Raw genomic sequence first — 576,716 nt, forward strand, 5'->3', positions numbered from 1 at the left:
GGTGGTGGAATTGTGCTGATCTGTCCCCAGCAGAAGCCCCCTTGTGATGTGGGCTGGGGTTTGTAAGATGCCTGGCCAAATTGGGTGGAATGCTTGGTTGTGGAACAGTAACGCAGCCAAGCATAAGGAGGAATTTAGGTTGATTGGCAGCAAACAGAACTTTCTCCACGCATCTGTGAGTGGAACATGTCCATCCTACCAGCTGGGTCTCTATTCTACCACCTCCTCAGTTTTTATTGTTTATGAATTAACTGACAAATCAGAAATCCATCCTGTTGTAGTCTTCAAAGCCTTGACATAATTTGACTTTAGTTGTCAAAAGAAACCAACAAATAACACAACCAGATGACGCGTGAGGATCTTCCTCTCCTGTAACCTGTTGTCATCAGATGTAGTGGTTATGAGGGTGGGTCCTTAGATCAGACTTCCAGAGTTTGAATCCTTGCTCTGTAACTTACCTATTTCTCCGAGTGTCTCAGATTCTGCATCTGTAAAACAGGAATAAAAATAAGTGATGCTGTGAGGATTAGGGTGCCTCATAGTAAAACCTCAGTAACTAACGATCATTATCTCTATTTCCCATCTTCCTCAGGTAGTTTGGTGTTTTGTGTGGCTAATGTCACAGGAGAGACATATGTTTTGTTAACAAAGTTAAAAAGTTATTATCTATTTATTTTTGGTAACAAAAAATTAATTGTGTTGTTTTGGGTCTCCTTCTTTTCTTTTTGCTTCTTGCACTGCCATGGTGACAGCTCTCTTGTACCAAATGGCCTCTTCCTGTGATTATTTCAAATCTATAACTAGTCAAACAGATACCAAAAAAAAAAAAATCGGCAGTAGTATTCAGTCTAACCACACCCAAGTGAGGGCAGATGTTTGACTGTTGCCATGGTGATGCAGAATATTTTGTAAAACACTTGGCCTGGGGGGCAGGTAATGAGTCATTCTTGGGGCTGGGTGGGGAGAGGGCAACTGCTTTCAATTAAAACCACGCCAGCCAGGCCAATAGTTGAATTGAGAGACTCTCCTGTTTCCTGCAGTAAATCAGAGACATCTCAGGTCTGGGAATTTGGTTGTACACGTGGTTCATTTGTCGTGTGAATATGTTCTATTTTCTTCCTCTGGGTAGACGGAACTATTGATACTCTTTTGCTCTTCTGCATATATCAAGGAACAGCAAACTTACTTTTGATCAAAATATGGTCTGTTTTCCCATGTAGTCCTGACACAACTAAACCTTGAATTGTGAGCTGCTTTTCTCATTTCCTGCCTCTCCACACATACTCATTGTCCATAAGTATGGCATGCTGAAATATGTTATTCAGCATTTTCTTCTCAGTAGGAGTAAAGCACATGGGAGGAGATTTTTCAGACAGAAATGTTTGAACAACTACAGTCTTTGTAATTTAAGGATGGAAAATCGGTACCAGATATGGCTCGTCTGGAATTTACTAGCTGGCTGAAGTCAGTAAATCAGCATCCAGAAGTCTGAGAAGCAGAGTGACATGCTATCCCCTGATAAGAATGTGCCATGGGTCTCAAGTGCCATGGGTTCATTTAAATTAATACTGCTCAATTGTCATTGACTATCCATAGCATATTGGGCAGGAGCAGAATTTACACATGCCCTCTTGGTCTTACTTAGCTGTCGTCATGCCCAAGGCACCATGCTAGGCCAGAAGCAGAGATATAAATGCTCTGAAACACAGCTGTTACCTTCTAAGAGTTTCTAATCTAGGTAAGAAAAGACAGGAAAAAAAAAGCATGAAAAATTATCTAGCAATAATATGAGGTGCAGGGTAATATAAAATGAATAGTATCAGCAATGGTGGCACCTGTATGGAAGAGAGAGGAATCACCCTGGACTGTGGTGAAGGCAGGTGGAATCTGAGATGAGACTTGATGGGTGGGTGAAGAACAGGGAGAGGGCAATAAAGAAAGGGAAAGAAGAGGAACATGCAGAGGTCAGGTCCCAGCACTGGAACTTGGTCTAGGAAAGGGTGGCTCACACAGTGAAGAATCTACCTGCAATGTGGGTGACCTGGGTTCAATCCCTTGGTTATGAAGATCTACTAGAGAAGGAAATGGCAACCCACTCCAGTATTCTTGCCCAGAAAATCCCATGGACAGAGGAACCTGGCGGGCTCCAGTGCATGGGATCACAAAGAATCAGACACGACCGAGCAACTAACACTAAAGGAGGATCAAAATCTGAGGACTAGACAAGGCATTCGTGTGGGCGCCGTTAGCCTGTGGTGGGGGGCGGTCAGCAGCACAGGGCCTAAAGACTGCAGCGTCCAACAAAACCAGGAGAGCCGTGGAGAATCCAAAGGAGGCTATTTTAAAATGTGTGAGTTATGGCCTTGCCAAGAAGAGTTGACAGAATTTGCTCAACTCAAATCAAGCAATAAAGTGCAAAAGTTTACAACATAATTCTATTAGATTCAAAAGATCTGATGAATTGGCATTGAATATTATAGTGACTTGAGAGCCAAATGGAAGGTCTCATTAATAGAAAAAAAATTAAAAGTAAAATATACTGAATCTACAAAGTCAGTTTTAAACTATTTAGGGGCATTTAATTAATTTGTGAAGGTACATCTTAAAAATGATTGTTGAATTTTGCTCGATTAATAACTAGAATATCAAGATTTATATTAGAAATACTGGGGTTTAAAATTTGACTTTGATAAACCAAATGTTAATCTTAAAAATCAAAGCATCTGCTAACAATCTTTTTCTGTGTACAACCGCCAGTTTGGTGGACACCGACAACCTGCTCTTGGCGTGGGCCGAGTTTCAGCAGCAGGCCTTCTGGGGAGGAGGGCGAGGGCTGGCTGCAGGCCCAGCACAGTGTGGAGAGGTCCTCTGTTGGCCATTGGTGGTTCAGGCAGCCAGGTGGCCAGCACCAGGAGAGGGCTGTCAACCCCTGGGACTGAGGTTTGAGGAGGGAGTTTAGTTTCGGGAGAGGAATAAGATACAGTGACAGCGTAGGATCCCAGGCAGGAAATGGAGTCAGCTGTCAAACATTCTACGTGGAGAAAGTCTTCTCTCACAAGGTAAATGAGCACGGGGAAAAAGAGAACTTCGTTTAGAGAAGAACATGTGGAAATCCAATTAAGCATTTTGCATTTGCTTTGTATTTAGCGAAACCCTATGTAACCAGGAATAACACTGGTACTGGTCTCTTTTATACGTTGGACATTAATTATCATTAAGCTGGACCTTTAAATAGAATTTCAGTGTGCACTGAGATGGGGCCAACATTCAGAGACCTGATATAAAACACGTTAGAACAGGAGAGCTTTTAAAAAATAATACTGATTTAGGCCCTGCTGCTGACCAATTGAATCAGAATCCGCTGGGTGGGGACCTGGCATCCCTGTTTTTTTTCTAAAAGCTCCCTCATGATTTTTATGCACATCCAGGGCTGATTCTTTGAACCACCAGTGTGTTGGAAACCATGATCCAAACTAGAAGCCAAAAGACTAGTTTCAGAGTCCCATGTCAGAAATAGCTCACCGGGTATTCCCTCAAGGAAATCATTTTAACTGGGGATCTGTTTACTTCACTAAATAGGATTGTCCCCTAACTAGTTCCAACATTCTGTGATTTACTGAGGAGAAACTGTTTTCTTTATTAGCTCAGATACTGATCAGTCCACAGCCTGGTGGCCCGCTCATTCTGAAGGAATTTCACACAGGAAAGAAGATGCTAGCACTCACTCCAGAGGCAGGCAGGGCTAGTCAGGCAAACAAATGAGAAGAGAAGCAAATAATAGCAACAACAAAAGCCGACTCACTTCCCTTGGCTTGCCTGAATCCTTGTTTCTAAAGTGAACTTGAACAGGCAGAGAATAATTAGATCTCAGGTGGTGGCTTATGTCTTGTATTCATTTTCTATTGTTGCTGTAACCAATTACCACAAACTTAGCAGTTTAAACAACACAGGTGCATTATCTTATGATTCTCTAGAAGTCTGACATGTTCTCACGGGGCTAAAATCCTGGTGTCCACAGGCTGCGTTCCTTTCTAGAGGCACTAAGGGGAACTTGTTTCCTTCCTCATTTGGATTGTTGACAGAATTTAGTTCCTTGCTGTTGTGGGACTGTGATCCCCGAGTTCTTGCTGACTGTCAGCTGAGGGCTGTTCCAGAGACCTCTCCGTTCAAAGCCGGGAATGGGAGGCTGAGTCTCCCTTCCCATTCCAATCTCCCCTTCCCTTTCTTCTCTCTAACACAGCCAAGAAAATTTCTCATTTCTAAGGCCTACTGTGATAGAAGAGCCCACCCAGATGATCCAGGATAATTTCCCTATTTTAAGATCCTTAACCATAATCACATCTTCAAGGTCTCTTTTTCTGTGTGAAGTGACATATTCATAGGTTGCAAGCACTGGGATGAGGACATGGGTTGGGGGAGCATGTGAGGAATCAGGCATTATTCTGCCCACACTTTGCCTCCAGGTGAAGATTTTTTACAAAGATAAGAAACAGGAGTGGGAGTTTGTGGTACAGGGTAGTTCTAAGGTTTACTTTCAGAATCACTGCATACTGATCCTGGAGGGGATGAAAATGTTTATCTGATCTAAATGATTTCCCAGAGTAGGTAGAAGGGAATCCCAGACTCTGAGAGTGAAAGGTCATTGTCTTTCTTTTGATGCTGAAACTGAAGCTCCAGTACTTTGGCCACCTGATGCAAAGAGCTGACTTATTGGAAAAGACCCTGAAGCTGGGAAAGACTGAAGGCAAAAGGAGAAGGGGTGGGTGGCAGAGGATGAGACGGTTAGATAGCAATGGACATGAATTTGAACAAACTCCAGGAGATAGTGAAGGACCGAGGAGCCTGGCATGCTGCAGTTCATAGGATCACAAAGAGTAGGATATGACTTAATGACTGAAGAGCAACAACAAATAAGAAAATAGCATGTCTCATTCTATTAGTGTATATTTTGCTCTTTGATAGCAAGCAATAGAGGCTGAAAACACCCTCCCTTCTGGGCAGAGCTTTTCATCTCTGTCCCATGGAATTCTCTGCTTTTCTAGAATCCTTTTTAGAGGAAGGACTGACCCTGTTGGTTATGCTTAATTTGCCTCCAGTTCATCTTCTTAAGCACTAACAACATAAAGAAATGGAATTTGGGGCATTGACAAAAGTGAATGAAAGAAGTTTCAAAAAAAGATGAAAATAATTTCTAATTTTCAGATCCTCCATGTACTTAAAAACTGAACTCCAGGTTACAAGACTTTGAACTCTTAATATACAGATGGCAAAGATGTATTTGTTCAGTAAGCATTTATTGGGTGCCCACTGTATGAGACACGACCAGTCCAAAGATCTCTGGGAAGAAGCAGCAGGGTGTTGTTCTAATCAAAACAGGCATGGAGCCAATTCCACGTTCTTATGAAAGGGCTGGCCTTGTTGACTTGGAGTGTGTGCAACTCACACAATTGTTTAATGGCAGAGAGGAATCTGAGTCTCCTTGGAGTTATGTCCCTTAATTATATAGTAATTAGTTAATTATTCAAAGATGGTTTCCACTTTATAGCAAGAAGAAAAAAGATACTGTATTTTGGCTTTTTCTTGGCTTTCTTGGAACTTTTTTTTTTTTTTTTGGCACACTCTGGTAGGGAAAGGAAACAGGTTTGTTTCGAAGAGGATGGAAATATTGCATTCCAGTGGCTTTCCAGTCTGGTGGTTGATACTGATAAGCGGAATTTGGAAAACGTTGCTGGAAAACAGTAATTTTTCCTGATCTTCCATTAAAATATTGTGCATGACTTTCTCTACATTAACAGTGTCTTTGATTTGAAATATTTCAGTTCTGCAGATTAAAGTGTGCCACAGAGGGAAGAGCACAGATGAAAGAGACCAGTTGGCCTAGATTCAAACCCTGCCCTGCCACTCCTGGGTTATATCCTATTTTGTAGGTCACTTAGCTTCTCTAAAGTTTTGATTTCCACATGGGGGAAATGAGATAATATCCACCTGTATCAGCCAGAGTTCTTAGTTTATAACAACAGAAACCAACTACATATTTAATGGCACAGTTAAGCCCACAGGGATTTATTAAAATGATATTGGATAACTCTTGAAATCTAGAGAAAGGAAAATCCATAGGCACAGGGGAGGCCAGGCAGGGGCCAGGACTTCAGGGGAGGTATGTTACAGAACTGGTCCAGTAGAGACAGCAGTGTCCAGACACTGACGCTGCTGACACTGGATGTTAGCTGGCACCTCTCAGGATTGCTGCCACCGATTCAGTGGATTCTCTGCAGTCTCTAACTAGTGTCACTAACTTCCAAATCAATGTTTGGGGCAAGGCATGTCTGCTTGGAGAACTTAGGTTACCTGCTGCTCTGTAGCAGTGAAGGAATCTGAGAAATCAAGTATGTAATGTTTCAGTGTCAGCAGTGCAAGATGGGCTCTGCCCATTCAGCCAAGCTCCCAAGAGTGGAGACTTTCCAAATACAGGAAGAGGATCCAGATGCCACAGGGCCAAAAAAACCCCCCAAAAAAAACCCACAAACAACAACCCCCCCAAACAACAACAACAACACAACCAAAAATCTCAAAAAACAAAAGCCCCCAAATATCCCCTACTGGAGTCCATCCCTTTGGTAGCCCAACAGTGACCTACTTCCTTTTCCCTACATTTATATTCCAAAAGAAAAAATTTCTCCTATTCAGCTGAATGCAGCTATAATTTGTATGATTTAAAATGCTCTCACTTCTTCCCCAACAGAAGTCTCATCTGCAAAAAGTATCATGCAGGAGTCTCATCTGCTCGTCTCCACATTCAGGATCTCTAGGTGATGTCCATTCCTTCTTCAGGTCTGGCAAGATCCCATCTCAATGTTGCTTAATGTAATAGGCTGAGTTGTAAAGTTAATCATCAACAGCATATCCTAAGTAAGAGAGAGATAGAGAAAATTAATTTAAATATGTGTATATATCATTGCAAGAAAGAAACTGAATAAATGCTATATTCTGCATGCTGCATCAGGTCACAAGGCCAAAGTAAATATTTGACTTCGACATTCCCCTGTTCCACATCCTTTTATCTTGGCAAACTGATGTTTGTTTGTTTTTTTTTAATTTTTGGCTACATGGTATATGGAATCTTAGTTCCCCGACCAGGGATCGAATACATGCCCCATGCAGTGCAAGTGCGGAGTTTCAACTGCTGGACTGCCAGGGAAGTCCCCTGATGTTCTTCAAACAGTGGTGGTGTGACCCAGATCTCCACTCCTGGGGATCCAAGCCCTCGGCAATCCTATCTGTATGTTTTCATTCTGGTCATTGGACATCATGGTAGTATTAGGAGTCATCCCCAAGGATCTCCTGGATCCAGCAGTCCCCTTTCCAGCCTCATTATGTAGCAGCATCTCTATTTCCTCCTAATATTCAGGGTCAACCATCTCTAAGAACTGAATAACAGGCACAAAGCCTGTTTCACCAGTGGCGTCAGAGTCTGCTGACCTTGTAGTTGGCTCTTCAGCACATGTTGTATTCTTTTCTGATCAAAGGCCCGGGACAGTGTGGTTTGATTGTAGGAGATGAATTGGCTTCTCCTTGCACGGTGCCTCACTCAAGTGACAGAGTCATCAGGAGAGGCTGTAACAAGTCTGACTGGGCAAAGAGGGAGCGGCAGCTTTGGTTGATGAGGAAGATTCAGTGAGTGAGGTTTTTGAGTGCTCTGAGACGACCAAATACTGTATTTCCCAATTCCAGTACAGTATACCTTGGAGATATTGTAGGTTCAGTTTCAGACCACCACAATAAAGCAGATATCACAATAAATTGAGTCACACAAATTTTTGGTTTCTTCGTACATATAAAAGTTATATTTATATTATATTGTAATGTATGCAATAGCATTATATCTAAAAAGACAATATATATCTTAATTAAAAATGCTTCATTGCTAAAAAATTTTAACTATTCTCTGACAATGCAGGTTGCCACAAACCTTCAACTTGTGAAAAAAAAAATATCTGTGAAGTGTAATAAAGCAAAGCGCAATAGAATGAGGTATGCCTGTACTTAGGGTTAAATTCTTTATGCACAGTACCCTGAATATCACACAAAAGGTCTTGCAGGGCCATGAATTAAACATATAATTTGGTGACCCACAGAATCAAAACTTTGTGTGTTTTTTGACTATCCCAGTGTTGTGGCTGTAAGAGATACGAGTTTTATATTTATTTTTTAAAACATTTTTAAATGGTGGTAAAATACACGAGAGCTTTATTTTTCAAGTTATATAGTTTTGGATCTCAGTGTACGCTGTGTGGGTAAAATGTAAGCATTTGTGTTTATTACTGTCTTTGTCCCATCCAGTGACATGAGAAGACTCCACTCTTTTATGCAGTCCTTGGAATGCAATTCCCCACGCTGTTTGTGTCGGTTGATGACTGTTTTGGCTGTCATATCATCCCTTCATTGGCTCTTTGTTCCATGTGACCCCAGGTAAGCATTTAATTAGCAGAGATTCTTCATTGTTCCTGTTTCTCTGGGTTACTATCTTCTGATTCAAGTCTGGATCAGTCTATCTGATAGAGTGATGTGCATGTGTGTGTGCCAAGTCACTTTAGTCGTGTCTGACTCACTGCGACCCTATGGACTGTAGGCTGCCAGGCTCCTCTGTCCATGGGATTCTCCAGACAAGAATACTGGAGTGGGTTGTCGTGCCCTCCTGCAGGGGATCTTCCTGACCCAGGGATCAAACCTGTGTCTCTTATATCTCCTGTATTGGTGACACAGGTCTCCTGCTAATTTCATAGCTGTAAGGGAGTCTTAGAAAGTGAATACCTGGCTTTCCCTCATTTTAGAGGAAGTTAAGCTGCCTCCAGCAAGACTCCTAAGATAGAGAATTCCTCAACATTTGTAAGTTCCGGTGCTGGGCAGCCTAAAACCTGTCTGGGATTTACTGGAATTCCTTGTGAGGTTGTTCCGTTCCGTTCCGTTCTGTCACTCAGTCGTGTCCGACTCTGCGATCCCAGGCAAGAATACTTAGGGAGATTAAAAAAGATAGTAAATATAAAACAAGGTAGACTATGTCCAGTGTCAACAGCTTTCTGTGGATGAAGATGGATTCAAATTTGTTTAATTTTTTAAATAATAAGAACCAGATGAAAATAGGTGAGGTGGTTTTATTAAAGAACTTCTTATGGAAAAGATGAATATAGTTGGCCATCTGGTGTTCACAGGTTCTAGTAGCTCAGGTGGTAAAGCATCTGCCTGCAATGCAGGAGGCCTGGGTTTCATCCCTGGGTTGGGAAGATCCTCTAGAGAAGGAAATGGCAACCCGCTCCAGTATTCTGGTCTGGAGAATTTCATGGACAGAGGACCCTGGTGGGCTACAGTACATGGGGTTGCAAAGAGTGGGATATGACTGAGCAACTAACACATGGGGAGATTGAAGAAAATATAATAAATATAAAACACCTAACATAATACCTGGTATATATTACATCCCGATCAGTGTTTCCTAGCATCTCCCTGGTGAATAAAATTAACCGGACTGAGCCATGTAGGGTGGACTGTGAATATATAGTTCAGTTCAGTTCAGTTCAGTTCAATTGCTCAGTCATGTCCGACTCTCTGCGACCCCATGAATCACAGCACGCCAGGCCTCCCTGTCCAACACCAACTCCTGGAGTTCACTCAAACTCACGTCCACAGAGTCGGTGATGCCATCCAGCCATCTCATTCTCTGTTGTCCCCTTCTCCTCCCTCCCCCAACCTTTCCCAGCATCAGAGTCTTTTCCAGTGAGTCAACTCGTCGCATGAGGTGGCCAAAGTATTGCAGTTTCAGCTTTAGCATCAGTCCTTCCAATGAACACCCAGGATTGATCTCCTTTAGAATGGACTGGTTGGATCTCCTTGCAGTCCAAGGGACTCTCAAGAGTCTTCTAGTTCCAAAGAACAGCAAGGAGAGATAAGAAAGCCTTCCTCAGCGATCAATGCAAAGAAATAGAGGAAAACAACAGAACAGGAAAAACAAGAGATCTCTTCAAGAAAATTAGAGATTCCAAGGGAACATTTCATACAAAGATGGGCTTGATAAAGGACAGAAATGGTATGGACCTAACAGAAGCAGAAGATATTAAGAAGAGGTGGCAAGAATACACGGAAGAACTGTACAAAAAAGATCTTCACGACCAAGATAGTCACGATAATGTGATCACTGACCTAGATCCAAACATCTTGGAATGTGAAGTCAAGTGGGCCTTAGAAAGCATCACTACAAACAAAGCTAGTGGAGGTGATGGAATTCCAGTTGAGCTATTTCAAATCTTGAAAGATGATGCTGTGAAAGTGCTGCACTCAATATGCCAGCAAATTTGGAAAACTCAGTAGTGGCCACAGGATTGGAAAAGGTCAGTCTTCATTCCAATCCCAAAGAAAGGCAATGCCAAAGAATGCTCAAACTACCGCACAATTGCACTCATCTCACACGCTAGTAAAGTCATGCTCAAAATTCTCCAAGCCAGGCTTCAGCCATATGTGAACCGTGAACTCCCAGATGTTCAAGCAGGTTTTAGAAAGGGCAGAGGCACCAGAGATCAAATTGGAAACATCCGCTGGATCATGGAGAAAGCAAGAGAGTTCCAGAAAAACATCTATTTCTGCTTCATTGACTATGCCAAAGCCTTTGACTGTGTGGATCACAACAAACTGTGGAACATTCTGAAAGAGATGGGAATCCCAGACCACCTGACCTGCCTCTTGAGAAACCTGTATGCAGGTCAGGAAGCAACAGTTAGAACTGGACATGGAACAACAGACTGGTTCCAAATAGGAAAAGGAGTGCATCAAGGCTGTATAATGTCACCCTGCTTATTTAACTTCTATGCAGAGTACATCATGAGGAACGCTGGGCTGGGAGAAGCACAAGCTGGAATCAAGATTGCTGGGAGAAATATCAATAACCTCAGATATGCAGGTGGCACCACCCTTATGGCAGAAAGTGAAGAGGAACTCAAAAGCCTCTTGATGAAAGTGAAAGAGGAGAGTGAAAAGTTTGGCTTGAAGCTCAACATTCAGAAAACGAAGATCATGGCATCTGGTCCCATCACTTCATGGGAAATAGATGGAAAAACAGTGGAAACAGTGTCAGACTTTATTTTTTTGGGCTCCAAAATCACTGCAGATGCTGATTGCAGCCATGAAATTAAAAGACGCTTACTCCTTGGAAGGAAAGTTATGACCAACCTTGATAGTATATTAAAAAGCAGAGACATTACTTAGCCAACCAAGGTCCATCTAGTCAAGGCTATGGTTTTTCCCGTGGTCATGTATGGATGTGAGAGTTGTACTGTGAAGAAAGCTGATCGCCGAAGAATATATAGTTAGACTCAAGCATTGAAACTGTGATGTGTGATTTATATCAAAGTTTGATAGGCAGGTTAGTAGAGGTTATAAATTGTCTTCTGATACTTAGAACACTTCTGTTTTGGTATAAATATTGACATTTTAATTGAGGAAAAGTGTGAATATAGTAGTTCCTCAGCATCCATAGGGGGATTGGTTCCAGGATGCTCAGTGATACCAAAATTTGAGGATGTTCAAGTCCCTGGTATAAAATGGCATAGTGCAGTTGGCCCTCCTTATCTGAAGATGTGGAACCTGTGAATACCAGATGGCCAACTATATTCATTTTTTCCATAAAAAGTTCTTTAATAAAATCACCTCACCTATTTTCATCTGGTTCTAATTATTAAAAAAATAAAAAAGTTAAACAAACTTTGAATCCCTCTTCATCCACAGAAAGCTGTTGAGACTGGACATAGATTTTCTGTTGTGCTGATGTGTCAGTGGACAGGAATCCCCTCCTGATTGCTGTTCCATCTGGGTTTCTGAGTTTGTTTTACATGTTTATTTTAAATTTATGAATATGTACAAAAGGCTTAGCGAAAATGAGAAAATATTGTTTTGACTTCCCAGCTGAATCTGAAATTTAGAATGAAATTGTTCATGCGGCTAGTCTACAAGCTTCATTAAAATTAGAGGCCCCAGAGGCATAGTTATGGGCTTGGAAATAATATCTTCATCTGTTGGCTTCTATAAACAGCAAAAGAATGTCATCCCTCAAGATTCACTCTGCATGACTTGTGATTCCTTCACATGTGTATACGTGCATTAACACAATCGTCAAACATTTATGGAGCTCCTGGTACATATTGGATATTTTGTAGGCTCTGAAAACGCATGAAAAGACTTGGGCGCTGAAGTTAAGAAGTTCACAGTCTAGTAGGTAGGATAGATGTTTAAAGCAAGTAGTTGTAGTGTAGTGATGGTTAATCTATGTGCCAAGAAAAGTGGTGGCTCAAAGGAAAAAGTGATTAACTATAGTTGGGGTGGGGTGGGGATTGTGGATTCACAGAGAAAGAATCTTGAGGAGTAACATAAGTGTGCTCTGGGACAAGGGGAGAGGGCGTTTCAGATAGATGCACAAGCATGAAGGCACGAAGTTGCCTGATGCTTTGGGGGAACTGCAGGTAGTTTGCAGCCTCGCATGAGAGAAGGAGTGGCAGGGGGCAAGATTGGAGGAGTAGGCTGAAGCCAGTCCTCGGTGGGCCTTTGATGTCATGCTGAGGAAGGTGCACTTCGTCCTAAAAGTACTTCAGAGCCACTGGTGTGATTTAAATGGGGCAGGTTTGAATTTAGAGCAACTACTCTGAAAGGAAACTGTATGACCGATGGAAAGTGGAGGTGGGGGTAGAACAGAGGGAAACTAGAGGCGTGGAGATCTACAAGAGTAGAGGACATTGTGAGAGTCCTTGTGAGAGAAGCTGGCGATGCCCGTCTTTGACTCTGTCTCCGTTTAATATGATGAATGTACTGTAGCTACAGTTCAGTTTCCTGTGGTAGGTGGCAGAGGCAGCTAGGTGACCACCAAAGTTCTGTGTTCCTCTTCCAGGGCCTAGGACAGTTGTTGGAAAGCAGGTGCCCAGCCAGGAGCTGCGTTAGCAAGTCTCTAAGCTTGTATCTTGGTGGGGACATGTGACTGGTACTTGCAGAGGAATGTAAGTGGAAGGGAATGTGCTTACTTCAGGGCAAAGGCAGTTAAATATCAGACGTGAGCTCCTTCATGCTCTGTCTCCCCTCTTCCCTCCTCCCCCTTGCTGACTGAAGTCACCGAGTCACCACTTGAAGGAGAGCTGCTAGGCCTGAGTGGACTTTATTTTGCTGTTTGACGCTGCTGTTAACCTATTCTGATACAGCCTGTTTGATCTTGTAAATTACAGAAATTCGTTATTAGATTTTGAGGGCCTGCTGCTAACTTATTAAGGCTCACTGTAAATCAGTTTATGAATTATAAATTATTCTGACAGTGATGCTATCCATCGATCTACATAATTTGTGTCATATTTATTGAAAGCTGTTTCCATGACTTCTGGAGTTGGAGGTTGGTCCATCCTGTGTTCCTTAGAGTGACTCAGATGACAATCAGAAGGAAGCTGAACTACAGCATCTTGTGCTGCTTCTCTGAACTGTGTTCTGACAGTTTGGCTAAGTTACCCTGTAACTTGCTTTGAGCACTGTTTCAAATTCTTTCCATTTCCACGGATATTTTTTGGCAACTATCATGTGCTGGGCCCAATCATAAAGTTTTGCTTTGGATCTAGAACTGTGATAGTTTGTTCTGGTGCAGCAAGGAACAAGTACTCCTGAAACTTAGTGAGTTCTGGTGGAGGCAGAAAAATTAAGGAAACTTACAAAATCATACAATAAATGCTGTATTTGGGAAGAATAGGATGACTTGAGAGCAGATAGAAGGAACACAAAACATGAACTTGGAAACTCAGGAAGGCTTCCTAGAGTAAGTGACATTGAAGCAGATATTTCAGGGTTGAGTAGTAGTTAGTCAGATGAAGAGGAGGCGACAGAGTGTTCTAGGAGAAGAATGAACGTGTAGTGAATAATTCCCACTTTGAATATTGTTTATTTGCAAGATTTTTCTTGTTGATTATTGTTACCTGATGTTTGAAAAAAAAAAAAAGAATGAACGTGGAAAGGCCTAGAAGACTGAGAGCATGAAGTGAGCCGAAAGGAGTTGTATGCATCTTGAGAACACTGTGCAGATTGAGAAGTGGTACAGGCTAACGTTGGAAGAGCAGGGGCCCGATGATGAAAGGAATTTCAGATAGTGTAAGGGCACTATCTTAGTTTGGGGTGCCCCAAAAGCAGGAACTGGGGCAAGAGTTTGGGTGGAAATAGTTCATTTGGAAAGTGGTTCCAAAAAGCATGGTGAAGCAATGGGGAAGTAAAACAAGGAAGGAAGAAAGCCTATAAAGGTTGTGTTAACCTGCAGGGTACTGCCCTGGGCACTTGAAGCTCATGGCCGCTGGAGACCCCTGAGAGGCCATGTAGGGCATGCCTCTCAGTTGTCACAGTGATGTGAGGAAGAAGGGCCATTTACCTAGCACTCTTGTCCTTCGTGGGCTGGAGGTTGCTCCTGAGGATCTGCCCTGGCTTTTCTGAGAATGTCCTCAGGCAGGCTGAGAGACATAAAATTATTGCCTGTTTGGGAGTGCCTTGTAGGTGATATCCAGGGTGAGCCAATGGGTTGTGAGCAGGGTACTCACAGCATCTCCTAACTGTCTAAACTTTGCCCTAAGAACAAATGAAACCTATTGCAGGGTTTTAGTAATGCACTTAAAACATTTATTTATCTGGCTGTGCCAGGTCTTATTTGCAGCATGTGGGATTGAATTCCCTGACAAGGGCTCAAACCTAGGCCCCTTGCATTGGGAACGCAGAGTCTTAGCCACTGGACCACCAGAGAAATGCCAGGAATGCATTTTAGAAAGCCCACTTTAGCTTAATGGAGAGGGTTGATTAGAGTGTTACAAAACTGAAGTAGATGAGTTAAGAGTTACTTTAATAAAAATTTTCTTCCTGCTTCAGTAAGCCCAAATGAATCTTATTGTTTGAACCAAGGACTTAGTAAAAGATCAGATTTTTAAATATGTGGTGTGGGTTAGGGTAGGGAAAATGATGATTATAGATTTTTTTTTTTAATTGGAATTGCCTGGTGGTCCAGTGGGTTAGGACTCTATGCTTTCACTGCTGAGGGCCTGGGTTCAATCCCTGGTCTAGGAACTAAGACCCCAAAGCCACATGATGTGGCCAAAAAAACTTAGACTTTATTTTTTAAAGCAGTTTGAATGTATGGATGTGAGAGTTGGACTGTGAAGAAAGCTGATCGCTGAAGAATCGATGCTTTTGAACTGTGGTGTTGGAGAAGACTCTTGAGAGTCCCTTATACTGCAAGGAGATCCAACCAGTCCATTCTAAAGGAGATCAATCCTGGATGTTCATTGGAGGGACTGATGCTAAAGCTGAAACTCCAATACTTTGGCCACCTCATGAGACGAGTTGACTCACTGGAAAAGACTCTGATGCTGGGAAAGGTTGGGGGCAGGAGGAGAAGGGGACGACGGAGAATGAGATGGCTGGATGGCATCACCGACTCTGTGGACATGAGTTTGAGTGTACTCCGGGAGTTGGTGATGGACAGGGAGGCCTGGCGTGCTGTGATTCATGGGGTCGCGGAGAGTCGGACACGACTGAGCGACTGAACTGAACTGAACTGACTGAAGTTCAGAGCAAAATTGAGGAGAAAGTACAGAGTTTTCGCGTATAACCCCCACCTCCATCCACACACAGACTCCTCCTCCCTTTATTAACACTCCTACGGTAACCCACTCCAGTATTCTTCCCTGGAGAATCCTATGGACAGAGAAGCCTGGTAGGCTACAGTCCACAGGGTCGCAAAGAGTTGGACACGACTGAGCGACGGAACACACACACACACACCAGAGTGGTAAATTTGTTACCTGATGAGCCTACATTGAGGCATCATTACCCCCAGAGGCCATAGTTTACATTAAAATTCATTGGTGTTGTACACTCTATAGGTTTGGGAAATTTTATAATGACATGTATTTACCATGATAGTGTCATGCAGTCTAGTTTCACTGCCCTTTGTGACCATCTGTTCATCCCTCCCTACCTTTTGGCCTCTAGCAACCACGGATCTTTTACTGCCTTTTCTAGATACAGTTGGAATCATACTGTATGTATCCTTTTCAGACTGGCTTCTTTCACTTACATACCTTTGTTTCCTCTGTGTCTTTTCATAGCTCATTAGCTTTAAAAAAATAGCTAAATAATATTTCATTGTTTAGCTAGACCACAGTTTATTTATCCATTCACCTACATCTTGGTTGCTTCCAGGTTTTGTGAGTTATGAATAAAGCTGCTAGAAACATCCATGTGCAGGCTTTTGTGTGGACATGAGTCTTTCAACATCTTTGGGTAAATACCAAAGAGCATGATTGCTGAATTGTATGTTAAAAGTGTGCTTAGTTTTTAAAGGAACCTCCAAACTGTCTTCCAGGGTAGCTGTGCCGTTTTGTATTCCTATGGCAATGGATGAGAGTTCCTGTTGCTCTATACCCTTGTCAGCATTTGATATTATCATAGTGTTCTGGATTTTGGCCATTCCAGTGCCTGTGTAGTGGTATCTCACTGTTTTATTTTTAGCTGTTTATTTTATATTGGAGTATAGCTGGTTGATAATGTTGAAAATGTGTTACTTTCAGGTGTATAGCAAAGTGATTCAGTTACACATATACATGTATTTATTCTTTTCCAAACTCTTTTCCCATTTAGGTTGTTACATAATATTGAGCAGCGTTCCCTGTACTGTACAGTAGGTCATTGTTGGTTATCCATTTTAGATATGGTAGTGTGTACATGTCAACCCCACACTCCTGAATTATCACTTCATTCCACTTTTCCACACTGGTAACCGAAAGTTTGTTCTCTATAAGTCTGTTTCTGTTTTGTAAGTTTATTTGTAAATTTTCTTCTTAGATTCCACTTATAAGGTATGTTACATGATATTTCTCTTTGTCTGACTTCACTCAGGAATGACAGTTCTAGGTTTGTCCATGTTTCTGCAAATCACATTATTTCAATTTTTTAAATGGCTGACTAATATCTCATTGTTGTTTTAATTTTCACTGCCCCAATGACACATAATGTGGAGCATCTTGTTATGTGTTTATTTGCCATCTATAGATATTCTTTAGTGAGATACCTACTGAAGTCTTTAGCCCATTTTTAATGGGCTATATGTGTTTTCTTACTGTTGAATTTAAGAGTTCTCTGAATATTTTGAATAACAGTCCTTTATTTGTCCTTTAAACATTTTTTTTGCTAGCCCTTTTATAAGGTAATAATTTTCTTTTGTAATGGAATATAGAAATGTACAGATATACAAGATTGTTCAATCTATCTGGGGGCAGGGGAGGGGCGAGGGTAAGGTAAGTGGATGCTTATATGCTGCAACCCTGAGGCAAATGAAAAGATTCTTCGTGGCAGTAGGAAAACTGTGGTACCATACAATGTGGGATAGGACTTTAAGAACAAATGTCCTCTCCTAAGTGAAGTGAGTCAGAAAGAGAAAGACAATTACCATATGATATTACTTATATATGGAATCTAAAATATGACACAAGTTAACATGTCTACAAAACAGAAATAGATGTCTTTCATTGAAATTTTATAGTTTTCCTCACATAGATCTTTTTTAAAAACTTAATTGATTTTTTATTTTTGACTATGCTGGGTCTTTGTTGCTGCGCACGCTTTCCTCTACTGTGGCAAGTGAGGGATGCTCTGCAATTGTCGGGTGTGGGCTTCTCACTGCAATAGCTTTTGTTATGGAGCATGGGTTCTGGAGCACGGGCCCTCAGTAGCTGTGGCACATGGGCTTAGCTGTTCTGTGGCATGTGGGATCTTCCCAGACCAGGATCAAACTCACGTCTCCTGCACTGGCAGACAGATTCTTTACTACTGAGCCACCAGGGAAGTCCCTCATATAGATCTTGTATATATTTTGTTAGATTTATATCTAAGTATTTCATTTTGGGAGGGTGCTATTGTAAGTGGTATTATATTTTTTATGTCAACTTCCACTTGTTCATTGCTTGTATTTGTTGTTCAGTTGCTCAGCTGTGTCCAACTCTTTGCAAACCCATGGGCCGCAGCACACCAGGCTTCCCTGTCCTTCACCATCTCCCAGAGCTTGCTCAAACTCACGTCCATCGAGCCAACGATGCCATCCAACCACCTCATCCTCTGTCGTCCCCTTCTCCTCCTGCTTTCAGTCTTTCCCAGCATCAGGTTCTTTTCTAATGAGTTGGCTCTTGGCATCAGGTGGCCAAAATTTTGGAGCTTCAGCTTCATTATCAGTTCTTCCAATGAAGATTCAGGACTGATTTCCTTTAGGATTTACTGGTTTGATCTCCTTGCAGTCCAAGGGACTCTCAAGAGTCTTCTCAAACATCACAGTTCAAAAGCATCAATTCTTCAGAGCTCAGCCTTATTTATGGTCTAACTCTCACATCCATACACGACTACTAGAAAAACCATAGCTTTGACTATACGGACTTTTGTCGGCAAAGTAATGTTTCTTCTTTTTAATAAGGTAGATTGGTCATACCTTTCTTCCAAGGAGCAAGTGTCTTTTAATTTCATGGCTGCAGTCACCATCTGCAGTGATTTCGGAGCCCCCCAAAATAAAGTCTGTCACTGTTTCCTTTGTTTCCCCATCGTGACAGAACTGGATGCCACGATCTTTGTTTTTTGAATGTTGAGTTTTAAGCAAGCTTTTTCACTCTCCTCTTTCACCTTCATCAATAGGCTCTTTAGTTCCTCTTTGCTTTCTGCCATAAGGGTGGTGTCATCTGCATATCTGAGGTTATTGATATTTCTCCTGGCAATCTTGATTCCAGCTTGTGTTTCATCCAATCCAGCATTTCACATGATATACTCTGCATATAAGTTAAATAAGCAGGGTGACCATATACAGCCTTGACGTAATCTTTTTCCAATTTTGAACCAGTCCATTGTTCTAGGTCCAGTTCTAACTGTTGCTTCTTGACCTGCATACAAGTTTCTCATGAGGTAGGTAAGGTGGTCTGTTATTCCTATCTCTTAAAAAATTTTCCACAGTTTGCTGTGGTCCACACAGTCAAAAGCTTTAGAGTAGTCAATGAAGCAGATATAGATGTTTTTCTGGAATTATCTTGGTTTTTCTATGATCCAGTGAATGTTGTCAATTTGATCTCTGATTCCTCTGCCTTTTCTAAATCCAGCTTGAACATCTGGAAGTTCTCAGTTAATGTACTGTTGGAGCCTGACTTGGAAAATTTTGAGCATTACCTTGCTAGCGTGTGAGATGAGTGCAATTGTGAGGTGGTTTGAACATTCTTTGGCATTGCCTTTCTTTGGGATTGGAATGAAAATTGACCTTTCCCAGTCCTGTGGCCACTGCTAAGTTTTATAATTTGCTGGCATATTGAGTGTAGCACTTTTATACCATCATCTTTTAGGATTTGAAATAGCTGAACTGGAATTCTGTCACCTCCACTAGCTTTGCTTGTAGTGATGCTTCTTAAGGCCCACTTGATTTCACATTCTAGGATGTCTGGCTCTAGGTGAGTGATCACACCATTGTGGTTATCTGGGTCAATAAGATGTTTTTTGTGTAGTTCTTCTATGTATTCTTGCCACCTCTTCTTGATATCTTCTGCTTTTGTTAGGTCCATACAATTGCTGGTATATGGGAAAACAGTTGACTTTTTTATATTAACCTTGTATCCTGAAACCTTGCTGTAATCATTTATTAATTCTAGGAGATTTTTTGTCAGTTCTTTTGGATTTTCTACATAGATGATTATGTCATCTACAAACAAAAACAATTTTATTTCTTCCTTTCCAATCTGAATATCTTTTATTTACTTTCCTCGGCTTATTGCATTAGCCAGAACTTCTGGTATGATGTTGAAAAGCAGTGGTAATAGGGGACATTTTTTACCTTATTCTTGATCTCTGCGAAAGCTCCATGTTTCTCAGCACTAAGCATATTAGCTATAGGGTTTTTGGTTGATGTTCTTTGTCAAGTTGAGAAAATTCCCCTCTATTCCTAGTTTATTGATAGTTTTTGTTATGAATAGGTGCTAGATTTTTATCAAATGCTTTTTCTGTATCTATTGATATGATTAGTTATTTTATTTTTCTTTAACCTGATCTGGTAGATTATATTACTTGTTTTTTGAGTGCTGAATCAACCTTGCCTATCTTGGATAGATCTCCCTTGGTCATTGCATACAATTCTTTTTATACATTGTTGAGTTTGATTTGCTAACATAGTTGGCCTTTGAGCAGTATGACAGTTAAGGGCACCAATCATCCCCACAAGCAAAAATCTGTGTTTAACTTTATGTAGTCAGCTTTCTGTATCTATAGTTCCATATCTATGGATTCAGTCGACTGGACCATGTAGCACCATAGCACATATTTATTAGGAAAAAAATCCATGCATAAGTAGACCTGTGCAGTTTAAACCTGTGTTGTTCAAGAGTCAACTATATTTTGTTGAAGATTTTTGAATCTGTGTTTATGAGATATATTGGTCTGTAGTTTGTTTTCTTGTAATGCTTTTGCCTGGTCTTCATATTAGGGTAATGCTGGCCTCCTGAAATGAGTTAGGAAGTATTCCCACTGCTTCTATATTCTGAATTGGTGTATTTCCTTACATATATGATAGAATTCACCACTGAGACCATCTGGGTCTAGTGCTATTAGACTGTCTGGTTCTGATTCTTGCTCTGTCTTTTCATACTGTATTTTTTGGTTTTTGGTTTATTTTGTCTTATAATTTCTTCTTGACACCCAGATATGATGTACTAGGTAAAAGGAAACAGGCCTTTAGTAATGTAGGCTTCCCTGGTGGCTCAGATGGTAAAGAATCTGCCTGCAATGCAAGAGACCTGGGTTGAATCCCTGGGTTGGGAAGATCTCCTGGAGAAGGGACTGGCTACCCACTCCAGTATTCTTGCCTGGAGAATCCCATGGACAGAGGAGCCTGGGGTCTACAGTCCATGTGGTCGCAAAAAGTTGGACATGACTAATTGACTATCACTTTTATTTTCAATGTAGTGGTAAGGTGGGGGCGGGGGGAGGGGAAGCATTCTATAGGCCCGATTCAGTTCAGTTCAGTTAAGTCACTCAGTCGTGTCCGACTCTTTGCGACCCCATGAATCACAGCACGCCAGGCCTCTCTATCCATCACCAACTCCCGGAGTTCACTCAGACTCATGTCCATCGAGTCGGTGATGCCATCCAGCCATCTCATTCTCTGTCGTCCCCGTCTTCTCCCACCCCCAATCCCTCCCAGCATCAGAGTCTTTTCCAGTGAGTCAACTCGTCGCATGAGGTGGCCAAAGTATTGGAGTTTCAGCTTTAGCATCAGTCCTTCCAGTGAACACCCAGGATTGATCTCCTTTAGAATGGACTGGTTGGATTTCCTTGCAGTCCAAGGGACTCTCAAGAGTCTTCTCCAGCACCACAGTTCAAAATCATCAATTCTTCGGCGATCAGCTTTCTTCACAGTCCAACCCTCACATCCATACATGACCACGGGAAAAACCATAGCCTTGACTAGACGGACCTTGGTTGGCAAAGTAATGTCTCTGCTTTTTAATATGCTATCTAGGTTGGTTGTAACTTTCCTTCCAAGGAGTAAGCGTCTTTTAATTTCCTGGCTGCAATCAGCATCCACAGTGATTTTGGAGCCCCAAAAAATAAAGTCTGACACTGTTTCCACTGTTTCCCCATTTATTTCCCGTGAGGTGATGGGACCAGATGCCATGATCTTCGTTTTCTGAGTGTTGAGCTTCAAGCCAACCTTTTCACTCTCCTCTTTCACTTTCATCAAGAGGCCTTTGAGTTCCTCTTCACTTTCTGCCATAAGTTCGGTGTCATCTGCATATCTGAGGTTATTGATATTTCTCCCGGCAATCTTGATTCCAGCTTGTGCTTCTTCCAGCCCAGCGTTCCTCATGATGTACTCTGCATAGAAGTTAAATAAGCAGGGTGACAATATACAACCTTGACGTACTCCTTTTCCTATTTGGAACCAGTCTGTTGTTCCATGTCCAGTTCTAACTGTTGCTTCCTGACCTGCATACAGGTTTCTCAAGAGGCAGGTCAGGTGGTCTGGTATTCCCATCTCTTTCAGAATTTTCCACAGTTGATTGTGATCCACACAGTCAAAGGCTTTGGCATAGTCAATGAAGCAGAAATAGATGTTTTTCTGGAACTCTCTTGCTTTCTCCATGATCCAGCGGATGTTGGCAATTTGATCTCTGGTTCCTCTGCCTTTTCTAAAACCTGCTTGAACATCTGGGAGTTCACGGTTCACATATTGCTGAAGCCTGGCTTGGAGAATTTTGAGCATGACTTTGCTAGCGTGTGAGATGAGTGCAATTGTGTGGTAGTTTGAGCATTCTTTGGCATTCCCTTTCTTTGGGATTGGAATGAAGACTGACCTTTTCCAGTCCTGTGGCCTTTAGAAGTTTTGGGGCCTCCCAACGACTGGGCCCCCTTGGAGTTTTTGTCTCTCAGACTTGCCCACATTGAGCCTCCAGTAGTTTGTCAGTTACAGTTCAGATTTTCTTACTCTGACACTGATTTTTATGGAGTTTTCTGTTGTAGTCAGTTGTGATTCTCTATATTCTCCTATTGACCTATCCAATTTGGGGGGCAGTGGTTTTCCCTGTGACTTGACTTCTCTCATGTATCTAAGAAGAGCTGTTGATTTTTCAGTTAGTTCAGCTTTTTACTTGTTAAGATGAAGTGGTGACCTCCAAGCTTCTTACATGCCAGAATGTGAACATGAAAGTGTTAACTGCTCAGTTGTGTCCAACCCTTTGCATCCCTATGGACTGTAGCCTGCCAGGCTTTTCTGTCCATGGGATTTTCCCTAGGCAAGAATATTGGAGTGGGTTGTTATTTCCTTTTCCGAGACATCTTCCCAACCCAGGGATCGAACCTGGGTCTCCCACATTGCGGGCAGATTCTTTACCGTCTGAGCTACCAGGGAAGACACAGGCCAGACTGGAGATTCATAACTGTAGATGTTATGCTGAGTTTGAGAGGCCTGTGGTACACCCAAGTGGGGTTGTTACTACACTGATAGGAACTGAATGGGAAAGGAGGTGTGGCAGATAAAATTACCCCAGGCAGAGTTGCTGTGGGAAAAGAAGAGGGCCTCGGCAATAGCCTTAAGAAAGAACAACAATTAAAGAAGAGGAGGTTCCAACAAGGGATTATATGAATAACCTGAGAGGTAGGAAGAAAATCAGAAGAATTTGACCTCGTACTTTGGCCACCTCATGTGATGAGTTGACTCACTGGAAAAGACTCTGATGCTGGCAGGGATTGGGGGCGGGAGGAGAAGGGGACGACAGAGAATGAGATGGCTGGATGGCATCACCGACTCGATGGACATGAGTTTGAGTGAACTCCGGGAGTTGGTGATGGACAGGGAGGCCTGGTGTGCTGTGATTCATGGGGTCGCAAGGAGTCGGACACGACTGAGCGACTGAACTGAACCCAAAGGGAGAATGTTTTAAAAAAAGGGATAGCCAATGATAGTGAATCCTGCTGAAAGGTAAATATATTAAAGGCTAAATCCTGGGTGTTCATTGGAGGGACTGATGCTAAAGCTGAAACTGCAATACTTTGGCCACCTCATGCAACGAGTTGACTCACAGGAAAAGACTCTGATGCTGGGAAAGGTTGGGGGCAGGAGGAGAAGGGGACGACGGAGAATGAGATGGCTGGGTGGCATCACCGACTCTATGGACATGAGTTTGAGTGAACTCCGGGAGTTGGTGATGGACAGGGAGGCCTGGTGTGCTGTGATTCGTGGGTTCCAGAGAGTAGGACACGACTGAGCGACTGAACTGAACTGAACTGAAAAATTATCCATTGGAGGGAGCTTTTTGGTAGGTTAATTCAGTGAAGCATTTTTGGTAGAGTGGTGTGGGTATAATATAGACCAGGAAGAGTTGAGAAGGAGGAGGTGAGGAATGAAATATGGATCTGAGGGAGCACTTTTTTCTTCTAATAGGAAGACTTAAGCACATAAACATTGGTGGAAATGAGTGGAATGAACTTGTAGAGGGAGTGATGGAAAGAAGGTATAGAAAATAGTGGATGACTGTTGGAGTGGAATCTCTTAGAGGTCAGGGAGGAGCCGAGAACCAAAACACAGGAGGAGGGATTAACCTTAGAGGGAAAGAGAGATATCTGGACTATTTTAAAAGGAGAAAGACTGGAAAGAATCAGTGTGGGTTATATATTATGTCATTTAGTCATTACAAAACTCTCTAGGGGTGGATATTGTTTTCCCCAACTTTTAAGTTACCCTGGAAAGTTGAATAACTTGCTCAAAGTCACAAAGGAGAACCTAGGTTGCTTTGAACTCAAACTATGATGCTCATTTGCCTGTGGTGTAAGCTTAAGTTCCCCACAGGAAGTGCCCTGAAAGTGATTAAAATTTAGTTATGCCTTTGATTAGGACTTGATAAGCTAGAATGGAAAGAACTTTTACTGACACAAATATGCGGTGTCATTTGGTAGAGATTGAGCAAGAGAGGCTGCCTTTAATTAATGTTTGACCAACTCGGTGCCAAAGGTCTGACTTTTCTTCTTGAGCAAGACTTTTCTAGAATGAACAGTCTTGCTTCTGCCTCTGCATATGGCTAAGAAATACCAACATGTATATTTTATATAATGATCTCCTTTATTCCTAACAATCCTGCCACTTGGATATAATTGGGTCTATATTACAAATGAGAATACTGAAGCTCAAAGAGGTCAAGGAGCTTGCCAAGGCCACAGAGGAGGTGGTGAAGTAAGAGCTGAACCCAAGTCTTTCTGAGTCCAAAGCTCTTGCTCTTTCAACAAAGAGTTATTTCCTATAGCTTGCGGGTAGGGAGGGACCTGCTGGTTGGAAGATGAATTATGTGGTTTTGTAATAACTCCTGGCATATAACTGGTCCACCAGGATTTTGTCTTTCTCCTTTCAGCTAGTTAAACTTACCTTGAGCAAAAGTTGCAAGGCTAATAACAGTCAATATTTATATAATGTGAAGTGTTGTTCTTAATAACTTAATCTTAGAGCAACCCAAGGAGGTAGGTTCTATTATTGTCTCCATTTTACACAGGAGAAAACTGAGGCACAGAGAGGTTGAGTGACTTGCTCATGGTTACAGAGCCTACAAGCAGCAAAGCCAGAATTTGAACCCAGAGAAAGTGTGAACTCTAAATAATGATATTGCCTTGCAGGCTGGGATTGTTGGTCTCTAATAAGGAGTGTGGACTTCCCAGGTGGTGCTAGTGGTAAGGAATCAGCCTGCCAATGCAGAAGATGCAAGAGACACAGGTTCAATCCCTGGGTCGGGAAGATCACCTGGAGTAGGAAGTGGCAACTACTCCAGTATTCTTGCCTGGAAAATTCTATGGACAGAAGAGCCTGGTAGGCTACAGTCCATGGGGCCACAAAGATTTGGACATGACTCAGCACACACAGAATGAAGAGAAAATTAGACTTGATTCCCTGATCTGTTTTTCTGACTTCTTCCCTGTCTTGATTTGACTAGAGATATAAACTTTGGAATCAGACTTAGGTATGAATCACAGCTCTACCACTTAAAAAGTTGTGTGATCATGGACGAATTACTTAACTTCTCTGCCACTCAGTTTCTTCATCTGTAATGTGGGGACAATAATAATACTCAACTCAAAGAGTTGCTGTGAGGATTAAGTGAGACAAAGCATTTTAAGAGCTGAGCAGAATGCCTGGCCAGTAGAAATTGGGCCAGTGGCCGAGAGGAGCAACCCCACGTCCAAGCAGGAGGGCCGAGAGGAGCTACTCCACGTTCAAGGCAGGAGGGGCGGCCATGAGGAAATACCGCTCGTCCAAGGTAAGGTGCAGCAGCTGCGCTTTGCTGGAGCAGCCATGAAGAGATACCCCACGACCAAGGTAAGAGAAACCCAAATAAGACAGTAGGTATTGCGAGAGGGCATCAGAGGGCAGACACACTGAAATCATAATCACAGAAAACTAGTCGATCTGATCACATGGACCACAGCCTTGTCTAACTCAGTGAAACTAAGCCATGCCGTGTGGGGCCACCCAAGATGGGCGGGTCATGGTGGAGAGGTCTGACAGAATGTGGTCCACTGGAGAAGGGAATGGCAAACCACTTCAGTATACTTGCCTTGAGAGCCCCATGAACAGTATCAAAAGGCAAAATGATAGGATACTGAATGAGGAATTCCCCAGGTTGGTAGGTGCCCAGTATGCTACTGGAGCTCAGTGGAGAAATAACTCCAGAAAGAATGAAGGGATGGAGCCAAAGCAAAAACAATACCCAGTTGTGGATGTGACTGGTGATAGAAGCAAGGTCCGATGCTGTAAAGAGCAATATTGCATAGGAACCTGGAATGTTAGGTCCATGAATCAAAGCAAATTGGAAGTGGTCAAACAGGAGATGGCAAGAGTGAACGTCAACATTCTAGGAATCAGTGAACTAAAATGGACTGGAATGGGTGAATTTAACTCAGATGACCATTATATCTACTACAGTGGGCAGGAATCCCTTAGAAGAAATGGAGTAGCCATCATGGTCAACAAAAGAGTCCAAAATGCAGTTCAGTTCAGTTCAGTTCAGTCGCTCAGTCGTGTCCGACTCTTAGCGACCCCATGAACCACAGCACGCCAGGCCTCCCTGTCCATCACCAACTCCCGGAGTTCACTCAAACTCATGTCCATCGAGTCGGTGATGCCATCCAGCCATCTCATTCTCTGTCGTCCCCGTCTCCTCCTACCCTCAATCGCTCCCAGCATCAGAGTCTTTTCCAGTGAGTCAACTCATCACATGAGGTGGCCAAAGTATTGGAGTTTCAGTTTTAGCATCAGTCCTTCCAATGAACACCCAGGATTGATGCAATCTCAAAAATGACAGAATGATCTCTGTTCATTTCCAAGGCAAACCATTCAATATTACAGTAATCCAAGCCTATGCCCCAACCAGTAACTCTGAAGAAGCCGAAGTTGAACAGTTCTACGAAGACCTACAAGATCTTTTAGAATTAACACCCCAAAAAGATGTCCTTTTCATTATAGGGGACTGGAATGCAAAAGTAGGAAGTCAAGAAACACCTGGAGTAACAGGCAAATTTGGCCTTGGAGCACGGAATGAAGCAGGGCAAAGGCTAATAGAATTTTGCCAAGAGAACGCACTGGTCATAGCAAACACCCTCTTTCAAAAACACAAGAGAAGACTCTACACATGGACATCACCAAATGGTCAACACCAAAATCAGATTGATTATATTCTTTGCAGCCAAAGATGGAGAAGCTCTATACAGTTAGCAAAAACAAGACCGGGAGCTGACTGTGGCTCAGATCATGAACTCCTTATTGCCAAATTCAGACTTAAATTGAAGAAAGTAGGGAAAACCACTAAACCATTCAGATATGACCTAAATCAAATCCCTTATGATTATACAGTGGAAGTGAGAAATAGATTCAAGGGACTAGATCTGATAAATAGAGTGCCCGATGAACTCTGGATGGAGGTTTGTGACATTGTACAGGAGACAGGGACCAAGACCATCCCCATGGAAAAGAAATGCAAAAAAGGAAATGGCTGTCTGAGGAAGCCTTACAAATAGCTGTGAAAAGAAGAGAAGTGAAAAGCAAAGGAGAAAAGGAAAGATAAGCATCTGAATGCAGAATTCCAAAGAATAGCAAGGAGAGATAAGAAAGCCTTCCTCAGCGATCAATGCAAAGAAATAGAGGAAAACAACAGAATAGGAAAGACAAGAGATCTCTTCAAGAAAACTAGAGATACCAAGGGAACATTTCATGCAAAGATGGGCTCGATAAAGGACAGAAATGGTATGGACCTAACAGAAGCAGAAGATATCAAGAAGAGGTGGCAAGAATACACAGAAGAACTCTACAAAAAAGATCTTCATGACCAAGATAATCACGATGGTGTGATCACTGACCTAGAGCCAGACATCTTGGAATGTGAAGTCAAGTGGGCCTTAGAAAGCATCATTACGAACAAAGCTTGGAATTCCAGTTGAGCTATTTCAAATCCTGAAAGATGATGCTGTGAAAGTGCTGCACTCAATATGCCAGCAAATTTGGAAAACTCAGCAGTGGCCACAGGACTGGAAAAGTCAGTCTTCATTCCAATCCCAAAGAAAGGCAATGCCAAAGAATGCTCAAACTACCGCACAACTGCACTCATCTCACACGCTAGCAAAGTCATGCTCAAAATTCTCCAAGCCAGGCTTCAGCAATATGTGAACCGTGAAATTCCAGATGTTCAAGCTGGTTTTAGAAAAGGTAGAGGAACCAAAGATCAAATTGCCAACATCCGCTGGATCATGGAGAAAGCAAGAGAGTTCCAGAAAAACATCTATTTCTGCTTCATTGACTATGCCAAAGCCTTTGACTGTGTGGATCACAGTAAACTGTGGAAAATTCTGAAAGAGAAGGGAATCCCAGACCACCTGACCTGCCTCTTGAGAAACCTGTATGCAGGTCAGGAAGCAACAGTTAGAACTGGACATGGAACAACAGACTGGTTCCAAATAGGAAAAGGAGTGCATCAAGGTTGTATATTGTCACCCTGCTTATTTAACTTCTATACAGAGTACATCATGAGGAACACTGGGCTGGAAGAAGCACAAGCTGGAATCAAGATTGCCGGGAGAAATATCAATAACCTCAGATATGCAGATGACACCACCCTTACGGCAGAAAGTGAAGAGTAACTCAAAAGCCTCTTGATGAAAGTGAAAGAGGAGAGTGAAAAGGTTGGCTTGAAGCTCAATATTCAGAAAACGATGATCATGGCATCTGGTCCCATCACTTCATGGGAAATAGATGGGGAAACAGTGGAAACAGTGTCAGACTTAATTTTTTTGGGCTCCAAAATCACTGTGGATGCTGATTGCAACCACGAAATTAAAAGATGCTTACTCCTTGGAAGGAAAGTTATGACCAACCTAGATAGTATATTAAAAAGCAGAGACATTACTTTGCCAACAAAGGTCCGTCTAGTCAAGGCTATGGTTTTTCCCGTGATCATGTATGGATGTGAGGGTTGGACTGTGAAGAAAGCTGATCGCCCAAGAATGGATGCTTTTGAACTGTGGTGTTGGAGAAGACTCTTGAGAGTCCCTTGGACTGCAAGGAGATCCAACCAGTCCATTCTAAAGGAGATCAGTCCTGGGTGTTCATTGGAAGGACTGATGCTAAAGCTGAAACTCCAATACTTTGGCCACCTCATGCGAAGAGTTGACTCACTGGTAAAGATTCTGATGCTGGGAGGTATTGGGGGCAGGAGGAGATAGGGACGACAGAGAATGAGCTGTCTCAGTGGCATCACCGACTCAATGGACATGAGTTTGAGTGAACTCTGGGAGTTGGTGATGGACAGGGAGGCCTGGAGTGCTGTGATTCATGGGGTCGCAAAGAGTCGGACATGACTGAGTGTCTGAACTGAACTGAACTGATTCTTATCAATAAGTTAGAAAGTTGACAGTAACAGGCAGGATTTGAGCTCGGTTCTACTTGACTCCAGAGCTCCTATTTTAAGTACTGTATGAAGTACCTCCCAAGCGTTCTCATCATAGTGTTTTCAAGCCCCTCCCCCGGGCTTCTGGGGTGTTGTCAATGGACTGCTCAATCTTCTGTCCACTTAAGCAGTTCCTTTGACCCTTCCTTTTGCTGTTCCCACTATGATGAGTAGTCAGTGATGAAAAGGCAGAACCAGACTGAGAGTTGGAGGCCAGTGAAGGAGGGATAAGAAGACAAAACATGGTTGATGAAGTATAAGTGGAAGGCATAGGAGTGGCCAAGGTCACACACCTGACCCCCCTGTTGCTGACAGATCCCAGCAGGAAATGTGCAAAGCCGATGGGCTAATGCCAGGTTCAAGTAAGGACGTGGTTTAGACAAATGCTTCTATATAATGATTCATTGTAACTGGGCTTCTTTTCAAAGTCTGCCACCCTAGCCCCCAGCCCCAGTGGGTTAAGCTTGCATAGATTTTGAAGCTGCATCTAGTACTTCTATTTTCTAACCATTTTAATCAGTCATTGAGTTCTGTTGCATTTTTATTTATTTATTTGGCTGTGTCAGGTCTTAGCTGTGGAGCACAGGTTCTTCATTGTAGAGAAGACCTTAGTATCCCTACCGGTATTAAACCCTTGTCCTCTGCACTGGAAGGCAGATTGTTAACCATGGGACCACCAGGGAAGTCCTGAGTCCTGTTACATTTTTAAAAGACTGTGTGTGTGTGTTGTGGCCCCTCAATCTGCCATCTGAGAATGCCTGGAGGGGGTGGTGCTCCCTAGGAAGCTGCAGTCATGTAGAAGGTTCTAGATTTTATAGGGTCATCTGAGAAAATATAGATTAGGGAGAATCTATGTTAAGGAAGGAAGTCAGAGTTGTTATTATGCAGAGTGTGAGTTTGCCCCAGTCCTAAAGCTGGAGCAGGCCGTAAGTAAGAGCATAAACAAAGATGGGAGATTGATGAGCTTAGAGGGTCAGGGCAAATGGTGGAGGTCTAATGACAGAAGGGGTGTAAACATCTGAAAGATTGCCATGTGGAGGTGTTTGTATTACTTGGGGTGAGCCTGGCTGCTTAACATAGATTTCTCAAGCAGGTCCTCCAAAGTGCTGGTCATAGCAGAGGAAAGTGAACACCTGTGTGTGTGTGTGTGTGTGTGTGTGTGTATCTGTGTGTGTTTTGAGAGGGTATCCAAAAAGGGTAGCCAAAGGAACACCCTGTAGAAGGAAATTTTCTTAGAAGTGCTGTGTTTTACAATGATGCTCTGTTTTAATATTTTAAAAAATTTAAATGACACCATTAAGTAAAGTAGGCATTCCAGAAGAGTGCTCCCTACTTAAGCTATGACATATAAAATTTTTTTGACCATACTGTGTGGCCTGCGGGATCTTAGTTCCCCAACCAAGTATCAAACTTGTGTCCCCTGCAGTGGAGTCATGGAATGCTAACCACTGGGCAACTAGGAAAGTCCCTAAGCTATAACTTGAAGAAAGTTTGTCATTTACCTTCACCCCAAATCCCTGGCCATAGTGTGAAGAAGCACAGGTTAAGGGGATCCTTGAAAGTGAAAAGTGAAAGTATTAGTCACTCAGTTATGTCCAACTCTTTGCGATGCCACAGACTGTAGCCCATTGGGCTCCTCTGTTCATGGAATTTTTAAGGCAAGAATATTGGGTTGGGTAGCCATTTCCTCCTCCATGGGATCTCCCCCACCCAGGGATCCAACTGGGGTCTCCTGCATTGTGGGCAGATTCTTTACCATCTGAGCCACCAGGGGATCCTTAACGGATCCTAATTACCTGCTGTTCACTGTATGTATACAATGTGAAGAGTGGCTTTTGAAGAATAAATTCTTCAATTCTAATGCCCATCCTTGCTTTGGATGTCCTTCTATCTATGTTCATCCACCTCATTCTTATATTCTTGCCTCAAGTGTACTAGTCTTACTCCTTAACTTCTCTTACTCTGATTATTATAATATGCACTTAACACCTTAAAAAATAATATTAAGCTTTGATTATTAGAACAATACAGGTTTACTAAAGATAGGAAAGTTTTTTGAAATATTTTTTCAAAGCAGAGAATTTTATTAATTCTTTGTATCTCTACATGGACTCAAGTTCTAATGACGCAAAAGGACACATAAAGATTCTCCTTCCCAGTTCCTGTTCACCCAGCCATCCTGTTCTTTCTGGAAAGCATCCAGTTTCATCAGTTTCCTATATATTCTTTTTCGATATGTTTTTTGTATATTTAAGTAGTTGTATGCATGTATTCTCCCCTGTTATTTCTCCACAAATGGTCGTTTAATCGACGTATAGACAGACAGACGCACACTGTTCTGTACTTTTTTTCTCTAATACTGTGTCTTGGAGACCATTCCACATCAGCACATTGAGATCTCCCCCAGTTTTTCATGACAGTCCAATGAGTAGTAGACTGTTAATCAGCAGGTCTCTGGTCTCTCCCACATCTGTCATTTGTGTCACATCAATTGTGCGGAAATACCACTCCCTTGCTCTCATACCTTGATCAATCCTACCAGCGACCCCCCAACCCCATTAATGGTGAGGAGGTCCGTGCCCTGCTCCATCTGACGGCACTCCCGTCCCAGGTCACAGCCCTGCCAGGCTTCTCACTGTTCCTTCTCGCCTTTTCCTTGTTTTCTGTGAGCTCTTCTCTGCTCTTTCCAGCCTTCCTTGCCTCAAACGGATCTTCCTCTCAGTCCTTTTGGCCCAAAATGCTTCCTCCATGAGACCCCTAGCCCTCAGAGCTAAACACCAAATCTGCCTGCAGTGCAGGAGACACAAGAGACAGGTTCGATCCCTGACTCCAGTATTCTTGCCTGGAAAACCCCATGGACAGAGGAGCCTGGTGGGCTACAGTCCAAAGGGTCGCAAACAGTCGAACGTGACTGAGGGACCAAGCACACAGCACACACACACACTGTCTTGCTGCTGTGATATGAACAGCGTTTGCCCCACCAATCTGTAAACTCTGTAGGCCAGTGACCACATTTTCTTTGTCATTTACTATTTCCTGCAGTGCTTTACGGAGAAGGCAATGGCAAGCGACTCCAGTACTCTTGCCTGGAAAATCCCATGGATGGAGGAGCCTGGTAGGCTGCAGTCCGTGGGGTCGCTAAGGGTCGGACACGACTGAGCAACTTCACTTTCACTTTTCACTTTCACACATTGAAGAAGGAAACGGCAACCCACTCCAGTGTTCTTGCCTGGAGAATCCCAGGGATGGGGGAGCCTGGTGGGCTGCCGTCTATGGGGTCACACAGAGTCGGACACGACTGAAGTGACTTAGCAGCAGCAGCAGCAGTGCTTTAAATCACATCGTTGAAAGGACATTTCAATATTTGTAAAATTTGTAAGAAGGTCAAGAAACTGGGCTCTGTGCGCTGACTCATTCAGGATGGGGTAGGGCAGAAGAGTGTCCTCCCTGCAGAGACCAAAGCTGAATCATCTCCCTCCTGCTTCTAGAAAAACAGGCTTGAGGCTAAGTGCTATTAATGCTCATCAGAGCCTTGATGGATGTGCCTAAAAGAGCTTGAAAGGAACAGGCTGAAGCTTTGCAGGAAGAACCCACAATGCAAGGGCTAGTCATTGATCAGCTGCTGTGCATAATGTGACAAATAGGATTTTTACATTGAGCAGTACAAGTTCTGTGTCCGGAGAGTTAAGTGATATTATTTTTCCACTTTTGGTCAATCTTATTGAAAGGATGATGTAAAAATGTTAAAACTTTAATACCAGGCTATTTTTACTTTTATATAACCTCTTCCAGACTTTGCCCTACGAATATATTGGATAGCTGCAGTCAGAGTGAACATGCCCTTTTTCAGATAAATGGGAATTTTGGTGGGAAACAAGGTGACTTCATGTTCTATGGAGGTGGCTTTCTCACCCAGACCTTATGACTCCATCATCTTGATCATCTCCCTCTCTTGGTTTTGGCTTCCCAGGTGGCTCAGTAGTAAACAAACAAACAAAACCCAATAATCCGCCTGCCGGTGCAGGAGACATAGAAAACGTGGGTTTGATCTCTGGGTTGGGAAGATCCCCTGCAGAAGGGAATGGTAGCCAACTCCAGTATTCTTGCCTGGAGAATCCCATGGACAGAGGAGCCTGGCGGGCTACAGTCCACGGGGTCGCAAAGAGGCAGACATGAATAAGCACACAACACTCACACTCTTGGTTTTGGCATGACATGTCAGAGCTCATTTTTTTCCCTTCCTCCTCTGTTCTCAGAGCTAGAGAAAGATAAATAAGAACCCCCACCCTGCTTTATCTTTTGTAAACTGGAATGTGACTGGAATGTGAGAGCTGGAGGAAAGTGGAACATTCTTAAGAACACATTTTCTGCTGATTACCTCCTTTTAAACAAGAGGCTCATCTCTCTGCCAAAGGAGTAGACATAACTCAGACCTTAGATTTGTGGAGTTTTTAACCCAGTGACCTCACCCACCACACTTCCCATATCATTTAATATTTCCCAGTTGTCATTCACTTATCACTCCCTAGCTTTCCGGTGCTACCTACGTGTACTTTCTCATGTGATACACTCCATTCTAGGCCTGCTGGACCATGCATGGCCTCCCAGGTTGTTTGGATGTTTCTTTGTGCTATCATGGCCATGTCTGGAGATGCAACAGAAGGAGTGATTAAAACCTTAGATGGTCTAGATTCAAATTCTGTCTCTACCACTTACCAGTTTGGTATCCTGGTCAAACCACCTGTAAAGTAACAGCACCTGCCTCATAAGTTGGGAGGTGTGTGTGTGTGTGTGTGTGAGAGAGAGAGGTGTGTGTGTGTGTGTGTGCTTGGTCATGTCTGGCTATTTGCAACCCCATGGACTGTAGCCCACCAGGTTCCTCTGTCCATGGGATTTCCCAGGCAAGAATACTGGAGTGGGTTGCCTTTTCCTTCTCCAGGGGATCTTCCCGACCCAGGGATCACAATGAGTTAATATTTATAAAGCACTAGAACAGAGCCTGGGTTGTAGTAAGAATGTTATTATCCAAATTTCTTCTAATCTTTGCAGACCAGATAAGATCCTATCTCTTATACAAAACCTTCTCTGACTAATCTTGCTGAGCCCATATACAAAACCTTCTCTGACTAATCTTGCCGAGCCCACAATGACCTCTTACTCCTTTGAATATTATAACATGTGTGATATTTAATTTACTGAAACAGCACCTTGATACAGTTGAAGAAGAGAAAGGAAGGAAGGAAGAAAGAAAGAAGGACAATATCTGAATTCAAATCTTGACATTGTAACTAACTGTGGGACTCTGAGGGAGTTACTTGAGTCTTGGTTTTTCCATCTGTAAAATGGTTATTTAATACCTTAACAGGGTTATTATGCGGAGAAGGCAATGGCAAGCCACTCCAGTACTATTGCCTAGAAAATCCCATGGATGGAGGAGCCTGGTAGGCTGCAGTCCGTGGGGTCGCTAAGGGTCGGACACGACTGAGCGACTTCACTTTCACTTTTCACTTTCCACTTTCACACATTGGAGAAGGAAACGGCAACCCACTCCAGTGTTCTTGCCTGGAGAATCCCAGGGACGGGGGAGCCTGGTGGGCTTCCGTCTATGGGGTCACACAGAGTCGGACACGACTGAAGTGACTTAGCAGCAGCAGCAGCAGGGTTATTATGAGGGCTAAGTAAGATAATGCTTGAGAAGTATCTCATACACACATCTTGACTCATGGTAGGCCCTCAATAAATACACATGCTCTTTTTAAAAATATTATTTAGAATTTTGTTTCCCAGATTATAAAAGTAGAATTGTTGTAGGAAATTTAGATAATGTAGCAAGGTATATAGGAAAGTTAAAATAACCTCATAAACTTCTTTCTGGAGATAACAGTTTCCTTAGCCAGTAACTCCTACCTTGGAAATTAAAACACAGGTGGGTATATTTCCTTTGGTCTTTTTTCTGTGAGTATGTGCTGACACACATATGTTAGAAAGGGAAGAATCCCATTATATACCAGTTTTACTGTCTACTTTACTTTACATAGGCAATTCTCCAACTTATTTAGTATTCTTCAGTCATGGTTTTCCTGAGTCACATCATATTCCATGTACATCTATACTTATTTAACCAAAGCTGCATTGCTGGATGTGGAGGTTATATTGGGGTTTTAACTAAAGAATGCAGCATTATATACCTTTGCATATGAATTTTTGTCACTATCTTTGATTACTTTGTTATGAGAAATGCTTAAGAATAGAAATATTGGATCCAAGAAAACACATCAGAGGATCCTGGTGCCTTCTGCCAACTTTTGCCTCTTCTAGAATTTGTATAAATTACATTCTTACCAAAAGTGACCAAGGGTGTCCATCACATCTCACCTTTGCCAATCTTTAACTTTTTGTCTATTTTATCTGTTTAACACGATTATAATCTCCCTGAGCAGGCCATGCTGCTTCTTTGTATCTACTGCAGAACATTGCCTGGTGTCCTTCATATAGTAGCCCTCATGAATATTTGCCAAATGACTGAATTTCTATTCACAACTATTCCTCTGTGGTTAAAGAGCCAAAGAAGGTACAATCACTTTCAGATTGGTGAGACTGAGAGAGAGGTTTATATACTTGCCCTTGGTCTCCCACTGAGATGAGTAGAAAAGCATTAAATCACAGGTAATTGGCTCATGATCAGGGGTTAAGAGAGACCACGAGGTGTTCTTCAGGGTCAGCTCTGCAGTGTGTTTGAAACTGGTTTTCTGTACTGCTATCCATTCTTCCTTCAAAACTGGGTGTGGAGAGGGGCGGGATCTGCTTTTACAGCTTTGCTGTGTGGCAGAATGAGGAGAATTTTCCGGATAGTTCCTTTTGATGGCTGTTGGCACAATTGCAGCTTTGCCTCTGGGAGCCATTAGGCTGTGGCCCTGAAAGCCTAGACAGCTGTTTCAGCAGGTCAGATTGTGAGAGCCCTGTGCTTTCGTTGGCATGGGGAGCCATGTAGGATTTCAAACCATGAATAGCCTTAAAATGTTCCCTGTCCTAGCTCCCTACTAAGTGCTTTGAATAGTGGGGCTAAAGTGAGGAAAACTGTTATTGTCCCTTTTCCTTTCCAGTCCTCCCCTCATAAACACACACCCCAAATATAGTGACCCAGATGATTTCCTGGCACTTTTCTGAATGCCAGAGTTTCTGAGGCCATCTTCTGGGAATAATGCGTTGCTTTAGAGATTTTTTTGAACCTACAAATCCACTGTGAAGATGAATGATACCTCCTCTCCCAGCCCCAGAGCCCTCTCTGCTGGCATAGTTGTCTTTTAGTGTGAAAGCTTGCTATAGATTTGGGGACATCTAAGCCCATAATATCTCTGCGCTAGTTTCACCTGCCCATTTGCAAACTGAACACCAGTTTTATAATGCCCAGTAAACAGTTGCCCCCAGAGGCAAGTGGTATAAACTAAAAGGGTAAATCCAGGCTGATACACATTCTCATGGAGAGAGTTTGCTTTACTGGGAAGGGCCAGTGTGCTTCTCTGTTCCCTGTAGCTCTCAGTGGTTTCCTTAGAGCAAGTATCTTTAAACTACAGGTTGGAAGACTTCTCTTAGAATTAAGAATTGTCACTGTGGCAGATGCAGTGGACTAGCATGCCAACTCCTAGTGTGTAGAGGTTGGAAAATATAAAGCTTTATTTCCTGGACTCCCGTGCAGTTTGGGTTTTGATGGGATTGAGGTTCTGCTAATTAGATCCATTTCTTTGAGACTTGGATGTGGGAACCAAGTCACGTGTGGAAAGAGCCATATGTGGTAGTTTGGAGCCATGGTTGTGTGGTTCTGGAGCAGCGAGCTTTAGCATCGGCATCCCAGCTCAGCAGGCAGCTTCCTGAGCTAAACAGCTCCCTTGGTGGCCCCAATCTACGGCACGGATTTGGGAATGACTCCTGGAGTCAGTTCCTTAGCTAAAAAACTCCCCTCTTCCATTTAATATCCTGTAGTAAATCCCTCTTTGTAAACCTGCTAACATAACTCTGAAGCTGCAAAGCTATCCATTGTCTTATCTTGTTCATTTATTAGCTGAGACAAAATAAAATGTTGGAATTTGACCTTTGACCTTGACTTTATTACAGATAATCCTTTCACCAAAGATAGCTTTGGACCATCCCGTTCCCTTTTACACGCTTTTCCTGGTAATAGTGGGTGGCCTTACGTTAGACTTTTCCCCAGAATTACGTTGACTGAACTGTTTAATTGGTACAATTTCATGTGCCAATTCATACCTCATCTTTCCATAACGAATATCATATTATTAATAAGTATAGCTTTTTAATAGTACCTATGGAATGCATATCTGCTGAAGCTTGCATCAGACACAGAAAGGACTAGGAGAAACACTTTGCTGTTTATCAAGACACAAGTACTGGCATTTCAACAAAACAGCACTACCCTATTATATAAATCATGGCTACGTTAATTCTTGACATCACAATACAATCATGGCATCTCATGACGACTCAAAAAATGTTAATGTGATATTGTTCCTGAGGTGTCACACTAGTCTCTGATTTTAATTAGTTGTCTTAGGAACTTATTTTTACCCTAGTTTGCGAAAACATTGCTATGAAAAATGGACTAAAGATATTTCAGGCATATAGGGTGCTGGTTGGAAAGGCACTGATTTAACTGGGCAGGACTATGCTTAGAAATGATAAAGTTGGAATATATTCCCAAGATGCGTTATTTTAATTATTGAAGGTTTTGTCCTTCAGCTAGGCACAGCTACAGGGCAGGTCAGTTTGAAAAGTGAGACCGCAAGCCTGAGTGGAGAATGCTTTTTCATCTCGCAGGTTCTGTGGAAAGAGCTCTGACTCATGCTAGATGTTCAAGGACATGTAGGAAAAAGCATTTCTGAAGAAGGAATAAGCATTCTGTCTGCAATTCAGAACTAAAAAAGGAATTTGTTTATTGAGAGCAAGAGGATGCAAGCAATATAAAAATCAAAAGCTTATCTGGCTTTAATTGACTTTTCTTTCTCTGCCTCTCAAAATGGAGTTGGATTTTATTTGTACATTTTCTATGGGTCCCATCTGCTCAGAAATCCTTATACAGGGGAAGCTGTGGGGCAGATTCCTTAAGTGACCCTTTATGAGAATTCTTATCAGGGCGGGAGTAATTGCTCAGTGCAGCCTACTTCTTCCCCTTCTGCTTCATGTGTACTACAAAATAGTCATTGCATGCGATGGTGAGCCCAGCGATTAGCGAAAAGAAGCTCTGGAAGCCCACTTTGCCATCTCGACACTGGTCCAGGTCCTTCATTATTTTGTCCACGGCCAGAGGGTCTTTTTGATTCTGAAAAAAAGGACAGAAGCAAGAACCGTCAGTCAGTGGTTGCAATGATGAGATTCTTTGATTTGTTCCGCTGACTCCTACATGTATAATCTCCTCATTATTTGAATTCTTGCTTTAGATCACAGTGATATTTGGAGGTCTTCTAAATGTACTTCTCTGCTTTGAGAGAGCACTTCAGTAAATTCATATTTATTGCAGGCTAGGAAAGAGGTTTCCATGGCATTCTTTTATGTAACTCAGGGACTAGAAACAGTCTTATTTCTAGAAAGAGGAGAAAAAGGAGATACAGTGATAGAGAAGGGAGATCCACGACTCAATTCTCAGTCCACTTAGAATCTGACCTGCTTTACTCACAGTCCAACTGTTACCACAAATTTTTTTTCCTTTTAATTTTTTTTTAATTGGAGGATAATTGCTTTACAATATTGTGTTGACCTCTGCCATACAAATTATTTTGAATGTATGGACCATGGAGTTAAGTGTTAGTTGCTTAGCTGTGTTCGACTCTTCCCAACGTCATGGACTGCAGCCCGCCAGGCTTCTCTGTCCATGGAATACTCCAGGCAAGAATACTGGGGTGGGTAGCCATTCTCTTCTCCAGGGGATCTTCCTGACCCAGGTATCGAACCCGGGTCTCCTGCATTGCAGGCAGACTCTTAATCATCTGAGCCATCAGGGAAGTCTGTTACCACAGTTTTAAAATTTACATTCTCTTAACAAATTTTCATTTCTTATAGTATGGTCAAGTCCTTAAAAAGAAACTCCTTATGAAAGACCTCATGAGATGACTTAGGGAGTAAATTTCAGATCTTTGTCCTCTGGAGCATCACCGACTCTGTGGACATGAGTTTCAGTGAACTCTGGGAATTGGTGATGGACAGGGAGGCCTGGCGTGCTATGATTCATGGGGTCGCGGGCGACTGAACTGAACTGAACTGAACGATACCCTTGGATGGGTTAGATTTAAAGAGGACAGGCAGTTGGTCCTCTTTTCTTGGCACAGCTGAGGCCAACCTAGTGTGACTTAATATCATATTAGCCAGGTGAGTAAGTCACACACCTTGGTGGACTTTCATGTAACAGCTAAGAACTGAGGCTGGACTAGAGTGTCTCTAAAATTGCTTCTGTTCTTAATGAGTTGGCCAATCTATGTCTTTGCTGGATGTTTTACATTGGATGTGTTTCAAAAGTAGTACATGTGATAGAATCATAAAACTCCTCGCAACTCTCAATGCCTTAGCACAAATGCATGGAACTGGAATGAACAGGTAAGATCCCCTTTGTTTTTTCTTTTCCCTTGCTTTCATGGGTGATTGGTTTAATCACTCCTTTTCATAGTGTTGATGCTTAGAAGTGGGAAAGTGTAGTTTCTCCTGTAGGGTCCATGCCATCAACCAGCAGTAAATATGGCCATTTACAGGTGTTAAAGGGTTCAGGGGGACTTTCCTGGTGGTCCAGTGGTTAAGGAGGTGCTTCCAATGCAGGAGGGCGGGTTTGATCCCTGTTCAGGGAAATAAGACCCCACATGCTGTGTGGTACAACCAAAAGAAAAAAAAGCAAAAACCACGTAAGAGCTCAGGTAAAGCATTTATGAATACTGTTGACTGCATACTTGAGTAAGAGAATTGACACACACTGTCTCAAGTGTGCTGGATGTTTAAACTGCACTCAGAAACCCTTTAAGCTAAGCAGCAGCATTTCCAACATGCCCTAAGCAGTCAACTATAACCTGTCTCTGCAGCTACCTCCCTCTTTTGGTGGGTTTCAGTTAATTCTGGCCTCAACCCCAGCTTCCTGGCTGTGGTCACAAGCAGTGCAATTTGGATGACATAAGGGATCAGGTTTAGAAACAAAACGCTCTGTCAATGTAGCCAGTGTGGGTGTGCCTGGAATTATGACCCCATGCTTAGAATAAATTGTATTGCCATGTTCAGAACTGTGTTGAACGCTTTATGTTTATCGAACCACAAAGCCTTTAGGAAGGATCTTTGTCTCATGAGATAGTCATCCTGGCTTCTAACTTATGTAACAACACAATTAACGAGCGTTTAGAAGTAGACTGAGAGCTTCTTTGTGTGATGGGCGGGTTTACAATGAGCACATTTTGTCTTTGAATTTTATGCTTGCCTAGAAGGATCACAGAAAGTGAAAGTGGTCTTGGAGATAATCATGTCCAGCCTCTTATTTTACAGAGGGCCTGAACTGAGGCACAGAAAGCTGAAGCAACCTTCCCAGTGTTAGTTAGGGTCCTGGTCTGGGTTTGTATCACAGAACTGTAAGAAAGCAGAGCATCAGCGTCCTCCAACTCATTCTAGGATAGCACTGTGGTAACTGCAGCTCTAAGATACAAGTTAAATGATTTCTATCTCTTTATCTGACTGATATTGATAACCTATAAATCATCATGTACTATAAAACCTTATGTTTACTGAGTCAGGAGTCAGGGGCTTAACTACTGCTGTTTACCATGCAGATGACAAGAGGCAGGACTCTGCCTTTTACCATCTCCTCCCCAGTGGTTCAGATGGTAAAGAATCTGCCTGCAATGCAGGAGTAATGGGTTCGATCCCTGGGTCAGTAAGATCCTGAAGATTCCCTCCAGGGGAAGTTTGTCCCCTGGAGACAGGCATGGCAACCACTCCAGTATTCTTGCCTGGAGAATTCCACGGACAGAGGAGCCTGGTAGGCTACAGTTCATGAGGTCACAAAGGGTTGGACACAGCTGAGTGACTAACACTTTCACCTTCCCTTCACCCTTTATGGGCTAATGCAATGTTCCACACCAAGTACAGTACTGATCCCTTTAAGTGACTGGTTGTGGCAGGTAGAGAAGGGTTTGCATTTCAATCTAGTAGCGTAGGCATAAACTCAAACTGTGCTCCTGTGTTCTCATAGCATTATCAATGTGAAAAGCAGTTTTTTCTGGAGTGATGTTTGGCTCTCATTCAGCAGACGCTTGACACCATTCGTTTAGAGTAGTGTTGGAAAAAAGTTTGAACGTCTTTATCTAAAGGGATTTAATTTAAGAAGGGACATAAGTGGATGTGACCAGGATGGGACACCTCCAGTGCCAGGTTTATGGACCTGAGGGCAACAAGGCAACCTGGATGATTACTCTGGTAAAAGACCTTCTTTCCCTCAACTCTGTCTCAATGGACCCAGTGACTCCAGATGGAATCTTTCTAACACCTCGTATTGTGGTGATTTGTGTGTAGTTTCATTTCATTTCCAAACTGTAAGTTCCTTAAGAGCAGGGGCTCTGTCTTCTTTACTGTCTGTTTCTTCCTATAGTATCTTACAAACAGGAGGCACTCAATAACATTTAATAACCAAATTAATGAAAACACCTTTCTAGTAGTGACTTCCACAGGGAAGGGCTAGAAAGAGGAAGGGAAAGGAAACAGGGCCCAGAAGCATTATAACTGATTCTTTCTGAGCCTTTCCACACTTACTTCCAAAAATCCAGGGAACTCCTTTTCCATGAGTACTCTCAGGTCTTCCTTTGTTAAGTAACCTTTATCACCAGCAAATTTGTGAAATGTGAACATCATGGTTTCCATGGCGTGTTCCATTTGAGATGGCATTTTGGTGAAGTCTGTTGAAACCTGTTAAAGGATGGAAAGAAACAATCTACATTAACTCTAAAAAATTTTATGCATTTATTTATTTGGTTGTATTGGGTCTTAGTTGCCACAGGCAGGCTCTAGAGCACAAAAGCTCAGTAGCTGTAGACCCACATGGCTTAGTTGCCCCAAGGCTACATTGCTGCTGCTGCTAAGTCACTTCAGTCGTGTCCGACTCTGTGCGACCCCAAAGACAGCAGCCCACCAGGCTCCCCCGTCCCTGGGATTCTCCAGGCGAGAACACTGGAGTGGGTTGCCATTTCCTTCTCCAAGGCTACATTAAGTGACATGAATTGCCAGTTTTTTGAGAATGACTGGAAGAGCTCAGCCATTCAATCCTTTTCCAACTCACCCCAGGTCTGGGGCCTTCCTCCTGCTGATGGAAACAGGCACTTCAGGTTGGTGCTCTGAATGAGGGGTTTTATCTAGTTGCCTGCTAAGTTTGCATAATGAAGAATAAAAACTCTGATCATCTGGAAAAGCAAGACCAGTGCCCTTTCGTTTAACTGACAAAGCACCTACTGAGAGGACAGATGTTTCACCATTTCTCTTGGTGGTGGAGGTGGCAGGCACTGGTAAATGGGACTCTTCCATGTGGACATGGCTGAATACCAAGACCCACAGTCAAGCCTGATTAATGAAAGAACTTCAACCCGCCAAGCTTCACTAGGTAACCTTGTTTGGTCTCATTCTAGGGTTTAGAAATTTGCTTAAAAGTGAATTTCATCTTCTGAGCACTTTTTTTTTTTTTTTCCACACAGCATGGCTTGTGGGATCTGTGTTCCCCGGCCAGGGACTGAACCTAGGCCACTTCAGTGAAAGTGAGGAACCCTAACCACTGGATCTCCAGGGAATTCGTTGTATTCTTTACTAAAGTTCTGAACTTGTTATTGATCATAACAAAGTCATTTGCATCTTTGGTAGCAACATCAGTTGCCCTACCCAAATACAACCTACCCAAAGCCTTGAGAAGGAACAAGTAACAGTATATACTAATCACTTTGGAGATCTGATATATTTTTGGCAACACTAGACAGAAGAGCTACTCTATAGTCTGGGGTGCAGTGGGAAAGGAAGAGTTTTTCATTGTGAATAGCTTAAAGGAAAGGAAAGGATTTGTCTGATCATTATATTCAGGTATAATAATCTGGGGGCATTTGTCTTATCAAGGCCCAATGCCTGGCACTTAAGAGGAGCCCAGTGAATTTTGCTTAATTGGAAGGCATGCTTTGGCAAGAACAGAGTAGCTTTGACTTACACCAAATAAAACCACTACTGGATAGGAAATAGATGAAACTGAATTGAGACTAATATACCACTCAAAAAAAAAAAAAGTCAGGAATTGGTTTAGAGTAGCAGTCCCCAAACTTTTTGCCACCAGGGACTGGTTTTGTGGAAGACAGTTTTTCCACAGATGGGGAAGGGGGATGGGGGATGGTTTCAGGATGATTCAAGAGCATTACATGTATTGTGCACTTTATTTCTAATCTAATGCCATCACTGATCTGACAGGAGGTACTGGTCCATAGTCCCAGAGGATAGGGACCTGTGGTTTAGCGCAGTGGTTGAAGGGGAGGCTGGCATCTTCTCCTGAAGAGTCTCAACAGGAACTGGAGACATGCATTCATTCTGGTTCCTGTTGCTGACATATGCGTACTCAACACAGATCCCTAAATGCTATCTTTTACTGAGGAGAAGGTGGAGCTTGTGAACATGAGGATTGAGCAATTACACTTTGAGTTGAAAGTCCTACCCCTTAATCCCCAGAAAAGTACAGGAATCAGCATGCCAAAAAATGTGCTACTCTAGAGAATGCTGTAAGCCAGAATCTGGCATGATTCACCCGGAAGACTTCTCACGGAGAGAGCAGCAAATTCAAGGTCCACTGTGGGATGAATTCCAGAGGACTCACATCCATTCCCCTGTCTCCTGACACGGCCAGTATCTGGCTTCACATGGCAGTGGCTTACAGGGAGTCAGCCTCGCCTGGATTGGCTCTGCAAGTCCAGCAACATAAGAGATAACTAAGAACTGAACTGAGTGTGTCACCTTTGGGAGAAGACTGTGGCGTCCCACTTCAGTTCTGAAATATCTCAGGAAAGGAGTCAGCCACCACAGAGGTTTAAAAATACCTATGCCCAAGCTCTACGGCCAGAGCTCTTCACAGTCAATGCCCAAAGATCTCAGAAACTGATCTGGTTGTGGGACACCTCGTTCACTTTCTTCACAGCGCAGAACAGAAGGAAAATGCATGCAAAGCCAGAGAAGTAAGAAAGGGAATGCAGCATGAAAAGGACCCCTGAGACAGGAAACAGGCTACTTCAGAAACTTGTAAGAAATACAGGTTGTAAGCTGAGGAAGTCCTGGCCACCCATGAATAGCTTCTTCAAGAGAGTGAGGCCCATCTTCCTGGAGTGAACACTCAGGTCTCAGGACACTTCAAACCCAGCCAGGGATGCTCTGTGCTTACTATGAGCTGTGGGAGCTTTTCTACCCCCACTGGATCCCCCTCTGCTGTTTACTGAGCACGTGGGCTGTGGCCACAGCAGCCAGCGCAGACTCCCAATTTGTTCTGTAGTGCTTGTACTCAGTAGATAAGTCACCAACTCTTTGCGATGCTATAGACTGTAGTCTGCCAAGCTCTGTGTCCAAGGGATTCTCCAGGCAAGAATACTGCAGTGGGTTGCCATTTCCTTCTCCAGGTGATCTTCCCCACCCAGGGACTGAACCTTCATCTCCTGCATTGGTAGGTGGATACTTTACCACTTGAGTCACCTGGGGAGCCTGCTTGTTAGGTAGACCTTCTGCAATAAGCATGCAGAACAGGGGCTACTCGGGAGACCTAAGGTTGTGGAAGCAGAAAAAGGTTTGAAAACCAGCAATGACCACCCTCTCATCAGTAACCAGGGCTCCTGAGGGCACAGACCAGGGCTAGGAGCAAGTCATTCGGTTTTGAAGGTGAAGCCAGCACACTGATTTTAGAGTAAGATGAAGGAAAAGGGGAAGATGTGATGAACACTATTCTCTTGGCTAGTGGATGGATCCTCCAGTTCTTCCAGAGTGGTAGTTGCCCCACTGAGCCAGTCTGCCAGGCCCTCCCTTCTTGGGCGTGGCTCACCCGGGCTGGGCAGATGGATTGGTTGCTAAAGCAGCAGTTCAGGAACTTGAATCTGGCATTTCCATCACTGCCTCCGCCGCGCCGCGTCCCGTTCTCCAGAGCTCCACCCCCAGGTAGGGGCGGTATACTCAGCTTCTGGCACAGAAACACTTCTACTGGATGGCCTTGGGCTGAGAGGCGTTGGCATCCTCTCTGTTCCCCAGACAACCTACTGCCATTTCATCATTTATTGTCTCTCCATCCTCGATTTAAGTTCTTATAGGGCAAGGGCTATTATTCTGTTCTGTCTGCTGCTGCTGCTGCTAAGTCGCTCCAGTCATGTTCAACTCTGTGCGACCCCATAGACGGCAGCCCACCAGGCTCCCCCGTCCCTGGGATTCTCCAGGCAAGAATACTGGAGTGGGTTGCCATTTCCTTCTCCAATGCATGAAAATGAAAAGTCAAAGTGAAGTCGCTCAGTCGTGTCCAACTCTTAGCGACCCCATGGACTGCAGCCTACCAGGCTCTTCCGTCCATGGGATTTTCCAGGCAAGAGTACTGGAGTGGGGTGCCATTGCCTTCTCCGCTGTTCTGTCTAGAAACCACTACATAGTGGTATAGTGTTGCTAATGAGCGAATGAGTGAATCAAACAATTCCCTTGGCAGGAGCTGAGGTGCAGGTGTGATTACCCAGGTGCGGCTGAAACCTTGGCCACTGGAGCAGAGCAGGAGGTGAGGGCTGGGAAGGGGCTGGGAAGGGGCAGCCAATGAATGAACAGTAGAGCGCATTCCATAGTGTAGGAGAAAATGGTGTGTCCTGCTAAACAGGCCTGGTCACCCAACACTTTTTCTCTAGTTTTGGTCTATCCCTCTTTAGTGCTTTCTCACTGTGAGCGCCACAAGCTCTAACTACCTCATTGCTGGTCACTCATGTTTCTACTGAAATCATTTGATTGTGATGTCTGTGCTTCTCCTATACAGGTCTGAAGAGTGGAGGCTCACATATGTTTCTTTGTGTAACTGTCTCTTCAGAAAAAAAATTCTGGGCTCTACAATCTACAAATTTAATTACAGTGGTGGGAATTCAATTTTTGCTGTACCTACACTGAGCACCTACTCCGCATGACTAGGCTCATGCGGGCCCCTCTCCACAGCCCCCACCCCCATGGTGCTTGACTTTGGGGAGTTCACCAGCTAAGGTCATACTATTTTAAAATATGTCCTGAATTCTAGTTAACTGTGCTTCTGTGTCTTTCTCCACTAAACTGTGGGCTCCAGGAGCAGGGTCTTAGAAGCCAGCACCCTGCCTTCAGAGTCGGCTCAATGAATCAGTAAGAAGGAAACTGGCAATAATGTAAATTTTGATCCTTCTGGGAGTAGCAGGGAAGTAGGACTCCTCCTCAGAAAAGTGTCTGCTCCTAAGCAATATCAAATGTTTGCTCTGGACCCATGCCCAGATCCAGGCCATAATTTCAAAAAGGAGATTTCTAAAGAGCAAGAAGTCTGATCTCTTCTGTGTCTTGTCCATACCCTAGTTTTCTTACAGCCCACCCAGAAAACAATTGGCAGAATGTTAGTAAAAACAAACATGTTATCTAAAATGTGTTTTAGCTGTCCTTCTTTTTGATGATTTTAAAAAGAAAAAAAAAAGGGGGGTGGGGGGATGGGGGGTGGGATCGGGAATTGAACCCCGAAGGCATTCTTGAATTTGAGCCCTAAAGAGAATTCAGAAAAAGTGAGTTGAGGCAACAGATCTAATCCAGGCTGTCTCTCCTACCTTTCACCAAACATAAAATTTTCCCATTAAGAAAATGAGCAGCAAAAGAAGAGTTCCAGATACAATCCAATAGGAAGAACTCTGAGGCCTTCTCTACCCTAACAGAGTACATCCAATTTTCTTTGAAGAGTTGTCAGGTATCAGCCAGAACTGGCAAACAACAGCCATTGTGACAACAGCCATTAAATCCGTTGTTGGATTAGGTGGTAGTTATTTAATAAAGGGCTAGGAAGTGCTGAAAATTGTTAAAAATAAATTCATTCTTTTTGCTTTTGGTGTGAGATTCATAAATTGTTGAGTCCCAGAAAAATGAGAAGCTTAAGACTCTAAAAAGATCAGCTTTCCTAGCAGTCTGAGTGCTAACCTACACTTTATATCTCTGAAAGGATTCCATTGTTTCCTTCAACTTTAAAAGACTGGACTGGATCAAGGCCATACCAAGTGGGTAGTGCTCTAAAAAAGTCACAGGGTTGGAGCTGTCCGTGGAAAGCAAAGAGGCACTCAGTCTCAGCTCCACCCAGCCCAAGGCCTGACCTCACTGGAGAGGAGCTGCTGCAGAGGTTGGCCAGGTGCCAGACATGGGAGGAAAGGGGGCCATCTGATGTTGTATGCAGGAAAAGCCGGGAAGAGCATCACCTAGAAATCAGGGTGCTTTATGCCCAGTAGACCATCAGGAAAATCTGAAGAACCAAAATAAGAATCTCCAAATGGTGGATCAAGGGCCACAGTGAAGAAAGTAGCTTCTGGCTGTCAAGGGAGGAATACATCACTTGGAAGAGATGATTAAATAGAAACCAGACAGGAATCTGTGGGGGCAGGGCTGATGAAGAAATTTCAGATGAATTATGAACTCATTCCTGCCCTAATGCCTGGCATCACCTTTTGCAATTTGATGAAACACGCTGGAGGCAAAGATTACTGACAGGGTGTTTCCGTGGGCCTGGCCTCACCTGAAGGGCAGGATATAAGTCCACTGCTGCAGGTTGAAACTCATGCTGTAGGGGAAAAAGAATCTGCAGTAACTGCAAACCTCTCAATGGGACGCGTTACCTCCCAAATAAAGCTGAGGCAGCCTGCCAGTGGGCATCCAGGCTGATAAGCCAGCAGCTGAAACACCATGACCCTACCAATCTAACTTGTCCTCAACCACAGTTCAGTCAGAAACCTCTCCTTCAGATGGCCGGCCTGTCCGGGTGTGACTCATTTCCTCTTGGAAAATGCCCTCTAAAATGGCACAGTTCCCCTTTTCCTTCAGGGAGTGTTCTGTCTGAACCATCTGCAGAGAGAGTCTGGAACCATCCAGGCCACACCCACATGGTCTCACAACTGAGTCACAGGCTTCCACTAGGAGAATCCGGAGCCCTTTGTGCTAACCACGCCCTGCAGAAACCTCAAGGGAGGGAAGCGGGTGGGCTTAACGTATTCCAGAGTCTGGCCCAGGGCTCCGTGGTGCCTGGCACGGGGCTAGCTGCTCTGCTGGCCCCTCCACCCCTGCCTAACAAGGCAGATTCCGGGTTTCAGTGAGGTGGAGACCGCCCGAGGCTGGAGAGCGCGGTATTCAGGTCTGGGGCTAAGCACCAGTCCTTTGCCAGGCTCAAATTGTGTCCAGGTACCAACAGCTCATTCTACTGGGCCAGGTTAATCTGGGGTGTTAGATCCTTCATTAAACTTGCTCTTCCTCAATCTCTGTATGGTTCCACTTGTTTAACTAAAATAGCAAGAAGGGAACCCTTTCAGTACAAAGCCCACTTCAGTGGTGGCTGAAGCTGGTGGCTTCCCCCGACCCCCTCAGCAAAACTGTGTTATAAAGAAAACAAATAAGACCTTCTTCCCTCCGTTGGTCAAGCCGGCCAGGCAGGACAGGGGTTCAGAAACAGGGATTCGGGTAACTGGGGAAACTAGTCGAAAAGCAGGAAGGGGTGTAAAGAAAGATACAGCAAAAGGTAGGAGCGCGGACCCCGGGACACCAACCCCGAAGTACTAGTAAAGGCCGAATGCTCCCTCCTCTGGGGGTCTGGGGGGTCGCGCCGGGGAGGGACAGGGGAGGTGCTCGCCCGGCTGGGGTGTGGCCCAGAGCTCGGGGAGAGGATACCCCCGCGTGCCCGGCAGACGCCCGACCACCACCATCGGCGCCCCCAGACACCTGGGCCGCCCGGCGAAGACCGCCCGGCGAGCGGGAGGCGCGGGCGCGGGCTGCGGGGCCGGGGACCGCCCGGGACGCGCGGGCGGGACTCACCTCGGCGGGAGGCGCGGCGGGGACGCTGGCTGGCGGGGGCGCTCGCTGGCGGGGACGCGCGGGCAGTGAGCGCCGCGCCGCGGGCAGGGCGCCTTAGTACGTGGGGGCGGGGGCGGGGAGGCGGGAGGAGCCCGGGCGGCCGTCGGGGCCTCGGCGCACCCCACCTCTTCCCCTCCCTCCTCTTCCTGCCCGCCTGCCTCTCCCCCCGCCGCTCACACCCCGGGCGCCGCGCACACGCCCTGCTCTCGCTATGCGGAGTAGCTCCGCTGCAGGCCTCCACCCGCCCCCGGAGAGAACGATATTGTAAACTCTTCCTACTCAAATGCTCTCGAATATTTTCGTGCCCTTCCTCTCGGGTTTGCTTTGAGCGAGTAACTGTGGAAATCAAAGAATCCAGTCGTCCTGCGGGTGGGGCGCGCTGGCAGATTGTAAGCTCCTGTAAACTACAGGTCTAGGAATTATTTTCTAGATGATATCGTAGGGAGGGGCACCTGGAGTCCTTAAAACCGCAAAGGCGTCAGACTTGGTTTCAGATTAGACTCTAAGAGGTAAACTGGGAGGGCTCCAAGGCCTCCGGGGGGTCTCCCCCCACCCACCGCCCGGCATACGGGCTGTTCTCCAGAAGCCGAGCTCACTACCCGCCGCAGTGAAGGGGTTGGTGGTGCTGTTTGGCTTTTTAGCTCCAGGGCATGACAAACCCTTGGTTGAACTGGAAATTGACCCCTCTTAGCGTGCGTGGCCGGAGAAGGCAATGGCAAGCCACTCCAGTACTAGTGCCTAGAAAATCCCATGGATGGAGGAGCCTGGTAGGCTGCAGTCCGTGGGGTCGCTAAGGGTCAGACACGACTGAGCGACTTCACTTTCACACATTGGAGAAGGAAATGGCAACCCACTCCAGTGTTCTTGCCTGGAGAATCCCAGGGATGGGGGAGCCTAGTGGGCTTCCGTCTGTGGGGTCACACAGAGTCGGACAAGACTGAAGTGACTTAGCAGCAGCAGCAGCGTGCGTGGCAGTTGGTCTAGCGTTCAGGTTCGGCTGTAGTTGACATTATTAAAACCTGTTTAAGAATCTGCTTTTTTTCCTTTTTTTTGTCCTGAAATTGGCCTGTTTGGTCCTCAAAGCGCTTCAGAAGGAATTTAGAGAAAACCTAAGGGTTTCCTAGCTGGTGCTATCCACTCCCCCCCACCTCCGACATTTATTTTAATTGTGGTTCAGGGTTAAATGCAAACTACTAGCAGCTGTTGGTGGAAAAGGGCCCAGTCCCAAGTCTTGGGTTTTCCTTTGTTCCCAGGGGAGGTCCTGGGAGGAGTGAGTGATCCCTGAGGAATGAGCAGTCTTGGGGAATCCTCCAAATGCCTCCATGTGACTAATCTGAGCTCTTGCCAGGAAAACTCGGATTTCAGTTCTCATTCCACTGAGTTCCTCAAGCCTGGTGCTGAACGTTCAAGGGGGCAGTTCTGCAGTCTTCCCGTAGGCTTCCTAAGCTCTTCCTATGCTGTTGGTTACAGTCAAGAATGGAGAAAATTCTTGATCCCTTTAGTTCCAGGAAAGATGCAACTGGATTTAGAGTGAGAACACCTGAGTTCCTATACTATGCCCTCCTTGATTCCTTCATTTGATTCGCAGTGTTTAGGAATACTTAGTGTATGTACTAGGGCCTGGGGATTCGGAGATCAAAGAATCAGTCAATCCCTCAACGTCAAGACTTGTTGGAAGATAGATTAGCAAACAAAATCCACTGAGCTCAGTGAATGGTAGAGGATGCTATCGGACACTGTGAGCATTGAGGAGGCACCTCCAAGTCCCCATGGAATGATCACAGAACAATTCCTGGAGCAGGAACATTTGACAGACGTTTTAAAGATAATATTTACCATGACTTTTAAATTTGATGTAAAAAAGGTACATTCTTCTTGTAGAAGGTTTGGAAAATATACCAATGTATAAGGAGAAAAATAAAATCACTTGTAAATGCATGGGCCAAAGACAAACATTTTTATGTATTTTCTTTTTTTTTCATATTTATGTGGTTGCACTGAGTCTTTGTTGGGCCCAGTAGTAGCCCCATGACAAGTGGGATCTCTCTGGACCAGGGTTCAAACCCACGTCCCCTTCGTTGGCAGGCAGATTCTCAACCACTGGACCACCTGGGAAGTCTTGGGTAGTAGTTATTTAGTGAAGGGCTGCTGCTGCTAAGTCGCTTCAGTCGCGTCCGACTCTTTGCAACCCCATAGACGGCAGCCCACCAGGCTCCCCTGTCCCTGGGATTCTCCAGGCAAGAACACTGGAGTGGGTTGCCATTTCCTTCTCCAATGCATGAAAGTGAAAAGTGAAAGTGAAGTCACTCAGTAGTGTCCAACTCTTACTGACCCCATGGACTGCAGCCTACCAGGCTCCTCTGCCCATGGGATTTTCCAGGCAAGAGTACTGGAGTAGGTTGCCATTGCCTTCTCCAAGTGAAGGGCTAGGAAGTGCTAAAATTTGTTAAAATAAGTAAATTCATTCTTTTTGCATTTGATATGGAATTTCTAAATTGTGACCACATTGATTATAAAATTATGTATTCTATTTTTGCTCCATAACTTATCTTTACTATTTATATGTCATCAAGAGCATTTACTCATTCCTTTTTTTTTCACTCAACAAGTTACTCATCAAGAGCATTTACTCATTCCTTTTTTTTTCACTCAACAAGCTCCATAACTTATCTTTACTATTTATATGTCATCAAGAGCATTTACTCATTCCTTTTTTTTTCACTCAACAAGTTACTGCAGTTGACTGTTTATATCTGAGAGTTCTTCATCCTCAGATTCAACCAACTATGGATCAGAAATATCCAGAGAAGTAATTTCATAAATATCCAAAAAGCAAACTTGAATTTGCAACAATTTGCATAGCATTTACATAGTCTTTACAATTATTTGCATTCTGTTAAGTATTAAAATGGACTTATAAAACAGAGAGATACAGACTTATAAAATGAACTTATGGTTGGGGGCAAGGAAGGGATAGTTAGGGAGTTTGGGATGGTCTTGTACACCCTGCTGTATTTAAAATGGATAACCAACAAGGACCTCCTGTATAGCACAGGGAACTCTGCACAATGTTATGTGGCAGCCAATGTTACGTGGTTAGGAGGGGAGTTTGGCGGGGGGAGAATGTATATGATGACTGAATCCCTTCCTGGTTTATCTGAAATTATCACAACATTGTTAATCACTTATACCCCAATACAAAATAAAAAATTAAAAAAAAAAAGAAAAGTACTCTAGAGATGATTTAAAGTACACCAAAGTTCGACAGAGAATGAGATGGCTGGATGGCATCACCAGCTCAATGGACATGAGTTTGAGTGAACTCTGGGAGTTGATGATGGACAGGGAGGTCTGGCGTGCTGTGATTCATGGGGTCGCAAAGAGTTGGACACGACTGAGCGACTGAACTGAACTGAACTGAAAGTTTGTGTGTAGGTTATATGTGATACAGTATCATATTATATAAGGGACTTGAGCATTCATGGAGTTTGGTATGTGGGGGAGTTTCTGGAACCAGTACCTACAAGGATACCACGAAACCACTGTATCTGATTACATTGTAGCTCCTTTACTCTCTTCTCTGGCCTGCCAGCTAGACTCTCAGGGCTCCCAGGTCTTAGTGGCTTCAGCTTCACATGACAGATGGACCTTGGGTTTCCAAAGCACTGTGCTAAGTGCTGAAAGTATAGTGGAAAAAATGGTTGCAGGATGGACTTCCCTGGTGGTCTAGTGGTTAAAAATCCACCTGCCAATGCAGGGGACATGGATTAGGTCCCTGGTCTAGGAAGACTCCACATACCACGGAGCAACTAAGCCTGTGTGCCACAACTACTGATCCTGCATGCCCTAGAGCCTGTGCTCTGCAACAAGCGAAGCCACCTCAATGGAAAGCCCACAGAGAGCAACAAGAGTAAGCCCGTGTGCAGCAACGAAGACCCAATGTGGCCAAAAGTAAATAAAGCATTTGAAAAATGGTTGAAGGTTAGACACTATCTCTGCCCTCTTGTGACTTTTTTTTTTAACTCTAGGTATGGGTAGATCCATAAAGTTCTAAGTACCTGCCATGCCTTTCATCTCTCTTTTGGAGAGGTGGTCCCAGGCAGTTCTTTCTCCAGAAGGTGGTTATCCTTTATAAACCACAGGTTAACAGAGCCAACTCTGTTTCCCTAGTGATAGCTGATCAGACCTGGGACTAGGGCTCGAGGCAGAGCTGCCCACCAAGGATGGTAAGGTGGTAGGGGGTGGCGGGGAAGATGTGGGGAGAGGAGCAGACTGAATGGCCACCAGAAGAATGGGAACAGATTGGAGACCATGTGGTTCCTAGAACAAAGAGGAGTTGGTATTCATGTTCCCCACCAGGCCCATTGTGCATTCCAGTGTAGGAAATACTGGGAGTAGGGGATGTTGTTCTACTAATGAGGCAGTATTGGGTATTTTTCCCAGTTCTCCATGTCACATAGCAACGAAACCCACTTCCCAGCTGTTCTCAACTCTTGCGTTTGTGGTTGCAGCAAAGAGGGCATGATGTCCACCAGAAATGTGTTCTTCCCGTCACAGTGTAGAGGTGTTGCTGAGAAGAGGCTGCTGAGCCAGAGATTATGTTCCTAGCACCTCTTGCACTTCATGTGACTCAGTGACTAGTCATCAGCAGGATGGGGCTGGAAGTGATGGGTGTCACCTGCAGGCCAATGGGGTTGAGATGACTTTCCACGTTCTTTTTCTCCGTCTCCTGAATTCTGAAATTCTAGGGGTAGAGAAGCCACAGCTGGAAGGAGCCTGAGTCCCTGAATCACTGAGTGGAGGAAAACCAGCAGCTAACCAGGAACATTTTCATCTAACTAGTTTTGTGGGTGAGAAAGAACTGCATAATTTGGGTATGTATTTGTTACAGCAGAACAGGGTGGCATTTTTTTGAACACTAGTATTTTGGCAGCATACTCAAAAACTCAAAAAAATTAAGGGGCATGTATAGTGTTCTTGCCTGGAGAATCCCAGGGATGGCAGAGCCTGGTGGGCTGCCGTCCATGGGGTCGCACAGAGTCGGACACGACTGAAGTGACTTAGCAGCAGCAGCATAGTAATCACACTATTATACTGGTCACATTTCAGCATCATGGTGGCACTGTTTAAGTAGACCCTTTTAGCGCCCTGATCACTCTCAGATACTTACGAGACAAAGTTCTGGCAAGTCTGGTAAATGCATAGTTTCTTTGTTTCTTCATATGCATCAAGTTGCGCCCGGCACCACACAGAAACTATGCGCAGCAAAGCTCAACATTCTGTCTGCTCAAAGATGGTATTAATGGTCTGAATGATAGTTGTAACAAAAGGAAACTTTATTCATCAATTATGGAGCCCTAGGAAGGAGTTCAGAGAAGTCAATGGCAAGCCACTCCAGTACTCTTGCCTAGAAAATCCCATGGACAGAGGAGCCTGGTGGGCTACAGTCCATGGAGTCGCTACTAGTCGGACAAGACTGAGCGACTTCACTTTCACTTTTCACTTTCACACATTGGAGAAGGAAATGGCAACCCACTCCAGTGTTCTTGCCTGGAGAATCCCAGGGTTGGAGGAGCCTGGTGGGCTGCCGTCTGTGGGATTGCACAGAGTCGGACACGACTGAAGCGACTTAGCAGCAGCAGGAGCAGGAAGGAGTCACAACAGTCCTCTACAGCAGTTCTTGCGAACTATCAGTTTACAGTTGCCTGGTCAAGACCCCCCAAACAAACAAAACAGCAGGAACTTTCCTGGTGGTCCAGTGGATAAGACTCTGCACTTCCAGTGCAGGGGTCACACGTTTGATTCCTGGTCAGGGAACTAAGATCCCACATGCTGAGCAGCTGGGGAAAAAAATAAATTAAAAATAAAACAACAGACCTCCCCCCACCTCCGCTGTGTGTGAAAGTGAAAGTCGCTCAGTCATGTCCAACTCTTTGTAGTCCAGGGAATTCTCCAGGCCAGAATACTGGAGTAGGTAGCCTTTCCCTTCTCCAGGGGGTCTTCCCACCCCAGGGATCGAACCCAGGTCTCCTTCACTGCAAGCGGATTTTTTATCAGCTGACCCACGAGGGAAGCCCAAGAATACAGGAGTGGGTATCCTATCCCTTCTCCAGCGGATCTTCCCGACCCAGGAATCAAACTGGGGTCTCCTGCATTGCAGGCAGATTCTTTACCAGCAGAGCTGTGAGGGAAGCCCGTGGCCTTACTAGTATACCCTAAATAGGGGAATATAACTTATTAAATATATTTATCCCATATTTTTTGATGTTTAGGTTGTTAGCAGTGTTTTACTGTCATAAGTAATAATTAAATATAAAAGCTTTGCCCACATGTTTATAATTAAATAAATAGCTTTGCCCACATGTTTATTTTCTTAGGAAAGATTCCTATCAGAGACTGTCCTTTTTCTTTGTTTATATGAATCTTAAAGGACAGGTAGGGTCTAGCCACATTCTGCGGGGGCAGATAGGAGGGAGAAGCATGTCCCAGGGCATGGAGTTGTGAGGTATCCTGTTTGTTCCAGGAACTGCCCCTGCACAGGGAGAGAGCCAAGTTCCTGAGGGCCTTGGAGGGGGGATGAGTCCCAAGAGGAGGTGCATTTTTGGGGGCACCTGGTTTGCTTTTCTTGTTACTGAACCAGACTTGCGTCTGTTTGCCCATGGGTAGTAAAGTCAATCTGCTGATCCCAGGTTGTAGCAGAGAAAAGTGCAGCATTTATTTATTGTGAGGTTTCAAACAAGGAATCCAGGGCCGCTAATTCTCAAGAAACCTGAACTCTACCATGCGTTTCAGGGAAGCATTTTTAAAAAAAATTTACTTTTAGTTGGAGTATAATTGCTTTATGATGTTGTGTTTGTTTTGCTGTACAACAACGTGAATTGGCTATATGTATACATAAATTCCCTCCCTCTTGAGCCTCCCTCCCACCATTCCCCATGGCACCACTCTAGGTCATCACTGAGCACCAAGTTGGGCTCCCTGTGCTATCTAGCAGGGAAGACAGGGTGAGGGAGGGCAGTATGTGATCAGTTTGTGCGCAGTTCTTTGTTTGTTTGATGGTGAGGTAATAGGGCCATGTCACAGGGATTAACATTATCAGTCCTCTGGGGTCTACAGTGCTCTTGTCATCAAGCAGCTAATGCCTTTCATTGCTGCATTGCGGTGGGAGGGTTTCAGCATCTGTAAAACAGCTCAGGAAACGTGCATCAGATACTGTTATCAAGGTACTTCACAGAGGAACTAAAGATTCTGTGAGTGTCATATGGCTGACTTACTGTTTAACTTCTTATCAGTTCTCCCGCCCCAACCACTGTTTTTGCCAGTACATGTTCATGTCCTTTCAATCCTCAGTTCTTGAGCTTTTGTGACTTTTGTGGCTGCTGTGACTCAGGGGAGGCCTGGGAGACGACAGCTATTCTGCAAACATAAGGTAGCAGAGGACATATGGGCGGGAAGGGCTCTGTCCCAGGAGAGCACTAAGGGTCCTGCTTGGCTATTGCTAAAGAATTTGGAGCTCGCTTCTAAAGGTAACAAGGAGCCACCAAAGAATGGCTTACCAGTTGCTTGGCTCTGGGGAAGTCATCTCACCTCTGGGGAAGTCATTCACTATTCAGAACCTGAGTCTCCTAATAGTTAAAATAGGGATAGACACTCATCTTCTGGGGTGATGACAAAGAATGAAGGCATCCGTTTGGCCCTGGCATGCAGCAGTTTTCAAGACAGCAGGTCAGTTTCTGTGAGATCCCTCCGGGCAGGGAAGAAGCTTTAAGGAGACCAAGCAGGGCTGTTGTGTGGCCCAAGGTCTCTCATGTAGGATCTGTGGGCAAACGTCTTTGAGACTTCCCTCTGGGACACTGGGAGGACTCCACCAAAGCTGTGCTGCCTGTACTAACATATCTCTTGGAGCAGCAGAAGCTGAAGTTCTGTATTATTATTATTTTGTTTTTGTAAATATATTTATATGACACGTACACACTGCTTTATTTATTATTTTTGGTTGAGCTGGGTCTTGGTTGCTGCATGTGGGCTTTTTCTCTAGTTGTGGGGACCAGGGGCTACTCTCTAGTTTCAGAGCACGGGCTTCTCATTGTGGTGGCTTCCCTTGTGGCAGAGCACAGGTTCTAGGCGCATGCACTTCAGTAGTTGCAACACAGGGGCTCATTATTTGTGGCTGTGGGACCTAGAGCATGCAGGCTTCAGTAGTTGTGGTGTGCAGGCTCCATAGTTGCAGCTCTTGGGCTCTAGAGTATGGGCTCAGGAGTTGTGGCCCATGGGCTCAGTTGTGCTGAGGCATGTGGGATCTTCCCGGACCAGGGACTGAACTTGTGTTGGCAAGCAGATTCTTATCCACTGCCCCACCAAAGGAGTCCCTTATTATTATTTTTTAAAATAATTTTATTTATTTTTGGCTATGCTGGGTCTTCATTGCTGCATGGGCTTTTCTCTAGTTGTGGAGAGCAGGGGCTACTCTTTGTTGCAGAGTGAGGGCTTCTCATTTTGGTGGTTTCTTTTGTTGGGGAGCACAGGCTTTAGGGCACATGGGCTTCAGTAGTTGCGGTTCCTGGGCTCTAGAGCGCAGGCTCAATAGTTGTGACATTCGTGCTTAGTTGCTCTGCTGCATGTAGGATCTTCCAGGACCAGGAATCGAATCCATGTCCCCTGCATTGGCAGTTGGATTCTTATCCACTGCCCCACCAGGGAAGGACATTATTATTAACACAAGAGAACTCTTAGCTTGGGGTTGGAAACCATCTGCTTTCTTCTATCGGTTAACTGCAAATTCTAATGATTCTAATCTAAAAAATATTTACAAAGCACCTATTAATATCTGGAATGTTCCTGACTGGAGACATGTCAGGAACAAGACAGAAAAATTTCTGCCCTCATGGGCCTTATAAAGGCAGTAAAATACAGGTAAGATGAAACTAATATAAAATTTTGGTAAGTTATGAGGTGAAGTTGAAAATGAATGAACTGACTAACTGAATGAGTGTCTTGTTGGGAAAAATGAGAGTCTTAGTGAGAGAAGAATTGAAGTAGAAAGTCAGGGAAGACTTCACTGAAGGGGGAACATTTGAACTCAGAAGAAAAGGAACTATGGTTGGAAATAGGGGAGGGGCTAGGACGAAGCTTTCTGGGTGGAGGAAAAGCATATCTAAAGGCTGGAACGTGCGGAGGAGTTTGGTCTGAGATGGGAATTGAAAACCACTAGTATGCTTGCAGAAGAAGGCAATGGCACCCCACTCCAGTACTCCTGCCTGGAAAATCCCATGAACAGAGGAGCTTGGTAGGCTGCAGTCCATGGGGTCGCTAAGAGTCAGACACGACTGAGCGACTTCACTTTCACTTTTCACTTTTATGCATTGGAGAAGGAAACGGCAACCCACTCCAGTGTTCTTGCCTGGAGAATCCCATGGACTGAGGGGCCTGGTGGGCTACGGTCCATGGGGTCGCAAAGAGTCGGACAGGACTGAGCGACTTCACTTTCACTTTCAGTGTGCCTGAAGCAAGAGGAGCAAGGGGGAGGGGAATTGGACATTGAGAGAGTCAGTTTTTTTACATAACATAGGGGTTAAGAGCGTAGGCTTGGGGAGTGAATCATATTTTCTCTGCCGCTCATTAGCTTTGTGATCTTGAACGTGTCAGCAACCTTTCTAAACCTCAGTTCTCTCTTCTGGAAAATAGGCTCAAAAGAAATCCCAGCCTCCTAGGAATATTGTGACTATAAATGAGTAAATGTTTAGCAGAGTGCCTGGCACATTGTAAGTACCCCACTCCTGTTAACTATAATTATTATTAAGTGGAGGATGGGTTAGAACCAGACAAACTTGTGTTGAAATCTGGCTGTGCTGCATGATTGCTTTGGGCCATGGGCAAGTAAGTCTCCCTGCTTTCTGTTTCCTCACGTATAAAATAGACTTCAAATTCCTTCCCTGAGGGGTGGGTTACTATGATACAAAATGATTTATGTGCAGCCATCCTGAAGGTAGGAGCCAACCTCTCAAGATCTTTTAATTATTTTAAATTATTTTCCTGAATATATCCAGTCTCTTTTTATTTTTTCATATATACATAAAGTTTATTATAACTTATTAGCACAAGCTCAGAAGAAAATGGCTATCTCAGTTCAGTTCAGTTCAGTAGCTCAGTCATGTCTGACTCTTTGAGACTCCATGGATTGCAGCACGCCAGGAGTCCCTGTCCATCACCAACTCCTGAAACTTGCTCAAATTCATATCCATCGAGTTGGTGATACCATCCAACCATCTCATCCTCTGCCCCATTCTCCTCCTGCCTTCAGTCTTTCCCAGCGTCAGGGTCTTTTTCAATGAGTCAGTTCTTTGCATCAGGTGGCCAAAGTATTGGAGCTTCAGCAGCATAAGTCCTTCCAATGAATATTCAGGACCAATTTCCTTTAGGATTGACTGGTTTGATCTCCTTGCAGTCCAATGACTACCTAACAACCTACAAAAGGAACTCCTCACACTAGAAAGTCCAGGGCCAGAGAATGATGAAATGACTCAGAAATGATGGTCTTTTGTGATGGAAGAATGAGAGAATCATAAGGCAGTGTAAGAAGTGAGGTTATGTAAGAGTTTCAAAGGAAGCCCTGGAGATTCCAGATCTACATGTCTCTGAACGCAGGACCCCTTGAAACTTTCTTCAAATCCAGGTCTGCTGAGCTCCTCAGCAGGATATTTTTCATGTATGGTATCAGACTAGAAACCCTGGAAAGCAGGGAAATTTCATAAGCAACATCAATTCTTCTGTAAGTACAAAACCTGAAATGCACCAGGATGAAATGCACACGCAGGAGCCAGTCGGCTGTAGCACTGTTGTCTCTGAGCTGATCAAGGTGACAGTTTTCAGAGGACTTGCCCTCCAGCAAAGATGTCTTTCCTCCTAAATCAGTCCTGAGTATTCATTGGAAGGACTGATGCTGAAGCTGAAACTCCAATACTTTGGCCACCTGATGCAAAGAACTGATTCATTGGAAAAGACCCTGATGCTGGGAAAGATTGAAGGCAGGAGGAGAAGGAGATGATTGGATGGCATCACCAACTCGATGGACATGAGTCTGAGCAAGCTCCGGGAGTTGGTGATGGACAGGGAGGCCTGGCGTGCTGCAGTCCATGGGGTCGCAAAGAGTTGGACATGACTGAGCGACTGAACTGAACTGAATGAATGCCCTCCAGCAGGAGTGGCCTGATGTTAGGGAAATTAAAAAGATAGCCTTGTTCAGGCTTCAGAGACAAAGCAGAGCAGTCCTCTGACCTTGCTTCTAAGCTACCTGGACACTGCCCTGACTGTGAGTGCCCTGACTGCCTGCTGGGAGTGCAAGCTTTGTGCCACCATAGATAAGAATAAAGATAGGGGATGAATCTTGAGACTGCTGAGCTCCTGGAGGGGGTCTGGCCAACCATGCCCTGGGCTTAACAACACTGAGACGTGAAAGTTGCTCAGTCCTGACTGGCTTTTTGTGACCGTCATGAACTGTAGTCCACCAGGCTCTTCTGTCCATGGAATTTCCCAGGCAAGAACGGAGTGGGCTACCATTTCCTTCTCCAGGGATCCAAACGGGTCTCCTGCCTCGGAGGCAGATTCTTTACTGTCTGAGCCTCAGGGAAGACCAGATAAGGTAAAGATAGGGGACTGAGACTGTTGAGCCCTTGGAGGGGGTCTGACCAACCATGCCCCGGACTTAACAATATTCCAAGTTTTACACGACAAAACAAACAGCATTAATATGAAACTAGAGCTGCAATTTGCTCACAGATTGATGATGATATCAGTCTGTGTCTTGGCATTATAAGCGGGAACCCTGAACTCCAATCTTTGAAGTCTTACCTACAGAGTAGACAAGCTGCCTGGGACCTTCTCCTAATTGGGACTCCAGATGTGCTGTGTCAGGGGGCTTCCCAGCACTGTTTAAGTCTGGATGTTGGTTAAAACCCAATTTGGTGATGTATCCTGTGCTGTTTCTATTTTTTATTTCTCTTTTCTTTTAGTATATTGAAAGTAAGCTAGATAATTCTCTAGTAAATACTGATATTATTTATTTGTATATAGTGAGTAGCTTATTTTTTTAATAGATCCTGAGACCTGAGTGAAACTTCCCTGAGACCAAAGTGAAAACTTTCTGCAAAACATCTGACTGTACACTCATCTTGGGTAAAGCTGAAGTCCAGGCTCTTTTTAAACACTCAAAATAGAGACCTTAATAAAACCTGAATAAAAATAAGTCACGCACTTGTGGGTCTGCCTATGTTATGTACTGGGGCAGCCAGTAGAAAACAACCTGGGAATTATAGCCTTTCTCTTCCATCTTCTAGACATAAGGGGCTTTGATTTTCCAGATCTCTTCAAAGGAAGAAAAAAAAAGGATGCTATACTTTGAGTTAAGTAACCAGGCCAGAACAGAACATCAGCTTGTCTGGATCCCAAGAATGCTTGGAGTTGGGGGAGAACTCTGCAAGGTGGACTGAAGTCTGCCAGTCTCATGTGCAGTTACCTTTTCTTTATTGAAACTTATGAGGAAGTGGTGTTCCAGACAGAAATTCTGGTGGCCCTATGGAAGGGGAAGTTATTTAAGCCCCAGATACTCTCTGCTCATAGATGGTACTGAAATGTGACTTGGGGGTCTCAGGCCCACAGAAGTGTGACTCTGTGGGGCCCTGGTGACACAAACCCCTTGTGAGAAGCTGGCTACTTGGTGTGAACTGACGCCTCAACAATATTAGCGAGCAAGTAGCTCTGGGGTATCCAGGCAATTCTGTTTCGGGGCTGGAAGCAGCTAGGGGAAGCTGCTGTGAGGCACTGGGGAGATCCAAGCTTGGTAGAGATTTGTACTTGGAGAGGGTGTGTCCTTGCTTCCTAGCCGATGCTGTGGGACCCTCTGGTGGCTGCACAGTGAGTAGCTCTGCAGAGGGTTTGCTTTCTCCTGAGTGGCCCTGGCAGGATAAGGAGCAGGAAGCCGTGTCTAGAAACCCAAGTATTGCAGATGGTGCTGGGAAACGTATGGAGCTGGCTTGAGGTGGAGGCTATGATTTGGATGGGGACTCTGCCCCAGTCTTTCTGCCTTTGATAGCATTTCTCAAGGCTTGAAAAGTGGGAACAATAAAGCTCTGTGTCCATGATGCAAACAAGCAAACGAACAACAACAAGAAAAACACCCCATAAAAATAGAAATATTAGGTTGAACTAGTGTTTAGTGCTATTTGGATAAAAGTCTGAATTATGACATAGAATTCAACCAGTTTTATTGGTTGGCTTTTAAGTGAATTCATTCTAACAGTTTTGAGCATAGATATTCTGAAAGCCTGGATATTGGATCATATACTTCCTGGTAATCAGTGGGGTTATCTTTGGGGTCTATGTTGGTCATATCATATAAAAAGAAAAATGTAATCCAGGTCATGCTTATTAAAAATTAGCTTAATAATTTTATAGTCTACAAAGCTCTGTCTCAGGGTTTATTTTAATTGTTCGTTAAAATCACCCCAAGAAGTATTTTAGATCAATTAGGATTATAGCAATTTATATTTTCTTTTTTATGTATATTTATTTTTGATTTTGGGCTTCCCTGGCAGCTCAGCTGGTAAAGAATCTGCTTGCAATGCAGGAGACCCTGGTTTGATTCCTGGTCGGGAAGATCCGCCTGAGAAGGGATAGGCTACCCACTATTGTATTCTTGGGCTTCCCTGATGGCTCAGTTGGTAAAGAATCTACCTACAATGTGGGAGAGCTGGGTTTGATCCCTGGGTTGGGAAGATCCCCCGGAGAAGGGAAAGGGTACCCACTCCAGTATTCTGGCCTGGAGAATTCCATGGAGTGGAATTCCATGGGGTTGCAAAGAGTTGGACAGTACGGACAACTTTCACTTTTTAAAAATTTAACTTATTTGGCTGCACTGGGTCTTGGTTGCAGCATGTGGGATCTAGTTTCCTGACCAGGGATTGAACCCGGGCCCCCTGCATTCGGAGTACGGAGTCTTAGCCACTGGACCACTAAGGAAGTCCTTATATTTATTTTTAATTGGAGGACAATTACTTTACAATGTTGTGTTGGTTTCTATCATACAACAGTGTGAATCAGTCACAAGTACATGTATGTCCCCTCCCTCCTGAACTTCCCCTGCCACCCCCATTCCATCCCACCCCTCTGCTGCTGCTGCTGCTGCTAAATCACCCCTCTAGGTTTTCACAAAACCCTGAGTTGAGCTCTCTGTATTATACTGCAGTTTCCCACTGGCTGTTTTACATACGGTAGTATATGTATGTCAATGCTACTCTCTCAATTCATCCCAACTTCCCCTTTTCCTGATGTACTCTATGATTATAGTAGTTTAAATTGGTTTTCAGTTCAGTTCAATTCAGTCGCTCAGTCATGTCCAACTCTTTGCGACCCCATGAACGGCAGCACACCAGGCCTCCCTGTCCATCACCAACTCCTGGAGTCCACCCAAACCCATGTTCATTGAGTCGGTGATGCCATCTAACCATCTCATCCTCTGTCGTCCCCTTCTTCTCCTGCCCTCAATCTTCCCCAGCATCAGAGTCTTTTCAAATGAGTTAGCTCTTCGCATCAGGTGGCCCAAGTATTGGAGTTTCAGCTTCAACATCAGTCCTACCAATGAACACCCAGGACTGATCTCCTTTAGGATGGACTGGTGAATCTCCTTGCAGTCCAAGGGACTCTCAAGAGTCTTCTCCAACACCATAGTTCAAAAGCATCAATTCTTCTGTGCTCAACTTTCTTTATAGTCCAACTCTCACATCCATACATGACCACTGGAAAAACCATAGCCTTGACTAGACGGACCTTTGTTGGCAAAGTAATGTCTCTGCTTTTTAATATTCTGTCTAGGTTGGTCATAACTTTCCTTCCAAGGAGTCCTCAGGGTGGCCACTACTGAGCTGCAGGGCCTGAGGAAGAGGAACAATCATGACCACCCGGAATTGTCCAGCCTGGGCACCTAGCGTATCGTGGTGCCTGCCCAGTGCAGAGAGGAAACATTGTCTTGGGAAGGAAGGTGATGAACAAACTACCAGTGGGATTTCTAAGTGGGAGTGCCCTGCTTTGTGAGCGTGAGTAGACATAGGCTGTCTCAGTTGTCTGCCTCCCTGGGCATGGCCCTTTGGCTCCCTGGGCATGTTTCATGGTCAGGCCAGGGTCTGGCAGGATGTGATGAGAGCATCACACTGGTATTTGGGAAGCTGGGTGCAGCTGCTCAGCTGGGTGCTTTAGGGAACGCATGGATGAAGGTGACACGTTCCCTGTGCCTGAGGAATTCACACCCCTTCAAGGAGATGGACAGCACAGAAGAGAACAAAGTGGGGGCAGAAGGTAGATGCACTGACTGGTTGCAGAACCAGATACCCTCAAGGTTCTGGCCATATATCATCTCCATTGTGAAGTCTCCCTGAATTCCGCTGACTACCTTCCACCCCCACAACTGGGGCCCTCCCTTAGCACCTCATGGCACTTATTACAGCATCTAGAAATGCTGCACTTGTCTCCCTCAGTTCCTATGGGATCCTTGGGGACAGAGGTTTGTCCTGGCATGTTCTGTATGCTGAATAGAATACTGTGAGTGTTGACCCTCAGTGGATGTTGGCAGGAAGTGTAAATCGTGGGTCAACATGGGTTGCTGAAGGAATTCCCTGGTGGCCTAGTGGTTAGGATTCTGGGCTTTCCCTACTGTGGCCCAGGTTGGATCCCTGCCCAGGTAACGGAGGTCCCACAAGGCACACAGTGCAAACAACAAAAACTTGAATTGCTGAGAGGAGTGGTCCTGGCTCAGAATGGAATGCCCTAAGGTTAAGAAGGGGTTTCCTGGTGTCTCAGTGGTAAAGAACCTGCCTGCCAATGCAGGAGCTTTCATTCAGCCTACATGACCTTCCCTGAGTTCCAATGGGCAGATTCAAGCAGTTGTTAGTTAGGAAAGGGAGGGTATGCAAAGAAATAAACAATCAATAGCAGCCTTGGGGCAAAGTCTTGCTTCCCCATCAATGAACACAGACACCAATATCTTCAAGCTATTTTGCAGATACTGAAACCTCTTCCAGGTGGGAAAAGTTAATAATTAAGGTTGGTAGGCTGGCCACAGGCATGTAGACCCCAGACCAGTTGACCTGAAGGCTGATGATGCTGAGTCCTATTTAGCATCAACCCACCACCAACCCACCAGAACAATGCCCACAAGCTGATCACACCCTCTTTGAACACTTACTATAGAACTTGTCACTATCTTCCCCAAGTTGGGACACATTGTTTTGAGGGCATGAGCCCACAGTGTTCCCCTTTGCCTGGCAAAGCAATAAAGCTATCTTCTTCGACTTCACCCAAAACCCTGTCTTTGAGATTTGATTGGACATCCATGTATAGAGAAGCTGAGTTTTTGGCATCACTCTTATGAAACAACTCTCCATCTACTTGATCCAATGTAGGGTGATGTACTTTTTTCTTGTTGCTGCTGCTGCTAAGTCGCTTCAGTCGTGTCCGACTCTGTGCGACCCCATAGACGGCAGCCCACCAGGCTCCGCTGTCCTTGGGATTCTCCAGGCAAGAACACTGGAGTGGGTTGCCATTTCCTTCTCCAATACATGAAAGTGAAAAGTAAAAGTGAAGTCGCTCAGTCATGTCCAACTGTTAGCAACCCACAAACTGCAGCCTACCAGGCTCCTCCGTCCATGGGATTTTCAGGCAAGAGTACTGGAGTGGGTTGCCATTGCCTTCTTTTTCTTGTTAGAATTTAATGAAAGTAGTTGAGGTAAAGTAGAGAGGATTAGAAAATTGGGGTTTGAATTCTGGTTCTCCCATTTGGTCTAGAACGTGGCCCCACACACCAGGGGGCAGGCACCAGCCCCAACATCCCCTGGACCCCAACCCTATTCACCAGAGCCACTGCAGACCTGCAGTCTTCCATGGCAGGACACAGCCAACTCATCAGCAGGCCAGAACAGGCCCTGGGAGCTCCCTGAGCCCTGGCCTTCTCTACCAGCTGGCCAACATGGCCAGCAGGACCCTCAACTAGTGGTCCTGGGATCTGGCTCCACTGGATATCAGCAGGCTGATGCCAGTTTCAGGACCCCCAGGGCCCTGTAATCAGAGACCCCTGGGCCTTAGCCCCACCCACCAGCAGGCCAACACTAGTGCTGAGATACCTTGAACTCTTCAGCCAGCTGCCCCATGATCCAGCCCTACTCACCAGTGAGCCAGCACTACCCCAGGGGCCACCCCCTGCCCCAGCCTGGGGTTCTGCAGCTGGCTGCCTTGTGACCCAGCCCATCAACCAGCAGTCAGCAGCCTCCACACAAGGCTGGCCCTGGCAACCCACTGGACCAGGGTCCAGCCGTGCCTGCCAGATTGTCCACGGTAGTCTGCCACCACAACAGAAGGAACCACGCAGCCCACATTGAAGGCACCCCTAGAGCATGTAGCGCTGGTGACCAGAAGGGAATATGCTGCTGGAACTCATAGGACATTTCCTACAAAAGGCCACATCGCCAAGGTTGAGAAATATAACCAATCTACCAGATACATAGAAATATAAACAACAAATTAGGCAAATGAGGCACCAGAGAAGCATGTTCCAAACAAAGGAATAAGACAAAACTCCAGGAAAGCTAAGTGAAGTGGAGATAAGTAATCTATTCAATAAAGAGTTCAAAGTAATAATCATAAAGTGATCAAAGAACCTGGGAGAAGAATGGATGAACACGGTGAGAAGTTAGAAGTTTTAAATAAAGAGTGAAAAAATATAAATAAGAACTAACAGAGATGAAGAATACAATAACCAAGTAAAAAAGAATACCCTAGAAAGAATCAATAGTTAGATTCAATAATACAGAAGAATGAATCACTGAGATAAAAGATAGTAGTGGAAATCACAGAAGCTGAATAGAGAAAAGAAAAAAAGAATAAAAAGAGATGACAGTGTGTGTGTTAGTTACTCAGTTGTGGCCAACTCTTTGCTACCCTATGGACTGTAGCCCACCAGACTCCTCTGTCCATGGAATTCTCCAGGCAAGAATACTGGAGTGGGTTTCTTGCCTTCTCCAGGGGATCTTCCCAACCCAGGGATTGAACCCAGGTTTGCAGGCAGATTCTTTATCATCTGAACCACCAGGGAATCCCCAAAAAAGATGAGGACAGTTTAAGGGAACTTTTAAGACCCTCAAGTGTGCTAATAGGGCTCCTTGAAGGAAAAGAGAGAGAGTAAGCGGCAAAGAATGTATTTGAAGCCTTAATAGCTGAAAACTTCCCTAACCTGAGAAAGGAAACAGACACCCAGGTCCAGGAAGCACAGAGAGTTCCAAACAGGATGACCCAAAGAGAACCACACCAAGACACAGTGTAATTAAGGTGGCAAAAATTAAAGATGAAGAGAGACTGTTAAAAGCAACAAGGGAAAAACAACAAGTTCCGTGCAACAGGAACTCCCATAAGGCCATCAGGTGACTTTTCAGCAGAAACTCTGCAGGCCAGAAAGGAGTGGCATGATATAATTAAGATGATGAAAGGAAAACACCTACAACTAAGAATACTTCACCCAGCCAGTCTCTCATCCAGATTTGATGGGAAGATCAGAAGTTTTATAGACAAGCAAAAACTAAAAGAGTTGAGCACCACCAAAACAGCTATACAAGAAATGTTAAAGGGAATTCTCTAAGCAAAAAAGAAAAGGTACAACTAGAAACATAAAAACTATGAAAGGAAAAAAAAAACTCATTGGTAAATGCAGATACATAGTAAAGGTAGTAAATCAATCATGTACAAAGCAAGTAGAAAGGTTAAAAGACAGAAGTAGTAAAATCATCTATATCTGCAATAAGTAGTTAAAGGATACACGAAACAAAAAGATATAAAATTAGATGTTGAAAACAATAATCATGGCAGGAGGGGAGTAAAAATGTAGGGTTATTAAAATGCATTTGAAATTAAGAGATCATATAGAGAGCGATCATATATAAGATGCATAAATAAATCTCATGGTAACCAGGTTCTCCCATTCATTAGCTTTGAGACTTAGGACAAGTCTCCTAATGATCTGAGTTTGTTTTTTCATCCTCAAAGTAAGGATAATAAGAACATTATTTGGGAAGCCCACAGCATTTTTAATTTTATTTATTTTTGGCCTTGCTGGGTCTTTGCTGCTTTGCACTAGTTGTGGCAGGCGGGAGCTACTCCCCAGGTTATGGCTTCTCATTGCAGTGGCTTTTCTTGTTGTGGAGCACAGGCTCCAGGCTTCAGTTGTTGTGGCTCATGGGCTCTAGAGTGCAGGCTCAGTAGTTGTGGGGTGTGGGCTTGGTTGCTTTGTGGAATGTACAATCTTCCTGAACCAGAGATCGAAATTATGCCCCCCCCGACACTGGCAGGTGGATTCTTATCCACTGTGCCACCAGGTAAGTCCACACGTAGCATTTTGCAAGTAATTTTTGAATATCCATTCAGAAACTTACTGAGTGCCAACTACATGCCTGGCACTATCTAAATGCTGAGAATATAGAAATAAAGATAGCCTCTGCTTGGGGAACCCCAGTCTAGCAGGGAAGGCGGGCAAAACAACATGTGAGGTGAAAAGTATTGTGGCCAGCATGTCTCTGGGTGTGGCGCAGAGCAGAGAGCAGAGATGGTGGAGTTGGGGGAGGCTTCCTGAAGGAGGCAGCCACTTGAGGCTAACTTGAAGGATGAGTCAGAGGAAGGTTGGGGGATGAGAGAGTAGGGAGAAGTGTCTAGATAACGACAGATGATTTGGAAGGTCTTGTGGGCATGTGGAAAGTGTATTCAGAGGTGGCCAGAGATTAGGACATGGAATCTGCAAAGGGCCAGATCACAAAGAACTGCTGGTACTGAGTGAAGAGATTTGAACTTTATTTTGAATACTGTGAGAATCACTGTGAACTTGGATATTTATATACATCGTTCTGATTATAAAAATAATCTGTATCTATTGATAGAAAATTGAAAAATATAGAAACATATAAATTAAAAAAAAGCAGGGACGTCCCTGGTGGTTCAGTGGTTAGGACTCCATGCTTCTACTGCAGGGGGCATGGGTTCAAGAGGTTCAACCCCTTTTCAGGGAACTAAGATCCTGCATGCTGTGTAGAGCAGCCAAGAAAGAAAGAAAGAATGAAGTATCCAGAGATCACTGTTGTTCATGTTTTAGTAAATATGCTTGAAAGTATGTGTGTATGTCTCCTATATCCTGGCTACTTAAAATGTAGTTCATGGACCAGAAGCAACGGCATCACCTGGGAGCTTGTTAGAAATGCAGAGTCTCTCTACCAGAAAATTACTAGAGCTAATCAATGAATATAGTAAAGTTGCAGGATATAAAATCAACACACAGAAATCCCTTGCATTCCTATACACTAATAATGAGAAAATAGAAAGAGAAATTAAGAAAACAATTTCATTCACCGTTGCAACGAAAAGAATAAAATACTTAGGAATATATCTACCTAAAGAAACAAAAGACCTGTATATAGAAAACTATAAAACACTGGTGAAAGAAATCAGAGAGGACACTAACAGATGGAGAAATATATCATGTTCATGGATTGGAAGAATAAATATTGTGAAAATGAATATATTATCCAAAATAATTTATAGGTTCAATGCAATCCGTATCAAGCTACTAACGGTATTTTTCACAGAGCTAGAACAAATAATTTCACAATTTGTATGGAAATACAAAAAACCTCGAATAGCCAAAGCAATCTTGAGAAAGAAGAATGGAACTAGGGGAATCAACCTGCCGGACTTCAGGCTCTACTACAAAGCCACAGTCATTAAGACAGTATGGTACTGGCATAAAGACAGAAATATAGATCAATGGAACAAAATAGAAAGCCCAGAGATAAATCCACGCACCTATGGACACCTTATCTTTGACAAAGGAGGAAAGAATATTCAATGGAGAAAAGACAATCTCTTTAACAAGTGGTGCTGGGAAAACTGGACAGCCAATTGTAAAAGAATGAAACTAGAACACTCTCTAACACCATATACAAAAGTAAACTCAAAATGGATTAAAGATCTAAATGTAAGACCAGAAACTATAAAACTCCTAGAGGAGAACATAGGCAAAACACTCTCCGACATAAATCACAGCAGGATCCTCCATGACCCACCTCCCAGAATATTGGAAATAAAAGCAAAAATAAACAAATAGGACCTAATTAAAATTAAAAGCTTCTGCGCAGCAAAGGAAATGATAAGCAAGGTGAAAAGACAGCCTTCAGAATGGGAGAAAATAATAGCAAATGAAGCAACTGACAAACAATTAATCTCAAAAATATATAAGCAACTCCTGTAGCTCAACTCCAGAAAAATAAACGGCCCAATCAAAAAATGGGCCAAAGAACTAAACAGACATTTCTCCAAAGAAGACATACAGATGGCTAACAAACACATGAAAAGATGCTCAACATCACTCATAATCAGAGAAATGCAAATCAAAACCACAATGAGGTACCATTTCACTCCAGTCAGAATGGCTGCTATCCAAAAGTCTATAAGCAATAAATGCTGGAGAGGGCGTGGAGAAAAGGAAACCCTCTTACACTGTTGGTGGGAATGCAAACTAGTACAACCACTGTGGAGAACAGTGTGGAGATTCCTTAAAAAACTGGAAATAGAACTGTCATATGATCCAGCAATCCCACTGCTGGGCATACACACCGAGGAAACCAGAATTGAAAGAGACACGTGTACCCCAATGTTCATTGCAGCACTGTTTATAATAGCCAGGACATGGAAGCAACCTAGATGTCCATCTGCAGATGAATAGATAAGAAAGCTGTGGTACATATACACAATGGAGTATTACTCAGTCATTAAAAAGAATACATTTGAATCAGTTCTAATGAGGTGGATGAAACTGGAGCCTATTATACAGAGTGAAGTAAGCCGGAAATAAAAACACCAATACAGTATACTAATGCATATATATGGAATTTAGAAAGATGGTAACGATAACCCTGTATACGAGACAGCAAAAGAGACGCAGATGTATAGAACAGTCTTTTGGACTCTGTGGGAGAGGGCAAGGGTGGGATGATTTGGGAGAATGACATTGAAACATGTATATTATCATATGTGAAATGAATCTTCAGTCCAGGTTCGATGCATGATACAGGATGCTCTGGGCTGGTGTACTGGGATGACCCAGAGGGATGGGATGGGGAGGGAGGGAGGAGGGGGTTCAAGATGGGGAACACATGTACACCCGGGGCAGATTCATGTCAATGTATGGCAAAACCAATACAATAATGTAAAAAAAAAAAAAAAAAAGAGGACTTTATCTTGAAAAAAAATAAAAGAAAGAAATGCAGAGTCTCAGGTTCCACCCCAGACTCAAGGAATCAGAATCTGCAGCTGAGTGAAACGAAACTGCACAACAGTGTGTTCTGAAGTGCCTCATTGGTAGTGAAGGAGTTTAGGAAGAGGATGAGCCACACTAGTCAGAGTGGGGAGACAGCAGACTTGAGGTCAGTTTTGTAGAATATGTGGAATTAGGCCAAACAGAGGGGAGGGAAACAAACAAATGGATTAGTGGTCAAGATAGGGTTTGGAAGTGTGTTAATCAGAGTTCTCCAGAGGAACATAACCAAAAGGATATATGGGTACAAATAGAAGGAAAGTAATTATAGCAAATTATGGCTAATGGAGGTGATGGAGGCTGAAAAGTCCCATGATATGTTGTCTGCAAGCTGGAGGTCCTGGGAAGCTGGTACTATAATTTAGTCCAAGACAAAAGGCTCAAGAATGCAGAGGATATATGTTGTAAGTCCCTACCTGAGTCTGAAAGTCAGAGAACCACGAGTGTCAAAGTCAGAGAGCAGAAGTGGATGTCTCAGTCAGAAAGGGTGAATTCACCATTCTTCTGTCTTTTGTTCTCCTCAGGCTCTCAGGGATGGGCTGCTGCCTGTTCACAGTGGGGAGGACCATTTGCTTTGCTCAGTCTACCAATACAAATGCTAATCTCTTCCAGAAACACCCTCACAGCACACCAGAAATAATGTTCTTTCAGCTATCTGGGCACCCCTTTAGCCCAGTCAAGGTGACACATACAGTTAACCATCATTAGGAGTCAGAGTTGGCCTTGCCTCTTATTTGCTGTGAGACCTGGGAAAGTTTCTCAGTCTCTCTGTGCCTTAGTATCTTACTCCATGAAATAGACATTAATAATTGTGATTATATTATAGGATTGTTAAGAGGAATAATTGTTAAGATATAATGTATATAAAGTCCTAGGTGGCATCATGGTAAAGAATCTGCCTGCCAATGCAGGAAATACAAAAAACTTGGGTTAGATCCCTGAGTTGAGAAGATTCCCCTGGAGGAGTAAATGGTAACCCACTCCGGTATTCTTGCCTGGAAAATCCCATGGACAGAGGATCATGATGGGCTACAGTCCATGGGGTTGCAAAGAGTCAGACATGACTGAGCGACTGATGCATGCAGAGCTCTTAGATACATCGTAAGTACTTAATAAAAGTTAATAGCTATTAGAATTATTACCATCAATGCCAACAATAAGCATATGACACTTAGGACATGGAAGACACTCAATAAATTTAAACTGAATCATGTCAAATTGCATTCCATGTGAAGGAAGAAATAGCAGAGGTGCAGAGGTAGTGGAAGGCCTGACGAACCAGGTTGAAGAGCTTATTCTTGTTAAGAATGCAGAAATATAGACAACATGGAGTGCTAGTTGAAGTGTAACCGATTCTGACTTTCACTGATGGGAGAAACTATAGGCATGTAAAAGGAGAAGGTCAAAGGCTGGGTTTGAGCCTTTAAAAAAAATTATTCATTTATTTGGCTATGCCGGGTCTTAGTTGCAGCACGCTGGATCTTAGCTGTGGCATTGTGGGATCTAGTTTTGTCAGGATCAGGATGGAACCTGAGCCCCCTACCTTGGGAATATGAAGTCTTAGCCCCTGAACCATCAAGATAGTCCCTGAATTTGAGCTAAGACACAAGAAAAGGAGTTGGCAAAGGAAACAAAAAGGATGAGAGGTTGCTAAAAGGAAGAAGGGATCCTTGAAAAAAGGTCTGGTGCAAGAAATGTTCTAGATGAGCTGCTGCTGCTGCTGCTGCTAAGTCACTTCAGTCGTGCTCGACTCTGCGACCCCACAGACGGCAGCCCACCAGGCTCCCCCGTCCCTGGGATTCTTCAGGCAAGAACACTGGAGTGGGTTGCCATTTCCTTCTCCAATGCATGAAAGTGAAAAGTGAAAGTGAAGTCGCTCAGTCGTGTCCGACTCTTTGCGACTCCATGGACTACAGCCTACCAGGCTCCTCCGCCCATGGGATTTTCCAGGCAAGAGTACTGGAGTGGGGTGCCAGTGCCTTCTCACTAGATGAGCTAGGAACATCTTATACCAGGAAGAAGGAAGTTATCAAAGACTACTGGGGCCATGTCATAGGGACTTAGGACCCAACTCAAAGGACTCCCACTAGCCAAACATGAGACAAGATGAGCACTGATAAGGAAAATAATGGAAACATACGTAATAAGCTTAAATCTAAGAGTTAATAAGTGATACTAAATAGCTACAACAAAACAATCCCACTGGTAACTTTTAGAAGATGCTAGGAAATGGCAACCCACTCCAGTGTTCTTGCCTGGAGAATCCCAGGGACGGCGGAGCCTGGTGGGCTGCCATCTATGGGGTCACACAGAGTCGGACACGACCGAAGCGACTTAGCAGCAGCAGCAGCAGCAGGTAATGATTCTGACACCAGCTACTACGTGTGGGTTCCCCCCCCCACCCCAATACCACCAAGCAATTCTCTGGCACGCTGGGTGTCCTGTGATTTAACTCCATTCTGACACTGTCTCCTGGAGACTGGGTCAGACCCCATAGGTTAAGGGCTCAGTCCTACAAGACTGCCTCCCTCCCCTCACTTCATAGCCAACTGAAAGTCCAGGCTATCACCCGTGCTTCTGACCGACTGGCTATAATTTGCAGGTTCTCGCGACCTCTTCCTTGGGTGCCATCACCTTGTTACACTGGCCCACAGAACTCAGAGAAACATTGTATTTATTAGATTACTGGTTTATTATAAAAGAATATGGCAACCCACTCCAGTAATCTTGCCTGGAAAATTCCATGGACAGAGGAGCCTGGCAGGCTACAGTCCATGGGGTCGCATAGAGTCGGACACAACTGAGCAGCTAACGCACACGCACATAACTTAGGAACAGCCAGGTGGAAGAGATAAACAGGGCAAGGTTTTCGGGAAAGAGCGCAGAGTTTCTGTGTCCTCTCAGAGCCCTCCCCTCTCTCCTTGTGTTCACCAGCCCAGAGGTTCTCCAAACCCTGTCCTTTGGGTTTTTATGAAGAGTTCATTACATAGGCATGATTGATTAAATCGTTGGCCATTGGTGTTTGAACTTAATATCTAGTTCCTCTCTCCTCCTCAGAGGTCACTACAGAGAGACCGAAAGTTGCAGCCATCCATTCAGGAGGTTTAAAGTGATGAAGTGAGGAGAGGGTCACTTAGGTTTATGAAGCAGCCTCTGCCACGTCCTTGATGTTAATGTGCACCTTCTGTAACTTTCACCTTTGGTTCTCTTCCTTTGTCAGAAGTGAATCTCTTTGTGGACTGGACTTGTAGCATTCCTGAAGTCATCTTTGTTTGGCATTCCTACCACAAGTTCTGGCGACTCCATACATCACGTTTAAAGATAACGTTGGCGCTAAGCCGCTGTGAGGATGAATTATGAATCTGTAAGAGCAGCGTTTCTCTCTGCGTGGGTTGCATTCTCAGCTGAGAGAGGTGGGGCCCAGACCCAGAGCTACCGCTGCTCCTCTCCGCCCTCGCTGCCTTTTCTCCCAGGGTGCTTTCTACACTGAGAGCCAGTTCCCAGCCAGTACAGACTTGCCTTCCTCTCCGAGTCTTCTTTCTTGACTGTGGCCATCCAGGAATGCTTTCACCAGTGACTGAGGGAGATTTAGGAGATTAGGGAGAGCTGAGAAACAAAGCATGAATTATTGCTCTTGCTGTGCAGGTGTGGTCCTCCCCGACTCTGCTCAAATTTCCAAAACCTCTCTCACCAGGTTTGCGGAGAATACAATAGGGTGGTTCTGAGATGGATGGGTGCAGTGAATCAGCAAGGTCTCCGTGAGGTGTAGCCCGTGGGGACAGATCCTCCCACTTGTCACCCCAGCAGGACCAGGAACTGCTGCAACGTTCAAGTTCGTGATCCTTTATATAGTTGCATGACTATATATTTCACTTATAGAATCTGTATTTCTTTTTTCTCCTTCTTCATGTACGCCTATTCTTGTTTATATATCTTACTTCCTGCCTTTATTTATTTGAATATTTTAAACATTCTCATGTTCAAGTCAGTTCCACATTGCTCTCTGTACTTGGGTACAAAGTTTCTTATCTGTTACATATATTGTCAATCCTCTGTGTGCAGTGTAATATCTGTGGGCTCATTTTAGTGGGATTCATCTTCTGTGGCAATCCCCCCAGTGGCTGGAGTTGTTTCCATGAGGTGGTCTGCATTTCCCTGGGGTTTTATGTTGAGTGTACTGCTCTGGAGCACTTTTTACCCTGGGAATTCTACAAAAGGGAGCAGTGTGTGTTTGAGTCCCACGCTTCCAGGAAGCATGAGGGTGGCATTTTGTCCTCTCTCAGGTGACTTTGTTCCCCCATGGATCATTCTGTTTTTTCTGAGGTGGTGAGCTGAGGTGTTCAGTCTTCGTCACTGTTAGGGCAACTCTTCAGTGGTTTATCTCCTTTAGCTAAGAGCTTGTTCCCTGTTCTGCAGTTCGGGTTCACATGACCTCAATTCTGGCACAGTTACAGCTATGCATTCCCATTTTGCTTTTGGGATCCATATATTCTTTCTGATTTTTGAAGTAAGTATTTAAACTATTTTTTTGGAGGGGGTTCCATTTTATCTAGCATTAATTTCAGTAGGAAGGGGCTACTCTATCCTCTATCTTGACAAAAGTCCTAACATCATGACCCAGATCTTCCTAAAAAAGAATGGATCTTTGCTTGATTTTTTTCTTTTTCTTTTTTTTTTAATTCTTCATTTGATTTGGCAATAATTTTTTGGATATGATATGAGGAACACAGGCAATAAAAGAAAAATAAATACATTCAAAATTAAAATTAGTTTCATCAAGATTAAAAACTTTTGTGTGTCAAAGGACACTATCAATAGAGTGAAAATGCAACCTATAGAATGGGAGAAAATATTTGCAAATCATGTATCTGATAAGGGATTAATATACAGAATATATAAAGAATTCCTACAACTCAGTATGAAAAATATCACACAACTCAATTAAAAAATGAACAAATTCACCAAATTGTATACGTAAATTATGTGCAGTTTTTTGTATATCTCAGTAAAGTTGGGAAGAATGGGCAAAGGACTCAAATAAATATTTTTCTAATGAAGATATTTAAATGACTAATAAGTACATGAAAAGATCCTCAATATCACTAATTATTAGGGAAATGCAAATAAAAACAATGAGATACCATTTCATACCCATTAGGTTAACTATTAAACAAAAATCAGAAAATAACAAGTGTTGGTAAGGATGTGAAGAAATTGGATGTTGCTTGTCCATTGCTGATGGAATGTAAAATGGTGCAGCTCCTGGAAAAAATGGTATGGTGGCTCTTAAAAAATAAAACATAGAATTTCCATTCCTTTTCTTTTCTTTGTGTGCATGCTCAGATATGTCTGGCTCTTTTGGACTATACGGACCCCATGAACAGTAACCCACCAGGCTACTCTTTGTGGGATTTTCCAGGCAAGAATAGAGGAGTGGATTGCCATGCCATTCTCCAGGGGATCTTCCTGACCCAGGGACAGAACCTGCGTTTCTTATGTCTCTTGCATTGGCAGGCAGATTCTTTACCACTGGTGCCACCTGAGAACCACATCTGGGTGTATAATCCAAAAGAGTTGAATGCAGGCACTCTAACATATATTTGTACACCTGTGTTTACAGTAGCATTATTTTCAATAACCAAAAGGTGAAAGCAATCCAAGTGTCCATTGTTGGGTGAGTGGATAAACAATGTAATAAATATACACATGGGCTTCCTTGGTGGCTCAGTGGTAAAGAATCTGCCTGCCAGTGCAGCAGATGTGGCTTTGAAACCTGGGTTGGGAAGATCCCTGGGAGAAGGAAATGGCAACCCACTCCCTTATACTTGCCTGGGAAATACCACGGACAGAGGAGATGGGTGGGCTACAGTCCATGGGATTGAAAAAGAGTTGGACATGACTTAACAACTAAACAATAAGCACACAATGGAATATTATTCAGCCTTAAAAAGGAAAGAAATTTTGGCATGTGCCACACAGGACATGGATGACCCTTGAGGATGTTATGCTAAGTGAAGTAAGCCAGTTACCAAAAAAAAAAAATGGTATGATTCCACTTATATGAGATATCTGCAGTGATAAAATTCACAGAGACAGAGAGTAGAATGTTGGTGGCCAGGGATGGGGGGAGAGGGGAGTGGGAGTTATTGTTCAGTGAGTATAGGATTTCAGTTGTGGAAGATGGAAATGTTCTGGAGATGAATAATAGTGATGGTTGCACAACAGTGTGAATGTACTTAATGCTTCTGAACTGTATACTTAAAAATGGTTAAAATGTCAAATTTCATGTTAGGTAAATTTAACCACAATAAAAAAATTCAATATAAAATAAAAATATATATTAAAAATATCTATCTGCGTTAGTGTTGGCACTTTATCCTCAACTTCTCTCACAGCAGTAACTGTGTGGCACAGAAAGACTGATCTCACCTTTCTACAATGTGATGGCTATCCTCTTTGCCCCTCCAGATTCACTTTCTATACTTTTCTGCCCTGCTCAACCTTCCAGTTGGGTTGTCCCATTGGAGGCACTGCTGAAGATCAGAAGGTGAGAAGAGATTTTGGTATGTATCCCCCTGGCTCCCACCTTCCTCCTATGGTCTGACAGTAGCTGTATTTCTATAATAAAGGCCACAGCATCTGTGGGGACCCTCCCCCTTGCCCATGGCTCTTGCTAGCTTCCAGGAACTGTTCCCTGCCTTGCCCAGTCAGACCTACGGTGCTAACAGCTTCCGAATTTGCTAGTCCCTGGTGCTTTGCCATTGCCTGTTTCTCTTGTCCCTGAACACACCTTGGTAATAGCCTCGTTAAACCTCCTTCAGTGGCCCTGGTGAACATGCGTGTTACCCCTGGGAGCTCTGACTGACACACGCAGTGTCCCAGGTCAGATTTCACAGCATTATCTACCTCTTCAGACCCACTATCTGCCACGGACCACATGAGGTATTAGTTATGTGTTGTGCTCAGTCAGTTTCTTGACTTTTTGCGACCCCCTAACGGTGGCCTGCTAGGCTCCTCTGTGCATTTAACTAGGTCCCTGTTGTTGAGTTCAAAGTCTGGGCAGACAGACAAGCAAAAGCACTGTTACAATTCAGAGTGGTAAGTGCTGTGACAGAGCTGAGAATAGAGTGCCATGGACGCACACAGTAAGAGCATCACAGCCAGCTGTGGGTGCGTAGGGGCTGTAGGGAAGGCTTCTTGGGGGAGATGACACTGCAGAGATGCTGCTCTGTAGAATGAGGAGAAAAAGGTGGCAGGGCTTTTAGGGCAGCAGGAAGAGGTTGGGAAGGGACAGAGGCACAGCACTAGTTATCAGTTCAGGAGTGTTTGGCAAGGCTAGAGAGCAGCAGAAAGGAGGCTGGAGAAGCGGGTAGGGACACACCATGAAGGCCCTTGGGCACCCCAAGATGACTGTGGATTTCATCTCGCATGTTGAGAGGAATTAATGCTTGGTTTTAACCAAGGGAGTGACACCATCAAGTTTGCCTTTAAAAACTGAGGGTAGAGAAAGGAGTGGAAGAGATCAAACAGGCAGGGAGAAGAAAAAGTTTATTGGGAAATGGTAGAGGCTCTTTTCTGAAGGGCAGAGACCAGTAGTTGTCTGGTTTACTGGAAAAAAAAAGTTAAAATGGGTATTCATAAAAATGTTATTTTAAATATTTAAACTTATATACATATACCAGTATTCTGCTATACTGCCTTTCTTGCATAAACCACACTCAATATTAATTTCAGTTCCTTTAAAAATTTTTTTAATTTTAGGCTATGCTGGGTCTTTGTCGCTGCACAGGCTTTTCTCTGCGTTCAGGGAGAGGGGCTGTTCTCCAGCGCGGCTCTCAGGTTCCTCACTGTGGCGGCTTCTCTTGCTGAGGAGCGCAGGCTCTGGGGCATGCGGGCTGTAGTAGTCGTGGCTCCCGGGTTTAGCTGTGGTACACAGGTTTAGTTGCTCTGTGGCATGTGGGATCTTCCTGGACCAGTAATCAAACCTATGTCTCCTGCATTGGCACGCATATTCTTTACCCCTGAGCCACCATGGAAGCCCTAGTTCCTTTTTTTAAATGGAGGAATTTAAAGATACTTGTGAGGCAGTCTGAAGAAATGAGGTTTTTAGATTTTTGCGGTTTTTCACATTTGTTTCCAGTCTCAGCTACTCTTACATCAGCTACAGTGATCTCCAGTGAATTTCCCTAATCAAGTTTTTGAAAAGAATTCAGTTTGGCTTTCAGAAAGACAGTTTTTTTGGGGGTACTCTCATAGTCCTTTGTTTATCCATTTATTGTTTCCCTCAACTAAAAGTAACCCCTGTGAAGGCAGGACCTTATCTGTCCTGCTGACTGTATCCTTGGAGCCTATGACAGTGCTTGTCGTAGGGCTGTACAGACACTTAATGAGTGAATAGTGACAAAAAGTGACATCCATCAGGCTGAGTAATTTAGAGATGATTCTGTTGGTATCGTTAGTCATGATTATGTATACACCAAAGACACATGATGCTAAAGCTGAAACTGCAATACTTTGGCCACCTCATGCGACGAGTTGACTCACTGGAAAAGACTCTGATGCTGGGAAAGGTTGGGGGCGGAAGGAGAAGGGGACGACCGAGAATGAGATGGCTGGATGGCATCACCGACTCTGTGGACATGAGTTTGAGTGAGCTCCGGGAGTTGGTGATGGACAGGGAGGCCTGGCGTGCTGTTATTCATGGGGTCGCGGAGAGTCGGACACGACTGAGCAACTGAACTGAACTGAACGCAACTTCTAGTAACTGTTCCCATCAATCTAATTTATATTCCTCCCAGTCTTCCCAGACTCTTGTACAAATTTACTGACTCCAGTGTGTGTTTTAAAAAACAATATTGTTTTATTACTAACAGGAGTGGCCTGCCTGGGTAGGTGGGTGTGCCGGGCTCAGGGTATGTGAGGGCTGTGAAGGGCAGATAACTGAGAGGCTGGAAAGGAAGGGAGTGGGTCTGGAGGCCAGGCCGAAAGGCTCCTCCAGTTTACTTCTGGGAAGAGGCAGACTTAACAAAGGATTCATGGCAAGCAATGGCCAGGCCACCAATAAGATTAAGAAATTCTTGGAAATCTAGCTGCCCATCAGAGTTGAGGTCCAATTTCTTCATCATGCGGTCAAGGACACCAGGGTCTTTCTGGTTCTGCAAAGATAATAACAATAATAATGACATTAGTACCTTTATATTGTTCTTTCTAAAATGCTTTTAAAAATGCTGTCACATTTTATTCTCACATGAGTATGAGGTATAGGGTAGGGGTCACTAATTTTCCCACTTGTCCGACATAGAAACAGACTCAAAGAGATGAAGTGACTGGCCTAAGCAGAAGACCTAGGAGTCAAATCAGCTTTTTTTTCCCCTTCTAAATTAACTATTTACTTAAATAAAATTCTTTATTATTTTTTGGCCGTGCCTCACAGTCTGTGGAATCTTAGTTCCCCAACCAGGGACTGAAGCCGGGCCCGCTGCAGTGAGAGCACGGAGTCCGAACCACTGGACTAACAGGGAATTCCCTCAAATTCAGATTTTCTGGCTCCTAGTCCAGGGTTCTTTCTGTTACATTTTGGGATTACTCAATTTGTAAAATCCGTGGAAAACTTTTTCTAAGTGTCACATGCAACTCCAGTATACAAACTACAGAAAAGTGGAGTGATCCCAGGTAGAAAGAGGACAGCAGCTGATGCAGGGCCTGCTTAATCAGCCACATCCTCCACTCATCCTAAACCCCAGCACCTGCACACACTGACAGCCACTGGTTACACACAGCTACTGAATTAACTGAGAAAATCAGTCTGTTAATTGCTACTGGCTGACGTATCAAGTAGTGCACGTACAGAATATTTAGAATATTATTTCCATCACTACAGAAAGTTCTTCTGAACAGGGCTGCCCTAGTGGCTTTGGAGTGGAGGAACAACATTTGAAAACTCTTCTATTACTCCATTTACCATTTTGTAAACCATCTCCTTAAATGAAAAAAAAAATCAGTTCCCTATGTCATGTATAGTTTGATAACTCTGATCTTTAGATCACGTTATTCAAAAAAAGGAGAGGAAAAGATCCTTTAATAGCCATTCAGAGCTCACTCAGCCCTGGGGGCTCAGCTGCTGTCCTTCATTCCGAGCCAGCCGTTCTGCCAGGGTCTTATAATTTGGGGTTGGGGCCTGGAACCCGTACCTTTGTGAAGGCACCCAGCTCTGTATTCATGAAGATTAGGAACTCGGCCTTGGAGAGTTTGCTGTTGTTACCATCCCTTCCAGCATGCTTTTGGAAGACAGCAATCAGAGACTCGATGCATCGTTCAGTCTCCGTAGGGCTGGATACTTTTGCCTTTGGGGGGAAAAAAAATTCAGGATTCAGATAAGGGGAGGACATCAAGAGCTGGGTGCTGGAGAACACTCCAGAGGATCTCGTCTCTTCATTTTGGGTCAAAGCAGTTTCCTAAAAGATGGGTCATTGTTTGGGGCTAATGGGTTAAGACAACCACAGAAAGTCACATTCTTTGGGCTTCTTCGCCGTATCGCCTCCTGTTTATTCCAGGTGAAAATGCTGGTATACTTGAAAGCAGTAGACTGCCTAGATGAGCATGAGGTGACAGGGTTTACTGATACTTTTAGAATGGGTAAATATATACATATTATATACCCACAAATATGCAACCCACCAAGCACTGTGTATAGATTAAAAGTTCCCTGTTTTCCAAAAGTATATATAGAGGTTACTGTGATTAGTGAAATGGCATTTCTTTTTAAAGGAATACTGAATTCTCAGGATTCATACATTTTCTATAAGAAAACTAAAAGTATAGTTACCCTGAGGCGTGAGAAGGGAATTGACATGGCAGAGATACTTCTAGAATCTCAGCCTCCAGTTTGCTTCCTGCACCCTTGTCCTTTGCTCTCTCTATTCCCAGATGCCACTAATTCCCACAGGAAAAGCTAGTGGAACTTCTCTGGTCACTTCAAACCAGAAGGTTGATACGGGGGCTCTGATCAAGGATGCCACTCACACAGCTCCTATGGCAATTACGGAGCTGAACCACAGGTGTGGTTGCACCAGAAGGAGCAGGAGATTCATATCCTATTCTGGGCTCTGCTTTCCTTACAAGGGAAGTCTTCAAGGAAATTCTGTCCTACTCTGCCCTTCATTCCAGCCAGCTCCTGGGGCCCCAGACGCAGGAACTCGTGGGCTCCCCCTGGTGGATAAGAGCAGGAACTGACGACTTTCTGGAAAACTTGATGACCACACCCTTCCTCCAAGCTTTATTTCGCTCTGGAGGTTAACAATGATGGTGAAAACAATGTAGCACTTATCCCGTTAATTTGCTCTTAGGATGGACTCCTTGGAGCCCAGAGCTGGAGGCTTTCAGGAAGCAGTAATTTACATGCTAAGAAAGACTGACTTGCACAGCAGCCCTTCTCCTTTCCTCCTTCAGTCTCTCCAGGTGTTTCAACTGCCTAGCCTGGTGCTCACTGCACCCTGGAACAGTTATAAAGCCCTTTCTGGAGGTGGGTTCTAGAGAACTCTATAGGAGATGGATTCTTCCCCAACAGTCACGATGTCAGAACTTTTTCTTTAGGAAAGAAAAGTGTTGGCAGCCTCAGCGTTTTGGTGAGAAACAAAATACCACAGCCTAGAAACAGATGTGTTTGCACAACAGCTTTTCTTATCAGGACTGCAATCTCACAGTCTTAGTAACACATCAGATTACAGGAACAAGGTTGGCTGGGAGGGCACACCAGATAGGGCAGAATGTTCCAGGCTGAGGAGCCAGGGCTTTGTGATCTTTCTCTAGACCTACGAAGTATCCTCTGACCCTTTTCTTTGTAGAATTCAGACTGCTTTCATTTTCCAGTTTCAATGGCTTTCTGCTTTTCTTTTTTTCTCTCCTTAACATCAATCTTGACTGAATTTTTTTTTCTCTTTGAAATCTGTTGCTATCAGCCACATGGAGAAAATTAAAACCCCTGCATGTCTTCCCAGAGGTAATTTTCCAGAACAACAACAACAAAACCCCCACAAATATCAAATTACCTAAGTGGAATTACAAAATTTGTAGTGCTGGAGGGGACTTTGGAGAGGGTTCCCTGGCAGAGAGGCCCAGAGACAGGAAAGTTTTGCCCAAGCTGGAGCAGTGGCTGAAGGAGAAGAGAAAGCTATCTCCTGCCTGGATGGAGGCCAGTGCTCCCCATCACTGCTCCCCATAGTTCTATTTGGTGGGAACAATGAGAGGAAGGAGAAAACAGCATGCTAAATGGATGCTGTGAAAGAGCTTATTAGTAAAAAATGTGTGCTAAACACTCATTTGAGAAAGTTAAAAAAAGTAACACTTGAGAAAACAAGTATTTCAGTTCTCATTCTTAACTCGTGCTCCCTTTCCTTCCAAGGAGGCCCGGTGGCATTCTTTCTTCCGGGGCAGTCATTCCAGGCCTTCCCCACTTGGTGGTGCTGGGTCTGCCTTTTCTAGGTTCCTTGAGACTTTGGTTCCCCACTTTACACGGAAAGAAGAGAGAAAGAGCAGTCGAGGATACAGACTGACACACTAAAGCAGGGGTTAGGAAACATGTTCTGTAGGTGCCAGACGGGGTATATATTAGGCCAATACAGTCCACTTGGCCTCCATCACTCTGCGTTTGTAGCAGGGCAGGAACCACACGGAGAACTCATGAATGGGCGTGGCCGGGTGCCAATAAAACTCTACTTACGGACGGTGAAGTTTGATTTTCATATAATTCTCAAAGTATTACTCTTCCTTTGCTTTTCTTTCAGCTATTTACGTGAAATCCACTCGGAGCCCGTGGGCGCAGAGAACCCCACTTGGCCCGCGGGCGGAAGTTTGCTGACTCCGTGAAAGAGAGGCCAAGGAAGACGCAGATTTTGGGGGGTGGATTAATGCAGGTAGAAGGAGTTCAGAGTGGCGCTGGCAGGAGCTCAGAGAAGAAAAACAGGAGACGGAGGAGCGCCTTAAAAGACAGGGGCTTAACGGGAGAGGGAAGGAGGAGGGGGCTTCCCGGCGCCGGGTCCCTCCCACATTCCTGGCCGGGCCCCGCGGGCTGGCACCGGCTTCAGTTTCAGTCTCCGCGTCTTGGCCGCTTGCCCGTCGTTTACTGAAACTCCGATTCCCCCTCTAGGGCTCAGACCTCTAGCTCTGTGACTGTATGTAACTGGAGCCACCACGCAGAATCCCCCCCTCACCCAGTCGTTAGGTCGGACCCCGGGCTCCGCGGGCCCCGGCGGCGAAGGGCTTCCCGCCCCGGCCGGACCCGCTCGCCCCGTTTCCCGCCGAGCTGGGGGCTCCGCGCCGGGCGTGGCTCGCAGTGCACTTCGTCTGTCCCAGCCCCAGACCTCTGCGTACAAACGAGAGCCTCCCGCTGCTACCCCGACGCTGCGATTCCAGGTATAATTTAGGGCTGCTTCCTTCCATCTGCTCTTCTCTGAGTCCCTCCGGTAGATTTATTTGTCCTGCTCTGCTTCCGGCCACGACCATTTCAAAAATCAAAGATCAAGCCTGGTGAAAAGTATGCCGTGGCTGTAATTTTCGTGTAAGAGGAAGACAAGTAAAAAGCGCGGCTTACCATGTCGGAGAGGAGCGAGGCGCGGGTGCGAGCGGGAGCTGCGCGGCGGGCACTGGGCTGCGGGCCGGGCCTCCGGCTCCCGGGCGGCCCCACCCGGCTCCGCCCCGCGCGGCGCCCGCCTGACTCGCGCGCCCCCTCCTCCGCCCCGCCCGCCCGGGCTCGTCGCTGTCGCCTTTCTTTGCCAAACGCACAGTTCCACCTTAAAACGCACACAAAACCCCATTGTCCTCACGGAGCCTTAAACAATCTCTCCCTGTCTTGTGAGCTGTGAAGATGTTGGTCTTTTCTGAATTTAAACTTTGGTGTAGCGATCTTTGGGAAATCTGTTCATGTCCACGGGTTTCCATGTACGAACTCACCAGCTATTTCTGTTCCTTCCTAAAGGCGGAGCGATCCCTTTAAAAGACTAGCAACTCGGAACGTTGGCCATAATTGCAGAGTACATGTTTCCTAGAAACCAGGGCTGGTCTATTCTTTCATACTGGATGTAATTAACGGACTAAAAGGTGATGGTTTGTGCAAACTGGAGCATCATTGTCTCAAACGTCTCTATAAACCGATTAAGAGTTAAAGCAAGACCCTACACACCCCAAAGTACTGCAACGGTGCAGTACGACCACAAACTACTGACCTGTGCAAGTCGGGGTCTTACCTCTGTGCAGTCGGCAAGGGAGTTGTATGAAGAATCAGAAGCTCTGGATTCTGATCCTGGATCTGTAATTGTTTAGTCGTTAAGTCGTGTCTGACCCTTTTGCGACGCCATGGACTGTAGCCCGCCAGGTTCCTCTGTCCATGGCATTTCCCAGGCAAGAATACTGGAGTGTGTTGCCATTACCTTCTCTAGGGCATCTTCTCCAGGGTCTCCTATCTGTTCAGGAGAAGCAGGATGGAACGTCTCCTGTGTAAATAGGCTGATTCTTTACCACCCAGTCACCAGGGAAACCGGTATCTGTAATTACTTCAAGGCAACAGTTTTGGCAAAACCCATCAATCCTCTGAGCCTCCATTTCCTTATCTGTAAAAGTAGGTGCGCTTTCCTTTCCTACTTCACAAGATTGTTATGACTATCAGATAAAATGATGGTTTTGAGAGGGCTTCAAAAACTGAAATAGATGCGAAGGAAAGTTAAAGGGTTGCAGGGCGTTGTGTAAACTGCTTCCTGACATCTCTGTTCTTGCAGCCTCAGCTGGTCACTTCTGAAGAGATCTTCATCTCTTCTCACCTACACCAGACCAGTTTTAGTTATTCTTGAATCCACTTGGAAGTCTAACCTGAACCTCAAACTCAATTCAAGAGATACTTGTTTTCCCCGAGTCTATTTCTCTCCTGTCCGTATCTCTGCTAATGATACTGTCATTCTTCTGTTCTCCTGACTGGAGAGTTTTGGAGCCAGGTTTTGACTCTAAATACCTTTCTTACCCCCCAAATCTTATCAAGTGCTAGGTACCATCAGTTTTACTTTTACACTGTCTCTTGGATCTGGTTATATCCCACCTCCGGGTTCTAGTTTAGGTTTTCATTCCCTCTTTCCTCTAGTTTTCTAATTGGTCTCTTGCCCTCCAGTTGTTCTACTGACTGTTAAAAACACATTTCCCTACAGCACGGCTCTGGTTAGTTGCTTGCTTAAAAATGAAACACAATGAAAGAACCAAACAAGATGGCTCTCCAATGCCCTTTATATCAAATCCAAATTTAGCTTCTATCTGCCTTTGAAAAACCTTAATCAGTGAATGAATTCTTCAATTTATTTATTAAAATTTTTTTGGAAGACTATTTTGTGTCAAGCTCAGTGCTAGGCACAAGAGATACAAATACAAATGTGATATTAGTGCCTGCCTTTGGGGTGGTCTATGGATAGACTTTGGGGTTTCCCCAGTGACTCAGCAGTAAAGAATCTGCCTGCAGTGCAGGAGTTGCAGGAGACACGGGTTTCATACCAGGGTCAGGAAGATCTCCTGGAGGAGGGCAAGGCAACCCACTCCAGTATTCTTTGCATGCCATCTTTCCTGCATGCCTGGAGAATCCCATGGACAGAGGAGCCTGGCAGGCTACAGTCCGTAGGGTGGCAAAGAGTTGGACACAACTGAAGCGACTTTACATGCTTGCACATGGATAAACTTTAGACCTACACTATTTTGAGGGATGTTCCATGGATGGATGCTGGGATTTACATACACCCCAAAGGTATGTGTAAAGTTTTCTGCCTAAGAGAACTTCTTCTTGGGGAGGATTCATAGTTTTCATCTGATTCTTAGAAAAATCTATGATCAAAAATATTAAAGAATCATTAGTCTAAATTATTCCATACCTGAATCATGGGACTTCCCATATCACACTCCTCTTTAAGGGAAAACACCTTAAACATATTTATCCTCCTCTGCTGAAAGTCCAACCCAGTTGGTAAATTTTTGCATGATTTGACCCTGTGCCCACTGTCATAGCTGACTGGATTGAGTTTAGCTCTAGGCTCAAGGACTGCCAGTCCACAGAATGGACAGTATTGGATATTTCATGACATGATATGAAATAGTGAGCTGGGACCATTCAGCTTTTTTGGAAAACTGAAATTAGAAACACATACAGGTGAGGCATTTAGAAGAGCTGAAGCTGAACATTTGAGTGGAGAGAATCATGAGGTCATGACAAATAAAAACTATGAAGAAGCAGACACCATAAATAAGTAGATGCTATGACATTTCCTGGAGAAGGAAATGGCGACCCACTCCAGTACTTTTGCCTGGAAAATTCCATGGACAGAGGAGCCTTGTAGGCTACAGTCCATGGGGTCGCAAAGAGTCGGACATGACTGAGCGACTTCACTTCTTCATGACATTTGGAAAGAATGTGCAGAATAGTGTTCTTGTTCTTCCTGAACCTGGTTGTCTAGCTTTCCTGATTTCAGGTAAGGCCTCTATTCTTTCAGTAACTCCCCTGTCCCATGAAGCAGCTTGAGTGAAACCAAAGAAAAGAGCTGAATCAAATAAATATGAATTGTCCAGAGCCATGTTGGTGGATCAACTCTGCACAGTGAGGGCTGCCTGTGGTAGCAACTCCCCAGCATCATGATGAAAGGGATTTTCTGTTAAAAGAGGCAGCTTTCAGGAAAGATGGAATGCAAAGTAGATTTGGCAACATTGGTGTTGCCAATGTGTCCCAGTGAAGGGCTAAATGCAAGCAAGGATCTGAGGATGAGTGAGGGCTGGTAAATTGATACCAAGAGACAAAAATGAGGTACAGATTAGTCAATTTATTCAGGAAATAAATGTGGGGACTTCCAAGGTGCAGGGTAATTCTTATATACAACCTGAGCTCTGTGCAGGGCTGGGCCGGTTCCTAAATAGACACATTAGTCAAACATAATTTCAGGGTGTGACCAAGGCACAGTGGTACTGCTGGGAAGGAAGTGAGTGGTTAACTCCGGAGGAGCAGAGAAAGTGTCATGGAGACAGTGATGCTTGAGTTGGGTAGTGAAGAATGAATAAGAATTCACCAGGTGTATAATAAATAAATAAGTAATTCATCAGGTAAATGGGCACAGTTGAAGTCAGTGCAGCATGATATGTATAGCATCTTATCTGTATTAGCTCTAGCAAGTCATTTAGCTGCTCTGTACCTCAGTTTCCTCATCTATGAAGTGGAGATAATAGAGGTGCTTACTTCTACTACTTACTAAAGATGAAGATGTAATTATGTAAAATGCTTAGAACGTACAGCAGTGTCTTCAGAGGGAGGCTTTCATAATGGTTTGTGCAAAAGTAATCAGGAGTGGGACTTCCCTGGTGGTCTAGTAGCTAAGACTCCATACTACCAATGCAGGGGGCCCAGGTTCAATCCCTGCTCAGGGAACTAGATTCCACGTGCCACAACTGAAAGATTTTACATGTTGCAACCAGAGATCCCCCACACTGCAATGAAGATAGAAGATCCTGCATGCCCCAACTAAGACCTGGCGCAGCCAAATAAATGAATAAATAATAAAAAAAAAAAGTAGCAGGGGTGAAGCATATGCGTATTCTCAGTACCTGCAGGTGGGTTGGTAGTCCTGGGATTTCTGTATACTTAGCTGTTCAGTTGTGTCCGACTCTTTACGACCCTATAGACTATAGCCCACCAGGCACCTCTGTCCATGGGATTCTCCAGGTAAGAATACTGGCTGTCATGCCCTCCAGGGGATCTTCCCAACCCAGGGATTGAGCCCAGGTCTCCTGCATTGCAGGCAGATTCTTTACCAGCTGAGCCACCAGGCAAGCCCAAGAATACTGGAGTGGGTAGCCTATCCCTTCTCCAGGGCATCTTCCCGACCCAGGAATTAAACTGGGGTCTCCTGCACTGCAGGCGAATTCTTTACCAGCTGAGCTACCAGGGAAGCTCTATGTATCTAGAATAATCAAATTCAAAGAGATAAAGTAGAATGACAGCTGACAAAGGCTAGAGAGAGGGAAGAAAGGAGTTGCCATTTAATGGATGTAGAGTTTCTGTTTTGCCAAGATGAAAAGAGTTCTGGAGGCTGGTTGCACAACAATATGAATATACAACAGACCACCTAACAATGAGGATTTCAACTGTGCAGATCCACCTATGACTTTTTCAGTAGCAAATACTGCAATACTACATGATCTGTGGTTGGCTGGATCCTTGAATGCAGAGCCATGGATATAGGAGAAATTGCAGATACAGGGGACCAGTAAGTTATATTCAGATTTTCAACTGATAGAGGGTTTAAACCTAACCTCCACATTGTTTGAGGGTCATCTGTGCTTACTGCTATAGAACCATGTACTAAAAAATAGTTAAGATGATAAATTTTGAGTTATATATATTCAACCACAATAAAAAATGCAATTGTGATCAAACTAGCAATACATACGCAGGAGCTAATGTCTGAGTTACATCGTTTGGATCGTGTGTATGGGGCAATGGTAAATGTGAGGCCAGAGCTGTGGGATTGAGCCTGGAGAGAGAAGGGTCAGATCACTAAAGGCTATGCTTGGAAATCTGGATTGTATCCTGAAGTTTATCTGTCAAGAACCACTGACGATTTTAAAGCAGGAGAGTGACTTGATGTACTTCATCTTTTGGGAAGTATAGAAAATGTACTGAGAGGAGAGAGACTAGAGGCAAGAAACTTATAAGGCTATAGATGCAGTAATCAAGGCGAGATGGCCATGGAGATGGGGCAGGGAATTGCCAGGTACTGAGAAGGCAAAGGCAATTGAACTTGGCCTCTGATTAGATGCAGGGGGTTTGGAAAGGGGGTGAAATCACCCTAGGAGAGAACAGGATTGGGAACAGTCACATTTACTTACAGCTCTTCAAATCTCTGTGTCACCTCAGGAACTTTGCACATCTGTCTGTCTGTCTGCAATAGTCTTTTTCTCAGCTTAGTTGGCTTGTTCACAACAAACTACCACAGACTGAGTGGCTTAAAGAGAAATTTATTTTCTCACAGTTCTGGAGGCTGGAAGTCCAAGATCAAGGTACTAGCTGATTCGGTTCCTGATCAACTCTTTTCCTGGCTTGCAGATGGCTGCTTTCTCACTGAGCCTTCACATGGTGGAGACAGAGAATTCTCTCTTCATTTTCTTATAAGGCCACAGTCCTACTGAATCAGAGCTCCCCTCTTATGACATTTAGGCATTTAATCATTTGACTGTTCAGTTCAGTCACTCAGTCGTGTCTAACTCTTTGCGACCCTATGAATCACAGCACACCAGGCCTCCCTGTCCATCACCAACTCCCGGAGTTCACTCAAACTCATGTCCATCAAGTCGGTGATGCCATCCAGCCATCTCATTTTCTGTCGTTCCCCGTCTCCTCCCACCCCCAATCCCTCCCAGCATCAGACTCTTTTCCAGAGAGTCAACTTGTCGCATGAGGTGGCCGAAGTATTGCAGTTTCAGCTTTAGCATCAGTCCTTCCAATGAACACCCAGGATTGATCTCCTTTAGAATGGACTGGTTGGATCTCCTTGCAGTCCAAGGGACTCTCAAGAGTCTTCTCCAGCACCACAGTTCAAAAGCATCAATTCTTCGGTGATCAGCTTTCTTCACAGTCCAACTCTCACATCCATACATGACCACGGGAAAAACCATAGCCTTGACTAGACGGACCTTGGTTGGCAAAGTAATGTCTCTGCTTTTTAATATGCTATCTAGGTTGGTCATAACTTTCCTTCCACGGAGTAAGCATCTTTTAATTTCCTGGCTGTAATCAACATCTGCAGTGATTTTGGAGCCCCCCAAAATAAAGTCTGACATTGTTTCCACTGTTTCCCCATCTATTTCCCATGAAGTGATGGGACCAGATACATTTGACTGTAATTACCTCCTAAAGACCCTGTCTCTAAATACAGTCAAATTAGGGGTTAGGGCTTTAACATATGGAATTTTTTGTGTGTATGGGGACAGACACAATTAAGTCCATAGCATTATCTGTCCTTCATACAACTTAGAAATCATCTTCCCTAAGCATTCCTCTTTCTCTAACAGAGTGCTAGATATCAATGGAAAAAAAGAAAGAAAGAAAGAGAGAAAGCTAACAAAAAAGCCCAAGACTGCTGTCCTTGAAAAGGCTTGCTTTCAAGGCTGGATTTTGGGGGGCATCTTGGAACTTGGATTTCAGGAGGGTTTCCATCTGTTCCCTCATTATGCCTAAACTATTGGTACAAACAATGTAGTTTATGCCAAGCACCTGCTTTTATTCTGGGAGTATGGAGTTTTTTGGTACACACAGGAGATGTGGGTTCAATACCTGGGTCAGGAAGGTTCTCTGGAGTAGGAACTGGCAACCCACTCCAGTATTCTTCCCTGAAAAATTCCATGGACAAAGGAGCTTGGTGGGCTACAGTCCATGGGGTCACAAAGCTGGACACGACCAAATGATTGAGCACACACACGCAGAGAGAGAATGCCTATGTGACCAGCCTCCTGTAAACATCTTGGGTGCTGAGTTTCTAATGAGATTCTCTCGTAGACACAACTTCACATGTGTCGTCACAATTCAAAGCTGGAGAACTCAGGATATCCTGTATCCATTATATGTTCTCCCTTAGCTCCTTGTGTCATAATTCTTTCCATACTCTACTGCCATTTTCTGTTTACTTATGTTCCTCGCTAGACAGCAAGCTACTTGAGGGCAGAGCCAGTATGCTACTTACTGCTGTGTTCCTGGCGTTCAGTACATGCGTCCGGCAGTTGCGTAAGGACGGCCTCCCCTTACAGTGTGCAGAGCTGTCCTGAGCACTGCCACTACAGTGGTGAACAAGGCAGGTGAAGTCTCCGTTCTGATGGTGCTCAACCTAGCTTTTGTGACTTTAACCAGTACTTACAGAATAAGGAGGAAGATGATCCACCATAGGACAGAAGAGACAAATGACTGGGGAGGCGACTCAGAGCCTTCTCTGCTGTCATCAAGTCCGTGGAAGAAAGACTTTCAAGATGGAGAGGGTGGTCAGCAAGGTGAAAGTCTTCAGAGAGACAGACAGAGTACGATGAAGGTTGAGATGTGTCCAGTGGATTTGGCACTTATATCCTTGGAGACCTTTGCCTGAGCAATTTTAGTGTAGGGGGAGGGGAAACGCAAGCGCTGTGGACTGAGGAATGAGTGGGAGGTGAAGAGTGGGGACAGGGGGTATGGATTGCTTACTTGAGAAGGTTGACTATGAAGGGAGGAGAAGTGGAGTGTGGTCTAAAGGGATCTCAAACCAAGGGAGGATTTGAAAGCATAAACACTTTGAGTGAGTTCACAGGCTGTGCAGAAGGAGTTGCCAGAGTGAGAAGGCAGACGTACAAGGTTGAGAGGATACAAATGATAGAGCAAGGTCTCAGAGGAGCTATGGCAGATGAATTACTCCACAGAGCGGAGAAGGGGGCAAATGAGGAGTGAGGCTATGGAAGGACCATAGCTTTAGGAGGGCTGCAGAGGGTTATCCTTCCGGATAACCTTGTTGGCACATGAAGTGGGAGGTAAGGACATCCTTGACAGTGGCCATAGGACATCCTTGAGTAGGTTCTCCAGTGGGAGACTTGAAGAGGTTCTCAATGGTCTCAGAAGGAAATGGTAACAGGAGCTGACTCAGAGGGTAGAGTGGTACAAAAGCTTAGGAAGTTATAATTTTGCAGTGACTCTAATCCCCATGGGTGTGATTATGTGGCTGTATGGATTTCTCCTGGTGTGTTTAGAACTCTAGTCCGAGAGAGGGGGTGAAATGGATTTAGGGTTAAAGTTTTACAGAATGGGTGTAACAAAAGGATAAGGCAGTGAAGGAGTTAAGGGTGTGGGTGAGAAAATAATCCACTTGATTGGGCATTGAGTACAGGAAGTAAAAGAAGGGAACAAGGACCTGGAAGGTTGGTGGGCACAAAAAATTTCTCCGTAAAAATCAAAGGACAAGTTAAATGGAAAAGAGGGATGGAGAGAGCTGGGGATGTAAGAAGTTATTGGGTGTGTGCTCAGTTGTGTCTGGCTCTTTGCGACCCAATGGACTGTAGCCAGCCAGGCTTCCCTGTCCACGGGATTCTCCAGGCAAGAATACTGGAGTGGGTTGCCATGCCCTCCTCTAGGGGATCTTACTGACCAAGGGATCCAAGCTGTGTCTCGGGAGTCTGCTGCATTGCAGTTGGATTTCTTTACCCACTGAGCCATCTGGGAAGCCCATAAAAGTTATTGGTGTAACATTAATTTCCAATGAGTCTAGTGATTTGTGGGTAGAGCTCTTATGATTGCAAAATCCAAGCATGACTTAGGGCCTTATCCTGACTGCAGTGTATTTGGAGTGAGCAGGAAGGAAGGAGGTCAAGAAGCTGGGAGGGTAGGGGGCTGGGTGGATGAGCCTTGTCAGTGCTGAGCTCATCCAGGACGGTGAGAGGAGCCACAGTGGAGAGCAAGGTGTGAAGCCGGTTATGATGTCTGACGTGAAACAGGTACAGGACACTGACAGACTGTAGAAAAGGGTCTCAGAGTGTCATCTGCCACTTTCCTTCATACGCTCCATGCTTGAGCAAATGGAACCACTGTTTACCACCCAAAGGTCCTCTTCTTTGGCTGTTGCTCAAGCTTTCTCTGCTTTTGAAACAACCTTGGTTTCAGTTCTCTCTGATGAAATTCTAGGCTCCTTCAATGAAGCTCCTCCTTCATGAAGATTTTCTGATTTCAACCACTCACTTTTATCCTCCCATAATATTTTGTAATTTATTTTTTTGTGGGGGGAGGAATTTAATATTCTGTTGTATATTAAAGGGTTTTATGTTAATAGATTTTTTTCCTGATAGCATGTTCAGTTCAGTTAAGTTCATGATAGCATGTGTGTTCCTTGAAATTATGGATGTATCTTTGTTCATCCTCGTGTCATTCATAACCATTTGCACGTAGTAACAACTGGTGAGTGATCAGGGGATTGAATGAATAGTATGATTTCAGAGTAGGGGCTGAGTTTGGTTTCATTCTGTGTAATTTAACATTCAGGACAATCATAAATAATTGTCCCAAGAATTATTAATTCTTTGTTTTGTTTTTCCTTCTGGGGAAGGATCTCTAGATACTTTTGTTAAGGGTCTTAAATTTATGTAAATTATTATTGAATACCAGGCCCTCTGCTAGGGTCTGAGTATACAAAGATAAAAAAAAAATCATGGCTCCTGCCTTTGAGTATCCTCATATTGAATTTGATTAATAAAACAGGAGTGGGATCCTTCTACAAATGGAGCCATCTGCATCAGAAGGTGTGCACTCGGTCTCTTGGATGAGGCTCTTCCAATTTAAGTCCTAGGCTAGAAGATTTACCTCTTGAAGGTAAGACCTGTCAGGGGAGATCCTTTGATTTCTCCCATAATCAACAACTCCTGCCCAGAGCACTGAGGCCACATTTACAATATTAAGGAATGACCCCACAATCTCTGAGGCCACTGTGGTGTATATGGAAATGTTGGATAAAGAATCTAAAGGCCTGAGTTTGAGTTTTAGCCCTCTCCCTAGATAAACTTTTTGTTTGTTTGTTTCTGAGCTTCAGTTTTCTCATATGTAAAATGCGGATAATAATTATGGAGATAATAAATATAGAGATAATAAATATAAAAGGGCTCTTCAAATGGTGCTGTGTTATACCAGTGTTAATTGCTACGTGGAGTAAATGAAAGTGTGCTTCTAGGCTCTGCTTTGCAGATCTTGGGTGTTACTATTGTTATCATTCAAGCCCTTCCCTCTTCTCACTTCCTGTTGCCTCTGATTTCTGGCCCCCCTAACTCCCTCACTTGTACCCATGTAATGGCATCATCAGAGCAGACATGGAGTTCTGTGCAAGCTGGTGGGAGTTCACTGCCTTCCTCCATTGTCTGCACACATCTACGCTTTCCTCACATTCTTCTAGACTGGTGGCTGGAAACCACAGAAGCCCTCCACATAGTTGCTTTCAGTCTCCAGCTGTTAGGGGAAGCACACTGATTGAAACCGCCCACCCTGGCCAGGCACCATTTGCATGAGTTGTTTTATGACAGGAAGTCCTGGTAAGGAACTTGGAACTAATAAGCCACCACCAACCGGAAGAGTTCAGGAAAGGTCAGAAGGAGACACCACCTGTCCGACCACCTCCCCGAATCCTTCACTCTGGCATCCATCTTGGCTGAACAAGGTGTGCACCACCAGGAAGGACTCTGAGTCAGAATGATTGGCTAAAGACAACCCAGAAACAAATCCCATCACCATAAAACCCGAGACTGCGAGCCATGCGGCAGAGCAATCCTCCTGGGTTCCCTTACCCTGCTGCTGTCTGCCCGGGTGCCCTTTCCCAATAAAGTCTCTTGCTTTGTCAGCACATGTGTCTCCTCGGACAATTCATTTTCGAGTGTTAGACAAGAGCCCAGTTTCGGGCCCTGGAAGGGGCCCCCCTTTCTGCAACGCAACTGCTATTAGCAGACTTGAGAGCTTTTCACTTTCACAATGTCCCACAGCAAGTTGTTGCGTGTATGTTACATTTCTACTCCTAGGAGGTCACACCATATCAGATCCATGTCTAATCCATTGTGATATGAATGTGTCATCAAAATAGTCTCAGTGAATCTGTATCGTTCAGTATTTTGTCCAAACTTTTCATCTTCGAATTCAAGATGAAATTCTAATTCCAGCTGTTTTTTCATTATTTCCTTTCATTCACTGCAAACTCTGGTCAAGTGGGAACTTTGACTATTGTCTGTAGGCAGGGTTGATCCTCTAACCATTTCTCACTGGTTCATTCACACTAGTTGTTAAAATATTGGTGTTCTTCTCTACCAGTTACTGAATGTCTCTTCTTGCCTGAATCCCTGAGTGCCATTCACCTGAAGCCCCAGCCACTTGTCCCTCTCCTGGGCCACATGATTCCCATAATCAAGTAACTTAAGAATTAATACATGGAGCAGTGAGGGTCTCTGGGACTTGCTCCATCCTGGTAGCCTGGCCACTGTCCTGATTGGTCGGTGTTTGGTCACAGTGTGAATATCTTCCAGTCTTTAGGAGCCCCACAATTTCCCACTTAATGATTTTTGTGTGTGTGTGTATTCCCTTCCTTTGGTCTGGAATGTTTTCCTCTGTCTTATGTCCAAATTCTACCTGTATGAAGACTTAACTCATAAAGAACCTTCTCCAGGAAGCCTTTTACTTATATCTTCCAACTAAAAAGAATCTGTCTCTTCATTGATCTACCACAGCCCTTTTTCTGCACTTTTCTGTGGCGTGTGTTACGGTCTATCTTGAATTATAGCTATCTAAGGAGGAGACAGGGATGACAGAGAATGAGATGGCTGGATGGCATCACCGCCTTGATGGACGTGAGTTTGAGTGAACTCTGGGAGTTGGTGATGGACAGGGAGGCCTGGCGTGCTGTGATTCATGGGGTTGCAAAGAGTCGGACATGACTGAGAGACTGAACAGATGGACGGACGGAAGTATGTGCCACTTTTTTTTTTTCCCTGTTACACTGTCGACTTTTGAGGACCAGGTCTACTATAATTCCATTGTGGGGGGGCACAACCCGCTCACCCTAAATGGCAGTGAGTCCTTCCCCTACTAATATTCTGGGTCTAGGGCATGGTGTGATGGGTTAGTAGTAGGTAGGAGAACTTTTATGTGACAAATGAAGAATTTAAAGGTTCTCATGGTCTGCATTCAATGGTCTGATATTTTTGTGTAGTGAGACTTCCTTCTCTTTCATCTTTCCCTGAATCCCATACCCCTACCCTCCAGCTTTTGGAAGGCCTAAGAATGGGCAGGTTAGTTCACCTCTGTTCCCAGGCTTTAGAGAGAAAATATATGAGTTAGGGTGCTTTAGGGGTGAAGATAACAGGAAGTTGACTTAAGACAGTTTAAAGAACCATGAAATTATTTTTTGTTTTTATAACAGGAGGTCCCTGGAGCAGAAGAGTCTCCAGGGCTGACTGATTCAACAGCTTAGTGATGTAAGAGGGGATGAGATTATTCTATTTTTTTAATCCCATGATCCGCCTTACTATTGTAATCCTAGGTGAAACATACAGGGTATGCATTTCCTTGTTCACACCTCAGGAATAAACTTGCTTCTGTTTTCCAGAAACTCTGGACAGGGCTCTCTTAAATCTCATTGCCCCAGATGTGTTAGGCCTTTCTATCCCTGTACAAATAGATGGCCAAAGGGATGGAATTACCTCACTTAGCTGAGATAAATTGTTTAGCAATGAAATGAGTGTTGTGTGGCTGTGTTGGGAGACTGTATTTTCCAAAAATGGCCATAACACTATCTGCCCTCCCACAAGCTCTTCTTACAATGTGACTCACACTCCTCCCATCAAGAGGTAGGATCTTTTCCTTTTTCGTCATAGTTCCCCTGGCATTCTGTGATGACCTGGGAATGGGGTGGGGAGGGGAGCTCAGGAGGGAGGAGATATAATTGTGGCTGATTTTTGTTGTTATATGGCAGAAACCAACACAACATTGTAAAACAATTTTCCTTCAATTAAAAAATAAAAAAAGAGGTAGAATCTATATTTTCTTTCCTTGAACCTGGGAGAGTGTGTGTTGACTACTTTGGAAGTGACTCTATATATTTCTGAGTTGTTGTTGTTGTTCAGTGGCTAAGTCGTGTCCGATTCTTTGCAACCCCATGAACTGCAGCACACTAGGCTTCACTGTCCTTTGCTGTCTCCCTAAGTTTGCTCAAACACATGGCCATTGAGTCAGTGATGCCATCCAACCATCTTGTCCTCTGCCACCCTTTCCTCCTTTTGCCTTCAATCTTTCCCAGCATCAGGGTCTTTCCCAATGATTCAGCTCTTTTCACCAGGCGGCCAAAGTATTGGAGCTTCAGCTTTAGTCCTTCCAAAGAATAGTCAGGGTTGATTTCCTTCAGGAATGCTTGCTTTGATCTCCTTGCTGTCCAGGGGACTCTCAAGAGTCTTCTCCAACAACATAGTTTGAAAGCATTGTTTCTTTGGTGCTTGACCTTCTTTGAATTCTGAGACTTGATGTTAAAAGGTGACGTGGAATTCACCTGTTTCTGCTCACTCAGGGAACCCAGCCACCATACTGCGAAGAAGCCCAGGCTGCCTCCTGGACAGATCCATGTGCAGAGGGCCCACCAGCCAGCACTAAGTAGCCAGCGTGTGAGTGAGTTATCTTGGAAATGGATCCTCTCACCTCAGTCAGACTGCCTCGCTAACACTGTGTAAAGCAGAGGAGGGTTGTTTTATAAGCCACTAAGTTTTGGAGTTGTTTGTTATCAGCAACAGACAACTGGAACTGGGGCGCACTGTAGAAATAATAGTATTTCCTTAGTGCTTTCTCTGCTGTCTTACTCTTTTTGTCGATGAACTGGTTAGATATCAAGGGCAAGGCTTAAGCCTTTAAAGTGAGGAAAGATTTAAAGCCTGAAAGGAATTTTATTGTTTAGCTCAACTTATTCACTCTCTGGGATTTCTATATGGGATTTGGGGGTTCATGCTTTATAACAGGGACTTTGCCCATCTCCCTCAAGAAATTGCAATGGAAGATGGTTGATTGTGATTGGGATGTTCAGGATCCAAGGAAAATAATCATGATGAATATCTACTCACTTTTAATTTAAAATGTGGCCCATTCTGGAAGGAGTAAGCCTTGCTGAGGAATCTTCTTACCTGTTTTTCTTGTTCTAGGAACCAGGGTCTTAAGTTGCTGTCAGAAGGGTGCACTCAACTCAAGTAAATATTCCCCACAGGAACTTATTTATTTGCTTTAACTGAAGATGAGAATGACTGAACTCACACTTTAGAAAACCCTATGTTCAGTTTTTTAAAATTAATTTTTATTGGAGTTTATTTGCTTTACAATGTTGTGCTAGTTTCTCCTGTACAGCAGAATGAATCAGCCATTCATATACATATCTGCCCTCCCTTTTGGACTTGCTTCCCATTCAGGTCACCACAGTGCATTAAGTAGAGTTCCCTGTGCTATACAGTATGTTCTCATTAATTCTCTAAATAAGTTATGCATGGTTATCAATAGTGTGTATGTGTCAATCCCAATCTACCACTTCCTCTCACCTGCCCTTCCCTCTTTGGTGTCTGTGTATTTGCTCTTTACATCCGTGTCTCTATATCTGCTTTGTAAATAAGATCATCTATACCACCTTTCCTGGAGAAGGAAATGGCAACCCACTCCAGTGTTCTTGCCTGGAGAATCCCAGGGATGGGGGAGCCTGGTGGGCTTCCGTCTATGGGGTCGCACAGAGTCGGACACGACTGAAGTGACTTAGCAGCAGCATACCATCTTTCCAGATTCCCCTTATATGTGTTAATATGTGATATTTGTTTTCCTCTTTCTAACTTACTTCACTCTGTATGACACTCTCTAGGTCCATCCATATCTGTACAACTGACCCAATTTCGTTGCCTTTTGTAGTTGAGTAATATTTCACTGTGTGTATATACCACATCTTCTTTACCCATTCCTCTGTCAATGGACATTGTTGCTTCCACGTCCTGGCTATTGTAAATAGTGCTGCTGTGAACATTGGAGTGCGTGTGTCTTTTTGAATTATGGTTTTCTCTGAGTATATGCCCAGTAGTGAGGTGGCTGGGTCATGTGGTAGTTGTGTATTTAGTTTTTTAAGGAACGTCCATACTGTTTTCCATAGTGGCTGTATTAATTTACACTCCCACCAACAGCACATGAGGGGTTCCCTTTTCTACACACCTTCTTAAGCATTTATTGCTTGTAGGCTTTTTTGATAATGGCCATTCTGCCCTGTGTGAGGCGATATTTCATTGTAATTTTGATTTGCCTTTCTTTAATAATTAATACTATTGATCATTTTTTCATATGTTTATTGGCTATCTGTATGTTTTTGGAGAAATGTCTATTTAGGTCTTCCACCCATTTTTTGATTGAGTTGTTTGTTTTTTTGCTATTGAGCTGGTTGAGCTGCTTTTATGTTTTGGAGGTTAATCCTTCGTCAGTTGCTTAATTTGCAAATATTTTCATTATGAGAGTTGTCTTTTCATCTTGTTTCTGATTTCCTTTGCTGTGCAAAGCTTTTAAGTTTAATTAGGTCTCATTTGTTTATTTTTGTTTTTATTTTCATTGCTCTAGGAGGTGGGTCAAAAAAGATCTTGTTGCAATTTATGTCAAAGAGTATTCTGTCTATATTTTCCTTTACATATACAGTTTTAAAAATGTTAACTCAATCATTAATATGGACAGGGAGGCCTGGCGTGCTGTGATTCATGGGGTCGCAGAGAGTCGGATATGACTGAGTGACTGAACTGAACTGAACTGAACTGAATAGAGTAATATGGTGTATGGATGTGAGAGGTGGACTGTGAAGAAAGCTGATCGCTGAAGAATTGATGCTTTTGAACTGTGGTGTTAGAGAAGACTCTTGAGAGTCCCTTGGACTGCAAGGAGATCCAACCAGTCCATTCTAAAGAAGATCAGTCCTGGGTATTCATTGGAAGGACTGATGCTAAAGCTGAAACTCCAATACTTTGGCCACCTCATGCGAAGAGTTGACTCACTGGAAAAGAGTCTGATGCTGGGAGGGATTGGGGGCAGGAGGAGAAGGGGACGACAGAGAATGAGATGGCTGGATGGCATCACCAACCCGATGGAGGTGAGTTTAAGTGAACTCCGGGAGTTGGTGATGGACAGGGAGGCCTGGCATGCTGTAATTCATGGGGTCGCAAAGAGTCAGACACGACTAAGTGACTGAACTGAACTGAATATGGTGTGATTTTGATGGTAACAAATTCTGTCTCTCTTAGGAATCTGACTAAACTTAAGTAGGTGTGGTTAAAGGAATACTTGCTGTCTTGATCTTCTACTTTGTAATCTTGAGTTTGATTATTTCCCTGAACTTTTATGTACCTTCTCTTTGCCTTACTGCCTCCATCATGTGATCCACATCGATCCCTCCCTGATATTCAAAGCTCTTACTGTGAAATCTTAGAATGTGTTGACAATTTCTTAAAGTTCAGACTTCAAGCATGATCTTCACCAACTAATCTGCAGTTGCAGACTTGAATATTGATGAAACATAGGAGGTGTAGCCTCTCTGTTGAGTGTATTTTGCAGTGTCTACTAAAGTGGCTTGTTCTTGGAATTGGCTTTCCTTTCTCTGCACCTCCTTTGCCCTGCAACCTGGCAACAGTTGAACTTAGGCAGGACATCTGAGCCTTGGGCAGAAAGAGAACAACTTCTAGATTCCAGAGGAGAGAATTTCTCCTCTTTCTCCTCCACTGATCAGATGTGGAGGTAACTTCGGTTGCTGCCTGAATTATAAGATGGGACATCCCTATGACTTTTGTCCCTCTGGGTTCTTGTTATTTCAAAGGTTTCTGTTATTTGAACCATATTCAGCAAGTATTTGTTGGGTGAATGAATGATTTTCTCTGGGTTGGAATCTTGGAGCTGATTCCATTAGAGCTGAAGTCCCTGAAGCTCAGAGGGGCTGCAGGGCTTGGTGGGGAGAGAGGCAGGCTTAGAACTAGGTCTTCTGGCTTTACTGCAAATACTTGCTCATTAGGACTCAGCAGAGCAGCCCTTTCTTTCTGAAGGTACTCCTACTGGTTTCTCCCATCCTCTCCCCATCCAGTAGAGCTGACCAGTGCCTCCACAGTACCCTGATGTCCTCGACGGTTGCAGGCAGTTATTTATCTACATGTACATCTCTTCCTGTTGAGATCATAAGCTCCTTGAAGAGGAGGCCATATCTTAATTGTTGCTGTTTGGTTTTTTTAAAATTAACATTTAGTTCAGTTTTGGCCTTGACTATGTAAATGAGCAGATGAGTGCATATAGTGTCTGCATATCTTATGTTTTTCTTGTGTGATAGTGAATCCAGCCCTCTATAAACTTGTCAGATCAAGTGCTTCAACACTTTATGATATTTTCCTTAGATACTGTGTATATGTCTATATATGTACATCTTAATCTTGTCTCTTAAAATTCATTGTTATTATTAGAAAAAGAAATACAGGCTTATTATTAAAAATTCCAATAATGCTTTAGAGTGAAAAGCGAAAACTGGTTGTTCCTTCTATACCCAGTACCCTCTGTAATTTGTTTCTTGAGATTTTTTCTGTTAATTATTTTGTTTGATTTACATATAAGGTGTCACACTATATATAATCATTCACTACTTACTTTGTTTTCACTTAATGATCTATTTTGGACATCTTTTCATATCAGTGCATATATTTCCATCTTATTCTTCTTAATGATCGCATCAATTCAGTTCAGTTCAGTTCAGTCACTCAGTCGTGTCCTACACTTTGCGACCCCATGAATCTCAGCAGGCCAGGCCTCCCTGTCCATTACCAACTCCTGGAGTTCAGTCAACCTCATGTCCATTGAGTCGGTGATGCCATCCAGCCATCTCATCCTCTGTCAGTATTCTATAATACGGGTATAATATCAAATGTCTAGTAGTGGACTTTTACTGAAAGATGGTTGTGTGCATGTGTTTAGTCGCTCAGTTGTGTCCAACTCTTTGCGGCCCCGTGGACTGTAGCCCCCCAAGCTCCTCTGCCCATGGAGATTCTCTAGGCAAGAATACTGGAATAGGTTGCCATGGCCTCCTCCAGGGTATCTTCCCAACCTAGGGATCGAACACAGGTCTCCCACATTGCAGGTGGATTCTTTACCATCTGAGCCACCAGGGAAGCCTGAAAGACAGTTAGCTGGTTTCATTTTTTCCTTAAGAAATGTCCAGAAATCCTGTACACATACAGGCATAACTGAGGAGAAATTCTTGGACATAGTATCAGTGATTTCCTGGATAGGAGCATTTACATTTTTGACAGATGTTGCAAAACTGTCCTTCTTGGGTTAGTAGTTTTTGATAGAGAAAGCAAGTCACTTCTTAGGTCTGGGGATCAGCAAGTTAGCTAAGACATAAAACATGAAATGGAATCAAAGGGGTTAACTGCAGTGGTGCATTCTTGTGTTTCTTCCTAGATGTAAGGTATTACTGGAGCCCGCTGGTAATGTTGCTTTGGTTCTGGTTGGCTTCCTTCAGCCACCCTTTCCTTATTTCCAGCCCAGCCTGGAGAACTCCCTTTGCTCCACAGTGAGCGAATTGGCTCTTGGCAAAATCCCCCTCTGTTGCTTAGTCAGCCCTTGATCAGAAGCCAAAGCAAAAATATCAGTCAGCCTCAGGAACAGGAATTACCAGTTTCTTAGTCAAGTCCCTGCTGCTAGAAAGATCTGTGATTTCCCAGCTATGATCCAGAGTGTGGCCTCTCCTTGTGGTTTGGTGGGTGCCCTTTAGCATATGTTCTTTTAGAGCAAGGCAGCATGCATTTTTCAGCGGCAAACTTAAAACAGGAAAGAAACTCTGTTAAACAGGCTCACATTGTGGGGATGAAAAGATTGTTTAATCAGTAAATATTTATTGAGCCTATACCCTGTGCTAGGTACCTGCAGCAAGGAACAGAGTAGGCGTGGGTTGGGGACGGGGCGGGAGGAAGAGAGGGGTGTTGGGCAAAGCAGGGCAGAGTGCCTGCGGAGCGCTTCCTGTTCTGGTCCCATAAATCAGGAGCTGAGAGGAACACTCTGTCTCCTGATTTTTATTGTCTACGGAGGAAGACCTGCTGCTGTGTCTCTCCCTTAGAAGCCAAGCTGATCAGTAAGAGATCTAGCCGTGAACCGGAAACTGTGGTGGTTTTGATGGTCCGAGTGGAAAAAATTATGTTTGCTCATGCAGGATTTGGGGCCTGGGGCAGGAGAGAGGCTCAGAGCCGCTACCCAGGAAGTGACTCAGGAGCATGTAATGTCTGAGTTGCAGTTTTATCTCTCTGGAGAACTTGTGGGTTGCGGCGGGGGCGGGGGGGGGGGCCCTGAGGTGGGCGGCTATGGGCTCAGTGGTCCCAGCCCTAGGGGTGTTTGGGCTCTGTCAGGCTCCACTGGATTTCCTGACTTGAGACACCTTGGTAGCCAGAACTCTGATAATTTAGAGATGTGAGCACCACCTGTTGTCACAAATACTTGGAGGCTATAAAAATGCCAGGAAGTCCCGCCCCGGACGTTGCCAGAAAGAAATGTTGTGGTACCTCACCCTCTCCAACTGCCTTCTTTGTTCACAATCTCAGATGGTGGCAGCCCTGTGACTTCAGGGCTGGAAGCCGGGGCTGCAGTTACCCTGCGTTGCAGAGCTAGTGATGGGAGGGTGGGGCTGCTGCTGCTGCTAAGTCGCTTCAGTTGTGTCCGACTCTTTTCATGGACACACCTAATTCATTACAGGTTTCAACTAGAAGAAGCTGTCAAATTATAGGAATCACATGAGGCCTTAAACCCTTAATATACCAGGAGAAATAATTATCACCATTTACCATCTGGGTCCAGAGTGGTCTGTCTGTCTATCTTTTGAATCATTTTATAATTTATAGAAGAATAAGGAAATAATAATAACTTTATTAGATATAGCAAACTCATTTATTCCCTATTTTCCTAGATTTGAAGATACACACACATATATTCATATGTGTGTGTATGTTTGATGTGTATATACATTCACACGCACATACGTAGGCACATATATATATATCATCTTTATTGTATAATTGCAAAGTATTTTCATTTTTATATTTATAAATACCAAATGATCAATCCAATGAATGTTTCTTATTTCTGTGTCAGCTATTTCTTTCCAGTTGCCTTGTTATATGCACCTGCCTTCAGCATCGATATGGCAAATATATCAAGTAAATTTTAGCATAAATATGAGGTGAAAGAATAATGTCACATGTCTTTTTTAGCAAAATGGTTGAGTAAGGTTCATGCATAATATTGTGTGACACAGTTCTTCCTGATGAGTTCTTCCTAGCTGGATGAAAATACTATATTTCTCTTTGCTCTTAGAAACATTCTTCACTTATTGATTCCTGCAAGCTTATTTGGAGGAAGGATAGCTACTTGTATTCCTTTTATGAAATAAGGGTCTTTACTGTCAGGGAATGCCATCTCCCACTACCCAGCATTCAGCTTTGGGAGAGGCAGACACGAGGAGGGCAGGCAGCGCTCAACTATCCAGCCAGAGCAGCAGAATAAATCCTGGTAACCAGTGAAGTAACAATATCTCAATGAGACCATATCTTGCTCTCCCAGGCATTGATCCCTGAGTTTGCGTTAATTCACTGGGAATATTGTCATCTGAAGATGCAAAGTCTGAGATTATGATCAATTATAATAAAAAATTGATGATGATCAGTTTATATGATCAATTTATATGAGTGCTTATATGATCACTTTTGCTGTGGTCATTAGAGAGTTTGCTGTGGGTTTCTTCACATTTATTGTTTAATTCATGTGATAGTTGTGAGATTTGTTCTTCTGCCAATTTTCTCCTCTTTGCCACTAGGTGAACAAAATGAAAAATTCTAACTTTTCAACTGTGCTCAAGAAAAGCTAAAAACAAATCAACAGCATACAGAGAAACTTTCAAAAATAACTTTTTGAGAGATGATGCAATGCTCTGGGTACTGCCTGTGAAAACTGAAGTTTGTTACAGACGCTGTCACAATGATTTGCTTCACCCTTGTGGTATCTTCTTAGTGTTCCTGTCATTCCTGTTTTCTCATATCTTGAGATGTTTCATGATAGAGAAAAAATATGATCACTAAGACCTCAAAATATAGCTTATGCATGTGTGCTCAGTCACGTCCAACCAGACTGTAGCCTGCTAGGCCCCTCTGTCCATGGGATTTTCCCAGCAAGAATACTGGAATGGGTTGCCATTTCCTCCTCCAGGGGATCTTCCTTACCCAGGAATCGAACCTGTGTCTCCAGAATTGGCAAGTGTATTCTTTACCACTGAACCACCTGGGAATCCAAAATATAGCTTAATTTCTAAAATGGTCCAATATACCCATATGGTAATTAGAAGACACAATGAGTTTTATTAAAAAAAAAGTCATTCAGTCTTCCCTTTGTTCTTTAGAAGAACTCTAGGGAAGAATAAGAAATCTTTGCAAATAGACCTGCTGAAAAAGGAAAGTCAAAATGTAAAGTGTATGTTTCTTTACAGCTTACAACAAAACCCAAAATTTGTCTGACATAATTTCCTTTTCTTCTCCCAGTATCTGGAGGTTTTGTTGGGGAAGAAATCAACCATGTATGTAAAGGAGAAATGGTCCTCTTTCCAGGGTGGCAAGTGTCATTAGTTCGGATGCCAATGCTGTGGTCTTGCAAGAGCTGAGATGGGCCTCACCTCCTTATCTGCTTTCATCTCATGGAGTCCCTGACACTCTCACCTCTCTGTCTGTCAAATACATTTCGGCCTCTTTTCGTGACCTCCCAGGCCAACTCCATGGACTGCCTGAGCAATTCAGTCAACGCCAGCCTCATTTCCATTCAGTCATGTCTTTGTTTTTGCTTTACTATGTATTTGTTTGGCCGCGCTGGGTCTTCGTTGCAGCAATGGGATCTTCAGCTGCGCCGTGCAGACTCTCAGTAGGGGCTTGTGTAGTGGCTCCCTGACCAAGGATTGAACCCAGGACCCCTGCATTGGGAACGCAGTCTTAGCCGCTGGACCACCAGGGACGTCTCAGCTTCAGTTGTGTCTTGAAGTGGTTGTCTGTCCAACAGCATCCTCACGACCTTCATCGTACCCTCGCGGAACCCCCTCAGCCTTGGCTGGGCACAGTGAGGAAGAGCACGGAGTCATGGATCCTATTCTTCCCACTTCAGCCTGTATTCTTATCAGTCATTTTGCTGCTGCTGTTGCTGCTAAGTCGCTTCAGTCGTGTTCGACTCTGTGCGACCCCATAGACGGCAGCCCACCAGGCTCTGCCGTCCCTGGGATTCTCCAGGCAAGAACACTGGAGTGGGTTGCCATTGCCTTCTCCGATCAATCACTTTACTTGTCTTTGATTAGTAAGTTTCCTCATCCTCAGGGACCTCTCCACGTTTGATGATGCTTCTCTCCTCTCATCCTCCCACCCCTGCAGAGGGGTTTTCCTCCTAATTCTGGGAGAAAAGCAAGGCTGTTAGGCACAGTTTCCTCCACTTCTGCCATCCGCAACCATCTTCCTCCACACCCATCCTCACCTTTTACCCCTGTTCGCTTCTAGGCTAGCAGCCCTCCTGCCCTTGACTGACCCTGCCTCTTTTGTAGACTCTCTGACTTTGGCCATAGTTTTCTCCTCTTTTCTGTTTCTTTGGTCCCTCTCCCTAGGGGCTCCTTTATCATAGTCTATACATACACTCTAGCTTTTCAATATATATTAAAAACCATTATCTCCTGTGTATCAGGCAGCAGGTAAAAATACACCAGCTACTATTTTTTTTTTAATTAAATACAGTTGATCTACAATGTTGTGGTAATTTCAGGTATACAGCAGAGTTTTTCCCATTATAGGTTATTATAAGATGTCGAATATAGTTCTTGGTGCTGTATAGTAGGTCCTTGTTGGAATATCTGTCAATCCCAAACTCCTAATGTATCAAACCCCCTTCTTCTTTGGTAACCACGTATTTGTCCGTGGGTTTGTTCTGTTTTGCAAAAAAGTTCATTTGTGTTATGTTTAAAGTTCTACGCACAAGTGATACCATATGATACTTGTCTTTCTCTGTCTGACTGACTTCACTTAGTATGATAATTTCTAGGTCCATCCACGTTGCCGCGTTCTTTCATGCTTTGGGTGCCTGAGTAGCATCCCATTGCATATTTGCGCTGCATCTTCTTTATCCGTTCATCTGTCAGCGAATTCTTAGGTTGTTTCTTTGTCTTGGCCATTGTAAATAGTGCTGCTGTGAACCCTGGGGTGCATGTATCTTTTTGAATTAGAGTTTTCATCTTTTCTGGATATATATCCAAGAATGGAATTGCTGGGTCATATGGTAACTCTATTTTTAGCTTTTTAAGGAACTCCCATACTGTTCCCCATAGTGGCTGCACCAATTTACATTCCCACAAACAGTGTAGGAGGGCTCCCCGTTCTTCATAACCTCTCCAGCATTTATTATTTGTTGACTTTTTGATGGTGGCCATTCTGACTGGTATGAGGTGATACACTGTAGTTTTGATCGGCATTTCTCTAATAATTAATGATGTTATGCATTTTTTATGTGTTATTGGCCATCTGTATGTCTTCTTTGGAAAAATGTTTATTTAGTTCTTCTGTCCATTTTTTGATTGGGTTGTTTGTTACATACCAGTTGTATTAACAGAAATAATTCAACAGAGAGACTCATTAAGTAGGAAACTTAAAGGGTAAAGAGAACTCTAGGGTATATGGGAGTAGCAGTTTCAGGAACCAGCAGTTACCCCCACAGCTAACTTCCAAGGGGAGAGGTTGAAAATATCAGAAGGTTGGAGACTTAAGCCTCTGAAAAGGGGTGCTTCTTGCTGGTTCTGTGAGGTTAGAAAAACTGCACACTGGATTCAGCTGCCTTTGGGGAACAACACCCAAGCTAGTTCATATTCCTTCTGCAGGGCTTCTCAGTTGAGAATATGGAGTTCCTTTGTGGGGAAACCACCCTGCCAGGTGAAGAAATGAAGCTGGCGTAACGCTATGGGGACCCGGAAACCATGGATAGAAGTAAGTTCCTCTCCTCTTCTGGTCTTCTTCTAAGATCTCCATTGGCAGGGGTAACTGGGATTCAGCTGCAAAGTAGAGTCCCAGGCCTGACTCCCCAAAGTGTGCAGAAGAGTAGTTTTGACATCAATAGACACTAACTTAATAACTGGTGTCCCTACTCTCCTCTCTTTCTTTCTTAATTATATGTCCATACGTGCATAGTTTTCATGCAATATCTGCTCTCTCTCAGCTCCATTCATTTCCTCAAATTTATGAAATTTGGCTTTGTTATCATCATGCTACTGTACTTTTTGAAAAAGGCCTTCCATTGACCAAATCCCGTGGGCCTGTTTCTTTGCTTGTCTCACGTGGCCTGCCCAGGGAGGCATGTGACATAGTGGATCTGTTCTGTTAAATGTTATTCACACTACTTCATAAATGGAATATATGTTCATTCAGAGTGTCAACTACAAATATATAAGCAACATCACTGTTTAATTGTGAATTCATCCAGCACACAGCAAACACCCTCAGCCAAAGCCATTTATTTATAGTATAGTGACCTGGTGTCCGGAGAAGGCAATGGCAAGCCATTCCAGTACTCTTGCCTGGAAAATCCCATGGATGGAGGAGCCTGGTGGGCTGCAGTCCATGGGGTCGCTAGGGGTCGGACACGACTGAGCGACTTCACTTTCACACATTGGAGAAGGAAATGGCAACCCACTCCAGTGTTCTTGCCTGGAGAATCCCAGGGATGGGGGAGCCTGGTGGGCTTCTGTCTATGGGGTCACACAGAGTCGGACACGACTGAAGTGACTTAGCAGCAGCAGCAGCAGCAATCTGGTATCAGAAATTGTATCTGTATTCAAGGTTGATTAAGTTAGGTCATATTTGAAATTTCTTTAAAAGTTAATTTCTATTTATTACTTATTTATTCAGCATGACCTTCCCATACCAGAGTCTTTTCTAGGGCACAAAGATTTATAGGGAACAAAACAAAGTTCCTGCTCTCACAGAGATCTCATTATGCATATGTACTTTGGTACCTGTTGCAAAAATATTGAAATTGCAGATAGGAAAAAAAGAAAGAAAGAAAGAGGGAGTGAAGGAGTAAGTGAGAGAGGAAACACATACAATTCGACCATCCAGGTTAATTTTTCAGTGTGTATTCTTCCCAACTTGTGTTCTATGCATAACATGTAAACATTGCTTGTTCACACAGATGTGGGATAACACTTGATTGTTTTAACGTGACTATACATTGTAAATACAGTCCATGGGGTTCTCTAGGCAAGAGTACTGGAACAGGTTGGCATTTCCTCCTCCAGTGGACCATGTTTGTCAGAACTCTTCTCTGTGACCCATCTGTTGTGAGTGGCCCTGCGTGGCATGGCTCACAGCTTGAGTTACACAGACTCCTTTGCCATGACAAGGCTGTGATCCATGAAGGAGATCCATGGACAGTATGAAAAGGCAAAAGGATATGACATTGGAAGATGAGTTCCCGAGGTCAGAAGGTGTCCAGTATGATACTGGGGAAGAGTGAAGGGCAATTACTAATAGCTCCAGAAAGAATGAAGTAGCTAGGCAGAAGTGGAAACCAGTTGTGGATGTGTCTGGTGCTAAAAGTAAAGTCTGATGCTGTGAAGAACAATAGTGCATAGGAATCTGGAATGTTAATTCTGTGAATCAAGGAAAATGCAGGAGATGGCAAGATTGAACATTGACATCTTAGGAATCAGTGAAAGGGAAGTAAAAAGGACAGGAAATGGGTGAATTTAATTCAGATGACCATTATATCTACTATGGTGGGCAAGAATCCCTTAGAAGAAATGGAGTAGCCCTCATAGTCAACAAAAGAGTTCAAAATGCAGTATTTGAGTGCAGCCTTAAAAATGACAGAGTGATCTTGGTTCGTTTCCAAGGCAAAACATTCAACATCACAGTAATTGAAGTCTGTGCCTCAACCACTGATGCTGAAGAACCTGAAGTTAACCTGTCTTACGAAGATCTACAACACCATCTAGTTCAGCTCAGTCGTGTCCAACTCTTTGTGACCCCATGGACTGCAGCACGCCAGGCCTCCCTGCCCATCACCAACTCCCGGAGCTTGCTCATATCCATTGAGTTGGTGATGCCATCCAACCATCTCATCCTCTGTCTTCCCCTTCTCCTCCTGCCTTCAATCTTTCCCAACATTAGGGTCTTTTCCAATGAGCCAGTTATTCGCATCAGGTGGCCAAAGTATTGGAGCTTCAGCTTCAACACCAGTCCTTCCAATGAACATTCAGGATTGATTTCCTTTAGGATTGACTGGTTTGATCTCTTTGCAGTCCAAGGGACTCTCAAAAGTCTTCTCTGAGACCACAGTGCAAAAGCATCAATTCTTCAGTGCTCAGCTTTCTTTATAGTCCAACTCTATCATTCATACATGACTACTGGAAAAGCCATAGCTTTGACTCGTCGGACCTTTGTTGGCAAAATAATGTCTCTTTTTTAATATGCTTTCTACATTGTTCATAACTTTTCTTCTAAGGGGCAAGTGTCTTTTAATTTCATGGCTATAGTCACCATCTGCACACCAAAAAAAATGTTGTCCTTTTCATCATGGGGGATTGGAATGCAAAAACAGACAAGTTTGGCCTTGGACTACAACATGAAGCAGGGCAAAGGATAACAGAGTTATGTCAAGAGAATACTCTGATCATAGCAAACACCCTTTTCCAGCAACACAAGAAACGGCTGTACACGTGGACATCACCAGATGGTCACTACTGAAATCAGATTATGTTCTTTTCAGCCAAAGATGGAGAAGCTCTATGTAGTCAGTAAAGACAAGACTTGGAGCTGACTGGCTCAGATCATGAGCTCCTTATTGCAAAATTCCAGTTTAAATTGAGGAAAGTAGGGAAATCCACTAGGTCATTCAGGTATGACCTAAATCAAATCCCTTATAATTATACAGTGGGGGTGATGAATAGATTCAAGGGATTAGATCTGGTAGACAGAGCGCCTGAAAAACTATGGATGGAGTTTTGTAACATTATATAAGAGGCAGTGATGAAACCATCCCCAAGAAAAAGAAATGCAAGAATGCAAAGTGGTTGTTTGAGGAAGCTTTACAAATTGCTGAGAAATAAGAGAAGTGAAAGGCAAGGGAGAAAAGGAAAGGTATACCCAACTGAATGCAGAGTTCCAGAGATAGCAAGCAGAGATAAGAAGGCAAAGAAATAGAACAATGCAAAGAAATAGAGGAAAGCAATAGAATGAGAAAGACTAGAGATCTCTTCAAGAAAATTGATCAGGGGACCATATCATGCAAGAATGGGTACCATAAAGGGTAGAAATGGTAAGGACCTAACAGAAGCAGAAGATATTAAGAAAAGGTGGCAAGAATACACAGAACAACTATACAGAAAAGGTCTTAATGACCTGGATAACCACGATTGTGTGATCACTCACCTAGAGCCAGACATCCTGGAGTATAAAGTCAAGTGGGCTTAAGAAGCATTACTACCATCAAAGCTAGTAGAGGTGATGGAATTCCAGTTGAGCTACTTAAAAATCCTAAAAGATGATGCTGTTAAAGTGCTGTGCTCAATATGGCAGCAAATTTGGAAGACAGCAGTGGCCACAAGTCTGGAAAAGGTTTTATCATTCCAATCCCAAAGAAGGGGAGTATCAAAAATGTTCAAACTACTGTATAACTGTGCTCATTTCATATGCTAACAAAGTTATGCTTAAAATCCTTCAGGCTCAGCTTCAGCAGTATGTGAACTGAGAATTTCTAGATGTACAACCTGGATTTTGAAGTGTTAAAGGAACCAGAGATCAAATTGCCAGCATTTGTTGGCTCGTAGAGAAAGCAAGAGAGCTCCAGAAAAACATCTACCTCTGCTTCCATGACTATGGTAAAGCCCTTGACTGTGTGGATCACAACAAACTGTGGAAAATTCTTAGAAATGGGAGGACCAGACCACCTTACCTGTCTCCTGAGAAATCTGTATGCAGGTCAAGAAGCTACAATTAGAACCAGACATGGAACACTGACTGGTTCCAAATTGGGAAAGGAGTATGACAAGGCTGTATATTGTCTCTCTGCTTATTTAACTTATATGTAGAGTATTATTGTTGTTCAGTCACTAAGTTGTGTCCAACTCCAAAGAGCCTACCAGGCTCCCCTGTCCATGGGATTCTCCAGCAAGAATATTGAAGTGGGTTGCCGTTTCCTTCTCCAGGGGATCTTCCTGACCCAGGAATTGAACACGTGTCTTCTACAGTAGCAGGCAGATTCTTTACCACTGAGCCACTAGGGAAGCCCTATATGCAGAATATATCACGTGAAATGGCCAAGCTGGATGAATCACAAGCTGGCATCAAGACTGCTGGGAAAAATATCAATAATCTCAGTTATGCAGATGATACCACTCTAATGGCAGAAAATGAAGAACAACAAAAGAGCCTCTTAATGAAAGTGAAAGAGGAGAGTGAAAAAGCTGGCTTCGTGCTCAACATACAGAAAACTAAGATCATGGCATCTATCCCATCACTTCATGCAGATAGAAGGGGAAAAAGTGGAAGCAGTGACATTTATTTTCTTGAGCTCCAAAATCACTGTGGATGGTGACTGTAACAATGTACTTCAAAGATGCTTGCTCCTTGAAAGGAAAGCTATGACAAACCTAGATAGAGTATTAAAAAGCAGAGACGTCACTTTGCTGACAGACGTATGTATAGTCAAAGCTCTGGTTTTTCCAATAGTCATTTACGGATATGAGAGTTGGATCATAAAGAAATCTGAGCATTGAACAATTGATGCTTTTGAATTGTGGTGCTGGAGATGACTCGTGAGAGTCCCTTGGACTGCAAGGAGATCAAGCCAGTGAATCCTAAAGGAAATCAACCCTGAATATTCATTGGAAGGTCTGATGCTGAAGCTGAAGCTCCAATACTTTGGCCACCTGATGCGAAGAGCCTACTTACTGAAAAAGACCTTGATGCTGGGAAAGAGGGAAGGCAGAAGGAAAGGGGCATGGCAGAGGATGAGATGATTAGATAGCATCACCAACTCAGTGGACATGAATCTGAGCAAACTCGGGGAGATAATGAAGGACAGGGGAGCCTGGCATGCTATAGTCCATGAGGTCACAGAGTCAGACTTGACAGCAACAATGACATTGTAAATACCTTTTCATACCACTGAAAACTCTGCCTCCTTATTTCTAATGGCTGCATGGCGTAACTGGAGTCTGTTTGATTGGCGTGTCCGGCTAGCCAAGAGCATTCAGGCCCTAACTGTGACAGTGTCTCCACCTAAGTATATAAATTTGTTTGGGAGGCTGTTTCTCAGACGTCAGTGTACATAAGACTTACCTTTGGAGCTTGCTGATGATTGAGATGCTTGGGCTGCACACTCAGGGATTCTAATTCAGGAGGTCATGAGTCTGCATCTTAAGACGTCTCACTTATCAGCTAGGGGCTTAGGATGTAGGTGGTCCCAGATCCCACGTGACAATCTTTGGTGTGACTTACCGGAATAACATGTGCAGTCATAACTCCCTTCTCCACTTCATGGGGGTCTTGGGAGTTAGATCTCCCTCAAGGTAAAGTGGTTTAAGCTACACTAGATACGAATCAGCTATACTAGCGAATGAATCAGAGGGTTCAATTTGGGTTGGTAGGAGTCATAGCTGAGAAATATACTACACCAAGACAACGGGACGGGGCGGGTTTGAAATTAGGACGTCAAGCTGAAGTGCGACAGACACGGGTTCCTGGATCAGAATGGAAGCAGTGAGGGGGTGCTGTGTGTGCGTGCTCAGTCGCTTCAGTTGTGTCCAACCCTTTACGACCCTATGAACTGTAGGCCGCCAGACTCTTCTGTCTGTGGGATTCTCCAGGCAGGAATACTGGAGTGGGTTGCCATGTCCTCCTCCGGGGATCTTCCTGACCCAGGAATTGAACCCGCATCTCTTACATTTCGTGCATTGGCAGGTGGGTTCTTTACCACTAGCGCCACCTGGGAAGCCCGGGGGGATTCTAGCCATGCCTACTAATTAATGTCAGGGGTGCTATTCTGTGTTGTCTTGGTGCTGTTGGTGGCTAGGTCAATGGGCAGGTCAGCTTGGCTTACAGATACAGAGTCGAGGACAGCGAAGGTTTGCAGAAGCCCTTGACTTGTAGTGCCCATAGGTCAGCTAGAAATGGTTTGACTCTCAGGACTGAATGAAATTAACTAGATCCATCCCCACACTAAACTTTGGCCAGCAGAAGTTCCAAGCCTTCTGGGTGACCTCTGTGTATCCCCAAGGCTTGTATCCTCATGGCTGCCTCCTACTTTTATTGGCTTTCTGCTTCCTTGACACAGATAATTCAGCCTCTTTTTACATTTACACCAAAGAACCATCCACACCAGCATCTATGATTTTGTTTAGATTTGGGGGTCCTGAAAAAGGACATATCACACCTCACACCTGTGGGGTCCTCCCTCTTTTCTGCTTCCCTCTTGGAAGAAACCCAGATTTCTCTTTTCATGACCATCAGTTTATCAGTCGTCTTTTATCACTTAGGTGGACCCTCTAGAACTTGCCTTCCATCCTGAACTCATGTCAAGACATTTTTCTCTGCAACTCCACTTCAAAGAGATATTTTGCTATTATAGTAACACTTCCTCCCTTTTAACTCACATTCCTGAGCCTGTACCCACCCAGAAGGTGGGATGGGGTGGGGTGTTCATTTCTAGCTCTAAACTTACCTGCTTAACAGGTTGCAGGGCTCAGCAAGTTGCAAGATGGGAGCTGGTAAGGCAGTTCTCAGTCTACAGCTGTGGTCCTTAACGGATGAGTAACTATCAGTTAGCACTGCACAACTCCACCGGTAGAAGTCATTTTTGTAGTTCTAGCGTGGTCTGTCCTTCCATGTAGTTTTCTTTATTTTTCAACAGATGGCTGGCAGGGGGACTCCTCTGGGTGACGATTTTTGAAACACTTGCCCTCCAGAGCTGGCTGTGATCATGAACAGAATCATAGATGCTGAAATGAACACAACGCCTGTAGTGGACACCACTCTTCCTATCAAGAGATATTGTAGATGTCTGCCACATTCTCCTTTTATTCATATGTTACAATATCGCTGAAATTCACGTGTTTTAGAATTGAAATGCACATTTAATATAATGCTCCCCCTAACCCCCAACAAAAATGCTGTTTTTAAACCAGTGCTGCCTCTTATAACCCACAGTATCTTAGAATAAAGGAATGTAGTAGGAATACTTATCCTTAAAGGATCTGGGTTTAAGAACCGTGAAGCACGGTCCGGCCTACAACCTCAGTTACAGGTGAATGGAAAGTGAGAATCTTTTGTCTGTTTGCAATTCCAATAAGGGACACACGATATCATCTCTCCCTGCCAGCCCAGGGCCGGGGCGGTGAAGCAAGAGGTCCTTTCTGCATTTCCTATTGATTGATGATACTTGCAACGATCCCTGGGTAGGGAAGATCCCCTGGAGAAGGAAACGGTAACCCACTCCAGTATTCTTACCTGGAGAATCCCATGGACGGAGAAGCCTGGTAGGCTACAGTCCACGGGGTCGCAAAGAGTCGGACACGACTGAGCGACGTGTTTTAGAATTGCAACATTGCAGTCACCACTAGGTGGTGCACAAGCCCCAGGCATGAAATTTTGAGGCCCACAAGCCTCCCAGATGGGATCCTTTCTAGATGGCTTTTAAGGAGTTGCTGACTAGCAATATATCATGGGTGAGCAGGTTGAGCTGGGTGAAGGCAAAGACTCCATGGAGCAGCTGGAGGAGGGTTTGGGCAGCAGGAACAGGGAGAGAAGTTAGAGTTCATTCATTAGAGTAATGATACTGAATGAGTACCTGTAATTGCCTAGGGGGGTATAGGTAAAGAATAAGACAGGGACAGTCCTCACCCCTGTAGAATTTGTCGTTCAGTCACTCGGTCGTGTCTGACTCTTTGTGACCCCATGGACTGCAGCACACCAAGCTTCCCTGTCTTTCACTGTCTCCCTCAGTTTGCTCAAACTCATGTCCCTTGAACTTGTGATGCCATCCAACCATCTCATCCTCTTTCACTCCCTTCTCCTCCTGCTCTCAATCTTTTCCAGCATCAGGGTCTTTTCCAATGAGGCGGCTCTTTGCATCAGGTGGCCAAAGTATTGGAGCTTCAGCGGCATTCCTTCCAATGAATATTCAGTGGTGACCTCCTTTCAGATTCACTGGTTTGATTTGCCTCTATCAGTTCAGTTCAGTTCAGTCGCTCAGTCGTGTCCGACTCTCCGCGACCCCATGAATCACAGCACACCAGGCCTCCCTGTCCAACACCAACTCCCGGAGTTCACTCAAACTCATGTCCACAGAGTCGGTGATGCCATCCAGCCATCTCATTCTCGGTCGTCCCCTTCTCCTCCCGCCCCCGACCTTTCCCAGCATCAGAGTCTTTCCCAGTGAGTCAACTCGTCGCATGAGGTGGCCAAAGTATTGCAGTGTCAGCTTTAGCATCAGTCCTTCCAATGAACACCCAGGATCGATCTCCCTTAGAATGGACTGGTTGGATCTCCTTGCGGTACAAGGGACTCTCAAGAGTCTTCTCCAGCACCACAGTTCAAAAGCATCAATTCTTCGGCGATCAGCTTTCTTCACAGTCCAACTCTCACATCCATACATGACCACGGGAAAAACCATAGCCTTGACTAGACGGACCTTGGTTGGCAAAGTAATGTCTCTGCTTTTTAATATATTATCAAGGTTGGTCATAACTTTCCTTCCAAGGAGTAAGCGTCTTTTAATTTCATGGCTGCAATCAGCATCTGCAGTGATTTTGGAGCCCAGAAAAATAAAGTCTGACACTGTTTCCACTGTTTTTCCATCTATTTCCCATGAAGTGATGGGACCAGATGCCATGATCATCGTTTTCTGAATGTTGAGCTTCAAGCCAACCTTTTCACTCTCCTCTTTCACTTTCATCAAGAGGCTTTTGAGTTCCTCTTCACTTTCTGCCATACGGGTAGTAGTGTCATCTGCATATCTGAGATTATTGATATTTCTCCCGGCAATCTTGATTCCAGCTTGTGCTTCTTCCAGCCCAGCATTCCTCATGATGTACTCTGCATATAAGTTAAATAAGCAAGGTGACAATATACAGCCTTGACGCACTCCTTTTCCTATTTGGAACCAATCTGTTGTTCCATGTACAGTTCTGACTGTTGCTTCCTGACCTGTATACAGGTTTCTCAAGAGGCAGGTCAGGTGGTCTGGGATTCCCATTTCTTTCAGAATTTTCCACAGTTTATTGTGATCCACACAGTCAAAGGCCTTGGCATAGTCAAAGAAGCAGAAATAGATATTTTTCTGGAACTCTCTTGCTTTCTCCATGATCCAACGGATGTTGGCAATTTGATCTCTGGTGCCTCTGCCTTTTCTAAAACCTGCTTGAACATCTGGGAGTTCACGGTTCACATATTGCTGAAGCCTGGCTTGGAGAATTTTGAGCATGACTTTACTAGCATGTGAGATGAGTGCAATTGTGCGGTAGTTTGAGCATTCTTTGGCATTGCCTTTCTTTGGGATTGGAATGAAGACTGACCTTTTCCAGTCCTGTGGCCACTGCTGAGTTTTCCAAATTTGCTGGCATATTGAGCGCAGCACTTTCACAGCATCATCTTTCAAGATTTGAAATAGCTCAACTGGAATTCCATCACCACCACTAGCTTTCTACACATTTGCCTCTATATTTCCTGATAAATATTAAATCACTTTTATATAGTTCTAAAAGTATAGATGGCATCACCGACTTGATGGACATGAGTTTGAGTGAACTCCGGGAATTGGTGATGGACAGGGAGGCCTGGCGTGCTGTGATTCATGGGGTCGCAAAGAATCGGACACGACTGAGCGACTGAACTGAACTGAACTGAAAAGTATATTATTACATTATTTTAGCACAGTTCCTTTTCCAGGTATAAACTTATAAGGAGATAATTGGCATCTTTTAACAATGAGGCCTCCCATCCAAGAACAAAGCAAGTCTTCATGTATTGGAGTTTATCTGCTTTAGGACAGTTTTATATCACAGACACATTTCGCATGATTTACCCCTAAGGGTATCATGTTATTGTTATTATAAAGTTGATGGGTTTTTTTTGGTGTGTTTACTCTGTAATGTGTTACTAAACTTTAGAGCTAATGGTTTTTCAGTCCATTCGCTTAAATATCCTAGGTTGAAACCTTAACATATGTATATTAAGGTATAAGTCAATATTAACATATATATAATATTCCATTGCATATGTGCCTTCCTGAAGTGAATTTTGCCTGATGGCGTGTCTTGTTCTTTCATGGCATCCAAGTGTAAAGGAAAACTGCTCTTGGCTAGAATTTTATTCAGGAATTTTTGTCTGTATTTATAAATTTGTAGTTTTCAGGGGGCTTTGGGATTTTGATTTTGGGGTTATGCTGCTGCTACTGCTAAGTCGCTTCAGTCCTGTCTGACTCTGTGTGACACCCCATAGACAGCAGCCCACCAGGCTGCGGTCCCTGGGATTCTCCGGGCAAGAACACTGGAGTGGGTTGCCATTTCCTTCTCCAATGCATGCAAGTGAAAAGTGAAAGTGAAGTCACTCAGTCGCATCCGACTCCCTTTGAAAAAAATTATAAAGCGCCCTTCATGTTTGTATTCTCTGATATGGTTTAAATCATGTGGGAATTATTATTCCATGATTGTTTGAAAATATTCACCTGAGAAAGAGTTTTGCCTGGAGCTTCTGAGAGCGTGATTATTTGACAGTCTCCTAAATTTTTTCTATGGTTATACCTCTTTGGGAATCAGTTTTCCCAGAGAAATCATCCATCCCCCCACCCCACCAGGCTTTCTTTCCCTTTTTTCCCTCCCTGTCTCCTTTCTTTTCTTTTTCTATCTTTTTAAGAATAAAGTTGTTACAACTCATCTCTCTTCTATATTTGTAGCCAATGCTTTTGATTTCACCAAACGTATATTATCTTTTTTCTTGCTTAATTACTTTAACGATATTCCAAATATCTTGGATTCTTTCACTTGTTAATTAATTGGCTATTCTGTCTTCTAGTCATGATTTCTACTTATTTCTTTGTATTTTCCTTCTTCCTGCTTTTTTTTTTTGTTTTGTGTCTTAATTTTTTTAGTTTATTGAATTAAATGGGTAGTTTATTCATTTTTTATTGTTAAGTAAATAAAGTGCTTAAGGCTGTAGCTATAGATTTTAATATTTGCTGTCTTTTTATTGTTATTTTAAAATGTTATCTTAATTGCAGTAACATGTTTTTTCTTAAACTGAGTTATTATGAGTGCTTAAAAGTCCCAAATATCTTTGATATAATCATCTATTATCAATCTCTAGCTCTATAGCATTATCATCAAAGATGTGTTTATTACAGTTTTAATTATCTTTGGTTAGCTTTTATAAATCTTTTGTAGGTGCTTAAAATATGTATATTTTCCAAAGTGTGTAGAGTTTATATATACCTATTAGATCAAAAATAGTAAAAAAAAAAAAAAGTATAGCTCACATCTATCGAGCACTTTCTATATGTCAGGCAATGTATGAAGCATTCAAGTACATTTAACACATAATATTATTTTTTTTGAAATTGGTTTTACAGAAACTAAGACTTAAAGAGGTTTCATTGTCCAACATCATAAAGCTAGTATGATGGAGTAAGAAATTAAGCCCAGATTGGCTTATCTGCAAAGTTCATGCTCTTCACTACTACTTCAAACACATTTTCTATCAACTTTTTATTTTCTAGTTTCCTGCTAAAGATGAAGAAAGATATGTCTGTATGCCTATTGTTTTTCTGTCTGTTCTGCCTTTTATTTCCAGCTTCTTTTTATTTTTATTTGGATGCCATGTTATTTGACACATTTGACACAAGACTTCCCTCACTAGAATGTTAGCTCCGTGACTAGAGGTTTTTTCTTATTTTCAGCTTATCTTGGGGCTTCCCTGGTGGCTCAGATGATAAAGAATCTTCCTGCAATGTGATGGACCTGGGTTTGATCCCTGGGTTGGGAAGATCCCCTAGAGAGGGGAATGACTAACCATTCCAGTCTTCTTGGCTAGGGAATTCCATGGACAGAGGAGCCTGGTGGGCTACAGTCCATGAGGTTGCACAGAGTGGACACGACTGAGCAATGAACACTTTCAACTTTTCAGCTTATCTTTGATACCAGGATAGTACCTGACACATAGTAGTTCCTCAATAAAATAGCTGTCGATTGATTGAATGATAATCACATTTTCGTGGTAGATTGTACCCTTCAACAATAAAAATGAGTTCATCTGTCGCTTTTAAAAATAATTTAACTAATTAATTAATTTGTTTTGGCTGTGCTGGGTCTTTGTTGCTGCATGGGGTTTTCTCTAGTTGCAGTGAGTGGGGACTGTTATGTAGCTGTGGTGTGCTGGTCTTCTCATTGTGGAGCACAGGCTCTGAGGTGCTCAGGCTTCGGTAGTTGTGGCACATGGGCTTAGTTGCTCCATGGCATGTTGTATCTTTCTAGCCTAAGGTTTGAACTCGTGGCTTCTGCATTGGTAGGTGGATTCTTTACCACTGAGCCACCCAGGAAGCCCCCGTATATTGCTTTTCATTAAATTGTATTGATCTGACTTTAATACTGTGACCTTTGCTTCATTTGTTCTCATTTACACAATCTGTTTTGTTCCTCCTTTAGCATTTAGACTGTTTCGAGTGTTTAGTTTGTTTTAGAGGTTTCTTTCATAGAAGCATAGAGCAGGACTTGTTTTTGCTTTTTGGGGGGCTCTAGTAGGTGAGTATGAATATTATAATGGACATTACTGAATGAATTGAAGAAAGAACACATGTTTTCTGGGAGAAAAATAAATCCTGTTCTACAGGCTGTGACTGACAAATTTCCAAAAACATGGAAGAAACCCAAGGAGAAATGAATGCTTGCTAATTATTTATTGTTAATTTTTATAAGGTTTATAATTTGAATAGGCAGTCCCTTCGGATTAGCTTTGAGAGTTATGATTCATTAAAGTTAAAATCATAGAGTTATTGGAGGATATTATAAAACATTTAATTCTTCTTTCTGCTCTAAACAATTCCTTAAAGATGTTAGAGTCCCAGAAACGAAAAGTTGAGCAATTCCACCCAATACACATTACAGCTATATGTCTGAGATACATGGAGAAAGAAAAAGCCAAGAATCCTAAATCAACTGGCTCAATCAACTGGAAAAGGAGAATTTCTTGGAACATCTGGAAGTGACTTTAAGACGAATCTTCCGAGGAGCTAGACTCACTTGAGACCTCAGAGCTCTTCTCAGACTTGTGGTTGCCAGATTTGTTCTGCTGGTCATCATCACTATCTTCCCGTCTTTCTTTCTTGTTTTGGTACAAATGTTCTTCTGGATCCCAGATTGGGGAGTTGACATAGCTTCCTCCACTCCTGTGATCCTTAAACATCCCCAAATCTGGATAAGTGAACCTATTTCCTGTATTGCCTATTCCTGATGGATCATGCAAACAGTAGCATAACCAGTTACCTTTCTGTTTGGAAAAAAAGTATACCTCACAGGTAATCGGCCCAATTTTTCTGGTGAATGCAGACTCCTGAGGATCTAGATCTTCAAGATCAGCTTTAACCTGCTTGGGAAAATGCTTTTGATCTTGTACATTCCCTAACATCTCTTTTGTCTCATAGTTGGATTCCCTAACAGATAGCCTTCTTCCAGAGCTGGTCTCATTGTTGTCTCTGAGATGACTCTCATCCCTGCTTGGAGGTGGCCTTTGCTCTCTAACCTCTTCTCTCCCACCATTCCTGGGCTCTGGTCTTGCATCCTGTCTTCCATCATTATTGGGCTCTGGGCTCAGATCTCTCTCTTGGTTTCTTCCATCATCCACTGATGTGGGGATATTGTCTCTTTGTTGCCTTCTTTCATACAATCTTGCAGCTGGTCTCTGCTCCCTGTCTTGACTTCTTCCATCAATCCCAGATTCCGGTCTTACATCTCTTACTTGGTGTCTCCTATCATCCCTTGGTGCTGAGATTTGGTCTCTCACTCCAAGTCTCCCATCTTCTGGTGCAGTTGGTCTCTGGTCCCTAATTTCCCTTCTCTCATCACCCCTGGGTTCTGGTCTTTGCTCCCTCAGGCGGTGTCTGTCATCATTCTGGGGTTCAGGACTCAGGTCTCTCACTTGGTTTCTCTCATCATCACTTGATACAGGGGTCTGGTCTCTATGTTGGATCCTTCCATCCTGTCTTGGAGCGGGTCTCTGCTCCCTGTCTTGGCTTCTCTCATCATTTCCAAGTTCTGGTCTCACATCTCTTGCTTGGAGTCTCCTCTCATCCCTTGGTGTTAGGGTTTGGTCTCTCACTCCAAGTCTCCCATCTTCTGGTGCAGGTGGTCTCTGGTCCCTAATTTGCCTTCTCTCATCACCCCTGGGTTCTGGTCTTTGCTCCCTCAGGCGGTGTCTGTCATCATTCTGGGGTTCAGGACTCAGGTCTCTCACTTGGTTCCTCTCATCATCCCTTGACGAGGGGATCTGGTCTCTATATTGGATCCTTCCATCCTGTCTTGGAGCAGGTCTCTGCTCCCTGTCTTGGCTTCTCTCATCATTTCCATGTTCTGGTCTCACATCTCTTGCTTGGAGTCTCCTCTCATCCCTTGGTGTTAGGGTTTGGTCTCTCACTCCAAGTCTCCCATCTTCTGGTGCAGGTGGTCTCTGGTCCCTAATTTGCCTTCTCTCATCACCCCTGGGTTCTGGTCTTTGCTCCCTCAGGCGGTGTCTGTCATCATTCTGGGGTTCAGGACTCAGGTCTCTCACTTGGTTCCTCTCATCATCCCTTGACGAGGGGATCTGGTCTCTATGTTGGATCCTTCCATCCTGTCTTGGAGCGGGTCTCTGCTCCCTGTCTTGGCTTCTCTCATCATTTCCAAGTTCTGGTCTCACATCTCTTACTTGGTGTCTCCTATCATCCCTTGGTGCTGAGACCTGGTCTCTCACTTCAAGTCTCTCATCTTCTGCTGAAGTCAATCTTCGCTCCCTAAGGTGATGTTCTTCATTATTCTTGCGTTCTGGACTCAGGCCTCTCACTTGGCTTCTTACATCATCCCTTGATACAGGGATCTGGTCTCTGTGTTGGAACCTTTCATACCATCTTGGAGCGGGTCTCTGCTCCCTGTCTTGGCTTCTCTCATCATTTCCAAGTTCTGGTCTCACGTCTCTGACTTGGAGTCTCCTCTCATCCCTTGGTGTTAGGGTTTGGTCTCTCACTCCAAGTCTCCCATCTTCTGGTGCAGGTGGTCTCTGGTCCCTAATTTGCCTTCTCTCATCACTCCTGGGTTCTGCTCTTTGCTCCCGAAGGATTTGTCTCTCTTCACTCTTGGGATCTGGACTCAGGTCTCTCACTTGGTTTCTCTCATCATCCCTTGATGAGGGGATCTGGTCTCTATATTGGATCCTTCCATCCTGTCTTGGTGCGGGTCTCTGCTCCCTGTCTTGGCTTCTCTCATCATTTCCAAGTTCTGGTCTCACATCTCTGACTTGGATTCTCCTCTCATCCCTTGGTGCTGAGACTTGGTCTCTCACTCCAAGTCTCCCATCTTCTGGTGCAGGTGGTCTCTGGTCTCTAATTTGCCTTCTCTCATCACCCCTGGGTTCTGGTCTTTGCTCCCAAAGGAGGTGTCTCTCTTCACTCTTGGGATCTGGACTCAGGTCTCTCACTTGGTTGCTCTCATCATCTGTTGTTGAAGGAATCTGTTCTCTATGTTGGATCCTTCCATCCTGTCTTGGAGCAGGTCTCTGCTCCCTGTCTTGGCTTCTCTCATCATTTCCATGTTCTGGTCTCACATCTCTTGCTTGGAGTCTCCTCTCATCCCTTGGTGTTAGGGTTTGGTCTCTCACTCCAAGTCTCCCATCTTCTGGTGCAGGTGGTCTCTGGTCCCTAATTTGCCTTCTCTCATCACCCCTGGGTTCTGGTCTTTGCTCCCTCAGGCGGTGTCTGTCATCATTCTGGGGTTCAGGACTCAGGTCTCTCACTTGGTTCCTCTCATCATCCCTTGACGAGGGGATCTGGTCTCTATGTTGGATCCTTCCATCCTGTCTTGGAGCGGGTCTCTGCTCCCTGTCTTGGCTTCTCTCATCATTTCCATGTTCTGGTCTCACATCTCTTGCTTGGAGTCTCCTCTCATCCCTTGGTGTTAGGGTTTGGTCTCTCACTCCAAGTCTCCCATCTTCTGGTGCAGGTGGTCTCTGGTCTCTAATTTGCCTTCTCTCATCACCCCTGGGTTCTTGTCTTTGCTCCCTCAGGCGGTGTCTGTCATCATTCTGGGGTTCAGGACTCAGGTCTCTCACTTGGTTCCTCTCATCATCCCTTGACGAGGGGATCTGGTCTCTATGTTGGATCCTTCCATCCTGTCTTGGAGCGGGTCTCTGCTCCCTGTCTTGGCTTCTCTCATCATTTCCAAGTTCTGGTCTCACGTCTCTGACTTGGAGTCTCCTCTCATCCCTTGGTGTTAGGGTTTGGTCTCTCACTCCAAGTCTCCCATCTTCTAGTGCAGTTGGTCTCTGGTCCCTAATTTGCCTTCTCTCATCACTCCTGGGTTCTGGTCTTTGCTCCCGAAGGAGGTGTCTCTCTTCACTCTTGGGACCTGGACTCAGGTCTCTCACTTGGTTGCTCTCATCATCTGTTGTTGAAGGAATCTGTTCTCTATGTTGGATCCTTCCATCCTGTCTTGGAGCGGGTCTCTGGTCCCTGTCTTGGCTTCTCTCATCATTTCCATGTTCTGGTCTCACATCTCTTGCTTGGAGTCTCCTCTCATCCCTTGGTGTTAGGGTTTGGTCTCTCACTCCAAGTCTCCCATCTTCTGGTGCAGGTGGTCTCTGGTCCCTAATTTGCCTTCTCTCATCACCCCTGGGTTCTTGTCTTTGCTCCCTCAGGCGGTGTCTGTCATCATTCTGGGGTTCAGGACTCAGGTCTCTCACTTGGTTTCTCTCATCATCCCTTGATGAGGGGATCTGGTCTCTATATTGGATCCTTCCATCCTGTCTTGGAGCAGGTCTCTGCTCCCTGTCTTGGCTTCTCTCATCATTTCCATGTTCTGGTCTCACATCTCTTGCTTGGAGTCTCCTCTCATCCCTTGGTGTTAGGGTTTGGTCTCTCACTCCAAGTCTCCCATCTTCTGGTGCAGGTGGTCTCTGGTCCCTAATTTGCCTTCTCTCATCACCCCTGGGTTCTGGTCTTTGCTCCCTCAGGTGGTGTCTGTCATCATTCTGGGGTTCAGGACTCAGGTCTCTCACTTGGTTTCTCTCATCATCCCTTGATGAGGGGATCTGGTCTCTATATTGGATCCTTCCATCCTGTCTTGGTGCGGGTCTCTGCTCCCTGTCTTGGCTTCTCTCATCATTTCCAAGTTCTGGTCTCACATCTCTGACTTGGATTCTCCTCTCATCCCTTGGTGCTGAGACTTTGTCTCTCACTCCAAGTCTCCCATCTTCTGGTGCATGTGGTCTCTGGTCCCTAATTTGCCTTCTCTCATCACCCCTGGGTTCTGGTCTTTGCTCCCTCAGGCGGTGTCTGTCATCATTCTGGGGTTCAGGACTCAGGTCTCTCACTTGGTTCCTCTCATCATCCCTTGACGAGGGGATCTGGTCTCTATGTTGGATCCTTCCATCCTGTCTTGGAGCGGGTCTCTGCTCCCTGTCTTGGCTTCTCTCATCATTTCCAAGTTCTGGTCTCACGTCTCTGACTTGGAGTCTCCTCTCATCCCTTGGTGTTAGGGTTTGGTCTCTCACTCCAAGTCTCCCATCTTCTAGTGCAGTTGGTCTCTGGTCCCTAATTTGCCTTCTCTCATCACTCCTGGGTTCTGGTCTTTGCTCCCGAAGGAGGTGTCTCTCTTCACTCTTGGGACCTGGACTCAGGTCTCTCACTTGGTTGCTCTCATCATCTGTTGTTGAAGGAATCTGTTCTCTACGTTGGATCCTTCCATCCTGTCTTGGAGCGGGTCTCTGGTCCCTGTCTTGGCTTCTCTCATCATTTCCATGTTCTGGTCTCACATCTCTTGCTTGGAGTCTCCTCTCATCCCTTGGTGTTAGGGTTTGGTCTCTCACTCCAAGTCTCCCATCTTCTGGTGCAGGTGGTCTCTGGTCCCTAATTTGCCTTCTCTCATCACCCCTGGGTTCTTGTCTTTGCTCCCTCAGGCGGTGTCTGTCATCATTCTGGGGTTCAGGACTCAGGTCTTTCACTTGGTTTCTCTCATCATCCCTTGATGAGAGGATCTGGTCTCTATATTGGATCCTTCCATCCTGTCTTGGTGCGGGTCTCTGCTCCCTGTCTTGGCTTCTCTCATCATTTCCAAGTTCTGGTCTCACATCTCTGACTTGGATTCTCCTCTCATCCCTTGGTGCTGAGACTTGGTCTCTCACTCCAAGTCTCCCATCTTCTGGTGCAGGTGGTCTCTGGTCTCTAATTTGCCTTCTCTCATCACCCCTGGGTTCTGGTCTTTGCCCCCGAAGGAGGTGTCTCTCTTCACTCTTGGGATCTGGACTCAGGTCTCTCACTTGGTTGCTCTCATCATCTGTTGTTGAAGGAATCTGTTCTCTATGTTGGATCCTTCCATCCTGTCTTGGAGCGGGTCTCTGGTCCCTGTCTTGGCTTCTCTCATCATTTCCATGTTCTGGTCTCACATCTCTTGCTTGGAGTCTCCTCTCATCCCTTGGTGTTAGGGTTTGGTCTCTCACTCCAAGTCTCCCATCTTCTGGTGCAGGTGGTCTCTGGTCCCTAATTTGCTTTCTCTCATCACCCCTGGGTTCTGGTCTTTGCTCCCTCAGGCGGTGTCTGTCATCATTCTGGGGTTCAGGACTCAGGTCTCTCACTTGGTTCCTCTCATCATCCCTTGACGAGGGGATCTGGTCTCTATGTTGGATCCTTCCATCCTGTCTTGGAGCGGGTCTCTGCTCCCTGTCTTGGCTTCTCTCATCATTTCCAAGTTCTGGTCTCACATCTCTTACTTGGTGTCTCCTATCATCCCTTGGTGCTGAGACCTGGTCTCTCACTTCAAGTCTCTCATCTTCTGCTGAAGTCAATCTTCGCTCCCTAAGGTGATGTTCTTCATTATTCTTGCGTTCTGGACTCAGGCCTCTCACTTGGCTTCTTACATCATCCCTTGATGAGGGGATCTGGTCTCTATATTGGATCCTTCCATCCTGTCTTGGAGCGGGTCTCTGCTCCCTGTCTTGGCTTCTCTCATCATTTCCAAGTTCTGGTCTTACATCTCTGAGTTGGAGTCTCCTCTCATCCCTTGGTGTTAGGGTTTGATCTCTCACTCCAAGTCTCCCATCTTCTGGTGCAGTTGGTCTCTGGTCCCTAATTTGTCTTCTCTCATCACCCCTGGGTTCTGGTCTTTGCTCCCGAAGGAGGTGTCTCTCATCATTCTGGGGTTCAGGACTCAGGTCTCTCACTTGGCTGCTCTCATCATCTGTTGTTGAAGGAGTCTGGTCTCTATGTTGGAACCTTTCATCCTGTCTAGGAGATGGTCTCTGCTCCCTGTCTTGGCTTCTCTCATCATTTCCAAGATCTGGTCTCACATCTCTTGCTTGGAGTCTCCTCTCATCCCTTTGTGTTAGGGTTTGGTCTCGCACTCCAAGTCTCCCATCTTCTGGTGCAGGTGGTCTCTGGTCCCTAATTTGCCTTCTCTCATCACCCCTGGGTTCCAATCTTTGCTCCCTTAATCCGCGTCTCTCCTCATTGTGGGGTTCTGGACTCAAGCCTCTCACTTGTCTTCTCTGGTCATCCCTTGATAAAGTGGTCTGGTCTTCACGTTGGAATCTTTCATACTGTCTTGGGGCTGATCTCTCCCTCCTAACTTGATGTCTCCCATCTTTCCCCAGTTCAGGGCTTAAGGTTCTCGCTTGATGTGTCTCACTATCCCTCTTTGCCGGGGGTTCATCTCTCACTCGGTGTCTTTGTACTTCTGTTGGATCTGATCCCTGGTCTTGAATGCTGTACTCCCCCTCATCATTGGGTTCTCGGCCCAGGTCTCTTACTTGGTATATCTCATCACCCCTTCGGACAAAGTCCTGGTCTCTAGATTGGAGTCCCTCATATTGTCTTGCAGCTTGTCTCTGCTCCCTAGTTTGAGTTCTCCCTTCATCTCTTGATGCTGGAGTCTTGTTACTCACTTCGAATCTTTCATCTTCTGTTGGGGCTGGTCTTTGCTCCCTGACTTGGTGTCGCCAGTCATTCCTGGATTTGGGGCTCAGATCTCTTAACTGATGCATCTCATCATCTCTTGGTGTTGCAGTTTGGTCACTATGATGGAATTGTTCAGATTTTCTTGAAGCTGATTTCTGCTCTCTAACTTCCCTTCTCCCATCATTTGTGTTCTCTGGACCTAGGTCTCTTACTTGTTGTTTATCATCACTTCTAGGTTCTAAGCTCTGGTTCCTAACACAGTGTCTCTCCGTATTCCTGGGCTCTGGATTCAGGTCTCTGACTTGGTGTTTCTCATCATTGTTTGTTGCTGGGATCTGAATTCTCACTTTGTATTTCCCATTTTCCTGTGCTATTGGACTTTGGTCACCAACTCTCAGGACCTCATCCTCTCTCAGAGGTGGTCTCTGTTCTCTAATTTGCTGTCTTCCACTATTTTGAATATCTGAGCTGAACCCTCTGTCTGAATGTCTCTCTTCGTCTGTTGGTGCTGAGATCTTAGCACGCGTCTGTTGTCTTTCATCTTCTTTCATCTCTGGTCTTAGTTCTCCAATTTGTTGTACTTTACTGCCTCTGGCTTGTGGACTCAGTTCTCCCTCTGGGTATCTTCTCTCGTCGTTTCTCGGTGCTGAGGTCTGGTCACTAACTTCTTGTGTCTCATTCCTTCTTGGTGAAGACCTGTGTTCTCCAGTCTGCGTCGCACTGTTGCTTAGTTCTGGGTCCTGATTCCTGACTTGATGACGCTCTCCAGCGTTTGGTGTTGCTTTCCGCTCCCTACTGTGTTGTCTTGCATTATCCTGGAAACCTGGGCTGTGTTGTCTCACTCGATCCCTTCCAGCATCCTTTGGTTTTGGAATCTGGTCTCTCACTTGATGACGCCTCTCGTTTGTTGATGTTGAGCTCTGGTTTTCCACTTGGACATTTTCATCAGCTCTTGGTTCCCGTGCCTGCACATCACTATGCTGCCTTGATTGACCTTGTGATTTTGGTCTGTGGTCTTGCACTTGATGTCTTTCACCCTTACTTGGAGCTGGAACCTGGTTTCTCACTGGTTGGCTTTCATCTGATGCTTTCCTTTGATGCTTTCCACCATGCCTTGGTGTTGGGATCTGGTCTCTCCCTTGGTGTCTTCCAATATCCTGTGATTCTAGGCTTTGGTCTGTCACTCCTTGACTCTTTTCATCACTGGACGTTGGTCTCTGGTCTCTCACTTTATGTCTCTGCACATCCTGGGACTCTTCGCCCTGATCTCTCTCTTGGAATTTTTCTTTTTGCAGTTGCTCGCCTTCTAGTTCTGTTACTTGTTTTTCTTGAATTACAGATCTTCTCTCCCTTTCTTTTAATTCGGGATAGAGAAGAGGTTTTATGTGTGCAAAGTAGGCTCTTGTCACTGCAAACATGAGCAAAATTAATTCACTGAAATCAATTGTTTGGTCACCATCTTGATCCAGCTGCTGGAGGATTATTTCTGTTGTCTCAGAATTATTTGATTCCTATGAGAAAAAACAACAACAAGAGAACAAGAAAAAGAAAAGAAGGTAAAACGAGAAAAGAGGTAGTATGTTCATCATTTGTTAATTTTTTTTTCTTATTCCTTCTTTGTTACCTAGAAAATTTCTTAAGGGACACATAAACATTCTGTTTTCTATTTTTTTGTTCTTTTTATTAGTTACCTCATTTCCTATTATTTTCCATGATAATATTGTATATAGTTTCATAATTTGGGATCATAGCGAATAATGTATTTATTCCTAACATGTATTACAAAAGTATAACATTTAAATATATATTTTTTATTATGTATTTATATATTTATTATATATTTATCACTATTGCCTCTCTCTTTCTCCAGCTCTTACTGAAGACTCTTTCATATTCAAAAGTAGGTGCAAGTCACCAGAGTAGAACTCTTTCATCATTTTCCTAAGACAACAGAGGAAGTTCACCTGTTTCAGTCAAAGACAAATCCATTTATGTGTGCTCTGGAGTTAATTCCCTTTATTTTCTAGAAGTCTGAATTGCTTCTCATAATCCCTCTTTCTCTTGACTTTTAAATATTTTAGTCTTCACTGGTTATCATACTGTAACAGTATGCTTTATTAGCTGCCATATTAAAAAATCTTCTTATATAGCACATTCCACATCTCTTTCTACCATCCATTATCTTTTCTTATCATTTATCTCCAAGCTTCATGAAAGTTAGCTGCAAATGTCTCCACTTCTTTGCCCTTCATTCACCCTTTAACCCATGTCATCCTTGCATCCACTTTTACCACCACACCAGGTAGCTTCCTTAATGCCAGACACAGTGGACACTTTTCAACCCACATTTTATTTGACCTCTCAGCTTCAATTAGCACAAATGATTAAATTTTCCTTTAGAAACATTCTCTTCTCTTGGATTCCATGACCATCCTACTCTCCTGGTTTTCCTCCTATATCTCTAACCTCCCTTTCCATTTCCTATTTTCATTTCTCCTTTTCTACTTCATCTCTAAGTATTAGAGCTGTTCAGAATTTAGTTGTGGACATTGTTCTTACCCTGTTTTTAACATTATCATGCATTCTTGTGGTTTCATACCATCACTCAGAAAATGATAATCAGATTTTTATCCTTGGACCAGATGCCTCTTTTGAGCTCCATACTTGTACATCCAACTGCTTTGGTGACATCTCTGTGATATATTGCAGGTAGAAGAAATTGCTCGGTTTGACCAGGATCAAATCTTGAGTTTTGCAAAGGTTGAATTTAAATGCTTATGCATATCCAAGGGAGATGCTCAATGTATCTGAAGCTCAGGAGAGAGATCTGAACTGATGAAGTGACTGAAATCTTCAACATACAGACAGTGGTTGAAACAAAGAGTGTTAGTGAAATTACTGAGGGGAATGCATGAAGTGAGAAGAGAATCCCAGAGAATATCAAGCCTTAAGTAATGGACAGAGCAAGAGGAACTTGAAATAATCCTTAGAGGAAATAGCTGGACGAGTAGGAGGAAAACCAAGAGAGGGTAATGCCATTGTATCCAATAAAACAGTCTCAAGTAACAGAGTAGATGGTCCTTACCTGCAGAGCATTTCCAGACTCTTCTTGGAGAAGATTCTTAAGTTCTGTCTTGTTCAGCCTCTGACAGTCTCCATCGCTCTTTTTATTAGAGAGGAAAGCATCGATGATGTTGATGATGCTTCTCAGAAGACGGAGAGTCATCTTGTTTAGCCAACTGGAGTGCGCCTGGAAGAGGACAAAGAATTCCCAACTTGTTTCACATTCCTGAATTGCTATAATCTCTTCTCCCTCCATATCTTGGAGGCAGATTACAATGTAAAGATCTGACTTATTTTTAATTTCAGATGTACAGCTGGATTTGGGAATTTGTGAAATTTGGCATTTTTAGTTTGTATTGGTTTCGTCAAAAAGTTCATTTGGATTTTTCCATAGGATATTAGAGAAAAACCCAAATGAACTTTTTTGCCAACGCAATATTTCACTTGCAATGATAATGCTTTTACTATGATCCCTAAACAGAAGAGGACAGAAACTGAACAGGACCCCTTGGCTCTGGAGCCATGAATGCACTTCTTAAAAGTCACCTGGAATGAAGATATACAACTTCTGCTTTCATCCCCTGTGGATAGTGCTAATGGGAAGGGCTGTCAACACTGTACTACCTGATCCAGAAAGTAAAAAGCAGGTCAAGAGAATCATCTGCATTAAATTATCTATTTCTTTGCACTTAATCCTATTATGATACATATCACATTGTATATTAATTGCTATTTCTTATCTCACTCCTGTAGAGATTGGGGTCTGTGAGGACCAGGACCATGTCATATCTACTTTATCTTAGTGCCTAGAATATATACCCCTTCATGCATCACAGCCTTGTCATAGTGAAAGGGCTTGTGTAACTCAGTGAAGCTATTAGTGAGGCCACCCAAGATGGACACATTATTTGTTCTGACAAAATGTGGTCCACTGGAGGAGGGAATGGCAAATCATTCCAGTATTCTTGCCACAAGAACCCCATGAACAGTATGAGAAAGCAAAAAGATATGGAAGTTGAGCCCCCCAGGTCAGAAGGTGTTTAATATGCTACTGGGGAAGAGTGGAAGACAATCACTAAAAGTTCCAGAAAGAATGAAGCAGCTGGGCCAAAGTGGAAATGATGCTCAGTTGTGGATGTGTCTGGTGGTGAAAGTAAAGTCTGATGCTGTAAAGAACAATAGTGCATAGGAAGCTGGAATTTTAAGTCCATGAATCAAGGTAAATTGGATGTGGTAAGGCATGAGATAACAAGAGTGAGCATCGACATCTTAGGAATCATTGAACTAAAATGGATGGGAATGGGAAAATTTAATTCAGATGACTGTTATGTCTACTACTATGGGCAAGAATCTCCTAGAAACTATGGAGTAGCCCTCAGAGTTAGCAAGAGTTTGAAATGCAGTACTTGAGTGCAATCTCACAAACGACAGAATGATCTCAATTTGTTTCCAAGGCAAACCATTCAACATCACAATAATCCAAATCTGTGCCCCAACCACTGATGCTAAAGAAGCTGAAGTTGAATGGCTCTATGAAGACCTACAAGACCTTCCAGACTTTCTAGAGCTAACACCAAAAAATGATGTCCTTTTCATTATAGGGGATTGGAATACAAAAAGTATTCAAGAGATACCTGGAATAACAGGCAAGCTTGGCCTTGGAGTGCAAAATGAAACAGGGCACAGGCTAACAGAGTTTTGTCAAGAGAACACACTGGTGATAGCAAACATCCTTTTCCAACAACACAAGTGATGGCTCTACACATGGACATCACCAGATGGTTAATACTGAAATCAGATTGATTATATTCTTTGTAGCTAAAGATGGAGAAGCTCTATAGAGTCAGCAAAAACAAGACTTGGAGCTGATTGTGGCTCAGATCATGAGCTCCTTATTGCAAAATTCAGACTTAAATTGAAGAAAGTAGGGAAAACCATTAGATCATTCAGGTATGACCTAAGTCAAATCCCTTATGATTTTACAGTGAAAGTGACAAATAGATTCAAGGGATTAGATCTGGTAGACAGATTGCCTGAAGTACTATGGATGGCGGTTTATAACATTGTACAGGAGGTGGTGACCAAAATCATCCTCGAGAAAAAAAATTGAGGAGGCTTCATAAATAGCTGAGGAAAGAAGAGAAGTGAAAAGCAAGGGAGAAAAGGAAAAATATGTCCACTCATCTAGAGCCAGACATCCTGAAATGTGAAGCCTAGTGGGCCTTAGAAAGCGTTACAACAAACAAAGCTAGTGGAAGTGGTGGAATTCCAGTTTCAAATCCTAAAAGATGATGCTGTTGAAGTGCTATACTCAATATGCCAGCAAATTTGGAAAATTCAGCTGTGACCACAGGACTGGAAAAGGTCAGTTTTCATTCCAATCCCAAAGAAGGACAATGCCAAATAATTTCAAACTGTGGTACAATTGGGCTCATTTCATATTCTAGCAAGGTAATTCTCAAAATCCTTCAAGCTAGGCTTCAGCAATGCATGAACCAAGAACTTCCAGGTGTACAGCCTGGGTTTCGAAGAGTCAGAAGAACCAGAGATCAAATTGCCAACATTTGTTGGCTCATGGAGAAAGCAAGGGAGTTTCAGAAACACATCCATTTCGGCTTCATTGACTACACTAAAGCCTTTGACTGTGTGGATCACAACAAACTGGAAAATTCTTAAAAAGATGGGAATACCAGACTAGCTTACCTGTCTTCTGAGAAACCTGTATGCTGGTCAAGAAGTAACAGAACCAGACTTGGAACAAATGACTGGTTCAAAATTGGGAAAGGGGTACAAGGCTGTATACTGTCACCCTGCTTATTTAACTTATGTGTGGAGTATATCATACAAAATGCCACGTTTGATGAATCACAACCTGGAATCAAGATTGCTGGGAGAAATATTAACAAACTCAAATATGCACATGATATCTGTCTAATGTCAGAAAGTGAAGAGGAACTAAAGAGCCTCTTGATGAAGGTTAAAGAAGAGAGGCTTAAAACTCAACATTCAAAAAACTAAGATCATGGCCTCCAGACCCATCACTTCATGGCAGATAAAAGAGGAAAAAGTGGAGGCAGTGACAGTTATTTTCTTGGGCTCCAAAATTTCTAGGCTTCTCTGATGGCTCAGATGGTAAAGAATCTGCCTGCAATGCAGGAGACCTAGGTTTGATATCTGGGTCAGGAAGATTCCCTGGAGAAGGGAATGGCAACCCACCCCAGTATTCTTGCCTGGAGAATTCCACAGACAGAGGAAATTGGTGGGCTACAGTCCATGGAGTGGTTAAGAGTAGGATATGACTGATCGACTAACACTTGCACTTTACAAAATCACTGCAGACAGTGACTGCAGCCATGAAATTAGAAGATGCTTGCTCCTTGGCAGAAAAGCTATGACAAACACCGAGTATTAAAAAGCAGAGACATCACTTTGCCAACGGAGGTCTATATAGTCAAAGCTATGGTTTTTCCAGTAGTCATGTACAGATGTGAGAGTTGGACCACAAATAAGGCTGAGTGCTAAATAGTTGATGCCTTTGAATTGTGGTGCTAGAGAAGAGTCTTGAAAGTCCCTTGGACAGCAAGGAGATTTAACCACTCAATCCTAAAGGAAATCAGTCTTGAATGTTCACTGGACAGACTTACGCTGAAGCTGAAGCTCCAATATTTTGGCCACCTGATGTGAAAAGCTGACTCACTGGGAAAGACCCTGATGCTGGGAAAGAATGAAGGCAAAAGGAGAAGGGGGCAGCAGAAGATGAGATGGTTAGATAGTATCACTGACTCAATGGATATGAATCTAGGCAAATTCCAGGAGATAGTGAAGGACAGGAGAGCTTGTTGTGCTGCAGTCCTTGGGGTTGTAAAGAGTCAGATATGACTTAGCAACTGAACAACAACTACAGAATATAGTAGAAGTTCAATAAGTGTTCTATGAATGAATATATAAACAGATGAATAATTCCTAGTTTAAGGCATTTGTTGGACTAGGTCTGTGGTTTCTACACCTTGCTGTACTTTAAATTCACCAATTGGAGGGACTTTCCTGGTGGTCCAGTGGCTATGACTCCAAACTCACAGTGCAGGGAACTGGGGTTGGATCCCTGGTCAGGGAACTAGATCCCATAACTAAGACCCGACACAGTCAAATTTAAAAGAAACAATCACCAGGGGGACCTTTAGAGACATAAAGACTCCAGGTCTTCCCTCCAAAAATAGTGACTCAGTAGGTACATAGTGGGACCCTGGAGTCTATGTTTAAACTGTTACTGGCTGATTCTGATGCAACTTCAGGAGTCAATGACTACCTGAGCTCTCAGGTCCTTTGGCAGCCAGAAGATTTTATGATAGCGATAGTGATGAATTAACCATTTCAACAAGCATTTGTTAACTATTTCTTTTGTGCCACTGCTGTGGTGTGTCCTAGAAATGTGAGATTAAGAAGAAGCAGTTTCTTTCCTCAAGGGACGCAGTTGCTAAAAGAGGAGATACAGGGTTGTCACATTCAAGCCCAATAGTGGGCACCAAGCAATGACTGGAGACCAAGATAGGTACTGTCCATCAGATGTCACCCTTCTTGAAGACAATTGAGGAATATTCTCAAAATATTACCTTTTTAGCAGAGTACACTAAGATTTTGTCCCTCTCATTCTAATAAGAACACGTCTTTGTTGGCAGTGTCATAGGATTCTCCAGAAAGGCAAAACTACAACAGCACAGTTTGTCTATGTGAGAGTACCAAGAAAAGGAAACTCTTAGAAAAACAGAAATAGATTTTTTCTTGAAGGACTTACCTGAATTGCCAAGAGAAATGGAGGACTCAGGCTGAGAGCTTGTGATACTGGGTTTAGGGATCCCAGTGCTTATATAGGGGTTTTTAATCGCACCTTTTAGCTAGATGTCTTTTGCAGACAACGCCCCAGGTGTATAATGGACTGATTCATGGCCAACCAAACCCCATTCTACTTGTTTCTTCTCCAGCGGGCCTTTTATCTCAGCATTTCCTTGAACACCACTCCTGTTTTGCATTCTCTCTCTGTACAGCCTGGCCCCTGAGGGACAGCTCCATCTCACACCCACTGTGTGACCATAGCCTCATCAGAATGTGCTGTCAATGTGCTGAACTGGTCTCCAGAAAAACCCTGTGAGTCAACAGTGGCTTCATCTCCTGATGAAATAAAATATATGCATTCTTAATCTGAACCATGTCAATCCTAAACAAGGTCTCTTACACAGTTTGCAACAGTACATTTGATTTGGCTTTGTTGAGACTGAAGTGTCCAATTACACTTGAGGCTTGCTGCCATGTGGTGATAAACACAAATACTTTCTGTCTTAACTCCCACCTGGCCTGTTCCCTGTGCTGCTGACTCTGCTCCTCATGACCCCTCTCTCTGTGTTCATCTGCCATCAAAGCATAAGGTGGACTAAAGAGAATGCATTTATTTTTGATGATCATAGCAGCATAATGTTGGACCCAGGAGAGAATCTATGAGCTACAGTGTTGGTGGTCTATTGTGCTTTCATAGCTTTTATGGAATTTTGCAAACCTGGGACCCTTTTCTTTAGGTTCTATTCACTTTAACTTGGAGAAGCAAATGGCAACCCACTCCAGTATTCTTGCCTGGAAAAGCCCATGAACAGAGGAGTCTGGCAGGCTACAGTCCATGGGGTCTCAAAGAGTCGGACACTACTGAGCATGCAATACTCACTCATTCACTTTAATGATCATAAGCCTGGAAGGAAGGATTTTTTCATTATTATTAAAATCTATTTTCAATTTCACCAGCTTACAAGTTGCTCCTTAGTTTCTAAAGAAATTATGTATAGGTGGATGTACTCTCATAGAATCTTTTATGACAATAAAAAGAATTTCTGCTTATCTTTATTGCAGAAATTTTGTAGACTTCTCTTAGAAACAACTAGTCCTCATTAGTCTTAACAGCTGCAAGGTGTGTGTGTGTGTGCGTGTGCTCAGTCACACCCAACTCTTTGTGATCCCATGGACTGTAGCCCACCAGGCTCCTCTGTCCAAGGGATTATCCTGGCAAGAATACTGGAGTGGGTTGCCATTTTCTCCTCCAGAGGATCTTCCCAACCTAGGGACTGAACCTGCATCTCCTGAGGCTCCTGCATTGGTAGACGAATTCTTTACTACTGAGCCACCTGGGAAGCCCAACAACCACAAGATAAACTGTATTAAAGAAACCTCCATCTTATGGATATGACAGGCTGATAAGAACTATAAAATCAGTTAAAGTAAGTACAGGTGAATTTGTTTTCTCGGGAACATAATAGTTCCTTTTCTGCTAGCTGCTGCTGCTGAGTCACTTCAGTCGTGTCCGACTCTGTGCGACCCCATAGATGGCAGCCCACCAGGCTATCCCGTCCCTGGGATTCTCCAGGCAAGAACACTGGAGTGGGTTGCCATTTCCTTCTCCAATACATGAAAGTGAAAAGTGAAAGTGAAGTCGCTTAGTCGGGTCCGACTCTTAGCGACCCCATGGACTGCAGCCTACCAGGCTCCTCCATCCATGGGATTTTCCAGGCAAGAGTACTGGAGTGGGGTGCCATTGCCTTCTCTGTTTATGCTAGCTACACTGATGTTAAGAATAGCTCCAGAGTAGACACTTTCATCTCCATTTCACAGAGGACATACTGAGAACACAAGAGGTTGTATGTTATGTTTCCCACAGTAACATAATGAATCACAGACCTGGACCCCAAATTGTTTTACCTCCAATTTGGTTTGCTTAAGTCACTTACATGACTTCCTGTGTTGTGTGTAATAAAGACATTTTTAGTTTTTTCACAAAGTCTGTAGCAAAAAATCTACAGAAAGGTCAATTCTACTCAACTTCTCCCTTGAATATGCCTGTTCAGTTTAGTTCAGTTGCTCAGTTATGTTCGACTCTTTGTGACCCCGTGGACTGCAGCATCCCAGGCTTCCCTGTCCACCACCACCTCCTGGAGCTTGCTCAAACTCATGTACATTGAGTCGGTGATGACATCCAACCATCTCATCCTCCTGCCTTCAATCTTTCCCAGCATCAGGCATCAGGGTCTTTTCCAATGAGCGGGTGGCCAAGGTACTGGAGCTTCAGCTTCAGCATCAGTCCTTCCAATGAATATTCAGCACTGATTTCCTTTAGGATTGACTGGTTTGATCTCCTTGCAGGTGAATATGCCTGTAGCCCTGGGCAATTTGGGGGCTTCCCTGGTGGCTTGGGGACTTCTCTGGTGGCTCAGGGACTTCCCAGGTGGCATTACTGGTAAAGAACCCACCTGCCAATGCAGCAGCCATAGAGATGCAGGTTTGATCTCTGGATTAAGAAGATCCCCTGAAGGAGGGCAGGGCAACCCTCTCCAATATTCTTGCTTGGGGAATCCTTGGGCAGAGGAGCCTGGCAGGCTATAGGGTCACATAGGAGTCTGATTTGACTGAGTAACTAAGCACACACTCACTGGGCAATTTATTTCTGGGAATACTGAAAGTACACTTTTTTATTAAAGCAAAATAAAGTAAAACAAAAAAGGTTTTTGTAAAGAGGCATTCCAGATATGACTCAATACTATTTCATTGTTTTTGAATGTGTGTAGAAAACTATGTTATGCCCACATTCAGAGGGCTCCCAGGTATGGGCTGAGGTGTTTCCTGGCTACTGAAGGCAGATGAGGGGGTGGCTGGAGCCCCCAGCCTCACACAGGCCACGTTCCCCACATGAGTGTGGGAGAAGCTGCTGGCCCTGTGTGTGTGAAGGGAAGGGATCTGCTGAGCGTGCTTCCTGTGGCCATGAGTTACCATTGTTGCGGTGATTAATAACAGTAATACAAATAATTCTTGCTTTTGAAGGAACTTCCTTGTGTAAATGTCTTCCCACCCTCTTGGCAAGTCAGCCTTTGGCAGCCGGGCGTGCTGCCTCTGGGTTGTGTGTGTGGTCTTGGGGCTGCTGGTGCTGATGCACGTGCTCTAACCACCTTTGCAATTAGATTTGGATGGAGTGTGGATTCTCTTATGCCTGGGGTTGTCTCTCTCTCTTTTTTTAATGGAAATTCTGCGAAGCAGATTTATTTATTTATTGGCTGTGTCCTGACCAGGGATCGAAACCCTGTTCCATGCACTGGAAGACAGGTTTTTATTCATTTATTTCAAAAATTTTTCATTTTTTTAATTGGTGGAAAATTGCTTTACAAGTTCACGCTGGTTTCTGTCCTACAACAATGAGAATCAGTTGTAATTATATATATACACCCTTCCCTCCTGAACTTCTTTCCCCTCCCTCTATCCTACCCCTTTAGGTCATCACAGAGTGCCAGGCTGGGCGCCCTATGTTATTCAGCAACTTCCCACTATTTTACCCATGGTAGTCTATATATGTCAATGCCACTTTCTCAGTTCATTCCACCCTCATCTTCCCCTGCTGTGTCACAAATCTTTTCTCTATTAGTTTCATTAGTACCATTTTTCTAGATTCTATATATATGTGTTAATATACTATATTTGTTTTTTCTCTTTCTGACTTGCTTCACTCTAAGAGGCTCCATGTTCATCCATCTCACTACAACTGACTCAAACTAGTTCCTTTTTATTGCTGAGTAATATTCTATTGTATATATGTATCACAACTTCTTTTTCCATTCATCTGTTGATGGACATCTAAGTTGCTTCCATGTCCTGGCTATTGTAAATATTGCTGCAATGAACAGCAGTGTGCAATTGTCTTTTAGACTGTGATTTCCTCAGGGTTGCTCCTTGGAAGGAAAGTTATGACCAACCTTGATAGTATATTAAAAAGCAGAGACATTACTTTGCCAACCAAGGTCCGTCTAGTCAAGGCAATGGTTTTTCCCGTGGTCATGTATGGATGTGAGAGTTGGACTGTGAAGAAGGCTGATCGCCGAAGAATCGATGCTTTTGAACTGTGGTGTTGGAGAAGACTCTTGAGAGTCCCTTATACTGCAAGGAGATCCAACCAGTCCATACTAAAGGAGATCAATCCTGGATGTTCATTGGAGGGACTGATGCTAAAGCTGAAACTGCAATACTTTGGCCACCTCATGCGACGAGTTGACTCACTGGAAAAGACTCTGATGCTGGGAAAGGTTGGGGGCAGGAGGAGAAGGGGACGACGGAGAATGAGATGGCTGGATGGCATCACCGACTCTGTGGACATGAGTTTGAGTGTACTCCGGGAGTTGGTGATGGACAGGGAGGCTGTGATTCATGGGGTCGCGGAGAGTCGGACACGACTGAGCGACTGAACTGAACTGAACTGAACTTCCTCAGGGTTTCCCTGGTGGCTCAGATGGTAAAGAATCTGCCTGGACCTGGGAAGGCCCAGTTTGAGTCTCTGGGTCAGGAAGATCCTTTAGAGAAGGAAATGACTACCCACTCCAATATTCTTGCTGGAGAATTCCATGGACAGAGAAGCCTGGCTGGCTACAGTCCATGGGGTCACAAAGAGTCGGAAATGACTGACTAACACTTTTTAGGATATATGCTCAGTAGTGGGATTGCTGGGTCATATGGTAGATTTATTCCTAGTTTTTAAAGGAATCTCCATGCTGTTTTCAATAAGGGCTGTATCAGTTTACATTCCCACCAACAGTGTAAGAAGGTTCCCTCTTTTCTCCACATCCTTTCCAGCATTTATTGTTCGTAGATTTTTTGATGTTGGCCATTCTGACCAGTGTGAGGTGACACCTCATTTTAGTTTTGATTTGCATTTCTCTAATAATGAGCGATGTTGAGCATCTTTTCATGTGTTTATTTACCATCTGTACGTTTTCTTTAGAGAAATGTCTGTTTAGGCCTTCTGTCCATTTTTTTTTGATTAGATTGTTTGTTTTTCTGATATTGCGATGTATGAACTGCTTATATATTTTGGAGAGTAACTGTTTGCCGGTTGCTTCACTTGCAATTATTTTCTCCCATTATGAGGGTTGTCTTTTCATTTTGTTTATAGTTTTCTGTGTTAAAGCTTTTAAGTTTTATTAGGTCCCTTTTGTTTGTTTTTGTTTTTATTACCATTAATTTAGGAAGTGGGTCAGAGAGAATCTTGCTGTGATTTATGTCAGAGTGTACTGTGGGTGGCAGATTCTTAATCACTGGGCCATCAAGGAGGTCCCTGCTTGGAGTCGTCTTGCTTTCCTCCTTTCTCCGTCTTTCGCATACTCTGATGGTCTCTTTTCTGTCTTCCTTTTGGCTTCCCCTCCTTTCAACCTTTCAATCTTTTTCTGTTTTTTTTATTTTTTGTTGTTGTTCCTTTACTTTCTTATATTCTGTCTCTTCCACCTCCCCATTCTCACCTTATTCATTCTAGAATATTTGAAATCTCCATTCATGTTCATCTTCTCTTTCATCCTCGTGATCAAAAATTTATTATTTTCTACCAGGGAAAATAAAAGCAAAGCACATTGTTAACTGACATGTCTGGTTCTTGCTATCAGAAGAGACAGTGACATTTACTGAGTGCCCACTCTGCCGGTCCTAGAGGGATAGACAGCCCATCACACAACAGGGGAGCTGGTCTTCAGCCCAGGACTTCTTCCTGCCAGGGTCCGTGCTCCTTCTATTCTACCCCACCCTGCTCCTATGGAGACAACATTTTTTGACCCAGAGTCCGTGGTCCGATGTTGTAAGCATAGCTCTTCCTGTGATAACCTTATGGTGACATGGTCATGCCCCACTGGCACTGAGGTCTCTGAATGCCTCCTGGGACCCTCGGTCCCGTTCTAACCTTGCCTGCTATGCTATGTTCGACAACTTAGGAAATCTCTCTGAAGCTCAACAGCAATATCAAGTGGTCATCACTTCCTGGGTGTGTCCCTTGGGTACCTTGCGGCTCAAGGGAATGCTGTATTGTGGGTGGTTTAAGCTCATCTGAGGAAAAGCTCAGTACAAATCCCAGTTATTATGTTAAATACGGGGTTTGGCATGATGAAATGTGAAGCTTTTGTTCCATCTGAATGAGTCTCCTTTAAATACACTTGGGCCAGTAATTACAGAATTTAGGACTTCCCCAAACATGTTCACAATTAGGAATGAGCTGGGAGAATGAGGGGGATTCCGAGATTCCTGATGTGTCCTTGCTCAGCTCAGTCAAACTTTTCTTGATCAGAAAATGGAAAAGCCAGAAAATCCTTATCCTTGTGTCTTTCTTGATAGAAGATCATAAACTCAGTGACCAAACAATAGGTACATTTAACTGACTTTCCTTATGTTGTTGTTCAGTCTCTAAATTGTGTCTGACTCTTTGCAACCTCGTGGACGATAGCATGCCAGACTCCTCTGTTCTCCACCATCCCCCAGAGTTTGCTCAAATTCATGTCCACTGAGTCGGTGATGCTATCTAACCATCTCATCCTCTGTTGCCCCCTTCTCCCTTTGCCTTCAGTCCTTCCCAGTGTTAGGATCTTTTCCAGTGAGTCAGCTCTTTGCATCAGGTGGCCAAAGTACTGGAACTTCAGCTTCAACATCAGTCCTTCCAGTGAATATTCAGGGTTGATTTCCTTTAGGATTGACTGGTTTGATCTCCTTGTAGTCCAAGGGACTCTCAAGAATCTTCTCCAGCACCACAGTTTGAAAGCATCACTTCTTCGTTGCTCAGCCTTCTTTATGATCCAACTCTTGTATATGACTACTGGAAAAACCATAGCTTTGATTATACAGACCTTTGGCAAAGTGATGTCTCTGCTTTTTAATACTCTTCTTATATTTGAGGACCTATTTCTGAAACTATAATTGTTAAGGATTTTAAAACAAATCAGTAAGGGGTATGATTTTCTTTCTCATGGTTTAAACATGTTGATGTTATTGCAGATCTCAAAGTAATTTTTTTTTATTCATAAACAACATAAATTTATTTCTGACAGTCCTAGAGACTGGGAAGTCTTAAGGTCAAGGCGTGGGCACATTTGGTGTTTGGTGAGGACCCGCTTCCTGGTTCCTGGATGGCCATCGCTTCCCGTGTCCTCACATGGTAGAAGGCTCAAAGGAATGTTTATTTAAACACAATGTATAAAGTCTTGATTCTTGAAAACATTAAAACATTACTTATTCATTCTAAGACTTATTTGAAAGTACCATTCCACCTGGTCCTGTTTCTCCCTTCTCAGGGGTAAAAACCTTGATCAGTATGGTGTTTTTCTTTCAGATATATATATATATACACACACACATATATATAATACACATATATGTTATACACACACACACACACACATATATATTTGCCTGTTCATCTTTATGGATAAAGGAAACCAAGAAGGATGTGAATACAGGTCTCCACATATTTCCCCCTATGGTTTAGCCTTGTCTCCTGAAGCAGACTCTATGCTTCTTGAACCATAAACTATATCTTCTGTTTGATCTGACTCCCCCTCCCCACAAGCCTATATGGTTGTATGTGTGTGTGTGTTGGTGAGGAATAGTTAACTAAAATCTTATTGTTTGAGAGAAATGATTATGCAGCGTTTTACTGCAGTAGAGTTAGTTACAAAGTTAGGAACAGATCCAGGTTCTCTGTTTCAAAACCACTGCTCCTCACCCAGTGGGAAACTGAACTGTTCTCTCCTGGATTTTGACAATACTTGCAGCTTTAAGCTTGATCCAAAGGAATGAACATTTATTCAGACTCTCTTCAAAGAACTGAAACATTGTGATGAAAAGAGCTGTTGTGTTGCCTCTTCACCTGCCTTATGCCACACTGTCCATGCCTCTCGGGTGTTCTCGTGTTCTGCTTTCCCGGAAGGAGTTATCCCTTCAGAGGTGGTAGTACCTAGTCAGCTGATCTCAGCTTGGGCTCTGAAACCTTCCCCAGTTTCTCCTTCAGTGGTTTGTAGAGAGCAGAGGAAAATCTCTGTGATGTTTCCTGGAAGTTTCAGGAACAGCCTTAACATTCTTGGGACCCTCATTACTCCTATGGGCAATATGTGCCACCAAACACATATGGAAGAATTCTGTCTTTTCATCAAACCATTCTATTTTCTTTCTACTTTTTTTTTTTCTTTTCCCAAGTGGTGCCTGGAGAGGAGCCCCTCTCAGGTCCCAGTGGAGATGACAGTCCTGGGGCTGCTACGCCTGCCTGCGTGCTTTCTGAAAAGCTCCTGAGAAATAAGGCTTGAGTCTGGTTCTCATCACAGGCCCCTGCCCACCGTTCAAACTTCTCTCATTTTTACTCACATCTGAAAACTTTTAAACTTTAATTAATTTTTTAATTGGAGTATAATCCAGTATTCTTGCCTGGAGAATCCCATAGGCAGAGGAGCCTGGCATGCTACAGTCCATGGGGTTGCAAGAGTTGGACATGACTTAGCGACTAAACCACCACCATAATTGCTTTACAATGTTGTATTAGTTTCTGCTGTACAACAAACTGAATTGGCTATGTGTATGTTAGTTGCTCAGTCGTATCTGACTCTTTGCAACCCTATGGACAGTAGTCTCTCAGGCTCCTCCATCCATGGAATTCTCCAGGCACGAATACTGGAGCGAGTTGCCATTTTCTTCTCCAGGGAATTTTCTGACCCAGGGATCGAACCTGGGTCTCCTGCATTGCAGGCAGATTCTTTACCATCTGAGCTACCAGGGAAGCCCAAGCAAGATATTTTCCAGGCAAGAACACTGGAGTGGGTTGCCATGCCCTCCTCCGGGGAAACTTCCCAACCCAGGGTTCGAACCCAGGTCTCCCGCATTGCAGGCTGATTCTTTACCATCTGAGCCACTAGGAAAGCTGTATGTATACATATATTCCTTCCCTCTTGAGCCTGCCTCCCACCCTCTCCATCCCACCCCTTTAGGTCATCACAGAGAACCAAGCTGAGCTCCCTGTCCTATACGGCAGCTTACCACAGCTTTATACTTGACACATCATGTCTGGAATCTGACTGACTTCACACATGAGGCTCTCAGAGCTACACATGCTCCCTGCACTCTTCCCTACCTCCCAGCCTTTGTTCATGGTGCTCCCTTTGACCTGAGAGCATGAGCTGACTTTCCTTCCACCAGAACTCCATTTTCTCCCTGGGACCATTCCCTGGCGATATAATTGATTGAGGCTGCACTGCCTTTGGCCTTGTCTTCCACTGTGACTAGTATTGCTCCCTCTTCCTGCCACGTTGCCATCTTTGTTTCTCCTTGAACACGCTGCTGCTGCTGCTAAGTCACTTCAGTCGTGTCCGACTCTGTATGACCCCACAGACGGCAGCCCATTGAACACGCTAGGCAAGCCCATCTCAGGGCCTTAGCAGGCACTGTTCCCTCCACTGGAATTCTCTTCCCCTAGTGACCATAGCCTGGTTCCCTTCCTCACCTCTTGCAACTCCCACACCCCCACCCCCTGCTTATGACAACACACTCATTAGCCCTGCCCACTCCCTCACTCTGCTTTCTACTCTCCCTAGCACTGATCCCATCTAACATACTATATAGTTGCTTATTTATTTTCTATTTCTCTGCGTAGAATATAGGCTCCGTGAGGGCATGGCTTGGTCTGTTTTGTTCATTGCTCTGTTCCCAACACCTAGAAAGTGCCTACTAGGTTGTAGACACATGCCGCAAATATTTATTGAATGAATAAATTAGTGATTCTTTTCCCCCTCTTATTAAAGACATTATTATGTAAAAACTAGTGCTATGTGAGATCTAAAAATCTGGGGTTAAATAGAAAAAATATGGCTAGGGGTTTCTGATTGCACGAGGCAAATCTAACTATGATAGTGCTTTTAAGTATCATAATCTTGCCCTTGCTAATGTCTATACCAGTTGTCTGTGCTGTGTGTACCCAGGCCTGTGCTGAGGCACTTGGCAAAAATTGAATGATTATGCCTTATTTGGACTTTCATCACTGCATATTTTCTAGCTGTTTCCTGAGCACATCTTATCTCCTGAATTATATTGTGAGCTTCTTGGGTGTAGAAGTAAAATTTTGTTGTTCTTAACAACTCAACACTTGAAATGGTGTTGAATTCCATCACTAATTATTCCTTTGTTCTTCCATACTCTTTTGTTCCACAAAAGGATTGAAAGTTGCTGAATGTAGAGCCATAGTGTGTAGTCAACAACTGCTTATTGACTGACTGATCAGGATTGCAACTCCTGGTGGGGTTAAATTGACCCTAAGAACAGAATGGATTTAGTTGTTGGAAGATGCATTTGGGTCCTTTATGTGAAATTCAGGCTCCTGCTTGAAGCAGTGTGACATCTCTGACTGATGTCTCAGTGTCCTTGGATCTTCCTTCCTCCATCCTAATCTAAGTTTTGATAAACGTATTCCTGTTACTGAGTGGTTGTAAAATTGGAACTATATATCACTGTATATAAACCAGAGTATGTCTTTTTTCTCTATTTGTAATCTTTGAGAGAAAATTATTCTTCCCTTTTAAGTGTATTTATTTATGTATAGCCTCTTCAGATAGATTTAAAGCTGTTTGCAATAAAACACACAAGGAATAAACTAGTAATTTTTTAAAGTAGAAAATTAGAACTAAGGAAAAAGAAGAATTCAAAGACACCAGCAGTGCAACTGCTGTTATTATACTTGAGGCTTTCTGGTGTCAGTTCCAAAATATGGTCCTCATGATTGTAAAGTAAACTGTCATCAACTGTCAAAAACTGTCATTCATTTTATGAGAAAATAAAGCATTTCTTAGATTTAAATTCTAAAAAAATACATCTCATGTGGGACTTTATAAAGGTGTTCACTTCATGATGAAATGGACAAAATTCTCAACTATATTTTGACAGCCAAAGCGGTGATTTTTTTTTTCACGTGTCTGTTTCTTGCAGTTTTGACCAAAATTGAAGATGTGAATGGGAATTGTTATTTGATGGGTATTAAAAAATTGGGTGTGTGACTTTAAAACATAACTCAGTGAGGGCAATTCTGAAGCATAGATGAATGTGGTCTCCTTATATGGCCTTCTTGGGATTTGGCTCAATTTGGCTAATTGAAGAGAGGGAATTAGTGCTTCTTACACAGTTGACCATAAAGAAGGCTGAGCACTGAAAAATTGATGCTTTTGAACTGTAGTACTGGAGAAGACTCTTGAGAGTCTCTTGGGCTGTAAGGAGATCCAACCAGTCCATCCTAAAGGAAATCAACCCTGAATATTCATTGGAAGGACTGATGTTGAAGCTGAAGCTCCAATACTTTGCCTCCCTGATGTGAAGAGAAGAATCATTGGAAAAGATTCTGATGCTGGGAAAGATTGAGGGCAGGAGGAGAAAGGGGCAACAGAGGATGAGATGGTTAGATGAAATCACTGACTCAATGGACATGAGTTTGAGCAAACTCTGGGAGATAGTGAAGGACAGGGAAGCCTGGCATGCTTCAGTCCATGGGGTCGCAAAGAGTTGGACACTACTTAGTGACTGAACAATAACACAGTCATCTGTCAGCATCATTCCTGGCAGGAGTGTCCTAGATGAGCCCAGCATGCTGGTTCTTGGCAATGCTAGGAATGGTGGAGCTTCATATTCTACAAACCAGAGGGCAGGTGCCAGTCAGGATGATGTTACAATAAAACAAGGTGCCAAAGCCATCTTCTTACCTGGATAAAGACCACACATCTCTACAGGGAGATGGTCTATAAGGGCACTTTTCTCTTAATTAGTAGAATCCTTGAGCTACTGCAGTCTGTCATCAGTGTCAGGATGACTGAAAGCAGTGTGTACTTTCATGTGGATCAGTGGGACAAGTAGAATGGGTATTAGATTTAATTACAAGGTGATTCTGGCTGGTTTTGGGAAACTGGCTCTTCTTCCCAATTGAAGGCTTTGTTCCGGACCACTATTCAAGGCTTGGGCACCTTCAGTGGATCCTCAATTCCTGGCAGCACCTAGGTGCAGTCATGACTCAGCACGGTGTGTCCTGGGGTGGTGCTGTATCTTTAGGTTACTCTGTGTTTTGATTTGTGTACCATTTAGATTTATGGGTTCAGACCTGAATGGTCTCCCAGGGAGTTAACAATGAAGTAAGTTATGTATTCTGTGCCTCATCAGTTCAGTCGCTCAGTCGTGTCTGACTCTTTGCGACCCCATGGACTGCAGCATGCCAGGCTTCCCTGTCCTTTACCAACTCCCAGAGCTTGCTCAAACTCATGTCCGTCGAGTCAGTGATGCCATCCAACCATCTCATCCTCTGTCGTCCCCTTCTCCTCCTGCCTTCAATCTTTCCCAGCATCAGGGTCTTTTCCAATGAGTCAGTTTTTCACATCAGGTGGCCAAAGTATTGGAGTTTCAGCTGCATTTTGGTGTATGGTGTTAGGAAGTGTTCTAGTTTCATTCTTTTATAAGTGGCTGACCAGTTTTCCCAGCACCACTTGTTAAAGAGACTGTCTTTTCTCCATTTTATATTCTTGCCTCCTTTGTCAAAGATAAGGTGTCCATAGGTGCATGGATTTATCTCTGGGCTTTCTATTTTGTTCCATTGATCTATGTTTCTGTCTTTATGCCAGTACCATACTGTCTTGATGACTGTGGCTTTGTAGTAGAGCCTGAAGTCTGGCAGGTTAATTCCTTCAGTTCCATTCTTCTTCTTCAAGATTGCTTTGGCTATTCGAGGTTTTTTGTATTTCCATACAAACTGTGAGATTATTTGTTCTAGCTCTGTGAAAAATATCGTTGGTAGCTTGATAGGGATTGCATTGAATGTATAAATTACTTTGGGTAGTATACTCATTTTCACAATATTTATTCTTCCAACCCATGAACACGGTATATTTCTCCATTTATTAGTGTCCTCTTTGATTACTTTCACTAGTGTTTTATAGTTTTCTATGTACAAGTCTTTTGTTTCCTTAGGTAGATATATTCCTAAGTATTTAATTCTTTTCGTTGCAACAATGAATGGAATAGTTTCCTTAATTTCTCTATTTTCTCATTATTAGTGTATAGGAATGCAAGGGATTTCTGTGTGTTGATTTTATATCCTGCAACTTTACTGTATTCATTGATTAGCTCTAGTAGTTTTCTGGTAGAGTCTTTAGGGTTTTCTGTGTAGAGGATCATGTCATCAGCGAATAGTGAAAAAATGGATTAGAGAGCTAAATGTAAGACCAGAAACTATAAAACTCCTAGAGGAGAACGTAGGCAAAACACTCTCTGACATAAATCACAGCAGGATCTTCCAAGACCCACCTCCCAGAAGATTGGAAATAAAAGCAAAAATAAACAAATGGGACCTAATTAAAATCAAAAGTTTCTGCACAGCAAAGGAAACTATAAGCAAGGTGAAAAGACAGCCTTCAGAATGGGAGAAAATAATAGCAATTGAAGCAACTGATAAAGGATTAATCTCCAAAATATACAAGCAGCTCCTGCAGCTCAATTCCAGAAAAATAAATGACCCAATCAAAAAATGGGCCAAAGAACTAAACAGACATTTCTCCAAAGAAGACATACAGATGGCTAAGAAACACATGGAAAAATGCTCAACATCCCTCATAATCAGAGAAATGCAAATCAAAAGCACAATGAGATACCATTTCACACCAGTCAGAATGGCTGCTATCCAAAAGTCTACATGCAATAAATGCTGGAGAGGGTGTGGAGAAAAGGGAACCCTCTTACACTGTTGGTGGGAATGCAAACTAGTACAGCCACTATGGAGAACAGTGTGGAGATTCCTCAAAAAACTGGAAATAGAACTGCCATATGATCCAGCAATCGCACTCCTGGGCATACACACCGAGGAAACCAGAATTGAAAGAGACACATGTACTCCAATGTTCATTGCAGCACTGTTTATAATAGCCAGGACATGGAAGCAACCTAGATGTCCATCTGCAGATGAATGGATAAGAAAGCTTTGGTACATATACACAATGGAGTATTTTTCAGCCATCAAAAAGAATGCATTTGAATCAGCTCTAATGAGGTGGATGAAATTGGAGCCTATTATAGAGAGTGAAGTAAGCCAGAAAGAAAAACACCAATACAGTATACTAACGCATATATATGGAATTTAGAAAGATGGTAACCTTAACCCTATATACCAGACTGCAAAAGAGACATAGGTATATAGAACAGTCTTTGGGACTCTGTGGGAGAGGGTGAAGGTGGGATGATTAGGGAGAACGGCATTGTAGCATGTATATTATCATATGTGAAATGAATCACCAGTCCAGGTTCGATGCATGATACAGGATGCTTGGGGCTGGTGCACGGGGATGACCTGGAAGGAGGATATGGGGAAGAGGGAGGTGGGAAGGGGGTTCAAGAAAGGGAACACATGTACACCCGGGGCGGATTCGTGTCAATGTATGGCAGAACCAACCAATATATTAATGTAAGGTAATTTGCCTCCAGTAAAATAAATTAAAAAAAAAAGGAGTTTCAGCTTCAGCATCAGTCTTTCCAATGAATATTCAGGACTGATTTTCTTTAACATTGACTGGTTTGATCTCCTTGCAGTCCATGGGACTCTCAAGAGTCTTGTCCAACATCACAGTTCCAAAGCATCAATTCTTTGGTGCTCAGTTTTCTTTATAGTCCAACTCTCACATCCATACATGACTACTGGAAAAACCGTAGCTTTGACTAAATGGACCTTTGTTGGCAAAGTAATGTCTCTGCTTTTTAATATGCTGTCTAGGTTGGTCATAGCTTTTCTTCCAAGGAGCAAGTGTCTTTTAATTTCTTTGCTGCAGTCACCATCTGCAGTGATTTTGGCCCCCCAAAATAAAGTCTGTCACTGTTTCCATTGTTTCCCTATCTATTTGCCATGAAGTGATGGGACTGGATGCCATGATCTGAGTTTTCTGAATGTTGAGTTTTAAGCCAACTTTTTCACTCTCCTCTTTTACTTTCATCTCTTTAGTTCTTTGCTTTCTGCCATAAGGGTGGTGTCATCTGTGTATCTGAGGTTATTGATATTTCTCCAAGCAATCTTGATTCCACCTTGTACTTCCTCCAGCCTGGCATTTCTCATGAGGTACTCTGCATGTAAGCTAAATAAGCAGGGTGACAATATACAGCCTCGACGTACTCCTTTCCCAATTTGGAACCAGTCTGTTGTTCCATGTCCAGTTCTGTTATTCTTGACCTGCATACACATTTCTCAGGAAGCAGGATTCTATGCCTAGGGAGCCAAAATCAGAGATTTGGAAGGAGCTCAGGGTGGGAGGTCAGGAAGCCAGTGGCAGCTGACATAGGGCCATTGGTCCACATGCACCTCTCCTGTGCCACAGAATGAAGAGCCTTGTATCTGTCCTTGCAGGAGACAGATATAGCAGTGGGCCAGCTATCATATGATGAACATACTTAAGCAGAACCAAGGAGTATGCGTTGAGTCTGAAACAGGGGAAGATGGTCCCACACAGGATAATAAGTCCAGCACAGGCTCATGGGCTCTTTATCTCTTGGTAATGGAGTGTTTCAAGGCCCAAGGTCTGTTCTTATGTAGCTGAGTGGAGGTTGAAATACTGCATGCTCAAGACTGCCTTTCCTAACAGGAGCTAAGTGACCTTGGAAAAGTCATCATTTTTTGCTGGGTCTCACTCAGCCATTCTACAGATTATGAGCTGACCTCTTTGTCTGAGGGTAAGGAATCCCTAGAAAGGAGTTCCTAACCCTTGTGCAGGATTAGTTGGTGAACTTCCTGAGATTTTACGCAACTTAAAAAAAATTTATTTGGCTGCACCAGGTCTTGGTTGCAGCATGTGGGATCTTTAGTTCCAGCATGCCAAGTCTTAGTTATGGCATGTGGGATCTAGTTCCATGAACAGGGATTGAACCCAGTCCTCCTGTGTTGGGAGCCCAGAGTCTTATCCTTGGGACCATCAGGGAAGTCCCCATGCAACATTTTTAACAGAGGCATAAACGGAAGCATGGAGAGGTTAAGTAACTTGCCGAAAAACACACTGTAAGTAAGTGGCAGACCTAGGGTTGATTGTTACCTGGACACAGTCTGACTCCTGAGTCCATGTTCTTAACCACATGCCTTTCAGCCTTTATCCTTCATTTCCTCACTTCTTGAGCTTCCCTGATAGCTCAGTTGGTAAAGAGTCTGCCTGCAAGACCCTGGTTCGATTCCTGGGTCAGAAAGATCCGCTGGAGAAGGGATAGGCTACCCACTCCAGTATTCTTGGGCTTCCCTTGTGGCTCAGCTGGCAGAGAATCAGCCTGCATTGTGGGAGACCTGGGTTCGAACCCTGGGTTTGTAATATCACCTGGATAAGGGAAAGGCTACCCACTCCCGTATTCTGGCCTGGAGAATTCCATGGACTGTATAGTCCATGGGGTTACAAAGGGTTGGACAAGACTGAGCTGCTTTCACTTTCACTTTCCTCACTTCTTAGATACTTCTTTCCTGGTATTTTGAGGAAGAAGTGTGGATTTTTATTGACCTTTCCCATAATAACTAGTAGGAGTAATACACCTTGATTGGTATAGACACATTTTCAAGTGCTTTGTGGGGAAGACTTGCTGTCCTAGAATTCAGTAATCACTCACAAAGATATGCCACTCTCTCAGAGACCCCTCAATTTAAATTAGTTCTCCCTATTGATTTTTTTCTTATAGCATTCACTGCAGTTTGTAATTATGCATTGTTTTGTGTTAATTTTTAAAATGACTCTCTTCCTCTATCAGACTCTACACTCTCTGAGGTCAAGAATTATGTCCGTTTTGCTCATAATTCTGTATACCCTGTATACATATTCAGTAGGTGATTAATTGTAGACTTGATAGATGAACAAAGTGCCTCCTATGAATTTGGACTATTGTGAATCCAGTGACAAGTAGTAAATAATACACATGTATTGAGTACTTACTAATGGCCGGTAGTTTGCTGGACACTTTCATGCATATTATTCCATTTATGCTTTTCAAACAAACCTCACTGAAGCATAACATCTAAATCATAAGTGTGTACTTGATGAATTATCACAAGTAGACACTCCCATGTAACCACCACCCAAATCAAGAAATAGAGCATAACCAGTGCCTTAGACTGGAGTAGGAAGTGGCAGCCACTCCAATATTCTTGACTAGAACGTTCCATGGACAGATGAGCCTTGTGGGTTACAGCCATGGGGCCACAAAGAGTTGGACACAACTGAGTGATTGAGCACACACAGTGCCCTGGAAGTCACTCTCTTGCCCATATTCAGCTGCTCCCTCCTCTCTAGTGGTACCATTATCCACTAGATAATTATCCACTGACTTCTAATACCTTAGATTAGTTTTCCTACTGTTTGAGTTTATGTAAATATAGTCATTTATTATGAATTTTTGTGTCTGACCTTATTTTACTTGACATCATGCTTATAAAATTCTTCTATGCTTGGGAATCCTCCTACACTATTGGTGGGAATATAAATTGGTGTAGCCACTGTAGAGAACCACATGGAGGTTCCTTTAAAAACTGAAAGTAGAGTGACATGTGATCCAGCAACCCCATTCCTGGGTATACATTCAGAAAAAGACTAAAACTAATTCAAAAAAATAAATGCATCCCAATGTTCATTGCAGCACTATTTAAAATAGCCAAAACATGGAAGCAACCTAGATGTCCATGGACAGATGAATGGATAAAGATGTGGTACTATATGTGTCTGTATATATATATATATATATAATATAATATTACATAGCCATAAAAAAGAATGAAATAATGTGATTTGAAGCAACATGAATAGACCTAGAGATCATACTGAGTGAAGTAAGTCCACAGAGAAAGATAAATAGCATATGATATCACTTATATGTGGAATCTAAAGTAATGTTACAAGGGAACTTATTTATAAAACAGAAATAGACTTACTAACATAGAAAGCAACCTTATGGCTACCAAAGGGGAAAGAGTGGATAGAGATAAATTAGGAGTATGGGATTAACAGATAAATACTACTAAATATAAAATAGATACACAACAAGCAACATGGACTTACTGTATAGCATAGGGGATTGTGTTCAATATCTTGTAGTAACCTATAATGGAAAATAATCTGAAAAATAATATATGTGTATATGTATAACTGACTCATTTTGCTGTACACCTGAAACATTGTTAATCAACTATACTTCAATAAAATATATATATTAAAAATGACCAAACTTAAGAAAAGAAATTCTATGCTGTTGCAATAATTTTTCTTTGTTGAGATATAATTGATGCATAGCATTATATTAGTTTCATGTATACAACATAATGACTTGATATTTGTATATTGTAAAATGACCTGCCTCTTGAGAAACCTGTATGCAGGTCAGGAAGCAACAGTTAGAACTGGACATGGAACAACAGCCTGGTTTCTGATAGGAAAAGGAGTATGTCAAGGCTGTATATTGTTATCCTGCTTATTTAACTTATATGCAGAGTACATCATGAGAAACGCTGGGCTGGAGTAAGCACAAGCTGGAATCAAGATTTCTGGGAGAAATAACAATAACCTCAGATATGCAGATGACACCACCCTTATGGCAGAAAGTGAAGAGAACTAAAGAGACTCTTGATGAAATTCAAAGAGTAGAGTGAAAAAGCTGGCTTAAAGCTCAACATTCAGAAAACTAAGGTCATGGCATCCGGTTCCATCACTTCATGGGAAACATATGGGGAAATAGTGGAAACAGTGACAGACTTTATTTTTTTGGGCTCCAAAATCACTGCAGATGGTGACTGCAGCCATGAAATTAAAAGACGCTTACTCCTTGGAAGAAAAGCTATGACAAACCTAGATAGCATATTAAAAAGCAGAGACATTACTTTGTCAACAAAGGTCCATCTAGTCAAGGCTATGCTTTTTCCAGTGGTCATGTATGAATGTGAGAGTTGGACTATAAAGAAAGCTGAGTGACAAAGAATTGATGGTTTTGAACTGTGGTGTTGGAGAAGACTCTTGAGAGCCACTTGAACTGCAAGGAAATCCAACCAGTCCATCCTAAAGGAGGTCAGTCCTGGGTGTTCATTGGAAGAACTGATGTTGAAGCTGAAACTCCAATACTTTGGCCACCTCATGCGAAGAGTTGACTCATTGGAAAAGACCCTGATGCTGGGAAAGACTGAGGGCAGGAGAAGAAGGGGATAACAGAGGATGAGATGGTTGGATGGCATCACTGACTCAATGGACATGGGTTTGGGTTTACTCTTGGAGTTGGTGATGGACAGAGAGGCCTGGCGTGCTGTGGTTCATGGGGTCGCAAAGAGTCGGACACGACTGAGTGACTGAACTGAACTGAACTGATCAAAATAAGTCTCATCACCACATATAATTACAAAATTTTTTCTTGTGATGAGAGCTTTTAAGATATACTATCTAAGCAACTTTCAAATGTACAATACTGTATTATTAACTATAGTCACTATGCTGCACATTACAGGCTGTAGTTCTTTTAGTGTTCTTGCTGTATAATAGTCCTATATGTGAATATAGTGCAAATTACTGTTCATTCTTAGTTGGTGGTTCTTTGGTTTATCTTCTCTTTGGGACTGTTACAAATGATGCTACTGTGAATACTTTTGAATTTGCCTTTTGGTGCATTTCTCTTCAGTTGTATACTTGGGATGGAATTACTTGGGCAGAGGGTTTGCATATGTCCAGCTTTAGTCAGTATTGCCCTACAGTTCTCCAAAATGATTATTATATTTATTTATGCTCCTGATACCAATGTGATAATTCTAGTTGCTCTTTCTGCATGCACTTCTCAGACATTGGCATGTGTGAGTGGTTTTCACTGTGGTTTAACCTTCCATTACCTGGTACTCTAATGAGATTCAGTACATTTTCACTGGCTTTTTTGATATCTTCTTTTCTGAAGTAACTGTTTACATTTTGCACCATTTTTTAGAAGAGAAATTAGGTTGTTTGCTACTTATTGACAAAATTCTGCTCTTTAAAAAAAAAGAATTCCTCACAACAGCTCTGTGAGTTGGCATAATGTCGTCTTACACAGGCAGATACTGAGGTCAAGAGATTGAATATCTTGTCCAAGGACATGTGGAGTACTAGAGTATAAGAATTCTTCTTTATCTCCAGTGGCTTATAATTTATTTAGTTAGGGAAGTAACACTCAGAGAACAACTAATAATACTAGCCAGTAAGTATTAAAATATTAATCTGGGTCTTGCAGGCTATGAGTGATACAGTAGTTAAAGGATCAATGGTAGAGGTGAGGTTTAGTCTAGGATTTTAAGGACAGGTATGGTTGAGGAATAGAGAGAAAATGAAAATGTGTTTCAGGAAAGGTAAACCACAACAGCAGAGGCATGGAGATAGAAATAACAATATGACCAACACCTTGTCTTTGATTTAAAAAATTGACTAACTTTTACATTAATTAATTGTAGCCTCGCTACAGCCTGCCAGGCTCCTCTATTCATGGAATTCTCCAGGAAAGACTACTGGAGTGGGTAGCCGTCCCTTCTCCAGGGGATCTTCCCAATCCAGAGATCAAACCCAGCTCTCCTGCATTGCAGGCAGACTCCTTACAATCCGAGCCACCAGGGGAACCCAATTATAATTAATTAATCTTATTGAAGTATAGTTGATTCACAATGTTTAAGGTGTACAGGAAAGTGATTCAGTTATACATATATTCTTTTTCATATTTTTCCATTATAGGTTATTATAAGATACTGAATATAGTTCCCTGTGCTATCCAGTAGTTCCTTGTTGTTTATCTATTATATATACATACAGTGTGTGTATCTTAATCCCAAATTCCAAATTTGTCCCTCCCCTCTTTCCTTTTTGGTAACCATAAATTTGTTTTCTACACCTGTGAGTCTATTCTGTTTTGTAAGTAAATTCATCTGTATCATTTTTTTAGATTCCATATATAAGTGATATCACATGATATTTGTCTTTCTCTGTCTGACTTCACTTAGACACCTTGCCTTTGAATAATTCTTTGCAGGACTTTATAATTTAGTTGTCTTATGCAGGACTGTATCTTTCATGAGGGCAGGGCCCATGCCTGTTCCATTCACCAGGGTTTAAGGATGACTCTATTGAGATACTGTAGTGGAAGTATACTGCCTGGAAGACAAGCCAGGTTATTGGGGAATGGTTGGCAATCTCAAGGATTATATCTTGTGAACACTTGCATAGATTGGGTTGGAGTGCAGTCAAATCTGAACATGTGAACTGAGACTTATCAGTGTGTAAGAGATAATAGTAACTTGGGTCAAGGATGTATTCTTAGAGAGAGAAAGTCTAGGAATAGAAATATCTTATTTCTATAAAGAATCTGCAGTCTGGATGAGAAAGACCCACAAGAGAGGAAGGAGGGACCAGTGAAGCGAGGATTTCAGGGGGGACAATCATCAGTGTCAACTGGCAAAACATGGAAGTTAGAGGTCTTTAGGCTTGTTGGGTGAAGAGCAATATCATCTTCAAAAGATGTAGGATGGTGGAAAAAAAAATTGCCCTGTTAGGAATAGAATGGAGGTCAGAAATAGTGAGAGATAAATGGATGGTTGCTAGACTAAAAAGAGGATGTTTAAAAGCTGTTATTATTTTTTTTAATTTTTTTCAATTAGGAGAATAAATAAAATATGCTAGTACATAAAACATTCAAAAATAGAGAAATTTAGAAAGAAGGGAAGAAAATAAATTATAACTGTCAGAAAGAGATGAACATTGTAGATATCTAGATATATTTCCTCTTCATCTTATATAACTATCTTTAAATATAGTTGATATTATACTGAAAGTACAGATGTTGTCATGATTTTCCACATGAGGAGTTTTCTGTATGAATTCAGATGCTTCATAAATGCACATTTTAGAGACTATGTAATAACCATCAATAGGATATTTAGTAATTTATATAACATACCCCCTTATTATTAGACATTTGATTTTCTCTTTTACTATTGTAAACAATGGTGTCGTGAACATCTTTGTGAGGAATTTTTTTCTATTAAAAATTTTTTTTGAACCTAAAAGAAAAAAAGAGGAAAAAGAAAAAGATTAAAAATAATAGGTTTAATAATTAAAGCTTATTAATGGGCTATCTTATTTTTCTGATTGCAAAAGTAGTATATTTTCATTATAAAAAACTTGGAAAATGAAGAAAACATCAAAACAGAAAATAAACATTCTTTGTAGTCCTACTTAGAGATAACTACTGTTAAAATATTGGTCTCATGCTCTGCCTATTCATTCATTTATTAATCTTTGAATGGAATCATTATCTACTACTTTATAATCATTGAAAGTTTAGTATCTTATGAATCCATCCTCATTTAATTAAATAATATGTTGCTGCTGCTGCTGCTGCTAAGTCACGTCAGTCGTGTCCGACTCTGTGTGACCCCATAGACGGAAGCCCACAGTCTCCCCCATCCCTGGGATATGTTACCTCATAATTATTAATGGTTTTTGGCATTCCACAGTATCTAGTAACCATAAGTTAATTTATCATCCTTCTAATGATGGATATTTAGGTTATTTCTGGTTTTTGCTATAGGTGGTACAGTGGTAAAGAATCCTCTTGCCAATGCAGGAGTCACAAGAGATGCAGGTTCGATCCCTAGATTGGGGAGGTACCTGGGAGTAGGAAATAGCAACTTGCCCCAGTATTCTTGCCTGAAAAATTCCATGGACAGAAAAGCCATTTGCTGGGGTCGCAGAGTTAGACATGACTGAGCGACTAAACACACACATACAAAATATGCTACGACATATCTTTGTAGATAAATTTTTATTGACCTGTCTGATTATTTCCTTACAATGTTATCTGAGACATATTTAAAATATTTTATGTATATTATTGAATTTCTTTCTGGGAAGGTTGTGCTTATTTATACATCTATCAGCTGTATTTCAGAGTTTCTGTTTCCCCACACTCTCAGTTTCACTGTGTGGTTATTAAAAACAAACAAATAAATAGACAAACAACCTATACTAATTTGATAAGCAAAAAATCTTTTAAATTTACATTTTTTTGCAGTCTAGAGAAGATTTCATATATTTATTGGTCATCAGTATAGCATCTTTGATTAATACATTATTCATGACCTTTGTCATTTTCGTGGTTCTAGATGTATATTGCCAAGTTGCTTGCCAAAAGAGCTGATTACTTTATGCTCTAGGATACATTTTTCATTTTTGTCAATTGTCTTGAGTCTGTTTTTCATTTAAGGGATATTTTCTCAGGTACGGATATTCATTCATGTTTGAAGGTAGAATGAAAAGATCTGAAAGTGTTGGAAGGGGAAGAAGTTTAGGGGAATTATAGATTCCAGAAGAAGTATGAGTTGAAATGCAAGAAAATTGAGCCTCGAAGGAATGGAATACAATGGAGATGGGGTTTTATTGCCACAGGAAATGTTATATGATAACTATTTTATTCCTTTCTTAGGTCATTACTAAGCTCTGTGAGCATAATCCTTTAATTAGTCATTTAAAAAAACAGAAATCACTAAGATTGTTTTTGTTTCTGATCAGTGCCTCCAAGGCTAGGTGGAGAAGGAAAGAAAAAATGAACCAACAAAAGATATTGCTCATCTGGTTGTTTAATTGTTAATTTTAATACAATGCCCTCAGAAAACCATATGGATAAGCATTTTGTAAAATTAGTGCATGGTTGGTTACAAGAACATCTTACAGAATCAAGTATATTTTGGATTTGTATTCTCTCTCTCTTCTTCAAAATTATTCTGATTGCTTATTTGAGCCAGAAACTATGAAAAGGATATGTTGAGGAATAGAATTTAATGAAATTGCTCAATAATTAAATGAATGAGTGAATCTATGGCATATTTAGTTGCACTTGGGCATGAGCAAAGAGTCAGCAATCTAGTTTAATTGGGTGTTAGGAAATCATAATTATTTTAAGTTATGGTGATAAAGGGTTATTTTGAGGGATAAAATTTTTAGATAAACTTGAATTTTATGTAGGAAATGTTATGATGCACAATAATACATCTATGAATTAAAGATATTTTATGATTATAAGACAGTTGCACAGCCTCATACTTTCCACTGTCATATTATAAAAAATCAGTGAATTAACTGAAGAACTTGATGTTTATTAAAGATTTGGAAAAGATTTTTCTATTTTTAGTAAACAGGTAAATTGTGATAAATGGTTCCATGAGACAGTCTGTTTTTGCACTTGGAAGCAGCTTCACGTGGTATAATGTCTGGTATGACATTTCTTTGCTGGTAGCTTCTGCTGATGAATATTTTATTATTTTCTCTTGTAGAAATTTAGAAGGACTTCCCTGGTGGCACAGTGGTAAAGAATCCACCTGCCAATGCAGGAGACTTGGGTTCAGTCCGTGGGTTGGGAAGATCTCCTAGAGAAGGAAATGGCAACCCACTGCAATATTCTTGCCTGGAAAATCCCATGGACAGAGGAGCCTTTCAGGACAGTCCATGGGTTTGCAAAAGAGTCGGACATGACTTAGAGACTAAAACAACAACAACAGCAGAAATTTAGGAAGGGGATTTAAGGGATTATTAATCTTCATCTGAATGTGTGAGTATGAGCATTGAGAGTGACTGGGAGGGAAGAAGTCTGGGGCATGTTTAGATGTATGAGGTTCCTTGGAACTTCTCCTGGGATGATGATAATGATTCATTGCTTTGGAGTGCTTGCTTCCTTTTGTGGTTCTAGTTCCTCTCTTTGAGGGCGACCCTGCTTATCTTCCAAGGCCTGGGGAGCTGATATTTGCTATGCACCAGTAGGATCCTCATCAGGCAGAAACTCCCTGATGTACTTTTGTAGTGCTTGTCTGTCAATAAAAAAGACAAGACAATCTGAGCTGTCATTGGTGAGGGATGCACTCGACTGGTTTCTGCGGATCTCTGGGCTTGATACACTGGCTGTCTGAGCTTGATTTTGATGCTTCCCTTGGGTTACATCTGTTTGCTGCAGCATCTTTTCCTGCGGGGCCTTGTACAGTGGACTAGAATGGTGTGCGCCTCTCTCCACCAAACAGAACTCTTGGTTCCTCTGCATCCTCTCTTCAAGGCCTGACTCAGAGACTGAGGGATCATGTTCTTTCGTAGATAGATTTTGTTCTCCTGCCAGCTGTTGGGTGCTTTCAATCTCCTCCTCCAATGTTGCAGGTTCTTCTGTTTCAGGGCGTGTCTTTTGGGAGACTGCATTGTTCTCATCCAGACTTTTTACTAAATCCTCCTGGGCCTCTAGGGCTCCATCTTCCTCTTCTTTGGTACTTGGGCTCTGGACCTTTAGCTGTTTTCTACTATCTTTCTTTGTAGGGAGTTGCCTTACGGAAAGCTGGTTAGTGAAGCCTGCATTTGGGGCACCTGGGATTTCTGGTTCCAGGAACTTTCTGTTTTCGTCTCTCACTGTGAACACCTGTGTGTCGGGGTGTCCACTGGGCTCCATAGCTGGGCCTAGGCCTTTGGTCCCTGAGCCCTGACTCTTGTGCTCCTGTGCATGTTCCTCCCTGAACTGCTCATTCTCCCCTCTGACTGCCAGCATTGCTGCCTCCTGAATTCTGTTTTCCTCACTCAGTGCTACATGTTTCAGAGTTTCTGGGTTATTACTGTCACTTTCTTGCACAGACCCTCTGAATGGGTTTGTTTGACTTTGGGAATCCCCTTGCACAAACAGATCACTTGTCTCTGAGTTGCTGGCACCATCCTCTGCAGTCAGGCTGTTGGGGGTTTCAGGAGACCTCTCATCCTGTGTGGCCATTGGCTCAGGACCTTCCCCCTGGTAGCCATCATCTTCCTTGACCAGCTTGTCATGAATCTTGGTGGTCATCTTATTTTTTTCTCCAGATTGGTTCTCAGGTGGTGTCAACTCCCGTGTTCTTTCTCTTGTTCCTGGTGTCCCTTCTGCTTCAGGGGCATTTTTACTCTTCAAAGGTGCTTCTGCTCTGCCTTCCTCAGCATGTCTTGCCTCTTCTCCTGGGCTGATGGCTCCTTCAATTTCAGAATCTTTCTGTTCTCTTCCTTCTGAGTTTAACTCATGTGTCTCAGAATCTTCTCCAGCATTCTTTTCTTTTGATGATTCCTGGGGTTCATGATACTTCTTAACTTCTGTTGGGTCTTCCAGAGCTGGTGGCTGAGTGTTTTCCTCAATTTGTTTCTGCCCTGCTGTTTGGTGGACCTCTGGACCTCTTACATCTTTCCTTTCAACTCTAACCATGGGTGTTTCTGAAACATTTCTGTTATCACCTTGGACTGAAAAGTCCCTTGTTTCATATTCTTTTTCTTGTTCGGGTGGTTCTGGAGTCTCAGCTGTTCTACTGTCATCCTCGGGAGTAGCTGATTTCTGTGTCTGAAATGGTTTTCGAGCAGCAGCTTGTTTTGACAGGTCAACGTGTTCTGAACGAGGCTCATCTTTTTCCTGTACCGATGGTTCTTGTGCTTTAGGATGTTCCTTAACACCCTTCTCTCCGGCAACTTCCTGATCCTCAGATGGCCTCGGTGTGGTTTCTTCCAGTGAAGAACTTAGGGTTCCCATGCTCCCTTCCTGTTCTCCCAACCATTCTCCTGTCTTAGTGCCACTTTGTTTCCTGGCTAGTGTCTCTCCCTTCTGGAGAATCTCCTTATTCTGTCCCTCCCGCTTTGTGAGACTGCTGATCTGTTCTGATCCTGCCATTGGCTCACTTGTCTCAGGTTGGGTTCTACTGTCACCTGTTGCTGATACATCTTGGGCTACTTTCTGGCTCTGTTCATCTCCTTTCAGATGTTGGTTCTTAGAGTCACTGTGTTCAGATGTTTCAACTGGTAGTTTGTGAGCTGTGGTATGTCCCTGTGGGTCCATCCTATTGTGTTCAACTGCTCTCTCTTCTTTAAGGCTGAGATGAGTTGATGATGCCGTTCCTGAAGGAACCATCACTTTGTCTTGAGTTTGTGAAGTTCCTTCTGTCCACTGGTCAGTTCCATTCATCACCTGAAGACCCATATCATGTGGCATCTCCTCTGGTTTAGATACTTGTCTTGGTTCTGAGTTTAGTAATGAGTGTATGTCAAGGTAACAGAAATTCAAAAAGTTGAAGATTGCAAGAACAAATTCATCCAAGCTGACGGCGCCATTACTGTCAGTATTCAGAAGATTCAAGTTTTTCTCCACAGCATGGATGGCACATGGCTGCATGAAAACACAGTGAAAAGTCAGCCTATTTATTTGTGGTCAAGTGCCCTGCGTGTCTGCATGTTTTCCAAGAGCCCTCTTTTTTGATTCTATTCCTCATGAACTTGGGAAATTTCCTCCAAATGTGTGTGTGTGTGCTCAGTCATGTCTGATTTTTTGTAATGCCATGGACTGTAGCCAGGCTCCTTTGAAATTTTCCAGGCAAGAATACTGGAGTGAGGCGCCATTTCCTACTCCAGGGGATCTTTCTTACCCAGGGATCAAACCCACATCCCTTGTGTCTGGCAGGTGGATTCTTTACCTGTAGCACCACCTGGGAAGACCCTCCCCAAACAGTAAGAATTTGTTGATTCTGGTTACCTTTTTTGATCAGAGAACTATCATTAAGAAGGAGCATTCATATCAATTGTGAATTGCATTTAGATGCATCTAAGCTCATGACTCCTCTCAGATGCCTACTTTACAGAAGCAATAGTCCCAGTGATGAAAATCTCATTTCCCCCTAGAATTAAAGACCAAGCAATTGAACAGAGTAGGGAAATGAGATTGGAAAAAAAATTGTTCAAAAGTCAATGAATACTGAGAGCTGGTAACCAAATGTAAAATGGGGAGGGATCACGTATGCCCATCTTGCTTGTATTTTGGAGAAATGGCAAGTGGAGAAGAATTTCCATAGCTCCATGAGCACTTCACCTGAAAAATGTCCTCAAATTCGCCCTGGATGAGCTGTTTCAGCTCTCTGCAGGTCAGGGTCGCTGCATCACCATCCTCCCTGGCATACTTGCGGAATGTCTCAATTACACAGAGGATGTCTCTCAGGAGCTGAGGCATCTTTACAAACTCAGGAGACTGTGAGAAAGAACAAACAAAACTCACTTCCTAGGAAGGAGATACCAGATTGCCCTTCCTTCTGTCCCTCCCCCAGTTCCACTGACATCGTCTGCTCTATTCTTTATCTTAAAATTTGTACCAAGTAATGTGGTGAGATAGGATTTTTGCACAGATAAATATTAGAAGAGATACTTCTCCCTACCCTGCAGAAAATAGAGACACCCACGTGTTAAGATAAAGAAAGCTTTATTGTAAAAGGAGAGTAGAAAAAGAACTCAAATATAAGTACTAAAACATACAAATAAAGCCAACAGAGTGGTACTAATCATTTCAGCATCATCAGAGACTGGCCACCTGTTTTCCTCCCACCTTGGCTCAATCTAGCTCCTCATTGTAGGAAAGTATAACTTTAAAGTTAGGAAAAACTTCCAGAGGAAAGAGAAGTTAACACAGAAAATCAGCCTCCATTTATGCAGGCCAAGCAACATGTTTTTACCAAGAAGATGTGGCTCCATGAACTCACTGGTGAAACACAGTCTCGATCCCTTAGTCATTACCCATCATTTAAATGACCCCAGATTTTCATTTTAATATAGGTCTGAGTACCATGTCTTATTAAATTGTATTCATACTTACTTATGTCATACAAATAGTTTATAGTTTTTTAAAATGAAAATGATCTATGACGTTCCTGAGGCAAGGAATGCGTTTGGGTGTCTGGAGCTCTCAGTTTATTATTAAAAATCGTCAACCTAGAGTTAAGAGTGTATTTCTTCTGAAAGTCTCATACATTCTCATACAAGAATAGCAGCCGAGATTCTAAATATGGTCAAGCAGATAGTCTCTGAGACTTACCTTGTTCTCGAGTGAGAGCAAGTGGGATGTGGGGCAGCGGCTGTGAGCTGACAGGAGGTTCTCAAACCTTTTATTGAGTCTCTAATTGCACAGTTAGGAAGGAGACACCCTCCGGGTCTAAAGCCCTGATTCATCACTACCAAACCCAGTCTCCCCTCCTTCTCTACTCTCGGCTTATTTTATTTTCTTCTTTAGGCACCTTCAGTTAAATAATGGTTTTAGACTCATCTGAAGGAAGGGAAAAGGGTATTATCTTGTTTCATTTATTGACTTTTGCAGGTTATAGTTTTGGGGAATCTTTGGGGTGGTTGTTGGGTATTTTTCTTAACCTAAAGACATAATTACATTTCTGTTTGACAAATCACAGGGCTGGCAGGGACCTCAGAAGTCATGATTCCTCTTTCTGCCCACATGATGGACTGTATCTGACCTAGCCTGGACATATGAGTGTCAACCATGTGTTTAAAAATAGAGGCTCCATTTCGCCATATGACAAAAGTGGAGATACCAGTTGAATCAGATGTTTCTATATTCTGCTCTCCTTGCCCAAAGGCAGGTTTAGAAAAAAAAATGAGTGTGCAGAATTTTGCTTACCTAAGATGTGCTATTTTAAAAATGTGCTTGATATCTACTCTTTAAAGGCACTTTTAGAATCCAAGGAACTTAGAAATGAGCATCCATATTACTGTGTTCTTTCTGTTAAAGGGAAAGGGAGACAGAAGCCATTAAACTGAGGACAGGTAGGAGAGAGCCTAAGATGCTAAGCTGGCAAATTTGGGATTACCTCCTAGATCTGCATCCCTCTTAGTGGAGACTACTTAACTGACAGGAGAATTGGGTTCAGCTTTTTTGATACTTAAGAAGAGAATAGAGGATGTTTTAAAACATTCGTTTCTGCTTGCAAAAGGATTTTAGAAATAGATTCATGTAAAGTGTAAAGGACAAAGACCAAGATAATGGAAAGGTGGGGATAGAGATAATTACAAGAGAAGACTGAGGCCAAGGCAAGCATTGATATTGAGCAAAACCTTGTTCTGATTTTCTTGATAAACAAGGCAAGTACAAGGGAGAGTGTTAAACATAAACATGGCAAACAAGATAAACAAGGCAAGAATGTTGGGGTGAAAAAAATCCACGCTGATAGTTTCTACCTATAAAAAGTATTTCTTCGCATTCTCCCCTAAAAGGGAGAAGAATTCTACTGAGAATTGGGATATCATGCAAAGGTCATCTTAATTCTGATCAGTCAACATCCCCTGAGTACCAACTGTTTCTCAGACACTATGCTAGCCACTGGGGTATTTTAAGTTGAGTAAGTTTTATCTCCCTGTCCTGGAGTTCAAGAGCCAGCCTCATGAGAAAGGACTCAAGGAAACTGAGTATGTTCAAGGCTGGATTGAAGACTTGGGGGAGGAAGTGTAACTGTTTTGAAATATTTGAAGAATTTCCATAGGGATGAGAAATGGGGAGGGACAGAAAGGAACTAATGTTCACTGAACACTTATGACCTGTCAGGTGCTTACATGGGCTGTCTTACGTAATCCTCATTGTCCTTTTGGGTAGTCATTATCTTCTTTTAACAGATAAGGAAGTTAAATTCTTAGTTGTTAAGTAACTTGCATATGGTCACGTACCAAGTAAATTGCAAAGCCTGAATCAGAGTTGAAGCCCTTCTAGAGTAAATTTCTCTGAGCCTGTGCTGTCTCCATTATCTTGAGTTCCTTATTCTGTGTAATGCCAGGGAATAGAACTAGAATCAGTGGTTGAAACTTTCTACAAAGCAGACTTTATTGACATGTACACACTGCTATTTTTAAAATGGATAGCCAACAAGGACCTACTGTATAGGACAGGGAAATCTGCTTAATATTCTGAAGTAACCTAATGGAAAAGAATTTGAGAAAGAATAAATACATGTATATGTATAACTGAATCAATTTGCTGTACACCTGAAACTAACACAACGTTGTTAATCAACTATGCTGTTCCTGCTGCTTAGTCGCTTCAGTTGTGTTGGACTCTGTGTGACCCTGTGGATGACAGCCCACCAGGCTCCTCTATCCATGGGATTCCCTAGGCAAGAGTACTGGAGTGGGTTGCCATGCCCTCCTCCAGGGGATCTTCCTGACCCAGGGATCAAACCCAGGTCTCCTGAATAGCAGGCAGATTCTTTAGCATTGCACCACCAGGAAAGCCCCTAATCAACTACACTCCAATATGAAATAACATTTAAAAAAAGCAGACTTAATTCTTAAGAACTTTTTAAGGGGTAGTTGTCTGACAATGGTGTAGGCTGCCTATAAAATAATGAGATCACTGCCACTAGACCTATTTAAATAGAGGTATTATCATAATCCACTGAACAAGTTTTAGGAGAAGTCCTGCCAAAGGAAGAGGTGAGGCTGAAGTGGCTTACAGTGAAGGACACAGAGCTCTTCCAACTCCAAATGTCTGTGGTTTTAGGTTACGGTTTCTATTTAGAAAATCAAGGTTGGATATGCCTTGTCTTGGTGTGGTCCTCTTTGGGTTGATTGTGTCTGGGACTCTCTGTGCTTCCTTGGAGCTGGATGTCTATTTTATTTTCCCAAGTTAGGAAAGTTTCAGCTATTTTGTCTTCAAATAATTTTTCTGCCCTTTTCTCTCTCTCTTTTCCTTCTGGGACCCCTACATGTGAATGTTAGTATGCTTGATGTTGTCCCCGAGGTGTCTTAAAACTGTCCTCATTTCTTTTTACTTTTTATTCTTTCCTTCTGTTCAGTGATTTTCAGTGCTCTGTCTTCCAGCTCACTTATCTGTTCTTCTGTATCATTTAATCTACTGTTGACTCCTTCTAGTGTATTTTTTATTTTAGTTATTGAATTAAAATTTTTTATTGACTTATAGTTGATAAGAACAAAATAATGCCATTTGCAGCAATGCGGATGCAAACAGAGATGATCAGTTATTGTATTCTTCATCCTTGTTCTTCTTTATATTTTTTAACTCTTTGTTAAAAACCTCTAACTTCTCATTGTGTTCATCTAGTCTTCTCCCAAGTTCTTTGAACATTTTCATGATCATTACTTGAACTCTTTGTCTCTACTTCACTTAGTTCTTCTAAGGTTTTAATCTTGTTCCTTCATTGCAAATATATTCTTCTTTTGCCTCATTTTGTCTAATTTGTTGCTTTTGTCTCTGTGTTTGGTAGGTTGGTTATGTTTCCTAATGTTGGAGAAGCAGCGTTTTGTAGGAAATGTCCTATGTGTCCAGAGGCACACTCCCCTCTGGTCATCAGAGCTATGTGCTCAAGGGTGTCCCTATGTGGGCTGCATGGATCCTTCTGGTGTGAGAGGCTGACTGCTATGGGTGGTCTGGTAGCTGTGGCAGGTCCTTGGTCTGATTGGCCCTGCCTTGTGTGAAGGCTGCCATAGGCTGGTTGTAAGTGTGTCATGAGGCAGCTGGCTATAGAACCCACTGGTTGGTAGAGCCAGGTTCTGAAGTGGGTAGTTGTGGGGCCAGGGTTCCTAGATCCAGTGTCAGCAGCTTGCTGGTGAGTGGAGCCGGTTCCTGAGACCATCCTGGCTGTTGGGTCAGGATGTTCCAGAGCTAGTGCTGGCCCACAGACAAATGAGGCTGGCCAAGAGGTCCCAGCACTGGTGTCAACAGGCTGATGAGTGGGGCTGGATCTCGGAGCTGATAAGCTAGAGGGAGGATTCCAAGATAGTGCTTCTCAGCACCAGTGTCTCTGTGTTAGAACAAGCTCCCCAAAATGGCTGCTGCCAGTGTCTGTGTCCCCAGGCTGTGCTCCAGTGGCCTCCTGCCTCTCTGAGAGGCTCTCTAAGACCAGCAGGAGGGTCTGATCCAAGGTCATTTCAAATTACTGCTTCTGCTGTGGGTCCTGGAGCATGTGAAATTTGGGATGTGGTTATTAGCAGTGAATTATCTATTTCTCACAGTTGTCTGGCTCTCCTAAAAGTAAGCCCTGCTAGTCTTAAAGCCCTATGCTCTGGGGGCTAATTTTCCTGGTTCAGGACCCTGAGGCTAAGAAGCCTGACATGGGGCTGAGACCATTTCCTCCTTGGAGAGAACCTCTGTAGTTCTGATTATTCTCCTGTTTGTCAGTTGCCTATCCTATTATTCTCATCAATTGTTCTGTAAATAGTTGCAATTTTGGTGTGCCAGTGGAAGGAGGTGAGCTCAGGGTCTTCCTATTCCACCATCTTGGCCACTCTCCTTCCCCAGAATGTGTTTTGAAGCAGTGATGGAGGTGAAGGCAAATCTGACTGTCCGAACCTGGGGAAGCTCTGCACTTGGAATTAGTAGGAATAAAGGAGGTGGGGGTAAGAAGTAGGGCTTTCAACAGGAAAGCAATTGAATGTTTATGTAAGGAACTTATGTCTCAGCAGTCATTCCCATACCCTTCCTCCAATTTAAAAAAGAGCATAGACATTTGGTCATATATTGCTTTATCTTCCTAGCAAAACCCTACATGACTGGTCTCTAAAGTAACTGAACAAACTTGCATAAATGTAAACTCCTTGAGGGCAGGACTCTATATCTACTTTTCCACTTTATCTCTAGAAGCTCTAAGAGTATCTGGACTATAGTAGATGCTTTGTCGATATCTGTTGACTCAATAGACTGAAAGCTAAAGTGTCTAGTACAAAAATTAATGCTCCAGGAAAACCTTGTCATTTGTATTGAGGGGTGGGAGTGAGTGCAACCTGATGGCCATTTACTTGCAAATTGATAGGTTTCTCCTCTATCCTGCCATAAATTTCCATTCAAGGAAGAGAGCTGGTATGTAAACAGACCTACTTATGCAAACCAGAAGATTTTATTGATATAAAGGGGTAAGTAAGAATATTTAGGCATATGAATAAATCCCATTACCTTTTTCAGGGGATCTTCCCAACCCAGGGATTGAACCCAGGTATCCCACATTGCAGGCAGATTCTTTACCAGCTGAGCTACAAGGGACACCATGAATAAATCAGTAGCACAAAAGAGAAAGAAGGAAATAAACAGACAAACTGACCCCAGAGGAAACAGATAACAATTCAGGAAGTGAAAAAGAAGTTAAAAATGCTAATTAATATCTCTTAAGAGATTGAATGAAACAAGATTAGGATGTTCTGAATACCAATTAGAAAACAAAAATAAGAGAATAAAAAGTGTTTTAGATTAATTATAACTCTTTAGATGAACAACAAGCAATAGAATTAAAAAAAGAATCCAAGTTGACAAAAACTTCTAGAATAGCATCATCTAACAGAACTTTTGATATTTGCACTGTCCGATCTGATAGCCACTAGTTATATGTAGCTCCAAATATGACTACTGTGACTGGGAAACTAAATTTTAGATTTTATTTCATAATTTTAAATTTAAACACATATGGTCACATTTGGCTCATGACTAGCATATTGGACAATACAGTTTTAGAATATAAAGCATGGAAATAAAAAAAGAAATGTAAACAGTGAAAGAAAAGAAATATACATAATCGACTCAGGAGATCCCACTATCAACTAAGAGGAACCTCAGAAAGATAAGACATAAAAAAAAAAGATTAATGTGTCAAGGAATGAATAGATTTTGTAGAGACTTCAGATCTTAAAAGAACCACAAAATATTCATCTACATATATCCTTGGAAATTTTAGAACACCAAGGAGGAGGAAAAGGAAGGTCCAGTATCTTGCCCAAGGCTACGAAGTTATTAAATGGTAAACCCAGTTTTTGCTTTCAGACAAACTTGCTACTATGCCTGTGTGCTTAACACAACAATGTAGACATTCCCAAGTGTTAGAGTCCGTACATGTAAAAAGCGTGATATATTTGGTTGTGGTAAGCAGACCCAGTTATTGTTAATGGTGGGCTTCCCTGGTGGCTCAGAGGGTAAAGAATCTGCCTGCAATGCAGGAGACCTGAGTTTGATCCTTGGGTCTGGAAGATCCCCTGGAGAAGGAAATGCCAACTCACTCCAGCATTCTTGCCTGGAGAATCCCATGGACAGAGAAGCCTGGTGAGCTATAGTACATGGGGTTGCAAAGAGTTGGACACAACTGAGCAACTAACACCACCAACACCAGAAATGTGAAAGTGTAAGTGATACTGTCAAAAGTTGCTAGAAAAAGAGACATACTTTTATTGGAAAGGTAACAGGAATTAGAAAAATGAAAATATTAAATAATGACAAAGGGAGAGGAGAAAAAAGGTAGTGCAAATCATTTAAATCATCACCTCTCATAGTGGAAATATCATTTAAAACTGATAAATTTTATGCAAGAGGTTACTGCCAGAAAAATCTTAAAAATATATTTAAGAGACTTTTTTCTCTGAGAAATGGGACTGGGGTTAAAAAGATGTGAGCCAGAATGATCCTTATAAACTGTCAATCTGGTTCATCATTCCCCTGCTTAAAAAGACAATAATATTTTGTTGTTCTCAAGATAAATATAATATGGCTTACCAAGCCCTTGTAGCATTTCTAGCCTTATCTCTTACCATTTATCCCTGATATTCTGAGTTCTAGTCAGATTTAATTTGACTTCCTTGAACCCATAGTACTCTTTCTTGCCTCCAGTCTTTGAATAAGAATTTCACTCTATCTGGAAAGCTATTTCTTTGTGCGATAGATTCCTAACTATTCTCAAGTTCCAGCTTAAACATAAGTTCCCTTGGGAAAGCTTTTCTTGATCCTGCTAAACAGAGTAAGAAAATATTGCTGTTCTCATAAACTGTGTTTTTCTGACCTTAGCACTTAGAGCAGAATGTCTGACACTTGTTTCCTTCTCCCACTTCTAACCATCCTCTCTCCTCACCCATGGTCAGAAATGAAATCTGGGGATTGGCTTGGTCATGACCAACTCATGGAAGCTAATGTGAGGACATTTTGTAAGGTGCTCGAGGGAAAAACAGAGGTACAGGCACTCAGCATAATAAGGTCAGGGTTATTATTTGATATGAAATAGATTCAAAGTAATGGTAATAGGAGGAATAAAGCTGATTCATATACCAGAGAAGGAGGCTTTCAAAATGAAAATAATCCTCATGCTGATGAGTTGTATTTGAATTCAAAAGCTTCTTAGAAAACCAGCCAGAGCCTGGAATGGGAATCCCACCACTGCTTCTCACTACATACCACTACCCCACCCCCAGCACCATGAGACCACAATTCGCCTTTCCCTTGACCTACTCATGCATTCTTACCCCACTAGGGTCACTGACAGATACTAAAACTAGAGCTTATTCCAATTACTAAACAAAATCAGAAAAAATTGAGGGGGAAGAATCATGAAATTCTATAATGCCCAACACTGAGGAATTTTCAATATATAAGAAAGGACTTAGGGTTTCAAGATTCAGAAGGGAGAGATGTTATGTTAGATGGGGATAAGAAGCTTTGGACAAAAAGAGCTATTCAGTTCAGTTCAGTTCAGTCACTCAGTTGTGTCCGACTCTTTGTGACCCCATGAATCGCAGCACGCCAGGCCTCCCTGTCCATCACCAACTCCTGGAGTTTACCCAAACTCATGTCCATTGAGTCGGTGATGCCATCCAGCCATCTCATTCTCTGTCGTTCCCTTCTCCTCCTGCCCCCAATCCCTCTCAGCGTCAGGGTCTTTTCCAATGAGTCAACTCTTCGCATGAGGTGGCCATATTGGAGTTTCAGCTTTAGCATCAGTCCTTCCAATGAATACCCAGGACTGATCTCCTTTAGGATGGACTGGCTAATGAGGAGTAAATATAAAAAGTCATAATCAATGAAGAGAGAGATCATGTATGTTGGGGAGATTAGGACAGATTTAGGGAAAAGGTGGGACTAAACCCAAGTAGAAATTATCTTAAATTATTTTAGACTGAGTAGAAATTATCTAGGTAGACAGAAAGGAGACAGGTACTCCAAATAGATAAAATTATGCTAATAAGTCTCTAAAGTAAGGACAGTTATCAGTTCAGTTCAGTCCCTTAGTCGTGTCCGACTCTTTGCGACCCCATGAACCACAGCACGCCAGGCTTCCCTGTCCATCACCAACTCCCGGAGTTCACTCAAACTCACGTCCACCGAATTGGTGATGCCATCCAGCCACCTCATTCTCTGTCGTCCCCACCTCCTCCTACCCCCAATCCCTCCTATCATCAGACTCTTTTCCAGTGAGTCAACTCGTCGCATGAGGTGGCCAAAGTATTGGAGTTTCAGCTTTAGTATCAGTCCTTCCAATGAACACCCAGGATTGATCTCCTTTAGAATGGACTGGTTGGATTTCCTTGCAGTCCAAGGGACTCTCAAGAGTCTTCTCCAGCACCACAGTTCAAAAGCATCAATTCTTCGGCGATCAGCTTTCTTCACAGTCCAACTCTCACATCCATACATGACCACGGGAAAAACCATAGCCTTGACTAGACGGACCTTGGTTGGCAAAGTAATGTCTCTGCTTTTTAATATGCTATCTAGGCTGGTCATAACTTTCCTTCCAAGGAGTAAGCATCTTTTAATTTCCTGGCTGCAATCAGCATCTGCAGTGATTTTGGAGCCCCCCAAAATTAAGTCTGACACTGTTTCCCCATCTATTTCCCATGAAGTGATGGGACCAGATGCCATGATCTTCGTTTTCTGAATGTTGAGCTTCAAGCCAAACTTTTCACTCTCCTCTTTCACTTTCATCAAGAGGCCTTTGAGTTCCTCTTCACTTTCTGCCATAAGGGTGGTGTCATCTGCATATCTGAGGTTATTGATATTTCTCCCGGCAATCTTGATTCCAGCTTGTGCTTCTTCCAGCCCAGCATTCCTCATGATGTACTCTGCATATAAGTTAAATAAGCAAGGTGACAATATACAACCTTGACGTACTCCTTTTCCTATTTGGAACCAGTCTGTTGTTCCATGTACAGTTCTGACTGTTGCTTCCTGACCTGCATACAGGTTTCTCAAGAGGCAGGTCAGGTGGTCTGGTATTCCCATCTCTTTCAGAATGTTCCACAGTTGATTGTGATCCACACAGTCAAAGGCTTTGGCATAGTCAATGAAGCAGAAATAGATGTTTTTCTGGAACTCTCTTGCTTTCTCCATGATCCAGCGGATGTTGGCAATTTGATCTCTGGTGCCTCTGCCTTTTCTAAAACCTGCTTGAACATCTGGGAGTTCACGGTTCACATATTGCTGAAGCCGGGCTTGGAGAATTTTGAGCATGACTTTACTAGCATGTGAGATGATATAGGATGTCCTAATTATGATAAATAGTCTAGTCTGGTTTAACACATGGTTAGCTCTCAGAGTGTTGTCGGGGTCAAAGTATAAAAGGTGGCTTATCTCTAAAATGTGGAGAGCCTTAAGGCCAAGCTGAAGACCTCAGACTTTATCTTTCAGAAAATGCCAATTTTTTTAAAAAAGGGGAGTGATGACAAATGGAAATCAGACTTTTAAAAATTTTGGTGATTTGATTGCTTACCTTTGATGTCCTGAGGGTTCAGAAAATGATAACCTACTCAGAAATCTACCTCTTGGTTTAGTTCCGGATTATTGCATGTGACTGTCAGCTCTTTTACTAACAAGTAAACAAGTGCTTATTACATATTACACAGATCACAATCTTCAGCAGATTACAGTCCCAGTACACTTGCTGAACAAACTCATAATTAATATGACTGAATGAAAATATTAGCAATGTGTAGTTAGTGCAAAAGATGGAGCACAGATGGGTTTATATTTAACTAATGGCCACTGACTTTTAGTTTGAGTGGAACTAAGTTCCAAGACTTTGTTTTCTCAGAAAAGAGTGGTATTAATTAAATGTATATGTAAATTTCATAAACAAGAGGGGCAATAATTTTGTGTAGTACTAGGGTCACAGAAAATGGGGGTAGGTTTAGAGTCTTCTCCCTCATTGAATAAACCTGGGATGATAAGAAGGTGCTCTGGAGGAATATGGGAAACAAATGAGAGATCATTTCTGACTGGCTAGAAAGAAAAGACCTTTGATGCTGAAATTAGGGTCTGATGATCACCTTCATCAGTTAATTCTTTCCCCTGATTTCTGTTAGCTAAAGGTAGATGTTGGGATGAGGGATTATTTGAGTTGCTTTGAGAGTTGCAGCTGAATAAGCCAAATGTTAGAATGAAAGTAATTTTTTTAGTCCTGAGAATAACCTTGGTGGTGGCTATTTCAGTCTCATAATTTGGAATATGAAACAGTGGAGGCCCAGACAACTTAAGTGGCTTGCAAGAGAACACATGGATAGTAAAGTGAAGAAACAGACCAGAATGACTACTTCACCACTGTATGTATATTGCTCAGGATGCCTGGCACACAGGAAATGCTCACTAAATGTTTGTCCAATGAATAACTGAATGAACCCCAGGCTTCTGATTCCTTGTAGCAATCGTTCAACTGTACCATATAAACTATGGGAGATTTAATTAAAAAAGAGTGTCTTTGAGCAACCAGGACCTGGTTTTACCTGTACAATGTCAAAGGATAAAGATTATCACAATATAGGTAGATTTCCCTAGAAACATAATCTCACTTTTCATGGTATGTTAGTTTTCTAGGGCTATTATCACAAAGTGCCAAAGACTAGGTGGCTTAACCAACAGAAATTTATTTTCTCAAAGTCATGGAGGCTAAAGTAAAAAGTTAAGGTGTTAGTCAAGTTGATTTCTTCTGAGAGTCATAAGGGACGGATCTGTTCTTTGCTTCTATCCTTGGCTTGTAGATGGCTATCTTCTTCCTATGTCTTTACATCACTTTCCCTTTGTCTATGTCCATTTTCCCCCTTTTTATAAGGACACTCAATATTCATATTGGATTAAGGTGCCACCTATTGACCTCATTTTAATTTGATTACCATTTAAATACTATATATCCGAATATGGTTACATTCTAAGGCACTGAAACTTAGGACTTCATCATTCGAACCTTTGGGGGGACATAATTCATAAAACATGAAGACCAACTTTTCCATCACACAGCATAATAAACCCTCAACCCCATTTTCCAGCATCAGCCAAGGTGATGTTAATAGAGTTCCCAGTTTATAGTTAATAAAAGAGTCAATTCCTAGGTAGTTTGATAAGAAGTCCGGGGTCCCCGAGGAGGAGAAAGGGATCTGGGGTTCTCAAAGTGGATAGGGGTCTGGAATTTTCAAGAAGGAGGAAAGGACAAACATCTTTTTTTTCTCTACATTCCTTAGTCTTAGTCACATAAAACGCTTTTTTCTTTAAGCCAGGAACTGATGACATAAAACGTTTTTTTCTTTAAGCCAGGAACTGATAATTATACAATGAACGACTCAGTTTAAACTGTCCTAGGGATTATGTTTCCACTGATTCCCCGTCTATTTCCCATGAAGTGATGGGACCAGATGCCATGATCTTCATTTTCTGAATGTTGAGATTCAAGCCAAACTTTTCACTCTCCTCTTTCACATTCCTCAAGAGGCTTTTTAGTTCCTCTTCACTCTCTGCCATAAGGGTGGTGTCATCTGCATATCTGAGGTTATTGATGTTTCTCCCGGCAATCTTGATTCCAGCTTGTGCTTCTTCCAGCCCAGCGTTCCTCATGATGTACTCTACATATAAGTTAAATAAGCAGGGTGACAATATACAACCTTGACGTACTCCTTTTCCTATTTGGAACCAGTCTGTTGTTCCATGTCCAGTTCTAACTGTTGCTTCCTGACCTGCATACAGGTTTCTCAAGAGGCAGGTCAGGTGGTCTGATATTCCCATCTCTTTCAGAATTTTCCACAGTTGATTGTGATCCACACAATCAAAGGCTTTGGCATAGTCAATGAAGCAGAAATAGATGTTTTTCTGGAACTCTCTTGCTTTCTCCATGATCCAGCGGATGTTGGCAATTTGATCTCTGGTTCCTCTGCCTTTTCTAAAACCTGCTTGAACATCTGGAAGTTCACGGTTCACATATTGCTGAAGCCTGGCTTGGAGAATTTTGAGCATTACTTTACTAGCGTGTGCTGCTGCTACTGCTGCTAAGTCACTTCAGTCGTGTCCGACTCTGTGTGACCCCATAGACGGCAGCCCACCAGGCTCCCCTGTCCCTGGGATTCTCCAGGTAAGAACACTGGAGTGGGTTGCCATTTCCTTCTCCTAGCCTGTGAGATGAGTGCAATTGTGCGGTAGTTTGAGCATTCTTTGGCATTGCCTTTCTTTGGGATTGGAATGAAGACTGACTTTTCCAGTCCTGTGGCCACCACTGAGTTTTCCAAATTAGCTGGCATATTGAGTGCAGCACTTTCACAGCATCATCTTTCAGGATTTGAAATAGCTCAACTGGAATTCCATCACCTCCACTAGCTTTGTTCGTAGTGATGCTTTCTAAGGCCCACTTGACTTCACATTCCAGGATGTCTGGCTCCAGGTGAATGATCACGCCATCGTGATTATCTTCGTCATGAAGATCTTTTTTGTACAGTTCTTCTGTGTATTCTTGCCACCTCTTCTTAATATCTTCTGCTTCTGTTAGGTCCATACCATTTCTGTCCTTTATCGAGCCCATCTTTGCATGAAATATTCCCTTGGAATCTCTAATTTTCTTGAAGAGATCTCTTGTTTTTCCTATTCTGTTATTTTCCTCTATTTCTTTTCATTGATCGCTGAGGAAGGCTTTCTTATCTCTCCTTGCTATTCTTTGGAACTCTGCATTCAGATGCTTATATCTTTCCTTTTCTCCTTTGCTTTTCACTTCTCTTCTTTTCACAGCTATTTGTAAGGCCTCCTCAGACAGCCATTTTGCTTTTTTGCATTTCTTTTCCATGGGGATGGTCTTGGTCCCTGTCTCCTGTACAATGTCACGAACCTCCATCCATAGTTCATCAGGCACTCTATCTATCAGATCTAGTCCCTTAAATCTATTTCTCACTTCTACTGTATAATCATAAGGGATTTGATTTAGGTCATATCTGAATGGTCATCACGTCATGGGAAATAGATGGGAAACAGTGGAAACAGTGTCAGACTTTATTTTTGGGGGCTCCAAAATCACTGCGGATGCTGATTGCAGCCATGAAATTAAAAGATGCTTACTCCTTGGAAGGAAAGTTATGACCAACCTAGATAGTATATTAAAAAGCAGAGACATTACTTTGCCAACAAAGGTCCGTGTAGTCAAGGGTATGGTTTTTCCAGTGGTCATGTATGGATGTGAGAGTTGGACTGTGGAGAAAGCTGATCGCCGAAGAATTGATGCTTTTGAACTGTGGTGTTGGAGAAGACTCTTGAGAGTCCCTTGGACTGCAAGGAGATCCAACCGGTTCATTCTAAAGGAGATCAATCCTGGGTGTTCATTGGAAGGACTGATGCTAAAGCTGAAACTCCAATACTTTGGCCACCTCATGCGAAGAGTTGGCTCACTGGGAAAGACTCTGATGCTTGGAAAGATTGGGGGCAGGAGGAGAAGGGGACGACAGAGAATGAGATGGCTGGATGGCATCACCGACTCGATGGACATGAGTTTGAGTGAACTCCGGGAGTTGGTGATGGACAGGGAGGCCTGGCGTGCTGTGATTCATGGGGTCGCAGGGAGTCGGACACGACTGAGCGACTGAACTGAACTGAACTGAACTGGAATGAGTGTCTACTGAGAGGACCCTGGGGAAAGCTAGTGAGGCTCTTTCCAGGGTTTCTGAGAAGATTCTTAGTAAGTAAAAGCATACACTTAAGAGGAAAGTACTTTTGCAGTTAGAAATCATTTGAAAGAGACGGAGCTCCAAGATCGTACCAGGGGATTCCCAAGATTTGTCTTTAGTGGGCATCTACTATTTGTATTAAAGTGGGAGAGAAGCTCCTGCTCCTTGAAAAAAGTGCCACCTTACTCTATCAGAATGATACTCAGGAGCCATAGGCTTAGCTTTCTTGTCTCCACCATTGACCAAAAGGTTGTGTCTATCTTAGGAAATCTCAACCATGACCCTCAAAATTAGAAATGATACTATCTTACATCAGGGCCTTCTTGGATTTATTCCTAGTTACCAAGGTGTGAATATTACATATAGATTCCAGCAGGTGGAATAGGGGTGTTTGGATCTTTACATGCTAGTCTGATGCTTTTGGCCTGATTATTATTAAGCACCTTCCGACTAAATCACCTCATGGATTGTGTTGCTTAAATCAAGAGGTCGTTTAATTTTTGTATTGCCAAGCTGAAGTTTCAGGCCATTTTCTTTTATTGACTCATCAGACGTCAGAGACCAAGAAGGAAATATTAACAAATACTGGAAGTACCATTATTTGCCATGAGCAGTGAGTCACTGCCAGAAAGTGTTACTAAAAGGTATGTGAGATATGGCTGCTTGCTGCTTAAAAGCCAATAAGCAGGCCAGGTTGACAGAAAGCAAAGTTTGCTTTTTTTCACATCCTGGCAACTGGGGGTGGGGGTGGTGGACATCTGTCCAAAGGCCGACTGCCCCCACTGGCAACCACTGGGGAAGAGCTTTTATAGACAGAAGTGAGGGGTGAGGGGAATATACGCAGAACAGTACAGTCATCTTTGACAGTCATCTTCAAATTGGCATTGATGGTCTGACCAGCATCATGCTGGTTGTTTTAGATATCAGTTCAGTTCAGTTCAGTTGCTCAGTCGTGTCCAACTCCCTGCGACCCCATGAATCACAGCACGCCAGGCCTCCCTGTCCATCACCAACTCCCGGAGTTCACTCAAACTCATGTCCATCGAGTCGGTGATGCCATCCAGCCATCTCATTCTCTGTCGTCCCCGTCTCCTCCCACTCCCGATATAGTTGTCTTCAATTCCAGGATCCATTTGTTTCCATTTCTTTGAGGTCAGTTGTCAGAATTGTGACAGCTTATGTCGTGGCTAAAGTCTGGTCATCATGTAGTTAACCTCTCCACCTGGTGGGGATTTTGGTATGTATAAGACAGCTCACAGGATATGGCTCAGAATATCTAAAACTCTTGAGAAGGAATTAAAGGTCCTTGACTATGCTTCAGTTCAGTCACTCAGTTGTGTCTGACTCTTTGTGACCCCATGACTGTAGCATGCCAGGCTTCCCTGTCCATCACCAACTCCCGGAGGTTACTCAAACTTATGTTCATCAAGTGAGTGATATCACCCAACCATCTCATCCTCTGTCATACCCTATTCCTCCTGCCTTCAGTCTTTCCCTGCATCAGGGTCTTTTCCAATGAGTCAGCTCTTCACGTCAAGTGGCCAAAGTATTGGAGCTTCAGCTTCAGCATCAGTCGTTCCAATGGATATTCAGGACTGATTTCCTTTAGGATGGACTGGTTGATCTCCCTGCAGTTCAAGCAACTCTTAAGAGTCTTCTTCAACACCAGAGTTCAAAAGCATTAGTTCTGTGCTCAACTTTCTTTATAGTCCAATTCTCACATCCGTACATGACTACTGGAAAAACCATAGCTTTGACTAGATGGACCTTTGTTGGCAAAGTAATGACTCTGCTTTTTAATATGCTGTCTAGGTTGATCATAGCTTTTCTTCCAAGGAACAAGCATCTTTTAATTTCATGGCTGCAGTCACCATCTGCAGTGATTTTGGATCCCAAGAAAATAAAGTCTGACACTTTTTCCATTGTTTCCTCATCTGTTTGCCATGAAGTGATGGGACCACATGCCATGAGCTTCCTTTTCTGAATGTTAAGTTTTAAGCCAACTTTTTCACTCTCCTCTTTCATTTTCATCAAGAGGCTCTTTAGTTCTTCTTCACTTTCTGCCATAAGGGTGGTGTCATCTGCATATCTGAGGTTATTGCTATTTCTCCCAGCAATCTTGATTCCAGCTTGTGCTTCCTCCAGCCCAGTGTTTCTCATGATGTACCCTGCATCAAGTTAAATAAGCAGGGTGACAATACACAGCCTTGACACTCCTTTCTGGATTTGGAACCAGTCTGTTGTTCCATGTTCAGTTCTAACTGTTGCTTCTTGACCTCCATACAGATTTCTTAGGGGGCAGGTCCGGTGGTCTGGTATTCCCATCTTTTAAAGAATTTTCCACAGTTTTTTGTGATCCACAGAGTCAAAGGCTTTGGCATAGTCAATAAAGCAGATGTTTTTCTGAAACTCTCTTGCTTTTTCTATGATCCAGTGGATGTTGGCAATTTGATCTCTGGTTCCTCTGCCTTTTCTAAATTCAGCTTGAACATCTGGAAGTTCTTGGTTCACGTACTATTGAAGCCTGGCTTGGAGGATTTTGAGCATTACTTTGCTGGCATGTGAGATGAGTGCAATTGTGTGGTAGTCTGAACATTCTTTGGCATTGCCTTTCTTTGGCTTGGAATGAAAACTGACCTAATGACTACCTTATTATTATTTGATCTCCTTTGACTGTTGTCCTTTGTTTCCATGTGTTCTCATTTCTCTGATTAACCTTCTTTGACTAAAGTTTTCCACAAACAAAAGGCAGGACATGGGGGGAAGGGCCATAGGGCCCTACTCCATTTCAAAAGGACAAAGACAGCTGCAGAGTCAAGAATAAAAACACTTGGAAAAAGAATCCTAACTTGGGGGTGGAAATAATATAGCATTCACTAAATAGAGAAAAAATGGTTGTGGAGAATAGTTTTTTTTTTTCTTCTCTTTTTCACAATTAAGACCTCAATAATGTAACGAAACAAAGCTAGTGGAGGTGATGGAATTCCAGTTGAGCTATTACAAGTCTTGAAAGATGATGCTGTGAAAGTGCTGCACTCAATATGCCAGCAGATTTGGAAAACTCAGCAGTGGCCACAGGACTGGAAGAGGTCAGTCTTCATTCCAATCCCAAAGAAAGGCAATGCCAAAGAATGCTCAAACTACCGGACAGTTGCCCTCATCTCACACGCTAGCAAAGTCATGCTCAAAATTCTCCAAGCCAGGCTTCAGCAATATGTAAACCGTGAACTCCCAGATGTTCAAGCAGGTTTTAGAAAAGGCAGAGGCACCAGAGATCAAATTGCCAACATCCGCTGGATCATGGAGAAAGCAAGAGAGTTTCAGAAAAACATCTATTTCTGCTTCATTGACTATGCCAAAGCCTTTGACTGTGTGGATCACAATAAACTGTGGAACATTCTGAAAGAGATGGGCATACCAGACCACCTGACCTGTCTCTTGAGAAACCTGTATGCAGGTCAGGAAGCAACAGTTAGAACTGGACATGGAACAACAGACTGATTCCAAATAGGAAAAGGTGTACGTCAAGGTTGTATATTGTCACCTTGCTTATTTAACTTATATGCAGAGTACATCATGAGGAACGCTGGGCTGGAAGAAGCACAAGCTGGAGTCAAGATTGCTGGGAGAAATATCAATAACCTCAGATATGCAGATGACACTACCCTTATGGCAGAAAGTGAAGAGGAACTCAAAAGCCTCTTGATGAAAGTGAAAGAGGAGAGTGAAAAGGTTGGTTTGAAGCTCAACATTCAGAAAACAAAGATCATGGCATCTGGTCCCATCACTTCATGGGAAATAGATGGAAAAACAGTGGAAACAGTGTCAGACTTTGTTTTTTTGGGCTCCAAAATCACTGCAGATGCTGATTGCAGCCATGAAATTAAAAGACGCTTGCTCCTTGGAAGGAAAGTTATGACCAACCTTGATAGTATATTAAAAAGCAGAGACATTACTTTGCCAACCAAGGTCCGTCTAGTCAAGGCAATGGTTTTTCCCGTGGTCATGTATGGTTGTGAGAGTTGGACTGTGAAGAAGGCTGATCGCCGAAGAATCGATGCTTTTGAACTGTGGTGTTGGAGAAGACTCTTGAGAGTCCCTTATACTGCAAGGAGATCCAACCAGTCCATTCTGAAGGAGATCAATCCTGGATGTTCATTGGAGGGACTGATGCTAAAGCTGAAACTGCAATACTTTGGCCACCTCATGCGATGAGTTGACTCACTGGAAAAGACTCTGATGCTGGGAAAGGTTGGGGGCGGGAGGAGAAGGGGACAACGGAGAATGAGATGGCTGGATGGCATCACCGACTCTGTGGACATGAGTTTGAGTGTACTCCGGGAGTTGGTGATGGACAGGGAGGCCTGGCGTGCTGTGATTCATGGGGTCGCGGAGAGTCGGACACGACTGAGCGACTGAACTGAACTGACTGAATGTAACGAAATACCCTTAAATGACTGGAAAGTTATGTCAGTTCCCAGACCATTAAATCTTGAGTTATGGTTTGATGCACAGTTAAAACAGACAAAAATAATTGCCAAAATATTTATTATTAATTTTTTATACAGTCCAATTATTTTAACATGTCTCCAAGGTAGTAACAGTAGGCCTCAAAGGATTGTGGGTTGACAGAACTTGTCAAAGGGCCTCTAGGGACTTGCCCCTTTGTCCACAAAACTTCCCTTTTCCCCACCCCCAAATGTTCTGTGATCTCTTGTTGGCTCTAGAGCAAGACAGATGTTAACAGGATCCTGAGCAGGTCCCTTCTCAGCTAAAATTAACAAACACAGTAATATTCTCAAGCTCATCCAAGACTGGGGGAAAGGAACTGAATGCTACAGACTACAGCAGACATGGTTTTAAAGTTTGAGCTCTGGAGTTGTTTGAGGAGCACCTTGCTTTTACTTCATGATATTTTAAGTGTTTATGGAGTTAAGTGTAAATGAAATCTAGTTCAAATTCCAAGTCTTATAGATATTCTTCCAATTATGGGCTGAATTCAGTGACTTTTTCTGGAGAAGCCATTCCTCCTGCACTATTCAGGGGTTCTTGGAAAAATTCAGTCCCCTTGCAGAATCTGTGCTAATTATGCCACAAAAAGTGGGAGGCTATTTGGAGATAAATATTAACATAATTTAGGCCCAGGAAGAAATATCAACTTGAACATAAAAAATATCTGAGCTCTCTACAAGATGGGTCAACAAATAAAAAAGCTGACCCGTTCTTTTGAATCTCAAATGGACATAATATTTTTCTGTTACTTATGAAAGCAATGAATGAATGTGTTCCCCAAACAAAATTCCTTAAACAAATTAAATGGCTTTTGTTTTTTAAAAATGCACACCACATCTGCACCAAAAAGCAAAGACAACCTAAAGAACTATTTAAGGAAGAATAAAAGGCAGAAGTACAAAGCACATGAAAAAGTATAGTTTAAGGTTTTGTAAAAAAGAGTTATTCTAACACTAGAGTTTTCCCACAACCAGAGTCATTTGGTACTCAGTGATTCTCATTTTCCTTTGCTCGAAGCTTCGGCAGGTGTCTGGATTTGGCAGCATCTCTTAAGGGCGGTACTGAGATCTCTGCTCTTGGATGTACTCGTAGAGCGGACTGGAGCGCACTGGGGCACTGGCAAACTGCCGCCTGCCAGCCTCCAGGACCTGCCGACGGCCCTTGTCTTCCTCCCACACTTGGCGGCGGCTCTGCTGCACGTCGCGCTCTTGGCGACGCCTCTGCTCCTCCTGCTGCTGGCGGCGGAGCTGTTCTTCTTCCCGGAATTTCCTCTCCCGCTCCTGGCGGCGTCTCTGCTCTTCTTGCCTCAATTCTTGTTCCTGACGACGCCTCTTCTCCTCCCTAGCAAACTGCTCCTCCGCCCGGTACTGCTGGTCTAGCTGCTGCCGGCGCCTCAGCTCTTCCTGCTCCTCGCGGTGCAGCTGCTCTTCTGGCTCGAGGAACTTCCTGTCCTGCTCCTGGACGCGGCGCTTTTCTTCGCGCTGGAGGCTCTGCTCTTCCTCGAGGAACTTCCTGTCTCTCTGCCTCTGACGTCTCTGTTCTTCCTCTTGCTCGGCGCGCCTCAGTTGTTCCTCCTGGGAGAAGACCCCCTGAAGTTCCTGGCGGCGCAGCTGCTGTTCTTCCCTTTCCCGGAGGAGCTGTACCTCTTCTCGGAACTTTCTGTCGCGCTCCTGGCGAAGCTGCGGCTCGCGCTCCTGGCGGCGCAGCTGTTGCTCCCTTTCTCGCAGGACGTGTTCTTCCTCATGGAGCTTCCTGTCGCGCTCCTGGCGGCGCAGCTGTTCTTCCCTTTCTTTCAGGAGCTGTTCCTCCTCACGGAACTTTCTGTCGCGTTCCTGGCGGCGCAGCTGTTCTTCCCTTTCCTGCAGGAGCTGTTCCTCCTCGCGGAACTTTCTGTCGCGTTCCTGGCGAAGTTGTGGCTCGCGCTCCTGGCGGCGCAGTTCTTCCCTTTCCTGCAGGAGCTGTTCATCCTCACGGAACTTTCTGTCGCGTTCCTGGCGGCGCAGCTGTTCTTCCCTCTCTCTCAGGAGCTGTACCTCCTCATGGAACTTTCTGTCGCGCTCCTGGCGAAGCTGCGGCTCGCGCTCCTGAAGGCGCAGCTGTTCTTCCCTTTCTCGCAGGAGCTGTTCCTCGCGGAATTTTCTATCTCGTTCCTGGCGTAGCTGTTGCTCGCGTTCCAGGCGGCGCAGCTGCTGTTCCTCTTCGCGGAACTTTCTGTCGCGTTCCTGGCGGCGCAGCTGTTCTTCCCTTTCCTGCAGGAACTGCTCTTCCTCACGGAATTTTCTGTCTCGTTCCTGCCGGCTCAGTTGTTCTTCTTCGCGGAATTTTCTCTCTCGCTCCTGGCGTAGCTGTTGCTCGCGTTCCAGGCGGCGCAGCTGCTGTTCCTCTTCGCGGAACTTTCTGTCGCGTTCCTGGCGGCGCAGCTGTTGTTCCCTTTCCTGCAGGAGCTGCTCATCCTCACGGAATTTTCTGTCTCGTTCCTGCCGGCTCAGTTGTTCTTCTTCGCGGAATTTTCTCTCTCGCTCCTGGCGTAGCTGTTGCTCGCGATCCAGGCGGCGCAGCTGCTGTTCCTCTTCGCGGAACTTTCTGTCTTCTTCCGGATAGCGTATTTTCTCCTCTCTTTCCCCTTTCAGCAGCTGCTCTTCCTCTCGGAATTTCCTATCTCGCCTCTCGGTTTCCTTTTGCTGCTCTCGCTCCAGCAGTTGTTCAGCTGGGAATTGCCGGTCACGCTTTTGCTGGCTCCTCCTCTCTTGCTCGCGTTCTATTTTCTCTTCTTGTTCATCCTGCAGGGGCCGCCGCTCCTGCTGCAATTGACTCTCCCGCACCCGGGAATCGTCCAGTTGCCGGCTCTTTTCTTTGTTCTCTCCGTGTTTGGAGTAAACCCTGTTATTACGAACTTCATTTTGGTGCTGATCCTCATCCCGGAATTGCCTCTTCCTGTCCAGGCGCTGCAGCTCCTCCTCCTCTAGCTGTCTCTCGAGCTCCTGGCGCCTCCTCTTCTCACATTCCTCTCTCTGCAGCTGCTGCTCCTCTCTGTGCAGTCGCTCTTCCTCCCGCAGCAGCTCCTCTTCCCGATATTGTCTTTCCCGCTCTTGGCGCCTCTTCTCTCTCTGCAGCTGCTCCTCTTCCCGCTGCAGCTCCACCTTCTCTAGATACTGTCTCTCGCGCCCCTGGAGACTCTTCTCGCGTTCCTCTCTCAGCAGCTGCTTCTCTCTCTGCAGTCGCTCTTCCTCCCGCTGCAGCTCCTCCTCGAGATACTGCCTCTCACGCTCCTGGCGCCTATTCTCGCGTTCCTCTCTCTGCAACTGCTCCTCTCTCTGCAACTGCTCCTCCTCTTGCAGCTCCACTTTTTCTAGATACTGTCTCTCGCGCTCCTGGCGCCTCTTCTCGCGTTCCTCTCTCTGCAACTGCTCCTCTCTCTGCAACTGCTCCTCCTCTTGCAGCTCCACTTTTTCTAGATACTGTCTCTCGCGCTCCTGGCGCCTCTTCTCGCGTTCCTCTCTCTGCAACTGCTCCTCTCTCTGCAGTCGCTCTTTCTGCCGCTGCAGCTCCTCCTTCTCGAGATACTGCCTCTCGCGCTCCTGGCGCCTCTTCTCGCGTTCCTCTCTCTGCAGCTGCTCCTCCTCCCGCAGCTCCACTTTCTCTAGATACTGCCTCTCGCGCTCCTGGCGCCTCTTCTCGCGTTCCTCTCTCTGCAGCTGCTCCTCTTCCTGCAGCTCCACTTTCTCTAGATACTGCCTCTCGCGCTCCTGGCGCCTCTTCTCGCGTTCCTCTCTCTGCAGCTGCTCCTCCTCCTGCAGCTCCACTTTCTCTAGATATTGCTTCTCGCGCTCCTGGCGCCTCTTCTCGCGTTCCTCTCTCTGCAGCTGCTCCTCCTCCCGCAGCTCCACTTTCTCTAGATATCGCTTCTCGCGCTCCTGGCGCCTCTTCTCGCGTTCCTCTCTCTTCAGCTGCTCCTCCTCCCGCTGTAGTCGCTCTTCCTCCCGCTGCAGCTGCACTTCCCGATATTGCCTTTCTCGCTCCTGGCGCCTCTTCTCCCGCTGCAGCTGCTCTTCTTCAAGCCGCAGCTGCCCTTCCTCCCTCACCTGCTCCCGTTGAGCTGGCTTGGCGTACAGTGTGTAGCGGCGTCTCTGGCTTTCCTCCTCTAGTTGCCACCTCCAGTTTTGGTCGTAGCGCTGCTCTTCCTTGTGTCGTTGCCTCTCCTGGTCTTCTTGAAGGCTCTGGACCTCCTCGCGGATCTGCTGCTCCTGCTGCCTCTCGAGCAGCTCCTGCTCCTGGCGGCGCCTCTGCTGCTCTTGCCTGCGGGGCCTGGTGTAGACTTTGCACTGACGGGCGTCGGCCTCACTTTCTAGCTGCCACTGACACCTCGAGGTGCGGGTCTCGCCCCGCTCACTGATCTTTTCCTGCGTCGCTTCCTCCTGCTGGCGCCTTAGCTGCTGCTCCCGTCTCTCCTGCTCCAAGAGCCGCTCCTCGCGCCCGCGCCTCTGCCTTTGCAGCTCCTGCTCTTCCTCCAGACGCTCCCTCTTGAGCTCCTGAGTCTGCAGCCTTTGGAGTTGCTCTTCTTCCTGGCGCTCGCGCAGCTCTCTTTGCCGCAGTTGCTGTTCCTGGAGGCGCTGCCGCTCCCGTTGCTCCTGCCTCTCGAGCCGTTGCTCTCGGTTCAGAAGCTCCTCCGGCTCCCGACCCTTGGGCCTTTGCTGCAGCTCTTCCTCCTCACTACGCTCTTCTTGTTCGCGCCTTTGCAGCCTCTGCTCAAGTCTTTCTTGCTTCTCTCTCAGCTCCTCTTCCTCAGCGAGCTCCTCCAGTTCCTGCCTCTTCAGCCTGCGTTCTTCTAGTTGTCTGTCCTGGGGCTCGAATCTCCTTTGGTCTTCCCTCCTGCGATCTTGTAACGGGTTTCCCTTTCCCTCACACTTGGCTTCCTTCTCATTTAGCCCCGAGGCCTGACCGAGAGCGTAATAACAAGCTGCAGCCACTTTGAAAACGATCGCGAGGAATTCATGGAAATCGATTAGCCCGTCACGGTCGCGATCCTGAAGTTCCAGGACCAGGTCTACCGTTTCTGGGTCGTGTGGTCTCTGAAAAAGAAATCAAAACTTGTACAATGTACTATTTACAGGTACTTCCACACACACACTGTATATTTTATAATATGCTGGTACTCAAAAGACATTAAGGACAATTAGAAAAACAGTGTGTATGGAGTCTTGTCCGCATGTAAAATGTGAACAACCTAATTTTAAAGCATACATTCGTTGGAAATTTTTGCATCTTATAATTTAATGCTGATCAAAAGAACACAAGTTATAGCTGGGTAAATAAGAATGAATTCATCCTCAAGAGAGAAAGCAGTGGAAATTTATGAAGATTTGCAGCAGCCATTTCTGTCTGAAATAGCCAGTATGCCAATTTGATTTTTATCCCATGTTTGAAAACAGAACAAAACATTTGCAGAAATGCCATTTTACTAGAGAAGAGCCTGATAAAATAATTAACTAATTAATTACCTTCAGACTCAGAAATGAATGGGGAATATGGTGTAGAGCTGTCATGGCAGTAAATGAATACAAAGTCACCATTCCTTGCTCTGTCTCTCCTGAGAAGAAATTTCATAGCTCTAAATCAGTAGAGAAATTTCCCTCTCTTGTTATTTCTTACCCGAAGGATATCTCCAAATTCCCTCTCAAGGAGATTCTTCAGGTCTTTCTTGCTTAGTGTTGTCCCATCACAATCATGTGAGGCATATTGATTGAAAATTTTAGTGATATTAAAGATGCTTCTCAGAAGTGGAGACATTTTTTTTCTTCCTTCAAGTTCAAGTAAACCTAGAACAATAAAATCAGTTTCAGAATCAAACTCTGTTTCTGATCTTGGGGAGGCTTTCTCCACAGTTTCAGGCAGATCCCTAAATAATTTGATTTTACCAAACCATTTTCACCTGGGACTTTCAAAGCATTTTATCTTTGAATATGGCTCAGTTGGTAAAGAATCTGCCTGCAACACAGGAGACCCTGGTTCGATCCCTGGGTGGGAAAGATCCCCTGGAGAAGGAAATGGCAACCCATTCCAGTACTCTTGCCTGGAGAATTACATGGACAAAGGAGCCTGCCTGGCTCCAGTCCGTGGGATCACAGGGCTTTGGACACGACTGTGTGACTGACTTTCACTTTCATGTAGGGCTTATAAAAGGGAAGAGAGATCCTGAAAAATTTCAAGCCAGGACGAATTTCAGGCTATCCTGTAGTTAGCTTTTGATTTTCTACCCAGTTTGTATTATCCATATCCTTTTTCTTTCTTCCTATTCCCTAGTATTTTTCAAATCAGTGAAGATTGTAGATATTTAGATTTGATATGGTGCTATGCATAAGAATTTTCCTCTAAAATTGAGCAAGGAGGCTAGGTGAAAACCAAAAGGTGAAGGATCTTAAAATGGATAAGTAAACCTAATTGTAGCAGCAGAACATTTGGTGGTAACTGGAAGAATAAAAAGGGAATGTGGATTATTTCCTAACTTTACATAGTCCTTTAGAGATCTAGAAGTATAATTCGTAAGTCACCAGCTCTTAAGTACTACTTCCTGTCATATTTAGATATATTAATACAGAAAACAAAGTTCATGTTATTAGCCTTAATTCTTACGTATTACAAGTATTCAATCATTGTAAGTTTCTGTTAGGTGCTTTCTGACTGGCTGCCAGATTTGGTGAGTCAAACTGAACCTGGAAAGCTGGCTTCTTTAGTTGCTTCTCAACTTCAATACCTCAGGTGCCATAACCACATGAACATAGTCCATATTGGGTAGAAGCAATATAAAAAAGAGAACTGAGGGCTGGCAAACTTTTGAGAGAGCAGTTTTTAGGAAGAATGAGCCACATCAGTCATATATGACCATCCAACCCCTGATGTGCAAACTTATAGAGTTAAGTGCTCCTTAGAAAGATGGCATGGAGTTAGTAGGAATTAGGTATATCTGTAAGATACTGATGCCATCTGTCACATAGACCCTCTTTAACCCCTCCAACATCTACAACAGCTGGAAAATGGAGAATCATACAGAACACGATCCCACCGAATGGGACTTACCCACTTCACCAGAGGAAGAGGTCAAGTGCTCGCTGACACTGCTGGCAGGTGTACTGAACAGCTGGGAGCTGGGCCTTTTATAGAGGTTTTAATTGTGCCCTGAAGAGCAACTTAGAAAGGAGACACCCACTCTGTGGGATGGCCTGATTCATTCCTAACCAAGCCCAGCTCCACCTCTGTCTCCACGAATGACTTGTTTATCTTGCTATTTGCTCACGTAGCTCTTTGGCACGAGGTTCACAGACCTTTCCTCCTGACAGAGTACTGGCTCCACCTAACATGAAAGGATAGAATATTTGGCAAGAATCTCTAATTTTCCTTAATTGTTAAATTAAATAAAGAAATTCATGTTCAGAATCTTAGTTAATTGCAATTTCATTACAGAGTAGTGACCTGTAAACCATTTACTTTATAAAAGATATAAATTCTAGGCTGAGGTTAAACAGAAATTTTGGCATAAGCTAATGAGACCCAGAGTATTTCTTTCTGGGATATGACAGTCCATGGGGAACTGCCTGAGGCCATTCTAGGTCAGCAAGAGTTTGTAAGGAATTAGTTTTAATTTCTTCTCTAAAAATGCTGGTGGGAAAACATTTGCATCTATATTCTTTGGTCTTATGATTTTCCTACAGATTGGAGATCATGTCCTTAGTAAATAATTTTGAAGGGTACTTAAAAATAAGTTTTCATCAAATTGTTCATAAGAGAACTTGAAATCTGTGAAATTTTATTATTAGTGATATTCTGTCTAAATGAAATTTGCTCATTTCTTTTCTCATTAGCATATTGATGCCCCTGGAGGAAAAGAGCTGGTGTAATGCATTATTGTAGATACAATCATCTTGTTCAGCCTCAGTTACTGATGATTATGACACCTAAACACTTGAGTCTGGTTCTCGTGGAAGCACATTAAGGTAATCAGTCATTCTGACCCATTATGTTTGTCAGGGCTTTCTCAACTCTGGCGCTTATTTGCAAATATCAGCATTGTTTTATTGTAAGGACCTGGGTTTTATCCCTGCTTGACTCTCACCCTTACATCTCAGCCAGTATGAAACTTTGGTTTGTAATAGGTTTATGGAGACTATTAAATGATTCAGTGGTTTTTGGCATTTCTCTCTCTTCCTTTGTCCAATAAAGGCAAGTATAGGTTTTTTTTGAATTTTGATGAGATTCTGTAGGATCCTCCAGTGGAATATGAAGATTTGGGACCTAAGTCCTGATGGCTGTATTTTAGTGTTCAAGTTGGTCTGAATGAGAGTGATCTTGAATTCCATTTGTCCCTTCCCCTGTTGCTATCCTGGAAGTGGGGTGAAATGGAAAGTGGAATTGATTGGCAGTGGGAAGACAGTTGTAAGCCTGGCTCAATTCTTCATCCTTAAGGACTTCAGCATCAATGTCTGTGATCTAAGGGTTCTCTTAAGAACCCTAAAGTAAAGTAAAGTCACTCAGTCGTGTCCGACTCTTTGCGACCCCATGGGCTGTCACCTATCAGGTTTCTCCGTCCATGGTGTTTTCCAGGCAAGAATACTGGAGTGGGTTGCCATTCTCTTATAACTGTCACCATTTCTTGGACTCAGCAAACTTGATGTAGCAGCTCCTTAGTGAAGAATGAAGATTTCTCTTTTTGCCTTCTATTTAGGGTTTTATAGAGTTCTCTTAATCTTTGAATTCTAAGATGGAATCATCATGAGCACTATATACACTGTAACCACAATCCATCACAGAACCTCTGTATCTCACAAACGGTAATAACCCTTTTTATGGGTGTCTTTCAAGGAATTCCCTCAACAAACCTTGCCTTATGTCTGATTCTGTTTTTATCTGCCTGTGTGATCTGTTACAGGACCTCAGCCCAGGTGGTGGGATGCATTTGTATGATTTCATTACACTTCTATAGTCAATACACTCAAAAAAGGACTGGACATTTATTAGGTTCTAAGAGAATAAAGGGAAAATATTAATCATCTAGTGAATCTTCCCTGTAGCTCAGACGGTAAAGAATCTGCTTGCAATGCAAGAGACCTGGGTTTGATCCCTGGGTCAGGAAGATCCTCTGGAGAAGGAAATGGCAATCCACTCTAGTATTCTTGCCTGGAGAATCCCATAGACAGAGGAGCCTGGCGGGCTATAGTCTGTGGGGTTGCAAAGAGTCGGACATGACTGAGCAACTAACACATACACATCAATCATCTAAAATAGTTGAACAAGCAGAAACAAATATAGAAGCAAACCCAAAAGGAAGATCCTTCTGAACATCCTTGAGAAAGTTGCTGCAATTGCATTCACAGTAACAGAAAAAAATCCGTCACCATCTGAATGAATCTAAATCTTAAATTAAGTGGTGGCTCTCTTCAGTTCAGTTCAGTCGCTCAGTCATGTCCAACTCTTTGTGACCCCATGGACTATAGCCCGCCAGGCTCCTCTGTCCATGGGATTCTCCGGGAAGGCATACTGGAGTGGATTGCCATTCCCTTCTCAGTTCAGTGGCTCTCTTACCCACTTTGTTTAAAGTCAGTACAATGTGAGAGAAAATATTTAAAAACCTGAACAAACCTGAGAGAACTAGCCTCTCTTCCTTGCTGTTCTTGGTCCATTATCAGAAACACTGTAAACAGGTTCAAATGCTAAATTGTAAAATCAAATTTGATATTCTCCTAATGAAGTGATCCTCATTGTTATATAATGTTCTTGTATTTAGCAGTGTCATTAGTTTACAATATTATTTTAAAAGGACCTCCTGACATAATGCTTAGGTAGGAAATGATTTTCTTTGCTTTCTTGTTCCTTAAAAGGTTGGTAAATGTCAGAGAATGTAGAAAATATTATCAATTCCTAACTTATTCATTCATTTTTTTTTTAAAGACCAACTTGGAATCCTTGAAATGTGGCAGTCACTCATTGTGGTTCATTAAAAAAATGTTTTTTTTTAATCACCTGAAGATCTCTATATTCTTTGTAGACAAAAAGTCTCTTTATATTTATTTTATAGACTGGAGACTGAGAGGTCAGAGAATGTCATTGACTGGCCCAAGAATGATCCAAGTGCCTGTGCTCAGTTCTGCAAAAATGTTCCTCTTTATCAAGGGTTAATGATGGTAAGTTCAGAGCACAGCTGCAGTGTTGTACTGTTTCTTGGCTTTGAGATTTGAACTCTTTAAGAGGAATTGAAAAGAGATTATAAACTTTATATCACTCAGATGCTTTATAATTATTAGATCAATCATGAAGCCTCATCTATGCTAAAATCTTTGGGTGTGGGGCTCTGTTGGAGTAACAGACAGAGAACTGAGATGGTCTTAGGTTTTTCCAGAGATAGAGACAACAGAACCCATTTTCTCGACCCAGAAAAAGTAGATAGATAATATATTTGACATTCTGTGGCATTTTAGTGGAACCAGGGTCTGTCTTGGCCTTATTGGAAAAACCACCAAAATGAAAATTTAGATAAAACAGTGAAAATTCTACTGTCATCCTTAGCCTAATGGGCTTCTCCAAAACCCAGTATGAGCCATGATGTGGATTCTGGGAAAATATCTAAGTAGGATGATTTTAGATGGCTTTAAAGAAAGTAAGTTTCATTGGTAAGTTCTCTAAACATTTCTTCAGTGAAGACTTTTTCTTTAAGCTTATATGTTAAACCTTTCAAATTTTCCTGTTGTTTCTTTTTATTCAATGACCTATCCGCTGGAACCCCACCTCTGCCAGTCCAGAACCTAACATATTTTCTTTGAGGCCCCACACAAGTTCCATCTACTCCAAAAACCTTGCTTGACCTTTATACATAATGATCTTACAATTGAAAATTCTTTCCAGAGCATGCTTAGTCAGCATCATATAACCTAGCACTAGTTAATGTGTAATTTCCATACTTTTCTCTAATTTAATGGGTGCTTGTTTTGTCTTCTTCATTAGGTTTTAAGTTCCTTGAAGGCAATGCTGTATCTATTATTTCTACTAAGTGTTTAGTAAAATCCTTGCTGATATGGAACAGTTTTATTGCATTACAGCAGTTTAAATGGCCAACAAGTCAGAATGAGATGAGTGGCTTGATTTGAGATGGAGTTCTGGCAGTTGGGGTGGTGGCTTGGGGATGAGGGCATACACATAATGGGAGTCAGCCCTTCTGGGGCCTCTCTCTAGTTTCGCCACTTTACAGGACAGATGACAGAGAAGCATTACTCCACCCCCTTCGGCCTTACCCCCTTGCCCATCACTTCACCCCCTGTTAAACAAGGAGCTGATATGAATCCCTTCCTCAGAGGGGGAGCTGTGATAATTACAGCTTGTAAAGCATTTTGTGATTCTTAGATATAACAGGGCTAATTATGATCATTAATAATTCTTAATTTTTATCTTCTTCAAGGTAAATTATCCGTACTTTAATTATACCCCCACCCTGGCGATAATTATACCTCTGAGAGTCAGCAGATGCTTTCATCTTACATCATGCCTTACATGGTGTCGGGGCATGAGTGCCCAGAGAGAGCACTTCCACCTTGGGCCCATTCCTGATGGCACCCAGAGGAGCAGAGGGTTCCTGGCTTTCTTTGTCATCATGCTGGCCCTAGATTGCAAGTGATTTGTTTTCTCTGTTCTGTAACTGTATCTTTGTCTTAACCAGCAGGACAGAGCTTTGGAACTTGTCAAAAGACACACTGAATGGGAAATACAAACTTAATTTTTGTAATATGGTGCATATACTCTGCATGAAGGAAGCAGATGTTTTTGATTGAACTGTGGAGACTTTCTGGTATCTGTTATAAAAACGTTCACAGCTACCATGTGAAAGAAGGGCCATAGTTCCTCAAAGGTAGAGGTACTATGTGACATTCTCTCTTCTGGGGCTTAGAGCTGTTTCTAATAGAGTGGTAAGTCACTCTTTGGGATGGGGTAGGAGGATATAAATCTAGAGAACTTAAAAAATTATTTTGAGAGAGAGGTTTTGTTTCTGACAGCAAAGCATAACATAAAGGAGATTAGGAGCTGAGGCTTCACACTCAACAGCGGTTTTGGGTTGTGGGACTAACAGTCATGGCCTCTCAGGTGCAGGAAAGAGCACTGTCGGCACAGGCAGGCATGTGCCAGTCTGGCTTGGAATGTTTTCTCTAGGCGCAGGTGTTCAGTAGTCACTTGTGTCATGATAAATTTATTGAGTCCTAATCTTGAGTGTTTCAGTGTCCTGAGTCACACCTTATGTCTGACAGAAGGATGGCAATGGAGTGGGGATGGAATGGGGTTCAGGTAATGATCAGAGTTTTTAGTGGCTTTCATCTGACCCTTCCCTTTCAAAGGGGCTCATGCTTCTCTGGATTCCACCTTCCCCTTCCTCTCCTGTATCCTTCTTTTGGTTGCTTTCCTTTCCTCATTTCTTGGTGTCTTTTCCTTTAAAAAATTCATTTTCTCCATCCCATCCTCAAAACCACTCTGGTAGAGAAATAGGATCGGGTTGAGGGGACTTTGGGAAGGGGGCACAAGGTAAGGTCCTTGTCCCTTTGCTTCAAGTGAGAATCTGAGTGAGTTCACAGCATTAGTGAAGGAACAGAAGTCAGACTGTGTGTGCATTTCTCTGTTCTTCTTGCAATAACCTCTTTAGGTCCACAAGCATTTACCGAGTGCTTCCTATATAATAGCATCCCTATTCTACGCCAGGCATGGTGCAAGGCACTTCCTACCAGAAGGTACTCCAACCCTGCCCTTGATGGAGTGGGACATATTGTGATAAGAAAGGTTTAATCCCAAAGATGAGGCAATATTTGCTACTGTATGCTAAAAAATGTTCTCCAAAGGACATAAAAAAAACCCAATAACAGTGGTTACCTGTAGGGAGAGAGGTGGGGAAGTGTCTTTTAACTGTGTATTTTCTTATACATGTCGATATTTGAGCCATGTGAATGTGTTACCTGTTTAAAATGTAAATACATTAAAAAGAAAAATAAAAGTTTAATTCCAAGAGAAAAGAGACAAAACAAAGAGAAGATAAGTAGCAGAATAATACCAGAGATTTAAAAATTTATCCTAAGATAAGAAAGAGCAGACATAGGAGTCAGTGTTTCTAGAAACAAGAATATATTTCCTTACTCATTTTATATTGTACCTGATAGAATGCATGCATGCTTATTGCTCAGTCATGTCTGACTGTTTGTGACCCCACGGACTGTAGCCCACCAGGCTTCTCTGTCCATGGGGTCCTCTAGGCAAGTATACTCGAGTGGGTAGCCATTCCCTTCTCCAGGGAATCTCCTGACCCAGGGATCGACCTGTACCTTCTGCATTGCAGGTGGATCATCTAAAGAATCTCTGGATTCTTTAAGTCACCAGGAAAGCCCACCTGACAGAATATTCAGAGATTTTTTTTTAAGTGCAGTGAAACTAAATGAAATTTTAAAGTCTTAAAACTCACTAAAGTGATTGTACATAAACTTTTTAGCTATTCTGTCAAATGTAATTGGAAATTTTCAAACATTTTTCTTTGAGGGTTTTCCTTATCTGCAGATGGAGAGTGGATGCTGCTTCTCTGCGTGACTGACTAAGCTCCATCTACCCTTGGGCTCAGCTGAGTTGCTGTCTAGCCTTCAGCTGAGTGTTCTTCAATAAAATCTCATCTGTAACCACATTGAGAGCATTTCCCAAATTACAAGGAAAGTGCTTCTGGCAGCACAACTTGGGTCTTGGAAGTGAACCACTTCCTCTATCAATTTGGTTGCTCAGTTGTGTCTGATTCTTTGCGACCTCATGGACTGCAGCATACCAAGCTTCCCTGTCCATCACCAACTCCCGGAGCTTGCTCAAACTCATGTGCATTAAGTTGGTGATAGCATCCAACCGTCTCATCCTCTGTTGTTCCCTTCTCCTCCTGTCCTCCATCCTTCCCAGCATCAGAGTCTTTTCCAATGAGTCAGCTCTTCACATCAGGTGGCCAAAGTATTGGAGCTTCAGCTTCAGCATCAGTCCTTCCAATGAATATTCAGGACTGATCTCCTTTAGGATGGACTGGTTGGATCTCCTTGCAGTCCAAGGGACTCTCGTCTTCTCCAACACCACAGTTTGAAAGCATCAATTCTTCGGTGCTCAACTTTCTTTATAGTCCAACTCTCACATCCATACATGATTACTGGAAAAACCATAGCTTTGATTAGATCGACCTTTGTTGGCAAAATAATGTCTCTGCTTTTTAATATGTTGTCTAGGTTGGTCATTGCTTTTCTTCCAAGGAACAAGTATCTTTTAATTTCATGGCTGCAGTCACCATCTGCAGTGGTCTTCCTCTGTAGGTGTTACAACTTCTTATAGGGCACAAGTTAATTTTTCTGACATTAATATAATTTTTTCTTTCATTGCCAGTATATTTCAAAATTAGATCTTGGGGTCCCTTTTGTACATTCCAGGGTGCATAAATTTATGAATATCTCTGACTACAAGTCCTAGAATAGTGATTATGATTTATATACCTCAACCTGTCCCGTGAATATCCACAGTGTCTTGTGTGCATGCGGGCTAAATAGCTTCAGTTGGGTCCAACTCTGCGAATATGGACCATAGCCTGTCAGGCTCCTCTGTCCATGGGATTCTCCAGGCGAGAATATTGGAGTGGGTTGCCATGTGCTCCTCCAGGGGATCTTTTGGAACCTATGTCACTTATGTTTCCTGCATTGGCAGGCAGGTTCTTTACCACTAGTGCCACCTAGAAAGCCCCCCAGTCTCTTACTATTCAGCTAATCAAAACTTTCACTAAAATTCCTGTTAAATGGAAGGTACTACTGCTGCTGCTGCTGCTAAGGCGCTTCAGTTGTGTCCGACTCTGTGCGACCCCATAGATGGCAGCCCACCAGGCTCCGCCGTCCCTGGGATTCTCCAGGCAAGAACACTGGAGTGGGTTGCCATTTACTTCAATGCAGCTTTATAGCACCAGTAAAGATACTTTCCTGGACATTCAGAGAATATGAAATAATTGTAATACATAAGCATTCTACAGGTTAAAGAAGGAAGGCACCACTGCTGGCTAAAGAATCAGTTTGAGAGGGGTTTTGGGAGGAGATGGGGCTTATTCAGCATAAGTTGAGTGGATATCAGGCAGGTCAAGTGGGAGGCATTACAGGCAATGTGAGGAAAGCTGGGGAGTAGGAATGGGCAAAGTATATTTTAAGAAAAGATGGCTGACCTGTTGACTATCATGGGGAATTTATTACTCTCCACTATGGTGGAGATAAAGGGCTGTGTCTCCTTGGTCCTTTCAAGGAGTGACCTTCCAGAGAGATGTTTGTTTTAACCATCCATCCATCAATTCATCGAGGAAGGAGTTGAGTATAGTAGGATGTAGGTTCCATGAAGCTACATATCTGTTTTGTATGCTGCTGTATTCCCAGTGCTTTATATGAAGCAAGTACTCAGGAAATATTTATTGATTGAAATAATGAATAAATTACATTTATGGGTTATACATAGACAATATAAAAATTCCATGATCAGAAACTAATCCTATAAGAGTCCAGAAGAAGTCACTTTTTGATGGCAGATTAGGAAGAAGAGGGTGGGTAGAAAAGGAGTATGTGAGAGAAGTCTCAATGGATCATTGATAGGAGAAAGGACACAATTTTATTATGTTTTAAACCTTGCTGTGTGTATGGAATAGGTGGCTGGATTGTCAGGACACAAGTGGTGGGAATAAGGATGAGGAAGGCAAGAGTAGTGACATTAAAGTGAAGATCCTAGTTCTTCCTATCTTGGGCTGGTCTGTGCTTTCTTTTGAAGATTAAAACCAAAGGTTGTGAAAAAGAAATTATTTTTGCCAAGGGACTGGTTTCATATCTATATCTTAGAAAGAATTTCAAGAGTACCACCTGAGTTACTTTGAGCTTCCTCTGCTATTATTATTCAAACGAAGACTTGAACAAGCAGAATTTGCTTCAGTAAGGAAAACTCCCCGGGGCACCAGCCTAGGCAGGCTAAGTGGACTGGTTTTGCCCATATGTAGACAATAATTCATGAAGGAAGTCTCATCTTTTTAATCCAAGCATCTGTCATCTTTTAGCCTAGTCTTCTGCATTCAGCATCATATAATCAAATCAGTCTAATCAAAATTTTGAACAATTTTTTTTATTGTAGTACAGTTGATTTACAATGTTGTGTCAATTTCAGGTGTACAGCAAAGTGAATCAGTTTTACATATACATATATCCACTCTCCTTTAGATTTTTTCTCCATTTTTTTGGGCTCCAAAATCACTGCAGATGCTGATTGCAGCCAGGAAATTAAAAGACGCTTGCTCCTTGGAAGGAAAGTTATGACCAACCTAGATAACATATTAAAAAGCAGAGACATTACTTTGCCAACCAAGGTCCGTCTAGTCAAGGCTATGGTTTTTCCCGTGGTCATGTATGGATGTGAGAATTGGACTGTGAAGAAAGCTGATCGCCGAAGAATTGATGCTTTTGAACTGTGGTGTTGGAGAAGACTCTTGAGAGTCCCTTGGACTGCAAGGAGATCCAACCAGTCCATTCTAAGGGAGGTCGATCCTGGGTGTTCATTGGAAGGACTGATGCTAAAGCTGAAACTACAATACTTTGGCCACCTCATGCGATGAATTGACTCACTGGAAAAGACTCTGATGCTGGGAAAGGTTGGGGGCGGGAGGAGAAGGGGACAACCGAGAATGAGATGGCTGGATGGCATCACCGACTCTGTGGACATGAGTTTGAGTGAACTCCGGGAGTTGGTGATGGACAGGGAGGCCTGGCGTACTGTGATTCATGGGGTCGTGGAGAGTCGGACACGACTGAGCGACTGAACTGAACTAAACTGACTGAATGCCATTATAAAGTGAGTGAGGGAAAGTCTCTCAGTCGTGTCCGACTTTTTGCGACCCCATGGACTGTGTAGTCCTTGGAATTCTCCAGGCCAGAATACTGGAGTGGGTAGCCTTTCCCTTCTCCAGGGGATCTTCCCAAGCCAGGTGCCCCGCATAGCAGGAAGATTCTTTACCAGCTGAGCCACAAGGGAAGCCCCATGCCATTATAGAACTACATGTAAAAGAATGAAATTAGAACACTCCCTAACACCAGACACAAAAATAAACTCAAAGTGGGATTAAAAACCTAAATGTAAGGCCTAAATGTAATACTATAACACTTCTAGAGGAAAACATAGGCAGATCACTCTTGGACATAAATTGTAGTAATAAGATCTCTTTTGATCTACCTCCAAGAGTCATGAAAATAAAAAGAAAAGTCTAAATCAAATTTATTAAGCATTGGTCCAGGTCCTGAGAACACAAACATGAAGTAGTGATACCTCTCTCCTACATCTCCAATTCAGTGGAAGGAATTTTAGTGGAGGCAGTGACAGAATGGTGAGAGTCTGTTTTCGTTTTTGTGATCATCACCGTCATCATCGTTGCCATCGCTGGAAACCATGTGTGATAGTAACTGCTGTCTGTTATTTAGTTCTTAACCAATTCTGTGTAGTAAGCATATTTTCATTTTATAGATGGGGAAACTGAGACTTTGAGATGTTAGGTGACTTACCTGAGGTCAAAGAAGTTGGCAAGTGGCAGAGCTGGAATTTGAATCCCGACCTATCTGGATTCTGTATGGATACCATACTCTGTACCATCAGTACTATCCCTTTAGTCCTTTGCTGCCAGTGTGGAGGTGGCACTACTTTGATATGGAAAGTGCCAGTTAAAAGATCTCTTTACCACCTCCATCATAGTTCAGCTGACGCTTTGTCCCCTGTGATGTGATTAGGACCAACACATGCTGTACAGTGGGGCAGTCCTCTGCAGTGGGGGTCAGTTTTCATGCAGGTGGTCTCCTCAGCCATAGTTATACAGAAGTTCATGATCTTTGATAGGAGGCTGGGAAAATCTTGTCTCCAGTGAAATGTGATGCTGATTAGAACAAGATGACTTGGCTTCAGCCATGTTTTTCACTTGACAACTTGGTATGAAGAAGCCAGACTTGGCCGAGACCAGTTTGTGCAGCTAAAGGAGGCACTGTGGGTGAGAATGTCCTGTTATCAGATACCAGAGCAGTGACTACTACTTGTCATGTGCGGACCTTGCAGACTTCTAGACATAGCTTGATTATAATTATTAAGATTTTATAGGACACTGAATGTATTGCAAAGGGTTTTACAGTCTTCTTTTTATGAGGTGTCCCCCATCCAGCCTATTCTGATGAAAGGGCTGCTGTCTCCACTTTCCAAATATAGAAACAGGGCCATGGCTAGGTTAAGTCCTCTGTCAGACATCACTTGGTGACTGAGCTGGGTTTTCAGTTTCCTGGTTTGGCCAGATGTTGTCTGCTCCTTTGGGCCAATCTGTTGATGTGGGAACCATGGGAATTTAGAGCTAATGAAATAATAATACCTTGGGGGTCTGGAAGGTACTGATAGTAGGATATATTCTTTGAAATTTGGTTTGTCTCCAGTGTGAATTTTGTTTTTCGTGGCCAGAATTTGATGAATCAAAAGTGGAAGAGCTCAGTCATAAAGGTTCTCCCTTTTTTAATGTGTTAACTTTTCTTCTGTTCTCCATGAGAAGAAGTTAGTCTTAAATGCATGATTCCAAGTTCCAGGCACTTAGTGAAGGGTCCAGGTGGTAGGTGGTTAAGATCATGCTGATTACAGCCCACATGGAAAGCTCAAGATAGCTGTCTTTTCCTTGGATATGGCATTATGATACCTTTTGATTAGTCAAAGTACTGGTTTCAAGTATTCAGGTACTTGAGGTGCTATCATTAACTAAACTTAGGAACCAGGGGTTAAGCAAATTGAAAGAAGTTATTTATTTATTATTCTTTTACAGCAGTGCTTCTCAAAGCCTCATGTGTATTGTGAGTTTCCAAAGGAGGACTCCAGTGTAACTGTATCTGAAACTCATGGGCCATCAACTCCAATTTTTCCCCTTGACCTATCCTCTTGGCAGTGACATTCCATAGAATATCCCTGTAGAAACTTGAGCTGAGAGATTCTCCAGCATATTCCATTCAGACAGGCAGCACAACATACCCTTCCTTCTTTGTGTGGCTCTTTGTGGGGGTTCATTTTGTCCTGTGGAGTTATGGGAGGAGAGGAAATGCTCCCTTCAGAATTCTCATGGGAAACAGGTGAACTATCTTCCTTAACACAAAAGCCTTCTAGACATGAACTTGTACCCAAGACCAGGAAATGAACCAGACATCTTCTGAACTGAACTTTTCTTTTTGGCCCTGGTCATTATGCCACCTGTAATGTAATAAGGGAGTTTTGATTATAGGTTGTGTGTTAGGATGATAGTTACTATAGAGGTCTTGGGAGCATAGATCAAGTAGATATTATGAGCAATATCTTAAAATCATTTATACCAGTAATTTTTTAGCATACCAAGAATGGGCTCGTTATCTCCACCAAATTTCTTTCCAAAACTGTGCACTTGTATCTTTTTCATACATAGTAGTGTCAGAGTGTAAGAATGTGTTATGTTTGTGCTCATTTGCTTCAGTTGTCTCTGATTCCTTGTGACTTCATGGATGGTAGCCTGTCAGACTCCTCTATCCATGGGATTTTCCCTGCAAAAATACTGGAGTGGGTTGCCATGCCCTTCTTCAGGGGATCTTCCCAACCCAGGGATTGAACCCTCATCTCCTGAATCTCCTACATTGTAGGTGGATTCTTTACTTGAGCCACTGGGGAAACCCCAGTGTCTTCTTCAGGAAAAGTTAATTTTTAGGTAGATTATGGCTGCTGACATGGTAAATTGGGAGCTGTGGAGAGTCCCTGTTGTGGGCCCAGCTCAGACATTGGTCTTCTCTATGACCTTAGGTGAGTCAAAGTCTCTGGGCCCTAGGTGTCTGTCTATGAAATTAGGATAATGACTCCCGCTTCCTCCCTCCTTCCTGGGGATGAGGGTGGTAGACCAAGTGAGATCATAAATGGTGAAGAGCTTTGAACTTACAGAAAAAAAAAAAAAAAACCAAGAGAAATTTTAAGGACCTCCATGTTCTTTTCCTTCTCTTGACATCTAAATATAGAATCCTGTGAGCAGAGCCAGGAAGAAAGAAGTGAGTTCAGGAAGAAAGCCCTGTGTGTGTATCTACCCAGTATGTAGAACTTCCTAGGGGCCTTCACCAGACTCCTGTTTTCACAAATGTTATGTGGAACATTGCCCTCCTTGAAAACACTGTGAAATGTTGTGAGATTTGTGCTTTTTGTACCTCATCTATCAATTGATAATCAGCTTTTGTTACTGTGGGATATTCAATCTGGTTATTTTATATATTTCTACAGTGTGTCAGGATTCAGGTAAAAACTTTTCATTAAACCTTGTCAGACACCTGCTTGCTGAAGTTCAGACACATTTGCTGGATATTCATCCTGTGATTGGCTTTTTTTAACTGTGTGCTTAGGAAGTCTAGGACAGGTGCCTTAAGCTGTTCTTTTACTGAGATCATTAGATCTGGCGTCTCAGTGGCCTTTTGCTGTGAGAAGTCCAAACCTTTTCAGCTTTTTGCTGTGCTTATATTATTACAGTGCCCATTTTTCCTGAGGACAGATGGAGGCAGAACTTGGAAGGACTGACCTGAGGCCACAGGGTGACTCATGAGCACAAGGGAGTTGGAGGGATGTGAGTGACAGATTCATCTCCCCTAACCTCACTTCCAGACCCTACACCATCCAGCCCATTTCTTCCCATGAAGTTGCCTGCTTGGAAATCGGGTTCCAAAGCTTTTTTGTTGTCTCCTCCCATCCGCTGTGAATCTTTGCTGTATTTCGTTTATCTAAGGCACCATTTGGCCCATTATCTCCTGTGGTTCTCACTCGGTAGCAAAGAATTTCCCACCTCTCTCTTTTCTACTTAAGTCCTAGTACAAGTCTTTGTAAGTACAGCTCTCCACTTAACCTCCTTTTCTCTGGGCTCTTGTCCCTGTGTCAGAGCCTGGGGATAATATCTTACAGGTATAAGTGAAGAATGGTTAGGAAGGGAAACTATAATTTATGGAATGCCTTCCGTTTGTCATACTTTCTACTAGATGCAAAAATAACACAATAAACCCTTGAGTGTGGTATTCATATTTTGCAAGTGAGGAAAACAAGGCATAAAGAGGCCAAGTGACCTGCCCAAGGTAACATGACAGTATACTTTCCCACTATGCTCTACCCCTTTGGGTTTTACTAAAAACTTTTTGATGGTCACACTTTCTGATATTCACATAATTTTAGTTTCTTATATTTTATAGTGATTTATGCCTTTAGAAAGTTTTCACAGATTTGATTTTGTTTTATGCTTGAAACAACCTTATGGCATAGGCACCACAGGTAATAATATTACAGTTTTTTAGATGAAGATGCTGATATTCATGAGGTTTAGTGATTTGCCCAATATCTCACCATCTGATGACCAATCTATACCATATAATCTATTCTCAAAATATTCTTCAAATACTATTTTCATTATGTACTTTTCTGATTGAACAGCTTATAGTGGCTGCCTATTGCTAAATATACAGTTGTCAGTCAGTTGTTCAGTTCTCCTTGCCAGCTGACCTTCTCCATCCATCCATCATTCATTCAGAAGTCTTAATTATATACTTGTGATGTGCAAAGAACTGGGGATACAAAGAGAAATAGTCCATGGCCTGGCCCTTGAGGAGATTACCTTGTGGTCAGGAAGTCATGCAGGTCAACCCATTATTTTAATCCAGGATAATAAAAGTTATGATAGAGTTGTCATGGGAACACATGGAAGGGGCACCTCACCCAGACAGTGGGCTCAAGGAGGGCAGCTTAGAGAAGGTGCAGCTTGTGCCCAATCCTGTGGGACAAGTTGGGTGTAGGGTGTGAGATAGGGAGGGATAGAGGCGAGGTTGGGAAGGTTAAGCAGAGGAGATCAGGAGAGACTCTGTAGTCTAAGGTAAGGAATTTAGACTTTATCCGGACTGTGGAGAACCATCATGGATTTTAGGCAGGAGATGACATGATGACATAGACAGATTTGTATTTTAGAGAGATCACGGTGGCAGAACCATTGAGAGTAGACTGGAAGAGGGCTGGATAGGAGATAGCAAAGTCATTTAAGTATCCACCACAGTAAACTAGATGAGAAATGAAGGCCTGACCAAAGGTATTTATAGTTGGGCTGAAGAAAACATTTTAATCAGAAAGATTTTAAGAAGTAGAAATCCATAAGTCTTGCTGACATATTGGATACAGTAGGTGAGGAAGAGGAAAGAATCAAGAGAAGGTCTGGGTTTTTGGCTTGAGCAGATGGACAGAGAGTGGGACTGTTTCCAGGGAGAGGGATGTGAAAGGAAGAGTTCCATTTTGAGCACATGGAGTTTGAGGTGCCTGTGAAACACCGGGACAAAGAATTCCAAGAGGTGATAGGACATAGAGGTTTGGAACTCAGGAGAGAGACTGGCTGGAGATACAGACTTGAAAGCCGCTGGCAGAAGTGAGATGACTGTCCCCTTAAGAAAAGATGAGACTGACTGGGGAAGTGTGTGGTACAGTGGTCCTCACGCTTGGTTGTGCATTAGAACTATCTGGAGGAACTTTATAAAAAAGTTTTTATTGAAGTATGATAGATTTACAATGCTGTATTAGTTTCAGCTATACAACAAAATGATTTAGTAATATGTGTATATATTCTGTTTTACATTCTTTTCCATTATAGGTTGTTATAAGATACTGAGTATAGTTCCTTGTGCTATAGTAGTATGTAGTATTTAATCCCATTAATCCCAAAATGTAGTACATTTTAATCCCAAACTCCCAGGTTATCCATCCCTCTAATTTCCCCTTGGTAATGATAAATTTGTTTTCTATGTCTATAAGTGTTTCTATTTTGGAAATAAGTTCATTTACGTCATTTAAAAAATTCCACATATAAGTGATATCATATGATACTTGTTTCTCTCTGTCTGATTTGCTCCACTTAGTATGATAATCTCCAGGTCCATCTATGTTGCTGCAAATGGCATTATTCCATTCTTTTCTAAGGTTGAGTAATATTCCATTATGTCTATATGCCACATCTTCTTCATCCATTCCTCTCTTAGGGACATGTAGATTGCTTTCATGTTTTGGCCATTGTAAATAGTGCTACTATGAGCATTAGGTTACATGTATATTTTTGACATGTATATTTCTTCGGATATATTCCCAGGTTTGGGATTGCTGGTCCATATGTTAACTCTGTTTTTTGTTTTTTAAAGAACCTCCATACTGTACTCCATTGTGGCTCGACCAATATACAGTCCCACCAATAGTTTAGGAGGGTTCCTTTTTCTTGGGGGAACTTTCAAGAATCCAGATAGCCTGGGATCACAACATAGACCTATAAAGTTAGAATTTCTGGGAATGGATTCTAGACACCAATGATTTCTTAGAACTCTCTTGATGATAAAGTGGCAGACTTTATTTTTTTGACCTCCAAAATCACTGCAGATGCTAATTGCAGCCAGGAAATTAAAAGACGCTTACTCCTTGGAAGGAAAGTTATGACCAACCTAGATAGCATATTAAAAAGCAGAGACATTACTTTGCCAACCAAGGTCCGTCTAGTCAAGGCTATGGTTTTTCCCGTGGTCATGTATGGATGTGAGAGTTGGACTGTGAAGAAAGCTGATCACTGAAGAATTGGTGCTTTTGAACTGTGGTGCTGGAGAAGACTCTTGAGAGTCCCTTGGACTGCAAGTAGATCCAACCAGTCCATTCTAGAGGAGATCAATCCTGGATGTTCATTGGAAGGACTGATGCTAAAGCTGAAACTCCAACACTTTGGCCACCTCATGCGATGAGTTGACTCACTGGAAAAGACTCTGATGCTAGGAGGGATTGGGGGTGGGAGGAGACGGGGACGACAGAGAATGAGATGGCTGGATGGAATCACCGACTCAATGGACATGAGTTTGAGTGAACTCCGGGAGTTGGTGATGGACAGGGAGGCCTGGCGTGCTGTGATTCATGGGGTCGCAAAGAGTCAGACACGACTGAGCGACTGAACTGAACTGAAGGTTGAGAAGCACTTGGCATAAGGAAGGAACAGTAAGTAAATGTGACAAAAAGGGAGGAGAAGCTCATGAGGGAGCCTAAGAACTTTCCTGAGAAGTAGGAGAAACTGGAAAGAAGAGGATTATGGATGCTCAGGGTGTGAGAGGTCAAGAAGAAAGGAGTGAGTAACCCTCTTTTACATAATCTTCAGTCACTTCCTAAAGTGACCCTTAGGTACGTGTGTACTAAGTTGCTTCAGCCGTGTCTGACTCTTTGCGACCCTATGGACTGTAGCCCGCCAGGTTCCTCTGTCCATGGGATTCTCCAGGCATGAATACTGGAGTGGGTTGCTATGCCCTTCTCCAGGAGATCTTCCCAACTCAGGGATCAAACTCACATCTCTTATGTCTCCTGCATTGAAAGGCAGATTCTTTACCACTAGCGCCACCTGGGAAGCCTTCCTACAGGTACCTAATCTGTTTCCTATCTCCTGTATTTAATGCTGCACAGATGCTTATCTGTGTCTCTATTCAACCTATACCTGATGTCCAGGATTCCTGCCCTTTTCCATTTCATGTCAGTCTGCGTCCATTCCATGTGTCAATATGAGACTTGGTTCAAAGCTCTTCCGCCAAAGATATGGTTAATTTTATAAGGTTCTGATTATTCCTATTTAGAGAGTCCCTTATGCATTTAGTTGTTTATCAAAGATGGCCAGCTGGGGAGCAGTGCAGAGTCCTGGACTTAGACTCTATGGATCTGGGTTCAAGTCCTGGCTCTGCTTCAAGTTAATTGTTTGGAACTTTCCAGGGATCTAATTAGAGCTCACTAGTTTCCTTACCTGTGAGGTATTCAAAGTTATAATTACTTTGAAGAATTGATAGAAGTTTTATGTGGCAGAATGTAAGAGAGCTATACATGTGTTATAGTATAGGGTAGTATAATTAAATTTTACACTTGTCAGTAGTTTGCTTTGCAATCACCCCAAAGTCTGTGTGTGTGTATTTGTTTGATTTTCTAACTGGATTATAAACTCCTTAAAGTTTTAATTTTAAAAACATCTGTTTTGTTTCTTTCCTGCCTCCCTAAAAGGGGCTTAGAGACATGAGATATCTTCTAGTCCAGATGATCTGTACGCTCCAAACATGTAAGAGATAAGTCTAGGTGTGTGCAGGAAATGGGAAAGGATTGCGGCAAGATCATCTGTTGGCTCTCTCCAGCTTACTCTGAGGAAAACCCCAAATCCTTCAGCCTACCAGACATGATTAGTGACTCTACAGAATGACCTCTCTGAGCTCATCTCCTGTGACGCTCCCCTTACTTATTTTGCTAATCACTTTTACTATTCTCTGAACATACCCGGCAACATGCTGCCTCAGAGCCTTTGCGGCTGCGGTTCCCTCTGCCTAGAATGCTCTTCTCCAGATATTCATTGGTTTCTTTCCCTTACCTTATTTAGGTCTAGCTCCAATGTTACTTTCTCAGGAGACCTACCCTGATCACCTTATTTAAAATTGTGACGCTCAACATTCTTTATCTTCCTGCATTGCTTCCCCACACCATGTTGTCACCTGTCATTATCTGATGTAATATGAATTTTACTAATTTATTTCCTATTGTCTCTCCATTAGGATGTAAACTCTACAAGAACCATGTTTTCTATGTTTTTTATTTTATTTTATTTATTTTCTTTCTTTTTTTTAATTTTTATTGGAGGCTAATTATTTTACAATATTATATTGGTTGGTTTTGCCATACATTGACATGAATCCACCCTGGGTGTACATGAGTTCCCCCTCCCGAACCCCCCTCCCACCTCCCTCTTCCCCTTATCCTCCCTCTGGGTCATCCCTGCATACCAGCCCTGAGCATCCTGTAACATACATCGACCCTGAACTGGCGATTCATTTCACATATGATAATATACATGTTTCAATGCCATTCTCCCAAACCATCCTACCCTCACCCTCTCCCACAGAGTCCCAAAGACTGTTTTATACATCTGTGTCTCTTTTGCTGTCTCATATACAGGGTTATCATTCGCATCTTTCTAAATTCCATATATATGCGTTACTATACTGTATTGATGTTTTTCTTTCTGGCTTACTTCACTCTCTATAATAGGCTCCAATTTCATCCACCTCATTAGAACTGATTCAAATGCATTCTTTTTGATGGCTGAAAAATACTCCATTGTGTATATGTACCAAAGCTTTCTTATCCATTCATCTGCAGATGGACATCTAGGTTGCTTCCATGTCCTGGCTATTATAAACAGTGTTGCAATGAACATTGGAGTACATGTGTCTCTTTCAATTCTGGTTTCCTCGGTGTGTATGCCCAGGAGTGCGATTGCTGGATCATATGGCACTTCTATTTCCAGTTTTTTGAGGAATCTCCACACTGTTCTCCATAGTGGCTGTACTAGTTTGCATTCCCACCAACAGTGTAAGAGGGTTCCCTTCTCTCCACACCCTCTCCAGCATTTATTGCATGTAGACTTTTGGATAGCAGCCATTCTGACTGGTGTGAAATGGTATCTCATTGTGGTTTTGATTTGTATTTCTCTGATTATGAGGGATGTTGAGCATTTTTTCATGTGTTTGTTTGCCATCTTTATGTCTTCTTTGGAGAAATGTCTGTTTAGTTCTTTGGCCCATTTTTTGATTGGGTCATTTATTTTTCTGGAACTGAGCTGCAGGAGCTGCTTGTATATTTTGGAGATTAATCCTTTATCAGTTGCTTCATTTGCTATTATTTTCTCCCATTCTGCAGGCTGTCTTTTCACCTTGCTTATAGTTTCCTCTACTGTGCAGAAGCTTTTGATTTTAATTAGGTCCCATTTGTTTACTTTTGCTTTATTTCCAATATTCTGGGAGGTGGGTCTTGGAGGATCCTGCTGTGATTTATGTCAGAGAGTGTTTTGCCTATGTTCTCCTCTAGGAGTTTTATAGTTTCTGGTCTTACATTTAGCTCTCTAATCCATTTTGAGTTTATTTTGGTGTATGGTGTTAGGAAGTGTTCTAGTTTCATTCTTTCACAAGTGGCTGACCAGTTTTCCCAGCACCACTTGTTAAAGAGACTGTCTTTTCTCCATTTTATATTCTTGCCTCCTTTGTCAAAGATAAGGTGTCCATAGGTGCGTGGATTTATCTCTGGGCTTTCTCTATGTTTTTTAAACTGCTGTATCCATGGTGCCTAGATGATTCTTGGAACATAGTAAGTACTCAATATTTGTTGATGAATGAATAAATTAGGAAATGAATGAATTTTGCTTATCAATGGCCAAGATATTCTGAACTGGTAGAGACTCATTTAAGTCAAGGAATCTGGCTTTTTTTTCCTTACTCTAGTTTCTTGTTGGCTTCTTTATAAGGTTTTATTTAATCAAATTATCATGAAAACCTTTATTAATTCCTGTGGGGAAATGGCTCTTTAGCCTTTTGGCTTTTGTTTGTTTTCTCTCAAAAGGAATAAATCCTAAAGAGGAGTTTTCTGAATCTTAATTCAAGCTCTCTCCTCTTATATCCCCTGAATATGGCCCCTGGCCTTCTGGAAATTCCTACCTGCTTTTGGAAGAAATTTTCTAAAAGTAGCCAGTCCTTCCTTTGGACTTCAAAGACAAGTGAAGATAAAAGAATTAGAAAATATGGTTTATGTATATGTCAGTTTAACTCTCTAATGAGATTGATAGTGTTGGAAGTACAGATGTTTTCTAAAAGAGTTGGATGAAATTTCAGAAGCTGAAATACAAGGAGCTATGAGTGAAGGGGTATTTGAATGTGTGTGGACACTACTCTTTCTCTCTACTGTTTTCAGAGCAAGCATACAACCATGGCTGCATGAATCATTGATCCCACTCAGGAGAGCAGCTGCGATGTGATTCTAAAGCCCTTCGGTTCTGTGCTCAGACACATGGAGGGATTAAGTGTGAGGTTTGATTTCTTTTATTTCTTGTCTGACTCACCACAAACTCATCCAGCTATACTATAGGTGAGAGTAAGGCACAGAAGTGACAATATCTCAGAGCTTTATTTTTTTTAAACCAGGTTCTGACAGAGGCTGTGAAACCGCTTGGCAAGAAGACCAAGGTAGAGATTTCTGGGTTATATGGGAGGTTGCACCCTTACATTATGGAACCATAGACTTGGATCATCTAGTTCAACTTGGAAATCATCTAACTCAAATCTCATTTAAGTTCGTCTGCAATGATCCTGACTAATGGTCATGCAGTCTTTTCTTAGACAAGGTTAGTGATGAGAAGGGTTCTACCTCCTAAAGCAGTGGACTCTGGGTACTATTAAAATTGAAAGAGAATTTCTTTTTAAATTGGGTAAAATTGCCTTTCTTTTAACTTGTGCCTATTGGCTCTAGTCTTACTCTCACCAGCAGTGTAGAATTGTCTCTTATTCTATGTGGCAGACTCAGATAGTTGCCAACACCTCTAACATCCTTTGGGCTTCCCAGATGGCCCTAGTGGTAAGGAATTTGCCTGCCAATGCAGGAGACCCAAAAGATGCAGGATTGATCCCTGGGTTGGGAAGATCCAGTGAAGGAGGAAATGGCAACACACTCCAGTATTCTTGCCTGGAGAATCCCATGGTCAGAGGAGTCTGGAAGACTACAGTCCATGGAGTTGCAAACAGCTGGACATGACTCTGTGTCTGAGCACAGCACACAGCTAACATCCTTTAAGAACTCCAGATTGCAATGCTTGTCAATGTCTGGTCTGAGCAGTGCAAGGCAGAGAGTTCTATTTCCTTCTATTAATTTAACCTAAGATGTTTACTCCTTGGAAGGAAAGTTATGACCAGCCTAGATAGCATATTAAAAAGCAGAGACATTACTTTGCCAACCAAGGTCCGTCTAGTCAAGGCTATGGTTTTTCCTGTGGTCATGTATGGATGTGAAAGTTGGACTGTGAAGAAAGCTGATCGCCGAAGAATTGATGCTTTTGAACTGTGGTGCTGGAGAAGACTCTTGAGAGTCCCTTGGACTGCAAGGAGATCCAACCAGTCCATTCTAAAGGAGATCAATCCTGGGTGTTCATTGGAAGAACTTATGCTAAAGCTGAAACTGCAATACTTTGGCCACCTCATGCGACGAGTTGACTCACTGGAAAAGAGTCTGATGCTGGGAGGGATTGGGGGTTGGAGGAGATGGAGACGACAGAGAATGAGATGGCTGGATGGCATCACTGACTCGATGGACATGAGTGTGAGCGAACTCCGGGAGTTGGTGATGGACAGGGAGGCCTGGCGTGGTGTGGTTCATGGGGTCGCAAAGAGTCGGACATGACTGAGCGACTGAACTGAACTGAACTGAAAATACTTTAAGGCGTTTTTTTTAAAATTTATTTTATTGGAGGCAAATTACCTTACATTAGTATATTGGTTGGTTTTGCCATACATTGACATGAATCCGCCCCGGGTGTACATGTGTTCTCTTTCTTGAACCCACCTCCCTCTTCCCCATATCCTCCCTCCATGTCATCCCCGTGCACTAGCCCCAAGCATCCTGTATCATGCGTCGATCCTGGACTGATAATATACATGCTACAATGCCATTCTCCCCAATCATCCCACCTTCACCCTCTCCCACAGAGTCCCAAAGACTGTTCTATATGTCTACGTCTCTTTTGCAGTCTCGTATACAGGGTTCAGGTTACCATCTTTCTAAATTCCATATATATGCGTTAGTATACTGTATTGGAGAAGGAAATGGCAACCCACTCCAGTGTTCTTGCCTGGAGAATCCCAGGGAAGGGGGAGCCTGGTGGGCTTCCGTCTGTGGGGTCACACAGAGTTGGACACGACTGAAGTGACTTAGCAGCAGCAGCATACTGTATTGATGTTTTTCTTTCTGGCTTACTTCACTCTCTATAATAGGCTCCAATTTCATCCACCTCATTAGAACTGATTCAAATGCATTCTTTTTGATGGCTGAAAAATACTCCATTGTGTATATGTGGCAATGGCAAGCCACTCCAGTACTATTGCCTAGAAAATCCCATGGATGGAGGAGCCTGGTAGGCTGCAGTCCGTGGGGTCGCTAAGGGTCGGACACGACTGAGCGACTTCACTTTCACTTTTCACTTTCCACTTTCACACATTGGAGAAGGAAATGGCAACCCACTCCAGTGTTCTTGCCTGGAGAATCCCAGGGACGGGGGAGCCTGGTGGGCTTCCGTCTATGGGGTCACACAGAGTCGGACACGACTGAAGTGACTTAGCAGCAGCAGCAGCAGCAGTGTATATGTACCAAAGCTTTCTTATCCATTCATCTGCAGATGGACATCTAGGTTGCTTCCATGTCCTGGCTATTATAAACAGTGCTGCAATGAACATTGGAGTACATGTGTCTCTTTCAATTCTGGTTTCCTCGGTGTGTATGCCCAGGAGTGCGATTGCTGGATCATATGGCAGTTCTATTTCCAGTTTTTTGAGGAATCTCCACACTGTTCTCCATAGTGGCTGTACTAGTTTGCATTCCCACCAACAGTGTAAGAGGGTTCCCTTCTCTCCACACCCTCTCCAGCATTTATTGCTTGTAGACTTTTGGATAGCAGCCATTCTGACTGGTGTGAAATGGTATCTCATTGTGGTTTTGATTTGTATTTCTCTGATTATGAGGGATGTTGAGCATTTTTTCATGTGTTTGTTTGCCGTCTTTATGTCTTCTTTGGAGAAATGTCTGTTTAGTTCTTTGGCCCATTTTTTGATTGGATCATTAGTTTTCTGGAACTGAGCTGCAGGAGCTGCTTGTATATTTTGGAGATTAATCCTTTATCAGTTGCTTCATTTGCTATTATTTTCTCCCATTCTGCAGGCTGTCTTTTCACCTTGCTTATAGTTTCTTTTGCTGTGCAGAAGCTTTTGATTTTAGTTAGGTCCCATTTGTTTATTTTTGCTTTTATTTCCAATATTCTGGGAGGTGGGTCTTGGAGGATCCTGCTGTGATTTATGTCAGAGAGTGTTTTGCCTACGTTCTCTTCTAGGAGTTTTATAGTATCTGGTCTTACATTTAGCTCTCTAATCCATTTTGAGTTTATTTTGGTGTATGGTGTTAGAAAGTGTTCTAACTTTTAAGGCATTTTAAAAATTAAAATTTAAAAAATTTTAATTGTGATAAAATACATAACATAAAATTGCCATCTTAATCATTTTTAAATGTTCAGTAGTGTTAAGTACGTTCACATGGTGTACAACCGATTTCTACTACTCTTTTCATCTTAGAAAACTGAAACTCTGTCCCTTTTAAAGTGTACTTCCCCTCTTCCTTCTCCCCCTGGATCCTGGCAGCCCTTATTCTACTTTCTTTTTCAATGAATTTGACTACTCCAGGTATTTTATATGACCAGAAGCACACAGTATTCATCTTTCTATGACTGGCTTATTTCTCTTAGCATAGTGTCTATAAGGTTTTCCTTCGTGGTTCAGAATGTAAAGCATCTGCCTGCAATGTGGGAGACCTGTGTTCTACCCCTGGGTTGGGAAGATCCCTGGAGAAGGAAATGGCAACCCACTCCAGTACTCTTGCCTGGAGAATCCCATGGTTGGAGAAGCCTTTAGACTACAGTCCATGGGGTCGCAAAGAGTTGGACACGACTTCACTTTCAGTGTCCTTAAGTTTCATCCATGTTGTAGCATGTGCCAGAATTTCCCTCCTTTCTAAGGCTGAATAATATTCTATCAATTATGCATTCATCCATCTATGAATACTGGGATTGTTTTTATTTTTTGGCAAATGTGAATAATGTTTCTATAACACTGCTGCTGCTGCTGCTAAGTCGCTTCAGTTGTGTCCGACTCTGTGCGATCCATAGACGGCAGCCGACCAGGCTCTGCCATCCCTGGGACTCTCCAGGCAAGAACACTGGAGTGGGTTGCTATTTCCTTCTCCAATGTATAAAAGTGAAAAATGAAAGTGAAGTCGCTCAGTCGTGTCCGACTAGTATCGACCCCATGGACTGCAGCCCACCAGGCTCCTCTGTCCATGCGATTTTCTAGGCAAGAGTACAAGAGTGGCTTGACACTAGTGTATAGTTATTTCTTCCAGACTTTGTTTTCAGTTCTTTTGGATATAAACCCAGAAGTGCAGTTGTCAGATAATTCTATTTTTATTTTTTTTGAGAAACTGCCATACTGTTTTCCATAATTGTTTCTCAGTTTTACCTACACATTGATATTGCACATGGTCCCAATTTTCCCACATCCTTGCCAATACTTGTTTTCTGTTTTTTTTTAAATTTTATTTTTTATAGTAGCCATCCTAATGGATATGAGGTGGTATCTCATTGTGCTTTTTAAAATTTTTTTAAATTTATTTTTTGACATATACACACTACTATATTTACATATTTATTTTTGGCTGCACTGGTTTTTCACTGCTGCATGCGGGCTTTTTCTAGTTTTGGAGAGAGGGGGCTACTCTCTAGTTTGCATGGGCTTGTCACTGCAGTGGCTTCTCTTGTTGCAGAGTACAGGCTCTAGGTGCACAGGCTTCAGGAGTTGCAGCACAGGGGCTCAGTTGCGGCTTGTAGGCTCTAGACCATGGGCTCAGTAGTTGTGGTGCATGAGCTTAGTTGCTCAGCAGCATGTGGACCAGGGATTGAACCCATGTTCCCTGCCTTGGCAGGCAGATTCCTATCCACTGCACCACCAGGGAAGTCCACATTGTGCTTTTTTTTTTTTAATTTATTTTTAATTGAATAATTGCTTTACAGTATTTTGTTGATTTCCTCCATACATCAACATGAATCAGTCATAGGTGCTTTTGATTTGCATTTCTCTAATGATTAATGGGCTTCCGTGGTGGCTCAGAGGTTAAAGCATCTGCCTGCAATGCGGGAGACCTGGGTTCGATCTCTGGGTTGGGAAGATCCCCTGGAGAACGAAATGGCAACCCACTCCAGTATTCTTGCCTGGAGAATCCCTGACCCCGTGGACTGTTGCCTGGTGGGCTACAGTCCATGGGGTCGCAGAGTCGGACACGACTGAGCGACTTTACTCACTCACTCAGTGATTAGTGAGGTTGAGCATCTTTTTATGTGCTTGTTGGCTGTTTGTATACCTTCTTTGGAGAAATGTCTCTTCAAGTCTTTCACACACTTTTAAAATTGAAATATAGTTGATTTACAGTGTTGTGTTAGTTTCTGGTATACAGCAAAGTGATTCAGCTATGTATATAGACATAGTCTTTTTTAGGTTCTTTTCCAAATCTTTTTCAGGTTCTTTTCCATTGTATGTTAAAGCAAGTATTAAATATAATTTCTTACACTGTACAGTAGGATCTTATTGTTTACCTGTTTTATATATAGTAGTGTGTATCTGTTAATCCCAAGTTCCTAATTTATCCCTCCCCTCACTGGTAACCATATCTTTTTATTTTTTTGGCTGCACCGGGTCTTCATTGCTGCATGAGAGCTTTCTCTAGTAGTGAGAAGAGGGAGCTGCTCTTTAGTCACTGTTCATCGGCTTCTCATTGCAGTGGTTTCTTTTGTGGAGCACAAGATCTCGGGTGAACGGGCTCAGTAGCTGCAGGCTCCTAGGCTACAGAGTGCAGGCTCAGTAGTTGTGCTGCATGGGCTTAATTGCCTCATGGCATATGGGATCTTCTGGGATCAGGGATCGAACCCATGTCATCTGCACTGGCAGGCGGATTCTTAACAAGTGATTCACCAGGGAGACCCTATTAGTTTGTTTTTTATCATATACTTTTAGATTGGATTGTTTGAGTTTTTTGTTGTTGATTTTTAGGAATTATTTTTATATATACTAGATATTAATCTCTTATCAGATATATGATTTGCAAATATCTTCTCCCATTCTGTGGGTTGGCTTTTCACTCTGTTGATTGTGTCCTTTGATGTACAGAAGTTTTGAATATTCAGGTAGTACAATTTATCTATTTTTACTCTACTTGCCTTTGCTTTTGGCGTCATGCTTTAGACTGTTTTATCTTAAAGCAATCACAGTTTTCTGCTCTCCTGTTATGATTACAATCAATGAAAAGCCCTGATCGGATCTGTTATGCCTAATGCTGTTAAGCCTGGGGACCTTCATTCTACCTTCTCAACATTTGCTTCTCTAAAGTCTACTCACCCTTCTGTTCAGTTCAATTCAGTTCAGTTTAGTCACTCAGTTGTGTCCAACTCTTTGGGACCCCATGGACTGCAGTATGTCAGGCTTCCCTGTCCATCACCAACTCCTGGAGCTTACTCAAACTCATGTTCATTGATGGGTGATGCGATCCAACCATCTCATTCTCTGTCATCCCCTTCTCCTCCTGCCTTCAATCATTCTCAGCATCAGGGCCTTTTCCAATGAGTCAGTTCTTCGCATCAAGTGGCCAAAATATTGGAGTTTCAGCTTCAGCATCTGTCCTTCCAATGAATATTCAGGAATGATTTCTTTTAGGATGAACTGGTTGAATATCCTTGCAGTCCAAGGGACTCTCAAGAGTCTTCTCCAGCACCACAGTTCAAAAGCATCAATTCTTTGGCATTCAGCTTTCTTTATAGTCCAACTCTCACATCCATACATGACTACTGGAAAAACCGTAGCTTTGACTAAATGGACTTTTGTTGGCAAAGTAATGTCTCTGCTTTTTAATATGCTATCTAGGTTTGTCATAGCTTTTCTTCCAAGGAGTAAGCGTCTTTTAATTTCATGGCTGCAGTCACCATCTGCAGTGATTTTGGAGCCCCCCAAAATAAAGTCTGTCACTGTTTACATTGTTTCCCTATCTACTTCCCATGAAGTGATGGGACCAGATGCCATGATCTTAGTTTTCTGAATGTTGAGCTTTAAGCCAGCTTTTTCAGTCTCCTCTTTCACTTTCATCAAGAGGCTCTTTAGTTCTCTTTTGCTTTCTGCCATAAGGGTGGTGTCATCTGCATATCTGAGGCTATTGATATTTCTTTTGGCAGTCTTGATCCAGCTTGTGCTTCATCCAGTCCAGCATTTCTCATGATGTACGCTGCATATAAGTTAAATAAGCAGAGTGACAATATACAGCCTTGACATACTCCTTTCCCGATTTGGAACCAATCTGTTGTTCCATGTCCAGTTTTAACTGTTGCTTCTTGACCTGCATACAGATTTCTCAGGAGGCATATCAAGTGGTCTGGTATTCCAATCTCTTTAAGAATTTTTCACAGTTTGTTGTGATCTACACAGTCAAAGGCTTTGGCATAGTCAATAAAGCAGAAGTAGATGTTTTTCTGGAACTTTATCGCTTTTTTGATGCTCCAGTGAATGTTGGCAATTTGATCTCTGGTTCCTCTGCCTTTTCTAAATCCAGCGTGAACATCTGGAAGTTCACGGTTCATGTATTGCTGAAGCCTGGCTTGGAGAATTTTGAGCATGACTTTACTAGCATGTGAGATGAGTGCAATTGTGTGGTAGTTTGAACATTCTTTGGCATTGCCTTTCTTTGGGATTGGAATAAAAACTGACCTTTACCAGTCCTGTGGCCACTGCTGAGTTTTCCAGATTTGCTGGCATATTGAGTGCAGCATCATCTTTCAGGATTTGAAATAGCTCAACTGGAATTCCTTCACCTCCGCTAGCTTTGTTCATAGTGATGCTTCCTAAGGCCCACTTGATGTCCCATTCCAGGATGTCTGGCTCTAGGTGAGTGATCACACCATTGTAATGATCTGGGTTGTGAAGATGTTTTTTGTATAGTTCTGCTTCTGTTAGGGCCATACTATTTCTGTCCTTTATTGTGCCCATCTTTGCATGAAAAGTACCCTTGGTATCTCTAAGTCTCTTGAAGGGATCTCTAGTCTTTCTCATTCAATTGTTTTCCTCTATTTCTTTGCACTGATCACTGAGGAAGGCTTTCTTATGTCTCCTTGCTATTCTTTGGAACTCTGCATTCAAATGGGTATATCTGTCTTTTTCTCCTTTGCCTTTTGCTTCCCTTCTTTTCATAGCTATTTGTAAGGCCTCCTCAGACAACCATTTTGCCTTTTTGGATTTCTTTTTCTTGGGGATGGTCTTGATTCCTGTCTCCTGTACAATGTCACAAACCTCTGTTCATAGTTCTTCAGGCACTCTGTCTATCAGATCTAATCCCTTGAATCACCCTTAAAGGCCAGGCCAAGTGATTTTCCAGCAAGAAACTCTCTGTCTAGCATTCCCCACTCGGATAGAGTTTTTTTTTCCTTCTTGGTCCTTGTGCTTGATTATAGGCCTATCAGAGTGTTCTATGGATTAAGCGTACTGATTTGTATACATTACGTCTCGCAGTAGACTGTGAGCTCCTTGGGGCAGGGATAATTTTGCATATTTGTGCCCTCTACAGTACTAGTATTGTACCTTGTATTTAGCAGTTCTAGCCCAGACTGGTTGACATGGCAGTTACATGCCAGATTCTGTTCCACAAATTACGGTACTCATTGAGTAGGCTCTTTTCACTGGAGGTGGAAAGCAATAAAATAATTTAAAACATGGATTTTAGAGGTCATGTCTGGATTTGAATTTTGTTCGTCACTCACAAGATACATGACTTTGGGGGAAGTTCCTTAATCTCTCCATGCCTTGGCTTTGTCATCTATAAAGTGGACAAGATGAAAAGCACTAAATTTACTAGGGTTTGTGAGAGGATTCCATGGAATAAGGCATGTGAGCACTCAGCATTGTCCCCGACACACACTCAGGGGAAGCTAGTGATGTGCTCAGGGAGAGTTAATAATGGCTATTTTTTTTTTCACCTGTATCTGCAAACGATTGTTTGTTCTCTTAGACCCATCGCAAGGTGTTGTGATTGTCTTCCTGCTGCAGAGATCGTGAATTCTTGAAGACAAACACCCTGCCTCTGTATCCCCCAGTGCCCAGCACAGTGTCCAGGAAACTTAAGTCATCAGTGTTCATTGGGTGAATGAATGAATCTGAGACTTTTGAACTGCAGCCACCACCTTATATGTATGTAAATATTACTGTTATTAGTAGGCATCACACTGTGGGGTCTTATAAATGCATACTATCAATGACTTATTTGGCTTCAGGGAAGTGTGTGGAAGACAGTGTGAAAGACAGACTTGTAAATCATGAACTTTAAGCAGAATGAATTAGAATGCCACAAGAGGATTGATAATAGTAGGAGCAGACAGGTGGAGTGGAAAAATTAATGACTAAGGTAGGTGTGGGGGATGGCTTTATGGAGATGACGTTCGAAGTGAAGTTTTAAGAATGAGTACAATCTTGGTTAAATAAGTCCACCTGCTTGTTGAAATCCTAATCAATCACTAAAGTCTAAGACAGATGCTTCCTCTACCCTGAAGATACTTGATTTGCCCCACCTGCATGTATCTTCCCTGTTTTGAGCATCCATGGTGCTTTCTTCCTTGTCATCTAGCACCTGCAATTACAGTACTTGATCTGCATGAAGTGGTCAAAAAATTTTGTACATTGAATTATAGCATCTTTACTTACATGCATAGCTCAGCCTTTGCTCTAACCCTGACTAGTCCAAGCTCTTTTAAGGCAAGGGTTGTATTTTTTCAGTTCTCTAGTGCCTAGAATGGAGAAGGAAATGGCAGCCCACTCCAGTATTCTTGCCTGGAGAATCCCAGGGACAGAGGTGCTTGGTGGACTGCCGTCTATGGGGTCGCACAGAGTCGGAGATGACTGAAGCGACTTAGCAGCAGCAGCAGTGCCTAGAATGTGCCAGGTACCATGTCAGGTACTCTGCAGATCCTTGCAGCCACCCTATGAAGAAGATATTATTATTAGAATTTTTAAATGAGTAAACTGAGGATCAAGTAATACAAAAGGTGAGTAGTTGGGTCAAGATTGGAGCTCACTTCTGTTGGACTCCCAAACAGCTGCTCTTAACTGAGTAGGCTATTATATGATGCACTGCACAGTTAGGGGTGATAGCTGCTGTAGTAGAAACTGGTGACCATCACATATGACAAGAGTCTTATTGTTCACTGGGCAGAGAGTGCCAAACTGTGACCTGATTAGCATTTGTCATTTTTTTCTAGCCATCTAAGAACACAGGGAAATCCCCTGGACAGGGGAGCCTCACTGTCTACAGTTCATGGGGTCTCGAAGAGTCAGACACTGCTTAGCAACTAAAGAGCAGCAAGGACACAGGGAATCCAGTGATCAGTAGGTGGCGCTAGAACTCCATATGATAATATAATTTCTCTAGTTTGCTTCCAAGGTATAAATGGTGCGAAGTTGTTTAGTTAAGTTGGAGTCTAGGTGGCATATTGGGGTGTTGTTGGCAACCAAGTTGCAAATGTAGACTGCAGCCAGATCACAGAGGGCTTCTTTGAGCATTCAGTCGACACATACACCATGGGCATGCACCATGATCAGCCAGTTTGTGTGTGTGTGTGTGTATTTGTGTGCTCATGTGCATGTGTGCCTACCTTTCTAAATGTTACAGAAAGAAATCAGGGAATGCAGGTAACAAGTTTAATTTCAAAGTACTATGTGATAAATAAAAAATACTATGTGAAAAATCAGATCAAATGGACACTGTCTCTGCCACCCCACTAGGGTTGCTTTATTATGCTTTACCATAAAGGGCTGCAAACCCTGAGTTCCTGGCCCCCTCCCTGCCATATACACAGTTTATTCAGAAGCATCTTTGTTGTTCCATCATCTTCAAGCCTTCTATGTTAGAAACTTGCTTCTGTCTCATTGCCTTATATGGTAAAGGAGAAGGGTAGAGTCTAAAATCATTTTGAAGCAACTCCTGTTTTTGATGTAGAGGGTACAGTGGCAAGCAGGACAAACAAAATCCTTGTTCTTGTGGGCCTTAAGTTCCAATTGAGGGGAAATGACTATAAACAAGTAATATGAAAACAATGTACCAGATATGAAAAGTGCTGGTAATAGCAACAAAAAGAAGAGGATATAATTAGTGATTGGAAGGCTTTTCTTTTAGATTAAAAGTTAGAGAAAGCTTCTCTGAGGAGGTATACTCTTTAGCTGATACTTAGATAAAATAAGAAGGCAGCCACATAAATCAGGGAGATGCACATTCCAGACCAAAAAAATTAGCTGCTCTGAACAGGAATCAGCCTGTCCAATCAGAATCAAAGAAAGAAGGCCAGAATGGTTGGTGACTGTACAAGAGTGTTGAAAGATGAGTTTCTTTGGAAGAGACCCAATGTACAAAGGCCCTGGGAAGAATTTTGAATTTTATCGTCAGTGTGGTGAGAAACTGTCAAGAATTTTACGCAGGGGAGTGACATGATATGGTTTACATTTCATGGAGGAGTAAGGACCTCCATCCGGAAGCTATTGCTGTATTCCAGGAGAGAGATGGTGGTGTTAGAACTAGACATGGCAGTGATGGTGAATTTGGGCCACACTATATTTTGAGATAGAAACAAAAGGACTTGCTGATGAGTTTGATTTGGGAGGAAGGAATGATTACAACAAAGTATATACCTTAGGTTTTTGCCTGAGCATTGTGGATGGTGCTGCTGACTTACTAAAACAGGGACATTAAAGGAGAAACAAGTTAAATCGAGAGTTCTGTTTGGGAGTGCTAAGACTGAGATGCTATTTAGATGTCCAAGTGGAAATGCCAAGTAGATTATTGGAGAATATGTGAGCCTGGAGTTTAGGAAAGACGTTAGAGATGAAGATTGGAGAGCCTCAGAAATACTGACCCATTTAAATCCAAAGGACAGGATAAAACAGCCCATAGTTAGAGGAGAAAACAGCTCAGGAGTCAGTCCCAAGGGGAAGAAAGTTGGGCTGCAGTGAAATAAAGAACAGTTTTCTGCAGGGGAATGATGTCCCTTTCTAATTTGGGTATATTTGGAGGAAGCGCTATGAGTTATCTTCACAGTTTTCATAATTCGCTCAGAGTTTGAGAATAAATGGTGCTTAAGAGGGATAGTCTTCATTTTCAGTTGAGAAAATTTGGAAGGTTGCTCTGTGGTTTAGATTCAGAGAGCTGCTTTTTTCTTTTTTGCTGGCAGCAGAGCCTACTTCTGGTTAGCCTGTAACACATTAAAATGTTTCTCCTTCCTCCTTTTACACCCTCTTAAGGGAAGACTCCCTTGGGCTCAGCTTAGATAGCCCTGCAGTCTGCCATGTTCTAAGGTCTGCATGGGCTTAGGTTGTACCTGTGATGGGGGAGTTATACAGATCAAGTTCATCTAGTTGAATTCAGTTGCTTAGTCGTGTCTGACTCTTGGAGATCCCATGGACTGCAGCATGCCAAGCTTCCCTGTCCACAACTGACTCTTGGAGCTTGCTCAAACTCATGTCCATCGAGTCGGTGATGCCATCCCACCATCTCATCCTCTGACATCCCATTCTCCTCCTGCCTACAATCTTTCTCAGCATCAGGGTCTTTTCCAATGAGTTAGTTCTTTGCATCAGGTGGCCAAAATATTGGAGTTTCAGCTTCAGCATCAGTCCTTCCAATGAATATTCAGGACTGATTTCCTTTAGGATGGACTGGTTGGATCTCCTTGCTGTCCAAGGAACTCTCAAGAGTTTTCTCCAACACCACAGTTCCAAAGCATCAGTACTTCAGTGCTCAGCTTTCTTTGTAGTCCAGCTGTCACATCCATACGTGACTACTGGAAAATCGATAGCTTCGACTAGATGGACCTTTGTTAGCAAAGTAATGTCTCTGCTTTTTAATATGCTGTCTAGGTTGATCATAGCTTTTCTTCCAAGGAGCAAGTATCCTTTAATTTCATAGCTGCAGTCACCATCTGCAGTGATTTGGAGCCCCCCAAAATAAAGTCTGTCACTGCTTCCATTATTTCCCCATCTATTTGCCATGAAATGATGGGACCAGATGCCATGATTTTAGTTTTCTGAGTGTTGAGTTTTAAGGCAACTTTTTCACTCTCCTCTTTCACTTTCATCAAGAGGCTCTTTAGTTCTTCTTTGCTTTCTGCCATAAGGGTGGTGTCATCTGCCTATCTGAGGTTATTGACATTTCTTTTGGCAATCTTGATTCCAGCTGTGCTTCATCCAGTCCATCATTTTGCATGAGGTATTCTGCATATAAGTTAAATAAGCAGGGTGACAATACACAGCCTTGGCATACTCCTTTCCCAATTTGGAACTAGTCTGTTGTTCCATGTCCAGTTCTAATTGTTGCTTCTTGATCTGCATACAGATTTCTCAAGAGGAAGATCAAGTGATCTGGCATTCCCATCTCTTAAGAATTTTCCACAGTTTGTTGTGATTCACACATTCAAAGTCTTTGGCATAGTCAATGAAGCATAAATAGATGTTTTTCTGGAACTCTCTTGCTTTTTTGATGATCCAGTGGATGTTGGCAATTTGATCTCTGGTTCTTCTCCCTTTTTGAAATCCAGCTGGAACATCTGGAAGTTCACGGTTCACATACTGTTGAAGCCTGGCTTGGAGAATTTTGAGCATTACTTTACTAGCATGTGAGTTGAGTGCAATTGTGTGGTAGTTTGAGCATTCTTTGGCATTGGAATAAAAACTGACCTTTTCCAGTTCTGTGACCACTGTTGAGTTTTCCAAATTTGTTGGCATATTGAGTGCAACACTTTCACAGCATCATCTTTCAGGATTTGAAATAGCTCAACTGGAATTCCATCACCTCTGCCAGCTTTGTTCATAGTGATGCTTCCTAAGGCCCACTTGCCTTCACATTCCAGGATGTCTGGCTCTAGCTGAGTGATCACACCATCGTGATGATCTGGGTTGTGAAGATGTTTTTTGTATAGTTCTTCTGTGTATTCTTGCCACTGCTTCTTAATATCTTCTGCTTCTGTTAGGTCCATACCATTTCTGTCCTTTATCGAGCCAATCTTTGAGTGAAATGTTCCCTTGGTATCTCTAATTTTCTTGAAGAGATCTCTAGTCTTTCTCATTCAGTTGTTTTCCTGTTTCTTTGCATTGATCACTGAGGAAGGCTTTCTTATGTCTCCTTGCTATTCTTTGGAACTCTGCATTCAAATGGGTATATCTTTCCTTTTCTCCTTTGCTTTTCAGTTCTCTTCTTTTCATAGCTATTTGTAAGACCTCCTCAGACAACTATTTTGCCTTTTTGGATTTCTTTTTCTTGGGGATAGTCTTGATCACTGCCTTCTGTACAATGTCATGAACCTCCGTCCATAGTTCTTCAGGTACTCTATCAGATCTAATCCCTTGAATTTATTTGTCACTTCCACTGTATAATCATAAGGTATTTGATTTAGGTCATAGCTGGATTGTCCAGTAGTTTTCCATACTTTCTTCAATTTAAGTCTGAATTTGGCAATAAGGAGTTCAGTTCATGATCTCAGCCACAGTCAGCCCCTGGTCTTGTTTTTGCTGACTGTATAGAGCTTCTCCATCTTTGACTGCAAAGAATGTAATCAATCTGATTTCGATATTGACCATCTGGTGATGTCCATGTGTAGAGTCTTCTCTTGTGTTGTTGGAAGCGGGTGTTTGCTATGACAAGTTCATTCTCTTGGCAAAACTCTTGTTAGCCTTTGCCCTGCTTCATTTTGTACTCCAAGGCCAAATTTGCCTGTTACTCCAGGTATCTCTTGACTTCCTTTTGCATTCCCCTATAATGAAAAGGACATCTCTTTGGGGTGTTGGTTCTAGAAGGTCTTGTAGGTCTTCATAGAACTGTTCAACTTCAGCATCTTCAGTATTACTGGTTGTGGCATAGACTTGGATTTACTGTGATATTGAATGGTTTACCTTGGAAACAAACAGAGATCATTCTGTTGTTTTTGAGATTGCACCCAAGTACTGCATTTTGGACTCTTTTGTTGACTATGAGGTCTGCACCTAACTCCGTCCTTATATTAGCTGTTTTTCTTCATCCCAAACATCTGTCCTGCCAGTTTTCCTCTCATTTTCTGCTGAGAACATTTTGTGGCTCCTACTATTAACAGAAAGAAAAAATCCCAGATGGAAAGGCTTCATGGTAGATTTTGAAGTCCTCCATGATCTAGCTCACTTTGCCCTTTCAGCTTTGACTCTCTTTAGTGTCTATGTGTATACCTTTTGCTTCATCAAACTTCCCTAGACTTTCCTTTGTTATATTTACTTGTGCTGTTTCCCAGCCTGGTTGCCTTAATCGCTCCCATTCTTTACTGCCTGGCTGACCCAGTGAGAGCGTCCATGACCCCGAATAGCTTCCAGACTTTGAGACTACTCTCCCTGGTTTATTCTCTACCCTCTGCTTTAGCTTTCTGGGGCGAGTCTAAATTGTGGAGAACATTTGTGAAGAAGACCCATCTTACCTATGAACAATTATGCCATTTAAACAGCAGCCAGCATATGGGCCTTCCCACTGAGCTTAAGGCCCAGGACAAGCTGTGACCTTTCTCATCCCCTCTCTCCTAGGATCATGGCCCTAGTTTAGATGCTTTCCTTATAAAGCCTTTTAAAAACCTTTTCAAGCAGAGCTACTCCCTTCTTGGTGTCATGACAGCAATTTTCTTGTACTTAGGACATTTTGTCTTATTTAATGGTTTTTTTGCTGTACACATATTTCTTGCTATTAGATAGGAATCTTCTTCAGGAAAGGAATTGTTGTTATAAGTTTTTATATCCTTCCTATCAGAGACATTACTTTGCCAACCAAGGTCCGTCTAGTCAAGGCTATGGTTTTTCCCGTGGTCATGTATGGATGTGAGTTGGACTGTGAAGAAAGCTGATTGCCGAAGAATTGATGCTTTTGAACTGTGGTGCTGGAGAAGACTCTTGAGAGTCCCTTGGACTGCAAGGAGATCCAACCAGTCCATTCTAAAGGAGATCAATCCTGGGTGTTCATTGGAAGGACTGATGCTAAAGCTGAAACTCCAATACTTTAGCCACCTCATGCGAAGAGTTGACTCACTGGAAAAGACTCTGATGCTGGGAGGGATTGGGGGCAGGAGGAGAAGGCGATGACAGAGAATGAGATGGCTGGATGGCATCACCGACTCGATGGACATGAGTTTGAGCGAACTCCGGGAGTTGGTGATGGACAGGGAGGCCTGGCATGCTGTGATTCATGGGGTCGCAAAGAGTCGGACACGACTGAGCTACTGAACTGACTGAACTGATGGTATACTAAGAAAAAGTATTAAATGCTTCTTGGAGGAGTCTTTCATGAGATTAGGCTGGGTGGGTCATCTGGGTTAGATTGTGGAGGTCCTGTGTGCCATGCTAAGGAGTATGAACTTCATTCTCAGGTCACTGAAGAGAAGGGAGGTTAAGGTGGTGGAAATGGAGAAGTGGGAAGAGATTTAAGAGGTGTGGTGGATGTAGAGTTGGCAAGACTTAATGATCACTTGTGGGCTTCCCTGGTGGCTCAGATGGTAAACAGTCTGCCTACAATGCAGGAGACCTGAGTCCAATCCCTGGGACAGGAAGATCCCCTAGAGAAGGAAGTGGCAACCCACTCCAATATTCTTGCCTGGAGAATCCCATGGACAGAAGAGCCTGGTGGGCTACACTTCATGGGGTCGCAAAGAGTCAGATACAACTGAATAACTAAGCACACATACACAGAATGATCACTTGAATATGGAACTGAATGAGTGCAAGGGGTCAAATTTGACTCCTCTGCAGGGGAAGGAGCTGAAGATGATGTTTAGATAAGTTCCTTTTGACTACTTGTTATTTGTTTCACATTGATTCTTATTTTTTTAAGTGCTCAGGAGCTCAAAGAACAAAGAGATCTTAAAAGTGGAGAAATGAGTTCTTATCCTTGGAAAATGCCTACAAGTGAAGATAGGATGGCCCCATAATGAAGAAGGAAAAGAGTCATTGAGGTTGATGCTCACCAATCATTTATTGGGTATTTTAATACAATTCCATAGACTTTCTCATGAAAGGTTTTTAGGCTCCAGGAGGTAGGGATCAACAGTGTCGGCTTGTTGGAATCTGCCAACAGATGACATGTTTCCTCTCTGTTTCATGTGATCAGAAACTAAAAGGCATGGAACTGGAATCAGTCCAATCAGCTCTCATGATCGGGGCTCAGTGGCCAGTCCTGATGAGGGGTAGAGCCATGGGTGTGGGGGTGTTGTGGACATCTGGCAGCCTCTCACTGTATTTCATTTTAGTGTGGGCTACGAGGCTTGCAGTTCTTGATGGTTTAGCCCCAAGAGCTCTCTGAGTCCCAGTGTCCTCTCCCCAGGTTATAATGTATATCTTCAGAATGCCTTTCCTGTTTCTGAACTTTTGGGTGAAATTCCTACCTTTCGATGATCCAGTCATGTCCCACCTACACAGAGAACAAACCAGGAAATGATTTAAATCCCCAAATTAATCAAAATTGGGATCTGATTATTTCACCCAATTTACCACTCAGATTTTACCCAAACCAGAGCACTCTGGAATTGCTGATCAAAGAACTGAAATGCCCTAGAAGTGAATACTAGTTTCTAAAAGCATCCTTGTGGTTAGATAGAGGAGAGGAGAGAATGAAGATACACACACATTTTCAATCTCTTAAGCAGAAGTAAGGATGAACTTGATGTGTAGATTTCTTCCTTGGCTTCGTGTTGCTTTAGCTCTTGGTACAATGCACAGCCTAGTGCCAAACCCCTTTCTGCTCTTGTACATAGTCATAGAGTGGATTGGGAGCAAGAGTTGCCTTGATAGGGTGACTTCCACCCTGTTCTCTTCTTTGGGGCCTCCCAGCATTCTGGGTTGGATGGAAGGCCAGGCCACTGCGTCTTCCTTGGGAACTTGGACTCTGGCCGTCTTCATTCATATAAAATTTTTCTCTGTTGGCACATCCTTGCTGGGTCCCATGGGATTGTTGATACTGGGACTCTTGATACCTCTCTTTATCCTTATGGGTTTGCCTATCCTGTTGTCGTTGACAGTTTTGATCCTCTTCATGGGTTTGCCTGTCTCGTCTCTGACGGGTCTGCTCATCTTCATGGGTTTGCCTGTCTCGTCTCTGACGGGTCTGCTCATCTTCATGGGGCTGCCTGTCTTGTCTCTGACGGGTCTGCTCATCTTCATGGGTTTCCCTGTCCCGTGTCTCACATGGGGTTTCCTGACCCTCGTGACTGTGTCTGCTGCAGCTTTGGTGGTCCTGCTCTTCGTCTGCCTGGTGGTTCTGCTTCTCACCATGACTCTGCCTGGTCTGGACCTGTCTGTGGCCCTGCTCACTACTGTGTGATTGCCACTCTCTCCCTTTGTGACAGGGTGGCCTTTCTTGCTGAATTTGTGCTACTAGTTTGTGTTGGCTATCCTCTTCGGACTCCCATGCCTGGTGACTGTTCTGAGGTCCTTCCCTAGTCTGGAATCTCTGTCCCTGATTTCGGTTTACTTCCTGTCCTTGAGTCTGTTGACTTGGTCTTCCTGGCCTTCCTGATTGCTCAACATGTGAGTCTCTGCTTGTTCCCTCGCTCCCTTGGAAGCACCTATTTTGCCTAGTTTCCCCAGTCTCTGACTGACCATATTGAGAGTTCACACCTTGTCTGTCTGTCTGACTATATCGAGTGCTCAGGCCTTGTCTGTCTGTCTCATCATAGTGGGAACTCTGGCCTTGTCTGTCTCTCTGACCATAGTGAGAGCTCAGGCCTTGTCTGTCTGTCTGACCATACTGAGAGCTCAGGCCTTGTCTGTCTGTCTGGCCATAGTGAGAGCTCAGGCCTTGTCTGTCTGTCTGGCCATACTGAGAGCTCAGGCCTTGTCTGTCTGTCTGGCCATAGTGAGAGCTCAGGCCTTGTCTGTCTGTCTGACCATACTGAGAGCTCAGGCCTTGTCTGTCTGTCTGGCCATAGTGAGAGCTCAGGCCTTGTCTATCCATCTGACCATACTGAGAGCTCAGGCCTTGTCTGTCTGTCTGATCATAGTGAGATCTTTGGCCTTGTCTGTCTGCCTGACCATCATGAGAGCTCAGGCCTTGTCTGTCTGTCTGACCATAGTGAGAGCTCAGGCCTTGTCTGTCTGTCTGACCATAGTGAGAGCTCAGGCCTTGTCTGTCTGCCTGACCATCATGAGAGCTCAGGCCTTGTCTATCTGTCTGACCATCATGAGAGCTCAGGCCTTGTCTATCCGTCTGACCATAGTGAGAGCTCAGGCCTTGTCTGTCTGTCTGGCCATAGTGAGAGCTCAGGCCTTGTCTGTCTGTCTGGCCATAGTGAGAGCTCAGGCCTTGTCTGTCTGTCTGGCCATAGTGAGAGCTCAGGCCTTGTCTGTCTGTCTGACCATATTGAGAGCTCTGGCTTTGTCTGTCTGTCTGATCATAATGGTAACTCTGGCCTTGTCTGTCTGGCCTTGTCTGGCTATAGTGAGAGCTCAGACCTTGTCTGTCTGTCTGGCTATACTGAGAGCTCAGACCTTGTCTGTCTGTCTGGCCATAGTGAGAATCCAATTCTTGCCTATGTCTCTGACCACAGCCTGATTCCTGACCCAGCCTTCCAGACTGTTCATTATAAGAGCCCGATTCCTGTCGGTTTGTGTGGCTATACTGAGGGTCCTCTCTAAGTCTTCCAGACTGGCCATAGCTTGACTGTTGTCCAAGCCTATCAGATTGGCCATAATGAGAATCTTGAAGTTGTTTCTCATACTGATTTAGGGCAAAGACATAGCCTTGTCTTTCAGGATTGCCACTGCCAGATTTATTACTCAGTCTTTGACCAGAACTAGAGTCCTGACCCTGTCTCTCAGTCTGACCATAGTGGGAGTCCCTATCTTGTCCGTCAGACTGACCATAGTGAGAGTCCCTGTCTTGTCCCTCAGACTGACCATAGTGGGAGTCCCTGACTGGTCTGTCATTCTGACCATAGCGAGAGTCCCTGTCTGGTCTCTCTGACTGACCGTAGTGAGAGTCCCCGTCTTGTCTCTCAGACTGACCATAGTGAGAGTCCTTGTCTTCTCTCTCAGATGGATCTTGGTGGGTATCCTGGCTTTGTTTCTCAGACTGACTGTGGCAGGAATCCTGTCTTTCTCCCTCATGCCTCTTCTTGTGTTGTCTGCCTGTATTTCTTGGAAACTTATGGCCTTGTGTTCCCTCCTGCTTCCTTTCTTGCTGAGAGGTTCTGTCTCCATGTGATTCATTATCCAGCCTATGATAGCAGGCTTGGGCCAACTGGAACACCATCAGGAGATATTCATGAAAATCAACATGCTCGTTTCTGTTTCTATCCAAGAGGCTCAAGATGTTTTCCACAGTCTCTGGGTCATTTGGTCTCTGTGCGAAGATAAAACAAGCAAAAATATCAGATGTTCTCCTGTGGATAGTGTCAACATCTGTGCCCTAGTCCATTTAGTCCTGCATAAACCTTTGATTGAGAAACCACTAATCTAAAGTGGCCTATGCTTGGTTCTAGTCTTTGATAAGCTGATTCTCAGAATCTCATCCCTTGCTGGACCAATGGGAGCATGACAGTAGGGATAGATACACTTATTTAAAATCAGCTTCATTAATAATTACTTTGAGTCATTTGAGGAAGCTATCCCATTCCATCCCATGCTATGTTGTAATTGTTTGTTCATCTGTTTTCTCTAACCACATTGTGAGATCCTGGAGGGAGGGAAAGCTGGTTTTATTCATGTTTGTATCCCTAATGCCCAGAATGGTGCTGGTATGTAGTAGATGTTCAGTGACTCTTTACTGAACAAATGAATGAATGCAATGTGTGGACAGCACTTAAATATAGAAATCAAGATACAAATCTTAGATTTTCTCCTGAGAAATGATTTCCAGCCTGAAGCTGTACTCCCTCATATTTGAACTAAAATACAAGGAGGTATATATCTCTGTGTGTGTGTGTGTGTGTTGGACTAGAACTACTGAGGAGCTGCCTGAAATTCTTTTAGTTACAGGGTAGATCATGAACAAATAAAACAAAAAGCATGACATTCTAAAGGCAGGTGTCAGTGTAATTCACACTTGTCTCCATGGGGCTCAGAGTCTGAGCATCTTACCTGGAGGATGTCTCCAAACTCAGCAAAGAGCAGCTGCTTCAACTCCTCCTTGCATAGTGAGGTGGAGTCCCCATTCTCTTTGGCATATTTCTGGAACACCTTGATCATGGTGAGTATGCTGTTCAGGAGTTCGGTCATTTTGGCAAAGATGAAGGAACCTAAAAGAAGAAACATTATATTGTCTGTATTTACAGTGAAGACCAGGAGACAGCATTTCCAGAGGAAAAGTGGCCCCTCTTGGTCAGGGAAAAAAAGTTTAAGAAATGACAGGGTTCATTGTTAGCTATACTCTTCACTCTCTTTGACCCACAGTTAGACTCCAAATATGTGTACAATGGAATAAAGATGAAAACTAGGTGTCTCCTGCTATAAAAAGAGATGATATCCTAGAATACAAAATATTATAGGGATTTTATATTCTCTGTCTTCTACTTCAGATGGGACTTGCTTGATTGAAACGTTCATATTAGAACAAAAAGGAAGGGAGATCAGGAAGGCCATAGAGGTAGGGCCAGAAGCCAGTATGATAAGGCACAACTTTCTACCAATGACCAGCACACTGAAGAGGGCACTCAATAGATCCTCTGAATAGGCCTCAGTCTTCTAATGAGCTTCACTTAGGTGGGTAAGAAGGCTAGAGGTCTCTTGCCATGTGCCAAGGAAGCTTTCTGAGAGACTAAATTCCAGCAAGTGCTTCTGGCCTGGATAATCAAGTTGAAATATTATAAATATATCGCAAGTAGAATAAGTGGATACAAAAACTGTTATAGATAAAAATAGCAAGCTAAATTTACTGCATAGATGAGAAGAAATATGTACAGTCAGATAGGTTTACATAGCCATGTTGGGAGGCTGGAAGCTTTTGGGATCTCCATCTCAATAATATTTATTCTATGATGTAAAAATTCTAGTTACTGAGTTTGCAGGCCTCTAGACTGAAGTCCTAACTGCAAAGCATGCTGGATTTCCAAAAGCATGCCATTGATGCCTCTAGGGATAAGTGACAAATGATGAATTGCAGGGCACAAGCAGAGTCCCTTATGGCAATTCATTGCAGTGAAACTTGAATATTATTGTGGTCCCATGGTCTGGAGCCTTGGCCCTAATAAGCCCTAAACTCTTGGGTCTTGCCTAACTTGCACAGAAGGGAAATGCTCCACTATGGGGGACTAATTTATCCACCAAGAGTTCTAGTCCTTCATTTTGGGATACCTAGGACACACAGAAACAACGGCATGTGTATTTTACAGACTCAGAAGTACACCCCTCCTCCCACCCCCATGAGCTATCATATTCTCAGATGGAGGCAAAAAAGGAAGCAGGAAGGTACCCAAGGCCAGAGGGAGTAGTCTTTGACCTCCCCAGCCCAGCACATCACAGCTCCTACCAAGAGGCTCTTGGATTCTGCTGTTGCTTCCCCATGCATGTCTTACCTGTTTGAGGAGGTATCAACAGAAGATTCAGAAGCCAGAGAGGATACTGGACACCTGCAAACCCATCCTATTTATAGGGGTTTTAATTGTCTTACTAGACCATCCCAGGAGACACCCATTCTGTGGTAGAACCTGAATCACTCTGGGCCCAGCCCAGCCTGACCTCTCCCTCTGCAAACCGTTTGATTTATTTACTTCCCCCATTTACTCATGAACCTGTTGTCATCACAGTAGGTGACACTGTTCAAGTCCTGGCCCCATTTAATTAGGGGAGTGTGTATGTATGCATGTATGTAGTTGCTGCTGCTGCTGCTAAGTTGTTTCAGTCGTGTCCGACTCTGTGCGACCCCATAGATGGCAGCCCACCAGGCTCCCCCGTCCCTGGGATTCTCCAGGCAAGAACACTGGAGTGGGTTGCCATTTCTTTCTCCAATCATGCCTGCAGCAGGGGTCCCAAAAGACAGAGGCATGGGCCAAGTACATCCTTAACGTGTGTCACTTATCAAGACTCATGGAGTACAACAGTCAAATCATACCAAAGAAGGTTACTAATCAGGTCACAGCACAAAAATCTGTCAAAGCAGAGACTGGAGACTCTAGGTAGAGAGCCAGGACATAATTATTGGAAGAGATTTGTTTCAGGTTGTTTTGCTAATGTGGGGGTGTGTGTGTGTGTTTGTGTCTGCGCGTGCGTGCATGCTCAGTCATGTCTGACTCTTTTCAACTCCATGGACTGTAGCCCGCTAGGCTCCTCTGTCCATGGCATTTTCCAGGCAAGAATGTAGGAGACGGTATTATCCTCCTTCCCCAGGGTATCATCTTGACCCAAGGATTGAACCCATGTCTCCTGCATTGACAGGCAAGATTCTTTACCACTGTGCCACATGGGAAGCCCAGTGGAAGAGGATATGTGTATTTTAATCTATTGATCTATTTTTAATATTTTTTACATTTCTGTTTTTAAAAAATTATTTATTTTAGACTGTGCTGGGTCTTCATTGCTGTGCGTAGGCTTTCTCTAGTTGCTGTGAGTGGGGGCTTCTCTTTGTTGCCCCAGCTTCTCATTGTGGTGCCTTCTCTTGTTGTGGCGCCATGGGCTCTGGGTGCTTGGGCTTCAGTAGTTGTGGTATGTGGGCTTAGTTGCTCTGCAACATGTGGGATCTTCCTGGACCAGGGATCAAGCCTGTGTCCCATGCACCGGCAGGTGGCTTCTTAACCACTGGACCACCAGGGTAGTCCCTTTAAAATTTTTTTCATTTAACAGCTCTGGAGGCTAGAGGGAGAATTAGATATATGACCAATTTTGGAATGGAGGGGTGCGATGATGGTGGAGCTGCCACCACCAGAGACTTTTAAGTTCATGCTAAAAAGTTAGAATTGAAGGACAGTGTGGAAGTTCATGATATCTGTGAATAGAGCCACTTGTCAGAGACCTGAATCTCTATTCTCCATCTCTGCACCTGTGACATGCCAGCAATGTCTCAAAACAGGAGATTCTTAGTAAATGTTTTTGGAGTAAATGAACTGTTGAATTATGGAGGCATTTGAAAATCTTGTGTAAAGTGCAAAAAAATTAATCTAGATTTACCTCTCCTTTCTAATTTGTCTTACATCTAGATCTGTGGTTGGACTTTTTCCTACATCAATCAGTTTTTAGTGATGACACTTGCTGTTACTGTGTGCTCGGGATTCTGAAAAGGAATCTCAAAAGAACAGAGATAGTTTGGTCCAGTTCTAGTAAAGTAGCTTCACAAACAGAAGGATTTTGAGCACAAGGAGCAGGACAGGAGAAGTGCTGAGTGTTAGAAACCCCAGGAGCATATGGAATCATAATGGGCTGAGCCTAGGCTTCCCTTAGAAGGTGGGGGTTTATGTTGTTCCTTGAAGATTCAGGTGGGCATGAGAAAAGGGAGAAATCCTGGTCAGAGAAGGGAAAGGCCAAAGGTACAAAGGTGAGAATTCATAGGGTGTGTTTGGATTAGAGTCAGTTGGTGAGCCTGGCTAGAGCAGAGGGTATACAGAAGAGTAGAATTACAGAATTTTGGATCTGAAAGGAAATATAGTCTTAGCCTCCTAATTTTACAGATGAGGAAACTGAGATCCAGCTGGACTGAGTGACTTTGCCAAGGGTCTCACAGGGCTTTGGCTAAAGCCAGGCCTGGAATCCTCATTCCTTTACCCAGCTCAATATGCTTTCTTACACATTCTCTGAGGCAGCTTTGGAGCCTGCTTTCAGGTTTATTTTGATGAGAAATGGGGACCAGGGAACATTTTAGTCAAGAAAGTGACATGGTCAAAACATTGTTTGAGGGAAGGTGGTCAGTTAACCTGACTGTGATCGGGTTGCCGGCTGTCTCCCTCTAGACTGTGCTGTCCAGGATGGATTGGAAAGAGGAACGTCCAAGAAGGGAGACCAGTTAGGATTTTATTGTATGACTCATGTGGGAAGTGATAAGGGCTTTGATCTGGATGCAGAGGTAGCGGATGATAGGAGAAGAGGTCAGAAGGAGAAGAGGACATTAAAGGATGAGATGGCTGGATGGCATCACTGATGCACTGGACACGAACTTGGGCAAACTCCAGGAGATGGTGAGGGACAGAGAGGCCTGGCATGCTACAGTCCATGGGGTTGCGGAGAGTCAGACATGACTGGGCGACTGAACAATGACAACAACAGCAAGTGACAAAAGGAAAGATGGGATTTGGGGACGTTAGATAAGGGCAGGGAAGGTGGAGAACTCAGGAGATAGGGAGCTCCGAATCTGCAAGCTTGTGTAACTGGGAGAACTGGGGGGTACTAAAGAAATGTGACTTCTGAAGTGGGCCGAGCAGAGGGGACGATTCCGTTCCTCCATTGACATTCCACAGGGTTTCTGCCTTGCGGAGTTCTGTCACCCTACCTCCAACCCGCACCCTCTGCTGCTGGAGTTCTTGCAGTGCTGGTCACGACTTTAATATTGAGAGCTGGGTCATGTAAATATCCTCCTTCTGCTTTTGTGTCTCAACTTATGAGTTATGTCGGTTCTAATATGTCTATTAGAACCGAGAACCCAGAGAAGTTTTGGTGACCCCAGAGACAAGTAGAGGGAGTAGAGGTGAAGTGGTGAAGTGAGTAGGGGTTAAAGACAACAGCTACTGTGACAGAAAGGGGCAAAGTCGAGGCTCCTCTCTGTTGGTGTCTTCCAGGGCTGCCTAGGAACTGTTTCTTCGGGTTAGATGAAGAGTTCTCTGTCTGATGTTGTAGTCGAGAGAAAGATTTTGTTCCTAACAGTAGGATCTGCTATGTCTGCACGCACTTCCTGTGTAAGTGAAGTTCCTGTAACACAAGCAGAGAACTGTTTATGTTGTTGAATCAGTGGGGATTTGTGAGAATGTGGAGGGCCATTTCGTAGGCACTGAGATAAAAGATACAGTCTTTGTCCTTAAGTGAACTTTCAATCTCCCTGAAGGATGGGAAACACAGGCTCCTTCTCTGCAGTAAAATTGCTCCTGCCATTGATAAGAGTATTGAGAGAGGTTAATTAGAGGGAAAAAAGAAGAATGAAGGGGCTAGAAATAGCACGTATTTAAAGAAATCATGGAACAGACTGGGTCATTTGGGGCAAATCGCTTAATCTCTTGGTCTTGAGTTTCTTTGTCTACTAGAGGAGACTGTTGGACTGATCTCTAAACTTTTTTTGTGGCATTAGCATTCTAAGATGCTGTGATTGCAGTCTTAGGATTAGTAGGGGCTTCAGAGGTTATATTTTAACTTTACTCTGTTCATGAATTTGATAAAGGGCTAAGAACTTTGTGTTCCTCAGTCTTCCTCTGTGGGAAACCAGAACTTTGTGTTCCTCAGTCTTCCTCTGTGGGAAACCAGAGGACAATTATGGTGTTCTGTTGCTTAGTGTTTGTAAATTGCATGAGGACCAATGCTGTTTTTATTCATTGTTTTTTTAATGTGTTTTGCTTCTTTTATTTAAATTCATGTTGGAATGTTGACATGTTGTCTCAAAGGCAAGATGCTTTTAAACTGCAATTTATTGTGCTAGGCTCTATGTTAAGCATTTCATATATGATGTCTTGTTTAATTCCACAATTCCATGAGGCAGGTATTATTATCAGTTTTAAACCAAGATAGCTGAGGTTCAGAGAGGGATAAGTAATTTGCTTAAGGTCATGCAGCTTCTTCTTGATTCTGAAGCCCTTGTTGGCAATTTCTGTGTAACAGTATTTCCATTGGAACAGGACTTTGCTCTCCAGTGAGAGACATCAGTTCAGTTCAGTTCAGTTGCTCAGTCATGTCCGACTCTTTGTGACCCCATGAATTGCAGCAGGCCAGGCCTCCCCGTCCATCACCAACTCCCGGAGTTCACGCAAACTCACCTCCATCGAGTTGGTGATGCCATCCAGCCATCTCATCCTCTGTCATCCCCTTCTCCTCCTGTCCCTAATCCCTCCCAGCATCAGGGTCTTTTCCAGTGAGTCAACTCTTCTCATGAGGTGGTCAAAGTATTGGAGCTTCAGCTTCAGCATCAGTCCTTCCAATGAACACCCAGGATTGATCTCCCTTAGAATGGACTGGTTGGATCTCCTTGCAGTCCAAGGGACTCTCAAGAGTCTTCTCCAGCACCACAGTTCAAAAGCATCAATTCTTCAGTGTTCAGCTTTCTTCACAGTCCAACTCTCACATCCATACATGACCACTGGAAAAACCATAGCCTTGAGTAGATGGACCTGGTTGGCAAAGAAATGTCTCTGCTTTTTAATATGCTGTCTAGGTTGGTCATCACTTTCCTCCCAAGGAGTAAGTGTCTTTTAATTTCCTGGCTGCAATCAGCATCCGCAGTGATTTTGGAGCCCCCCAAATTAAAGTCTGACACTGTTTCCACTGTTTCTCCATCTATTTCCCATGAAGTGATGGGGCCAGATGCCATGATCTTAGTTTTCTGAATGTTGAAGACATAGCTTTCCACAAAAGCTGAAGTGAGTAAGAACAAAGTAACTTCTTAATAACATGCTATGAAGGAATCCAACCTTGAAAGGGGAACCTCTTGATGCTTAACCAGTCAAATATTTATTTTCCTGTGCTTCTCCAGTACTTAAGTGGGTCTGTACTGGAGGAGCTTGTAATCTATTGGGAGAGATAAGATGGATGCTTATACTACGCAGAAAAAGTATCCTTTTGCCTTTATAACGGACAGAATGGGATTGAAGAAGTTTCTCCAGTTGCCCCTTTCCTACAGCTTGTGACCCTATTGGAAGCCTTTCGTTTCCATTACTTTGGGATGCAGAAGTGCCCAGTGGGTGTGACAGGTACTGTTTTGAGCTAATAGAGTTTTTCAGGGAGTCTCCTTGTCCTATTTTAATCAGATCATTAAGGATAATTATCATGGAACTCTTAGACTTCCTTTTTCCTTCTGCTGAGATGCTGGGTGCATATTTAATGAGATGAAATCTACAGGATCTGGAGGATGACTGTTCATATTACAAAGGAAGATCCCTCCATTCCTGCTTAGCCCTTTGGCATTAAGCCAGTAGATTAACTGCAGATGGGACAAATGAATACCTCCTCACGGAGAGGAGTGAGACTAATTAATAGACATAAAACTCTTTGAGATTTCTTGATATTGAAAGGTCATTTATTATCATCTGTATAAATAAGTTCTCATTTAAAAGTCTTGCCTGGCAGATGAATTACCCTTCTGTTAATTACAGGCCATTTTCCCTATTAATGACATCTGTGAGAGTCAGTGGTTTTTTTAAGATAACACTAGCCTCAGCAATATGTCCACTGTCAGAAAATGTGTTATGAGTCAAAGGAAGGAGGTCTAGGGTTCCTGGGGGTCTAATGCACAGGATTTAGTCTGGAGCTGGGCTCCCCCATCTCTAGCTAATAGCCTAACCTTCTCTTTTACTATAGGATTTGTTTTTGGATATAAGATCCCATCATTTGTCTCAGGCCATATTTTCCCCCAATGAAATGGGATAGAAAGTGTCAGAAGCCATTGCTGAACACAACCCATGGCATTTTAGGTACTTCCTAGGTCATGTTTAAGAATGCCACAGGCCAAAACAGATGTCTTCAAAGTTGGCCACATGTGGCAGAATTTGGATAATTTAGGTTAGGTTTCTAAGGTTTTTTTCTTTTCCCTTTCATCAAAGAGCCTTATTAGTATGTAATTCAATTCACACACCATACAGTTTACCTATTTAAAGTGTATAGCTCAATGTTTTTTAGTACTATGCGACCATCATTAAAATCTAATTTTAGAATATTTTCATTACTCCTAAGGAAACTGTGTCCATTAGTAGTCATTTCCTCTTTTGCCCTCTTCCATCTCATGACAACCACTGATCTACTTTATATCTCTACAGATTTGTCTATTCTGGAAATTTCTTATTAATGGAATCATACAATATGTGGCTTTTTATAACTGGCTTCTTTCACTTAGAAGTTTTCAAGTATCATCCATGTTGGAACATGAATTAGTGCTTCGTTCCTTTTTCAGGTTAATGTTCCACTGTATGGATAGTCTGCATTTTGTTTATCCATCCATCTGTTGATAGGCATCTAGGTTGTTTCTACATTTTGACAATTGTAAATAATGCTTCTATGAACATTTTGTGTAAAAGTGTATGGATGTGTGTTTTCAGTTCTTTTGGGTGTGCATCTGAAGGTGGAGTTGCTAGGTCATATGATAGCTGTATGTTTAACTTTTTGAGGAACTGTCAAACCATTTTGAGTTGTTTTTACAAAACTTTCTAGAGAGAGAGGTTGTTGATTTAAAGGTCTTGGCTTGAAGATGCCAACAGGATAAGCCAGCTTGGCTGAGGTACACCTAGGCAGAGGCAAGTGATTCAAGTTACTGCTAAGGCTCTGTAACTCCCAGGTGTCTTGTGCAACCTTGCAACCCAGCAGCCACCAAAGCACCCACAGTAGTAGACACCTGATAAAGGTTTGTTGACCAAAAGAATGAATGTGTCCTGCGGTAAAGTGGGAGTGGAGGAAATGGGGTGGGAAGGTAGGTAAACATATTTTCTGTGAAGTGTCAATCATATTTTAGGTATTACTAGAAATTCCTTTGGGGTCCCCTCAGTGTTTTCAGTTCCCCACCCCTACTGTTCCACCCCTTGAGTCAACTCCATCAGGATGGGAAGAGATGAGTTTGGAGAACCTGTGTATGTAGAAATCAATACTCGGGCATTTGCCTATTTTGCTTTGAAGAGCAGTCAGATCTCTTCCAGATTTAATTTTTTTAGATTTTTCATATATTTGATAACATATAGTAGTTGTCTTTCTCAGTCTGACATGTCACTAATCATAATAATGATTTTCCCTGTAGCTTTTCCTGTTCCCTCACCTTGGTGCCTCAGTGAGCCCTTGGACTGAGAATTGGAGGCCCAGGGTTCTCATCAGCACCCCATACTCACTTTTGCTATGAACTTGGAAAAGTCATTTCTATTTGGTGACTCAGTTTCCTTACTTATAAACAAAGAGGTGGGGAGGTTGGAAGCCATGAGTGGGTGAACTGGAGATCTTCCCACCTCTGTAAGACTGCTCCCTGGGGTCTCTTTGCAGTCTCAGATCTGTCCCAACTCCCTGTCTCTCTCCTCCTCCCCTCCATTCCTGCCGCTGCTCAGGAGAGGAGCTCGTTACTGTTTGCTAGGACTGTTGTGTAGCTATCAACACATCTTCTTGCCTTCAGTCTCCCTTTCTAATTTATTTTTTAACATGATTCCTAGAGTGATTTTCTGTTCTCAAGAAGGCTTACAGTTTTCCAGAAGAATAAATAGTTATGATTTTCCCATCAGAATCAAATCCAAGATTCTTAACGTGCTCTTGGAGGCCCTCCATGGCAAGCAGATCTCTGTGGTTTCACATAGTCTGACTTCTTTCTAATCACAAGGGACTTCTTGATGTTCTCTCACTAAATCCTGCGCTTTTCCTTTTTCTGTCTTTATTCACACTGCTCCCTGTTTCTATCAAAGTGCTGCCTATTTTAAACACATTTAAATCCTTACTTTTTTTATAAAAAAATTTCCAAGTCTTCCTCATCAGCACTCTCTTCTCTGTCCCCTCCCTGCACACTGTTGCCCTTTCAGGGTGTCTACAGTGTTCTCTTCGGTATTCTGTAGATGGCTTTGCCCCATCTGCTCTCTCATTAGACCTTGCACTCTATGAGGGACAAGACGGCCTGGTAATCCCTCTGTGTGTCTCCCACAAAGTCTGCTTTGCCATCACAAGAGAGGTGTTGTTTAAGTATGAGACTGGGTGGTTTTCTCTGGCTCTGGTGCACCTGAGGGATTTTGAAACCTACAGTTGAACCCTAATTCAGCGTGGTCTTTCAGCACTCTCTGCTGTTTCCCGTGTGTGGTTCTCTCTGAATTAGATAATGAATTTCTGAGGGCAGAGACCTTGGGTTCCCTTCCTCTGATGCCTCCCATGTGCCCTGCCACAGTGCTGGACCCCAACGTGTGGCTGAATGGATGACTTTCCACCTCTACAGGGCTGTGCTCCATGGGGAGTTCTGAGTTGGAATTTAGAGCTGGTTTGTGGTTTGACTGTTTGGGGTGAAGAGAATATTTTGTGAAAATTATAGCTCCTTACAGAGCATGGAGCAGGTAGATGGGTTTGGAAGCCCACAGTGGTAGGCTCTGATAAATTCAGAAGGTCTGGAAATGGCAAAGGACCTACACAGGAAAAGAACAGAAGGACAGTTTTCATTTCCTTAGAAATAGCTGGATACTGTGGTTTCCACCTGGGAAGGTGGGGTCAGTCTGACGTACAGCCCAGGAGCATAGCTCTTGTCAGTAGATGAGTGCATCTGTGACAATGGGCAGCGTGTGCATGGGGAGTTCTGGAGTAGGGAAGCTGAAAGCAGTATTGCGTGAGGGTCAGACTCATCAGGCCTCCAGAGGTCGTCTTGCCACATGTCTGCCACATGTGTTCAATGCCCAGGTCATCCTTGGCCGGTACCAATCCTAAAGTTCCCTAGAGGGGCAGATTTCCCACTGTCTCCAAGAAACTCATGCCTGAGTCCCATTCCTTCAGCTGTCGGGAGCAGTAGGATGCTGGATCAGGGTCTTGAGGGAGCGCGAAGAGAAAAGCAGGTGGTTGAAGGAAGTTATTGCGAAGGCTTCAGTAAAGGGAGGAATCCTTATGCAGCTTTTGCCAGCAGAGCACAGAGAGAGTATTAGAGGTCACTAGGGGATGAACTAGGGCTTTCTTTGGTGGAGATTATTTGGAAGTTGGGAGGGATGCTATCCCCTTTCCACTGTGATTTATTACTTAGTCCCCAAAGTAAGGGCAGTTGACACTTGAATAATATACCTACCTGTCACGTCTGCCTAACAAATTCTTAACGTAGTTAGGAAACAAGAAGGAAAGATGTAGGGGTTAGAGGCCACGTTCGAATTTTCTCCATTGACTGATTCATTCATTCATCATCTTGACAAATGTTCAGTAAGGAAGACAGACCCATTAACAATAAAAAAGGATTCTAAGGAGAGGTTATGGCAGAGCTGGGGGCCAGGGTTGGGAGAGGAGCAACACTTTATCATCATTAACTCTTCCCACAGAAATATGGACTGACATATACACGCTATTATGTATCAGATAGGTTACTGATAAAGACCTACTGTAGAGCATAGGGAACTCTGCTCAATACTCTGTAATCACCTCCTTGGGGGGAAAAAATCTAGAAAAGAGTGAATATATGTATAACCTTTCACCATGCTATACACCTGAAACCAAGACAGCATTATAAATGAACTGTACTCCAATAAAAAATTAAAAAAATTCTGCCCCTGCAGCGGGATTAGCCTAGACAAGCCCTGTCTCTCTTGGCTCAGCATCTATGCTCCAGCAGCCTCCCACCCTCTGTGTGCCCCAGCCATGACTTGGCTCTATTACCACACCACTGTGCCATTAGAGTTCTGCCTAATCATCCCCCTTTCATCTCCAACCTCTTTATTGTGGTCACAGATGCTCTACGTGGCCCCAGTCACCCTGTAGGAAAGAAATCATTAGCTTCTTGCAGCATCCAGAAACAGCAGCACCTTCCTATCCCAGGAGCAGAAGGGAAGGTGGCCACAGTTCAGGGATTAGGGGAGGAAAAGTGGCAGCAGAAGGAGGATTTTGTTGTGACATGTTGCCTAGGCTGGTCAAAGTCAATCGGAGCCTGGCTGCCTATCTGAGCATCTCTCATCTATTAATCTGTGCAACCTGCCAGCCATTCTTGCTGGTATGTAAAGGCAGAGGTAATAGCCTCCTCAACAGTCGGGGAGCCTGACTCTGCTGTGAGGAGGTAGGTTGGCAAAGGTGAATGCAGGAAGGTTCCCTGCTTTCTGGAAGGATCGGAACCCCTGCTTCCTAAGCCTTTCAGGTTCCACAGAACAAGGTGTTTCCAGTACCCAGAACCTCCCTACCTTTGAAAAGGGAAATATTAAGGCCTGGGAGAGACCATGTGATTTTTATAAGGTCTCACAAGAATTCAGTGGTAGATTACTTTGGGTAGTATACTCATTTTCACTATATTGATTCTTCTGATACATGAACACGGTATATTTCTCCATCTATTAGTGTCCTCTTTGATTTCTTTCACCAGTGTTTTATAGTTTAGTAATCTATAGATTCAATGCAATTGCTATCAAGCTACCAATGGTATTTTTCACAGAGCTAGAACAAATAATTTCACAATTTGTATGGAAATACAAAAAAAACTTGAATAGCTAAAGCAATCTTGAGAAAGAAGAATGGAATTGGAGGAATCAACATGCCGGATTTCAGGCTCTACTACAAAGCCACAGTCATCAAGACAGAATGGTACTGGCATAAAGACAGAAATATAGATCAATGGAACAAAATAGAAAGCCCAGAGATAAATCCACGCACCTATGGACACCTTATTTTTGACAAAGGAGACAAGAATATAAAATGGAGAAAAGACAATCTCTTTAACACATGGTGCTGGGAAAACTGGTCAACCACTTGTAAAAAAATGAAACTAGAACACTTTCTAACACCATACACAAAAATAAACTCAAAATGGATTAAAGATCTAAACGTAAGACCAGAAACTATAAAACTTCTCGAGGAAAACATAGGCATAACACTCTCCGACATAAATCACAGCAGGATCCTCCATGAGCCACCTCCCAGAAATAAAAGCAAAAATAAACAAATGGGACCTAATTAAAATTAAAAACTTCTGCATAACAAAGGAAACTATAGGCAATGTGAAAAGACAGCCTTCAGAATGGAAGAAAATAATATCTAATAAAGCAACTGACAAAGAATTAATCTCAAAAATATACAAGCAACTCCTGCAGCTCAATTCCAGAAAAATAAATGACCCAATCAAAAAATGGGCCAAAGAGCTAAACAGACATTTCTCCAAAGAAGACATACAGATGGCTAACAAACACATGAAAAGATGCTCAACATCACTCATAATCAGAGAAATGCAAATCAAAACCACAGTGAGGTACCATTTCACTCCAGTCAGAATGGCTGCTATCCAAAAGTCTACAAACAATAAATGCTGGAGAGGGTGCGGAGAAAAGGAAACCCTCTTACACTGTTGGTGGGAATGCAAACTAGTACAGCCACTATGGAGAACAGTGTGGAGATTCCTTAAAAAACTGGAAATAGAACTTCCATACGACCCAGCAATCCCACTGCTGGGCATACACACCAAGAAAACCAAAAATGAAAGAGACAAGTGTACGCCAATGTTCATCACAGCACTGTTTATAATAGCCAGGACATGGAAGCAACCTAGATGTCCATCTGCAGATGAATGGATAAGAAAGCCGTGGTACATATACACAATGGAGTATCACTCAGCCATTAAAAAGAATACATTTGAATGAGGTGGATGAAACTGGAGCCTATTATACAGAGTGAAGTAAGCCAGAAAGAAAAACACCAATACAGTATACTAACACATATATATGGAATTTAGAAAGATGGTGACGATAACCCTGTATGCGAGACAGCAAAAGAGACGCAGATGTATAGAACAGTCTTTTGGACTCTGTGGGAGAGGGCAAGGGTGGGATGATTTGGGAGAATGGCATTGAAACATGTATATTATCATATGTGAAATGAATCGCCAGTCCAGGTTCGATGCATGATACAGGATGCTCAGGGCTGGTGCACTGGGATGACCCAGAGGGATGGGATGGGGAGGGAGGTGGGAGGGGGGTTCAGGATGGGGAACACATGTACACCTGGGGCGGATTCACATCAATGTATGGCAAAACCAACACAATATTGTAAAGAAATTAGCCTCCAATTAAAATAAAAAAAAAGAATTCAGTGGTAAAGTGATGGTTAGAATCTCGAGGTTCTAATACATGTAACATGGAGTCTTCCTTGTTCTGAGACTCTTTGTTCCTCTCTTTTCTCTAGTCACCTCCAGGCAGAAGGAATTCAAGCAGGTCTATTTGGGAATCCAAGTTCTGCTCAGGATTGTAGTAGGAATTAAATGAGCTCAAGTGTGAGGGTGTCTCATGTAGCGCTCAGGACAGGGAAGGGTGTGGTCAGTGGGTGCTCTCCTTCTCTTCCGAAGTGTCCCAGCCCTTATCACCACCTTCTGGAAACTCATTGGCCATCAGAGGTCCTGACCAACTTGGGTACACTCCTGAGTTTATTTAGGTCTCCATTTACAGATATGTCAGGAGCTCAAGTACTTTATGGCTAAGGATTAATTACTACTATGATTTAATATATTAGCCACCCACATGGTGAGATACTGCTTTAAACTACCCTATTTGAGAAGCAGTGGAGGAACTTTGTGAGGCTAATAAGATCTGTGCCATTAATTTGAATCTTGTTGGCGTGGACTATGGAAAATAAACCATTTTAGAGTATCTGTTTTAAGCTACACTTGCACCTTTGCCATAACCTGTTCCTTCATGATACATTCCCGTAGCCACCTAGCATTCCTGGTAAGGCTCATGCTTCGTAGAGAGCAATGCGTCTTGCAGAAGAAGAGGCGGGCAGTTTCCCCCGTGGAAGGATCACGAATGGGAGGTGGGAGGAGAGAGGGAAGCAAGGACAGATTGTTTCTGTCATTCTCTCAGTGACTATTATGATTGTAGTGACCATCTCTTTAGTCCAGAAAGTGGGCTGGAGGGTGACATGAAATTCATTTGTAGGCAAATGCAAAAAAAAAAAAAAAAAAAACCGCACTCAGTGAAAAATATTTCAAGTGTGAAGCTTGTAAACTGCACTGTAGGGGAGAAAAGCCAGACCTGGTGTCAGAAGATCTTGCTTCCAGTCCTGGGTCTGCAGACTATCAGTTGTTCAGCATGGTTAAACTTGAAGAATTCGCTCCAAGACTGAGAAGGGAGGACTGGCGGTGGGGGGAGGGCTGTGGGCCTGTGTGCTGCCGGAGGTGTTTACTCACCCCTTCATCGGCTCATGCTGGTTCAGGTGTTACTTGGTCCTTCCCTGTTACACTCTCGGGTTCCCCCCACCAGGCCGTGCCGCCCCACATGGGGGGCCCAGTCTCAGACACCAGGAGAAGGAAGCACCTCCTCTTCACTTTGAGCCCTTCCTTTGGGAAACCAACCTTTGCTTGCTTTTGTTATCAACTCCCCGCCTACGTCAGTGTCCCTCTGCCTCGGTCTTCCCAGAAAGCATGAAGGTTGGTCCATAATGGCAGGCCAGTATTTTAATTCTAGGCTTATCTCAGTAGCCCCCATACACATCTTTTCTCTTGTCACTCAGTAGATGTTTAGAATGTGCACGCACAGATGCTGCTCTTTGCAGGGTCTCTTGTCTCCATTCCAGCATGGAGGGTCGTGAAGACAGAGTGGACTCTGGAAGAATGTCAGCTGCTTTCAACATTTCTTTCTGTATGTAAAAGTCTTGGCACAATCCTTGGTGTGTGATCAACTTGACACCAGTGGCTATTGTTACTACTGTTACTGAAACCAGCCCAAATTACCCACAGGGAGCAGTGGGCTCTGAGCTGTTCACAGGACACAGGAAGGGGGCCCAGGAATTCCCTCACTGCTTCTCCAGGCTGTGCCTCCATGCAGGCATGTTTGGAGGTCCCCTCTTCTTGCACCGCATCACCACGTCTGCAGTGCTCGGCCTCTGTGTGGCGCTCCAGCTGTCTGTGCCTCTCCTCCCTGCTGAACTGTGGCCCTCCCAAGGACTCAAGGGCTCCATCTCTGGTGTATTCCTCTCTGTGTCCCTCCCTCATGGCATAGTGCCTAAAACAGAGCATGTCCTTAGGATAAATGAAATAAAAAGGAGACCCAAATGATGGATGTCACTGATAATGTGTACTGCAAATGACCCGCAGGACTACTGTCAATCTCCCTGGTGCCAGAGCCAGATGGCCTGGAGTTTGAATGCTGGCTCTGGTGCTTATGAGCTGGGTGAACCTGGCAGTGACTGGCACATAGTAAGCACTCAGTAACTTCTATGTTTTTTTTTTAATCATCATTATAATTAAGAGGTTTTGGTGGACCAGTCCCTGAAATAGTTGAGTGCAACTTTGGACTCTATACCTCATATGCTATGTTCTAACTTCAGTTGTGTCTGACTCTTTGGGAACTATGGACTACAGCCCTCCAGGCTTCTCTGTCCATGGGATTCTCCAGGCAAGACTACTGGAGTGTGTTGCCATTTCCTCCTGCAGGGAATCTTCCCAGGGATCGAACCCTCGTCTCATGTCTCCTGCATTCGCAGGCAGATTCTTTACCACTAGTGTCACCTGCATACCTTAAGTAAAAAATAATTTGAAAATTTTAGAAAAGGTAACTAGAAGGTGATGATAAAGAACCTCCTACCTAATGGCATCTGTACTTGCTGTTCCCACTGGTTGGAATCCTGTTCCCACAGATAGTCACATGGTATGATTCTTCATTTTTTCAGGTCTCTGCTCAAATGTCACCTTATCAAGTGAGGCTTCCTGGTTGCATGGTAGGACCCCTCCCTGCCCCTACCCTGCTAGTCATCATCTTCTAATTCTGTTTCATTACTCTGATTTATTTTTCTTCTTAGCAATTATCACCTGGTTTATTGCGTATTTTCTCATTTATTGTCTCTCCTCCTTACTGGAAAGTAAGAACCTTATAATCCTAGGGTCTGGAAAAGTACCAGTCATATGGTGGGTCCCCTAAATCATTGTTGACATAATTGAATGACAAAATTAAGTCTCTTCATTTAGAGAGGATAACAGCACGGAAGGGGTTACATGGAAGACCGTAGGTTAAGAAAGGCCTATATTGGATGAATATAGCCATTCCACAAACACCTAATAGAATAAGGAAGTCCCCATACCTGAAGGCTTGAGAAAGGTGAGAGAAAGGAAAAGAAGTTCTGCTTTATACAACAGACCATAATTTCAGGGGATTCCTTGCTCCAACAAATGATGCTAGCTGAGGAATAAGAATCCATTCATAGATTTCTGGAAGCTCTGGTAGTGTCCTTAGCCATCTGGCAGCAGAAGTTTCCATACTTTTACTTCATTTCACTCCTGGGCCTCTGTTAGAAGTAGGATCTTGGGCAAATGCACACAGGGCTGGTTTCTGATTGACTGTTTTAGATGATTCTATGTGCCAGTGCAATGAAAGAGAGAAGCAGGCAAGGAGTAAGTGTTGTTGAGAGCAAAGAGGATGGAGAGAGAGTCAGAAAGAGACAGAGTGGGGAACACCAGTTCGACATTACCTGTGGGTCCTTTGGAATGGGAGACACGGAAGAAACCATGGAGGAAGTATTCACATTTGAAAAGTTTGGGGATTACTGTGAACCATAGGTTGGAGAGCAGTTCATTTGTTCCATGATTCTTTCATTGAACCAACATTTATTGATAACCTACTGTGCATCAGACACTGTTCTAGAAATGAGAGTTAAGTGAGTTCCTGTCCTCATACAGCTTGTACATTCTAGGATGGGAAGAAATATATTAAACACATAAATAACATATATAGTATGTTGGTTGGTGCCAAGTACTATGGCATGTACAACTCTGGGAGATGGTGAGGGACAGGGAGGCCTGACGTGCTGCAGTCCATGGGGTCGCAGAGAGTTGGATGTGACTTGGCGACTGAACAACACCACTACTTTGGACAGAAATGAAAGAGGGGAAGGGATGGGACGTGTTGGGATGGCGGGGTGGGGGCAGGGACAGGTTATGATTTGTAATCAGGTGGCTGGGGAAGGCTGCATTTGGTAGTGGCCTGAAGATTTTGGTCTGTCCCAGCCAGAGGCCAGACATTTAGCCACACACTTCTCAGCCTCTTTTCTCTGTGCATCAGTTACTAGTGTTTCCTTTCCCATCCAAGTCCTTCCAGTTTATTCAGTAAAGCTTAGGCACTGGGGATGAGATGGATAGAACCCCTGCCTTGGTGGACCTTTCAGTCCCGACAACGTGAGGGATGCTGTGTTAGGACACTTTCAGGGCACTGAGGCAGCATGGAGCAGGGAACCATCCTCTCCAGAGGGTGTCAGAGAAGGCTTTCCAGATGAGGTGGGAGGCTGAGTCAGTGTGCCTTCTCTTCATTTCCAGTCCTCTATCCTCGCCTTCCTTTTCTCCTTTGCTTTTCGCTTCTCTTCTTTTCACGGCTATTTGTAAGGCCTCCTCAGACAGCCATTTTGCTCTTTTGCATTTCTTTTCCATGGGAATGGTCTTGGTCCCTGTCTCCTGTACAATGTCACGAACCTCCGTCCATAGTTCATCAGGCACTCTGTCTCTCAGATCTAGGCCCTTAAATCTATTTCTCACTTCCACTGTATAATCATAAGGGATTTGATTTAGGTCATATCTGAATGGTCTAGTGGTTTTCCCTACTTTCTTCAATTTAAGTCTGAATTTGGCAATAAGGAGTTCTTGATCTGAGCCACAGTCAGCTCCTGGTCTTGTTTCTGCTAACTGTATAGAGCTTCTCCATCTTTGGCTGCAAAGAATATAATCAGTCTGATTTCGGTGTTGACCACCTGGTGATGTCCATGTGTAGAGTCTTCTCTTGTGTTGTTGGAAGAGGGTGTTTGCTATGACCAGTGCATTCTCTTGGCAAAACTCTATTAGCCTTTGCCCTGTTTCATCCTGTGCTCCAAGGCCAAATTTGCCTGTTACTCCAGGTGTTTCTTGACTTCCTACTTTTGCATTCCAGTCCCCTATAATGAAAAGGACATCTTTTTTGGGTGTTAGTTCTAAAAGGTTTTCATAGAACTGTTCAACTTCAACTTCTTCAGTGTTACTGGTTGGGGCGTAGGCTTGGGTTACTGTAATATTGAATGGTTTGCCCTGGAAGTGAACAGAGATCATTCTGTCATTTTTGACATTGCATCCAAGTACTGCATTTTGGACTCTTTTGTTGACCATGATGGATGGCTACTCCATTTCTTCTAAGGGATTCCTGCCCACAGTAGTAGATATAATGGTCATCTGAATTAAATTCACCCATTCCAGTCCATTTTAGTTCACTGATTCCTAGAATGTTGACGTTCACTCTTGCCATCTCCTGTTTGACCACTTCCAATTTGCCTTGATTCATGGACCTAACATTCCAGGTTCCTATGCAATATTGCTCTTTACAGCATCGGACCTTGCTTCTATCACCAGTCACATCCACAACTGGGTATTGTTTTTGCTTTGACTCCATCCCTTCATTCTTGCTGGAGTTATTTCTCCACTGATCTCCAGTAGCATACTGGGCACCTACCAACCTGGGGAATTCCTCATTCAGTATCCTATCATTTTGCCTTTTCATGCTGTTCATGGGGTTCTCAAGGCAAGTATACTGAAGTGGTTTGCCATTCCCTTCTCCAGTGGACCACATTCTGTCAGACCTCTCTACAATGACCCGCCTGTCTTGGGTGGCCCCACACGGCATGGCCTAGTTTCATTGAGTTAGACAAGGCTGTGGTCCGTGTGATCAGATCGACTAGTTTTCTGTGATTATGATTTCAGTGTGTCTGCCCTCTGATGCCCTCTCGCAATATCTACTGGCTTATTTGGGTTTCTCTTACCTCCTTATTGCCAAATTCAGACTTAAATTGAAGAAAGTAGGGAAAACCACTAGACCATTCAGATATGACCCAAATCAAATCCCTTATGATTATACAGTGGAAGTGAGAAATAGATTTAAGGAACTAGATCTGATAGAGTGCCTGATGAACTATGGACGGAGGTTCGTGACATTGTACAGGAGACAGGGACCAAGACCATTCCCATGGAAAGGAAATGCAAAAAAGCAAAATGGCTGTCTGAGGAGGCCTTACAAATAGATGTGAAAAGAAGAGAAGCAAAAAGCAAAGGAGAAAAGGAAAGATATAAGCATCTGAATGCAGAGTTCCAAAGAATAGCAAGGAGAGATAAGAAAGCCTTCCTCAGTGGTCAATGCAAAGAAATAGAGGAAAACAACAGAATAGGAAAGACAAGAGATCTCTTCAAGAAAATTAGAGATACCAAGGGAACATTTCATGCAAAGATGGGCTCGAAAAAGGACAGAAATGGTATGGACCTAACAGAAGCAGAAGATATTAGGACGAGGTGGCAAGAATACACAGAAGAACTGTACAAAAAGATCTTCATGACCAGGATAGTCACGATACTGTGACCAAGATAATCATGATGGTGTGATCACTGACCTAGAGCCAGACATCTTGGAATGTGAAGTCAAGTGGGCCTTAGAAAGCATCACTACGAACAAAGCTAGTGGAGGTGATGGAATTCCAGTTGAGCTATTTCAAATCCTGAAAGATGATTCTGTGAAAGTGCTGCACTCAATATGCCAGCAAATTTGGAAAACTCAGCAGTGGCCACAGGACTGGAAAAGGTCAGTCTTCATTGCAATCCCCAAGAAAGGCAATGCCAAAGAATGCTCAAACTAACGCAGTTGCACTCATCTCACCTGCTAGTAAAGTCATGCTCAAAATTCTCCAAGCCAAGCTTCAGCAATATGTGAACCATGAACTTCAAGATGTTCAAGCAGGTTTTAGAAAAGGCAGAGGCACCAGAGATCAAATTGCCAACATCCTCTGGATCATGGAGAAAGCAAGAGAGTTCCAGAAAAACATCTATTTCTGCTTCATTGACTATGCCAAAGCCTTTGACTGTGTGGATCACAATAAACTGTGGAAAATTCTGAAAGAAACCACCTGACCTGCCTCTTGAGAAACCTGTATGCAGGTCAGGAAGCAACAGTTAGAACTGGACATGGAACAACAGACTGGTTCCAAATAGGAAAAGGAGTACGTCAAGGTTGTATATTGTCACCCTGCTTATTTAACGTCTATGCACAGTACATCATGAGGAACGCTGGGCTGGAAGAAGCACAAGCTGGAATCAAGATTGCTGGGAGAAATATCAATAACCTCAGATATGCAAAGGACACCACCCTTATGGCAGAAAGTGAAAAGGAACTCAAAAGCCTCTTGATGAAAGTGAAAGAGGAGAGTGAAAAGGTTGGCTTGAAGCTCAACATTCAGAAAACGAAGATCATGGCATCTGGTCCCATCACTTCATGGGAAATAGATGGCGAAACAGTGGAAACAGTGTCAGACTTTATTTTTTGGGGCTCCAAAATCACTGTGGATGCTGACTGCAGCCATGAAATTAAAAGACACTTACTCCGTGGGAGGAAAGTTATGATCAACTTAGATAGCATATTAAAAAGCAGAGACATTACTTTGCCAACCAAGGTCCGTCTAGTCAAGGCTATGGTTTTTCCCGTGGTCATGTATGGATGTGAGAGTTGGACTGTGAAGAAAGCTGATCGCTGAAGAATTGATGCTTTTGAACTGTGGTGTTGGATAAGACTCTTGAGAGTCCCTTGTTCTTCAAGGAGATCCAACCAGTTCATTCTAAAGGAGATCAATCCTGGGTGTTCATTGGAAGGACTGATGCTAAAGCTGAAACTCCAGTACTTTGGCCACCTCATGCGAAGAGTTGACTCACTGGAAAAGACTCTTATGCTGGGAGGGATTTGGAGCAGGAGGAGAAGGGGACGGCAGAGAATGAGATGGCTGGATGGCATCACCGACTCGATGGAGGTGAGTTTGAGTGAACTCCGGGAGTTGGTGATGGACAGGGAGGCCTGGCTGTGATTCATGTTGTCGCAAAGAGTCGGACATGACTGAGCGACTGAACGGACGTGAACTGATCCTGGCCTCCTGCCAGTTTCTTTCTTTGTTGAATGTCTCCCCAGATTTTGAGTCCCTCCCCATCTCACCTTTCTTGTTGTCTTAAGCTTCATGACTGATTCCTTCTTGGCCTCTGTTTCCCAGTTAAATGAGTATAATAGCTGTTTCCACCCTTTACGCTCCTAAGAATGCAAGGGTGTTTCAGAAGATTAAGAGCATTTGGGGATTAAGGACACTTGATAGTTTAAAAGCTTTTAGCTCCAGAATTAGGGCATCTACTTGACACAATGCATTGTTAAGCCTCACAGATTTCCCTATGGCGATACTTCTGTTTCTCTGTAGGCTCAAGCTGGGCATATTTGGGAAATCTGGGCATAATTGCTTGGGGTGTTAAGTCCCTGTCCCTGGGCCCCACCCCCTTATAGGGCCTTGTAACAACAGAGCTCAGGTATGTGGCAAGGATGTGGCAGGTGTCAGGGAAGTTTGCTGAGGGCCACCCACAGCCACAGCAGAGACAATGCAGGTGCCTCAATAGCTGCTGTGTCCCCTGACCATGGTTCTCACTGGTCAGATGGCCGTGCAGCCTTGCAGCAGGGGCCTTCCTAGGTATGGGTCTTCTTAATCTGACCTAGTTCCTATTTCTGACTCCATTTTCCCCTTTAGAACTCTCCTGCTGTAGTAGAGTTCTGTTTTTGCTGAGCCCTGGGCCCATCTACACACCCTTGCTCAGTTGTGAGTCCTGAGAGAAGAACCAAGGAAGCCAGCAAGTGACTCTCAGGAGCTCTGTGCAGGTATCAGTTCAGTTCAGTTCAGTCGCTCAGTCGTGTCCAACTCTTTGTGACCCCATGAATCACAGCACACCAGGCCTCCCTGTCCATCGCCAACTCCCGGAGTTCACTCAAACTCATGTCCATCAAGTCGGTGATGCCATCCAGCCATCTCATTCTCTGTCGTCCCCTTCTCCTCCCGCCCCCAATCCTTCCCAGCATTAGAGTCTTTTCCAGTGAGTCAACTCTTCGCATGTGGTGGCCAAAGTATTGGAGTTTCAGCTTTAGCATCAGTCCTTCCAATGAACACCCAGGATTGATCTCCTCTAGAATGGACTGGTTGGATCTTCTTGCAGTCCAAGGGAGTCTCGAGAGTCTTCTCCAACACCACAGTTCAAAAGCATCAATTCTTCAGCACTCAGCTTTCCTTATAGTCCAACTCTCACATCCATACATAACTACTTTCTTTATATACAGCTTTCCTTATAGGTCAACTCTTACATCCATACATGACTACTGGAAAAACCATAGCTTTGACTCCATACATGACTACTTTCTTTATATACAGCTTTCTTTATAGGTCAGCTCTTACATCCATACATGACTACTGGAAAAACCATAGCTTTGACTAGCTGGACCTTTGTTGGCAAAGTAATGTCTCTGCTTTTTAATATGCTGTCTAGGTTGGTCATAACTTTTCTTCCAAGGAGCAAGTGTCTTTTAATTTCATGGCTGCAGTCACCATCTGCAGTGATTTTGGAGCCTAAATAAATAAAGTCTGTCACTCCAGTAATACTTTCTGTAATTTCTGTATTTCCAGTAATACTCCAGTAATACTTTCTGGTAATAGGAAGGAGAGGCCTCAGGGGACCAGGATTCTGATGCCCTGTTTTGTTTTGTTCTCTTCTCAATCTCTTGAAATGTACATATCCTTCAATATCCACACCCAAGGAAACATCCTTTGAATCCTTCTTTGACCTCTCCCTGAGGTCACAGGGGGAGGCACACCTTTGCATAGCCCTTTGGTTCAGAGCACCATCTCCCACTGGAGAGAATCTTCAAGCTGTGACAGACAGGCATTGCCTATCTTGAATGCAGTGGTTTTCAAATTGTGTTATTAGAACCTGTCATGGGCTAAGGTGAGGGGGCCTGATGGGAAAGACCCTTCAGCTTATACCCATCCAACAAACTTCTTTTATCTTTAACAAATCCTAAGGAAAGTTATGACCAACCTTGATAGTATATTAAAAAGCAGAGACGTTACTTTGCCAACCAAGGTCCGTCTAGTCAAGGCTATGGTTTTTCCAGTGGTCATGTATGGATGTGAGAGTTGGACTGTGAAGAAAGCTGATCACCGAAGAATTGATGCTTTTGAACTGTGGTGCTGGAGAAGACTCTTGAGAGTCCCTTGGATGCAAGGAGATCCAACCAGTCCATTCTAAAGGAGATCAATCCTGGGTGTTCACTGGAAGGACTGATGCTAAAGCTGAAACTGCAATACTTTGGCCACCTCATGCGACGAGTTGACTCACTGGAAAAGACTCTGATGCTGGGAAAGGTTGGGGGCGGGAGAAGAAGGGGACGACAGAGAATGAGATGGCTGGATGGCATCACCGACTCTGTGGATATGAGTTTGAGTGAACTCCGGGAGTTGGTGATGGACAGGGAGGCCTGGCGTGCTGTGATTCATGGGATCGCGGAAAGTCGGACATGACTGGGCGACTGAACTGAACTGAACTGAACTGAAGCTTTGCTTTGGGCTTCCCCAATGACTCAGCAGTAAAGAATCCGCTTCCAATTCAGGAGACCCAGCTTTGATCCATGGGTTGGGAAGATCCCCTGGAAGAGGGCATGGCAATCCAATCCAGTATTCTTACCTGGAGAGTCCCTTGGATAGAGGAGCCTGGCAGGCTATAGTCCATTCGATTGCAAGGAGTCGGACACAACTAAGTGAGTCAGCATGCACGCACACAAGCTTTGCTTTGAGGAAGGGATTCTGAAGTCAGTCTGAAAACCACAGCATCAGATTTGATTTGTTTGTTGCCGGGAGCCAGCAAGGGAAATCCTACCCATGGCAAAGGTCAATTGGGGAAGAGGCCTGACGGGCAAAGGCTAATCAGGGCTCGAGGAACCCCCTGGACTTACCTGAGCATCTACCCCAAAGAAAACTGGAGTCTGACTGCTTTACTATCTTACACCTCTTACCAAGTCCTCTAATACTTACGGGGGCTTCCCCCCAACCACCTTTCTCTGAAAACATTAATTCAGAGCTGTAGTTTAAAAGTTCTCCTCGGCTTAATAGGAGTGTTCCAATCCAAGCCCCTCTGATAGCTTTCTAACTTGCATGACAAGTTTGTCCGGGCTCTTACAACTATGAGTGTGACTGTTTATAGCCTCCCAGCCATGCAAGGACAGAAAGCCTAATATTCTAAAATACAGGAATCTGTTGAAGAAGTTAAAATCAGTAGAATAGTACTAGAAAAGATTTCATTGTTGAATCAATGCTTGCTGCAGTTTCCTCTATCCATTGTATCCTTGGAAATATATTAATCGCATACAGAGAATATAAGTAGTAGCCTTTGATTTAACCACATCAGATCTTGTTAATAAATTCCTTTCTTGCAGCTCACTACACCGGTGCCTTATAGGAATGTAACTTTGTTATGTGTCTAACACCTAACTTTAGGAAAGTCACCTTAAAAGAATATAAGCCTTTTACTTGCTAACTAACCTATTGTTAGGAGAGAGGGCCATAAAACTGTTAGCAGGTCCCCTGGCCAGAAGATGATGTAAATCACCTAAAACTTTTATCACACAAAAATAAGCCCTGATCCTGATAAGGGTCAAGACTGCTGACCCCATGTGATTTTGGTGTGAATCTATACCTCCCTTTCTCTGTTTCTTATGCGCATAACTTAGGGTATAAAAGCAACACAGGAAAATAAAGTTTTGGGCCTTGCTCACTGAAGCTTGGTCTCCCCGTGTCGTTCTTTCTCTTTTTCCATCCTTTTCTCTATTCTCCTTTTTCTGGTTGAGATCCTTGGAGCGCTGGGCCCTCTGAGTTTACTTATCTGCCTGGGCTTCTAAGACTCACTCGAGGGGGTGCCCTGGTGGGGTGCCTCCAGCGATTCGAGAGGGCGCCTGCGGCCTATGTAGACAGAGCAAACCCCGTGCTGGGGTTTTATTGGTTTCCAGCGTAAACCAAGGAATCATCAGCCCCTGTCTCTCTCTCTTTCTCTCTCTCTCTCTGACGCCGATGCCGTTCATCCCGAGGATACCCTGGGTCATATCGAGGCTGGTTTATAGTGTGGAAATGGAGGCCCATTGTGTACATGATGACGCACAGCTTGGCAGTGCTGGTGTCAGAACCCTGGGCCCCTGAGGCCTATGCTTCCTGTTACCAGAAAGTATTATTGGAGTATGTTGTGCTCTGCTATACTGTCTAAAGTAAGTTACAGTTTCTTTGAAATCATAAAATGTCTTTTGCCTCCTTGTTCTCTGGCACCATGGCCTGCTCACAGATGCTCGACAAATACTGGCCACTGCTGCCGCAGTGATGATAAAGATGAGGTACACCTGCAGAGAGCTCCTGGGAGCCACTCTCTGGCTTCCCTGGCTCTGGCCTCTCTAGCGCTGTGCTTTTGGGAGTCGATGGGCCATAAGTCCAGGCAAGACATCTCAAAGGGGTGTTATTGCTCCCCAAGCTGTGCTTTTGGTTGTCTACTGAGTAAACATGAGCAACTCTGCCCTTATTCGCCCTCCTTTGAGAACTGGCCTGAAAGTGACTCAACAGGAAACCCACGGCTCTCAAACACTGCCTGACAAACCCAGCTTCCAAGCTGTGTCCTTGACCCCTTGCCTGTACTTTCCTTTCTCCTCTTCCCCATCCATGTTCTTTTAACATCCACATCTTTCAGGTAGCTGCTCTAATTCCTTAAGCCTCCAAGTAATCTCCTTCTCTAATAATAATACTTTAAGTTATTATTTATTGAGCTTTTTAGACTCCACACAGAGTGCTTTATATCCATTATCTCCTTTGATCCTCACAACAAGCTTAGGAGATAGATAATATTATTACTCTCATTTTACAAACAGGGAAGTAAGGCTAAAAGTTGTTGAATAATCTGTATGAAGTTGTAGAGGTGGTAAAGAACCAGAGCAAGATTTAAGCCCAGGCAGTCAGACCCCAGAACCTATGGGCTTAACATTGCAACTGTAGTGAACTCTGATTAGTTTAGAGCTGGTCATATTATGTATTATTTACTCATTGATGCCTTCTCCAAATATTTATTAGGCACTAACTACATTTAAAAGGCCTTTGTCACTGTTAAGAGCATATGTTAACAGTCCTCATCCTCTTAGTGTCTGTATGTGTCAGTATAATCCTCAAAATTTGACTGGACCCCCTTGAGAGCAGCTCCCATGTCTGGATTCTCTTCTATTCCCACCTTCCTTCCCCACCTCATTCACATGCTTAGCAGGGTGCTGGGTTCAGATGCTCACCTGATTCATGAACTTGATTTCCTTACAGCCTCCACATTCTGGGACACATGCGGTGCATCCTCAGATCAGTGGGGAGGTTAGACATTTTCAGGTCCATTTTACCTGACCCCAAGCAGCCCTGCCTACAATGATGGCATTCTAGGAAATGCCATCATCTAATTTAGGGGTTGACAAACTGTAGAAGTGGGCCAGTCAATTACTGCTGCCTGTTTCTGCAAGACCCAGGACCCCAAACTGATTTTTATATTACTAATTACAAAACAATCAAAAGTAGAATACTATAACACATAAAAATCATAGGAAATTAAGTTTTAGGTATATAAATAGCTTATTGGAACATAGTGATGCTCGTTTGTTGCATATTGTTTATGGCTGCAGTTGTGCTGTGGCAGCGTCACCCCCTTGCTGGATATGCTACCAATCGCAGTAGTGCAGTTACAACTTGACAGTGTCTCCAGTGCCACACATTATACTGTAACATTTTATTTTATTTTTTATTACCAATGCACACACATCATGTTAAAGCAAGAAGGGAGAGAAAAGTAGACTTCAGATGTCACATTTTTAAGGCACTTTTAAGCTTCCCCAGTGGCTCAGTGGTAAAGAATCAGCCTGCCAATGCAGGAAACACAGGAGGCGTGAGTTCCATCCCTAGGTTGGGAAGATCCCCTGGAGGAGGAAATGGCAACCCACCCCCATATTCTCGAACCTGGGAAGCTACAGTCCACAGGGTTGCAGAGTCGGACACGACTGAGCATGCATACACCTAAGTGAAGGGTAGGGTTTTACTTTTGGACTTGCTGTAGGATTCGAGGGTAAAGCAGTACGTTTATTATATAGTGACACAATAGCTATGCTAAAATAATATGATATATTTTGATGTGATCAGACTAAATACTCATCACAGTGTTCCTAACTTATAGGAGGCAGCAAGTAGAAAAATTAGGATTTAAAATGAAATATTTTTTCACAGCAGAATTTCTCAACAAAAAATGAAAGAGAAACAGCACCCAAAGAAAGTTTCTGAGTAGCTCATCTGTTAGTCAAGTGAGGAAAGCTATTTACCTATGTTGAGTTAATTAAATCACAATCAATTGAAGCAGGTAAACAAATATGTCCAGAGTAATAAACTTGCTTAAGAAGAGTGCTGCTGCTGCTGCTAAGTCACTTCAGTCGTGTCCGACTCTGTGTGACCCCATAGACGGCAGCCCACCAGGCTCCCCCGTCCCTGGGATTCTCCAAGTAAGAACACTGGAGTGGGTTGCCATTTCCTTCTCCAATGCATGAGAGTAAAAAGTGAAAGTGAAGTCGCTCAGTCGTCCGACTCTTAGTGGCTCCATGGACTGCAGCCTACCAGGCCCTCTGTCCATGGGATTTTCCAAGCTAGACTTTTGGAAAAGATTGAGGAAATAACAAAAATATTCAGTTAAAAACAAAGCAAATAATTTTGAATACTATGTTGTTCCTGAGAGTTGATGGATGTTTCTGATGCGGCTCAATTGTATATTTGAGGAGTAAATGCTGAGTTTGAAGTGACTCAAGAATTAGCCTCTGTGAATAGTCTGTGGAACAACTACCTGCAAGGATCTTTTCAAAGTAAGTTCAGTTCAGTTCAGTTCAGTCGCTCAGTCGTGTCCGACTCTCTGCGACCCCATGAACCACAGCACGCCAGGCCTCCCTGTCCATCACCAACTCCCGGAGTTCACTCAAACTCATGTCCACAGAGTCGGTGATGCCCTCCAGCCATCTCATTCTCTGTCGTCCCCATCTCCTCCCACCCCCAGTCCCTCCCAGCATCAGACTCTTTTTCCAGTGAGTCAACTCGTCACATGAGGTGGCCAAAGTATTGCAGTTTCAGCTTTAGCATCAGTCCTTCCAATGAACACCCAGGATTGATCTCCTTCAGAATGGACTGGTTGGACCTCCTTGCAGTCCAAGAGACTCTCAAGAGTCTTCTCCAGCACCACAGTTCAAAAGCATCAATTCTTCGGCGATCAGCTTTCTTCACAGTCCAACTCTCACATCCATACATGACCATGGGAGAAACCATAGCTTTGACTAGACGGACCTTTGTTGGCAAAGTAATGTCTCTGTTTTTTAATATACTATCTATGTTGGTCATAACTTTCCTCTCAAGGAGTAAGCGTCTTTTAATTTCCTGGCTGCAATCAGCATCTGCAGTGATTTTGGAGCCCCCCAAAATAAAGTCTGACACTGTTTCCACTGTTTCCCCATCTATTTCCCATGAAGTGATGGGACCAGATGCCATGATCTTTGTTTTCTGAATGTTGAGCTTCAAGCCAACCTTTTCACTCTCCTCTTTCACTTTCATCAAGAGGCTTTTGAGTTCCTCTTCACTTTCTGCCATAAGGGTGGTGTCATCTGCATATCTGAGGTTATTGATATTTCTCCCAGCAATCTTGATTCCAGCTTGTGCTTCTTCCAGCCCAGCGTTCCTCATGATGTACTCTGCATATAAGTTAAATAAGCAGGGTGACAATATACAGCCTTGACGTACTCCTTTTCCTATTTGGAACCAGTCTGTTGTTCCATGTACAGTTCTGACTGTTGCTTCTTGACCTGCATACAGGTTTCTCAAGAGGCAGGTCAGGTGGTCTGGTGTTCCCATCTCTTTCAGAATTTTCCACAGTTTGTTGTGATCCACACAGTCAAAGGCTTTGGCATAGTCAATGAAGCAGAAATAGATGTTTTTCTGGAACTCTCTTGCTTTCTCCATGATCCAGCGGATGTTGGCAATTTGATCTCTGGTGCCTCTGCCTTTTCTAAAACCTGCTTGAACATCTGGGACTTCACGGTTCACATATTGCTGAAGCCTGGCTTGGAGAATTTTGAGCATGACTTTACTGGCGTGTGAGATGAGTGCAATTGTACAGTAGTTTGAGCATTCTTTGGCATTGCCTTTCTTTGGGATTGGAATGAAGACTGACCTTTTCCAGTCCTGTGGCCACTGCTGAGTTTTCCAAATTTGCTGGCATATTGAGTGCAGCACTTTCACAGCATCATCTTTCAAGATTTGAAATAGCTCAACTGGGATTCCATCACCTCCACTAGCTTTGTTTGTAGTGATGCTGGAAGAAGCACAACCTGGAATCGAGATTGCTGGGAGAAATATCAATAACCTCAGATATGCAGATGATACTACCCTTATGGCAGAAAGTGAAGAGGAACTCAAAAGCCTCTTGGTGAAAGTGAAAGAGGAGAGTGAAAAGGTTGGCTTGAAGCTCAACATTCAGAAGACAAAGATCATGGCATCTGGTCCCATCACTTCATGGGAAATAGATGGAAAAACAGTGGAAACAGTGTCAGCCTTTGTTTTTTTGGGCTCCAAAATCACTGCAGATGCTGATTGCAGCCAGGAAATTAAAAGACGCTTACTCCTTGGAAGGAAAGTTATGACCAGCCTAGATAGCATATTAAAAAGCAGAGACATTACTTTGCCAATCAAGGTCTGTCTAGTCAAGGCTATGGTTTTTCCCGTGGTTATGTATGGATATGAGAGTTGGACTGTGAAGAAAGCTGATCGCCGAAGAATTGATGCTTTTGAACTGTGGTGCTGGAGAAGACTCTTGAGAGTCCCTTGGATGCAAGGAGATCCAACCAGTCCATTCTGAAGGAGATCAATCCTGGGTGTTCATTGGAAGGACTGATGCTAAAGCTGAAACTGCAATACTTTGGCCACCTCATGCGATGAGTTGACTCATTGGAAAAGACTCTGATGCTGGGAAAGGTTGGGGGCTGGAGGAGAAGGGGACGACAGAGAATGAGATGGCTGGATGGAATCACCGACTCTGTGGATATGAGTTTGGGTGAACTCCGGGAGTTGGTGATGGACAGGGAGGCCTGGCGAGCTGTGATTCATGGGGTCGCGTAAAGGCGGACATGACTGAGCGACTGAACTGAACTGAACTGATCCATGTGAGAAGACATTTTAGAATATATAAAATCTCATTACATGTCAGTAATAGCAGGTGAATATTTGCAATTGACTTTGGGTAATGGGAAAAAATAACTTTGAGCCTCAATTAAATGAAAAATTATTCCTTAAAAAGGAATTGTAGTTTTTCTCATTGGGTCTCCCAGGTGGCTCATTGGTAAAAATTCCACCTGCCAATGAAGGAGACATAGGAACTATGGATTTGATCCCTGAGTCAGGAAGATCTCCTGGAGGAGGAAATTGCAACTCACTCCAGTATTCTTGCAGGATAATCCCATGGACAGAAGAGCCTGACTGGCTGCAGTCCATGGGGTTGCAAAGAGTCGGACACGACTGAGCACACACACAGTAGTAGTAGACCTATATTACAAAAACTTGTGTTCAATTATTATTTTTAGTATTTTGAACTTTATCAAAAGATTGTAGAAATTTGTTTTCCCTCTTGTTATATATAAGAAAGTATGTGATATACTTTTAGTCCACAAATGCCTAAAATATTTATTATCTGGATTTTTAGAAAGTATTAGCCCACCCCTGATTTAATTTATACTGGAACTGTCCAGGGACAAGACGAACAAGCAGACAGACGATAACCAAAGATCCTATTTTCTTGAATCTCAGTTAATACTGAAATCCTCAGTGGAATGAACATAACAAAACAGAAACAGACTTAAAGATACAGAGAACAAACTCTTTGTTATCGGAGAGAAGAAGGGTAGGGAGGAGCAAAGTAGGTGAAGGGGATTAAGAGGTACAGACTATTAGGTATAAAATAAATAAGTTGCAAGGATGTAATGTACAGCCCAAGGAATATAGCCGATATTTTATAATGACTTTATGTGGAGCATAATCTATAAAACTGTTGAATCACTATGTTGTACACATGACAGTAAAATAATATTGTATGTCAACTATATTTCAATTTTTGAAAGTCTTTAGTTCTGAAATTTATCTGATTTCTTTTTTGTGCTGTCACATCATCAGCACGGTCATCAGGTCATTGTGGGAATCAGTTTTAATTTGTTCTGAGTCAGTTCTTTGCAACAGAGTAATGAAACTCTTTATTTGCAATAAAGAAGCCCAAGCATTTCAATAAAGAAACCCAAAGCTTTAGCAGCCTGAATTGGCTCAGTTGGTTTTGGTTTATGGCAACTGTCACCCTCTGGAGCAGACAAATGCCTCTAGGGATGGAAAAGGCAGAGGTTGAGGAAATCCTTTGGAGTGCTTGATGTGGTTGTGGAAGGGAGTAGGTTCAGAGGTTTTGGACATACCTGGGATGTTGAACAGAGGGGCCTCCTGAGTGGAGAGCCCAGAACCCTGGGCTCAAGGAAGGGATCAGGCGTGGCCTAGCCCTATCCCTGGTTCAGAGTTGATACTTCTTCTGTCTTCCTTCAGACCTCTTTTGTTTGCTCTTTGCATATTTGTGTTCAAGAAGGGGGGCAGTACCACGTTTTTACAGATGAGGAAAATGAAGCTCAGAAAAGCTAAGTAGGTAACAAAAAACAACTGACACAGTCAGTGTAAGGTGGAGTGAGGACTTAAAAACCAAGGACTCTGCCTCCCAATGCAATTCCTTTGACCTCTGACTAGCACTATGCTGGACATGACTGATTGATCAGAGGGTCTTCAGAGAACTTCCCCATTCAAAAGATATTGTGCTGCAAACCCAGGGTTAGTTTTGCTCATTCCTTTCTTTTGGCACCCTCTTTCAAAACATGAATTGGCATATTAAAGCTTTAACGCTCTTTTTTTTTTTGCCATGCCATATGGCTTGCAAGATTGTAGTTCCCTGACCATGGATCAAAACTGGGCCTTTGGCAGTGAAAGAAGAGTCTTAACCACAGGACTACCAGGGAATTCAAGACATTAACACTCTTAAGTAAGTTCTTTTCTTTGTTTACTCACATCTAAGACAAGAATGTTTGTGTTAGGAGTTTTACAAGCAGAGATGACAAGGGCTCTGAAAAGGTAAGTGAGGGATGCTGAATTTAGATTTTCCCTTTTCATAGTTTTGCTTGGAACCCCATAGGACTCATGACACATGAAATCTTGTTCTCCTCCTGGGGGAAGAAGAAATGAATCTGGACTCTTCCAGGTAATCTCAGCCGCTGGTCTGTTGCCCGAACCTCTCACCAGCTGCAGGCCTGTCCCGGTGCCCTTCCCCATGGTGGTGTCCAGCCTGTGTGTGGCCATTTCCTCTGATGGAGGAGGCCCTGGGAGCTACCCACACCTGGGCAGTTACAGCCTTGGGGAATATCCATCTGCTTGGAACTAGAAAGCTACTTGGAAACTCTGTTCCTTGGCTTCTATTCTGCCTTCTGGAACAAGGTAAATCAGGGCCCATCAGATTCTTCCTTCAGGTGATTTCAGAAAACAATTGTCCAGGCTTCCTCTTTCTCCTCTTCCCTGTCTCTATCTCTTTTGTTCTTTTAACTTTTTGTATATGACAGGATCTCCAGAACACTTACAATCCTGGCTGCCAGCTCTGGTTATACTGCTGCTGCTGCTGCTGCTAAGTCACTTCAGTCGTGTCCGACTCTGTGTGAACCCATAGACGGCAGCCCACCAGGCTCCCCCGTCCCTGGGATTCTCCAGGCAGGAACACTGGAGTGGGTTGCCATTTCCTTCTCCAATGTGTGAAAGTGAAAAGTGAAAGTGAAGTCACTCAGTTGTGTCCGACCCTTAGCGACCCCACGGACCGCAGCTTACCAGGCTCCTCCATCCATGGGATTTTCTAGGCAATAGTACTGGAGTGGTTTAGAATTTGTCAATTCCTCTCATAAAGCTGGCGCTCAGAACTGATTGGTCACATTCATTCATGTTTGTCTATTTAACAGACATTTATGTGGGCTTGCTCTATGCTGAGTCCTGGGCACATGTCTGGGGGATACAAGATCAGATTCAGTTCATGGCTTTGTGGTGCTGATTAATTTAATTATCAAATAATCAGACTCATTCTGTCACCTCCAGTCTGTCTATCGCACCCCCTTTTCTTCTCTTTGAGAAAGACACAGGAAGAGACAGGCCAAAGTTTCACAAAAAGAGTGTTGGGAAAGGCTCTGGATGAGTTTTGAGGCAGGGCTCTGTTGGCTCAGCCAGTTGTGGGGAATGCAATGTCTGGGCAGCAGTTTTTCACAGCTATCAAGGTCTTCCCCTCATAGCAGTGAAACTACATTTCTCTTTAATGTCTGCCCTGGCCCTGGAGCACCAGCTTGAATCAAGGCTGGGTCAGTTGTCCCAGGCTGGCCCACTGTCTGATTCTCAGAGCTCTGGATGTCCACTGTGGCAGTAGATGGTGCAGGTCAGTGTGGCTCCTCCTGCCAGCCTTAGAGTAGTGACAGCTGGGGCACAGACTGCAGGGCAGTAGTGAAGTAGAAACTTGGTCTCCTTCCCCAGGCTCAGGAATAGCAAGAGACCAGCTGATAACAGTATTATTTTTAGTCTTGTTGCTCATGTTTCATTATTGTTTTTATTTTTGTGTACTGATGGTTCTGATCATGCAAAATCTAAAGAGGAGTTTCATCTCTACAGACACCCTGGGCCTGGGAGCTCACCCAAGTAAGAAGAAATGAGAGGGCATTATGAAAGAGCCAGACATGAAGTATAAGTTCTGCCCCAGGTGACAGAGCTGGAGCTGGTGGCAGGATTCTGACTTTGAAGAGGATGAGACACATTGGGATGAGAAATCTGAATGGCCTCTCAGTCTGAGTTGAAAGGAGGTGAATTTCAACCCATTTCCTACATGGTGGGCTTGGGAGCATGGGGCCCACCTCTAGTGTTCCTTCTACCCAAGGGACTGCAGACCTGTCTTTGGAGTGTGACCTGGTTATTAGAGAGGAAGAGGCTTATAAGGTTGAAATAGCTTAAGATCAAGGCCAAAATGAATAGACCCAGAAAGTTTGGAAGAGAATAAAAGGCAGAGTGATGGTGATATGATGAAGTTTTAGGTTCTTGCTGGGCCTTGAATTCCTGCTTTGAAATCTGTTTGTCCTCCTAGCCGAGGAGCACTTTGGAGCTGAGCTGAGCACTAGCCAGCTGTTCAAACCTGGGTTCTAGTGCAGAGTCTTCAACTGTCCACTGCCAAACCATGCGTCCTTGGACCAAGTACTCCTCTCTCTGTTCCAGCTTCCACTTTTGTTGACTCACGAGCCAAAGAAGGGATGTATGAGTGTCTGTGGACACCTGGTGGCAGTTTAGAGGAATTAAAGCCAGGTCATCAGAGAGCAGAGCTCTGTGTACATTGCACAGGTATGTGTCATGTGTCCCAAAGCACTGCCTGGGTTTGGAAGCTAAGTTAGTCAATCTGATATCAGTCTGAGGGTTTCATCCTGGGAAGATGGTCCTGTTTTATAGTTCAGATTTGTCTAGAAATTTATCCTTGTTGCTGGCCAAAATGCTACATTTGGTTTAGTTTGACTGTTCCCATGACTTCTTCCCAGGTGGGGCTAGTGGTAAAGAATCTACCTGCCAATGCAGGAGGCACAAGAGACATAGGTTTGATTCCTGGGTCAGGAAGATCCCCTGGAGTAGGAAATGGCACCCTATTCTCCAGTACTCTTGCCTAGAAAATTCCATGGGCAGAGGAGCCTGGTGGGCTGCAGTCCATGAGACCACAGAGAGTTGGACACAACTGAGCACACAGGACTTCTGTGAACAATTTCCTTTCTTGGTCCCACAGATTTTATTCTAGGGGTAAAATGCTTGTGGATCTGGGACTTACTCAGCATATGAAATATACCATAAGTATTATGGTGCTTAGCAAGACTTTCAAGTTCCTATTGTCATTCTCATTTTATAGATAAAAAACTGAGGCATGGAGAGAGGTTAAATGACCTACCTGAAGTCACATAGCTAGTCAAAGAGAGGGAGTGGATTTGAACGAAAATGATCTACTACAGATCTCTACCTTTGAGTTTGAATAAACCACTGACGGTTTGACATTCATGTACATTTCTTGAGGGATCCTGAAAAAGCTCTTCAGTCAGTCAGTAAGTTCAGTTGCTCAGTCATGTCCGACTCTTTGTGACCCCACGGACTGCAGCACTCCAGGCTTCCCTGTCCATTAGCAACTCCTGGAGTTTACTGAAACTCATGTCCATTGAGTTGGTGATGACATCCAACCATCTCATCCTCTGTTACCCTCTTCTCCTGCTGCCCTCAATCTTCCCCAGCATCAGGGTCTTTTCCAATGAGTTGGCTGTTTGACTCAGGTTGGTGGGTGTTTTTATTCTATTTACACCTTTAGTTGATTGGATAAGATCTACTGATGTTATGCATAGCAACCTGCTTTATTCAAAGTGCACTGATTTAAATGTTGAAAGTGAAAGTCGCTCAGTCCAGTCTGACTCTGCTACCCCATGGACTATACAGTCCGTGGAATTCTCCAGGTCAGAATACTGGAGTGGGTAGCCTTTCTCTTCTCCAGAGGATCTTTCCAACCCAGGGATCGAACCCAGGTCTCTCACATTGCAGTCGGATTCTTTACCAGCTGAGCCATCAGGGAAGCTCAAGAATACTGGAGTGGGTAGTCTATCCCTTCTCCAGCGGATCTTTCTGACCCAGGAATTGAACCGGGGTCTCATGCATTGCAGGCGGATTCTTTACCAACTGAGCTATCAGGGAAGCCCTTTAATGAAACATCCATGGAGTATTTATTCAGTTATTTCCTTTAAACCAATGTTAATCTCTCACTTTAAAAAGTTAGCCTCAGAGCAAAATAATATTCAAGAAAAGGGGTTGTTATACTCGTAGTTTCTTTTTAAAACATTCAAGAGTAAATAATTCAAGCATTTCCAAAAAGCTTCAGTTCAGTTCAGTCGCTCAGTCGTGTCCAACTCTTTGCGACCCCATGAATTACAGCACACCAGGCCTCCCTGTCCATCACCAACTCCCGGAGTTCACTCAAACTCACCTCTATCGAGTCGGTGATGCCATCCAGCCATCTCATTCTCTGTCGTCCCCTTCTCCTCCTGCCCCCAACCTTTCCCAGCATCAGAGTCTTTTCCAGTGAGTCAACTCTTCACATGAGGTGGCCAAAGTATTGGAGTTTCAGCTTTAGCATCAGTCCTTTCAATGAACACCCAGGACTGATCTCCTTTAGAATGGACTAGCTGGATCTCCTTGCAGTCCAAGGGACTCTCAAGAGTCTTCTTCAACACCAGAGTTCAAAATCATCAATTCTTCGGTGCTCAGCTTTCTTCACAGTCCAACTCTCACATCCATACATGACCACGGGAAAAACCATAGCCTTGACTAGACGGACCTTGGTTGGCAAAGTAATGTCTCTGCTTTTTAATATGCTATCTAGGTTGGTCATAACTTTCCTCCCAAGGAGTAAGCGTCTTTTAATTTCATGGCTGCAATCAGCATCCACAGTGATTTTGGAGCCCCCCAAAATAAAGTCAGACACTGTTTCCACTGTTTCCCCATCTATTTCCCATGAAGTGATGGGACCAGATGCCATGATCTTTGTTTTCTGAATGTTGAGCTTCAAGCCAACCTTTTCACTCTCTTCTTTCACTTTCATCAAGAGGCTTTTTAGTTCCTCTTCAATTTCTGCCATAAGGGTGGTGTCATCTGCATATCTGAGGTTATTGATATTTCTCCCGGCAATCTTGATTCCAGCTTGTGCTTCTTCCAGCCCAGCATTCCTCATGATGTACTCTGCATAGAAGTTAAATAAGCAGGGTGACAATATACAGCCTTGACGTACTCCTTTTCCTATTTGGAACCAGTCTGTTGTTCCATGTCCAGTTCTGAGTGTTGCTTCCTGACCTGCATACAGGTTTCTCAAGAGGCAGGTCAGGTGGTCTGGTATTCCCATCTCTTTCAGAATGTTCCACAGTTTATTGTGATCCACACAGTCAAAGGCTTTGGCATAGTCAATGAAGCAGAAATAGATGTTTTTCTGGAACTCTCTTGCTTTTTTCATGATCCAGCTTACGTGGCACCTAAAACCATCTTCGACTGACCTGAAAACCATCTTGCATCCTTAAACAGTGTCCACAGAGCTGCAATTAAGGAAGGAGCCTGACGCCCCGCCTGACCACTAGGGGGCATACTTGCCCACCGTCCCAGAAGCCCCGGGGTTTTTTCCTACTGTGAGATGTGGTGCCCCCTCCCCTGGAGGGCTGGCACGGTGCTCCCAGACCCGGGCGCCGTTAGAGGCCCAGAGCTGAGCCCTGGGGTACCGAGGCCGCTCGCTATCCTGAAAGGGCTGCTGGGGTTCGTAGGGGAGGTCAGGCCGGGACTCTGACACGGCGCCCTCCCAGGTGCGGAGGGTCCACTTCACGGAGGAGGAGGCGGGAGCGAGCGGGGGTGGTCAGGCAGCCCAGCTGCCTCGTGCACTGCGGGTGTGTTTGGAAAGTGCGAGAGGCCCCGCTTCAGGTATCTGCCTCAGAGACACTGGTGCGCGTGGCCTTGTCTGACCCGGGGAAAGTAGAGAAGGCTACTTCCGGAAAGAGTGTCAGGGTCTGGCTGACTCAGCCGAGTGACGCTGTTGGGAGCATCCTAGGGTCACATGGCCTTCTGGGGAACGTCCACCTTCCTCTGCGGTGGCTGGATGAACTGGGCGGCGTTGGGATCCAGAGCCCAGGACTGAGGTCGGGCCTGGCTTGAGGGGAGGGATGGTTGGTGTGTCACACCAGATGATCTAGAACTCCCCAGGTGCCATGAGCACACCGTGCCTTGATTTCTCTTATCAGTATTTTAATTTAAATGGTTTCACTACTTTACTTAAGTGAAAACATTCATTTTAAAATTAAACTTTCTTCATCTATAAAATTGTAGTCATGGCATGTGTGTCAATGGATTGATGTACAGATAAATTAATACGTGAAAGTTCTTTAAACAGTACCTGACACTTAACATCTCAGTATGTGGTACTGACTCAAAAACACTGGGACATATAGTCCTTCAGAGGAGGTTTTAACTCTCTTCCAGAAACTTCCCTAATGGCTCAGACTGTAAAGGATCTGCCTGCAATGAGGGAGACCTGGGTTTGATCCCTGGGTTGGGAAGAAACCCTGGAGAAGGGAATGGCAACCCACTCCAGTATTCTTGCCTGGAGAATTCCATGGACAGCGAAGCCTGGTGGGCTACAGCCCATGGGGTCACAGAAAGTTGGACATGACTGAGTGACTTTCACCACCATTCCAGAAACTTTTGGAAGTTGCTGATTTGCAGTATAGCTTTCTTTCCTTTTTTTTTTTAATGGGTAGCCTGAGTGTCTTCACTTCCTGAAAGAAGTTCCCTGCAACTCCATTCCCCACTGTAAATTCATCAGGTTAATTGCTGAGGTAGCTACTAAGTAGGATTGCCAGCAGATGGCCCTAGTGCACTGTGGTTGTGTTTGCCTTTTGGGGTTTAATTTAGGGATGTTTGAGGGTGTGGGTAGGAGATTTCTTACTGTAGTTTTTTGCTTTCATCATATTTTGGCCTTTATTTGATTCACTCTTCAAATATTTATTGGATGCTTATTCTGTTCCAGATGCTATTCATAGACTTGATATACATTTATAGCATCTGGAACAGAGAAAGAGCCTTGCTCTCATGGATCTTACATTCTAGCAGGCAGCAGTAAAGGTAATAGATTAATGATATGGTATGTTAGAAATGTTATGGAAAAGTGTAAATCAGAGTGTGTGTGGGTGAGGTTGTTGAAATAGGCTGGTTGCAGTATTGAATAGGGTGTCTAGGATAGGGCTTGTTAAGGTGGTGAGATTTGATCAGAGTCAAAAGAAATGAAGTTAGCCAAGCAGAGATCTGGGTAAAAAGTAGGTATATTTTTATTTGAAGCAGTTACATGTGTGTATGCTAAGTCACTTCCGTTGATTTCGACTCTTTGTGATCTTATGAACTATATATAGCCCACTAGGCTCCTCTGTCCATGGGATTCTCCAGGCAAGAATACTGGAGCGGGTTGCCATGCCTTCTTCTGGGAATCTTCCCAACCCAGGAATCGAGCCATCTTTCATCTTCTGCAGTGGCTGGCAGGTTCTTTACCACTTGGAAATTCCCTGGAGTAGTGACATTTACCCTGATTGAGGCTCAGAGAAGTGAAATGACATGGCTGAAGTCGTGCAAAGCTGAGATTGCTTACAAAGGTGGTATAGTTACCCCTCCCAGTTTCTAGCTCCATCTTCCTTTACCACTCTTTGTTTTCCAGGGTGTTGGAGATTTCCTGTAAACCTGCAATTATGTCTTTCCTTCAACTCCTCTCTATCCCTGTTTGTCAGTCTTTTCCATACTCTGTATAAAAGTATATATATATATATTTTTAAGCAAGCATAGCTTGCTTAAGTGATGACTTAGGTTGGTTTGGCATATTTCCACAATTGGGTAATACCAAACTTCTCTGTGATCTTTCTTTTTTATGTAATCAATAAATATGTATTTGCTTCATGCTGTGGAGGATAGAACTGAGTCATGGTCCCTGCACCTAAGGGACTAATAACCTATCCATGAACATTTTTGACCTTTATTTCTTCTCTTTCATCTAGTATAGATACTTTCCCCCAACAAGTCCACTGATGATCTGTACCTACAGCATAACCTTACAATTGAGTCAGCAGATTTAGTCACCCAGTCTTGGTATATGGGTTCCTGAACTCTCCCCTAGATTCCTTTTGTTGCCAGTTGATGCATGATGTCCTTGGTTATCCCCCAGTCACAAGTCTGCACTCCCTGTAGCCTATTTCCAGACCAGGTCTGTGAGACCAGGCTTATGCTTTATCCTCTACTCCTTGACTTTGATTACATACCCCACCTAGACTTTTAGTTCTTCACCCAGAACTGTCTCCTTGCCACCTATATTCACAATTTTATAAATCTCTCCAATCTCTTGATTGGAGATTTTATGTCTTCCTGTTGGAAATTATGCTTCTTGGACACTGATATGTAGACTTGTGAACTTGGAGACTATTCTTGGTTCCCTTGAACTGACTCTCTGAGCCTGAGTTATTTCTCTCAGCCTTTGACCCTGAGAACTCTGGATGTATACTGAATTCAAGTTTGAAAGAAGACACGACTGCACAGAATCTTTCTTTTTTTTTTTCTAATCTGCTTTTATACAGAATATGGAAAAGACTGCCAAACAGGGATAGAGAAGAGTTGGAGGAAAATAAAGAGTATGATGCAACATATGAATCTGTGCTCTTCCTTTGCCCCAGAGTGAGTGTGAGGATTTTTTTTTCTTCTGACAAGAAAGGCATCAGTGTGTTTTCTGAATAAGACCTTGATCAGGGTAAGCAGTTCTTTGTGTAGTACATGGTACTCACCCCAGAATTAAAGGAGTCCCTTTAAATGTATGTTTCCAGTGTCAGCAGATAGTTTCTCTAATGTGGGCATCCTAGAGCTAGGTGACATGTGCCTTTGTTCGTGTCACTGAGGTGATTGCAAGCCTTGTAGAGAGGCCCTTTCATTCTGTGGAGGTTAAACATGGTTGGCATGTCTTGGCATGAGTGAGTGGGTTGAATTTCTCCTACCCCAAAAGTGGCATTTGCATCCAATGATTCCTCTTCCTTTCCTGGATACCTGCTGGTCTTCCTCTTTACCATTTTGACTTTCTGTCTTGAAAAGAGTTAAGTCTTAGGATATGATTTTACCTTGTTCATTTGGGTTCATTTGGACTCACCTCACATCTCTTCATATGTGACCTCTGTCTCCATTCATCCTTTGACTCTTTCCCCCAGGTGTTTCCAGAGCTAAAACCACTTCCTAAACCAGAGTCATCTCTTTGTTGACAATATTCTGAAATACCTCTATCTGCTCCCTTGGGTATGCATGTGTGTATGTGTAAAATTTAATTTTTTTTTAAACCCACATGGCTAAACCATTACTGTACCTTATTTACAACTTCTTCACTCATTGTTATGTTTAAATAATCAATATGAACATAATAGTTCATTCTTTTTAAGTATTCCATAGCATTGCAATATGAGGATATTGTGTAGTTTATTTACCCATTTACACATTCTTCATTACAAGCAGTGCTGCGTCAGTCTCGTAAATATCTTTTCACACAAGGTAGCCAGTGTTGTGCTTTATAAAAAATTGCCACATTATTCCCAAGTGACTGTATTGTTTCACTTTCCCACAGGAAAGCACTTGGTGTTGCCAGTATTTTAAATTTTGGCTGTTCTAAGGGGTTTGTAATAGTACTCATTATGTTTTCATTTGCATTTTTAGATAACTAATGACATTAAGCATCTTTTCTTGTGTTTATTAGCCATTTGTGCATCTTGTCTTCTAAGTGTCTTCAAACTTTTGCTCATTTTTAAATTGAATTGTTTGACTCATTATTTGGTTTAAAAATTTCTTTATATATTCTGACTTGTTTGTGAAGGATTGGACCTTGGAAAATAACTATTTGCATTAGTTCCTTGTCTGACTACTTGTGTCTGAGAATGGAATGAAACTGAAATGAGACAAATCTCAGTATTATTTATTGTTATAAATAAATAAAATTTATTTATTATTTATTGTTCACCATTATTTATTGTTAGTTTTAATACAGTTCAATTATTTGAACCCAAAGGCTTGAAACAAATATGTTACAATCAAAGCAAGAAACTTCATAGCCATGGCACATAGTCTTCCTTTCCATATGAGTATAAATGATATTTTCCTATGTGGAAAGGCCAGTGAGATACAGCAATAGTTTGGAACCATTGTATTTCCTTGCTGTTGCTTTTCCAGAGTTTTTAAACCTGAAACAAATTCTTTTGAGTTGATGTGGGTGGGGGAGGGAGGTCTTGATGAAACCAAGTCAGAGCCAACATTTGGATCCTTTCATCTTGAACTGACTCTTTCTTGCTCTTTAACACACTGGCTGGGAAGAAGCACCATCTGTTTTAATGTCTCTTGTTAGTTTACTGATTAAAGATGCACCTAAGAATAAAGGCTTGGTGGTTTGATAAGCAAAGAAACTACCAGGGTTATCTTTATTTTTAGGGCCTTCTTCTTTCTGCCACCATCCAGTATGGGGCACGCCAAGAATTGTGGTCCATGTTGCTATAAGAGAAACTTTGGTTCCAGAACTGGTAATGTAAATTTTTTGCTCTTTAGAGATGAAAGCTTAGCTTTGACATCCTGTAATGAGTAAGGAGCTGTCAAAAAGACAGCTAAGTCAAGTTCCTAAAATGTTTTGCATTATTCTTCCAAATTTATTCCCACACCTTATTTATTTCCTAAAACAGTAGTCCCCATAGCCTTACATTCTTTGAAAGGAACCCTTGAACAAGGAATTGAGTATAAAGTATTGGTAGTATTGGATTTAGACTGTCCATAGAAGGGTGTAAACTGTCTAAAGCCACAACTTGAGGAGCTTTCTACTTGTCTATAACTGCTTCCTGGTTGCTCTTCATTATACTTTTTCTTTTGCCATTCATTATAATTTGATGGCTACAAACAGATTCCCTTTGACCTTGGCTGCATCCTTGGCTTTGTTGCCTACATGTCCCTGATTATGCATGAAACACTCATATCCATCAAACTTGCTGCTTGATGAGCTGCAACTTCTACTTCTTTCTTTTTGACTTTCTACCCTGACCATTCCTGGCTGTTTCTTCTTGATCGATCGGTGTGTGTGCTAAGTTGCTTCAGTCATGTCTGACTTTTTGCCACCCTATGAACCGTAGCCTGTCAGGCTCCTCTGTCCATGGAATTCTCCAAGCATGAATACTGGAGTAGGTTGCCATGTCTGCCCTCCTCCGGGGATCCTCCTGACTCAGGGCTCAAACCCACATCTTTTAGGACTCCTACATTGGCAGGCAAGTTCTTTATCACTAGTGCCACTGGGGTTTGCGTCTATTTGGGGTTTGCTATGCCCATCATGAGTTCCACTTGAGCTTGACCTACATCTCCTTTGTAATTCAAGTTGTTCATAGCTTGAATACTGACAAGATCTAGAACCACCTTATTCAGAGCAAAATGAGTGACACAAATCAGACCCATATTGTTCAGAACTAGAACATTGACCCAAGGCAGATCCATGTTGACTCTGAGTAAAACACTGACTTGAATTCCCAGAGTTTGTATATTAAAAAGGAGCCTGGTACCCAGAGCCTGTTTGCCTTAGAGCACATTCTCATAATTGATAGCCTTTGGGAGAATTTCTACTCCTGCTCACTTATGTGGTTCACCAGAGGAACAAGTAGGATGGAGACTGAAGCAGCTTACAGGGTGCTTCTAGTTGGGGATAGTGGCCTTTTTATAGAAGGAATAATGGTCTATCTTAGGGAGGAGGTGCTTTCTCTGAGATGTCCTAATTCATTCCTAGACAAGCCCTACTCCACCTCCATCTCTACCTCTCAGGTATTTACCTTCTCACTTCCTTGCCTGTCCACCTGAGATTGTATTCAGTTCAGTTCAGTCGCTCAGTCGTGTCCGACTCCTTGTGACCCCATGAATCACAGCACGCCAGGCCTCCCTGTCCATCACCAACTCCCGGAGTTCACTCAAACTCATGTCCATTGAGTCGGTGATGCCATCCAGCCATCTCATCCTCTGTTGTCCCCTTCTCCTCCTGCCCCCAATCCCTCCCAGCATCAGAGCAGTTCCCAAATCTGGGTTAGTCTCAACTCCACTTGCCAGAGTCTCTGGACACTGCAAAGAAAGACCTCTTTGCTGTTCAGTAAAGAGTAAAGCATAATGCGTTGATAATCAATTTTGTGGGCTTTTAATTTAAGTTGAGTGGACATCAGGGACTAAATGTCAATGAATCATGAAATCTGATCTTTAGAAAGAACCCTGAAGATCATCGAGTCAAAGTATCTTTTTTAAACTTAGTTTTCATATACAAAATTCTGGTCAAGGTGTCACCCATGATATTATTACCTCATGGAATGGATAATGTCTGCAGAGGCCCTCTTGTCTCTTTACCTAAGTCTATTTATGAAACCTTAGTGGGCACTCATAAATGTGGCTTTCACTCAACCAGCATGTAACCTTGGGAAGAAATACACACTCTTTAGAATGGTATCCAGGGTCCCTCATGATCTGAGTTGTGGCCTGTCAACAGCCACATCTCCTCATTCCCTACTCCTCTTTGTGTTCCACCAGTAATTAATTTCATAAACCTTCCTGAATACACCAAACTATTTCATATATATATTCCCCTCATTATCTGCCTGGCAAACTCCTATTCATTTTTCAAACCTATCTTTGATATCCTGTAGGTAATCTTACTTGAGATGCTTGAGAGAATATAACTGTGTCCCAATTATTTTATTGTAAGATCAATCACACTATATTATACTCTCTTAAAATTGTGTTACTAGGTAATTAATATTTAATATAAAATTTAGAGAATAATATGACAATCAAAGAAAATGAAAATATTACCTGTGATCCTAATACCCACCTCATGCGACGAGTTGACTCACTGGAAAAGACTCTGATGCTGGGAAAGGTTGGGGGCGGGAGGAGAAGGGGATGACAGAGAATGAGATGGCTGGATGGCATCACCAACTCTGTGGACATGAGTTTGAGTGAACTCTGGGAGTTGGTGATGGACAGGGAGGCCTGGCGTGCTGTGATTCATGGGGTCACGGAGAGTCGGACACGACTGAGCGACTGAACTGAACTGAGCTGAATCTTAATACCCAGAGACAGCTGCTGTTCATTATTTGGTGCATATCCTTTCATGCATGCTAAGTTGCTTCAGTCGTGTCTGACTCTTTGTGACAACATGAACTGTAGCCAGCCAGGCTCCTCTGTCCATGGGATTTCCCAGGCAAGAATACGCGAGTGGGTTGCCATGCCCTCCTCCAGGGGGTCTTCCCCACTCAGGGATCGAACCTGTTTCCTTTTATACACACACATATATATTTGTCCTCGTGCCTATGTCACTTCCAGACTATGAGCTCCTTAGAATAGAGAACAGGCTTTATATAATCCCTGGGCTTCCCAGGTGGCTCAGACGGTAAAGAATCTGCCTGCAATGCAGGAGACCTGGGTTTGATCCCCGGGTCAGCAAGATTCCCTGGAGAAGGGAATGGCCACCCATTCCAGTATTCTTGCCTGGAGAATTCCATGGACAGAGGAGCCTGGCGGGCTACAGTTCATGGAGTCGCAAAGAGTCAGACACAACTGAGCAACTAACACTTTCACTCATATAATCCCTATGTTACTTATAGACACAGCACATTGGTTGGCACATTAAGGTCCCCGTAAGTGTTTGCCAAATTGAAGTGAAAGAGGAATAAGGATCATGACCGCAGTGATCTGCAGTGACCACTTCTATTTTTTCACAGGATTAGGATCTGTTCTTTCTCTTCCTGTGTTTACCTCAGAGGACATGATTTCACATGGATATAAACTGAATCATATGTTAGGGGTCGTCCTTGAGAACCTTGCTCTACACTCCGTCTGTTGGAAATGTACAGCACAAGTCTCACTGAAGCTGGGTGAAGTCACATAGACTTACAGCTTACACAAGATGATCATCAGGGATTGGGAAGGAGTGGTGGCAACTATTGGGAAATGATAAATTATGTGATTCCAAATCCAACCATTATTAGGCTGCATGCTTTGTTCCCGGTGTTACTCAGAGGGCTGCAGAGTCAGTACCCATTCTGTGGGCATGTTTCCTCTGGATGCCCGATTTGGGCCAGGTTGTCACGCTTCATCAGAGGTGTGACTGAGACTGTGGAATTGCAGGGGAGGTGGAATTTGTTGAGGGCTAATTTCCCTCAGGAATTGGCTGTCACCACAGAGGGAAGAAAGCATTGTGGATGAAACATGTTTTTGGGGCCAGTGCTCTCCTGCAGGAGGGGTTGGCAAGCTTTTCTACAAAGGATCAGGTATTAAATATTATAGGCTTGTAGACCAGATGGGCTACTCACCTCTGCTCTTACAGCATTAAAGGACTGTATAAACAGACGAGCACTGCTGTGTTTCAATAAAACCTATTGATTGACCTGACCCTTAAATTTCATAATTTCACATCAAAAGTTTTTTTCAACTTAACATGTGGAAAACATTTTTAGCTTATGAGTCGTATAAAAGCTAATGATGCCCTAGATAGGGCTTATGGGCTGTAGTTTGACATCTGCTGGACCTCTTTATTTGCTTGTCGGGAAGATTCACAGGTGAGGAGAATCTAGAGGGAAGAGAAGGGCTGGAATGTGTGGGACATCAGATCACTAACTGTTGGGAGAGAAATGCATGGGTGTTTGTGAAAGTTGGTGTATGTGAGGTTACAGGAAAGGGAACAAGTGACCATGAAAGGGAGGTAAAGTTTGACTTGGTTAAAGGAAGAAACTTTTAATGTTTGTGTTAGCTGAAAATGCAGTGAGCTGTTTAAGAAGTTGGCTGAAAATTCAATGAAGTCTTTGCACAGTAGTTGAATTTTTTGTCAGGGGGTATTATGTAAGCAGTTTTAATCCTTTCAGTGCTTTATTTTCTAATTTTCCTCCAAAATCACCAACCAGTGTTTGCTGATCTTTATTTCTCAGTTTGTGTCATGAAAAAACAGGTGTGTTGAGTGTGCCTTTTGGCCTCTTGTGTACTTTTTGAGAATTACTAATGTAAGAATTGTAGCAGATTGTCACAGAAGTCTTTTTGAAAACTGAGATTCATGATTTTATCAGATTAAGTTCTCCACATTAACAGGGTGGGCATGAAATCCCTCTCCCCAGTCTGCCATTGGTTTGGTTGCTGGTTTTCCCTTTGGAGGTGACAGGGTCCAGGAGAAGAGATTTCTTAAGATATGTGACATGTTCTAGGTTTTTCAGTGCCTTATATGTTGGTAGAAGAAAGGAAATTATGTTCCCCTTTATGCCAAGCACAGTGCTCTGTGCCCTTATGTACATCATTCTATTAATCCTCACAATAAGAGAAAACATGAAACTTGTTTTTAGTCACTCAGTTATTAAGTGGAAAAGGAAGACTCACATCTATTTCTTTCTAAGAATAGCTAGGGAATGGGGAACTCTTCCTATCTTGGGTAAGGAAGGGTTTGGGGGACCATTCATGAGGAATCTAATTTTGACTTAAAAAAACTAACCAAGAAACAAATAAGACTGGTGAGGATAAAGATATTTCTTCCCACCCCTGTTCACATAGTCACTTTTGTCTGCACGGTACACTGTTCTCGCCATCAGCTGGGTCTGAAATATGCTAGGGAAAGTCTCTCTGCTTGTCCTTTCCTTTCCTTTTCCCCCATCTCCCCATGAAGTTTCTGAGAGCTCTTTGTAGTTTAGAATCTATGAATGAGGAAACTGTAAAAATAGGAACAGAACAAGCAGAGAGTGTTACTGGTCATGATTGGGGTATTCAGTTCAGTTCAGTTCAGTCGCGTCCAACTCTTTGTAACCCCATGAACCACAGCACGCCAGGCCTCCCTGTCCATCACCAACTCCCAGAGTTTACCCAAACTCATGTCCATTAAGTGGGTGATGCCATCCAACCATCTCATCCTCTGTCATCCCCTTCTCCTCCTGCCCTCAATCTTTCCCAGCATCAGGGTTTTTCCCAATGAGTCAGCTCTTCACATCCGGGGCCAAAGTATTGGAGTTTCAGCTTCAACGTCAGTCCTTCCAATGAACACCCAGGACTGCTCTCCTTTAGGATGGACTGGTTGGATCTCCTTGCAGTCCAAGGGATTCTCAAGAGTCTTCTCCAACACCAAAGTTCAAAAGCATCAATTCTTTTGTGCTCAGCTTTCTTTATAGTCCAACTCTCACATCCATACGTGACTACTGGAAAAATATAAATGGAGTCAAAAGAAGTCAGCTGTAATATAAAACTGGCCAAGAAGCCTTTCTCCTCATATCCTTCTCTTCAGGTGTAAGGGTCACTTTTTCTATCTCAAAATAATAAAAATGGATCTGATATAACTTTATAGTTTATCATGGTTTATTTGGGAGTTGGGCCAGGCACCATGATCTATCTTTCAGCTCCAGACACAAGCCCTGGAATAACTACTTAAGGAGTGACCTTCCTATTCAGTTGCTTCTTTGTCTCAGTATTCTCTCTTTTTTTCCTTCAAGTTCTCAAAAATGCCCTACTTAGTTGGACTCCAGAGCTCATTCTTATTTGTATCCTCTTTTGCCAAGAGAATGCACTGGTCATAGCAAACACCCTCTTCCAACAACACAAGAGAAGACTCTACACATGGACATCACCAGATGGTCAACACCGAAATCAGATTGATTATATTCTTTGCAGCCAAAGATGGAGAAGCTCTATACAGTTAGCAAAAACAAGACCAGGAGCTGACTGTGGCTCAGATCATGAACTCCTTATTGCCAAATTCAGACTTAAATTGAAGAAAGTAGGGAAAACCACTGGACTATTCAGGTATGACCTAAATCAAATCCCTTACAATGATACAGTGGAAGTGAGAAATAGATTTAAGGGACTAGATCTGATAGATAGAGTGCCTAATGAACTATGGATGGAGGTTCGTGACATTGTACAGGAGACAGGGACCAAGACCATCCCCATGGAAAAGAAATGCAAAAAAGCAAAATGGTTGTCTGGGGGAGGCCTTACAAATAGCTGTGAAAAGAAGAGAAGCGGAAAGCAAAGGAGAGAAGGAAAGATACAAGCATCTGAATGCAGAATTCCAAAGAGTAGCAAGGAGAGATAAGAAAGCCTTCCTTAGCAATCAATGTAAAGAAATAAAGGAAAACAACAGAATAGGAAAGACAAGAGATCTCCTCAAGAAAATAAGAGATACCAAGGAACATTTCATGCAAAGATGGGCTCGATAAAGGACAGAAATTGTATGGACCTAACAGAAGCAGAACATATCAAGAAGAAGTGGCAAGAATACACAGAAGAACTGTACAAAAAAGATCTTCATGACCAAGATAATCAGGATCACTGACCTAGAGCCAGACATCTTGGAATGTGAAGTCAAGTGGGCCTTGGAAAGCATCACTATGAACAAAACTAGTGGAGGTGATGGAATTCCAGTTGAGCTATTTCAAATCCTGAAAGATGATGCTGTGAAAGTGCTGCACTCAATATGCCAGCAAATTTGGAAAACTCAGCGGTGGCCACAGGACTAGAAAAGGTCAGTTTTCATTCCAACCCCAAAGAAAGGCAATGCCGAAGAATGCACAAACTACCTCAAAATTGCACTTATCTCACACGCTAGCAAAGTCATGCTCAAAATTCTCTAAGCCAGGCTTCAGCAATACATGAACCGTGAACTTCCAGATGTTCAAGCTGGTTTTAGAAAAGACAGAGGAACCAGAGATCAAATTGCCAACATCCGCTGAATGATGGAAAAAGCAAGAGAGTTCCAGAAAAACATCTGCTTCTGCTTCATTGACTATGCCAAAGCCTTTGACTGTGTGGATCACAATAAGCTGTGGAAAATTCTGAAAGAGATGGGAATATCAGACCACCTGACCTGCCTCTTGAGAAACCTGTATGCAGGTCAGGAAGCAACAGTTAGAACTGGACATTGAACAACAGACGGGTTCCAAATAGGAAAAGGAGTGCATCAAGGCTGTATATTGTCACCCTGCTTATTTATTGTCACTCTGCTTATATGCAGAGTACATCATGAGGAACGCGGGGCTAGAAGAAGCACAAGCTGGAATCAAGATTGCCGGGAGAAATATCAATAACCTCAGATATGCAGATGACCCCACCCTTATGGCAGAAAGTGAAGAGGAACTAAAAAGCCTCTTGAGGAAAGTGAAAGAGGAGAGTGAAGAAGTTTGCTTAAAGCTCAACATTCAGAAAACTGAGATCATGACATCTGGTCCCATCACTTCATGGGAAATAGATGGGAAACAGTGGAAACAGTGTCAGACTTAATTTTTTGGAGCTCCAAAATCATTGTGGATACTGATTGCTGCCATGAAATTAAAAGACGCTTAGTCCTTGGAAGGAAAGTTATGACCAACTTAGGTAATATATTAAAAAGCAGAGACATTACTTTGCCAACCAAGGTCTGTCTAGTCAAGGCTATGGTTTTTCCAGTTGTCATGTATGGATGTGAGAGTTGGACTGTGAAGAAGGCTGATCGCCGAAGAATTGATGCTTTTGAACTGTGGTGTTGGAGAAGACTCTTGAGAGTCCCTTGGACTGAAAGAAGATCCAACCAGTCCATTCTAAAGGAGATCAGTCCTGGGTGTTCATTGGAAGGACTTATGCTAAAGCTGAAACTCCAATACTTTGGCCACCTCATGTGAAGAGTTGACTCACTGGAAAAGACTCTGATGCTGGGAGGGATTGGGGGCGGGAGGAGAAGGGGATGACAGAGAATGAGAAGGCTGGATGGCATCACCGACTCGATGGACATGAGTTTGAGTGAACTCCGGGAGTTGGTGATGGACAGGGAGGCCTAGTGTGCTGTGATTCATGGGGTCTCAAAGAGTCGGACACGACTGAGCGACTGACCTGAACTGAACTGAACTGAAAGTGTAAAGGAGATAGAGAAAGCTTCTGACATAGGCATCGGAAGGGGGTAGAAAGAGTACCCCTTTGCTAGTGTTAGCAATGGAGTTAAATATTCTCCAACGCATCCAAAGAATGTCTGGAGGTTGTAAAGACCTCACCAGACCTACTCCCATAATTTACATTTTAAGATAACAGGATTAGCCAGAAGGTTTAATGCAGAGACTGTCCTCAGGCAGGATACATTATTGTTATATAATCCTAAGGAATGTAGAGGAAATAAAAAGTTTGTCCTTTCTTCCTCCTTGAGAATTCCAGACCCTCTCTCCTTGGGGACCCCTAGACTTCTTATCAACCTGCCTAGGTTATGACTCTCTCAGAGATATATGGGAAAAAAGTAAAGGATAGAATTGTTCAATCTTAGATCAAGCAGAGCCAGCTAAGCAGACCAGAAGTAATGGCCTCTGAGGGAGGAGGACTCCAGGAGAATATGGTATTGTGGGAGCCAACAGCAATAAGGAGGAAGAGGTCAATTGTGCTAAATGCTAAGATATCAAGCAGTAAAAATGAACATTGGCACATGGATGTTATTCAACTGCCTTTTTGTATTTCAGGATGTGTGTAGCCATTCAAACCTAACATGACCAATATAAATGGAACCATAGAAGGCACCATCATCTATCAACCTGGTCAGACTGTATTGTTGGAAATCATTCTTCATTCCCCATTTCCTCATCTTCAGTTTATAATCCATTAACAAGTCATATTGACTTTCTCTTCAAAATATCTTCCATTCATCATTTTTCCATTTTCATGGCTACCAACCTAGTCAATGCCACCATTATCTCAGCTATACCAATTTAGTTAGTCTCCCTCTTTCTTCTTGCTTCATCCCACAATCTACTCTATACAGCAATCAGCTTAAAGTTAAAAAAATTGTAAATCAGGGTGGTACTGCCCTACTTACATCTCTCCAAGGGCTTTCCATAATATTTAGAATAGTAGATAACTTACTGCTACTGGTTGTGATTGGATCCCCATTTGTTTTTCTGATCTCATTTTGTACCTCTATTCCCTCCTTTTTTTTTCCATCAGGTTGAAAACATACTGAGTTTTTCAGCTCAGGATATTGTGTCTGTTCAGCCTGTACCTTCCCAAAGACCTTGTTTTCTAACATGATTACTGATGGTAATTACATGTTTTTGTATTTGTTTTATGCATAGCTGACTTCTGTTTATAATTCTTGTCTCTGCTCAGTTGATGCCTCCTCACAGTAACTCTCCTTCCTGCCTAGATACTCTTACGTATTTACTTTCTTTACAGTATTTATTTATTAATTTATTTTAATTGGAGGCTAATTACTTTACAGTATTGTAGTGATTTTGCCATACGTTGACATGAATCAGCCATGGGTGTACATGTGTTCCCCATCCTGAACCCCCCTCCCACCTCCCTCCCCATCCCACTCCTCTGGGTCATCCTAGTGCACCAGCCCTGAGCATCCTATCTCGTGCATCGAACCTGGACTGGTGATCTGTTTCACATATGATAGTATACCTGTTTCAATGCTATTCTCTCAAATCATCTCACCCTTGCCTTCTCCCACAGAGTCCAAAAGACTGTTCTATACATCTGTGTCTCTTTTCCTGTCTCGCCTATAGGGTTATTGTTACCATCTTTCTAAATTCCATATATATGTGTTAGTATACTGTATTGGTATTTTTCTTTCTGGCTTACTTCACTCTGTATAATAGGTTCCAGTTTCATCCACCTCATTAGAACTGATTCAAATGTATTCTTTTTAATGGCTGAGTAACATTCTATTGTGTATATGTACCACAACTTTCTTATCCATTCATCTGCCGATGGACATCTAGGTTGCTTCCATGTCCTGGCTATTATAAACAGTGCTGCGATGAACACTGGGGTACACGTGTCTCTTTCATTTCTGGTTTCCTCGGTGTGTATGCCCAGCAGTGGGATTGCTGGGTCGTATGGCAGTTCTATTTCCAGTTTTTTAAGGAATCTCCACACTGTTCTCCATAGTGGTTGTGCTAGTTTACATTCCCACCAACAGTGTAAGAGGGTTTCCTTTTCTCCACACCCTCTCCAGCATTTATTGCATGTAGACTTTTGGATAGCAGCCATTCTGACTGGCGTGAAATGGTACCTCATTGTGGTTTTGATTTGCATTTCTCTGATAATGAGTGATGTTGAGCATCTTTTCATGTGTTTGTTAGCCATCTGTATATCTTCTTTGGAGAAATGTCTGTTTAGTTTTTTGGCCCATTTTTTGCTTAGGTCATTTATTCTTCTGGAATTGAGCTGCAGGCGTTGCTTGTATATTTTTGAGATTAATTCTTTGTCCATTGATTCATTTGCTTTTATTTTCTCCCATTCTGAAGGCTGTCTTTTCACTTTGCTTATAGTTTCCTTCGTTGTGCAAAAGCTTTTAAGTTTAATTAGGTCCCATTTGTTTATTTTTGCTTTTTTCCCATTACTCTGGGAGGTGGGTCATAGAGGATCCTGCTGTGATTTGTGTCAGAGAGTGTTTTGCTATGTTTTCCTCTAGGAGTTTTATAGTTTCTGGTCTTATGCCTAGATGTTTAATCCATTTTGAGTTTTTTTTGTGTATGGTGTTAGAAAGTGTTCTAGTTTAATTCTTTTACAAGTGGTTGGCCAGTTTTCCCAGCACCACTTGTTAAAGAGATTGTCTTTTCTCCATTGTACATTCTTGCCCCCTTTGTCAAAGATAAGGTGTCCATAGGTGCGTGGATTTATCTCTGGGCTTTCTATTTTGTTCCACTGATCTATATTTCTTTGTGCCAGTACCATACTGTCTTAATGACTGTAGCTTTGTAGTATAGCCTGAAGTCAGGCAGGTTGATACATTATTTAAAAGTTGTGTGGTGTCTCTCTTCCTGCTATAGAATGTATAGGCTCCTGGGACTTTCCTGGTGGTCCAGTGGTTAAGGATCCACCTTGCAATACAGGGGACACAGGTTTGATCCCTAGTCGGGGAACTAAGATCCCACATGCCATGGGGCAACTAAGCCCATGCATCATAACTGGAGAGCCTGCATGCTGCAACTAAGACCAGACACAGCCAAATACATTAATTAATTAATTAAAAAAAGAGTATGTGAGCTCTTTGAGGGGATGATTTTGTCTGTCTTGCCATCTGCAGTAAACTTAGAACCTGGAACTGAGCCTGGCTCAGAGTAGGCACTTATGAACAAATGAATATATTCATCCATGTAGGGTGTCCTTCCTTAGCACATTGTTCACATTGTGTCCTTTGCATGCTTAGCACATTTTTCTATGTCTAGTATGTAATATACTAAATTATATTTGGCATTTTATGAAATTGTCTCATGTGATAAGTAATCTTTGTAGTTTATTGATTTTTGTATCTTAAAAGCTGATTCATCTTTGTATCTCTAGCATATATAGAGTACCTGTTTGATAGTAGAACTCAGTAAATGTTACCTGAATAAATGGAGTCATTGAATTATAATCAGATGAGTTATTGAACTGAATTTTGCCAGATAATAGGGATAATTTTGTCTAGATAATAGGGAATCACAGGATTGGTCTCCTGAGATCAGCTGCTATTTCACTGAAGACTTGTCTAAATTTTCATATATCCCAAAGGTTGTAGAAGGACATAGGAGTTTCCTACATCTTTAGATTCAACAGTACAGGAGGCAGTTTGACTCATCTGATCACAGTTAGACTTGTATGTTATTTAGATAAAGCTCTCTGAAGACAGTAGAGTCTATCAATGATGCAGACCCTCTTTTGGCCTCCCTTGTCTTATAGCTGTGCAGTGAGGCTCTGCAAAGAGAGTACTGAGTGACTCAGAAAAGGTACATTTCTCTCCTCAGTTTCCTCTCTGTACAGAATCTCATGATAATAGGCAACTACTGTGGGCCAAGAATCACTTAGAAGAAATGGAGTAGCCCTCACAATCAACAGGAGTCCAAAATGTAGTGCTTGGGTGCAGTCTCAAAAACAGCAGAATGATCTTGGTTCATTTCCAAGGCAAACCGTTCAACATCACAGTAATCCAAGTCTGTGCCTCAATGACTAATGCTGGAGAAGCTGAAGTTGACTAGTTCTATGAAGACCTACATGACCTACAAAACCTTCTAGAACGAACAACAAAAAAAGATGTCCTTTTCATCATACGGGATTGGAATGCAAAAGTAGGAAGTCAAGAGATACCTGGAGTAATAGGCAAATTTGGCCTTGGAATACAAAATGAAGCAGGGCAAAGGCTAACAGTTTTGCTGAGAGAACACACTGGTCAAAACAAATGTCCGTTTCCGACGACACAAGAGACAACTCTACATATGAATATCACCAGGTGGCCAATGCTGAAATCATATTGATTATAATTTTTGAAGTTGAAGATGGAGAAGCTCTATATAATCAGCAAAAACAAGACATGGAGCTGACTGTGGCTCAGTTCATGAGCTCCTTTTTGCAAAATTCAGGCTTAAAGGAAATAAAGCCACTAAGCCACTTAGGTATGATCTAAATGAAATCCCATATGATTATACAGTGGAAGTGACAAATAGATTCGAGGGATTAGATCTGATAGAGTGCCTGAAGAACTATGGATAAAGGTTTGTAACATTGTACAGGAGGCGGTGACCAAAACCATCCCAAAGAAAAGAAATGCAAGAAGGCAAAGTGGTTGTCTGAGGAGGCTTTACAAATAGCTGAGGGAAGAAGAGAAATGACAGGCAAGGGAGAAAGGGAAAGATATCCCCAACTGAATGCAGAGTTCCAGAGAGTAGCAAGGAGAGATAAGAGGGCCTTCTCAAAGGAACAATACAAATAAATTGAAGGGGAAAATAGAATGGGAAAGACTAGAGATCTCTTCAAGAAAATTGGAGATATTAAGAGAACATTTCATGTAAGGGTGGGCAAAATAAAGGACAGAAACAGTAAGGACTGAACAGAAGTAGAAGAGATTAAGAAGAGGTGGCAAGAATACACAGAAGAACTAAACAAAAAAGGTCTTAATGATCCAGATAACCACGATGGTGTGGTCACTCACCTAGAACCAGATATCCTGGAATGTGAAGTTAAGTGGGCCTTAGGAAGCATTACTATGAACAAAGATAGTGAAGATGATGGAATTCCAGCTGAGCTATTTAAAATCCTAGAATAAGGGGGAGCACGGGAAGATGGCAGAGGAATAGGACGGGGCGACCACTTTCTCCCCCACAAAATCAGCAAAAGAACATTTGAACACTGAGTAAATCCCACAAAACAACTTCTGAATACTGGCAGAGGACATCAGGCACCCAGAAAAGCAGCCCATAGTCTTCGAAAGGAGGTAGGAAATAGTATAAAAGATAAAAACAGAGACAAAAGAGGGAGGGATGGAGCTCTGTCCCGGGAAGGGAGGCTTAAAAAAAAAAAAGTTTCCAAACATCTGGAAACATGGGCAAGTCTGTGGATAACCTTGGAACCTCAGAGGGCCACATAACTGGGAGAAAAAAGACATAAATAATTAAAACCCACAGACTAAGTGCCCAGAGGAAACTCTCAGCGGAGAAGCGATGCCAGCATCCCCCACTAGCAGGTGGGGGCTGGGCAGGGAGGTGCGGCGGCAGCGCTTAGAGAGAGGACTGGGCCTGAACGCCCCGAGGGCAAGCTGAGGGCACTAAGAGGAGGCAGCTAAGCAGACTGTGCAGCGAAAAGCCCCAACCTAAGACTCCACCAGCCCCGCTCACAGAACAAAGGACTGAGCAGAGCGAGCCAGCTGTGGGCGGCCGGCCGGGACAGGCAGGGAGGGTGGCCAGCGCCAGAAGGGGCAGCTGCAGCCCCAGAGAGGCTTCCCATACCAAGCTGCAGGCAGGCTTCCTTGCTAACCAAGACTTCTTGGGTTTTGCCTGGTCGATATCTGCCTGAGAAAGTGCGCTGGTTGTACACCCAGAAAACCGAGCGGCAGGTACCGGGGAGGCGATAAGTCGCAGCAACCGCACTCGCCAAATGCCTGGTCACCTGAGCTGCTCGGACCGGGGAAGGCACAAAACGCAGGCCCAGCCAAATCTGCGCCTTTGTGGAGTACCTGAGGACCTGAACCTGAGCCGCTCAGACCTGGGAAGTGCATGCAACCCAGCGCCGGCCGCGGACAGCTCCTGGCAGAGCAACACAGAGCCTGAGCAGCATAAACAGGGAAAACACACATGCTGTGAGCGGGAGCATTCCAAGAGTAGTCGAGACACTGCGAGCACTCCCCACAGACGCCAGTGATATTTGTTAGCAGCGTTCCTCCTTCCCCACAGCAGGACGGAACAGGTGAGCTGGTGTCCACTACAGCCCCCTGGTGTCAGGACAGGAATTAGACACTGAAGAGACCAGCAAACAGAAGAGCTTTTACAATAGAAGGAACTGCCTTGGAAGTAACAGAGGGAGAAGTCTTGAGCCTACTACAAGAATAAGACTGAAAAACCAGGGGCAGAGGCATAAGCCCAAATCCTGAGAACACCAGAGATCTCCTGTTCCAGGGAACATTAATTGATAGGTGCTTATCAAATGCCTCCATACATACAGTGAAACCAGGCACCACCCAAGGGTCAACAAGTTTCAGTGAAAGACATACCACGCAAATTCTCCAGCAACACAGGAGAATAACGCTGAGCTTCAACATACAGTCTGCCCAAAGCCACCCCAAACCACTGACATCTCAAACTCATTACTGGACACTTCATTGCACTCCAGAGAGAAGAAATCCAGCTCCACCCACCAGAATACTGACACAAGCTTCCCAAACCAGGGAACCTTGACAAGTCACCCATCTAACCCCACACACAACGAGGTAACTATATAATAAAGAGAACTCCACAAACTGCCAGAGGACGGAAAGGCCACCCCAAGCACAGCATTATAAGCAATATGAAGAGGCAGAGAAATACCCAGCAAGTAAAGGAACAGGACAAATTCCCACCAACACAAACAAAAGAGGAAGACATAGGGAACCTACCTGATAAAGAATTTTGAATATTAATTGTGAAAATGATTCAAAATCTGGAAAGCAAAATGGAGTTACAGATAAATAAAGTGGAGAAAAGGATTGAGAAGATGCAAGAAATGTTTAATAAGGAATTAGAGGAAATAAAAAAGAGTCAATATACAATGAATAATGCAATAGATGAGATCAGAAATACTCTCGAGGGAACAAACAGTAGAATAATGAAGGCAGAAGACAGGATAAGTGAGCTAGAAGATAGAATAGTAGAAATAAATGAAACAGAGACGGAAAAAGAAAAACGAATTAAAAGAAATGAGGACAATATTAGAGACCTCTGGGACAACATTAAATGCCCCAACATTCAAATCATAGGAGTCCCAGAAGAAGAAGACAAAAAGAAAGACCATGAGAGAATACTTGAAGAGATAATAGTTGAAAAGTTCCCTAAAATTTAGGGGAAGGAAATAATCACCCAAGTCCAAGAAACCCAGAGAGTTCCTAGCAGGATAAACCCAAGGCGAATACCCCAAGGCACATATTAATCAAATTAACAAAGATCAAACACAAAGAACAAATATTAAAAGCAGCAAGGGAAAAACGACAAATAACACAGAAGGGGGTCCCCATAAGGATAACAGCTGATCTTTCAACAGAAACTCTTCAGGCCAGGAGGGAATGGCAAGACATACTTAAAGTGATGAAAGAAAATAACCTACAGCCCAGATTACTGTACCCAGCAAGGATCTCATTCAGATATGAAGGAGAAATAAAAAGCTTTCATTCAGTTCACTTCAGTCACTCAGTCGTGTCCAACTCTTTGCGACCCCCCTGAATCACAGCACGCCAGGCTTCCCTGTCCATCACCAACTCCCAGAGTTCACTCAAACTCATGTCCATTGAGTCGGTGATGAAATCCAGCCATCTCATTCTCTGTCGTCCCCTTCTCCTCCTGCCCCCAACCTTTCCCAGCATCAGAGTCTTTTCCAGTGAGTCAACTCGTGGCATGAGGTGGCCAAAGTATTGGAGTTTCAGCTTTAGCATAAGTCCTTCCAGTAAACACCCAGGATTGATCTCTTTTAGAATGGACTGGTTGGATCTCCTTGCAGTCCAAGGGACTCTCAAGAGTCTTCTCCAACACCACAGTTCAAAAGCATCAATTCTTCGGCGATCAGCTTTCTTCACATTCCAACTCTCACATCCATACATGACCACGGGAAAAACCATAGCCTTGACTAGACGGACCTTGGTTGGCAAAGTAGTGTCTCTGCTTTTTAATATACTATCTAGATTGTTCATAACTTTCCTTCCAAGGAGTAAGTGTCTTTTAATTTCATGGCTGCAATCAGCATCTGCAGTGATTTTGGAGCCTTAAAAAATAAAGTCTGACACTGTTTCCACTGTTTTTCCATTTCCCATGAAGTGATGGGACCAGATGCCATGATCTTTGTTTTCTGAATGTTGAGCTTCAAGCCAACCTTTTCACTCTCCTCTTTCACTTTCATCAAGAGGCTTTTGAGTTCCTTTTCACTTTCTGCCATAAGGGTGGTGTCATCTGCATATCTGAGGTTATTGATATTTCTCCCAGCAATCTTGATTCCAGCTTGTGCTTCTTCAGCCCAGTTCCTCATGATGTACCCTGCATATAAGGTAAATAAGCAGGGTAACAATATACAACCTTGATGTACTCCTTTTCCTATTTGGAACCAGTCTGTTGTTCCAAAGAATAGCAAGGAGAGATAAGAAAGCCTTCCTCAGTGATCAATGCAAAGAAATAGAGGAAAACAACAGAATAGGAAAAACAAGAGATCTCTTCAAGAAAATTAGAGATTCCAAGGGAACATTTCATGCAAAGATGGGCTCGATAAAGGACAGAAATGGTATGGATCTAACAGAAGCAGAAGATATTAAGAAGAGGTGGCAAGAATACACAGAAGAACTGTACAAAAAAGATCTTCACGACCAAGATAGTCACGATACTGTGATCACTGACCTAGAGCCAGACATCTTGGAATGTGAAGTCAAGTGGGCCTTGGAAAGCATCACTACGAACAAAGCTAGTGGAGGTGATGGAATTCCAGTTGAGCTCTTTCAAATCTTGAAAGATGATGCTGTGAAAGTGCTGGACTCAATATGCCAGCAAATATGGAAAACTCAGCAGTGGCCACAGGACTGGAAAAGGTCAGTCTTCATTCCAATCCCAAAGAAAGGCAATGCCAAAGAATGCTCAAACTACCGCACAATTGCACTCATCTCACACGCCTGTAAATTGATGCTCAAAATTCTCCAAGCCAGGCTTCAGCAATATATGAACCGTGAAGTCCCAGATGTTCAAGCAGGTTTTAGAAAAGGCAGAGGCACCAGAGATCAAATTGCCAACATCCACTGGATCATGGAAAAAGCAAGAGAATTCCGGAAAAACATCTATTTCTGCTTCATTGACTATGCCAAAGCCTTTGACTATGTGGATCACAATAAACTGTGGAAAATTCTGAAAGAGATGGGAATACCAGACCACCTGACCTGCCTCTTGAGAAACCTGTATGCAGGTCAGGAAGCAACAGTCAGAACTGTACATGGAACAACAGACTGGTTCCAAATAGGAAAAGAAGTACGTCAAGGCTGTACATTGTCATCTTGCTTATTTAACTTATATGCAGAGTACATCATGAGGAACGCTGGGCTGGAAGAAGCACAAGCTGGAATCAAGATTGCTGGGAGAAATATCAATAAACTCAGATATGCAGATGACACCACCCTTATGGCAGAGAGTGAAGAGGAACTAAAAAGCCTCTTGAGGAAAGTGAAAGAGGAGAGTGAAAAAGTTGGCTTCAAGCTCAACATTCAGAAAACGATGATCATGGCATCTGGTCCCATCACTTCATGGGAAATAGATGGGGAAACAATGGAAACAGTGTCAGACTTTATTTTTTTGGGCTCCAAAATCACTGCAGATGCTGATTGCAGCCATGAAGTTAAAAGACGCTTACTCCTTGGAAGGAAAGTTAAAACCAACCTTGATAGTATATTAAAAAGCAGAGACATTACTTTGCCAACCAAGGTCTGTCTAGTCAAGGCTATGGTTTTTCCAGTGGTCCTGTATGGATGTGAGAGTTGGACCGTGAAGAAAGCTGATCGCCGAAGAATTGATGCTTTTGAACTGTGGTGTTGGAGAAGACTCTTGAGAGTTCCTTGGACTGCAAGGAGATCCAACCAGTCCATTCTAAAGGAGATCAATCCTGGGTGTTCATTGGAAGGACTGATGCTAAAGCTGAAACTCCAATACTTTGGTCACCTCATGCGACGAGTTGACTCACTGGAAAAGACTCTGATGCTGGGACAGGTTGGGGACGGGAGGAGAAGGGGATGACCGAGAATGAGATGGCTGGATTTCATCACCGACTCTGTGGACATGAGTTTGAGTGAACTCCGGGAGTTGGTGATGGACAGGAGGCCTGGCGTGCTGTGATTCATGGGATCGAGGAGAGTCGGACACGACTGAGCGACTGAACTGAACTGAAACTGAACTGTTGTTCCATGTACAGTTCTGACTGTTGCTTCCTGACCTGCATACAGGTTTCTCAAGAGGCAGGTCAGGTGGTCTGATCTTCCCATCTCTTTCAGAATTTTCCACAGTTTATTGTGATCCACACAATCAAATGCTTTGGCAAAAAAGTTCTTAATGACCAAGATGGTCACGATAACGTGATCACTGACCTAGAGCCAGGCATCTTGGAATGTGAAGTCAAGTGAGCCTTAGAAAGCATCACTACGAACAAAGCTAGTGGAGGTGATGGAATCCCAGTTGAGCTATTTCAAATCTTGAAAGATGATGCTGTGAAAGTGCTGCACTCAATATGCCAGCAAATTTGGAAAACTCAGCAGTGGCCACAGGACTGGAAAAGGTCAGTCTTCATTCCAATCCCAAAGAAAGGGAATGCCAAACAATGCTCAAACTACCGCACAATTGCACTCATGTCACACGCTAGTAAAGTCATGCTCAAAATTCTTCAAGCCAGGCTTCAGAAATATGTGAACCCCGAACTCCCAGATGTTCAAGCAGGTTTTAGAAAAGACAGAGGCACCAGAGATCAAATTGCCAACATCCGCTGGATTATGGAGAAAGCGAGAGAGGTCCAGAAAAACATCTATTTCTGCTTCATTGACTATGCCAAGACTTTGACTGTGTGGATCACAATAAAAAGCTTTACAGACAAGCAAAAGCTGATAGAATTCAGCATCACCAAACCAGCTCTCCAACAAATACTAAAGGATCTTCTCTAGACAGGAAACACAGAAAGTGTATATAAATTGGAACCCAAAACAAAAGAAAATGGCATCAGAATCATACTTATCAATAATCACCTTAAACGTAAATGGGTCGAATGCCCCAATCAAAAGATAAAGGCTGGCTGAATGGATACAAAAACAAGACCCCCATATATGTTGTCTACAAGAGACCCACCTCAAAACGAGGGACACATAGAGACTGAAAGTGAAGGGTTGGAAAAAGACATTCCACGCAAATAGAGACCAAAAGAAAGCAGGAGTAGCAGTACTCATATCAGATAAAATAGATTTTAAAACAAAGGCTGTGAAAAGAGACAAAGAAGGAAACTACACAATGATCAAAGGCTCAATCCAAGATGAAGATATAACAATTATAAATATTTATGCACCCAACATAGGAGCACCGCAATATGTAAGATAATTACTAACAAGTATGAAAGGGGAAATTAACAATAACACAATAATAGTGGGAGACTTTAATACCCCACTAACACGTATGGATAGATCAACTAAACAGAAAATTAACAAGGAATCACAAACTTTAAATGATACAATAGACCAGTTAGACGTAATAGATCTCTGTAGGACATTTCACCCCAAAACAATGAATTTCACCTTTTTCTCAAGTGCACACGGAACCTTTTCCAGGATAGATCACATCCTGGGCCATAAATCTAGCCTTGGTAAATTCAAAAAAATTTAAATCATTCCAAGCATCTTTTCTGACCACAATGCAGTAAGATTAGATCTCAATTACAGGAGAAAAACTATTAAAAATGGCAACATATGGAGGCTGAACAACGCGCTACTGAATAATGAACAAATCATAGAATAAATCAAAAGAGAAATCAAAATATGCATAGAAATGAATGAAAATGAAAACACAACAACCCAAAACCTCTGGGACACTGTAAAAGCAGTGCTAAGGGGGAAGTTCATAGCAATACAGGCACACCTCAAGAAACAAGAAAAAAGTCAACTAAATAACCTAACTCTACATCTAAAGCAACTAGAAAAGGAAGAAATGAAGAACCCCAGGTCAGTAGAAGGAAAGAAATCATAAAAATTAGGACAGAGATAAATGCAAAAGAAACTAAAGAGACCATAGCAAAAATCAACAAAGCCAAAAGCTGGTTCTTTGAGAAGGTAAATAAAATTGACAAACCACTAGCCAGACTCATCAAGAAACAAAGGGAGAAGAACCATATCAATAAAATTAGAAATGAAAATGGAGAGATCACAACTGACAACACAGAAATACAAAGGATTATTAGAGAATACTATCAGCAATTATATGGCAATAAAATGAATAACCTGGAAGAAATGGACAAATTCTTCGAAAAGTACAACCTTCCAAACTGAACCAGGAAGAAATAGAAAATCTGAACAGACCCATCACAAGCACAGAATTAGAGGCTGTAATCAGAAATCTTCCAGCAAACAAAAGCCCAGGTCCAGACGGCTTCACAGCTGAATTCTACCAAAAATTTAGAGAAGAGCTAACACCTATTCTACTCAAACTTTTCCATAAAATTGCAGAGGAAGGGAAACTTCCAAACTCATTCTATGAGGCCACCATCACCCTAATCCCAAAACCTGGTAAAGACCCCACAAAAAATGAAAACTACAGGCCAATATCACTGATGAACATAGATGCAAAACTCCTTAACAAAATTCTAGCAATCAGAATCCAACAACACATTAAGAAGATCATACATCATGACCAAGTGGGCTTTATCCCAGGAATGCAAGGATTCTTCAATATCCGGAAATCAATCAACATAATACACCACATTAACAAACTGAAAAATAAAAATCATGATTACCTCAATAGATGCAGAGAAAGCCTTCGACAAAATTCAACATCCATTTATGATAAAAGCCCTCCAGAAAGTGGGACTAGAAGGGACATATCTCAACATAATAAAAGCTATATATGACAAACCCACAGCAAACATTATCCTCAATCGTGAAAAACTGAAAGCATTTCCCCTAAAATCAGGAACAAGACAAGGGTGCCCACTCTCACCACTACTATTCAACATTGTTCTGGAAGTTTTGACTACAGCAATCAGAGCAGAAAAAGACATAAAAGGAATACAAATTGGAAAAGAAGAAGTAAACTTTCACTATTCGCTGATGACATGATCCTCTACACAGAAAACCCTAAAGACTCTACCAGAAAACGACTAGAGCTAATCAATGACTGCAGTAAAGTTGCAGGATATAATATCAACACACAGAAATCCCTTGCATTCCTATACCCTAATAATGAGAAAATAGAGAAATTAAGGAAACTATTCCATTCACTGTTGCAACAAAAAGAATTAAATACTTAGGAATATATCTACCTAAGGAAACAAAAACTTGTACATAGAAAACTATAAAACACTTGTGAAAGTAATCAAAGAGGACACTAATAGATGGAAAAATATACCGTGTTTATGGATTGGAAGAATAAATATTGTAAAAATGAGTATACTACCCAAAGTAATTTATACATTCAATGCAATCCCTATCAAGCTACCAACGATATTTTTCACAGAACTAGAACAAATAAACTCACAATTTGTATGGAAATACAAAAAACCTCGAATTGCCAAGGCAATCTTGAGGAAGAAGAATGGAACTGGGGGAATTAACCTGCCGGACTTCAGGCTCTACTACAAAGCCACAGTCATCAAGACAGTATGGTACTGGCATAAAGACAGAAATATAGATCAATGGAACAAAATAGAAAGCCCAGAGATAAACCCATGCACCTATGGACACCTTATCTTTGACAAAGGAGGCAAGAATATAAAATGGAGAAAAGACAGTCTCTTCAACAAGTGGTGCTGGCAAAACTGGTCAGCCACTTGTAAAAGAATGAAACTAGAACCCTTCCTAACACCATACACCAAAATAAACTCAAAATGGATTAGACAGCTAAATGTAAGACCAGATTCTATAAAACTCCTAGAGGAGAACGTAGGCAAAACACTCTCCGACGTAAATCACAGCAGGATCCTCCAAGACCCACCTCCCAGAATATTGGAAATAAAAGCAAAAATAAACAAATGGGACCTAATTAAAATCAAAAGCTTCTGCACAGCAAAGGAAACTATCAGTTCAGTTCAGTTCCGTCGTTCAGTCGTGTCCGACTCTTTGTGACCCCATGAATCACAGCACGCCAGGCCTCCCTGTCCATCACCAACTCCCGGAATTCACTCAAACTCATGTCCATAGAGTCGGTGATACCATCCAACCATCTCATTCTCTGTCATCCCCGTCTCCTCCCGCCCCCAACCTTTCCCAGCATCAGAGTCTTTTCCAGTGAGTCAACTCGTCGCATGAGGTGGCCAAAATATTGGTGTTTCAGCTTTAGCATCAGTCCTTCCAATGAACACTCAGGATTGATCTCCTTTAGAATGGACTGGTTGGATCTCCTTGCAGGCCAATGGACTCTCAAGAGTCTTCTCCAACACCACAGTTCAAAAGCATCAATTCTTCGGTGATCAGCTTTCTTCACATTCCAACTCTCATATCCATACAGGACCACTGGAAAAACCATAGCCTTGACTAGACGGACCTTGGTTGGCAAAGAAGTGTCTCTGCTTTTTAATATACTATCTAGGTTGGTCATAACTTTCCTTCCAAGGAGTAAGCCTCTTTTAACTTCATGGCTGCAATCAGCATCTGCAGTGATTTTGGAGCCCCCCCAAAAAAAGTCTGACACTGTTTCCACTGTTTTTCCATTTATTTCCCATGAAGTGATGGGACCAGATGCCATGATCTTTGTCTTCTGAATGTTGAGCCAACCTTTTCACTCTCCTCTTTCACTTTCCTCAAGAGGCTTTTGAGTTCCTCTTCACTTTCTTCCATAAGGGTGGTATCATCTGCATATCTGAGTTTATTGATATTTCTCCCAGCAATCTTGATTCCAGGTTGTGCTTCTTCCAGCCCAGCGTTCCTCATGATGTACTCTGCATATAAGTTAAATAAGCCAGGTGACAATGTACAGCCTTGACGTACTCTTTACCTATTTGGAACCAGTCTGTTGTTCCATGTATAGTTCTGACTGTTGCTTCCTGACCTGCATACAGGTTTCTCAAGAGGCAGGTCAGGTGGTCTGGTATTCCCATCTCTTTCAGAATTTTCCACAGTTTATTGTGATCCACACAGTGAAAGGCTTTGGCATAGTCAATGAAGCAGAAATAGATGTTTTTCTGGAACTCTCTTGCTTTCTCCATGATCCAGCGGATGTTGGCAATTTAATCTCTGGTGCCTCTGCCTTTTCTAAAACCTGCTTGAACATCTGGGAGTTTACGGTTCACATATTGCTGAAGCCTGGCTTGGAGAATTTTGAGCATCAATTTACAGGCGTGTGAGATGAGTGCAATTGTGCGGTAGTTTGAGCATTCTTTGGCATTGCCTTTCTTTGGGATTGGAATGAAGACTGACCTTTTCCAGTCCTGTGGCCACTGCTGAGTTTTCCATATTTGCTGGCATATTGAGTCCAGCACTTTCACAGCATCATCTTTCAAGATTTGAAATAGCTCAACTGGGATTCCGTCACCTCCACTAGCTTTGTTCGTAGTGATGCTTTCTAAGGCCCACTTGACTTCACATTCTAAGATGTCTGGCTCTAGGTCAGTGATCACGTTATCATGACTATCTTGGTCGTGAAGATCTCTATAAGCAAGGTGAAAAGGCAGCCTTCAGAATGGGAGAAATTAATAGCAAATGAAACAACTGACAAAGAATTAATCTCCAAAATATACAAGCAGCTCCTGCAGCTCAATTCCAGTAAAATAAACGACCCAATCAAAAAATGGGCCAAAGAACTAAACAACATTTCTCCAAAGAAGACATAAAGATTGCTAACTAACACATGAAAAGATACTCAACATCCCTCATAATCAGAGAAATGAAAATCAAAACCACAATGAGATACCATTTCACACCAGTCAGAATGGCTGCTATCCAAAAGTCTACATGCAATAAATGCTGGAGAGGGTGTGGAGAGAAGGGAACCCTCGTACACTGTTGGTGGGAATACAGACTAGTACAGCCACTTGGAGAACAGTGTGGAGATTCCTCAAAAAAGTGGAAATAGAACTGCCATATGATCCAGCAATCGCACTCCTGGGCATACACACCGAGGAAACCAGAATTGAAAGAAACACATGTACTCCAATGTTCATTGCAGCACTGTTTATAATAGCGAGGACATGGAAGCAACCTAGATGTCCATCTGCAGATGAATGGATAAGAAAGCTTTGGTACATATACACAATGGAGTATTTTTCAGCCATCAAAAAGAATGCATTTGAGTCAGTTCTAAGGAGGTGGATGAAATTGGAGCCTATTATCCAGAGTGAATTCAGCCTGAAAGAAAAACATCAATACAGTGTACTAACGCATATATATGGAATTTAGAAAGATAGTAACCTTAACCCTGTATACGAGACAGCAAAAGAGACATAGGTGTATAGAACAGTCTTTGGGACTTTGTGGGAGAGGGTGAAGGTGGGTTGATTTGAGAGAATGGCATTGTAGCATGTTTATTATCATATGTGAAATGAATCACCAGTCCAGGTTGGATGCATGATACAGGATGCTTGGGGCTGGTGCATGGGGATGACTTGGAAGGAGGATATGGGGAAGAGGGAGGTGGGAGGGGGGTTCAAGAGGGGGAACACATGTACACCTGGGGCAGATTCGTGTCAATGTATGGCAAAACCAACCAATATATTAACGTAAAGTAATTTGCCTCCAATTAAAAAAAAATCCTAGAATATGATGCAGTTAAAGTGCTGCAGTCAGTATATCAGCAAATTTGGAAAACTCAGCAGTGGCCACAGGACTGGAAAAGATCAGTTTTCATTCCAATCCCAAAGAAGGGCAATGCCAAAGAATGTTCAAACTAACATAAAGGTGTGCTCATTTCAAATGCTGGCAAGGTAATGCTCAAAATCTTTCAAGCTAGGCTTCAACAGTACATGAACTGTGAACTGGTATGGAAACAGGATATAGAAAAGTCAGAGGAACCAGAGATTAAATTGCCAACATTAATTGGCTCATAGAGAAAGCAAGGGAATTCCAGAAACACATCTACTTCTGCTACAGTGACTATGCTAAAGCCTTTGACTGTGTGGATCACAACAAACTCTGGAAAATTCTTCAAGAGACAGGAATTTCAGACCACCTTACCTTACAGGAGTCATGTCTCCTGAGAAACCTGTATGCGGGTCAAGAAACAACAGCTAGAACTAGACAGGATGGTGTGTTCAGGGACTTGTTTGTGGAGCAAAGAGGATTAGAGTTACCAGCGTATTATTTGTAATTTCTCACCTATTGTTAGCTTCAGTTCAGTTCAGTTCAGTTCAGTCGCTCAGTCGTGTCCAACTATCCGCGACCCCATGAATCACAGCACGCCAGGCCAGGAGATAATAACAATAATATAAACAAGTATCCTGAGCTATGAATCTCTGTAAGACCAGAGTAATCACTGAGATAGCTTCAGAAGCCCTTCAAGTATGGTCTTGTGTCACCAATGATGCATTACTACGTTGAAGCCATAGATTCTTCAAGCAATGCTTGTGGTAGTTTCTCTATCAGTTTCTCCATTAACATTTAAATTACTTTATCAGCCTCCCTCAATAATGAAATGCTGTCACATTTTCCTGTGGTTTCCCAGGGTTTATTGTAGATAAGGGGTTGGTTTCCTGGGCTGGTTTCTGCAGGTGTGGATCAGAGTTCTATTTTTATGCATGGTCTGGCCATTGTTTGTTTATATGTTCAATCTCTTAGGGCCAGAATAGAAACTGCCAGTCCTTGAAGACTAGGCTTGAAAATGACATAGGTTACTTCCATTTTAACTCTGTTGGCCCAATCAGTCACGGGACATGGGACAGATTGAAGGGGAGTGGACATAGACTCTACCTCTTGATGCCAAGAGTGACAAAGAATTTGTCACACTATAACAAACCTAGACAGTGTATTAAAAAGCAGAAACATTACTTTGCCGACAAGGGTCTGTATAGTCAAAGCTATGGTCTTTCCAGGAGTCATGAGAGTTGGACTGTAAAGAAGGCTGAGCATCGAAGAATTGATGCTTTTGAACTGTGGTGTTGGAGAATACTCTTGAGAATCCCTTGGACTGCAAGGAAATCAAACCAGTCAGTCCTAAAGGAAATCAATCCTGAATGTTCATTGGAAGGACTGATGTTGAAGCTGAAGCTTCAATACTTTGGCCACCTGATGCGATGAACTGACTCATTGGGAAAGACCCTGATTTTGGGAAAGACCCTGATTTTGGGAAAGATGAAGGCAAGAGGAGAATGGGACAACAGAGGATGAGATGGTTGGATGGCATCACCAACTCAATGAACATGAGTTTGAGCAAACTCTGGGAGATAGTGAAGGACAGGGAAGCCTGGTGTGCTGCAGTTCCTGGGGTTGCAAAGAGTCAGACATGACTGAGTGACCGAATAACAACAGGGAGCATGCAGTTTCTCTCTGCAAAGATAGTAATAGTTCTTTTCTTACTCTAATTGCCTTTCTTTTAAGAATTCTTCATAAAGAATTTAATGTGAAAATTTTCTCTCTTCACACAGGTGACTGCTTATGAACTCTTTTCTAGGGAGAAAAGGGTACATATAAGATGAGCGCATGTTTGCCAAGGTTCAACCCCACACCTCTCTCACCCAGATGAACTTTGTGACCAAGGAGAATTTCTTGAATTTATTGTAGTCCTTTAGTTTAATACCTGTAAGAGTGGTTAGTCCTAGAAGCTTGTTTTAGGTTTCTTCCTCCTAATCCTTCTCTGATTCCCTCTTGGTATTTAATCCCACCAAGTATCTCAGAACAAAGGAACACATAAGAGATCTGGTAAGAGGAAGAGAATTTTTGGCTCTTTACATCATTTGACTGTTTACATCATCACTGAATTGTATACTTAAAAATTGATGAGATGATAAATTTCATGTTGTGTATTTTTTTAACCACATATAAAAGTCCATTGTTTTTACTGTGACTCCCAAGATGCTTCATGATCTTGTTTCTGCTTAATTCTAAAAAAATTATGCTGACTGGTTTTCCAGCTCTCAGCCCAGAATCCATGTATTCCAGGGCACTTAGGAGTGGAAAAACCCTAAGGGATTTGGTTAGAAATTGATTTTTGACTTTCTCACAGAAGTAATGAGGCTAGTCCACTACTCTGAACTTCCTTTATTATGTCCAACTCTCCCAAAATCATTCATTCCTAAGTTTTCCAAAATAATTTATATATCGTCACCTCCTCACAGAAATAGCTGTTTTCGAGTCTCATATGTCAGGTTACCAAATCAGTGGACATATTTTATTCCTCATTTTACTTGACCATTCTTGGCAGTTGAACTATTGAAACTTTGATAAAACTTGTCTCCTTTTCAGAAAAAAGGCACAATTCTTCTTGGACTTGGAAGACAAAATTCGGTTTCAAATCTTATTTCCACCACCTAGTTGTTATGTGGTTGTGGGCTGAACTTTTAATAGTGGGTTTTCTCAATATTCTATTTTTGGTTTTCACTTTGTACCCTCTCATTCAATCATACTTGTAGCTCCGTCCATAATTGTAAACATTTACCGAATGCTTGTTATGTTCTAGGCAACATTTCATGTATCGACATAGTCTTCATAACAATGTTAAGGTAGGTATGTACTGTTTCTATTTGTACTCTTTAGATGAGAAATCGAGATCCTGAGTAAGTTGCCTAAGGTACAAAGCAAATTAATGATAAAGCTCTGACTCTGCCTAGACAGCATCTGGCTTCAGAACTTTAAACCAGTTTAGTTAACTACCTATATATTGATGGCTGAGGTCTGATCTTTTGTTTGAAATAGAGACGTTTATATCCATTTGCTCATAAGAAAGCTCCATGAGAGTCTCTCCTGGGATTCTCAAGCTCATGTTCAAAACTGATCTTACTTTTTTTTCCGTCTCTAATCTTATTCCTTACCTCACTGAATGGCCTCATTCTTCATTCAGTTGCTCAAGTAACAATCCTCTAAATAGTCTTAGATTTCTTTCTCTTCTTTAGCTCTAGATTTGATCAGTAATCAATTTATTTTGACCTTATTGTTCAGATATTCCATGACCACTAAACTGGTTCAGATTCTCATTTTATCTCTCCCTTGGATTTATGTGCTTTGGAGAGAGTTTTCCTGCAGGTAAGGGAAGATGGAGTCTTCCCTGTAAGATTTTCCTGGTCAAAGAAAAACTTACAGACATTTAGTTATTTGGTAAGAAGAGTTTTGATTCATGTGTGAAGGAGTTGGTTGTCTGAGTTAAGGAACAACGTCAAAGATAATTTCCACAAGAGAAGAATAGCATAGAGAAATACTGAAGTCTAGAATATTCCCAGTGAATTTTGTTTGCACCTTTTGAGGTAGATGATTTTCTGTCAGCTATCAAAGAGGAATGTCTGGTAATTCTGTCCTTGAGGGGATAGAAATATGAAAGAAAGTAATTTCTGTTGTTTATGGCATCTTAAGAAAAGGATGAGAGTTTAGCTCTAGAGTATATGTATCTGGCTATCTCTGTTGTAATACCTATCATTGTCCTTCTGTCAACCTCCCCCTTAGTGAGGCTAGGTCAGCACTGTTTTCTTTGTTATAATTTAAATTATTCAGAATGCTAGTTAGTCCTGACTCCTGTAGAGAAGGGCCTCAAGTGGGAGTTCAGTTAGTTGCTTTTGAGACTAAAGTGGCAAATGTGTCATAATAATGGAAAGAAGCATTTTTTTCCATATCTGTGTCTGTGGCAAATCCATGAGACTTGCATATTTGGTGCTGCCAACTTTGTAGCTTTGTAGGAGTATTTGGGGACAGCACCTCAAGCAAGGAAGAAGGATACTCACTGCAGATAGTGCCCGTTTTGTGTTGCTTATGGAGCGCAAGCATAGACATAATGTTGTTTGAGTCTAATTAGAAGAACTGAACTTGTTTTATTCATCCTGATGATGCATACATGGAACAATGACTATGTTGGCGAAAGATACAGAATTTGATTAAATTACTTCTTCTTTGTATTCCTTATTTATTATTTATTTTTGGTATGATGTACATCTGCCATTTGCAAGTACAGTTTTCAGTGAAAGAGGAAAAAGGTGTTATTCTTACGTTGGGGAAATAGGTCTTTTAGGGTATATGAGAAATAAGCATGGAAGAGACATACTATGATATACGGTCAATTGTTTATTTTCAGTTTTCATGTAGATCATTTTACTGGATTCTATATGCCCAAGGTGATTAATGAATGCAGAATAATACAGAGTTCTAATAGGAGGATAATAGAAGCAGGTGTGCAAACCCATTACAATATAAAGCAGCTTTGATAAATGGAAGGTGACTTTATATTATTTCCTTTGATATTATTGAATATATTGAAGAACCAATCTGGAGAGATTCTGAAATTTAACCTCTCAAGAGAAAAATGCTTACTTGAATACCAAACTCTAAATATTCATTTTCCAAATTAGAGCATCTATGATATAGATTTCATCCAAAACCAGTTTCTGACTATCATATTCAGCCGTTCCAAAAAAGAAAAAGAAACAAGCAGGCTAAAAATTTGTCTACTAAGTCCAACATAAAGAGAAAAAATTACAAGTTTCCAGAAAGACTAATGAAAATTTTCTTGATTCAAAGAAGTGACATTCTGCTACTCTTTGAAATAATACTTTTTAAAGAAAATTAGCTTATCTCTAATAAGGGTTTCCTGATTGCTCATAGTGGTCCACCTGTTCTGGGAAAGTGCTGGGACCTGAGTCACCATGGACAGATTCGCTCTGCTTATAAGTGTCTGTCCACTTTTGATGTGACTCTGAGCTTCTGGAAGATCCATGTTGGTTCCTTGAAGTGGATCCAGACCTTCCCTGGGTGGTCACAGAGTGCCTCCCTACATCTCCTGAATAACCTTCGCTGTCACTGGCCGGACTAATACTGGAGTCCCTATGTCTACTGCTTCCAGATCGAGTAGAGGCTTGTCCATGTCCAGTCCCAGAGCTTCTGGAGGCGTCTCTTGAATGTTCATGGCGACTCCCACGTACAGGAGAAGTTCTGGATTCTGAATCTCCATGGACAGATTCTCTCTGACTATGTGAGTCTGTCTGTCCATGACGTGACTCTGATCGCCGAGAGGTGTCTCCTGACTGGCCATGGGAAGACCCGTGTTGGTTTCTTGAAGTGGATCCGGACCTTCCTTGGGTGGTCACAGAATGCCTCCCTACGTCTCCTGAATATCCTTCGCTGTCACTTGCCTGACTAACACTGGATTCCCTGTGTCTACTGCTTCCAGAACCAGTGGAAGTTTGTCCATGTCCAGTCCCAGAGGGTCTGGAGCTGTCTCTTGATTGTTCATGGCGACTCCCCTGTCTGTGGGAAGTTCTGGATCCTGAATCTCCGTGGACAGATTGTCTCCCATGTGTGTCTGTCTGCCCATGACGTGACTCTGATCGCCGAGAGGTGTCTCCTGACTGGCCATGGGAAGACCCGTGTTGGTTTCTTGAAGTGGATCCGGACCTTCCTTGGGTGGTCACAGAATGCCTCCCTACGTCTCCTGAATATCCTTCGCTGTCACTTGCCTGACTAACACTAGATTCCCTGTGTCTACTGCTTCCAGAACCAGTGGAAGTTTGTCCATGTCCAGTCCCAGAGTGTCTGGAGCTGTCTCTTGATTGTTCATGGCGACTCCCCTGTCTTTGGGAAGTTCTGGATCCTGAATCTCCGTGGACAGATTGTCTCCGATGTGTGTCTGTCTGCCCATGACGTGACTCTGATCGCCGAGAGGTGTCTCCTGACTGGCCATGGGAAGACCCGTGTTGATTTCTTGAAGTGGATCCGGATCTTCCTTGGGTGGTCACAGAATGTCTCCCTACATCTCCTGAATATCCTTCGCTGTCACTTGCCTGACTAACACTGGATTCCCTGTGTCTACTGCTTCCAGAACCAGTGGAAGTTTCTCCATGTCCAGTCCCTGAGTGTCTGGAGCTGTCTCTAGATTGTTCATGGCGACTCCCCTGTCTGTGGGAAGTTCTGGATCCTGAATCTCCGTGGACAGATAGTCTCCCATGTGTGTCTGTCTGCCCATGACGTGACTCTGATCGCCGAGAGGTGTCTCCTGACTGGCCATGGGAAGACCCATGTTGGTTTCTTGAAGTGGATCCGGACCTTCCTTGGGTGGTCACAGAATGCCTCCCTACATCTCCTGAATATCCTTCGCTGTCACTTGCCTGACTAACACTGGATTCCCTGTGTCTACTGCTTCCAGAACCAGTGGAAGTTTGTCCATGTCCAGTCCCAGAGTGTCTGGAGCTGTCTCTTGATTGTTCATGGCGACTCCCCTGTCTGTGGGAAGTTCTGGAACCTGGGTCTCCATGGACAGATTCTCTCAGCCTATGTGTGTTTGTCTGCCCTTGTCGTGACTCTGATCGACGAGAGGTGTCTCCTGATTGTCCATGGGAAGAACTATGTTGGTTCCTTGAAGTGGATCCGGATCTTCCTTGGGTGGTCACAGAATGCCTCCCTACGTCTCCTGAATATCCTTCACTGTCACTTGCCTGACTAACACTGGATTCCCTGTGTCTACTGCTTCCAGATCCAGTGGAGGTTTGTCCATGTCCAGTCCCAGAGCGTCTGGAGCTGTCTCTAGATTGTTCATGGCGACTCCCCTGTCCGTGGGAAGCTCTGGAACCTGAGTCTCCGTGGACAGATTCTCTCTGATGTGTGTCTGTCTGGCCATGATGCAACTCTGATCGCCGAGAGGTGTCGCCTGACTGGCCATGGGAAGACCCGTGTTGGTTTCTTGAAGTGGATCCGGACCTTCCTTGGGTGGTCACAGAATGCCTCCCTACGTCTCCTGAATATCTTTTGCTGTCACTTGCCTGACTAACACTGGATTCCCTGTGTCTACTGCTTCCAGATCCAGTGGAAGGTTGTCCATGTCCAGTCCCAGAGTGTCTGGAGCTGTCTCTTGATTGTTCATGGCGACTCCCCTGTCTGTGGGAAGTTCTGGAACCTGAGTCTCCATAGACAGAGTCTCTCAGCCTATGTGTGTTTGTCTGCCCTTGTCGTGACTCTGATCGCCGAGAGGTGTCTCCTGACTGGCCATGGGAAGACTCGTGTTGGTTTCTTGAAGTGGATCCGGACCTTCCTTGGGTGGTCACAGAATGCCTCCCTACGTCTCCTGAATATCCTTCACTGTCACTTGCCTGACTAACACTGGATTCCCTGTGTCTACTGCTTCCAGAACCAGTGGAAGTTTGTCCATGTCCAGTCCCAGAGTGTCTGGAGCTGTCTCTTGATTGTTCATGGCGACTCCCCTGTCTTTGGGAAGTTCTGGATCCTGAATCTCCGTGGACAGATTGTCTCCAATGTGTGTCTGTCTGCCCATGACGTGACTCTGATCGCCGAGAGGTGTCTCCTGACTGGCCATGGGAAGACCCGTGTTGATTTCTTGAAGTGGATCCGGATCTTCCTTGGGTGGTCACAGAATGCCTCCCTACATCTCCTGAATATCCTTCGCTGTCACTTGCCTGACTAACACTGGATTCCCTGTGTCTACTGCTTCCAGAACCAGTGGAAGTTTGTCCATGTCCAGTCCCAGAGTGTCTGGAACTGTCTCTTGATTGTTCATGGCGACTCCCCTGTCTGTGGGAAGTTCTGGAACCTGGGTCTCCATGGACAGATTCTCTCAGCCTATGTGTGTTTGTCTGCCCTTGTCGTGACTCTGGTCGCCGAGAGGTGTCTCCTGACTGGCCATGGGAAGACCCGTGTTGGTTTCTTGAAGTGGATCCGGACCTTCCTTGGGTGGTCACAGAATGCCTCCCTACGTCTACTGAATATCCTTTGCTGTCACTTGCCTGACTAACACTAGATTCCCTGTGTCTACTGCTTCCAGAACCAGTGGAAGTTTGTCCATGTCCAGTCCCAGAGTGTCTGGAGCTGTCTCTTGATTGTTCATGGTGACTCCCCTGTCTTTGGGAAGTTCTGGATCCTGAATCTCCGTGGACAGATTGCCTCCGATGTGTGTCTGTCTGCCCATGACGTGACTCTGTTCGCCGAGAGGTGTCTCCTGACTGGCCATGGGAAGACCCGTGTTGATTTCTTGAAGTGGATCCGGATCTTCCTTGGGTGGTCACAGAATGCCTCCCTACATCTCCTGAATATCCTTCGCTGTCACTTGCCTGACTAACACTGGATTCCCTGTGTCTACTGCTTCCAGAACCAGTGGAAGTTTCTCCATGTCCAGTCCCTGAGTGTCTGGAGCTGTCTCTAGATTGTTCATGGCGACTCCCCTGTCTTTGGGAAGTTCTGGATCCTGAATCTCCGTGGACAGATTGTCTCCCATGTGTGTCTGTCTGCCCATGACGTGACTCTGATCGCCGAGAGGTGTCTCCTGACTGGCCATGGGAAGACCCATGTTGGTTTCTTGAAGTGGATCCGGACCTTCCTTGGGTGGTCACAGAATGCCTCCCTACATCTCCTGAATATCCTTCGCTGTCACTTGCCTGACTAACACTGGATTCCCTGTGTCTACTGCTTCCAGAACCAGTGGAAGTTTGTCCATGTCCAGTCCCAGAGTGTCTGGAGCTGTCTCTTGATTGTTCATGGCGACTCCCCTGTCTGTGGGAAGTTCTGGAACCTGGGTCTCCATGGACAGATTCTCTCAGCCTATGTGTGTTTGTCTGCCCTTGTCGTGACTCTGATCGACGAGAGGTGTCTCCTGATTGTCCATGGGAAGAACTATGTTGGTTCCTTGAAGTGGATCCGGATCTTCCTTGGGTGGTCACAGAATGCCTCCCTACGTCTCCTGAATATCCTTCACTGTCACTTGCCTGACTAACACTGGATTCCCTGTGTCTACTGCTTCCAGATCCAGTGGAGGTTTGTCCATGTGCAGTCCCAGAGCGTCTGGAGCTGTCTCTAGATTGTTCATGGCGACTCCCCTGTCCGTGGGAAGCTCTGGAACCTGAGTCTCCGTGGACAGATTCTCTCTGATGTGTGTCTGTCTGGCCATGATGCAACTCTGATCGCCGAGAGGTGTCTCCTGACTGGCCATGGGAAGACTCGTGTTGGTTTCTTGAAGTGGATCCGGACCTTCCTTGGGTGGTCACAGAATGCCTCCCTACGTCTCCTGAATATCTTTTGCTGTCACTTGCCTGACTAACACTGGATTCCCTGTGTCTACTGCTTCCAGATCCAGTGGAAGGTTGTCCATGTCCAGTCCCAGAGTGTCTGGAGCTGTCTCTTGATTGTTCATGGCGACTCCCCTGTCTGTGGGAAGTTCTGGATCCTGAATCTCCGTGGACAGATTGTCTCCCATGTGTGTTTGCCTGCCCTTGTCGTGACTCTGATCGCCGAGAGGTGTCTCCTGACTGGCCATGGGAAGACTCGTGTTGGTTTCTTGAAGTGGATCCGGACCTTCCTTGGGTGGTCACAGAATGCCTCCCTACATCTCCTGAATATCCTTCGCTGTCACTTGCCTGACTAACACTGGATTCCCTGTGTCTACTGCTTCCAGAACCAGTGGAAGTTTGTCCATGTCCAGTCCCAGAGCGTCTGGAGCTGTCTCTAGATTGTTCATGGCGACTCCTCTGTCCGTGGGAAGCTCTGGAACCTGAGTCTTCGTGGACAGATTCTCTCTGATGTGTGTCTGTCTGCCCATGATGCAACTCTGATCGCCGAGAGGTGTCTCCTGACTGGCCATGGGAAGACCCGTGTTGGTTTCTTGAAGTGGATCCAGACCTTCCTTGGGTGGTCACAGAATGCCTCCCTACATCTCCTGAATATCCTTCGCTGTCACTTGCCTGACTAACACTAGATTCCCTGTGTCTACTGCTTCCAGAACCAGTGGAAGTTTGTCCATGTCCAGTCCCAGAGTGTCTGGAGCTGTCTCTTGATTGTTCATGGTGACTCCCCTGTCTGTGGGAAGTTCTGGATCCTGAATCTCCGTGGACAGATTGTCTCCCATGTGTGTCTGTCTGCCCATGACGTGACTCTGATCGCCGAGAGGTGTGTCCTGACTGGCCATGGGAAGACCCATGTTGGTTTCTTGAAGTGGATCCGGACCTTCCTTGGGTGGTCACAGAATGCCTCCCTACGTCTCCTGAATATCCTTTGCTGTCACTTGCCTGACTAACACTGGATTCCCTGTGTCTACTGCTTCCAGATCCAGTGGAAGTTTGTCCATGTCCAGTCCCAGAGTGTCTGGAGCTGTCTCTTGATTGTTCATGGTGACTCCCCTGTCCATGGGAAGCTCTGGAACCTGAGTCTCCATGGACAGATTCTCTCTGTCTATGTGTGTTTGTCTGCCCTTGTCGTGACTCTGATCGCCGAGAGGTGTCTCCTGAATGGCCATGGGAAGACCTATGTTGGTTCCTTGAAGTGGATCCGGACCTTCCTTGGGTGGTCACAGAATGCCTCCCTACGTCTCCTGAATATCCTTCGCTGTCACTGGCCTGACTAACACTGGAATCCCTGTGTCTGCTGCTTCCAGATCCATTGGAGGCTTGTCCATGTGCAGTCCCAGAGCGTCTGGAGTTGTCTCTAGATTGTTCATGGCGATTGCCCTGTCCATGGGAAGCTCTGGAACCTGAATCTCCATGGACAGATTCTCTCCGATGTGTGTCTGTCTGCCCATTATGCGACTCTGATTGCCGAGAGGTGTCTCCTGACTGACCATGAGAAGACCGATGTTGGTTTCTTGAAGTGGATCCAGACCTTCCTTGGGTGGTCACAGAATGCCTCCCTACGTCTCCTGAATATCCTTCGCTGTCACTTGCCTGACTAACACTGGAATCCCTATGTCTACTGCTTCCAGATCGAGTGGAGGTTTGTCCATGTCCAGTCCCAGAGTGTCTGGAGCTGTCTCTAGATTGTTCATGGCGACTCCCCTGTCCATGGGAAGCTCTGGAACCTGAGTATCCATGGACAGATTCTTTCAGCCTATGTGTGTTTGTCTGCCCTTGTCGTGACTCCGATCGACGAGAGGTGTCTCCTGATTGGCCAAGGGAAGACCCATGTTGGTTCCTTGAAGTGGATCCGGACCTTCCTTGGGTGGTCACAGAATGCCTCCCTATGTCTCCTGAATATCCTTCACTGTCACTGGCCTGACTAACACTGGATTCCCTGTGTCTACTGCTTCCTGATTCAGTGGAGGCCTGTCCATGTCCAGTCCCAGAGCGTCTTGAGCTGTCTCTTGATTGTTCATGGTGACTCCCCTGTCCGTGGGAAGTTCTGGATCCTGAGTCTCTGAGGACAGATTCTCTCTGCCTATGTGTGTCTGTCTGCCCATGACGCGACTCTGAAAGCCGAGAGGTGTCTCCTGACTGGCCATGGGAAGACCTATGTTGGTTTCTTGAAGTGGATCCGGACCTTCCTTGGGTGGTCACAGAATGCCTCCCTACGTCTCCTGAATATCCTTCACTGTCACTTGCCTGACTAACACTGGAATCCCTATATCTACTGCTTCCAGATCGCGTGGAAGTTTGTCTATGTCCCGTCCCAGAGCGTCTGGAGCTGTCTCTAGATTGTTCATGGTGACTCCCCTGTCCATGGGAAGCTCTGGAACCTGAGTCTCCATGGACAGATTCTCTCTGCCTATGTGTGTTTGTCTGCCCTTGTCGTGACTCTGATCGACGAGAGGTGTCTCCTGATTGGCCAAGGGAAGACCCAGGTTGGTTCCTTGACGTGGATCCGGACCTTCCTTGGGTGGTCACAGAATGCCTCCCTACATCTCCTGAATATCCTTCGCTGTCCCTGGCCTGACTAACACTGGATTCCCTGTTTCTACTGCTTCCAGATCCATTGGAGGCTTGTCCATGTCCAGTGCCAGAGCGTCTGGAGCTGTCTCCTGATTGCGCATGGTGGAGTCCATGCCTTTGTGCAGTGCTTGATCCTGTTTCGGTGTTGGGGATGGTGTTTCTTTGCAGAGTAGCCATTGTTATGTGTTTTTGAACCTCTGTAATAGAAAATAAAATATAGTTTAATCCAGTTCTTTTCTTTTTCTGTGTTATTACTCTTACTGTAATTAATTTCCATATTTTAAGATCTCCGCCTAGGTAGGCAGCTTTAATATTGAGAAAAAAAAAGAGGAAACAATTCTATTATTTGCATTGTAAAATTAGTATGATTTTTATTGAATTATAAGACTGCAAATTTCTTGTCCATGAATACTCTAATGGCAGGAGCAATATATTGTCACAGACCTCAGTGTGATGTAGATAAGCATGTCCTGCTCTTCTGACAGTTTCTTAATGGAAGTTTATAGAAGGACCCTAACATCTGCTAACCGAAATTTTGTTCACACGAATTTGTTGAAAATCAGTTTTCTATAAGCTGCTTTCCCAAATGATTATTATGTTGAGAGACAATTTTCTGTAAGTTGGTTTGCCAAATGCCTCAGCACTCAGTGAGTGTCAGACTAGTTTTTCTTTTTTCCTGAATAATTCATGAGATTTTCAGCATTTTTCATTACATAGCATGATTTTGATTTTCAGTATTAGAGAAAACTTTGTTTTTTGCCTCTTAAGTAATAACATATAAGCAATGTCATTTTATCTCTTTGAGGAAGCAAAGAATCTCCCAAGCATTATCAGTAAATCTAAATAAGCATTTATCCTATAATTATATTAAATAAAGTTTATTATAAAATGAGAATTATGTTATTTTATGAAAACAGACACACTAAAATATTATAGGAAACAACAGTGTGTAAGTCATAGCCATATTAGTCACAGCAAAAGCGTTTATGAACCTTGCCTTGTTTGGTAAGAAAAATTAGGTGTTGATCAGTCTTTGACATGGTTACACATGTAGTTTTTGTAAGTTTACTGGAAACCCTAACAGAGTATAATTTATAACTTTTTAAGCATTAGAGGAAAAAGTGGACTAAAAAACACAATTTTCAGATCAGGAAAGACCTTGCACAGTAAAGGCAAGGTGAGCAAAGTAAAAAGTGAGTAGAATGACATATAATTTTATAATTAATTACAGTATGTATAGTAGGAATAAGATTGAAAATCAAAAAGTAGGTTCTAAATGTTGAATTAAAATAAAGTACATGCTTCTTACAAAATAACACACCTAAGATTTAAGATTTTTTCATTCTTTTTTATTTATGGTAGTATTCAATCTTGAGCTTGATTGTAATTACAGTATCTCCAAAATCTTAGTCTCGAAAATTGCACACTGACTTCCTCTTACACTCTGACTTCAATAATTCTTTGATCTCACTGTCTGTTTATGTTTTATGTACTCACTTTACTTTTTTTCCTTGGTTAGCGATTATGTTTAATCTCTCTCAGTGTTCCTTTGCCACTCCCTCTATTCCTTAACCTACTTTTTGTTATACAGACTGGGGAAGCTCCAATATATTCTTATTTTCCTTTATTTGAGGATATATCCTTGATTTGGGGGGCTTCTCTGGTGACTCAGACAATAAAGAATCTGCCTGCAATGTGGGAGACTCAGGTGCAGTCTCTGGGTCAGGAAGATCCCATGGAGAAGGGAATGGCTACCCACTCCAATATTCTTGCCTGCAGAATTCCATTTTATTTACTGAGAACTATGGTTCTGTGACAAAATGATTTCCTAATTTTTGGCAATGTCTGATCATCTAACCTATTGCTTTTGTATCCATATGGCTTAACCTGCACTGCTGTTATACAGATAGACTAACTGTACTTCTGTCCTTTATTTTGGCACTGGACCTGACTCTTTCTTGACTGTTCAAACTGCTTTCTCAGTTGTCCACTTTCATGCATCATCAATTTATCTTTCTCTCCTGGATAATTTCCTCCAGCATATATTCATGCTGATATGTCTCTTATTGAACACCCTCTCCTGCTGTCCCGCATAGTCCTTGAGGCACCACGTGATTTATATTTTCTCTTTTATAGCAGCTTCCCTGGTAGCTTGGACGGTAAAGCGTCTGCCTACAATGTGGGAGACCTGGGTTTGATCCCTGGGTCGGGAAGATCCCCTGGAGAAGGAAATGCAACCCACTTCAGTATTCATGCCTGGAAAATCCCATGGACCGAGGAGCTTGGAGGGCTACAGTCCATGGAGTCGCCAAGAGTCGGACACGACAACAACTTCTCTTCTCTCTCTCTCTCTCTCTTTTATAGCAAAATCACTCAAAATATATGCCCATATTTTCTTTCTTCACTTCTTATCTTTTTAACTCAAATTTTCTTTCTCCCTCAAAAATTCACCAAAACTTTTCATGAAGCTAAAAATTTCCCTTCACCTTACCAAATCCACCTCTCCATTTTCATTTCACAAATTGCTTGACATATCAGTATCATTTGATGCTGCTTGCTACACCCTCCTTTAAAAAGACCTGACATTTTCTTGTTTCTCCTTCAGCCTCACTACTCACTTTCTCTTAGTCTCTTCTTTTGGCCCCTGATGTTGATATTTTTGAGATTCACTCCTAAACTTCTTTTGTCTTTATAATCCCTCAGGGGAACATCTAGCAGTAAGTCTGACAGATGAATTTTCAAAAGAAACGACAGAAGCCAGAAAATATTCTCATCATCTTTCTGTTGGAGATTAAGTTCTAATCTAGAATTCTATGCCCAGTGAAAGTATTCATGGAAAAAAAAAGCATAAGCAAGGATATTTTCAAGCAAATAGATCTGCTATGAAGGAAATGTTAAAATGTGATCCTAGTTGGAAGCACAGGGAAGTGGGAAAGATGAATAATAATTAAAAGAGTAAATGTGTGGGGAAATCTAAATGGAGATTGATTGCATAAAAATAATAACAATAATGGTATCTTCAGGATATGAAATGGAAAGAATTAAAATGTATAACAATATTAGATTATACTACGTAAGGATCAAATGGAGTTCAAGTATTATAGAATGCTTGAATTTTGGAGGTAGTGGTTAAAATATTTTTTATGATATACTCTAATAAGTCAAGGATACATACTGTCATCTTTAGGGTGAGCAGTAGTAGAATGTATAATTAATAAACTAGTTGGGCTTCCCTGATAGCTTAGATGGTAAAGAAACTGTCTACAATGCAGGAGACCTGGGTTTGATTTCTGGGTCAGAAAGAGACCCTGTAGAAGGGGATGGCAACCCACTCCGGTGTTCTTGCCTGGAAAATCCCATGGACAGAGGAGCCTGGTGGGCCCCAGTCCATGGAGTCTCAAAGAGTTGGACACAACTGAGTGCTAACACTTTCTTTTCTATGAGGAAAATTAGCTGATAAATATCTAATTCATTCAAAAAAGTCAAGAATAGGGAAAAAATGAAAAAATGGGAAACTAGAAAACAAACAGTAACATGGTAGATTTAAAACAATAATCCAAATCCACTGACTAACAAGTGGGCTAAATAATTTAAAAATAATGGTTGTCAGACTGCAAAAGAACAACTGTGTGTTGCTTTTAAGAAACATACATTAAATACGATAAAAATGGTTGAAAGTTGATGGAGGAAATATAGTTCAAAAACTAAAAGAAAACTATTTTTTGCTGTATTAATATCTGTATGCTGCTGCTGCTAAGTCACTTCAGTCGTGTCCAACTCTGTGCGACCCCATAGACGGCAGCCCACCAGGCTCCCCCGTCCCTGGGATTCTCCAGGCAAGAACACTGGAGTGGGTTGCCATTTCCTTCTCCAATGTGTGAAAGTGAAAAGTGAAAGTGAAGTCGCTCAGTCATGTCTGACTCTTAGCGATCCCATGGACTGCAGCCTACCAGGCTCCTCCATCCATGGGATTTTCTAGGCAAGAGTGCTGGAGTGGCTTGCCATTGCCTTCTCCATTAGTAGACTTTAAAACCAAGAGAATTACTAGAGGAATATTTCGTAATAATAAAAAATTCACCAGGAAGATATAAAACACCTAAATTTATATATGCATAATAACATTGCCTCAAAATACATAAAACAAAAATTGATAAAACTATGAGGAGAAATAGGCAAATGTATATAATCTTAGTGGATTACATACTGCTATTAACAACTGATAGCAAGTAGACAAACAAATTGTAAGGATATAAAAGCTTCCACGAAATTTTAAATAAAAGCATCACCTAACATATATGGAACATTATATCCAAGAACTCCAAATTACACATCCTTTTGAAATGAACATGAAACATTTAAATTTTCCTATATGCTGGGTTATAAAGAAAATTTCAACAATTTTTAAAGGATTGAAATCATACAGAATTTTCTACCACAGTGAAATGAAGCTAGAATTCAATAATGGAAAGATACTGAGAAGAATCTCCAAATGTTTAAAAAGTAATAAATAGCTTTTAAATAAGAAATGTGTATAGAATAAATTACAATGTAAATTAGAAAATAGGTTTAGCAAAATGAAAATGAGAAAAATATGAAATTGTAAAACTTAGAGGATATATTAATTCCATGACTAATAAAAAATGCATAGTTTAAATGCATATATTAAAAAAGAAGAAAAAAAAAGCCTAGAAAATCAATAACTTAAGCATACATCTCAAGAAGTTTGGAAAAACCCTGAGAGTCAGCTCAAAGATAGTATAATGAAAGTGAAGTAACTCATTCGTGTCTGACTCTTTGCGACCCCATGGACTGTAGACTACCATGACCCTCCATCCATGGGATTTTCCAGGCAAGAGTACTGGAGTGGGTTGCCATTTCCTTCTCCAGAGGATCTTGTCAACCCAGGAAACGAACCCGGGTCTCCCGCATTATAGGCAGACACTTTACCGTCTGAGCCACCAGGGACGTCAGTAAAAATAAGAACTGATATTAATGAAAGAGAAAACAAATGTCAAGAATCAACAAAGCCAAGATTTTTGCAAAACTCTAATAAAAATGAGAAACCCTGAAAGATAATCAAGGAAAGAGTAAAGGCATAATTAATCAATATCAGGAAGGTAAAAGAGGACATTGCTATAGATTTTACAGACAGTAGAAAGGTAAGTGTATAATATTTAAAAAAGCACTTTATGTGAAAAATGTGCAAATTTAAATGAAATGGATATATTTCCAGAAAAACACTTCGCACCAAAATGAAAGCAAGGAGAATAGAAAACTTAAATAGAATTTAAAACCTAATAGAATTTTAAAATTCTATTTTTAAAAGAAATTCAATGTTGATTGAGTACATTTCCAGTGAAGGAAGGTGGGAACTTCAGGTTAGATGAAAATACTTGTGAATTTTACTTAACTGAAAGTCGTTCAGTTGTGTCCGACTCTATGGGACCCCATGGACTGTAGTCCATGGAATTCTCCAAGTCAGAATACTGGAGTGGATAGCCTTTCCCTTCTCCAGGGTATCTTCCCAACCCAGGGCTCAAATCTGGGCGGATTCTTTACCAGCTGAGCCACAAGGGAAGCCCAGCAATAGTGGAGTGGGTAGACTATCGCTTCTCCAGCGGATCTTCTCAAACCAGGAATCGAACTGGGGTCTCTTGCATTGCAGGCAGATTCTTTACCAACTGAGCTATCAGGGAAGCCCATCCCAAATAACACTAACATCTCATGGGTTATTTCAGAGAAATGAAAAAGGGGAAAGACACATTTTACAAATCTGGTATAACTTAAGTACCATAACTTGACAAAGATATAACTAGAAACAAACTTTTCAGGACAATTTCTTTTGTAAATATAGATGCAAAAATCTGAAGGAAAAGAATAGTAACCTGAATTCAGTGTTGTATAAAAAGAATACACATCATACCTAATTAAGTTTTAATCCCCGGACTCAAATTTGGTTTAATGTTTGAGAACTGATTGATTAAGTACTCTAATAGTACTTAATCAAATGGGGGAAGTTTTAATGAACCTCTCAAGAGATGTAAAAAAACATTTGATAAAATCAAGCATAATTCTTATTTATAAATAAAAGAGATCAATTATATCTATGAAGATGCTATAGCAAGCATCATACTTAATAGTTAAATGCTGAAAGCTTTTCTATCTGAGTTTGGGGGTGAGATCAGTATACCTACTAATATCCTGTTTGACACTGTATTGAAGGTCCTGGTCAGAGCAATAGTTAAGACAAAGAATTAAAAACAGAATAATTGGAAAGGAAGTAGAAAAACTGTCATTACTCAGAGGATGATGTGATTTTTATATGTGGAAAATTAAAACAAATGTGCAGCTAAAATATTAGAATAAATAATACTAACAATGTTGCTTGGTATAAGATAAACATATAAAACCAATTGTACTTTTATATCAAATCAGTGAAATATTATAAAATGAAATTAGCAATGATGCTATCTTCAAAAGTGTAAATTCCTAGTAATAAATCTAATGAAAGATATGAAATATCTGTCCTTAGAAAGTTATGAGTATTATTGAGATTAAAGAAGATTTAGATAAATGGAGAAATATGCTTTGTTCATTGGTTGAAAGTAAATTAGGATGGCAATATTAAGATATCAGATCTTGCTAAATTCATTTTTACATGCAGTAAAATTCCATTCAGAATCCATAAAGTTTTTAAAAATAAAGATTGATAATGTCTAAAATTTATATGAAAATGTGGATGGACAAGATTAGCCAAGACAACCTTGAAGAAGACAAAGTTTGAGAGCATCCCACACACGGTAAAGTGTGTTATAGAAGAAGACAATCTGACATTGTTGAAACGCTAAGCAAATGGATCATTGAAAGGTAACGTTCTAAAATCATACCTGTATCACAATGAATATTTGATTCATGATAATGATGGTGGAGCAAGTCTGTTAGAAAGGATAGTCTTTTGAATAAATGGTGTTGGGTTAGTTGAATTCCTGTATGGAAAAATGAATTTGTTCCCAGGAAGTTTTTACATGTAAAAGATAGAAGAAGAAGATAAAAGAAAACAATATAGGAGAATAAATTCAAGAATTTGAGGTAGAGAAATACCTCTTAAATAGAATTCAAAAAGTATTAATCATAAAGAAAGAGATTTACAAATTGGACTGCATTAAAAATGGAAATATGTTCTTTAAGCTCTATCAAAGGAGAGAAGGGAAGCCACTGAGAGGGAGGATATATGTAACACATTTAACCAATAAAAGGATCTCTCCTGAGTATAAAAACAACTCCTATAAGTCAATACAAAAATAAAATGAAAGAGAAAAATGGATAGAGAACAGAAGAACTGTAAAAGGATATCTAAATAGCTAATAAATGCACAAAAAGATTTTAACCTTATGAATCATTAGATAAATACAAATTAAAATTACAGTGTGGGGCTATGGTAACCCCACCAAAATGACTGAAAAGATAAAAACAAAAAAGAATCCTAATTCCACATATTGGTGAGGACATGGAGAAACTGGATTTTTCCTACACTGCTAGAAGGAGTATAAACTTGCAGAAGTACTTTCAAAAACTGTTTGCTAATACCTAAGATCAGCAATCTGAACTTTGCTGGTGGCTCAGTGGTAAAGAATCCACCTGCAATGCAGGAGCCACAGAAGATGTGGGTTTGATCCCTGGGTTGGGAAGACGCCTGGAGAATGACATTGCAACCCACCCCATTATTCTTGCCTGGAGAATTACATGGACAGAGGAGCCTGGCAGGCTACAGTCCATAGGGTTGCAAAGAGTCAGACATGACTGAAGCAACTTAGCATGCAAGATCAGCAGTTTACTCCTAAGAATATTCCCAATAGAAATCTATATGCATTTGTAACCAAAAATCGTGTACAAAAATGTTCATAGCTGTATTATTTAAAATACCTCTGCAAATGGAAACAACCCAATAACTATCAATAAAAAGTGACTAAATACATTGTGGTATTTTCATATAATAGAGGAGAGAGTGAAAGATAGCCTAGACTAGGATGGAAGTGGTAGACAGGAGGAGAGATGGATTGGCATGTCTAACAGTCAGAGTTGGCTGGTCAGTGTGGTGAATCAGTATGGTGTAAGGGAGAGAATGGAGATATGCATAGTTTCTAGATTTGGGTTTGAACAAAGAGTGATTTCTCACTCTTTCTATTACCCCTTCATCTCTGATCGAAACTGCAGTCCATCTCCTGCTCCCACCATTGCCTGTGATCCTATTTTCCACATAGGCACTCAAAATGATCTTGTTATTCTTCCTGCTTAATACTCTCCAATGGCTTCTCATCTTCAGATAATGTGCAGACTCTACTATGCCCCTCTTTACATGGCCTACCCGTCTAGCTCTGTGACTCACCGTAGACCACTGTTCCTCTTTTACGCATGTTCTAGGCACATTATCTTCTTTTTTCTTTTAAAACAAGTTTACTCTTGCTTTAGAATCCTCTTATTTGCATTGATTAGTTTTGTCTGTCATTAAGATCTCTGCTCAAAAGATAATTCCCCAGAGAGGTCTTTTCTAACCCTCCAATCTCAAGTACTATCCTATTACATTACTATATCACTGTCTTATTTTCTTCATTGTACTTATCTCTATTCAAAATTTTCATTCATTTCTGGTTTACTGAATGTATCCCCCTACTAAGTTTACACTGCTCACTGCCACATAATCAGCCAAGAGCAGCATGTGGCAAATGGAAGGTAGTTAAGATGTATTTGTTCAATGAATGGATAAATAGATAATCCAACAATATTAAGAGAGTAGCCTTGTGAAAAGCAAATTTATGCCCTCGTTTTTGTTCTATTTCAAAGTGAACTTTTAGTAACATTGCCACTAAAAAGAGAGAACCCCAAACATCCAGAACTTTTGGCCTCAGACCACACATACATCGAGATCTCCATTTTGCTTAAGAACAAGTAGACAAGGTGAGATTTAGTCCCTCTTACTTACTTCCTTCCTTCACCAGAAGAGCAAGGAGATTGTAGCCTGGAGGAGCTTGTTGGGTGCTGAAGTCTGGGATCATGGCCTTTTTATAGCAGGTCCATCCAGGGAGGAGCCATCCTCTGTAGAATGGTCTGATTCATTCCTAACCAAACTCAGATCCACCCATATCTCCACCTCTATTTCTCCAGAGACCTGTTTACTTCCAAACTTGCTCACGTATTCATCTGTACTTGTTTTACCAAGTTACAATTTAGGTTTACATCATTTCTGTGCATACTGTAGATTTCATGGAAGATTCCCTTTGGCTAGCATAGGTTCTTTGTGTGCAGGGTCCACACCTTCTAGGTTTTGTTGTTGTTGTTGTTACCCCCACTTTGAAAGGTAGATACTTGATAAATATCTACTGATAAGTGTGCTTCCTTATCCTTGTCTCTAGAAGAAAAGTAGACTATACATTTTTGAAAAAATTAAATTTGGGTTATATTTAAGCCAACATTACAAGCACCTACCTACAGGTCCCTTTTATTAATAAATTCCATCTCCGAATCCTGAGAGAACTTGTCATGATGAATGTTGATCTTCTACAAAGTATAGTGAACACAGAGAAGACAGGCATATTTAATTTTGATTTTTCAAAAAAGCAAGAAAGTGGGCTCTTGAGTTAGAAGCATTGATCATTAGGAGCTGACATGAACTTATTAGGTAAGAATCATTAGTCTTGTTTTCAAGGTTGTTAATTGGGGTACCAGAGACATGTTCTACTTACTCTTCTGGTGGGATAAACTGTGGCTTTTCTCATTGACCTCATAAGTATACAGGAGATGCCTATCCTTGGCCTCTCTTAATTTCCAGACTGTATGTCAGGTTACATTTCTGCTTGGATGTCCCCTAGTTACTTCAGTCCACACTGTTCAAAACTGAACTCATTTTCATGCCTTATGCCAAAATATACCATCCTCCAGAGGTCCGTATATTGGTCCATCCACTGAGTGTCTAAAGCCACATGAAGTCTTTTTCTGTTTCTCTCTCTCTTTAGCCCTTATGCTCACGTCATACTTGACATATCATTTCTCCCTAGACTTGAATTATGTTCTTAATATACAGGCCTATCCTCTATCTCCAGTATGGCAATTTTAGTTCTGGACCTCACCATCTTTCAGTTGGACATTAGTAAAAAGTATCATAACCAGTCCCTCCACTAATAGCCTGCTGGATTCATCTTTTACCCTTTTCATTCCTGGTGGCTGCTGCTTGCCTGGAGAATTCCAAATTTCTTTACTTGACATATAAGCCTCCTCATGGTAGAAATGAATCTGTATCTTTTTAGCAGCTTCTCTGATCACCTTATTTTATGGGAAAGTCACTCTAGACTGATCCACATTCCTTGCATGACCTTTTAATGGTCCAGCACTATTCAGATTCTCCACATGCTGTCCTTACTACTGGGGAGTCCCTCAACCTTAGCTTCTTTTCATCCTTTAAGCCTCTCCAGAATCACCACCTCCTTTATAAAGCCTCACCTTACATCTCCAGATAGATCACTGTTCCCTCACATACTCTGTATTTCTCTCTCTTATACCACTGGTGATATTTTAATGATTTATTTTTGTGTCTGCAGCAGCCCTCAGCTTCCCAGTTTTGTGTCTCTTCTCACACAGTCGACTGGATCTTGACTCACTTTTTGTGTTCTTAGACCCATATAGTTCCTAAGACATGATCAAAACAGAAGTGCAGCATGAGGTGGGGATAGGGTGAAGCTGATCTTGTCAAGGAGGTAGAAATACACCTGAGTTTTAATACTTTGTTCAGTGCCCTCATTTTTAACCTTATGAGACCACCAATTCTTTCTTTACTTTTGTGGGACATTTAGTTAACATCCACCTAACATCCACACAAGTCTTCATTTTCTCCTCTTCTTTTGGGCTTAATTGTCTTTTTGTCAAGGACTTTTTGTCGCTCTCTTACCATGCTATAATAATAGTCAAAATCTATATTGCATGGCCATTCATTATGTGCCAAGAATGTGCTAAGGTTTTACACGCATTCCTCCTAATCCTCAGAACAATCCTGTGAAGTCATTATTATTATCTGTAATTTTGAGATGAGGGAACTGATAGTAATACAGCGCCGAAGATTACCCAGCAAGTAGGTTACAGAATCAAGATTCAATCCCAGGACATTCAGACTCCAACTCCCACATTATTTCCAGTGTAACACATTGCTCTGGGTGTATGACCCTCCCCCCACAAAGCCATTTTTGTATTTTGGTGTTTTAAACTGTTTCTCTCAAAGTGCCTTACATCCTGGGTAAACTCAACTATGGAAATCATTGCAGGGGCAGCAGTGTGAGCAAGCCAAGGGAAGTGGAATCAGAAGAGTGGCAAGACTGGGGCAATCTGGGCTCTGATGTTTTAGTGACCAGAAGACACAAATCTTTCAATTTCCTGTCCATAGAGGGCAGACGTGGTAGTTGGCTCCTGTACTGTTTTCTTGACTATGTTATGATCATTATTTTCTTATCAATAACTTGGATGAAAGTTATATGCAAATGGCAAATATTTTTAGGACAGAGTGAAGTTTCAAGGACATTGTATTGTGTCGCACCAATAGCTCAAATCTAATAAATATGTTTTGTTGTTTAGTTGCTAAGTTGTATCCAACTCTTTGTGACCCCATGGACTATAGCCCACCAGGCTCCTTGGTCCATGGGATTTCCTAGGCCAGAATACTGCAGTAAGTTGCCATTTCCTTCTCCAAGGGAATCTTCCTTTACCAGGGATTGATCCTGCATCTCCTGCATTGGCAGGCAAATTCTTTACCACTGAACCACCAAGGAAGCCCAGAAAGAGATAAACTAAGGACTGAGCTTCAAACTGAGGACAGAGTTAATACCACAACTGACCAGAGCAGGTTGTATGGAGAAAAAAGGAAGCAGCAAAGGCCTTTGTATAAGACAAATCCCACCATCTTTCAGCTGATGGGCCAAGACTTAAACTACAGGGTCCTGGGTGGCTTTAATTCTGCTCCTGCAGGCCAAAAGCTGGAGATGCTAGCAGCACGGTAAGTAAATTCTGACTTTGGTTCTAAATTAAACTTTACAAGGACAGGGTATAAGCCACGAGTAAAAGAGGGGATATTGTGGCAGTGGCAGTGTGATGTAGTGGCCCCAAATATAATGCTATTTTCAGGCTACATTAAAAGAAGCACATTAACTGGAGCAAAATAAGTGGTGGTGTTCTTCACTTGGTTCTTGTTAGATTGTTTCTATAGCTTTTTATTTAGTTCTGACCCCAACTTCTCAACAGGGAGGTTGTCAACTTGTTATGTGTTCTGAGTCAAGTAAGTAGGGTGATTGACCAGATGGGTGATAAGGGGAATGACATGTAATGCAAGTGGTGGAAATAGAATATTTGCTTTCAAATATATGAGAAGCTCTTATACTTGGGTTGTATAAAAGCTCAGATAAATGGGTAGAAAACATAGGAAAGCGTATTTTGGCTTTGAACAAGAAAGGACATTTTAATAGAATTGTCCAAGCATGAAAATAAGATGGTTTAGAGACGGTTCCCTATCACTGCCTAGAGAATGTTGAATTGGATGAGTTGTTGGCATTCAGTTAGTCAGGAGAAGGAAATGGCAACCCACTCCAGTACACTTGCCTGGAAAATCCCATGGACAGAGAAGCGTAGACTACAGTCCATGGGATCGCAAATAGTCAGACACAACTGAGCGACTTCACTTTCAGGCTCCTTGTACTGTGGTTGACCATCAGGAGGTCCAATGCTACATGACTTATAAATCAACAATTTAAGACTTGGGTCTCCAACTCAGATTTTTCACTCCAAATGCACTTTGCATCTGTATCAATTACTGGAGATAGGGTTATTTTTGAGGGTTGTTGAGTAGAGGAACATTTGGGTGGATGTTTAGTAAATCCCTCTTTCAAACGGAGAGCTGTGATTCTATGATTCAGGTAAATTGCTTTGCCTGGTTTGATTCAGCTCAGCTCAGATGGCCTGAGTGCAGTTTACTACTGATCAGTGCAGTTTACTACTGTAAGGATAACAGAACTATCAATTCCACTTTATAGTGGAATTTCCACTACACTCTACATATATGGAATATGTTTCCATATTCTGCTTCCTGCTAACACACCTGATCTCTCTTACATATTAGCCTTTCACTTTTAGAATCCCAAAGAATTTTCCTTTTAAACCTTTAAAATCACTTACCATGGAATAGTAAACTCTAAGATGTAAGGTATCTTCTCTATCCTCAGAGAGACCTTACTCTTCACCTCAGTGTTAACCAGACAATGAAATGGTTTCTGAGGCATTTTAGGTGTCCACAGTTACATCTCATGGCTGCCAGGATTTGTTAAGGTGTGTAGTGCTAAGTCTGAGTCATGTCCAACTCTTTGTGACCCCATGGACTGTAGCCCACTAGGCTTCTCTGTCCAAGGAATTCTCTGAGCAAGAATACTGGAGTGGGGTGCCATTTCCTCCTCCAGGGGATCTTCCTAACCCAGGAACTGAACCTGCATCTGGCATGTTTCCTGCATTGGCAGGCAAATTCTTTACCATTGAGCCACCTGGGAAGCCTAAGTTGTGAAGAAAGCTCCCCAAATGTCAAGCATTATTGACAAATCAGAAATTATAGGATTTCAGTTGCAATCATTCATTTGTGGTTGTCCCTCCCTTTTCCTATCCAATGGGCTAGAAGGGCATTATGCTGCCATATGGCTTGTAGGCTGCTGATGTGGGTCAAGCTGTCACGATTCAAGGGAGCAGTCCTTTGAGATGTGTGACTGAGGCTGTAGGAGTGAAGGGGAGTTGGAATTTGTGGTTAAATGATTTCCTATTGGAGTTGTAGTCATCTCCTGGGAGGTGCTGTTTTGGGGGTGGAATTTTTCCAGGTTGAATATTCTCTTGGGTTCCTTGGCGTATTGTAGATGATGTTCCTAGTTAGCTATCTGGTGGTGGAGCAATATCTGGCAGGAACACCTCTATTCATGGCTGGTATTTACCAGGACAATAGTGAAGAAAAGTAGTGCTGATCACAAGGAAAAAGTCAAGTGGTCTTCCATGACTTCAGGTTCCTCTTCAATTGTTTGTATATGTGTGTGTGTGTGTGTGTGTGTGAGAGAGAGAGAGACAGAGAGAGAAAAAGAGAGAGAAAGGAGAGAAGGGGGATGAGAGTGAGAAGAGTTTTTTCTAGATGTACACAAGCCATTTTATGCCAATCTGGATTGCCTCTGAATTTTTTTACATGCCCAATTGACAAGTTGGAAATCAATAATTGAACTGAAGGAATCCTATTGCAAAGTGTGGTATGTGTGTGTGTGTATGCGTAACTCATGTGATTCTAGCTACTACAGTTACAGGTCACACACATAAACACATGTACACACACACAGTTTGAATATGTATGAGACAAACAGACACAGTGGAAATGACTGAAGACAAATCCTTTGAATGTGCAAACTCACTTCAGTCGGTCTGACTCTTTGTGACCCCATAGACTATAGCATAGCAGGCTTTTCTGTCCATGGGATTCTCCAGGCAGGAATGCTAGAGTGGTTGCCATTTCCTTCTCCAGGGGCTCTTACCAACCCAGGATCAAACCCGTGTCTCTTACGTTACATTAGCCGGCACTAACACTTTACCACTAACACCACCTGGGAAGCCAGATCTTTGGAACAGTGGGGAAATATTTCCCAGAAGCACTTATATCAGTAAGACATTATTTTTCTGAAAAGCATAATGGTTTAATGAATCCCTCAAGTACAACTCCAGAGAAGGCCACAGGCTTTCTTGGATGAGAAGGGAGTAGCATCTATGCAGTACTGTGTTATATGAAAGTTTTCTCTAACAATTATGGACAAAAGCAAGAAGAGAAAAAATAATAGAAAAGATGATAGAAAATGCAACTGATTATCTCATTGTGGTTAAGGAAAAAGGCTTCATGACTTAGCTTTTGAATAGTTGTGAACAGAGAGATTGTAAAATCTTTAGAATGGTCACATTGGCAATGACTAGTATCAGCACTAAAGGATTGACCAGTCCCCATTCCATATTCCATAAAAACAGTGAGTTTGGGTAACAGAGTGGTATAGCATTAGGAAACTGGAAAAGAAGGATCTAGGAGCAACCTAGGACACAGACATTATAGCTATTATGACCAGACTTCACCAGTGTCACCTGTTCAGACAAAGACTAGCATAGACCAGTGATTTCAGGAGAATGTGGAAGAATAGGAGGGGCTAGAACTTGGAATAAACTCCCACTCCCCTTCTTACCTGCTCCCTTTATATGTAGGGATATTATAGGCAGGGATAGATCAGAATTTATGCTGGAGGGAATTTTCTTGCAAATGTCAGAGGGAAGTTCAGATGAAGAACAGGTCACAGCATTCAGGGATCATCCATTCATTCAACAAACACATGTTACCAGCTGACTACTCACCAGTCATGCCTACCATGGTGGCATCAATGAAGAAGTTATGCTTGCCATCCTCAAAGAATTCATAATCTAAAACCAGACATGTGAACAACATGGTATATATTCATATATGATATGAATGTACATTTTTATATATGTGTTATATATCTATATATGTATAAAAATTTCTTTATCCATTCATCTGTTGAAGAACATTTAGGGTGTTTCCATATTTTGGTGTTGTGAATAATGCTGTAAATATCTCTGAGATTCTGATTTTCTCTTCTTAGATATATACCCCAAAGTGGGATTGCTAATAGCTCTATTTTTCATTTTTTTGAGAAATCACCATACTGTTTTCTATAGTGACTGTACCAATTAAAATTCCTACCCGCAGTGTATAAGGTTTACCTTTTCTCTACATCTTCACCAACATTTGTTATCTTGTTTTTAAAAATAGCCGACTCTGTGGACATGAGTTTGAGTGATCTCTGGGAGTTGGTGATGGACAGGGAGGCCTGGCGGGCTGTGATTCATGGGGTCGCAGAGAGTCAGACACGACTGAGCGACTGAACTGAACTGAACTGAACTAAACAGGTGTAAAGTGATACAGCTCACTGTGGTTTTGGTTTACATTTCGCTGATGGTTAGTGAGGCTAAACACCTTTTCATGTATATATTGGCCATTTGCCTGTCTTTTTTCAGAAAAATTTCCATTAGTCCCTTTGCCAACTTTAAATTGGATTATTTGCTATTTTTGCTATAAAGTTGTATGAGTTCTTTATTTTTGATACTAGCCCCTTGTCAGATAAGAGAAGGGGACGACGGAGAATGAGATGGCTGGATGGCATCACCGACTCTGTGGACATGAGTTTGAGTGTACTCCGGGAGTTGGTGTTGGACAGGGAGGCCTGGCGTGCTGTGATTCATGGGGTCGCGGAGAGTCGGACACGACTGAGCGACTGAACTGACTGACTGACTGACTGATAGGTTACCTTTGCAATTTATCGATTGTTTCCTTACTGGGCAGAAGATACTTGGTTTGATGTAGTCCCTGTTGTTCATTTTAGCTTATCCTCTTTTAGAGAGATGAAGAAGATTTGATACTTGAGCTGAGTTTTAAAAAATGTATATTTTTGGAAAAGAGCAAGGGGAGATGAACTTGAAAGTCTGTATGGAAAGACCTCAAAAGTCATAGTAAGTCATGTGATGTTATCCTATTTACATTGGATAGCAACTGGAGAGTTTTTAACTAAAAATGTGTCAAGATCTAATTCTTATTTAGTAAAAATAACTCTACTAAGATTATGGATGGTAAGTTGAGTTTGATATAGGTAAGGATGCAACCATTTTGTGAAAAAGAAGGGAGATAATGATATTTCAAACTAAGGTGTTGGCAGTAGGATTGAAGAGAGGAGACATTTCAAAATTAGAACTTGACAATGCATTGGATACAGCGATTGAGGGAGGGCAAAGAACAAGAGGCAATAGGTTTGAGTTTTGCAGTTGTGGGCAGACAGGTTAGAGAGGAAGAGGGACAGCCTCAGTACAGTAGGGTTCTGACTGGTGGACAGAGCTCAGTGATGGAGAACCTAGGAACAGGAGATTTAGATAGGTAAGTGATGGGGAATTGCAATCAACAATATCAGTTAGTGGGTAGTAGGATTTTAGGGATGCTCTTTCAGACCAAGATTTTAATTTTGGAAACAAGAGAGGCAGCAAAACGGTGTCCTCACATGGGACACTGAAGGACCAGGAATCAGGCAGAGACCTAATTATTACTACCGAGAGGGATCAAAGCCAGGCTAGCAGAACAGGTGATCTAATGCTGATTCCTGAATTTTGGGCAACTCCCATTCTTAAAATCCTCCTCCTGAAGGTCAGTACTTGTTCTGGGTAATGAGGAATCTCATTGAACTTCTAGCACCTGAAGACCCTTGTACTTGCTCTGCACCCACTTTTTTTCAACTTGGACGTTAGTTCCCCCTTGCAAATTTCCTGGTTATTCATCCATCATAATCCACCACCTACACACTGTAGATTAGGCAGATGTTTGGCTGATAATCTCCATAATTATAGGTGTCGAGTAGCTCCAGCTACATCACACCCTTCTCACCCAGGTGTAGCTGGGGGAGGGCCCAGAATAATGTGTGTGTCTTAGCTATGGGGCCAGAAGTTTTGTGTAGTCTAATAGTCTGGGGACAGATGGGTTCAGAAGGTGAACCACTCTGGCATATTGTTTATAATTTCTGCTTATAGCAAATATAAAAATGTTTTGACTTTTTATGACTCTAAACTATTCCAAAAGAATTGCTGAGACTGAAGGCTACAAAGTCCTTAAAGTGTGACTTCATGAGATAAATGATTCTATTGTTGTTAACCACATAGATTTCCTCATTAATGGTGATCTTGTTGAAATAGATTGAAGTGGAGGTGGACTCTCGGCACACCAACATTTCCACTTGATTTTTCAGCGTTGCCTAAAGTATGACCAGATTTTCTCAATTTTTTTTTTAGTTAAATACCCTGTATTTAAGGGGCTGATAGCTATCAATAAAAGATTATTACACTTGTTTATGTTATTTGTTTTTCAGTGAGAGATTAGAGAAATAATAGCACAAATGACCAATTCTAACTCTTGAGGTCAAGAATCTCATATCCAATTGGCATAAAGATACAGTGCTTAGGACCCACAATAATTTTAGGGGTCTATGAAAATATTTTAATTTCTTTTAAAACAAGCTTTTAAGTTAGGTAAAAAGATATTTTAATATATTACTAAATTCAGTTTTATAACAATTCAACTCTAAAGTATAAATTTTGATTTTAATAGAGAAAGGGGTCCGCAGAGGAAAAATTGCTTAAAAATCCACAAAAGTAATAAAGCAGTCCTAGTTAGGAGAAAGATAAAGAAAAGTTTCTTGAGGAGATGGCTCTTTAAGTTGATTAAAATGAAGATAGTTGCTCACCTATAAGAGGAGGACAAGAGAAGCATTTCAGCTAAAGGGAGTAGCAAGAGCTAAGGTTCCAAAGGTATGAATTGGGTTAACATATGTTTCAGAAACTCTAAAAACACTATCAGCTCAAATGTATGGAAAAATTTGAGAATGAGTATAGATGTTACCAAAATTTGTTTATGTACATGTAGCTCTTTTGGTACATTAAGAAGAAGAATACCTCAAGGATGAGAAATAGAAGATTGGTTTATTTCTGTAATAGATAGGAACACAGGAAAACAAAGAAACAAAAAGAACACTGACAGAGGGTAGTATATCCTAATAATTGACTCAGATAGAGCTCCTCATTTCCAAGTATGTATGTCAGATCAGACTTTAGTCAAGGATTGGCATCCATAAAAATAAAGAGGGCTTCTGCCAAGGTATGGGCTTCCCTTGTGGCTCAGCTGGTAAAGAACCCACCTGCAATGTGGGAGACCTGTGTTCAATCCTGGGGTTGGGAAGATCCCCTGGAGAAGGGAAAGGCTACCCACTCCAGTATTCTGGCCTGGAGAATTCCTTGGACTGTATAGTCCATGGGGTCGCAAAGAGTCGGACACGACTGAGTGACTTTCACTTCACTTTACAAGTATACTTCTTGCGGCTTAGCTGGTAAAGAATCCACCTGAAATGCAGGAGACCTGGATTCAATCCCTGGATTGGGAAGATCCCCTGGAGAAGGGAAAGGCTACCCACTCCAGCATTCTGGCCTGGAGAGTTCCATGGACAGTCCATGGAGTCAGAAAGAGTCGGACATGACTGAGCAACTTTCACAAGTATACTTTTTATAAAAATATAAATTTATTTATTTTAATTGGAGGCTAATTACTTTACAATATTGTAGTGATTTTTGCCATACATTGACATGAATCCACCACGGGTGTACATCAGACTTGCCCAATAAAGGCGTCTATGACATCTCCTGTGTTTCCATTGGAATTTCTGTGTAATTCCATCTTGTTCCTGGGAAGTGTAAATAACAATTCCTAATCAACCCAGGACAAATAAAGAAATAATTGCTGATTACAAAGGATCTGTTTTAGTGAATCTGAAAATGGATGGTGATGTAGCATGGTGGTAACTAGGTGGAAAAACCTCTCTGACTTCTAAGTTGTAACAGTTGACTCCAGACAATTGACCAGTCAGTGAAGTAGCAAGGAACAAAAATGCCCCTGAGAAAGAGTCACCATGATTCAGTGGACCTTCTGCCCAGCTTAGGGGAGAGTCTAGTATTTCCAGTTGCCAAAGTCAGAGCCTGTGGTACCTCTCAGAAGCCCAGCATCTATTAGTTTAGAGAAGTCAGAGCCTGCTCTTTTCATAGAGAATATTTTGAGCTAATTTTGCTAAAAATGCCATGGTGGTTCTCTTCAAAGTTAGATGGCAGGAATTAATCAAGTTCACTAAGACAAAAATCTACAAAACAAATAGGCAACACAAGACCACCATAAATGGCACTTTTCTGAGTAAGCCCAAGAATTCTACCTTCTGAGACCATAGTGATTTAGGACAGGGTTTCTCAACCCCGTCACTGCTGATATTGTGGGCTGGATAATTCTTTGTTGTGAGGGGCTGTCCTGAGTGTCATTGGATATTTAGTTACATCCCAGATTTTCTCAATTTCTAAAAGCATTGATTTTGAGGAATTTTTCTTATTTTAGGATATCTTGACAACCTGGGGCAAAGTCCCCCAGGACTGTATCTTTCACCTTTTCTTGACATTTCACAATGCTGATTATCAAACCAGTGTGTTAGTCTGGAGCCCAGATATTCTGTCTTTGGCTTTTCTCAGAATGACTTTGCTCTTCTGTGACAGCCTTTGAAAGACTGAAGTAGTTTTTGTCCTCAATTAAAAAAAATTTTTTTAAAAATCTGTATTGCCAGATTCTACCTCTTTAACGCATATAGTTTTTATTGACTTGGTCATTAGTTACTCTTACAAAGTATACTCTGGTAGGAATTCATATAAGCAATTCATAGAAAACTATTTACAGTTCTTTTTACAGTATGAATTTATAATCCTCAACTATTTTATTTCCCTGTGAAATTACTAATTAACTTTTAAGATTAAGTACATTAAATGATTGAACTGAAATAACTCTGTGGTCACAATGTTGGTGTCTCACTATTGCCTGGATCCCAAAATCCATGATTTAGGGTTGAGAGCTCAGTTTCACAGGTCCTACAGATTGCCTTAGACTTTTAGTCCCTCTAGTTACCAGCTCTGTGATTTTGAACAAATTGCTAACTCTCTGAGGGTTTAAAGTAAGAATAATTGTACATATTTGCCTGGTTGTTGATGGTATTAAAGGAATTATATGTAAATGATCTGGCATTTTGCCTGATATTATAGCAGGTGTTCAATAAATGGCAGTTCTTAGTACTTAGTGTTATTATAAAATCTTACAGAATTGGTAACTCAATGTGAGGCGCTCTTATTTTGATCTGATTTTTACATGTGTTTGTGTTTCCATCAAGAGAGAAGAGTAGGAAGTATTTATCTTTTCCTTAGTTTGAAGTATAGTTGATTTATAATATTATATTAGTTTCAAGTGTACAGCATAGCCTTGTACTGCCAGGAGATCCAACCAGTCCATTCTGAGGGAGATCGATCCTGGGTGTTCATTGGAAGGACTGATGCTAAAGCTGAAACTGCAATACTTTGGCCACCTCATGCGACAAGTTGACTCACTGGAAAAGACTCTGATGCTGGGAAAGGTTGGGGGCGGGAGGAGAAGGGGATGACCGAGAATGAGATGGCTGGATGGCATCACTGACTCTATGGACATGAGTTTGAGTGAACTCCAGGAGTTGGTGATGGACAGGGAGGCCTGGTGTGCTGTGATTCATGGGGTAGCGGAGAGTCAGACACGACTGAGCAACTGAACTGAACTGAACTCCATAAAAGTTATTAAACGATAATGACCATAATTCCCTGAGCTATAACAATATATCTTTGTTGCTTATCTATTTTATACACAGTAGTTTATACCTCTTAATCTCACACCTCTTTCTTGCCCCTCTCTTCACTTTCCTACTGGTAACTACTGGATGTTTTCTGTATCTGTCACTCTGTTTTTCTATATACATTTGTTTTATATTTTAGATGCCACATATAAGATTTAATCAGTATTGTCTTTCTCTATTATTTCACTAATGATAATATTTTCTAGGTCCATGCACATTTGCTGAAGATCACAGAATTTCATTCTTTTTTTAAATTTTTGACTGAGTACTATTTCCCTGGTGGCTCAGTGGTAAAGAATCCACTTGCCAATGCAAGAAATAACGGGTTTGATCTTTGGGTTGGGCAGATCCCCTGGAGAAGGAAGTGGCAACTCCCTGCAGTATTCTTGCCTGGGAAATCGCATGGACAGAGGAGTCTGTTGGACTATGGCTCATGGGGTTGTGAAAGATTTGGACACAACTTAGTAACTAAACAACAACCACCATTTCATTGTGTGTGTATATATATATATATATATATATATATATCTCACATCTTTTTTCTAGTTTTATTTTATTTTGGAGTGTACTTGATTAATAATGTATTAATTTCAGGTGTATAGCAGAGAGATTCAGTTACACCTATTTATGTATCTATTCTCTTTCAGATTATTTTTCCATTTAGGTTATTACAGAGTATTGAGCAGAGTTCCCTCTGCTCTACAGTATGTCCTTGTTGAATACATATTTTAAGCATAGTGATGTGTACACCATGTAAATCCTAAACTCTCAATCTATTCCTCCCTACCTCTTTCCCTCTGGTAACCATAAATTCATTCTCTAAGTCTGTGAGTCTGTTTCTATTTTGTAAATAAGTTCATTTGTATTATTAGAGTACACATATAGGTGGTCTTATGTGATATTTGTCTTTCTCACTTCACTCAGTTTGAGAATCTCCAGGTCCCCCATGTTGCTTCAGATGACATTATTTCATCTTTTAATGGCTGAGTAATGTTTAATTGTTTGTATGTATCACATCTTCTCTATCCATTCATTTACTGATGTGTACTTGGGTTACTTCCATGTCTTAGCTATTGTAAATTGTGCTGCTATGAACACTGGGGTGCATGAATTTTTCCAAATTAGTGTTTTCATCAATTTTGGATATATACCCAGGAGTGCAATTGCTGGATCATATGATAGTTCTATTTTCAGTTTTTGAGGAACCTCCACACTGTTTTCCATAGCAACTGCAACAATTTACATTCCCACACTGTACAAGCATTCCCTTTTCTTCACATCCTCACCAACATTTTTTTTTTTGAAAGGCAGAAGCAAAATTGTCTTTATTTGCGAATAACATGATCCTATACACAGAAAACCCTATTGAACCTACAAGAAGATCCTAGAATTAGTAAGTGAGTTAGGACTTCCCTGGCAGTCCAATGGTTGAGAATATGCCTGCCCATGCAGGAGACTTGGGTTCGATCCCTGGTCCAGGAAGATTCCACATGCCTGGGAACAAAGCTCGTGTGCCACAACTATTGAGCCTGTGCTGTAGAGCCTGTGCTCTGAAACAAGAGAAGCCACTGCAATGAGAAGCTCCCACACCACAACCAGAAAGTAGCCTCTGCTCACCACAAAAGAAAGCCTGGACAGCAGCAAAGACCCAGTGCAACCAAAAATAAATCAATAATTTTTTAAAAAAAGAATGACACTAAAGCTTAAAAAACAAGAAATTGAGAGCAATGTTGTTGTTGTTTAGTTGCTAAGTCAAGTGTGACTCTTCTGCGACTCTATGGACTGTAGCTTGCCAGGCTCCTCTGTCCATGGGATGTTTCCAGTTTTTGGCTATTACAAATGAAGCTGCTGTGAACACTTGTAACTAACTATTTGTGTAGACATGTGCTCTCACTGGGCTTCTCTGGTGGCTCAGTGGTAAAGAGTCTATCTGCCAATGAAGAAGACATGGGTTTGATCCCTGCGTCAGGAAGATCCTCTAGAGATGGAAATGGAAACCCACACCAACATTTTTTATTTGTAGACTTTTGATGGTAGCCATTTTGCTTCAGCAATTTTACGATGCTAGGATACCAAAAATGGAGTCAGCAGAGAGGAAAGCAGAGCTTAAGAAATTAAGAGATGCCCTCAATCCTGATGACACCCTTTGATCCTTGGATTGAGTACTATCTGCCAGACTAATGCAGGACTTTTCAATAAATATAGAAAAGCATAGTAAGATAACCAGGTCACCTTAAAGAAAGGGTGTTAATAGAGAAAGGGAGGAAGAGGAAAATCAAGCTTCCCTACGAATTCTTTAATGGCTTCCTTTTCCCTTCAAACCAAAGACTGAACCAATATTCATCACATTATGATTTTTTTTTAAAGGATACATTCTTTTATGAGAAAGAATAAGAGCCTGCCTGAGGATGTTGGAAGCCTGTTTGGACGTTGGAACCTCTGTAGAAAGAGAAGTGTGTGTCTGTGACCTCTGCCCTGTTCAATGTTAGAAGCTACCTGGCAGTCTAAGCATGGTTTCTATTTAGAAAATGATTTAATTTTCCTTTGTCTAACTTCCCTTTTGTCTTCTGAAGTCAGAGATCTAGGATCTGTTTATTCTTAGATCTTCTATTCTTTCCCGTGCCTTCACCCCTGCCAGCCCTTCTCACAGTTTTGTGATCTTATAATATTACATTTGATAGACCTTGACCTCAGGCTTTTTGCTGACTTGAGACCATCAACACCCAGGACACCAAGGTTCACTCACCTCATTAGAACTGAATTTAAATGCATTCCTTTTATAGCTGAGTAATATTCCATTGTGTATATGTACCACAACTTCCTTATCCATTCACCTGCTGATGGACATCTAGGTTTCTTCCATGTCCTAGTTATTGTAAATAGTGCTGCAATGAACATTGGGGTGCATGTGTCACATATTTCTTAATTTGTTTAGGTTCTTTGAAATACGAGTTGTTATTTCTGTGTATGAGTGTACTTTTCATTTATGTAGTGCTATTTATGGTAGATCTCATTCTGTTTCTTACCTTTTTCACTTAGCATCCATCCTGCTCTATTGTATATCTAGCCCATTGCTTATAACTTGCCATTGTCATGTACCTACTCTGTATCCCTGTGGGCTCCTCTAGTAATGGACACTCATTTGCTTCTAATTTCTTAGCACTAAAAACAATGTCATGATGAATATCTTCCTATGTCCATTTAGGATATCTGAGAAGTATTTCTCGCAGGCTCTAAACACAGGAGTAGAGTTACCTGGTGGTAGGATACGTCTGTGCTCGATCCGACAAAATACTGAGATGGCGCTACAGCAGCTGCACCGTCTTACTTCCCTATCAGAAGTGCTTGAGGTTTCCTGAACACACATCTGTCCCAGCCAACTCCTAGCACTATCTAGTCTGTTTCACTGGTGTCTCAATTTGTGTTTCCCTAATTAATAATAAGTTTGAATATCTCTATTAATATTTTAAAACAACTTTGGTTATCTATTCCATAAGTTTCCTATTCAAATACATTTCTCATTTTTCAGTTAATTTTTTTGATTTGAAGGAGTTCCTTTTATGTTCCAGATGCTACTCCATTGTTGGATTTAGACACTGCAAATAATTTCTCCCAATCTGTTACCTGTCTGTTCATGCTGCCTTTCACTAAACAGAAGTCTTTAATTATGATGTAATAAAAGTGATCATTATTTTTGTTTTATGTTGGGTGCTTGTAAAGTTCTGTCTACAATGTCTTTTTCCTGCCCTGTGATTATGAAAATATCTTCCTATATTTTCTTCTATTTACTTTATTGTTTTATGTTTCACATTTACATCTTTATTGTATTTGCAGTCTAGCTTTGAAATAGTTTTAGATTAATTTTATTTTAATTTATAGCGTGAGCTAGGTTTGCAACTCTATCGATGAAGCAGTCTTTCTCCCACTGATGTGTGGTGCCCACTTTATTGTGTATTAAATTCTAATGGTTATATTTGTAAGCTCTCCATTAGGTTTCACTGATCTATTTGTTGTTGCAATATCACACTTAGTACTATGACTCGTTCAGTCACTCAGTCGTGTCTGACTCTTTGTGACCCCATGGACTGCAGCACACCAGGCTTCCCTGTCCTTCACTATCTACTGGAGTTTGCTCAAACTTATGTCCATTGAGTAGGTAATGCCATCCAGCCATCTCATCCCCTGTCGCCCCCTTCTCATGCACTCAATCTTTTCCAGCATCAGAGTCTTTTCCAGTGAGTCAGTTCTTCGCATTAGGTGGCCAAAGTATTGGAGCATCAGCTTTAGCATCAGTCCTTTCAATGAATATTTAGGACAGATTTTGGGATTGACTGGTTTGATCTCCTTGCAGTCCAAGGAACTCTCAAGAGTCTTCTCCAGTACCACAGTTCAAAAACACTAATTCTTCAGTGCTGAGCCTTCTTTATGGTCCAACTCTCACATCCATACATGACTACTGGAATAACCATAGCTTTGACTATATAGACCTTTGCCAGCAAAGTGATGTCTCTGCTTTTGAACACACTGTCTAGGTTTATCATTGTTTTTCTTCCAAGGAACAAGCGTCTTTTAATTTCATGGCTACAGTCACCATCTGCAGTGATTTTGGAGTCCAAGAAAATAGTCTGTCACTGTTTCCATTTTTTCCCCATATATTTGCCATGAAGTGATGGGACCAGATGTCATGATCTTAGTTTTTTGAATGTTGAGCTTTAAGCCAGCTTTTTCACTCTCTTCTTTCACCTTCATGTAGAATCTTATACCTAGTGTAGGCACATTCCTCCTCTTGACTCTTCTCTTGTTGACTTGTTGACTTACCTATTCATGTATCTTTATTCTTCCTCAAAATTTTTAGATTAAGATTATCACCTTTCTAAAAATTTTATGGTGTATTTGTTATTATATTAAATTTATAGATTCATTTGCTAGATTAATTAGGGATGAACTGATATATTTATAATATTTGGTATATCCCAAATAAGGGATGGAATGTCTCTCCATTTATTCAGATGATCTTCTATGTTCTTTGTTAGATTTAAAATTTTCTCCATGAAGGTTTTATGTATTGTCATTAATTTCTAACATATTTTTGTTGGTAATCTGAATGATATCTTGTTTTTTTAAATACAGCTTATGATTGGTTATTTTTGGTGAGAAAAATTGCTTTTATTATTTGTATGTTGACCTTACTGACAAATTGCGAATCATTATACTAATTATAATAGTTTTCTGATTGTGTTTTTTCTAGCTTATATCACCCACAAATAATGATTTTCTTTTTCTCACCTCCCTCACCCAATCAATATGCTTCTTTTTAGCATTCGTCAGGGAACCTCATACTTTTGAAAATACTAACAGTGATATTGTCTCTGATTTTGTTTCTGAAGGAAATGCTTCAATGTTTTTTCATAAAGTGTGAGGTACAATGTAAAGTTTTGATATATAAACTACCAATTTAATAAACTTTCCATTCCCATCTATTTCTAGTTTGAGTTTTTAATCTCTGATATGCTCTGAGGTTTATCAAACACATTCTCTGCATTGTTTTATTTATTTATTTTTATTTTCAGCCATTCTGGGCCTTGCTGTGCACAGGCTTTCTCTAGTTGTGTCGAGTGGGGCTGTTCTCTTGTTGTACTCTCTAGGGCTACTCTCTAATTCTGAGGTGTGTGCACTTCTCATTGCCATAACTTCTCACTGTGGAGCATGGGCTCTAGAGCAAGCCGGCTTAAGTAGTTGTGGTGCATGGACTTAGTTGCCCCATGGCATGTGGGATCAAACTTGTGTCCCCAGCACTGGCAGGTGGATTCTTGACCACTGGACCACCTGGGAAATCCTAAAATGAAATATTTTATCACAGCAGAATTTCTTTACAAAAAGATGAAAATGAGACCACAACCAAGGTAAGTTTCTGAGTGACTCATTTGCTAGTCAAGCAGGGAAAGCTGTTTGCCTATGTTGAGTTAATTAAATCATATTCAATTGCAGCAGGTGATGAAATATGTCCAGAGAAAATCAACTTGCTCTAAAGGACTAGGCTTTTGGAAAAGACTGAGGAAACTTCACCAATGTTCAGTTAAAAACAAAGCAAATACTTCTGAATGATTTTCTGTTGTTCCTGAGAGTTGATGGATGGTCTCAGGCTGCTTAGTTGTTAATCTGAGGAGTAAATGCTGACTTAGAAGTTTCTCAATAATTAGTTTCTGCAAATAATCTCTGTGTTACAACTACCTGCAAGGATATTTTCAAAGTAGAGAAAATACTAATTTCTGAAGTAGAATCTGCTAAGCTATGTGACAACTGATGGTAAAAATACACGTGGAGAAAAAAAAGGGCTGAGTTGGAAAAATGTTCAACAATACATTTAAAAATGTATTGTTAAAGCCTATGATTAATTATGGTGTTATTCATCAGCAGATACTCTGAAAATGTTTGCCTTCTATGTTTTGAAACCAGTGGTGCCAGTGGTGAAATTCTTTCACTCTTATTAACTTAGTCATGCTCACTTCTGGGATTTTGGGGTCAGAAGCAGAAGCTGAATACCCTCATTTGCCCTACCACACAACAGTTCAGGCTTAGCAATGACCATGTTTCATTGTGATGTCTTGAGTTCCAGGCTGAGATTGAAATTTTTATTGAATGAGAAGAATCATCTTCATCCACTGTTTTTGAACATGAATGGCTTTGGAAATTACCTTTTGTGACAGACTTGATAATGTTTTTTAATTAATCTGAAGTAACAAGGAAAACAGTGCTTAGGTGTGAAAGTTATACTGTGGTAAAGTTATTTCAAAGACAACTAACATTGTTTGAATCATAACGTAATAACAAACTTTTATTGGCTTCCATGTTGGTCCAGAGTTAAAATAAGAAGTGCGGTCTTCATTGCCATACAAGTTTGCAGCAGATGTATATTCTGAGCTCAAACTACAGTTCCAGCAGCATTTTTTAAGACCTCAAATGCATGTGTAAGGAAATTTCTATTTTTGAAAATCCATATAATTGAAGAACTTTCTTCTTAATCTTCAATTTGAAGGAATTTTTAATATAATGCCATGTTTTAAAGTAAATATCAAGAGATTAATCTGGTTGAATTCTATTAATACCTTCAAGAAATGAATATGCTCAATTAAATTCATATTTGTGGGTTGATATTGGTACTTGGAAGTATGTACCATGTGAGAAATGAAATATGTAAAATCTCATTCAGTTCAGTTCAGTTCAGTTCAGTCGCTCAGTCGTGTCCGACTCTCCGCGACCCCATGAATCACAGCACGCCAGGCCTCCCTGTCCATCACCAACTCCCGGAGTACACTCAAACTCATGTCCACAGAGTTGGTGATGCCATTCAGCCATCTCATTCTCCGTCGTCCCCTTCTCCTCCCGCCCCCAACCTTTCCCAGCATTAGAGTCTTTTCCAGTGAGTCAGCTTGTCACATGAGGTGGCCAAAGTATTGCAGTTTCAGCTTTAGCATCAGTCCCTCCAACATCAGTAATTAATAGATGACCATTTGCAGTGGATTTTGGTGATAGAAAAAAATGACTTTGAGCCTCAATTAAATGTTAGTCCTTGAAATTGTAGTTTTTCTTAGTGGTAGACCTATATTACAAAATACTGTATTCAATTCCTGTTTTAGAATTTTTTTATGTTTCAAATGCATTGCCAATATCCTGCATTTGTGCTCTTTTCTTCTCACAATTGTTAGTGTTGATATATTTGTGTGTGGATGATTTCCTACATTTACTATATATTTGCTGTTACCAGTGGGATTTCCCATTGTAATTTTCTTATTTCTGGTTATGGGCTTTTCTTTTCCATCTAGAGAAGTTCCTTTAGCATTTGTTGTAAGGTTGGTTTGGTGGTGCTAATTCTCTTAGCTTTTGCTTATCTGTAAAACTTTTGATTTCTCAGTTGAATCTGAATGAGAGTCTTGCTGGGTAGAGTATTCTTGGTTGTAGGTTTTTCCCTTTCACCACTTTACTTTTTTCAATTTTACAAAGTGGTTTTATTATTAAATTATTTACCAAGAGTGTAAATATTATGTCAGAGATGAATATTAAATGTAAATTGGGTGATTTGACTTAGAGACCTAAATAAAAAAATTTTAATGAAGTATATTGATTTAAAATATTATGTTAGTTTCAGATGTACAGCATAGTGATTTAGTATTGTAGCAAATTCTATTCCTTTAAAGATTATTACTGTAATATTTATAATGTCTTTATATTCTTTATAGTGGGTATAATTCCCCATGTTAAACAGTGTATCCTTACTGCTTAACTATTTTATATGTAGTAGTTTGTATCTGTTAATCCCAAACTCCCAGTTTGTCCCTTTCCTCTTCTTTCTCCCCTTTGGTAACCACAATTTTCTTTTCTATGAATGTGAGTCCTTTTCTGTTTTGTATTATATTCATTTGTATTTTTTTAATTTCACATATAAGTGGTAGATATATCATATTTGTTTTCCTCAGTCTGACTTATTCATGAAGCATGATATTCTCTAGGTCCATGGTGATGCAAATGGCAGTATTTCATTCTTTTGAACATCTGAGTTATATATGTGTGTATATATACGTATATACACATATATACATATATGTATATATACACACACACATATATACATACACAGACATATATGTACACACACACACATATATACATATACACACACACACACATGCAGTCCATGGGGTTGCAAAGAGTTGGACACGACTCAGTGACTAAACAACAACAACAATATATATGCCACATCTTCTTGACCTAGTTGTCTCTTGTTTGGCACTTGGGTTCCTTCCACGTCTTGGCTACTGTATGTAGTGCTGCTGTCAACATATGTGTGCATGTATAATTTGAATTAGTGTTTCTGATCTTTCTGGATATATACCCAGGAGTGGAATTGCTGGTTCATATAGTAGTTATATTTTTAGTTTTTAAATGAACTTCCATACATTTTTCCCTCGTCTACACAAATTTACATTGCCACCAACAGTGTTTGATGGTGTTCCCTTTCCTCCACAACCCCTCTGACATTTATTATTTGTAGATATTGTAACAGGTGTGAATGATACCTCATTGTGGTTTTGATTTGTTGTGGTTTTCTCTAATTATTCGTGATGTTGAGCATCCTTTCATGTTCCTGTTAGCCACCTGGATGTCTTTGAAAAATATCTATTTAAGACTTCTGTCCATTTGTTTTATTACATTTTTTTATGTTAAGTGTATGAACTGTTTGTGTGTTTTAAATATTAACCCCTTGTTGATCACAGTATTTGAAAATATTTTCTCTCATTCTGTAGGTTGTTTTTTTATTTTGTTGATGGTTTCCTTTGCTGTGCAAAAGCTTTCTTAGGTCCCATTTGTTTATTTTTACTTTAATTTCTTTTGAGTTGGAGACTGATCCAAGAAAATATTGCTATGATTTATATCAAAGAGTGTTTCATCTATGTTCTTCACCACTTTAAATATATCATGACACTCCCTTCTGACCTGCAGAACTTGTGCTGAAAAATCAACTGATAACTTTATGGTGATTTCCTTATATGTTATTTGTTACTTTTCCCTTGTTGCTTTTAATATTTTCTCTTTGTCTTTAATTTTTGTCAGTTTGATGAGTATGTGTCTCGATGTGGTCATCCTTGGGTTTATCCTGTAGTGGGACTCTTTGCATTTCCTGGGTTTGAGTGAGTGTTTCCTTTCTCATGTTAGAGACGTTTTAAACTATTATCTCTTCAAATATTTTCTCTCCCTTCTCCTCCATGGACCCCTATGATGTGAATGTTCGTGCATTTAATGTTGTCCCAGCAGTCTCTTAGAATGTCCTCCTTTCTTTTCGCTTTTTTTCTTTATTCTGTTCCATGACAGTCTGTCTTCCAGCTCACTTATTCATTCACCCGCCTCATTTATTGATTCCTTCTAATGTCTTTTTCATTTCAGCTATTGCATTGCTCATATCTTTTTGTTCTTTAAAGCTTATAGCTCTTCATTAAACGTTTCTTGCATCCTCTCAGTCTGTGCCTTCATTAATTTTCCGAGATCTTGGATCATCTTTACTATCATTATTCCAAATTCTTTTTCCATCTTACTTAGCTGTTCTTTGGAGGTTTTATCTTATTTCTTTGTCTGGAATCTATTTCTCTGCTTCTTATTTTGTCTAACTTTCTGTGTTTGTGATCTTCATTCCTCAGGCCTTTGCTGTCTTCTGCCAGTTTTTCCCAGGATTCTTCAGGCTCTGGAGCAAGTGGAATGTCCCAGCTGCAGTTGTTAATAAATGTAGGTAAGGGAATCCATGTGCCTTCTGTGATTCAGTACCTGATGTTCTCCTGCCAGCTTTTGACAGATATCCCAGGATCTCGTAACTGCAGCAACTTTGGAGCAGAGTAATGTCCAACTGGTAAAGTAGCATCTCATTCTTTTCACCAGCTGTTAGGGAGGTTCTTCTGGCTTGTTTTAAATACTGTCCTCTGCTATTGAGATATTGATGGCTGCTCTTTGTATGGTTGTGTTCAAAAAGGAGGGCAGGAACACTATTTTACATTTAAGGAAAATGAGGCTCAGAGAAGCTAAGTAACTAATCAGTAACTTAACATATTCAGTATAAGGTGGAGTGAGGATTTAAACCCAGGACTCTGCCTCCCCATGCCATTCCCTTGCCCTCTGATTAGCACTGTGCTGGACACAGTTGGTTGATTGATCAAAGGATCTCAAGAGAACTTCCCCATTCAAATGGTGAAAAGCGAAAGTGAAAGTTGCTCAGTAGTGTCTGACTCTTTGTGACCCCATGGACTGTAGTCCACCAGGCTGCTCTGTCCATGGAATTCTCCAGGCCAAAATACTGGAATGGGTAGCCATTCCCTTCTCCAGGGACTCTTTCCAACCCAGGGATCAAACCCAGGTTTCCTGCATTGCAGGTAGATTCTTTACTGTCTGAGCCACCAAATGGTACTGTGCTGCAAACCCAGCAGTAGATTTCCTCATTGCTTTCTTGAGGCACTCTCTTTTAAAATGTGGATTGGCATATTAAGGCATTAACATTCTTAAGTAGGTTTTCTTCATTTACTCACATCCAGGACAAGAATGTGATGCTGAAATCAGGTTTTCCATTTTCATGGTTTTGCGCAGGGCCTCACAGGACTCACGTCACATGAAAACTTGTTCTTCTAGGGGAAGGAAAAATGAATCTGGACTCTTCCAAGTAATCTCAGCTGCTGGTCTGTTGCCTGAACCTCTCACCAGGTGCAGGCCTGTCCTGGTGCCCCTCCCCATGGTGGTGTCCAGCCTGTGTGTGGTCCTCCCCTCTGATGGAGGAGGCCCTCCCCAGGAGGCAGCCTGTCCCACACCTGGGTGGTTCCAGCCATAGGGAATATCTATCTGCTTGGAGCTATAATCTACTGGGAACTCTGTTCCCTGGTTCCCATTCTGCCTTCTGGAACAAGGTAAATCAGGGTTCCTCAGTTTCTTCCTTCAGGTGATTTCAGAAAACAATTGTCCAGGCTCCTTCTCACATCTCCCTTTCTCTATCTCTATCTCTTCTGTTTTTTAAAGTTTTTGTATAGGACAAGGTCTCCAGAACATTCACAATCCTGGCTGCCAGCTCTGGTTACACTGTAATTTGTCAACTCCTCTCATAAACTTGGCACTCAGAACTGATTGGTCACATTCATTCATATTAGTTTATTCGACAAACATTTATGTGAGCTTGCTCTATGCTGTCTTGAGCACATGCCTGGAGGATGCAAGATCAGATTCAGTTCCTGGCTTTGTGGTGCTGATTAATATAATTATGAAGTAATCAGACTCATTCTCTCACCTACAGTCTGTCTGTCTCACCCCCTTTTCTTCTCTTTGAGAAAGACACAGGCAGAGACAGGCCAAAGTGAGTTGCACAAAAAAGTGTTGGGAAAGGCTCTGGAAGAGTTTTGAGGCAGGGCTCTGTTGGCTCAGCCAGTTCTGGGGAATGTTATGTCTGGGTGACCATTTCAGATATCAAGGACTTCCTCATACCAGTGAGACTATGGTTCCCTCTAATGTCTTCCCTGGCCCTGAGGCACCAGTTTGAACCAATGCCAGCTTGGTTGTCCTAGCCTGGCCTACTGGCTAAGTCTCAGAACTCTGGATGTCCATTGTAGCCAGAGATGGTGCAGGTCAGTATGGCTTTTCCTGCCAGTCTTAGAGTAATGACAGCTAGGTGCAGACTGCATGGTCACAGTGAAGTAGAATCTTGTTCTCTCCCCCTGGGCTCTTTAATAAAAAAAGACCAGTTGATAACAGTATTATTTTTACTCTTGTTGCTCATGTTTCATTATTATTATTTTTACTGTAATTGATTGTTCTGATCATGCAAAATCTAAAGAGGAGTTTCATTTCTAATAGTCAGCCCAGAGTCCAGTATCTCACCCAGGTCAGAAGAAACCAGAGGGCATTATGAAAGGGCCAGACCTGAAGAGTAAGGCCTCCCCCAGGTGACAGAACTGGAGCTGGGGCTGGTGGCAGGATTCTGACTTTGCAGATGATGAGACACACTGGGATGAGAAGGCTGAATTGCCTCTCAGTCCGAGTTGAAGGGAGGTGAATTTCCACCCATCTCCCACTTGGGGGCCACCCGCAGTGTTCCTTCCTGCCTAAGGGACTGTAGACCTGGCTTTGGAGTATGACCTGGTTATTAGAAGGGAAAAGGGTTATAAGGTTGAAAGAGCTCACGATTGAGGCCAAAATGAGTGGACACAGAAGGTTTGGAAGAGAACCAAAGGCAGACGGATGGTGATATGATGGGCCTTGGATTCCTGCTTTGAAATCTGTTGTCCTCCTAGCTGAGGAGCACTTTGGAGCTGAGCTGAGCACTAACCAGCCGCTCAAACCTGGGTTCTAGTGCAGAGTCCTCAACCGTCCACTGCCAAACCATGCGTCCTTGGGCTACTTACTCCCCTCTCTGCTCCAGCTTCCACTTTTGTTGACTTAGGAGCCAAAAAGGGGAAGTATGTGTCTGTAGACCTGGTGGCAGTTTAGAAGAATTAAAGCCAGTGTCATCAGAGAGCAGAGCCCTGTGTCCATTTCTCAGGTGTGTGTCATGTGTCCCAAAGCAGTGCCTGTGTATGGAAGCTAAGTTAGTCAATCTGATGTCAGTCTGAGGGTTTTGTTATGGGAAGATTGCTCTGTTTTCTAATTCAGGTTTGTCTAGAAATGTATCCTTGTTCCTGGCCCAAGTGTTCACATTTGGATTAATTTGACTATTCCCATGACTTCTGCCAAAAGTTTCTTTTCTAGATCCCACAGATTTTATTCTAGAAGTAAAATGCTTGTGGATCTGGAACTAACACAGTATATGAAACATGTTTGTTGTTGTTTAGTCAGTAAATTGTGTCTTACTTTTGGGACCATGTGTACTGTAGCCCACATGGCTCCTCTATTCATGGAATTTCCCAGGAAAAGACTACTGGAGTGGGTTGCCATTTCCTTCTTCAGGGGATCCTCCCAAACCAGGGCTCAAACCCATGAATCCTGCTTTGGTAGGTGGATTCTTTACTGTGGAGACATCAGGGAATCCCCATTGTGCTTAGCAAGTTTTTCAAGTCCCCATTATTATCCCCATTCTATAGATGAAAAAACTGATGCAAAGAGATGTTGAATGACCTACTAATTTCATATAGCTAGTTATGGAGAGGGAAAGGATTTGAACCTAAACAGTCTACTCTCATTCTCTTTTAACTTTGAATAAACCACTGACTGATTGATAGTCATGTGTGTTTCTTGAGGGATCCTAAAAAAGGCCTTACTCCAATATATGTTTTCTGCTGAGGCTGTATAGTTGTGTGATGTTTACCACAGAGCATTTCCCTTTCTCAGTTTCTTATAATACGTATGAAAGATTACATTGATCCGTTGTTGTTGTTGTTGTTTAGTTGCTAAGGCATGTCTGACTCTTTTGCAACTCCATGGACTGTAGCCTGCAAGGCTCCTTTATTCATGGGATCTTCCAGGCAAGAATACTGGAGTGGGTGCCATTTCTTTCTCCACATTGATCCATTAGAGAGAATTAACTCATTAGATGTCTTCATTGTCTTATTGAAGTGGTGGAAGGACTTGAAGAATCATTGCATTTTGCCAAAGAATGTCATAAATCACATCCTGCCCCTTGCTCTGTTTCTGAGCAGGTTTAGAAAATTAAATGGGAGGAAATATGGTAGCCAGAATGCCACTGTCTTACTGATGGTCATACAGTTATAGGCCGTAACTCTAGGTTCTGTTGTTAGGTAGATCACTGCTCATGATAGACCCTGCGGTTAGGCAGAGTTACCCACCTAATGGCAGTCCTGGGCTGAGGCAGGCCTTCCTGCATGGATGTAGGACCCTGTTATGGCATGGAGGATCCCTGCAGCTTCCAGGAAAAGGAGAGCAGACCTGAGCCAATTACCCTTACTAAGTTTATCCATCAGATAAGTCTTTCTACTATTTCGGAGGCAAATCAAGAAAGGGGTGGAAAGAGGCCAGGCATGGGGAAAGGCACTCATATCCTCCAGAAACCTTAGACATTTTGTAGTCATGCCCTCTTATTCTGCAGATACAATCAAATTCTGGAGAGGGACAGGACTCTGATAAACCAGTGTTGCAAGGTCATCAGGGAGCAGAGCCAGGAAATTAAGATATCCTGACCTGGGTCCAGACTCCACCTACTTTGCACTATTTAGTTCTCCTCCAGGAAGAGTAAGTAGTGGGAGTGCTCTAAGACCTGGTGTGCAAGGGCCCTGGTGGGAAGGGAAGGAGAGAAGCAGTGAAACCGGGGTGAATGTGCCTGTTGAACAGGACATAGAGTGATCCCCTCTGGACTTCAGAGCATCAGGTATTGATATTTCAGTCAAACTTTCTTTTCCCTGCTGTCCTCCTCACAGCTCTGATGCTGCTGCTGCTAAGTCGCTCATTCGTGTCCGACTCTTTGCGACCCCATGGACTGCAGCCTACCAGGCTCCTCTGTCCATGGGATTTTCCAGGCAAGAGTACTGGAGGGGGTGCCATAGCCTTCTCCGCCTCACAGCTCTACCTAGTGTAAAAGCTGGGAAGACTATTTGAGATGACCTGTTCTATTAGCTGGGCTTCCCAGGTGGTGCTAGTGGTAAAGAACCTGCCTGCCAGTGCAGGAGATGACAGTGCATCAGAGACATTTGATCCCTGGGTTGGGAAGATCCCCTGGGGGAGGGCATTCTTGCCTGGAGAATCCCATGGACAGAGGAGCCTAGCAGGCTGCAGTCCATAGGGTTGCAAAGAGTAGGACAGAAGTGAAGTGATTTAGCACGCATGTATTCCATGAGGTAGGATTCTTCAGTGAAACAGAGCCAATATGACATGTATATATGTAGGAAATGTTTATTATAAGGAATTGGCTCATTGGAGCCAGGCAAGTCCAACATCTGCACCTTGGAGACCCAGGAGATCCTATTAAATCTGAAGGCATTCCACTGGAAAATTCCCTCTTGCTCAGAGTTGGTGTTTTTATTCTCCTCACACCTTCAGCTGAATGGATAAGATCCACTCACATTATGGAAAGTTATATGGATATGCTGTATTCAAAGTGCATTGATTTAAATGTTAACGTCAGGGAAAAACACCTTGCAAGTTGACACATAAAAGTAACCATCATACCCACATATTCCCTTCATTTTCCTTGTAAGTCTGATAGTTTTCCCGGATTTTAGTCATTTGAGTACCACTGCCATGATTTTTAAATGCAAAATCCATGTATTATTTATTTAATTATTTCCTTTACACCAGTGTTAATCACTCACTTTTAAAAAGTTAGCCTCAGGGAAAAATAATATTTGAGACAAGGCATTGTTGTACTAGTAATTTCTTTCTAAAACGCTCAAGAGTAAATAACCCAAGCATTTCACGAAAGCAATCAGTTCAGTCGCTCTGTCATTTCTGACTATTTGTGACCCCAAGGACTGCAGCATACCAGCCCTTCCTGTCCATCTCCAACTCCCAGAGTTTACTCAAACTCTTGTACATTGAGACAGTGATGCCATCCAACCATCTCATCCTCTGTCATCCCCTTCTCCTGCCCTCAATCTTTCCCAGCATCAGGGTCTTTTCAAATGAGTCAATTCTTTGCATCAGGTGGCCAAAGTATTGGAGCTTCAGCTTCAGCATCAGTCCTTCTAATGAATATTCATAACTGATTTCCTTTAGGATGTACTGATTTGATTTCCTTGCTGTCCAAGGGACTCTCAAGAGTCTTCTCCAACACCACAGTACAAAAGCATCAATTCTTCGGTGTTCAGCTTTCTTTATAGTCCAACTCTCTCATCCATGACTACTGGAAAAACCATAGCTTTGAGTAGATGGAGCTTTGTGGCAAAGTGATGTCTCTGCTTTTTAATATGCTGTCTAGGTTGGTCATAGCTTTTCTTCCAAGGAGCAAGCATTTTTTAATTTCATGGCTGCAGTCACCATCTGCAGTGATTTGAACCCAAGGTAATAAAGTCTCTCACTGTTTCCACTGTTTTCCCATCTATTTGCTATGAAGTGATGGGACCAGATGCCATGATCTTAGTTTTCTGAATGTTGAGTTTTAAGCCAGCTTTTTCACTCTCACTTTCATTAAGAGGCTCTTTAGTTCTTCTTCACTTTCTGCCATAAGGGTGGTGTCATCTGCATATCTGAGGTTATTGATATTTCTCTCCGGCAATCCTGATTCCAGCTTGTGCTTCCTCCAGCCCAGCATTTCTCAGAATGTACTCTGCATGCAAATTAAATAAGCAGGGTGACAATATACAGCCTTGACATACTCCTTTCTGGATTTGGAACCAGTCTGTTGTTCCATGTCCAGTTCTAACTGTTGCTTCCTAACCTGCATACATATTTCTCAGGATGCAGGTCAGGTGGTCTGATGTTCCCATCTCTTTAAGAATTTTCCACAGTTTGTTGTGATCCACACAGTCAAGGGCTTTGGCATAGTCAATAAAGCAGAAGTAGACATTTTTCTGGAACTCTCTTGCTTTTTTGATGATCCAGCAGATGTTGGCAATTTGATCTCTGATTCCTCTGCCTTTCCGAAATCCAGCTTGAACATCTGGAAGTTCACGGCTCATGAACAGTTGAAGCTTGGCTTAGAGAATTTTGAGTGCTACTTTGCTAGTGTGTGAGATGAGTGCAATTGTGTGGTAGTTTGAGCATTCTTTGGCATTGCCCTTCTTTGGGATAGGAATGAAGACTGACCTTTTCCAGTCCTGTGGCCACTGCTGAGTTTTCCAGATTTGCTGGCATATTGAGTGCAGCACTTTCACAGCATCATCTTTCAGGATTTGAAATAGCTCAACTGGAATTCCATCACCTCCACTAGCTTTGTTCGTAGTGATGCTTCCTTTTTTTTAAATTATTTTATTTTTTTAATTTATTTTTTTTTATTTTACAATATTATATTGGTGATGCTTCCTAATGTCCACTTGATTTCACATTCCAGGATGTCTGGCTCTAGGTGAGTGATCACCCATCATGATGATCTGGGCCATGATCTTTTTTGTATAGTTTTTCTGTGTATTCTTGCCACCTCTTCTTAATATCTTCTGCTTCTGTCAGGTCCATACCATTTCTGTCCTTTATTGAGCCCATCTTTGTATGAAATATTCCCTTGGTATCTCTAATTTTCTTGAAGAGATCTCTAGTCTTTCTCACTCTATTGTTATCCTCTATTTCTTTGCTATTGATCACTGAGGAAGGCTTTCTTATGTCTCCTTGCTTTTCTTTGGAACTCTGCATTCAAGTGGATACATCTTTCCTTTTCTCCTTTGCCTTTCTTTTTTATTTTTAAATTTTTATTGGAGGCTAATTATTTTACAATATTATATTGGTTGGTTTTGCCATACATTGACATGAATCCACCCCGGGTGTACATGAGTTCCCCCTCCCGAACCCCTCTCCCACCTCCCTCCTCCCCTTATCCTTCCTCTGGGTCATCCCCGCATACCAGCCTCGAGCATCCTGTAACATGCATCGACCCTGAACTGGCGATTCGTTTCACATTTCGCTTCTCTTCTTTTCACAGCTATTCAGAAAAGCGTACTTGGCACCTAAAACCATCTTGCATCCTCTTTTTGGGAAACAGTGTAAGCAGAGCTGCAATTAAGGAACCAACCTGTCGCCCCTCCTGACCACCAGGGGGTGCACTTTTCATCCGTCCAGGAAGCCCCAGGCTTTTATCCTACCCTGGGGTGCCTACCCCGCCAGGAGCTGTGCCCCTTCCCTGGAAAGTCTGCCACGGAGTTCCCAGACGCTGGCACCATGAGAGGCCCAGCCCTGAACCCTGAGGCACCAAGGCCCTCTCCATTCAGAGGGGCTGCTGGGTCCATAGAGGAGGTAAGGCCGGGACTCAGTCGAACCGCCCTTCCAGACATGGAGGATCCTGGAAGCAGAGCTCTTCTCATCGAGGAAGTTGTGGGGAGCTGAGGTGGCCAGGTAGCCAGGTGGCCTCTTGGGTAGACCCTCAACTGCTCGACTGTGTGTTTGGAAACTGCGAGATGGCTTGCTTCAGGCATCTGCCCTCAGAACACTGGTTCCTGGGGTGTCTGCCTGTCAAATGGGAAATTAGCGAAAATTACTTGCAGGTAAAGGAGTTGCGTTTACGGAAAGAGGGGGCGGGGCCCAGCTGACTCAGCTGGAAGACTGTTAGGAGCTTCGGAGTCCCAAACCTGGCTCACATAGCCTTCTGGGAAGCATTCTCCTTCTTCTGAGGTGACCAGAATGAACCAGGAGGCCTTGGGATCCTGAGACAGGACTGAGGTCGTGTCTGGCTTAAGGGAGAGATTGATGGTATGTCCCACTTTATGCGGGTACGCTTGGCCTCCGGAAGCACAGCGTGCACACCGTGTCTTGATTTTTTAAAATCAGTGCATTTGTGCTTTAGTCGTATCCAACTCTTTGAGACCCTGTGGACTGTAGCTTGCCAGACTCTTTTGTCCATGGGATTCTCCAGGCAAGAATATTGGAGTGGGTTGCCATATCCTCCTCCAGGGGATCTTCATGCATTGAACCTGGACTAGCGATTCGTTTTACATATGATATACATGTTTCAATGCCATTCTCCCAAACCATCCCACCCTCACCCTCTCCCACGGAGTCCCAAAGACTGTTTTATACATCTGTGTCTCTTTTGCTGTCTCGTATACAGGGTTATCATTTGCATCTTTCTAAATTCTGTATATATTCGTTAGTATATTGTATTGGTGTTTTTCTTTCTGGCTTACTTCACTCTGTATAATAGGCTCTAGTTTCATCCACCTCATTAGAACTGATTCAAATGCATTCTTTTTAATGGCTGAGTAATACTCCATTGTGTATATGTACCAAAGCTTTCTTATCCATTCGTCTGCAGATGGACATCTAGGTTGCTTCCATGTCCTGGCTATTATAAACTGTGCTGCAATGAACATTGGAGTACACGTGTCTCTTTCAATTCTGGTTTCCTCAGTGTGTATGCCCAGGAGTGCGATTGCTGGATCATATGACAGTTCTATTTCCACTTTTTTGAGGAATCTCCACACTGTTCTCCATAGTGGCTGTACTAGTTTGCATTCCCACCAACAGTATACGAGGGTTCCCTTCTCTCCACACCCTCTCCAGCATTTATTGCATGTAGACTTTTGGATAGCAGCCATTCTGACTGGTGTGAAATGGTATCTCATTGTGGTTTTGATTTGCATTTCTCTGATAATGAGTGATGTTGAGCATTTTTTCATGTGTTTGTTAGCCATCTTTATGTCTTCTTTGGAGAAATGTCTGTTTAGTTCTTTGGCCCATTTTTTGATTGGGTCATTAATTTTTCTGGAATTGAGCTGCAGGAGCTGTTTGAATATTTTGGAGATTAATCCTTTATCAGTTGCTTCATTTGCTATTATTTTCTCCCATTCTGAAGGCTGTCTTTTCACCTTGCTTATAGTTTCCTTTGCTGTGCAGAAGCTTTTGATTTTAATTAGGTCCATTTGTTTATTTTTGCTTTTATTTCCAATATTCTGGGAGGTGGGTCTTGGAGGATCCTGCTGTGATTTATGTCAGAGAGTGTTTTGCCTACATTCTCCTCTAGGAGTTTTATAGTTTCTGGTCTTACATTTAGCTCTCTAATCCATTTTGAGTTTATTTTGGTGTATGGTGTTAGGAAATATACCGTGTTCGTGGATTGGAAGAATAAATATTGTAAAAATGAGTATACTACCCAAAGTAATTTATACATTCAATGCAATCGCTATCAAGCTACCAACGATATTTTTCATAGAACTAGAACAAATAATCTCACAATTTGTATGGAAATACAAAAAACCTCAAATAGCCAAAGCAATCTTGAGGAAGAAAAATGGAACTGGGGGAATTAACCTGCCGGACTTCAGGCTCTACTACAAAGCCACAGTCATCAAGACAGTATGGTACTGGCATAAAGACAGAAATATAGATCAATGGAACAAAATAGAAAGCCCAGAGATAAATCCATGCACCTATGGACAACTTATCTTTGACAAAGGAGGCCAGAATATAAAATGGAGAAAAGACAGTCTCTATAACAAGTGGTGCTTGGAAGACTGGTCAGCCACTTGTAAAAGAATGAAACTAGAACACTTCCTAATACCATACACCGGAAGACAATTATTTTTAAAAGAAGTTTTCTTGTAAAATTGTGATAATGGTATGTGTGTCAATGGATGGATTTACAAGATTAAACAAAGTACATGAAAGTTCTGTAAACAATGCCTGACATGTAAGATCTCAGTACTTGGTTACTTATTGTGATTATCCTAAGTGGACAGGAGTTCTGGGAAACACTGGGATATATGGTCCTTCAGTTCAGTTCAATTCAATTGCTCAGTCCTGTCTGACTCTTTGCTACCCCATGGACTGCAGCATGCCAGGCCTCCCTGTCCATCACCAATTCCAGAGTTTAGTGAAACTCCTGTTTGTTGAGTTGGTGATGCCATCCAACCATCTCATCCTCTGTCATCCCCTTCTCCTCCTGCCTTCAATCTATCCCAGCATCAGGGTCTTTTCAAGTGAGTCAGCTCTTCACATCAGGTGGCCAAAGTATTGGAGTTTCAGCTTCAGCATCAGTCCTCCAATAAATGAATATTCAGCACTGATTTCCTTTAGGATGGACTGGTTGGATCTCCTTGCTGAGACGGTTTTAGCTCTCTTTTCCAAAAACTTATGGAAGCTCCTGATTTGCGGTCTAGCTTTCTTTTCCCTTTTACATGTGTTGCCCAGAGTGTCCTCACTGGCCAAAGGGAGAAGTTCCCTGCAACTCTACTGCTGCAACTCTACTACCCACTGGAAATTCCTGTCAGGTTAATTGCGGAGTTAACTACGAAATAGAGTTGCCAGCAGGTGGCCCCAGAGCACCATGGTCGTGTTTGCCTTTTTAGGTCCCGTCAAAAGGGTATTAGGGCTTCCTTTGTGGCTCAGTGGTAGAGAATCCACCTGCCTGTGCAGGAGATGTGAGTTTGATCCCTGGGTTGGGAAGATCCCCTGGAGAAGGAAATGGCAACCCATTCCAGTATTCTTGCTTGGGAAATCCCATGGAGAGAGGAGCCTGGCGGACTTAGTCCATGGAATAGCTAACAGTCAGACATGACTTAGTGACTAAACAATAACGAGCGGGTGTTTATTTAGGGATGCTTGAGAACGTGGGCAAGAGATTTGTGATTGTTTTTTTCTCTTTCATAAGATTTTGGCCTTTATTTGGTTCATTCATATAGTCATTCTTCAGATATTATTTTGGATGTATACTCTGTTCCAGATGCCATTCAGAGACTTGATATCAATGAACTAAAATAAAGATTCTTGCTGTCATGGAGGTTCCATTCTAGCAGGTAGCAATAACGATAGTAGATAAATTATATAGTGTTTTAGAAGTGTTATAGGCTTTTCTGATGGCTCAGTGGGTAAAGAATCCACTTATAATGCAGGAGACACAGGAGATGTATTTTTGATCCCTGGGTCAGGAAGATCCCCCGGAGAAGAAAATAGCAATCCGCTCCAGTATTCTTGCCTGAAAAATCACATGGACAGAGGAGCCTGGCAGGCTACAGTCCGAAGGGTTGCAAAGAGTTGTACATGACTGAGCATACACAGAGAAGTGTTACAGAAAAGAAAAGGATAAACCAGAGTCTGTGGGAGTGAGGTTGTTGGGATAGGCTGGCTGTAGTATTGAATATGATAGCTAGGTCGGGCTCATTAGGGAGCCAGGATGCGAGCAAGATTCGAAAGAAATGAAGTTAGCCAAGCAGAGATCTGGGTGAAGAGTATTTTTATTTGTAACAGTTACATTTACTCTGATTGAGGCTAGAGACATGTCTGAGGTTTTATAGGAGGTTGCTGGCAAAGTTGGTGTAATTTCCTCTCCTCATTTCTACCTCCATCTTCCTCACCACAGGAATTACCTCACACAGACATTACCACTCTGTGTTTCCCGGGGTGATGGAGGCTTCTTGTAAATCTGCAGTAATACATAGCTTGCTTAAGTGATGACTCACATTTGCTTGGCATATTTCCCCAATTGGGTAATACCAAACTCTCTATGATCTTTCTTTTTTTATGTAATGAATAATTATGTGCTTCATGCTGTGGAGGATAGAATTAAGGCATGGTTCCAGCACCTAAGGGCCTAATAATCTATCCATGAACATTTTGCTCTTCATTTTTTCTCTTTCGTCTACTTTCCCCACAAAAGTCCACTGATAATCTTTGTCTACAGCTTAAGCTTAGAACTGAGTCAGATGATCAAACTTAGCCCGCCAGCCTTGGTGTCAAGGTTCCTGAACTCTCCCCCAGATCCTTTTTGTTGCCTCTTGATACATGGTGCCCCTGTGTATCCCCTGGTCAGAGAGTGTACTCGCTCTAGCCTGTGTTGGACCAGGTCTATGAGACAAAGCTTATGCTTTATCCTCTACTCCTAGGCTTTAATTACATACCCTACCTGGGCTTTTATCCCTCCCCCCAACTGCCATCCCCTGGCCAGAACTGTCTCTCTGCCACTTTTATTCACAATTGTAGAAATCTCTTCATTGGAGACTCTGTGTTTTCCTGTTTGGAAATTGTGCTTCTTGGACACTGGTCTGTAGGCTTGTGCACTGTTCTTGGTGCCTTCAAGCTGCTTCTCTGAGCCTGAGTCAGTTCTCTCAGCCTCTGACCCTGAGAACTCTGGTCGTATCCTGAATCCCCGTCCCTTCCTGCCCACATGTGCTGTGAGGAGATTGTGATTGTCCTTGTTAAAGTCATTAGTTATGCATGGTGTTTGTGAAACAGCAGTGAGACTCAGCAAACTTTGAGGTACTTAAGTGTTTGAGAACTAGTCGTGTAGAGGAGAGGGAGCTTGGTAAGCCTGAGGTAGATAAAAATGAGGAAGCTTGGTCTTGAAGGGTGGGTAGAATTAATAGGTTTAGCAAGAGAACAGAGTGGGTTGAACATGAGGTTTTGTGGGACAATGAGACATGAGCCTAATGGAATGGAGAGGGTGTGTTTGGAAGTGGTGGTGTGAAGAGGTAGGTAGGTAGGGCAGGGCTGGAACAGAGCCTGGAGCACAGGTCAAGAAGGTTGCATTACAGTATCCTATTCTAAATAGGGATTTTCCTGGGAAGGTGACTTAAAGTCATAAGAGGGGCATGTCATTAGGACCTATATATCCACCTGCCTGTCTTTGAGGATCTCAAATTTACAACATTTCCAAATGCTGCTTATAAAAGAGCTTCCCTGTGCTGTTTGGTCATGGCATCCTGTTTCTTACCTATTTGCTTCTTTTTTCTCAGTTTCCTCTAGCGTATCCTGGAATGAACGCTGCCAGACTCTGGTTTCCTTTTGTGTCCCCAGAGTCCCTCACAGTATCAGATACTCGATGCTGTGAAAATACTTGACTGAGTGAATAAACTAAATATCTGTTTCTCCCAAGGATTGCACAGAATCAGACACTACTGAAGAGACTTAGCACATGTGCACACATGCACCCAAGCTTCTCTGCCCTCTCAGTGCTCAAATCTGCTAGTGCTGACACAACCTATCAGGCCTGCAGAGTTGGAAACTTGGAGTCAATCTTGGTGAAGGTGTGAGCACAGGACCTGGCTGCTCCTGAACTTGACATGGGGACAGTAATCCCACTGAGACCTTGTTTTTTAACTTCATTATGACAAGACAACACTTATATACCCAGTTGCATTTTAGATGTGAAGACTGAAAGCCTCAAACTTAAACATTGATAGGAGTAAAAACTCATTGGAAGGCAGGGCTGTGAATTGTAAATTACATATTTCTACAGGTAACCATCATGTTAGCTGTCGTGATTTCTTCCAAGGGGCAGAATCACACAGTGGTCAAGAGTATGGGCTCTGGAATCAGATTGCCTGGGCTCAAATCCTTGTGCTACTTACCAGCTGTGCATCTTTGGGAAAGCTGTGTAACCTCCATATGGCTCAATTTTCTCCTGTGTGATATATGGGTGAGACTAATACTTCCCTCACAGAGTTGCCATGATCCAGTTCTTAGAGCAGTGCTGGTACATATTAATGCTCAGCACGGTTTAACTATAATTATTCGCTCTTGGTATTTAATGGGCCATTGAGACAAGCTTGTTTCTCTTGCTGTTTTGGGCTGCTGCTCTGAGACAAGTGGCCTGGCCTCATTAAGATGTGGCCAAGGGTGTGGTAGGAAGAGATGTTTGAATCTGTTGAGTGAGGAGTGGGTTCCTGTAGGAGATGACAGTGGGCACAGAGGGAGGTCCCAGGTCCAGACAGGATTATTTCAGGTGGAAAGTGCATATAATTCCCTGACACAGTGGAGGAAGTGTTACTGCCTCGCTATGTATACACAGTGCTGCACAGAGATGGTAAGATGTCTGCTCTGTCCTGGTTTTGCTTTGTAGTAGGAGAAGGCAGCCCAGTCTGAAGACTGTGTTAGGCCTCATCGCAGTCCTGCTCTACTTTCCCATCCTCTCCTTCCTCAAATGACTCTCCAGCTCAGTGAGCTTAGCTGGACACTTCATCCCAAGAGTGGTGGTGGTGTTGAGGTGGACCAGAGGGCTTGGTGCTTTTTCCAAACTGGTCAACCGTGAAACGTTACTTTTCACCACTGAGTCCTAGTTCCCTGCAGCATCAAGCATTTAATTCTCTTACTACTTCCGTACAAACAGAGCAAAGATGGATTTGTTAACCAGTTATTTTGCACTGTCTAGTGGTTTTATTGTGCTGACTTTTAAAATACTTGGAAATGAAAAATTTTTTTTTTTAGGTACAGAAACATCTGTGGTCAGCCATGTGTAGTATTAACGAGGTCTTTCCCAGCCCACTGTGGGCTTTACACAGGTGTGCTCTGAGGGCTGCACAGTCCAGATTGAGGGACCTGAGGACAAAGATATCAGCATCCCTTTCTTCTGAATGCAAAAGGCAAGGTGCAGATATGAGATGTTCAAATTTGAAAGATGATGCTATTGCAAGGAACCTTTATTTTTTCCTACTCTGGCTCTATGAGAATAGAGAAAAGACTGCCTAAACAGAGATGGAGGGGAATTGGAGAAACATAAAGAGTAGGATTCAATTTATGGGTCTGATGCTGGGAAAGGTTGGGGGCGGGAGGAGAAGGGGACGACAGAGAATGAGATGGCTGGATGGCATCACCGACTCTGTGGACATGAATTTGAGTGTACTCCGGGGGTTGGTGATGAACAGGGAGGCCTGGCGTGCTGTGATTCATGGGGTCGCGGAGAGTCGGACACGACTGAGCGACTGAACTGACTGACTGACTGACTGATTCTTTCTTTGCTCCAGAGTTAGTGTGAAAGATGGTGAGTTTTTTTTTTTTTTTTAACAGAAAGGCATCATTGTATTTTCTGAATAAGACCTCGATCAGGGTAAGCAGTTCTTTGTGTAACGCATTGTACCCTGCCCAGAAATAAAGGAATCTCTTTAAATAAACATTTCCAATGTCAGTGCATAGCCCTGTCTCTCTAATGTGGGCATCTTAGAGCTGAGGGAACACATGCCTCTGTTAGTGTTACCAAGATGGCAGTCCTCGCAGACTGTGGGGGACTAACATGGTCTGACTTGTCTTGGGATGAGTGAGGGGCTGAGTGTCTCCTAGCCCAAAAGTGGTGTCAAAGGACACCTGCAAGTTCCATCCAGTTATTCCTCTTACTTTCCTGGATACTTGTCTGTCTTCCTCTTCACCATTCCAACCTTGTCACTTTTCTATTTTGAAAAAATTTAAGTCTTAGGATATGGTTTCACCTTGTCCATTTGGGTCTGTTTAGACTCAATCTCAAATATCTTCATATGTGACCCCTCTCTCTGTTCATCCTTTGACACTTTCCTAGACCTATTTCCAGAGCCAGAACCACTTCCTAAAATGGAGTCATCTTATTGTTGACAATATTCTGAAATACCTCTATCTGCTCCCCTCCTGTCATTTCACTCTTTCCGTGCCAACTTGATTTCCCAGGACTGAATATTTTACTGCCTGTGGCAGGTAGGTAGGACCACAGCTAGACTTGGGCATCTTTGTGTGAGTTAGAAAGGCTTCCTCTTTGGATGGATCTAGTGCTCTGGACACATCACTTGGCAAATAGGGGGGTCCCTGGGGAAAAGAAAAAAGTACTCAGGTGGATGTAGGTTTTTGCTAAGGATACATGGATTGTTAAAAGGACATGGATTGGATTTCTTGGACTTGCTCCCCGTGGGTACTTCTGGACAGTGGACAGATCTTACAGCTGTAGTTGGTGCCTTGTGTTAAGAAGAAAAACTTCAGAATCACAACACTTGGGTTCAAATGCTAGCTCTTGTGATCATAGCCAATTACTTAATTGCTGTGCCTCTCTGTCCTCATCAGTAAAATGGGTATATGGGATTATCTCTCATGGGGTAATTGAAAAGGTAGGATTCCGTAATCACACTTTTGAAAGTATGGGCCTCAGTCATGTTATAATGCATTATGAGTATTGACAGCATTGGGTAAACATCTCAAAGAGGTGCAGATCTGTCACCCCAGTTTCTCCCAGAGTGGGCAGAGGAGAAGGGTGGGATTATGGGTGCATCAAGATCAGCGCCTCCTGCTAAGCTTGATGACTCCTCATCTAGACATGGCTTCCACCTCCACTGAGATGTCACAGATAATGACTGTGATGGGCTGAGCTTGTTTTCTTGTCACTTCCTTCTCCTCCCTGTCCTCTCCCTCATGTCCCCCATGTACATATTCCTTCAATCAGCAATCTGATAGAATATCTACAACTGCATATTGCTTATTACTTGCTTTCCTGTCACTGTTAATTCTATATTTTGCTTGTCTCATTTTCTTTAGTTCTGTTTTCAAGAAAGGTCCCTTATCCTTAATTCTTCCTTTGGAAACTCCCTGCAGCCCCATGTTCTGTGATACATCTGGTTTTCTGTGATGCTGGTTCTCTTTACTCTGTGGAGTGGAGCCTGGTGCTCCCAGTGAAGGCATTGTGGGCTGGTGGATTGAGAATGAGTTTTGTGGTCAGTCACATCTGACCTACACATCGTGGCTGAGCTATGTGTCCTGGACTCACAGTTCACTTCTGAGAACCCCAGTTAGCACACTGAAAAGCTTAAGGATCTCTGCTCCAATGAGTTGTGAGGTTAAAAAGGAATACATGACCCGGCATTGATACATCAGTCCAAGTGTATTCCATATTGTTACTTCACCTTTACCTGAAAAGCTGCTGCTGCTGCTTGGAAGGCCTGTCTTTACCACAGTAATGGAATTAGGGGGAAATTTGCAAAATTATCCCTACCTTCACAGGCACACAGTTTGGGTCCAGGAGAGGTCCTGTCCATTTTTCCCTTTCCTGTAACCCTCTCTAGGGATCATTCAGTGTCTGGGACCCTTCACTTGTCCTTTCACCTGCCCTGCCAATTCCATACCTGCCATTAACTTCACTTTATTTTCTGTGCTTCCTCTGCCAGGTTTTTGTGTGTTGGTGAATATCATGTACTGTGGTGCATTCGCTGTTCTCTACACATTTGTGATTTTCCATCTTATTTCAGTTCTGAATCCTCTCTGACAGTCTCTTTCCTCATTCCTGGTTGATGCCCTTCCCAGACCTCTCAGTGCGTCACACCTTTCCCACTCGTTTCAAACTTCCTTCCCTTCCTCCCCATATTCCCTTTAGCAGATTATTTCACATCCTTTTTTGTTAAGAGGGAGAAGTCCCTAAAAAAACATTAGGGGTCTTTTCCTGAGAACAATGTTTCTTTGAATAAATGACATGGGAGACACTTAAAGGAAAAAAAACATGTCTTTGAGGTTTCCAGGATTACAGTTGGTCATTTCTTGCAGGTAAAACAGCCATTTCCCTACATGATTAATTATCATACTTGAGGATATCAGTATTGTGAAAGTCAGGGAGAAACATTTTTACATTAGGGAGCCTGCAGTTTATAGGAAAGGGCTCAAGACTTCATTGACTTGAAGAAACTAATTCTGGGTAGAATCTTGTTCCTTATTTTCAGGTTATCTCAGGGCATAAAGATTTTTTTCCATCTGCAGCAGTGGTATCTGATGTGTTTGGTCATAATAGTGATGGCCAAGGGGTCAGTTTTTTTTCTCCATAAGGGCACGCACGCTTGCTAAGTTGCTTCAGTTGTGTCCAATTCTTTGCAACCCTATGGACTGTAGCCTGCCAGGCTCCTCTGTCCCTGGATTCCCCAGTCAAGAATATTGGAGTGAGTTGTCAGGCTCTCCTGCAGAGGATCTTCCTGACTCAGGGGTGGAACTTGCATCTGTTTGTCTCCTGCATTGGCAAGAGGGTTCTTTACCTCTAGTGCCACCTGGGAAGCCCCTCCATAGGGACAACAGATGTGAATTCTCCTAGCCTCCATTCTTCTCAAAGGAATCCACTGGATCACAGATCATTTAAATGCAGATTTCTGGGTCCTATCTTCTAGAAATTCTGACTCAATGGGTCTGGGATAGAACCCAGGAATTGGCTTTTCAAATAAGTACCTCAGGTGATTATTCTCATCCTAGGAGCCTCTTTTAGTAGCACTGAGGTAAGAATGTCTTCACTCACTTTTACCTCTTTTTAGCATAGGGAAACCTATACACTTAGTTTAGTTTACTTTAGTTCTCAAATGTATAGGGAAACCTACCCTTTTCTAGGCTGATTCCAGTATATGTGCTCTTGTTTCCATTTCTGTCATTTCTTCCAGGTCCTTGAGCCAGCAATGAAACCCCTTTCTGGTATCGACTATCTCTTTATTTTCAGTCTCCTTCTGAAAATATGGCTTCCAAATATTAATATTTTTTCCAAATATTTCCAATTATTAATATTTTTCACTCATTTAGTAAATTTTATTGGGTGTCTCCTAGGTTTTCAACATGTACTTTAATTTCCTTCTTTGTAAAGACTTCTTCTCTCTTCCTTGCCTACTCTTGCACTTCTCTTTCCTGTCAGAGAAAAAATCTTGAAAGAATCTTTCCTTTCCATACTAACTTGTAATAATGATAACAGCAACAACAAATAGTAACAAGGTAGCCTAACTTGGAGGATGACTGTGGACCCAGCACTTTTCTAAGTGCTTTACATATGTTAACTATGTAGCAGATACTCTGTGTGTCCTTTAAAAATATATATATATTTGTACACACACACAGACATATATATATATATATTTCTGGACTGTATTCAGATATATTATCTAGTTGTTCACTCTTTTCCTAGTTCTGTATGGTTTTATTTACTGTAACTTTATAAAATGCATTTTATATTCATGCCTGTTGCTTAATGGAGTTCTCTTTTTTGGCTTCTGGAAGCAGCACTTTCTCCTTCTTCTCTTTCTACCTCTATTCACCTTTATCAACATTCTTCACTGACTTTTCTTCTCTGTGTTCCTCACAGTCCACTTAAGTCTTTCCTAACTAGCATTTCCAGCCACAGTTCCTGATCCTTTTTGCCTGCCTGCTTCAGTCTGAACGCACTACCTCTTTGATGTCTTTGCACGTGGAGTTTCGTTCTCTGCCTATGCAATCTGAGAGTACATTGTATGGCAGATTGTCACAGCTGTGTCTCAGAGTATCTGATGGTTTAATATCTTCAGCGTGTGGAATGCTCTAAGAGTTGTAGACAAGGACCAAGCAGGAGCTGGGAGGGCTGCTCAGGGATCTTTCATATATGGGATAGAGCATACAGAGTGGGGGAGTCGGAGGACACAGGAGGGGGTGATGGTGGCAGGGCTGAAACAGGGGATTCTGGGTGTTGGGGGAATTGACCTTGGATCATTGTTTTTAAAGAGTGCTAGACTGTGGGAGGTTGTTTATAATCAGTCCTACCGAACCTTAAATGAGGCTTGCCCTAGGGAGGACTAGGTCAGAAATGCCACCCTCTGGAATTAAAGCTAATGAGAACCATTAATTGTGATGAGATAAATAAAATGTGAGGAGATGAATTATCTGCAGCAGGGATCCTCCCTTAGGATTGTTCTTAGGTGTGTTGCTGATGAGCAAGAGTGTTTCTCAAATGTTCCTTAAGGACACTAAGTATCTTTGCATGGAGGTCAGGAAAAGGAGAGTCAGAGGATGAGTACCAGTTGGTGTGTCTCCAGCAGTGTCTAAACCACGGGGCTGATCCAGTCCTAGGTGTTTGACTGCAGTTGTTTAAAGGAAAATATTACTAGAGTGGCTGACATATGGTAACAACATATGTGCTTTTGAGTCAGACTGGGTATAAATCTTGTCTCTACTAATATAGGCAAGTCACTTAACCTTTCAGAGTTTCAGTTTCCTCTTCAGTAAAGTGAGTGTAGTTCCTCTAGTCATAGGGTTTCTGTGAGAGTGAAATTAAGCAATAAGTAATATATTAATAATATATGTAAAGCACATGATTTTGTATTCCCAGTTCATAAAATGTTAGTTTCATACTCTTTCCCTTTTAAGACAGATTATTAAAATCATCAGTTTACCATATCATGGTAGGCCACCTCTTTGAGAATCAAGCTTCTTTGTTGTAAAGCTCATTGAAGAATCTCTGCTATTTCTTAAATGCACCCACCCGGTGGGAGGGAAGTTCCCAAGATAGACAACTGGTTCCTGTTCTCAATGCATATCTATCTTGCATAAAAAAGCTGGACCATTAAGACTTTGCTTTGGTATGAATCTGTCTCTCAGAAATTGATTACATATGAGTGCACAGAAAAAAATTGACTTTGTTTTCTGAATTGGGATGCAGACCCTGGATAAGTTCCTGAGATCCTGTAAGATTCTACCTTCAAGAGTTAGTCTACCCCTTTCTGTTTTCTTTTTTTTTCTAAGTGAAATATTACAATTCTTAGATTTTAGAGTCATAACAAGGAGAAGAGGAATAGTATGAAAAATTTGACTTAGCTATACAATGAGGTATTTATTTGAAATTTTTTGCTTTATCTTAATTTTCTTTCTCCTGAACCCTGAAATTTAGAAGAGGTAAAGAATAAGGTTGAGATATCGCCTGGTGAAAGGGTCAGATTTGGATCTCATCCTTGTAGACTTAGATGTGCACTGATGTTGGTGTCTCAAGAGTTACTTAGATTCAGGAAAACTGTTTCTCTGTAAGTAACCTAACCAGGTCTGAAACATGAAACTAGCGTGCCAGCTTATTAATTTCCAATCAGAAATGTGCTATCAGAAACACTGATTGTCTTTATTTTTAAAATTTGTTATTTATTTATTCTTGACTGCACTGGGTCTTTGTTGCTGCTCAGGCTTTTCTCTAGTTGTAGAGAGTGAGGGCTCGTCTCTAGTGTGGTGTATGGGTTTCCCATTGTGGTGGTTTCTCATTGCGATGGCTTCTCTTGTTGCAGAGCGTGGGCTGTAGGCACACAGGCCTCAGTAGTTGTGGTACACTGGCTTAGTTGCCCCGCAGTATGTGGAATCTTCTCGGACCGGGGATCAAACCTGTGTCCTCTGCATTGGCAGATGGAGTCTTAACCACTGGACCACCAGAGAAGTCCCTAGATGTCCTTTTTAATCTGATTAGTCAATGCTTCCTCCTTTGGGGAAAATAACAGGAAGCCAGAATTTCAGAAGTCTCCTTGGTGAGTTTCAAGTCTGAAGCACACAGGTGGTTGTGATTTGGATGGTGAATCTCATTAGGTGTTGATGTGCTGATTCATTTATTTCAACAATATGTCAGTGGAGTAGCTTGTCAGAACACTTTCTTCCTTGAATGGTCTTTGATGGCATCCTCGCATTGATCTTTGTGTCCTTCTTTTTGTGAAATATTGAATAATTATGGCTATAAACAAGTGTAGGGAATAATATAATAATAAATATCAACTTACTTAAGAAAACTTTTGGACTTGTTTTTTCTTTCAGTCCCATTTTCTTCCCTCTCTCCAGAGGTAACTGCTGTTCTGAATCTGGTGTTTTACATTCCCATAAAGACTTTTATATTTACCAAATATGTGTTAACTACAAATAATAAATAAGTTAACACATATTTGACAAATAGTAATGGGCTCCCCTTATAGCTCAGTTGGGAAAGAATCTGCCTGCAATGCAGGAGACCCAGGTTCGATTCCTCAGTTGCAAAGATCCCCTGGTGAAGGAAATGGCAACCCACTCCAGTATTCTTACCTGGAGAATCTCATGGACAGAGGAGCCTGGCGGGCTACAGTCCATGGGTTGCAAGAGTCAGACACTACTTAGTGATTAAGCCACCACCACAAATAATAATACAGATATTATGATGTGTATTGTAATACTTTATAAAGAGTAACACACAGTATATAGATGTCTTACAGTTTTGTAATGTTTATATTTTGGGGACTTCTCCGTATTGAGATGCACAGAGAGTCTCTGACTCACAGTGGTTTGGCTTATACCTTTTTCAGCTTTGTGATGGTTTGAAAGTGATAGGCCTTCAGTGGAAACTGCTCTTTGCATTTTGAGTTTAGATATTCCCCTAGGCTAGTGGCATGTGGCACAGTTCTGTCTAGGTGCTAGTCAGTGGCAGGGAGCCGTAGCTTCTGGGCAGCTATGCAATCACGAGGGCAAACAACTGATAACAACCATTTCATTTTTCTCTTCAGTATAATATTCAACAAATTATATGTAATGTACAACAATTTGTTATAAAATAGGCTTTGTTTTAGATGATTTTGCCCAGCTAAAGACTAATATAAGTGTTTTGAGCATATTTAAAGTAGGCTAGACTAAGCTATGATGTTTGGTAGAATAGGTGTATTAAACACATTTTCACTGTAATGTATTTAACCTTACAATGATTTTATTGGGATGTAGCTCTCATCATAAATTGAGGATGATCTGAATACACTTCGGAGCAGAAAACTTTTCCCTTCTTTCCTTCTAGTTTCTGTGGCTAGCCTAATAATTAAGGTGATATAAGACAGATTAATTGGAGAAAAACAAATTTAATTTCATACATATGGGAGTTCCATAAAAATATTAGACTCAAAGGCAGTCAGGCAGTTGAGGCTTATATAACCGTTCTGAGCAAAGGAGAAGAGGGCGCTGTGCTACGCTTAGTTGCTCAGTTGTGTCCAGCTTTTTGCGACCCCATGGACTGTAGCTTGCCAGCCTTCTCTGTCCATGGAGTTCTCCAGGCAAGAATGCTGGAGTGGGTAGCCATTCCTTTCTCCAGGGGATCTTCCCAACCCGTGAATTGAACTGGGGTCTTCTGCAATGTAGGTGGATTGTTTACCAGCTGAGCTACCAGGGAAGCCCAGAGACGAGGGTAGGGGACTTCAAAGGGATGAAGACAATTCATAAGAAGATGAGAAGAGCAAAGGTTTGGTAAACAAATGTTTTCCAGGCCATGTAGATAAGTCTTCTGGATACAAAAAGTTATCTCTGCCAATAGCATTGATCCTAGCATAGGCCTTGTGAAAAGTCAAAGTGTTAGTCACTCAGTTGTGTCTGACTCTTTGCAATCCCATGGACTGTAGGCCACCAGGCTCCTCTGTCCCTAGAATTCTCCAGGTGAGAATACTGGAGCGGGTTGCCATTCCCTTCTCCAGGGGGATCTTCCCAACCCAAAGATCAGACCTGGCTCTCCTGTATTACGAAAGATTCTTTACCGTCTGAGCCACTCAAGAATCCCTCCCCATCCCATCCCGCTGGTTCATCCCAGTGCACCAGCCCCGAGCATCCTATATCATGCATGAACCTGGCGATTCATTTCACATATACATGTTTCAATGCCATTCTCCCAAATCATCCCACCCTTGCCCTCTCCCACAGAGTCCAAAAGACTGTTCTATATATCTGTGTTTCTTTTGCTGTCTCATATACAGGGTTATCATTACCATCTTTCTAAATTCCACATATATGCGTTAGTATACTGTATTGGTGTTTTTCTTTCTGGCTTACTTCACTCTGTATAATAGGCTCCAGTTTAAAATTGACTTGTTTGTCTTGTTTTCGAATTAAAAAATATTTGTATATTCTGGGTTATTTGTGAAGGACAGGGTCTTGGACAATAACTATTTAAGTTATTTCTAGTATGGCCACCTGTGTGTGAGAGTGAACTGAAGCAGAGAGGAGACAAACCTCAGTATTTCATCATCATTATTTATTGTCAATTTTAATCCAGTCAGTTATTTGAACCCAGAGACTTGAAACAAATATACTACAGTCAAAGAAAGAAACTATAAAGTAGTTGCTGACAGTATTTTGTTCCATTGCTGTATAAATGATATTTTCCTCTGAGGAAGGCCAGTGAACTACAGAGGTAGTTTGGAGCCACTGTGTTTTCATGCTCTTGCTCTTCTAATTTGTTTTTTTTAAAACTTGGAGAAAATTCTTAGTAGTAGGGGTCAAAATCTTTCTTGCTGAAACCAAGTCAGAGCTAACATTTAGATCCTTCAATCCTTAACTGATTCATCCCTGCCCTTTAAGAAAAAAATGCTCTCATTCACAGGTTAGGGAAGAAGCACCTGGTGCCAATTTTTAATGCCTCTTGTTAGTTTATTCATTAAAAATGCAGCTAAGAAAAGGAGCTTTTGATAAGCAAAGATGCTATTGATGCTACATCTTTGCTTTTAGGGTCTTTTCTGCCACCATCCATTGTGGAGCATACAGAAAATTATGGTCCATGTTGGTATAAGAGAAGCTTTGGCTCCAGAACTGGTAACACATTTATAAGTTTTTGCTTTTTAGAGATGAAAGATTAGTTTTGGCATCATGTGATGAGTAAGGAGCTGTCCAAAAGACACCTCAACTAAACCCCAAGCTCCTTAAATGTTTTGCATTATTCTTCTGAATTTATTTTCATACATCATTTATTCAACTCTGTATTGCCTAACAAAGTAGTCCCCATACCCTACATTCTTTGGAAGGAACACAATAACAAGGAATTAAGTACAGTTACATGTTTAAAAGGAAAAGACAGAAATAGATCATCTACTTTCAGAAAGAAGTTTTGTAATGAATTGCTTGTAAGTTTCATAATTTTTGAACTACTACTTGAGCTAACTTCACTTCTATTTACTATTCATCACTTGAATTAGCACCTCTGCTCTTGGACATACTCATAGAGTGGAGTGCTGCTCCGTAACTTGTAGAAACTTGAGTTTGTATCTCTCCCTCCATAGTGACCTCCTTCTCTCAGGTAATAATAGCCACCTTGTCTATTATCCTCCTTGCAAATTAACAATGTATTGCTAGTGTTAGATCTAGATTCTCCATAGGATGGTGTAAACTGTCTAAAGCCACAACTTGAGGAGCTTTCTTCTTGTCTATAACTACCTCCTGGTTGCCCTTCATTACAATTTGAATAGCTGTAGCCAGATTCTGTTTGACCCTGGCTGCATCCTTGGCTTTGTTGCCTACATGTTTCTGATTGTCCACAAATACTCTCATTTCCATCAGACTTGCTACTTGTTGGGCTACAACTCCTACTTCTTTCTCTTTGACTGTACCCTGACCATTCCTGGCTGTTTCTTCTTGATTGATTGGGAGTTGAGCCTATTTGAGGTCTACTATACCCACCATGAGTTCCACTTGAACTTGACCTACATCTCCCTTGTGATTCATATTGCTCATAGCTAGAATGCTGACCAGATCCAGAACCACATTGTCCAGAGCTAGATGAGTGACATGAGCCAGGCCCATGTTGTTCAGAAGTAGAACACTGACCCAAGCCTGATCCATGTTGACTCTGGGTATAACTCTGACCTGAGCCAGATCTGTGTTGGCCGTAGCTAGAAGACTGACTCGATCCAGACCCAAACTGGCTGCGGCTCGAGGACTGACTTGAGCCAGTGCCACACTGGACATGGCCAGAAGAATGTCCTGATCCAGACCTCTGTTGACTATAGTGAGAAGGTTGACCTAATCCAGACCCACACTGGCCATAGCTAGAAGACTGACCTGATCCAGATATATGTTGACCATAACTGGAAGACTGACCTGAACCAGATATGTTTTGACCAGAGCTTGATGATTGTCCTGAAGTAGGCCCATGGTGTCCATATGTAGAGGACTGACCTAAGCCAGATCCATGTTGACCAAAGCCAGATGACTGTCTTGAGCTAGAACCATGCTGACCAAAACTAGAAAACTGACCTGAGACAGATCCATGTCGTCTGCAGCCAGAAGACTGACTTGAACCATATTGACTTGAGCCACATTGACCATAGCTGGAAGACTGACCTAAGTTAGATCCCTGTTGGCTGCAGCTTGATGACTGTCCTGAAGTAGAACCATGTTGCCCAAAGCTAGAGGATTGACCTAAACCGGAGCCAGGCTGACCAAAGCCAGATGACTCTCTCGAGCTAGAACCACGCTGACCAAAACTAGAAGACTGACCTGAGCCAGATCCATGTCGGCTATGGCTAGAAGACTGACTTGAGCCAGACCTGTGTCTGCTGTGGCTGTAAGATTGACTTGAGCCATATTGACCTGAACCATGTTGACCATAGCTGGAGGACTGACCTAAATTAGATCCCTGCTGGCCATAGCCTGATGACTGTCCAGAAGTAGAACCATGTTGTCCATAGCTAGAGGACTGACCCAAGCCAGATCCATGCTGACCAAAGCCAGATGATTCTCTTGAGCTAGAACCATGCTGACCACAGCTAGAAGACTGACCTGAGCCAGATCCATGTTGGCCGTGGCCAGAAGACTGACTTGAGCCAGACCTGTGTCGGCTGTGACCAGAATACTGACTGTACTGACTGGAGCTATATTGACTTGAGCCACGTTGACCATGGTTAGAGGACTGACCTAAGTTAGATCTCGGCTGGCCACAGCCTGATGACTGTCCTGAAGTAGAACCGTGTTGCCCAAATCTAGAGGACTGACCTAAACCAGAGCCATGCTGACCAAAGCCAGATGACTCTCTTGAGCTAGAACCATGCTGACCAAAGCTGGAAGACTGACCTGAGCCAGGTCCATGTTGGCTGTGGCCAGAAGACTGACTTGAGCTAGATCTGTGTCGGCTGTGGCTAGAAGATTGACTTGAGCCATATTGACTTGAACCATGTTGACCATAGCTGGAGGACTGACCTAGGTTAGATCCCTGCTGGCCACAGCTTGATGACTGTCCTGAAGTAGAACTGTGTTGTCCATAGCTAGAGGACTGACCTAAGCCAGATCCATGTTGACCAAAGCCAGATGACTCTCTTGAGCTAGAACCATGCTGACCAAAGCTAGAAGACTGACCTGAGCCAGATCCATGTTGGCTGTGGCCGGAAGACTGACGTGAGCCAGATCTTTGTCGGCTATTGCTAGAAGATTGACTTGAGCCATACTGACTTGAGCCATGTTGACCATAGCTGGAGGACTGACCTAAGGTAGATCCCTGCTGGCCATAGCCTGATGACTGTCCAGAAGTAGAACCATGTTGCCCATAGGTAGAGGACTGACCTAAGCCAGATCCATGTTGACCAAAACCAGATGATTCTCTTGAGCTAGAACCATGCTGACCAAAGCTAGAAGACTGACCTGAGCCAGATCCACATCGGCTGTGGCCAGAAGACTGACGTGAGCCAGATCTGTGTCTGCTATGGCTATAAGACTGACTTGAGCCCCGTTGACCATAGCTGGAGGACTGACCTAAGTTAGATCCCTGCTGGCCACAGCCTGATGACTGTCCAGAAGTATAACTATGTTGTCCATAGCTAGAGGACTGACCCAAACCAGATCCATGTTGACCAAAGCCAGATGATTCTCTTGAGCTAGAACCATGCTGACCACAGCTAGAAGACTGACCTGAGCCAGATCCATGTTGGCCGTGGCCAGAAGACTGACTTGAGCCAGGCCTGTGTTGACTGTGACCAGAATACTGACTTGAGCCATGTTGACCATAGCTGGAGGACTGACCTAAGTTAGATCCATGTTGGCCACAGCTTGGTGACTGTCCTGAGGTAGAACCATGTTGTTCATAGCTAGAGGATTGACCTGAGCCAGTTCTATGTTGATTAAATCCAGAAGACTCTCCTGAGCCAGACCTGTGTTGTCTAAAGCCAGAAGACTGACCTGAGCCAGTCCTTTGTTGGCCATAGCTAGATGTCTGACTTGATTCAGACCTATGCCGGCCATGATTAAGAGATTGACTTGATCCAGAACTGTGTTGGGCACAGCTGGATGACTGACCTGACCCAGATCCATATTGACCACAGCGAGTAGAGTGACCTAAGCTAGGTCCATGATGGCTGCAGTTCGGTGACTGTCTTGAAGTAGAACTATGCTGTTCATAGCTAGAGGACTGACCTATGCCAGTTCCATGGTGACTAAAGCCAGAAGACTGACCTGAGCTAGATCTATGTTGTCCATAGCCAGAGGACTGACCTGATCCAGACCCATGTTGGATACGGCTAGATGGCTGTCCTGAGCCTGACCTGTGTTGGCCATAACTAGATACCTCACTCGAACTAGAAGTAGAACAATTTCCTTCTTCCTCACAATTTCCTGATTGGTATCCTTCATTTGATTCATGCCATCTCTGCTGAGAAGGCTGGCCGGAGCCATAGCCATGACCATAACCAGCAGGCTCATTTGAATTTGACCAGTGGTCTTGTCCTTCACAACTCCCTGAGATGAATCCATGATGCTCCTTACTAGGTGACTGGCTTGGTTTTCTCTTATGTTGTCTATTCCCCAGAGATTCATTTGAGTCAGACCAGTTTTGATCAGAACTGAATGACTGATCCTCTGAGTGGCTCACATGCCCTTGTTCTCCGTAAGCGCCTGACCAGTTTCCTGAGTTTGCTCTTGTTCTGTGGTTGCTTGAATGAGTATAACCAACTTCTTCACTCCTGGACCTTTTGTGCTGGTGAGAGCCATGTTTGTTTTTCTTGCTACCCTTGAAGTGGCCTGAATTTGAATCCCTCCTTCTTTCCCTAGCGCTTTGCCTGTCCCCAGAACTAGACAAGCCTCCTTGATGCCCAGTCGTTCTGGAGCTGGACCTAGACCCGTGTCTAACGCTACCTCTCGAGCCTCTGGAATGGGAGTCATTCTCTCCTTCACGCCAGCTTAAGTGACTGGCAGACGATTCTTGCCCTTCGCCCTCCTCTTCTGTTTCACTCTGTTCCTCTTGATCCTGGTGACTGTGATCTCTTTGCTTTGACCCTGAAGCTTGGCAGTAATCTTTGCTGACGATTTTATTACAGGCCCGAGCCAGCTTGAATATCATCAGAAGGTACTCAGTAAAGTCTACTTTCTTGTTATGGTCTCGATCTAGATTTTGCATGATGATATCTACAGTGTCTGGATCATCTGGATTCTGCATAGGAACAAAGTACAAAAGGAAGCTCTGTGAGTGTGCAGCACACACTGAGCGAACCAATTGAAGGAAGACTGTAGAAATGTGAGTGCTTAGCTTAATTAAGTGGAGCTCAATCTCATAGTCCTTTACGCTGACCTGCCCTATTCTGGGCAGAAAGAGAGAAAGGAATATGCAATGAAGACCTAGAAGAGGATGCAACTGGGGATGACAAGGAACAGGGAATTATTTTTTAAGGAATGGGTCAAATGAATGTGATTAGCTAATTTATAAATAATAACAACCACTGGGGGTTCAGGGATGGTTAATGAGAGGAAGTGATGTCTTTTGAATGATGGGATGGGTGAGTCAAATAAAGAGGTGGGGAAAGGAGAGGGGAGAAAGCTTGTTGCAGACAGAGGGAACAATATGAACAGAGAGCTGGAGTTGAAAGGAAGCATGGCTCATACAAGGAACTGAGAGATTTGGGATTGCTAAATGTGGAGTCTCAATAGTCAAGAGATATGCCTGGAGAGATAAATCAGGACCAGATCATGCATTTTGAATTGTGCTAAGGAAATTTGGAGTTTTAGAGCTGGGAACTGTGAAGAATTTTGAGTTGAGTTGTGGAATGATTCGATTTGCATATAATGCTGAGCTTGGAAGTAGAAGGTGGTCTGAACCAAAGGACTAGTAATAGTGACGGAGAGAAATGAACTGTTGAGAGACTGTTGGTGAATTTTATGGGGGTTGGAGGGTGGAGGATCCTGCTGAGAGAGAAAGCCAAGAATGGCACCAGATTATGCCTTGGTTGAAGAGGAGTAAGGAGTTTAGAGGGGAAGATGATGAGTTTTGCATCTGGTATTGAATTTAAGACCTCCATAGGAATCCAAATAAAACTATTCAGTATACAGCTTGATTTAATGAACTGAGGATCAAGAGCTAGACCTAAGTTTACAAATATTTACTCCTTAGCTAACATTAGAGGGTGGTAGTTACTTTATTTTGTGATTTAGGAGTAACATGCTAATTTCCTGAACTCAGAAACATTATTATGCCAGAATCTCAGAAATGGACAGTGGTCAGGATATCTGAAGAAAGGCAAAGAAAGGGAAGAAGATAAATTTCATCTATTTTACAGTTTTTCTGAGAACCAGCTCAGTTTCTTTCCAGAAGAATTGCTCACACAGGACATTATTTAATCCATTGATTTTCCCCTATTGTTTAGTAGGATCACTTCCCTTGGACATGTGATGGAAAAATATTGGATAAACTTTTGACCTTACCGCAAGCCTGTGCTAAACTCTCTTCTTTATCACTAAGTAGGAAAAGTCCTCTATGAGTTTGACATCCATGACAAAAAGGTAGGAAGGAGGTGATGAAAAGAATTGCAGCTGTGTTCAGTCCTGACACGGAGTTCTTACCTTCAGAATTTGACCAAACTCATTTTCCAAAAGTTCTTTCAGTTCTGCCTTGTTCAACATGTCACACTCCCCATCCTGGTTGGCATATTGGTAGAAAATATCGATGACAGTAACAATGCTTTGCAGGAGTTTCGACATCCTTTTGTAAATTCAGATTAACCTAGAGGGAAAATAAGGACAGAGATCCACCTGCTATTATCCTTTTCTCATGTTTAAATAGATAAGTAGAGTCATTTGTAATAATTGTGCAGTGTTAGTCAGCCATAATTAATTTCATCCTGTCGCAATAAAGAACCAATCCAGAGTTGAATGACTGGTTCAACCCATGTAGCAAGAAAGTGATGTAATTAGGAACAGTGTCTCTTCTTTCTATGCCTGAGTAAATGTAGCAGCAATCACTTTCTGTTTCAGGTTCCCTGCTTCTACCAGGGATAATTTTAAGAGCTTTTTTGTGGAGCTATAGGAATCCTAGGTGCTCCAGTCTATCCACTTCCTCAGTTTCTCTCTCAATCCAAACTCTCACTCTCGGGAGGGACAGCCCCATCATCTTTGTTTGTGCTTGACTCTAGCTGAGAGGCACCAGGACTCACTTGGATGCTCAAGACTCTAGGTCAGAGGAAGTAGACAAAGTAGGCAAAGCCAACTATAAGCCTAGGCAATATGGAGCTAGGCGCTATTGCTAGGATGCTCAGCTTCTGTTTTTATTCTTTAAGCAGCACTGACCCTCAGGCTTCAGGCTTCCCAAGTGGTCCCATGAGTGGTAAAGAATCCTCCTGCCAATGCATGAGACCCAGGAGACGTGAGTACAATCCCTGGGTCAGAAAGATTCCCTGGAGGAGGAAATGGCAACCTACTCCAGCATTCTTGCCTGGAGAATCCCATGGACAGAGGAGCCTGGCGGACTACAGTCCATGGGGTCTCAAAGAGTTGAGTGTGACTCAGGATGATGAGCATGACTCTAAGGCTTTACTTCAGAGAGAAAAATCTCAAAGGAGGCAACTTTCCTGGTGGGTAACTTGAGCCTTGTGATATTTAAGGAAATGATCCCAAAGAAGGAGGTGCTGCTTGCCTCAGTCTTCGCTTTCCTCCTCAACAAAGTTAAACTTATACTAAAGTTCCCCTAAGTATGTATATTAAAAAGGAGCCGGGTACCAGAGCCTGCTTGCCTTAGAGTGCATCATGGATGCTCATAATTTATACCCCTAAATGCTCCCCACTTACCTGGTTCACCAGAGGAACAAGTAGGATGGAGGCTGAAGCAACTTTCAGGGTGCTGCTAGTGGGGATAGTGGCCTTTTTATAGAAGGAATAATGGTCCATCTTAGGGAGGAGCTGCTTTCTTTGAGATGTCCTAATTCATTCCCAAACAAGTGCAGTTCCACCTCCATCTCCACCTTCTCACTTCCTTACCCACCCACCTGAGATTGCGTTAGCAGTTCCCAAATCTGGGCTAGTATCAACCCCACCTGCCAGAGACCTCTTTTCTGTTCAACAAGGTATGAAGCATAATGTGTTGATAATGAATTATCAAGTTTAATTGAAGTTGAGTGGTGTGTGTGCAGGGCCATCAGAGATGAAATGTTGATAAATCATGAAATCTGATCTTTAGAAAGATCCCCGAAGATCATCTAGTCAAACTGTCTTTTTTAAACTTGTTTTCTTATAGAAGATTCCAGTCAAGGTGTCACCCATGATATTATTACCTGTTGGAATGGATAATGACTGCAGAGGCTCTTTTATCTCTTTACTTAAGTCTGTTTATGAGACCTTAGTGTGTGCATGTGTGTGAGCTAAGCCACTCAGTCGTGTCCAACTCTTTGTGACCCCATGCAGTGTAGCCCACCAGGCTCCTCTGTCCATGGAATTCTCCAGGAAAGGATACTGGAGTTGGTTGCTATGCCCTTCTCCAGGGGATCTTCCTGACCTAGGGATTGAACCTGGGTTTCCTGCATTGCGGGTGGATTCTTTACCATCTGAGACCTTAGTGGCCATTCATAAATGCAGCTTTCACTCAACCAGTATCTAACCTTGGAAAGAAATCCAAGCTCTTTCTAGCATGGTATCCAGGGTTCCTCATAATCTGGACTGTGGCCACTCTACAACCACTTCTGTTTACTCCCTATTCTTCTTTGTGCTCAACCAGTAATTAACTTCATAAACATTACTGAATATAACATACTATTTCATATACATATTTTGAAATATCTTTTGTTGTTATCTGCTTGGCAAACTGCTATTCATTTTTGAACCTTACCTTTCATATTCTGTAGGAAATCTTTCCTGAATTACTTGAGAGAGATATATAATTTTATCCCTTATTCATAATTTTAACATTAATCACATACTATCATAGTCTTTTAGAATTGTCTTACTATGTAATTAATATTTAATAAAATTAGAAAATATAGATAAATATAGAAAGGTTAATGATAATGCATGTACTCTTATTGCGCAGAAATAGCTGCCGTTAATTATTTGGTGCATATCCTTTCATACACACATGTATATATTTGTCCATGTGCCTTTGTCACTTCCAGGCTATGAACTTCTTAGAACAGAGAACAGGCTTTATACAATCCCTGTGTCATTTGGAGACACAGCACATTGGCTGGCATAAGGAGGTCCCCATAGATGTCTGTCAAATTGAATTGAAAGAGGAGTAAGGCTCGTGACTGCAGTGATCCGCATTGATCACTTCTGCTTTTTCACAGGTTAGTGTCTGCCCTCTCTCTTCCTCTGTTCACTTCAGAGGACATGATTTTACCTGGATATAAACTAAATCTTAACTTAATCTTCCTTTATATTAGGACTTATCCCTGAAGACTTTTCTCTACACTCTGTCTGTTGGAAATGTACAGCACAAGTCTCACTGAAGCTGGGTGAAGTCACATAGACTTACAGCTTACACAAGATGATCATCAGGGATTGGGAAGGAGTGGTGGCAACTATTGGGAAATGATAAATTATATGATTCCGAATCCAACCATTATTAGGCTGCATGCTTTGTTCCCGGTGTTACTCAGAGGGCTGCAGAGTCAGTACCCATTCTGTGGGCATGTTTCCTCTGGATGCCTGATTTGGGCCAGGTTGTCATGCTTCATCAGAGGTGTGACTGAGACTGTGGAATTGCAGGGGAGGTGGAATTTGTTGAGGGCTAATTTCCCGCAGGAGCTGGCTGTCACAAGAGAGGGAAGAAAGCGTTATGGGTGAAACATGTTTTTGGGGCCAGTGCTCTCCTGCAGGAGGGGTTGGCAAGCTTTTCCACAAAGGATCAGGTATTAAATATTGTAGACCAGGTGGACTTTGTTGCAACTACTCACCTCTGTTCTTGTAGCAGGAAAGCATCATAGATGATGTGTAAACAGGTCAGCATGGCTGTGTTTAAATAAAACCTATTGCCTGACTTGACCCTTCAATTTCATAATTTCACATGTGACACATTTTTTTTTTCCAACCCTGAAGAGTGTAGAAAGCATTCTTAGCTTGTGTGCCATTTTTAACAAATTGGTGATGCCCTACGTATGGCCTGTGGGCTGCAGTTTGCCTCCTGCAGGCCCTGTATTTGCTTGCCAAGAAAGGAGAGGAGAATTATTCACAGGAGAGGAGAATCTAAAGGGAAGAGAAGGGCTGGGAAGTGTGGGACATCGGAACCACAAACAGTTGGGAGAGATAAGTGTGTATATCTGTGAAAGTCAGCATACATGAGGTGGCAGGAAGGGGAACAAGCAACTGTTCAAGGGTGGTAAATTTTGACTTGATACAAGGGAGAAACTTTTAACATCTGTGTTGGCTGAAAGTGCAGTGAGCTTTTTACAAAGTAATTGTATTTATTGTCAGGGGTATTAAAGGGACTTTCATGTATCATGTAGCAGTTTTAAACCTTTCAGTACTTTATTTTCTGATTTTCCTCCAAAATCAAAACCAGTAATTGATGAGCTTTACTTCTCAGTTTATTGTCGTGAGAAAACAGGCATGTTGAGTGTGCCTTTTGGCTTCTTGTCTACCTTTTGAGAATTACTAATGTATGAGTTGGAATGATTGTCACAGAAGTCCTTTCTAAAACTGAGATTTGTAATTTTACCAGAGTAGCTTCTTTACATTAACAGGGTGGGCATGAAGTCCCCTTCCCCCATCCACCATCAGTTTGGTTGTTGGTTTTCCCCTTGGAGGTGACAGGATTCAGGAGAAGAGATTTCTTTTTTTTTTTTTGCATTTCAAAAAATTTTTAGAACTGTTTTTTAAATATAAATTTATTTATCTTAATTGGGGGCTAATTACTTTATAATATTGTATTGGTTTTGCCATACATTGACATGAATCCACCCTGGGATTCATGTGTTCCCATCCTGAACCTCCCTCCCACTTCCCTCCCCATCCCATCCCTCTGGATCATCCCAGTGCACCAGCCCCGAGCACCCTGTGTCATGCATTGAACCTGGACTGGCGATTCGTTTCACATATGATAATATACACGTTTCAATGCCATTCTCCCAAATCATCCCACCCTTGCCCTCTCCCACAGAGTCCAAAAGACTGTTCTATGCATCTGTGTCTCTTTTGCTATCTCATGTACAGGGCTATCGTTACCATCTTTCTAAATTCCATATATATGCGTTAGTATACTGTATTGGTGGTTTTCTTTCTGGCTTACTTCACTCTGTATAATAGGCTCCAGTTTCATCCACCTCATTAGAACTGATTCAAATGTATTCTTTTTAATGGCTGAGCAATATTCCATTGTGTATATGTACCACAGCTTTCTTACCCATTAGTCTGCTGATGGACATCTAGGTTGCTTCCATGTCCTGGCTATTATAAACAGTGCTGTGATGAATATTGGGGTATACATGTCTCTTTCAATTCTTGTTTCCTCAGTGTGTATGCCCAGAGGTGTGATTGCTGGGTCTATGGCAGTTCTATTTCCAGTTTTTTGAGGAATCTCCACACTGTTCTCCATAGTGGTTGTACTAGTTTGCATTCCCACCAACAGTGTAAGAGGGTTCCCTTTTCTCCACACCCTCTCCAGCATTTATTGCTTGTAGACTTTTGGATAGCAGCCATTCTGACTGGCGTGAAATGGTATCTCATTGTGGTTTTGATTTGCATTTCTCTGATAATGAGTGATGTTGAGCATCTTTTCACACAGGGCAGGATTGATGGAAATAGGATAGGGAGTAGAAGACATCAGTAAGAGTTAGTGATTCCTGGTAACTGGTATTGGTCTGCTTGACAAGCATTTACTGAACGTTCTCTGTGGCAGGCTTTGAAGAGGTTCTGGAGAGGCAGGTTGACTAAGGCACAGAGAGTACCTGGCTCTCAAAAATATGGCCTCTAGCACAGAAGCCAGATATTTTAGAGAATCACATCTAATTTTTAAATAAAGACTGTGATGTATTTAATATTCATGCATTCCTTGGTCCCATTGTGTCCACCAAGGTGGAAAACAGTATAAATTTAGGACTATTGGAAAGAGATTGGGCTTCCCTGGTGACTCAGATGGTAAAGAATCTGCCTGCTATGCAGGAGACCTGAGTTCAATCCCTGGGTCAGGAAGATACCCTGGAGAAAGAAAGGAATGCCAAGTATAAATATAGGACTATTGAAAAGAGATGAAATTCTTTTGGGGACATGTCCGTCAGGTATTTTTATTTTAAGAAGGGAAATAAGTATGTTTGATGAAATGTCCCCTGAACTTTAGCCATGGGTTCCTGGTGCTTTTGGATACAAAAACTTGTGGTCAAGGTTTGTGTGGCAGCTATGCTGCATCAGGGTGTGGGAATTTAGGCGAAATCTCCATCTCTCTCTGGGCCTCAGTATCCCCATCTGTAAGATAAGGTTATTCAAATTCTCCAAATTCCTTTCCTGCTGAGTTTTTTCTGAGTGCATGAGAGACTGAGATGCATGTTAAGTGTTCCCTGGGATCTGCAGCCAAGACCTGACCTTGGTTCCTTCTCTGTGTGTCTCCTATAGGAGCCTCAACTGGGCCCACACACTGGAAACACAGAAAGGAGAGAGGGGATGGAAGAAAGGAAGCAACAGGTTCAGAGGATGAGACAACCCAAAGAACAGCAAGGTAATGGTCGAGGAGCTGTTTGTCAAGGGAGGTGAGCAAAAGGACAAGTTGAGTTTGGAAAATTCAGTCGGAAGTGAGGAATGCACAGCATCACCTGAGTTCTCAAGGAGCAACCTGAGCTGAGCAGGAAGGACCAGGAGAGGAGCTTAGTCCACAGTGAGCTTGTGCACCTGCCGAGGAGATCCACACGATGGATCCAGTTGGTTTGTACTGCTGGGAGCACCGATCCCAGGAGGAGGAGGAGGTTTATACTGCTGGGAGCACCAATCCTGGGGGCAGAGGAGGTATATACGCTGGAAGCACCAATCTCAGGAGGAGAAGGAGGTTTATACTGCTGGGAGCACCAATCCCAGGAGGAGGATGAGGTTTATACTGCTGGGAGCACCAATCCCAGGAGGAGGAGGATGTTTATATGCTGGGAGCACCAATTCAAGGAGGAGGAGGAGGTTTACACTGCTGGAAGCACCAATCCCAGGAGGAGGATAAGGTTTATATGCTGGGAGCACCAATCCCGAGAGGAGGAGGAGGAGGTTTATACTGCTGGGGGCACCAATCCCAGGAGGAGGAGGAGGTTTTGTTTATACTCTGGGAGCACCAATCCCAGGAGGAGGAGGAGGAGGTTTATACTGCTGGGAGCACCAACCCCAGGAGGAGGATGAGGTTTATACTGCTGGGAGCACTAACCCCAGGAGTAGGATGAGGTTTATATGCTGGGAGCACCAATCCCGGGAGGAGGAGGAGGTTTATACTGCTGGGAGCACCAAAACCAGGAGGAGGAGGAGGTTTATATGCTGGGAGCACCAATCCCAGAAGGAGGACGATGGGACCTTGAGGCTCTGCCCTAGACCCCCAGCTGGCAACTTGGAAGTGCCCACATGTGGATGTCCTCCAAGTAAGTGTGCAGTAAGGTGCATAAATGGTGTTTGGAGAAGAATTAGAGATCTTCATTCTTATCAGGGGCCAGGATAATGGGGCTCATTTCTGAAGCAGAGATGGTGATAATATTCTTCTGCATTTACAATTTTGAGGTTTTACACACATCATCTCTTAACTATGTGTTGAGTGCTTAATTTGCAGACAAGAAAGAGTATGTATACCATTCCATTTTATAAATTTGTTAAAAAGGCAAATTCATCTAAACTGGTAATGGCTACTTGGGGCTAAGAGTTGAGGGAGTGATGGACTGCAAAGGGGAACAAGGAAAGTTGTGACTGATGGAAACACCCTGCATCTTGATTGTGGCTGTGGCTTCATTAGTGTATACATCTATCGAAATGCATTTAGTTGCATATTTTTAAATGGTGCAGTCAAGAGAATTCATATAAAAATCTACCACATTTCTCCATACCAGCAGTGTTAGGAAATGAAATTCAATAAAACATAATAGAGATAAACATCCATGATCATTTAATGCTTAAGAATAGAGATACTGACGACTCCTGGAAACTATTGCTGAGAGAAATTAAAGAAGACCTACATAAATAGAAATATACATTATATTCATAGATTGGAAGACTGTTTTTAGAATGTCACATCCTTGTTATTCTCAATAGTGTTGCAGCTGGCATTTGGGGAGAGGTGTATTTTGCAGGCTAATTATAACATGTAAGTGGAAATCAAAGTATCTCAGTTAGCCAAGACACACTGAAGGAGAATTAAGCTGAAGGATTTACTCTACTAGATTTCAAAACTCACGTTAAAACTGCAGCAATTAAGACACTATACTGGTGTAAGTAAACAGAACACAAACTGATGAAGGAAAGAGGAAAGGGTAAAAAAGTTACCCACACCCACATTCAGTTTCTTAATAAGTCACCAATATGCATCACGGGGTGGTGATAGACTTTTCTGCAAAATATCTGTTGTGAAAAACAGTATCAAGTGAGAGATTATTAATACATTTGGGAAGTTTCTGGTAGGAATGCAGTATAGGTGAAGGAAACAGCTACTTGGAAGAGTCTGAGACAAGAGTGAACTGGAAAATGTGGGATGGGGTTTCGGAGTAGAAGGGTCCTTACCCGGATTTGGCTCCAGCACTTACAGCAAGGAGGTCTCGGCCCGTTAGAGACCCTCTGTGTGCCTCAGTTTCCTCATCTGCAAAGCAGCAGAGAGTTATCTTTTTGGCACCAGTCAATTTTGAACACTAGAAGTACCATAAATGAAATAATCATCCCCTCGAATCACGAGGGAGGTCAGTGAAACCAGCGGGTAAAGCTAAGTGCACACCTGAGCACCTTTAACAAAGAGACTCCAGGTCCCACCTCAACTCGCTGAGTCACACTTGCTACAGGGGAGGACTGTGCACTTGTTTGGGACTAACTCTCCCAGGTGATTCTTACAATGATCAGCTTGGGGACAGAACACACTGAGCTGTATACCTTTTACCCCAAACACAGAAGTAGGATAGAGCAGAAGAAGAAGGGTATTTCCACTCCAGTGACTAAAGCAGAGAACTATGGGAAGACTCTCGAATTGAAGGACTAGGCCCATCTGACCCCATTTAACTCTTCTCTAGTTTACAGCAGAGACACATTCCCTGGGGACACATGCCTGTGGCACCTGACTATCCACCCTGAGGAAAGTGAGAGCCCTAATTTTAAATTCAAGTCTGGTTTTGAGTGCAAGCTAAATTCACCCTGTTTGCTCATTGATGGGATCAGTCTTCTCCAAGCTACCACTTTTTGAAAAATAACTCGTATTGCTATAAACGCAAACTTCAACAGAGATATTTGTTAGAAAATTTTATAAATACTCACCCGAACAAGAAACCAGAAAGTTAGCAAGAACATTCCATTTCAGGCGAGTTCGGCCCAATAGAGCACAGTCACTGAGAGAAAAGATCCTTGAGTAGAAGGGAAGTGGTCCCTTCCTGTCCTGGGACATCCTGCTAACTTCAGTGGGCTGGGAAAGCAGCTGCCCATTCTAACAGATGGATTCTCAGGGGCGCTAGTGGTAAAGAACCCGCCTGCTAATGTAGGACACGCAAGAGACACGGTTTTGATCCCTGGGTCAGGAAGATTCCCTGCAGGAAGAAATGGTAACCCACTCCACTATTCTTGCCTGGGAAATTCCATGAACAGAGGAGGCTGTAGGGCTAGAGGATCACAGAGAGTCAGACACGACTCAAGCAGCGTAGCTCAGCACACATTCTAACTGACAGGCTGCTCTTGCCTCCAGATGGTGTCTGGTGTCCTGAAACACATAAGCACTCAGGAAGACTTTAGAAGGGCCCAGCCTTCACTTCTGCTATTGCTCAGCACATAGAAATGGTTTAGTTGAAAAAAGGTAGGGCTCTAGGAATAAAGTCAGGTCACAGAGAAAAAGAAGTATGAAATGGGGCCAAGGCAGGATAAAAACAATAGGTTTCTCCTACCGACAAAATGCAAAGCAATAGCTAACTTGCCTTGATAAAGTGTTTTTTTTTATTTTAACTTTGATCTAATAAATTATTTTATGTACCTCTAAAAGACTCTGATGCTGGGAAAGGTTGGGGGCGGGAGGAGAAGGGGACGACAGAGAATGAGATGGCTGGATGACATCACCGACTCTATGGACATGAGTTTGTGTGAACTCCGGGAGTTGGTGATGGACAGGGAGGCCTGGCGTGCTGTGATTCATGGGGTCGCAGAGAGTCGGACACGACTGAGCGACTGAACTGAACTGAACTGAACTACAATGGTGTTACCTTGAATGATTACAATGAAAGAAAGTATCATAATACGTGTGAAATGCCTGGCACAGTGTCAGTCAATGAACTATACTTGTTACATACTTCTGTAGCATGGCAAAATTCATCCCTGTTTGACCTCAAGTCAGATATCTTTTGTGAGCTTTTTTGGTTTCATCACATTTAAAATGAAGAAATTTGACACATTTTTCTTTCCCCCACAGAATGTCAGGCCCCACAGCAATGGGAAAATAGATTTCCCTAAAGCCTTTGCTGAGTCTCACGCCCCACGTATCATGAATCACTGTAGTGGGAGGACCGCGTGGGGTGAGGGGAAGATTAGCTTTCATAAATAGTTGTTCCAGTTTTGCATCTCTTACCTTAACATGAACAAATGCCCAGTGGCCTGTTGTCATCCCCATTTCACCCTCCATCCAGGTAGACCAACAGCTCAACTGAAGAGACGGATGCTGTACGGGTTCCCCAAGTCTCTGACTCACAAGACCCGGGTAGGACGAGATGCTGAGGAAGTGAGGAGTTGGTTCAGACCATGAGTATCCGAGGGCCTGCCTGTCTCTCCTCAAACTCAGCTTCTGTGTCGCTGAACACAATGCTTATGTTCCCTTTGGATCATCATGATCCCTGCCCTATGACTTGAACTTCACCATGCTCTGTTTTTGGAATATAACCACAGGTCAGTGGCATGAGGAAAACTCCAAGAGTTGGATCAAACTGTGTGCCACAAACACTGCTCTGGAACCCTGGTCTGTTCAATATGTGGGTGAGCTGAATGAGCAGAGAACAATAGCATGAGGCAGTCAAACCTTTCCTAAACAGATAGGCACCCCATGTATTCAGTGGCTCATGGTAAAGAATCAGTCTGCAATGCAGGAGACACAGGAGATGTGGGTTCGATCCCTGGGTCAGGAAGATCCCCTGGAAGAGGGCATAGCAACCCACTCCAGTATGTTTGCCTAGGGAATCCCCATAGACAGAGGAGCCTGATGGGCTGCAGTCCTGGGATCGCAAAGAGTCAGACACAAATGAAGTGACTGAGCACAAGCACACCATGTTTTCAAGGACATCCACAGAAACTCTTTTAGTCACTTTGACAGCTTGGAAAGAGCTCTTGTGAGGCTCAATGAAATACATAAATGAAAGTATGAAGTGCAGTGTTTAGTAACATTTTAAAAAAAATAGAACAACCCAGACGCAGAGGAAGAATTTAGAAGGTAGGGATGTCATATTTAAGTTTATTCTGAAGCCAACATGTTGCCAGTAAAGGAAGAAATGGGCATAACAACAGGATGCAGCAAAAGAATTCTGAGATGGGACAGAATATATGTTTAAAGATTATTTCATCACTTAGTATTGTACTCTGATTTTTATCCTACAGTTTTTAGGACACAGACTAAACTGGAGAATACCTACGGAAGAAGTTCCTGACAGGCTACAAGTTTGACATCCTTCACTTGTGGAAAAGCCTTAAGATCTGTTAAAAGAGATGAGGTGATATATTTTTTCCAGTGGTCATGTATGCATGTGAGAGTTGGACTGTAAAGAAAGCGAGTGCCGAAGAATTGATGCTTTGGAAATGTGGTATTGGAGAAGACTCTTGAGAGTCCCTTGGATTACAAGGAGATCAAACCAGTCCATCCTAAAGGAAATCAATCCTGAATATTCATTGGAAGGACTGATGCTGAGGCTGAAACTCCAATACTTTGGTCACCTGAGGGAAAGAACTGACTCACTGGAAAAGACCCTGATGCTGGGAAAGATTGAAGGTGGGAGGAGAAGGGGAAGACAGAGGATGAAATGGTTGGATGGCATCCCCAACTCAATGGACTTGAGTTTGAGTGGACTCCAGGAGTCGATGATGGACAGGGAGGCCTGGTGTGCTGCAGTCCATGGGGTTGCAAAGAGTCGGACATGACTGAGCGACTGAAATGTACTGAACTGAGGTGACTTTATGATAGCCCGACAGAAATGAAGACCTGCTGGCCAAGTATTTCTCCCTCGAATCTTTTTATACACAGAAGAATGAACAATGGGAATTCAGCTTAGATAGTTTTTGGAAGGAGATAGGTCAGTGGTATCGGGACGTGTGTAGACAACCTAAGAGTGGCTGCTGAGGGCTTGGGTGCTATCAGTGGTGATGGCCACCAACGGTCAAGGCCTAGGCACCTGGAAGGCAGGGGCCCCCAAGATTCCATGAACCCCTCCCCCGCCAGTTCTGTTATGGCAACTCCAGATGGTCACCTAGCAGGCTGGGTCCCCCTTCTTCACTCCTGTCTGAGTCTGAGCCGCACACAGCACCTTTGGCTCTGAGCTCTAGCATCTTCAACTTCTTCTTGTAGTAGAGAACCCTCTAGTTGTTCCCAATAGCAAGTCAGGAATTCCAGTTTTTGTCATCCCTCAGTGCTGATTAAACCGACGTGATTTTGCTTGTCTTTAATCCCCCATATACTGGGGGTGTCCTCCCCACCCCTGGCTTCTACCCCTTCTACCACATGTCACCATGGCAGTATGTCTTCCCTCTTTATCGGATCTGAGGGCAGAACGTAACCTCACGGAAGTCAGCCAGGAGGTTTTGTTGGAGCTGGCAAAGTACAAGCAGGACTTCAGAGACGTCAAAGAGAAACTCCTCATATCCGAAGCTACTGTTTACTCTCTGGCCAACCAGCTGCAGAAAAACAGTAAGTTTCTGGGGTCATGGTCACCCAAGCAATGAATGATCATTGTCTTTCCTCTAAGAAACTATAAGTCTCCAGGATTGGTCTCCTTTTCCCTTTGTCGTTTTGAATTCCATTCTGAGGACAAGCCAGGAAAGGTAGTAGTGGCTCTTTTGCCTTCAGTTTCCTGAGGCTGGGAAAACTGAGGCACAAGGAGTGGAGGCACTTTTCCAAGTTTTTAGTGATGTGTAGGGTGAGACTAAAGTTAAAATTCCAGACAGTGATTCCTGGTGCAGGCACAGGAGTTCTTGTGTCTCTCGGGCGCAAACTAAGCTGTGTTGACTGGAATCTTTTCTGTTCTGTATCTGATCCTGCATGCCTCTTGGCTAAACCTCTGGTACTAATGAACTCCATCAGTTTGAGGTTCCCTGAGGTTCCATTGGCAAAGCCCTGTGCTAGTTACACCGGGGTAACGTGTGGTTAGACACTGTGAGAAGCAGAGAATATGATTTAAAGGAGCTTAAGGATGAGTCTGCTTCTCACTGAAACCATGGTCTCTGGGATGCCATCAAGACAGAGACTCCCTGGTGAGAAGGAAACCGTGCTTTCTGAGTGAGCAGGTTCTCCTTCCTGAGTCCAAGAAAGCCATTTGACACTCTGTGGCAATAATGAAGGTGTGTCTGGTGAAATCAGACAATCTTCACTTTCCCCTCTCTCCCCACTTGAGCTGGTGAAACTTCAGTGATACAGGTTGACCAGTAGTCCGGGGGACCCTGAGTCTGTGCCATAAGATGTGTGACCAACATGAGGATGATGCTAAGTGGGAGGGATAACCAGCCCCCGTAAAAACCCAGGCAGAGTGTGAGGAGCCCTTGCACGCATAGGCAGCCTGGCAATTGGAATCATTTTTGCCTGTTCAGTAAGAGGGGCCTGGAGTAAGGAAAGAAGTCATGACCAGGGTACATGCATAACAAGGGGATGAGAGGAATCTTGACCACTTGTGTCTGTGTCACTTTCCTACAGTCATTTTCAATGAAGCAATGAGGGAGTTAATACAAAATGACTGACACAGAGACAAGTAAGAAGTAAAGCCTACTATTTAAGAAAGTGAAAGGATGAGCTTTGGGGAAAGGAGAAACTAAGTTTCATTTACACCGCTCCTTATGATAGTAGCAAAACTCTAAGAAAGAAACTGTGAGGAGGGTGAAGAAGAAATGTCTCACCAGCACCCTGGCGTGGAGGTCCCCACAGCACAGTGTGACAGACATGGACTCTGGGCCAGGTCTCCTGGGCTCAGAAGCCTGTTGGGAACCTTTCTGTGCCTCTGTTTCCTCCTCTGTCTGTCTGTTGCTGTAATAGTAACTGTTGTTTGAGTTGTAGTGAATACTGAGTGAATCTGACAAAGCCCTGACGGTCGTGCCTGGCTCAGTGTCAGTACACTTGGTTCATAGTTCTGCTGTTCCTAATAACACAGCTTTCTCAGTGTTTGGGCATCTCTCTTTCAGGTCCTTATGGTTTCATGTAGTCTATTTCACACAAGTGTGTCCAGGTGAGGTTTATGCCTTGAGACCCTTGTTTGTTACTGAAATGCCAGCATGAGAGAAGCAGCAGTCCTGTAGTCCTAGGAGCCTTCCCAACCACACCGGAATCGCCACCCTGGCCCCTGCTCAGTGTCTCATCTAAGAGGCTGCAGGTCTTGGTTTTGTGGCCCAGGATTCAGGGTCAGTCTCAGGGGGTGTGCATTCTGACTTTGAGAAATGGCAGTTCATCTTGTCTAGTTAGGTTCTGTGCCAAGGAGCTTCTCTTTCCTCAGCTCTAAAATGGGGATCCCCTCGGTTCAGTCGCTGGGGAATCAGATGTGGAAATCTCTCCATAGAGAATGGAGAAGGAGTTACAGCCACCACTGAGGTGGCCCATCCTGTTCCCTTGAAGGCAGTGACCACAGCAGCAAGGTCAGCTCTCCCTGAGGCAGTGTGTCTCTTTCCTCAGAGTGTGAAGCATGTAAGGACATCATTGAATCCGTGCTGGGGGAGAAGCTGATGTTTGAGGTGCAGAGGCCAGCAGAGAAGCTGGCAGAGAAGCCAACGCTGGATGAAAGGCTGAGGTGAGGAGGGCAGGAATGTTCATGGCAGGCACAGGGCACAATGTTATAAAAGAGGCGGAGAACACCGACTGGTGAATTATGGACTCCAGTTATTCTTCAGGAAGTGATTTACCTTGCTTTTAAATAAACAAATGACTTGAATCACATCATGAGATTCACTGCGTTCAAGTGAACCAGTGGCACTTGGCTCATTCACAATGTTGTGCCGTTGGCACCTTATTTGCCTTTAATCACAACTCCCTCCTGACTGACTACATCCTAAAATGCTTTCTTGACCCTGTCATTCTTATGTTCTTTCCAATTCACACCAGCTATGCTTGTCCAAACTCTATGACTGGCTGTGTCATTCACTGGACAGTACTTTGTGTTGCCACATTAGAAATACAGAAAATACTTTGTGTATTTTTTTCCTGAAATGGGCATGGCCGAGTGAGGACCCGAAGAGACATCTTCGTGATGCAGATTTAGGAAGCCACTGATGCATGCGTGTAACTCCATAGTGTCTGACTCTTCATGACCCCATGGACTGTAGCCCACCAGGCTCTCCTGTCCATGAAGTTTCCAGGCAAGAATACTGGAATGAGTTGCCATTTCCTTCTCCAGGCAATGTTCCTGACTCAGGGATCAAACCTGCATCTCTTGTGTTTTCTGAACTGTCAGTCAGGTTCTTTACCAGCTGAGCCACCAGGGAAGACATTAGGTTATCTTTATAGAAAGACAAGATGACTGGAATGTCACGGAATCTTACAAGAGTACTTTCTGATACAGAGGAAACCTTTGTTTACCTTCTTTCTCTTTGACATAGGCCAGTCATCAGATATGGAGTAGGAAATGGCAACCCACTCCAGTATTCTTACCAAGATGACCCGATGGGCAGAGGAGACTGGTGCACTATAGTCCATGGGGTCGCAAGAATCGGACCCAACTGAGTGACTGAGCCGGTCATCAGATATGTGCCAGAATTCTGTTTCGAGGTCTCCTTGGGGATGTTCTCACAGAAATCCCTGTCTTTCATCTAACTCTTTGCCTTTTACAGTTGTGTCTTCTTTTCCACCTAGGACGTGTGATGTCCTGATTCGAAGTCAGGCACGAGAGCTGACCCAGTTACGGCAGACACTACGGGATGGGAAAGATGACTCTGTCCTGCTCAAGCAGCGCCTCAAGGACCTCCTCACCCACAATGACCTGGACAACCACCAGGGGCAGGGCTTCCGAGAGAGCCTGTCTGAGGGATACCGACTGGCAGAGCGCCTTGCCTGCAAGTTCAATCCAGGTGAGGGGGCCACGGGCCCTGATAGCACTGATCCTCTCCTAGGTCTCCAGTAGATAAGATGAACACCTCCACTAGGAATGTTTATCAGCTTTCTTGTTTCGTGTCCTATTTGGGGCTATGTAGGAGCAGGATTGTCTTAAGAGGACATAGGAGAAATGCACAGGGTGGAGGTCACTGTATCCCAATGGTCTGCTTCCTCCCTGATGGACCATGGCCACTGGGGCAGGAGGCCACATCCAGCCAGCATTAAAGCCCAGAAAGGAGGAGGTGACAGGAGGCCGCTTGTGAGAGTGAATAGAGCCCTAGATGAAGCTTGGAAGTTCTCAGGTTCCAGGCTGAGTGCTGTGTGTTTAACTATGTGAGAATGATTGATTTTTCTCATGTTAGTAACTGTTTTCTCATCTGTAAAATGGATGAATAATCTGTTGATGGTAGCTATAATGATTAAATTTGGGAATATTTACAAATGTACTGCAGAAAAAAGAAAACCGTTCACTTTGTCGTGTTGGTTAGGTACTTGATAGGGTTGGACGTGGTGCTGGGAAAATGATTTAAACTGGAGCACTCACTTTCCATGGAGAGACTTTCCCAGAGAACACACAAAAGCCCCCTTGAAGAGCCAGGATGTTCCCAGATGGAGGGATGTGGGACGTGATTGTTCTGCTTACAGAAAGGAGGGCATCTTGTGAGACCTGAGAAGGTTTATAGAGGCTGTGTCTTTGGCAGAATTTGTGGCAGGATGGACAATACATTTGCAGGAGTGGAGGTAGAAGGTAGACAACGTGAGGAGATATAAGGAAGAAAAGACAATTCAAATGTTTGCCCAATTTCAAGCAGAAGGCGTCCTGAGGATGATCTACCAGTTTAGAAAGAGACTGCCTGTTGGATCAGAAATCCATGCTCGGGCAGTTGTTTAAAGACAATACATTAAAACTTCCATACAGTATTAACTCACACATAGATATTTATGACTCTGTGACCATATGAGTCCCTGTGTTTGCAGTGGGAAAAGTGACTAGAGGCTGACTGGATATTTTTGATTTTGTTTGCAGAAATTTATGAAGATGAAGACGATGAACAAGTACAAGAAACACTAACCCCCAGGTAACAATTCACTATCCATTCTGCTCAGTCACTCAGTCATGTCCGACTGTTTGTGACCCCATGGACTGCAGCACACCAGGCGTCCCTGTCCATCACCAACTCCCAGAGTTTACTCAAACTCATGTCCATTGAGTTGGTGATCCTATCCAACCATCTCATCCCCTTCTCCTGCCTTCAATCTTTCACAGCATCAGTGTCTTTTCAAATGAGTCAGATGTTTGCATCAGATGGCCAAAGTATTGGAGTTTCAGCCTCAACATAGGTCCTTCCAGTGAATATTCAGGACTGATTCCCTTTGGGATGGACTGGTTGGATCTCCTTGCAGTCCAAGGGACTCTCAAGGGTCTTCTCCAACACCACAGCTCAAAAGTATCAGTTCTTTGGCATTCAGATCTCTTTATAGTCCAACTCCTACATCCATACATGACTACTGGAAAAACCATAGCTTTGACTACATGGACCTTTGTTGGCAAAGTATGCTGTCTAGGTTGGTCATAACTTTTCTTCCAAGGAGTAAGCATCTTTTAATTTCATGGCTGCAATCACCATCTGCAGTGATTTTGGAGCCCCCCAAAAGAAGTCTGCCAGTGGTTCCACTGTCTCCCAATCTATTTGCCATGAAACGAAGGGACCAGATGCCATGGTCTTAGTTTTCTGAATGTTGAGCTTTAGCCAACCTTTTCACTCTCCTCTTTCACGTTCATCAAGAGGTACTTCAGTTCTTTGCTTTCTGCCATAAGGGTGGTGTCATCTGCATATCCGAGGTGATTGATATTTCTCTTGGCAATCTTGATTCCAGCTTGTGCTTCATCCAGCCCAGTGTTTCTCATGATGTAGTCTGCATGTAAGTTAAATAAACAGGGTGACAATATACAGCCTTGATATACTCCTTTTCCTATTTGGAAATAGTCTGTTGCTTTATGTCCAGTTCTAACTGTTGCTTCCCGACCTGCATATTGATTTCTCAAGAGGCAGGTCATGTGGTCTGGTATTCCCATCTCTTTCAAAATTTTCCAGTTTGTGGTGATGCACACAGTCAAAGGCATAGTCTGTAAAGCATAATAGATGTTTTTCTGGAACTCTCTTGCGTTTTTGATGATCCAACGGATGTTGGCAATTTGATCCCTGGTTCCTTTGCCTTTTCTAATCCCAGCTTGCACATCCGGAAGTTGATGGTTCACATATTGTTGCAGCCTGGCTAGGAGAATTTTGAGCGTTTCTTTACTAGCGTGTGAAATGAGTGCAATTGTGCAGTAGTTTGAACATTCTCTGGCATTGCCTTTCTTTGGGATTGGAATGAAAAACGACCTTTTCCAGTCCTGTGGCCACTGCTGAGTTTTCCAAATTTGCTGGCATATTGAGTGCAGCACTTTCACAGCATTATCTTTTAGGATTTGAAATAGCTCAACTGGAATCCCATCACCTCCACCAGTTTTGTTTGTCGTGATGCTTGCTAAGGCCCAGTTGACTTCCCATTCCAGGATGTCTGGCTCTAGGTGAGTGAATACACAGTCGTGGTTATCTGGATCGTGAAAATAATTTTTGTATAGTTCCTCTGTGTATTGTTGCCACCTCTTCTTAATATCTTCTGCTTCTGTTAGGTCCATACCATTTCTGTCCTTTATCGAGCCCATCTTTGCATGAAATGTTCCCTTGGTATCTCTAATTTTCTTGAAGAGATCTGCAGTCTTTCCCATTCTATTGTTTTCCTCTATTTCTTTGCATTGATCGCTGAGGAAGGCTTTCTTATCTCTCCTTGCTATTCTTTGGAACTCTGCATTCAAATGGGTATATCTTTCCTTTTCTCCTTTGCTTTCCCTTCTCTTCTTTTCACAGCAATTTGTAATACCTCCTCAGACAGCCATTTTGCTTTTTTTGCATTTCTTTTTCTTGGGGATAGTATTGATCCTTGTCTCTGAACAATGTCACGAACCTCCATCCATAGTTCATCAGGCACTCTATCAGATCTAGTCCCTTAAACCTATTTCTCACCTCCACTGTATAATCATAAGGGATATGATTTGGGTCATACCTGAATGGTCTAGTGGTTTTCCCTACTTGCTTCAATTTAAGTCTGAATTTTGCAATAAGGGCTTCATGGTCTGAGCCACAGTCAGCTCCCGGTCTTCTTTTTGCTGACTATATAGAACTTCTCCTATTCTGGCTGCAAAGAGTATAATCGATCTGATTTTGGTGTCGACCATCTGGTGATGTCCATGTGTAAAGTCTTCACTTGAGTTGTTGGAAGAGCGTGTTGCTATGACCAGTGAGTTCTCTTGACAAAACTCTATTAGCCTTTGCCCTGCTTTATTCTGTACTCCAAGGTCAAATTTGCCTGTTACTCCAGGTGTTTCTTGACTTCCTACTTTTGCATTCCAGTCCCCTATAATGGGTTTTAGTTCTAAAAGTTCTTGTAGGTCTTCACAGAACCGTTCTACTTCAGCTTCTTGAGCATTATTGGCCGGGGCATAGACTTGGATTACCGTGATAGTGAATCATTTTCCTTGGAAATGAACAGAGATCATTCTGTCTTTTCTGAGCTTGCATCCAAGTACTGCATTTTGGACTCTTTTGTTAACTATGATGGCTATTCCATTTCTTTTAAGGGATTCTTGCCCACAGTAGTAGATATAATAATCATCTGAGTTAAATTCACCCATTCCAGTCTATTTTAGGTCTCTGATTCCTAAAATGTTGGCGTTCACTCTTGCCATCTCCTGTTTGACCATTTCCAATGTGTCTTGAAACATGGACCTAACATTCCAGGTTCCTATGCAGTATTGTTCCTTACAGCATCAGACCTTGCTTCCCATCACCAGTCACATCCACAGCTGGGTGTTGTTTTTGCTTTGGCTCATCTCTTCATTCTTTCTGGAGTGATTTCTCCACTGATCTCCAGGAGCATATTGGGCACCTACCCACCTGGGGAGTTCATCTTTCAGTGTCCTATCTTTTTGCCTTTGCATATTGTTCATGGGGTCCTCAAGGCAAGAATACTGAAGTGGTCTGCCATTTCCTTCTCCAGTGGAACACATTTTGTCAGAACTCTCCACCATGACCTGGCACGGCATGGTTCATAGTTTGATTGAGTTAGACAAGGCTATGGTCCATGTGATTAGATTGGTTAGTTTTCTGTGATTGTGGTTTTCAGGCTGTCTATCAGGAGCCGGTAATGTTAGGGAAAATATGGACAGGGTCACAAAAGAACACTAAGTAACTCAAGAGAGTGACATGCCAGATGTAAGTATAAGCACAACTGCACATGGTATTAATTTACTTCACTCAACCCACATGGAAATGACAGTGTAACTTGATTGCTGTCTCTCTGGCTACTTGTATGTATGACCCAAGGTGAATGCACACCCTTAGGATTTCCTGTACACAAAGAGAGCATCTGTTCTCTTCTAAAGTAAGTCCAAGTGAGGTAAATATCTATTTCTACACAGTTGTTTTAGATCCTTGGAAGGAAGGTAACTAGCAAAGGGATTAGTAGAGAATCAACTAGGAAAAATAAACCCCAGGACAACTGTCCCTCCAAAAATTGGTTGTCTGTGACAATAGTAAGTGAAAGAGGCCTTGGAGGCCTTTCAATTACTAAAGAGCAGGTAGAGGATCTCCGAGAGTTTATAAAGCTTTAATATCTGTATTCACTTCACTGTGCATGCTCAGTTGCTCAGTCCTCGCTGAATCTTTGTGACCCCCATGGACTGGAGTATACCAGGCTCCTCTGTCCATGGCATTTTCCCACCAAGAATCCTGGAGTGGGTTGCCATTTCCTTCTCCAAGGGATCTTCCTGGCCCACGGACGAAGCTGCATATCCTGCATTGGCAGGCAGATTCTTTACCACTGAGCCACTGGGGAAGCCCTTACTTGCCTACTTTGTCTTCAATTCAACATGACTTAGGACCCAGTGGAAGCACTTGTGGTGGAAGTTCCTTTGTGCTTCCTGTTCCTGAAAAGATCTTCCTGGGATGGTTGAGTCTCCTTCCTCATCAGAGGTTTGTGGCCGGTTTGTAGGGTACCTACTTCTCCCCCTCTCCCATCCCCAGACAGACACACTCCAGTTCATATAAGAGAGGATAGTTCCTTCTCTCTTTAAGGGGCCTGCTCTTTTACCCTCTGTGACCACGCCCCATGCCTCCTGTCAAAACCAGCCAGAATGGCTTGCAGTCAGATCTTCATTTAATTTTCTGTCATTCCTTTCCCATCTGGCACAGCATGGAGCTGCAGGAGGTTGAAAAGAAGGAAGTGCCTGAAGAATGCAAGGATGAATGTGTTTTGATGCCTTCAATTCTCCAAGGAAGTTCTGACAACCACCAGCCTTACAGTAATGACAAACTTCAATTTAATGAACTGGAAGTAGACCTTGGTCCAGATGGAGCCTGTGGTTGCTCTCATGCTAAAGAAGATGAAATGCCAACCAGTATCTCAGGTAGCCCCCGTATTATCTGTCCTCACATGCTCTGTAGACCAAGGAAGGTCATCTCTGAGGACAGGTTGCATAGACACATCTTCACTGAAACCAGGGACAAGGGTCTGTTATGGAGCACAGACATCAGGTGGGTCAGGGAGCTTTCATTCTTTTTTTGGCTCCAGGCTTGTCTCTGTCACCCTGACCCCAGTGTCAGGCATTCGACCCAAATCACTTGTGACAGCGCTCACCCACCTCAGCAGCAAATCCACAGGAGGTGTCTGTCAGAACTTGTTTGGAGCCAGCATGTTGTTAGCTGCAATGATCTGATTTTGGTAAATGTTCCTGGGCTCTCCAGAAATGATGACAGACTCGCCTCTTTATAAGGAGAGCTGATTTCCAGGTTTTGTTTGACTGCTCTCAGCCCCAGTCCCCCTTTTCTCGATGTTGGCAGGTCTTAGCTAACATGTCATCTGAACACCAAGACAGATACACTTGTACCATTGCCTTGCTTGGAAGTTTCCATGAAGCAAGGCTGGGCTCTGGCAGTTCCTCCAGCCTTGAACGGCGACGGCTGTGTGGCACCAAAGATTCTTTTTGATTTGGGGGTTAATACAATTCACTGGGCTTCCCTGGTGGCTCAGATGGTAAAGAATCTGTCCTCAACGCAGGAGACCCAGGTTCAATCCCTGAATCATGAAGATCCTCTGGAGAAGAGAATGGCACACGCTCTAGTATTCTTGTGTGGAGAATTCCATGGACAGAGGAGCCTGGTGGGCTGTAGTCCATACAATCACAAAGAGAGAGACACTACTGAGCGGCTAACCCTTTCACAATTCACCCATCACTCTAGTCTCAAGTATAAATTCCTCTAAACCATCAACAACCACGCAATCTGATGGGATTAAGCAGTACTATAGAAATAATTCTAGAACATAACAGCTCATGTTCTAGCATCTCTGTGGAAAATACATTTTTACTGCTTATACAGACTCAGAACAAAGGATGTTGGGAGAGATACCACATCAAGCAGCAAATTTCCTCGATGGGTCTGGAAGCAGTCCAGTCTCATTCTCATAAGACTTAAGTGTCCTAGAATATCCTTGGTGAAGAATTATGTTCTTCCAATGAGAATTTTAATGTCCTTGTTGTACATGTATTTACTGAGTAGATATATGCGAGGTCTGATTTGCTTATTATGACCTTCTGTCTCTGAATTTCCTACCAGACAATGAAAATTATCAGAAGCTAGTGAGTGGACAAGAGCTCACATTTCCCAGGTAATTTGAAGATCTGTGGGCTGTGAATGTCAGTAGTGACAGCAGGAGACCTCAGATCCAGAGAAAAAGAGAGAGTACTCTATGGAACTCTTTCATCCATCCATTCAACAGCAATTATCTCTAACTGTGTTGTCTATTTATGCTTCACAAGTTTGTGCATTTCCACTTTTTAATCCTTCAAGTTGAGTAATGTACAGTGAGTTGACCCAGGTGAAATAACTAAACCTGGGCGTTCCCATATTCATGTGTTTTCTCCTGAGTGGCTAAAGTAGGGTGAGATCCTATGGGTCTTGCACTGGTTTGGCATCAGCATGTTGGTAAATATTGGGTTTCAAGGGAAGAAAATAGAACAATATTCATATTACAACAGAATATTGAAGAAATAGTTCTTGAAAGCAGAATATCTAGTCAACAACACTTTTTTTCTCCAACTCTGAAAAACTGATTTTGAAGTCATATTTGTGCAAATAAAAATTTTAAAATTAAATGAAATAGAGTCCAAAGTCAAACAAATCTTTAACTTCATAAAAGCTGTGTTCACTTGGACACAGGCTATTCAGTCAACATAGTGTGTGCAGAAAAGTCTGAACCACTGCCCCAGTCCTCTGTGTGTGCTGGGGACCATGACGTTAGCGTGTAGGGAAAATTGCGTCTCCTTCTTCAACTGCTGGTTGTGTGCCCAGTGCCCAGAGAACCTGCTGTCTGTCTCCCACCCCATGTCAGCCACCTTCCACTCCACATCAGGAGGAGTTACTTCCCTCCTAAAGGGGCCTGCCCTTTTGCTTTCTGTGACCACTCTCAATGCCTGTCAGCAAAACCAGTCAGATGGCTTGGGGTGAAATCCTCTTAATCTTCTGTCATCCCTTCTCCATCTGACACAGTGTGAACTTGCAAGATGATGAAAAGAAGGTGGTGTTCCAGCAACCCCAAGATGAATGTGTTTCAGTACCTTCAACTCTCCAGGAAGGTTCTGCCTGCAACCAGCCTTACAGTGATGGAAAATTTGCATTTGATGAAGAGAATGTGGCGTCTGCCGTGGACGGAGCCTGTGGTTGCTCTCATGCTGAAGAGGATGAAATTCCAACTGGTCTCCCAGGTAGTCTGCAATATATCTGTTAGTCTACTCTGGGAGAATTAACCCCCTTTGAGAGACCCTGTGCTTCCATACTGAAGCCTGATTTGAACCAGACTCTCACTGCATTTACAGTGAGACTTTCTGTGAACGAGCTTTGCTCAGTTCCCAGTCACAGTTGTCCCTGTGGGGAACCACTCTACCCAAGGCGGTCCTGCCAGACTCACGTGTCCCTCAGCAGTTGTGGCACAGGAGGTCCCTTTCAGGCTTCCTAACTTTGGATGGACCTCTCATCTCACATGAAATGCTTGAATTTTCATTTCTGGGTAATGTCCCAGAGTTCCTACCCCTGTCCAAGGCTTTTGGCAGTCTTGTTTATATCTTTGGAGACGCCACTACTTTGGTTCACTTCTGTCAACCCATAGTCTCTCTCTCTTCCTTGGACTCACCTTGTTCGAAGTTTTTCTGAAACCAGAAATAAGCCACACCGTCATCTTTTGGTATGATTCTCTGAGGTAAGGCAGGGCCTGGAACTTCCCAACCTGATGAATGGCCACTGTTTTCAGCTTTGAGTTTCATTTGACTTGATGGTGTGTGGATTCCACTCCCATTTAATCTCAGTGTGTAATCACTTACCCCATTAGTAAACAGCATTTCAGATGAAAAAAGCCTGAGTATTATAGCAGGCTGAGGATGTAGCTTAGTTGTTCCCCAGGAACTGTGAGTAAAAGGATGCATTTAGCTATTTGCACAGACTCAGGACCAGGATACTCTGCGAGTGACACATCATATCAAGGAAATTTGTCCAATAGCTCAAGAAGGAAACCCAGTGCCACCTTATGAGGCTATTTCTAGGGCCTCCTGGATTATTTCTGTCTGAATAGCCTGTTACCACATGTGAAGATAGGTACAGGTTTGGGCATTTGTGAAGGGAATTTGCCTGATATAACTCTCCTGTTAATTTATTTACAGAAAACCGGAATGATCTCGATGACCTGAAAGGACCAGAGGTGGTTGCCCCAAGGTAATTCTGAATATCTGTGGGCTCTTTGCACAGTGATGACCTCTGCAGACCTCTGATCCAGGGAAAAACAGGAAGTGCTGAATATACTGTGTCGTCAGTTTTGCCCACCACTATTATCCTTTCTCATAGCGTTCTCTGCGTTCACTGTGGTACTTCTATTGTTTCCCATTTCTTATTTACTTGTCAAGTTTAAAACCCAAGTCAGTTGACCCAGGGGACCTAAGTCAGAGTGGTGTTTTGCATCAATTTTTACCGCAGGGGTGGTTTTAGAGTGAGAAGCGTATCTGCTTTCTGTTTGTGTTAGCGTGCTGGCATGTGTGTCACAGTAGTGTCAATGCAATGTGAATGGAAGTGTGAAAGCCACTGTTCTGTGTCCCTGTGTGTGAGGCGGGACTGCACCATCAGAGGGAATTCAGTCTGTTCATCAGCCTGTTATTTGGCTGGAGCACTGAGCACCTGCTGTTCTTCCTTTCTTCTGCCCTGTCAACCTCGCTGTGTCTCACACACAGAGTTTTCTCGCTAATGGATCGGACCCTCGGTGTGCTTCACCACGCAAACATTCCATCAGAACCAGATAGGACTGCACAGTTTCTCATCATCTTGTCTTAATCGTCTGCCCTCCCTCCCCCACCAGGTTCAGCAGACAGCTGCCACAGCTGAGAGAGAACGGTGTCCCAGGGGACTCTCTGGATGAATATGCTCTGACTTACTCGGTTCTTCCTAGCCTCTCAGACTCCTTCTGGCCTTATAGGAGCGCTGCTGTCTTCTCACTTGAGGGTGTGGATGTCTCTTATGCCCGGGATGTAACCAGTGAGTATTTTCTTGTGATGGAACTCCACCTGGACGCCCAGGTAGTCTCTGGACCCTGTACTCCTCGCCTCTGGGGTGCTGAGATTTGTCCTCCCTGTTGGAAGCTCTGTAGACAGTGATTTGAATCAGACTCTGTGGTAGAGTTTTAAGTACAGACCTCAGGAGAGTCTGGGAACTGTGCTTTCTTTTTCATTCAGGTGAAGCCTGTGGGCCAGGCTCCAATTTAGATCACGGACGCAAGGCTTCTGTGACACACTCACTCACTTGAATGAATGCAGGTGTCTGGAGATGACTGGATTTTTCCTGATTCCCATGAAAAGTCTCTTCTTGCCTACATTACTCCCATTATCATACCCAAAGTGTCCCTGGAATTTCTGTGCCTTTCTAGGGGTGCTAAGAGCCTTAATAATTTCTTGCTTCCCTGGTGTCACTGCTGTCATCCCCAGTGTTTGTCTCGTCTAAATTGCATTCTTTGCAAACCAATAAATTGGGCCACAGGATCCAAAGACCCCTCCGATGACCTTGCTTGTATGTTTCCATGAAGCAAGATAGAGCCCTGGCATTTTCGCACCTGATGAATGACGGAAGTTTCCGTGGAACAACTAGGATTCATGTGATCCAAGGTTTTGTTCATTCCACTCATCATTCTGATAAAGCAGTCAGCATATGGTGAGAAAAGTCCGAGTATTACAGTATTCTGCTAGAATGCAGTTGGGCTATTCCCCAGGCTCTGTGGGGAAGATGAATCTTTACCTTTTTACTCAGACTTGGAACTGAATACTGTGGTGAGGTTCTACCAGGGCAGGGAGATCTTTCCTGATGGCTCAGGAAAGCAAACCAAGGAGAATCTGAGAGACCCACCTAGAGGCTTCTGGAATATCCTTCTTAAAGAGCCTATCATCTCACTGCCGATATTGTTGTCCCCGTGGCAGTATTGGACCCTGGATTATTAATTTACACAGTGAGATCTGCTAAGTGTTTCTTGACTTGTCTGAATTTATCCATAGAAAATCTTGCTGATCTTGAGGATGAGGAAGATCAAGACATCATCTCTTCCCGGTAAGTATGGAGAAACATGGGTCTGACATCAGTGGTGACATCTGGTCATCTCACGTGCAGGGGAATCGGAAAGTGCTGAACATACCTGTCTCTTCCATTCAGACAACCACAAATTGTCCCTGTCCCTAGGTTGTCTGTTTTCACCCTTTATGAATCGCTCTCAGTTATAGTAACTTGCGGTTAGTCGAAGCAGGGCTACTGATCAGCCACAGGATTTCTTGTACTCCTCTGTTTTCTCCTTTTTGTTAAAACCAGCATGCAGTACTTATCTGCCTCTGTCACTCTGGGTTACGACCTTGGCAGGTATTTCATGGCAAGGAAATTAACTAGGAACCAAAACTCAGGTCACATCGCAATATCAGTAAACTGGGTCTTGCAGACACAGGATTTCTAGGAGTCCATTATGCTGCCAGAGTTGGTGTTCATTTGCATGAAGCATGTAAATTTCAACAAAATTTATGGTGTATTAGAAGTCACCCTGTGTTCTGAGGACGAGTGTAACATGACTATGTGTCCTGGGGTGGCCCATCTCCTTCCTGTCGAACTCATTTCTTCTCTGTGCTCAGAGCATCTGACGCTCACTCTCTCTCACTCGCTCTCCCTTTCCCTTTGCAAGTGCCCTCAGGTCCCAGATTGGGTTGTAGCCAGCGGAGATTTTTTACATCCCTTTAAGGGTTCTCGCCATTTGTATTTTGCCACTTGTCCCTTACCTCTCCCATCAAAACCAGCTATGGCTCCAGTTTGACTCATGCCTCTTGTTTAACCATCTGCCCTCCCAACGCAACACATCTCAGCGTGGAGCAGCTGGTGGTAGAAGAGATTGAAGTCCAGCCGGACCCAGTGGATGCATGTTATCTGGCTGCTTCTGTTGGCCATCATCTGGCAGGCTCCTGTCATCCTTATAGAAGTGCCTCCTTCCCAACAGAGAGTACAGATGTTTTCTGGACTCTCAACGTAAACGGTGAGTACTCCCAGACAGGACCTAGGCTCAGGTTGATTAGAAGTATGTTCTCAGTTTTAATTTTTAGAAGGCATCACGAGCCTTTGCATTCTTCTTGCTCCAGGCTGCCCTCTGTCACCTGAACTCATCTCATCAGCACAGACTTGTGGTATCAAATCAGACCAGAGAGGGACAGGGGAGGGATAAGGGCAGAATCTCAGCGACCAGTGTCTCACCTGCAGGAGTTAGTGTAACAGAGCTCTTTTTATCAAGAAAAGAATCCTTATATTCGTGAGATTTTGTTGCTAATTTTATTCTTTGAGTAGTCTCTGCCAAGCTCTCTGGCGTTGCATTCATGATTGCAATCTGCTGCATATTTGTAACGCATGTTATATTGTTCCCCAGCTCCGGACTCTTGCCCGTGGGCTGCCTACCTCCCTCTGAAGCATTTAGGTACTAGATCCTGAACATAAAATCTGCCCTTGCCCTGTAATTTCCATGAAGCCAAATATCAGTGTCTTGTTTTTCCATCGTCTAGAAACACCCTTGTGCCTCATCCTTTGTGCAGCAACAAGGAGTCTTCCATGTGTGGGTTATAGTTTCAATGTTTTATGCGATCTCAGTGGTATAATCTCATGGAAACTATCGATCACCTGTGTATCTGATAGTGGTATGGACCTACTTTATGAGCCAGGTCCCCTTGGGTAGCAGTTCACAGGGTGTGGAGATTTAAACCTAGTATGAAATCCTTTTGGGCTATTTTTTTTTTTTTTACTTTTTCTTTAGCAGAAGCATTTTATTGTTAGGAATTTGATTCATAAGATCATCTTGAGTGAAGTTTCCGTGGAACAACTAGGATTCATGTGATCCCAGGTTTTGTTCATTCCACTCATCATTCTGATAAAGCAGTCAGCATATGGTGAGAAAAGCCTGAGTATTACAGTATTCTGCTAGAATGCATTTGGGCTATTCCCCAGACTCTGTGGGGAAGATGAATCTTTACCTTTTTACTCAGACTTGGAAGAGAATACTGTGTTGAGGATCTACCAGGGCAGAGAGATCTTTCCTGATGGCTCAGGAAAGCAAACCAAGGAGAATCTGAGAGACCCACCTAGAGGCTTCTGGAATATCCTTCTTAAAGAGCCTATCGTCTCCCTGCCGATATTGTTGTCCCCGTGGCAGTATTGGACCCTGGATTATTAATTTACACAGTGAGGTCTGCTAAGTGTTTCTTGACTTGTCTGAATTTATCCATAGACAATCTTGCTGATCTTGAAGACGAGGAAGATCAATGCATCATCTCTTCCCGGTAAGTATGGAGAAACGTGGGTCTGACAACAGTGGTGACATCTGGTCATCTCACATGAAGGGAAATCGGAAAGTGCTGCCCATGTCTGTTTCTTCCATTCAGACAACCACAAATTGTCCCTGTACCAAGGTTGTCTGTTTTCACCCTTTATGAATCCCTCACAGTTCTAGTAACTTGCGGTCAGTTGAAGCAGGGCTACTGATCAGCCACAGGATTTCTTGTACTCCTCTGTTTTCTCGTTTTTGTTAAAACCAGCATGCAGTACTTAACTGCCTCTGTCACTCTGGGTTACGACCTTGGCAGGTATTTCATGGCAAGGAAATTAACGAGGAAAAAAAAACTCAGGTCACATCGCAATATTAGAAAACTTGGTCTTGCAGACACAAGATTTCTAGGAGTCCATAATGTTGCCAGAGTTGGTGTTCATTTGGATGAAGCATGTAAATTTCAACAAAATTTATGCTGTATTTGAATCACCTTGATATTCTGAGGACGAGTGTGACATGACTATGTGTCCTGGGGTGGCCCATCTCCTTCCTCTCGAACTCATTTCTTCTCTGTGCTCAGAGCATCTGACGCTCACTCTCTCTCACTCGCTCTCCCTTTCCCTTTGCAAGTGCCTTCAGGTCCCAGATTGGGTTGTGGCCAGCGGAGATTTTTATACATCCCTTTAAGGGGTCTCACCATTTGTTTTTTGCAACTTGTCCCTTACCCCTCCGATCGAAACCAGCTATGGCTCCATTTTGACTAATCCCTCTTCTTTAACCATCTGCCCTCCCAAACCCACAAATCTCAGCGTGGAGCAGCTGGTGGTAGAAGAGATTGAAGTCCAGCCGGACTCAGTGGATGAATGTTATCTGGCTGCTTCTATTGGCCATCATCTGGCAGGCTCCTGTCATCCTTATAGAAGTGCCTCCTTCCCAACAGAGAGTACAGATGTTTTCTGGACTCTCAACGTAAACGGTGAGTACTCCCAGACAGGTTCTTAGGCTCAGGTTGATTAGAAGTATGTTCTCAGTTTTAATTTTTAGAAGGCATCACGAGCCTTTGCATTCTTCTTGCTCCAGGCTGCCCTCTGTCACCTGAACTCATCTCATCAGCACAGACTTGTGGTATCAAATCAGACCAGAGAGGGACAGGGGAGGGATAAGGGCAGAATCTCAGCGACCAGTGTCTCACCTGCAGGAGTTAGTGTAACAGAGCTCTTTTTATCAAGAAAAGAATCCTTATATTCGTGAGATTTTGTTGCTAATTTTATTCTTTGAGTAGTCTCTGCCAAGCTCTCTGGCGTTGCATTCATGATTGCAATCTGCTGCATATTTGTAACGCATGTTATATTGTTCCCCAGCTCCGGACTCTTGCCCGTGGGCTGCCTACCTCCCTCTGAAGCATTTAGGTACTAGATCCTGAACATAAAATCTGCCCTTGCCCTGTAATTTCCATGAAGCCAAATATCAGTGTCTTGTTTTTCCATCGTCTAGAAACACCCTTGTGCCTCATCCTTTGTGCAGCAACAAGGAGTCTTCCATGTGTGGGTTATAGTTTCAATGTTTTATGCGATCTCAGTGGTATAATCTCATGGAAACTATCGATCACCTGTGTATCTGATAGTGGTATGGACCTACTTTATGAGCCAGGTCCCCTTGGGTAGCAGTTCACAGGGTGTGGAGATTTAAACCTAGTATGAAATCCTTTTGGGCTATTTTTTTTTTTTTACTTTTTCTTTAGCAGAAGCATTTTATTGTTAGGAATTTGATTCATAAGATCATCTTGAGTGAAGTTTCCGTGGAACAACTAGGATTCATGTGATCCCAGGTTTTGTTCATTCCACTCATCATTCTGATAAAGCAGTCAGCATATGGTGAGAAAAGCCTGAGTATTACAGTATTCTGCTAGAATGCATTTGGGCTATTCCCCAGACTCTGTGGGGAAGATGAATCTTTACCTTTTTACTCAGACTTGGAAGAGAATACTGTGTTGAGGATCTACCAGGGCAGAGAGATCTTTCCTGATGGCTCAGGAAAGCAAACCAAGGAGAATCTGAGAGACCCACCTAGAGGCTTCTGGAATATCCTTCTTAAAGAGCCTATCGTCTCCCTGCCGATATTGTTGTCCCCGTGGCAGTATTGGACCCTGGATTATTAATTTACACAGTGAGGTCTGCTAAGTGTTTCTTGACTTGTCTGAATTTATCCATAGACAATCTTGCTGATCTTGAAGACGAGGAAGATCAATGCATCATCTCTTCCCGGTAAGTATGGAGAAACGTGGGTCTGACAACAGTGGTGACATCTGGTCATCTCACATGAAGGGAAATCGGAAAGTGCTGCCCATGTCTGTTTCTTCCATTCAGACAACCACAAATTGTCCCTGTACCAAGGTTGTCTGTTTTCACCCTTTATGAATCCCTCACAGTTCTAGTAACTTGCGGTCAGTTGAAGCAGGGCTACTGATCAGCCACAGGATTTCTTGTACTCCTCTGTTTTCTCGTTTTTGTTAAAACCAGCATGCAGTACTTAACTGCCTCTGTCACTCTGGGTTACGACCTTGGCAGGTATTTCATGGCAAGGAAATTAACGAGGAAAAAAAAACTCAGGTCACATCGCAATATTAGAAAACTTGGTCTTGCAGACACAAGATTTCTAGGAGTCCATAATGTTGCCAGAGTTGGTGTTCATTTGGATGAAGCATGTAAATTTCAACAAAATTTATGCTGTATTTGAATCACCTTGATGTTCTGAGGACGAGTGTGACATGACTATGTGTCCTGGGGTGGCCCATCTCCTTCCTCTCGAACTCATTTCTTCTCTGTGCTCAGAGCATCTGACGCTCACTCTCTCTTACTCGCTCTCCCTTTCCCTTTGCAAGTGCCTTCAGGTCCCAGATTGGGTTGTGGCCAGCGGAGATTTTTATACATCCCTTTAAGGGGTCTCACCATTTGTTTTTTGCAACTTGTCCCTTACCCCTCCGATCGAAACCAGCTATGGCTCCATTTTGACTAATCCCTCTTCTTTAACCATCTGCCCTCCCAAACCCACAAATCTCAGCGTGGAGCAGCTGGTGGTAGAAGAGATTGAAGTCCAGCCGGACTCAGTGGATGAATGTTATCTGGCTGCTTCTATTGGCCATCATCTGGCAGGCTCCTGTCATCCTTATAGAAGTGCCTCCTTCCCAACAGAGAGTACAGATGTTTTCTGGACTCTCAACGTAAACGGTGAGTACTCCCAGACAGGTTCTTAGGCTCAGGTTGATTAGAAGTATGTTCTCAGTTTTAATTTTTAGAAGGCATCACGAGCCTTTGCATTCTTCTTGCTCCAGGCTGCCCTCTGTCACCTGAACTCATCTCATCAGCACAGACTTGTGGTATCAAATCAGACCAGAGAGGGACAGGGGAGGGATAAGGGCAGAATCTCAGCGACCAGTGTCTCACCTGCAGGAGTTAGTGTAACAGAGCTCTTTTTATCAAGAAAAGAATCCTTATATTCGTGAGATTTTGTTGCTAATTTTATTCTTTGAGTAGTCTCTGCCAAGCTCTCTGGCGTTGCATTCATGATTGCAATCTGCTGCATATTTGTAACGCATGTTATATTGTTCCCCAGCTGCGGACTCTTGCCCGTGGGCTGCCTACCTCCCTCTGAAGCATTTAGGTACTAGATCCTGAACATAAAATCTGCCTATGCCCTGTAATTTCCATGAAGCCAAATATCAGTGTCTTGTTTTTCCATCGTCTAGAAACACCCTTGTGCCTCATCCTTTGTGCAGCAACAAGGAGTCTTCCATGTGTGGGTTATAGTTTCAATGTTTTATGCGATCTCAGTGGTATAATCTCATGGAAACTATCGATCACCTGTGTATCTGATAGTGGTATGGACCTACTTTATGAGCCAGGTCCCCTTGGGTAGCAGTTCACAGGGTGTGGAGATTTAAACCTAGTATGAAATCCTTTTGGGCTATTTTTTTTTTTTTTACTTTTTCTTTAGCAGAAGCATTTTATTGTTAGGAATTTGATTCATAAGATCATCTTGAGTGAAGTTTCCGTGGAACAACTAGGATTCATGTGATCCCAGGTTTTGTTCATTCCACTCATCATTCTGATAAAGCAGTCAGCATATGGTGAGAAAAGCCTGAGTATTACAGTATTCTGCTAGAATGCATTTGGGCTATTCCCCAGACTCTGTGGGGAAGATGAATCTTTACCTTTTTACTCAGACTTGGAAGAGAATACTGTGTTGAGGATCTACCAGGGCAGAGAGATCTTTCCTGATGGCTCAGGAAAGCAAACCAAGGAGAATCTGAGAGACCCACCTAGAGGCTTCTGGAATATCCTTCTTAAAGAGCCTATCGTCTCCCTGCCGATATTGTTGTCCCCGTGGCAGTATTGGACCCTGGATTATTAATTTACACAGTGAGGTCTGCTAAGTGTTTCTTGACTTGTCTGAATTTATCCATAGACAATCTTGCTGATCTTGAAGACGAGGAAGATCAATGCATCATCTCTTCCCGGTAAGTATGGAGAAACGTGGGTCTGACAACAGTGGTGACATCTGGTCATCTCACATGAAGGGAAATCGGAAAGTGCTGCCCATGTCTGTTTCTTCCATTCAGACAACCACAAATTGTCCCTGTACCAAGGTTGTCTGTTTTCACCCTTTATGAATCCCTCACAGTTCTAGTAACTTGCGGTCAGTTGAAGCAGGGCTACTGATCAGCCACAGGATTTCTTGTACTCCTCTGTTTTCTCGTTTTTGTTAAAACCAGCATGCAGTACTTAACTGCCTCTGTCACTCTGGGTTACGACCTTGGCAGGTATTTCATGGCAAGGAAATTAACGAGGAAAAAAAAACTCAGGTCACATCGCAATATTAGAAAACTTGGTCTTGCAGACACAAGATTTCTAGGAGTCCATAATGTTGCCAGAGTTGGTGTTCATTTGGATGAAGCATGTAAATTTCAACAAAATTTATGCTGTATTTGAATCACCTTGATGTTCTGAGGACGAGTGTGACATGACTATGTGTCCTGGGGTGGCCCATCTCCTTCCTCTCGAACTCATTTCTTCTCTGTGCTCAGAGCATCTGACGCTCACTCTCTCTCACTCGCTCTCCCTTTCCCTTTGCAAGTGCCTTCAGGTCCCAGATTGGGTTGTGGCCAGCGGAGATTTTTATACATCCCTTTAAGGGGTCTCACCATTTGTTTTTTGCAACTTGTCCCTTACCCCTCCGATCGAAACCAGCTATGGCTCCATTTTGACTAATCCCTCTTCTTTAACCATCTGCCCTCCCAAACCCACAAATCTCAGCGTGGAGCAGCTGGTGGTAGAAGAGATTGAAGTCCAGCCGGACTCAGTGGATGAATGTTATCTGGCTGCTTCTATTGGCCATCATCTGGCAGGCTCCTGTCATCCTTATAGAAGTGCCTCCTTCCCAACAGAGAGTACAGATGTTTTCTGGACTCTCAACGTAAACGGTGAGTACTCCCAGACAGGTTCTTAGGCTCAGGTTGATTAGAAGTATGTTCTCAGTTTTAATTTTTAGAAGGCATCACGAGCCTTTGCATTCTTCTTGCTCCAGGCTGCCCTCTGTCACCTGAACTCATCTCATCAGCACAGACTTGTGGTATCAAATCAGACCAGAGAGGGACAGGGGAGGGATAAGGGCAGAATCTCAGCGACCAGTGTCTCACCTGCAGGAGTTAGTGTAACAGAGCTCTTTTTATCAAGAAAAGAATCCTTATATTCGTGAGATTTTGTTGCTAATTTTATTCTTTGAGTAGTCTCTGCCAAGCTCTCTGGCGTTGCATTCATGATTGCAATCTGCTGCATATTTGTAACGCATGTTATATTGTTCCCCAGCTCCGGACTCTTGCCCGTGGGCTGCCTACCTCCCTCTGAAGCATTTAGGTACTAGATCCTGAACATAAAATCTGCCCTTGCCCTGTAATTTCCATGAAGCCAAATATCAGTGTCTTGTTTTTCCATCGTCTAGAAACACCCTTGTGCCTCATCCTTTGTGCAGCAACAAGGAGTCTTCCATGTGTGGGTTATAGTTTCAATGTTTTATGCGATCTCAGTGGTATAATCTCATGGAAACTATCGATCACCTGTGTATCTGATAGTGGTATGGACCTACTTTATGAGCCAGGTCCCCTTGGGTAGCAGTTCACAGGGTGTGGAGATTTAAACCTAGTATGAAATCCTTTTGGGCTATTTTTTTTTTTTTTTTACTTTTTCTTTAGCAGAAGCATTTTATTGTTAGGAATTTGATTCATAAGATCATCTTGAGTGAAGTTTCCGTGGAACAACTAGGATTCATGTGATCCCAGGTTTTGTTCATTCCACTCATCATTCTGATAAAGCAGTCAGCATATGGTGAGAAAAGCCTGAGTATTACAGTATTCTGCTAGAATGCATTTGGGCTATTCCCCAGACTCTGTGGGGAAGATGAACCTTTACCTTTTTACTCAGACTTGGAAGAGAATACTGTGTTGAGGATCTACCAGGGCAGAGAGATCTTTCCTGATGGCTCAGGAAAGCAAACCAAGGAGAATCTGAGAGACCCACCTAGAGGCTTCTGGAATATCCTTCTTAAAGAGCCTATCGTCTCCCTGCCGATATTGTTGTCCCCGTGGCAGTATTGGACCCTGGATTATTAATTTACACAGTGAGGTCTGCTAAGTGTTTCTTGACTTGTCTGAATTTATCCATAGACAATCTTGCTGATCTTGAAGACGAGGAAGATCAATGCATCATCTCTTCCCGGTAAGTATGGAGAAACGTGGGTCTGACAACAGTGGTGACATCTGGTCATCTCACATGAAGGGAAATCGGAAAGTGCTGCCCATGTCTGTCTCTTCCATTCAGACAACCACAAATTGTCCCTGTACCAAGGTTGTCTGTTTTCACCCTTTATGAATCCCTCACAGTTCTAGTAACTTGCGGTCAGTTGAAGCAGGGCTACTGATCAGCCACAGGATTTCTTGTAGTCCTCTGTTTTCTCGTTTTTGTTAAAACCAGCATGCAGTACTTATCTGCCTCTGTCACTCTGGGTTACGACTTTGGCAGGTATTTCATGGCAAGGAAATTAACTAGGAAAGAAATCTCAGGTTACATCCCAATATTAGATAATTTGGTCTTGCAGAGACAAGATTTCTAGGAGTCCATTATGTTGCCAGAGTTGGTGTTCATTTGGAAGAAACATGTAAATTTCAACAAAATTTATGGTGTGTTAGAAGTCACCCTGATGTTCTGAGGACGAGTGTGACATGATATGTGTCCTGGGGTGGCCCATCTCCTTCCTCTCGAACTCATTTCTTCTCTGTGCTCAGAGCATCTGACGCTCACTCTCCCTCACTCGCTCTCCCTTTCCCTTTGCAAGTGCCTTCAGGTCCCAGATTGGGTTGTGGCCGGGGGAGATTTTTTACATCCCTTTAAGGGGACCCACCATTTGTTTTTTGCAACTTGTCCCTTACCCCTCTGATCAAAGCCAGCTATGACTGCTGGTTGACTAATCCCTCTTGTTTAACCATCTGCCCTCCCAACCCCACAAATCTCAGCGTGGAGCAGCTGGTGGTAGAAGAGATTGAAGTCCAGCCGGACTCAGTGGATGAATGTTATCTGGCTGCTTCTATTGGCCACCATCTGGCAGGCTCCTGTCATCCTTATAGAAGTGACTCTTTCCCAACAGAGAGTACAGATGTTTTCTGGACTCTCAACGTAAACGGTGAGTACTCCCAGACAGGTTCTTAGGCTCAGGTTGATTAGAAGTATGTTCTCAGTTTTAATTTTTAGAAGGCATCACGAGCCTTTGCATTCTTCTTGCTCCAGGCTGTCCTCTATCACCTGAACTCATCTCATCAGCACAGGCTTGTGGTATCAAATCAGACCAGAGAGGGACAGGGGAGGAATAAGGGCAGAATCTCAGCGACCAGTGTCTCACTTGCAGGAGTTAGTGTAACAGAGCTCTTTTTATCAAGAAAAGAATCCTTATGTTCATGAAATTTTGTTGCTAATTTTATTCCTTGAGTAGTCTCTGCCAAGCTCTCTGGCGTTGCATTCATGATTGCAATCTGCTCCATATTTGTAACGCATGTTATATTGTTCTCCAGCTGCGGACTCTTGCCCGTGGGCTGCCTACCTCCCTCTGAAGCATTTAGATACTAGATCCTGAACATAAAATCTGCCTATGCCCTGTAAATTCCATGAAGCCAAATATCAGTGTCTTGTTTTTCCATCGTCTAGAAACACCCTTGTGCCTCATCCTTTGTGCAGCAACAAGGAGTCTTCCATGTGTGGGTTATAGTTTCAGTGTTTTATGCGATCTCAGTGGTATAATCTCATGGAAACTATCGATCACCTGTGTATCTGATAGTGGTATGGACCTACTTTATGAGCCAGGTCCCTTTGGGTAGCAGTTCATAGTGTGTGGAGATTTCAAGCTAGTATGAAATCCTTTGGGGATATTTTTTTTTTTTTTACTTTTTCTTTAGCAGAAGCATTTTATTGTTAGGAATTTGATTCATAAGATCATCTTGGTAAATGAGAAGAAATCCCATTATGTATCAGACTGTATCTGACTTCTTTTTAAATGATATTGGGCATATAAATGTTGACCGTCAGTCAGTTGGTGCCTTTTACATTGGAAGCAGTTTCTTTGCTTTTTCCCATTCTTCCCTGAGGATCAAAGAAGCAGAGGCTTTCTCTGGATCACTGTAGATCACCAACCTGGAAGGGAACACTTGTTTTTGTGCCGTGCTCCTTCCTAGGCCAGCTCCAAGTGCACTGTAAACCCTTCAGCCCTCCAAACGCCCTCTCAGGTAGTGTGGTGTCTCACAGTGGAGCCCAGGGCACTGAGGCTCAGCGTGTCCCTTCACTTGCCCCAGACTCCTGGCCACCAGCAAGTGGGACACTGACCTCTCCTGGGCCTGACTCCCTGGCTCAGGCTGTGGCGTCTCCTCTCAGCAGTCGGACCATCAGTGACTGAGAGAAGACGTTGCCCACCTTTTCCTCTTTGCCCTGAACCAAATGATTTGCAACTATCTTAATCTTCAGCAGAAAGTTGCCAGAGGGCTGCGGAGAACCCCTGTGTCCCTCACTCAGATCTGCCAGCTCCAGATGCCTCTGTGCACTCTGTCCCGAGAGCAGAGTCAGCGGCTCCTCCAGCCCCTCCAGGTGGAGCCGCAGCTCCACGGGGCTCTCTCTGGAGAATCAGCCAGGGTGAGAGTTCACGCCTCTCCCCATCTCCTGCCCTCAGGTCACCTGCTATCCTGACAGGTCCAGGTAGACCTTGAATTTGGCTGTGCTGAAGCCATTAAAACTGTGGAGCTCTTTCTCAGAAACACTGACAGCCGGGTGTGGGTTCCTGTGAAGAGGATGAGTGAGGCTCAGCCATGTGTCTCAGATATGTTTCTGAGATGGTTTGAGTGTGTGATTTGACCCAGTCGTGGGAGTCCATTGTTCACAATGGGCCAGGAAAGGCCAAATCCCCACAGATGGATTGAGATGAATGAATAGAATATCTAAAGTATACAGGGATCCATCCTGTGTCCTGATTCTCATGATAACCTGAGGACAGTGTGGATAGCTGTTATGCAGCCATGTGGGTACAGGTAGTCAGGTCTACCCCATCCTCTCTGTACAAGGAGAAACCCTGCAGAAACAAAACAAACACTTGATTTTTAAATTACAACTTGATCTTCCATTGGAGGCTTTTCCCCACACTAACAATATTTGGCAGTATTGTTGATGTTTGATACAATGTTTGGTTATTTTATATTCTGTCACTGCAAAGAATATTCAAAGCATAGGTTTAATAAAACCCATTCTCAAGAAAAGACAAATAAAATTAGATGATGAAATTACACAATGATAATTAAAAACAATCCTAGACATTGATTCAAAATAACATTGGAGAATAAGGGGATACATAGTTTTGACAGTTCTTTCAACCACCAAATATTGTACAGGGATTTTCCCTTCAGCCCAATGTGAATTATCATCAAATCTGATTAAGTGTCCTAAAATATGATGATTAACGATTAATGAACTTCGCTTGGTGGAAATATGAAGGGTACACCAGACTGAGAGAAGTGCTTTTGGCAAAAGCCGTGGAAGCTCACAGAGGCTCCTGGTACAGGGCTGGGGTCAGAAAGGGGCCAGCCTGAGTCCTAGGAGGATTTGCAGAGGGAGCTGTGGGAAGTGACATGCAGAAGAAAGAGGGACTAGAGACAGGAGCACTGGAAAGGCGAGTGAGGAGGTAGGTTTGTGTAGCAGGGAAGGGAGGATGGATTTCCATAAACTGAGGAGCACGTGATGACACAGGATTGGGGTGATAAGACAGGTGACCTTTGAGAGTGTGGAGAGGACTGAATCAGAGAAAGCAGTTAGAAGGAGGTTGGATGAATCTTTGATGAGAGTCAGACACAGATGCTCTCTGGAAGACGAAGAGATGACAGACACATGAGAGACAGTTAAAGAAACAAACCTTGTGAGGGTGCGGTTGCACAAGAGGGAGGTGAGAGGAGAGCAGGCCCTGGCGGCTGTGACCTCACATGAGCCTGGCCTGGACCAGAGGAGGGTACTTCATGTCTTTGGTTAGCCCACGTCCAAGGATATGTACTCATTTGACAGTAGACATATGAGCAGATTTCATTAGGAGCACTGTCCAGGCACCAGTGGAGGGACGCGTATTGAAGGAGTGTACATACACTATCTCTCTAAAGAGACACAAAGGTGTTTTCAACGGGGTCTCAGCCCTCTTGTCCACTAGTTCTAGCTGCTATACCATCCATCCCCACTCTGCCCTACGTGGGGATAGATTTTATTCTATATATACATGTACGGGTGAGTGGAAGGGTAGACAAAATTTCAAGCAAGGAAGTTGAGAAGGGTCTGGAATGTACTGTATTTTCTCAGCTCAAATTTTGGTGGTACCTGAAGCCTTCAGGCCATATGCCTCTCCCTGTTCTTTTATTCCTGTGGGTAGATATCAAGAACTCTTTCTCCCCCATGCCTAGAGGATTGTCGAGAACCTTCTCTCTAGGCTACAAGACTAAGGCTAAGAACAGAATAAGAGGCTTGACCTCCTGTGTCACCCAAACCCTCTAGACTCAAGTGGGTGAACTCTCATGTCAAGAAATTGCAGCCCAGCACCTGCCTTCTCAGCGCCCCAGTCACAGCCATAAATATGACATCTTCACAATGATCTCTGCCTTTGCTGTCTGGGTTATTGGTTGGTTTCACTCTTGGGCTAGGACAGCAGAAATGGGTGTCTGGGAGGGCTTAGCAAGAAAAAGCTTCCATTAGTCCCACTGAGCCCACTTTACTTTCAGATGACACCTGGGAGGACTGTCACCAGGGACCTGTGAGTTTCCCAGGGTCAGAGGTGCCAACTTCACAGGCACAGCTTCAGAAAAGCACCCACGTGACCGATTGTCTGCAGTGGCAGCTGGACCAGCATTTCGACTGTGGTGACAGCAAAGCCATGCTGGGTCTGTCCTCCACCAACTGGGGCTTTACCTCCAACCCTGATTCTGGAAACCAAGGACCACTCTTTCTAGGTAAGAAAGAAAAGGGGATTAGAAAGCTCTGGTCCATGTGCTGGTCATCACAAAGCTGTGGGTGGAGGAGGCAGAGTACCTTTCCCACGCCCGCGGTCTGCCCAGTTGAAACCGGTGACACTCTGACAGAGTGAGGTGATCAAGAGCCTGGGACTTAGGACAGCTCAGCCTCAGGCCCTGGTTCTGCAAATTCCTGCCTGTTTACCTGAGCCGAGTTATTTATCTTCCTAGGTATTTGCCTCTCTCGTGCCTCATCTGAACTCTTGAAAAATTCTATCTCCTTTGCATATTGGTGGGAATCTTAAACAATATAACGTCCAGGGCCTCTGATTCACTAAAATTTGTTTGATCCCCACTAGGAATATATAATATCTAAGCACTGTGTCTTTCTGGTGCTTTAACACTTACCAAATGATCGCACAATGGTTGTTTCCTCTACGGCAGCATAAGCTCTATGGTCTCCACTTTCTCTGGACCCCATCTTCCCCTGCTTCCTCAGAGAGTAGCTTGGCCAGTATTTTCCTCTCCTTTCACCGTCTGTCATCAAGGCAATTTACTCCCGTTGGGTGCTCTCAGTTAGTGGGTATCAGCAACATTCAATAGGAGTGTCAACACTGGCCCTGCAACTCAGTCCCATGTTTGCTCTTCACATCCAGTTTCCTTTCCTCAGTTTCCCCTCATTTTAAAAGAACGCGCTGCCCTCATTCTTGAAGTGCACCCATCATTCTCTTTTATGACACTCCGTTTAATTCATTCTCTCCACTCATCTCCATGTCCGTCTCCTAGTTTTCATCTCCTCCGAGTCCACCTCTGCTCAAATTTCCTTAAAAGAGCTTTCAGACCCTCACATCCATTTCATCTGGGACGTGTTCAGCCTTCCCTCCTTTGCTCTCCACATCCTCCACTGGAGCCTGGTGCTGCCTGGCGCTCTTCCCTCAGGCCGTGGCCTCATCTGAGGAATGAGGAGAGACCCAGGTCCTCAGGTGGCGCTGAGATGAGAAGGAGCCCCTGTGGCAGCGTGGAGAGTCTCATGGAAAGTGCTCAGGGAGGGCAGGGATGCGGAGCGGGACAAGAGCCACCAGGTCTTGTGTTTATTGTCTTCTCTTCCCTCTTGTCTCTCCTTTTCTTGTGCTTGGCCTCCCACATTCTCAGCCAAGACTGAACTCCACTGGCTCAGTGACTCTGTTTCCTGCTCACGTTCCATGGAGACCTGAGCATAAATCCAGGCCTCACAGCAGATTTTGCAGCAAAGGGTAGTTTTAATGCCCTTTACGTTCACACCCCGTCACACTGTGACTCCCCCCGGCCTCCACCCCTTATCTCCTAATTCCTGTCACCAAATGAGCTTCTTTCTCATTCTTCTTCTTTTTCTATTTTCTTGTCCAAATTCAACTCATAAGGAAGCCAATAGAACGATCCATTCAATAGCTCAAATCCTTCATTCTTTTATTCCATCACAAACATACTCACTTGTGAGGTTTCTTCCAATTTTATCATATTGTCTATGCCTTATTTAAATTATGTATAAATATCATATGTAGCCTGTTTAGATATATATGAAGTGCATATTGATGCACATTTAAAAGTTTTCCAATTTAGACTTCCCCATTTCTTTTCTGTCATGAGGTTTTCCTTCAGCTTTGACTTTGCTTCATCTCTTCCGTCCCAACAGTACAAACTGCATCCTGTAGGAGTTTCTTGCCTTTGTCTTTTCTACCTAGGAATTTTTTGTTGTCAGCCATTTTATTTTTCTTGCTCATTTATGGCACTTGGAAACTTGTTTGCCCTGTGGCACACTTAACAATACTGGGAAGTATAAGGAAGATCAGCAGAAAAGAAAATATAAAAATATCTCCATTGTCTTCACCTACCCATGGGCTTTCAGATGGCCTTTCTGGTTCCTGGACACTTTCTGTACCTGATGTCCTTCTTGGGTGAAGGAGTGAGTCTTTGTAAATCATGAATAACAATGGATCCTGTTGGCTGTGGTTTTATCTTCAGAGCTGGATGCTTCCATCAGAGTGAAGAACCCTCCCAAGCTGGAAGGTGAGGGCTCCACAGCAAGCACACATGAGCGTCCAGTCTGTAACAAGATTAAAGACTTAAGTGTCCTGAAACAGAAGATGACCAGAAGAAAACTGCTGTTTGGCAAGTGGAGACTAGCGTGCAGATTCCCGGGCCTTCAGGCTTAGGGTCCGGAGGTAACCCCGTGCGCTTCTTCCTTGTGCTCTTTGTCTGCTGTGGCTGAATCCCCCACTGACGTTTCTCTTCCTCGTGTGCTCACTCAGCAGCTGACACTGCCTCTGCGTGGTCCTTCCTCTCTTTTCCATGAGGGCGGCCACCCTGCAGTGCCCTCCGTCTCAGTCTCCTGTTTAGACTCTGACCACTATGTTTTCCCACTGCTACCGTCCTCATATGCCCTCTGACATTTCCTATTAGCCACAGGAAGCCCAGATCCATGGTCCTCCTCACCAGAATAGCAGCATTTAGGCCACTGAAAACATTGGCCTTAAGTCACACACATTCTTGGCTTCTTCCCCTTACTTTCCCTGCCCCTGCCTCCAAGTCCACTGCCTCTTCCTTTCAGGATCATGTCTTAAGGAATCACTTGCACGTGAGTTGGCTTCTGGAGAAATGAACCTAGGACAGCCCTTACCCCTCAGCTTATCCACCCGAATAAGAAATCCCAGACTGAAGGAAAAAGCCTTGATTACTAAAATAAAACAAGAACCTGGGTCATAGGTGGGAGTCTGGACTGGCCTGAGTCATGATTCCCTTCAGCCTCTGATAGGCAGAACTTTGCTAATGTGCAGGGGGCTTCCAGGAACTCACTGGAGCTGGCATTAGGTGGAGGACAGTAAATGGCTCCCTAAAGGGACATTGGGGAAAAGGAGATACAGAAGCCAGGATTTCAAAATACAGAGAGCATGAGATGGACAGGCACTCAGACCTCTCCAGTTTTACTCACATTATTCCTTCCCCATATTAGTAAAAGCCCAGAAAAATGAACTGAGTTGAAATTTGAGGCCAGGGAATGTAGGACAGCATTGGACTGAATTAACTTTGGGCCACATTTATGAAGACCCAGGGAGATACACAAGAATACAAGATAATCATTGCTTCAGACTATCCAATTGAGAAGGCCAATTATTCATAGGAGAATAACAGAGAAAGACCAAAAGATCTTTAGGGCCAGTGGAGAGAAGTCCATATTGGACTAGAAGGAGAAAATAAAAAGAGAGATGTGAAATAGTGCAGGCCTGGTGAGTAGTTCTAAATTGTGCTACTGTAAAATGAACACAGGTTGAGTTTTGAGGTGACATGCATGCCTTATCCCAAACCAAGGAAATTCTGGTTTTAAAGTTCTGGGGATGAGGTTTGGATATCAGTATCTTTCAAAGCCCTGCCTGCTAATATGCATCAAGGATTAGAAGGACTGTGGATCTGATAGGATATAAGTAACCAATATGGCATGGCCTATGAGTGGCTGCTTCCTAAAAAAGCTGAATATCGACAAGTAAGGGAATTTGCATTCTTCTCTCAACAGAAATATTTTGTACAGCCTGGCGAAGAGGAAAGAGAAGAAAAAATAGACATAGATAGCTAAGTTAGATACATAATCACTCTGGATTCAGTGTCTCACAATTTTCATAGTACAAGATACAATAAAACAAACAAACAAAATTATATAGACCCCAATGTATAAAATCAACCCTCCCCTTACCACAAGAATAAAATTCAGTATTTCCTATTCTACTGTTAAAATGCAACTTGCAGTTAGCTATTCACTAAACATGTTCACAGCCTACTAACTGGCTCAGGACAGCAGGTGCAACAAATTTTTTTTCATCGAATATAGTCTTTATGCCAAAACCGCATAATGAATGTTAGGCCTTATCCTGCCATATTTGTCCTTTTACATACCCTTCTATCAGTTCAGAGAAGTTGCTCGGTTGTGTCCAAATCTTTGCGACCCCATGGACTGCAGCACGCCGGGCTTCTGTGTTCATCACCAACTCCCAGAGCTTGCTCACATTCATGTCCATCGAGTTGGTGATGCCATCCAACCATCTCATCCTCTTTTGTCCCCTTCTCCTGCCCTCAGTCTTTCCCAGCATCAGGGTCTTTTCTAAGGAGTCAGCTCTCCACATCAGGTGGCCAAAGTATTGGAGTTTCAGCTTTAGCATCAGTCCTTCCAATGAAAATTCAGACTGATTTCCTTTCCAATGGACTGGTTGGATTGCCTTGCATCCCAAGGGACTCAAGAAAAGCATCAATTCTTTGGTACTCAGCTTTCTTTATGGTCCAACTCTCACATCCATACATGACTACTGAAAAAACCATAACTTTGACTAGATGGACCTTTGTTGGCAAGTCATGTCTCTGCTTTTTAATATGCTGCCTCAGTTTATCATACCTTTTCTTCCAAGGAGTAAGCATCTTTTAATTTCATGGCTGCTGTCACCATCTGCAGTGATTTTGGAGCCCAGAAAAATAAAGTCAGCCACTGTTTCCCCGTCTGTTCGCCATGAAGTGATGGGACCGGATGCCATGATCTTCGTTCTTTTGAATGCCTAGTTATAAGTCACCCTTTTCCGTCTTCCTTCACTTTCATCAAGAGGCTCATTAGTTCCTCTTCGCTTTCTGCTGTGAGGGTGGTGTCATCTGCATATCTCAGCTTATTGATATTTCTCTTGGCAATCTTGATTCCAGCTGTGCTTCATCCAGCCCAGCATTTCGCATGATGTACTGTGGATAAAAGTTAAAGAATCAAGGTGACAATATAAAGCCTTGACATACTCCTTTCTCAATTTGGAACCAGTCCGTGTTCCATGTCCAGTTCTAATGCTGCTTCTTGATCTGCATACAGGTTTTTCATGAGGCAGGAAAGGTGGTCTGTTATTTCCATCTCTTTAAGAATTTTCCATAGTTTGTTGTGATCCACACAGTCAAACGCTTTGGCCTAGTCAAGAAAGCAGAAATAAATGTTGTTGTGGATTTTTTTCTATACAGTAGCTTAAAATACTAGTAGAGAATCTTACTTTGAGAAAAGTTTGAGAAAAAGGTGATGAGATTTTAATATAACTAAACTGAACGCTCTTTCACTTCAGAGTTTTATTTGTTGAGATGTCAACGATATTCCTCGAAATGCCTTAAGGCAGATTCAGCATGAAATATCCTTCATAACATTTTGGTGTCCATGGGATGCAAATGGCTTGACACAAAGTTAAACTCCCTGCTCTCTTTTTGGGAATTTTATTTTGAGTTTCCCCTCTTTCCATTCATCCCTCAGTCTCTTTGGAGCAGGATTTCCCTGGAATGCCTTATTCCTGTTCAGGAGGATGACCAAACAGCCTCTATTAACTGTTGACTCCTCCAGATTGGAGCTTTCCTCTCCTCCTCTCCCTTCCTGCAAATATATAGGAAGGGCCTGTGGCTTGGGCTGTCAGTAACAAGTCATGTGGTCTTAGACCCTTGAAAACATAGCTCCTCCTCTGTCAATTATGGAAGTGGACTTAGATACATTCTGAGGTCCCTATTGGTGCTCACATCCAGGACTCTCCAGGACCCTGCTTCTCCTGAGAAGGCAGGGATGAAGAGGTAGAAGAGGGTGTCTTTCTCAGTTGAGGATCCTCTCCTCCCATAGCTGTCTGTTTCTAACTGTGTATGAGGGATGCTCAGCACGTCCATCCCTGAACGTGTGGGAAAGCATACAAATGAAGGGGATTCAAGAGTCCAATGACTGTTGAGGATTGAGTGGTGGGGATCCAGTTAAGACTCTGAAGCAGCTCTGAGCTATCACCAAGCACAGGTGGGGTGAGGACAGGGTTCCTCAGATGCTGCACCACAGGCTCGATGAAAGTTTAAGGAGGTATTCCTTCTCAATCATGGATCTCACTTTCCTCTTCAGCCAACCTGTGGCTCTCCCTTCAGCTCGTCCTGTCAACAGGAGCTCTGTCTGCCCCTGGCCCCAGTCACCATGTGGCCATCCCTTCAGGCTCAACAGGGCCTAACGAAGACTCACGTTTCTTCTCTCTCTCTTTCACAGATATCAATTACTTTAGGAACTAAGATAAGATATTGTCGATTTGAGAAACCACACTATAAAATTACCTTTTCCATTTGATGAAAAAGAATCTACAACAGCAACTCAATTTAAACCTCAGCAACACTGGAGGGATCCTTTCCTGAGAATGAACATCCCAACCAACAACCACTGTCCACACTCCAAGGGACAGAATTGATGCGAGTAATCCCGGTCATCAGCCTCCGAATGTAATCCTCAGTAAGGTGATCAATGCTTTGATGGACACACAGTTTGGAAAGACCTTAATGCTGCTCCTCTAAATAGTCGTCCTCCACACACCAGCATGGGAACAATTGGAAGAAGACAGCATATCAACCCGGTCATTCTTTGCCACCAGATGGACTGTGCTCAAAGCAGACAGCATTTACTGCGCATTGTTCTTGCTGGAAGTGTTTATCCTGTGTTTAATATTGAGGTAGATATCAGATAACTGCAGAATTGAGACCTTTGAACTAGACAACTGGCCTGTCTTTCTTCAAACGGTCGATGTTTGCACCAAAAAGACAACAAAAAGGAGAAGAGATGTTTTAGGTCCCAAAGGACTAAAAAGATCGTGTTGCTTTATCTCTTTAGTCCTTCGGAACCTCAAACATCTCCTCACCTTCTTGTAGTTGTCTTTGACGGTCGTGACATTGACTTCTTTGCAGAGGACAGGTCAGTTGTCTACTGAAAGGTCTCCATTTTGCAGCTGTCTGATCATTGCCTCATGATTAAATTCCGGTGAACCCTTTTTGCCAAGAACACCGTCTAGTGAATGCTGTGTGCTTCCGAGTACAGCCTGTTTGGAGGCTAAGAGTGTCCACTTTACCTGTCCCCACTGTTATTATTTCAGCATTGAACACTGTTATGCAGAGGCTTATAAGATCTGTTCTTGAAAAGACAGGCTTTTGTGTGTGTAATGAGCAATTTGATTAGTGGTATTTGAGGGTGTATCAATATTGTATTCTATGGTGCTCTTTCTGTAAAAATGTTACCACCCTTTATTGATCCCTGATGTGTGTCAATTATATGTGTGGTATTGCCAGCTTTGTGCTGTGGAAAAGACAATCCCTACCCCTAACATATAATTAAAAATATTTTTGTGTTTCACTGCAGACTTGTGCTTTTTTAAAATTCAGTGTTATAATCCATGATTTTCTTGCATTTATTTTTAGTTGGAGGATAACTGTTTTCCAAGGTAGTGCTGGTTTCTGCCACACTACAGTGGGAATCAAACATAAGTATAACTATGTCCCCTCCTTCTTGAACCTCCTTCCCACCCCTCCCCCATCCACAATCCATTATTAACATGATTTTTTATAACCTAGACTCATGTGCTGTGCTGTGCTTAGTTGCCAGTTGTGTCTGACTCTTTGCAACCCCATGGACTGCAGCCCACCAGACTCCTGTGTCCATGGGGATTCTCCAGGCAAGAATACTGGAGTGGGTTGCCATGCTCTACTTCAGGGGATCTTTCCAACCCAGGGATCGAACCCAGGTGTCACCATTGCAGGTGGATTCCACCAGGGAAGCCCAAGAATACTGGAGTGGGTATCCTATCCCTTCTCCAGGGAATCCTACAAAACCAGGAATCGATCCGGGGTCTCCTGAATCGCAGGCAGATTCTTTATCAGCGGAGCTACCAGGGAAGCCCCTTTGTTTCTCCTGTTCAGTTTGTATCTTAAACTCCTCTCACATCTTTTTATCTATGTTTCCCATTTGTAGTAGATTGTATCTTCTGGGTTTCTTTCTCTGTTATTTTATTTCCTTTGTGTATGCATATTTGTGTCTGTGTGTCTTTTGCTGGGTATTTTGGAAGGCCTGGATAGCTAGTTAGTGCACTAAAAGTTTTTTGACACGTTAGTCTTTTAGTTAGTCCTTTAGTATTTTGTCACAATTCTAATATTCGAAGTATATGTTTCAAATGTTATATATCAACCAACTTTTTACTACTGTGATGCTGGAGGACATTATTCTGCTTTTTCTTCTGTCTTTACCTACCTTATAGTATTATTTCAACCCAATGAAATGTATACCCTTTATATACTATATTTTTCTTACCTATTTTTGTTAATGTGCTACATGGTAGGGTAGATGTAGGAGCTAGAGGAGGGGCCCACTGGGTCCTTTTGACCCCCTGGTGGCACAGGATGGCTGTCCCACTCTGGGAGTACTAGCAGCCTCCCTGCAGAAGTTTGAGGGTGTTCCTAGGCTGCCCCCAGAGCAGGGCCCACGACACAGTGGTTTAAATCTACAATCCCATATATTCAGTGATGACCAGATGTACATAACTCATAGTTTCCTGTCAATTCTTGATGAGCAGAGTTCATCTTTAAAGATTTCTCATGATGGACTGAGGACTCCTTAAGTTTGATATATTTAATCTTGTTTTCTGTTGCTTTGATACAGTACAGACACCTTGGCTAAATATAAAGAACTTGTCCACAATGAGTTCTATTGATTATTTTTTAAAAAAATAATGTGTTACTTTGTATGTTCTATTGAGATGTAGAATGTAAATTGATTTTTCTTCACTGAGGCAAAGGGTGGTCTGGAGCTTCAGGACATTTTTTCTTTTTTAAAAAATGGCTTTCAGCTCGCCTTGAATAGTCTTAGAGCTGACCATCCCAGGTCTACTTCCCCTAGGTCTCTATGACTTTCTCTCTGATCCTTTCTCACTGTCTTTTGTTCATTTCTATTCTGTTCGATGCTTTCATTTTTAATGCAACATCCCTTATAAGTTTGGATAAATATGTTCTCTATGTACCTTGTCATTTAGCATTTTCTTTTCCAGAGAATCTTCTTTAGCCTCAACTTTTTTTTATCTCTGTCAATTCCAATTTCTCATTTCTTCTTTCCTGTCTACTTCTATCTCGTGTTGTGTATTTCTTATGTAAAATATTGAAGTTTTTTCCATGTGTATGTATCTACAAATGCTTTGTTCAGAACAATTCAAAATATGGATGCCATTTTACATTCCCCAATGTTTTTTGATTAATTCTGAGGCAATCTTTTCATTTGCTGAAATTGTTGACTCTCAATTTACACTTTTTTCTTCTGTCACCTTGGAAGAAATGTCTGCTATATAGTTTTCATTTTCACATGACTAGGTTTACCTGAATGAGAGTCAGTTGTCCCAGGTCAGAAGGGATTAGTGCTTTGAGTGGCTTACTTGATTTCTTTATTCTAGGTCTGTTTTGTGCAATTACTGTAGCAGAGCTAAGACTTGGGGGAAAGGCATGGTGTGTCTCTTGAGTTGGGGATTCTATTTCTTCCAGTAGGACCTTTAATTTCTGCCAGTTGCACCATTCTTTTTCGTCACCACAAGTGTCCAAAGGATGCTCCCTTCAGCTCGGTCTCAGCTGATCCCAGTAACTGTGCCTCCTCAAGATTGTCCCCCTCGGTGCTCTGCACTGATCCCCTTCCTGTCAATTCCCCAGTCACCAGAGCTAGAGCCAGCCATGCCTCAGACATCCTCTGAGTTTATCCACACGCTCTTTCCGTGAGTTATTCTACCTGAGTTCTGTCTGGAGTACTCCCTCCCTGCTGTGCGCTCCTCTATATGCAGGGCCTTTGTTGGTCCCTCTGCTGCTGTGTGGCTCCCAGACCTAGCTGAATACTAACCAAGTCACGTCCACAGTGTTCTCGGGTCCCTGGTTGTTTGGGTTTTGAATGGTGTCCTTGACTCTCTCTGTTCTCCTAGCCCTCAGAATTGTATGAGAGGTTCAGCTGCTCTTATTCTAGGTGGACCTGTGTTCTCCTATCATTCTTTTTCAAATTCGAGATTTCAATAGTACACAAAGGTAGACAGAACAGAACACTCCCATCTTGTCAGGCATGGTCTACAATTACCAGCTTATGGTTGAACTTGTCTTACTACAATCCATGCACTTACTTTTCCCATTCTTTTTAAACGAAATCTCAGACATCATGTTTCATTTCTAATTATGTCAGCATGTTTCCCCTCAATGAGAACTCTTTTTGAAAGTATTATCATCACAGCATTATAATCATAAATTAATTCAAAATCTTTACTATCATAAAAGACTATTCAAATTTTCCATTTTTAAAATTGCAGCATTTTTTTTCAGCTCTTTTGATCACATATTTTTTTTTAATTAATTGATTGATTTACGGCTGCCCTGGGCCTTCGCAGCTTCGCACGGGGCTTCTCCAGTTGTGGAGACCGGGAGCTCCTCTCCTGTGGTTTGCTGGTTTCTCGGCGTCAGTAGTTGCTGCCCATGCACTCAGTGGTTGCGGCTTGTGGGCTTAGTTGCCCCTCAGCACGTGGGACCTTCCTGGAGGGATCAAACCTGTGTCCTCTGCATTGCTAGGCAAATTGCTAACCTGGGAAGCCCCCTCCCCCTCCGCCATTATCGTTTCTAAGTTAGTCTTCTCTTTTGGATCCAAATAGAATCCACGAACTGTAATCGCTAAGGTGATGCATTTAAGTCTCTTACATTATCAGTTCAGTTCAGTCACTCAGTCATGTCCGACTCTTTCCGACCCCGTGAATCACAGCACGCCAGGCCTCCCTGTCCATCACCAACTCCCGGAGTTCACTCAAACTCATGTCCATTGAGTCGGTGATGCCATCCAGCCATCTTATTCTCTGTCGTCCCCTTCTCCTCCTGCCCCTAATCCTTCCCAGCATCAGAGTCTTTTCCAGTAAGTCAACTCATTGCATCAGGTGGCCAAAGTATTGGAGTTTCAACTTTAGCATCAATCCTTCCAATGAACACCCAGGATTGATCGCCTTTAGAATGGACTGGTTGGATCTCCTTGCAGTCCAAGGGACTCTCAAGAGTCTTCTCCAGCACCACAGTTCAAAAGCGTCAATTCTTCGGCGATCAGCTTTCTTCACAGTCCAACTCTCACATCCATACATGACCACTGGAAAAACCATAGCCTTGACTAGACGGACCTTTGTTGGCAAATATACTATCTAGGTTGGTCATAACTTTCCTTCCAAGGAGTAAGCATCTTTTAATTTCATGGCTGCAATCAGCATCCACAGTGATTTTGGAGCCGAAAAAAATAAAGTCTGACAGTTTCCCCATCTATTTCCCATGAAGTGATGGGACCAGATGCCATGATCTTTGTTTTCTGAATGTTGAGCTTCAAGCCAACCTTTTCACTCTTCTCTTTCACTTTCATCAAGAGGCTTTTGAGTTCCTCTTCACTTTCTGCCATAAGGGTGGTGTCATCTGCATATCTGAGGTTATTGATATTTCTCCCAGTAATCTTGATTCCAGCTTGTGCTTCTTCCAGCCAGGATTCCTCATGATGTACTCTGCATATAAGTAAAATAAGCAGGGTGACAATATACAACCTTGACGTACTCCTTTTCCTATTTGGAACCAGTCTGTTGTTCCATGTCCAGTTCTAACTGTTGCTTCCTGACCTGCATACAGGTTTCTCAAGAGGCAGGTCAGGTGGTCTGGGATTCCCATCTCTTTCAGAATGTTCCACAGTTTATTGTGATCCGCACAGTCAAAGGACTCTTACATGTATGCTTACCTTCAATTTCTTCTTCCTTCCTTCCTTCCTTGCTTTCTCTCTCCCTCGCTCTCCATCTCTCTTGGTCTATTGCTGTCCTTCTTTTTCCCTTTAAATCATTCACTTGTTGGAGAAACTGAGTTGGTTTTTCTGTAGCATTCCCATAGTCTAAACTGTATACTAGGGTGTACTTTAATTGTGTTTCTGTCCTTCATACTTCCTTTTCAGTGGTAGAATATACAGCAGTGCTGTAATGTAACGAAAATGCAAGTCACATGTAGTTTAAAATTTTCTAGTAACCACATTGACAACTAAAAAGTATAAGAGCACGATAATGCAAATATAATCTTCTACATAGCTGATAAAGCTATATACACCTTAAAGGAAACATGGGGCTTCCCAAGAACTCGCCTGCCAATGCAGGAGACACAAGAAATGCGGATTCGATCCCTGGGTCTAGAAGATCCTCTGGAATAGGAAATGGCAACCCACTACAGTATTCTAACCTGAGAAATCCCATGGACAGAGGAGCCCGGTGGGATATGATCCATGGACCCAAAAGAATTGGATAAAACTGAGCGACTGAGCACACACACAAAGGAAATATAATCCTAGCAATGTTTTAAAGTTGTGTTTAATAGGAAAATATTGTGCATGTCTCCAACTTTTAAGGTTACAATCACATGAATTATACATGAAAATCCAGGTCCTCAGTCCCATTCCTTTGTAACTATTCAGCAGTCATAGGTCTAGTGGTCCCTGCTCTGGACCTGTAGATACGGAGACTGATGAGAGTCAAGCTTGCAGTCCTGGCAGACCCTTCAGAGGTGGTGTGCACTCTGATGAGGAGGACATCAAGTCCTGAGTGTTGCTTTAAATTGTATTACCAGTCCTTTTAGTTCAAGACCTCTCAATCCGTTTACTGATTACGTGGCACTAAATGGTGATATTGCATCATCATGTAGTATTTAACTGCAATACTTGCATAAAAAGAAACTTCTCCTAAATACTAAATACTGTTTAGTTACTCAGTGGTACCCTCTGTAAAGAGAACTGCAGCTTAGTGAGCAATGCCCCAAGCCTCCTCTGTGGTCACCAATTCGTTTGTTTCTTTTTTTCCCCATGTGCTTATATGAATTCAAAATTTCAAACACAGTGAAGTATTTCAATTCATTGCAGTATAGCTCTTACCAATACTCAAATTCTCTCTCTTGGCAGTGAAAGTGACTGTAAGCTGGCTCCTCAGTTCTTTTGAAAAGTTTCTGATCGTATTTGAGGCCTTTCTTGATAACACTATGACAGAGTGCTCTCTTTGATCCTGAATATTTGCTGCCCTGACCTGGACTCAGTCATTTTTCTAAGGATCCCTGGTTTCCTTTTGTGCAAAATGTTATTCCCAAATCAACCTGTAACCTTAAGATGCTTACTGGATTTGGTATATTTCTAGGTGTTTCCAGTGGACAGAGCTAGGAAGTGCATACTCATCTTTGTATCAATGTGTATATTCAAATTCAGAAATTCAGGCTTTATTGAATGTTTATCTTTCATCTGACTCTTTTCCATATACCAGTATTTTTGTCTGTAAGGACACTGGGAGTAATAGAAATACAAGATTTCATACAATCTCCTTTGCTTTCCCCCACATCATTTGGAATAAGAATAAATACCAACAATGCCAATAATAATACAATTAAGGAAAGCAGTTTTTTTTTTAATTTTGTCACTGTTCCAGGGTACATATAAATTATTCTGTTTAATAGTTCTCATCCATATGGTTGTTCCACAAAAGTTACATTGTGTTTCCAACGTCTAGAAGTGATATTTAAAAAATCATTTTTATAATGATAAAAAAGTGAATGCTGTTTCCAACTCAAATCAACTAAATAGACTATATTCAGTATTCTGGCCCCGACTAAAAGATCTGCAAGTGTCTCAAAGGCATGGGTGACCGACCCCTGATCTCAGACGCTGGAATACACGGCCCAGACTCCTCTTTCTGGCTGAGTTTGGGTTCAAAGGTCAAGATTTCCTGGAGTCAAGGTTCAAGTCTTAGCCTAACAGCGGCTTTTCCTGTCCAAAGGAGACTTAGGAGCGAGAAGTTCTGAAATAAACGGAAATAGGATCAATCAAAACATCGAATAATAGGGCACCTGAATAAAATATAGTACTCCCTATTCAGGTCTGGAACCCCGCCCGGAAAGCTGTCACCCTGGCTGGTCAGTGACATCACAGCCCCGGACCATTATTCACAGGGACAAGACGCGCGGTCCGAAGCCCCCTCGTGGGGCAGGACTCAGTGGGCGCAGCTGCTGCCTTTCACCCCGAGACCCAGGGCGACCCGACAGGGGGTGGCAGTGCTTAGGTCGCTGTGCCCTTTGGCGGCGGGGACGGGCCTCCGATGCCCAGTGAGCGGCAGAGCCGCAGGGTCCTGCGGGGACGCCCGGGCTCGGCCCCCACCTCCCCGTGGTCCACGGACCTGCGCCTCCCAGAGCAGCAGGCTTCGGACCTCGACTGCTGAGGGGGAGGCGGCCGAGCACGCGGGCCCAGGGCCTAGTTCGCGGGACCCAGACGTTCTGGTCCCGAGAGCAGGCCGGGTCGGGCGCCGGGGCGGGAGAGTAGGTCCACTCAGCGCGCATCTGGGGCGCAGCTCGCTTTCAGGAGGAGGCTGAGTTCCGGCTGCGCCAGTAAAAGACCCTGCGCGCGGCCGAAAGGGAAAGGTCCCACGGAGACGCTAACTCGGATCACGATTCAGCGTCCAAAGTGCGGACCGTTGCCTTGGAAACACGGCCGGCTCGCTCTCCTGCAGCTGAGCCGTGTGGCTCGCAGCCGCGCGGGCCCAGGACCTCCCTCCCTCCCCTCGCCCGTCCCTCCGCCGCGAGCTGCGTCCTCGCGACGCCAGGGGCCGCCTGACTGGCCGCCGGCGGCGGTCTCTCGAGCTTTGGACGCAGTGGAAAAGAGAGGAGACCCATTCCGGTGAGCGACGGGTGGGGGCTTTCAGGCCTCTCCCAAGTGCTCCTTTTCTGCTTGTATCTCTAGTTTTCGGCCCTGAGGTAAAATTCCCACCAGGAAAAAAATAAAAAGTCCCTTCCCTGTTTGCAACTGTCCTCTTCCCGCTGCCCTGGGAACTCTGAACTTCCTCAGAAGAGCCCTTGGGACTTCGTGGGCTGTCCCATGCCTGGTACCCCAGGTCCAAGGGTAGAATTGCGGGCCACCGCCGGCTTCTTGGCGGGGGACGCCGCGTTTGCTCTGGTTGGAGCGCGACCAGAAGCCTGGGATCCGCCTTCCCAAACAGTTGCACCATGCCGGTGGAGGAACTGCGCGCCCAAGTAAGTTAGGCACAAAGAACGGTTTACAGCAAGAACAGGACTGTTCAAAGGTGCCAAATTCTGTAAGCGTTGAGCGGTGGAAAGTATGGCTTTGTTTTGCTGTTCAGCCGCTCTGTCATGTCCGACTCTTTTCGACCCCATGGACTGCAGAACGCCAGGCTTCCCCGCCCTTCACCATCTCCCAGACCTTACTCAAAGTTGTGTCCACCGAATTGGTAATGCCATCCAACCACCTCGTCCTCTTCTCTTGCCTTCAACCTTTCCCAGCATCAGGGTCTTTTCTAGTGAGTTGGCTCTTCGCATCAGGTGGCCAAAGTATTGGAGATTCAGCTTCACCATCAGTCCTTCCAATGAATATTCAGGACTGATTTCCTTTCGGATTGACTGGTTGGATCTTGCAGTCCAAGAGACTCTCAAGAGTCTTCTCCAACACTACAGTTCGAAAAGCATCAATTCTTTGGCGCTCAGCCTTCTTTGGGCTTCCCTGGTGGCTCAGAGGGTAAAGTGTCTGCCTGCAATGCAGGAGACCTGGGTTTGATTCCCCAAGTCAGGAAGATCCTCTGGAGAAGGAAATGGCAACCCACTCCAGTACCCTTGCCTGGAGGAGGAGGAGCCTGGTAGGCTACAGTCCATGGCATCACAGAATTGCACAGTACTGAGCAACTTTTCTTCTTTATGATTCAACTCACATCCATACATGACCCAAAACTATAGCTTTGACTAGAGGGACGTTTGTTGGCAAATTAATGTCTCTGCTTTCTAATATGCTGTCTAGCTTTGTAGTAGCTTTTCTTCCAAGGAGCAAGAGTCTTTTAAGTGCATGGCTGTAGTCACCATCTGTAGTGACTTTGGTGCCCAAGTAAAGAAAGTCTGTCACTGTTTCCCTTGTTTCCACCATCTATCTGTCAGAAAGTTTTGGGACCAGGTACCATGATTTTTGTCTTTTGCATGTTGAGTTTTAAGCCAACTTTTTTCACTCTCACTTTTTCTGCTTCCTGCCATAAGGATGGTGTCATCTGCATACCCAGTTTTGTATTTTATATGCTGTCCTCTGCATGTAAATAAGCAGGCTGACAAGATACAACCTTTGATGTACCCCCTAGACTCATTTGAAATGATGCTGATGCTGGGAAAGACTGAAGGTGGGAGGAGAATAGGACGATAGAAGTTGAGATGGTTGGATGGCATCACCAACTCAATGGACTTGAGTTTGAGTCAACGCCGGGAGCTGGTGATGGACAGGGAGGCCTGGCGTGCTGCAGTCCATGGGGTCACAAAGAGTCAGCCATGACTGAGCGACTGAACTGAACTGAATTGAAATGTAATCAGACGTGGGGTCCCAGCATTGAGAGCAATTTGCTCACTCCTTCCTTTACTTCACTAGTCATAAGTGCTTAGTGGAACGCTTGGATATTGTGGCCATTGTCACCCTTGTGAAAACACCAGCCTAGCCAATCCCAGCAGAGTTATAGTGACACACATATATCAGAGAACTTCCCATATTTTGGGCTCACAAATCATGGGATAATGTAGGTTAGAAGATGACTCTGTTTTTTTTTGCCCACATCTCACTTCCTGACTCAAGCTGCTGTGGCTCTAAACATTCTTGTGCCTGTGTGGTATATATCCTTTTCACCTCTGATCCTGGCTTACATTTCCCCATGTACATCTGAGAAACACAGCCACAGGTTGCTGGTATGTGCCAACCCAGGTTGATCCAGCAGTGTTGCATAGAAACTGCCCTCGCATCCTCTCCACTGAATATACTGATTTTCCCAAGTTAGATAAAAGTAACGTCAGGTTTACTACTTGTACTTAAGGAGATACATATGAAATATTAAGATGCCTCTGACAAGTAGGAAAGAGATCCTGTGGAATTGTAATAAAATTCATTAGTTACACAAACAGAGTCTAATTCCCATAGAAACTTAAAAACTACAGTTAGCAGAGGATGAAATAGGGAAATAGGCATGCCCAAACTGGCTGCAGGTTACATAAAACCCAGTGTGTTGCCAAGGGGGGAATATGAGTCAACTTTATAATGGGACATATCAGGAATAATAAAGTTGGGAAAAAGAAACCTTTGCTAAATTGACTAGTCATAAGCTTAAGCTGAAGCAAAGTGGAAGTGTTAGTCCCTCAGTCATATCCGACTCTTTGCGACCCCATGAACTGTAACCTGCCAGGCTCCTCTGTCCATGGAATTCTTCAGGCAAGAATACTGGAGTGGGTTGCCTTTCCCTTCTCCAGGGGATCTTCCCAACCCAGGGGTCAAACCTGGGTCTCCTGCATTGCAGGCAGATTCTTTACCGTCTGAGCCACCAGGGAAGTGAGTTGAAGCTAAGTAAAGTATTATTCTCAAATTGTCTTCACACTTAAAAGGGTGTGAAAGATTGGTAAAGTCTAAAAGAAGAATGTGTAAAATTTTACATTTTTCCATGAGGAAAAGCACCAAGTTCAAATAGAAACAGATTGATGAATGACCTCAATAGAGTCCTGCATAAGTGAAAGTTACTGGGAATATTGTCGCCTTGATGTTTTTTCCTGTATACACAACACTGCGCACGGAGAAATTCTCAGATTTGAGAAACAGTGTTTGCAGGATCAGAGCAGGGAAGCCTAAAATTGCAAGGGGCTGTTGGGAATGATGGTCTCCTTCATCAGAGACCTTCAGAGAGGAGTTAAATAGCATTTACTCTGACTTACTGAACCCTGTTCTCTGTGGCTAGCACTCGAATGTGATGTGGGTGTCTGATAAGGCTTCCTGGCTTACAAGGTGTATCCAGGGACTGCATTTAAACCAGAAGATAAGAATCACAGCCTTCTTGTCTCCAGCATAATTCAAAACACCTTTGCTTTCCTTAGAGACATTCACTGTTGCTTGTTTCTCTTCTCACACACTTCCAGGTCCTTCATTTCCTCTTCATGGCTGTTATCTCTTCTTGTTCTCCCACCCACAGATGATTCCAAGCCCAGATGACCAAGAAAGCAGTTATCTGAATCACTCCCTAGGGTTGACACTTCCTTTAGGAGCTGCCTTTGTGCTGCCATGTTTGGATAGGACCTCTTTGTCACCTGACCTCTTTATATATTTTTTAAATTTTAACAGTTTTTTTGAAAAACAATATTGTGTTTCAGGTATACAGCAAAGTTATTCAGTTATATATATATATATATTTTTTTTTTTTTTTTTCAGATTCTTTTCCATTATGGATTATTCCGTTCCATTCCATCGCTCAGTCATGTCCGACTCTTTGCGACCCCGTGGACTGTAGCCTACCAGGCTTCTCTGTCCATGGGATTCTCCAGGCAAGAATACTGGAGTGGGTTACCGTTTCCTTCTCCAGGGGATCTTCCCGACCCAGGGATCGAACCCGGGTCTCCCGCATTGGAGGCAGACGCTTTAACCTCTGAGCCACCAGGGAAGCCACAAAGTATTGAATATAGTTCCCTGTGCTATACAGTAAATCCTTGTTGTTTATCTATTTTATACATAGTAGTGTGTGCCTGTTAATCCCAAGCTCCTAATTTATACCTCTCTCCTTATTTCTCCTTTGGTAACCATAAATTTGTTCCTATGGAAGACTGTTTCTATTTTGTGAATAAATTCCTTGTATTATTTTTTAGATTACACATGTAAATGATATCATAAAATTGTCTTTCTTTGCTTCATTCAGTATGATAATCTCTAGGTTCATCTCTGTTGCTGCGAATGGCAATATTTCATTCTTTCTCATGGCCAGCTAATATTCCATTGTATACATACATAGTTCACATCTTCCTTATCCGTTCATCTGTCCATGGACACTTAGGTTGTTTTCATGTCTTGTCTGTTGTAAATAGTGCTTCTGTGAACATTCAGGTAAACACTGTGGTACAGCTATCTTTTTAAAATAGGGTTTTCATCATTTATTTTTTAAATTTTATTTTAAAAATTTATTTTTAACTGGACGATAACTGCTTTACAGTGTTGTGTTAGTTTCTGTCATACAGCAACGTGGATCAGCTATAACTACATATATACTCTCCCTCTTGAACCTCCCTCCCACCCCACTCATCCTATCCATCTAGGTTGTCCCAGATTACCAGGCTGGGCTCCCTGTGTTATACAGCAGCTTCCCACTAGCTGTTTTACGTATAGCAGTGTATATATGTCAATACTACTTTCTCAATTTGGCCCACCCTCTCCTTCTCCCACTGTGTCCACAGTCCTTTCTTTACATCTGCATCTCTCTCCCTGCTCTGAAAATAGGTTCATCAGCACCATTTTTCTAGATTCCATATATATGCATTAACAGGCACTGACCCTTGTTTTCAAGTATGTTGACTCATGATTTATATCTGCTTGCTTTAAATTGGAAGTCATACTAGTGCAAACACATTCTAAAAGATCTACATTTTTATAATCCCCTCCCCCACATTTTGTGACTTTGTCCTATTTTACATCTTCATGCTTATCTTCTTACTGCTATTTGTATTTATAATTGCTTTGACAATTTTTTTACTGTTTTTTAAAATCTCTACTGGCTTATTTAAGTGATCTTCAGTCCTTTTATGTATACCTTTCCAACTGTGATGTTCCTTTTCTATAGATTCTTGTTTCTTTTCTCTTTAGAGAAGACCCTTTAATATTTCTTTTGGGGGTAGGTTTAATCTCGCTGAATTCTTTTAGTTTTTACTTGGCTGAGAAACTCTTTATCTCTCCATCTATACTAAATGATCATTTTACTGGGTATAGGATCCATGGTTGAAGGTTTTTCCCTTCTTGGACTTTGAATATATTATGCCACTTCTTCTGGCCTGCAAAGTTCCTTCAGAGAAATCAGCTATAGCTTTATAGAAATTATAGTTTAATTGATTCCTTGTTTTTCTCTTGCTGCATTTAGAATCCGCTTGTTACCTTTCATTTTTGCCATTTGAAGTATGGTATGTCTTGGTATAAATCTGTTTGTGTTCATCTTGTTTGGGACGGACCCTCAGTGCTTCCTGTATCTGGATTTCTATTTCCTTCTTAGATTTGAAAAGTTTTAAGCCATAATTTCTTCAAATATATTTTCAATGCCCCTTTCTCTTTCTTTTCCTTCTGGAATCCCTATTATGTGAAGGCTGGCATGATTTCTGTTGTCTCATAAGTCTTGTAAGTTGTGCTTTTTTTTTTTTAATTTGTCTTTCTGTCTCCTCTTTGGATTTGATTTCCATTATGCTATCTTCAGGATCACTTATTCATTCTTCTGTGTCATTTAATCTGCTATTTATTGCTTCTAGATTATATTTCTGTCTTGGCAGTTGAATTATCTATTTTTCATTGGTTTATACTTATGGTTTCTAGGTCCTGGTTACAGTGACGTACATTTCTGTTGAGACTTTTTCTTCATTCAGTTAGCATTTTATTACCTCCTCTTTTATTGAAGTGTAGTTGATTTACAATGTTGTATAAATTACTGCTCTATAAGAAAGTCACTTAGTTATACATACATATATATATTTTCTTTTTGCATTATGGTTTATCATAGGATACTGAGTATAGTTTTCTGGACTACAGAGTAGGACTTTGTTGTTTATCCATTCTGTATATAAAAGCTTACATCTCCTAACCCCCGCCTTCCATTCCATACCTCCCTCAGCCCTCTCCCCCTTGGCAACACTAGTCTGTTCTCTATGTCCGTGAATCTGTTCCATGGATAGGTTCATTTGTGTTATATTTTAGATTCCACATATAAGTGACATCATATGGTATTTGTCTTTCTCTTTCTGACTTACCGCACTTGGTATGATCATCTCTAGTTGCATCCATGTTGCTGCAAATGGCTTAATTTTGTTCTTTATTTATGGCTGAGCAGTATTCCTCTGTGTGTGTGTGTGTGTGTGTGTGTGTGTATCAAATCTTCTTTATCCATTCATCCATCAATGGACATTTAGGTTCTTTCCATGTCTTGGGTATTGTGACTAGTGCTGCTATGAACATAGGGGTACATTTATCTTTTTGAATTATAGTTTTGTCCAGATATATACCCAGGAGTGGATTGCTGGATCATATGGTAATTCTATTTTTGGTTTTCTGAGGAACTTCCATGCTATTTTCCACAGTGGCTGCACCAACTTATATTTCTGCCAAGAGTGCAGAAGAGTTTCCTTTTCTCCACACCCTCTCCAACCTTTTTTACTGGAGGACATTTTACTGATGGCCATTCTGAGTGGTGTGAGGTGGTACCTTATTTTAGTTTTGATTTGCATGTCTCTAATAATTAGCCATGTGGAGCATTTTTTTGTGTGTCCTTATTGGCCATCTGTATTTCTTTGGAGAAATGCCTGTTTAGGTCTTCTGCCCACTTTTGGGTTGGGCTGTTTTTGTTTGTTTCTTGTTGAGTTGAATGAGGTGTTTGTGTATTTTGAAAATTAAGCCCTTACTGAATGCATTATTTGAAAATATTTTCTCCCATTCTATAGGTTGTCTTTTCATTTTCTATATGGTTTACTTTGCTATGCAAAAGTGTGTAAGTTTGATTAGGTTCCATTTGTTTATTTTTTTAATTTTTTATTGGAGGCTAATTATTTTACAATATTATACTGGTTATGACATGACCATTTGTTTGTTTTTATTTTTATTGGGAGACTGACCTAAGAAAATGTTGGCATGGTTATGTCAGAGAATGTTCTGCCTATGTTCTCTTCTAGTTTTATGGTGTCATGTCTTATGTTTAAGTAGTTAAGCCATTTTGAGTTTATTTTTGTGTATGGTGAGAGGATGTGTTCTAACTTCATTGATTTACATGTGGCTCTCCAACTTTCCCACCACCACTTGCTGAAGAGACTGTCTTTTCCCCATTGTATGTATGTTCTTGCCTCCTTTGTCCAAGATAAATTGACCATAGATGTGTGGGTTTATTTCTGGGCTCTCTATTTTGTTCCATTAATCCACATGTCTATTTTTGTCCTAATACCACATAATTTTGATTAGTGTTGTTTTGCAGTATTGTCTGAAGTCTTAGAGGGTTATGTTTCCAGCTTTGTTATTTTTCCTCATGATTGCTTTCCCAATTCTAAATCTTTTGTGGTTTCGTGTGAATTTTAGGATTATTTGTTCTAGTTATGTGAAAAATGTCATGCATGTTTTTAAAGGGATTGCATTAAATCCGTAGATTGTTTTGAGTAGTATGGCCATTTTAACAATATGAATTCTTCCAATCCAAGAGCTGGGATATCCTTCTATTTCTTTGGATCATCTTCAGTGTCCTTTATTAATGTTGTATAGTTCTCAGCATAGAAATCTTTGACTTCCTTGGTGAGGTTTATTCCTAAGCAATTTATCTTTGGGATTGCAATTTTTTAAAAATTTTATTTATTTTAATTGAAGGCTAATTACATTTGGGATTGAAATGTTTAAAGGTATAGTTTATTTACATTCCCTTTCTGATATTTCATTGTTGGAGTAAAGAAATGCAACCAATTTCTGTATGTTAATCTTGTATCCTGCTAACTTACTGAATTTGTGTATCAGTTCTAGTAGTTTCTGTGTGGAGTCCATAGGGTTTTCTATATACGGGATCATATCTGCATATAATGACAGTGTTAAATCTTCCCCTCCATTTGAAAACCTTCTATTTTTTTCACGTGTGGTTGCTATGGCTAAGACTTCCAATACTCTGTTGAATAGAAGCGGTGAGAATGGGCATCCTTGTCTTGTTCCAGATTTTAGTGAGAAGGCTTTCAGTGTTTCACCATTGAGTTGTATATTGGCTGCGATTCTGTCATAAATAACTTTTATCATCTTGAGTTATTACCTCCTTTGTGCACTCCTGGTCTAGTAGACTGGTGAGATCTGTTTCACTATTTGTTCTTTCAGGGAATTTCTTTTGTTCTTTTAATTGGGAGTAGATCTTCCTTTTCATTTTACTTAACTTTCTCTGTATGATTTTAGGAGCAACAGTTATCCAGTGTGGTCTCGAATGGCTGCTTTTATGTGGGAGTGTCCCTGTGTAGCCTCCATGAGTCTCATGTTTCTGGTGTGAGGGCTGGTTTCAGATGGATGCCAGTCATGTCTTTCCTCAGTTTGTGCTGATCATTATCCCCTCGATAGTGGGGTGTGACTGGTGGTGGAGTATCGAAAGCCTGTGCTGGATGTGAGGTGGTCTTCCTCTCTCATCTGTATCATGGCTGTCTCAGGGCAGGGTGTGTTCCCCAGTGTTGGAGTAGAAGCCTTGAGGGTTGGGTTTAATCAGGCTTTTGCCCTTGAGTGCATGCCCTGCCCCAAAGGAAGTGAGTGGTGAAGCAAGTGAGGGCCATGTACTCACACAGGATATACATCTGCAGCTCCACTCAGGGTCAGCCCAAGCTTATGTCCCTATCGTTTGTCTCAGGTCTAGTATAAGGCTGTGGTGTGGAGTGGGCTGGGGCTGGAGGTTGGGGGTTGTGGCTGCAAGGATTGAGGTGGCTGCACTGCTGCCTGAGATCTGGGTTGCCTCTGTGGCAGACCTCACCCAGGACGTGTCTGCCCGATCTAGTGCTAAGCTGGAAGACAAACCCCTACATACATAGTGTGGTGTGTTCGTGATGGCCATCGAAGCCCCAGCTGGACCGCACCCCAGGGCCTCTGGGCTGTCTCTGCCTAGTTAGGTCACGCCCTGTCTCGGGGCCTGTCTGCTCAGGAATCATCCCTTGGCCCTCGCACGCTCCTGTTGTGGCGCCCTGTGCACACACTAATGCTTGCTGCATCTGCACCTGTTGCTCTGAGCCCTCGCTGACTGTGATGTCTGAGGCTATTCCGGGATTACCCCCCAGCTGTCCTGGTCTGTCTCTGCAAAGCTAGATCGAGTCTCTGCCAAGATCTTGTGCCAGACTGTGGTGTGGAGTGAGTGGAGCCAGGGCATTGGCCCCTTTGGTTTGGGAAATACAGCAGGGAGGCTGCTCACAGTGCACGACTCTCCACCCTGTTTGTCAGCAACCCAGGATGTGCTCCTGATGAGTAGAGTCTAGACTTCTCCAAACCTTCTGTCTCAGACTTCCCAGGAGGCAAGGGGGCTGGGCCACTCCTTGCAGGACCCCGGGACTGGGATGCCCAAATTGTGACTTGATCTGCTCACTCCAGGGCCGGGGTCTACCCTTGTGGACCTTCTCTTTGCGGATCCCTCCCAGGGGCCCAGGGCCCGACCTGATTCTTTTCTTTCCCATCCTACCGAGTTATGTGTAGATCCTTCTTGCAGCTTTGGTTTTCAGGAGTTATGCTACTTTCCAGTTCATTTCCATTAAGAAGTGTCCCACATGTGAATTTGTTTTTGATGTGTTTGTGGGGGAGGGGATCTCCATACCAGCTACTACAGCATCTTGATTCTGCTTCAGATGCTGAGCTTTTTAGTGATAGTTTGTCTTTCTTATTCTTACACACTCACCCTGCAGGCTGGTATAGAAACTGGAAACTAAGCAGGCAAAGAAAACTATATTTTTAATACATATTTTGCTGTAATAGCCACCAAAAAGACGGTGTCATTTCCTCTCACTGACCCTGTCCACCAGTTATGTCAGCCTTCCACATGTCACTCTGGCAACATGTATGAATAGATATCATACATTTATACACACATACACACTTTCTAAAGCACTTCTGTGAAGACACAGACTAGGCTTCAGCACAAGCACAACTGGGGGCCTCTTGCACGTCACTTAAAAATGATCACCCGTTTGCTTTACACAAGACTTTCAGTGGGCTCGCTGTGGCCATTAGTCCCTAGTTCCCAGAGAGCAGTTGGGATGATAAAAGGGGACAGTATATGTAAAGTCAGTACAGCTGTTGGAGATCACAACAGAATACAGGAAGTCTGGGCTAAGCATGAGATGGCATAAGGGAGTCACCACTCCCACCACATGGTTTCAAAGTACTCAGGTGCTGCAGTGTTGACTGACGCCCAGCCTCACGGTGACCCAGGTTCATGGGCCCTGGGTCAGGTAGTCGGGCCCTTGCCCACACTGTCCTGCAGGGCCCCGCTGCTCAGTCTTGTGCTTTCAGATCTGCCGAGGAGCTCCAATGTGGGGACCACACAGTGCATTGTGGGGAAGCAGGTCCTGTTTCCCCTGAGCTGACCCTTTGAGGACAGATGATGAGTCTAGAAATGTCTGTGGCTGGCTCCCATGCCCACAGGGTGTTCAGAAGCAGTGTCACAAGGTCCTCTACTAACTAGGCACGTTTTCCTTAGTGCTGAGCCAAGGGGACCATGGCTGGTTATTCCTCAACTGCAGGAAAGGCCTTCTGCCTTTCACCCTGCCCACGAGGCCATATCTCTGATTCCTTCCAGACCCTCCAGTAGGTGTGGAGGAGGGCCCAGATCCTCCTCAGCAGACAGGGAGCTGTGAAGAGAGGGTGCAGGCCCATCCTTCCTGCTGTTTTAAGGACCTCTGGTGGCTTCGCTTCTTGCATGTCTCCTGGAAGGCAAGGGTCACAGGACTGGAGTGCATGGCAGGCCCCTTAGGGATTTCACCTGGAGACCAAAGGAACACAATGGAAGTAAGTGTCCATTATCAGGTCCTGCTGGTGGCTAACTGAGGCTAGAGAGGGCTGAGGATGAAGCCAGGATCATGGTGAGAGCCTGTCAAGAGGATGAGCTGAAGGGAGGTGCTGAGGTCTGGAGGAGCAACTGGTGCCACCAGGTTAGAGTGAAACCTTCCCACGCCACCTGTGGTCAGATCTCTGCTCGAAGCCACTGCACACCTGGTGGCCAGACCCTACCACTCCCTCTTTAGGGGCCAGCTCGCTCTCCAGTGTGCTTGGGAGAAAGAGGATGACTTTTGTCATTTCCCAGGAAAAGATATGCTTAGCATGAACCAGGCACATACAGAAGTGGCCTGTTGTAAGGAGAGGCTATTTTGAGAGGCAGGCCCCTTGTTAAGTTTATGTTCTGTGTACTCGATGAGGAGATGGGGTGGGGGGAGGGCAAGTCAGCAGGGCCCTCAGAAATCATCTAAGTCTAGTGCCTCCTCTTCCAGATGAGGGTCAGTGGTCTCACAGAGACTGGGGCCAGCCAAAGCCATACAGCCAGTTAGTGACAAGCCTGGGATTAGAACTTGGGCCCTGGTCCATTTCCAGTGGCCTAGCAGAAGTGGGAAGGAGACCTCCAAGCCAGTGAGTATGAAAGGCTGTTGGGTTACCTTTGCTGGGACAGGAATAAGGCTTTACAGAAGCAGTCTTGTAAGAGTTCTTCTAAAAAGGCTCAGGAAAGAAAGGAATCAGAAGAAATTAGCAGGAAAAAAAAATCAGGGTTAAATTATGGCCCAACCCATTTTCACACTGTGGCGTCAACATCTTTTTAGGTTACAATTTAGGAACATTCCTAGGAATGGGCTCAACTGATTATGGCAAAGCTTTAAAGTCCAAGGTAAAAGGCTTAGTTTTTTACTTTGAAGCCATTTCTAACACCTCACGTTTTTCTTCAAAGTGGCTGCTAGAGAATGCATTGGTGTTTTAAATAAATGTAGAGAATGCCTGCATTATGGATAATCTTTCCCTTTAAGTTTCATTTTTTTCCTTATTACCAAGTTCTATTTTTGGTCAATAAGACCCAATGATTTTGTTTTATGTTGTTTCCTAAAGAAAAATATGTCAAAATCAAATTGCTGCTTTCAGCCCAATAGTATGCAGTGAAATCAACTTGTTAGGTGGCATCATTCCATCATTTTTTCATATTGTGACATAGGAACCCTGGAACCCATGACTGGCCTCAGGATTCCTTTACTGGAAAGCTCATTCAGAGGCAGACCCCACATGTCCTCTGACCTTGAGAATCAACTGAACTGCATTTCTCCCCAGTCCTGACATGGTATAAAGGAGAGAGAACTGGGGTCAAGAGAGAAGATGATGACAAAGTGAGAGTGAACTGAGAAGTCAGGGGAGGTTTCTGATTAGGGTGGGAGGACCGATGGGGATGGAATCTGGAGGGATGTTCATTGAGAACCCGTGCTCTCACAGGTGGACCAGAAATTTCCTCTTGGAAGGTCAGCGCAGGTCAGGAGTCACCTGTGCATTCTGATACAGACAGTGACAGTTTGCTCTGATCGGTGCAGTGGTTTCCTTACCTCCAAATTAGTCCTTGCCTTCTTCAAAACATCGTGTGTCCTGGTCACTGAAACATCAAAACAGTTCCCAAAGGCAGAAATTACCAGCGGGGTCCACATCTGTCTTGGGTGTGTGTGTTCTAAAGTTTGTCTTTCTGGCCACTCAGCCTGGGCTCTCCTGCTCCCCTTCACCCCTCACATCTCCTCCTCTGCCTCTATGATTACTGATAGCACAGGAGGTTCAGGGAGGTCACATCAGTCTCCCCCATCCCCTAGCCTATCTGATCACTGTCCATTCACAGCACAAGTGGGGAGCCTGGAAGGCCCCCCAATTTCCTGTCCCATTCCCTGTCCCAGGGCACCCACACTGGCTGAAGATGAACTGCTCCATGCTCTCCTTCTGCTGGTTGGCAGTCTTCAGGCGCTCAGATGTACTCTGAAGGAGACTCTCCTGTTTGGATAGTTTGGTTCTCAGTTCCAGAAGCTCCTTTTTCATGGACTCTCCCTGGGAAGAAAGATAGGTGTTCTGTCAGTGGTCAGAAGGCCTAAAGCACCCTGTGATTTGTGGCTCTTTACAACTACAACTAGGATTCTACAATCTTCTCAAGTATTTCTGGACCAGACTTCCCTGCCTCTAAAACCCTCCAGCAGGTGATGGCTCAGGATGGGCCATGAGGTGGGAACAGTGAGGACCTGGAAGCCCCTGTGCAAACGAGCACAGGCCACACTCCAACTGCTGCAGAGAACCTGAGTCCAGGCCACATTGAAACTCCCAGCTGTGAGTAAGAGCTCTGATTTAGTGCTGACATAGGTATATCACTTGGACATCAAAACTCGGTCATTAGGAATATTATGCCTGGGGAGACAGGACTGGCCTGAGACAGTCTACAAGTCTGTAAATATATCTGCCAACCTCAGGATGGCAAAATACTTCCTCCTTGGAATTAGCAAGATTGGATCCCCTAAAGTTATCACTGATACTAGTCTGAAGTGAGAACCCTAGGAGGGATTTTGAAATCTACCTAAACCAAGAGCATCAACCATAGTGGCCTGAGATCTGAAAGCGCCTGGGGGAGACTGACTCTCATCAGGCTTGACCCAGAGACACAGGTTTAAGTGGAAATTGTTCTGGGATTTCAGTGGGTGGATAAAAAGGGCTGGTCCACTCCTGGTGACATTCTGTGATCCTGTCTGCCTGTGTGGACTTGGGGGTGAGTGGGAGTGGGCTCAGGATGGAAAAGCAGGCGTTGTTGTTTCAAATGGCCTTGAACTCAGCTCAGCTGAACTTCAGAAAGTTAAAGGGATGGAGCATTTGTGGGTCACCAGGGTTCTCATGTCTCTGCCTCCTCTGTGTTATTTTCTTCTCCTGTTTGGCTCCTTATCCTGGGGCTCAGGCTGTGAGGAGAGGGATGTTTTCAGACCTGCACAGAGAGCGCTCACCACGGAGGAGAGGTCTCCCTCCAGGGACACACGCCTCAGGTCCCCTTCTCCCAACTGCCCATTTTGCTCCTGATCTTCAGGCTCTGCAGGCCAAGGAGTTAGAAGGCTAGTCAGGGGGCAGAACCGGTAGAGGATGCTGACTTCTTACCACTTTGCCCACAAGCGCAGGGCCGGGGGAGCTTGGCAAGGCTGCTCGCCAGAACATGGTGAGGAGGGAGGCCGACTCCTCCAGCCGGTGGTGCAGGGCGGTGGCGCTGCTCTTCAGCTCCTGGATGCCTTCGCTGCCCATCACCTGGGAAAGGGGGCGGTGGCCATGGGCATCCTAGAGCCATAGAGCACAGGCCTCGGCTTCCTTTGTGAGCGAGGTACGGCCACAGGCTTGCTTGAACCTGTGAGACTTTTTCTAACCTGGAAGCCGAGGTTCTCTGACTCAGCAAGGGCCTCCCACTTTGTGAGAGTTCATCTGATTCCACACTTTTTAGCTTTAGTCCTGCCTCGTGCTCTGGAGTTCTAAGGTCCCTATTTTTCACTGTACCCCCACCTCCACTGCCCTTCCCTAAACCCACTGCCCTTCCCCAAATCAGGTCTTATGCTTCAATTGGGCTGCACCATTTGTAGCTGGAAGGACTGAGAGCTGCTCCCTTTACCTGGCATGTTTTCCTTTCCAGAGAACTGCACACCCCCCAATGGCGCCCTAACCCCCATGAGCCTGTCACCTTCCTTCTGGGATAATCGCCTCTTCTGGGTTCACTCCGTCACACCCACGGCACTGCCAGCACTGTGCCTGGAGCCCCTTGTTGCCTTTGTTGACTCAGGTGTGGGCCTCCCTCTCACGTGTCGGGGCTCCTGGAGCTCAGACTGCACAGCGGCTGGTACCTAGGTCTTCCCTGGGGAAAGACTCTGAGAAGCGTGTGGCCTGCTCTCCTCTCCTGCTCGGTCTGAGCAGAGAAGTCCAAGGCTGCCACTCTCCTCACCCTTTCCACACATCTGACCCCTATGGATGAATATTCTCAATTCCCAGGCAACTGATGAAGTGATTTTATCCTGCCCACAAATGATCACATCCCAGTGTGACTTTAGCAGATAATAAGCTACCAAACAGCACTGCAAGGATGCTGATGCTTAACATGCTCTGCTGATGAGGATGGCAGTGCTGCACATGCTTTTCTGTGGTTCTCAGGGGAAATACAGAGTCAGCTACATCTGGAACAGAACAGAGCTTGTCGTGAAACAAGCTGGTGAAGACAGAAGGCCTAGCTGGATGGAAATGGAAGATACATCCTCAGCTGGTGAGAGATATGCAGCAGGAAAAAAGATAGTGGGAGAAGGAGCTAAAATCAAAAGAAGAAAGGGCTTAAGGAAAAGGTGCACCTAAGAGCTAAAATGTGGTTACCTCTATGCCTGGGGCTTCGAGACCAGAGACGCTTCAGGCTGGTCTCACAAGTGATACTATCTTCTTGACCAGCAGTCTGCCTTCCCCAATCTGCTCTCTGAGGGCACTATAGTCATCAATGTGGCCGATGACCTGGCGGCCATGCTTACTGGCAAAGGAGCCATCAGTAGCACCACCTTCCAGCTTGGGAGGCTTCTTCGTTACTGGAGAAGCATCCAAACCCAGCTCTGAAGAATAAAACCACAACAGCAAAGAACCCACTGTTATTCATAGTCACCCTCAGTTCAATCCAAAAGGGACATCAAATAGTAAAAGAGGCCAGAAACAAGATCAACAGTTTTGGAAAGCACACCTGTGAAGTCCATACATATTCTCGGTTCTATATTATTATAGTCTTTCTCAGCATCTCATAATCATAAAATTACCAGGAGGTAAATTTTATCCTTACTGACAAACATTCAGGACAGACATTAATGTTTTTTTTTTTTTTTTTAATTTGGGGGTTGAGAAGACACAGACAAGGAAATTAAGCTGGATACAGAGAGCACTTTCAAGAAGGAAGAGGTTCCAGTACAGTGAAGCAATGCCAGAGCAATAGGAAAACCATAGGAGGAAGAGTAGTGAAAAAAAAGGCAGCCACAGGAGGTGTAATGGTAGGGCTAAAGGCCTTGGGACATGCAGAGAAAAATCTCTAAATTCAGATAATGTGTATACAGAGAACCAAAAGTTACTGTACTAATAACTTTCCGTCATCAGACCCTGAGTCTTTTGGTTGCCCTTTTTACCGTTCGTCCTACTGAAGGTTGTGGTCTCTGAGCCAGGAGCCGCAGAAGAGGAGCTGGGGAAGACCAGAACTGGAGAATTCATGCCCACATCCCGAACTGGAGGGGAGGCAACCGAATCTAGGGAGTAAAGACAGCCACAGCTTTATGAACCCTGGAACACACCACTCCACTGGAGGTCTAAGGTACCATGACTCTCCTCTCATACTGTCATCACCCATATACCACAATCAAAACCAACAGCAAACTCATCACTTATTTTGAAATAAGATGTGAAGGCTGTTCCACGAGAAAAAAACTTGTAGTTTGAAAAAATTATTAGGTGTATTTTTCTAATCCCAGATTTGAATATAATATTGTATGCAGTATGTCTAATACAATGCTTTGTAACTAAATATAAATATGCATAAAACATGCAGTATATATGTTAAAATATTTGATCAAGAAGTGAGTGGATTTATGGGGATTTAACTCTGCACTCTAATCACTGTTCTGATGAGTCAGTCCTAGAAAATATGTACTAGAATAAGAAGAATAGGAGACATAAGCCTTGGTGAGTTTGAGATGCCCTATTAGAGACCAGACCGCATCCTGGAAACTATCAAGAAGAGATTGATATGATCCTACTCAGGCAAATGTGGCTTAGAACCGGATTTCTAGCTCAGGCCTCTCTGCTGTGTGATGAGGAGGAGGAGTGACTGAGCTGGCAGGGATGAGTCCTGGCTGCTGCTGTGGGGAGGCGCTGAGAGGGCAAAGCCTGAGAGGGAAGAGAAGCAACACGGAGACAGAGCATAACGAGGGGGCAGGAACACAGCAAATCAAAGCTTCTCTGAATCCTGGGCGGGCCTGTTAACTCCCACAAACCTCAGCATATCAGTGACTCGTCTCAGTGCCTAGATTTTCTCATGTGAAATACAGAGATGGTAAATGCTGCACTAGCTCTGACGAAATTATTTGAAAAATTATTTGAAAACATGGTCAATTTTAACACACTCCACAAACATAAGGAATAGGCATTAACATATACAGCTGTTAATTGTTTTGAGTACTGCACCCCACTCCAGTACTCTTGCCTGGAGAATCCCATGGGCAGAGGAGCCTGGAAGGCTGCAGTCCATGGAGTCGCTTAGAGTCACACGACTGAGTGACTTCACTTTCACTTCACTATGGTGTCAGGCACTTGTAAATTATTTCATTTAATGCTCCACATAATAGTTTATATTATTATTATCCTCATGTTAAAGATGAGGAAGCTGAGGCTTAAATACTTGAGGAGATTACCTAAGGCAAACAACATGTAAGTGGCAAACTCAAAATCCGGATCTGACCGTAAACTCCATGCCCTCAAGGTGCTGTACTGAAGCATCTTTGACTTCACTCTGGCCCTAAGGAGTGTGGAAGAGGCAATATTGTCCCTTCCACCACACACATCCTGTGGACTTTCCCATTGGCTGAGGGCTTCATGATTCCCTTTTCCTTCCTACCTTGGAAGAACGGCTGCTTGTTTCCAGGGTCAGTGTTGTTGGGGAATTGCTGGCTAATGCAGGGGGAGCTGAGGCTGGCTTTGCTGGCACCACCATCCAACTGCTGTTCAGGCTGCAGTCGCAGAGAGTTGTTCACCTGAATGCTCTGCTCCAGCTGCCCTCGCAAAGCTTGGATCTCTGCAACCAGGGGGCTCAAGTCACTGCTCAAAGTGACTTGGTGACAGGCATCCCAGGTGTAAGCTGAGAGGAGAGAGAGAGGTCTGGTGGCACTGAACCAAGTGTTTCCGAGCATCTGTCAGAACACTCTTCTGTGATGTTCCTTTCTGCCAAAGACCTCACTGTAATCTCAGAATCCCAGGAGTAATGTGGCTTAGAACCTGCTTAGAACCATTACACCCCCTGCCGTGATGGGGATACCACTTTTCCTGGGTGAGGACTGGCATATCTTAAGATGGTACACACTCCAGCCTGGAATTTCCTTGAGACTCAAATGACCCTTGTCCATCTAGAGGGCACATGATTGGCAGATGAAGTCAAACCTAATATTTCTCCTCCTGATTAACCTTAGTCCTGCAGGCTAGAGAGCAGGGTCTTTCAAGGCAGAAGATAAGTTTTAAGCTGGAGAAGTGCACAGACTGAGGGAGATATTATGACCTCCACATTCAGGAATCAAAGGGGAGAGGAAGAAGAAGGCATCAGTTTTCATTACCATGAAACCAAGTTTATAACTTGACATAAAATGAAAGAGGGAGATGAGGGAATAGAATGGAACAGAAAGCTTCAAGTAAGATGCCAAAGGCACTATTTTTGCTATGTTTTTCCATTCAAAACTAGTCTTAATAAAATACATTCAAATTTTTCTTTTTAAAAAGAAAAAAATTAGGATACTTTAAGAGACTTCTGGGACATTAAATGTACCAACATTTGTATTATAGGGGTCCCAGAAGGAGAAAAGAGAAAGAGCCTGAGATAATATTTGAAGAGATAATAGCTGAAAACCCTCTTAATGTGTGGTAGGAAACAGTTGCTCAAGTCAAGAAAGTGAAGACAGTCCTGTACAGGATAAACCCAAGGAGGAACACTCTGAGACATGTATTAGTCAAATTGGGAAAAATAAAAGACAAAGAGAAAATATTAAAAGCAAGAACAGAAAAGCAAAAAATAACATACAAGCAAATCACCATAAGGTTATCAACTGATATTTCTGGCAGAAACTCTGCAGGCCAGAAGGGAGTGGCATGATATATTTAAAGTAATGAAAGGGAAAAACCTATAACCAGGAATAGTCTACTCAGAAAAACTCTTGTTCAGATGAAGAAATCAAAAGCTTTACAGACAAGCAGAAGCTGAGAGAATTCAGCACCACCAAACCAGCTTTGCAACAAATGCTAAGGAAATTTCTCAAGGCAGAAAAGTAAAGACCACTAGAAACAAAATTACAAATGGGAAAGCTTATTGGCAAGGCAAACATATTGTAAAGGTAAACATACTGTAAAGGTAGAGAGTTCAGTTCAGTTCAGTTCAGTTCAGTTCAGTCGCTCAGTCGTGTCCGACTCTCCGCGACCCCATGAATCACAGCACGCCAGGCCTCCCTGTCCATCACCAACTCCCGGAGTTCACTCAAACTCATGTCCACAGAGTCCGTGATGCCATCCAGCCATCTCATTCTCCGTCGTCCCCTTCTCCTCCCGCCCCCAACCTTTCCCAGCATCAGAGTCTTTTCCAGTGAGTCAACTCATCGCATGAGGTGGCCAAAGTATTGCAGTTTCAGCTTTAGCATCAGTCCCTCCAATGAACATCCAGGATTGATCTCCTCCAGAATGGACTGGTTGGATCTCCTTGCAGTACAAGGGACTCTCAAGAGTCTTCTCCAACACCACAGTTCAAAAGCAGAGTTATCCACACACAAATACGGTATCAAAATCAATAATCATGAGAAGTGCAGAGTATAAAAGCGGGCTATTGGAAATTCATCTGAAAGTAAGAGATGGACAATTTAAAACAATCTTGTTTATATATAGACTGCTATGTCAAAACCTCATGGTAACCACAAAACAAAAATCTACAATTGATACACACAAAAAGGTAAACAACCCAAACACAACATTGAAGACAGTCATCAAACCACAAGAAAAGAGAATATAAGAGGAATGGAGGAAAAAAGACCTACAAAAATAAATCTAAAGCAATTAACGAAATGGCAATAAGAACATATGTATCAGTAGTTACCTTAAGTGAAAATGGATTAAATGCTGTAATCAAAGACATTGACTGACTGAATGGATACAAAAAGACACATATATATGCTGTCTACTAGAGACCCCCTTAAGAACTAGAGACATACTGACTGAAAGAAAGGGAATGGAAAAAGATGCTCGATGCAAATGGAAATCAAAAGAAAGCTGGAGTAGCAATACTCGTATTAGACAAAATAAACTTTAAAATAAATATATGACAAGAGACACAGAAGGACAATGCATAATGACCACAAGAGCAATCCAGGAAGAAGATATAACAGTGGTAAATGTAAATGCACCCAACACATGAGCACCTCAATATATAAGGCAAATTCTATGAGCCATGGAAGGAGAAATTGACAGTAACACAGTAATAGTGGAGAACTTTAATACCCCACTTACATCAATGGACAGATTAGCCAAACAGAAAATCAGTAAGAAAACAAGAGCCTTAAGTGAAACATTAAACCAGATGGAGTTAATTGATATGTTTACAGCATTCCATCCAAAAGCAGCAGATGATACATTCTTTTCAATTACATATGGAACATTCTCCGGGATTGACCATATGCTGGGCCAGAAAGCCAGCCTTGAGAAATTTAAGAGAATTGAAATCATAGCAGGCACCTTTTCTGACCACACACTATGAGATTAGAAATAAACTATAAGAAAACTATAAAAAAAAAAAAACCACAAACGTGAAGAAAAATAATATGCTTCTATATAACCAATGGATCATTGAAGAAATCAAAGAGGAAATTTAAAAAATACCTAGAAACAAATGAAAACATGATGATCCAAAACCTATGGAACACAGCAATAAATCATTCTAAAGGAGATCAATCCTGGGTGTTCATTGGAGGGACTGATGCTAAAGCTGAAACTGCAATACTTTGGCCACCTCATGCGACGAGTTGACTCACTGGAAAAGACTCTGATGCTGGGAAAGGTTGGGGGCGGGAGGAGAAGGGGACGACGGAGAATGAGATGGCTGGATGGCATCACCGACTCTGTGGACATGAGTTTGAGTGTACTCCGGGAGTTGGTGATGGACAGGGAGGCCTGGCATGCTGTAATTCATGGGGTCGCAGAGAGTCGGACACGACTGAGCGACTGAACTGAACTGAAGAAAACAAGAAACATCTCCGACAACCTAATCTTATAACTAAAGCAACTAAAGAAAGAAGAACAAACAAAATCCAAGGGTAGCAGAAGGAAAAAATTCAAAGATCAGAACATAAATAAATGAAATAGAGACAAAGCAAAACAAAAGATCAATGATATTAAAACCTTGCTCTTTGAAAAGATAGACAAAATAGATAAACCTTTAGCCAGATTCATCAGAAGAAAAGAGAAGGCTCAAATCAATACAATTAGAAATGAAAAAGAAGTTACAATAGAACCACAGAAATACAAAGGATCATAAGAGACTCCCACAAGCAACTGCATGCCAATAAAATGGACAACCTATAAGAAATGGACAAATTCTTAGAAATGTACAATCCCCCAAAACTGAGCCAGGGAGAAATAGAAAATATAAATAGACCAATCACAATTACTAAACCTGAAACTGTAATTAAGACACTTCCAACAAATAAAAGCCCAGGACCAGATGGCTTCACAGGCAAATTCTATTTAGAGAACAGTTAATACCTATCCTTCTGAAACATTTCAAAATATTACAGAGGAAGGAACACTCCCAAACTCATTCTAAGAGGTCACCATTACTCTGATACAAAACCAGAAAAAGATGCCACACAAAAAAAGAAAATTACAGGCCAATATCACTGATGAACATGACACAACAAAATACTAGTAAACTGAATCCAACAATACATTAAAAGGATCATATACTATGATCAATTGGGCTTTATCCCAGGGATGCAAAGATTTTTCAATATCCGCAAATCAATCAGTGTGATAAACCACATTAACAAATAGAAGAACATAAATCACATGATCATCTTAATAGATGCAGAAAAAGCTTTTGACAAAATCCAACAGCCATTCATGATAAAAACTCTCCAGAAAGTGGGTACAGAGGGAACCTTTCTCAACATAATAAAGGTCATATGTGACAAACCCACAGCTAACATCATACTCAACAGTGAAAAGCTGAAAAAGAAAGTATTTCCTCTAAGATCAGTAACAAGATAAGGATGTTCACTCTTGCCACTTTTGTTCAACATAGTTTTGGAAGTCCTAGCCATGGTACTCAGAAAACAAAAAGAAGTAAGAGGAATCCAGATTGGAAAAGAAGTAAAACTGTCACTATTCACAGATGACATGATTGTTGTTGTTTAGTTGCTAAGTTGTGTCCGACTCTTCTGTGACCCCATGGACTCTAGCCCACCAGTCTCCTCTGTCCATGGGATTTCCTACTGTAGTAGGTTGCCAATTCCTTCTCCAGGGGATCCTTCCTGACCCAGGGGTCAAACCTATGTCTAGTGCATTGGCAAGTGGGTTCTTTACCATGTTGGGAAGCCCAATATGATTCAGTTCAGTTCAGTTGCTCACTCACGTCTGACTCTTTGTGACCCCATGAACCGCAGCACGCCAGGCCTCCCTGTCCATCACCAACTCCTGAAGTCCACCCAAACCCATGTCTATTGAGTCGGTGATGCCATCCAACCATCTCATCCTCTGTCATTCCCTTCTCCTCCTGCTCTCAATATTTCCCAGCATCAGGGTCTTTTCAAATGAGTCAGCTCTTCGCATCAGGTGGCCAAAGTATTGGAGTTTCAGCTTCAACATCAGTCCTTCCAATGAATACCCAGGCCTGATCTCCTTTAGGATGGACTGGTTATTCTAAACTTAGAAAATCCTAAAGATGCTACCAGAAAACTACTAGAGCTGATCAATGAATTTGGTAAAGTTGCAGGATACAAAATTAATACACAGAAATATCTTGCAATTCTATATACTAACAACAAAAGGTCAGGAAGTGATATTAAGGAAACAATCTCATTTACCATCATATCAAAAAGAATAAAATATCTAGGTGTAAACCTACCTAAGGAGGCTAAAGACCTATCTTCTGAAAACTATAAGATGCTGGTGAAAGAAATCGAACATGACACAAACAGGTTGACAGATATACCATGTTCTTGGATTGGAAGAATCAATATTGTTAAAATGACTACACTACCCAAGGCAATCTACAGATTTGATGCAACCCCTATCAAATTACCAATGGAATTTTTTGCAGATCTAGGACAGAAATCTTAAAATTTGTATAGCAACACAAAAGAGCGCAAATAGCCAAAGCAATCTTAACAGAAAAATGAAGCTGAAGGAATCAGGCTCCCTGATTTCAGACTACAGTACAAAGATACAGTAATCAAAGCAGTATGGTACTGACACAAAGATCAATAGAACAGGCTAGAAACCCCAGAAATAAACACATGCACCCATGATTAATTAATCAACAACAATGGAGGCAAGACTCTACAATGTATATAAGGCAGTCTCTTCAATAAGTGATGTGGGGAAAACTGGACGGTTACATGTAAATGAATGAAATTAGAACATTTCTAACACCATACACAGAAACAAACTCAAAATGGATTAAAGATCTAGATGTAAGACTGGATACTATACAACTCTTAGAGGGAAACCTAAGCAGAACACCCTTTGACATAAATCTCATCAAGTTCTTTTTGGATCTATCTCCTAGATTAAAGAAATAAAAATGGAAAGAAACAAATGGGACCTAATTAAACTTAACAAGCTTTTGCACAGCAAAGGAAACCATCAACAAAATGAAAAGACAACCCACAGCATGGGAGAAAATATTTGCAATCAACTGATTGACAAGGGATTAATCTCCAAATTATACAAACAGCTGTTGCAGCTCAATATCAAAGAAACAAACAACCCAATCAAAAAACAGAAGATCTAAATAGACATTCTCCAAAGAGGACATTTCAGATGGTGATAAACCACATGAAAAGATGCTTAATATGGCTAATTATTAGAGAAATGCAAATCAAAACTACAATGAGGTATTACCTTACACTGGCCAGAATGGCCATCATCAAAATATCTTCAAACAATAAATGCTAGGTTGGTTGTGGAGAAAAGGGAACCTTCCTATCCTGTTGGTGGGAATTTAGTGTAGACACAGGGAGAACAGTATGGAGGTTCCTTAAAAAACTAAAAATAGAGCTACCATATGATCCACCAATTCCACTCCTGAGCATAAATCTGAAGAAAACCATGCTTGGAAAAGATCCTTGTGCCCCAATGTTCACAGCAGTACTGCTTACAATAGCCAAGACATGGAAGCAACCTAAATGTCCACTGATGAATGATTAAAGGAGATATGGTGCATGTATACAATGGGCTATTCAGTTCAGTTCGGTCGCTCAGTCGTGTCTGACTCTTTGTGACCCCATGAATCACAGCACGCCAGGCCTCCCTATTCATCACCAACTCCCGGAGTTCACTCAAACTCACGTCCATCGAGTTGGTGATGCCATCCACTATCTCATTCTTTGTCATCCCCGTCTCCACCCACCCCCAATCCTTCCTAGCATCAGACTCTTTTCCAGTGAGTCAACTCGTCGCATGAGGTGGCCAAAGTATTGCTTAGCCATAAAAAAGAATGAGATAATGCCATTTGCAGCAACATGGGTGGACCTAGAGATTATCATACTAAGTGAAATCAATCAGACAGAAAACACAAATATAATGTCACTTATATATGGAATCTTAAAAAATGAATACAAATGAACTTATTTACAAAGAGAAACTGACTCACAGACCTAGAAAACAAACTTCTGGTTACCAAAAGGTAAAGGTGGGGGGAGGGATAAATTAGGAGGTTGGTATTAACATAAACATCCTCTGTAATAACCTATATGGGAAAAGATTCTGAAAATGAATGGATATATGTCTATATATAACTATATCACTTTTCTGTACACCTGAAACTAACACATTGTGTATCAAATATACTCCGATACTTTTTTTTTAATTTTAAAAGAGAAACAAAAATAACAAAGTGTGAAGACTTACCCAGACAAATTCAGATCTTACTATAAAACTCTAACAATGAAGACAGTTTGTTATTGGTGGAAGAATGGACATATTGATTAATGGAAAAGAGTGAAGAATTCAGAAATAGACTCACACATATATTGGCAAGTGATTTTTTGCCTCGGCAGTTGTTTTTCAATGGAGATGCCAAGCAATTTGAGGATGGTCGTGGTGATGAAAAATCAATTGTGTTTCTATATCCTAGCAAAAAAATCACTTGGCAGTTGAAATGAAAATGTTATCCCACACATGAGAAATATTTATGTAAAAGTTAAAATATGAAAGATGAAAATACCAAAAATTACAAAATATTACTAACAAATTATGGTCAATTGATTGTCAACAAAGTTGCCAAGGTAATTAAATGGGACAAGGACATTCTTTGTAACAAATGGTGCTGGAAAAACTGGATATCAATATGGGGAAAAAAGAACTTTAACCTTTCTGTCACATCATATACAAAATTAATTGAAAATGAAACACAAGCCTAAACGTAAGAGCAAAAACTATAAAACTTCAGGAAGAAAAATACAAGGAAATCTTTATGATCTTGAGATAGACAAAGCTTTCTTCGCTAGGACATAAAGTAAAGAACAAACAATACAAGAAAAAAATTTGATGTTCAATAGAATCTAAAAAGTGCTGACTTCCAAAGACACTAAAAGGACTTAGAGAAATATCTGCAAATTATTTTTCTGATAAATTAATTATACCCAGAATAAAATGTCTTTAAAGAAAACTTCTTTGTCACTTGGGGAAAGGTCAGTGTGGGAGCTGGTTGTCTGCAACAATTGCTGCATGGGTGATCAGAATTCACATCTGAGACGTTTTCAAATGATGACACCACCAGAATGGTTCTTTGCATTTTTTTAAAATCACTGCATAATCTAACTTTGATTAACTTGTCTCAGACCATCCAGGTAGGTGAAGTTTGACTCTTGTAGCCTATTTTTAAGGATCTGTAGGCTAAACCTTGCTCTTGTAACCAGCATCTGGGCTTTGTATGTGAGCATTCCCCCCTTCTTATTGGGATCCTCAATGACTGAGGCTTTTTCTCAGATAGAACAAAGTAAGTTTCCAAGATCTCCAGAACTCCAAGGTAAAGACTTCACCGGAAGCTTTAGCAAGAACAAGAAGCCCACAGGGTGGGGAAGAAGGGAAACCATACCTTTCAGGTCCTTCTTGGAGTCGCCATAAAGTGCCTCATAGATCTGTAGCTCTGACTGGAGGGACTGGAAAAGCTGCTGTTTCTCTTCGCACTGTTGCTGCAGGAGGGCCAGCTTATGCTGCAGCCTGGCAAGGGAGAAGTAAGGGTCCACTGAGCAGGTGGCTTCCTATCAGGGCAAGAGGCTCTGAGCCAACTTTTGCATCAGAGAATTTTAGCCCTGGATGTCTCCTGAGGTGTCATGAAGACCGCTGCCTTTATTCCACAGATGTGGTGAGAGAGGCTCAGGAGGTCACGTCCCTTTGCTTAGAGCTGTGCGGTTAGCCATCACACCTGGGACACACCACCTGGTGTTCTTGCTGCCCCACAGGGTCTTGTCATGTTGTCCAGCAATTATTACAGGGTTTATGCTGGGAAGCAGCATCAAGGCTGATGTCGACCTCCTAGGTTATGATGGGACTCATATCCTAAAACTCACTGGAAGGACTTTCTCCAGAATCTGATATGCTGAAGCCTTACATAAGAGGGTTTTACTCTCTCAACTTTGGAGTGAAAAAGTCATTCCTAGAGAAGTCCTTCCTTCTGTTCAAAGTTACCCATAAATCTGAAATAGCAGAGGGGATATCAAGGTTTCCAAAAAGGACCATTCACTGACTTGCCAATATCCCTTTTTCTAAATCTGAAAATACAACCATCTTCCTTTTCAACGGGCTCCCTCTAACCTGGAGTCTTTCTCCTGAAGAGACAGGCGTTCCTCCTGGAAATGCAAGATCTCCTGCTGCTTCTCCTTCAGGTCTTCCAGTAGCTGCTGCCGGTCCACCTTTTGGTGCTCCAGCTCCATTTCCAGCTCTTGAAGGCGGGATCGAGAGGTCAGTAGAGCCTCCCTCAGGCATTCTGTTTCCTGGGAGTGCTCTGGTAAGCAGGACACAGGAGTACTTATATCATAGGGTCAAAGGTCAGCAGGAAGATTAAGCCCAAGCACATTCATCCAGACAAACAGAACTAAGGTGAAAGGAAGGCCAGCTTATGCGGCCTGAGAGGCAAAGCCAGTGTCTGCTGTTACACCCACATGCTCCAAGGAGTGGGAGCCTCTTTCTCTGCAGAAAGAGGTTGCTGCTGTGATTCAGTATGGCCCACCTTGGTTTTAGGGAACACACTCTTGCTTCCTAACTCTATTTTCTAAGTACTCACATACCCTCTATGCAATAATCCACTCGTGAGTTTTGCCAATGATCAAGAGGCTTATGTAGAAACCTCTCTTAATGTCTTTTTCCTTTCCTACAAGCATTATTTCATTCTGGGCTTAATCCTTTTAGTGACTATTCTTTGTCTGTTTGCATATTCAATAAATATTTGTAAATAAAAATAATTTGTGATTGAAAATACATTGATTTCATTAACTCAATTAACACTAAGGTCAGCACCCACCCCCCGCTCCCCAGGCCCAAAGGAAATGATGCCCACACATGGATGCCCACTCAAAAGTGTTGAGAAAGCTCTGGAAGATGTTTTTCTAGCACCTCCAGACACAGTCATGAGGACCAGGGACCAAAGAGAAGCCCTGAGTGTAGGAGGAGGGAGATGGAGAGGAGACACAGCACATCAGCACGAGAGGGACACAGGGAGCTTCCGCGAGGTCTTGGAAGAGCCTGAGAGGGTGTGTAGGCCTCCTGCTCCTCCCTTTCCTGGACTGAAACCAGCTGTGAGTGTGGGGAGGTAGGACGGGCACTAACTGGTGTCCAGGTTGGTGGCTAATGACTGAATCACTGCACGTGGGTCGCACAGAAGTGGCTTTCCTACAGCTCCTCCTCCCTGGAGCCTAGGCGTCTGAGGGCCCACGGTTCGGGATTGTCAGCAAGTAGCCCTTTCTAGAGTGAGAAAAGCTATGGGAGTTTGCTGTTAGTGGGTCTGAGTAGCTCTGTTCTCTCCACCTTCTCCTCTCTTAGGTTCTCCAGTTGGTGATGGGTATGGCCAGGGAAGAAAGAGATACAACACTGACCACAGTTTGTGGCTTTTGGCACTCCCCTCTGGAAACATGACTGAGCTGAGCCTGAAGCCTGTGGTTTTCTTCCCGAAGGACTCTGTTCTCATTGGAAAGCTGAGGTGTGGACTCCAGGCCCAGACTGTAGAAGTTAGAGGTGGAGCCTGTCCGAGGAAGTGCAAGCAGGTAAGTTACACATTGGTGTAACAGAGGATCTCTGTTTGCTCGTTCTCTGCCTCCAAAGACACTGTCCCAACCCAGCAGAAAACCCTGAGGACTTGTCTCCTGGTGGGACGAAGTCTGCTGGGCTGAATGCCTGGCTTTGCTGTGGCTCCTCTGCATGAGTTCTTTGCATGCATTTCATGTGCCCTGGGTGAGCAGTTCAGGAGGCTCTGTTCCCTAAATAGCTGCTCTTGCTGCAGTGTGGACAGGTCAAGGGTGTTTGCAAAGGCCGGCCTCCCGGTGTCAGCAGCCTGGGGGAGAGTGTGGGCAGGAAGGCCACTTTGGTGAACGGCTGCAGGAGGCCTTGCAGACCTGGCTCCACCACATGCCAGTCACAGAACCAGGGCACAGAAGTCAGCAGGAAGCAAATGAGCAGCTTTAGGGTGAAGGAGAAGTCAGAGGATTCTGGGGACCAGATCTGGTTAGATCTGCAGTGAGGAGAGCTACTCTCTGAGCTCAGATACAGCAACAAGGGGAGGGGAATGGTCCTTGCCCCCTGCCTTGCTGACTGTAAGGAGCAAGTGGAGGAAAGCAGACCACAGTGCTTTGAAATCTGTGACGCTCTTCTCTAGGGCAACCTTAGATTCTCCCTAAGTAGACCGGAAATAGGAGGCCCTGGGCCTCTCCTACCGCTTTCGCGGGCAGTGGAGCTGAGCCTGCGTTCCAGCTGCTCCCGCAGGCGATTGTTAATGCAGATGGACTCCTCCAGGCGCTGGCGCAGGTTGCGGATTTCACCAAGATGCTCCTCTAGCAGGTCAGCCCCTGCAGCCACCTAGGAGGACAGGAAGAGGTGGAGATGGAGCACCCTGGGGCCCACTTGGGGGCTTTGCCAGTGGCCTCTCAGCAAGACCCTTAAACATCACTGTCCTCTCTCATGGGCATATGGGAGCTCAGGTGACTTTGTTTAAAGAGTGAATGGCGGTGACATATATATATGTATGTGTGTATATATATATATATATATATATATATGTATACACACACACACATAGTGGAATATTCAGTTCAGTTCAGTCGCTTAGTCATCTCCGACTCTCTGCAACCCCATGAACCACAGCACACCAGGACTCCCTGTCCATCACCTCAGCCATAAAAAATAATGAAATAATGCCACTGCAGCAACATGAATGGGCTTAGAGATTGTCATACTGAGTGAAGTCAGAGAAGGAGAAATATCGTATGACATCCCTTATATGTGGATTCTAAAAAGAAATGATACAAATGAACTTACTTAGAAAAAAGAAAGAGACTCACAAACTTAGACAACAAACTTATGGTTGCCAGGGGGATGGTTGGGGGAAAGAGATAGGGCATTTTGGATGGACATGTACACACTGCTACATTTAAAATGGATAACCATCAAGGACCTACTATATAGCTCATAGAACTCTGTTCATGTTATGTGGCAGCCTGGATGGGAGGGGAGTTTGAGGCAGAATGGGTATGTGTGTATGTATCACTGAGTCCCTCTGCTGTTCATCTGAAACTATCACAACATTGTTAATCGGGTATACCCCAATACAAAAAAAAAAGGTTTAAAATTAAATAACCTATCACTTTTACCCTAAAAAAAGAGTAATTTGGTTTTAAACACAGGACAGCTGGTACTAAGCAAGCCCCATGGGCCTCCTCCCATATAGGGGTGCATGTAAGGGAGTTGTAAGTGTACATGTCCATTTGCCAGGGTAACTGGTAAGTGCAAGAGGTTCCATATGGTTTAGAGAAACAATTGACCTGCTCGGCTTTGTATTTACCTGTGGGTTTGGAGTTAAGCTGGTACATGGAGGAGCCTGAGGATAGGTCCCCAGATATGCTCCCTTTCTGAGGTCTCATCATGTCCCACTGGCCACTGCTGCCCAGGTACCCAGGCTCCAGGATTCTGCCCAGTTCGGTGGTGCTCCTTGGAGGACAGAGGGGCTGGGTAGGGTTGCGGTAATGGGAAGGTCTGGCTTCTATATGGTCGGTTGGCAATGTGTCTGGGGAAGCAGGATGAACACTGGTGACACCTGGGCAGAAGGAAACATGAGTGAGCAGCAGTAGCGAACACAAGGATCAGCCAGGAAGCGCGTGATTGAGGAGAACGGACACTGACGGGGACACACGGGCTGAGACCTCAGCGGCTGCGGAACACCAGTGAGATGGAGACTTAGACCCTGGAGGCTGCGACTCTCACCCCGTGTATTTGTGAGCAAGAGACACAAGAGGTAGGGGGTGAACAAAGTCACCCATGGACACAACAGGAAAGTCCTGTGGCCCTAACCTGGCTCCCGTGATAATGCCTCATGATAGAGTCCAGGAAGTTCCTGGGTAGAACTCACTGGGAAAGTCAGGGGTTCAGAGTGTGATGGCCATAGCACTGAGCACACCTGCGAACAGGAATATTTGTGTTCCTGGGAGTACTTGCTCTTCCGGAAGCGAAAGTGCCAGTTTTTCTAGTTTTCCTTTGGGGTTGTCAGAAGAGAAAGGGGGCATAAATCCACCTAGAATGGTGGACCCACTCACTCCAGACTGAACTCTTTGCTGAGGTTGGGGGAGGTTCTGTATAAGCTAAGGGGTGATTTGAATCTTACTCAACACGATTCAAGGAACTGAAATGTCATCACTTGCATCTGAAGAGTCATGAACACTCTCCCATGGGGGAGGTAGGACCTTTCATTTCATAGGCTGATGCCTTCATAGATCCTGTGAAATCATGGGCCTTCCCATCATCTCCGCTTCTATTTAAAAATAATCCCAGCTGGGTGAGAGAGGGAAAGAAGTGAACCGGCTATAGTTCAGGATATTCACATTCAGAAGACTGCTTTCTAGGGATTATCGACATGAGCAGCAAACAGGTAGCTCTGCCTAAGAAACAGGAGTGAGGAGTGAGGTCCTGGTGTCTTCCAACCAAGCCAACCCCCTTTGAGGGATTAATGTAGTTGGCAGTTGCCAATTTTGATCCTTATTTATAACTGTTCTCAAATTTGGCTACATTCTGGAATCATCTGAGACAATGTAAAAACAAGTACCAGTGCCTGGTTCCCCAGAGATCTGACCTTAACGGGTATGTGGTTCAGCTTCGGTACTGAATGTTTTAAAATCGTCCTAAAAGGCAGGAAACTTTGAGAAGTATTGTCAAGCATCTCCCCTTCCCCAATTTGAAAACTACTAGATATTCATTAGGATCAGTGGAAATTAAGGAGGGGGATGAAAAATGGAAGCATACAAATTACAGTCCAGGATTTAAAAGAGACATGACTCCCTACCTCGTCCACACCTCTTTCAACCCCAACCCCACACAAGGCGAAGGGGAAATCAGTGGTTGTTGACACTCAGCTTACTTTCTCACCAAGGTCGCAGGAGGCTTCAAATCTATCAGTAACAGGGATCAGTAGTCTCACGTTCCAGTCTCCCTGGCCACACAATACAGAGCGCATGCCCTAAACCATGCAAAAACACCAGACAGACACTTGCACAAGAAGATTAGCTCCATAGAGACCTGAGAAGCTGCCATGCACCACTATCCACTCGGAAGCTTGGTTTAAAGCACAGGAGGAGAGCTGATGAGCTCTTTGGAGAGGACTGTGCTTAACAAGGCAAAGAAAGCGCTACAGCCTTTCTTGCCAAGGCTGGACCATCCAAAATCTGGCCCATGGAACAGACTGGTTGTGACTCCAGTTCAACCCGCATCAGCAGACCATTTCATGCACAGTGCTCTCCTTCCTGTCTCTAGCTTTGGGCAAAGACAACTTGACAATGTGGAAAGATGAAGGAAAAGGAAGTGAGGAAATGAAAAGTAGTCTAGTGAACACTCGTGCCTTTCGGCATGGAACAGATTTGTTATCCATCAGTTGTTGGTTCCAGACCTGCTATGGTAGCGTGGTAGCAAGTTCTAGTTCAGAGAGAATAGCACCTTGCTGTCATCTCTAAAGAGAGAAAAGACTTTGGCAAGGGGACTCCAGCATTGTTCAGCTGAGCTCAGCCTGTGCTCTCAGCAGGACTGTAACAAAACCATTCCAGATGGAGAAGGTATGATGGAAACATGGAACCAGGAGCAGAAGATCCAAATTCAAGCCCATTTCTCGCCCTTCCTAGTGACCTTGATCAAGTAACCTCACTCTCTGAGTTTTAGTTCTCTGCCCTGGCACACAAGGTAAGACCATGTTCACGTTGGTAGGTCCTTAGATTGCTATACCCGTGTAACACTGGTAGCAGAAGGTAGCCTCTTCGACCTCACTGCCTGCTGGAAGGAACATGTGCAGACTCCCCTTAAAAATGATCTCGGTCTAGCTGGAAATCAAACTAATGTTAGAGTAGACAGTGTATCCAATTTCAGGGATACTAATGTGGTCTAAATGGGGCTCAAGGTGTACACATTCTCAGCTTGTGGTCTATGGTGACCATCAATCTCTGGCCCATCCAAGCTCTTCTGTACAGGCACAGACCATGGTTATAAGATAATTTCAAATTGCTTTCTAGTTTTTTAAAAGCACTACTAGAGGGCAAATTCATCATGTGAAGTTCTTTTCTTATTTCACATAGGAGCATAGTTAGTTACCTACTAACTGATGAAACACACACATGAGAAAGATAACAGCAAATATATTTCCAAAAATAGCAAGCGCAGCTCTCCCACAGTCGTCCACTGATAGCGTGTACCCCTGTGTTATTTTGAAAACTCTGCCATCCAGCCAAAGCCATGCAGAGACACACAGTGTGGGTCCGCCGTCCGCAAGCACACGAACACAGCAGGAAGTGCTCACTTTCTCCTAACTGCTTCCGCAGCATCTGCAGCTCCTGCTGAGCCTCCGCCAAGGAGACCCTGGGCGTCTCACAGCAGCCAGGGAGGGGAGGGCCAGCAGAGCTGAAAGGCAGGAAGCTGGGTGGAGCTGAGGGCAGGGGTGCCTGGGGAAGGCTAACCAGTGTGGGTATGGATTGGAAATGAAGGCCTAGAAACAGAAAGTCAGGGAGAAAGGACACAAGTCATTAGACCGAAAGGGAGAGAAAAGAACGGGTGAAAGATTGAGAAGGTGAAACTATTTCCTGACCAGGTGTCTCCCTGGGGAGTGTCTGTCATTCAATGTGGTAATGACTAAGATGGCCAAGGGGGAGCAGAGCTACCCAAGAGGCTGGCTTATCTCACCCGCTCCTTCTTCTCCCCTGCCAGGGCTATCCTGCATTCACATTCTATGCTCATCTGGAAAACAATTGGTTATAAAAAGGCAAGGTAGCATTACCATAGCTCAGGCAGCCATGAGAGCCCCATCCTAGCCATCTGGGCATGGCAGTTCAGGATGCCTCTGCCTGAATGCTCTCAGGAGCCCTGGGGTGCTGCTGCCAGCATGGGCCAGTCCTGGCCTCTGTGACAAGACTCCCCTACACCCAGAACTCCTGAAAGCAACAGGACTCACCCTGAGGAGGACAGGAGTGGACTAGGAGAGTGGGGACGCTGGCATGACTCATGCATGAAATTCAAGGCTGATGGAAACAAACTTGAGAATCCCAAATCACTGTGCTCATTCACCAAAGGAAAAATAAAAGCCTTGGCAAACTGACAGACACAGTGGCATGCAAAAATCTGTCTGAACGTTCAAATAGTTTAAGAAAAATGCTTAACATATGTGGATTCTTCCATCCTTGATGCAAACCTACTGAATCAGAAACTCTGGTCAGAAAGTTTTTTAAAAGAAAAAACTTCACAGGTGATGCTTATGCAGCCCATCTATAGATTTCAGGAAGCCTGGGAAGTTCTGATGTTTGAATCTCTCTCCTTTTCCTAAAAACATTTGAAGGGCATGTAGACCACGGAGGGAGCAGAACCCACAACGTCTAGACTTGTGGAGACTGTTCCACACAGAAGACAGTGATCGCATTCCGAAAAACATCCCTTATCCCAGGACGCTGACATGGTATCAGAGCAGTACAAGACCCTGAATTACCAAGTGACACAGCCCAGGCCTCCTTCAGGGAGGCAACTGACTCTAAAACCTTCGACCTTCTGCTCTTTTTAATCCCAAAGCACTCACAGAGATGTCTACAGTGCTTGGCGAATGGTTTTTCCCCATGATTTCCTGGTTTAGCTGGAAATTTTGGCCCAGAAACTTTGAGCCCAGAAAGAGTTGGACACATTCTTTTCCTTAAGATTTGGGTGACTTGCTCTCAAGAGGGACAAGGATGGCAGAAGAAAAGTGTTCTTCTGTAGGCATCTCTACTGAACGCAACCTTACCACAACCACGCTGAAGGCAGGCAGCCAGCCCGTCTTGTTGGGGGGCAGCAGGTGAGAATAAGGTTTGCCTGTTCTGTGCATTGCTAGTGTAGAGCTGTGATTGGATAATACACCCCCTGGTAACTAACCTGAGGCAGGTAAATGAAATATACAACTCTGTCGTTCCAAGATGTACACCATGTATATCTCAAGGATCACCGACCCATTCATAAAACCATGAAAGATAATGTAATGTGAACAGAATTCCTTCTAAGGATACTGAAGCATCCTCACCTGTGAAGGAAATAGCCCCACCAACTACAGAGGCTCCTCTGCAGAGAAAATGGGGAAAACACACAAGAGAGCAGCAGATGGAAATTTCTTTTTGCTCTCTGGCTACAATAATCCTGAGAGAAACATTTTGCCTCTTTGATTTCCAGGGTAAAATGAGAGAAAGAAATGAAGATGATTCTTTTAAAATGATTAGCCAACTACTGGTCAAAATTGGTATGCAGCTCAAAGTCTGATGTGGATTATTTATTTTTCTATGGTAGTTAAAGACTAGTCAGACCCTATTAGTGAGTTTGAATGGTCCCTTGATTTTTGTCTAGGATTCAATGTATCTAAGCTCCTAATGATGCTTTTCTTATCCCTGAAGAAAAGTCAAAGCTGGGTGAGAGGAGATGAAGCCCCTGCCCCATTGGCTAGGGCATACCTGGATGGGCCTGGCTGGCCTCCTTGGGGGGATTCTGGGGAGTTGGGAAGCTGATGGGGTTGCTGCTGGGTTCGGCCTTAACCCCCTGAGATGAACTGGTTGCTGATGGTTTGGAAGACAGTACAGCAGGATGACTTGAATGATGGATGGAATCTACAAAACCCATGAATGAAAGAACATGTTTGGTATTCTTCAAAGAACTGGAATCTGATCTTACAATGTAACCAGGGCAGAGCCTTGTTGTCAGGGAAAGCACCAAGCGCAAGCACTGTGAGCAGCTTTCATTCCTGACTTGCAGATTGCTCCTTCAGTGAGAAAAGCCACCTGAGAGGCGACAGTGGGGCTCAGAGCCTGAAACCAAGGAAAAGGCACCTCCAAAAATAGCAGGCAAGTGCAGCAGCATATGTGGACACCCAAGGAAACTCGGGGGTTCAGAAGCTGCACCTGGCTGGAGGGATAAGACACCCCATCTTACAGAAGGAGATCAATCAGACAGATTATGTGCCCGTGAGGCAGTGCGGAAGCAGAAGTCCCCATCCTCTTCTCACTCTCCCCACTGTGGTTTGCCTGGTCCAACAGCATCCAGGTGAGAGGAGACCCAGTGACAGGGTCAGCTTGTAGAATCAGGAGCAAAGCAAAGGTCCTGACCCACTGGGGCCTAGGCTCGGCATGGTTCAGCCTGACACATGCCAAGGCGTATCTATAAAGCCTGGATGTAGAAGTCTCCTCTCAGCCTAGAAAAAGGTGGCTCCACTCAGAAAGTGGAGGCTACCTGAGTGACCAGGCGACGCTTTCTTCTCTTCACAGTGTGTGTACTCGCTGGTGATGTCCATGTCAGAGCAGGCTTCCAGCTCGTCAGACAAGAAGGAGGAGCTGCTGGGAGAGCGCTGGGAGTCAGACAAGGCATGACTGCTGCACGGCGTGAGGGAGCAGGTGTCCAGCTTGGCCTGCAGGACTTCAATCACTTTCTCCTTCTCCTGCAGCTCCCTGCTAAGCCTAGTGGGGTGAAGGAGGACAACAGGGGAGGCAGAATCACTGGATGAGCTAGTCCTTATGAGGAAAACTACATAAGTCAAGGGGACCATGCCTGCAGAGAACAAATGAATTACCCATCTCTGGTTTAGGGTGAGAAGTAGGCCGGGTGCAGAGGGAGGGGGAGCAAGCGGTGCCCAGTGCACTGGCCACACGATACGCTGAGGACTCGCAGGGGCTCAGCCAGGCCTCTGAGGCACTGCTGCTCCAAGCGTGGTCCCCAGGACAGCTGGAGTCCGAGAACTGCTGGTTCCCGGTCTCCAACAACGTAAGTACAGAAACGGACGGTGAGCACTGAGAAACACAGCAGGGTGGCATTCTCACATCCTCCAAGAGGACGTGAGTAGAATCATCTGGTTGATTAAGGTACAGACCAGGTGTGTGTCTATGACAGATTAGAGATAAAAATAAACTCCTTTGTCCTGCACCGCAGATATTTTGAGGAGCACTGAGTGGTCTAAAGCACACTCATGACACAAAGGGATTTGAACTAGTAACTGCAAAGGACTCTGAGCCTGAATTTTATTGCACATAATAAGAAAATATGCAATGACTCATTGAAAACTGGTTTCCAAGGCACTGTAGCCGCCCAAGATCTGCAACATTGAGGAATTTTATTAGGAACTGTAACACAATTCTTTTTTTCCCAAGGAAAATGTGTGGCCACTAAGCTAGCTGCTAACTCCACTTGGGGGTAAGCCAACTTGGCAAAAAGCGCACCATGTACTTAAACACACAGAGTCGGGGAGCAGAGGAGATCCTTGGGGTGCCAAGCACCCTTGAAATTTGGTAAGTTTACTTTTACGTCAGACTGACTGTAGGTTACTAAGCCTGGAGAATCATTATACAAATAGAAATCAATAGAATTCTATCAAAAGAGTGTAAAGAATTAGGCTAAAAAGGACAGGAAGATGTTTCATGAACAGATGAATTCATTACAATCAGTATTTTCCATACCCCCTCCGCCCCCACTTCTGTCTTGTGAAGTTGGAGCCCTCTTGATCCCTTAGGCCTTGTTCCCAATTACTTTACCAGATTCTATCTGAATTACCTCAGAGCCAGTGGCTCGAGTCCAGCTTGATCTTTCTCACTTTTATGATCCTCTGAAAACCAAATTCAGAAAGAAACAGTAAGAAATTAAACAGGTCTCACTTTACACATTACAAGTGCACGAGCCTATTCGAGTGCAAAATAGTGACCACTCTGTGTGTGGTCAGGACATGTGGGAGACATCAGGCTGCATCTTTAGAGAACAGACGTGCAGGTTCTCCAGCGCTCACCAGGGAGAACTTCCCTGACCTGGCGATCACCATCATGACTGCCTTTGCCCCAAATCAATGCAAAAAAAGTTTAAAAGGCACTTGGCCAGATTCCCTCCATAACATACCAGGCTCCAGGCCTGCCACAGAATGACTCCCAGGTGAGAGCTCTGTGTCCCCTCACAGCTTTCACGGAGAACCTGCCCTTGCTTTAGGGAAGTGACCAACAGCCCTGTCCCACCTCTGCACCTGCACCTGGGATGTGGGCTGCTTGGCCCCCAAAACTGACCCTGCTGTGCCCTCTTGGGTGCTCTCAGGAAATTCTAAGTAAAAGACTCTAACCATGACCAATATTCCTGGCCAGTGTACTGTGACGTTCAGTGCCCAGTTCAAGTGGGCATGGTGCTGTCCTTTATTTGAATTATATTCACGTGCATTGCCGGGCAATAGGCGAAGAAACAAGAGATGTCAAAAGGTAAGTCATTTGCCCAAAGAAACTGAATGGTAGCATCAGGCTAGAGCTTGTGTCCTGCAGTTCTCGATTCAGGGCTCTTTTTATTGCCATGAAGTCCTCCCATCCCTCCGCCCTTTCTCCCCCAACACTGGATGAACTCAGTCTCCTTTCCCAAAGGGCACATTCCATAAATGATGACGTTTCTACAGTTGTAATCACGAGTTCTCTGACCCTGTGGTTCCTCCTCTGTATGGCCCACCGGCCAGTCCTGATCCCATCACGGCCCCCGGGAATGAAGCAGAAGCAGGACTTGGGTTAGCAGCTGTGGTGGAGGTGAGGTGGCCACTGGGGGCTAGGCTCTGGGAGTGACTGAGAGGGTCCCGAAGCCACGAGGCCAACTTACTGGTGCTGAGTTTGCTGGTGAGCCGTTCTGTCAGCTGGCTGCCCTGGGCGAGGTGCTCCCGGAAGCTCTGTCCCAGGTAGTAGTCAATGTCGTTGCTCCTTAGGAGGTCCTTGAAAGACTTTACCGTGTCTTTGGAGTGCCGGGTGAGGAGATGACAGATACCTCTCCCTTCCCGTATTTTCTGACGTAGGTAGGATAGTTCTCGGGCCTGGTCCTGAATCAGGGAATCATATTTCCAAATGAATGAAAGAAGAGGAAAGAGTAAGAATGGAAAATTAAGCTATGGGGGGCTTCTGTAGAGATTTCTGTGAGAACATCTCTAAGAATTCCTCAGTTTATGCTGAATTCTGGCACCAAAACCAAAGGATGTATCTAAGAGTAAATTCTGTTCTGACAAACCTGCATCAAACAACACGGTACACCACCATTCCTCCACTGTTTAGTATGCATTAGTCATGTGCCAAAGTGAAAAATAAGTTCCGTGGGGGTAAACACAGTGCTGTATTTTACTTCCCTTACAGCACCAATAGAGTGTAGACTTATAGTTGATAATAAATGCTAAATAGATTTATTGAGTAGGTACTCAATAAATACTAAAAATCAACATAAGTCCTTTCATGTCTTCTACTTCAAAGACCATCTGTATTACTTTAGACCGTATTTTGCAAAGATGGCCGTTACTCAAGCTCCCGTTCCACATGCTTGGCTACAGTGTGGCTGTGCCCCTCTTTCATCATTAGGTTGCAGTCATTCTCGACCTCCTCAAATCTGTGTGGGCCCTGTGACCACCTTGACCAAGACAACACACTGGAGGTGACACTGTGCCAAGTCCAGGAGTCACTCTTAACTCACCTGGCAACTTCTACTTCCTGACTCCTGGAAGCCAGCTACCCTGCTGAAGTGAAACTACCCTGAGAGCACCACTATGAGAGGCCCAGGCCGGGAGCAAAGGCCCCAGAAGACAGGAAGCCACGTGGAGAAAGAGGGACACCAGGGAGCACTGTGTCACCAGGCACAAGGATGAAGAAGCCATTCCAGCCAGACGTCTCAGTGACTCCAGCCCCAGCCATCATCTGACGGCGTGAGAGACCCCACATGAGAGCGACCCCTACTAAGCCCAGCCAATCCACATAAATTGCTGTTTGAATCCCCTGCTTTGGGGTGGTTTGTTACTCAGCATAGATAACCTAGATACTGAGATGGACACCTAGTCCAGTGTTTTTCAACACAAAGTATGAAAAACAATAATAATTACACAAATAGGGTTGAGAGCTTTAATATGTGCTAGGCATTATTATAAGCACTTGGATTAATTCATTTAAACCTAATAACCACCCTTAGAGATAGGTTTTCTTATTTTCCTCATTTAATAGATAAAGAAACAGGCTCAGGAAGACTAAAGAGGTTTGCACAGCCTGTAAGTACTGGAGCTAGGATTCAAACCCAGGAAGTCTGCCTCCAGTTTGACTACTTATACGTCCTGTCGCTGTGTGAAGACATTCCTAAGAGGAAATCCCAGGGACCTGGTATCTCCCAGCAGGGGTCAGGTGTCCTTTCTTAACACCCAGGACTACCAGTGAAATAGGTCCTTCTCTGACTGCCCCAATGGGTTCTCTCTTCTACCTGCCTGGGCTTCCCTATTTCACACAGAAACGTAGACATCTTCAATCAAGCAATGATCCACAGAGCACCCTCCTTACCCAGGCCACGAGGCAGATCTCAGCTCCTCGGCCAGCTTCCCTTCTGTCCCAGTTTTTGGGAGCTGGGCTTCTAGCTGGGACACCCTCTGGATCAGACTCTCCAGATCCTTTTTAGCTTGAAGCCCTGGAGGGTAGAAGGCCCCAGTGCCATCAGACAGCCACCCCTCGTCCTCATCAGTGACACTGTGCGGTGAGGATCCCTCGAGGGCACCAACGGCCTTCAGCTTTCGGGGTCTCTCCAGACTAGATGAATAATCGCTTGTAAGCTGATCACCAAAGAATCGATGCTTTTGAACTGTGGTGTTGGAGAAGACTCTTGAGAGTCCCTTATACTGCAAGGAGATCCAACCAGTCCATTCTAGAGGAGATCAATCCTGGGTGTTCATTGGAGGGAGTGATGCTAAAGCTGAAACTGCAATACTTTGGCCACCTCATGCGACGAGTTGACTCACTGGAAAAGACTGATGCTGGGAAAGGTTGGGGGCGGGAGGAGAAGGGGATGACGGAGAATGAGATGGCTGGATGGCATCACCGACTCTGTGGACATGAGTTTGAGTGAACTCTGGGAGTTGGTGATGGACAGGGAGGCCTGGCGTGCTGTGATTCATGGGGTCGCGGAGAGTTGGACACGACTGAGCAACTGAACTGAACTGAACTGGACTGAGAGGGACGGAACCCGGCTCTTCAGGTTCTGAATGACCTTGTTGGCTTTCTGCAGCTGGGCCTTCAGATCTTTGATGTTCTTACGTAGGATAGAGATGTCCTCTGACTTTCCGTATGCCCGGAGCGCCTCCTGCTTCCCTAGTTGGCTTTCCGAGGGCTTCCTCCCAGGGGGGCTGGCCACTGTGGAGCCCAGGTGTCCCTGCCCAGAGCACAGCCCCTCCATCAAGACTGTTTCCCTGAGGCTGTTGTGCTCCTCACACTCTGAGAAAAGACAAAGACATCCTCCTGAGTAAAGCTGGGCATGCTGCTGAGGCCATGCCCTTCAAGGTCTTGAGGACAATAATTACTAGAACAAAAGTTAAAGCAGTACTTGATTCAGCGCTGGCACTGTCCTAGCCTCCAAATGCCATATTTCTTGTCCTCCCAAGAGCCCTGCAAGTCAGGTGTGGTCACCTTCTATTTTACTCAGTGCTTTTCGCCTCAGTTTCAACTTGGTGGATGTCCCTATAGCTACAGTGCTTTTATAACAGGAAAACACTTTTTTAGATGTACAGTTTGCATATCCACCTGATAGTTCAGTCGGTAGCTGCCTGCAATGCAGGAGGCCCTGGTTTGATTCCAGGGCGAGGCACAGAAATGATGTAGTTCCCAAAGTTACTGAATTTAGCCAGCCATCCCGAGCAAAGCCCATGTGTGCTATTCTTTATTGTGCAGAAGAATCTGTTTCTGTCACCACTGTGTTATCCTCAGATTAAGCTGTCGACTCAGATGGATGGTGAGTCAAGGCGGCCGCTGGCTGATTGCTGGACCCACACCGACCATCCGTCTCCGGGCCGCCCTGGGGGCAGGGGCTGCTGGGGAGGAGAGCAGCGGTGGGCAGGGTGGGGGTTCACTGGAGGGTAGCTGTGCCCGGCAGGGGGCTGTTGAAATTTGTTGCAAGAATGGTTACTTAGAACCAAACGCAGGTTCTAAAATGAAATATTCCTGAAATGCAGCATTATCCACCCCTCTGACTACTGGTGTGGTCGCCTTCTGCCCCCAGAAGGACAGGCTCCGGAGAGCCGTGCATTCTGTCCGTCCTGGGCGGCCAAGGTTTAATGGGATGCGGGACTTTTCTGGTCTGACACTGGGGATCCTGGGCAGGCTGAGTGGTTGATAGCCCTGGACACGCTCAGTCCTGGGTTGGGAGTGACATGCTTGCTGTCGCCCCACCACCAGCTTGAACCCACGTGGGCCCTGAATCACAATCAGGAGTTCAGTTTCCCTAAACTAAAAGTATGGGCTTTAAAGGCTTCCTCTTAGGTGTTCCTAACCTGTTTATTTTTGCCATGAGTGTGATGAGAACGTGTCCTGGAGCCTCTGTCCTGGCCTTGTGGACTGAGAACTTGCTGCTGTCCAGGGTATCCTCCGGACCGTTTGTCAGGCCAGAAAAGCCTCCTAAGGTTACAGTTCTGATTTCCTCGTGGTGTTCTCTCCTATCTGTTCAGGTTTCTTGCTCAGAGACCTTCTTTGGGCCCGAGGTGCTTTTACACATGGCTGTGGACAATCCAGGCGGGGTGGATTCTGGAGAAGGTGAGTGAGATATTCTTTTGCATTGGCCGGAAATCATGTTTCCAGTGGTTTCAGATGTAGAAGCAGCTATTTGACGTGCCTCAGCTCTGCTCTGGTGTTCATGTGGCAAAGCCTACTTCTTAGGGAAGCTCCGAGGCCTGGCTGTGCTGGTGTCTGCTCCATTTTGCTGTCTGGATGCCCACTGCTGCCCTGTGGCTCAGCACAGTGGGGTCCTGGCACCGGGCTGCCCGGGACTGAGCTCGTTTGGAGGGTCACCTGTTGGAAGCCAGGCAGGTTCTCTGCGCGGGGTCAGGCCGATTCTGTCAGCTCTCAGATTGGAGGCTGTCTCTTGGGGTGGAGAGCAAAGTCCACATGGACTCTGGGTTCAGATGGCTGACCTTTCCCATCTCCTGTCCCTCCGCCACCGATGGAGGTGCTGCCTGGCTCCAGCCTCAGCCACCTGTGTCCTTTCTGCCTGGTGCACCCCACGCCGTCTCCCTGCTTCTGTCCGTGAGCACTGCTGCCCCACGGGGCCCTGTACGCTGGGTTCCCAGGCAGACACAGGGAGCGAGGACAGTGTCCTCCTCCTCCTGCTAGAGGCAGGGGTGCGGAGATGCTCCAGGAGATCCTCTTTCCCACCCAGGCCCCAGAGGAACACGAGCCTGCCTGGCTCCTGTTGGCACCACTTTTAGCCCCAAGGCCCTCCACGTTTGTTCTGGTAGCTTCTCTAGAAACCTGTGCATCAGCTCTTGGATCTCAGAGTGAATGGGTGGGAGGCTCCAGAGACTCTTGCCTAGGGATCCTCTTCTGATTCAGCCTGATCATAGACCCTGTCTGTTCCCAGGCTCTCCCTGAATCCTTCCCAAGGCCCCACCCTTCTAGAAGCCTCTTCAGCCCCTGAAATGTCTCCTCCCCTTGGGCTCATCACACGTACTCTCGGGTTTCTGGTTGACTTGTATTGTTCTTGTCTCTTGATGCTGGCATTCTGTCTTGGAAACTCTCCGTGGCCTGGTGTGGGGTTTCCACCTGATGCACGGCCCAGCGAAGGATTCAGGACACAGGTTCCTATGGATAGAACATGCCCCTAAGATTCACATTTTGAAGCCCTGACCCCCACTGTGACTGTATTGGGAGATGGGGACATTAGGGGATTATTTAGAATAAATGAGGTTTGAAGAAGGGGCCTGATCCAAGTAGGATTGGTGGCCTTATATGAAAAGAGAGAGGGTGATCGTACCGGGCAACAGGTGGCTGCCTACAAGCCAGGAAGAGAGCCCTCACCAGAAATCAAATCAGCTGGAACCTTGATCTTGGACTTGCCAGTCTCCAGAACTGTGAGAAAATAAATTTCTGTCTGTTAAGCCACTTAGTATGTGATATTCTGTTATAGCAGCTCAGTCTGACTAATACAAGGTGAGGTGCAGACTAAATAATGTTACTTCAAAAGCACAGAACTCACGAGGGGTTTGTATATGAAGTTGGCATTTGGAGATAAAAATAACTTGGTAATCAGTGTTCAAAAATAGGACTGTTTGCAGGTTTAGCTCTTGGCATCCCCAAAAATGTGTGTATCAGAGTATAAGAAAACAGGATGAACAGAAACCCAAGTCTTATTACCAGGATCCCAGAGGTTTCAGAAAGGAAATCTAGCAGATTTGGTCAAGACACCAGAGGGCCAGTGGACCATGGACAGGCCTGGTGTCATCCTGGTGCCGGGCAGACCCTGCTGGACCGTGGTCAGGACCCCAGGCCCTGAGGGCAGCTGGGAGGTGGGACTGGAGTAAATACTGGATGACTGGGTTTCTTAAGCATGAAGAGGGGTTATCGTACTGGCCTACAGCCTCAGCTTGTTGGTTGGGAGTTTCTCTTTTCTTTTTAATTTTTCTCGGTCCTGGGTCAGTTCGTACTCTGCTCCTGCTGGAACCGAGGAGCAGCACGTGGTCATTCTGTTGGGCTCTCGTGAGGATCCTAAGAACCATGCAGGTTGCTGCTTTTCATGCTAAGGTGTCTTGAGGATTTTTGGAGGACTCTGTAGAGTTGGGGACTAAGCAGGGCACTTCTCCCTGGAAGCCTGCCAGCCTACACTTGCACCAGACTGGCCCACGTTAAAACTGTGGCCATCAGTGAGGGGATGTAGTAAATAAAGGTGGGAGACTTAGATTTACTTCTGCCCAGGTTGCCAGTTTGCCAGAAGCCACAGTGTGTGTTGTGGTTCTGCAGAACGTCTCAAACGTGTGGGTATTTTTATGATTGTTGCAAGGAACGCTGAAGTTGTGAACTTTCACCATTTCTGAGCTTCGACCCTTTGTGTCTTCAGAGGGTGACCAGCGCTCTGCTCCCAGGCTCGTTCAGGGCCCAGCGGTGGCTGGGAAAGACTGCTGTGTTCCGCAGGGAGGGGCTGGGGTCTGGGGCGGGGCTGTGTGCTCTGCTCAGTGCCCTACTGTTAACACCTGAAACGTGGGTTGGATCCTCAGTTACCTTTTATTTATCAGCGCACCTGTGCTTGTCATTTAATTTCATACTGAGAGTCTAAGCATATGATTAACCTTGAGGCTCCTCTTGTAATTACTAGTGATTGATTCTGTTTAACCTTGAAATCAATAAGACGAGCCTCGTGGTGTGGCGTGCAGTCCGTAAATGGGGTTCTGTAACAGTAGCATTACCGGTTTGTCCCCAGAGCACATTGGATGGAGCTCCACATGGGACCCGTTTTATATCCCTGCTCTCGTGTCCTGTTCCTTACGGGACTTGCGTTGCTACCCCAAGTGCCACCAGCGTGCCCTGGCCCCAGCCGGCAGGGCGGGACGTGCAGCCATCGGTCTGGGAGTGCCGAAAGGTGAAAACACTTCAGGCTGTTCAAAGTATATCTTATATATCTTACAAGTGCGCGTTGGGCCTTAGGGATGTTATATCGAAAAGCCCAATTGTACAGTTACCATGGGAACCCTATTAGAATAGATTGCTTGATTTTGGGGGGACGGCGATCTTGCATCTTGACCAGAAATCTAATGAGTTTTAACTGTTTTCACATTCCTATGCTGACTTGCTCCACCAAAGCATTATTTCTTCACCCTCCTCCTTGTTTCCAGCTTTAAGACGAAATAGGAAAAAAGTTCTCTGGTGGTGGTTTAGGAGAAGTCTCCTAGAGAGACGTGACAGGTTTGTATGGCAAAGTTCGTGCGGGTGATGGTGGCGGCGGGGCAGACAGGCATTTTCTTTTGATGACTCGGGTGCGCTCCTGTCCCTCCCTTGTGCCCTGGGCGTCAGGTGTGGAAAGAGGTGTGCACCTCTGTTTGGTCCCGTGTTTGCAGGCGGGCGATTGGCTTCTGAAAGGCCCTGGGTTTACCGGATGGAGAGCGCAGGTGGGTGGGCAGGGCGAGATCATAGGACCCTTCCCTCCACACCTATATTCCTGTCCCTGTCTGGGCTCAGCAACTGTGCACTCCTAAAACTTCCTGGAGACTCCAGAGTCATACATCAGTACAGTGCTGAAAAGGTTTTAAATATTTACTATTTCATTTAAGCAACACTAAACATTTTTGTTGCTCAAGTGTTGTATTTAATATATTCTTACTGCTTTTCTGTCTCCCTGTTCTATAAATTACAGGAAAGGAGTGTTGAAATCACCAACTGTTGCTAGAGATGTGTCTGTTTCCTATTGTGTTCTCTGTTCTTGCTTTATCTGTTTCAAAGTCTTTTATTCGGTGCATGCATATTTAGAATTTTTATGTCCTTTTGGTGAATTAACCCTTTTGCTCTTAATGGCCTTTAGTCTTAGCAATTTCCTTGTTTTGAAATTATGTGTTTGATATTCAGATAGCCACTCCAGCTTTCTTTCCATTACTGTTTCTGTGGTGAATGTTTTCCCGTTCCTTCACATTTTATCTTCACATTTAACACATGTTTCTTATAGACAGCTTGCTAATCGTAAGGTCTTTTTAAAACTGAAGTACTCAGACTACTAACATGTTACGTAATTACCAGTGTGGTTGGGTTCAAGGGCACCACCTTGATATTTGTTTTCTCCTTGTTCTGTTTGTTCCTTCACTCTTCTCCCTCCGTTTTCCTGCCTTTATTCAGACTATTTGAATATATTTTTAAAATGATTTCAATTTACCATGTATCTACATTGGCTCTTATTGGCTCTAGGGTGTATAATGTTCATAATGAGCTCATCATAGTCTGCATTCCCATTGTATTATTCATCGTCATGTACAGTGTAAGAACCTTCCATGAGTATATTTCAATTTCTCTCATCCTGTTTTTTGGGGTATTATATTTAGTTGGAATGTTTTATTTCTACATATGTTATAAACTCCAAAATATACTTTTATTGTTTTTGTTTTAAGCAGTCCGTTGTCTTTTAAAGAGATTAAAATTGGAAAGACACTTTTATATTTATTTGCATATTTACTATTTGCATGCCCTTCACTCTTGGGAAATATGAATTTCCATCTGGTAGTCCTTTTTTATGCTTATGGAACTTGCACCAATGTGTCTCAGATAAAGGTCTGCGGAGAAGGCAATGGCAAGCCACTCCAGTACTCTTGCCTAGAAAATCCCATGGATGGAGGAGCCTGGTAGGCTGCAGTCCGTGGGGTCGCTAAGGGTCGGACACAACTGAGTGACTTCACTTTCACTTTTCACTTTCACACATTGGAGAAGGAAATGGCAACCCACTCCAGGGTTCTTGCCTGGAGAATACCAGGGAAGGGGGAGCCTGGTGGGCTTCCATCTATGGGATCACACAGAGTCGGACACGACTGAAGTGACTTAGCAGCAGCAGCAGTATATGAATTGGCTTACCTTTGTTTTTTGAATAAGGCTTTATTTTCACTTTCATTCTTGAAAGATACTTTGCCTCTCACAGAGTCTAGATTGACCCTTTCCCTGTTTTCACGCTTTAAGTATGTTCCATTGTATCCTGCTTTGCATAGTGTCTGATGATCAGTTTGCTGTCCCTCTTAATTTTGTGCCTCTGTGTGAAATTGTCTTTTCCCACCTCTTCTGACTGTTTCTCAGGTTTTCTTCTTTAACACTTCTTTTCAGCAATTTGTTTATGATTTGTCTTGGTTTAGTTCTTTATGTTTTCGTCTGCTTTGGTTTCATTGAGTTTCTTGCAATAGTGTGTATAGGTGTTAATCAAATATGAAGGAATAGTAATTGTTTCTTCAAATAATTTTCTGCCTTTTTCTAGGACTCCCAATTGCATGTGTGTTAGACTGCTTAATGTTGTCCCACGTCTTCCTGTGGTCTTTTTCTCTCTTCCTGGATAGTTTAAAAAATGTTGTGTGTTCATTTTCACTCACTTCCCCCCTTCTCTTGTATCTACTTTGTTTGTCACATCAGATTTTTCAGTTGAGATAGTCTATTTTCCATCTGCACTCCATTTGGGTCTCTCTTACATCTTCTATGTTTTTCATCATGTTTCTGTTTTCTTCTCTCTTCTTGAACATATGAGACATATTCATAGTAGCTGTTTTAACCTGGGCAGGCTAGCTTCAGTGTCTGGGACCTTTAGTGCATGGATTTCGTGACAGCATTTTGGCTGACAGAAGACTTCTCTGTTTGTTTTCTGATTCTTTGCTGTATTTAGATCATTGTGTTTGCCAGAGGACCATGTGCTAGTAACAAAAATTGAATATGGCAGGAAACCTAGACTAAGGAGAGCTTGAAGTGAAAGTGAAGTCGCTCAGTCCTGTCTAACTCTGTGACCCCACAGACTGTAGCCTGCCAGGCTCCTCTGTCCATGGAATTCTCCAGGCAAGAATACTGGAGTGGGTAGCCATTCCCTTCTCCAGGGGATCTTCCCGACCCAGGGATCAAACCCATGTCTCCTGCATTGCAGGCAGATTCTTTGCCATCTGAACCATCAGAGAAACCCAAGGATAGCTTTTGCAGGTCCAAATGAATCTGAAATAGAGCCTACAGATGGCCGTGATGAAAAGGGAAGAGGGTGTGATTAGTGACTGTCACCATCCAGGAGAGAGAGACCTTTTCCTGTGGAGGAGTTTGTCTAGGAATTTTAGAATAAGGGATGGTAAGCGATTTAATGTTGGCTTAAAAAAAATGCAGGAATGGTTTGGTTTGATTTTGTTTTGTTGTGAGTCCTTGGTGGAAGCCAAGCGTATCACAATGTTGCTCGGGGAACTGAGAAGGATGGTCCAGGTGGATCGCACTGCTGGCCCTCCTTGACGCAGGGTCAGGGCACAGGGAGAGGCCTGACTGCAGGGGGTGTCTCAGGGTGGGTCTATGTCACCCGGCGTTCTGTGGAAGCAGAGGGCAGCTTCAGGGTGGCCGCTGGAGCCGTCCCACATGGTCTTGCTCAGCTCTGACTTCTACTGGACGTGAGAGGCACTGGGGGAGAGTGGAGTGCCCCAGGTCAGGGCTGCAGATATGGCTGTTCCTCGTCTGATCTCTGTGCCCACTTGTCTCTGTTGAGAATGGCCCGGCCCCAGCAGCCCTGGCCCCCTGTGGCTCTTGCTCCTCCCAGTGGCCCTACCTTCTGGGCTCTGGTGTTGCCTCATCTTCCCAGCATCCCCCGGGATGAAAGGTGGGAGCAGCCAAGTCCTGAGGGGGCTCACCCTCTCCTGCTGGCCTCGTGATGCTCCTGTTCCTTGTGTGTCGGCCTGCTTCCTGTGTTTAAAGGGCCTGGGGGGTTTCCTGCTTATGTTAGGTAGATCCAGGTCAAGGCTGGGAGTGACATGGGTGAGTGACACATAAGTATTTGGAGATGTTGGTAGAAACAAGTTGAGCTTCTGTTAAGAAATTTAAAGCATGTTACTGGGGTTTTACTCCCAAGGAGGGATTCCCAGGTGGCTCAGTGGTAAAGAATCTGCTCGCCAATGCAGGAGACCTGGGTTCAATCTCTGGATCAGGAAGATCCCCTGGAAAAGGAAATGGCAATCTACTCCAGTATTCTCCATGGGAAATCCCACAGATAGAGGAGTCTAGTGGGCTATTGTCTGTGGGGTTGCAAAGATTCGGACGTGATTTAGTGACTAAACCACCACCACCTCTAAAGCCAGCTCCATATGGAAAGGACAGAATTGGGAAGTCAGAGAAAATTAAGGGCATTTTCAGTTCTTGTCACCGCTGTGATTTTAAATGTGTGGCGTCAACAGAAAGGTAGTTTGCTGAGGACTCTGACATTGGTGTTTCATGCTGTCTAAGAGGAGACCAGACCGTGGAAGAGTGCATTTCTCCCAGCTGAATGTACAGCCTGCAGCCTGGACCTTCGTCGCTGATGTTTAACAGAGCTGAAGACCACATTACCTGCCGTGTTGCCATCTGTCCGGCCATGCAGAGAGCTCTGCACATGAGAGCTGAACCGCTGTCTGGGGGCGCTGTGAGCCGCTCTGCACGTGGCGCAATGGGCTGGGCTCTCTCCGCTGGGCTTGTCTCCCTGCCGTGTGCACACCTGGGAAGGTCAGCAAACGCGAGCACGTCCCTGCGCTGTGCGCCTGGACCCAGCATGGCGCTGTCAATCAGCTGCGCTCCCGCATAAACTAGATGCTGGCAGAGCGTGCCCGTGTTCACAGAAGAGTGTGCCGACGTGGGGGTTGCGTCGGGGGTATGCCCACACCCGCATGGGTGTCACACGAGCATCCGGAGCGCGTGGCTGAGACTGCGCTGATGCTGCCTGGGGCGTCCCCCGCTGGCCAGTGCCTCCTGTCGTGTGTGAGAGCTCACAGCGCCTGGTGACGCCGTGTGTCTGCAGTTCCTGCGGAACTAAAGTCGAAGTGCATTCACTCACGAAGTTTGCAGTTACATATAAATTTTATTCTGCACGTACAGATATCCATAGTGTGCTGGTTTCCAGTGGGAGACTGATCTGTTTTTGTTTTCAGTCTCAGATGATTGAGTTTTGAAAGTTTCTCAGCATAATATTCAGCTTCTGGAAAAAGTGTTCCTTGCTCTTTCCCATCACCAGGTACACATTTCCAGGTTTTGTCAGTTTTCCATTTTGTGGAATTTTGACTTCAGGGTTCTTTGCTAGATTAATTTGACCTTTCCTGTTCTTCTGATGCAGATGTTTTCTTTCCTTCTTTCTTTCCCTCCCTCTTTGGTCCTCCCCTTTTTTACTTTCTAAAATTTTGCGTTGTTTGAAGCCCACTGAGGAGCATATGAGACGCACGTGTAAGCTGTGGAGGGAAAGTCACGAGCAGGACCCCTGTCACCTCTGCACCAAGTGGCGTTTGTCTGGGCCCTCCTCTCCTTCCCCAGCCCCGAGCAACGCGCACACTCGGTTGCTCAGGATTTTGTTTCATCAGTTTAAACATTTCATTTCATTTTCTTCTGGTTTCTGAGGCTTCTGTGTAGATGTCAGCTGTCAGCCTTGTTGTTGCCCCTTTGACGGTAGTGGGAACTTTTTACTCTGGTTGCTTTTAAGATTTTTCTCTCTATTTCTCTGTGGTTTGAAACTAGTTAACTGTGTGGTTAGTTGTGAGTTGTCTTCATACTGAACCCTGTTTGGAGTTTGCTGAGCTTCTTGAGTCACGGGGTTGGTATCTGTTACTCTCAACGCACTGATTCAGGTGTGTCTCTTCTTCCTCTGCCTGCTTTCCTTCTGGGGTTGAATCACAGGAGTTGGAGAGTGGAGTTGGGGAGTAATTGTCTGCATCTGGTCAGTGGGTTCTAGCAGGGACCCTTGCTTTGGGCGGGGATATTTCTATAGGCCTCCCCAAAAGCCACCGTTGATTCACCTTCCAGCTGTGGGGATGTGCTTCCTGGCTGTTTGCTGGAGCCGTCTCTTGAGGATTTTGGCGGCGCCTGTTCTGAGTCTTTATCTAACTGTACTCACTGCGCTGTATGAATCAGTGCAAACAGGGATTGGGTTATTGAACCAGGGGACAGATTATAGTGAGTCCCCTGTGGAGGCTAATTACATTGGCGACACAAAAAGCACGTGTTTATAACATAGAGGTTCTAGCCACACACAGGTGGGAAACTTTACTGACTAGAACGTCTTTCTCCTGGCTTGATTGCAGACAAACCTCTGAGACTTTGCTACTCTGGAGCTCTTTGGGGGTGAGGACGATTCTGAATCACATCTTGCTGTCAGAAAGACAAGTGTGAGAGCTTTGCACTTTCCCACCAGCCCTGCTGGCCCAGCTCCACGGTGGCTACAGCCAGTGGCCTGTCCTGTCTCGCTCTGCAGCAGGCATCTCTCGTGTTTGGCTGCTTTGCCAGATTGAAAAGTGTTTCTCTCAGATCTTCCCGCCTGTTCTCAGGTGTTTCTTATTCTCTGAAGTCAGTTAAACTTTGCCCAGCTGTAGGGGTGGATAAAGAATGAGGTTATTTTCTGCCATGACATATTTAAGCTGAAGCTTCCCAAGACATCACAGTTCTTTCAAGACCTGACACTTCATTTTCAGTACCAGCCTGCCACCCTCTCTCCTGCTCCGTGACAGACTGTCACTGTAGAGCCCGGGACTGAGTTGGTGCCTCAAGTCGTGGGACGTCTTCAGGTTGTGAGGCGGGAGCTGTCGGCAGGGTGGGCTGAGGACCCATGGGAGGCCGCCAAACCCCCAGGGGTGACCCGGGCCAGAGCCCCTGCCACCAGACCTCCACACGACTACTTTCCTCGCGGATGTTCACACAAGCAGTCCTAAGGGTAGTTAAAAGTTAGGGGAAAGGTGGCATTTTTTCATTTTTTTTATTCACGGTAGATTATAATCAGCTCATTCCCTGTCCTTATTGACGTTCAGGATGCCACGACTGCCGTGGGGATGCTGTGAGAGTTGGGCAGTCAGGGGCTCAGGTGTTGGCCTCTTGCTGGGATCCTGTGGGTGATATGGATCCCTGCTCACGGGGTCACATTCTGAGCACAGGGCACCATGGCTCCGGGTCCTCGTGGGACTCGGGGTTCACATGAGTCTCTTGAGTCCTCACAGGGACTTGAGGTTCCTGTGAGACTTGGGGGTTTCCTCAGGACTCAGGCTTCCCACGAGATTTCGGGTTACACAGGGGACCGGGGATTCCCTTAGGACTCAGGGTTTTCCTGGGACTTAGAATTCGTGCGAGATTCTGGGTCCCGGGGGACGCAGAGTTCACGCGAGATGTGGAGTTCCCATGGGACTCAGGTTCCCGTGAGAATTGGGGTTCTCACGAGACCTGGGGTTCCCGCGAGACTCAGGGTTCCGGGCGTTGTGGACTCCACTGCTCTCTCCGAGGTGAGTGCCTGGAACCTGGAGGGGTGCCTTCTAGTTTCAACAGGCGGGAGAGGCCAGTCAGACTTGAGCGCAAGGAGCTGTGGAGGGGGCATCAGGCGGCAGGGTCCGCTGTGCGCGTGCGCATTCCCCGGGGCGGCTGCGGTCAGCAGCGGGGTGTCCCCGCAACAATGCGCGGGGAGGCCAGCTCCTGTGCGGCCCACAGCCCCGGGGGGCCTCCCCGCCGTGGCCGTTGCTCCCACCTCAGGAGCCCCCGGGGGTGTCGTGCCGCTTCCGGAGCGGCGAGCGGACCTGGGGCCGGGCTTGAGCTGCCGCTCAGGGTCACCCACAGCCTCCCTCCCCCTTCTTGGGGCCTGGGCCCTGGCGCAGGAGCCGAGCCGGCCAGACTCTTTTAGGAGGCCTGTGACCCCGAGGACCAGGCGGCAGGCTCGGCCGGGCGGAGGAGACCTGCGGTGTGTGTGCTGCCCTGCTGGCGCGTGGTGTCCGCCCAGCGCTGGCGCCCAGCGGAGCCCAGAGGCTCCGGGCCCGTTCGAGCAGAGGAGCTGGAAGGAGGGGTCGTCCTGCAGAATTAAGACTTCCTGGCTGCTTTTCCAAATCCTGCTCTGGTGGCTGTGGATGCAGAGTTCTCATCTTGCCTCTGACTCTTTGGACTCCTCGCGGGAGGTCTGGGCCTCCTTACTCTTTGTAACCTGCTTTCTCTGATCATTGGTGCATCTGGCCTTCTGGCCCCTGGTACATTGGTTGTTAAAGAATAGCTCTTCCTTCACCAAATACTCAGACGTTCTCTGAATTGCCAGAAGAGGGGTAAGCAGCATAACCTGCTCAAACTAACGCCTTGGAATGGAGCTTCTCCCATCTTTCTCCCAAAGTCCCTTGAGAGGAGGGGGCCTGGGGGCAGTGGCTGGTGCTTCCCGGGTCTGGGAACCCAGCAAGTGGGAAACGTCTTTGAAGTCTCCTTTTTCACTTTAATAAAAATGTGGTTTTCGTGTATCATTCTCATTTTGGTGTTAAGTTTTTCTTCCCTGAAATTAATCAGGTAGGCATGTGTACAGTGTTTCACTTGCAGTTTCGTGTGCGTAGGCTCCCCTGTGTACCCTGAGAGTGTGTGCACTCAGCTGTGAGCGTGCTGTGACCCCAGCCTCTGACTTCACTGCAAGTCTGTGTATATTTGAGTCTGGTCTGCAGTGCTTTGGTTAGTCAGAAAGCTTTGTAGGGAACATTTTTAATGTCGTCACTAATGCACTTCTAAAAAGACCTTTATTGGTCTCACTGTAGATTGTTCTGGTATCATGTACCAATTTTTGGCAAGATGCAGAGGTATTTTAGCTGAACTGTTAGATTGGATATGTGTGCAGTAGTTGTCACTTTGATATTGTACCTGGAGATAGTTTTCAAGAATGCTTGAAGCTCCAAGAAATTTCTGGAGTAGTTTTTTAAGCTGCACATGTGTTAGTTTTATGCACTTTCTCTGTGGTCTGTTTCTTTTACTCACACACACACGAGTTTGTATTCCAACTGCTCCCTAATTCCTGTGTTTTTGCACAAATTCGCAACAGCCTTTGAGCTACAGAACAGAAAAGCAGTTACCTTCCTGCGTGACGTATACCTTAGTTTGCTAACGAGAACAAAAATGAAAACTTTAGAAAGGAAAACTGAGTTTTAAGTATAGTTTTAAAATGTAGATGGTGCCTCTTTTTTTTTTTTTTTCTAGAAATGGTGGTTTTAAAGACCAGTAAACAAATTTCCTAAACGTCACTCTAACACGGCAGCTCTGACAGGCAGGCATTTTCTCAGCTGTTTTTATAACATGCTGCTTGTAGCGGGTTGTTTAGATGACTGGTGAACGCTTATTTAACAAGACGCACGTGTATGTGATGCTGCAGAGCTGAGCTCCGCCCTGGTCCTGACTCCCCAACCCTTCTTGTGACGAGTATTCTTCAAGACCAAAGTGTGGTTAATCAGGACGGTGCTCTGCCGTGCAGGGCCGGCTCCAGTGATGAGAATGAAAAAAAAGCACGGATCGCATGTTCTAAAAGTCTGTATAAACTGGGAGCAGGAAGAGCACAGTATTTATGGGACCCCCACACCAGCAGGTTTCATTTGAAAGCCTAGCCATGTCTCTAATGCAGAACCTTACATGTCAGGGCCATAGCAGAAGGCTTTGGGGTGATTATTATTTTTTTTTAATTACAAAGATAAACTTTATTTTGTAGAGCAGTTTTAGGTTCACAGCAAGGTTGTGCAAAAGGTACAGGGAGCTCCTATGTGCCCCCATCCCCTCCCCACCGTCACTCTCCACACACACACACACACACTCATACATTTGTCCGTTGTTTACGTCAGGGTTTACTCTTGGTCTTGTGCTCTCCACGGGTTTTGACAGCTGTGTTCAGTATGATGTCCTGCTTCCACCACCACCACAGCCTCCAGAACGGCTTGCCCACCCCGAAGATCTTCTGTGTTCTACTGTTCCTCCCTCTCTTCCCCCTACCCTGCAACCACTGTTTTTTTTTTATTTTTTTAAATATCTCCACATAATTGGAATTACAGAGTACATAGTCTTTTCAGAAGCCTTTTCAGTCTTCTTTCACATAGTAATATTTAAGTTTCTTCCGTGTGTCTTCACGGCTTGGTGCCACATTTCTTTTTAGCAGTGACTAATAGTCCGTTGTCTTGTGTAGCACTTCGGCCGCTCACTAAGCGAAGAACGTGTTGATTGCTTCCTAGTTTTAGCATTGTGAATAAAGTGGCCAAAAACATCCATTTGCAGGCTTTTGTATAGACGTGACGTGATGTTTTTGCGCAGCTTTTGGATCTGTTCTAAATTTGATATACCAGGTAGCAGTGCCAGTATTTTGTTTGGTAAAATCATTTCAACCAAAGTGAAGCCTTCTTCTTGGTTGTTAGGGCATAATTGACTGAGCCGTATTTTGACTCTTTTGGTGGAAAGTGACCTGGTGAAATTCCACGATGGAGACCCCGGCCTGGTGGCACTGTGAGCTGGGTCTTAGCCACTGGCCTGGGTTTTTCCCTGGCGTTTTCCTTCTTGACTCACACACCTGGTGGGGACCAGTCCTGTCCGCTTTCTTCTCTACCCTCTTTGGCCAGGTTTATTAAGAGGTGATCGGTAGGAGTATTTTCTCTTCTAGGGGTTTGACACGTGTGTTTTTCCTAGTTAAAATAACCCCTCACACCTGATTGTTAGGTGGGCTGATCTTGAGTAGCAAGGACAAAGGTGCCACTTGTTCAGAACTGAGATTTTGAGCTTGCCATTTTATTCCTGTTAGGAACGACCTGCCCTTTGTCGATCCTTGGCATGATTTGTTGTTGGCCCCCACGCTCTGTGCAGGCCGGTGGAGCTGGTTCTGAGAGTGCTGAGGCAGCCGCCTGCGTGCTGTGAGCCGAGCCCCGGGTGGTGTCCGGGGCCAATGCTGTGTTGCCAGGTGTGTGCTGCTGCAGATCACCAGGGAGCACGGCGGCTTCAGGCCGAGCTTCGGAGTCCTCGTGGTCCCTCAGAGGTGGAGGAGCTGGAGTGTGTGGCTGTTACTCAGTCCAGAGGCAGCCCTTCCAGCTCAGGAAGCTGGCTGGCTGCCCTTTCCCTGCATTCCAGGCCAGTGGCCTCTGAAGTGCAGCCAGTCTGGGCTGTGCTCAAGAACCTGGCATGACTTGGTTACATGCAAGGCCCTTCTCCCAGAGGAGCGAGGGGCCTGAGATTGCTCATCCTCGCAAGTGGGGGAATCCCTCGTGCCCCTGCGCACAGAGTCACCTTCATTGTCCTGCCCTGGCTTGCCTTGCACACCTGGATGTGTCTCTCCAACCTTTCCTTGGAGTAAGGGTGAGAGTTGGATGTGTCCCGAGCAGGACCGTCGTCCTTTCCAAATGCAGGAGTACCTGGCCCACCCCATTCATGGCTTTTCCCATCTTCTCCAGCTGGGCCCACAGACTAGCCCAGGGAGGCTGGTGAGAACCGTGTTACTAGTCCTGTGTTATCGTTGAGCAGAGTGAGGCCTGGGAGAGGAGTGGACTCTGCCGCTCGCCCTTTCTCTTGGTGGGCTGTGTGCCAGTCTTGCTTTCTGTGGCAGTGGTGGTCCGTGTCCTTGAGGGGGGCAACACTGACAAAGCCCTCCTGGCAGCTGTCCTTCTTCCTGGACACTCAACACAGGTGCCCACGGGCCTGGGCCCCGTGCCAGCTCTGAGCTCCTGCTTGGGCCTTGAGTCCCGGGACACGTGCGGGGGAGCCCAGGCAGTCGGGCACCGACAGTGGCTGCAGCATCCTGTTCCCAGGGGGCGGCGGGGCCTGCCGCGTGCCTGCAGTCCCCGGGCGCTCCCGCAGGTGTATCCTGAGGCTTGGACTGTCTGTGGTTGGACGGTGGCCAGTCTTGGTTCCTACAGTTTTTTGAGCTTCTTCCCTGAACGTCTGTGAGTCTTTCAGTAAGTTGCTTTTGTGCTTAAATTAGCCAGTGCCGGTTTCTCATGCCTGTAAGCAGGAGTCCTGCCTGCAAAACAGCCTGACGGAGGCCAGTGCTTCTGAGCGAGACTGGGCAGGCGGCAGGGGGCAGGGAACAATTGGCAAGTCCTTACTTGGTAGAGAAGCAAAGCTGCTTTCTTCTTATCCCACTAACGCGCCCTTGAGCCTTGGGAGTGATGCTGGCGCCCTGTGGGGCTTGGGGAACGCCACTTGACCTCTTCAAGGCATGGCTCCTTTTTCTGTCCTGGGCTCTTGGGAGGCAGAGGAGGCGATCAGCGTGGCCTTACATAGGGAAAGAACAGTTGGCCAGGTGGCGGTGGTCAGGCTCTCTCTCGCCCAGTGGCCGGTGGCTCCTGCCCCACGTTTTGTGAGCACGTGGTTATGTAACAGCTGAGGTCACTTTCAGCCCTGCGCATGCTCAGCACCCTGTGTAAGCACCACCCAAGATGCTCTCGCGGCTGGGTTACGGCTGTGGCTGCTGGGCGGCCTCGAGAAGAGAGGCTCCAGCGTGTCTGCTCCCGCTGCGTCTGCTGGGGTGGCCTCGAGGGGAGAGGCTCCTGCATGTCTGCTGCCGCTGCGGCCGCTGTGCCAGTCTGCAGAGAGGAACCATGTCTGCGGCTCCTGCGGCTCTTCAAGTTTTCTTCCAGCTTCCCTGCTCTCGCCTGGCCTACCCCGCGTTCAGCAAACAGTGAGATACAGGAAGACACATTGGGAGCAGGTGGGAGCACAGAGAAGGGAGGAGACCTTGGGGCGAGAGTGGTGGAGTTGTGTTGAGTTTCACGTAAAGCAGACAGCAGGCAGCGTGGTGCAGACTGGACGGCCAGGGAGCGGGCAGTCTCTGGTGTCCATGCCTGGAGACTGGAGCCCTCGATGCGTGTGAGGAGTGCCTGTGGCTTAAGGCTGCAGGACAGCCAGTTGACTCGGCCCCTGGAGCGTGAAGGCAGCCATGGCCAGCAGCCTGTAAGTGGCGAGCATGGGTGTATCCCAGGAAAGCTTTATTTAGGTGCTGGGCTGGGTTTGGCCCATGAGCTGCAGTTTGCTGGCCCTGCTGTGGCCCCTTCACATCATTAGTGTTTTAGCTGAAGGGTGGTTGGTGTGGGAAGAGCACAAGTGTAATGAAGCCTGGGAGCCCTTCCTCAGGGAGGTGAGAGTTGGTGGGGGAGTCCTGGAGGATGCGGTGGAAATGAAAGAGCTGACAGAGATGAGTGCCTGTGGAGGTGCAGAATGCGTCGTCCAGGGTAAATCCGGGTTTGCGTGAGGGCAGGGTGCTGTGTACAGAATTTGTGCAAGGTTACAGTTTTGGTCAAGTTCATTTGGAGTGTTTGCCGGACACAGAGGTTGAGAGAGCAGGTAAGCAGGTGAGCTCAGAGGGAGGCCTTGCCCTGGGGTTCTGTGTACCCTAGGCCGCTGTGGCTGAGGTTGGAGCTGTGGAGAGAGGCATGTTAGTGGAGGCAGGGCAGGAGTCCCTGCGGGGAGGAAGCGGCCCCGCACCCCTCCGGGCTAGGTGGGCTTCCCTCAGCCCTCGCCTCTGGAGTCGAGAGAGTGTTTTGGTTTTTGTTTTTCTTTTTAAACACAGTTGGCCTGGACCTTGGTTCTGGCTTCTCACTGCTCTTAGTACAGCTTTTCTTTCTTGTAAACCTTTGCTGAGTTGACCACAATTAACATCCCTCAAAATTCACATGGATGATACATCCTAGGATAGCTTTGAACACTTTGTACCTAAATTTGTGTGCTTTCCAGAGTGAAAGAGTTGTGTTCCAGCTTGCATCTACCTGGCCAGCCATCTGTTAGCACAGGGGCCATTGTGTTAAGAGCGGAGTTGAATTGCACTGTTTCTATAAATTTACTCCATAATGCTCTGTAGTTAAATGTACTTTATTCAAAATATCAAATGGTTTGTTTTCAGTTGTCATTGAAAAAGTTGTTGGTAATTGTTGTGTTAAATAGTTTTAGGGACTATTTAAGAGCTTTAATTTCATTTTTGACTATGCATTGGTTAGAGATAAATGAGAAGAAAGGGAGATAGTAATTTAAGGAAGTGAAAGGAGAATGTACTGCTGTTCTGTGTAATTACAGGAATTGTCTGTCTCCAAAGTAACTGTGTTATAAAAATGACACATTATGATTAAATTCAAAAAATGGGGAAAAAAGCTTCAGAAGATGTTTTATGTCTTATGTGACTGGGGCTTCTGTCATGCTTTAGAAGTGACCAAACTCTTTCACATAGGCTTAACTGTAGTGATTGTTCTCTTTAGGTCCTTGGGAGAATGGACGAGACCTGTGAAATGAAATACAAAGGGATGGACAGCCCTCTGGGGAAGGTGGAGATCTCTGGTTGTGAGCAGGGTCTGCATGGGATAAAGCTGCATGGCGGGAAGACCCCAGACACTGGGTGAGTGAACGTCCTGTGTGACAGCCACTACCTGGTGTGTTTAGAGCAACAGTGAGAAGATGGTTGTTGCTTGTTCGCCGCTGACCACAGGGTAACACGAGCCACACGCTGCAAATCACAGAAACCAGCATCTAGCTGGAAAGGGTAGGGCCATGATTGTTCATTTTCAGCCCCTGTGCTTGTTGCCCAGGAACCTTCCACCTCTGAGTAACCATAAGAGCATAACTTGTAATCAGGAGCCCAAGACGTGTTAATGTATATGCTTACAGAGGTACCCTGGGCTATGGGGAATCCCTCTGGAAATTTGGTGACAGGGAGCTGCTTGCCGAGTCTTGATTTTTAAATCGGGACCAGTCTTCACTGTTCATCAGCTTGCCAGGTGAGTTTTACTCTAGAATCCTGGAATCGCTTAATCGGGAGCCCCACTGGGCCTCCTGGAAATGGTGTCTGATGTTGGCGTGTGTGTGGCTGAGGGGAAGGGTGGGAAATCCCCTTTTCAGAGGCAGTTTACCATGTTACTGTTTCTAATGGAACTCACTTCTCCCTTTTTTTGAAGGATCTCTGGTATTTTCTCTAATTGTAAAAACATAAAGCACTTTTTAATGTTTTCTTCTGAAATGTAACATTCCATTTCCTTCATTGCCTGAGTGTGAATAGCAGTTGTATTAAAATTGCAGTTCTTGTTATTTCTGACAGAAGAGGGGGGAAAACCACCCACTCCTCTCCGCTGTGTTTGTCTTAACTGGCTGATAAACACAGTGCCAGGAACGTTAGTTAAAGAAAATACATAAGAAACATAAAAATTGATTTGAATGGACCCCTGTCAGAGAAGGCCATAATGAGCACAAGTGCAGTAAAAAATATCAGTTTTCGCCGCCTCTGTCCAGATCTTTCCTGTAGAGCTGCATGTTACAAGCAATAGTCTTTTTTTAAGACTAAAAATAAGCAAAGCTTTGAACTATATGAATACACTCTTCTCTATTTCTATGAGAACCATCTGGCTGTAGTGCTCAGAAAATCACAGGCACCAAATACTTTGTAGAGAAAATGTCATTTTGTCTTTTAGTGTGTTCAGTTGCATAGTAAATCACAGAAGTTATGTGTTGAGTTCTTTTTTTTTTAAAGACACAGTGAATTTGGGGGAGATAAGGTAGGAGGAAAAGCCCCTCTTCAAGTGCCCTAAGTGCCCATTCTGAAGTGTGAGAGCAGGGGGAGGACACAGCTTAGCTCTGCTTCTGCCCTCTGTGCTTGCTGCATCGAGTCAGGATTAGGCTGGGCTGCAGAAAGCAAGCTCCTCCAGAAGGGCTTAGTGAGATGTGGCCCATTTCTCGGGGAAGAAGCACAGGAGGTGGGCAGTCAGCTGGGTCTGCTGGAGGCTGGTCCCTGGAGTCCAGCCCCCAGCTTTCCCCTGTGCATCTGCAGGCTGGGCTCTCGGTGCGAGGTGCCACAGCCTGCTCCCGAGCAGAGGGGGAAGAGGAGGGCAGGCCCTCCTGTTCCAGAGCAGCCTTGGCTCCTGCCTTACCTCACTGGCCACACCAGGCTGGAGCATGGAGGTGCTTGGGTGCTGGCTGAAGTTAAGGCTTCTGCATGGAGGCGATTGGTGTGTGTGTGTGTGTGTGTGGGCAAACCAGGGGTCTGTTACATGTGGTTAATTTTGAGGGAGGGAGAGTTCAGAATTAGAATAGCATAAAGATTATCTCTGTGAATCCTCAGAATTAACACTTATTTACAAAACCAAGGCAAAAATTGCATAATATTGTAAAATCCATAGATTTTTAAGTCATAAAATGCATTGCGTTTTTGCAGATATGTAAAGCCGTGCAACCCCCAACCCAAAGCAAGATATAAAACACTCCAGAAAGTTCCCTCCTGCCCGCTTTCAGTCAGCCCCTCCATTGGTATCCAGTGTTCTGATTTCTGTCATGTTAGGTTAGTTTTGCCAGGTCTTGAAATTTACATGCATGGGGCCGTACAGTATATACTGTGTTTGCATTTGATTCAGTGACGTTGTCAGAGTTCACCCACGTTCTCTGTGCGTCAGTAAGTAGTTCACTCTTTTTAAGAAGTAGTTGTTGTATGAATATTACAGAGCTTGTTTATTCACTCTTGTGTTGCTGGACAGCTGAATTGTTCAGTTTGGGGCTACTGTGAATAAAACTGCTAAGAGTATTCCTGTTCAAGCCTCTTTACGGACAGATGTTTTCATTTCTCTTGAGTGGATTCCTAGGTGTGAATTGCATGGTTGGATCGCATGGCAAATGGATGTGTAGCCTTCTAAGAAGTTGCCAGCACTTTCCCCAGTCTCCCGTTTTTGCGTTTTTACCAGGAGTGCAGGCAAGTTTGTGCTGTTGTGCCCTCATGCTTGGTGATGACAGTTCTTAGAGTTCAGTCATCCTGGTGAGTATGAGGTATTCTCTTTGTGGTGACCTGCCCTGTCCTGTTGACTGATCTTTGAATACTTACTGTTTCCGGCAAGTATTCATTGTGAGGCAGGTCTCTCGTGTGTTTTTAATTGGTGTTTTCGATTTGTAGTTCTGTTTACAATTTGGTGATCAGATATTTGTACTGATCATTTTCTCACTTTTGAGGACTTACGTTTTTATTTTTCTAATAATGTCTTTAATGAATAGAAGTTTTTAATTTTGAGGAAGAGCGACTATTTTTTCCTTTCTGTTTAGCATATTTTGTGTCTCTAAGAAATATTTGCCTACTCTGATTTCACATTCTCAATTCTTTGAAAAACATAATTTTAGCTTTTCCTGTTTAGATAGGTATTCCATCATCTCAAATTAACTTGTGAGGGTCTCAGTTTTTTCCAAGTTACTTAGTTGTGTCAGCATCATTTGCTGAGGGAGGGGAGTGGGGAACCATTTCCTTTCTCCAGGGAATTGCCTGGGTGCTTCTGTTGAAAATCAGTCGTGTGGCCGTGCGTGTGTGGGTCTGTGTGTCTGGACAGCGTTTTGTTCAGCTGGTCTTTTCATCTGTTCTGTGCCAGTGCTGCAGTGACTTGATGCAGCTTTGTGATAAGTCTTTGAGTCTTCCAGCCCTTTTTTTTTTTTTTGAAAGATTGTCTTGGTTTCTCGGTTTCAATTTCCCATATGACTTTTAGAATCAAGGTGGTAGTTTCTCCAAAAATACCTACTGGGATTTTGATTGGAGTTCATTGAATCTATGTATCAATTTTGGGAGGGTTGACATCGTAAATTGAATTTTCCAGTTCATGATTGTGGTTTGTCTCTGCATTTGTTTAGATTCTATTTAATTTTTCTCAGTAATGTTTGGTAGTTTCCAGCTTGAAGATCTTGTGTGTTTTTTGTAAAACTTATTTCTCAATACTTTGTTTTTGATGATACTCTAAATCCACTTTTTTTTTTTTTTTTTTGCTTTTAAACTACTGCTGCTGGTGAAAGTGAAGTCACTCAGTCGTGTCTGACTCTTTGCGACCCCATGGTCGGTAGTCTACCAGGCTCCGTGGTCCATGGGATTTTCCAGGCAAGCATACTGGAGTGGGGTGCCATTTCCTTCTCCAGGGGATCTTCCCCACCCAGGGATCGAACCCGGGTCTCCTGCATTTCAGACAGACGCTTTACCGCTTTACGGTCTGAGCCAGTAGGGAAGCCCAGCTGCTGCTGGTGCATGACACTAAACTCACCTCTTAGCTCCAGGAGTTCTTTTGCCGTTTCCTGAGGCTTCTCTCTGCAGGGAGAAGAGAGAAGTTCTGGTGCCTGTGGGTGCAGATGCTGCGCTGCTTCCTTTCTGAACTTTCTGCCTTCTGTCACTGTCATTGCGTTGACGGGACCCTCCAGTGTGACCGGGCGTGAACAGCATCCCAGTGCGCTCCTTACTCGTCCCAGCCGTGGGGGAACAGCAGGGTGGCTGCTGCCTTCGTTGTCCTTCATAGGTGACCCCTCTCACTCTGAAAATGCTTCCTCAAACTTTTGAGTTTTGTTAAACAGTTTTTGTGGATTTGTCAACATATCATGTTTTTCTTCTTTATTCTTTAAATGTGCAATAAGTTAATTTTAGGAACCTAAATCAACCTTGAAACTTTGTACCACATCATTTAATTCATGGTATAATCTTTTTTTTCCCTTCCATATTACTTTGGGACTTCCCTGGTGGTCCAGTGGTTAAGAATCTGAGGGCCAACTCAGGGGAGACCAGTTCTGTGGTCCAGGAAGAGCCCATATGCCACAACTACTGAAGCCCATGCGCCTGGAGCCTGAACCTCAACGAGACAGGCCCCTCAGTGAGAAGCCCACGTGCCCAACTAGAGAAGAGCCTGCACGTAGCAACAAAAAGCCAGTGCAGCCCAGAATAAATAATTGAAAGATAAATCTGCTGTTTAGGATTTGTTGTTTTACGTTCGTGAGGGGTGTTGTGTGTAACTTTTTTTGGTGATGTCTTTGTGAGGTGTGGGCATTTGGGTTTTTCTATCCACATGAAGTGAGTTTGGAAGTGGCCCCTCCTCTACTTTCCAGAAGAGTCCCATCGTGGAGCCTTTTCCTCAAGTTTGGTGCCCTCTGGGTCTGGAAGGAAGGCTTCTGGTGAGAACTGCTGAGAGAAGGGGGTGCTGCCCTCACCCACCTCCAGGGGCTCTCCCACCACGTGGCTTTTTGCAGGTGGAGCCATTTGCACCCTCCAGGCTGTGTCCTCCAGCTACTGTGGTGGGGGTGGCCAAGGGTGTGTTGAGCAGGGTGTCCTCAGGATGGTGCGCCCCCGTTCTCACCCTCCATCCTGAGTGCTTGTGAGTCCAGCATGGGTTTCCTCTGAGGCCTCACTGCGTTCTTCAGTAGGTCAGTTAGAAGTTGGCCCCTGACATCTGTCTGTTGTGGAATTCCTTCAACCCTTGTGTATAAAGTAGGATTCCTGCTTTCTGTATTAGTCCATTTACTTGTACATATGGCTTCATGCAGCGGTCATTGATTTCATTGTTGCGTAAGATCCATTACTCACCTTTCCTAAGAATGTGAATGAGGACTAGCAGTTTGGAAAGTGGTGTAATAGTCCCACTGCTGTGGCTTCCTGCCAGAGTCAAGTTCCCATTAACAACTGTCTCATTTAGGCTTTTTGCAAGAGCTTGACTGATTTCCCCCACATGGTCTTCCTGTGGCAGCAAATCTTTGGCCTCATCATTATTCGCCAGAATGTCTAAAATCTAAGGGCAGGAGGATATATTTGTATTTCTCAGGTTATTTTGGGCTTGTTTTGTTTTCCATAAAGTTGATCATAGTATTTGATTACTTAAAAATGGACTGTACAACCCTGGGTTATACTTAACGTTATGGAAATAGTAGTAGGACTTTTGGATCTGGGAGGCTAGAGAGAATTAATTGCATGTGCTTTCGCATCTGTCAAAGCCTTATCTTCATTTTTCATTTTTTAATTTGTTCTGTATAAAGCTTTTGAGAAAAATACCAAATGCAAGTGAGAAAATTATAGTCCGGCCAAAGTAAACCGTTGTAAAGCTTTCTGTGTTGAAAAATTTAAAAGCACGTGCAGGCTGTTTTCTGCTTGATAAGAATATATGGTTCGGGTTGATGTTGTCATTCCTGCCTCCTGGCGTCTGGCCCCGCCACCTCTGGTGTTGAGGATTGGGAGGAGCATGGAAGTTAGGCATTGCCTCCTCTGAGGACTTAGGTGGCCGGCCAGCCAGCCGAGAGGGACACACCAGAACCCCCTGGGGCCTGAGAGAGTGTCATGGCAGGGCCTCTGTGTTCCTCCTGGGAGGAGGTTGACCCTCAGGTGAACTGCCAGGCTTTCACCTTGGAAGGTGCTAACGCCCTCACTCCCCTGAAGGAAGGAAGATGCCTTTGATGCCTTCATGAAGGGAAGTTGGACTCAAAGTCTGATTGAGTTCATTGGTTTGAACGGACAGTGACGGATGGTTTCCGTATTCATTTGCTGCTTTCCTGTTCATCTTGAAATATTTAAGGGGACCGTCAAGAGAAAGTGGGGCTGTCGGGCCTCTGTCTGGGGTTGTTGACCCGGCTTAACTTGGGTCTGCTGCTTGCTCTCCGCGTGGGACCTCGGTGCCCTTTGGTCCGCTGGTTCTAGGTCAGGATAGATCCTGAGAGTCTGCACAGCATGAAAACCTTCCCAGGATGCTGGTGAGCTAATTCTTCGCAACAGATTGGGTAATTTTAATACAGACCTAGCACTTGCTTTATTGTAATTGGTCTTTCAGGAAGAGAAGAGTATTCTTAAGGATAAAGACCTGAAGAAGTGCTCCCAGGAAAGGGACACTGGAACATGCGCTGCAGGAATTCTACCTGCAGCCAGTTTTGATGTCTCAGGGCTTTTCTTCAGTAGCTTGAAATAATGATGTGTGTTGTGTGTGCTTAAAAATATAATTATTTTATTTTACAGAATGTTCCTTAAGGAGGTCTCTGGAGTCAAATAAGCATGTCTCTGAGAGGAGAACTTGCCAGGCTCAGTGGCTTCACACAAATAGTCTGTTTTTAGAGCAAGCGCTTGGATGCCCTGGTGAGCCTGCGGCCTGGAGGTGTCGAGGGGCTTCCCTCTGCGCGGTCTCTGGCTCAGGGCTGAGTTATCGGGAGCATGTGGGGAGGCCCTCTCCTGACTTAGGTCGTCAGCAGCCGAGGTCAGATCATGCATGCGCTTCAGTCGCAGGGTCCTGGACAAGCGAGACGCTGGCGTCTTCAGGAGGATGGCTGACGCGGTGAGGGGGAGTCAGTGGGGAGCGTCTCTAGAGGAGCCCCTGTCCCCAGACGGGCCGTCCGGGGCGGCTGTGCGGCAGCATCTTGGGGCCGCTTCGTGAGGCACAGGCGCGCGTGCACAGTGTGCCTTCAGGTGACTGCAGGGCCGCATGGTGGGTGGCCGGGCCTCCACGCGGGGCCTCTGGGACCTCCTCCTGGGTCGGCTCTGCTGCTTGTACCGCAGAGAAGGTGGGTACAGGCCCCCGCACCACAGGCCAGTCCTGCATGACCACAGAAAGGTGTGATGCCGCGAGTTACTCTGCGGTTTCTGACCCAGAAGACAACAAACAGGCTGCGCGCGGCTTTGCTGGCTTTCCCCCTTTTCTCTTTCTTTTCCCCTCCCCCCAAGTGTTTTAGCCTGTTGCACAGGCTCACTGTTTACTGGGCAGGGCGAAAGGTGGGAGCAGGGTGACTGGGCACTTTTAAGCAAGTGTCACTGAGATTTAGAACTTTCCAGATCCATGTGAGAGAATAGAGCAGTGTAAGAGTTTTATTCTGTCGGTCTTACTGCTGTGTTTCAGGGTGACAGAAATGACAAGACTCCCATGCCTGTGTCTGTGGGTTGGTTCATTTAATTTTCAGTCTGCCAGGGTCCTCTTAGAAGGAAGAAATGAACAGTTGAATAACAGCTACAAATATGAGTTCTAAATATGAACTTCAAACTGTCAGAATGAGTTTGTTTGTTTTTTTTAACAAGTTTCCAGCACTTGACGTGTGGGAGCACTTTAGAGGAAAGGAGGTGTGTTGGCCTACGTCACGCAGAGGGAGTGGCTGCTTTCCTCTGTGGCTTGTGGGAAGTCCTGAAATCCTCTCGGTGTTGAACCGCCCCTCTGTCCACGCCTGCTTTTGAAAGGCTGGCGCTGCAGTTTTCCCAAAGAAGCAGGTCTCCTGTGGCCTCGATACAGCTGCGAGAAACCTCAACTCTGCTGCAAGGCCTGCCCTTGTCCCTTGAGGAGGAGACGCGGGCTAAGCGGGGTGTGCTCCCTGGAGGACATTCCTGGCAGTACCCTCACTGTGCAGGACTCAGTCATGACCGTGTCTGGCTCCCCTCACCGGGAGGGGAGTCGTGGCCTGGCAGCAGCCGTGGCTTCCCCGCATACGGCGCGTCACACGGTATTCCTCCTCCTCTCTGACTGACTCCACTCAGTGTGACGGTCTCGGTCCACCTGTGTTGCTGCAAATGGCATTATGGCGAATCCAAGAAGAAAAGACACAAATGAACTGACAAGACGGAAGGAAACTTAGAGGCTTAGAGAAGGAACTTAGAGTTGCCTGTTGTTTAGTTTCTAAGCTGTGTCCAGCTCTTTGCAACCCCATGGACTGTAGCCCGCCAGGCTCCTCTGTCCATGGGACTTTGCAGAGAAGACTACTGGAACCGGTAGCCATTCCCTTCTCCAGGGGGCTCTTCCCAACCCAGGGATCAAACCCACATCGCCTGCTTTGGCAGGCAGATTCTTTACCACTGACCCACCAGGGAAACCCATATTTAAAATGAATAACCTACAGGCACCTACTGTGTAGCACATGGAACTGCTCAGTGTTATGAGGCAGCCTGGTGGGAGGAGTTTAGGGGGGAATGGACACATGTGTATGTATGACTGAGTCCTTTTGCTGTTCTCCTGAAACTTATCACAACGTTGTTATTCATGTATACCCCAATACAAGATAAAACGTTTCTAAAAATGTCAGGGGGCTCTTCCACATTTTCTCCAAGCAGCAACTTTCACTCTAAGGAAAGGGTGTCTGATGGGTGGGCCTCACCCTGAGGCTGACAGGGCCTAGACCGTGTGTTCTTGTGGGGTCCCCCTCGGGACCTGTGGTCTCGCAGGGCCTGTTTTGGTAGAATTGGCCAAGTCAGCAGTGCCACCATGGCCCCTGGGAGGCATCCCTGCCATGCGGTGGATGGACCTGGACGTAGCAGGGCCCTCCCGCTGCCTCCCGGCTCATCTGCCTTTGTGCCACCACCCGCCCCCCTGCCCCCCTGTGTCACTGTGCCTGCTGGCCAGTCCCCTCTGGCCAGCCTCTTGGCAGTCCGTGCCCTGACATGTTCTAATTAGCTGTGGTCGGGAAAGTTGGTTAAAAGGCTTGTTCAGATTGTGAGAGAATGGAGGTTAAGCTCCAAGAGAAGCAGTGGAGTTTATGACCATGTTGTCACACCTTGGAGGCCATTTCCGTTTTCTTCTAGAGCCCTTTTCCAGAGGGGTGGTCTTGCCAGGGGTCAGGTGTCAGGGCTTCGCTCAGAACGGCCGGGCCTAATGCGAGGAGCTGAGTGCCATCTGCTGCGTGTAGCCCCCGGGCAGCTCAGTGGCCCCACACAAGGGCCCCTTTGTTAGCAGAGGAGTGAGGGGGGCAAGGGGTCTGCTCCTGGAGTCCTGGGGGAAGGCTGTGGGGAGAAGAGGTGGTCTCTCTACTTACTCTGGTTTTCGGCACTGACTCCATGACAGAGCTGACCTTTCCTTTCTTGGTGCTGCTGCTTAACGTGAGCGGTGGAGCAGGGCCTGGAGACAGGCCTGGTCAGGGTTTAGCAGTGAGAATTGGGGTCACTTTTGTGCTGGGTGCCTGGATGTGGGGGCTTCCCTGGGGGCTCAGCTGGTAAAGAATCTGCCTACAGTGCAGGAGACCCCGCTTCGATTCCTGGGTCGGGAAGATACCCTGGAGAAGGGATAGGCTACTCACTCCAGTATTCTTGGGCTTCCCTGCCTGGATGTGAATGTCTTTATTTTTTTTTTTTCCTGTTTAAAAATTTTTATTGGAGTATAGTTGATTTATAGTGTTGTGTTAGTTTCAGGTATCCAGCAAAGTGAATCAGTTATACATATATTCCCTCTTTTTTACACATTTTCCCATATAGGTCATTATGGAATATTGAGTAGAATTCCCTGTGTTAAGTCGTATCTGACTCTCTGTGACCCCATGGACTGTAGCCCGTCAGACTCCTCTGTCCATGAGCATTCTCCAGAAAAGAATACTGGAGTGGGTAGCCTTTCCCTCCTCCAGGGAACCTACCCAACCCAGGGATGGAACCCATGCCTCCTGCATTGCAGGCAGATTCCCTACCATCTGAGTCCCCAGGGAAGCCCTAGGGCTCTACAGTATATCCTTATTAGCCACCTGTTCTGTATAGAGTAGCGTGTGCATGTCAGTCTCCAGCTCCCAATCCATCCCTCTGCTCTCTTACCACCCCTGGTAACGTAAGTTTGTTTCCTGCACCTGCGATGTCGTTTCTGTTTTGTAAGTTACTCCATTGGTGCCGTTCTGTAGACTCTGTGTGTGAATAGAAAAGAGTTTCCTGAGTGAATGTCTTTAAAATAAAATGTTCATCATGTTCATGTTTCATTTGAAAATTTCGGCTCAGAATTGTTGTCAGAACAAAACGCATACGGTGATGCGTCTCCATGTATGTGCCTTCCTAACCTGTGACGTGTGTGCCACAGACATGCAGGATGTTCATCAGCTTACGAGCTGGTGTTTAAAGCTTATCTGGTGACGCTGTGCCCGTTTCACAGGGGACAGAGCTGACGCCACACAAAGGGCTTGGTGGCTAGAGCTCACAGCTGCTTCTGCAGACTCTGCTCTGTACCAAATGGTGCCTCAAGGCGCTCCCACTCCCCTTTGTGAAAACAGAACTGTGTAGGATCTGAAACCATTGATATATATTTCTGATATTTTGCCTTTGGATTTTATTTCCAGAATTTTTTATTTTTCGTGTGTATCTAATATTTTCTGGTATTTAAACCATCTGGGATTAGTGAATACTGTTCAGCTTTTGTTTTCAAAATGTTACTGCCATTTAAGCTGTAAACTCTCAAAATACACTTGGTTTGTTAAATTTATTTTCCTTAAATTGTGTCAGTAATTAGATCAGCTCCTTGATATTAACGTACAGGATGATTCTTGAATGCTAATCAGTTTAGAATTTAAATTGAGTTAAAGGTTAAATGAGTTTAGTTTTTGAGTCGAACTGAAGCATTTTCTTGTGTCAGATTCATCCAGAATTTTTATTTCCAGTTGCTGTATCAAGCGACAGCAGTGGGTCTTGCTGTAATGAAAACATTGAATAAATTTAGGATTAAGTTAGAGTCACTTGTTTGTTCACTCACAGCACATGAGTGCCTGCTGTGTGACAGGCCCCGTGCCTTGGGGACACGCGTTGGGCATGGTGCAGTAATGAACGGGATGGCTCCACCTACACGGAGCCCTCGCCCAGCACAGGACAGGCCTGGGTGGGCAGTCAGGTGTGTTCCGTCCTTCCGTGGGGGGGGTGTGCGTGTACAGACGTGGAGGCGGCTGCAGGGGCCGGGGTGCGGGCCTGAGCCCAGTGCCTTGACTGTAGAGCCAGACTGTGACGTTGTCTGTGGTCGGCCAGCGGGGCCGGGGGCCACAGGGGCCTGGCTGGGGGAGGTGTGTGCAAGGTCCCAGGCCCTGGCTGTCACCGACTGGGCGATGGTGCCGGCTCTCAGGGGTCGGCTCCAGGGATGCCACGAGGAGGAGAGGACCATCTGGAGGGACAGTTGAGCAGGGAGCTGGTCAAGAAGCAGCGCCAAAGAAAGCCGAAGGAGAGGCGAGACACAGGAGAACGGAGGAGGGTGGAGCTGGGGAGGTGGGGGACGGGCCGGTTGGCGGTCGTGTTGAAATTGCTGTGGGCATCTGCTCCCTTGGTGTCAGACTCGCGGGGATCTAGTACTGACTTCCACTTTCCGCCAGTCTCTGATCTGGGAAAGCAGCATTTCCCAGCCAGCTAGTTTCAGGTTTGCTGGTGGAAGTCGGGGCAGTGGTGGTGGTTCACCAGGTGTCTGCAGGGGAAATGGCTCGATCCAGAGTTGAGATGGCCCTGTAGCATGGACGTGCTGTGCGAGGGCCCAGCAGGGAGCTAGACCCACAGTGCCGCCAGGGCCACACCCAGGGTCTCGCGCCCTCTCGGCTCTCGGAGCTTCGTGTCGGACTGGAGGGCAGGAGCCAGAGAGCATCTCCGCGCTGTCTGGTGTCCGTGCTGCCCTTCTCCTCCGGGTCCCGTTGGGCTGAGCCGCCTCACAGCTGCAGCCCCAGGGAGTCTGCCCAGCGTCTGTGTCCTGGCTTTACCTCCTCTGTGCTGCTTGCTTCCGGAGCTGTTACCCGCTTGTTACAGGTCTTTCCTGGTTTCATTTAGTGTGTCCCCTGAGAGCCCCAGTAGGTCTATTGAGAAGCATTTCCCTGACACCCTCCATGCGATGTACACACATGCATATAGACCCAAAGCTTTTGTAAATAAAAGGGCTTACAGACTATATTCAGTACACCTGCAGATTCTGAGAGGTTCCATGGAAGAACATTGGTCCTCCTGGACTGTCATTTACTTTAAGTTTTGGCATCCATTGGCAGAATGCTCACACGTATTGTGTGTTGGGAGAGTTAGAGTCTTCTTGCTGTGATGGTGCTTGTGAAGCTGCTGCTCATGTGCCTTCCTCCAGAAGGCCCGCCTCTCTGTCCTCACTGGCTGGCAGAGGTGAAAGTGCCCTTGCTCTGTGGCTCCCTCACGGGACAGTGGGCGTGTCCGTCACTCCTGAAGGAACCACCATGGAAACCTTCAGCTGGGGAAGCAAGCGTTCTGCTGTTTCTGTACATGGTTTCACACAGGTCAGGCTGGGCTGAGGGTTCCTGGGCTGAGCACACAGCTTGGGAAGACATTTCCTCTCATCCTGAAGAAGCCATGTCGCTGGGAGCTGTCCCCCTGCAGCTGAATGTCGGGGCAGGGTCACTAGGCAAAGTTTCCACGTGCAAATTCTTCACGTCCCAACCACAGGTTTCTGCAAGGCTGTTTACTACTACTGCTAAGTCACTTCAGTCGTGTCCGACTCTGTGCGACCTCATAGACGGAAGCCCACCAGGCTCCCCCGTCCCCGGGATTCTCCAGGCAAGAACACTGGAGTGGGTTGCCATTTCCTTCTCCAATGTGTGAAAGTGAAAAGTGAAAGTGAAGTCGCTCAGTTGTGTCCGACCCTTAGCGACCCCACGGACTACAGCCCACCAGGCTCCTCCATCCATGGGATTTTCTAGGCAAGAGTACTGGAGTGGCTTGCCATTGCCTTCTCCGGCCAGGCTGTTTAGACCAGCTAAAAATGGAATATAAACAGTTGTAGAAGCATGCAATGACGAGGAGAAGCATTTTTAAGACCTAACCCATTGCCTTGGGCAAATGTAAGCCTTAACCGGTTATAGTAGGGATATGATGATACTTTGTTGTTATTGTTCATTTCTCAAATAGATGTTCTTGTGTATAGTATTTATATGTGAGTGTTATGTGTGCACACAGGCATGTATATAAATATATACATTCTAGGCTTTTCTTCTTTAACGTTGCTTCCACTAAAAATACTTACTTTTAAATGTAGGGATAAAAACGATTGTTCTCAGTTATTAAAACTCCTTCAGAAGTAATTATTAAGGTTCCCCCCATAGTGGTTTTTCCTTTCTAAAACTCTTCTGGAAAAACACTTAGCTTTCTGATCTTTATTTTATCCAGTTTAAGACTGTTAGGAAGAGTTATGGTATAACTGAGCAGTGCTTTTGTTAAAAAGAACTGGGCCGCTTATTTGCTTCAGAGTTTCTGGTGTGTTTACATCTTTTCTAGGTAAACAACTTGTATTGATAATAGTTTTGAGACTAACACCTTTGTCACCACCAGTGATGCTGAAAGCCTTCTGCTGTCTGCTGGTCCTATGTGCAGTCTGAGCTCATGTGCAACTCCCGGGTGTCTGTGGGACCATCTGGAGTGCTGGGGGCTGGTCAGTGGGGCTAGACAGAGGGGAGAGAGGTGCTTGCCCCTCTTGTGGCTCTCGGGAGCTGGTGGTGGGGAGATGGGGCCTGACATGGATACAAGTGCAGTGACTGTCAGGAGGCCAGGTCTGTTTTTTTAATTGGGTTGTTTGGCTTTTGAATGTTGAATTGTATGTTTATATATGTTGGCTGTTAGCCTCTTATCAATCATATCATTTGCAAATATTTTCTCCTGTTTGGTACATAGTCTTTTTGTTTTGTTGTTGGTCTCCTTAAAAGTGGATAGGAAGAATTGAACAGACATTTTTCCAGCGAAATGCATATGACCATTAGGCACATGAAAAAGATGCTGGCCATCATGAATCATTCAGTTCATTTCAGTCGCTCAGTCGTGTCCGACTCTTTGCGACCCCATGAATCACAGCACGCCAGGCCTCCCTGTCCATCACCAACTCCCGGAGTTCACTCAAACTCACGTCCATCGAGTCGGTGATGCCATCCAGCCATCTCATTCTCTGTCGTCCCTTTCTCCTCCTGCCCTCAGTCTTTCCCAGCATCAGGGTCTCTTCAAATGAGTCAGCTCTTTGCATCAGGTGGCCAAAGTATTGGAGTTTCAGCTTCAACATCAGTCCTTCCAATAAACTCCCAGGACTGATCTCCTTTAGGACGGACTGCTTGGATATCCTTGTAGTCCAGGGGACTCTCAAGAGTCTTCTTCAACACCACAGTTCAAAAGCATCAGTTCTTTAGCCCTCAGCTTTCTTTATAGTCCAACTCTCACGTCCATACATGACCACTGGAAAAACCATAGCCTTGACTAGACAGACCGTTGTTGGCAAAGTAATGTCTCTGCTTTTTAATATGCTGTCTAGGTTGGTCATAACTTTCCTCCCAAGGAGTAAGTGTCTTTTAATTTCATGGCTGCAATCACCATCTGCAAGATTTTGGAGCCCAGAAAAATAAAGTCAGCCACAGTTTCCCCATCTATTTGCCAGGAAGTGATGGGACCAGATGCCATAATCTTAGTTTTCTGAATGTTGAGCTTCAAACCAACCTTTTCACTCTCCTCTTTCACTTTCATCAAAAGGCTCTTTAGTTCTTCTTCACTTTCTGCCATAAGGGTGGTTTCATCTACATATCTGAGGTTATTGATATTTCTCCCTTCAATCTTGATCCAGCTTGTGTTTCCTCCAGCCCAGCATTTCTCATGATGTGCTCTGCATATAAGTTAAATAAGCAGGGTGACTATATACAGCCTTGCCGTACTCCTATCCCGGTTTGGAACCAGTCTGTTGTTCCATGTCCAGTTCTAACTGTTGCTTCCTGTCCTGCATGCAGGTTTCTCAGATGGTCTGGTATTCCCATCTCTTTCAGAATTTTCCACAGTTTATTGTGATCCACACAGTCAAAGGCTTTGGCGTAGTCAATAAAGCAGAAATAGATGTTTTTCTGGAACTCTCTTGCTTTTGTGATGATCCAGTGGATGTTGGCAATTTATCTCTGGTGCCTCTGCCTTTTCTAAAACCAACTTGACCATCTGGAAGTTCATGGTTCACGTATTGCTGAAGCCTGGCTTGGAGAATTTTGAGCATGACTTTACTAGCGTGTGAGATGAGTACAACTGTGCGGTAGTTTGAGCATTCTTTGGCATTGCCTTCCTTTGGGATTGGAATGAAGACTGACCTTTTCCAGTCTTGTGGCCACTACTGAGTTTTCCAAATTTGCTGGCATATTGAGTGCAGCACTTTCACAGCATCATCTTTCAGGATTTGAAATAGCTCAACTGGAATTCCATCACCTCCACTAGCTTTGTTCATAGTGATGCTTCCAAAGGCCCACTTGACTTCACATTCCAAGATGTCTGGCTCTGGGTGAGTGATCACACCATCGTGATTATCTTGGTCGTGAAGATCTTTTTTGTACAGTTCTTCTGTGTATTCTTGCCACCTCTTCTTAATATCTTCTGCTTCTGTTAGGTCCATACCCATTTCTGTCCTTTATGCAGCCCATCTTTGCGTGTAGTGTTCCCTTGGTATCTCTGATATTCTTGAGGCGATCTCTAGTCTTTCCTGTTCTGTTGTTTTCCTCTATTTCTTTCCATTGAACGCTGAGGAAGGCTTTCTTATCTCTCCTTGGTATTCTTTGGAACTCTGCATTCAAATGCTTGTATCTTTGCTTTTCTCCTTTGCGTTTTGCGTCCCTTCTTTTCACAGCTATTTGTCAGGCCTCCTCAGACAGGCATTTTGCTTTTTTTGCGTTTCTTTTTTTGCATTAACTTACAAAAGAAAGTAGTTTCAGAATTTATGACCATAACACTGTTTGAACACTTAACTAGACTTCAATATTTGTGAACACTTAAAAATATCACCTTCATTGACTTTACAATTTACACAAAATGCCCATGTTAGGGACACAGTTTAATGAATTCTGACAGATGAGTCCACTCCTGTCCACCAGTCCACAAGGCTCCTTTGTGTGCTGCCCTGGTCGTAGCGTGTGTCCCTGGCTCCAGACGGTCATTCACTGATGAGACTTGTCTTTCCCGAGATTGTGTACAAGTGGAATCACAGTTACGTGTCCACATTCTTTCACTCGACATAATGATTCTGAGACCCGTGCACACAGCCCGTCAGTAGGATGCACTGAACCTGCGGGGCAGTTTGTAGAGAGAGTTCACACTTTTGAGTCTTGTTCTGTGGTCGTAGTATATTTATTTGTCTTTTTTCGTGATTTGGGGGTGTATATATTCTTAAATTTATCCATAGTTTTTTTCTCATGTTTTTGATTCTTTTCAAACACATGTTGTATTTTTATTTTCCAGTTTTTCTTTGCTAGTGAGTAGAACACAGGAGCTTTTTGTAAACTTGTTCATTCTGTGAATTTACTAAATATATTTCTTAGTTCTGGTAACTTTAATTTTTTGAGGACTCTTTGGGATCTTCTATCATGTAGATCCCCTTGTCTGAGAATTGTATTTTCTTCTTTACTGTCTGTGTGCTTTATTCCCCTTGGTGTATTGTTCTGGCTGGAATCAGCATATCTCACTGAGCAGGAGTGGTGACGGACGCCCTCCCCTGCTCCTGATCTAGGGGTGAAGCCCCAGTGATTACCATTAGATGTAACAATGGGTTCATCACACATTCCCTTCACCAGGTTGAAGGTTCTCTTTTCCTGTAGGCTAGGAGTTTGTGATGGAAGGGGGTGTGATTTCAGCAGATGCCTTTTTCGCATCTGTAGAAATGTTTGTGTGGTTTCTTTTTCTTTTATTGGAAATACATGAAATACATTGATTTTTCTCAAGTTTAACAAGCCTTTCCTGCTTGTAATAGATGTCTTTTCCTTGAAAATGAACACACACATTGACCTCCTCCCATTTCTCTCTATGTATATATGTGTGCATGCATAATTCTAGTATGATTTCTGTGTGTGTAGAAACAATTATGTAAATAATGCTGCTATGTATTTGCTCATATTTTAAGAATTAAATAGGAACTAAGATTAAATTAAGAATTATTGTATCGTTCAGGAGACTTGTTTGTCTGTAGTATTCTAATAATAGCTTTCTCCGGCTTTATTTATTGGAGTAATACTGGCCTCATGAAATAAATTGGCAAGTATTGCCTCTTTCTCTGCTGTTTCAAAGTGCTTATTTAGGATATCTATTTTTCTCTTAAATGTTTGATACCATCTGGGGCCTAAACCTTTCTTTATGGGAAAGGTATTAATAATTTAATGTATATGTTGTTGAACGTACTGGCCTTACTTGTTCGTAACTCACCCTCAGTGTCCCTTTGAGGTCATGATACCACATTCTACTGTCCTTTTCTTCATTCTTGACAGGGGCATTCCCCTCTTTCTTTCTTCTTTGGATTGGGCCTGTGAAAGGTTTACCAGTTTTACCAATCTTCTCAAAGACCAGTTTCGCTCTATGATTTTTTCTGTTGCCTTTTTCAGTTTCCGTATTACTGATTTCTGTTTCTTCCTTCTTTCTTCTTCAGTTCCTTCATTCAGTTGTGTCTGACTTTGTGACCCCACGGACCGCAGCACACCGGGGTTCCCTGTCCATCACCACCCCCGGAGCTTGCTCAAACTCTTGTCCATCGAGTCGGTGATGCCATCCAACCATCTCATCCTCTCTCGTCCCCTTCTCCTCCTGCCTTCAGTCTTTTCCCAGCATCAGGATCTTTACCAGTGTAGTCACTTCTTTGCATCAGGTGGCTGAAGTATTGGAGTTTCAGCTTCAGCGTCAGTCCTTCCAATGGATATTCAGGACTGATTTCCTTTAGGATTGACTGGTTGGATCTCCTTTCAGTCCAAGGGACTCTGAAGAGCCTTCTCCAACATAACAGTTCAAAAATATCAGTTCTTTGGCACTCAGCTTTCTTTATGGTCCGTCTACATTCCATACATGACTAGTGGAAAAACCATAATTGTGACTAGACAGACCTTTGTTGGCAAAGTAATGTGTCTGCTTTTTAATAAGCTGTCTAGGTTTGTCATAGTTTTGCTTCCAAGGAACAAGCGTCTTTTAATTTCATGGCTGCAGTCACCATCTGCAGTGATTTTGGAGCCCGAAAAAATGAAGTCTGTTTCCATTGTTTCCCCATCTATTTGCCTTGAAGTGATGGGACCGGATGCTATGATCTGTGTTTTTTGAATGTTGAGTTTTAAGCCAGGTTTTTCACTCTCCTCTTTTCAATTTCATCAAGAGACTCTTTAGTTCCTCTTTGCTTTCTGCATAAGAGGGGTGTCATCTGCCTATCCGAGGTTATTGATGTTTCTCTCAGCAATCTTGACTCCAGTTTGTGCTCCATCCAGCCTGGCGTTTCGCATGATGTACTCTGCATAGAAGTTAAATAAGCGGGGTGACAGTATGCACCTTGATGTACTCCTTTCCCAATTTGGAATCAGTCCTTTGTTCCATGTCCAGTTCTAACTGTTGCTTCTTGACTTGCATGCGGATTTCTTGGGAGGCAGGTAAGGTGATTTCATCCTATCTTTTTAAGAATTTCCCACAATTTGTTGTGATCCACACAGTCAGCCATGAAATTAAAAGACTCTTGCTCCTTGGAAGAAAAAAGCTATGACCAACTGAGACAGAATATTGAAAAGCAGAGCCATTACTTTGGCGACAAAGGTCCATTTAGTCAAAGCTATGGTTTTTCCAGTGGTCATGTATGGATGTGAGAGTTGGGTCATAAAAATGCTGAGTGCCGAGGAACTGATGCTTTTGAACTGTGGTGTTGGAGAAGACTCTTGACAGTCCCTTGACTGCAACCAGTCCATCGTAAAGGAAATCAGTCCTGAATATTCATTGGAAGGACTGATGCTGAAGCTGCAATATTTTGGCCACCTGATGCGAAGAACTGACTCTTTGGAAAAGACCCTGGTGCTGGGCAAGATTGAAGGCAGAAGAAGGGGTTGACAGATGATGAGATGTTTGATGGCATTGTTGAATTGATGGACCTGAGTTTGAGCAAGCTCTGGGAGTTGGTGATGGACAGGGAAGCCTGGTGTGCTGCAGTCAGTTAGGTTGCAAAGAGTCAGACATGACTGAGTGACTGAACTAAACATAGTGAAAGGCTTTAGCATAGTCAGTGAAGCAGATGTTCTTCTGGAACTCTCTTGCTTTTTCTGTGATCCAGTGGATGTTAGCAATTTGATTTCTGGTTCCTCTGCCTTTTCTAAATCCAGCTTGAACATCTGGATGTTCTCTGTTCACATCCTGTTGAAGTCTCACTTGGAGAATTTTGAACATGACTTTGCTAGCATGTGAGATGAGTGCAATTGTGCGGTAGTTTGGACATTCCTTGTCATTGCCTTTCTTTGGGATTGGAATGAAAACTGACCTTTTCCAGTCCTGTGGCCACTGCTGAGTTTTCCAAATTTGCTGGCATACTGAGTAGATCACTTTCACAGCATCATCTTTTAGGATTTGAAATAGCTCAGCTGGAAATCCATCACCTCCACTAGCTTTGTTCATAGTGATGCTTCCAAAGGCCCACTTGACTTCACATTCCAGGATGTCTGGCTCTAGGTGAGTGATCACACCATCGTGGTTATCTGGGTCATGAAGATCTTTTTTGTACAGTTCTTCTGTGTATTCTTGCCACCTCTTCTTAATATCTTCTGATTCTGTTAGGTGCATACCATTTTTATCCATTATTGAACCAATCTTTGCATGAAATGTTCCCTTGGTATCTCTAATTTTCTTGAAGAGATCTCTAGTCTTTCCCATTCTATTGTTTTCCTCTATTTCTTTGCACTGATCACTTTAGAGAGCTTTCTTGTCTCTCCTTGCTATTCGTTGGAACTCTGCATTCAGATGGGTGTATCTTTCCTTTTCTCCTTTTCCTTTCACTTCTCTTCTTTTCACAGCTATTTGTAAGCCCTCCTTGACAACCGTTTTGCCTTTTTGCATTTCTTTTTGTTTGGGATGGTTTTGATCATGGCCTCCTATACAGTGTCAGGCACCTCCATTCATAGTTCATCAGGCACTCTATCAGATCTAATCCCTTGAATCTGTTTGTAACTTCCACTGTATAATGGTAAGGGATTTGATTTAGGTCATACACTAATGGTCTTGTTTTCCCTACTTTCTTCAACTGAAGTCTGAATTTCGCAATGAGGAGTTCCTGATTTGAGCCATGCTCAGCTCCAAGTCTTGTTTTTGCTGACTGTGTAGAGCTTCTCCATCTCCTGCTGCAAAGATATAATCAATCTGATTTTGGTGTTGACCATCTGGTATTGTCCATGTATAGAGTCATCTCTTGTGTTGTTGGAAGAAGGTGTTTGCTATGACCAGTGCATTCTCTTGGCAACACTCTGTTATCCTTTGCCCTGCTTCAATTTGTACTTCAAGGCCAAACTTGCCTGTTACTCCAGGTATCTCTTGATTTCCTACTTTGGCATTCTTTTCACCTATGATGTAAAGGACATATTTTTTTGTTGTTGGTTCTAGAAGGTCTTGTAGGTTTTCAGAGAACCATTCAACTTCAGTCTCTTCGGCATTAATGGTTGGGGCATAGACTTGGATTACTCTAATATTGAATGTTTGCTTTGCCCCATCCTCATCCATCAGAGGGCAGACGGAATGAAAGGCACAACCATAGAAAACTGACCAGTCTGATCACACGGACCACAACCTTGTCTAAGTCAGTGAAACGATGAGCCATGCCGTGTAGAGCCACTCAAGACGGATGGGTCATGGCGGAGAGTTGTGACCAAACGTGGTCCACTGGAGAAGGGAATGGCAAACCACTTTAGTATTCTTGCCTTGAGAACCCCATGAACAGTTTGAAAAGGCAAAAAGATATGACACTGAAAGACAAACTCGCCAGGTCCATATGTGCCCAATATGCTACAGAAGATCAGTGGAGAATAACTCCAGAAAGAATGAAGAGACGGAACCAAAGCATAAACAACACCCAGGTGTGGATGTGACTGGGGATGGAAGTAAAGTCCGATGCTGTAAAGAGCAATATTGCGTAGGAACCTGGAATGTTAGGTCCATGAATCAAGGCAAATTGGAAGTGGTCAAACAGGAGATGGCAAGAGTGAACATTGACATTTGAGGAATCAGTGAACTAAAATGGACTGGAATGGGTGAATTTAATTCAGATGACCATTATATCTATTACTGTTGGCAAGAATCCCTTAGAAGAAATGGAGTAGCCATCATAGTCAACAAAAGAGTCCAAAATGCAGTACTTGGGTGCAGTCTCAAAAAGGGCAGAATGATTTTTGTTCATTTCCAAGGCAAACCATTCTTTGTTCTTAGGATATAATTTTAGCTCTTCTTTTTAGAAATTAAAAACTAGGTCATTGGTGTGGACTTTCGTCTGTAATACATGATCAAAGTTGTAAATTTTCCTCTGAATGATACTTTGGCTCTATTCCACAGATTTCCATGTGGTTTGTTTTTATTACTCAACTTGAGATGTTCTATAGTTTCCATTATGTTTCCTCCTTTGACTCATGGACTATTTAGAAATGTGTTGATTTCCATACTTGGTCCATGTTGACAAATGTTCCCTGTGCATTTGAAAAGAGCATGTTCTGTTGTGTGCAGTCTTCTCCAAATGTGTGTTGGGTCAGTTTGTTTGATGGTGTTGGTCAGGTCTTCCATCTCGTCCCTGTTTTTCTTTCTCCTTATTCTGTATCAGAAAGGAGTGTGAAAAAATCTCTAGTTATAGGTTTGTCTGTTTCTCCTTTTAGTTCTATCAATTTTTGCTTCATGTATTTTGAAACTTTATTTCTAGGTACTCAGTTATTTAGAATTGTTATGATCCTTTTATCAATTGACTCCTTAACATTATGAACATCCATCTTTATCCCTGTTAGATTTTCTTCTTCTGAAGTTAACCCTAATTTTATAGTGCCAGATTTACCATAATCAGTCTTTGTGTGCTATAGAGATACAGTTCATTTTATTACGTCTTTATTGCCTTTTTTTTTTTTTTTTTTACAAATTGGTTTTGTGGCCACCGTACATTGTCAGGTGGTGGTTAGCATTTCTTGGCAATAAATTATTTTTTAATTAAGGTATGTCCATTGTCTTTTTAGATATAATGCTATTTCATGGTTACTAGGCTACTTGGAAACATAACTTTTATATGTATTGGAAAACCAAAACATTTCTGTGGCTGGCATTATTGTGATACTCTTTGCTGTGGTAGTCTGGAACTGAACTCGCAGTATCTCTGAGATGTGCTTGTGTACCTTTCCATCCTTTGGTTTTAGCCTGTTTTTTAAAAGTGTGTTTCTTGAAGACAGTGTATGGTTACCCAGTATGCCAGTCTCTACCATTTATTTGGAATGTTGCAGTTAATGTACGCATCAGTGTAGCTGCGTCTGTTCTACCATTTTGCTGATTGTTTTCCATTTTTCCATTTGTTTTTTTCCCCTAGTTTTCTACCCTAACTGAGTATTTTGTTTGTCTAGCAGCACCATGAAATAGAACTTCTAGCAGTGATGAACTGTGCAGTGTCCACGCTGTTCGGGCTGGTAGTCACTAGCCACGTGTGATTATTACACATTTGCCCTGTGGCGAGTAGAAGGAAGAGAAAGAAACATTGAATTACATTTCACTTGAAAAAATTTAAGTATAAATAGCCACTTGTGGTAATTGCTGCCACTTTGGACAGTGTGGCTATAGGGTTTACAATATGCATCTTTAACTTCCCATGATCTACTTTGAAATGGTATTTGCTGACCTCACATATAATGTAAGAATTGCACAACAGTTGCTCCTTACTGTTCTTTGCATGTTTATCGTTAGGGATTTTACTCCTGTTATAAACTCTAAGCCATAGTTTTTGCTTTAAGCAGTCCTTTAGAAATATTTGTTTAAAATAGAAATCAAAATAAAATGCTCTTACTTTACCTATTTTGATATTCTAAGTATGCTGAAAGTCCACTGGAGGGTTTTAAGTGACTTTTTCAGGTAGACAGCTGCCTTGTTGGTAGTAATTTGGGAGAGGAGGGACAGAAGCTTGGGAGCAGAAGCACGCTCATCTAGGCAATGATCTAGGCGAAGTTGAGATGGAACAGGCGAAAGGAAGGTGCTAATAGGGGGTCAGATTCGGAATCTTTCTGGAAGTTGGACACACTAGTTATTATATAAATGTGTCTTGGCTGTTTGAATGGCATTCTCCCACATTCTTGCCCTGTTTCCTATCCTCTTTGCTTTTCAAAAATAGTTGCAGAGGTTAAAACAGCTGTACCCATGGGTAGTTTTAATTAGAAAGTGTTAATTCACTAAATTTTGTGAATCATTTGCTGTAAATAGAGCTGCCCTCCTAACTCTTAGAATTCATAATGCTTTAATTGGACAAGTTAGTACAATATAAAGATACTTTTTATGGGTTGTATTTATTCCTTTTTTATTTAAAGAGGAGTAATTGTACCATGTGGTACAGGTGATTTGTTGTACTGCAGTTGATTAAGAGCAGTGGTTTATGGCGTAGACTTGTTTAATTTCCTCTGCTTCATCCTGTTGGGGATATCTGTGGGTTTTGCAACTTAAAAGTGGTAAGTTTTCTGGTGTGCTCATTAGTTGTGTGTGTGTGTGTTTATGAAGATTGTTGAAGTGTGTTGAGAAAGGAGGGATTTTGGCTGCAGGGCCCTCTAGCTAAGCAGGGAACACCTGCTTCCCAGGCTGAGATGCGATTGGTGTCATGTCACGCAGGCGATTCTTGTCACCTTGCCCCAGATTCATTTCCCCGCTGTGTTAAATATTTTCTCATCTTTGCATCACATTTTTGCCATGTTTTGGCTTTTAAGCACAGGTATGGTTCCACTTTGAAAGCTCTGGAAATAATTCTCAGATTGTGTATGTTTACCTCAATTTTGATATCCATTGTTTGCCTTGAAATTAAATGATGATACTGTAAACTGTCAGTGGACTAATCAATTGTGGGACCTGATGCTAAAGCTGAAACTCCAATACTTTGGCCACCTCATGCGACGAGTTGACTCACTGGGGAAGAGTCTGATGCTAGGAGGGATTGGGGGTGGGAGGAGATGGGGATGACAGAGAATGAGATGGCTGGATGGCATCACCGACTCGATGGGCATGAGTTTGAGTGAACTCTGGGAGTTGGTAATAGACAGGGAGGCCTGGCGTGCTGTGATTCATGGGGTCGCAAAGAATCGGAGATGAGTGAGCGACTGAACTGAATGCTGTCTAGTTTACATAGTCTTGAGTGATATAAATATCTAATGTAATGGTACTTCCTTGATTGAATTCCATATGATTTCACATAGATGAAATTAGTATTGAGTGTGGACAGAGCTATGGTAATGGCTATCCATTCAGTTCAGCCACTCAGTCGTGTTTGACTCTTTGTGACCCCATGGACTGCAGCACGCCAGGCCTCCCTGTCCATCACCATCTCCCGGAGTTTACCCAGACTCATGTCCATTGATTCTGTGATGCCATCCAACCATCTCATCCTCTATCTTCCCCTTCTCCTCCTGCTCTCAATCTTTCCTAGCATCAGGGTCTTTTCAAATGAGTCAGCTCTTTGCATCAGGTGGCCAAAGTATTGGAGTTTCAGCTTCAACATCAGTCCTTCCAGTGAACACTTAGGACTGATTTCCTTTCGGATGGACTGGTTGGATCTCCTTGCAGTCCAAGGGACACTCAAGAGTCTTCTCCAGCACCACAGTTCAAAAGCATCAATTCTTTGGCGCTCAGCTTTCTTTATACTCCAACTCTCACGTCCATACATGACCACGGGAAAAACCATATAGCCTTGACTAGATGGACCTTTGTTGTCAAAGTAACATCTCTGCTTTTCTAATATGCTGTCTAGGTTGGTCATAAGTTTCCTTCCAAGGAGCACATGTTTTAATTTCATGCCTGCAGTCACCATCTGCAGTGATTTTGGAGCCCACCAAAATTAGATGTGCCACTCCACTGTTTCCCCATCTATTTGCCATGAAGTGATGGGACCAGATGCCATGATCTTTGTTTTCTGAATGTTGAGCTTTAAGCCAACTTTTTCACTCTCCTCTTTCACTCATCAAGCAGCTCTTTAATTCTTCTTCACTTTCTGCCATAAGGGTGGTGTCACCTGTATATCTGAGGATATTGATATTTCTCCTGGCAGTCTTGATTCCAGCTTGTGCTTCATCCAGTCCAGCGTTTCTCATAATGTGCTCTGCATGTAAGTTAAACAAGCAGGGTGACCATATACAGCCTTGATGTACTCCGTTACCTATTTGGAACCAGTCTGTTGTTCCATGTCCAGTTCTAACTGTTGCTTCCCGACCTGCATATAGATTTCTCACGAGGCAGGTCAAGTGGTCTGGTAGTCCCATCTCTTGAAGAATTTTCCACACTTTGTGGTAATCCACGCAAAGGCTTTGGCATAGTTAATAAAGCAGAAATAGATGTTTGTCTGGAACAATCTTGCTTTTTCGATGATCCAGCAGATGTTGGCATTTTGAACTCTGGTTCCTCTGCCTTTTCTAAAACCAGCTTGAACATCTGGAATTTCATGGTTCTCATATTGTTGAAGCCTGGCATGGAGAATTTTGAGCATGACTTTACTAGTGTGTGAGATGAGTGCAAATGCTTACAAGTTGCAAGATGCTTACAGTTAGCATTTTCGTGGCTACTAACCCATGAAAGCCAAAATCGTTTTGTAACCTTGATTTTAGAACTTGTGTAAAGCAAATTTTAGAGAGTGCTTTCTGTCTGGCTAGACAGTAGCTTCTAGAGGCTGAGAAATGCCGTTAGGTTCAGGGAGCAGCAGAGACGCTGGCAGAGGGTGTGGTGAATGCTGCCTGTGTCCAAGGGGACGCCCCCAGAACCCCTCACACCGAATGGTGCTCCACGGGTGACCAGTCTCAGAAGGCTCAGGAATTCAGAGGAACACCGGTGGCTCTGGGGTCCGTCTGGAAAGCTTGGAGAAGAACAGTGCCCTGTTGGACCTGTACCTCCCGTGTTTATTCTTCAGTTTTAGGGTAATTAGACAGTCAGCTCGAGAAATCAGAGGACTGCATGTGCCCAGGAAGTGCATTTGTTGGGGGCTGTGGGAGGGGGTTGAAGAGTATCCAGTCACTATTTTTAACACGTGGATCCGTCTAACACATGTGACTTCGTTAGTTGGAGATGGTGACAGGTTAAACTAAGCTGGGATTCCCCAGGGACAGGCTAGAATTTCTAGTGAAAAAAAAAAACCTGAAGAAAATGGAATGTACCTTTCTCATCCCTGCCCAATTCCCCACCCAAATCAAATAAAGCAGCTTTCACAAAGAAGAATTCAGTTTTCATCCCAGTTTTATGATGCAGTGACTCTCTGTGTTCCTGATGTGGGACTGTTGGATTTTTTCTTTTTTTAATGTCTTTATCTGGCACTTGGCCGTGGACCTCGGGCCCAGGGAAGAAACCTGTGCTCCTGGGTCCCCACCAGAGGCCCCCTTCTACAGCCGTGGGATTTCATCAGAAGAGGCCTCTCGTTTACAATGCTGTATAAATACCTTTCGTATAAATACCTGCTACATTTCAGCTGGGAGTTATCACTGTTATATATTTTAGGCACTTGACTGTCATCTAAGTGGTTTATTTTATTCCCAAAGCTAGAAGGAAAGTAGAGAAAGAATTCCATAGTATGGATGTCATTGTGGGCCAAGAGTTACGTTGTGAAAAGGAACGAAGAGTAAATTGTATTCCTGCTTTATCGTGTTTGCGTCCACTTTCTCATTTTGTTCAGAGTGAGTCTTTGTTGTTCAAAGTCATTAAGTGGAGACGCCATTAGAATGACTATTTTGGAGGCATCTGATATTTCTGTTTTAATTCTGGCTGGTAATAAAAATATTTTGATTCTGTTAATGAGGAGTTTTGGTATTTAGGCAAAATACATCTGTAAAGCAGTTTCAGATACTTTGGGGCATTTTCTATATAAGGTACTTTTGTAGAAATAGGACTTTACTCTTCATTTTTCCTACTGGTCTGTTCATCAAAACTATAACTTTATAGAATTTGCTTCTGAGAAATAAATTTAAATTTTTCTCAAAAAAAAAAAAACTATGAATTTACCACATATGTTTTGGAACACAAAAATAAAATGGAGCATAATTTGCAGTGAGCAGACATTTTCCCTTAACGTGCGTTTCACGTGTAACTGGTCTGCAGCGGACAGCTGTGGGTGCTGCTCCTGGTGCGTCCCCAGCATGCCAGCCCTGGGCTCCTCTCTGCGCCTGTGGCCTGGCCTGCTGCTGCTTCGAGGCTCTGTGCCCAGCCCGCTGTCCTGGGGCAGCGGCTCTCATGGAGCCAGGCTTCAGCCCTGCGTCAGGTCATTTCCCAGAGCATCGCAGAGCCAAGCAGTGGACTTGGTGTGGAAAGCAGCTCGTGACATCTGCATTTGTGCTGTGAGCCAGGAGGGCACAAGGCTCGTGCTTGAGTCCACTTTGAAGTGTAGGTTCTGAGGGTAGAACAGCTCCACCTGTTAGGAATCCCAACAGGAATAAGGATGAAACTTGCTGAAGTGTTAAAATTGTTGAAGAAACTTGATTCGAAGTAAAATTTAACTGGCTTCACACATCTTCCTTTTCTTCTGGTTTGAAAGGAAGATGGAGAAATTTGTCATCTCCAGGAGACAGAATCTAGTCTTTCCATACAGGACGCCTGAGCAGCCATTTAGAAGGCCTAAATCCAAACTCCACCACTGCTCCGCAGGGCTCCCTTGCCACCCTTGGAAGCCTGCGACTTAGAGCAGCTCCCAGCAGAGCCGCGGGGGCGCAGCGTGCCCAGTCTGGACTGTTCTGCTGCCTGCTGACGTGGCCGCGTGTCCTGGACCCCACCTGACAGAAGGGGTCCACACCCCATTTCACCTCCCTGATCCCGGGACATAAGGCATGTAGGATTTCCCTTTTTTTTATTTATTTATTTTTTCTCATTCCCTTGTATTTATTTTATTTTTTATTTTTTCAAAAACATTTTTAGGAATCTTTACTTAAAAACAACCTTATCTTAAAATGGAGTAACTTTGGTTTTACGAGCAGCAAGCAAAGTACAGAAGCAAAAGTGCATTAGAGGAGCATTAAGTTCTACATTAGGTCACAACGTCTAATCTGAAATCACACCCATAGTATAATTTTTCAGGATATCTGGGAAATAGTTACTTCCCAGGATGTCTGAACCATAGCTACTCTATTTTGACTTTTAATTGTGGATTTCCCTTTTAAGTGGCTCAGATTTCCTGAAAGAACTCTGAACAATTTGGGGTTTCGTGGAGCAGTTGCTTTCTTCTCTGTTTAACATGCCAAGTACGCAGATGCTTAGAGCTGTGTGTTCTCTATGAAAATACCTTTATGAGTATTGGTTTTGAGGGGACACAGGTAGGTGTCACTGTGCTATTCAAGTTAGTACCATCTCTATCCCCCCCCCCCGCGCCACACACACACACACACACACACACACACACTCTCAAGATGCGCTGTGTGAGTATATATTAGGATGTTTTATGTTCTTTGATGGAATATATTCACGTTGTAGGCTTTCTATGGCTAGTTATAGGACTTTAGAATATTAGACTTTTCTTTCAAGTCCTTTTATGATGAAGCATGAGGTTTTAACTCCATTTCCAGAAACAGGATGGTGAGGCAGCCTAAATGCAGTGATCCAGGGTTCCTGTGTCACAATATGAACAAATGATGGAAAGATGCCACCTTACAAGTTGATTTCACTGCATAATATTGGGCTGAAAGCAGCAATTTGATTCCGACATATTTTTCTTTAGTAAACAACATAAAACACAATCATTGGGTCTTATTGATCTAAAAGAGAACTTGGTAATAAGGGAAAAAATGAAACTTAAAGGGAAAGATTATCCATAAGGCAGGCATTCTCTACATTTATTTAAAACACCAATGCATTCTCTAGCAGCCACTTTGAAGAAAAACGTGAGGTGTTAGAAATGGCTTCAAAGTAAAAAACTAAGCCTTTTACTTTGGACTTTAAAGCTTTGCCATAATCAGTTGAGCCCATTCCTAGGAATGTTCCTAAATTGTAACCTAAAAAGGTGTTGACCCCACAGTGTGAAAAGGGGTTTGGCCATAATTTAACCCTGATTTTTTTTCCTTGCTAATTTCTGTGCAGAAACAAACCCCCCTTTCTGTAATAACTCTTGATGATGGAAGAATGTTCTGCAGATGTTGGCACCTGGCATTCTGGAAGGGTCTGAGAGTGGGCTGCGAGGGGACCAGAGTGAGGGACTGAGAAGGTAGTGACCGTGAGAGCACAGAGGTAGTCACTGTCTTTCACACCCCTGCTCCGCCCCGAGGCCCAGGGTGGGGAGGATGAGGGGTGCACTGGGAAGGACTTGGCACTGCCAGGGCCTTAGCTTTACCTCACTCTGTGAGCAGGGACTAGAGGAGGAATGGGAGAGGAAAGGGGTGGATCCTAAACGAGATTTCATCTCACAGGCTGACCTACCAGCTTTGTGTTTACCTGTGGACTTGGAGGGATAGGTCCCCAGTCATGCTCACTTCCTGAGGTCTCATCACGTACCACTGGCCACTGCTGCCCAGTTCTGTCCTGGAAGAGAGTGGGACTGGGCAGGGTCGGGCACCATCCTGCAAAGGAGACATTTCTCCTTGAGAAGCCACCTTGACAAGGGACTTGCTTTACTTAAGCTGAGTCATGCTGGTTGCTGCTAGGATTTCAAGGTCTTCATTCTGGGCCATTTGTTTAATGTTGGGGCTTTTCCTTCATGAGAATCTCCCTGGAAGTTTTGTCTGAAATGCAGTTTCTCAAGCCGTATCCCCAAGTTTCTAACATGCCCTGTAGTGTCTCTGCTGTAGATTTTCTATACTGTGCAGCCAGCACCGAGGGATTGGGGCCTGTCTCCTGTATGATATCACAGTCAATCATCCAAGGTTAGTACCACTTTCTCGACTTTACATGATCCATCCTTCTCCACTATACATGAGATCCATGTGCTCAAAGAGGGCAATGAAATCATCATGTAAAGCAGACTTGGTATTTTGGTGGAGCTGGAATTTGCATCTTGGACTTCTGTTGCCAGGGCTGTGCTTTCATTGTTTTCACGTAGACACAGGGCAGGATTGATGGAAATAGGGTAGGGAGTAGAAGACATCAGTAAGAGTTAGTGATTCCTGGTAACTGGTATTGGTCTGCTTGACAAGCATTTACTGAATGTTCTCTGTGGCAGGCTTTGAAGAGGCTCTGGGGAGGCAGGTTGACTAAGGCACAGAGAGTACCTGGCTCTCAAAAATATGGCCTCTAGCACAGGAGCCAGATGTTTTAGAGAATCACATCTAATTTTTAAATAAAGACTGTGATGTATTTAATATTCAAGCATTCCTTGGTCCCATTGTGTCCACCAAGGTGGAAAACAGTATAAATTTAGGACTATTGGAAAGAGATTGGGCTTCCCTGGTGACTCAGATGGTAAAGGATCCGCCTGCTATGCAGGAGACCTGAGTTCAATCCCTGGGTCAGGAAGATACCCTGGAGAAAGAAAGGAATGCCAAGTATAAATATAGGACTCTTGAAAAGAGATGAAATTCTTTTGGGGACATGTCGTCAGGTATTTTTATTTTAAGAAGGGAAATAAGTATGTTTGATCAAATGTCCCCTGAACTTTAGCCATGGGTTCCTGGTGCTTTTGGATACAGAAACTTGTGGTCAAGGTTTGTGTGGCAGCTATGCTGCATCAGGGTGTGGGAATTTAGGCGAAATCTCCATCTCTCTCTGGGCCTCAGTATCCCCATCTGTAAGATAAGGTTATTCAAATTCTCCAAATTCCTTTCCTGCTGAGTTTTTTCTGAGTGCATGAGAGACTGAGATGCATGTTAAATGTTCCCTGGGATCTGCAGCCAAGACCTGACCTTGGTTCCTTATCTGTGTGTCTCCTATAGGAGCCTCAACTGGGCCCACACACTGGAAACACAGAAAGGAGAGAGGGGATGGAAGAAAGGAAGCAACAGGTTCAGAGGATGAGAAAACCCAAAGAAAAGCAAGGTAATGGTCGAGGAGCTGTTTGCCAAGGGAGGTGAGCATAAGGACAAGTTGAGTTTGGAAAATTCAATCAGAAGTAAGGAATGAAAAGCATCACCTAAGTTCTCAAGGAGCAACCTGAGCTGAGCAGGAAGGACCAGCTGAGTAACTTGGTTCACAGTGAACTTGTGCACCTGCCAAGGAGATCCACACGATGGATCCAGTCGGTTGATACTGCTGGGAGCACGTATGCCAGGAGGAGGATGAGGTTTATACTGCTGGGAGCACCAATCCCGGGGGCGGAGGAGGTATATACGCTGGAAGCACCAATCCCAGGAGGAGAAAGAGGTTTATACTGCTGGGAGCACCAATCCCAGGAGGAGGCGGAGGTTTATACTGCAGGGAGCACCAATCCCAGGAGGAGGAGGAAGTTTATATGCTGGGAGCACCAATCCCTGGAGGAGGAGGAGGTTTATATGCTGGGAGCACCAATCCCGGGAGGAGGAGGAGGTTTATACTGCTGGGAGCACCAATCCCAGGAGGAGGATTAGGATTATACTGCAGGGAGCACCAATCCCGGGAGGAGGAGGAGGTTTATACTCTGGGAGCACCAATCCCAGGAGGAGGAGGAGGTTTATACTGTTGGGAGCACCAATCGCAGGAGGACGACGATGGGACCTTGAGGCTCTGCCCTAGACCCCCAGCCTGCAACTTGGAAGTGCCCACACGTGGATGTCCTCCAAGTAAGTGTGCCATAAAGTGCATAAATGGTGTTTGGAGAAGAATTAAGATCTTCATTCTTATCAGGGGCCAGGATAATGGGGCTCATTTCTGAAGCAGAGATGGTAATAATATTCTTCTGCATTTACAATTTTGAGGTTTTATACACATCACCACTTGTTGAGTGCTTAATTTGCAGACAAGAAAGAGTATGTATGCTGTTCCATTTTATAAATTTGTTAAAAAGGCAAATTCATCTAAACTGGCAGTGGTTGCTTGGGGCTAAGAGTTGAAGGAGTGATGGGCTGCAAAGGGGAAGGATAGTTGTGACCAATGGAAACACCCTGCATCTTGATTGTGGCTGTGGCTTCCATAGTGTGTACATCTATCAAAATGCATTTAGTTGTGTATTTTTAAATGGTGCAGTCAAGAGGATTCATATAAAAATCTACCACATTTCTCTATACCAGCAGTGTTAGGAAATGAAATTCAATAAAACATAATAGAGATAAACATCCATGATCATTTAATGCTTAAGAATACAGATAGTGATGACTCCTGAAAACTATTGCTGAGAGAAATTAAAGAAGACCTACATAAAGGGGACGACGGAGAATGAGATGGATGGATGGCATCACCGACTCTGTGGACATGAGTTTGAGTGAACTCCGGGAGTTGGTGATGGACAGGGAGGCCTGACGTGCTGTAATTCATGGGGTCGCGGAGAGTCGGACACAACTGAGCGACTGAACTGAACTGAACTGAACATAAATAGAATATACGTTATAGTCATAGATTGGAGAAGGAAATGGCACCCCACTCCATTGTTCTTGCCTGGAGAATCCCAGGGACAGGGGAGCCTGGTGGGCTTCCGTCTATGGGGTCACACAGAGTCGGACACGACTGAAGTGACTTAGCAGCAGCAGCAGCAGCATAGATTGGAAGACAATATTTTTACAATGTCAAATCCTTGTTATTCTGAATAGTATTGCAGCTGGCATTTGGAGGGAGGTATATTTTGCAGGCTAATTATAATATGTAAGTGGAAATCAAAGTATCTCAGCCAAGACACACTGAAGGATAATTAAGCTGGAGGATTTACTCTACTAGATTTCAAAACTCAGGTTAAAACTGCAGCAATTAAGACACTATACTGGTGTAAGTAAACAGAACACAAACTGATGAAGGAAAGAGGGAAGAGTAACAAAGTTACCCACACCCATATTCAGCTTCTTAATAAGTCACCAATATGCATCACGGGGTGATGATAGAATTTTCTGCACAATATCTGTTGTGAAAAAAGTATCAAGTGAGAGATTATTAATACATTTGGGAAGTTTTTGGTAGAAATGCAGTATAGGTGAAGGAAACAGCTACTTGGAAGAATCTGAGACAAGAGTGAACTGGAAAATGTGGGATGGGGTTTCGGAGTAGAAGGGTCCTTACCCGGATGTGGCTCCAGCACTTACAGCAAGGGGATCTCGGCCTGTTAGAGACCCTCTGTGTGCCTCAGTTTCCTCATCTGCAAAGCAGCAGAGAGTTATCTTTTTGGCACCAGTCAATTTTGAACACTAGAAGTACCACAAATGAAATAATCATCCCCTCGAATCATGAGGGAGGTCAGTGAAACCAACGGGTAAAGCTAAGTGCACACCTGAGCACCTTTAACAGAGACTCCAGGTCCCACCTCAACTCGCTGAGTCACACTTGCTACAGGGGAGGACTGTGCACTTGTTTGGGACTAACTCTCCCAGGTGATTCTTACAATGATCAGCTTGGGGACAGAGCACACTGAGCTGTATACCTTTTACCCCAAACACAGAAGTAGGACAGAGCAGAAGAAGAAGGGTGTTTCCACTCCAGTGACTAAAGCAGAGAACTATGGGAAGACTCTAGAATTGAAGGACTAGGCCCATCTGACCCCATTTAACTCTTCTCTAGTTTACAGCAGAGACACATTCCCTGGGGACACATGCCTGTGGCACCTGACTATCCACCCTGAGGAAAGTGAGAGCCCTAATTTTAAATTCAAGTCTGGTTTTGAGTGCAAGCTAAATTCACCCTATTTGCTCATTGATGGGATCAGTCTTCTCCAAGCTACCACTTTTTGAAAAATAACTCGTATTGCTATAAATGCAAACTTCAACAAAGATATTTGTTAGAAAATTTTATAAATACTCAACCTAACAAGAAACCAGAAAGTTAGCAAGAACATTCAATTTCAGGAGAGTTTGGCCCAATAGAGCACAGTCACTGAGAGAAAAGATCCTTGAGTAGAAGGGAAGTGGTCCCTTCCTGTCCTGGGACATCCTGCTAACTTCAGTGGGCTGGGAAAGCAGCTGCCCATTCTAACAGATGGATTCTCAGGGGCGCTAGTGGTGAAGAACCCGCCTGCTAATGTAGGACACGCAAGAGACATGTTTGTTTTTTTTTTTTTAAAGAGACACGGTTTTGATCCCTGGGTCAGGAAGATTCCCTGCAGGAAGAAATGGCAACCCACTCCACTATTCTTGCCTGGGAAATTCCATGAACAGAGGAGGCTGGAGGGCTAGAGGATCACAGAGAGTCAGACACGACTCAAGCAGCATAGCTCAGCACACATTCTAACAGACAGGCTGCTCTTTCCTCCAGATGGTGTCTGGTGTCCTGAAACACATAAGCACTCAGGAAGCATTTAGAAGGGCCCAGCCTTCACTTCTGCTTTTGCTCAGTGCATAGAAATGGTTTAGTTGAAAAAAGGTAGGGCTCTAGGAATAAAGTCAGGTCACAGAGAAAAAGAGGAGTATGAAATGGGGTCAAGGCAGGATAAAAACAATAGGTTTGTCCTACCGACAAGGGACTAGATCTGATTGACAGAGTGCCTGATGAACTCTGGATGGAGGTTCGTGACATTGTAGAGGAGACAGGGACCAAGACCATCCCCATGGAAAAGAAATGCAAAAGAGCGAAATGGCTGTCTGAGGAGGCCTTACAAATAGCTGAAAAGAAGAGAGGTGAAAAGCAAAGGAGAAAAGGAAAGATATAAGCATCTGAATGCAGAGTTCCAAAGAATAGCAAGGAGAGATAAGAAAGACTTCCTCAGTGATCAATGCAAAGAAATAGAGAAAAACAACAGAATAGGAAAAACAAGAGACCTCTTCAAGAAAATTAGAGATTCCAAGGGAACATTTCATGCAAAGATGGGCTCGATAATGGACAGAAATGGTATGGACCTAACAGAAGCAGAAGATATTAAGAAGAGGTGGCAGGAATACACAGAAGAACTGTACAAAAAAGATCTTCACGACCAAGATAGTCACGATAACGTGATCACTGACCTAGAGCCAGACATCTTGGAATGTGAAGTCAAGTGGGCCTTAGAAAGCATCACTACTAACAAAGCTAGTGGAGGTGATGGAATTCCAGTTGAGCTATTTCAAATCCTGAAAGATGATGCTGTGAAAGTGCTGCACTCAATATGCCAGCAACTTTGGAAAACTCAGCAGTGGCCACAGGACTGGAAGAGGTCAGTCTTCATTCCAACCCCAAAGAAAGGCAATGCCAAAGAATGCTCAAACTACCGCACAATTGCACTCATCTCACACGGTAGTAAAGTCATGCTCAAAATTCTCCAAGCCAGGCTTCAGCAGTATGTAAACCGTGAACTCCCAGATGTTCAAGCAGGTTTTAGAAAAGGCAGAGGCACCAGAGATCAAATTGCCAACATCCGCTGGATCATGGAGAAAGCAAGAGAGTTTCAGAAAAACATCTATTTCTGCTTCATTGACTATGCCAAAGCCTTTGACTGTGTGGATCACAATAAACTGTGGAACATTCTGAAAGAGATGGGAATCCCAGACCACCTGACCTGCCTCTTGAGAAACCTGTATGCAGGTCAGGCAGCAACAGTTAGAACTGGACATGGAACAACAGACTGGTTCCAAATAGGAAAAGGTGTACGTCAAGGCTGTATATTGTCACCTTGCTTATTTAACTTATATGCAGAGTACATCATGAGGAACGCTGGGCTGGAAGAAGCACAAGCTGGAATCAAGATTGCTGGGAGAAATATCAATAACCTCAGATATGCAGATGACACTACCCTTATGGCAGAAAGTGAAGAGGAACTCAAAAGCGTCTTGATGAAAGTGAAAGAGGAGAGTGAAAAGGTTGGCTTGAAGCTCAACATTCATAAAACAAAGATCATGGCATCTGGTCCCATCACTTCATGGGAAATAGATGGAAAAACAGTGGAAACAGTGTCAGACTTTATTTTTTTGGGCTTCAAAATCACTGCAGATGCTGATTGCAGCCATGAAATTAAAAGACGCTTGCTCCTTGGAAGGAAAGTTATGACCAACCTTGATAGTATATTAAAAAGCAGAGACATTACTTTGCCAACAAAAGTCCATCTAGTCAAGGCAATGGTTTTTCCCGTGGTCATGTATGGATGTGAGAGTTGGACTGTGAAGAAAGCTGATCGCCGAAGAATTGATGCTTTTGAACTGTGGTGTTGGAGAAGACTCTTGAGAGTCCCTTATACTGCAAGGAGATCCAACCAGTCCATTCTAAAGGAGATCAATCCTGGATGTTCATTGGAGGGACTGATGCTAAAGCTGAAACTGCGATACTTTGGCCACCTCATGCGACGAGTTGACTCACTGGAAAAGACTCTGATGCTGGGAAAGGTTGGGGGCGGGAGGAGAAGGGGACAACGGAGAATGAGATGGTTGGATGGCATCACCGACTCTGTGGACATGAGTTTGAGTGTACTCCGGGAGTTGGTGATGGACAGGGAGGCCTGGCGTGCTGTGATTCATGGGGTCGCAGAGAGTCGGACACAACTGAGCGACTGAACTGAACAGAACTGACCGACAAAATGCAAAGCAATATCTAACTTGCTTTGATAAAGTGTTTTTTTTTAAATTTTTTGTCTAATAAATTATTTTATGTAACTCTACAACAGTGGTGTTACCTTGAATGATTATGATGAAAGAAAGTATCATAATATGTGTGAAATGCCTGGCGCCGTGTCAGTCAATGAACTATACCTGTTATATACTTCTGTAGCATGGCAAAATTCATCCCTTTTGACCTCATGTCAGATATCTTTGTGAGCTTTTTTGGTTTCATCACATTTAAATGAAGAAATTTGGCACGTTTTTCTTTCCCCCACAGAATGTCAGGCCCCACAGCAACGGGAAAATAGATTTCCCTAAAGCCTTTGCTGAGTCTCACGCCCCAGGTATCATGAATCACTGTAGTGGGAGGACCGCGTGGGGTGAGGGGAAGATTAGCTTTCATAAATAGTTGTTCCAGTTTTGCATCTCTTACCTTAACATGAACAAATGCCCAGTGGCCTGTTGTCATCCCCATTTCACCCTCCATCCAGGTAGACCAACAGCTCAACTGAAGAGATGGATGCTGTACGGGTTCCCCAAGTCTCTGACTCACAAGACCCGGGTAGGACGAGATGCTGAGGAAGTGAGGAGTTGGTTCAGACCATCACTATCGGAGGGCCTGCCTGTCTCTCCTCAAACTCAGCTTCTGTATCACTGAACACAATACTTATGTTCCCTTTGGATCATCATGATCCCTGCCCTACGACTTGAACTTCACCATGCTCTGTTTTTGGAATATAACCACAGGTCAGTGGCATGAGGAAAACTCCAAGAGTTGGATCAAACTGTGTGCCACAAACACTGCTCTGGAACCCTGGTCTGTTCAATATGTGGGTGAGCTGAATGAGCAGAGAACAATAGCACGAGGCAGTCAAACCTTTCCTAAACAGATAGGCACCCCATGTATTCAGTGGCTCATGGTAAAGAATCAGTCTGCAATGCAGGAGACACAGGAGATGTGGGTTCGATCCCTGGGTCAGGAAGATCCCCTGGAAGAGGGCATAGCAACCCACTCCAGTATGCTTGCCTAGGGAATCCCCATAGACAGAGGAGCCTGACGGGCTGCAGTCCTGGGATCGCAAAGCGTCAGACAAGAATGAAGTGACTGAGCACAAGCACACCATGTTTTCAAGGACATCCACAGAAAGTCTTTTAGTCACTTTGACAGCTTGGAAAGAGCTCTTGTGAGGCTCAATGAAATACATAAATGAAAGTATGAAGTGCAGTGTTTAGTAACATTTAAAAAAAAATAGAACAACCCAGATGCAGAGGAAGAATTTAGAAGGTAGGTATGTCATATTTAAGTTTATTCTGAAGCCAACATGTTGCCCAGTAAAGGAAGAAATGGGCATAACAACAGGATGCAGCAAAAGAATTCTGAGATGGGACAGAATATATGTTTAAAGATTATTTCATCACTTAGTATTGTACTCTGATTTTTATCCTACAGTTTTTAGGACACAGACTAAACTGGAGAATACCTAGAGAAGAAGTTCATGACAGGCTACAAGTTTGACATCCTTCACTTGTGGAAAAGCTTTAAGATCTGTTAAGAGATGAGGTGATATAGTTTTTCCAGTGGTCATGTATGCATGTGAGAGTTGGACTGTAAAGAAAGCGAGTGCCGAAGAATTGGTGCTTTGGAAATGTGGTATCGGAGAAGACTCTTGAGAGTCCCTTGGATTACAAGGAGATCAAACCAGTCCATCCTATCAATCCTGAATATTCATTGGAAGGACTGATGCTGAGGCTGAAACTCCAATACTTTGGTCACCTGAGGGGAAAGAACTGACTCACTGGAAAAGACCCTGATGCTGGGAAAGATTGAAGGTGGGAGGAGAAGGGGAAGACAGAGGATGAAATGGTTGGATGGCATCCCCAACTCAATGGACTTGAGTTTGAGTGGACTCCAGGAGTTGATGATGGACAGGGAGGCCTGCTGTGCTGCAGTCCATGGGGTTGCAAAGAGTCGGACATGACTGAGCGACTGAAATGTACTGAACTGAGGTGACTTTATGATAGCCCGACAGAAATGAAGACCTGCTGGCCAAGTATTTCTCGCTCGAATCTTTTTATACACAGAAGAATGAACAATGGGAACTCAGCTTAGATAGTTTTGGGAAGTAGATAGGTCAGTGGTATCGGGACGTGTGTAGACAACCTAAGAGTGGCTGCTGAGGGCTTGGGTGCTATCAGTGGTGATGGCCACCAACGGTCAAGGCCTAGGCACCTGGAAGGCAGGGGCCCCCAAGATTCCATGAACCCCTCCCCCGCCAGTTCTGTTATGGCAACTCCAGATGGTCACCTAGCAGGCTGGGTCCCCCTCCTTCACTGCTGTCTGAGTCTGAGCCGCACACAGCACCTTTGGCTCTGAGCTCTAGCATCGTCAACTTCTTATTGTATTAGAGAACCCTCTAGTTGTTCCCAATAGCAAGTCAGGAATTCCAGTTTTTGTCATCCCTCAGTGCTGATTAAACCGACGTGATTTTGCTTGTCTTTAATCCCCCATATACTGGGGGTGTCCTCCCAACCCCTGGCTTCTACCCCTTCTACCACATGTCACCATGGCAGTGTGTCTTCCCTCTTTATCGGATCTGAGGGCAGAACGTAACCTCACGGAAGTCAGCCAGGAGGTTTTGTTGGAGCTGGCAAAGTACAAGCAGGACTTCAGAGACGTCAAAGAGAAACTCCTCATATCCGAAGCTACTGTTTACTCCCTGGCCAACCAGCTGCAGAAAAACAGTAAGTTTCTGGGGTCATGGTCACCCAAGCAATGAATGATCATTGTCTTTCCTCTAAGAAAGTATAAGTCTCCAGGATTGGTCTCCTTTTCCCTTTGTCGTTTTGAATTCCATTCTGAGGACAAGCCAGGAAAGGTAGTAGTGGCTCTTTTGCCTTCAGTTTCCTGAGGCTGGGAAAACTGAGGCACAAGGAGTGGAGGCACTTTTCCAAGTTTTTAGTGATGTGTAGGGTGAGACTAAAGTTAAAATTCCAGACAGTGATTCCTGGTGCAGGCACAGGAGTTCTTGTGTCTCTCGGGCGCAAACTAAGCTGTGTTGACTGGAATCTTTTCTGTTCTGTATCTGATCCTGCATGCCTCTTGGCTAAACCTCTGGTACTAATGAACTCCATCAGTTTGAGGTTCCCTGAGGTTCCGTTGGCAAAGCCCTGTGCTAGTTACACCGGGGTAACGTGTGGTTAGACACTGTGAGAAGCAGGGAATATGATTTAAAGGAGCTTAAGGATGAGTCTGTTTCTCACTGAAACCATGGTCTCTGGGATGCCATCAAGACAGAGACTCCCTGGTGAGAAGGAAACCGTGCTTTCTGAGTGAGCAGGTTCTCCTTCCTGAGTCCAAGAAAGCCATTTGACACTCTGTGGCAATAATGAAGGTGTGTCTGGTGAAATCAGACAATCTTCACTTTCCCCTCTCTCCCCACTTGAGCTGGTGAAACTTCAGTGATACAGGTTGACCAGTAGTCCGGGGGACCCTGAGTCTGTGCCATAAGATGTGTGACCAACATGAGGATGATGCTAAGTGGGAGGGATAACCAGCCCCCGTAAAAACCCAGGCAGAGTGTGAGGAGCCCTTTGCACGCGTAGGCAGCCTGGCAGTTGGAATCATTTTTGCCTGTTCAGTAAGAGGGGCCTGGAGTAAGGAAAGAAGTCATGACCAGGGTACATGCATAACAAGGGGATGAGAGGAATCTTGACCACTTGTGTCTGTGTCACTTTCCTACAGTCATTTTCAATGAAGCAATGAGGGAGTTAATACAAAATGACTGACACAGAGACAAGTAAGAAGTAAAGCCTACTATTTAAGAAAGTGAAAGGATGAGCTTTGGGGAAAGGAGAAACTAAGTTTCATTTACACGGCTCCTTATGATAGTAGCAAAACTCTAAGAAAGAAATTGTGAGGCTGGTGAAGAAGAAATGTCTCACCAGCACCCTGGCGTGGAGGTCCCCACAGCACAGTGTGACAGACATGGACTCTGGCCAGGTCTCCTGGGCTCACATGCCTGTTGGGAACCTTTCTGTGCCTCTGTTTCCTCCTCTGTCTGTCTGTTGCTGTAATAGTAACTATCGTTTGAGTTGTAGTGAATACTGAGTGAATCTGACAAAGCCCTGACAGTCGTGCCTGGCTCAGTGTCAGTACACTTAATTCATAGTTCTACTGTTCCTAACAACACAGCTTTCTCAGTGTTTGGGCATCTCTCTTTCAGGTCCTTATGGTTTCATGTAGTCTATTTCACACAAGTGTGTCCAGGTGAGGTTTATGCCTTGAGACCCTTGTTTGTTACTGAAATGCCAGCATGAGAGAACCAGCAGTCCTGTAGTCCTAGGAGCCTTCCCAACCACACAGGAATCACCACCCCAGGCCCCTGCTCAGTGTCTCATCTAAGAGGCTGCAGTTCTTGGTTTTGTGGCCCAGGATTCGGGTTCAGTCTCGGGGTGTGCATTCTGACTTTGAGAAATGGCAGTTCATCTTGTCTAGTTAGGTTCTGTGCCAAGGAGCTTCTCTTTCCTCAGCTCTAAAATGGGGATCACCTCGGTTCAGTCTCTGGGGAATCAGATGTGGAAATCTCTCCACAGAGAATGGAGAAGGAGTTACAGCCACCACTGAGGTGGCCCATCCTGTTCCCTTGAAGGCAGTGACCACAGCAGCAAGGTCAGCTTTCCCTGAGGCAGTGTGTCTCTTTCCTCAGAGTGTGAAGCATGTAAGGACATCGTTGAATCCGTGCTGGGGGAGAAGCTGATGTTTGAGGTGCAGAGGCCAGCAGAGAAGCTGGCAGAGAAGCCAACGCTGGATGAAAGGCTGAGGTGAGGAGGGCAGGAATGTTCATGGCAGGCACAGGGCACAATATTATAAACGAGGCGGAGAACACCGATTGGTGAATTGTGGACTCCACTTATTCTTCAGGAAGTGATTTACCTTGCTTTTAAATAAACAAATGACTTGAATCACATCATGAGATTCACTGCGTTCAAGTGAACCAGTGGCACTTGGCTCATTCACAATGTTGTGCCATTGGCACCTTATTTGCCTTTAATCACAACCCTCTCCTGACTGACTACATCCTAAAATGCTTTCTTGACATCATTCTTATGTTCTTTCCAATTCACATTTCAAACTCTATGACTGGCTGTGTGTCATTCACTGGACAGTACTTTGTGTTGCCACATTAGAAATACAGAAAATACTCTGTGTATTTTTTTCCTGAAATGGGCATGGCCGAGTGAGGACCCGAAGAGACATCTTCGTGATGCAGATTTAGGAAGCCACTGATGCATGCGTGTAACTCGATAGTGTCTGACTCTTTATGACCCCATGGACTGTAGCCCACCAGGCTCTCCTGTCCATGAAGTTTCCAGGCAAGAATACTGGAATGAGTTGCCATTTCCTTCTCCAGGCAATGTTCCTGACTCAGGGATCAAACCTGCATCTCTTGTGTTTTCTGAACTGTCAGTCAGGTTCTTTACCAGCTGAGCCACCAGGGAAGACATTAGGTTATCTTTATAGAAAGACAAGATGACTGGAATGTCACGGAATCTTACAAGAGTACTTTCTGATACAGAGGAAACCTTTGTTTACCTTCTTTCTCTTTGACATAGGCCAGTCATCAGATATGGAGTAGGAAATGGCAACCCACTCCAGTATTCTTACCAAGATGACCCGATGGGCAGAGGAGACTGGTGCACTATAGTCCATGGGGTCGCAAGAATCGGACCCAACTGAGTGACTGAGCCGGTCATCAGATATGTGCCAGAATTCTGTTTCGAGGTCTCCTTGGGGATGTTCTCACAGAAATCCCTGTCTTTCATCTAACTCTTTGCCTTTTACAGTTGTGTCTTCTTTTCCACCTAGGACGTGTGATGTCCTGATTCGAAGTCAGGCACGAGAGCTGACCCAGTTACGGCAGACACTACGGGATGGGAAAGATGACTCTGTCCTGCTCAAGCAGCGCCTCAAGGACCTCCTCACCCACAATGACCTGGACAACCACCAGGGGCAGGGCTTCCGAGAGAGCCTGTCTGAGGGATACCGACTGGCAGAGCGCCTTGCCTGCAAGTTCAATCCAGGTGAGGGGGCCACGGGCCCTGATAGCACTGATCCTCTCCTAGGTCTCCAGTAGATAAGATGAACACCTTCACTAGGAATGTTTATCAGCTTTCTTGTTTCGTGTCCTATTTGGGGCTATGTAGGAGCAGGATTGTCTTAAGAGGACAGAGGAGAAATGCACAGGGTGGAGGTCACTGTATCCCAATGGTCTGCTTCCTCCCTGATGGACCATGGCCACTGGGGCAGGAGGCCACATCCAGCCAGCATTAAAGCCCAGAAAGGAGGAGGTGACAGGAGGCCGCTTGTGAGAGTGAATAGAGCCCTAGATGAAGCTTGGAAGTTCTCAGGTTCCAGGCTGAGTGCTGTGTGTTTAACTATGTGAGAATGATTGATTTTTCTCATGTTAGTAACTGTTTTCTCATCTGTAAAATGGATGAATAATCTGTTGATGGTAGCTATAATGATTAAATTTTGGAATATTTACAAATGTACTGCAGAAAAAAGAAAACCGTTCACTTTGTCGTGTTGGTTAGGTACTTGATAGGGTTGGACGTGGTGCTGGGAAAATGATTTAAACTGGAGCAGTCACTTTCCATGGAGAGACTTTCCCAGAGAACACACAAAAGCCCCCTTGAAGAGCCAGGATGTTCCCAGATGGAGGGATGTGGGATGTGATTGTTCTGCTTACAGAAAGGAGGGCTTCTTGTGAGACCTGAGAAGGTTTATAGAGGCTGTGTCTTTGGCAGAATTTGTGGCAGGATGGACAATACATTTGCAGGAGTGGAGGTAGAAGGTAGACAATGTGAGGAGATATAAGGAAGAAAAGACAATTCAAACGTTTGCCCAATTTCAAGCAGAAGGCGTCCTGAGGATGATCTACCAGTTTAGAAACAGACTGCCTGTTGGATCAGAAATCCATGCTCGGGCAGTTGTTTAAAGACAATACATTAAAACTTCCATACAGTATTAACTCACACATAGATATTTATGACTCTGTGACCATATGAGTCCCTGTGTTTGCAGTGGGAAAAGTGACTAGAGGCTGACTGGATATTTTTGATTTTGTTTGCAGAAATTTATGAAGATGAAGACGATGAACAAGTACAAGAAACAGTAACCCCCAGGTAACAATTCACTATCCATTCTGCTCAGTCACTCAGTCATGTCCGACTGTTTGTGACCCCATGGACTGCAGCACACCAGGCGTCCCTGTCCATCACCAACTCCCAGAGTTTACTCAGACTCATGTCCATTGAGTCGGTGATCCTATCCAACCATCTCATCCCCTTCTCCTGCCTTCAATCTTTCACAGCATCAGGGTCTTTTCAAATGAGTCAGATGTTTGCATCAGATGGCCAAAGTATTGGAGTTTCAGCCTCAACATAGGTCCTTCCAGTGAATATTCAGGACTGATTCCCTTTGGGATGGACTGGTTGGATCTCCTTGCAGTCCAAGGGACTCTCAAGGGTCTTCTCCAACACCACAGCTCAAAAGTATCAGTTCTTTGGCATTCAGATCTCTTTATAGTCCAACTCCTACATCCATACATGACTACTGGAAAAACCATAGCTTTGACTACATGGACCTTTGTTGGCAAAGTATGCTGTCTAGGTTGGTCATAACTTTTCTTCCAAGGAGTAAGCATCTTTTAATTTCATGGCTGCAATCACCATCTGCAGTGATTTTGGAGCCCCCCAAAAGAAGTCTGCCAGTGGTTCCACTGTCTCCCAATCTATTTGCCATGAAACGAAGGGACCAGATGCCATGGTCTTAGTTTTCTGAATGTTGAGCTTTAGCCAACCTTTTCACTCTCCTCTTTCACGTTCATCAAGAGGTACTTCAGTTCTTTGCTTTCTGCCATAAGGGTGGTGTCATCTGCATATCCGAGGTGATTGATATTTCTCTTGGCAATCTTGATTCCAGCTTGTGCTTCATCCAGCCCAGTGTTTCTCATGATGTAATCTGCATGTAAGTTAAATAAACAGAGTGACAATATACAGCCTTGATATACTCCTTTTCCTATTTGGAAATAGTCTGTTGCTTTATGTCCAGTTCTAACTGTTGCTTCCCGACCTGCATATTGATTTCTCAAGAGGCAGGTCATGTGGTCTGGTATTCCCATCTCTTTCAAAATTTTCCAGTTTGTGGTGATGCACACAGTCAAAGGCATAGTCTGTAAAGCATAATAGATGTTTTTCTGGAACTCTCTTGCGTTTTTGATGATCCAACGGATGTTGGCAATTTGATCCCTGGTTCCTTTGCCTTTTCTAATCCCAGCTTGCACATCCGGAAGTTGATGGTTCACATATTGTTGCAGCCTGGCTAGGAGAATTTTGAGCGTTTCTTTACTAGCGTGTGAAATGAGTGCAATTGTGCAGTAGTTTGAGCATTCTCTGGCATTGCCTTTCTTTGGGATTGGAATGAAAAACGACCTTTTCCAGTCCTGTGGCCACTGCTGAGTTTTCCAAATTTGCTGGCATATTGAGTGCAGCACTTTCACAGCATTATCTTTTAGGATTTGAAATAGCTCAACTGGAATCCCATCACCTCCACCAGTTTTGTTTGTCGTGATGCTTGCTAAGGCCCAGTTGACTTCCCATTCCAGGATGTCTGGCTCTAGGTGAGTGAATACACAGTCGTGGTTATCTGGATTGTGAAAATAATTTTTGTATAGTTCCTCTGTGTATTGTTGCCACCTCTTCTTAATATCTTCTGCTTCTGTTAGGTCCATACCATTTCTGTCCTTTATCGAGCCCATCTTTGCATGAAATGTTCCCTTGGTATCTCTAATTTTCTTGAAGAGATCTGCAGTCTTTCCCATTCTATTGTTTTCCTCTATTTCTTTGCATTGATTGCTGAGGAAGCCTTTCTTATCTGTCCTTGCTATTCTTTGGAACTCTGCATTCAAATGGGTATATCTTTCCTTTTCTCCTTTGCTTTCCCTTCTCTTCTTTTCACAGCAATTTGTAATACCTCCTCAGACAGCCATTTTGCTTTTTTTCCGTTTCTTTTTCTTGGGGATAGTATTGATCCTTGTCTCTGAACAATGTCACGAACCTCCATCCATAGTTCATCAGGCACTCTATCAGATCTAGTCCCTTAAACCTATTTCTCACCTCCACTGTATAATCATAAGGGATATGATTTGGGTCATACCTGAATGGTCTAGTGGTTTTCCCTACTTGCTTCAATTTAAGTCTGAATTTTGCAATAAGGGCTTCATGGTCTGAGCCACAGTCAGCTCCCGGTCTTCTTTTTGCTGACTATATAGAACTTCTCCTATTCTGGCTGCAAAGAGTATAATCGATCTGATTTTGGTGTCGACCATCTGGTGATGTCCATGTGTAAAGTCTTCACTTGAGTTGTTGGAAGAGCGTGTTGCTATGACCAGTGCCTTCTCTTGACAAAACTCTATTAGCCTTTGCCCTGCTTTATTCTGTACTCCAAGGTCAAATTTGCCTGTTACTCCAGGTGTTTCTTGACTTCCTACTTTTGCATTCCAGTCCCCTATAATGGGTTTTAGTTCTAAAAGTTCTTGTAGGTCTTCACAGAACCGTTCTACTTCAGCTTCTTGAGCATCATTGGCCGGGGCATAGACTTGGATTACCGTGATAGTGAATCATTTTCCTTGGAAATGAACAGAGATCATTCTGTCGTTTCTGAGCTTGCATCCAAGTACTGCATTTCGGACTCTTTTGTTAACTATGATGGCTATTCCATTTCTTTTAAGGGATTCTTGCCCACAGTAGTAGATATAATAATCATCTGAGTTAAATTCACCCATTCCAGTCTATTTTAGGTCTCTGATTCCTAAAATGTTGACGTTCACTCTTGCCATCTCCTGTTTGACCATTTCCAATGTGTCTTGAAACATGGACCTAACATTCCAGGTTCCTATGCAGTATTGTTCCTTACAGCATCAGACCTTGCTTCCCATCACCAGTCACATCCACAGCTGGGTGTTGTTTTTGCTTTGGCTCATCTCTTCATTCTTTCTGGAGTGATTTCTCCACTGATCTCCAGGAGCATATTGGGCACCTACCCACCTGGGGAGTTCATCTTTCAGTGTCCTATCTTTTTGCCTTTGCATATTGTTCATGGGGTCCTCAAGGCAAGAATACTGAAGTGGTCTGCCATTTCCTTCTCCAGTGGAACACATTTTGTCAGAACTCTCCACCATGACCTGGCACGGCATGGTTCATAGTTTGATTGAGTTAGACAAGGCTATGGTCCATGTGATTAGATTGGTTAGTTTTCTGTGATTGTGGTTTTCAGGCTGTCTATCAGGAGCCGGTAATGTTAGGGAAAATATGGACAGGGTCACAAAAGAACCCTAAGTAACTCAAGAGAGTGACATGCCAGATGTAAGTATAAGCACAACTGCACATGGTATTAATTTACTTCACTCAACCCACATGGAAATGACAGTGTAACTTGATTGCTGTCTCTCTGGCTACTTGTATGTATGACCCAAGGTGAATGCACACCCTTAGGATTTCCTGTACACAAAGAGAGCATCTGTTCTCTTCTAAAGTAAGTCCAAGTGAGGTAAATATCTATTTCTACACAGTTGTTTTAGATCCTTGGAAGGAAGGTAACTAGCAAAGGGATTAGTAGAGAATCAACTAGGAAAAATAAACCCCAGGACAACTGTCCCTCCAAAAACTGGTTGTCTGTGACAATAGTAAGTGAAAGAGGCCTTGGAGGCCTTTCAATTACTAAAGAGCAGGTAGAGGATCTCCGAGAGTTTATAAAGCTTTAATATCTGTATTCACTTCACTGTGCATGCTCAGTTGCTCAGTCATCGCTGAATCTTTGTGACCCCCATGGACTGGAGTATACCAGGCTCCTCTGTCCATGGCATTTTCCCACCAAGAATCCTGGAGTGGGTTGCCATTTCCTTCTCCAAGGGATCTTCCTGGCCCACGGACGAAGCTGCATATCCTGCATTGGCAGGCAGATTCTTTACCACTGAGCCACTGGGGAAGCCCTTACTCACTTGCCTACTTTGTCTTCAATTCAACATGACTTAGGACCCAGTGGAAGCACTTGTTGTGGAAGTTCCTTTGTGCTTCCTGTTCCTGAAAAGATCTTCCTGGGATGGTTGAGTCTCCTTCCTCATCAGAGGTTTGTGGCCGGTTTGTAGGGTACCTGCTTCTCCCCCTCTCCCATCCCCAGACAGACACACTCCAGTTCATATAAGAGAGGATAGTTCCTTCTCTCTTTAAGGGGCCTGCTCTTTTACCCTCTGTGACCACGCCCCATGCCTCCTGTCAAAACCAGCCAGAATGGCTTGCAGTCAGATCTTCATTTAATTTTCTGTCATTCCTTTCCCATCTGGCACAGCATGGAGCTGCAGGAGGTTGAAAAGAAGGAAGTGCCTGAAGAATGCAAGGATGAATGTGTTTTGATGCCTTCAATTCTCCAAGGAAGTTCTGACAACCACCAGCCTTACAGTAATGACAAACTTCAATTTAATGAACTGGAAGTAGACCTTGGTCCAGATGGAGCCTGTGGTTGCTCTCATGCTAAAGAAGATGAAATGCCAACCAATATCTCAGGTAGCCCCCGTATTATCTGTCCTCACATGCTCTGTAGACCAAGGAAGGTCATCTCTGAGGACAGGTTGCATAGACACATCTTCACTGAAACCAGGGACAAGGGTCTGTTATGGAGCACAGACATCAGGTGGGTCAGGGAGCTTTCATTCTTTTTTTGGCTCCAGGCTTGTCTCTGTCACCCTGACCCCAGTGTCAGGCATTCGACCCAAATCACTTGTGACAGCGCTCACCCACCTCAGCTGCAAATCCACAGGAGGTGTCTGTCAGAACTTGTTTGGAGCCAGCATGTTGTTAGCTGCAATGATCTGATTTTGGTAAATGTTCCTGGGCTCTCCAGAAATGATGACAGACTCGCCTCTTTATAAGGAGAGCTGATTTCCAGGTTTTGTTTGATTGCTCTCAGCCCCAGTCCCCCTTTTCTCGATGTTGGCAAGTCTTAGCTAACATGTCATCTGAACACCAAGACAGATACACTTGTACCATTGCCTTGCTTGGAAGTTTCCATGAGGCAAGGCTGGGCTCTGGCAGTTCCTCCAGCCTTGAACGGCGACGGCTGTGTGGCACCAAAGATTCTTTTTGATTTGGGGGTTAATACAATTCACTGGGCTTCCCTGGTGGCTCAGATGGTAAAGAATCTGTCCTCAACGCAGGAGACCCAGGTTCAATCCCTGAATCATGAAGATCCTCTGGAGAAGAGAATGGCACACGCTCTAGTATTCTTGTGTGGAGAATTCCATGGACAGAGGAGCCTGGTGGCCTGTAGTCCATACAATCACAAAGAGAGAGACACTACTGAGCGGCTAACCCTTTCACAATTCACCCATCACTCTAGTCTCAAGTATAAATTCCTCTAAACCATCAACAACCACATAATCTGATGGGATTAAGCAGTACTACAGAAATAATTCTAGAACATAACAGCTCATGTTCTAGCATCTCTGTGGAAAATACATTTTTACTGCTTATACAGACTCAGAACAAAGGATGTTGGGAGAGATACCACATCAAGCAGCAAATTTCCTCGATGGGTCTGGAAGCAGTCCAGTCTCATTCTCATAAGACTTAAGTGTCCTAGAATATCCTTGGTGAAGAATTATGTTCTTCCAATGAGAATTTTAATGTCCTTGTTGTACATGTATTTACTGAGTAGATATATGCGAGGTCTGATTTGCTTATTATGACCTTCTGTCTCTGAATTTCCTACCAGACAATGAAAATTATCAGAAGCTAGTGAGTGGACAAGAGCTCACATTTCCCAGGTAATTTGAAGATCTGTGGGCTGTGAATGTCAGTAGTGACAGCAGGAGACCTCAGATCCAGAGAAAAAGAGAGAGTACTCTATGGAACTCTTTCATCCATCCATTCAACAGCAATTATCTCTAACTGTGTTGTCTATTTATGCTTCACAAGTTTGTGCATTTCCACTTTTTAATCCTTCAAGTTGAGTAATGTCCAGTGAGTTGACCCAGGTGAAATAACTAAACCTGGGCGTTCCCATATTCATGTGTTTTCTCCTGAGTGGCTAAAGTAGGGTGAGATCCTATGGGTCTTGCACTGGTTTGGCATCAGCATGTTGGTAAATATTGGGTTTCAAGGGAAGAAAATAGAACAATATTCATATTACAACAGAATATTGAAGAAATAGTTCTTGAAAGCAGAATATCTAGTCAACAACACTTTTTTTCTCCAACTCTGAAAAACTGATTTTGAAGTCATATTTGTGCAAATAAAAATTTTAAAATTAAATGAAATAGAGTCCAAAGTCAAACAAATCTTTAACTTCATAAAAGCTGTGTTCACTTGGACACAGGCTATTCAGTCAACATAGTGTGTGCAGAAAAGTCTGAACCACTGCCCCAGTCCTCTGTGTGTGCTGGGGACCATGACGTTAGCGTGTAGGGAAAATTGCGTCTCCTTCTTCAACTGCTGGTTGTGTGCCCAGTGCCCAGAGAACCTGCTGTCTGTCTCCCACCCCATGTCAGCCACCTTCCACTCCACATCAGGAGGAGTTACTTCCCTCCTAAAGGGGCCTGCCCTTTTGCTTTCTGTGACCACTCTCAATGCCTGTCAGCAAAACCAGTCAGATGGCTTGGGGTGAAATCCTCTTAATCTTCTGTCATCCCTTCTCCATCTGACACAGTGTGAACTTGCAAGATGATGAAAAGAAGGTGGTGTTCCAGCAACCCCAAGATGAATGTGTTTCAGTACCTTCAACTCTCCAGGAAGGTTCTGCCTGCAACCAGCCTTACAGTGATGGAAAATTTGCATTTGATGAAGAGAATGTGGCGTCTGCCGTGGACGGAGCCTGTGGTTGCTCTCATGCTGAAGAGGATGAAATTCCAACTGGTCTCCCAGGTAGTCTGCAATATATCTGTTAGTCTACTCTGGGAGAATTAACCCCCTTTGAGAGACCCTGTGCTTCCATACTGAAGCCTGATTTGAACCAGACTCTAACTGCATTTACAGTGAGACTTTCTGTGAACGAGCTTTGCTCAGTTCCCAGTCACAGTTGTCCCTGTGGGGAACCACTCTACCCAAGGCGGTCCTGCCAGACTCACGTGTCCCTCAGCAGTTGTGGCACAGGAGGTCCCTTTCAGGCTTCCTAACTTTGAATGGACCTCTCATCTCACATGAAATGCTTGAATTTTCATTTCTGGGTAATGTCCCAGAGTTCCTACCCCTGTCCAAGGCTTTTGGCAGTCTTGTTTATATCTTTGGAGACGCCACTACTTTGGTTCACTTCTGTCAACCCATAGTCTCTCTCTCTTCCTTGGACTCACCTTGTTCGAAGTTTTTCTGAAACCAGAAATAAGCCACACCGTCATCTTTTGGTATGATTCTCTGAGGTAAGGCAGGGCCTGGAACTTCCCAACCTGATGAATGGCCACTGTTTCAGCTTTGAGTTTCATTTGACTTGATGGTGTGTGGATTCCACTCCCATTTAATCTCAGTGTGTAATCACTTACCCCATTAGTAAACAGCATTTCAGATGAAAAAAGCCTGAGTATTATAGCAGGCTGAGGATGTAGCTTAGTTGTTCCCCAGGAACTGTGAGTAAAAGGATGCATTTAGCTATTTGCACAGACTCAGGACCAGGATACTCTGCGAGTGACACATCATATCAAGGAAATTTGTCCAATAGCTCAAGAAGGAAACCCAGTGCCACCTTATGAGGCTATTTCTAGGGCCTCCTGGATTATTTCTGTCTGAATAGCCTGTTACCACATGTGAAGATAGGTACAGGTTTGGGCATTTGTGAAGGGAATTTGCCTGCTACAACTCTCCTGTTAATTTATTTACAGAAAACCGGAATGATCTCGATGACCTGAAAGGACCAGAGGTGGTTGCCCCAAGGTAATTCTGAATCTCTGTGGGCTCTTTGCACAGTGATGACCTCTGCAGACCTCTGATCCAGGGAAAAACAGGAAGTGCTGAATATACTGTGTCGTCAGTTTTGCCCACCACTATTATCCTTTTTCATAGCGTTCTCTGCGTTCACTGTGGTACTTCTATTGTTTCCCATTTCTTATTTACTTGTCAAGTTTAAAACCCAAGTCAGTTGACCCAGGGGACCTAAGTCAGAGTGGTGTTTTGCATCAATTTTTACCGCAGGGGTGGTTTTAGAGTGAGAAGCGTATCTGCTTTCTGTTTGTGTTAGCGTGCTGGCATGTGTGTCACAGTAGTGTGAATGCAATGTGAATGGAAGTGTGAAAGCCACTGTTCTGTGTCCCTGTGTGTGAGGCGGGACTGCACCATCAGAGGGAATTCAGTCTGTTCATCAGCCTGTTTGGCCGGAGCACTGAGCACCTGCTGTTCTTCCTTTCTTCTGCTCTGTCAACCTCGTTGTGTCTCACACACAGTTTTCTCTCTAATGGATCGGACCCTCGGTGTGCTTCACCACGCAAACATTCCATCAGAACCAGATAGGACTGCACAGTTTCTCATCATCTTGTCTTAATTGTCTGCCCTCCCTCCCCAACCAGGTTCAGCAGACAGCTGCCACAGCTGAGAGAGAACGGTGTCCCAGGGGACTCTCTGGATGAATATGCTCTGACTTACTCGGTTCTTCCTAGCCTCTCAGACTCCTTCTGGCCTTATAGGAGCGCTGCTGTCTTCTCACTTGAGGGTGTGGATGTCTCTTATGCCCGGGATGTAACCAGTGAGTATTTTCTTGTGATGGAACTCCACCTGGACGCCCAGGTAGTCTCTGGACCCTGTACTCCTCGCCTCTGGGGTGCTGAGATTTGTCCTCCCTGTTGGAAGCTCTGTAGACAGTGATTTGAATCAGACTCTGTGGTAGAGTTTTAAGTACAGACCTCAGGAGAGTCTGGGAACTGTGCTTTCTTTTTCATTCAGGTGAAGCCTGTGGGCCAGGCTCCAATTTAGATCACGGACGCAAGGCTGCTGTGACACACTCACTCACTTGAATGAATGCAGGTGTCTGGAGATGACTGGATTTTTCCTGATTCCCATGAAAAGTCTCTTCTTGCCTACATTACTCCCATTATCATACCCAAAGTGTCCCTGGAATTTCTGTGCCTTTCTAGGGGTGCTAAGAGCCTTAATAATTTCTTGCTTCCCTGGTGTCACTGCTGTCATCCCCAGTGTTTGTCTCGTCTAAATTGCATTCTTTGCAAACCAATAAATTGGGCCACAGGATCCAAAGACCCCTCCGATGACCTTGCTTGTATGTTTCCATGAAGCAAGATAGAGCCCTGGCATTTTCGCACCTGATGAATGACGGAAGTTTCCGTGGAACAACTAGGATTCATGTGATCCAAGGTTTTGTTCATTCCACTCATCATTCTGATAAAGCAGTCAGCATATGGTGAGAAAAGTCCGAGTATTACAGTATTCTGCTAGAATGCAGTTGGGCTATTCCCCAGGCTCTGTGGGGAAGATGAATCTTTACCTTTTTACTCAGACTTGGAACTGAATACTGTGGTGAGGTTCTACCAGGGCAGGGAGATCTTTCCTGATGGCTCAGGAAAGCAAACCAAGGAGAATCTGAGAGACCCACCTAGAGGCTTCTGGAATATCCTTCTTAAAGAGCCTATCGTCTCACTGCCGATATTGTTGTCCCCGTGGCAGTATTGGACCCTGGATTATTAATTTACACAGTGAGATCTGCTAAGTGTTTCTTGACTTGTCTGAATTTATCCATAGAAAATCTTGCTGATCTTGAGGATGAGGAAGATCAAAACATCATCTCTTCCCGGTAAGTATGGAGAAACATGGGTCTGACATCAGTGGTGACATCTGGTCATCTCACGTGCAGGGGAATCGGAAAGTGCTGAACATGCCTGTCTCTTCCATTCAGACAACCACAAATTGTCCCTGTCCCTAGGTTGTCTGTTTTCACCCTTTATGAATCGCTCTCAGTTATAGTAACTTGCGGTTAGTCGAAGCAGGGCTACTGATCAGCCACAGGATTTCTTGTACTCCTCTGTTTTCTCCTTTTTGTTAAAACCAGCATGCAGTACTTATCTGCCTCTGTCACTCTGGGTTACGACCTTGGCAGGTATTTCATGGCAAGGAAATTAACTAGGAACCAAAACTCAGGTCACATCGCAATATCAGTAAACTGGGTCTTGCAGACACAGGATTTCTAGGAGTCCATTATGCTGCCAGAGTTGGTGTTCATTTGCATGAAGCATGTAAATTTCAACAAAATTTATGGTGTATTAGAAGTCACCCTGTGTTCTGAGGACGAGTGTGACATGACTATGTGTCCTGGGGTGGCCCATCTCCTTCCTCTCGAACTCATTTCTTCTCTGTGCTCAGAGCATCTGACGCTCACTCTACCTCACTCGCTCTCCCTCACTCGCTCTCCCTTTCCCTTTGCAAGTGCCCTCAGGTCCCAGATTGGGTTGTGGCCAGCGGAGATTTTTTACATCCTTTTAAGGCGTCTCCCCATTTGTTTTTTGCAACTTGTCGCTTACCCCTCCCATCCAAACCAGCTATGGCTCCAGGTTGACTCATGCCTCTTGTTTCACCATCTGCCCTCCCAACCCCACAAATCTCAGTGTGGAGCAGCTGGTGGTAGAAGAGATTGAAGTCCAGCCGGACCCAGTGGATGCATGTTATCTGGCTGCTTCTATTGGCCATCATCTGGCAGGCTCCTGTCATCCTTATAGAAGTGCCTCCTTCCCAACAGAGAGTACAGATGTTTTCTGGACTCTCAACGTAAACGGTGAGTTCTCCCAGACAGGACCTAGGCTCAGGTTGATTAGAACTATGTTCTCAGTTTTAATTTTTAGAAGGCATCACGAGCCTTTGCATTCTTCTTGCTCCAGGCTGTCCTCTGTCACCTGAACTAATCTCATCAGCACAGGCTTGTGGTGTCAAATCAGACCAGAGAGGGACAGGGGAGCGATAAGGGCAGAATCTCAGCGACCAGTGTCTCACCTGCAGGAGTTAGTGTAACAGAGCTCTTTTTATGAAGAAAAGAATCCTTATATTCGTGAAATTTTGTTGCTAATTTTATTCTTTGAGTAGTAGCAGTCTCTGGCAAGCTCTCTGGCGTTGCATTCATGATTGCAATCTGCTGCATGTTTGTAAGGCATGTTATATTGTTCCCAGCTGCGGACTCTTGCCCGTGGGCTGCCTACCTCCCTCTGAAGCATTTAGGTACTAGATCCTGAACATAAAATCTGCCTATGCCCTGTAATTTCCATGAAGCCAAATATCAGTCTCTTGTTTTTCCATCGTCTAGAAACACCCTTGTGCCTCATCCTTTGTGCAGCAAGAAGGAGTCTTCCATGTCTGGGCTATACTTTCAAAGTTTTATGTGATCTCAGTGGTATAATCTCATGGAAACTATCGATAACCTGTGTATCTGATAGTGGTATGGACCTACTTTATGAGCCAGGTCCCCTTGGGTAGCAGTTCATAGGGTGTGGAGATTTCAAGCTAGTATGAAATCCTTTTGGTATTTTTTTTTTTTTTACTTTTTCTTTAGCAGAAGCATTTTATTGTTAGGAATTTGATTCATAAGATCATCTTGAGTGAAGTTTCCGTGGAACAACTAGGATTCATGTGATCCCAGGTTTTGTTCATTCCACTCATCATTCTGATAAAGCAGTCAGCATATGGTGAGAAAAGCCTGAGTATTACAGTATTCTGCTAGAATGCATTTGGGCTATTCCCCAGGCTCTGTGGGGAAGATGAATCTTTACTTTTTTACTCAGACTTGGAACTGAATACTGTGGTGAGGTTCTACCAGGGCAGGGAGATCTTTCCTGATGGCTCAGGAAAGCAAACCAAGGAGAATCTGAGAGACCCACCTAGAGGCTTCTGGAATATCCTTCTTAAAGAGCCTATCGTCTCACTGCCGATATTGTTGTCCCCGTGGCAGTATTGGACCCTGGATTATTAATTTACACAGTGAGATCTGCTAAGTGTTTCTTGACTTGTCTGAATTTATCCATAGAAAATCTTGCTGATCTTGAGGATGAGGAAGATCAAGACATCATCTCTTCCCGGTAAGTATGGAGAAACGTGGGTCTGACATCAGTGGTGACATCTGGTCATCTCACGTGCAGGGGAATCGGAAAGTGCTGAACATGCCTGTCTCTTCCATTCAGACAACCACAAATTGTCCCTGTCCCAAGGTTGTCTGTTTTCACCCTTTATGAATCGCTCTCAGTTATAGTAACTTGCGGTCAGTTGAAGCAGGGCTACTGATCAGCCACAGGATTTCTTGTAGTCCTCTGTTTTCTCCTTTTTATTAAAACCAGCATGCAGTACTTATCTGCCTCTGTCACTCTGGGTTACGACCTTGGCAGGTATTTCATGGCAAGGAAATTAACTAGGAACCAAAACTCAGGTCACATCGCAATATCAGTAAACTGGGTCTTGCAGACACAGGATTTCTAGGAGTCCATTATGCTGCCAGAGTTGGTGTTCATTTGCATGAAGCATGTAAATTTCAACAAAATTTATGGTGTATTAGAAGTCACCCTGTGTTCTGAGGACGAGTGTGACATGACTATGTGTCCTGGGGTGGCCCATCTCCTTCCTCTCGAACTCATTTCTTCTCTGTGCTCAGAGCATCTGACGCTCACTCTCCCTCACTCGCTCTCCCTTTCCCTTTGCAAGTGCCCTCAGGTCCCAGATTGGGTTGTGGCCAGCGGAGATTTTTTACATCCCTTTAAGGGTTCTCGCCATTTGTTTTTTGCCACTTGTCCCTTACCTCTCCCATCAAAACCAGCTATGGCTCCAGGTTGACTCATGCCTCTTGTTTAACCATCTGCCCTCCCAAACCCACAAATCTCAGCGTGGAGCAGCTGGTGGTAGAAGAGATTGAAGTCCAGCCGGAATCAGTGGATGAATGTTATCTGGCTGCTTCTATTGGCCATCATCTGGCAGGCTCCTGTCATCCTTATAGAAGTGCCTCCTTCCCTACAGAGAGTACAGAGGTTTTCTGGACTCTCAACGTAAACGGTGAGTACTCCCAGACAGGTTCTTAGGCTCAGGTTGATTAGAAGTATGTTCTCAGTTTTAATTTTTAGAAGGCATCACGAGCCTTTGCATTCTTCTAGCTCCAGGCTGCCCTCTGTCACCTGAACTCATCTCATCAGCACAGACTTGTGGTATCAAATCAGACCAGAGAGGGACAGGGGAGGGATAAGGGCAGAATCTCAGCGACCAGTGTCTCACCTGCAGGAGTTAGTGTAACAGAGCTCTTTTTATCAAGAATAGAATCCTTATATTCGTGAAATTTTGTTGCTAATTTTATTCTTTGAGTAGTCTCTGCCAAGCTCTCTGGCGTTGCATTCATGATTGCAATCTGCTGCATATTTGTAACGCATGTTATATTGTTCCCCAGCTCCGGACTCTTGCCCGTGGGCTGCCTACCTCCCTCTGAAGCATTTAGGTACTAGATCCTGAACATAAAATCTGCCCTTGCCCTGTAATTTCCATGAAGCCAAATATCAGTGTCTTGTTTTTCCATCGTCTAGAAACACCCTTGTGCCTCATCCTTTGTGCAGCAACAAGGAGTCTTCCATGTGTGGGTTATAGTTTCAATGTTTTATGCGATCTCAGTGGTATAATCTCATGGAAACTATCGATCACCTGTGTATCTGATAGTGGTATGGACCTACTTTATGAGCCAGGTCCCCTTGGGTAGCAGTTCACAGGGTGTGGAGATTTAAACCTAGTATGAAATCCTTTTGGGCTATTTTTTTTTTTTTTTTTTTACTTTTTCTTTAGCAGAAGCATTTTATTGTTAGGAATTTGATTCATAAGATCATCTTGAGTGAAGTTTCCGTGGAACAACTAGGATTCATGTGATCCCAGGTTTTGTTCATTCCACTCATCATTCTGATAAAGCAGTCAGCATATGGTGAGAAAAGCCTGAGTATTACAGTATTCTGCTAGAATGCATTTGGGCTATTCCCCAGACTCTGTGGGGAAGATGAATCTTTACCTTTTTACTCAGACTTGGAAGAGAATACTGTGTTAAGGATCTACCAGGGCAGAGAGATCTTTCCTGATGGCTCAGGAAAGCAAACCAAGGAGAATCTGAGAGACCCACCTAGAGGCTTCTGGAATATCCTTCTTAAAGAGCCTATCGTCTCCCTGCCGATATTGTTGTTCCCGTGGCAGTATTGGACCCTGGATTATTAATTTACACAGTGAGGTCTGCTAAGTGTTTCTTGACTTGTCTGAATTTATCCATAGACAATCTTGCTGATCTTGAAGACGAGGAAGATCAATGCATCATCTCTTCCCGGTAAGTATGGAGAAACGTGGGTCTGACAACAGTGGTGACATCTGGTCATCTCACATGAAGAGAAATCGGAAAGTGCTGCCCATGTCTGTTTCTTCCATTCAGACAACCACAAATTGTCCCTGTACCAAGGTTGTCTGTTTTCACCCTTTATGAATCCCTCACAGTTCTAGTAACTTGCGGTCAGTTGAAGCAGGGCTACTGATCAGCCACAGGATTTCTTGTACTCCTCTGTTTTCTCCTTTTTATTAAAACCAGCATGCAGTACTTACCTGTCTCTGGCACTCTGGGTTACGACCTTGGCAGGTATTTCATGGCAAGGAAATTAACTAGGAAAAAAAACTCAGGTCACATCGCAATATCAGTAAACTGGGTCTTGCAGACACAGGATTTCTAGGAGTCCATTATGCTGCCAGAGTTGGTGTTCATTTGCATGAAGCATGTAAATTTCAACAAAATTTATGGTGTATTAGAAGTCACCCTGTGTTGTGAGGACGAGTGTGACATGACTATGTGTCCTGGGGTGGCCCATCTCCTTCCTCTCGAACTCATTTCTTCTCTGTGCTCAGAGCATCTGACGCTCACTCTACCTCACTCGCTCTCCCTCACTCGCTCTCCCTTTCCCTTTGCAAGTGCCCTCAGGTCCCAGATTGGGTTGTGGCCAGCGGAGATTTTTTACATCCCTTTAAGGCGTCTCCCCATTTGTTTTTTGCAACTTGTCGCTTACCCCTCCCATCCAAACCAGCTATGGCTCCAGGTTGACTCATGCCTCTTGTTTCACCATCTGCCCTCCCAACCCCACAAATCTCAGTGTGGAGCAGCTGGTGGTAGAAGAGATTGAAGTCCAGCCGGACCCAGTGGATGCATGTTATCTGGCTGCTTCTATTGGCCATCATCTGGCAGGCTCCTGTCATCCTTATAGAAGTGCCTCCTTCCCAACAGAGAGTACAGATGTTTTCTGGACTCTCAACGTAAACGGTGAGTTCTCCCAGACAGGACCTAGGCTCAGGTTGATTAGAACTATGTTCTCAGTTTTAATTTTTAGAAGGCATCACGAGCCTTTGCATTCTTCTTGCTCCAGGCTGTCCTCTGTCACCTGAACTAATCTCATCAGCACAGGCTTGTGGTGTCAAATCAGACCAGAGAGGGACAGGGGAGCGATAAGGGCAGAATCTCAGCGACCAGTGTCTCACCTGCAGGAGTTAGTGTAACAGAGCTCTTTTTATGAAGAAAAGAATCCTTATATTCGTGAAATTTTGTTGCTAATTTTATTCTTTGAGTAGTAGCAGTCTCTGGCAAGCTCTCTGGCGTTGCATTCATGATTGCAATCTGCTGCATGTTTGTAAGGCATGTTATATTGTTCCCAGCTGCGGACTCTTGCCCGTGGGCTGCCTACCTCCCTCTGAAGCATTTAGGTACTAGATCCTGAACATAAAATCTGCCTATGCCCTGTAATTTCCATGAAGCCAAATATCAGTCTCTTGTTTTTCCATCGTCTAGAAACACCCTTGTGCCTCATCCTTTGTGCAGCAAGAAGGAGTCTTCCATGTCTGGGCTATACTTTCAAAGTTTTATGTGATCTCAGTGGTATAATCTCATGGAAACTATCGATAACCTGTGTATCTGATAGTGGTATGGACCTACTTTATGAGCCAGGTCCCCTTGGGTAGCAGTTCATAGGGTGTGGAGATTTCAAGCTAGTATGAAATCCTTTTGGTATTTTTTTTTTTTTTACTTTTTCTTTAGCAGAAGCATTTTATTGTTAGGAATTTGATTCATAAGATCATCTTGAGTGAAGTTTCCGTGGAACAACTAGGATTCATGTGATCCCAGGTTTTGTTCATTCCACTCATCATTCTGATAAAGCAGTCAGCATATGGTGAGAAAAGCCTGAGTATTACAGTATTCTGCTAGAATGCATTTGGGCTATTCCCCAGGCTCTGTGGGGAAGATGAATCTTTACTTTTTTACTCAGACTTGGAACTGAATACTGTGGTGAGGTTCTACCAGGGCAGGGAGATCTTTCCTGATGGCTCAGGAAAGCAAACCAAGGAGAATCTGAGAGACCCACCTAGAGGCTTCTGGAATATCCTTCTTAAAGAGCCTATCGTCTCACTGCCGATATTGTTGTCCCCGTGGCAGTATTGGACCCTGGATTATTAATTTACACAGTGAGATCTGCTAAGTGTTTCTTGACTTGTCTGAATTTATCCATAGAAAATCTTGCTGATCTTGAGGATGAGGAAGATCAAGACATCATCTCTTCCCGGTAAGTATGGAGAAACGTGGGTCTGACATCAGTGGTGACATCTGGTCATCTCACGTGCAGGGGAATCGGAAAGTGCTGAACATGCCTGTCTCTTCCATTCAGACAACCACAAATTGTCCCTGTCCCAAAGTTGTCTGTTTTCACCCTTTATGAATCGCTCTCAGTTATAGTAACTTGCGGTCAGTTGAAGCAGGGCTACTGATCAGCCACAGGATTTCTTGTAGTCCTCTGTTTTCTCCTTTTTATTAAAACCAGCATGCAGTACTTATCTGCCTCTGTCACTCTGGGTTACGACCTTGGCAGGTATTTCATGGCAAGGAAATTAACTAGGAACCAAAACTCAGGTCACATCGCAATATCAGTAAACTGGGTCTTGCAGACACAGGATTTCTAGGAGTCCATTATGCTGCCAGAGTTGGTGTTCATTTGCATGAAGCATGTAAATTTCAACAAAATTTATGGTGTATTAGAAGTCACCCTGTGTTCTGAGGACGAGTGTGACATGACTATGTGTCCTGGGGTGGCCCATCTCCTTCCTCTCGAACTCATTTCTTCTCTGTGCTCAGAGCATCTGACGCTCACTCTCCCTCACTCGCTCTCCCTTTCCCTTTGCAAGTGCCCTCAGGTCCCAGATTGGGTTGTGGCCAGCGGAGATTTTTTACATCCCTTTAAGGGTTCTCGCCATTTGTTTTTTGCCACTTGTCCCTTACCTCTCCCATCAAAACCAGCTATGGCTCCAGGTTGACTCATGCCTCTTGTTTAACCATCTGCCCTCCCAAACCCACAAATCTCAGTGTGGAGCAGCTGGTGGTAGAAGAGATTGAAGTCCAGCCGGAATCAGTGGATGAATGTTATCTGGCTGCTTCTATTGGCCATCATCTGGCAGGCTCCTGTCATCCTTATAGAAGTGCCTCCTTCCCTACAGAGAGTACAGAGGTTTTCTGGACTCTCAACGTAAACGGTGAGTACTCCCAGACAGGTTCTTAGGCTCAGGTTGATTAGAAGTATGTTCTCAGTTTTAATTTTTAGAAGGCATCACGAGCCTTTGCATTCTTCTAGCTCCAGGCTGCCCTCTGTCACCTGAACTCATCTCATCAGCACAGACTTGTGGTATCAAATCAGACCAGAGAGGGACAGGGGAGGGATAAGGGCAGAATCTCAGCGACCAGTGTCTCACCTGCAGGAGTTAGTGTAACAGAGCTCTTTTTATCAAGAATAGAATCCTTATATTCGTGAAATTTTGTTGCTAATTTTATTCTTTGAGTAGTCTCTGCCAAGCTCTCTGGCGTTGCATTCATGATTGCAATCTGCTGCATATTTGTAACGCATGTTATATTGTTCCCCAGCTCCGGACTCTTGCCCGTGGGCTGCCTACCTCCCTCTGAAGCATTTAGGTACTAGATCCTGAACATAAAATCTGCCCTTGCCCTGTAATTTCCATGAAGCCAAATATCAGTGTCTTGTTTTTCCATCGTCTAGAAACACCCTTGTGCCTCATCCTTTGTGCAGCAACAAGGAGTCTTCCATGTGTGGGTTATAGTTTCAATGTTTTATGCGATCTCAGTGGTATAATCTCATGGAAACTATCGATCACCTGTGTATCTGATAGTGGTATGGACCTACTTTATGAGCCAGGTCCCTTGGGTAGCAGTTCACAGGGTGTGGAGATTTAAACCTAGTATGAAATCCTTTTGGGCTATTTTTTTTTTTTTTTTTTTACTTTTTCTTTAGCAGAAGCATTTTATTGTTAGGAATTTGATTCATAAGATCATCTTGAGTGAAGTTTCCGTGGAACAACTAGGATTCATGTGATCCCAGGTTTTGTTCATTCCACTCATCATTCTGATAAAGCAGTCAGCATATGGTGAGAAAAGCCTGAGTATTACAGTATTCTGCTAGAATGCATTTGGGCTATTCCCCAGACTCTGTGGGGAAGATGAATCTTTACCTTTTTACTCAGACTTGGAAGAGAATACTGTGTTGAGGATCTACCAGGGCAGAGAGATCTTTCCTGATGGCTCAGGAAAGCAAACCAAGGAGAATCTGAGAGACCCACCTAGAGGCTTCTGGAATATCCTTCTTAAAGAGCCTATCGTCTCCCTGCCGATATTGTTGTCCCCGTGGCAGTATTGGACCCTGGATTATTAATTTACACAGTGAGGTCTGCTAAGTGTTTCTTGACTTGTCTGAATTTATCCATAGACAATCTTGCTGATCTTGAAGACGAGGAAGATCAATGCATCATCTCTTCCCGGTAAGTATGGAGAAACGTGGGTCTGACAACAGTGGTGACATCTGGTCATCTCACATGAAGAGAAATCGGAAAGTGCTGCCCATGTCTGTTTCTTCCATTCAGACAACCACAAATTGTCCCTGTACCAAGGTTGTCTGTTTTCACCCTTTATGAATCCCTCACAGTTCTAGTAACTTGCGGTCAGTTGAAGCAGGGCTACTGATCAGCCACAGGATTTCTTGTACTCCTCTGTTTTCTCCTTTTTATTAAAACCAGCATGCAGTACTTACCTGTCTCTGGCACTCTGGGTTACGACCTTGGCAGGTATTTCATGGCAAGGAAATTAACTAGGAAAAAAAACTCAGGTCACATCGCAATATCAGTAAACTGGGTCTTGCAGACACAGGATTTCTAGGAGTCCATTATGCTGCCAGAGTTGGTGTTCATTTGCATGAAGCATGTAAATTTCAACAAAATTTATGGTGTATTAGAAGTCACCCTGTGTTCTGAGGACGAGTGTGACATGACTATGTGTCCTGGGGTGGCCCATCTCCTTCCTCTCGAACTCATTTCTTCTCTGTGCTCAGAGCATCTGACGCTCACTCTACCTCACTCGCTCTCCCTCACTCGCTCTCCCTTTCCCTTTGCAAGTGCCCTCAGGTCCCAGATTGGGTTGTGGCCAGCGGAGATTTTTTACATCCCTTTAAGGCGTCTCCCCATTTGTTTTTTGCAACTTGTCGCTTACCCCTCCCATCCAAACCAGCTATGGCTCCAGGTTGACTCATGCCTCTTGTTTCACCATCTGCCCTCCCAACCCCACAAATCTCAGTGTGGAGCAGCTGGTGGTAGAAGAGATTGAAGTCCAGCCGGACCCAGTGGATGCATGTTATCTGGCTGCTTCTATTGGCCATCATCTGGCAGGCTCCTGTCATCCTTATAGAAGTGCCTCCTTCCCAACAGAGAGTACAGAGGTTTTCTGGACTCACAACGTAAACGGTGAGTACTCCCAGACAGGTTCTTAGGCTCAGGTTGATTAGAAGTATGTTCTCAGTTTTAATTTTTAGAAGGCATCACGAGCCTTTGCATTCTTCTAGCTCCAGGCTGCCCTCTGTCACCTGAACTCATCTCATCAGCACAGACTTGTGGTATCAAATCAGACCAGAGAGGGACAGGGGAGGGATAAGGGCAGAATCTCAGCGACCAGTGTCTCACCTGCAGGAGTTAGTGTAACAGAGCTCTTTTTATCAAGAAAAGAATCCTTATATTCGTGAAATTTTGTTGCTAATTTTATTCTTTGAGTAGTCTCTGCCAAGCTCTCTGGCGTTGCATTCATGATTGCAATCTGCTGCATATTTGTAACGCATGTTATATTGTTCCCCAGCTCCGGACTCTTGCCCGTGGGCTGCCTACCTCCCTCTGAAGCATTTAGGTACTAGATCCTGAACATAAAATCTGCCCTTGCCCTGTAATTTCCATGAAGCCAAATATCAGTGTCTTGTTTTTCCATCGTCTAGAAACACCCTTGTGCCTCATCCTTTGTGCAGCAACAAGGAGTCTTCCATGTGTGGGTTATAGTTTCAATGTTTTATGCGATCTCAGTGGTATAATCTCATGGAAACTATCGATCACCTGTGTATCTGATAGTGGTATGGACCTACTTTATGAGCCAGGTCCCTTGGGTAGCAGTTCACAGGGTGTGGAGATTTAAACCTAGTATGAAATCCTTTGGGGCTATTTTTTTTTTTTTTTTTACTTTTTCTTTAGCAGAAGCATTTTATTGTTAGGAATTTGATTCATAAGATCATCTTGAGTGAAGTTTCCGTGGAACAACTAGGATTCATGTGATCCCAGGTTTTGTTCATTCCACTCATCATTCTGATAAAGCAGTCAGCATATGGTGAGAAAGCCTGAGTATTACAGTATTCTGCTAGAATGCATTTGGGCTATTCCCCAGACTCTGTGGGGAAGATGAATCTTTACCTTTTTACTCAGACTTGGAAGAGAATACTGTGTTGAGGATCTACCAGGGCAGAGAGATCTTTCCTGATGGCTCAGGAAAGCAAACTAAGGAGAATCTGAGAGACCCACCTAGAGGCTTCTGGAATATCCTTCTTAAAGAGCCTATCGTCTCCCTGCCGATATTGTCCCCGTGGCAGTATTGGACCCTGGATTATTAATTTACACAGTGAGGTCTGCTAAGTGTTTCTTGACTTGTCTGAATTTATCCATAGACAATCTTGCTGATCTTGAAGACGAGGAAGATCAATGCATCATCTCTTCCCGGTAAGTATGGAGAAACGTGGGTCTGACAACAGTGGTGACATCTGGTCATCTCACATGAAGGGAAATCGGAAAGTGCTGCCCATGTCTGTTTCTTCCATTCAGACAACCACAAATTGTCCCTGTACCAAGGTTGTCTGTTTTCACCCTTTATGAATCCCTCACAGTTCTAGTAACTTGCGGTCAGTTGAAGCAGGGCTACTGATCAGCCACAGGATTTCTTGTAGTCCTCTGTTTTCTCCTTTTTATTAAAACCAGCATGCAGTACTTACCTGTCTCTGGCACTCTGGGTTACGACCTTGGCAGGTATTTCATGGCAAGGAAATTAACTAGGAAAAAAAAACTCAGGTCACATCGCAATATTAGAAAACTTGGTCTTGCAGAAACAAGATTTCTAGGAGTCCATAATGTTGCCAGAGTTGGTGTTCATTTGGATGAAGCATGTAAATTTCAACAAAATTTATGCTGTATTTGAATCACCTTGATGTTCTGAGGACGAGTGTGACATGACTATGTGTCCTGGGGTGGCCCATCTTCTTCCTCTCGAACTCATTTCTTCTCTGTGCTCAGAGCATCTGACGCTCACTCTCTCTCACTCGCTCTCCCTTTCCCTTTGCAAGTGCCTTCAGGTCCCAGATTGGGTTGTGGCCAGCGGAGATTTTTATACATCCCTTTAAGGGGTCTCACCATTTGTTTTTTGCAACTTGTCCCTTACCCCTCTGATCAAAACCAGCTATGGCTGCTGGTTGACTAATCCCTCTTGTTTAACCATCTGCCCTCCCAACCCCACAAATCTCAGCGTGGAGCAGCTGGTGGTAGAAGAGATTGAAGTCCAGCCGGACTCAGTGGATGAATGTTATCTGGCTGCTTCTATTGGCCACCATCTGGCAGGCTCCTGTCATCCTTATAGAAGTGACTCTTTCCCAACAGAGAGTACAGATGTTTTCTGGACTCTCAACGTAAACGGTGAGTACTCCCAGACAGGTTCTTAGGCTCAGGTTGATTAGAAGTATGTTCTCAGTTTTAATTTTTAGAAGGCATCACGAGCCTTTGCATTCTTCTTGCTCCAGGCTGCCCTCTGTCACCTGAACTCATCTCATCAGCACAGACTTGTGGTATCAAATCAGACCAGAGAGGGACAGGGGAGGGATAAGGGCAGAATCTCAGCGACCAGTGTCTCACCTGCAGGAGTTAGTGTAACAGAGCTCTTTTTATCAAGAAAAGAATCCTTATATTCGTGAAATTTTGTTGCTAATTTTATTCTTTGAGTAGTCTCTGCCAAGCTCTCTGGCGTTGCATTCATGATTGCAATCTGCTGCATATTTGTAACGCATGTTATATTGTTCCCCAGCTCCGGACTCTTGCCCGTGGGCTGCCTACCTCCCTCTGAAGCATTTAGGTACTAGATCCTGAACATAAAATCTGCCCTTGCCCTGTAATTTCCATGAAGCCAAATATCAGTGTCTTGTTTTTCCATCGTCTAGAAACACCCTTGTGCCTCATCCTTTGTGCAGCAACAAGGAGTCTTCCATGTGTGGGTTATAGTTTCAATGTTTTATGCGATCTCAGTGGTATAATCTCATGGAAACTATCGATCACCTGTGTATCTGATAGTGGTATGGACCTACTTTATGAGCCAGGTCCCTTGGGTAGCAGTTCACAGGGTGTGGAGATTTAAACCTAGTATGAAATCCTTTGGGGCTATTTTTTTTTTTTTTTTACTTTTTCTTTAGCAGAAGCATTTTATTGTTAGGAATTTGATTCATAAGATCATCTTGAGTGAAGTTTCCGTGGAACAACTAGGATTCATGTGATCCCAGGTTTTGTTCATTCCACTCATCATTCTGATAAAGCAGTCAGCATATGGTGAGAAAAGCCTGAGTATTACAGTATTCTGCTAGAATGCATTTGGGCTATTCCCCAGACTCTGTGGGGAAGATGAATCTTTACCTTTTTACTCAGACTTGGAAGAGAATACTGTGTTGAGGATCTACCATGGCAGAGAGATCTTTCCTGATGGCTCAGGAAAGCAAACCAAGGAGAATCTGAGAGACCCACCTAGAGGCTTCTGGAATATCCTTCTTAAAGAGCCTATCGTCTCCCTGCCGATATTGTCCCCGTGGCAGTATTGGACCCTGGATTATTAATTTACACAGTGAGGTCTGCTAAGTGTTTCTTGACTTGTCTGAATTTATCCATAGACAATCTTGCTGATCTTGAAGACGAGGAAGATCAATGCATCATCTCTTCCCGGTAAGTATGGAGAAACGTGGGTCTGACAACAGTGGTGACATCTGGTCATCTCACATGAAGGGAAATCGGAAAGTGCTGCCCATGTCTGTTTCTTCCATTCAGACAACCACAAATTGTCCCTGTACCAAGGTTGTCTGTTTTCACCCTTTATGAATCCCTCACAGTTCTAGTAACTTGCGGTCAGTTGAAGCAGGGCTACTGATCAGCCACAGGATTTCTTGTAGTCCTCTGTTTTCTCCTTTTTATTAAAACCAGCATGCAGTACTTACCTGTCTCTGGCACTCTGGGTTACGACCTTGGCAGGTATTTCATGGCAAGGAAATTAACTAGGAAAAAAAAACTCAGGTCACATCGCAATATTAGAAAACTTGGTCTTGCAGACACAAGATTTCTAGGAGTCCATAATGTTGCCAGAGTTGGTGTTCATTTGGATGAAGCATGTAAATTTCAACAAAATTTATGCTGTATTTGAATCACCTTGATGTTCTGAGGACGAGTGTGACATGACTATGTGTCCTGGGGTGGCCCATCTCCTTCCTCTCGAACTCATTTCTTCTCTGTGCTCAGAGCATCTGACGCTCACTCTCTCTCACTCGCTCTCCCTTTCCCTTTGCAAGTGCCTTCAGGTCCCAGATTGGGTTGTGGCCAGCGGAGATTTTTATACATCCCTTTAAGGGGTCTCACCATTTGTTTTTTGCAACTTGTCCCTTACCCCTCTGATCAAAACCAGCTATGGCTGCTGGTTGACTAATCCCTCTTGTTTAACCATCTGCCCTCCCAACCCCACAAATCTCAGCGTGGAGCAGCTGGTGGTAGAAGAGATTGAAGTCCAGCCGGACTCAGTGGATGAATGTTATCTGGCTGCTTCTATTGGCCACCATCTGGCAGGCTCCTGTCATCCTTATAGAAGTGACTCTTTCCCAACAGAGAGTACAGATGTTTTCTGGACTCTCAACGTAAACGGTGAGTACTCCCAGACAGGTTCTTAGGCTCAGGTTGATTAGAAGTATGTTCTCAGTTTTAATTTTTAGAAGGCATCACGAGCCTTTGCATTCTTCTTGCTCCAGGCTGCCCTCTGTCACCTGAACTCATCTCATCAGCACAGACTTGTGGTATCAAATCAGACCAGAGAGGGACAGGGGAGGGATAAGGGCAGAATCTCAGCGACCAGTGTCTCACCTGCAGGAGTTAGTGTAACAGAGCTCTTTTTATCAAGAAAAGAATCCTTATATTCGTGAAATTTTGTTGCTAATTTTATTCTTTGAGTAGTCTCTGCCAAGCTCTCTGGCGTTGCATTCATGATTGCAATCTGCTGCATATTTGTAACGCATGTTATATTGTTCCCCAGCTCCGGACTCTTGCCCGTGGGCTGCCTACCTCCCTCTGAAGCATTTAGGTACTAGATCCTGAACATAAAATCTGCCCTTGCCCTGTAATTTCCATGAAGCCAAATATCAGTGTCTTGTTTTTCCATCGTCTAGAAACACCCTTGTGCCTCATCCTTTGTGCAGCAACAAGGAGTCTTCCATGTGTGGGTTATAGTTTCAATGTTTTATGCGATCTCAGTGGTATAATCTCATGGAAACTATCGATCACCTGTGTATCTGATAGTGGTATGGACCTACTTTATGAGCCAGGTCCCTTGGGTAGCAGTTCACAGGGTGTGGAGATTTAAACCTAGTATGAAATCCTTTGGGGCTATTTTTTTTTTTTTTTTTACTTTTTCTTTAGCAGAAGCATTTTATTGTTAGGAATTTGATTCATAAGATCATCTTGAGTGAAGTTTCCGTGGAACAACTAGGATTCATGTGATCCCAGGTTTTGTTCATTCCACTCATCATTCTGATAAAGCAGTCAGCATATGGTGAGAAAAGCCTGAGTATTACAGTATTCTGCTAGAATGCATTTGGGCTATTCCCCAGACTCTGTGGGGAAGATGAATCTTTACCTTTTTACTCAGACTTGGAAGAGAATACTGTGTTGAGGATCTACCAGGGCAGAGAGATCTTTCCTGATGGCTCAGGAAAGCAAACTAAGGAGAATCTGAGAGACCCACCTAGAGGCTTCTGGAATATCCTTCTTAAAGAGCCTATCGTCTCCCTGCCGATATTGTCCCCGTGGCAGTATTGGACCCTGGATTATTAATTTACACAGTGAGGTCTGCTAAGTGTTTCTTGACTTGTCTGAATTTATCCATAGACAATCTTGCTGATCTTGAAGACGAGGAAGATCAATGCATCATCTCTTCCCGGTAAGTATGGAGAAACGTGGGTCTGACAACAGTGGTGACATCTGGTCATCTCACATGAAGGGAAATCGGAAAGTGCTGCCCATGTCTGTTTCTTCCATTCAGACAACCACAAATTGTCCCTGTACCAAGGTTGTCTGTTTTCACCCTTTATGAATCCCTCACAGTTCTAGTAACTTGCGGTCAGTTGAAGCAGGGCTACTGATCAGCCACAGGATTTCTTGTAGTCCTCTGTTTTCTCCTTTTTATTAAAACCAGCATGCAGTACTTACCTGTCTCTGGCACTCTGGGTTACGACCTTGGCAGGTATTTCATGGCAAGGAAATTAACTAGGAAAAAAAAACTCAGGTCACATCGCAATATTAGAAAACTTGGTCTTGCAGACACAAGATTTCTAGGAGTCCATAATGTTGCCAGAGTTGGTGTTCATTTGGATGAAGCATGTAAATTTCAACAAAATTTATGCTGTATTTGAATCACCTTGATGTTCTGAGGACGAGTGTGACATGACTATGTGTCCTGGGGTGGCCCATCTTCTTCCTCTCGAACTCATTTCTTCTCCGTGCTCAGAGCATCTGACGCTCACTCTCTCTCACTCGCTCTCCCTTTCCCTTTGCAAGTGCCTTCAGGTCCCAGATTGGGTTGTGGCCAGCGGAGATTTTTATACATCCCTTTAAGGGGTCTCACCATTTGTTTTTTGCAACTTGTCCCTTACCCCTCTGATCAAAACCAGCTATGGCTGCTGGTTGACTAATCCCTCTTGTTTAACCATCTGCCCTCCCAACCCCACAAATCTCAGCGTGGAGCAGCTGGTGGTAGAAGAGATTGAAGTCCAGCCGGACTCAGTGGATGAATGTTATCTGGCTGCTTCTATTGGCCACCATCTGGCAGGCTCCTGTCATCCTTATAGAAGTGACTCTTTCCCAACAGAGAGTACAGATGTTTTCTGGACTCTCAACGTAAACGGTGAGTACTCCCAGACAGGTTCTTAGGCTCAGGTTGATTAGAAGTATGTTCTCAGTTTTAATTTTTAGAAGGCATCACGAGCCTTTGCATTCTTCTTGCTCCAGGCTGCCCTCTGTCACCTGAACTCATCTCATCAGCACAGACTTGTGGTATCAAATCAGACCAGAGAGGGACAGGGGAGGGATAAGGGCAGAATCTCAGCGACCAGTGTCTCACCTGCAGGAGTTAGTGTAACAGAGCTCTTTTTATCAAGAAAAGAATCCTTATATTCATGAAATTTTGTTGCTAATTTTATTCCTTGAGTAGTCTCTGCCAAGCTCTCTGGCGTTGCATTCATGATTGCAATCTGCTCCATATTTGTAACGCATGTTATATTGTTCTCCAGCTGCGGACTCTTGCCCGTGGGCTGCCTACCTCCCTCTGAAGCATTTAGATACTAGATCCTGAACATAAAATCTGCCTATGCCCTGTAAATTCCATGAAGCCAAATATCAGTTTCTTGTTTTTCCATCGTCTAGAAAACACCCTTGTGCCTCATCCTTTGTGCAGCAACAAGGAGTCTTCCATGTGTGGGTTATAGTTTCAATGTTTTATGCGATCTCAGTGGTATAATCTCATGGAAACTATCGATCACCTGTGTATCTGATAGTGGTATGGACCTACTTTATGAGCCAGGTCCCCTTGGGTAGCAGTTCATAGGGTGTGGAGATTTCAAGCTAATATGAAATCCTTTGGGGATATTTTTTTTTTTTTTTACTTTTTCTTTAGCAGAAGCATTTTATTGTTAGGAATTTGATTCATAAGATCATCTTGGTAAATGAGAAGAAATCCCATTATATATCAGACTGTATCTGACTTCTTTTTAAATGATATTGGGCATATAAATGTTGACCGTCAGTCAGTTGGTGCCTTTTACATTGGAAGCAGTTTCTTTGCTTTTTCCCATTCTTCCCTGAGGATCAAAGAAGCAGAGGCTTTCTCTGGATCACTGTAGATCACCAACCTGGAAGGGAACACTTGTTTTTGTGCCGTGCTCCTTCCTAGGCCAGCTCCAAGTGCACTGTAAGCCCTTCAGCCCTCCAAACGCCCTCTCAGGTAGTGTGGTGTCTCACAGTGGAGCCCAGGGCACTGAGGCTCAGCGTGTCCCTTCACTTGCCCCAGACTCCTGGCCACCGGCAGGTGGGACACTGACCTCTCCTGGGCCTGACTCCCTAGCTCAGGCTGTGGCGTCTCCTCTCAGCAGTCGGACCATCAGTGACTGAGAGAAGACGTTGCCCACCTTTTCCTCTTTGCCCTGAACCAAATGATTTGCAACTATCTTAATCTTCAGCAGAAAGTTGCCAGAGGGCTGCGGAGAACCCCTGTGTCCCTCACTCAGATCTGCCAGCTCCAGATGCCTCTGTGCACTCTGTCCCGAGAGCAGAGTCAGCGGCTCCTCCAGCCCCTCCAGGTGGAGCCGCAGCTCCACGGGGCTCTCTCTGGAGAATCAGCCAGGGTGAGAGATCACGCCTCTCCCCATCTCCTGCCCTCAGGTCACCTGCTATCCTGACAGGTCCAGGTAGACCTTGAATTTGGCTGTGCTGAAGCCATTAAAACTGTGGAGCTCTTTCTCAGAAACACTGACAGCCGGGTGTGGGTTCCTGTGAAGAGGATGAGTGAGGCTCAGCCATGTGTCTCAGATATGTTTCTGAGATGGTTTGAGTGTGTGATTTGACCCAGTCGTGGGAGTCCATTGTTCACAATGGGCCAGGAAAGGCCAAATCCCCACAGATGGATTGAGATGAATGAATAGAATATCTAAAGTATACAGGGATCCATCCTGTGTCCTGATTCTCATGATAACCTGAGGACAGTGTGGATAGCTGTTATGCAGCCATGTGGGTACAGGTAGTCAGGTCTACCCCATCCTCTCTGTACAAGGAGAAACCCTGCAGAAACAAAACAAACACTTGATTTTTAAATTACAACTTGATCTTCCATTGGAGGCTTTTCCCCACACTAACAATATTTGGCAGTATTGTTGATGTTTGATACAATGTTTGGTTATTTTATATTCTGTCACTGCAAAGAATATTCAAAGCATAGGTTTAATAAAACCCATTCTCAAGAAAAGACAAATAAAATTAGATGATGAAATTACACAATGATAATTAAAAACAATCCTAGACATTGATTCAAAATAACATTGGAGAATAAGGGGATACATAGTTTTGACAGTTCTTTCAACCACCAAATATTGTACAGGGATTTTCCCTTCAGCCCAATGTGAATTATCATCAAATCTGATTAAGTGTCCTAAAATATGATGATTAACGATTAATGAACTTCGCTTGGTGGAAATATGAAGGGTACACCAGACTGAGAGAAGTGCTTTTGGCAAAAGCCGTGGAAGCTCACAGAGGCTCCTGGTACAGGGCTGGGGTCAGAAAGGGGCCAGCCTGAGTCCTAGGAGGATTTGCAGAGGGAGCTGTGGGAAGTGATGTTGCAGAAGAAAGAGGGACTAGAGACAGGAGCACTGGAAAGGCGAGTGAGGAGGTAGATTTGTGTAGCAGGGAAGGGAGGATGAATTTCCATAAACTGAGGAGCACGTGATGAAACAGGATTGGGGGTGATAAGACAGGTGACCTTTGAGAGTGTGGAGAGGACTGAATCAGAGAAAGCAGTTAGAAGGAGGTTGGATGAATCTTTGATGAGAGTCAGACACAGATGCTCTCTGGAAGACGAAGAGATGACAGACACATGAGAGACAGTTAAAGAAACAAACCTTGTGAGGGTGCGGTTGCACAAGAGGGAGGTGAGAGGAGAGCAGGCCCTGGCGGCTGTGACCTCACATGAGCCTGGCCTGGACCAGAGGAGGGTACTTCATGTCTTTGGTTAGCCCACGTCCAAGGATATGTACTCATTTGACAGTAGACATATGAGCAGATTTCATTAGGAGCACTGTCCAGGCACCAGTGGAGGGACGCGTATTGAAGGAGTGTACATACACTATCTCTCTAAAGAGACACAAAGGTGTTTCCAACGGGGTCTCAGCCCTCTTGTCCACTCGTTCTAGCTGCTATACCATCCATCCCCACTCTGTCCCATGTGGGGATAGATTTTATTCTATATATACATGTACGGGTGAGCGGAAGGGTAGACAAAATTTCAAGCAAGGAAGTTGAGAAGGGTCTGGAATGTACTGTATTTTCTCAGCTCAAATTCTGGTGGTACCTGAAGCCTTCAGGCCATATGCCTCTCCCTGTTCTTTTATTCCTGTGGGTAGATATCAAGAACTCTTTCTCCCCCATGCCTAGAGGCTTGTCGAGAACCTTCTCTCTAGGCTACAAGACTAAGGCTAAGAACAGAATAAGAGGCTTGACCTCCTGTGTCACCCAAACCCTCTAGACTCAAGTGGGTGAACTCTCATTTCAAGAAATTGCAGCCCAGCACCTGCCTTCTCAGCGCCCCAGTCACAGCCATAAATATGACATCTTCACAATGATCTCTGCCTTTGCTGTCTGGGTTATTGGTCGGTTTCACTCTTGGGCTAGGACAGCAGAAATGGGTGTCTGGGAGGGCTTAGCAAGAAAAAGCTTCCATTAGTCCCACTGAGCCCACTTTACTTTCAGGTGACACCTGGGAGGACTGTCACCAGGGACCTGTGAGTTTCCCAGGGTCAGAGGTGCCAACTTCACAGGCACAGCTTCAGAAAAGCACCCACGTGACCGATTGTCTGCAGTGGCAGCTGGACCAGCATTTCGACTGTGGTGACAGCAAAGCCATGCTGGGTCTTTCCTCCACCAACTGGGGCTTTACCTCCAACCCTGATTCTGGAAACCAAGGACCACTCTTTCTAGGTAAGAAAGAAAAGGGGATTAGAAAGCTCTGGTCCATGTGCTGGTCATCACAAAGCTGTGGGTGGAGGAGGCAGAGTACCTTTCCCACGCCCGCGGTCTGCCCAGTTGAAACCGGTGACACTCTGACAGAGTGAGGTGATCAAGAGCCTGGGACTTAGGACAGCTCAGCCTCAGGCCCTGGTTCTGCAAATTCCTGCCTGTTTACCTGAGCCGAGTTATTTATCTTCCTAGGTATTTGCCTCTCTCGTGCCTCATCTGAACTCTTGAAAAATTCTATCTCCTTTGCATATTGGTGGGAATCTTAAACAATATAACGTCCAGGGCCTCTGATTCACTAAAATTTGTTTGATCCCCACTAGGAATATATAATATCTAAGCACTGTGTCTTTCTGGTGCTTTAACACTTACCAAATGATCGCACAATGGTTGTTTCCTCTACGGCAGCATAAGCTCTATGGTCTCCACTTTCTCTGGACCCCATCTTCCCCTGCTTCCTCAGAGAGTAGCTTGGCCAGTATTTTCCTCTCCTTTCACCGTCTGTCATCAAGGCAATTTACTCCCGTTGGGTGCTCTCAGTTAGCGGGTATCAGCAACATTCAATAGGAGTGTCAACACTGGCCCTGCAACTCAGTCCCATGTTTGCTCTTCACATCCAGTTTCCTTTCCTCAGTTTCCCCTCATTTTAAAAGAACGCGCTGCCCTCATTCTTGAAGTGCACCCATCATTCTCTTTTATGACACTCCGTTTAATTCATTCTCTCCACTCATCTCCATGTCCGTCTCCTAGTTTTCATCTCCTCCGAGTCCACCTCTGCTCAAATTTCCTTAAAAGAGCTTTCAGACCCTCACATCCATTTCATCTGGGACGTGTTCAGCCTTCCCTCCTTTGCTCTCCACATCCTCCACTGGAGCCTGGTGCTGCCTGGCGCTCTTCCCTCAGGCCGTGGCCTCATCTGAGGAATGAGGAGAGACCCAGGTCCTCAGGTGGCGCTGAGATGAGAAGGAGCCCCTGTGGCAGCGTGGAGAGTCTCATGGAAAGTGCTCAGGGAGGGCAGGGATGCGGAGCGGGACAAGAGCCACCAGGTCTTGTGTTTATTGTCTTCTCTTCCCTCTTGTCTCTCCTTTTCTTGTGCTTGGCCTCCCACATTCTCAGCCAAGACTGAACTCCACTGGCTCAGTGACTCTGTTTCCTGCTCACGTTCCATGGAGACCTGAGCATAAATCCAGGCCTCACAGCAGATTTTGCAGCAAAGGGTAGTTTTAATGCCCTTTACGTTCACACCCCGTCACACTGTGACTCCCCCCGGCCCCCACCCCTTATCTCCTAATTCCTGTCACCAAATGAGCTTCTTTCTCATTCTTCTTCTTTTTCTATTTTCTTGTCCAAATTCAACTCATAAGGAAGCCAATAGAACGATCCATTCAATAGCTCAAATCCTTCATTCTTTTATTCCATCACAAACATACTCACTTGTGAGGTTTCTTCCAATTTTATCATATTGTCTATGCCTTATTTAAATTATGTATAAATATCATATGTAGCCTGTTTAGATATATATGAAGTGCATATTGATGCACATTTAAAAGTTTTCCAATTTAGACTTCCCCATTTCTTTTCTGTCATGAGGTTTTCCTTCAGCTTTGACTTTGCTTCATCTCTTCCCTCCCACCAGTACAAACTGCATCCTGTAGGAGTTTCTTGCCTTTGTCTTTTCTACCTAGGAATTTTTTGTTGTCAGCCATTTTATTTTTCTTGCTCATTTATGGCACTTGGAAACTTGTTTGCCCTGTGGCACACTTAACAATACTGGGAAGTATAAGGAAGATCAGCAGAAAAGAAAATATAAAAATATCTCCATTGTCTTCACCTACCCATGGGCTTTCAGATGGGCTTTCTGGTTCCTGGACACTTTCTGTACCTGATGTCCTTCTTGGGTGAAGGAGTGAGTCTTTGTAAATCATGAATAACAATGGATCCTGTTGGCTGTGGTTTTATCTTCAGAGCTGGATGCTTCCATCAGAGTGAAGAACCCTCCCAAGCTGGAAGGTGAGGGCTCCACAGCAAGCACACATGAGCATCCAGTCTGTAACAAGATTAAAGACTTAAGTGTCCTGAAACAGAAGATTACCAGAAGAAAACTGCTGTTTGGCAAGTGGAGACTAGCGTGCAGATTCCCGGGCCTTCAGGCTTAGGGTCCGGAGGTAACCCCGTGCGCTTCTTCCTTGTGCTCTTTGTCTGCTGTGGCTGAATCCCCCACTGACGTTTCTCTTCCTCGTGTGCTCACTCAGCAGCTGACACTGCCTCTGCGTGGTCCTTCCTCTCTTTTCCATGAGGGCGGCCACCCTGCAGTGCCCTCCGTCTCAGTCTCCTGTTTAGACTCTGACCACTATGTTTTCCCACTGCTACCATCCTCATATGCCCTCTGACATTTCCTATTAGCCACAGGAAGCCCAGATCCATGGTCCTTCTCACCAGAATAGCAGCATTTAGGCCACTGAAAACATTGGCCTTAAGTCACACACATTCTTGGCTTCTTCCCCTTACTTTCCCTGCCCCTGCCTCCAAGTCCACTGCCTCTTCCTTTCAGGATCATGTCTTAAGGAATCACTTGCACGTGAGTTGGCTTCTGGAGAAATGAACCTAGGACAGCCCTTACCCCTCAGCTTATCCACCTGAATAAGAAATCCCAGACTGAAGGAAAAAGCCTTGATTACTAAAATAAAACAAGAACCTGGGTCATAGGTGGGAGTCTGGACTGGCCTGAGTCATGATTCCCTTCAGCCTCTGATAGGCAGAACTTTGCTAATGTGCAGGGGGCTTCCAGGAACTCACTGGAGCTGGCATTAGGTGGAGGACAGTAAATGGCTCCCTAAAGGGACATTGGGGAAAAGGAGATACAGAAGCCAGGATTTCAAAATACAGAGAGCATGAGATGGACAGGCACTCAGACCTCTCCAGTTTTACTCACATTATTCCTTCCCCATATTAGTAAAAGCCCAGAAAAATGAACTGAGTTGAAATTTGAGGCCAGGGCATGTAGGACAGCATTGGACTGAATTAACTTTGGGCCACATTTATGAAGACCCAGGGAGATACACAAGAATACAAGATAATCATTGCTTCAGACTATCCAATTGAGAAGGCCAATTATTCATAGGAGAATAACAGAGAAAGACCAAAAGATCTTTAGGGCCAGTGGAGAGAAGTCCATATTGGACTAGAAGGAGAAAATAAAAAGAGAGATGTGAAATAGTGCAGGCCTGGTGAGTAGTTCTAAATTGTGCTACTGTAAAACGAACACAGGTTGAGTTTTGAGGTGACATGCATGCCTTATCCCAAACCAAGGAAATTCTGGTTTTAAAGTTCTGGGGATGAGGTTTGGATATCAGTATCTTTCAAAGCCCTGCTAATATGCATCAAGGATTAGAAGGACTGTGGATCTGATAGGATATAAGTAACCAATATGGCATGGCCTATGAGTGGCTGCTTCCTAAAAAATCTGAATATCGACAAGTAAGGGAATTTGCATTCTTCTCTCAACAGAAATATTTTGTACACCCTGGCGAAGAGGAAAGAGAAGAAAAAATAGACATAGATAGCTAAGTTAGATACATAATCACTCTGGATTCAGTGTCTCACAATTTTCATAGTACAAGATACAATAAAACAAACAAACAAAATTATATAGACCCCAATGTATAAAATCAACCCTCCCCTTACCACAAGAATAAAATTCAGTATTTCCTATTCTACTGTTAAAATGCAACTTGCAGTTAGCTATTCACTAAACATGTTCACAGCCTACTAACTGGCTCAGGACAGCAGGTGCAACAAATTTTTTTTCATCGAATATAGTCTTTATGCCAAAACCGCATAATGAATGTTAGGCCTTATCCTGCCATATTTGTCCTTTTACATACCCTTCTATCAGTTCAGAGAAGTTGCTCGGTTGTGTCCAAATCTTTGCGACCCCATGGACTGCAGCACGCCGGGCTTCTCTGTTCATCACCAACTCCCAGAGCTTGCTCACATTCATGTCCATCGAGTTGGTGATGCCATCCAACCATCTCATCCTCTTTTGTCCCCTTCTCCTGCCCTCAGTCTTTCCCAGCATCAGGGTCTTTTCTAAGGAGTCAGCTCTCCACATCAGGTGGCCAAAGTATTGGAGTTTCAGCTTTAGCATCAGTCCTTCCAATGAAAATTCAGACTGATTTCCTTTCCAATGGACTGGTTGGATTGCCTTGCATCCCAAGGGACTCAAGAAAAGCATCAATTCTTTGGCACTCAGCTTTCTTTATGGTCCAACTCTCACATCCATACATGACTACTGAAAAATCCATAACTTTGACTAGATGGACCTTTGTTGGCAAGTCATGTCTCTGCTTTTTAATATGCTGCCTCAGTTTATCATAACTTTTCTTCCAAGGAGTAAGCATCTTTTAATTTCATGGCTGCTGTCACCATCTGCAGTGATTTTGGAGCCCAGAAAAATAAAGTCAGCCACTGTTTCCCCATCTGTTCGCCATGAAGTGATGGGACCGGATGCCATGATCTTCGTTCTTTTGAATGCCTAGTTATAAGTCACCCTTTTCCGTCTTCCTTCACTTTCATCAAGAGGCTCATTAGTTCCTCTTCGCTTTCTGCTGTAAGGGTGGTGTCATCTGCATATCTCAGCTTATTGATATTTCTCTTGGCAATCTTGATTCCAGCTGTGCTTCATCCAGCCCAGCATTTCGCATGATGTACTGTGGATAAAAGTTAAAGAATCAAGGTGACAATATAAAGCCTTGACATACTCCTTTCTCAACTTGGAACCAGTCCGTGTTCCATGTCCAGTTCTAATGCTGCTTCTTGATCTGCATACAGGGTTTTCATGAGGCAGGAAAGGTGGTCTGTTATTTCCATCTCTTTAAGAATTTTCCATAGTTTGTTGTGATCCACACAGTCAAACGCTTTGGCCTAGTCAAGAAAGCAGAAATAAATGTTGTTGTGGATTTTTTTCTATACAGTAGCTTAAAATACTAGTAGAGAATCTTACTTTGAGAAAAGTTTGAGAAAAAGGTGATGAGATTTTAATATAACTAAACTGAACGCTCTTTCACTTCAGAGTTTTATTTGTTGAGATGTCAACGATATTCCTCGAAATGCCTTAAGGCAGATTCAGCATGAAATAACCTTCATAACATTTTGGTGTCCATGGGATGCAAATGGCTTGACACAAAGTTAAACTCCCTGCTCTCTTTTTGGGAATTTTATTTTGAGTTTCCCCTCTTTCCATTCATCCCTCAGTCTCTTTGGAGCAGGATTTCCCTGGAATGCCTTATTCCTGTTCAGGAGGATGACCAAACAGCCTCTATTAACTGTTGACTCCTCCAGATTGGAGCTTTCCTCTCCTCCTCTCCCTTCCTGCAAATATATAGGAAGGGCCTGTGGCTTGGGCTGTCAGTAACAAGTCATGTGGTCTTAGACCCTTGAAAACATAGCTCCTCCTCTGTCAATTATGGAAGTGGACTTAGATACATTCTGAGGTCCCTATTGGTGCTCACATCCAGGACTCTCCAGGACCCTGCTTCTCCTGAGAAGGCAGGGATGAAGAGGTAGAAGAGGGTGTCTTTCTCAGTTGAGGATCCTCTGCTCCCATAGCTGTCTGTTTCTAACTGTGTATCAGGGATGCCCAGCACGTCCATCCCTGAACGTGTGGGAAAGCATACAGATGAAGGGGATTCAAGAGTCCAATGACTGTTGAGGATTGAGTGGTGGGGATCCAGTTAAGACTCTGAAGCAGCTCTGAGCTATCACCAAGCACAGGTGGGGTGAGGACAGGGTTCCTCAGATGCTGCACCACAGGCTCGATGAAAGTTTAAGGAGGTATTCCTTCTCAATCATGGATCTCGCTTTCCTCTTCAGCCAACCTTTGGCTCTCCCTTCAGCTCGTCCTGTCAACAGGAGCTCTGTCTGCCCCTGGCCCCAGTCACCATGTGGCCATCCCTTCAGGCTCAACAGGGCCTAACGAAGACTCACGTTTCTTCTCTCTCTCTTTCACAGATATCAATTACTTTAGGAACTAAGATAAGATATTGTCGATTTGAGAAACCACACTATAAAATTACCTTTTCCATTTGATGAAAAAGAATCTACAACAGCAATTCAATTTAAACCTCAGCAACACTGGAGGGATCCTTTCCTGAGAATGAACATCCCAACCAACAACCACTGTCCACACTCCAAGGGACAGAATTGATGCGAGTAATCCCGGTCATCAGCCTCCGAATGTGATCCTCAGTAAGGTGATCAATGCTTTGATGGACACACAGTTTGGAAAGACCTTAATGCTGCTCCTCTAAATAGTCGTCCTCCACACACCAGCATGGGAACAATTGGAAGAAGACAGCATATCAACCCGGTCATTCTTTGCCACCAGATGGACTGTGCTCAAAGCAGACAGCATTTACTGCGCATTGTTCTTGCTGAAAGTGTTTATCCTGTGTTTAATACTGAGGTAGATATCAGATAACTGCAGAATTGAGACCTTTGAACTAGACAACTGGCCTGTCTTTCTTCAAACGGTCGATGTTTGCACCAAAAAGACAACAAAAAGGAGAAGAGATGTTTTAGGTCCCAAAGGACTAAAAAGATCGTGTTGCTTTATCTCTTTAGTCCTTCGGAACCTCAAACATCTCCTCACCTTCTTGTAGTTGTCTTTGACGGTCGTGACATTGACTTCTTTGCAGAGGACAGGTCAGTTGTCTACTGAAAGGTCTCCATTTTGCAGCTGTCTGATCATTGCCTCATGATTAAATTCCGGTGAACCCTTTTTGCCAAAAACACCGTCTAGTGAATGCTGTGTGCTTCCGAGTACAGCCTGTTTGGAGGCTAAGAGTGTCCACTTTACCTGTCCCCACTGTTATTATTTCAGCATTGAACACTGTTATGCAGAGGCTTATAAGATCTGTTCTTGAAAAGACAGGCTTTTGTGTGTGTAATGAGCAATTTGATTAGTGGTATTTGAGGGTGTATCAATATTGTATTCTATGGTGCTCTTTCTGTAAAAATGTTACCACCCTTTATTGATCCCTGATGTGTGTCAATTATATGTGTGGTATTGCCAGCTTTGTGCTGTGGAAAAGACAATCCCTACCCCTAACATATAATTAAAAACATTTTTGTGTTTCACTGCAGACTTGTGCTTTTTTAAAATTCAGTGTTATAATCCATGATTTTCTTGCATTTATTTTTAGTTGGAGGATAACTGTTTTCCAAGGTAGTGCTGGTTTCTGCCACACTACAGTGGGAATCAAACATAAGTATAACTATGTCCCCTCCTTCTTGAACCTCCTTCCCACCCCTCCCCCATCCACAATCCATTATTAACATGATTTTTTATAACCTAGACTCATGTGCTGTGCTGTGCTTAGTTGCCAGTTGTGTCTGACTCTTTGCAACCCCATGGACTGCAGCCCACCAGACTCCTGTGTCCATGGGGATTCTCCAGGGAAGAATACTGGAGTGGGTTGCCATGCTCTACTTCAGGGGATCTTTCCAACCCAGGGATCGAACCCAGGTGTCACCATTGCAGGTGGATTCCACCAGGGAAGCCCAAGAATACTGGAGTGGGTATCCTATCCCTTCTCCAGGGAATCCTACAAAACCAGGAATCGATCCGGGGTCTCCTGAATCGCAGGCAGATTCTTTATCAGCGGAGCTACCAGGGAAGCCCCTTTGTTTCTCCTGTTCAGTTTGTATCTTAAACTCCTCTCACATCTTTTTATCTATGTTTCCCATTTGTAGTAGATTGTATCTTCTGGGTTTCTTTCTCTGTTATTTTATTTCCTTTGTGTATGCATATTTGTGTCTGTGTGTCTTTTGCTGGGTATTTTGGAAGGCCTGGATAGGTAGTTAGTGCACTAAAAGTTTTTTGACACGTTAGTCTTTTAGTTAGTCCTTTAGTATTTTGTCACAATTCTAATATTCGAAGTATATGTTTCAAATGTTATATATCAACCAACTTTTTACTACTGTGATGCTGGAGGACATTATTCTGCTTTTTCTTCTGTCTTTACCTACCTTATAGTATTATTTCAACCCAATGAAATGTATACCCTTTATATACTATATTTTTCTTACCTATTTTTGTTAATGTGCTACATGGTAGGGTAGATGTAGGAGCTAGAGGAGGGGCCCACTGGGTCCTTTTGACCCCCTGGTGGCACAGGATGGCTGTCCCACTCTGGGAGTACTAGCAGCCTCCCTGCAGAAGTTTGAGGGTGTTCCTAGGCTGCCCCCAGAGCAGGGCCCACGACACAGTGGTTTAAATCTACAATCCCATATATTCAGTGATGACCAGATGTACATAACTCATAGTTTCCTGTCAATTCTTGATGAGCAGAGTTCATCTTTAAAGATTTCTCATGATGGACTGAGGACTCCTTAAGTTTGATATATTTAATCTTGTTTTCTGTTGCTTTGATACAGTACAGACACCTTGGCTAAATATAAAGAACTTGTCCACAATGAGTTCTATTGATTATTTTTTAAAAAAATAATGTGTTACTTTGTATGTTCTATTGAGATGTAGAATGTAAATTGATTTTTCTTCACTGAGGCAAAGGGTGGTCTGGAGCTTCAGGACATTTTTTCTTTTTTAAAAAACGGATTTCAGCTCGCCTTGAATAGTCTTAGAGCTGACCATCCCAGGTCTACTTCCCCTAGGTCTCTATGACTTTCTCTCTGATCCTTTCTCACTGTCTTTTGTTCATTTCTATTCTGTTCGATGCTTTCATTTTTAATGCAACATCCCTTATAAGTTTGGATAAATATGTTCTCTATGTACCTTGTCATTTAGCATTTTCTTTTCCAGAGAATCTTCTTTAGCCTCAACTTTTTTTTATCTCTGTCAATTCCAATTTCTCATTTCTTCTTTCCTGTCTACTTCTATCTCGTGTTGTGTATTTCTTATGTAAAATATTGAAGTTTTTTCCATGTGTATGTATCTACAAATGCTTTGTTCAGAACAATTCAAAATATGGATGCCATTTTACATTCCCCAATGTTTTTTGATTAATTCTGAGGCAATCTTTTCATTTGCTGCAATTGTTGACTCTCAATTTACACTTTTTTCTTCTGTCACCTTGGAAGAAATGTCTGCTATATAGTTTTCATTTTCACATGACTAGGTTTACCTGAATGAGAGTCAGTTGTCCCAGGTCAGAAGGGATTAGTGCTTTGAGTGGCTTACTTGATTTCTTTATTCTAGGTCTGTTTTGTGCAATTACTGTAGCAGAGCTAAGACTTGGGGGAAAGGCATGGTGTGTCTCTTGAGTTGGGGATTCTATTTCTTCCAGTAGGACCTTTAATTTCTGCCAGTTGCACCATTCTTTTTCGTCACCACAAGTGTCCAAAGGATGCTCCCTTCAGCTCGGTCTCACCTGATCCCAGTAACTGTGCCTCCTCAAGATTGTCCCCCTCGGTGCTCTGCACTGATCCCCTTCCTGTCAATTCCCCAGTCACCAGAGCTAGAGCCAGCCATGCCTCAGACATCCTCTGAGTTTATCCACACGCTCTTTCCGTGATTTATTCTACCTGAGTTCTGTCTGGAGTACTCCCTCCCTGCTGTGCGCTCCTCTATATGCAGGGCCTTTGTTGATCCCTCTGCTGCCGTGTGGCTCCCAGACCTAGCTGAATACTAACCAAGTCACGTCCACAGTGTTCTCCGGTCCCTGGTTGTTTGGGTTTTGAATGGTGTCCTTGACTCTCTCTGTTCTCCTAGCCCTCAGAATTGTATGAGAGGTTCAGCTGCTCTTATTCTAGGTGGACCTGTGTTCTCCTATCATTCTTTTTCAGATCCGAGATTTCAATAGTACACAAAAGTAGACAGAACAGAACACTCCCATCTTGTCAGGCATGGTCTACAATTACCAGCTTATGGTTGAACTTGTCTTACTACAATCCATGCACTTACCTTTTCCCATTCTTTTTAAACGAAATCTCAGACATCATGTTTCATTTCTAATTATGTCAGCATGTTTCCCCTCAATGAGAACTCTTTTTGAAAGCATTATCATCACAGCATTATAATCATAAATTAATTCAAAATCTTTACTATCATAAAAGACTATTCAAATTTTCCATTTTTAAAATTGCAGCATTTTTTTTCAGCTCTTTTGATCACATAGGGTTTGTTTTTTTTAATTAATTGATTGATTGATGGCTGCCCTGGGCCTTCGCAGCTTCGCACGGGGCTTCTCCAGTTGTGGAGACCGGGAGCTCCTCTCCTGTGGTTTGCTGGTTTCTCGGCGTCAGTAGTTGCTGCCCATGCACTCAGCGGTTGCGGCTTGTGGGCTTAGTTGCCGCACAGCACGTGGGACCTTCCTGGACCAGGGATCAAACCTGTGTCCTCTGCATTGCTAGGCAAATTGCTAACCTGGGAAGCCCCCTCCCCCTCCGCCATTATCGTTTCTAAGTTAGTCTTCTCTTTTGGATCCAAATAGAATCCACGAACTGTAATCGCTAAGGTAATGCATTTAAGTCTCTTACATTATCAGTTCAGTTCAGTCACTCAGTCGTGTCCGACTCTTTGCGACCCCGTGAATCACAGCACGCCAGGCCTCTCTGTCCATCACCAACTCCCGGAGTTCACTCAAACTCATGTCCATCGAGTCGGTGATGCCATCCAGCCATCTTATTCTCTGTCGTCCCCTTCTCCTCCCGCCCCCGATCCTTCCCAGCATCAGAGTCTTTTCCAGTAAGTCAACTCATTGCATCAGGTGGCCAAAGTATTGGAGTTTCAACTTTAGCATCAATCCTTCCAATGAACACCCAGCATTGATCTCCTTTAGAATGGACTGGTTGGATCTCCTTGCAGTCCAAGGGACTCTCAAGAGTCTTCTCCAGCACCACAGTTCAAAAGCGTCAATTCTTCGGCGATCAGCTTTCTTCACAGTCCAACTCTCACATCCATACATGACCACTGGAAAAACCATAGCCTTGACTAGACGGACCTTTGTTGGCAAATATACTATCTAGGTTGGTCATAACTTTCCTTCCAAGGAGTAAGCGTCTTTTAATTTCATGGCTCCAATCAGCATCCACAGTGATTTTGGAGCCGAAAAAAATAAAGTCTGACAGTTTCCCCATCTATTTCCCATGAAGTGATGGGACCAGATGCCATGATCTTTGTTTTCTGAATGTTGAGCTTCAAGCCAACCTTTTCACTCTCCTCTTTCACTTTCATCAAGAGGCTTTTGAGTTCCTCTTCACTTTCTGCCATAAGGGTGGTGTCATCTGCATATCTGAGGTTATTGATATTTCTCCCAGTAATCTTGATTCCAGCTTGTGCTTCTTCCAGCCAGGATTCCTCATGATGTACTCTGCATATAAGTAAAATAAGCAGGGTGACAATATACAGCCTTGACCTACTCCTTTTCCTATTTGGAACCAGTCTGTTGTTCCATGTCCAGTTCTAACTTGCTTCCTGACCTGCATACAGGTTTCTCAAGAGGAAGGTCAGGTGGTCTGGTATTCCCATCTCTTTCAGAATGTTCCACAGTTTATTGTGATCCGCACAGTCAAAGGACTCTTACATGTATGCTTTCCTTCAATTTCTTCTTCCTTCCTTCCTTCCTTGCTTTCTCTCTCCCTCACTCTCCATCTCTCTTGGTCTATTGCTGTCCTTCTTTTTCCCTTTAAATCATTCACTTGTTGGAGAAACTGAGTTGGTTTTTCTGTAGCATTCCCACAGTCTAAACTGTATATTGGGGTGTACTTCAATTGTGTTTCTGTCCTTCATACTTCCTTTTCGGTGGTAGAATATACAGCAGTGCTGTAATGTAACGAAAATGCAAGTCACATGTAGTTTAAAATTTTCTAGTAACCACATTGACAACTAAAAAGTATAAGAGCACGATAATGCAAATATAATCTTCTCCATAGCTGATAAAGCTATATACACCTTAAAGGAAACATGGGGCTTCCCAAGAACTCGCCTGCCAATGCAGGAGACACAAGAAAAGCGGATTCGATCCCTGGGTCAAGAAGATCCTCTGGAATAGGAAATGGCAACCCACTACAATATTCTAACCTGAGAAATCCCATGGACAGAGGAGCCCGGCGGGATATGATCCATGGACCCAAAAGAATTGGATAAAACTGAGCGACTGAGCACACACACAAAGGAAATATAATCCCAGCAATGTTTTAAAGTTGTGTTTAATAGGAAAATATTGTGCATGTCTCCAACTTTTAAGGTTACAATCACATGAATTATACATGAAAATCCAGGTCCTCGGTCCCGTTCCTTTGTAACTATTCAGCAGTCATAGGTCTAGTGGTCCCTGCTCTGGACCTGTAGATACAGAGACTGATGAGAGTCAAGCTTGCAGTCCTGGCAGACCCTTCAGAGGTGGTGTGCACTCTCT

The 576,716-nt window shown here is 43.6% G+C and overlaps 11 protein-coding genes and 2 long non-coding RNA genes across 14 annotated transcripts; 5 read left to right on the forward strand and 8 right to left on the reverse strand.

Moving 5' to 3' along the window:
• Window positions 1-38,457: 38,457 nt before the first annotated feature.
• Window positions 38,458-49,750, reverse strand: S100A10 (S100 calcium binding protein A10). Of its 2 annotated transcripts, none has more exons than XM_088835764.1 (3): window positions 49,602-49,750; window positions 42,321-42,473; window positions 38,458-38,868 (listed from the first exon to the last, which is right to left on the reverse strand). In XM_088835764.1, the coding sequence occupies exons 2-3, from the start codon at window positions 42,450-42,452 to the stop codon at window positions 38,707-38,709; spliced, it is 294 nt and encodes a 97-aa protein (XP_088691890.1). In that variant the 5' UTR covers window positions 42,453-42,473; window positions 49,602-49,750; the 3' UTR covers window positions 38,458-38,706. The 2 variants fall into 2 exon arrangements, with proteins under 2 accessions (XP_088691890.1, XP_055260002.1); XM_055404027.2 differs by having other exon boundaries at window positions 42,321-42,463; window positions 49,602-49,732.
• Window positions 49,751-80,866: 31,116 nt separating this feature from the next.
• Window positions 80,867-90,965, reverse strand: S100A11 (S100 calcium binding protein A11). Its single transcript, XM_055404026.2, has 4 exons — window positions 90,925-90,965; window positions 85,619-85,817; window positions 82,221-82,373; window positions 80,867-81,185 (listed from the first exon to the last, which is right to left on the reverse strand). Exons 1-4 carry the CDS (start codon window positions 90,963-90,965, stop codon window positions 81,030-81,032), a joined length of 549 nt encoding a protein of 182 aa, XP_055260001.2. The 3' UTR covers window positions 80,867-81,029.
• Window positions 90,966-94,389: 3,424 nt separating this feature from the next.
• On the forward strand, window positions 94,390-96,393 carry LOC148778174 (uncharacterized). The gene is made up of 3 exons (XR_016037318.1): window positions 94,390-94,539; window positions 95,297-95,407; window positions 96,109-96,393. It is a non-coding gene; the product is annotated as an uncharacterized LOC148778174 (long non-coding RNA).
• An 8,204-nt stretch (window positions 96,394-104,597) lies between these two features.
• On the forward strand, window positions 104,598-423,820 carry LOC129535561 (NBPF family member NBPF4-like). Its single transcript, XM_088835766.1, has 23 exons — window positions 104,598-104,720; window positions 109,527-109,632; window positions 194,807-194,912; window positions 266,174-266,274; window positions 267,927-268,114; window positions 268,521-268,643; window positions 345,388-345,476; window positions 353,235-353,545; window positions 382,262-382,364; window positions 386,470-388,727; window positions 390,693-390,807; window positions 391,866-392,080; window positions 393,133-393,184; window positions 397,403-397,617; window positions 398,825-398,876; window positions 399,758-399,972; window positions 400,921-400,972; window positions 401,607-401,782; window positions 402,790-402,841; window positions 405,887-406,053; window positions 416,416-416,643; window positions 418,645-418,844; window positions 422,693-423,820. Exons 10-22 carry the CDS (start codon window positions 388,550-388,552, stop codon window positions 418,833-418,835), a joined length of 1,908 nt encoding a protein of 635 aa, XP_088691892.1. The 5' UTR covers window positions 104,598-104,720; window positions 109,527-109,632; window positions 194,807-194,912; window positions 266,174-266,274; window positions 267,927-268,114; window positions 268,521-268,643; window positions 345,388-345,476; window positions 353,235-353,545; window positions 382,262-382,364; window positions 386,470-388,549; the 3' UTR covers window positions 418,836-418,844; window positions 422,693-423,820.
• TCHHL1 (trichohyalin like 1) lies at window positions 162,419-166,828 on the reverse strand. Its single transcript, XM_055404028.2, is given in 5 exon segments — window positions 162,419-164,911; window positions 165,608-165,763; window positions 166,601-166,641; window positions 166,644-166,728; window positions 166,730-166,828. Coding segments are annotated over 5 exon segments (2,874 nt in total).
• Window positions 185,777-191,850, reverse strand: TCHH (trichohyalin). Its single transcript, XM_055404022.2, has 3 exons — window positions 191,815-191,850; window positions 190,390-190,556; window positions 185,777-189,809 (listed from the first exon to the last, which is right to left on the reverse strand). Exons 2-3 carry the CDS (start codon window positions 190,525-190,527, stop codon window positions 185,790-185,792), a joined length of 4,158 nt encoding a protein of 1,385 aa, XP_055259997.2. The 5' UTR covers window positions 190,528-190,556; window positions 191,815-191,850; the 3' UTR covers window positions 185,777-185,789.
• Window positions 230,287-233,780, reverse strand: RPTN (repetin). The gene is made up of 2 exons (XM_088835765.1): window positions 233,643-233,780; window positions 230,287-232,905 (listed from the first exon to the last, which is right to left on the reverse strand). The coding sequence occupies exons 1-2, from the start codon at window positions 233,778-233,780 to the stop codon at window positions 230,287-230,289; spliced, it is 2,757 nt and encodes a 918-aa protein (XP_088691891.1).
• On the reverse strand, window positions 306,959-313,597 carry FLG (filaggrin). The gene is made up of 3 exons (XM_088835007.1): window positions 313,497-313,597; window positions 307,320-312,873; window positions 306,959-307,261 (listed from the first exon to the last, which is right to left on the reverse strand). Exons 1-3 carry the CDS (start codon window positions 313,595-313,597, stop codon window positions 306,959-306,961), a joined length of 5,958 nt encoding a protein of 1,985 aa, XP_088691133.1.
• LOC129540419 (uncharacterized) lies at window positions 371,129-377,563 on the reverse strand. The gene is made up of 4 exons (XM_088835008.1): window positions 377,513-377,563; window positions 376,292-376,451; window positions 371,339-374,888; window positions 371,129-371,247 (listed from the first exon to the last, which is right to left on the reverse strand). The coding sequence occupies exons 2-4, from the start codon at window positions 376,427-376,429 to the stop codon at window positions 371,129-371,131; spliced, it is 3,807 nt and encodes a 1,268-aa protein (XP_088691134.1). The 5' UTR covers window positions 376,430-376,451; window positions 377,513-377,563.
• Window positions 423,821-441,858: 18,038 nt separating the features above from the next.
• Window positions 441,859-487,725, reverse strand: LOC129541572 (myomegalin-like). The gene is given in 26 exon segments (XM_088835009.1): window positions 441,859-441,948; window positions 443,596-443,642; window positions 443,941-444,079; window positions 445,163-445,306; window positions 446,408-446,634; window positions 447,193-447,309; window positions 448,674-448,913; window positions 457,119-457,243; window positions 457,838-458,050; window positions 459,137-459,260; window positions 459,949-460,080; window positions 461,073-461,324; window positions 464,061-464,246; window positions 466,219-466,371; window positions 466,991-467,214; window positions 468,302-468,353; window positions 469,367-469,603; window positions 471,068-471,332; window positions 471,728-471,990; window positions 472,549-472,583; window positions 476,024-476,100; window positions 480,556-480,795; window positions 482,661-482,765; window positions 483,392-483,945; window positions 486,791-486,979; window positions 487,623-487,725. Coding segments are annotated over 26 exon segments (4,533 nt in total).
• A 32,339-nt stretch (window positions 487,726-520,064) lies between these two features.
• On the forward strand, window positions 520,065-527,528 carry LOC148778176 (uncharacterized). Its single transcript, XR_016037319.1, has 3 exons — window positions 520,065-520,173; window positions 521,179-522,000; window positions 527,349-527,528. It is a non-coding gene; the product is annotated as an uncharacterized LOC148778176 (long non-coding RNA).
• A 1,875-nt stretch (window positions 527,529-529,403) lies between these two features.
• LOC148778177 (NBPF family member NBPF6-like) lies at window positions 529,404-543,552 on the forward strand. Its single transcript, XM_088835767.1, has 9 exons — window positions 529,404-529,599; window positions 531,564-531,678; window positions 532,724-532,938; window positions 533,991-534,042; window positions 538,265-538,479; window positions 539,687-539,738; window positions 540,620-540,834; window positions 541,782-541,833; window positions 542,463-543,552. The coding sequence occupies exons 1-9, from the start codon at window positions 529,422-529,424 to the stop codon at window positions 542,755-542,757; spliced, it is 1,389 nt and encodes a 462-aa protein (XP_088691893.1). The 5' UTR covers window positions 529,404-529,421; the 3' UTR covers window positions 542,758-543,552.
• Window positions 543,553-548,474: 4,922 nt separating this feature from the next.
• Window positions 548,475-571,530, forward strand: LOC148778178 (NBPF family member NBPF4-like). Its single transcript, XM_088835010.1, has 6 exons — window positions 548,475-548,521; window positions 550,317-550,484; window positions 551,279-551,445; window positions 564,076-564,303; window positions 566,305-566,504; window positions 570,349-571,530. The coding sequence occupies exons 1-5, from the start codon at window positions 548,475-548,477 to the stop codon at window positions 566,493-566,495; spliced, it is 801 nt and encodes a 266-aa protein (XP_088691136.1). The 3' UTR covers window positions 566,496-566,504; window positions 570,349-571,530.
• The last annotated feature ends 5,186 nt before the right edge of the window (window positions 571,531-576,716 follow it).

This window comes from Moschus berezovskii, chromosome 4 (genome assembly GCF_049115385.1).
Source record: "Moschus berezovskii isolate FMDL1 chromosome 4, NW_MosBer_1.0, whole genome shotgun sequence".
Taxonomy (NCBI): domain Eukaryota; kingdom Metazoa; phylum Chordata; class Mammalia; order Artiodactyla; family Moschidae; genus Moschus; species Moschus berezovskii.

What these genes read in the sequence shown, in the direction of transcription:
- LOC148778178 (XM_088835010.1), top strand. Translation starts at nt 548,475, where the DNA reads ATGCAGTACTTACCTGTCTCTGGCACTCTGGGTTACGACCTTGGCAG. An exon ending in CAAGACATCATCTCTTCCCG is followed by an intron (nt 550,485 to 551,278) that starts GTAAGTATGGAG and finishes CACAAATCTCAG; the next exon opens with TGTGGAGCAGCTGGTGGTAG. An exon ending in CCAAGGACCACTCTTTCTAG is followed by an intron (nt 564,304 to 566,304) that starts GTAAGAAAGAAA and finishes TTTTATCTTCAG; the next exon opens with AGCTGGATGCTTCCATCAGA.
- TCHH (XM_055404022.2), bottom strand. Translation starts at nt 190,527, where the DNA reads ATGTCTCCACTTCTGAGAAGCATCTTTAATATCACTAAAATTTTCAAT. An exon ending in AATTTGGAGATATCCTTCGG is followed by an intron (nt 189,810 to 190,389) that starts GTAAGAAATAAC and finishes TTTCTTTTTCAG; the next exon opens with AGACCACACGACCCAGAAAC.
- LOC148778177 (XM_088835767.1), top strand. Translation starts at nt 529,422, where the DNA reads ATGGCAGTGTGTCTTCCCTCTTTATCGGATCTGAGGGCAGAACGTAAC. An exon ending in CAACCAGCTGCAGAAAAACA is followed by an intron (nt 529,600 to 531,563) that starts GTAAGTTTCTGG and finishes CTCTTTCCTCAG; the next exon opens with AGTGTGAAGCATGTAAGGAC. An exon ending in AATGCCAACCAATATCTCAG is followed by an intron (nt 538,480 to 539,686) that starts GTAGCCCCCGTA and finishes ATTTCCTACCAG; the next exon opens with ACAATGAAAATTATCAGAAG.
- RPTN (XM_088835765.1), bottom strand. Translation starts at nt 233,780, where the DNA reads ATGACCGAACTCCTGAACAGCATACTCACCATGATCAAGGTGTTCCAG. An exon ending in AGTTTGGAGACATCCTCCAG is followed by an intron (nt 232,906 to 233,642) that starts GTAAGATGCTCA and finishes ATCTTCGCACAG; the next exon opens with AGACCAAATGACCCAGAGAC.
- LOC129535561 (XM_088835766.1), top strand. Translation starts at nt 388,550, where the DNA reads ATGGCAGTATGTCTTCCCTCTTTATCGGATCTGAGGGCAGAACGTAAC. An exon ending in CAACCAGCTGCAGAAAAACA is followed by an intron (nt 388,728 to 390,692) that starts GTAAGTTTCTGG and finishes CTCTTTCCTCAG; the next exon opens with AGTGTGAAGCATGTAAGGAC. An exon ending in CAAGAGCTCACATTTCCCAG is followed by an intron (nt 398,877 to 399,757) that starts GTAATTTGAAGA and finishes CATCTGACACAG; the next exon opens with TGTGAACTTGCAAGATGATG.
- S100A11 (XM_055404026.2), bottom strand. Translation starts at nt 90,965, where the DNA reads ATGTGCAAAGTTCCTGAGGTGACACAGAGATTTGAAGAGCT. An exon ending in ACACAGAGATTTGAAGAGCT is followed by an intron (nt 85,818 to 90,924) that starts GTAAGTAAATGT and finishes GTGCGTTTTAAG; the next exon opens with GTGGAACTGTGCGTTTGGCA. An exon ending in CCTCGCTCCTCTCCGACATG is followed by an intron (nt 82,374 to 85,618) that starts GTAAGCCGCGCT and finishes TTCCCCCCAAAG; the next exon opens with GCAAAAGTATCCAGCCCTAC.
- FLG (XM_088835007.1), bottom strand. Translation starts at nt 313,597, where the DNA reads ATGAACAATCTAGAGACAGCTCCAGACGCTCTGGGACGGGACATAGAC. An exon ending in GGGATTCCAGTGTTAGTCAG is followed by an intron (nt 312,874 to 313,496) that starts GCAAGTGACAGT and finishes TCGATCTGGAAG; the next exon opens with CAGTAGACATAGGGATTCCA. An exon ending in GGGAATCCAGTGTTAGTCAG is followed by an intron (nt 307,262 to 307,319) that starts GCAAGTGACAGC and finishes TGACCACCCAAG; the next exon opens with GAAGGTCCGGATCCACTTCA.
- S100A10 (XM_088835764.1), bottom strand. Translation starts at nt 42,452, where the DNA reads ATGCCATCTCAAATGGAACACGCCATGGAAACCATGATGTTCACATTT. An exon ending in AGTTCCCTGGATTTTTGGAA is followed by an intron (nt 38,869 to 42,320) that starts GTAAGTGTGGAA and finishes CCTTTTTTTCAG; the next exon opens with AATCAAAAAGACCCTCTGGC.
- LOC129540419 (XM_088835008.1), bottom strand. Translation starts at nt 376,429, where the DNA reads ATGTCGAAACTCCTGCAAAGCATTGTTACTGTCATCGATATTTTCTAC. An exon ending in AGTTTGGTCAAATTCTGAAG is followed by an intron (nt 374,889 to 376,291) that starts GTAAGAACTCCG and finishes GTTCCTATGCAG; the next exon opens with AATCCAGATGATCCAGACAC. An exon ending in CCAACACAGATCTGGCTCAG is followed by an intron (nt 371,248 to 371,338) that starts GTCAGAGTTATA and finishes TCACTCATCTAG; the next exon opens with CTCTGGACAATGTGGTTCTG.